Source organism: Ranitomeya imitator, chromosome 5, assembly GCF_032444005.1.
Source record: "Ranitomeya imitator isolate aRanImi1 chromosome 5, aRanImi1.pri, whole genome shotgun sequence".
Classification (NCBI taxonomy): Eukaryota; Metazoa; Chordata; class Amphibia; order Anura; family Dendrobatidae; genus Ranitomeya; species Ranitomeya imitator.
The window spans coordinates 138,854,887-139,431,602 of record NC_091286.1 but is presented as its reverse complement, the minus strand read 5'-3'; the positions used below and the strand labels follow the sequence as shown (position 1 = coordinate 139,431,602).

The following is a 576,716-nucleotide window of genomic DNA, read 5'->3' as shown; positions in this document are numbered from 1 at the left end:
AGATCTGCAAGAACCAAGGGAAAAAGGGGCTAACAGATTAAAAAATGTAAGAAACTATCAAGTTCAGTGGAGGAAGCCTGATGATGGGGGGTTGTTTTACAGGCAAAAGGCTTTGGATACTTGACTTTGATCGATGGTGGTCGCTATGTCGAGCTATATATGAGTATCCTACAAGACTAATTATTTCATACACTCGAGTATGATGGGTAAGAAAAGGATGGCATAGTGTTCCAGCAGGACAATGACCGAAAACATACATTGAGATTGGAGACTAAATGGTTCAATGGCAATGAAGTAGTGGTGCTTGATTGGCCTCCACAGTCCTCAGACCTCAACCCAATCAAACACTTGTGGGTAGAGTTGAAGACTCAAGTGAGTCGACCAGTATGCACCAACTTTAGCAACATGTAGAAGAGACTTGGGATCAGATTTCAGGCAAGACATGCTTGAATCTGATTGAGCGCATGCCCAGAAGAATTCTGGTAATGTTGAAAGTCAATGGTGGATTTATAAAATACTAAAAATTCAAACTTAGATTTTTAAGAGCAAATCAGTAAAAACTCAGTGGCATGACAGGAATCTACATAACTAATCATAAGCAAAACAGTTGCAAGTGAAATTTATGTATGAGATAGCTAAGATGAATATGTATTAGAATGATGGCAGTCTCACGTTTGAAACTGTAGTGAATGGTGAGATATGGAACCTGAAAGTTAAAAGTTTAAAACATTGTTACCCTTTTGCTCGTCAGTGTATATCATTACCCTTTTTCAGTCCCATTTTAAGTAATTGACTTTTCATCTGTAAAATATATAGTCATTATGGATAAAATTAAATTGGAAATAAATTTAAAGCAAATCTCTCAGCAGGATTTTGCTAATTAAACTACAGGCATTGTCAGGTTGGCAGTGTTTAACTGATTAAAATGATACATAGGGTGAAGAAAACTATCTTGTAGTTCTTGTGTAATCACTGTTAGAAGTTTTCAGCTAATGATATGCTCGTGCTCCATGGCGGGACTGTAGGCAGTCTTATCTTCCTGCTCAAAGGAACAAACCAAGGAAAGGTCTGCCCAGAGGTCCGCCCCAAAGCACAAACATGTTCCTCATCATAGAGACAGAGACAGACTGTTTGCCATTGTTGTTGCTTTTGGGACGGGCCTGTGGGAAGGTCTTTCTTTGGTTTCTCTGGCACAGAGCAGGAGGATAAGACTCTGCCTAGAGTTCTGCCCTGAAGCCCCGGCATATCATCAACTGAAAACTTCTAACACTGATTAATTACACGAAAACTACAAGACACATTTCTTCACCCCAGTTATCATTTTAATCAACCTGAGAATGCATGTAGTTTACTTAGCAAAATCCTGCTGACATGTTCGCTTTAAAGATAACATTAATGTCCTTATGGTTCTGCTGTACGAGATTCAAACCACCATAGAACTCTAAAAAACTTGTTCTTATCACAGTTATCTGCAAGCAGCCAAACAGTAGGGTAAGCAAGATCAAAACAATTTGAAACCACAAACGTATGAATACACTGTGCATATGTTAAAACAATATGTTACAAAAGCTTTTTTTTTAATGAGACTTTATTCAGATTTCAACTTCAATTAGTTGTAAGTTGTGATGAAAGTAATTGCATTTCATCAAAAGAAATTACCGTATATACTCGAGTATAAGCCGACCCGAGTATAAGCCGACCCCCCTAATTTTGCCACAAAAAACTGGGAAAACTTATTGACTCGAGTATAAGCCTAGGGTGGAAATGCAGCATTTACCGGTGAATTTCAAAAATAAAAATAGATCATTATTTCCCCATAGCTGTGCCATATAGTGCTCTGCACCGTTCATATTTCCCCATAGGTGTGAACCATATAGTGCTCTGCACCGTTCATTGTGCCCCCTAGCTGTGCCATATACGGTGCTCTGCACCGTTCATTGTGCCCCATAGATGTGCCATATACGGTGCTCTGCACCGTTCACTGTGCCCCATAGCTGTGCCATATACGGTGCTCTGCACCGTTCACTGTGCCCCATAGCTGTGCTGTGCCATATACGGTGCTCTGCACCGTTCACTGTGCCCCATAGCTGGGCCATATACGGTGCTCTGCACCGTTCACTGTGCCCCATAGCTGTGCTGTGCCATATACGGTGCTCTGCACCGTTCACTGTACCCCATAGCTGTGCTGTGCCATATACGGTGCTCTGCACCGTTCACTGTACCCCATAGCTGTGCTGTGCCATATACGGTGCTCTGCACCGTTCACTGTGCCCCATAGCTGGGCCATATACGGTGCTCTGCACCGTTCACTGTGCCCCATAGCTGTGCTGTGCCATATACGGTGCTCTGCACCGTTCACTGTGCCCCATAGCTGTGCTGTGCCATATACGGTGCTCTGCACCGTTCACTGTGCCCCATAGCTGGGCCATATACGGTGCTCTGCACCGTTCACTGTGCCCCATAGCTGTGCTGTGCCATATACGGTGCTCTGCACCGTTCACTGTACCCCATAGCTGTGCTGTGCCATATACGGTGCTCTGCACCGTTCACTGTACCCCATAGCTGTGCTGTGCCATATACGGTGCTCTGCACCGTTCACTGTGCCCCATAGCTGTGCTGTGCCATATACGGTGCTCTGCACCGTTCACTGTGCCCCATAGCTGTGCTGTGCCATATACGGTGCTCTGCACCGTTCACTGTGCCCCATAGCTGTGCTGTGCCATATACGGTGCTCTGCACCGTTCATTGTGCCCCATAGCTGTGCTGTGCCATATACGGTGCTCTGCACCGTTCACTGTGCCCCATAGATGTTCCACATAAATTTGTGCCGCCGCTGCCGCAATAAAGAAAAAAAAACACATACTCACCTCCCTTGATTGCAGCTCCCGGCGTCTCGTTCCGGCGCCTCCATCTTCCCGGCGTCTCTGCTCTGACTGATCAGGCAGAGGGCGCCGCGCACACTGTATGCGTCATCGCGCCCTCTGCCTGAACAGTCAGAGAGCAGAGACGCCGGGAAGATGGAGGCGCCGGCCGGGAAGATGGATCGGCGCCCGGCGGCTGGAACGAGGACAGGTGAATATGCTATACTCACCTAGTCCTGGCGATCCTCGCGCTGTCCCCTCCTGTCTTCGGTGCCGCAGCTCTTCCTGTCAGCGGTCACCGGCACCGCTGATTAGAGAAATGAATAGGCGGCTCCGCCCCTATGGGAGGTGGAGCCGCTTATTCATTTCTGTAATGAGCGGTCCCACGTGACCGCTGAAGAGAGGAAGAAACTGCAGCGCCGAAGACCGTGGGACGGCAGGGACAGCGCGAGGATCGCTGGGACTAGGTAAGTATACCTCAGCGCCCTCACCCCCTCACCCGCCGACCCCACCGCTACCGTGACTCGAGTATAAGCCGAGGGGGGCACTTTCAGCCCAAAAATTTGGGCTGAAAATCTCGGCTTATACTCGAGTATATACGGTAGATCAAAAAGACACAAATAAAGTACAAGGCACAAGTCAAGTTTAGAAGTTTGTTAAAGGTTCAAGAAACACAACCTCATGGCACAGCTACCCACTGATGCATAGTTTGAAAAGGGATCATTTGAAATTTGAAAAGTATGAGAAAGTCAAGCTTCACATAGCTCACAGTTATCAAGGATATTATCACAAGACAATAAACTACAACGAAAACTTACCATCTATCAACCTAAATGTTATTATTAATCCAAAATATATCAGTCTTTCTGTTCTATACATCAAATGCACAGGAAGATTCACTCGAAAGAGACCCTGAATATTCTGTAATAACTCTAGCCCAGATGAAACAATTTGCGCGGAAAAACATGCAATCTGCTCCTCAGGATATGAAGCTACAAACAAGCCAAGATGCTCCCATGTCCTTGCAATGAGGTAGGCACCTGACAGCATTTTCTAAACACCTGTATATGGGCTGCTGAAAATCCCTTTGCCATTCACCAAAAACCTCTCCATGAGCAAAGAGTAGTGCACAATCTCTTGGTTGTGCATCATAGACCCCATTTTATTTTATACCACAGTTGTGTACCTGGATTTTTTTTTAACAGTTCATGAATCAACTGGATGATCTTGACTTAATGAAAGGTTACTTTTACTTCCAGCAAGATGAAGGAATGTCTCACATATGGACAAGTAGTATAGCAGGTCCTTTATTGACAACAGGGTAATTTCAAAGGACCTTTGGCCACCAAAGTCGGCAGGAATGACACCACTAGACTTCTTCTTTTGGGATATGCTCAAAGGAAAAGTCTATCATTCATAACCAGCCTCAAAATATGGGAGATTTGAAAGAAAACATCCAACGTAAAACTGTTGCTATTCTACGTGATATACTTCCTAATACATTCAGATATATGGAGTGCTGCATCGAAATGTATCTGGTAGAAAATGGAGATCGCTTCCGGGATTACAAGTTATGCAGTCGATCACACATACAGCAAGTTATGCAGCATATTTTTTTATCCAGATTTTTTCATCCTAACTAGAGTTACAACAAAATATTTCAGTTCTCTTTTTGAATGAATTTCCCTGTTTTATCTACTAGACATATTTATTTTTATATTTATTTTTCAAAACATATTGCTTTTCCATCTAAAGTTGTGAAGTGAGGGTCGCTAATAGCTAGTCCCACTTCATAATGGGCAATATATATTTTAATGAGTGAATTAACAGAAAGGCGAGATTACATATGCTGAGAGCAATTTGAAAACACATGCTTTGAAAATCTAATGCTTAGCTCTAATGGAGAGAACAAAATCCTTGAGAAGAGATTGGCAACAGATGTGGAATATTAAAAAAAAAAAAACAGTCAGCAGTGAATAATAATTGAATACAACAGTTATTTTTTTTTTAGAATGCACAAACAATAAAGGGTGAAGTAGAAACTCCAGTACCGAAATGCACATGTAGTGAGAGCCTGGGAAAAGATAACTGTGACCTTCATAAAAAAGGGAATGACACTGATGATGATAATAATAATAATTTTATTTATATAGCGCCAACATATTCCGCAGCGCTTTACATTATAGAGGGGACTTGGACAGACAATAGACATTGCAGCATAACAATAAACATAGATCAAAACAGATACAAAGAGGAATGAGGGCCCTGCTCGCAAGCTTACAAACTATGAGGGAAAAGGGTAGACACGAGAGGTGGATGATAATCTGTGCTGTGATGTGGCACTGCTGAGGTTGAGTATTAAATCACTGTAATTGACAGAAGGAGAATGGTCACAGTGAGGTGGATAGAGAGCTCACCGACACAAAAAGAGGACTTAAAAATCCTCCAAAAATTTGAAAAATCATAGAAAAAAAAGCAGAGATGATTACCTGCTCAGGCCTCCAAACAAATGCACTGACAGGGCGTAGCGGACCCGATTAATGATGGCTGAAACACAGGTGCGGCAATACCGATGAAATACCACTTTCAATCTAGTGCTGGCTGTTTGGTATATTAGTGTACAAAAGATAAAAGATAATAATCTGTATGTGGCGTTATTCACACAGGCAATGCAGAGCATCTGGCTAACAGCCCATTAATAGCGCACACACAGGCGGGCCGCTAAGTGCTACAAAATGCAGACTTTGTGAACAGAGGCCACAGTTTAAAGTTACAGGTTGTTATCTTTTAGCTTTTGTGCACTAATGTACCAAACAACCACACACTGGATTGAAAGTGGTTGTTTCATCGGTATTGTTGCACCTGTGTTTCTGCCATCATTAATCGGGTCCGCTACACCCTGTCAGTGCATTTGTTTGGAGGCCTGAGCAGGTAATCATCTCTGAGGTGGATAGAGAATGGCAGATGCCACTTCAAAGTGTCAGGCTGCTAAGGAGAGGAGCATCAGATATAAGCACTAGGCTAGGCATACAGGTAGACAGATAGGCATGTGCCGGCAAGTAACCACATCCCACTTCTAGAGGTTTGAACCAATTTATGTATATTCTTTGCAGATCCTCATGTGAAAATGCAGAATTACACACGAGTGTAAAACCGCATTACAGTAAACAATTATGTCACGATTAATCATTTAAAGGGGGGTCCCATCATACAAATTAATTTTCATCCTAAATCGCTATCTACTTAACGCCATAATCTTAAAAAAAATTCATGTGCTTTAATTAAAAATTCGTTATCCTTCCCTAACTACACTTTCTAACTGATTTTATTTTTTTTCCTTACTTCCTTTTTGATGACGCTTTGTCTGAGAATCCCAGTGAATGCTGGGAAACTGAAACTGAAACAAAGCATCATCAGCGGGACAGAGGCTGTGGTCACTGCTGCAGCCTCTGCGTCCTCCTTGAAACAAGGTGTCATCAGGAAGGTCTTCATGAAAATGACCCCGGCGCAAGCGCAGCTTGACCTCCGGTGATTTTCAAGAAAATGGCGTGAGCTGGCGGTGCATGTGCACAAAGAGATCTCGGCTCAATTGAGCCGAGATCTCATTCTGCGCATGCGCCGCCTCCGGCCACATTTTAATAAAGACTGCCAAAGGTCGATCTGCGCATGTGACGGGGCCATTTTCACGAAGACCACCAATAAGTGAATCAGTCAGAGTGCTGTCCGCACCTAGGACAGTGTCAACCCAAAATTTAAATTACAAAGATAATGAATACAACAATGTCAGTGGTGAGGCTGTGGATGAGCCCTCTGAGCCGAAGACCCTACCCACAGTCTCATCCACAAGTCCCGCCCAGAAGCACAAGGAGATGGGGAAACTGAAATTGTCATGTTGATTTAATGCCCCTGTGTTTGCTACATGTCTTGGAGTCTGGATCTTATATTCAAGGTATTTGTGTTAAAAGCAAATATTTATAATTGTCAAACAAGGATCAAGCACATTTCATCTGTATATTCATGTGCACCTGTATATGAAATATGAAATTGTTATTGAAATTGTACTAAAGAAATTACATACAGGAAAAATATAACATATTATTGCTGTTTGGAGTGCATTTTGTTCAATTTGCTATTTTCAGAATGGCTACATTGTAGTTCTGCACAAAAATCAATGTTCTTTTAACGACTATATGGCCAAAAGTTATGACTCAAAGAAAGGGTCCTTGAAGTCTGAGCTTTTGTACATATATTAATGCACTTTGAGTGAGATTCTTAAGTGTTTTACAAATAGAATTTGAAACAAATCTGGACATGATCTGAATGCATTTTCTAGTCTGGGTGTTGCGCCACAGTAAATCTCTGGATTAGGGTCTCTAGTTGTAATTAGTGCTAAGATCATTGGTTGTTTTAATGGGCTTCTGTTTGTTTTATCAGCAAGTTAGGACTAGGCTTTTGCTTTGTTCTCAACTCTTATTCCTTTAAAGTTTTATGAAGTGTCAACAATACAAACAATTCATGTGCTGAAAAACTATTGACATTGAAATTACCAAAAGGTTAGCATCCAAGTGGTGTCCAGTTTTCACAGACTCAGAAAAGAGAAGATGGAGAAACATTTTTTGTCCACATATGAGAAAACTGATGATGCGTGGATCACACTCTGATGTAACACTGAGCAAAGTCTAATAAAAATTATCTGTTCATTTTTCTCATATGTGGAAAATACTAATGTGCAAATGAGCCCTTATTAGCTCATAATTGGCAGCAATCCTTGAGAACCAGATACATCCATCTACTGTTTGGAGAATTTGGGCCAGAAGAATTTTGAGCAAAAAACAAAACTTTGTCATGTAAACAAGCCAAACACTCACCTATGGATGAAAAAAATGAACTTGGGTATAAAAAAAATGGCCACAGATGTTCTGGACTAATGAGCCAAATGGGAAATATTTGGTTATAACTGAAGTCAGTTGGCTTACCAAAGGGCTGGAGAGCAGTACAATATTAAAAACAGTTTCTGCAGGCCACAGTGTAGCATGGTGGAGGTTCCTTCCAAGTTTAGGGCTGTATTTTATCAAAAAGTTTTAGGCTTTGGACTTTATTAATGTGCTCCTCAATGCTGAGTAATGAGTAATACAGGCAGATACTTATCCATCATGCGCTACCATCATGGAGGCGTTTGATTGTCTCCAAATTTATTCTGCAGCAGGACAATGACATCAAACATACAGTTAATATCAATAAGAACTATCTTAAGAGTAAAGAAGAACAAGGTGTCCACAAAGTGATTATATCGCCCCCACAGGTCATTGATCTGAACACATCATCAAGTCTCTCATTGCAAAATGCAAATAAATGTATATAATTTATTCAATGTGATTTTCTGGATTTTATTTTTGATATTCTATCTCTCAGTGTTAAAATTAACCTACCCTTAAAATTATAGACTGTTCATGTCTTTGTCAGTGGGCAAACTTAGAAAATCAGAACGGGATCAAATACTTATTTCCCCCCACTGTATACATGCTCCTGGCCAGAGCCTCTCTAATGGGCGCAGCATTGCTCCATACACGTGTATGGGGCAAGGCCTCTTCCATTGGATGGACTTTGGCCGGGAATATGTATATCGCATACATACCCTCCAGTCCCGGTTCAGAAGTCTGCAAATCTCTGCATTGCACAGTGCCCAAAGAGTGACTGCAGACTTTTTCATTTGGATTGGACAACCCCTTTAAGATGCAATTACAAATGTAGATAAAAACATGTCATTGCTAATATTGCTGCAAAACAATGAGGTAACCTCATCATGCTGTCGCCATTGCAGCAGTGCCACAGAGACATCAAAGATGCTGGAGTAGAGTGAAGAAAGCACTCCTTTGTGGAGCTGAAACTACAAGGAACTTTTAGGCAAGAGGTGTTCATTAAACAGAAGTAGGGATAGAATGAGGACACAGTATGGAAAAAAGGGCAGTTTGGTCATAGTTCAAAAAGCAGGACAGTTTAGTGGATATCATTCATCAGTACATTAGTACATCAACAAAACCATCATCAGTATATGAATACAACATCGTAATCATCATCACTACCCGAATGCAGCATCATAACGAACATTAGTACATGGAGATAGCACCAGAACAGTCATCAGTGCATGGATAAAGCACGAACCTTAGTACAGCAATCACATGCAGGCCCTTCCTTATACAATGGTATTGCATGAACCCGCAGTTACCAAAATGTCCCTACTAATGATAAGGAGATTCTGCGAATTGTTGCTATCAGGGGCAGCACGGTGGCTCAGTGGTTAGCACTACAGCCTTTCAGTGCTGGAGTTCTAGAATCAAATCCCACTAAGGACAACATCTGCACAGAGTTTGTATGTTTTCCCATGTTTGCGTGGGTTTCCTTCAGGTCCTCCGGTTTACTCCACGTTCCAAAGACGGACTGAAAGGGAATTTACTGGTAGATTGTGAGCCCCATTAGGGACAGCGATGATAATGTGTGCAAACTGTTAGCGCTATATAAAAATAAAGATTATTATTATCCTCAGACAGTAGACCATAGAAGAATCTCAATATCGATTTGATACAGTCAGCAGCACTATCAAACAGATTAAGAATAACTTAACTATTGAGAAATATTTTATATGTTTTAGGCCCTTTACGCCCTGCAACCCTCAGCTGTCAGCTTCAGCAAGTCTGGTTATCAAGGATAGAGGTGTCCCAACGCCATATTTTTTAATTATTTAAATAAATACTGTATAAACTCGAGTATAAGCTGAGATTTTCAGCCCATTTTTTGGGGCTGAAAGTCCCCCTCTCGGCTTATACTCGAGTCATACCCAGGGGTCGGCAGGGGAGGGTGAGCAAGGACTGTCTAATTATACTCACCTGCTCCTGGCGCGGTCCCTGGCTCCCCGGCGCCCCAGCTGCTTCCTGTAGTGAGCAGTCAGATGGTACCGCTCATTACAGTAATGAATATGCGGCTCCACCTCCCATAGGGAGGGGTGATCGAATGGCAGCTGGATGGTATACCTTCCCACAGGTGAAGTATGTCCCCAGGGCTTCCCAGTAAGGTGGATGGTAATGGTGTAGGGTGCAGTCAATAACGAGGACACAAGGTTGCAGTCTCTTTACCTCTTTACTGAAGACTTCAGGATCCTCAATCCAGAGCACGCTTAACAGGGTTATCTGAGACCAGCCGGTCCGATGGGCACATCCAGGGTTTCCTTCGCAGATGGAAATCGTTGCCTACCACTAGCGCCTGTGTGTCGTAGTCCTACTCTGCTGAGCATTCGGAATAGTCCTCACAACTGCTGTTCTCGTTCGTTCGTTCTCTACAGCTCTCTCTCTCTTTGGTTCCAGATGTTTCTAGTTTCAACTTCCCCCAGGTATGTTATGGCTAGGATGCACCCGTATGACGGGAAGGCCTGGAGGTCTTCCTGGACCCTAGAGACGCCCCTCTCCCACTGTTGCCCCCTATGTCTTTGTAGGTGTAGTAAGGTAGACAGCCAACCTATAATTAACTGTCCTGCGGAGTTCGAAGTAAGGCCTAGAGTCAGTTACTCCCGCGGTGTTCCGGCCACCGGCTACGCGCCTCAGTAGGCTGTTGCCTCAGTCTCACAGCACGACTCCTACTGGTACTCCTTTGTGCTTGATCTCGTTTACACTGTTCCACAATATCCTTCCCTTCGTGTCTCTATCTTGGATACCACCGCGGGGTGTGCAGGCGCGGTTCCGTTACATTCTGCTCTGTTCGCTAGGCACCCGCCAGGTTCCCACGCCTGACAGGGACCCCCCTGTGTCTTCTCCCTGCAACACCCCCTGCCACGGGATGTTGCCTGAATCCAACCCAGTCAGCTTCTGACTAGCTTCCTCCCCAACCCCTAGTTTTACCAGTGTGAGGAGTGGCCCAATAAATAAAGCCTTTTTCTCCCCCTAGTGGCCGGAGTGTGAAGTGTAATGTGTTCTTGTGATACCTGGTCAGGAGAACTCTTTAGTGCCATCAGACATACCATCACTCCCCTTAGTGGCAGAGCGTCATACTGCAACGACCAGGTCTCTGGGGCACTGCAAGTGCAGAAGACGCTGAAGATGGAGCAGCGCCGGAATGAAATCAGGTGAATATTGAAAGTGCCGGGGGCCTGAGCGACGGAGAGGTGAGTATGTGATTTTTTTTTTTTTATTGCAGCAACAGCAAATGGGGCAAGTGTCTGAATGGAGCGTCTTATGGGGCCATAATGTTTGTGCAGCACTATATGGGGCAATTGTCTGTATGGGGCCATAATCAACGTTTGTGCAGCACGATATGGGGCAAGTGTCTGTATGGAGCATCTTATGGTGCCATAATCAACGTTTGTGCAGTACTATATTGGGCAAGTGTCTGTATGGAGCATCTTATGGGGCCATAATTAACGTTTGTTCAGCATTATATGGGGCAAATGTCTGTATGGAGTATCTTATGGGGCCATAATCAAGGTTTGTGCAGCACTCTATGGGGCAAATATCTTTATGGAGCATCTTATGGGGCCATAATCAGCATTTGTGCAGCATTATATTGGGCAAATGTGTCTATGGAGCATCTTATGGGGCCATTATTAATCTTTATGCAGGATTATATGGGGCATATTTTAATATGGAGCATCTTATGGGGCCATCATAAACTTTATGGAGCATTATATGGGGCTCCTGATTCAATATGGATATTCAAAAACACTTAACCTACTGATGTCTCAATTAATTTTACTTTTATTGGTATCTATTTTTACTTTTGACATTTAGGGTATGTTCACACGTTCAGGATTTCCATCCTTTTTTTTTCAGGACAGTTTTTTTTAAAAAACTGCAGCTCTTGGCAGAAAACGCAGTTCCTTTTTTTGGTCCTTTTTTTGTCCTTTTTTTATGCGTTTTTTGATGCGTTTTTTTATCCTTTTTTTATGCAGTTTTCTATGCAGAGACTGTGTGTTTCCTAGGAAGCTTTTTAGGGCTAAAATGGCTGAAAATACCCTAACCCTACCCCTAACCCTAACCCTACCCCTAACCCTACCCCTAACCCTACCCCTAACCCTAACCCTAACCCTACCCCTAACCCTACCCCTAACCCTAACCCTACCCCTAACCCTACCCCTACCCCTATTCTAACCTTAGTAAAAAAAAAAAAAAAATTCTTAATTTTTTTTATTGTCCCTACCAATGGGGGTGACAAAGTGGGGGGGGTGTCATTTACTATTTTTTTATTTTGATCACTGAGATAGGTTATATCTCAGTGATCAAAATGCACTTTGGAGCGAATCTGCCGGCCGGCAGATTCGGCGGGCGCACTGCGCATGCGCCCGCCATTTTGCAAGATGGCGGCGCCCAGGGAGAAGACGGCCGGACGGACACCGGGACGCCGGGTAAGTATAAGGGGGGGAGATTAGGGCACGGGGGGGGCATCGGAGCACTGGGGGGGGGCATCGGAGCACGGGGGGGGCGGGATCGGAGCACGGGGGGGCAGCCACACTCCGCCCACGCACTTCCGCCCGCTCCCCCACACTTCCTGCTGCAGCGGTTCTGCACATCAAATCGCAGTAAAACCCGCAGATATATTTTTGATCTGCGGGTTTTACTGCGATTTTGACCTCACAATGGAGGTCTATGGGTGCAGAACCGCTGCGGTTCAGGAAAAAGAAGTGACATGCTCCTTCTTTTTTGCCGCAGCTATTCTGCGCGGCTTTTTAAACGAAATTACGGACCATGTGCACAGCAGTGACTGTTTTCCATAGGGTTACATTGTTATGTACCCTGCATGGAAAACTGCTGCGGAACCGCAGCGGCAATACCGCTGCGGTTCCGCAGTAAAAAACGCACTGTGTGAACATGGCCTTACGGGTAGTTGCTGCATTTCCCACCCTAGGCTTATACTCGAGTCATTAACCCCTTCCCGACCTTTGACGCATACGCTGCGTCATGAAAGTCGGTGCCATTCCGACCCATGACGCAGCATATGCGTCATGGAAAGATCGCGTCCCTGCAGGCCGGGTGAAAGGGTTAACTCCCATTTCACCCGATCTGCAGGGACAGGGGGAGTGGTAGTTTAGCCCAGGGGGGGTGGCTTCACCCCCTCGTGGCTACGATCGCTCTGATTGGCTGTTGAAAGTGAAACTGCCAATCAGAGCGATTTGTAATATTTCACCTAAAAAACTGGTGAAATATTACAATCCAGCCATGGCCGATGCTGCAATATCATCGGCCATGGCTGGAAACACTTATGTGCACCCACCCCACCCCTCCGATCGCCCCCCCCAGCCCCCCGATCTGTGGTCCGCTCCCCTCCGTCCTGTGCTCCGCTCCCCCGTCCTCCTGTCCGCTTCCCCCGTGCACCAATCACACCCCCCGCGCTCCAATCAAACCCCCCCGCACTCCGATCCCCCCCCCCCGCACACAGCGACCCCCCGGTGCTCCGATCCACCCCCCCCGCACAGCGATCCCTCACCCCGTGCTCCAATCCTTCCCCGTGCTCCAATCCTTCCTCCCGTGTTCCGATCCACCCCCCCCATGATCCGATCCACCCCCCCGTGCTCCGACGCCCCCCCCGTGCCCTGATCTCCCCCCCTTATACTTACCTGGCCGCCCGAGGTCCGTCCGTCTTCTTTCCTGGGCGCCGCCATCTTCCAAAATGGCGGGCGCATGTGCAGTGCGCCCGCCGAATCTGCCGGCCGGCAGATTCGTTCCAGAGTGAATTTTGATCACTGAGATATAACCTATCTCAGTAATCAAAATAAAAAAAATAGTAAATGACCCCCCCCTTTGTCACCCCCATAGATAGGGACAATAAAAAAAATAAAGAATTTTTTTTTTTTTCACTAAGGTTGGGGTAAGAACTAGGGTTAGGGTTAGGGTTAGGGGTAGGGTTAGGGTTAGGGGTAGGGTTAGGGTTAGGGTTAGGGGTAGGGTTAGGGTTAGGGGTAGGGTTAGGGTTAGGGGTAGGGTTAGGGGTAGGGTTAGGGTTAGGGGTAGGGTTAGGGGTAGGGTTAGGGGTAGGGCTAGAGTTAGGGTTAGGGGTAGGGTTAGGGGTAGGGGTAGGGGTAGGGTTTCGGTATGTGCACACGTATTCTGGTCCTATGCGGATTTTTCCACAGCGGATTTGAAAAATCCACAGTGCTAAACCGCTGCCGATTTATCGTGGATTTACCGCGGTTTTTCTGCGCATTTCACTGCGGTTTTACAACTGCGATTTTCTATTGGAGCAGTTGTAAAACCGCTGCGGAATCCGCAGAAAGAAGTGACATGCTGCGGAATGTAAACCGCTGCGTTTCCGTGCAGTTTTTCCGCAGCATGTGTACAGCGATTTTTGGTTCCCATAGGTTCACATTGAACTGTAAACTCATGGGAAACTGCTGCGGATCCGCAGCGTTTTCCGCAGCGTGTGCACATACCTTTAGAATTAGGCTATGTGCACACGGTGCGGATTGGCCGCTGCGGATCCGCAGCAGTGTTCCATCAGGTTTACAGTACCATGTAAACATATGGAAAACCAAATCCGCTGTGCCCATGGTGCAGAAAATACCGCGCGGGAACGCTGCGTTGTATTTTCCGCAGCATGCCAATTCTTTGTGCGGATTCCGCAGCGTTTTACACCTGTTCCTCAATAGGAATCCACAGGTGAAATCCGCACAAAAAACACTGGAAATCCACGGTAAATCCACAGGTAAAACGCAGTGCCTTTTACCCGCGGATTTTTCAAAAATGATGCTGAAAAATCTCATACGAATCCGCAACGTTGGCACATAGCCTTAGAGTTGGGTTGGAATTAGGGTTGTGGTTAGGGTTAGGGGTGTTTTGGGGTTAGGGTTGTGGTTAGGGGTGTGTTGGGGTTAGGGTTGTGATTAGGGTTACGGCTACAGTTGGGATAAGGGTTAGGGGTGTGTTGGAGGTAGAATTGAGGGGTTTCCACTGTTTAGGCACTTCAGGGGGTCTCCAAACGCAACATGGCGCCACCATTGATTCCAGCCAATCTTGTATTCAAAAATTCAAATGGTGCTCCCTCACTTCCGAACCCCGACGTGTGCCCAAACAGTGGTTTACCCCCACATATGGGGTACCAGCATACTCAGGACAAACTGTGCAACAATTACTGGGGTCCAATTTCTCCTGTTACCCTTGAGAAAATAAAAAATTGCTTGCTAAAACATCATTTTTGAGGAAAGAAAAATGATTTTTTATTTTCACGGCTCTGCGTTGTAAACGTCTGTGAAGCACTTGGGGGTTCAAAGTGCTCACCACATATCTAGATAAGTTCCTTGGGGGGTCTAGTTTCCAAAATGGGGTCACTTGTGGGGGGTTTCTACTGTTTAGGCACACCAGGGGCTCTGCAAACGCAACGTGACGCCCGCAGACCATTCCATCAAAGTCTGCATTTCAAAAGTCACTACTTCCCTTCTGAGCCCCCACGTGTGCCCAAACAGTGGTTTACCCCCACACATGGGGTATCAGCGTACTCAGGAGAAACTGGACAACAACTTTTGTGGTCCAATTTCTCCTGTAACCCTTGGGAAAATAAAAAATTCTGGGCTAAAAAATTATTTTTGAGGAAAGAAAACATATTTATTATTTTCACGGCTCTGCGTTATAAACTTCTGTAAAGCACTTGGGGGTTGAAAGTGCTCACCACACATCTAGATAAGTTCCTTTGGGGGTCTAGTTTCCAAAATGGGGTCACTTGTGGGGGGTTTCTACTGTTTAGGCACACCAGGGGCTCTGCAAACGCAATGTGACGCCCGCAGACCATTCCATCAAAGTCTGCATTTCAAAAGTCACTACTTCCCTTCTGAGCCCCCACGTGTGCCCAAACAGTGGTTTACCCCCACACATGGGGTATCAGCGTACTCAGGAGAAACTGGACAACAACTTTTGTGGTCCAATTTCTCCTGTAACCCTTGGGAAAATAAAAAATTCTGGGCTAAAAAATTATTTTTGAGGAAAGAAAACGTATTTATTATTTTCACTGCTCTGTGTTATGAACTTCTGTGAAGCACTTGGGGGTTCAAAGTGCTCACCTCACATCTAGATAAGTTCCTTTCGGGGTCTAGTTTCCAAAATGGGGTCACTTGTGGGGGTTTCTACTGTTTAGCCACATCAGGGGCTCTGCAAACGCAACGTGACGCCCACAGAGCATTCCATCAAAGTCTGCATTTCAAAACGTCACTACTTCACTTCCGAGCCCCAGCATGTGCCTAAACAGTGGTTTACCCCCACATATGGGGTATCAGCGTACTCAGGAGAAACTGGACAACAACTTTTGGGGTCAAATTTCTCCTGTTACCCTTGGGAAAATAAAAAATTGCGGGCTAAAATTCATTTTTGAGAAAATATTTTTTTTTTTTATTTTCATGGCTCTGCGTTATAAACTTCTGTGAAGCACTTGAGGGTTCAAAGTGCTCACTACACATCTAGATTAGTTCCTTTGGGGGTCTAGTTTCCAAAATGGGGTAATTTGTGGGGGATCTCCAATGTTTAGGCACACAGGGGCTCTCCAAACGCGACATGGTGTCCGCTAATGATTGGAGATAATTTTCCATTTAAAAAGCCAAATGGCGTGCCTTCCCTTCTGAGCCCTGCCGTGCGCCCAAACAGTGGTTTACCCCCACATATGGGGTATCTGCATACTCAGGACAAACTGGACAACAACATTTGTGGTCCAATTTCTCCTATTACCATTGGAAAAATAGGAAATTCCAGGCTAAAAAATCATTTTTGAGAAAAGAAAAATTATTTTTTATTTTCATGGCTCTGCATTATAAACTTCTGTGAAGCACCTGGGGGTTTAAAGTGCTCAGTATGCATCTAGATAAGTTCCTTGGGGGGTCTAGTTTCCAAAATGGGGTCACTTGTGGGGGAGCTCCATTGCATAGGCACACAGGGGCTCTCCAAATGCGACATGGTGTCCGCTAACAATTGGAGCTAATTTTCCATTCAAAAAGTTAAAAGGTGCGCCTTCCCTTCCGAGCCCTGCCGTGTGCCCAAACAGTGGTTTACCCCCACATATGAGGTATCGGCGTACTCGGGAGAAATTGCTCAACAAATTTTAGGATCCATTTTATCCTATTGCCCATGTGAAAATGAAAAAATTGAGGCGAAAATAAATTTTTTGTGAAAAAAAAGTACTTTTTCATTTTTACGGATCAATTTGTGAAGCACCTGAGGGTTTAAAGTGCTCACTAGGCATCTAGATAAGTTCCTTGGGGGGTCCAGTTTCCAAAATGGGGTCACTTGTGGGGGAGCTCCAATGTTTAAGCACACAGGGTCTCTCCAAACGCGACATGGTGTCCGCTAACGATGGAGATAATTTTTCATTCAAAAAGTCAAATGGCGCTCCTTCCCTTCCGAGCCTTACCATGTGCCCAAACAGTGGTTTACCCCCACATGTGAAGTATCAGTGTACTCAGGAGAAATTGCCAAACAAATTTTAGGATCCATTTTATCCTGTTGTCCATGTGAAAATGAAAAAATTGAGGCTAAAAGAATTTTTTTGTGAAAAAAAAGTACTTTTTTCATTTTTACGGATCAATTTGTGAAGCACCTGGGGGTTTAAAGGGCTCACTATGCATCTAGATAAGTTCCTTGGGGCATCTAGTTTCCAAAATGGGGTCACTTGTAAGGGAGCTCCAATTTTTAGGCACACGGGGGCTCTCCAAATGTGACATGGTGTCCGCTAAAGAGTGCAGCCAATTTTTCATTCAAAAAGTCAAATGGCGCTCCTTCCCTTCCAAGCCCTGCCGTGCGCCCAAACAGTGGTTTACCCCCACATATGAGGTATCAGCGTACTCAGGACAAATTGGACAACAACGTACGTGGTTCAGTTTCTCCTTTTACCATTGGGAAAATAAAAAAATTGTTGCTGAAAAATCATTTTTGTGACTAAAAAGTTAAATGTTCATTTTTTCCTTCCATGTTGCTTCTGCTGCTGTGAAGCACCTGAAGGGTTAATAAACTTCTTGAATGTGGTTTTGTGCACCTTGAGGCGTGCAGTTTTTAGAATGGTGTCACTTTTGGGTATTTTCAGCCATATAGACCCCTCAAACTGACTTCAAATGTGAGGTGGTCCCTAAAAAAAATGGTTTTGTAAATTTCGTTGTAAAAATGAGAAATCGCTGGTCAAATTTTAACCCTTATAACTTCCTAGCAAAAAAAAATTTTGTTTCCAAAATTGTGCTGATGTAAAGTAGACGTGTGGGAAATGTTATTTATTAACTATTTTGTGTCACATAACTCTCTGGTTTAACAGGATAAAAATTCAAAATGTGAAAATTGCGAAATTTTCAAAATTTTCGCCAAATCTCCGTTTTTATCACAAATAAACACAGAATTTATTGACCTAAATTTACCACTAACATGAAGCCCAATATGTCACGAAAAAACAATCTCAGAACCGCTAGGATCCATTGAAGCGTTCCTGAGTTATTACCTCATGAAGGGACACTGGTCAGAATTGCAAAAAACGGCAAGGTCTTTAAGGTCAAAATAGGCTGGGTCATGAAGGGGTTAAGTGTTCCCAGTTTTTTGTGGCAAAATTAGGGGTTTCGACTTATACTTGGGTTGGCTTATACTCGAGTATATACGGTAATTAAAAAAAAGATGTGGGTTCCACCCCATTTTTTACAATCAGCCAAGCTAAAGCAGACAGCTGGGGGCTGATATTCTTAGACTGGTAAGGAGCCATAGATTTTGCCCCCCCCCCAACCTGAAAATAGCAGCCCGCAGCCACCTCAAAAAAGGTGCATATGTTAGATGTGCCAATTCTGAAGCTTTGACCAGCTCTTCCCACTTGCCTGTGGCAGTGGCATGTGGGAATCATATTTGTGGGGTTAATGTCACCTTTGGTGACCATAACTTCAGTGGAATAAGTGATGACATGACTATGGTTTAATTTACATTAATTAAAGGAGTCTGTGTCATTCTTTCAATTAAATGACTTTATTCTGGGTGTGTGTTTATTTACAATATAACTATAGGATTATTTATGTATAGGCGTCTTATAGATGCCTCTCCATTATTAAGCTTTGGGCTTGATGTCACCGGGCAATAAAATGGTCCACTCAGTCCTCCTCAGATTTGGCACCTGCGGCTCATGGGTATCTTTCATTCCCACACCCTCTTGCAAATCAGGCAAGCAGTCTGAGCCTCAAGTTATGCAGCAGTCACTTCTGCTTTTTGATGACTCTTCTGGCAGTGGTTTCATGGGTCATCCACCTGGCCTTGCCCCACAATTTGAAGAGACTGAATGTACTGATGCCCAACCACTTGTTCTGCTTTAGTATGAGTATGTGGGAAGGGTAGTACAAATAGTCAGCAGACCACCGCAGAACATCTCTTATGATGCTGATGATGAAACCCGGGTGTCAAGTGCTGCAGCTTTCTGCTGAGTGTACATCAGCAAGGATGGCATGGGTGAAGAATGGGTGGAGCATCATGCTGAGGATTATTATTATTATTTATTTTTAAAGCACCATTGATTCCATGGTGCTGTACATGAGGAGGGGTTTCATACAAAACACAAGGCTATAAGCTGCTCTGAAGACATGGGTTTTCAAGTTCAGCTTGAAAGTTCCGAATGTAGGGGATAATGTTTCATGAGTGCCATTCCGTTACTGCTATTCCTATTACACATAAATTGGAGGAATTGAAATGGGTACTGTACAATTTCTGCAAGACTTTTGCTGCAAGTTAGTCTTACAGAGGATAAATTAGATAAATCATCAAACTATTTGATACGGGAAGTAATATCATCCTAACTGACCAGTGGGCAAATGTAGTGGTGGCTGGACCTGAGGCGGAAAGTTTTTTGTCGCATGTCCTACCCATCACTGAGGATTGCTGGATGTTTCTCTGTTCATGTTGTCTCCTCTTCCTCCACTGCCTCATCTGCCTCCTCACATGGTCAATGTAACACCTGCACAACCAACTTTAGCCCTGCAAGAGGTAAACTACAGCAGGCTGAAAATCATATGTTTTGGAGAAAAATCGCACACTGAGCAAGAACTGTGAATGAGGATAAAAAAACAGACAGATGTGTGATTGGTGCCAATTAACCTCAAGCCCAGACTGATGGTGTGCGATAACAGGTGAACATTCGTAGCAGCTCTGGGCCTAGCTGGATTCAAGCACATCTCTTACCTGCCGCATGTGCTGAATTCGGTGGTGAAGAGCTTCCTTAAAATTTACATAGATATGTCTGGGCTTCTTCTGAAAGTGTGGGCCATCTATTTGCGCTTTCTGTGTTCTCACCCTGCTGCGGCTGAGTACACAGTGGCTTTTGGCTCAGTACTCCCACACATATGGTTTGCAGAGTACACAGAGCGGCTTTTTTGCAAAGTACACAGTTACAATCTGTCCTTTACTCCAGCAGAGTGGCACTCGTGATGCGGTCATTATATCAGCTAGGTCACATGGTGCACCCGCCAAACACAGCCATGCCAATACTGGCATGGCTGTGATGGCTCTGGCAGTACCCATGAACAGGAAACTGGACATACGGTAAAATGTCTGTGTTTACCGTTCCTTACCAGAAACTTGGTGTCTGGTATGGACCCCGAACTTTACCATCTGGGTTCGCTAATCCCTACATGAGGCCAGAGGCTCAAAAGGCTGCCTCGGACAGACTTGGCACAAGCAATACCTTCTAACCCCTGTACAGGGATCTGATTTTAAAATAGAACCAAGTGGAATGCTACCACGGAAAGGTTTCCTTCCAGAGGTAGGAATGGTCGCCAAGCAGCATAAGAGCTGAGGGGTCACGTCAAGGATAAAATCAGGATCCATAAGAATAGTCAGTAACAAGCCGTGGTCAAAACAAAAATACACTAAAGAAACAAGGAAGATAAGAAGCACACACTTATCCAGGAAATACTAAGCTATATCTGGAAGCTTCCACCAGCAAGCTAGAGGCTTTAATAGAGTGTGGTGCTCTCAAATTGGGTGAGGTAGGAGGATGATAACTTCATCTGGAAGCACACACCCTTACACCAATACTGGCTGCACTACAGGTTCCAGCCACTATAACCTTAGTGGCTGGACAGACCCTACCTTACACAGGTTCTGGTTCTGACATTTCTATCCCCAGCGCCACCTTCATAGCAAAAATGGCGGTGCCTGATAACAGAAGCAGATGCCACAGGAGCAGGTTCTGGTGGAGATGTGACACAAATAAGGGTACTACCACCACCACGTTTCACTGTATGCACCATGTATTTTTCTAAATTAATTTTTCTAAATGCAAGGAGCCTACAGTAGAACATGGTGGTTGCAGTGTCCTTATGTGGGGCTGCATAAGTGTTTTTGGTGTAGGGGAGCTACATTTCATTGATGGTATCATGAATTCACAGATGTGCTGCTCTATATTGAAAGGGAAGATGCTACCATCACTCTGTGCCCTTAGTAAATGTGCACTTTTCCAACATGACAATATCTTAAAACTCACATCTGTTGAATTTCTGAAGAACAGGATGAGAGTGATTCAGTAGCCAAGTATGTTTCCTGATTTGAACCTACCTAAGAGTAATTCCGAAGAGACGATTTGCGCAACACTCTTCATTCAGCATCCAGGCTCTAAAAGAGGTCGTTTTTGAAGAATGGAAAAAGATGTTGCAATATGTCGCCAACTTGTTCACTCCATGCCTAGAAGAATTGGTGCTGTTCTTAAAAATCATCGAGATCATGCCAAATGCTAGATGTAATATTTTTTTTTTTTATGTGAGGTGTACAGTATTCATTTTCGGATCAACTAACTTGTGTAAAACTGAAGATCTTTTATTGAACGTTATGATATTAATTTTACTTTCATGTTAATAAACTATGGTTATTTTTTAATTTGATTACACAAATGAAATAAATAGGATTAAACATTGTTGGATATTTTAAGATCCAAATGATTTATTAACAATACCCAAAAAACAGAAACTTATCTATTACCCCTATTATCTATATTTGCATAACCCCGTCTGCATATATGTAGTCATCCTTCAAAAAATTGCCCACCAGCACAAAATAATGCCTTATAAAAAATGCAGCATGTGTGGTTCATTGAAATCATGATGAAACTATGAATTTCCTTGTGTCACACTTTATTGCTACGTACTGTAGTTGGAATTACATATCAAATATTTTAATTGCTTCTTTGCTTTTTTAACACTCAATATTTGCACTTAAGCCTCCTTTGCCCAAGACAACCGATTGTTAAATGGTTCAGGACCACCCATAGCCTTTAAACGTCCGGGTTGTCCCACTCCAAAGTAGGAGATACGTTTCTAAATTGTCAATGCATTGTAGCACAGCTACACACAATATAGAAAGCATAGACGGTTTATTACTTATTATTGTTCTTTGGCTTCTCGAACGCTGTATACACAGCATCATACAAGCTCTATGCATGTATTAATAGGAAACGCTTCCTCTTCCATACACATAGTGATGATGTGATCACTGTGTATAGGGAAAGAGAAGGAGCTGTTGGGTTATAGGAGACAAAGTAACTGGGGTTAGCATATTAGATATGCAGTGGGGAAAAAGCATTTAGTCCGCCACCAATTGTGCAAGTTCTCCCACTTTAAAAAGATGAGAGAGGCCTGTAATTGACACCATATGTAGACCACAACTATGAAAGTCAAAATGAGAAAACATCCAGAAAATCACCTTGTCTGATTTTGCAAGACTTATTTTGCAAATTATGGTGGAAAATAAGTATTTGCTCATTAACAAAAGTTAATTTCAATATTTTGTTATATATCCTTCGTTGGCAATGACAGAGGTCAAATGTTTTCTGTAAGTCTTCACAAGGTTGGCACACACTGTTGGTGGTATGTTAGCCCATTCCTCCATGCAGATCTCCTCTACAGCAGTGATGCTTTGGGCCTGTCGCTGGGCAACACGGACTTTCAATTCCCTCCAAAGGTTTTCTATGGGGTTGAGATCTGGAGACTGGCTAGGCCACTCCAGGACCTTCATGTGCTTTTAACGAAGCCACTCCTTCATTGCCCTGGTGGTGTGCTTGGGATCATTATCATGCTTAAAGACCCATCTACGTTTCATCTTCAATGCCATTGCTGATGGAAGGAGGTTTGCACTCAAAATCTCTCAATACATGGCTTCATTTATTCTTTCATGTACACAGATCAGTCGTCCTGGTCCCTTTGCAGAGAAAGAGCCTCAAAATCTGATGTTGCCACCCCCATGCTTCACAGTAGGTATGGTGTTATTTGCATGCAACTCAACATTCTGTCTCCTTCAAGCACAACAAGATTTGTTTCTACCAAACAGTTCTACTTTGGTTTCATCAGACCATATGACATTCTCCCAATACTCTTCGGGATAATCAAAATGCTCTCTAGTATGCTTCAGACGGGCCTGGACATATACTGTCTTAAGCAGGGGGACACATCTGGCACTGCAGTATTTGAGTCCCTGGCGGTGTAGTGTGTTACCGATCGTAGCCTTTGTTATGGTAGTCCCAGCTCTATGCAGGTCATTCATTAGATCCCCCCGTGTGGTTCTAGGGTTTTTGCTCACCGTTCTTTTGATCATTTTGACCCCACGTGGTGAGATCTTGCATGGAGCCCAGATTGAGCGAGATTATCAGTGGTCTTATATGTCTTCCATTTTCTTATTATTGCTCCCACAGTTGATTTCATCACACTAAGCAGCTTGCCTATTGCAGATTGAGTTTTCCCAGCCTGGTGCAGGGCTACAATTTTGTTTCTGGTGTCCATCGACAGCTCTTTGGTCTTCACTAGTGTTGAGCGATACCTTCCGATATCCAGAAGTATCGGTAAAAATATCATATATCGCCGATACCGATACCCATGCAAGTCAATGGGACAAAAATATCAGAATTAAAATAAACCCTTTCTTTCCTTGTGGGTTAATTCTACATGAAGGAAAACAACTAAGAATAATGTAGGATGTATTGGGGGATGTGAAGGAGACATTAAAGGCATAGAGGTTTAGGCAAATCAAATGGAATAGCAGGAATTTTATTTTAAGACGTTCAGAGTTACAAAGATATTGACTATGTTAAGATATTTTATATTTTGTCAGATATTTATGTTTCACTACCTCAATGCTCTTCACCTTCTTTTTTACTTCTCCCACACTTTCTTCTTCATCATCCTCAGCAGCAGCATCTTTTTCATCAACTTCTCCTTCACTTTATTCATCTTCTTCTTCACCTTCTTCCTATTATTCTTTTTTTTTACATTCTTCATATACTTTTTATTCAACTATTATTCTTTTTCATATTCTCCTTCATCTTCTTCATATTCTTCTTCTTCATCATATTCTTATTTGTGACAGGCCTTCCTGTAGTTGCTATCTATAAAAGTTTGAAGATTACACCTTCCGTTCTGCCTGTCACAAAAGATCTACAACAGGATTTGTCCGCGTTCAGGTTGGCCTGCAGCAGCAGGTCTTTTCCAGGGGCATCACGAGGAGGAACGGACTCGCACCCATACACTGCTTAGTCTTCTTCTGCTTATAATTTAGATAATATCTTTTGCTCTGATTTTTAGTCTTATGCTTAATGTTCTTCTGCTTTTTGTTCTACAGCTTCTTGTTCTTCTGCTTCTCGGTCTTCAGGGTCGTCGTCTCAGGGGTCGTCGTCTCAGGGGTCGTCGTCTCTGGGCTCATCATCGTCTTTGCGGTGGTCTTCAGGGTCGTCGTCTTTAGGGTCTTGAACTTGGAAATGTACCAGTAGGTACAAGAAGGCTGAGGTACTGCCGAGAACCAGCTGACGGTACTGGAACCCGGATGGCTACCCAAAGGTACAAAAGCCAATGGAACTACCAAGGACCAGCTGACGTTACTGGAACCCAGCTACTAAGCAGGAGGCATCCGTGCCAGAAAGCACTACCAAGGACCACCAGACATTGGTGGAACTCGGATACCCAGAAGGAGGTACCTAAGCCAAAGGCTCTGCCTGGAACCAGCTGACGGTACTGGAACCAGGAAGGAGAGCAGAAGATACAAGAGGAAAAGACACTGCCAAGAACCAGCTGATGGTACTGGAACCCGGATGGGTAACTGAAGGTACAAGAGCCAATGGAACTACCGAGAACTAGCTGACGTTACTGGAACCCAGTTACTAAGCAGGAGGTACCCATGCCTGCCAGAAAGCACTACCAAGGACCACCAGACATTGGTGGAACTTGGATACCCAGAAGGAGGCACATAAGCCAAAGGCTCTGCCTAGAACCAGCTGACAGTACTAGAACCAGGGGGACCTATTCAAGCTTGTCTTCCTAAGAACCCGCTAATGGTGCTGTAACTCAGATAGGCAGCAGAAGGTCCATATGAAAAAAAAATTGCTAGGCCGCGAGCCGGCCGGAGTTACCGAAAACCCACAGTCCTACAGGGTGAGCTTGTCCTATTGGCACTACGGAACCAGCCTTAATTGCCAGTTCCCGCAGCCCAAATAGGAAGCACCTAAACTGCAGGCACCATAGAGTCGGCTAACCCGACCGCAACACGACAGGACAACGTATTGTAGGCAAAGTGACCTTGACACTACCCGGAAACAGCTGGCGTGCTGGAACCAGGCTGGGCAGAAGGGAGTACCCATGCCAAAGACACTGCCGAGAACCAGCTGACGGTACTGGAAACCGGATACGTAGCCGAAGGTACAAGAGCCAATGGAACTACCAAGGACCAGCTGACGGTACTGGAACCCGGCTACTAAGCAGGAGGTATCCATGCCAGAAAGCACTACCAAGGACCACAAGACATTGGTGGAACTCGGATACCCAGAAGGAGGCACCTAAGCCAAAGGCTCTGCCTGGAACCAGCTGACGGTACTGGAACCAGGAAGGAGAGCAGAAGGTACAAGAGGAAAAGACACTGCCAAGAACCAGCTGATGGTACTGGAACCCGGATGGGTAACCGAAGGTATAAGAGCCAATGGAACTACCGAGGACCAGCTGATGTTACTGGAACCCAGTTACTAAGCAGGCGGTACCCATGCCTGCCAGAAAGCACTACCAAGGACCACCAGACGTTGGTGGAACTCGGATACCCGGAAGGAGGCACATAAGCCAAAGGCTCTGCCTGGAACCAGCTGACGGTACTGGAACCATGGGGACCTATTCAAGATTGTCTTCCAAAGAACCAGCAAATGGTGCTGGAACTCAGATACTCAGCAGAAGGTCCACATAAAAAAAAATTGCTAGGCCGCGAGCCGGCCAGAGTTACCGAAAACCCACAGTCCTACAGGGTGAGCTTGTCCTATTGGCACTACGGAACCAGCCTTAATTGCCAGTTCCCGCAGCCCAAATAGGAAGCACCTAAACTGCAGGCACCATAGAGTCGGCTAACCCGACCGCAACACGACAGGACAACGTATTGTAGGCAAAGTGACCTTGACACTACCCGGAAACAGCTGGCGTGCTGGAACCAGGCTGGGCAGAAGGGAGTACCCATGCCAAAGACACTGCCGAGAACCAGCTGACGGTACTGGAAACTGGATACGTAGCCGAAGGTACAAGAGCCAATGGAACTACCAAGGACCAGCTGACGGTACTGGAACCCGGCTACTAAGCAGGAGGTATCCATGCCAGAAAGCACTACCAAGGACCACAAGACATTGGTGGAACTCGGATACCCAGAAGGAGGCACCTAAGCCAAAGGCTCTGCCTGGAACCAGCTGACGGTACTGGAACCAGGAAGGAGAGCAGAAGGTACAAGAGGAAAAGACACTGCCAAGAACCAGCTGATGGTACTGGAACCCGGATGGGTAACCGAAGGTACAAGAGCCAATGGAACTACCGAGGACCAGCTGATGTTACTGGAACCCAGTTACTAAGCAGGAGGTACCCATGCCTGCCAGAAAGCACTACCAAGGACCACCAGACGTTGGTGGAACTCGGATACCCGGAAGGAGGCACATAAGCCAAAGGCTCTGCCTGGAACCAGCTGACGGTACTGGAACCATGGGGACCTATTCAAGATTGTCTTCCAAAGAACCAGCTAATGGTGCTGGAACTCAGATACTCAGCAGAAGGTCCACATAAAAAAAAATTGCTAGGCCGCGAGCCGGCCAGAGTTACCGAAAACCCACAGTCCTATAGGGGGAGCTTGTCCTATTGGCACTACGGAACCAGCCTTGATTGCCAGTTCCTGCAGCCCATGTAGGAAGCACCTAAACTGCAGGCACCATAGAGTCGGCTAACCCGATCGCAACATGACAGGACAATGTATTGTAGGCAAAGTGACCTTGACACTACCCAGAAACAGCTGGCGTGCTGGAACCGGGCTGGGCAGGAGGGAGTACCCATGCCAAAGACACTTCTGAGCATCAACTGGCGGTGTTGGAGCCCAGGAATTACAGGAGAAGCAGAGTATAGGCTGAGGCCTAATTGAAGCAAGTTGAAAGGGAACCTTTAACCCCCACCAGGCGTTTGCAACTAAAAGAGCACTAATGCTGCACAAGGAAAAGGTGGCTCTTTTAGTTATGCTCCTTGCACACGCTGAACTTAACACTTATACAATGTGTCCCCTCATACCGTGAAACCGTCCCGGAGGTGGGACTTTACTTCTTAATGAGACACAGCACAGCCGTCATTCATACCCCCTTGGCGCCGGGAGCCGCCTCCTCAGCATTGTTTGAATCTGTCCCGAAGCCAGCGCTGTTATGTTATCCCTTGGCCATGTGCAGTTAGCGCTGCCCGTCTTCTGACATCATTTGGTGTCAGGCTGGCTGTACCTGTGCAGCCGCCCTGCCCCAGATCCCGCCCCGCAGTGTCTTCTGATTTATTCACACTGCAGGGCTGGGATTCATGGGCATGCGCAGTGCATATCTTTGCCTCTCACTCATCTGCTTCCGCCTTCTTCAGACTTTGCCGCGTCACGGCTGTGGCATGGGATTATGGATTGCTGCTTGGAAGTGCAATCTGCACAGTCAACACTTGCTGCCATGTTATTGGGATTCAGTAACGTCAGCTGATCCCCAGCTGTGTATCCGGCAATTTGGCCTACTACCTCAACGCTGACACAACAACAGATATTAAACTGCCTCGAGTGCAGGCCTCAGCCTACACTCTGCTTCTCCTGGATTCCCTGGGCTCCAACACTGCCAGTTGGTGCTCAGAAGTGCTGTCTACACAGTCAACAGTTGCTCCTCTGTTATTTGGGTTCAGTAATGCCAGCTGCTCCCCTGCTGTGTGTGCGGCAAGTTCTCCACTCTGTTTCTCCTGTAATCTCTGGGCTTCAACACCACCAGTTGGTGCTCGGAAGTGCTGTCTGCACAGTCAACAGTTTCTCCTCTGTTATTGGGGTTCAGTAACGCCACTTGCTACCCTGCTGTGTGTGCAGCAATGTCTCCTGCTCCCTCCACATTCACATTTCATCAGATATTAAACTTGCTTCAATTAGGCCTCGACCTACACTATGCTTCTAGCATTGACCCCTGGCTTCAACACCGCCAATTGGTGCTCGGAAGTGCTGTCTGCACAGTCAACAGTTGCTCCTCTGTTATTGGGGTTCAGTAACGCCAGCTGCTCCCCTGCTGTGTGTGCGGCAAGTTCTCCACTCTGTTTCTCCTGTAACAGTTCAGTTACAAATGCCTGGGGGGGACAGGTTCCCTTTCATTTCTGTAGTAGTGTGAGTGTGGCGGTAGCAGGAGAAATTGCCGGATACACAGCTGGGGATCAGCTAATGTTACTGAACCTCAATAACATGGCAGCAAGTGTTTACTGTGCCGACAGCACTTCCAGGCAGGAACTGGCGGTGTTAAAGCCCAGCGATTACAGGAGAAACAGAGTGGAGCAATTGCCGGATACACAGCAGGGGAGCAGCTGGCGTTACTGAACCCCACTAACACAGAAGCAAGTGTTTTTCTCTGTGCAGACAGCACTTCCAAGCACCAACTGGCGGTGTTGAAGCCCAGGGATTACAGGAGAAACAGAGTGGAGAACTTGCTGCACACACAGCAGGGGAGCAGCTGGCATTACTGAGCCCCAATAATAGAGGAGCAACTGTTGACAGTGCAGACAGCACTTCTGAGCACCAACTGGTGGTGTTGGAGCCCAGGGTCAATCAGGGTGCAGGCCGAGGCCTAATTGGAGCAAGTTTGAAATCTGGAGTAGTGTGAGTGTGGAGGTAGCAGGAGCAATTGCCGGATACACAGCAGGGGAGCAGCTGGCGTTACTGAACCCCACTAACACAGGAGCGAGTGTTTTTCTCTGTGCAGACAGCACTTCTGAGCACCAACTGGCGTTGTTGAAGCCCAGGGATTACAGGAGAAACAGAGTGGAGAACTTGCTGCACACACAGCAGGGGAGCAGCTGGCGTTACTGAGCCCCAATAATAGAGGAGCAACTGTTGACTGTGCAGACAGCACTTCCGAGCACCAACTGGCGGTGTTGGAGCCCAGGGAATCCAGGCTGAGGCCTAATTGGAGCAAGTTGAAAGGGAACCTTTAACCCCCCAGTTGTTTGTAACTGAAAGAGCCACCTTATGCAGCACTAATGCTGCACAAGGAAAAGGTGGCTCTTTTAGTTATGCTCCTTGCACACGATGAACTAAACACTTATAAAATGTGTCCCCTGATACCGTGAAACCATCCCGGAGGTGGGACTTTCCTTCGTAATAAGACGCAGCACAGGTATCATTCATACCCCCTTGGCCCGGCCGCCGCCTCCTCAGCGTTGTTTGAATCTTTCCCGGAGCCTGCGCTGTTATGTTAAACCTTGGGCATGCGCAGTTAGCGCTGCCTGTCTTCTGACATAATTTGGTGTCAGTCTGACTCCACCTGTGTGGCGGAGCTGCCCGAGATCCCGCCTCGCAGTGTCTTCTGATTTATTCACACTGCAGGGCTGGGATTCATGGGCATGCGCAGTGCATATATGGACAGGTATCAGCTTCACTATTAGCCACAACCCCTGGAGAATGAATTTTTTAGACACACTTGTCCTTAAAAGCCCGGACGGCCGTCTGAGCACCGACCTCTACTCTAAAAGTACAGATCGGAACAGTCTTTTACACTTTCAAAGCCTCCATCCTCCCTCTACCAAGAGATCTATACCAAAGGCTCAATACCACAGAGTTCACCGGATTGTATCCGATACTCAGACCAGAGATTTATGCACCCGTGAAATGACAGACAAATTTCAAGCGAGAGGATACTCCCTTCCCCTTTTGGAGGAGGCTAAGTCAACATCTAACAGACCCAAAACAGACACCAGGGAACTTATTCCTTTTGTACATACGTTTCACCCCTTTATGTACAAGTTACACAAATCGATACGGAAAAATTGGCCAATACTTTCTACTGCCTACCCAGATATTCCTGAATTCAAACAACCTTTTTTACCGTGTTTCAAAAGGGCTCCCAGTTTGAGGGACACGTTTGTGAGAGCAGACATAGGCCTCAATACTGTGACTAAACAGCGTTTCCTTCACAAACCCCGAGAAGGGACTTTCCCGTGTTTGCACTGTGCGCACTGCAGCAATGTCTTGAAAGGTGACAGGGTAATACACCCATACTCGGGCAAGGAGTTTAAAGTACGGGGCTATTTCACATGTAGCTCAGCATACGTAGTATATGTGATAAAATGCCCCTGTGGCCTTTTTTATGTGGGGGAAACATCTCAACCTATCCGGGATAGAATATCCAAACACAAATCGACAATACGTTGCGAGAATCTCCTCCTACCCATACCGCATCACTTTCATACAAAGGGACACAACATCTCCCAATTGCGGTTCCAAGTCCTTGAGCAAATACCTCTACCACAGCGAGGGGGTAATAGGATCCTATCCCTAAAAAAGCGAGAGGCATTCTGGATACATACGCTCGACACATTGTCACCCAGAGGTTTAAATAGAGAGTATGAGTTATCTGCCTTTATCTAGTGTTTATTCAATTATTGGTAAGTACATGATGAATGTTTTATTGCATTATGTGACTGTGATATAGGTTCTAATACAACTTTTTGTTTCTTCAGAGTCGCCTTTATTAAGAATTCTGATGGGCACGTCACGAATTTTCACTGGATGTATCACTTTCACTATGCCCATGCATCACGACCTGGAAACATCACGTCACGCCACACTATGGGCACAACTATGCGTTTGGAATGGATGCTACCTTTTCACCATAGCTATCCAAAGGGAGGCTGTGATGTCACTCACAGCACTAACAGCCCGACATACCGTGCTATCCACAAAGGGAGGCTGAGATGTCACTCACAGCACTAACAGCCTGACAGACCCCTGCTATCCATAGGGAGGCTGAGATGTCACTCACAGCACTAACAGCCCAACACGCCCTGCTATCCATAGGGAGGCTGAGATGTCACTCACAGCACTAACAGCCCAACACGCCCTGCTATCCATAGGGAGGCTGAGATGTCACTCACAGCACTAACAGCCCAACACGCCCTGCTATCCATAGGGAGGCTGAGATGTCACTCACAGCACTAACAGCCCAACACGCCCTGCTATCCATAGGGAGGCTGAGATGTCACTCACAGCATTAACAGCCATACAATAATAGGCTGGTAGTTTCACTGTTACCACTTATTGGTGTATATTCCAATGTTAAAAAATGTTGTGAAGCAGGTAAAAACACAAGAATAAATGTATGTTAAATATCACACTAATACAACAAATAATGTAAACAAATTTTTAAAAATGTAGCAATATGTCACAAATATTTTCCTTCAAATTACAGATAAAACTATATATATCCGAACTAAAAAAATGAACAAATTTTAGTCTGAAACAAACAAAAAAAAGCATGTTTGCGTACATAGCATTTCCTGGTGCAAATAAATAAAACAACAAAAAGCCACACATACATAGATAAAGTAGTTGGAGCAATAAGTTATTTTTGATTTGTTGCTGTGACTATAATGAGTTCCCTGAGAGAAATAACAAGTGATGTTATGTCTCGATTGCAAAGCGGCTCTGCAGCTTGTTACCTGCACCACAACAAATCATAACGCTGCTGTGAAGAGGAGGCGCTGCACTGATAGTTCAACTATCTAATATTGAAACATAAATGTATTAGCAAGGGAGACATATGGACATGAAATATATTTCCTTGCCTTGTCATATAAAATTGATATAGAACAGAAATGGAACTGAAAGAATGCGGATCTTGTGAAATCCAACCCATACATCATATATGGAAAATAGAAAGACAAAATAAAATCAACATTTTAACTTAAAATTGATGTGTTAAAAAGAGATATATTAATTCCCTTGATCACAAGCCCATACATGTTTTTTACTTTATTTTATTTTTTATTTATTTCAGGAACCATTGGCTTATCAACAAATTATACTGATTAAAGGGTTTATACCATAATGAAACATTATATGTCTCTCTTTTTCAATTTCAGTTATGTAAAAATATTGCATCCTGTCTAGATATTGCAGTAACTTACTTGTTATTATTCCACTTGTATTTTTTTGTCTCTTTCTCAAAATGTCTACCTAATTTGTTAAGTCAGAGGCTGATGGTCTTTTTGGCTGTCCTACATTATAGCAGGAAAGATATATATCTTGGTACCGTGTTAGCCAGTATAATAGAAAAATATTTAGAATTGAGAGTCCTCAGTGATTGATACCTTTTAATGGCTAACTGAAAAGATGGTAACAAATTGCAAGCTTTCGAGACTACACGGGTCTCTTCATCAGGCAAGATTAACCCCTTAATCCCATATGATGTACTATCCCTTCAAAGTGACCTGGGACTTAATTCCCAGTGACGGGATAGTACGTTATACGCGATCAGCCGCGCTCACGGGGGGTCATGAACCGCTCCCGGCACATTAACCCCTGGCACACCGCGATCAAACATGATTGCAGTGTTTTGGGGGCATAGGGAAGCATCGTGCAGGGAGGGGGCTCCCTGCTGGCTTCCCTGAGACGATCGGTACAAGGCGATGTGCTCACCTTGTACCAAGCGTCCTCCCTGCAGGCCCCGGATCCAAAGTGGCCACGGGGCTACTTCCGGGTCCTGCAGGGAGTACTTCCGGGTCCAGAGCAGGCTCTGGTAACCAAGCAGCAGGACACGCCAGATCGCTGATCTGACACTGTACTATACAGTGATGTCCCCCCTGGGACAAAGTAAAAAAGTTTAAAAAAATTTTTTTAGATGTGTAAAAAAAAAATTAAAAAAATTTTCTTAAATAAAGAAAAAATATATATATATATTGTTCCCATAAATACATTTATTTATCTAAATAAAAAAAAACAATAAAAGTACACATATTTAGTATCGCCGCGTCCATAACGACCCGACCTATAAAACTGTCCCACTAGTTAACACCTTCAGTGAACGTGGTTAAAAAAAAAAAAAACAGGCAAAAAACAACGCTTTATTATCATACCGCCGAACAAAAAGTGGAATAACACGCGATCAAAAAGATATATACAAATAACTATGGTACCGCTGAAAACGTCATCTTGTCCTGCAAAAAACGAGCCGCCATATAGCATCATCAGCGAAAAAATAAAAATGTTAGTCCTCAGAATAAAGCGATGCAAAAATAAGTATTTTTTCTATAAAATAGTTTTTATCGTATAAAAAGCGCCAAAACATAAAAAAATGATATACATGAGGTATCGCTGTAAACGTACTGACCCAAAGAATAAAACTGCTTTATCCATTTTACCAATCGCGCAACGGTATAAACGTCCCCCCCCAAAAAAAAAAAAGAAATACATTAATAGCTGGTTTTTGGTCATTCTGCCTCACAAATATCGGAATAAACAGCGATCAAAAAATGTAACGTGCCTGAAAATTTTACCAATAAAAACGTCAACTCGTCCCGCAAAAAACAAGACCTCACATGACTCTGTGGACCAAAATATGGAAAAATTATAGGTCTCAAAATGTGGTAGCGCAAAAAATAGTTTTTGCAATAAAAAGCATCTTTTAGTGTGTGACGGCTGCCAATCATAAAAATCCGCTAGAAAACCCGCTACAAAAGTAAATCAAACCCCCTTCATCACCCCCTTAGTTCAAGAAACAAAAACATTTAAAAAATGCATTTATTTCCATTTTCCCATTAGGGTTAGGGCTAGGGTTAGGGTTAGAGCTAGGGTTAGGGTTAGAGCTAGGGTTAGGGTTAGGGCTAGGGTTAGGGCTAGGGTTAGGGCTAGGGTTAGGGTTAGGGTTAGGAATAGGGCTAGGGTTAGGGCTAGGGTTAGGGCTAGGGTTAGAGTTAGGGTTGGGGTTAGGGTTGGGGCTAGGGTTGGCGCTAGGGTTAGGGTTAGGGTTGGGGCTAGGGTTAGGGTTGGGGCTAGGGTTGGGGCTAAAGTTAGGGTTGGGGCTAAATTTAGGGTTGGGGCTAAAGTTAGGGTTAGGGTTGGGGCTAAAGTTAGGGTTGGGGCTAAAGTTAGGGTTGGGGCTAAAGTTAGGGTTAGGGTTACATTTACGGTTGGGATTAGGGTTAGGGGTGTGTAAGGGTTAGGGGTGTGGTTAGGGTTATGGTTGGGATTATGGTTAGGGGTTTGTTGGGGTTAGGGTTTCAGTTAGAATTGGGGGTTTCCACTGTTTAGGCACATCAGGGCTCTCCAAACGCAACATGGCGTCCGATCTCAATTCCAGCCAATTCTGCGTTGAAAAAGTAAAACAGAGGTCCTTCCCTTCCGAGCTCTCCCATGCGCCCAAACAGGGGTTTACCCCAACATATGGGGTATCAGCATACTCAGGACAAATTGGATAACAACTATTGGGGTCCAATATCTTTTGTTACCCTTGGGAAAATAAAAAATTGTGGGTCTAAAAAAAACATTTTGTGGAAAAAAAATTAATTTTTATTTTCACAACTCTGCGTTATAAACTGTAGTGAAACACTTGGGGGTTCAAAGCTGTCAAAACACATCTAGATAAGTTACTTAGGGGGTCTACTTTCAAAAATGGTGTCACTTCTGGGGGGTTTCGACTATTTAGGTGCATCAGGGGCTCTGCAAATGCAACGTGACGCCTGTAGACCAATCCATCTAAGTCTGCATCCCAAATGGCGCTCCTTCCCTTCCGAGTTCTGCCATGCGCCAAAACGGTGGTTCTTCCCCACATATGGGGTATTAGCGTACTCAGGACAAATTGGACAACAACTTTTGAGGTCCAATTTCTCTTGTTACCCTTGGGAAAATAAAAAATTTGGGGGGCTGAAAAAACATTTTTGTGGGAAAAAAATTAATTTTTATTTTCACGACTCTGCGTTATAAACTGTAGTAAAACACTTGGGGGATCAAAGCTGTCAAAACACATCTAGATAAGTACCTTGAGGGGTCTACTTTCCAAAATGGTGTCACTTGGGGGTTTCTACTGTTTAGGTGCATCAGGGGCTCTGCAAATGCAACATGATGCCTGCAGACCAATCCATCTAAGTCTGCATTCCAAATGGCGCTCCTTCCCTTCCGAGCTCTGCTATGCGCCCAAACAGTGGTTCTTCCCACATATGGGGTATCAGCGTACTCAGAACAAATTGGATAACAACTTTTGGGGTCGAATTTATCCTGTTACCCTTGGGAAAATACAAAACTGGGGGCTAAAAAATAATTTTTGTGAAAAAAATATAATTTTTATATTCACGGCTCAGCATTATAAACTGTAGTGAAACACTTGGGGGTTCAAAGCTGTCAAAACACAGCTAGATAAGTTCCTTAGGGGGTCTACTTTTCAAAATGGTGTCACTTGTGGGGGGTTTCAATGTTTAGGCCCATCAGGGGCTCTCAAACATGACATGGTGTCCCATCTCAATTCCAGTCAATTTTGCATTGAAAAGTCAAATGGCGCTCCTTCCCTTCCGAGCTCTGCCGTGCGCCCAAACAGTGGTTTACCCCACATGTGGGGTATCGGCATACTCAGAAGAAATGGCACAACAGCTTTTGGGGTCCAATTTCTTCTCTTACCATTGGGAAAATAAAACAAATTGGAGCTGAAACAAATTTTTTGTGAAAAAAAGTTAAAATGTTAATTTTTTTTAAAACATTTCAAAAATTCCTGTAAAACACCCGAAGAGTTAATAAACTTCTTGAATGTGGTTTTGAGCACCTTGAGGGGTGCAGTTTTTAGAATGGTGTCACACTTGGTTATTTTCTATCATATAGACCCATCAAAATTACTTCAAATGTGATGTGTCCCTAAAAAATATTGGTGTTGTAAAAATGAGAAATTGCTGGTCAACCTTTAACCCTTATAACTCCCTAAGAAAAAAAAATTTTGGTTCCAAAATTGTGCTGATGTAAAGTAGACATGTGGGAAATGTTACTTATTAAGTATTTTGCGTGACATGCAGTATCTCTGTGATTTAATTGCATAAAAATTTAAATTTGGAAAATTGCTAAATTTTCAAAATTTTGGCCAGATTTCCATTTTTTTCACAAATAAACGCAAGTTATATCGAAGAAATTTTACCACTATCATGAGTTACAATATGTCACGAGAAAACCATGTCAGAATCGCCAAGATCCGTTGAAGCGTTCCAGAGTTATAACCTCATAAATGGACAGTGGTCAGAATTGTAAAAATTGGCCCGGTCATTAACGTGCAAACCACCCTTGGGGCTTAAGGGGTTAAAAGAAATTCTGAAGAATCACATATTTATGCACAACAGCACAGAAAAAAAAAACATGGATAAGACAGGTGACATGAAGCAGAATTACCGTGATAAACAGTTATGTCCATAAATATTGGACCAGTTCTTAGATAAGGAATGTTTTATTGTCCTCTGATTGGGGTCTGGTTCTGTTGTGATGACCCCTCATTGTCTGAGGGGCAAGTTCCTTAGTTGATGTAAAAAGACATAAATCCATGTGACACATTCATTCCTCCACTAAGACTGTCAAAGGTCGTCATCAGTTTATATTCCCATACTCTTCTGTCTCTCTTAGATTTGAAGCTACCTTTTAACACAAGTAATTTCATGTCCATAATGTTATGATTTCGGAGACAAAAATGTATTGTCACAGGTAGATCCATTCTTTTTTCTCTTACTGTGTGGCGGTGAGAATTCATTCCTGTTCTAAGCTTTTGCCCTGTCTCCCCCACATACAGACCCCCAGTTGGACATTTAGTACAAATAATTAGGTACACCACATTAGAAGTGTCGCAGCTGAATGTACCTGGTATCTTGTAGTCCTGATGTGAATTGGGGATCTTTATCTTGTCCGTGGTCATTATAAATGGACAGGTTTTACATTTTTTCTGATTGCAAGGAAAGGTACCTGCAGCTGTTGGAGAGGACAGGGATCTCTTTACAATGATGCTTCTTAGATTTGGGGGCTGCCTAAAACACAGTAGTGGGGGGGTCTGGAAAAATGGATTGTAATCGGGCATCTTTTTGTAGTAAAGGTTGTAATTTCTGTACAGCTCCCCTTAGCACCTCCAGATTTGGATTGTAGGTAACTACTAGAGGTACCCGGTTATTTTCTTCTTTAGCTTTGTAATGTAGCAAGTGATTCCTTGATATTCTGGTGGCTCTTGTAATCAGGGTTTCAATTATTCTTGGATGGTAGCCCTGATTCTAAAAGGTCTTTCTGAGGCGACCAAGGTGTTCATCCCTATCCATTGGGTTGGAACATATACGATTGTATCTGATGGCTTGGCTGTAGACAATAGAGTTTTTTATGTGTTTTGGATGGAAACTGTCCCATTTAAGGTAATATGTCACGATTCACACCGTGACTGCCACCCCTACGTCACTGATCGGGGTGACTTTAGGCCAACAGACGACTATCACATGTGCAGGGGGGGCTTACCTTAGTTATCCCTCCACTGCTACAATGTGATGAAAACACACACAAGGCTATTGACTATGGTTGAGCGAAACAGATCGGCATTTTTCAAAAGTTTCGTGAAACCCGACCCGATCCCACTCTGGGATCGGGTCGGCGGTCGGCGTTCTCTACTTAAAAGTCGGGTTTCGTTTTATATATATATATATATATATATATATATATATATATATATAATTCAGACACATATATATATATTTATATTAACTTCAGCGCGATATAGCAGAAAAGCCGGTAATTCAATTACCGGCTTTTCATTTCTCCCTGCCAAAACCCGACATGATTTGAGACATGGTTTACATACAGTAAACCATGTCATATCCCCCTTTTTTTTGCATATTCCACACTACTAATGTTAGTAGTGTGTATGTGCAAAATTTCAGCGCTCTAGCTCTTAAATTTAACGGTTAAATCGCGGAAAAAATTGGCACGGGCTCCCGCGCAATTTTCTCTGCCAGAGTAGTAAAGCCAGTGACTGAGGGCAGATATTAATAGCCTGGAGAGGGTCCACGGTTATTGGACCCCCCTGGCTAAAAACACCTGCCCCCAGCCACATCTGTAAGATGTGCCTATTCTGGCACTTGGCCACTCTCTTCCCATTCCCGTGTAGCGGTGGGATATGGGGTAATGAAGAGTTAATGCCACCTTGCTATTGTAAGGTGACATTAAGCCAGATTAATAATGGAGAGGCGTCAATTATGACACCTATCCATTATTAATCCAAGAAAGAGTTAAAAAAAACACACACAATATTAAAAAGTATTTTAATGAAATAAACACACCGTTTGTTGTAATATTTTATTGTACGCTCAATCCACTCGCTGAAGACCCTCGCTCTGTAACAAATAAAAAATAATAAACCAACAATATACATACCTTCCGTAGATCTGTAATGTCCCACGTTGTAAATCCATCTGAAGGGGTTAAAATATTTTACAGCCAGGAGCTCTGCTAATGCAACGCTGCTCGTGGCTGTAAACTCCAGCGAATGAAGGTAATGTAGGTCAATAACCTGTAGTTACCTTCATTCGCGGTGATGCGCCCCCTGCCAATTTTTTCCGCGATTTAGCCCTTAAATTTAAGAGCTAGAGCGCCGAAATTTTGCATATACACACTACTAACATTAGTAGTGTGGAATGTGAAAAAAAAGGGGGATATGACATGGTTTACTGTATGTAAACCATGTCTCATATCATAATAAATATGTATATATACACAAGTTATATATACAGGTATGCGCTAGGAAAATAGCGTTAATACCTGTATATACCTGTATATATAACTTGTGTATATATACATATTTATTTTGTATTCATTTTTGACAAACTTAAAGGTGGAAGTTTGTTGGTATTGCTGCTGGAATTATTTATAGCGGTGACACTTTGCGCCACCATTTTTTACATTTTCTATGTCTCATATCATGTCGGGTTTTGGCAGGAGAAATGAAAAGCCGGTAATTGAATTACCGGCTTTTCTGCTCTATTGCCCTAAAGGAAATGTAAAAAAAAAACAACAACCCATAGACTTACATTGGGTTTCGAGTTTCGGCCGATCCCCGACCCCGACTTTTCAATAGGATCGGCCGATTTCACTAGACCCGACTTTTGAGAAAGTCGGGTTTCGTGAAACCCGACTCGACCCTGAAAAACTAAAAGTCGCTCAACCCTACTATTGACCTCTTAGTGTACAGCAGGGGCTTATTTTAGTTATCCCACTGCTCTACAATATACCACGAACTGCCGGGATTTATGTATATCCCGCTGTACAGTTCCGCTTGAGAACTTGCAGCTCTCTTGCGCCCCCTTACCCTCAGGTCAGATTAGGTACTGCATCTAGGGTAATTAGTCGCCAGAAACCCAGAGAAGGGTCAAATGACCTAAAGGATTTTATCTATAGCTTATCTTATCTCTATTCACTGTCTTTTGTTCTGTAATTAAGGCCATTACTGTTGCACCACAGGAGGTTGTTTGCTGTTTTCCATCAAGTTTACCCATGTAGTTTCAAGTATCAAGTTAAGGTACCGTCACACTAAGGGACGCTGCAGCGATACCGACAACGATGTTGATCGCTGCAGCATCGCTGATTGGTCGCTGGAGAGCTGTCACACAGACAGCTCTCCAGCGACCAACGATCCCGAGGTCCCCGGTAACCAGGGTAAACATCGGGTTACTAAGCGCAGTGCCACGCTTAGTAACCCGATGTTTACCCTGGTTACCAGCGTAAACGTTAAAAAGACAAACAGTACATACTTACCTTCAGCTGTCTGTCCTCCGGCGCTGTGCTTTCCTCTGCACTGTCAGCGCCGGTCAGCCGGAAAGCAGAGCGGTGACGTCACGGCTCTGCTTTCCGGCTGGCTGGTGCACAGGATGCAGGAGGAGTGCAGAGAAGCAGAGCGCCGGGGACAGACAGCTGAAGGTAAGTATGTAGTGTTTGTTTTTTTAACTTTTACGCTGGTAACCAGGGTAAACATCGGGTTACTAAGCGCGGCCCTGCACTTAGTAACCCGATGTTTACCCTGGTTACCAGTGAAGACATCGCTGGATACAGCGATGTCAGCGGGAAGTCCAGCGACGAAATAAAGTTCTGGACTTTCCTCAGCGACCAACGATCTCCCAGCAGGGGCCTGATCGTTGGTCGCTGTCACACATAACGATTTCCTTAACGATATCGTTGCTACGTCACAAAAAGCAACGATATCGTTAACGATATCGTTATGTGTGACGGTACCTTTAGTTCTGTTCAGTTTATTGTATTTGATAATATAAAGACTATACATATTGTATTTAGTTTAGTATTATTTGTGCAAAAAAGCGCTGAAACAATGAATCATTTTTATATATTTTAAATAGAGAATTAGAAATTTTAGAGCAAGGTACAGCTGTGAGTAATGACCAGAAGCATTTGTGTCTAAGGCTATGTGCACACTTTGCGGTTTCCACTGCGGATTTTTTCGCAGCGGAATTCCAAAATCCACAGTGAAAACCCGTTGCGGTTTTTACTGCGGATTTATCGCGTTTTTTACTGCGGATTTTCATCTGCAGTTTCCTATTAGAGCAGGTGAAAATCCACAGAAAAGAAGTGACATGCTGCAGAATGTAATCCGCAGCGTTTCCGCGCGTATTTTTCCGCAGCATGTGCACAGCGTTTTTTGTTTCCCATAAGTTTACATTGTACTGTAAACTCAGGGGAAACTGCTGCGGATCCGCAGCGGTCAAAGGTATTGTTACATGTTACGATCTCGTAGACGATATAGTTAGAAATGTCACGTGATCACATCGTTCGTGCAATCAGTTTCACATGCAACTATCTTGTTAACGATGTAAATTTCGGCTCCGCGTTAGCATCATTGCAAACATTTGCAGAACGATTTTTTACAATGGCAGGAATAGGAGAATTTAGACCAAAATCGTTCATCTCAGCATTACACTGAACGATGCTGCACATCTTCTGACACATAATTGGACGAGGATCGTCAGATTTGAGATCCTGACCTCAAATCTGCGATCAGCGATCCAACAATGTGTTCGTCCGATATCTTCACGTTACACGCAACGATTTGAAAACGACATTGCATGAACGACGTGATCATGTGACGTTTTCAAACGATATCGTCAACGAGATCGTAACGTGTAACTGAACCTTTAGGCCTCAATCACACTAGCAAAAAAAAAATCGCAGCATGTTCATTCTTGTGCAAATTTGGTGCGAAAAAAATTCGCACAAGAGGACTGAAATTTTAGTATGAAAAATATACAAAAGAACAACTGTTATTTGTTTTGATGCTTTTTATTTTTTTTAAAAAACCAATAAGATTTTTTTTTCACTAAAGGGTTATTTCACACCAACGTCAAACAAATAGTCACATTTTCAAGATGAGCAGTGTATAAGTGGCATGGCCAAACAAATGTGATAAAACCGTGAACAAGAAAACAATATAACTTATGGTCCATTTCCTATACACTATAGTATGAGATTTCTCTAGATCTTTAGTTATTTCAGGTGATTGCACTAAATTTGTTACCAGGCCATGAACAGTCTGTAGACAGAGTCAAAGCCAGGTATTCTACAGTAAGCTATGAAGTATTTCAGATTGCCTCGCTGTAATTTTAAATTTATGTTTGGGTGAGGTAACCTGCATTTTGTGTTTAGTTGGAGTCTAGTAGGACGGATGTTTATTTTTTCTTGCAAGTTTTGTTGAAAGGTCGAAAACAACTATTTTGTTCACATTTTATAAATATACGTAAGTTTGGATTTCTATAACTGGATTGTCTGAAAATTACCCTTGACAACCATGTCCCAATACAAGATCCAGACAGTATGCAATAGTAGTCTTGGGATTAAATCTTCTTTTTCTGTGAATAGTTTTCTGTTTCGTGTGACAGTAGTATAGTTGTTCATTGAGAACCGTCTAGGAATGGCTTCTGACATACAGGGCTTTATTTACATTGAAGAAATAAACTTTTTATGGCAGAAGAGAAAATGTTAAGAGCATCCACCAGCAAACCGATCAGTGAGATATCCAACCAAGTTGATGTTAAGCTTTCTTCATAGGTCAGCTTGATCTTCTGCTATGAAAGCTAATCCTCTTGGCCAATCACATGCATCACTTGGCTATTAGTGTTGAGCGATACCGTCCGATACTTGAAAGTATCGGTATCGGATAGTATCGGCCGATACCCGAAAAATATCGGATATCGCCGATACCGATATCCGATACCAATACAAGTCAATGGGACATCAAGTATCGGAATGTATCCTCATGGATCCCAGGGTCTGAAGGAGAGGAAACTCTCCTTCAGGCCCTGGGATCCATATTAAAGTGTAAAATAAAGAATTAAAATAAAAAATATTGTTATATTCACCTCTCCGGCGGCCCCTGGACATCAGCGGGAGGATCCGGCGTCCGGCACGGCTTCTTTCTTCAAAATGCGCGCCTTCAGGACCTGTGGAATGACGTCCCGGCTTCTGATTGGTCGCGTGCCGCCCATGTGACCGCCACGCGACCAATCAGAAGCCGCGACGTCATTCCTCAGGTCCTAAAAGGCGCTCATTCTAGGACTTTAGCTGAGGATTGACGTCGCGGCTTCTGATTGGTCGCGTGGCGGTCACATGGGCGGCACGCGACCAATCAGAAGCCGGGACGTCATACCACAGGTCCTGAAGGCGCGCATTTTGAAGAAAGAAGCCGTGCCGGACGCCGGATCCTCCCGCTGATGTCCAGGGGCCGCCGGAGAGGTGAATATAACAATATTTTTTATTTTAATTCTTTATTTTACACTTCCGATACCGATACCCGATATCACAAAAATATCGGATCTCGGTATCGGAATTCCGATACCGCAAGTATTGGCCGATACCCGATACTTGCGGTATCGGAATGCTCAACACTATTGGCTATACATTAACTTCTGTACTTCAGATAAAATTTGTTTTGTTTCTTCTTAAATGTTTATCTAATGTGTCCAGTGATGGTGGTTGGGTCACAGATGTCCAGTAGCTCAGTTCTAACTTTGTGAATTGATTCCTACTATAATGTAGAAAAATATTTAGAATTGAGAGTCCTCAGTGGTTGATACCATCTTTTCAGTTGCCATTAAAAGGTAACAAATTGCAAGCTTATAATTGAGTGCAGGGAGGCGATGACCAAGGCGCAAGCAGAGAGGGGTGAGCTGTGTCAGTGACTGACACTACTCCTCTGTGTACATGCGCCCTGGCCACCACTGTGTTAAATGCCTGCGGCAGGAGGAAGGCGTCGAGCAGCCAAAGGCAGTCCGTTTTTTTTGTTTGTTTTTTTTTTCTTCACAAAGTGCTCCCCCTCGGGGAAGCAGGAGGTGGCGCCCTAAGCTGGTGCCTACCTTGTCTACTCCTTGTCCTGGCCCTGACCTGACCTCTCTGGTTTTGGCCCAGCATGTTGACTTTCCTCTCATAGCTCACTCCACCAACCATCAGCAGCCTCCTGGTCATAACCCAGGAGACTCTTTTGTAAGTCCATTGCCCTTTGCACAGTAAACATAAAAAAGTCTACAAACATCTTTCACAACCTTTAGCACCTCTAATTTATACAATGCATTTGAAAAATACATTTATATATTTACGGGTGGGAAAACTAAATTACTAAAATAATGTGATTGCAGATTGAGCGCCCGCTAGGGCCGTGGGGTACTCGGTACCGGGCCGGTTCTTAAAGGGGATGTGTCATGGCAGCAGTGACTCGGTCCGTGGCCCTGGGTGTCCAATAAAAGATGATGATGAAAAGGGAATAAAGTTCATGGGGAAAAGGGGAATTGTTTGTGATGCCACCTGTGGTATTCGGCAATAAAGGTGATGTTAGCCGACGCTGCTTGAAGAGACCGCTGGGGCTGATGGTGATGCAGCAGAGTTGGTACAGCTCTCCACAAGCAGAGCTTTAGTCTCAGGGCACTTAGGTTGTAAAAGATGAAGATGCTGATAGTGGATATGGTGCGGGGTGGATGGCCAGTAAATACAGTGCCTTGCAAAAGTATTAGGCTCCCTGGAACTTTTCAACCTTTTCCCACATATCATGCTTCAAACATAAAGATACCAAATGTAAATTTTTGGTGAAGAATCAACAACAAGTGGACCACAATTGTGAAGTTGAACGAAATTTATTGATTATTTTAAATTTTTGTGGAAATTCAAACACTGAAAAGTGGGGAGTGCAATATTATTCGGTCCCTTTACTTTCAGTGCAGCAAACTCACTCCAGAAGTTCATTGTGGATCTCTCAATGATCCAATCAGGGCCGCCATCAGGGCATTGCTGCCCTGACTGGCGTATAGGGCCCAGTGGGCAGAGGGGGCCCGCATCGGGCCCCGCCTCATCTGCTCACCGGGCCCCCCCTACAGGCTCTGCAACACGCTATTGACAAGCGGGCCCGCACGTCAATAGTTAACAGCTGCCAGCCAATCGGAGGCTGGGAGCTGACTTCAGCCACAGTGCGCACTTCGCCGGCATCTGGCGTCATTGTCAGCCACCGACGAGTGCGCGCTTCACCTGCGTGGAGGGAGTGAGCTTCGCCCGCCGCAGAAGCGCGGCCAGGTAAGAACTCATGTTTTTTTTTGTTTTTTTGAGAGCGGCGATTCAGGGGGCCCTGGGGCAGAATGCTGGACACGCTGGGGCAGAAATGCTGGACACACTGGGGCAGAAATGCTGGACACACTGGGCCAGAAATGCTGGACATGCTAGGGCAGAAATGCTGGACACGCTGAGGCAGAGATGCTGTACGCACTGGGGCAGAGATGCTGGACACACTGGGGCAGAGATGCTGGACACACTGGGGCAGAGATACTGGACACAATGGGGCGGAGATGCTGGACACACTGGGGCAGAGATGCTGGACACACTGGGGGCAGAGATGCTGGACATTGGGGGCAGAGATGCTGGACACACTGGGGCAGAGATGCTGGACACACTGGGGCAGAGATGCTGGACACACTGGGGCGGAGATGCTGGACACACTGGGGCAGAGATGCTGGACACACTGGGGGCAGAGATGCTGGACATTGGGGGCAGAGATGCTGGACAAACGGGGCAGAAATGCTGGAGACACTGGGGCAGAAATGCTGGAGACACTGGGGGCAGAATGGAGATACAGGCATGATTGGAGACATGGGGCAGAATAAAAGACATGGGGGCATGATTGGAGACACTGGGGGCAGGGTTGTAGACAGATATTGCAGGATCATGGGGCAGGATGGATACGATGGAGACAGATGGGGCAGGATGGGGAGATCATATGGATACTCATGAGGGCAGGATGCGAGAACATATGGCTGGAGCCAGGAATGAGATACACGGGGGCCAGGATGGGGGATATTATTACCATAGGGGCTAATTAAGGGATATTATTACTGCAGTGACGTCTTTATTTTATTTTTTGAGGATACTGTTTTAAATAGGGGGGTGGTCCTGTTACTGTGTAGAGTGATACTATGTCGCCTTTTTTTCTTCATGTGGTGTAATGTAGAAGTTGGGAAAAATTAAGTAATGTGTTCTGCAAGCGGAGCTCGAGATAACTGTGTTTCCTGCAGAGACAAGTCCTGGCTGGAAGAAGTGACGGCGGTCTGTGCTGAATGAAATTTGAAAGATGAAGGACTTCACCTAGAGATGTCACTGGTGAGTCAGTGTGTTACTTATACACTGACACTATACACTGTATACTATATACAGAGGTCATGTGTATAATGTCACCAGTGATCACTGTATTACCTGTACACAGACACTGCATACTAAGTACAGATCTCCTGTGTATAATGGCACTTATGGTGATGGTATTGTGTTTATTTATCAGTGATCGGTATTGTAGTATTCGGTCACTTTGTGGTGGTAATATGTGGTCTGGTCATGGTGCGGTGGTATTTGTTCCTTGTATGTGATATTATTCGGTCAGTGGTGGTAATATGTGGTCTGGTCATGGTGCGGTGGTATTTGTCCCTTGTATGTGCTATTTGGTCACTATGTGGTAATAATATGGTGTCTGGTCATGGTGTAGCGGTATTTGTTCCTTGTATGTGATATTATTGGTCATTTTAAAAATTGAAAAATAAAAATATACCTAAATTGTATTGCACATTTAAACAAATATTTAATAGGTTACAGCAGAGTAGGGCCCGACCAAAAATGTCTACCGTGTTATGGTGGCGGCTTAAAAAATCGTTTGGCCAAAACAAAAGTTGCCGGCTATATGTGTGATCTGGTGATGGGAACTGTTAATGTGTGATAGGTGAGAAGTGGAGTTTTTCCAAGAGAGAGCAGCGGGACTGTGGACAGTTCGGGGGTGGAGCGTGGAGGCAGGGCTGGGGTGGAGCCTGGGCGGAATCTCAAGGGGGCCCGAAAAATTAGCCAGTATGGGGCCCCGAAATTTCTAGTGGCAGCCCTGGATCCAATGTTGTCCTAAATGCCTAATGATGTTAAATATAATCCACCTGTGTGTAATCAAGTCTCCGTATAACTGCACCTGCTCTGTGATAGTCTGAGGGTTCTGTTTGAAGCACAGAGAGCATCATGAAGACCAAGGAACACAACAAGCAGGTCCATGATACTGTTGTGGAGAAGTTTAAAGCTGGATTTGGATACAAAATGATTTCCAAAACTTTAAACATCCCAAGGAGCACTGTGCAAGCGATTATATTGAAATGGAAGGAGTATCATACCACTGCAAATCTACCAAGACCCACTGTCCCTCTAAACTTTCATCTCAAACAAGGAGAAGACTGATCAGAGATGCAGCTGAGAGGCCCTTGATCACCCTGGATGAACTGCAGAGATCTACAGCTGAGGTGGGACAGTCTCTCCATAGGACAACAATCAGTCGTACACTGCACAAATCTGGCCTTTATGGAAGAGTGTCAAGAAGAAAGCCATTTCTCAAAGATATCCATGAAAAGTGTCATTTAAAGTTTGCAACAAGCCACCTGGGAGACACACCAAACATGTGAAAGAAGGTGCTCTGGTCAGATAAAACCAAAATCGAACTTTTTGGCCACAATGCCAAACGATATGTTTGGCATAAAGGCAATACAGCTCATCACCCTGAACACACCATGCCCACTGTCAAACATGGTGGTGGCAACATCATGGTTTGGGCCTACTTTTCTTCAGCAGGGACAGGGAAGATGGATGGAGCCAAATACAGGACCATTCTTGAAGAAAACTTGTTGGAGTCTGCAAAAGACCTGAGACTGGGACGGAGATTTTTGTCTTCCAACAAGACAATGATCCCAAACATAAAGCAAAATCTACAATGGAATTGTTCAGAAATAAATGTATCCAGGTGTTAGAATGGCCAAGTCAAAGTCCAGACCTCAATCCAATCGAGAATCTGTGGAAATAGCTGAAAACTGCTGTTCACAAACGATCTTCATCAAACCTCACTGAGCTCAAGCTGTTTGCCAAGGAAGGATGGGCAAGAATTTCAGTCTCTCAATGTACAAAACTGATAGAGACATATCCCAAGCAACTTGCAGCTGTAATCACAGCAAAAGGTGGTGTAACAAAGTATTAAGTTAAAGAGGCCGAATAATATTGCACCCCCCACTTTTCAGTTTTTGAATTTCCACAAAAATTTAAAATAGCCAATAAATTTCGTTCAACTTCACAATTGTGTTCCACTTGTTGCTGATTCTTCACCAAAACGTTACATTTGGCATCTTTGTGTTTGCAGCATGATATGTGGAAAAAGGTTCAAAAAAAGTTCCAGGGAGCCAAATACTTTCGCAAGGCACTGTAAGTGTGAAGACACAGCAGGGTGCAGTTTCCAATGCTTTACTCACAGTTCTTAGCTGCCCCAGTCGGGGTGCTGTGTCATCCGGGTTTGTGGTACAGCCAGCTCTCAAGCAATTTGGGTGCACTTTCCAGAACCCTCTTTCTTATGTCCTTGCCTGGCCATCTCTCTGTGCTGGCTTCGCCTTTCCTGCCCTATGCCTGCCACACAGTGGCCCAAGCCAGCAGCCATGGATCTTGTCGGGCGAGAGCTTTAAGTCCCCCTGGATCCTATACGGATGCCTTTTCAGCGAATGTGCGCAGATGTGGCTGTGCTTCTTCCAAAGCCACAGCCTCTAGTTATCTAGCGGAGTCCTTAGAATCTCCACTAGAATGGGGCCGGTCCCCTTACTGCGACCTGGTCCCTCCACCAGACTATGTTCAGCGTGAATACTAGCACCTTGGGTGGACCTCTCACTACCCATGTCTCTAGGACCCCTTCCTTCTCTTTCTTCTATAGTTTCACTTTCCCTCATCTTTTTCTCTCTCTAGCTCCCTCTGACAGGGAGCTCCTTCTCAGCACGTCTGCTCCTTTTCACTTCCTCTCACTTACTGACTAACTTTCTAGCTCTTTCCTGACTCCCCCTACTGTTTCCATGACATCTCTGCTTTCTCCACCCACACCCTCTTCCTATTAACCCTCTCCAGACTGGGATGAGGCCATCGTCCCTAAGGGTACAGCCAGATGCCCTGACTGAAGTGTCTAGTGTTGGATGCTGGTATTAGGGTTCTGTGCAGTGCCCCCTCCTTACCTGAAAGCAGAATACCACACCTCTGGGTGAAGTGCAGTATATCTGTGGCGACTGGACCCCAGGGTTGCCACACATAAACATGCACACTCACAAACTAATACTTTGTTGAAGCGCTCTTTGAATTTAAGACAGCATTTACTCTATTTGGATAGGAGTCTATCAGCATGGCACATCTAGAATTGACAAATCATTTTCCACTCTTCATTGCAGTACCGCTCCAAAAGATTGTGAGTTCATCCCGTATACATACAGCCCTCCCTGGGCAACTCCAAAACGTTGGTCTTCAGATGAAGACATACTTTTGTTGATTTGAATGCATGCTGAAAGGTAAAATCCTCTTCATCTTCAACTCTTTAGCAGAGGTATGAAAGTTTTGTTTCACTGATATTTGAAATTGTCTATAACTCCTCCACCTTGACTAAAGCCCCAGTTGCAGCTGTCGAAAAAACAGCCCCAAAGCATAATATTGCTTTCAACATGAATTACAATGTATGGCATTCTTTTGCACACCCTCAACCCCTTCACCCCGAAGCCTGTTTTCACCTAAGTGACAGGGCCAATTTTTACAATTCTGACCACTGTCACTTTATGAGGTCATAACTCTGAAACGCTTCAACGGATCCTGGTGATTCTGACATTGTTTTCTCATGACATATTGTACTTCATGATAGTGGTAGAACTTCTTCGATATGACTTGCATTTATTTGTGAAAAAAAAAAAAAATTTGTTGGAAATTATGAAAATTTTGCAATTTTCAAACTTTTAATTTTTATGCCCTTAAATTAGAGAGTTATATCACATAATATCTATATATATATATAATTGTCTAAGGGTTTTTCTGTCTGTCTGTCTGTCCCGGAAATCCGGCGGCCTCGACCAATCAGCGACGGGCACAGCATGGCGACGATGATGTCATAAAGGTTGCCTCAACCAATCAGCGACGGGCACAGTCTGCCGCGAATTCGCCTCGACCAATCAGCGACGGGCACAGTATCGACGTACATGTCATAATGGTTGCCATGGTGACGATGATGTCATAAAGGTTGCCTCGACCAATTAGCGACGGGCACAGTCTGCCGCGAATTCTGGAATCATCATTGTCCATATACTACAGGGACATGTATATTCTAGAATACCCGATGTGTTAGAATCGGGCCACAATCTAGTAGTTAATAAACAACATTTCCCACATGTCTGCTTTACATCAGCACAATTTTGGAAACATAATTTTTTTTTGTTAGGGAGTTATAAGGGTTAAAAGTTGACCAGCGATTTCTCATTTTTGCAACAAAATTTGCAAAACCATTTTTTTTACAGACCACCTCACACTTGAAGTGACTTTGAGGGGTCTATATGACAGAAAATGGCCAAAAGTGACACCATTCTAAAAACTGCACCCCTCAAGGTGCTCAAAACCACATTCAAAAAGTTTATTAACTCTTCAGGTGCTTCACAGGAATTTTTTGAATGTTTAAATAAAAATGAACATTTAACTTTTTTTTCACAAAATTTATAATTCAGGTCCAATTTGTTTCATTTTACCAAGGGTAACAGGAGAAATTGGACCACAAAAGTCGTTGTACAATTTGTCCTGAGTACATTGATACCCCATATGTGGGGGTAAACCACGGTTTGGGCACATGGAAGAGCTCGGAAGGGAAGGAGCGCCATTTGACTTTTCAATGCAAGATTTGCTGGATTTGAGATCGGAGCCCATGTCACGATTGGAGAGCCCCTGATGTGCCTAAACAGTGGAAACCCCCACAAGTGACACCATTTTGGAAAGTAGACCCTCTAAGGAACTAATCTAGATGTGTGGTGAGCACTTTGAACCTCCAAGTGCTTCACAGAAGTTTATAATGTAGAGCCGTAAAAAAATTTCATATTAATTTTCACAAAAAATGATTTTTTGCCCCAAATTTTTTATTTTCCAAAGGGTAACAGGATAAATTGGACCCCAAAAGTTGTTGTCCAACTTGTCCTGAGAACGCTGATACCCCATATGTTGGGGGGAACCACTGTTTGGGTGCACAGGAGAACTCGGAAGGGAAGGAGCACTGTTTTAGTTTCTCAATGCAGAATTGGCTGGAATTGAGATCAGACGCCATGTCACGTTTGGAGAGCCCCTGGTGTGCCGAAACAGTGGAAACTCCCCAATTCTAACTGAAACACTAACCCCAACCCTAACCCTAGCCCTAACCCCAACCCCAACCCTAACCCTAGCCCTAGTCCTAACCCTAGCCCTAACCCTAATGGGAAAATGGAAATAAATACATTTTTTTACATTTTATTATTTTTTTCTAACTAAGGGGGTGAAGAAGGGGGGTTTGATCTACTTTTATAGCGTTTTTTTGGCAGATTTTTGGGGTTGGCAGCTGTCACACACTAAAAGACGCTTTTTATTGCAAAAAATAGTTTTTGCATCACCTTATTTTGAGAGCTATAATTTATCCATATTTTGGCTCACAGAGTCATGTGAGATCTTGTTTTTTGCGGGACGAGTTGACGTTTTTATTGGTACCATTTTCGGGCAGATAACATTTTTTGATCGCTTTTTATTCCGATTTTTGGGAGGCGGAATGAACAAAAACCAGCAATTCCTGAAATTCTTTTAGGGGGGGCGCTTATACCGTTCCACGTGTGGTAAAATTGATAAAGCAGCTTTATTCTTCAGGTCAGTACGATTACAGCGATACCTCATTTATGTAATTTTTTTATGTTTTGGTGCTTTTACACAATAAAAACTATTTTATATAAAAAAATAATTGTTTTTGCATCGCTTTATTCTGAGAGCTATAACTTTTTTATTTTTCTGCTGATGATGCTGTATGGCAGCTTTTTTTTTTCCGGGACAAGATGACGTTTTCAGCGTTCTATGGTTATTTATATCCGTCTTTTTGTTCACGTGTTAGTCCACTTTTTGCTCGCCTGTATGATAGTAAAGCAATGTTTTTTGCCTTGTTTTTTATTTTTATTTTTTGCGGTGTTCACTGAAGGGGTTAACTAGTGGGATAGGTTTATAGAGCGGGTCGTTACGGACGCGGCGATACCAAATATGTGTACTTTTATTGTTTTTTTTAATTTACATAAATAAATGGATTTACTGGGAAATGTTTTTTTTTTCTTTATTTGGGGATTTTTATTTTTTTTTTATACATTCTATTTTTTTGTTTTTTCCTTTCTACCATTGTCCCAGGGTGGGACATCACTGTATTAGATCAGATCGTTGATCTGACAGTGTGCATAGCACACTGTCAGATCAACGATCTGACAGGCAAGTTTAGGTGGATTTCCGGCGCCTGCTCTCAGCAACTCTCAGCAGGCGCCGGCTAGCCAGGTCATTTCATGACCCGGAAGGAGTCCCGCGGCCATCTTGGATCCGGGGACTCCTTCCGGATCACCGGAGCAACGCGATCTCAGCGCGTTGTTCCAGTAGGAGAGCGCAGGGAGCCCCCGTCCCTGCGCGATCCCCCTCTATGCCACTGTCACTACTGATAGCGGCATCAGAGGGGTTAAAAGCCCGCGATCGGCGCTAGCTCCGATCATGGGCATTGCTGCGGGGTGTCAGCTGTCATATACAGCTGACACCCGCACCCGATCACCGCGGCGCTCAGCGCGAGACCGCGGTGATCGGTGCGCCGTACTAGTACTGCTGCTGGCACAAATGCAGTGCCGGCAGCGCAGTACTAGTACGGCACATGTCGCGAAGGGGTTAAACTAATACTTTGTTGAAGCACTCTTTAAATTTATGACATTCAGTCTTTTTGGATAGGAGTCTATCAGCATGGCACATCTAGAATTGACAATCTTTGTCCACTCTTCCTTGCAGTTTCGCTCCAAATTTGTCAAATAGCGAGTTCATCCCATGTACATACAGGCCACCTACAGCTCAACCTACAGATTTTCAAATGGATTCCAATCTGGGCTATCCCTGGGGCACTCCAAAACTTTGATCTTCTTCAGATGAAGCCATTCTTTTGATGATTTGGAATCATGCTGAACGGTAAAATCCTCTTCATCTTCAGCTCTTTAGCTAAGGCATGAAGGTTTTGTTGCAAATTAGTAACTAAAATAGTTTCTAATGCCCTCCACCTTGACAATAGCCCCAGTTCCTGCTGTCAAAAAAACTGCCCCAAAGCATAATGTTGCCTCCATCATGTATCACAATGTGTGGTATCCTTTTGGTGATGTCCAGTAATAGCTTTGGGCCAAACATACCTCTTGGAATTATGGCCAAAAAGTTCAACCTTGACCTCATCAGGCCATGACAAGTTTTCCCACATGGTTTTGGCAAAACCTACATTAAGATTGACATTTTTTCTTTGTAAGAAAAAGCTTCCATATATTAATAATACAGAAGATTGTTGTTACATGAAGTACACAACCAGTACTTGCAAGAAATTCCTGCAGCTCCTTTACTTTCATTTACCATTTTTTATAGCCATCACATTTGAAGTGACTTTGGATGGCCTATATGACAGTATATATCTAAAAGTGACACCATTCTAAAAACTGCACCCCTCAAAGTCCTTTAACCCACACTCAAAAAGTTTATATAACCTTCAGGTGCTTCACAGGAATTAATGCAATGTGGAAGGAAAAAAATTAACATTTCACTTTTTTTCACAAAAATTTTACTTTAGCCTCTAATTTTTTATTTTCACGAGCAGGGCCGGCTCCAGAGTTTCATGGGCCTATTTAACAAATACCACTATTCATGATACACAGATAAGAAATATAGGTATAGCACAATGCCAAATATTTCACTAACTTCCCGCTGTAAACTTTACAATAGCTCAGAAACCTGCAAATCTTTGATCCTCGCAGCTCACAATTCAAGCCTTGGGAGATTCAGAAGTCTGCAGTCACACAGAGTGACACACAGAGGGACTGCAGACTTATCAATACGATCAGACAATATAGTCCTCCATACAGTATAATGGGTACCATATAGTCCTCCATGCAGTATTATGGGCACCACAAAGTCCTCCATACAGTATTATGGGCACCACTTAGTCCTCCATACAGTATTATGGACACTACATAGTACTCCATACACTATTATAGGCACCACATAGTCCTCTATACAGTATTATGGGCATCACATAGTCCTCCATACAGAATTAGGGGCACCACATAGTCCTCCATACAGCATTAGGGGCACCACATAGTCCTCCATACAGTTCAATTAGCCCCATAAATTGCTTTCATACAGAATAATGGGCCCCATATATTGCTTCATACAGAATAATGGGCCTCATATAATGCTCCATACAGAAAAAGGACCCAATATAATGCTACATACAAAATACTGGACTCCATATAATGCTCCATACAGAATAATCAACCCCATCTAACTCTCCATATAGAATAATAGCCCAATATAATGCTTCATACAGTATAATGGGACTCATATAATGCTCCATACAGAAAAATGGACACCATATAATGCTCCATACAGAATAATGGACCCCATACAATGTTGTAAACAGAATAATTGCCTCATATAATGTTAATTGCAGAATAATAGAACCCATGCAATACAGAATAATAGACCCCATGCAATACAGAATAATGGGCCTGATATAATGCTCCATACAGAATGGGCCCCATATAATATTCCATACAGAATATGCCCCACATAATGCCCACACAGAATAATGGCCCCCATATAATGTTACATACAGAATAATGGCCCCATATAATGCTCCATAAAGAATAATGGACCCCATATAACATCCCATACAGAATAATGGCCCCATATAATGAGCCATACAGTATAATGGACCTTATATAATTCTCCAAACAGAAAAATGGACACCATATAATGCTGCATACAGAATAATGGCCCAAAATAATGCTCCATACAGAATAATAGACCCCATATTATGCTACATACAGAATGATCCCCATATTATGCTACATACAGAATGAGCCCCATATAATGCTCCATACAGAATAATTGCCCCATATAATACTGCATACAGAATAATGGCTGCATGTAATGCTCAATACAGAATAATTGACCCCATATAATGCTCCATTCAAAATAATAGGCAAGCAGCCTGGAAATGTGCCCATTTAGTGTTTGGGCCTGAGAATGGCTGGGAACTTTATTTTTCATTCCAAGCCCTGGGATAAAGAAAAGCTGAACGCTGTACTCAGACAAGTTTTTGGAAGTGCCTGATGATGGTACCTTAGAATGTGGAATGACTGGTGCAGGGTGGGAGGCATCTGTGCCAGTGTCAAGGACAGAAGAATAGGAAGCAGTAACATAGGGGAAGAGGCAGCGGTGTCACCTACTGGCACCAATCATGGATTCAGGCATTTGGCCCACTGAGTCAGGTGCTTAGATGACATGTATATGATCATGCTGGTGGTGGTTAGGCTTGTAGTGGTCTGACCCCTGCTGATCTTGGCACAGCACAGGTTGCAAATGACTGAACACCAACTCTTTGATGGAGAAATTCACGAGTGTCGGTGCTCTGCGGAGCAGTTGCCCGTCTTCTTCCTCTGGTTACCTGACTGCCTCTTCCTGCCTGTTTTGGTGGTGCTGATCCCTCCCCCTCAGCACTGCTGGCCTTGCTCTGCATGCCAGCTTCCAGGTTGGGTAGGTAACTTCAACATCCACCACCTCGTCTTCCACTGCAGCACCCTGGTCCTTCTGACTTGGTGACTTAACAACAACTTGACTTGGAAATACTCGGAGACCACCAGAGCGTGCTTGGGAAAACCCAAGCAACGAGTATACTCGCTCATCACTAATCGCTTGTACAGCAGTATCCCCATGCTGTATAAACTGTCAGTTCTGCACTGACAGAGAATGTTGCTGGTCATGCTCTGAGCATGTGTAAAGAGGTGGTGGGGATCCGCAATTGCCTTCTCTCTCCTACAGACCGAACACATGTGTTACATGCGGCACCCTGATGGTTTATTAATGTTTTATACTGTTATGTCATTGTCATTTGTTGTATCCTAAATGTTCAGATTTCTGATGTTCTTGCAATGTGTAATGTACGGTATATGTTGTCTTCATGCTCTACACTGTAATGTGAATGTATTTGTACATGTTTAGCTCAGGCTTAGAGAGTTAAGGGTTAACTAGTTGGGAGGAGTTAAAAGAGGGATGGTGCAAAGCCTCTGGACTTAGGGAAGGGACTTCCTGCTCTTACAGCAAAGCCCGGGCAGGCTTGTCCAGGGCAAGACGTGCTACAGTGTGGACTGAAGATCCCCCGTATGAGGGGAGAAAAGAGCTGCCCCAAGCTGATGGGCAGTGTAAATAGACACTGGCTCTGCAGGATCGTCCCCAGGAGAAATACGGGGTTTAGGACCAAGGCAGGAGCTGGTGTCGTGCAGCTTACTGAAGTCGCAAGAAAAGTGCAGGGACCATTATCTTGTATGCATCGTGTTCAGTAAAGTTTGTTCAGTTGAAACAGAACTCTATCCTGTCGTGTTTCCTGAGACTGTTCCCTGGCAACTGAAGTGAGTGTGTGATGAAGGTACCTGACTGTAATGCAAGACTGGAACTTTATGTGTTATTCCATGTACAAGGGGCTGGGGTGCTCATTGACTGTTGTTTGATGGATTCGGATATGACTACCACCCCATACCACTTTATGCACACCTAATCGACAACTTTCTTAGCTCTAATGAATCGGATGTTGTCATGTCTACATTGAGTCACCATGGTAACAATTGGGACACCGCGTCACGCCGTGCGATCTCCGATCCAAAGGCAGAAGGGCTGTCAGTCCTCTGATGGCTCCTAGAATGCTGTGATCTCGTTCGATCACAGTATTTAGTGGGTTAAAGTGCCAGGAGGGGTGTTTGACCACTCCTGGCACTTAGTGCTGGATGTCAGCTGACAGAATCAGATAACACCCGGGGGTGATCACCGACACTCAACCTGTGTGCACTGGCGATGGTGAAAATGTAATAATCTGTCCCTGGTCAGCTAGACCCAGAGCACAGGGATGGATTATGTCAGAAATTGTGCACACAGAGGCTTGAATAACAGCTCTCTCCCTTCAATAACAACTGTCCCTATGCTGTGCAATTACGTTAGAGAGCTGAGCGTGCATTTATTACCTCTGTTGAAGTAATGCAGCCAGCCAATCACAGTAAGCCACTATCAAGATGTCTACGACATTACACTGACTGTAATGTATAATTAGAGATTCACACTCTCAGGTAGGCATTAGGTAGCGTACACATAGGCAATGCGGTTTGGTCCACACAGGTACAGTTCTGTTGCTTTAACAAAACTCCAAGGAATTCCAAAACCAAAAACAACCTCTTCTGGGAACAAAGGTATAAACAGTTAATTTAGCAATGCATGTATACATACACATGCATTATGTTTTGCTCCTGGTGGTGGAAAAATATTTTTCTTCCTCTATGCTACAAATTGTCACCTGTTATCAGATTCCGTAATAGCTCAGTGTGTTATTAAGTTGATTCTCAACAAAAGATCACTGGTTCGAATCGAGGAGCAGCCATGAAGAAGATTTCCCAAGGAAAGAGAAGTAGTTCCAGCTCATCAATAACAGCCGCTCGGCTAAGAAAATTAGTACAATGCATCATGTAAATGCCATGACAGTTGGAAGTATATGAAATTAATTTTGTCCATCCACTCAAAAGCCCAAAGGTGGATGTCCAGGCAAAATATCACAGACAACAAGTCAGTTAATCTCAAGGTCTATCAGTTCTGGAGTGACAAATATGGTAGTAGAGGTGGCTCAAAAACTTTACATTAGTGAGATCACAGAACTGCATGCAAGCACCAGGTCGGCTTCAATTTGCAAAAATGTACGAAAAGTGTACAGTGGAAGATTGGAAACGGGTGTTTTGGAGTGATGAGAAGAAAGTCAATAGGCTTGGCTTTGATGGTTACAATTATGTCAGGAAGAAACAAGGGTGAAAGGGGCTAATGGATCGAGAAATTGAAGGAATTGTCAAGTTTGGTGAGTTACTTCATACACACGAGTACTATGGGTATGAAAAGGACAAAATAATGTTCCATCAGGGTTACAACCTGAAGTATATGTAGAGATTAGCGAAGAAATGGTTCAATGACAATGAAGGAGAGGTGCTGAATTAGCTCCCATAGTCCCCCCAGACCTCAACCCAATTGAACACTTGTGGGTAGAGTTGAGGAAAAAGCTGTATACATACCCAAATGCATCGACAAGTATGATCCAACTTTGGTAATGTGTAGAAGAGACCTGGGTCAGATTTTGGTCGAGATATGCTTGAATCTGATTGAGTGCATACCCAGAAGGATTGAAAGCCGAAGGTGGATTAACAAAAATTAAAATTTTGATTTTTAGGAGCAAAACAGTAAGAATGTAGTGACATGGCAAGAATATGCATAACTAATAGTATGCAAAATAGTTGCAAGTCCAATTTATGTATGATATAGCCAAGATGATTGTCTATAAAATCATGGTAGTCTCACGTTTGAAGCAGAAGTGGATGGTGAGATATTGAGCCTATCGGTGCATGCTTACCCAAACAGATTACAGTCCTTTCTACCAGAGCAATCTTCATACACAGAAGAGGCACAATACCAGCAGTCTGAGTAGCCCCTTCAGTCTGAGCTCCGGCAGCTTCCAGGGCCAAAAATATGTATTCAACTCTGTGCAGTTTACACCAAACAGGCTGCAATTTCCACATATTATTCTGCAGTTCCAACACACAGAGTGCTTAGCTTTTCTAGCTGGCCAGTGCAGTCTCTATTCAGTGAGAGACCTTGGGTTGTGTATATATACAGTGTGTTATGTCTGCTAATGAAAGGTGTAATGAAGGCAATCCAGAGACACAGTGTGCCTAGCGATCAGAGCGCACACAGTGATCTGACAAATACCCAAAAACAAAAGAACGAGCTCTGAGACGTGGAAACTCTGTAGACTGCACACCTGATCCTATCCTAAACACAACTAAAAGTGGCTGTGGATTGCGCCTAACCACTACCTATGCAACTCGGCACAGCCTAAGAAACTAGCTAGCCTGAAGATAGAAAAATAGGCCTGACTTGCCCCAGAGAAATTCCCCAAAGGAAAAGGCAGCCCCCCCACATATAATGACTGTGAGTAAGATGAAAAGACAAAACGTAGGGATGAAATAGATTCAGCAAAGTGGGGCCCGATATTCTTAGACAGAGCGAGGACAGTAAAGCGAACTTTGCAGTCTACAAAAAACCCTAAAGCAAAACCCACGCAAAGGGGCAAAAAAGACCCACCGTGCCGGACTAACGGCACGGCGGTACACCCTTTGCGTCTCAGAGCTTCCAGCAAAACAAAAGACAAGCTGGACAGAAAAAAGGCAACAAAATAGCAAAAAAGCACTTAGCTATACAGAGCAGCAGGTCACAGGAACAATCAGGAGAAGCTCAGATCCAACACTGGAACATTGACTAGGAGCAAGGATAGCAGCATCAGGTGGAGTTAAGTAACGAAGCAGCTAATGAGCTCACCAGAACACCTGAGGAAGGAAGCTCAGAAGCTGCAGTACCACTTGTGACCACAGGAGTGAATTCAGCCACAGAATTCATAACAGTACCCCCCCCTTGAGGAGGGGTCACCGAACCCTCACCAGAGCCCCCAGGCCTACCAGGATGAGCCGCATGAAAGGCACGAACAAGATCGGGAGCATGAACATCAGAGGCAAAAACCCAGGAATTATCTTCCTGAGCATAACCCTTCCATTTAACCAGATACTGGAGTTTCCGTCTAGAAACACGAGAATCCAAAATCTTCTCCACAATATACTCCAATTCCCCCTCCACCAAAACCGGGGCAGGAGGCTCAACAGATGGAACCATAGGTGCCACGTATCTCCGCAACAATGACCTATGGAATACATTATGTATGGAAAAGGAGTCTGGGAGGGTCAGACGAAAAGACACAGGATTGAGAACCTCAGAAATCCTATACGGACCAATAAAACGAGGTTTAAATTTAGGAGAGGAAACCTTCATAGGAATATGACGAGAAGATAACCAAACCAGATCCCCAACACGAAGTCGGGGACCCACACGGCGTCTGCGATTAGCGAAAAGTTGAGCCTTCTCCTGGGACAAGGTCAAATTGTCCACTACCTGAGTCCAGATCTGCTGCAACCTGTCCACCACAGAATCCACACCAGGACAGTCCGAAGACTCAACCTGTCCTGAAGAGAAACGAGGATGGAACCCAGAATTGCAGAAAAATGGAGAAACCAAGGTAGCCGAGCTGGCCCGATTATTAAGGGCGAACTCAGCCAACGGCAAAAAGGACACCCAATCATCCTGGTCTGCAGAAACAAAACATCTCAGATATGTTTCCAAGGTGTGATTGGTTCGTTCGGTCTGGCCATTAGTCTGAGGATGGAAAGCCGAGGAAAAGGATAGGTCAATGCCCATCCTACCACAAAAGGCTCGCCAGAACCTTGAAACAAACTGGGAACCTCTGTCAGAAACAATATTCTCAGGAATGCCATGCAACCGAACCACATGCTGAAAGAACAAAGGTACCAAATCAGAGGAGGAAGGCAATTTAGCCAAGGGCACCAGATGGACCATTTTAGAAAAGCGATCACAGACCACCCAAATGACTGACATCTTTTGAGAAACGGGAAGGTCAGAAATGAAATCCATCGAAATATGTGTCCAAGGCCTCTTTGGGACCGGCAAGGGCAAAAGCAACCCACTGGCACGAGAACAGGAGGGCTTAGCCCTAGCACAAATCCCACAGGACTGCACAAAAGTACGTACATCCCGTGACAGAGATGGCCACCAGAAGGATCTAGCCACTAACTCTCTGGTACCAAAGATTCCAGGATGACCAGCCAACACCGAACAATGAAGTTCAGAGATAAGTTTATTAGTCCACCTATCAGGGACGAACAGTTTCTCCGCTGGACAACGATCAGGTTTATTCGCCTGAAATTTTTGCAGCACCCGCCGCAAATCAGGGGAGATGGCAGACACAATGACTCCTTCCTTGAGGATACCCGCCGGCTCAGATAAACCCGGAGAGTCGGGCACAAAACTCCTAGACAGAGCATCCGCCTTCACATTTTTAGAGCCCGGAAGGTACGAAATCACAAAGTCGAAGCGGGCAAAAAATAACGACCAACGGGCCTGTCTAGGATTCAAGCGCTTGGCAGACTCGAGATAAGTCAAGTTCTTATGATCAGTCAATACCACCACGCGATGCTTAGCTCCTTCAAGCCAATGACGCCCACTCCTCGAATTCCCACTTCATGGCCAGCAACTCTCGGTTGCCCACATCATAATTACGCTCAGCGGGCGAAAACTTCCTGGAAAAGAAAGCACATGGTTTCATCACTGAGCAATCAGAACCTCTCTGTGACAAAACCGCCCCTGCTCCAATCTCAGAAGCATCAACCTCGACCTGGAACGGAAGAGAAACATCTGGCTGACACAACACAGGGGCAGAACAAAAACGACGCTTCAACTCCTGAAAAGCTTCCACAGCAGCAGAAGACCAATTGACCAAATCAGCACCCTTCTTGGTCAAATCGGTCAATGGTTTGGCAATGCTAGAAAAATTACAGATGAAGCGACGATAAAAATTAGCAAAGCCCAGGAACTTTTGCAGACTTTTCAGAGAAGTCGGCTGAATCCAATCCTGGATGGCTTGGACCTTAACTGGATCCATCTCGATAGTAGAAGGGGAAAAGATGAATCCCAAAAATGAAACTTTCTGCACACCGAAGAGACACTTTGATCCCTTCACAAACAAAGAGTTAGCACGCAGGACCTGAAACACCGTTCTGACCTGCTTCACATGAGACTCCCAATCATCTGAGAAGATCAAAATGTCATCCAAGTAAACAATCAGGAATTTATCCAGATACTCACGGAAGATGTCATGCATAAAAGACTGAAACACAGATGGAGCATTGGCAAGTCCGAACGGCATCACTAGATACTCAAAATGACCCTCGGGCGTATTGAATGCAGTTTTCCATTCATCTCCTTGCCTGATTCTCACCAGATTATACCCACCACGAAGATCTATCTTAGTGAACCAACTAGCCCCCTTAATCCGAGCAAACAAGTCAGATAACAATGGCAAGGGATACTGAAATTTAACAGTGATCTTATTAAGAAGGCGGTAATCAATACACGGTCTCAGCGAACCATCCTTCTTAGCCACAAAGAAGAACCCTGCTCCCAGTGGTGATGACGATGGGCGAATATGTCCCTTCTCTAGGGATTCCTTCACATAACTGCGCATAGCGGCGTGTTCGGGCACGGATAAATTAAATAATCGACCCTTAGGGAATTTACTACCAGGAATCAAATTGATAGCACAATCACAATCCCTATGCGGAGGTAGGGCATCGGACTTGGGCTCTTCAAATACATCCTGATAATCAGACAAGAACTCTGGGACCTCAGAAGGGGTGGATGACGAAATCGACAAAAATGGAACATCACCATGTACCCCCTGACAACCCCAGCTGGATACCGACATGGAATTCCAATCCAATACTGGATTATGGGTTTGTAGCCATGGCAACCCCAACACGACCACATCATGCAGATTATGCAACACCAGAAAGCGAATAACTTCCTGATGTGCAGGAGCCATGCACATGGTCAGCTGGGCCCAGTACTGAGGTTTATTCTTGGCCAAAGGTGTAGCATCAATTCCTCTCAATGGAATAGGACACCGCAAAGGCTCCAAGAAAAACCCACAACGTTTAGCATAATCCAAATCCATCAGATTTAGGGCAGCGCCTGAATCCACAAACGCCATGACAGAAAACGACGACAAAGAGCATATCAAGGTAATGGACAGAAGGAATTTGGACTGTACAGTACCAATGACGGCAGACCTAGCGGACCGCTTAGTGCGCTTAGGACAATCAGAAATAGCATGAGTGGAATCACCACAGTAGAAACATAGCCCATTCAGACGTCTGTATTCCTGCCGTTCCACTCTGGTCATAGTCCTATCGCACTGCATAGGCTCAGGTTTAACCTCAGGCAATACCGCCAAATGGTGCACAGATTTACGCTCGCGCAAGCGTCTACCGATCTGAATGGCTAAAGACAAAGACTCATTCAAACCAGCAGGCATAGGAAATCCCACCATGACATCCTTAAGAGCCTCAGAGAGACCCTTTCTGAACAAAGCTGCCAGCGCAGATTCATTCCACTGAGTGAGTACTGACATTTCCTAAATTTCTGACAATATACTTGTATATCATCCTGACCCTGGCACAAAGCCAGCAAATTTTTCTCAGCCTGATCCACTGAATTAGGCTCATCGTACAGTAATCCGAGTGCCAGGAAAAACGCATCGACACTACTCAATGCAGGGTCTCCTGGCGCAAGAGAAAATGCCCAGTCTTGAGGGTCGCCGCGCAAAAAAGAAATAATAATCAAAACCTGTTGAATAGGATTACCAGAAGAATGAGGTTTCAAGGCCAGAAATAGCTTACAATTATTTTTGAAACTTGGAAACTTAGTTCTATCTCCAAAAAACAAATCAGGAATAGGAATTCTTGGTTCTAACATAGATTTCTGATCAATAGTATCTTGAATCTTTTGTACATTTATAACGAGATTATCCATTGAAGAGCACAGACCCTGAAAATCCATGTCCACACCTGTGTCATGAAACACCCAAATGTCTAGGGGAAAAAAAAAAAAAAAGTGAACACAGAGCAGAGAAAAAAAAAAAAAAATGATGTCAGAACTTTTTCTTTCCCTCTATTGAGAATCATTAGATGGCTCCTAGTACTGTTATGTCTGCTAATGAAAGGTGTAATGAAGGCAATCCAGAGACACAGTGTGCCTAGCGATCAGAGCGCACACAGTGATCTGACAAATACCCAAAAACAAAAGAACGAGCTCTGAGACGTGGAAACTCTGTAGACTGCACACCTGATCCTATCCTAAACACAACTAAAAGTGGCTGTGGATTGCGCCTAACCACTACCTATGCAACTCGGCACAGCCTAAGAAACTAGCTAGCCTGAAGATAGAAAAATAGGCCTGACTTGCCCCAGAGAAATTCCCCAAAGGAAAAGGCAGCCCCCCACATATAATGACTGTGAGTAAGATGAAAAGACAAAACGTAGGGATGAAATAGATTCAGCAAAGTGGGGCCCGATATTCTTAGACAGAGCGAGGACAGTAAAGCGAACTTTGCAGTCTACAAAAAACCCTAAAGCAAAACCCACGCAAAGGGGCAAAAAAGACCCACCGTGCCGGACTAACGGCACGGCGGTACACCCTTTGCGTCTCAGAGCTTCCAGCAAAACAAAAGACAAGCTGGACAGAAAAAAGGCAACAAAATAGCAAAAAAGCACTTAGCTATACAGAGCAGCAGGTCACAGGAACAATCAGTAGAAGCTCAGATCCAACACTGGAACATTGACTAGGAGCAAGGATAGCAGCATCAGGTGGAGTTAAGTAACGAAGCAGCTAATGAGCTCACCAGAACACCTGAGGAAGGAAGCTCAGAAGCTGCAGTACCACTTGTGACCACAGGAGTGAATTCAGCCACAGAATTCACAACAACAGTGTGTACGGAAAGTATTCATACCCCTTTAAATTTTTCATTCTTTGTTTCATTGCAGCCATTTGGTAAATTCAAAAAAGTTATTTTTTTCACATTCATATACACTCTGCACCCCATCTTGAATGAATAACAGAAATGTAGAAATTTTTGCAAATTAAATAAAAAAGAAAAACTGAAATATCACATGGTCATAAGTATTCAGACCCTTTGCTCGGGCACTCATATAGTCACATGCTGTCCATTTCCTTGTGATCCTCCTTGAGATGATTCTACTCCTTCATTGGATTCCAGCTGTGTTTAATTAAACTGATATGACTTGATTTGGAAAGGCACAATCCTGTCTATATAAGACCTTATAATTCACAGTGGATGTCAGACCAAATGAGAATCATGAAGTCAAAGGAACTGGCCAATGAGCTCAGAGACAAAATTGTGGCAAGGCACAGATCTGGTCAAGGTTACAACAGAATTTCTGCAAAACTCAAGGTTCCTAAGAGCACAGTGGCCGCCATAAACCTTAAATGTAAGAAGTTTGGGACGACCAGAAGTCTTCCTTGACCTGGCGATCCAGCCAAACTGAACAATTATGGGAGGAGAGCCTTTGTGAGAGAGGTAAAGAAGAACCCCAAAATCACTGTGGCTGAGCTCCAGAAATGCAGTAGGGAGATAGGAGAAAGTTAAAACAAAGTAAACTATCACAGCAGCCCTCCACCAGTCGGGCATTTATGGCAGAGTGGCCCGACGGAAGCTTCTCCTTAATGCAAGACATATGAAAACCCTCAGAGTTTGCTAAAAAAAAAAACACATGAAGGACTCCCAGACTATGAGAAATAAGATTCTCTGGTCTGATGATATGAATATAGACCTTTTTGGTGATAATTCTAAGCAGTATGTGTGGAGAAAACCATGCACTGCTCTTCACAAGCTCAATACAATCCCAACACTGAAACATGGTGGTGGCAGCATCATGCTATTGGGGTGTTTTTTCAGCTGCAGAGACAGGATGACTGGTTGTCATTGAAGGAAACATGAATGCGGCCAAGTACAGAGATATCCTGGATGAAAACCTCTTCCAGAGTGCTCTGGACCTCAGACTTGGCCGAAGGTTCACCTTCCAACAAGACAATTACCCTAAGCCCACAGCTAAAACAGCAAAGGAGTGGTTTTAGAACAACTCTATGACCATTCTTGACTGGCCTAGCCAGAGCCCTGACCTAAAACCAATTGATCATCTCTGGAGAGACCTGAAAATGGTTGTCCACCAACGTTCACATCCAACCTGACTGAACTAGAGATCGATCTGCAATGAAGAATGGCAGAGGATACCCAAATCCAGGTATTAAAAACTTGTTGTATCATTCCCAAGAAACCTCATCGCTGTACTAGCTCAAAAGGGTTCTTCTACTCAATACTGAGCAAAGGGTCTGAATACTTATGACCATGTGATATTTCAGTTCTTTTTTATTAAATTTACAAAAATTGCTACATTTCTGTGTTTTCTCAGTCACGATGGGGTGCAGAGTGTACATTAATGAGAACAAATTTACTTTTTTTGAATTTAACAAATGGCTGCAATGAAACAAAAAGTGAAAAATTTAAAGGGGTATGAATACTTTCTGTCCCCACTGTATATATATACACACACACACACACACAAACACACAAGTTATCAACTGCGCAGGGTCTTCTAAAATGGCATTTTTCAAAGTAAATACACATTTTACTGGTGTATATATGTGTGTATATGTAGTACATATATGTATATATTTTTACACATACTGTGACAAAGTCACTAGCAAGGTACTAGAGGGGAGATATGTCTTGTTGAGGCTATTACCTTCAGTGATATGAAACCAAGACATTTTGCTCCAGCACACTAAGGGTATGTGTCCACGTGCAGTAAACGCTGCGTGTTTGACGCTGCATAGGGACGCAGCGTCAAACACGCAGCGTCCAGATGTTACAGCATAGTGGAGGGGATTTAATGAAATCCCGTCTCCACTATGCGTGGTAACACGCACGCGGCGGCCCTGCGACTCCGGACATGCTGCGCGTCTTTTCAGATCGCAGCATGTCCGTATATCTTGCGGCGACGCTGCGTCGCCGCAAGATATAGCACAGGGCCCTATGGTGGGGAGCGATGATGCCGGATGTGTGCTGTGAACACATCCGGCATCATCGCGTCCCAGAAAGGGGGCGGAGCATACCGCAGAGCGGCTAAGCCGCTCCGGCGATACCGCCGGCCATCCTGAAAGTGGACACATACCCTAAGTGTTGAGAGGCATTATGCAGCCATTTTAAAAGGGTTTTTTTAGAACAACCATAGAGTAGCTGGGAGGTTGTTCTCCATATCTCCACCCCAGGGTGTGGTTTCAGATTCAAATAGTTGGCCTTCTGAGGCATTCAGTGTTCAGTGTGTCTGAAGAGGATTACTTTAGAGAGGTGCTCATGTTGGTGCTAAAGTGAACCGTGTGATTTTGCTAACCGAGCTAGTGGATCCCCACACATGTATGGACTGTGATATACCAGTTTGATTCGTTTTCCTATTTTGTCTAAAGGGCCATGTTTAATTTTCCTTCATCATGGTTTATGCTGCATGCACATAATAAACCAGTGAATGCAGAGGCGTATCTAGGGTTTTGGTTCAGGTGAGGCGAAACTTCTGAATGGTCCCCAACCAGGTAACCTTCATTACAACTCGGTGACGCGCTCTAATACTGGAGGAGAACCTCAGCAGATGACCGCGCTGTTACTGAAGATAATCTCTATATAAAGACCAATATGGATATTACCGCCATATGGTCAGTGGTAGATACCAGCCCTACAGAACATATAACAGATCACTGCACAGTTACAGATAATGACTTACCGCTGACGTTCTTTCTGATGGAATCGTTCACTTTTCCCGTCTTTTCCATCTGGCCCAGACCGACATGACAACCTCTTCCAGCTACAACTCATCTGCAGAGAATACAACAAAGACATTTCACTTCTCATATTCCAGCCATCACCATCTATGCCCAACCTGCACAAACAACTCATCCTGCTGATACCCCAATACTGAGCAGCTGCTGCCGTATGTGTCCCTATTACTGCACCTGATACCCCAATACTGAGCGGCTGCTGCCGTATGTGTCCCTATTACTGCACCTGATACCCCAATACTGAGCGGCTGCTGCCATATGTGTCCCTATTACTGCACCTACTGTGTGGTTCTCTGTGCCTTCTAAATTCTAAAGCAACTCTCTACAATATAGTAATGCCAGGTGCAAGTGCCCTAGAAAACAGTGCCCATATTTTGCCCCTAGAAAGTAATTATGCCCTGTGTGCCCCTTTGCTAGCCACAGTAACCTGAGTTCCCCTATAACAATAAGTGCCCACTTTACATTTAATAAAGTCCCGAGTCTCCCCCTGTACAGCTCCCCTATACACAGCATGATGCTCTCTTATACACAGTATAATGCCCCTCACTGTATCGTACCACCCACAAAGTATACTGACTCCTTAGTAACCCCCAAACTGTTTGATGGCTCCAACAATGTATAATGACCCCCACACTGTAATCTCCACACTGTATGATGGCCCCCTAGATAGCCTCTATATACCGTAGCATAATGCACCAAATAGTCCACAATAGGCAGAATTTATAGCATATGGCAGCCCCAATAGGCAGACCCTGCAATAAGGCAGTACCCCAATATAGGCAGACCCTGTAATATGGCAGTACCCTCATAGGCAGACTCTGTAGTATAAGGCAGCACCACCATAGGCAGACCCTATAAGAAGGCAGCCCCCATATTCAGACTCTGTAATAAGCCAGCCACCATAGCCAGACCCTATAATAAGGCAGCAACACTATAGGCAGACCCTGTAATAAGGTGGTAGACCCTGTAACAAGGCAGCACCCCTATAGTCAGACCCTGTAATAATGCAGCCCCCATAGTCAGACACTGTAATAAGGCAGCACCCCTATAGTCAGACCCTGTAATAAGGCAGCACCCCCATAGTAAGACCCTGTAAAAAGGCAGCCCCTGTAATAAGGCAGCACCCCCATAGTCAGACCCTGCAATAAGGCAGCACCCCCATAGTCAGACCCTGTAAAAAGGCAGCACCCCCATATTCAGACCTTGTAATGAGGTAGCCCCATAGTCAGACCCTGTAATGAGGCAGCACCCCCATAGTCAGACCCTGTAATAAGGCAGCACCCCCATATTCAGACCTTGTAATGAGGTAGCCCCATAGTCAGACCCTGTAATAAGGCAGCACCCTATAGGCAGACCCTGTAATAAGGCAACACCCCCATAGTCAGACCCTGTAATAAGACAGCAGCACCAATTAAAAAATAAATAAATAAATACTCGCCTCTCTTCTTCCTGGTTCCTGCACTGCTCCCACTGATCTCCTGACAGCGGGCGCTGGGCAGTGACGTCATCGGGCCCGCTGTCAGTGTCTGCGACGTCAGACGCCGACACTGACAGGGGGATAATGGGAGAAGGAGCACAGCGCTCCTTTTCCCATCATTGCGATCAGCTGTATCGGCTAAATGCTGGTACAGCTGATCTTCCGATGATGGCGGGGGCCCACTGCTGACACCAGACCGCCCCTGCCTGCTCAGGGGCCCATAGCGGCAGAGCAGGGAGATCGATTCTCCCTGCTCTGCCGCAGAAGTTACAGTAGTGTGGCTCCGGGTGGGCCCCCTCAGAGCACTGGGCCCAGGGCGTCCACACCCTCTGCCCCCCCCCCCCCGGTAACTACGCTACTGAGTGAAGGACTTAAAGAGACAGTGTTCACGTGTCTACCTCTGTGTACAGCTGAGTAAGCCAATCTACCACAATACATACACACATACATACATCAGTAAAATGTGTATTTATTTTACGGGTTTTAAAATAATTGACATTTGTAAAATGTCATTTTAGAAGACCATAACTTTTTTATTTTTGCATCAACTAAACTATAGGAGGCCATGTTTTTTTGTGGAATTAGTTGTAGTTATGAATGAGTGAATGAGATCCTTTATGTTACCGTAAAATATACTGCAAATCTGGGAAAAATTCCAGATCGGGTGAAACAGTGACCACTAGCAGTGGTCAAACAGAATCCCACCGCTGCCACCAATTTGTCAAAGATCGTAACCAGGGGGTCTTTCTATCTTTAGAGAAAACAGCTTTCTGATGACCCCTATCATCAGTACATTTATGCGAATGACTGACAATAAACAGAGTAAGGGCTGATAATAATAATAATAATAATTTTATTTATATAGCGCCAACATATTTCGCAGCACTTTACAAATTATAGAGGGGATTTGTACAGACAATAGACATTATAGCATAACAGAAATCACAGTTCAAAATAGATACCAAGAGGAATGAGGGCCCTGCTGCTCGCAAGCTTACAAACTATGAGGAAAAGGGGAGACACGAGAGGGGGATGGTAACAATTGCTTTAGTTATTCCGACCAGCCATAGTGTAAGGCTCAGGTGTTCATGTAAAGCTGCATGAACCAGTTAACTGCCTAAGTACAGTCATGGCCAAAAGTATTAACACCCCTGCAATTCTGTCAGATAATACTCAGTTTCTTCCTGAAAATGATTGCAATCAAAAATTCTTTAGTATTATTATCTTCATTTAATTTGTCTTAAATTAAAAAAAACACAAAAAGAATTGTCCTAAAGCCAAATTGGATATAATTCCACACCAAATATAAAAAAGGGGGTGGACAAAAGTATTGGCACCATTCGAAAAATCATGTGATGCTTCTCTAATTTGTGTAATTAACAGCACCTGTAACTTACCTGTGGCACCTAACAGGTGTTGGCAATAACTAAATCACACTTGCAGCCAGTTGACATGGATTAAAGTTGACTCAACCTCTGTCCTGTGTCCTTGTGTGTACCACATTGAGTATGGAGAAAAGAAAGAAGACCAAAGAACTGTCTGAGGACTTGAGAAACCAAATTGTGAGGAAGCATGAGCAATCTCAAGGCTACAAGTCCATCTCCAAAGACCTGAATGTTCCTGTGTCTACCGTGCGCAGTGTCATCTGTTATGATTAGGCAACTCAGTACCACAGTGAACATAGAGGTCAGAGCACAGACAGTGATCTGACAATAATCCAAAAACATAGAACGAGCTCTGAGACGTGGGAACTCTGTTGACCGCAATCCCTAATCCTATCCAACAACGCTAGAGGCAGCCGTGGATTGCGCCTAACGCTACCTATGCAACTCGGCACAGCCTGAGAAACTAGCTAGCCTGAAGATAGAAAATAAGCCTACCTTGCCTCAGAGAAATACCCCAAAGGAAAAGGCAGCCCCCCACATATAATGACTGTGAGTAAGATGAAAAGACAAACGTAGAGATGAAATAGATTTAGCAAAGTGAGGCCCGACTTTCTGAACAGAGCGAGGATAGGAAAGGTAACTTTGCGGTCAACCCAAAACCCTAAAAACCACGCAAAGGGGGCAAAAAGACCCTCCGTACCGAACTAACGGCACGGAGGTACACCCTCTGCGTCCCAGAGCTTCCAGCAAACAAATAGATAAGCTGGACAGAAGAAAAGCAAACAAAATAGCAAAGGAAAACTTAGCTATGCAGAGCAGCAGGCCACAGGAACGATCCAGGAGGAAAAACAAGTCCAATACTGGAACATTAACAGGAAGCCAGGATCAAAGCACTAGGTGGAGTTAAGTAGAGCAGCACCTAACGACCTCACCACATCACCTGAGGGAGGAAACTCAGAAGCCGCAGTACCACTTCCCTCCACCAACGGAAGCTTACAGAGAGAATCAGCCGAAGTACCACTTGTGACCACAGGAGGGAGCTCTGCCACAGAATTCACAACAGTACCCCCCCTTGAGGAGGGGTCACCGAACCCTCACCAGAGCCCCCAGTCCGACCAGGATGAGCCACATGAAAGGCACGAACAAGATCGGGAGCATGGACATCAGAGGCAAAGACCCTGGAATTATCTTCCTGAGCATAACCCTTCCACTTAACCAGATACTGGAGTTTCCGTCTTGAAACACGAGAATCCAAAATCTTCTCCACAATATACTCCAACTCCCCCTCCACCAAAACCGGGGCAGGAGGGTCAACAGAAGGAACCATAGGTGCCACGTATCTCCGCAACAATGACCTATGGAATACGTTATGTATGGAAAAAGAATCTGGAAGGGTCAGACGAAAAGACACAGGATTAAGAACCTCAGAAATCCTATACGGACCAATGAAACGAGGTTTAAACTTAGGAGAGGAAACCTTCATAGGAATATGGCGAGAAGATAACCAAACCAGATCCCCAACACGAAGTCGGGGACCCACACAGCGTCTGCGATTAGCAAAACGTTGAGCCTTCTCCTGGGACAAGGTCAAATTGTCCACTACCTGAGTCCAAATCTGCTGCAACCTGTCCACCACAGTATCCACACCAGGACAGTCCGAAGACTCAACCTGTCCTGACGAGAAACGAGGATGGAACCCAGAGTTGCAGAAAAATGGCGAAACCAAGGTAGCCGAGCTAGCCCGATTATTAAGGGCGAACTCAGCCAAAGGCAAAAAGGACACCCAGTCATCCTGATCAGCAGAAACAAAACATCTCAGATATGTTTCCAAGGTCTGATTGGTTCGTTCGGTCTGGCCATTAGTCTGAGGATGGAAAGCCGAGGAAAAAGACAAGTCAATGCCCATCCTACCACAAAAGGCTCGCCAAAACCTCGAAACAAACTGGGAACCTCTGTCAGAAACGATACTCTCTGGAATGCCATGTAAACGAACCACATGCTGGAAGAACAATGGCACCAAATCAGAGGAGGAAGGCAATTTAGACAAGGGTACCAAATGGACCATCTTAGAAAAGCGATCACAGACCACCCAAATGACTGACATCTTTTGAGAAACGGGAAGATCTGAAATAAAATCCATAGAGATATGTGTCCAAGGCCTCTTCGGGACTGGCAAGGGCAAAAGCAACCCACTGGCACGAGAACAGCAGGGCTTAGCCCGAGCACAAATCCCACAGGACTGCACAAAAGTACGCACATCCCGCGACAGAGATGGCCACCAAAAGGATCTAGCCACTAACTCTCTGGTACCAAAGATTCCAGGATGACCAGCCAAGACCGAACAATGAACCTCAGAGATAACTTTATTCGTCCACCTATCAGGGACAAACAGTTTCTCCGCTGGACAACGATCAGGTTTATTAGCCTGAAATTTTTGCAGCACTCGCCGCAAATCAGGGGAGATGGCAGACACAATTACTCCCTCTTTGAGGATACCCGCCGGCTCAGATACACCCGGAGAGTCGGGCACAAAACTCCTAGACAGAGCATCCGCCTTCACATTTTTAGAGCCCGGAAGGTATGAAATCACAAAGTCAAAACGGGCAAAAAACAACGACCAACGAGCTTGTCTAGGATTGAACCGCTTGGCGGACTCGAGATAAGTCAAGTTCTTATGATCAGTCAAGACCACCACGCGATGCTTAGCTCCTTCAAGCCAATGACGCCACTCCTTCAATGCCCACTTCATGGCCAGCAACTCTCGGTTGCCCACATCATAATTTCGCTCAGCAGGCGAAAACTTCCTGGAAAAGAAGGCGCACGGTTTCATCACTGAGCAATCAGAACCTCTCTGGGACAAAACAGCCCCTGCTCCAATCTCAGAAGCATCAACCTCGACCTGGAACGGAAGCGAAACATCTGGTTGACACAACACAGGGGCAGAAGAAAAACGACGCTTCAACTCTTGAAAAGCTTCCACAGCAGCAGAAGACCAATTGACCACATCAGCACCCTTCTTGGTCAAATCGGTCAATGGTTTAGCAATACTAGAAAAATTGCAGATGAAGCGACGATAAAAATTAGCAAAGCCCATGAACTTTTGCAGACTTTTCAGAGATGTCGGCTGAGTCCAATCATGGATGGCTTGGACCTTAACAGGATCCATCTCGATAGTAGAAGGGGAAAAGATGAACCCCAAAAATGAAACCTTCTGCACACCAAAGAGACACTTTGATCCCTTCACAAACAAAGAATTAGCACGCAGGACCTGAAAAACCGTTCTGACCTGCTTCACATGAGACTCCCAATCATCCGAGAAGATCAAAATGTCATCCAAGTACACAATCAGGAATTTATCCAGGTACTCTCGGAAGATGTCATGCATAAAGGACTGAAACACTGATGGAGCATTGGCAAGTCCGAATGGCATTACTAGATACTCAAAATGACCCTCGGGCGTATTAAATGCAGTTTTCCATTCATCGCCTCGCTTAATTCGCACAAGATTATACGCACCACGAAGATCTATCTTGGTGAACCAACTAGCCCCCTTAATCCGAGCAAACAAATCAGATAACAACGGCAAGGGGTACTGAAATTTAACCGTGATCTTATTTAGAAGGTGGTAATCTATACAAGGTCTCAGCGAACCATCCTTCTTGGCTACAAAAAAGAACCCTGCTCCTAATGGCGACGATGACGGGCGAATATGCCCCTTCTCCAGGGACTCCTTCACATAACTGCGCATAGCAGCGTGCTCAGGCACAGATAAATTAAACAATCGGCCTTTTGGGAACTTACTACCAGGAATCAAATTGATAGCACAATCACAATCCCTATGCGGAGGTAGGGCATCGGACTTGGGCTCATCAAATACATCCCGGTAATCAGACAAGAACTCTGGAACCTCAGAAGGGGTGAATAACGAAATTGACAGAAATGGAACATCACCATGTACCCCCTGACAACCCCAGCTGGACACCGACATGGATTTCCAATCTAATACTGGATTATGGACTTGTAGCCATGGCAACCCCAACACGACCACATCATGCAGATTATGCAACACCAGAAAGCGAATAACCTCCTGATGTGCAGGAGCCATGCACATGGTCAGCTGGGTCCAGTACTGAGGCTTATTCTTGGCAAAAAGGCGTAGCATCAATTCCTCTCAATGGAATAGGACACTGCAAGGGCTCCAAGAAAAACCCACAATGCTTAGCATACTCCAAGTCCATCAAATTCAGGGCAGCGCCTGAATCCACAAATGCCATGACAGAATACGATGACAAAGAGCATATCAAGGTAACGGACAGAAGAAATTTTGACTGTACTGTACCAATGGTGGCAGACCTAGCGAACCGCTTAGTGCGCTTAGGACAATCAGAGATAGCATGAGTGGAATCACCACAGTAGAAACACAGCCCATTCAGACGTCTGTGTTCTTGCCGTTCAACTCTGGTCAAAGTCCTATCGCACTGCATAGGCTCAGGTTTAAGCTCAGGTAATACCGCCAAATGGTGCACAGATTTACGCTCACGCAAGCGTCGACCAATCTGAATGGCCAAAGACATAGACTCATTCAAACCAGCAGGCATAGGAAATCCCACCATGACATCCTTAAGGGCTTCAGAGAGACCCTTTCTGAACATAGCTGCCAGTGCAGATTCATTCCATAGAGTGAGCACGGACCACTTTCTAAATTTCTGACAATATAACTATCTCATCCTGACCCTGACAAAGAGCCAGCAAATTTTTTTCTGCCTGATCCACAGAATTAGGCTCATCGTACAGCAATCCGAGCGCCAGGAAAAACGCATCGATATTACTTAATGCAGGATCTCCTGGCGCAAGAGAAAATGCCCAGTCCTGAGGATCGCCACGCAAAAAAGAAATAATGATCAAAACCTGTTGAACTGGATCACCAGAGGAGCGAGGTTTCAAGGCCAGAAATAGTTTACAATTATTTTTGAAACTCAGAAACTTAGTTCTATCACCAAAAAACAAATCAGGAATAGGAATTCTTGGTTCTAACATAGATTTCTGATCAATAGTGTCTTGAATCTTTTGTACTCTTGCCGAGAGCTGATCCACACATGAAGACAGACTTCTAATGTCCATTGCTACACCTGTGTCCTGAACCACCCAAATGTCTAGGGGAAAAAAAAGGCAAAACACAGTGCAGAGAAAAAAAAATGGTCTCAGAACTTCTTTTTTCCCTCTATTGAGAATCATTAGTACTTTGGCTTCCTGTACTGTTATGATTAGGCAACTCAGTACCACAGTGAACATAGAGGTCAAAGCACATACAGTGATCTGACAATAATCCAAAAACATAGAACGAGCTCTGAGACGTGGGAACTCTGTTGACCGCAATCCCTAATCCTATCCAACAACACTAGAGGCAGCCGTGGATTGCGCCTAACGCTACCTATGCAACTCGGCACAGCCTGAGAAACTAGCTAGCCTGAAGATAGAAAATAAGCCTACCTTGCCTCAGAGAAATAACCCAAAGGAAAAGGCAGCCCCCCACATATAATGACTGTGAGTAAGATGAAAAGACAAACGTAGAGATGAAATAGATTTAGCAAAGTGAGGCCCGACTTTCTGAACAGAGCGAGGATAGGAAAGGTAACTTTGCGGTCAACCCAAAACCCTAAAAACCACACAAAGGGGGCAAAAAGACCCTCCGTACCGAACTAACGGCACGGAGGTACACCCTCTGCGTCCCAGAGCTTCCAGCAAACAAATAGATAAGCTGGACAGAAGAAAAGCAAACAAAATAGCAAAGGAAAACTTAGCTATGCAGAGCAGCAGGCCACAGGAACGATCCAGGAGGAAAAACAAGTCCAATACTGGAACATTAACAGGAAGCCAGGATCAAAGCACTAGGTGGAGTTAAGTAGAGCAGCACCTAACGACCTCACCACATCACCTGAGGGAGGAAACTCAGAAGCCGCAGTACCACTTCCCTCCACTAACGGAAGCTTACAGAGAGAATCAGCCGAAGTACCACTTGTGACCACAGGAGGGAGCTCTGCCACAGAATTCACAACAGTCATCAAGAAATTTAAAGCCCATGGCACTGTGGCTAACCTCCCTAGATGTGGACGGAAAAGAAAAATTGACAAGCGATTTCAACGCAAGATTGTGCAGATGTTGGATAAAAAACCTAGACTAACATCCAAACAAGTTCAAGCTGCCCTGCAGTCCGAGGGTACAACAGTGTCAACCCGTACTATCCGTCGGCATCTGAATGAAAAGGGACTGTATGGTAGGAGACCCAGGAAGACCCCCTTCTTACCCCGAGACATAAGAAAGCCAGGCTGGAGTTTGCCAAAACTTACCTGAAAAATCCTAAAACGTTTTGGAAGAATGTTCTCTGGTCAGATGAGACAAAAGTAGAGCTTTTTGGGCAAAGGCATCAACATAGAGTTTACAGGAGAAAAAAATAGGCATTCAAAGAAAAGAACACGGTCCCTACAGTCAAACATGGCGGAGGTTCCCTGATGTTTTGTGGTTGCTTTGCTGCCTCTGGCACTGGACTGCTTGACCGTGTGCATGGCATTATGAAGTCTGAAGACTACCAACAAATTTTGCAGCATAATGTAGGGCCCAGTGTGAGAAAGCTGGGTCTCCCTCAGAGGTCATGGGTCTTCCATCAGGACAATGACCCAAAACACACTTCAAAAAGCACTAGAAAATGGTTTGAGAGAAAGCACTGGAGACTTCTAAGGTGGCCAGCAATGAGTCCAGACCTGAATCCCATAGAACACCTGTGGAGAGATCTAAAAATGGCAGTTTGGAGAAGGCACCCTTCAAATATCAGGGACCTGGAGCAGTTTGCCAAAGAAGAATGGTCTAAAATTCCAGCAGAGCATTGTAAGAAACTCATTGATGGTTACCGGAAGCGGATGGTCGCAGTTATTTTGGCTAAAGGTTGTGCAACCAAGTATTAGGCTGAGGGTGCCAATACTTTTGTCTGGCCCATTTTTGGAGTTTTGTGTGAAATGATCAATGTTTTGCTTTTTGCTTCATTCTCTTTTGTATTTTTTTCATTTAAGACAAGTTAAATGAAGATAATAATACCAAAGAATTTGTGATTGCAATCATTTTCTGGAAGAAACTGAGTATTATCTGACAGAATTGCAGGGGTGTCAATACTTTTGGCCATGACTGTATGTAGCAGTACAGACACAGAGGGCTATTAACTGCATAAAGTGTATGAGAACATGATGCGAGGAACCTGATTATGGTTTTTTTTTGTTTGTTTGTTTTTTTAATGGGCCACACAGGGGTAGTTAGGTTAATGCGTTGAGGCGGTAGGCCAATCTGAACAAATGAGTTCATACTCATTTGCAAGAAAAATGGGCGAGTGCAATCCAAAAAAAAAAATCGGATTGCACTCTGACCAATGTTATTCAATGGGTTACATCCCACCTGCTATTTTTTTCTCAGCTGAAGTCGGACTAAGAAAAAAAATCACAGCATGCTGCAATTTGCTGCGTATCTAAGATGAGACTCGCCAATGCAAGCCAATGGATGCCAGTTCATTTTCCCACGCTCCAGAATTCAGCGCAGGTCAGGCTGTGAGGCAGCGCAGCTTCAGTGACGGCACCGCTAGTCACTGAAGCTGTGCTGGCAGCATCTCCTCATTCACCAGTGGTTTTCAGCCGGGGTGGTCGCATCTTGGCACCGTGCTGGTTGAAAACTGCATATACCCCAGATATGGATTACGGCATGGGACAGAACGACAGACAGGTATGGTATATTGTTGGTTTATTATTTTATGTTTATTACAGGAGAACGAGGGCATCAGAGGAATTAAGAGTACAATAAAGATGGGAAACTGTTGTGTTTAATTTAGTTAAAAGACTTTATTCTGGTTGCGTCTTTATTCACCATGTACCAACTATAGGATTAGTAATGGAGAGGTGTCTTATTGACACCTCTCCATTACTAAGCCGTGGGCTTGATGTCACCTTTCAATACAAAGGTGACATCAACCCCACAACTATTACCCCACTTGCTACCGCTACAGGGCAACTGGGAAAGGCGAGGCTATGTGACGGAATTTGCGCATCTTAGAGATGCACCTTTTCTGGGGTGGCTGAATGCTGATGTTTTTAGCCAGGGGGTGGGGCAATATCCATGGCCCCTTCCTAGGCTATTAATATCAGCCCGCAGCTGTCTGCATGACCTTAGCTGTTATTAATTATGTGGGAATCCCACATCATTTTTGGGGGGTCCCCCATTTTAATAGCCAGTAAAGGCTAAGTATACAGCTATGAGCCAATATTAATAGTATGTGAAGCTCCATGGGTATTACCGCCTTCCCAGGCTATAAACATCTGCCCCAGCCATCAGCTTTCACTCTGCTGGCTCCGAAAATTGCACTGGAGCCCAAGCCATTTTTTTCCAATAAATAAACATTTTTTAAATACATGTCCAGTAATTTGCACACACACTGTACTAATTGTATTTGTCACTGACATCTGTATATCTACCTATTCTATATGTATTTACTGTGTATAATCCATATCTTCTATCCTGTCGCTCCTGCAGTGATTTTACAGAAGCTGACAAATGAATTACTGGCTATTCTTCTATCTATCTATGTATCTATGTATCTATCTATCTATCTATCTATCTATCCCCTTTCAACCTGGTTTCCGCTCTTTACACTCCACTGAAACTGCCCTCACTAAAGTCTCTAATGATCTAATAACAGCTAAATCCAAAGGTCATTGTTCCCTGCTGATTCTCCTAGATCTCTCCGCAGCATTCAACACTGTGGATTATCAGCTCCTCCTCTCTATGTTCCGCTCTATAGGCCTCAAGGACACAGCCCTCTCCTGGTTCTCCTCCTACCTCTCTGACCGCTCCTTCACTGTATCTTTTGCCGGCTCCTCTTCCTCTCCTCGTCCCCTTACTATCGGGGTTCCGCAGGGCTCAGTCCTAGGCCCCTATTGGACAAACAATCAGCAGATTTGGGTTCCAGTACCATCTCCAGGGCCGGACTAGCCATCTGGCAATTCTGGCAAATGCCAGAGGGGCCTGTCTGGTCGTGGGCCACCTTGTCTGCTACATTGTTAACATAATTGGTGTTCTCAAGACTCCCATACTGTTAAGAGTTGTGAAGGAGCACAAAGTCTCTGACTCCGTCATTTACCCCAGTAGGCCATGGGTATCATTAGTAATATCGGTCTTGTAGTAAATCTTCCTTTCCTCCCTTCAGGGTAATATTAGTAATATATCCCATCTGGTTCATGGGGACGGGGACAACATGGGCCTGTGTGATTTCAAATGCCAGGGCTGAATTTCAACCCCGGTCCATACCTGACCATCTCTATGCTGACGACACCCAATTATACACTTCTTCCCCTGACATCACCCCTACCCTAATTCAAAATACCAAGGATTGTCTGTCTGCTGTCTCCAAAATCATGTCCTCCCTCTATCTGAAACTAAATCTCTCCAAAACGGAACTTCTTGTGTTTCTCCCTTCTACTAACCTCACTCTACCCAACATCGAAGTTACCCTGGAGGGATCAACCATAACTCCCAAGCAGCATGCCCGCTGTCTTGGGGTCACATTTGACATCAAACTTTCTTTTACTCCCTATATCCGATCACTCACTCGATCTTGTCACCTGCATCTTAAAAACATCTACAGAATCCGACCTTTTCTCACCTTTGAAACTGCTACTGTAGCTCTTATTCATTCCCATCTGGACTATTGCAACTCTCTTCTGATCGGTCTCCCTCTTACCAAACTTTCTCCTCTCCAATCCATCTTGAATGCGGCAGCCAGGGTCATATTTCTGTCCAGCCGCTTCACCAATGCCTCCATCTTGTGCCAGTCATTACACTGGCTACCCATTCGCTACAGGGTCCAGTATAAACTCATCTTTCTCACCCACAATGCTCTCCACAGTTCTGCACTGCCTTATATCTTCTCTCTCATCTCTGTCAATCGCCCTACACGTGCCCTCCGTTCTACAAATGACCTAAGACTAGCATCCCCCGTAATCCGAACCTCGCACCTCCGTCCCCAAGACTTCTCTTGTACTGCGCCAGCTCTCTGGAATGCACTTCCCCAGACGATCAGGCTGATCCCTAGCCCCAACCTATTCAAGTGCGCTTTGAAAACCCATCTCTTCAAACAAGCCTACCACATCAACTACTCAGTAAACTAACCTTGCCCTGTTCCCTCCTTCCAAATATTATTCTGAATCTGCACCCTACTATTCATCTGTCTCCACACACTCCATGCACAGAACTGCAACTGATACTTGACTCTTGCACTTAAACACACGGGCTGATGACCGGATCATGCATCTTTATATGAAAATCCCTATTTATTATAATTGCCAGACCTGAACTAACAAGCACTTTTCACCTATTGTGTCCCCCCCATTCCTTGTAGATTGTAAGCTTGCAAGCAGGGACCCCACTCCTAATGTCACTGTTTAAATTGTCTTAACATGTATTGAATTTATTGTCTGTACATGTCCCCGCCTAATTGTAAAATGCTGCGGAATATGTTGGCGCTATATAAATAAAAATAATTATTATTATCTATCTCGATATGAAATATAAAGATATATATATATATATATATATATATATATATATGTGTGTGTCACTGATGTATATATATATATATATATATATATATATATACAGTTAGGGCCAGAAATATTTGGACAGTGACACATTTTTCGCGAGTTGGGCTCTGCATGCCACCACATTGGATTTGAAATGAAACCTCTACAACAGAATTCAAGTGCAGATTGTAACGTTTAATTTGAAGGGTTGAACAAAAATATCTGATAGAAAATGTAGGAATTGTACACATTTCTTTACAAACACTCCACATTTTAGGAGGTCAAAAGTAATTGGACAAATAAACATAACCCAAACAAAATATTTTTATTTTCAATATTTTGTTGCAAATCCTTTGGAGGCAATCACTGCCTTAAGTCTGGAACCCATGGACATCACCAAACGCTGGGTTTCCTCCTTCTTAATGCTTTGCCAGGCCTTTACAGCCGCAGCCTTCAGGTCTTGCTTGTTTGTGGGTCTTTCTGTCTTATGTCTGGATTTGAGCAAGTGAAATGCATGCTCAATTGGGTTTAGATCTGGAGATTGACTTGGCCATTGCAGAATGTTCCACTTTTTGGCACTCATGAACTCCTGGGTAGCTTTGGCTGTATGCTTCGGGTCATTGTCCATCTGTACTATGAAGCGCCGTCCAATCAACTGTGGCACCCCTAGGGGTATTTGCCACAAAAATAGTTACTGACAGTAAATACAAATATTAAAATAGCAAAACTGCACTACCACCTCCGGCCAGAAGGGGGAGCTCCAGAGACTCCCCTTGATCCATTCTGGTCTGAGAGAAGAAATGGCAGTTGGGCTAAGGAGCTGATAGTGAGAGGTCATACAGCTGAATTTCTAACAGCCCTATGACGGTTTCCAGGCTCAAATCACCGGCCTGAGGAGAAGAGGGACAGAGAAAAGGGACATTGTGAGAACCGGGTAGCATTAATCACTACCCAGAACAGGCGCAAAGACGGATACCGGATCCGTGGCTGTATTCATTATATATAATACAGCAACCGGAAAAACGTGAGGTGATATCAGCTTCACTATGGCCGGACGCAGCAACAGATACAGAGTTCAGCGGTACTCCCGGAGGGGGTAAGCCGATAAAAGGACTTGGGTTGCCCGTCGAACCAGGACCCGGAGGGGACAGATTGGGCCGGCAGCCAGTTCACATACAGCAGCAGGGCCACACAGAAATTGCGCACAATAAGAGGCGAAGACCCCGGCAGGGTCAAAGTAACTCAGAGTTCCCATACAGACTCCGGTGACAGGACTGGTTGTAAATCCTTTTATGTTACAGTAAACTGGTTAAACGTTTCAGTGCCTCAGTCTTTCATTTGGACAATAGCCATCTATCCAGGATCGAGATCGTCACCGCTGGGAGAACCTGCTGCTGATCAAGTAAGTGCCTGTCCCCTCATGATACCCCTTACACTGTGCATTGCCTGAGGCCACAGCACCGGGTCAAGCCACCCATGACATCCCCCTCAAGAGACAGACTCCATTGGTCCGGTGCTGGGTATCCCGGTCTCATGGGCGTCACAATTGGCGTCACGAACAGGATCTAGCCAGCCCGTATACCGGGTATTGTGTGCCGTGATTGGAGCCCAAAACTGTGAAAACTGGGATGAAAAATCTTGAAAATTGACTTTATTAAAGAAAAATCCATTCCCCATTGAAAACTATTGAAAGTGACTTTTCCCCATTGGTTATAATGGAGTAAAGATGGCCGCCATCCCCTGAGGTAATCACTTCATAACCGTTAGGCACGAGACTGTTAATTGAGCTACGCCATCACCTGAGCCCCAGTCTAACTGAAAAACTTCAGAATCCGCCATTACAGAGCGCGGTGGGTGGGAGCAGCAGGGGGCGTGTCATTGTGGGCGGCACCAAGCTGAGCGCTCTGACATCAGAGCAAGGGGAAAATCGATCCTGCTGCACAGCGGAAAGAATCTACACTATCCCGACGGAAGCGGAGGACCGGAAGGGTCCGGATTAACTAAGGGGGCACAGTATGTCGCAGCACGGAGACGCCACAGCACTCGGCAACGCTAATGCAGCTGAAAGACAGAGTGTCAATAGAGAGTCCGGCAGCGGAGCGGTGCAAGGAGTGGCGCCCATCATGCCGGTGCTGATGCCATATACCCCGGGTGGCCCATGGCTTCCAATGTATGAAGGTGAGCCTAATACCCTTGACGATTTCAGAGAAAAGATGCTGGCCCATTTTGACATGTTCCCTGTGGGTGAAGTTCAGCGTGTTAGTCTCCTGATGATGCAGTTAAGTGGCCATGCTAAGCGAGAAGTCACAGCATGGGCAGCTGATCTAAAAGGCACTGTTGAACGCATATTTGCTGGATTAAAAGCTACATTTGAAACCACGGCCAGCAGCAAAGCTAAAATACGATTCTTTAGTTGCAAACAAAAAGCTAATGAGGGCGTGAGAGACTTTGCCTTAAACCTGCAGGAAGCCCTTAAATCACTTACACTGGCTGAACCCATTTTTAACACCGGAGCGGATAAACTGCTAAGAGATCAATTTATTGAGGGACTCTACACCCCTTCTCACCGGGGGCATGTGAGCATGCTTGTTTTTAAGAACCCTGAATTGACATTTGCCCAATTAAAGGAGAGCGCTATACGTCTCCAGCTGGCAGAGGCACCTCGGGATCAGGATCCTGCGCAACCCATGGCAGAGGCACCTCAACAACAGGGAGTGCCAGTGACATCAGCTATGTCTGGGGCCATTGCTAAGCCCCTGGGGCCCAGTACTAATGAGGCTCTTCAACAAAAGCTTGACTCTTTAGCTGATGTTGTTGCTTCAATGGCTAAAACCATGCAGGAGATGAGAGGACACAAGATGGAGTTGGCAAACTGTAGAGAGGATGTTCCATGGATGAGACCCCGGAGATACCCGACATGGAGAGGACGACCCCGCGACCGCTACCAACCGGATGGACAGCCCATTTGCCGCCGTTGCCAGCAGCCGGGCCACTTTGCACGAGATTGTGATTTAAACGGGAATCCCCTGGGAATGCGGGCCGCTTCGCAGGAATGAACTTTCAAGGCCCAACACCCTGGCACGACAGGTACATCGGAGGACGACCCATTATCCCTATCGTGCTGGACGGAATTCCCCTCAACGCTTTGCTGGACACAGGTTCCCAGATTTCATCTATACCGTATATCCTTTATAAGAGGTACTGGGCTGATGCAGATATTGATAAAGGGCCCTCTGATGTTGAACTAGATATATGGGCCAGTAATGGTAAGTTGGTACCGAAACTAGGATTCAGGGAGATGACCATAAAGATTGGTAAAGTAGAACTGAAGAAACAGGGTATAATTGTTGTTGATGTTGACCGGCGGAACTGTGAACCAACTGTATTGATAGGAATGAATGTGTTAGAGAACTGCTTTTCCGAAGTCATTTCTGTCTTACAGCAAATTGCTGAAACTGCCCAATCCTGCCAGCAGAGAGTTCTCCGGAGGGAAATAAAAGTATTGATGTTAAGGCAACAGGTAGAAGTTGCAGGTGGAGAAATCGGCAGTGTGAGGGTAAGTGATCCAACGTCTATTGTAATCCCACCAAAAACAGAAATGCTGGTATGGTGTAGAGCAGCCATTGGTACTAAGGGACGAGATTATCAAGCCTTAATAGAACCAGTGTACACCGACAGCAGGCCCACTATACTCACAGCACGAGGGATAGTCGAGGTACACCGGGGACGAGTGCCGGTACGACTTTTGAACTGTGGAGAGGAAGAGGTCACTTTGCCAAGGTATGCTACAATGGCAAAGCTATATACTGTTGACAACAATGCCATCACAACCATTGAGCCCTTAGAACCAACCTGTCAGGTGGAAGGCAATGGCTCAGATGGAGAAATGGAGGATTGGTGCCAACAGCTACACGTGGGCATAAATTCAACACCTACCCATCAAAAACAAGGGGTGTATAGGCTAGTGACGGAATATGAACAAGTCTTCAGTAAACACCCATTGGACTTCGGACGGATAGAAGGGGTAGAACACACAATCCCCACAGGTGACCATCCCCCAATAAAAGAAAGATATAGACCCATACCGCCCGCTCACTATCAATGTGCAAAAGATATGCTGAGGGAAATGAAACAGGCCGGGGTAATAAGAGACAGCTGTAGCCCCTGGGCGGCCCCTCTAGTGATTGTCAAAAAAAAGGACGGAACCATGAGAATGTGCGTAGACTACCGGAAGATTAATAACATCACCCATAAAGACGCCTACCCCTTGCCTAGGATAGAAGAGTCCTTAACTGCTTTGAAATCTGCTAATTATTTTTCCACCTTAGACTTAACAAGCGGGTATTGGCAAGTCCCTGTGGCTGAGAGAGATAAGGAAAAGACGGCATTCACCACACCAATGGGTCTATGTGAATTTAATCGCATGCCGTTCGGACTCTGCAACGCATCCGGTACCTTCCAGCGGCTGATGGAATGCTGCCTCGGACACAAGAACTTCGAGACCGTCCTCCTGTACCTAGATGATGTGATCGTCTACTCAAAGACTTACGAACAACACTTAATAGACCTGGCAGAAGTGTTCGAAGCCTTATCCAGGTATGGCATGAAAGTCAAGCCATCCAAATGTCACCTTCTCAAGCCAAAGGTACAGTACCTGGGACACATCGTGAGTTCGGAGGGAGTAGCACCAGATCCCGAGAAAATAAGCGCCATAAGGGATTGGCCAAGACCTACCAGCGCAAAAGTAGTGAGACAATTCCTGGGATTGGTGGGTTACTATCGCAGATTTATAAAAGGATTTACCAAGTTGGCAGCACCCTTGCAAGACACCTTGGTAGGGCAGACGAAGAAACCTTCAAACCGAAACCCTCCTTTTCAGTGGAACGACGAAAGGGAAGACTCCTTTGAACAACTAAAGAAGGCACTAACCGGAGAAGAGGTTCTGGCATACCCAGATTACCATAAACCTTTCATCCTCTACACCGATGCCAGTAATGTGGGACTAGGAGCGGTGCTGTCACAAAAGCAAGAAGGTCGGGAGAAAGTCATCGCCTTTGCAAGTAGAAAGCTCCGGCCTACTGAAAGAAATTCAGAAAATTACAGCTCCTTCAAATTGGAACTACTGGCAGTAGTTTGGGCTGTGCAGGAGCGTTTCAAACACTATCTGGCCGCTGCAGAATTTATTGTCTATACTGACAACAATCCGTTGACCCACCTGGACACAGCCAAATTAGGTGCGTTAGAACAGCGATGGATAGCCCGGTTATCTAATTACAACTTCATAATCAAGTATCGAGCAGGTCGCAAGAATGGAAATGCCGATGCCCTATCCCGGACGCCACACTTGAGAGATGTAGAAGAGGAAACGGGGGAGCTTGAAGAAATTGAACTACCAGCCTTCCATCGTCCCAAGGCAAAACATCATCAGTCAAGTACCTATCAGAAACAACAAGAGGTGAATTTTAATCCGTTAGCACACCATAGATGGGCTGACACCCAAGACAGCAATCCGGCTGTGAAGTTGGTGAAGGAACTGTTGACTGAGCAAAGTGCATATCCCTATGAGGATGCCCCAGAAGAGACGCATCAACTCTGGAAAGAGAGAGGCAAAATGTTCCTGTATCAAGGGAAGCTCTGTAGAAGATACACCAATCCGAAAACGCATGAATTGGTTTGGCAGATTATTGTGCCTAAACAAGATGTGAAGATGGTCCTCGAAGCTTACCATAATGGTGCTGGTCACTTCGGTTGGAAAAAGTTAGAAGTACTTCTAAGAGAAAGATTTTATTGGGTCGGGATGAGAAAATCAATCGAACAGTGGTGCAGAAATTGTGGCCCGTGTAACCTCAGAAGAAACGATCAAAAGAACCAAAGAGCACCACTGCAGCCCATAATCACCAAACAACCACTTGAACTTGTAGCCATGGACCACGTGAAGTTGACACCAAGCCGGTCCGGCTATGTCTATACCTTGACCATCGTGGACCATTATTCACATTTCTTGGTAGTAGTACCCGTAAAAGATCTGACAGCAAAAACAGCAGCCAAAGCGTTCCAAACGTATTTTTGTAGACCCCATGGATATCCAGAACAGGTTCTCACCGACCAAGGTACAGCCTTTGAATCAGAGATCTTCAGAGAATTCTGTAATATGTATGGTTGCAAAAAGATCCGGACGACGGCCTATCATCCACAAACAAACGGCTTATGCGAGAAGATGAACCATATTGTAATAGACCTACTAAAGACTTTACCTGAGACAGAAAGGAATCAATGGCCAGAGAAATTGCCTGACTTGGTGGATCTGTATAATCATGTCCCGGTGAGCTCCACCAACTGCACCCCAGCTTACCTTATGCGTGCAAGACCCGGCCAATTACCAATCGATCTAGAAATGGGAATTCTGAAACCAGACGCAGAAGTTCAAGACTCCAATTGGGATATCATACGGCAAAAGCAGTATCGCCAAGTGCAAGAGAGTGTGGAAAGAAGCCTTCAACAAACTAGAGAAAGACAAGAGCGAACTTTCAACCAGAATGCTCTAGCGACCCCATTAAGACCGGGTGACCAAGTGCTCAAGAGAAATCGTCGAACCAATAAACTGGACAATCAGTGGGAAGCCGTACCCTACACAGTTTTACCAACAAGAGTGGATAATCCTAAAATGTGTCTCATTAGCAAAAACGGAGGCTTAACATCTGTACTAGTGTCAAGAGACAATCTTAAATTATGTCCGGAAGCATTGAAAGAGCCAGACGTTGTCCAGCCAGAACCAGAAGTTATTCAACCCATACAGGTTCAACCAGTAAAGGAAAAAGAAGAGGAAGTGTATCACACCTGTATAGGAGACTTTCCCAAAACCCTACTAACATACCATGGTGCAGTAGTGGTTCCCATGGTGGCCTTTTACCCAACACCGAACCCAATACCAGAAGTCCCAAGACAGGAAGAGGCTGACCCCGTACTACAGGAGGTTCCAGGCCAGGAAGAACAGATTCCTGGTCAGAGTAATCCCATTCACGGTGGACTTGCCAACTCCATAGTCGTGGAATTATCTTTAGCAGAGCGGGCAGATACTACATCCGCAGTAGACAGTAGTACACCACATGAAGAGACACCGCTATTACGTAGATCACAGCGTAGTACCCAGGGTCAATTACCGGCCAGGTATGCAGATTACCAACTATAAAGCTCATAATGTGAATTGTATATATGTTATGCCGTATATAGTTAAACAGAAAATGTAGTATAGTCATTGCTATCAGTCTGCAACGTTTAAGCCCAGTGCCTACAGAGACTTGTCTGTATGAACTTATTGCATATTCTTGAACTTGTTATCAGCCCGGAGGCACTAAATCAAAGCTCCGGAAAGACTGCTTTTTGAACTTTGCTTTTTGCTCTTTTTGAACTTTCTTTAGACTTTATATTGAGTACCTTCAAGGGTAGAACTGTATTAATGGACGCTATTTGAAGTGACTTTTTACAGAACTCTATTTTTGTTTCCTTGAGTGGTTTTTGTAACTTTTCATTTTTAAGACTCTGTACATATTAATTGTTATTTCAAAATGTTATCGTCCCACAGTCCCGGAGTACTGTTCTTAACTAAGGGGGAATGTGGCACCCCTAGGGGTATTTGCCACAAAAATAGTTACTGACAGTAAATACAAATATTAAAATAGCAAAACTGCACTACCACCTCCGGCCAGAAGGGGGAGCTCCAGAGACTCCCCTTGATCCATTCTGGTCTGAGAGAAGAAATGGCAGTTGGGCTAAGGAGCTGATAGTGAGAGGTCATACAGCTGAATTTCTAACAGCCCTATGACGGTTTCCAGGCCCAAATCACCGGCCTGAGGAGAAGAGGGACAGAGAAAAGGGACATTGTGAGAACCGGGTAGCATTAATCACTACCCAGAACAGGCGCAAAGACGGATACCGGATCCGTGGCTGTATTCATTATATATAATACAGCAACCGGAAAAACGTGAGGTGATATCAGCTTCACTATGGCCGGACGCAGCAACAGATACAGAGTTCAGCGGTACTCCCGGAGGGGGTAAGCCGATAAAAGGACTTGGGTTGCCCGTCGAACCAGGACCCGGAGGGGACAGATTGGGCCGGCAGCCAGTTCACATACAGCAGCAGGGCCACACAGAAATTGCGCACAATAAGAGGCGAAGACCCCGGCAGGGTCAAAGTAACTCAGAGTTCCCATACAGACTCCGGTGACAGGACTGGTTGTAAATCCTTTTATGTTAAAGTAAACTGGTTAAACGTTTCAGTGCCTCAGTCTTTCATTTGGACAATAGCCATCTATCCAGGATCGAGATCGTCACCGCTGGGAGAACCTGCTGCTGATCAAGTAAGTGCCTGTCCCCTCATGATACCCCTTACACTGTGCATTGCCTGAGGCCACAGCACCGGGTCAAGCCACCCGTGACATCCCCCTCAAGAGACAGACTCCATTGGTCCGGTGCTGGGTATCCCGGTCTCCTGGGCGTCACACAACTTTGCAGCGTTTGGCTGAATCTGGGCTGAAAGTATATCCCGGTACACTTCAGAATTCATCCGGCTACTCTTGTCTGCTCTTATGTCATCAATAAACACAAGTGACCCAGTGCCATTGAAAGCCATGCATGCCCATGCCATCACGTTGCCTCCACCATGTTTTACAGAGGATGTGGTGTGCCTTGGATCATGTGCCGTTCCCTTTCTTCTCCAAACTTTTTTCTTCCCATCATTCTGGTACAGGTTGATCTTTGTCTCATCTGTCCATAGAATACTTTTCCAGAACTGAGCTGGCTTCTTGAGGTGTTTTTCTGCAAATTTAACTCTGGCCTGTCTATTTTTGTTATTGATGAATGGTTTGCATCTAGATGTGAACCCTTTGTATTTACTGTCATGGAGTCTTCTCTTTACTGTTGACTTAGAGACAGATACACCTACTTCACTGAGAGTGTTCTGGACTTCAGTTGATGTTGTGAACGGGTTCTTCTTCACCAAATTAAGTATGCGGCGATCATCCACCACTGTTGTCATCCGTGGACGCCCAGGCCTTTTTGAGTTCCCAAGCTCACCAGTCAATTCCTTTTTTCTCAGAATGTACCCAACTGTTGATTTTGCTACTCCAAGCATGTCTGCTATCTCTCTGATGGATTTTTTCTTTTTTTTCAGCCTCAGGATGTTCTGCTTCACCTCAATTGAGAGTTCCTTTGACCGCATGTTGTCTGCTCACAGCAACAGCTTCCAAATGCAAAACCACACACCTGGAATCCACCCCTTACCTTTTAACTACTTCATTGATTACAGGTTAACGAGGGAGACGCCTTCAGAGTTAATTGCAGCCCTTAGAGTCCATTGTCCAATTACTTTTGGTCCCTTGAAAAAGAGGACGCTATGCATTACAGAGCTATGATTCCTAAACCCTTTCTCCGATTTGGATGTGGAAACTATCATATTGCAGCTGGGAGTGTGCACTTTCAGCCCATATTATATATATAATTGTATTTCTGAACATGTTTTTGTAAACAGCTAAAATAACAAAACTTGTGTCACTGTCCAAATATTTCTGGCCCTAACTGTATATATATATATATATATATACATCTACTCTATGTGTATATATCTATTCTAACTTGTCAGTGGGATTATACTGTATACCACAGATCATTTGCTGGCTTCTCTTCTATCAATTATATATATATATATATATATATATATATATATATATATATATATATACACTACTACTGCTCTCTTCCCTCGGTTTTGGAGGGTTATAGACTGAGGGCAGATTCAGGAGCTAAGGCAAGGTACGTGGCCCCGACATCTTCACCATCAGAAGTAATTCAGGGAACAGGGCGAGCTAGGGTGCCTCTAGCGTTAGGGACAGTGAAGGAGCACCTGGTCCTGGGACACCCGACAACAGAGTGGTGACACATAGCAACAATATTCCATAGGTCAGTATGACTATGAAATCAAAATGATGTTTTTTCCCAGATTAAAAAAAATCAGAACTTTGTAAAAAAAAAAGTGTACTTCGTGTCACTATTTCCTGAGACCTATAACTTCAATGATCCCATTGATGTAGCTTGTTTGTTGCATAGCGAACTGTAGCTTTGATTGCTAGTATTACCGTATATATTTTTTTAATTAGAAAAGAGGAGCAATCAAAACTTTTAGGTATTTTTTCATTTCTTAAATAGTTTTAAACATCTTGACTATTTTTTTACATAAATTTTAGAACCTCTAGGGTATTTCACAATTATTTAAATCAGGATGGGGGTGACAGGGGTCTTCTGTAGTTGGTGTTAGAGGCAGGTGCCAGCTGTATAACACAGTCAGCAGCTGTCCTATATGGAGCAGTCTCACCTCCAGAGTGCAACTGATAGACGTGCACCTGACATGTGATGCTCACGTATGTCACACTGGGAAAAAGTTAAACCTAATAGAAATTCAAATGACAGAGAAAGTGAATATATTTTTTATGTTGTAAAACAAAAAGACTATGGTGATAATTTAAAGAAAATATTGTTGTTGAAAAGGTAAAAGTTTTGACAAATGCACCATTCCAAGAAAAAATAATAATGAATTTCCATGAAAAAGAGTGACAAGTTTGTAGCCAAGGAAAACATAGGAACAGTACACGGTATCATAAGTGTTCCCTCAAGATAAGCAACAATCTACTCTACATAAATTCCATGGGAATCAGAGAAGTCAAGATAACATTTTAGAAATTTAAGGGTTAAGTAATATTTTTTACCACTGTACTGATTCACTAAGGAAAATATAATCTCCCTGTGGACAGCCTAAATTAGGTTAAAATTAATATATTCAGCAAGTAAATTAGATCCAAACAAAAACAGATAATGAAGAAATACTTGAATTTAAAATCAACAGTAATCAGAGCCATATGCAGCTAAATCACCACTGGCTACAACAGCCAATTGCCACACAATTTTGTTTTACAACTATGCTGCCATAGGCAAGAGTTGGCATACGTGAGTTGTGTAGTGTGCATCAGGTTGGTATACGTCAGTTCTGTAAAGTGCTTGAAGTTGGCATACATAAGCTGTGTAACGTGCATCAGGTTGGCATACATCAGTTCTGTAGAGTGCATGAGGTTGGCATACATGAGTTGTGTAGAGTGCATCAGGTTGGCATGAAGCATAGTGGCTCAGTGGTAAGCACTGCAGCTTTGCAGTGCTGGAGTCCTGGGTTCAAATACCACCAAGGACAACATCTGCAAGGAGTTTGTATGTTCTCTCTGTGTTTGGGTGGGTTTTCTCTGGTTCCCTCCCACATTCTAAAGACATACTGATAGGGAATTTAGATTGTGAGCCCCATCGGGGACAGTGATGATAATGTGTGCAAACTGTAAAGCGCTGCAGAATATGTTGGCGCTATATAAATAAAGAGATTATTATTATTTATCATTAGTTCTGTGGAGTGCATGAGGTTGGCATACATGTGTTGTATAGAGTGCATCAGGTTGGCATACATCAGTTCTGTAGAGTGCATCAAGTTGACATACTTCAGTTCTGTAGAATGCATGAGGTTGGCATACGTGAGTTGTGTAGAGTACATCCGGTTGGCATATGTGAGTTGCGTAGTGTACATCACGATGGCATACAAGAGTTGTGTAGTGTGCATCATGTTGGCATTGATGAGTTGTGTAGCATGCATCACATTGTCATTAGTGAGCTGTGTATGTCAGAAATGAAAATAGTAGTCCATAGATCTGTGATACAGTTTGAAGCATTGTTTTATACACAGGTGAGGTTTGTTGGGACAGGTGTCACATTGATAAGTGGTGTCCTTGGGTAGCCCCCTCTGTAACACACTCAACACATCTTTTGCGACCTTCCTCTCTTTGTGGCTTGAGGGATCTCACCGGGAAAATGTTGGCCTGGTACAATATGAGCACCTTCAGTTTTGGAAGTACTGGACTCCGCTCCGTCATGACTTCCAAAGATAAGGGCTTTGGTCACTACCTCCTGGAACTGAAGGTACGTACCAGTCTGGCCTGAACATTGTGATCGCACGTAAGGGTTGTACATTGCCATCTGTACAATGTGCACGGCCAGCTTCTTGTACCACACCTTGGCTTTTCTGATAGCACTGTACGGCTGGAGGACTTGATCAGATGGATCAACTCCCTCCATGTTCTTTTTGTAACCCAGGACACAGTCTGGTTTGGTGACCTGTGTAGAGGTATCTCGAACAGTGGTAGGGGTGCTGCCATCACCATGTATGGTGATCAAGAAAAGGGCATCCCTCTTATCCTTATACTTGACCACCAACATGCTGTTGCTACATTGGGCTATGCTCTTACCCTTTCTGAGCAGCTGCTCAATTAGCGCCTCTAATTGGGCAGCTGCTCAGAAAGGGTGAGAGCAGAGCCCAAAGTGGCCTATCTGATTTTTGCAGACAGTATCACATGCTGCAGGAGTTTAAGGCCCCGTCACACATAGCGACGCTTAAGCGATCCCGACAACGATACGACCTGTCAGGGATCGTTGCTGCGTCGCTATGTGGTCGCTGGTGAGATGTCACACAGTGCGATCTCCCCAATGACGCAGCAGCGATGCGGCGACCTGTAGCGACCTGTACAACGATGCTATTTCATGACGATTCAATGGGACGTCCTGTCAACGAGGTCGTTGGTAAGGTGTCAAACACAGCGATGTGTGCTACCCAGCGGGACCTCAGCGATCAAAAAACGGTCCAGGCCATTCCGACACGACCAGCGATCTCACAGCAGGGGCCTGGTCGTTGCTACGTGTCACACATAGCGAGATCGCTACTGAGGTCGCTGTTGCATCACAAAACTTGTGACTCAGCAGCGATCTCGCTAGCGATCTCGCTATGTGTGACGGGGGCTTTACACAGAGAGTGACTTGAAGAGTGGGATTGCTGGTATAAAAGTTATCTAATTAGAGATAACTTTGATCCAGAAGTGGGTGCACCAAATCCCACACAATTCTCCCACTTACTCACAGGACAGGGGGACATTCAATGGATTAAATCCAGGTGTCCTTTCCTTCATAAACCATAAACCTATAAACCTATGGGTGTACCCTGAGGTATTGTTGCACAGCTTGCAGAGTTTAATTCCATAACTGACCCTCTTATTGGTCAGGTATTGATGTAATTTAAGCCTCCCTTTGAAATATATTAGGGACTTATCCACACACATGTCCCTTTGGGGAATGTACACCTCAACAAACGTGTTGCTAAAGTAATCAATGACCGGCTGGACTTTAAAAAGGTCAAAGTTGGATTCATTGTGCATTATCACTGTAATGCAGAAATATGTTACTGCTTCAAATTGTTTACACGTCATAGCCATGCAGAACAGTGGAGTGTTGTATAAAATATCACCACTAAAATATTGCCGAAATTCCGGCTTCTTCAGTAACCCCGTGTGAAGAAGGCCCCAAAACGTAATAATTTCTACTGCCTCTAGAGGGGTCCAGTTAGAAAATGATGAAGTGAGATTTTGTGCAAAAAATTGCTGGGCGTACAAATTTGTCTGGACCATCATGAAGTTTTCAAAATCCTCTATGAGACTGGTGGTGTCAAATTTGATTCCTGATTAGGCAACAAAATCAGGAATCTGTGGCTCATAATCTTTCAAGGGTGAGGTCCTTACAGGGTCAGTAACAGTGTGCGCTGATTTATTTTCCATGCTGGTGCATCTGCATGGTGGTACAGCTTCACTTGAGGAGGAAAAATCTTACTATCCAAATCGGAGGCAAGGAAGGAATATGCCTCCTTCGCTGCATATCGTGATGGGGAAATTTGGAACATTGTTTCATGTATGTGGTGTGTGCGCCAAATTTTACTCCAGTATGTGTGTGTGTTTGGTATAATTTTTTTTTATTTAGAAGCGAAAAAAAGAAAAGAATATAGAAAGATAAAAATAAAATTTCTGAGTGCCCACAACTATCTGACACTAACCCTGACTAAATTTCAGTAAAAAAAATACTGTAATAGACAGTACTTTACTGTCCCTAATCTAGTCAACTAAGCTAAAAAAATTTATATATTTTTTCACACCAAAAAAAAACAACCAGATGCCAATCAGTGATGTGTCGCTGATCAGTGCTCAACAGCTGTAGGATGCACGCGCATATGTGTTTTTTTCCTCTTTGTTATCTGACACCAACCCTAACTACTGTATTTTTAGGACTATAAGATGCACTTTTTGCCAAAAAAATTTTTGATGAAAATGGGTGGTGCGTCTTATAGTCTGAACACAGGATTACTGGGGGGTTGTGGCAGTGGTGCAGCAGTGTCCCATCCTCAGGGAACTGGAAGCCGAAAAAGTGTGGCGATGCTGAAGCTTGGTGTCAGCAGTGAGCAGTGCGGAGTGCATCATCAGTTTCCCTGTGGCCATCTTCCTGAAGCCGTGGGTCACCGGAGGCGGCACGAGTGCAGATTGAGATCTCGGGTGGGCCTCTCACACTCCATTTTCCTGAGGCTGTGGGCTTCAGGAAAATGGACGCCAGAGGCCGCGCTTGCACAGATTGAGATCTCGGCGGCCATTTTCCTGAAGCTGGAGGCCGCGTGTGCGCAGATTGAGATCTCTGCGGCCCTCGGCTTCAGGAAAATGGCCATCAGAGACCGTGTGTGTGAAGATTGAGATCTCGGCCTCAGCTTCAGGAAAATGGCCACTGAGAAACCAATGATGCACTCAGCTCTGCTCACCGTGGACACTGGGCTGCAGCAATGCCATATTTCTGCCACTGGCATCCTGAGGAAGGGACCCTGGTTGCATTCAACGCACTCTGGTCTGCCTCACACAGGACCCAGAGCATCGCACCGCTGGGATACCCTGGGACTGCAGCATTGCCCCACTTTTGCTGCCACTGGCTTCTTGAGGAAGGGGCCATGCCTCTTGTGACCCCGCTCTACCACCGCCGGCCATCAGGTAAGATACCTTAAATTCAGATGATAAGATGGACCCCATCTTATAAAAAAATTTTATATATATTTTCCACCTCAAAATTTGGGGTGCGTCTTATGGTCCGATGTATCTTATAGTCCAAAAAATACAGTAAATTCAGTAAGAAAATATTATAGTAGATACAGATTACTGCAGTATATTTTTTCTGTATCTAATCTCGTAAAATTAACTATTCTAAATATGGTACTTTTTATGCTTTACTAATTGACATTAACCCTGGCTAAATTCAGTAAAAAAATACTGGTCTAGATGCTGATTACTATGGTATATTTTTACTGTCCTTAATCTATTCTTTTCAACCAATCTAAATAATTTAAAAAAATTATTTTTATACTCAAAAAAGAAACAATAACCGAGTGCCAATCAGTGATGTGCATCACTGGCCAGTGCTGTAGGACACATACACGGATGTAGTGCAAAAAGGGGATAAATAAGAAAACAGACAGGAAAAAAGTCCTTGTCAAAAGAGAGTACGGGTGCCGATCAGTGATGTGCGTCTGATCAGTGACTCGGCAGCTGTAGGACGCACGAGGGGAGGTGGTGCAAAGGGAGGCCATAGTCCGGGACAAGAAAAGTCCTGGAAAACAGCAACAACCGAGTGATGATCTGTGATTTGCATCATGGATTAACGCTCGAAGACTACAAGAGAAAAAATGAGCAAAAACCCTGCTGTAATTAAATAAAAAGCAAAATGTGCATCTAAATAACACAGAGTTTTCAGTAATTCTGTTTTTGATCAAAAATAGCATAAAAGCCATCCCACGATGTCACGGTAACTCTGATCGGGACAGTCCTACACTGTGTAATATTAAAAACCTTACCATGAGTCCACCACATCACGGTAACTCTGATCGGGACAGTCCTACACTGTCTAATTTTAAAAACCTTACCATAAGTCAATGTTGAGCTCAGTGTGAATAAGGGCAGACAACAGGACTGGGCTCAACCAGTAGAACAGCAGCCTGGTGGAGCTTTACATACAATGTCCAGCTCAGAAAAGGGTGGACACACCCCAGCTTGCACAGAAAATGAAATACAAAGAAAAAAACACAAAAATTAAGCTTAACTTAAGTTGGTACACATGCAGCACATAAATGCATGTTCACATTGGCTACAAAACATATGAAGCCTACAAGAGAAAAAATGAGCAAAAATCCTGCTGTAAATAAGCAAAAAGTGCATCTAAATAACACAGAGTTCTTAGTAATACTGTTTTTGATTAAAAAAAAATAGCATAAAAGCCATCCCGCCAGGTCACAGTAACTCTGATCGGGCCAGTCCTACACTATTTAATATTGAAAACCTTACCATGGGTCAAAGTTGACCTCAGTGTGAATAAGGGCGGACAACAGGACTGGGCCCAACCAGTAGAGCTCGGCAGCTGTAGAATGCACGGACGGAGGGGGGTGGAGGCTCTTTAATGCCATCACCGTAACTGCAGTCGCGGTCCCGCATTAAAGATATTAGTTATCCTTATGTCCAAGGTCTGTCAGTACCTACCAATCTGGATGTATGATTATTTCCAAGGTCATGAAGGGGTTACTTGATTCAGCATCATTCACAAACAAGGTTATCAGAATCAGACAAATCCCTGCATTTAGGCTAAGTTGACACATTGCATTTTTAATGCAAATTTTAAGCTGCATTTTATAGTACCTACAAAAATTGTGAGATTTCAGAAACCTTAGGTACACACATTAGTTTTTTTCCTGATTTGGAAAACTGCAGCGCTTTTTTCAAACCGCAGCATGCCACTTCTTTCAGTGTTTTTTCACCCATAGAAATCAATAAGTGCAAAAACGCAGGTATCAGGTTTTGCTGTGATTTTCGTACGAAAACCTTACGGAAGTTGCATCATGATTTTTTGGGGGTACTAAGCTTTACCTGAATGTACAAGAGACAACAAAAAGGGAGCAAAAACAGCAAAATCTGCTTTTTGTAAGCAGCTTCTTTACTGCCAAGAGAACAGATTTTGCCTGCAGAAAAAAACAGCAAAAATGCAACGTGTGAACATAGCCTTATTTTGTTTTTCTGGTGCTAAGCCTTCTCAAGGTCGACTACAATCTTATTAAATTTTCAGACTTGACAGCAGCTGACTGGCACTAGTTTTTAAAATTCATATTATTTTATAGAGCTATTCCTAAATATTGTGCCATTTTGCATAACTTAATCCTGCAATTTATGCAGCCTGATATTTTTCAGTTGTAGATATTATTTGCCATCTCAAAACCCAAATTGCATTAAAAAAATACCTATTCAATTTTTTTATTCTTCACAATAAGTGAAGTAAATGGTGAATTTAGAGCCTGTGAATAAGTCTGCCTGAATCCAGTATTCATGTTATGATTCAGGATATTAACATACTAGCATCATGCAAGGTGTGTCTTGCTTTCTGTTAAATAAGCACTGTAATCCTTCAGAGCATATTAATCCTTTCTGTGAATTAAAACTAGACTTGTGTAGCTTCACAGTGACTGATAGACTGCATAGAGGAATGTTGGTGCAGAAATTCTGCAGGACTTGTAAAACAAGAACTATCTTGTCTCAAAATAAAATGCATATATGACAACCTTACAAAAGAAAAACAAAACAAAACTGGTCAAATATTATTTTTGAAAGAATCTCTTTAAATACTAAACACCTGTATTTCTCATACTCACAAATATCTACATCCAAGGTACAAAAAGGAAAATGGGCTGATGCAAAAGCGTGGGCACCCTTGGAGATTTGTGTGCTCAAATAACTTTGACCAAGGTTTAGGACCTTAATTAGCCTGTTAGGTTTATGGCTTGATCCCTACCATTGTTAGGAAAAGTCAGGCGATACAAATTTCCCAGCTTTATAAAAACCCAGCCTCCACTAACCTTGTGCTAAACAATAGCAGCCATGGGTTCTTCTAAAGGATTTCCCTAGCACTCTGCAAAAGGAAAATGGTGGAGGCCTACAATGTAGGAGAAGGCTATAAGAAGATAGCAAAGCGTTTTCAAGTTGCCCTTTCCTCAGTTCTAAATTTAATTAAGAAACGGCAGTTAACAAAAAGAGTGGAGGTCAAGATAAGGTGTGGAAGACCAAGCAAAATTTCAGTGAGAGCTGTACGTAGGATTGCTAAGGAGTCAAATCAGAACCCTCACTTGACTTGACTGCAAAAGACCTTCAGAAAGATTTTGCAGACTCTGGAGTTGTGGTACATTGTTCTACTGTTCAGAGACACCTGCGTCCTCACTATAAAATTCAGCATCAGAAGTATACAAAAGAACCTGATGCATTTTGGAAATAAGCCCTGTGGACCAATGAAGTAAAAATAAAACGCTTTGGCCACAATGATCAAAGGTATGTGTGGAGAAAAAAAGACACAGAATTTATGGAAAAAAAACATCTCGACAACCATTAAGCATGGGGGTGGCTCAATCATGCTTTGGGGTTGTGTTGCAGCCAATTGCACATGGAACATTTCAAGGGTACAGAATAATGGATTCAATGAAATTTTAACAAATTCTTGATGCAAACATAACACCATCTGTAAAAAACTGAAGCTGAAAAGAGTATGGCTTCTACAAATGGATAATGATCCTAACCACATGTCATAATCCATAATCGACTACCTCAAAAGGCGCAAGCTGATGGTTTTACAATGGCCCTCACAGTTCCCTGATCTGAACATTATTCAAAATCTGTGGCTAGACCTCTAAATAGCACTCCATGCAAGAAAACTCAGGAATTTCACAGAACTGGAAGAATTTTCCAAGGAAGAATGGATGGAAATCACTCAAACAAGAATTGAAAGACTCTTGGCTGGTTAAAAAAAGTGTTTACAATCTGTAATATTTTCAAAAGGGGGGGGGGGGGTCACCCAGACAATTTTGTGTTTTCCATGAAAACTCATACTTTTATTAACCCCTTCATGAACCAGCCTCTTTTGACCTTAATGACCTGGCCGTTTTTTGCAATTCTGACCAGTGTCCCTTTATGAGGTAATAACTCAGGAACGCTTCAACTGATCCTAGCAATTCTGAGACTGTTTTTTCGTGACCCATTGGGCTTCATGTTAGTGGTAAATTTAGGTTGATAATTTCTGCGTTTATTTGTGAAAAAAATGGAAATTTGGCAAAAATTTTGAAAATTTCGCAATTTTCACATTTTGAATTTTTATTCTGTTAAACCAGAAAGTTATGTGACACAAAATAGTTAATAAATAACATTTCAAACATGTCTACTTTACATCAGCACAATTTTGGAAACAAAATTTCTTTTTGCTAGGAAGTTATAAGGGTTAAAAGTTGACCAGTGATATCTCATTTTCACAACAAAATTTACAAAACCATTTTTTTTAGGGACCACCTCACATTTGAAGTCAGTTTGAGGGTTCTATATGGCTGAAAATACCCAAAAGTGACACCATTCTAAAAACTGCACCCCTCAAGGTACTCAAAACCATATTCAAGAAGTTTATTAACCCTTCAGGTGTTTCACAGCAGCAGAAGCAACATGGAAGGAAAAAATGAACATTTAACTTTTTAGTCACAAAAATCATCTTTTAGCAACAATTTTTTTTATTTTCCCAAGGGTAAAAGGAGAAACTGGACCACGAAAGTTGTAGTCCAATTTGTCCTGAGTATGCTGATACCTCATATGTGGGGGTAAACCACTGTTTGGGCGCACGGCAGGGCTCTGAAGGGAAGAAGCGCCATTTGACTTTTTTAATGAAAAATTGGCTCCAATCTTTAGCGGACACCATGTCGCGTTTGGAGAGTCCCCGTGTGCCTAAACATTGGAGCGCCCCAACAAGTGACCCCATTTTGAAAACTAGACCCCCCAAGGAACTTATCTAGATGCATAGTGAGCACTTTAAACCCCCAGGTGCTTCACAAATTGATCCGTAAAAATGAAAAAGTACCTTTTTTTTCACAAAAATTTCTTTTAGCCTCAATTTTTTCATTTTCACATGGGCAACAGAATATAATGGATCCTAAAATTTGTTGGGTAATTTCTCCTGAGTACGCCGATACCTCACATGTGGGGGTAAACCACTGTTTGGGCGCACGGCAAGGCTCGGAAGGGAAGGCGCGCCATTTGACTTTTTGAATGGAAAATTAGCTCCAATCGTTAGCGGACACCATGTCGTGTTTGGAGAGCCACTGTGTGCCTAAACATTGGAGCTCCCCCACAAGTGACCCCATTTTGGAAACTAGACCCCCTAAGGAACTTATCTAGATGCATAGTGAGCACTTTAAACCCCCAGGTGCTTCACAGAAGTTTATAACACAGGGCCGTGAAAATAAAAAATAATTTTTCTTTCCTCAAAAATGATTTTTTAGCCCGGAATTTTTTATTTTCCCAAGGGCAACAGGAGAAATTGGACCCAAAATATTGTTGTCCAGTTTGTCCTTAGTACGCTGATACCCCATATGTGGGGGTAAACCACTGTTTGGGTGCACGGCAGGGCTCGGAAGGGAAGGCATGCCATTTGACTTTTTGAATGGAAAATTAGCTCCAATCATTAGCGGACACCATGTCACGTTTGGAGGTCTCCTGTGTGCCTAAACATTGAAGATCCCCCACAAGTGACCCCATTTTGGAAAATAGACCTCCCAAGGAACTAATCTAGATGTGTGGTGAGCACTGTGAACCCCCGAGTGCTTCACAGAAGTTTATAACGCAGAGGCATGAAAATAAAAAATTTAGCTTTTCTCAAAAATGATGAGTTGTGAAAATAATAAATACGTTTTCTTTCCTCAAAAATATTTTTTTAGCCCAGAATTGTTTATTTTCCCAAGGGTAACAGGAGAAATTTGACCCCAAAAGTTGTTGTCCTGTTTCTCCTGAGTACACTGATACCCCATATCTGGGGGTAAACCACTGTTTGGGCACATGCCGGGACTCGGAAGTGAAGTAGTGACGTTTTGAAAGGCAGACTTTGATGGAATGCTCTGCGGGCATCAGGGCATCATTTTGCGTTTGCAGAGCCCCTGATGTGCCTAAACAGTAGAAACCCCCCAAAAGTGACCCCGTTTTGGAAACTAGACCCCCCAAGGAACTTATCTAGATGTGTGGTGAGCACTTTGAACCCCCAAGTACTTCACAGAAGTTTATAACGCAGAGCCATGAAAATAAAAAATCATTTTTCATTCCTCAAAAATAATTTTTAGCCCGCAATTTTTTATTTTCCCAAGGGTAACAGGAGAAATTGGACCCCAAAAGTTGTTGTCCAGTTTCTCCTGAGTACGCTGATACCCCATATGTGGGGGTAAACCACTGTTTGGGAGCACGTCGGGGCTTGGAAGGGAGAGAGCACCATTTGACTTTTTGAACGCAAGATTGGCTAGAATCAATGGTGGCGCCATGTCGAATTTGGAGCCCCCCTGATGTGCCTAAACAGTGGAAACCCCTCAATTCTAACTCCAACACTAACCCCAACACACCCCTAACCCTAATCCCAACCCTATCCACAACCCTAACCCCAATACACCCCTAACTCTAGTCTTAACCCTAATTCCAACCCTGACTCTAATTCCAGCCCTAACCCTAAGGCTATGTGCCCACGTTGCAGATTTGTGTGCGGATTTTTCCGCACCGTCTTTGAAAAATCTGCAGGTAAAACGCACTGCGCTTTACCATGGATTTCCAGTGTTTTTTGTGTGGATTTCACCTGTGGATTCCTATTATGGAGCAGGTGTAAAACGCTGTGGAATCTGCACAAAGAATTGAGATGCTTTGGAAAATACAATGCAGCGTTTCCGTGCTGTATTTTCCGCACCATGGGCACAGCGGATCTGGTTTTCTATAGTTTTACGTGGTACTGTAAACGTGATAGAAACCGTGTGCACATAGCCTAATTCTAACCCTAGTTGCAACCCTAACCCTAATTCTAACCCTAATTCTAAATCTAACCCTAAGTGCAACCCTAGCCCTAAGTGCAACACTAACCCTAAGTGCAACCCCAACCCTAAGTCCAACCCTAAGTGTAACGATACCCCTAAGTGCAACCCTAACCCTAAGTGCAACCCTAAGTGCAACCCTAGCCCTAAGTGCAACCCCAACCCTAAGTGCAACCCTAAGTGCAACGATATCCCTAAGTGCAACCCTAACCCTAAGTGCAACCCTAACCCTAAGTGCAACCCTAAGTGCAACCCTAGCCCTAAGTGCAACCCTAGCCCTAAGTGCAACCCCAGCCCTAAGTGCAACCCTAACCCTAAGTGCAACATTAAGTGCAACCCTAAGTGCAACCCTAACCCTATGTGCAATCCTAAGTGCAACCCTAAGTGCAACCCTAATCCTAAGTGCAACCCTAACCCTAAGTGCAACTCTAAGTGCAACCCTAACCCTAAGTGCAACCCTACCCCTAACGGAAAAACAAAAATAAATATATTTTCTATATTTTATTATTTTCCCTACCTATGGGGGATAAAAGGGGGGGTTTATTTACTACTTTTTTTATTTTGATTGCTGTGATAGAAGCAAAATGTGCAAGGAACGAATCTGCTGCCGGCAGATTCGGCGGGCGCACTGCGCATGTGCCCGCCATTTTCCAAGATGGCGGCGCCCATGGGAGAAAACCGGGGACATCGGGACTAGGTAAGTACGGGGGTGCGATCGGACAGCGGGGGGGCGGAGGGGAGGATGGGGAGGATGGGAGAGGAAGGCGATTACGACAGGACGGAGGGGTACGGAACACTGACGGCGGCTGCAGATCGGTGGGGGGGCCAGATCGGGGTCTCCAGCCATGGCCGATGCTATTGCAGCATCGGCCATGGCTGGATTGTAATATTTCACCAATTTTCATAGGTGAAATATTACAGATTGCTCTGATCGGCTGTTTCACTTTCAACAGCCAATCAGAGCGATCGTAGCCACGGGGGGGTGAAGCCACCCCCCCTGGGCTGTACTACCACTCCCCCTGTCCCTGCAGATCGGGTAAAATTGGAGTTAACCCTTTCACCCGATGTGCAGGGACGCGATCCCTCCATGACGCCACATAGGCGTCACAGGTCGGATTGGCACCGACTTTCATGACGCCTACGTGGCGTCATGGGTCGGGAAGGGGTTAATCAAATGAGTTGCCAAATGAACTGAAAATCTAGTCCAGACATTGACAAGGTTCGACAAAAAGATTTTTATTTGATACAATAATTTTCTCTCTTCAAACTTTGCTTTTGTCAAAGAATGCTCCCTTTTCAGCTATTACAGCATAGCAGACATTTGGCATTCTAGCAGTTAATTTGATAGAATACCAGCTGCCTACTTCTTCCCTAAATACTTCTTGCATAATTTGGGGGTGTGCTTTGGGTCATTGTCCTGTTGTAGGATGAAATTGGCTCCAATCAAGCGCTGTCCACAGGGTATTGCATGGAGTTGTAAAATGGAATGATAGCCTTCTTTATTCAGAATCCCTTTTACCTTGTACAAATCTCCCACTTTACCAGCACCAAAGCAACCCCAGCATCACATTACCTCCACCATGCTTGACAGATGGTGTCAGGCACTCTTCCAGCATCTTTTCAGTTGTTCTGCGTCTCACAAATGTTCTTTTTTGTGATCCAAACACCTCAAACTTGGATTTGTCTGTCCATAACACTTTTTTCCAATCTTCCGCTGTCCAATGTGTGTTCTTTTGCCCATATTAATCTTTTCCTTTTAATAGCCAGTCTCAGATATGGCTTTTTCTTTGCCACTCTGCCCTGAAAGCCAGCATCCCGGAATTACCTCTTCACTGTAGACATTGATACTGGTGTTTTGCATGTATTTAATGAAGCTGCCAGTTGAGGACTTGTGAGGTGTCGATTTCTCAAACTACAGACTCTAATGTATTTGTCTTGATGCTCATTTGTGGAGAGGGGCCTCCCACTTCTATTTCTACTCTGGTTAGAGCCTGTTTGTGCTCTCCTCTGAAGGGAGTAGTACACACCGTTGTAGGAAATCTTCAGTTTCTTGGCAATTTCTCGCATGGAATAGCCTTCGTTTCTAAGAGCAAGAATAGACTGTCGAGTTTCACATGAAAGTTCTTTTTTACTGGCCACTTTGAGAGTTTAATGGAACCAACAAATGAATAGCTCCAGATTCTCAACTGTGCTTTTCTTTCAAAAATAAGGAAATTTCTAAGTGACCCTAAACTTTTGAACGGTAGTATATGTGCATATGTATCAAGGCACGCCCACTCCGCATAGCCATGCCCACTCTGCATAACCAGTGTGAAGTGCTGCCGGAGGAGGCGACTATAAAGGAGAAAAGCTGTGCTGCAGGAAAATGCTGTGTATAAAGGAGGAGCGTGAGATGCAGGAGGAGGCTGTGTAAAAAGGAGCATGAAGTACAGGAGGAATAAGGCCCCTTAACTGCCGCCATTAAAAGTCGTATCGGCAGTCATTAAGGGGTTAATATTGTGTTATAAAACTTTTTGCTTCAACAAAATGGCGCCAGTTGTGTTCCGTGTACCAGTGCGGGGCGTTGCTATGTTCAACAGCGACAATTTATCTTTCTTGTGCATGTTCCCACATTGGTCCTCGGAACACAGTGGGCTGCGCATGTGCAGATTGAGAGCATTGCTTGCAGATAGATGCTATTGTGCATGCGGCAGCACCATTGAGTTGAAGCAAAATTTTTCTTTTTTTAAGACAATATTAAATGCGTAGGCACAGTATTTAAAATAGAAAGCACGTCACTGAAGGTTTAGTGACCTGTCATTTAAGCCCAGAATGATCATGATGAGGCCAGAGCACCAAGAAAGATCCCCATACCGGCACACCCCGGAGCAAAAGCATGTCATTAAAGGGAATCTGTCACCTCAAATTGGCAGGCTATGTAAATGCCCTGTGTCCGGTCCGATGGGCGGTGTTTCATTCAATCGTGCCTCGCGCAGTATGCTTTGCCCAACTGCGGGCTAAGCCGGAAAGCATTACTGCGCATGTGCCGGTGCACTATGTCCCGGAACACAGCAAAATACTTCCGGGACATGGAGCGCCGGCGCATGCGCAGTAATGCTTTTCGGCTTTTGGCAAAGCATCCTGCGCATGCGTGAGGCAAGATTGCATTGAGCACATGCAAACTATGGAGGACACCCACTCAAATTCACGAAAATATTGGGGACAGCGGGGAGGGATGGGGTGGAGAAAAGAAGATGAAACACCACCCATCGGACCGGACACAGGGCATTTACATAGCCCGCCAATTTGAGGTGATAGATTCCCTTTAACTTCAAACACAGATTAAAAAAAGAAACATAAGATGGATTTCTCCAACCTAGGTATCATTTTAATCAGTGTAACAGCACCAACCTAACAATGCCTGTATTTTACTTGACAAAATCCTGATGACAGGTTCGCTTTAAAATTATTCAGACAGCTACCACTAATGCCACTCTAAATTAGTCCTTCTTTAAAATTACTAATTAAATGGTATTACACTCCCACAAGGTTGAAATCGAATTGCAATCTCTATGTTCAAGAGTTGGAACTGCCAAAAATCTGTTCATCTTTGCACCGGAAGGAAAAAACAAAAATGTTGTTTATCAAAAGGCTCTTGAATAAGTTAAAAATAAAATACTATCAATGCTAGGGTAATCATTTAGTTAATTTGTGTTGCAAATCTGTAGTGTTGACTATATGATGTGAAAAATATTTAGAATTGAGAGTCCTCAGTGGTTGATACCTTTTAATGGCTAACTCAATAGATGGTAACAAATTGCAAGCTTTTGAGACTACACAGGTCTCTTCATCAGGCAAAGACTAAAAGAAATTCTGAAGAATCATATATTTATGCACAACATAGCACAGAAAAAAAAAGCATGGATCTCATGTACAGCACCATGGAATCAATGGTGCTATATAAATAAATAATAATAATAATAATAAGACAGGTGACATGAAGCAGAATTACCATGAGTGATAAACAGTTATGTCCATAAATATTGGACCAGTTCTTAAACAAGGAATGTTTTATTGTCCTCATTCCTTATCTAAGAACTGGTCCAATATTTATGGACATAACTGTTTATCACTTGTGGTAATTCTGCTTCATGTCACCTGTCTTATCCATGCTTTTTTTTTCAGTGCTATGTTGTGCACAAATATGTGATTCTTCAGAATTTCTTTTAGTCTTTGCCTGATGAAGAGACCTGTGTAGTCTCGAAAGCTTGCAATTTGTTACCATCTTTTCAGTTAGCCATTAAAAGGTATCAACCACTGAGGAAACTCAAATCTAAATATTTTTCTATCTACTGGCTAACACGGTACCAAGATATATATCTTTCCTGTATATGATGTGAAACGTTTTTACGTGCAATATAATCATTATAATTTGTTATAACTAAGCACAGTTAGTTACTATGCCCGGGCAACGCCAGGCTCTTAAGCAGTGGCGTATCCAGGGGGGGGCAGCCGGGGCATGTGCCCCGGGCGCAGCCGACAGGGGGGCGCCAGCGGGCCGCCTGATGATGCGGCGGTCCAAGGAGGCTCGGGTGGGACTGCACTTGTCCCGCAGCTGAGCAGAGCCCCTCCACCGCAGAGAGCCGCACACCACAGCTATTGCTTGTGCAGCTCTGTGCTCACAGGACCTGTGATGAGGTCACGGGGGGGGGAGGAGTCAGGAGTCACATGATGAAGGGCTTCTGTGTAGTGCAGGACTCTGCTGATTGTCATGGTGCTCGGTGCTGGACGAGGGTAAGGGTCAGGAGTGGTTTGTGTGGATGTAGCAGAGCCATGTGTGTACTAGGTGTACAGAGCGGAAGCCGTGTCTGCAAGGTGTACGGAGCGGAGCCGTGTCTGTGTACAGAGCGGAGCCGTGTGTGTACGGAGCGGAGCCGTGTGTGTGTACGGAGCGGAGTTGTGTGTGTGTGTACGGAGCGGAGCCGTGTGTGTACGGAGCGGAGCCATGTGTGTACGGAGCGGAGCCGTGTGTGTTTACAGAGCGGAGCCGTGTGTGTGTACGGAGCGGAGCCGTGTGTGTGTATGGAGCGGAGCCATGTGTGTACGGAGCAGAGCTGTGTGTGTGTACGGAGCAGAGCCGTGTGTGTGTGTACGGAGCGGAGCCATGTGTGTACGGAGCGGAGCCATATGTGTACGGAGCAGAGCTGTGTGTGTGTACGGAGCGGAGCCGTGTGTGTGTGTACGGAGCGGAGCCGTGTGTGTACAGAGCGGAGCCGTGTGTGTGTGTACGGAGCGGAGCCGTGTGTGTGTGTACGGAGCGGAGCCGTGTGTGTGTGTACGGAGCAGAGCCGTGTGTGTGTGTGTACGGAGCGGAGCCGTGTGTGTGTGTACGGAGCGGAGCCGTGTGTGTGTGTACGAGGTGTACAGAGCTGAACTGCGTGTGTGCAAGGTGTACATAGCGGAGCCGTGTGTGTGCAAGGTGTACATAGCGGAGCCGTGTGTGTACGAGGTGTACGGAGCGGAGCCGTGTGTGCAAGGTGTACGGAGCTGAGCCGTGTGTATACGAGGTGTATGGAGTGGAGCCACGTGTGTACGGAGCGGAGCCGTGTGTGCAAGGTGTACGGAGCTCAGCCACGTGTGTAGGAGTAACTAGGTGTGGCCATTACATTACTGTACTCAGTGTGTGTGTGTGTGTTTGTGCGTGCATGCGTAGCGCTGCGGGTGAATGTGCAGAGACGTAAATGGTTTTGTGTGTGTACGGAGAGGAGAGGCGAGGGCAATGATGGGACTGACGGGGAGAGGGCAATAATTGGGATGGAGGGGGAGGAGGAAATGATGGATGTGGTGGAATGGGCAATAATGAGGGGGGGAAGAAATGATGGAGGTAGTAGAATGGACAAGGATGGTGGTGGTGGAAAGCACACTGATGATATTGGAGGGGGAGAAAATGATGGAGGTGGTGGAATGGGCAAGTATGGTGATGGTGGAAAGGACAATGATGATGGTGGTGGAAAGGGCAAAGATGGAGATGGTGGGGGAAAAGAAAATGATGGATATGGTAGAAAAGGCAAAGGAGGAAATGATGGAGGTGGTGGAATGGGAAATTATGGGGTGGTGGGGGAGAAAGCAATTATAGTGGTGGTGGAGAAAGTAAAGATGGAGGTGGTGAAGAGAGCAATGATGGGGTGGGGTAGAGGAAAATAATGGGCATATATGAGGAAACAGTTCAGGAGAATGGGGGGCATATCTGAGGAAACAGTATGGGGGATGGGTGCAGACAGTATGAGGAGCGAACGGGGGAATGTATGTGGACACAGTATGAGTAGCAATGTGAAAAATGTATGTGGACAGAGTACGGGGAGTGAGGGTGATGGGATGTGTGCAGACACAATATAGGGAGTCAGGTGAGCAGGCAGTATAGAAAGCGAGGGGGTAAATATATGAGGAGACAGTTTGGTGAACAGGAGGGATGTGAGAGGAGACAGTATGAGGAGGGAAGGGAATAGTGTGAGGAGACAGTATGCGGGAGAAAAGTGAGTGGGCACAGAATAGAAACTGAGCAGTAGGGGTGTAGAATGAGGGGACAGTGTAAGGGCACAGCCAGCAGAGGACGGTATACCAAGGAGGGGGGAGTGTAATCAGAGTACAGTACAAATACTGGGCCCTATAGAGGGGGACACAGTGTGAGAGGACAGTGTGAAGAGGGGACCGGTATGGAAAGGAGAGGTTAGAGTGAAGAGTATGTACCATAAGAGGGACAGTGTGGGGGTCATATTTTGGGCAGACAATATAGTGAGGGGCAATTTTTTATTCAGGAGCATTATAATGACACTTGTATCTTTAAGGGCGTCATGTGGAGATTTTCTGCAAAAGAGCGGACAAGATGGAAGTCTGCAGAGACGGCTGTGGATGAGAAAACTCATCATGGGGTCTGGACAAGATGAAGAAAAGAAGTAGAACGACTCCAGAGATGACGACATCTATAAGGTACCTGGATGTAAATGTTATTTGTGTGTTGTGAATTCTGTGGCAGAGCTCCCTCCTGTGGTCACAAGTGGTACTGCGGCTTCTGAGTTTCCTTCCTCAGGTGATGTGGTGAAGTCGTAAGGTGTTGCTCTATTTAACTCCACCTAGTGCTTTGCTCCTGGCCTCCAGTCAATGTTCTAGTGTTGGTCTTGCTTCCTCCTGGATCTTTCCTGTGGCCTGTCTGCTCAGCATAAGCTAAGTCTGCTTGTGTTTATTTTGTTGCTATATTTTCTGTCCAGCTTGCTTTTTGGGTTTTGCTTGCTTGCTGGAAGCTCTGAGACGCAGAGGGAGCACCTCCGTACCGTTAGTCGGTGCGGAGGGTCTTTTTGCCCCTCTGCGTGGTTGTTTGCAGGTTTTTGTGTTGACCGCAAAGCTATCTTTCCTGTCCTCGATCTATTCAGTAAGTCGGGCCTCACTTTGCTAAACCTATTTCATCTCTGTGTTTGTATTTTCATCTTACTCACAGTCATTATATGTGGGGGGCTGCCTTTTCCTTTGGGGAATTTCTCTGAGGCAAGGTAGGCTTATTTTTCTACCTTCAGGGCTAGCTAGTTTCTCAGGCTGTGCCCGAGGCGCCTAGGTCTGTCAGGAGCGCTCCACGGCTACCTTTAGTGTGGTATTATAGGATTAGGGATTGCGGTCAGCAGAGTTCCCACGTCTCAGAGCTCGTCCTATGTTTTGTGGGTTTTGTCAGGTCACTTGTGTGCTCTGAACTTCAAGGTCCATTGTGGTTCTGAATTACCTAATCATAACATTGTGATACTGACTAACTCATGTTTTTATTTATGTTAGGAGCATTAAAGGGGTTGTCCAGGTTTGTAATGAGTCTGCAGTCATTCTTTGTGACTGCAGACTTCTGAATTCTCACAGTGCGCCCTGCACGCTGTCAGGATTCTCTCGTGCTGGTGATTTACATACATGCGGTCACGTGCTGACTAGACATGTGTGGCCTCACTCAATGAAAATGAACTGAGCGAGGCCGGCACGTCTAGTCGGAATGTGGTCAGAAGTATACTAATCACATGCTTTTGCTGACATGACCGTCCACCGGCAAGGGAGAATCCTAAAAGAATTCAGAAGCTGCGATGTCAGGATTCAGCTCTGCAGGTTCCAGTAGTCGTCACATGGACACTTCACTCATATGCGACTTTCAGACTTGTGGTCCTGTGACAACGAGCTTCTCTTCTGCTTCTCTCAGTTTTTCACTGAATATTGAGAGCATTAGGGAGAGGAGCTCGTGGGTACATGACTAAGTGTGAAAATCACATATGTCCTGGGGGGGGCGCCGAAATGAATTCTTGCCCCGGGTGCCAGAAACCCTAGATACGCCTCTGCTCTTAAGCTAGTATATTATATATAGCCTAAAATACAAAGGTAATGTGTCATCTTTAACCATGGGCATTTTAGAGATCAGTTCATCTTCAACCAGGGTTGCCCAAACTTTTACATGCTACTGTGTTTCACTTAATCAAATGAACCAGCATGGTGAACATATAACTAAAACCCATAAAGACACCAGAGTGTCTTTGTTGTTGTTGAGTGTTTATGTTGCACTTTTACATTTAAACCCAGTTTGGCAGAACAACATTGCAAACCATGGTGCCACCCACACATACAATTTTAGATTAGCAGGTCAGACTGTGAGTTTCTATTTTTTACTTAGTTTTAGCGATATTAAAAAAATCCTACAATTGGCTCATATGGCCTATTTTATAGCAATGGTAAAGATTCAATAGAAGCAGGAGTTACTTTCAAATATAGTAGAGACAGACGAACCACACTGACTAATATATTAAAGATATGAATATGAGATATGGCTTTTAGCCTACAATTCATTTTATTAGTCTTTCAGAACTTTTTAACTTTAGTATTATGGTCTAGTAATTTCAAGAATATTTTGCTGCAACTTAAAGTGGACCTTTAACCAGATTTAGCATGTTAAACTGACCACATGGTGAAATGATGGTAGCTGAGCTGTGGATGTAGGGTCCCGCAAATACTTTTGTCTCATTATCTCAAGTCTGTATAATCCCACATAAAATCAACAATTTTGAGATCAAGGCTTATGGGGGCCAAATTATCATCTCAAGCACTCCTTGTTTTTGTGTGTTTAAATCCATTGGCCTTGTTTCCATGTTTAAGGTATGGTTCAAACAGTAGATGGGTGCAGCTGGGTCCCACTGGTTGCTTCCAGTTCTGAGCTGATGGCACTGCTGGACATTTTCTAATTTTGAAGCGAATTAAGCATTGTGTGTTCTTCATCTTCTGTGCTAAGCTATTGTCCTCAATGTTGCCCATTGCTTGGGGTCTTCATCAGGGAGGCATCTGACTAGTTCTGAATTTATGCTGTAATAGCAGGACAGCGATCAAAAAATACAGTCAATGTCACTGAGAATTATTTTCAACATAAAGAGCAAGGAGTCCTAGATGATATGGCCCCCACGGAGCCCCTGATCTCAACATGGAGAGTGTGTGGGATTAAATGAAAATACATTAGGATTTGTGCAATCCTACATCCACAGAAGATCTGTGGACATTTTACCAAGATGTTTGGAACAACCTCCCTGCCAAGTCAAAATCTGTGTGCAAGTGTTTCTGGAAAAATTGATGCTTGATGAGGTTTTGAAAGCTAAGGGTAGTCACATAAAATATTCATTTTATTTACCGTTCTATTTTGCTTTTGCACTTTGACAATTGGTAAAAATAAATTATTTTGCTTTGATGACTGCTTTGCACACTCTTGGCATTCTCTTGATGAGCTTCAAGAGGTAGTCACTGGGAATGGTTTTCACTTCACAGGTGTGCCCTGTCAGGTTTAATAAGTAAGATTTCTTGCCTTATAAATGGGGTTGGGACCATCAGTTGTGTTGTGCAGAAGTCTGGTGGATAACAGCTGATAGTCCTACTGAATAGACTGTTAGAATTTGCATTATGACAAGAAAAAAGCAGCTAAGTAAAGAAAAACGAGTGGCCATCATTACTTTAAGAAATGAAGGTCAGTCAGTCCGAAAAATTGGGAAAACTTTGAAAGTGTCCCCAAGTGCAGTTGCAAAAACCATCAAGCGCTACAAAGAAACTGGCTCACATGAGGACCGCCCCAGGAAAAGAAGACCAAGAGTCACCTCTGCTTCTAAGGATAAACTTATCCGAGTCACCAGCCTCAGAAATCGCAGGTTAACAGCAGCTCAAATTAGAGACCAGGTCAATGCCAACCAGAGTTCTAGCAGCAGACACATCTCTACAACAACTGTTAAGAGGAGACTTTGTGCAGCAGGCCTTCATGGTAAAATAGCTGCTAGGAAACCACTCCTAAGGACAGGCAACAAGCACAAGAGACTTGTTTGGGCTAAAGAACACAAGGAATGGACATTAGACCAGTGGAAATCTGTGCTTTGGTCTGATGAGTCCAAATTTGAGATCTTCGGTTTCAACCACTGTGTCTTTGTGCGATGCAGAAAAGGTGAACGGATGGACTCTACATGCCTGGTTCCCACCGTGAAGCATGGAGGAGGTGTGATGGTGCTCTGCTGGTGACTGTTGGGGATTTTTTCAAAATTGAAGGCATACTGATCAGCATGGCTACCACAGCATCTTGCAGCGGCATGCTATTCCATCCGGATTGCGTTTAGTTGGACCATCATTTATTTTTCAACAGTACAATGACCCCAAACACACCTCCAGGCTGTGTGGGCGTGGCTCCGATCAGGTCATGTGACGAGGCACGGCCCTGAGGTGATGCGCCTGCATCCGCACTCCATGACCCGACCTGCCGTTCATGTGAGTTTCCATGGAGACGCTGCATTGCGTACCGATGTTCCCCATGTAACCAGCCTGTTAGGCGGACGCACGGGGTGGATGTTATGTGACGCGTCACTTCCGGACGTGGCTCCGATCAGATCATGTAATGAGGCGCGATCCCGGCGTGATGCGCCTGCGTCCGCACTCCACTGCCCGGGTGTCTGTCGCACGGTAATGATGCCGGTGGAGTTCGGTGATGATGCATGAGCGTGCAGCCTATAAGGATGAAGCCGATTGGGGTGAGCCAAGTAGCTGTAATATAAGAATTAAGCTGATTGGCTGTGTGAGATTTTTGGCGCCGTTTATTTGCATGGTAATACACTATACAGGAAGCCCGACAAGGAGAATATTCCATTGGCTAATGATCACTATGGAAACGAAGACGCATGTAGTGAACCTACGGAGGAGAATTAAAAACAAAGCCCAGCTATATGTTTTTATATAGAATATTATAATAAATATGGTGATGGTGATTTATTTATGGGATTTATATTTGCACACAAGTGTCTGATGTCTATTTATAACTTTTAGTAAAGTATTATATTATGATGTGGGTGGTACTTGATGGTGATTGGCTCCCTGCGTGGTGTCCACACTATTTAAGACCGCCCTAGTTGCCATGTCTGTATGCTTGAAAAAGACCAGCATATGGTCAAAACGTTGCTAATGCTATATGGCTAAATAAAGATTCCTCTTTGGACCATTACACCCGGTGGAGCGCTGTTCTTATGTGCTGATATTGAGGGCGGATTCAGGAGACAAGGAAAGGTATACGGCCCTGGCATCTTCACCATCAGAAGTAATCCGGGGAACAGGGCGAGCTAGGGCGCCCCTAGAGTTAGGGATGGAGCCCCTGGTCCCGGGACACCCGGCAACAGAGTCATGACATATAGTGTGTAATCAAATGGGGATTTCGTATTTCATTCTCCTTACACAAATCTCCTTCATGATGTATTTATACCTAGGACTGTAACTACTGTGTTGCAAGTGGGCATCTGCCTCATGTAAAGAGAAGTTATCTACAGACATATACAATGGGACTCTTTGCTGAAAGAGGAGAGATTATTGAGCTTGCCATTTGAGGAAATTGTCACACTGAATAAATTGAGAGTACGAAGTAGCTAGAATGACTATCTAAGGTGTAATAGCAATACTAGACTTTGGAGATGATTGGTTGATAAAATAATTTATTTCCCCTAAGATTAATCTTAAAAATAAAAACATCAGAGATGTACAGATTAAATATCTCATTGTTTCTTATTGACCATAAAGCACTAGATAATATAGTTGGTTATATAGTTTGTATTTTCCTTATTTTACTCTGTTCAGGTTTCCAGAAAAACACATTTATCAGACTAATAACCTCTATCAACAAGATGCAATTGTGACAGAAAAAATAAAATAAAATCACAAAGATTGATATGTACATACAAAAATGGAAGCTAATTTAATGAGTGGTTATATAAAAGTTGAATATTAACATTTTCTTGAGGTGTACACAATGTAGCCATTTGGATCACAGAGAGATTTGCCACAGCTTGTGTATATGAGGTATCGGAATCACTAACGTATTATTGTGATCTTACCACTGGTGCAAAGAAAGCAAATAATTGTGGTGTGATTGATGCCATTTTATTAATTTAGATTATAACATGAATATTCCGTACAGTTACAAAAATGCAGCAAAAAAGGACTATAATAACAGTTTAAGATGTTATCCAGGACTATTTTATTTTTGTTATGGGCCCAAAAACTAACAGGCAAGTAGTTTCTAACTACCTTCCCGTTCTACCGAGCACGGTCACCAACAGCTCCTGCCAGCCATTCTGTTGCTCCACTTCAGCAGAGCAGCTTTTCCTCTTCCGCTGTTCACAGGGTTGACATATGGCAACATGCTGATTGACAGCTGGATTTCTGCAATCAGATAGCAGGAAGCTGGCTGTCAATCAGCAGGACAACAGCAGTCACAACATATTGATAGAGCAGAGAAGCAGCTGCTCTGTCAATGGCCTGTGACCACTCTGTGCTGGCAGATATCGGCACAGGGCACAACAGGGAGGTAGTTGACAGCTACTTGTCTGTTAATTCTTAGACCCATAGCTTAAGTGTCCTAGAAAACCCCTCTAAAGATCTCAGATACCTATATATATTTATATAATTTTAATCTTTTATTAGCAGACTATTGTTGGGAGGATTTCCTTCTGCTGCTAATTGGACTAAGGGAAAACAAATTTACATCCTAAATCACTCCCCTTAAAACAGCACAACATAGCAAGTAAATCCTTAGTGATCAGGAACTACTGCACAGATCTCAAGATTGACTGGCATAGGCTTTCTTTTCAGTAACTCTGTACACATTTTCACCATCAGGAGCACGCTAAACACCTGTAGCCACTATACAAGCAGCAAGTATTGCTTATTCTCCTGCTCCGAGTTTAGCTGCCAATGAAATATAGGAGTCTTCAGTGGTAGATCGGCACAGCTATAACTGCCCTCAACGCTTTACATTGTCAGACAGTAAGTACAGTAGAATGGACATAGCTTGAAATCACGACGTGAGCATCTATATTGCACCATCTTCTTGGATCTGCATGAGGTTGAAATGAGTCTTCCCCTAAACTGGGGATAACCATTGATTGTACCATCATCAGACCAGGGATACCAAATTTTCTCTATGCATCCTGAGACTTCCTCTCTCATCTATTGTTAGTCCTCATGATTTGGACATTACACTTAGGTCTTCTTGAAACCTGGTTAATCCTTTCAAATCTCAACTGAAAACTATATTACAATTGATGAACCTATTCCCCTTTATAAAAAGCCAGTTGAAACCTTTAGCAAATCTGTTACTGCCAACATCATGTGATCTTCCCTTTACCAATTTAAAGGAATGCTGTCAACACAGGATGACTGCTCCAACCAAGTAGAAGCACTTGGTGGACCGTTGGCGTGGTCAAACATTTAAGTGCACCTTCTCACATGCTTGTTTTCCATCCATCTCCGCCCTTCTAGGGTTCTATAAAGCCAGGGCTGTCAAAAGAGGAGGGACAGGTAGAGATAGAGGGAAAACAATCAGGTAGGAAGGTGCACGTAAATGATTTGCAACATCAAAAGTGCACACATCATCTTTCTGTGCTGACAGACTACCTTTAATGCTTGAAGGAGAATGTGTACACTACCATGACATTGTTTCCCTACAACACTGGAGCTGTGTTTTCACTACGACTGCTTGTAGATGAGACAACAAATCAACACTACTAAATCTGATATGTTTAGAGGCCTTCATACTGCCATTCTCTACTACTTAGAGCACATACCCGCTAAATTTGTCAAGCAGAAGATGCTTGAGAGAAATACCTTTGGTGTTTTTTCTGAAGCCTCTATTTTGGCATTTTTTTCAGCGGCTTCACCAATGGCTATATTTTGTATTACAGATTAGTGAGTGGCTTCCAAGCGGAAGAATAGGTTAAGTCACTCATTTAAACGGATTCACATCTTTGACAACCTAAAGCACTTAAAACTTGATCAACAGCATGAAGATATGTACAGTATGACAGTTTTACATTTTTCTGCATATGTTCATTCTTTGCAACGATTCTTTACCCTTTTTTTCAGGTGTTGTCTATGCGGGTTAAACCTGTTATTATGAGTTTAAGTCATATAATTGTCAGAAGGCTTTCGAGTATTACTGCAGAGGGAGTGTGTGGATCCTTTTTAAGACGCTTTGCAAGAAGTTTAAAGGTATGTGCACACGTTGCGGAAAGGTGTGTGGATTTTTCTGCAGTGATTTTGGTAATTTCGCAGGAAATCCGCACTGCGGATTTACTGCGGAATTACCACGGTTCTTTCGCGGATTCCACCTGCAGATTCCTATTGAGGAGCAGGAGTAAACCGCTGCAGAATCCGCACAAAGAATTGACATACTGCGGAATAAACAATGCAGCGATTCTGCGCGTTTTTTTCCGCAGCATGTGCACTGCAGATTTTGTTTTCCATATGTTTACATGGTACTGTAAACTCATGGAAAACTGCTGCGAATCCCAAGTGGCCAATCCGCTGCAGATCCGCAGCAAAATCCGCAACGTGTGCAAATAGCCTTAAGTGGTTTTGTTCATGAGTTGGCTATGGGGATTGTATTCAGTGTTCCACACCACATCTTGCTTTGGATTTTTAAGGGAATAATGTGAAATGGGAACATGTGGCAATCTCACCTGCTTAACAGTATGGTGTGTAAACATTCTCCAGCTCTTTTAAATCAGGGATGGTGGAAGGAGGTCGGTGACTTGCTCTCTATAGGAACATTAGCACCCATGGTGACAAGGATTTGAACAAAGGGTTGGCAGCACATCCTCTACCTGATGAAGATCATGTACATAGTAAAGGGTATATAAGGTTTATGGCTTTTTACTAGCATACTAGTAAATAGGAATACTGGCATCATGTACACGTGGGTTATAGATATAACCTCTAATCAATCATATGAAAATTCATGTACATGTAAAAGGATATGCAAGTTATGTGGCACCTGTATGGAATATGACCTGGGCACTTTTTTTTTTATTAAAAAAAAAAAAGTTTTAGAGACAATAATACATTCTGGAATTCAGTCTGTTGCACTAGCATTATATGTGAGATAATGTGGCGGGGCCGCCTTTCAGCATCTTCCAAACAGATTTTCTTTCTTTTTTTTACCAATGTCATGGTTTATCCCCATTTGGTTTATGTTGGTTTTAAATTCTGAGTGTCTATTTTTTTCTGTATGAGCCTGAGAAAAACAAATAAAAGATGAAAGGAGGTTGCCCAAGCTTTCTCATGCAGTAGAAAACAAAGAATAAGATACTCCCTTAATATCACAGGTTTTAACAAGATGGTGGAGATTCAGTGTTACCATAATAATGCCCCCTACACATAAACAATGGACCACAAAACAAATAAAGAGAAAACATTTTTATTAATTTATTAAAATATACAAGGATTCAAAGACCATTTCAGAAAAATTCAAGTGCTAGGGGGGAATACAAAAAAGAGAAAATAATTAATATTGAGACAATAGAATGAGGTTGTGTGTGATGAAAAACACTGTTTGCTACTGACATTTTCATTAGTGTTCCATTTGCTTTTTGCGAATATCTAGAGAATGGTAGGTCGAAAAGAGCATAAAGAGTAACCGTCGTTTTAATTTGAATTCATAAATCAAAAGTACACATGAAAGTAAGACACTTTATGATATATCTCATCAGCAAAACTGCACTGATCATTCTTTCTCAAAATTCTCAATTCCTGGGTAAAATCTGTATTCTGTGAAGACAGGTTTCAGCTGCTACTGATAAGATTCTATGTAGCTGGCAAGGGGTGAGAGAGCACTAGCTTTTCCATTCTCCCCCTTCCCTATACATAGATCGCAGCTGGTACTAAGATTCTATCTAGTGTTGAGCCACCCCCTTATTGTTCGAGTTCGGTTCGTTGAATTGGGGCGTGTTCGACGAATGTGTTTGTCGAACGTTCGACGAACACCGTCAAACCCCATTGAAACCAATGGCAGGCAAACACAAACACATACAAACACATAGAAAACCCCTTAAAAGGTGTCCAAATGCTGACAAACTGCTCAGAAGACACAACAAACACATGGAAAAGTCGCAAGTACATATAGTCATGCGAAAAGAAAAGAGGTGGAGGAGTAAAAGGAGAAGGAGACACAGATATAGGCATGTCGTGCCCTTCTAAAATCAAGAAAGGCTGGAGTAAAAGTATAAAATCAGCCTACCAACACCCAGACGTTGTGACAAAAACATTTAAAAAATAAATATCTTTAGGTAGAATGGCGGCAGGTCCATTCAGAACACTTTCCTTAGAAGACGTAGTGGTATCCCCGTTGGGAGTCATGCAAAAAAAGGAACCCAAAACATGCGAACTAATCCACCATTTGTCATATCCAAGGGGCAGGTCAGTAAACGACAACATCGACGCGGAACCAATTACAGTACTATATAATGTACCTACTTTGACGAGGCAATCAGGCGGGTCAAGAAGTTGGGAAAGGGGCACCCTAATGGCCAAAACAGACATTGAGGGGGCGTTCCGGTTACTACCTGTGCCTCCGAACAGTGTCCGCCTATTGGGCTGCTTCTGCGAAGGAGCATATTACATAGATCGCTGTTTGCCCATGGGGTGCTCCATATCCTGCTCACTATTTAAGGCGTTTAGTTGCTTCCTTGAATGGGTCGTCATGGACGTTTCTAAGGGGGCACATATTATCCATTACCTCAACGACTTGTTATGCCTTGGCCCAAAAGATTCGCCACAGTGTGAATACATGCGGTAGTCCACCTGTGAGAAGGAGAGAGCTGGAGGGAGAGCGGACACCCCAGAGCCGAGGGGTTAGATTGAGAAAGGAAGAAGACGGTGTAGCTTGCTTCATGGTTGGGGTACTCTGCTGAGTAGCAGAAACTGCTACTAGGCCCAAAAGGACTTCCTGGGCTAGATGCAGTTAAAAATTAGTAGTTAGATAAATAGGCAGTGTAGCTTGCTTCACGGGTGGGGTACTCTGCTGAGTAGCAGACACTGTTACTAGGCCCAAAAGGATTTCCTGGGCTAGATGCAGTTAAAAATTAGTAGTTAGATAAATAGGCGGTGTAGCTTGCTTCATGGGTGGGGTACTCTGCTGAGTAGCAGACACTGCTACTAGGCCCAAAGTATTGCCTGGGCTAGATGCAGTTAAAAATGAGTAATTACATAAACAGGGGGTGTAGCTCGCTTCATGGGTGGGCTACTCTGCTGACTAGCAGACACTGAAGCTTTGGAGCAGACCTCTGAATCCCAGGCCATAGTATGAGTAAATAGCTCTGCAGACTCAACCATCTGTGTTACCCCAAGCCATAGTGTATGTAGTTTCTAAAGGTTAAAAGGGGGGGAGCGACCCCACCCACCAGGAATTTACGATGCCAACGTCATGTAAAACACAGCATGGGGACTCCAAAAAGAGTCTCCATTTTTTACAAAAATTGGGCCACAGACACCACTTAAGAGGCATCAATTTCGCCAGAGTTTCTTAAAATGGTTTGTGAGGTGATTTTCAAAAATCATCAAGCTTTTAGTCTCCCCAGGATGACACAGGGGTAGAAAAGTCCTTGCGGATCCAGGATTTGTTCATCTTGATGAACGTTAGTCTGTCTACATTGTCACTGGACAGCCGTGGGCGCTTATCTGTCAGCACACCACCAGCAGCACTGAACACACGTTCAGAGAGAATGCTAGCTGTGGGGCACGACAAGATCTCCAAGGCTTGAGTGGCGAGCTCAGGCCATTTTTCCAGATTGGAAGCCCAAAATGAGCAAAGGTCCAGTTCCACAGTCATGGCATCGATGTTAACTTGGAGATACTCTTGTACCATCCTCTCTAAGCATTGGCTATGCGTCAGACTTCTTGTCTCTTGTGGCCTTGCAAAGGATGGTCTAAAAAAATTCTTGAAAGGATTGGAAAAAATCGCTGTTACCACCAGATACGATGTTACTGTTACGGTTTGAGTGATGACTCGACAGTCCCACGGTTGGCAAGTTAGAACTCAGAGATTCACTACGTACACCACTGGTGTTTTGTGGAAAAGCAGATTTAAGATTCTGTAACAGTCTCTGCTGATACTCCTGCATGCCTGAAACCCTTTCTATGGCAGGAATTATTTCGCCAAATTTACTTTTGCACTGGGGATCTAAGAGTTTGGCAACCCAGTAGTCGGCATTACTTCAGATTCTGACAATCCGAGGGTCATGTTGCAGGTAGTGCAGCAAGAAGGCAATCATGTGTCTTGCACATCCAGGACGACCAAGTCCTTGTTGTCTTGGTGGCGGCGAGGTGAGAATCATGCTTCCTTCCTCTGCCCTCTCCCCCCAAACTCGCACAACAGAAATTTGATCAAGGTCTCCCTCATCTGATGAGTCTTCCATGCCAAGCGCCAGTTCATCCTCCACTTCTTCCTTGGCTCCTGCACCTTCCTCAACAGTTTGGCTGCTACCATGCGCCCTCGGTAATCCCTCTCCGCCACCCTCCAATGCCAGCCGCCTTGGTGCTGCCGACCGTCTGGACCTTGGAGATATTATCCCTTCCGCATATGACTCCTCCTGATCCTCCTCCTCTTGTCCCACCATCTGACTCCGAATACTGTTTAAGGTGCACTCCAACATGTAAATGACCGGATAATCCTGATAATGGCATCGTCACCACTAAACATCTTCGTTCCTGTTTCAAAACTGTGCAGAAGGGTGGATAGGTCCCTGATCTGAGACCACTCCTGCAGCGTGATTTGCCCCACCCCTGGATCTCATTGGCCCAGGCTATACGTCATAATGTATTGCACCAGGGCTCGTCGGTGCTGCCACAGTCGCAGCAACATGTGCAGAGTTGAGTTCCACTGTGTGGGCACATCACATTTCAGCTGGTGAACTGGCAGGCCCAATGACTTCTGTAGAGATGTAAGTCGTTGAGCTGCGGGATGCGAACGGCAAAAGTGAGCACACAGCGACCGTGCCCTCTGCAGAAGCCCATCTAGTCCGGGAGTGGGATAAAAATTGCTGGACAACCAGGTTCAAAACGTGAGCCATACAAGGCACGTGTGTGACATTGCCCCGGCGAAGGGCCACACCCAGTTTTGCAGTATTGTCGTACATGGCCTTCCCTGGCTGCAGGTTCCGTGGAGAAAACCATTGATGGAACTCTGTCTCCAGAGCTGACCACAACTCCTCAGCTGTGTGACTCACATTTCCCAGACATTTCAAGGTAAACACCGCCTGATGCCATTTAGCCCTGGTGACAGCATAGTAAGGAGGTGTGCAGGATTCCTTCTGCGCAGTTAGAATGTGGGTGGCATTAGCAGACAGGCTTTGGGTGCAGGTGGAGGACCGAGAGGTTGAGGAGGCAGAAGCAGTGGAGGAACTTAGAGATGGAGAATCGACGCGCAACTCGTGGGGACGGCAAGACTTGGACAGCAGCCCCTTCTCCTGATGTATCCATAGATATCCAGTGCCCAGTCACTGAAATATAAGGCCCCTGTCCATGTCTACTCGTCCAAGTGTCTGTGGTGAAATGCACCCTGTCATACACAGAGTTTCTCAAGGAAGCGGTGATGTTGTGTGCGACATGCTGGTGTAGCGCAGGCACAGCTTTCTTTGAGAATAGTGGCGACTGGGCATCTGGTACTGGGGCACTGTGACAGACATAAAGTCTCAAAAATCCTGTGTCCACCAGGCAAAAAGGCAGCATTTCTGTAGCCAACAGCTTGCAGATGGCGAAATTCAACCTCTTAGCTTTGTCATGGCTAGGAGGAAATGGTCTTTTACTTGTCCACATCTGAGGGACCGTGGGCTGACTGCCGTGTAAGTGGGGTCTCCAACCTCGTCATCATCACCCTGTGTGTTCTCACACCCGTCATCCTGAGAGCCAACCTCTTCCTGCCCTGACCGAAAAGTCAAGTTTTCATTCCAATCAGGTATCTCAGTCTCATCATCATCTTCCTCATTGTCTCCACCAACAGGAGTTACAGTTTGGGAACGAGGGTCTACATTATGCTCAGAACCTTCATCTGGGCCTGGATCCGACTCACAAAGATTCTGGGCATCAGTGCAGATCATTTCGTCTGGATTCACAGAAGCTCTGGAGCATACCTCTGATTCCCAGGCTATATTATGAGTAAACAGCTCTGCAGACTCAACCATCTGTGTTACCCCATACTCAGCAGAAGGGTGGCTGGAGACTTGGGAGCTGTGAGGAAGCAAGTGCGATTGGGGTGACACCTCTGAGGACTGGAGTATTTGTGATGTTTAAGTTGAGGTGGAGGAGAGCCACTTGAATGAGCACTTGATATCCGTTCAAGCACCTGCTGTTTTTGTGCATCATCTGGAATTTGTAGCGATGCTCGTAGCGATGGTCGTAAGAAAGGGATCATATCAGATTGTCCACGAAGAAGTAGACATCTTACTTTGGCTGGAAGATGGTCTTTCTTCTACAGATGTTACTGTTGCTTTACCACCTACCCCACGGACACAACCTTTTTTTCCCTTTCCAACACGCCTATTCCCCTTTCCACCAGCAGCAGGCCTTTTGCTTCTCATTTTGGTGCTTTACTAATTGGCAACACTGTAGTTGTTGGCACAAAAAATGATGGATGGAAACCGAGCAGAGCTGAGTGGCCAAACTGTGGTAATAGGCCCAAAATGATTTACTGGGTTAAATGCAGTAAAAATTTAGATTAGATACACAGGCGGTGTAGCTAGCTTCACAGGCGGGCTACTCCGCTGATGTCCAGACACTGCTACTAAACCCAAAATGATTTACTGGGTTAGATGCAGTAAAAATGTAGATACACAGGCGGTGTAGCTTCACAGGTGGGCTACTCCACTGACGTGCAGATACTGCTCCTAGGCCCAAAACGATTTACTGGGTTAGATGCAGTAAAAATTTAGATACACAGGCGGTATAGCTAGCTTCACAGGCGGGCTACTCTGCTGACGTGCAGACACTGCTACTAAGCCCAAAACGATTTACTGGGTTAGATGCAGTAAAAATTTAGATACACAGGTGGTGTAGCTAGCTTCACAGGCGGGCTACTCCGCTGACGTGCAGACACTGCTCCTAGGCCTAAAACGATTTACAAAAGGGGTCTGGAGACAGGAAGTCCATTACTTTCAAGACTCTGGATGCAAGCACAAGACTATGGACAAGACTCTGGATGTAACTATAGAAGCTTTGAAAATATCCATCTTTGCAGTCTGTACTCTGTACTAATTTTTTGTTCTGTTCCTTGCAGACTGTTTGCGGATCTGGTCCTGGTGCTGCCGTCCTCTGGATGTAAGTATAGAAGATTGAAAAGGTCTGCCTTTGCAGTCTGTACTCTGTACTAATCTTTTTTTCTCTTCCTTGTAAACTGCTTGCTGATCCGTTTCAGGACTGCCATCTTCGTGCTGCCGTCCTTGTGCTGTGCTGCTGTCCCTGTTCTGTGCTGCCTGACTGCTGTGCTGTTGGACTACTGGCAGTAATGTAAGTATTGGTGTCCATTGTTTTTCTTTTTGGCTACATTGTGTTTTAAAAATATACATTTTTCTAATCTGTTCTTTTGTTTCACTTGACTGCTGCCTGCTCTTCCAACATGTCCTCCACTGAAGCCTCAGAAAGTGGATATGACACTGATTATGTAATCACATTTGATTTACTGATTGGTATGTATTGACTGACAATACATGTGGTAAATCATGTATTTTCTTTACAGGTTCCTTCCAGTGCGGAAGAGCAGGAGCAGTCGAGTGGAAATGATTCTTCCCAGGGTCGTTGGCCTCAAGCTGTTGAGGAGGAAAGATGGGGTGTAAGTAGCTTTTATTAGAGTTGTTACTTAATTTGTTTTCAGTTTTACTTACAAATTCTTTTTTTGTATTTCATCTATAGGTTCTACAACGTGAAATAGATAACTACATTCTTATTCAAGCTGTGCAAGAGAGAGCAGCGTTGTGGGACCCCCATGATTGGAATCATTCCGATTCAACCTTGATCCGACAACTCTGGGAAGAAGTGGTAAGATCACTGCTGGCTGATTGGTATCATGCAACACCATGTGCCAGAAAGGATTTTCGTAAGTATTGCAATGTTGTCTGATGCGACAGTGAACCTGTTAATGTAGGTGCATGGTTTTACAATTTTTTCCTTTTTTCCCCCCTTCACAGTGAAGAGAATAAAAGTTTGTTGGCGTTCGATGAAGGATCGCTTCAATAAGGACATGAGAAAGGAAATTTGGGTTCGAAGTGGTGCTGCTCGAAAAGTCAGAAAATATAAGTTCCATCATCAGCTTTCTTTTCTGAAGCCTGCGGTTGCTCAGTGAACGTGAGTATCGTTTGTGTTGTCTTACTATTAAACTTTATTTTTTATACTAATATTTTTCACTTATTTTCCACACAGAACTTGGAACAGCACCACACAACCTGGATCGTCCTCAGTTGCAGCAGTCCCTCATTGACCAGCCAACGAACAGGCCCAGTCCCAATCACCCACCAGCGATGGAGCAACCAGGCAGGCTTCCCATGCTGGGGAACAGGAAGCCAGTCCATCTGGTTTTCCCCTCTCCCAGCCCTCTGCCACTACATTACTTGGGTCTGCTCGCCAGCAGCAGAGGGCCTGGGAGAGGACAGTCATGCCCGAGTTTGTTCACTTAGGCTTGATCTTCCAGGATGGGATGTAGGAGGTTGTAGAAAGACTGGATAGTGGGTTCACTCATTTAAACACACTTTTCCAGGAAGTCCACAAACGCCTTGATCGCCCGGAAGCATCTTGCCATGCCACACGTCCAATATCAGGAACAAAGTAGGCAGCACATTTATCCATCATTTGCGCAACTTCCACTATATTCCTCAGAGGGTGAGCTTGGTAATCCTGCAATGTGGTATCAACAGGTTCTTCAAGTTCGATGTGGGGTCGCTGTTGTGCAAGGATGTAATTATGAAGAACAATACAAGCTTTCACAACCTCACCAATTGTCTCAATTTTAAGATTGATAGCTGTACCCAAAATGCACCGATTTATCCAGTTGTTTTGCTGTAGATCAATATTTGCGTACTTGTTCCATTTTTTTGGCAAATATCTTGAAAATGTAGGTCCCTAGAGAGCTGTATCCTGGTCCAAAACATTGCGAACTGTCCAATTTTCTAAATTTGAGGTATATACTGTAAATATTCGATTTACATATGTAGTCTAGTTCAATAAGGGGTCTAGGTTATTTTGCACAGCCACTCTGCGGCAAGATTTTTTATCAATTTTGTGTGTGTGTGTACATATACTATATATATATATATATATATATCCAATGGTGAATTAGGCTACATATGTAAATAATTCAACTATATATAAATGTTCATGTGAGTTGAATAAATTAGTATTCTACTGAAGGTGCTTCCCCATATTAATCCACCACCTATTTACTCCTCAATCCTTTAGCTTGCATTTTTTGCATTCTTCAAGGGCTTTGGTCTGGCTATTGCGCACTGTCAGGTCTAAATAAATGGCTATAGCTATTTACTGGTACATTGAAATCTCATCTGCTTGACTATGCAGCAAATGCACAATGTGAACATAGCTTCATAATAGAGCTGAAGCTGTTCTTTAAAAGGTATATCTTGGAATTTGGAGTAGAGAAGGATTTTCCACCAACATAGAAGAGGATTCTTTACTGTTAGGGCAGTGAGAATCTGGAATTCCTTGCCTAAGGTGATGGTGATGGCAAACTCAGTTGAGGAGTTCAAGAGAGGCCTGGATGTCTTCCTGGAGCATAACAATATTGTATCTTACAGTTATTAGGTTCTTTAGAAGGATGTACAGGACAGACCAAAAGTTTGAACACCTCATTTAAAGATTTTTCTGTATTTTCATGACTATGAAAATTGTACATTCACACTGAAGGCATCAAAACTATGAATTAACACATGTGGAATTATATACTTAACAGAAAAGTAAAGTGTGAAACATTTGAAATTATGTCTTATATTCTAGGTTCTTCAAAGTACTTTTGCTTTGATGGCTGCTTTGCCCACTCTTGGCATTCTCTTGATGAGCTTCAAGAGGTAGTCACCGGAAATGGTCTTCTAACAATCTTGAAGGAGTTCCCATAGATGCTTAGCACTTGTTGGCCCTTTTGCCTTCACTCTGCGGTCCAGCTCACCCCAAACCATCTCGATTGGGTTCAGGTCTGGTGACCGTGGAGGCAGGTCATCTTGTGTAGCACCCCATCACTCTCCTTGGTCAAATAGTCCTTACACAGCCTGGAGGTCTGTTTGGGGTCATTGTCCTGTTGAAAAGTAAATGATGGTCCAACTAAACACAAACCGGATGGAATTGCATGCCGCTGCAAGATGCTGTGGTAGCCATGCTGGTTCAGTATGTCTTCAGTTTTGAATAAATGCCCAACAGTGTCACCAGCAAAGCACCCCCATACCATCACACCTCCTCCTCCATGCTTCATGGTGAGAACCAGGCATGTAGAGTCCATCCGTTCACCTTTTCTGCGTCGCACAAAGACACTGTGGTTGGAACCAAAGATCTCAAATTTGGACTCATCAGACCAAAGCACAGATTTTCACTGGTCTAATGTCCATTCCTTGTGTTCTTTAGCCCAAACAAGTCTCTTCTGCTTGTTGCCTGTCCTTAGCAGTGGTTTCCTACCAGCTATTTTACCATGAAGGCCTGCTGCACAAAGTTTACTCTTAACAGTTGTTGTAGAGATGTGTCTGCTGCTAGAACTCTGTGTGGCACTGTCCTGGTCTCTAATCTGAGCTGCTGTTAACCTGCGATTTCTGAGGCTGGTGACACGGATAAGTTTATCCTCAGAAGCAGAGGTGACTCTTGGTCTTCCTTTCCTGGGGTGGTCCTCATGTGAGCCAGTTTCTTTGTAGCACTTGATGGTTATTGCAACGGCACTTGGGGACACTTTCAAAGTTTTGCCAATTTTTCGGACTGACTGACCTTCATTTCTTAAAGTAATGATGGCCACTCTTTTTCTTTACTTAGAATTTGTATTATGGCAAGAAAAAAGCAGCTAACAGTCTATCCAGTAGGACCATCAGCTGTGTATCCACCAGACTTCTGCTCAACACAACAGATGGTCCCAACCCCATTTATTAAACCTGACAGGGCACACCTGTGAAGTGAAAATCATTTCCAGTGACTACCTCTTGAAGCTCATCAAGAGAATGCCAAGAGTGCGCAAAGCAGTCAAAGAAAAAAGTGACTACTTTGAAGAACCTAGAATATAAGACATTTTCAGTTGTTTCACACTTTTTTTCTTAAAGTATATAATTCCACATGTGTTAATTCATAGTTTTGATGCCTTCACTGTGAATTTACAAATTTTCATAGTTATGAAAATACAGAAAAATCTTAAAATGAGAAGGTGTGTCCAAACTTTTGGTCTGTATTGTAGATCTGGGGATTTATTCTGATGGAATATAGGCTGAACTGGATGGACAAACATCTTTTTTCGGCCTTGCCAACTATGTTACTATGAATTTACAGAAAAAAATGTATCCAAGCGCTAACAGGCAGGTAATTGCAAACCGTTCTTCCCAGGCACATATCGAGGATTCAGCTGCATCTGCTGACGCGATGGGGCGTGACTTCAGAGTTCATTCTGACTGACAGCTGGATCACACAATTAGGCAGCAGGGATCTGGCTGTCTATCAGAATGACCCCGGAAGTCCCACCCCATCTACAAAGCTGACCAAAAAACGTGATGTCAGATGAGGCTTCTGAATCCCCAGCAGGTGTGGTCTGTGAACGCACTGTGCCAAAGAGAACAGCTTAGGGTACAACAGGCAGGTAAGTTACAATTACCTGCCTGTTAGTGCTTAGATTCCTTTTTTAAAAAAAATAAAGTCCCATATACTCTCTAAAAGTTTTTCCGTTCATTTAATAAAAAAAAAAAAAAAAAAAAACACATTATGATGTAATGATATGGGCAGTATGGTGGACTTGAATCACGGGGTACTGGGCTCAAATCCTATTTAGCACAAAATCTGCAAGGAGTTTGTATGTTCTCCACGTGTTTGCGTGGGCTTCCTCCGAGTTGTCTGGTTTTCTCCCACATGCAAAAGACATATTAATGGCACTATTTTACGGAGTAAATAAATATCTCCATTGAGTATTCATTATTTAATCACATCCTTGTACTGACCAGATCAATGTAATTTCTCTAAAATGGACTTTTAATTTTGTATATGTTAATAAAAGTGCCATATTCATATTATTTCTTGGTGGTGTATCCATTGTTTCTCTGTGTAGGCGTTATACACAAATATCAGGCAGTGTTATGAAAAAACAATACACTCCTCAATATAAATACTTTACAAGTATGGCTCTCGTCTATGCACTTAGTGTAATAATGGAGAGGTGTCCAACGTGGCCTACCCCGATCATGTTCTAGATGATACATTACAACACGAGTCTGTGATTAGTCAGTGTACAAAGAGAGAAGAAGTAGGAGGAGGATGGAACCTGCTAAGTTTTAGAGTCATCTGTAGTGTTATGCCTACTAAATAGGCTAATTTGTGTCTTGAAAAAAAAAGTTCAGTGAACAAAAACTTTTGAGACGATAAAATATCTACTTAATCAATTTATTCTAAATGATATCTAACAGATACATGCATTAAAGCCATGCGCTTGTAATTACAATGCAGACCTCATTTGCTCTGTAAACATTAAAGTGGTATAAACACCTCTGTCACTGAGCCTGAAATACAAAAAGGTTGAGTAGAGTAAAAGAAACCACTCACACATCCATTATTGATAGGGTCATGTAAGAAAGGCAACCATACAACCTAGCAATAAAGGTCAGCTCAACTGTTCCAAATCTTTTCACCATTCCTCATATGTAAAATAATGCAAAAACACCAATATCTGGAGTGATAGGAGAAGTCCTTTCTATAAATACAATATTCACTAACTACTTTCAATTTGTTTACTGGAGAAGAAAAAAAATCGGGGTTATTTTACTTGGAATTGACCCTGCACCATATTCTAAGTATATTTAGATATTTAGTGCTTTAGATCATCCTGCATGTCTTACAGAATTGATAAAGGCAAACAACGAGGTTCAAGAATTGCAAATTCAAGAGTTGAGTGGAGACCCTTCCAATGCATTTTCAGACTTCTAGGATGTGGGGCTATCTCAACACATTTTATTTAAAGTACTAGAGACAAAATGAATTAATTTGTAGATATCTCGTTCATCATTAGAAACATGTTGAACATTCTGATTGTGCAGATGTAGTAGAAAGGAGTGCTTTTGGGAAGGACTTTCTTACTCTCAGAACTTTATTCGTATCCCATGCTGCACTTCACTGAGCCTATAAAGAAATATTAACCAGTTTTGTAAACAATTTAATGTAGGAGCATTATCATGTCATCTCTGACTTTAGAAAAATACCAGGTTTTAAATAATGCTCTTAGATGGTTAAAACTGAAGTCATCATTGGCATGTTGTTCACAAGACCAGGGGTATCACAGCACATATGGAATCACTGGATAGAGCCCAAGAAGAGCGTGGTATCATCATTCTCTGCCCGCTGTAAGCAGCTTCAAGGCTTTCTGAAGGTTCTCTACTGCAGTGTTCACATCTTCATACTGTAAGGCGCTACCAGCATATTTGCAGTATTTCTGGGCCCTGGCAAAGTCTTCAGGAGTCAATCGGGTCCCACCTGGAAGTAGATTGAACATACATTATTAGTAATTTTCTTGATTTGCATAATTTGTTAATCTTCAAAGGTTCAAATATCCGTTTTAATTCATTTCATGATCTATCTTTACTATGGTAAAACGGTTTTTTTTCTTTAACACAGCTCGAAATCTTCTGTCCCACAATTACAACTAATCACCAATCCACAGGAGAGGTCATAAGTGTCTGAATTGTAAGGGACCTCCACCGATCATGGAGATAATGACTTTCCTGTGTCCTCAGTCTGAATGGAGCACTAGTCACACACACATCCATCCATCATCTATGCGGCTTACAGATAGACCAGATTTCTCCAGGAATCTCCTATAAAGGTGGAGCATGTGCCTCTATTCAAATGGCAGACCCTGGTTCTTGAGAATGGTGGGACCCATCACCCCCCAAGTACTCAGGCACTTATCACCGGTCCTGCTCTCCAGTGGGGAATAGTCAGTTGTGACTGTGGGACATCTTTTTAAATTATTAAAATGCAAAAAACACATTTTGTATACATATTTATTAAATTAGGTCATTATTCATGGATACTTAGTAGCTTGCTGCATATTGCTCATCCGCTGAACTTATTACCTTTCTTTTTTCTAACCCCTCCAGTACTGAGTTCCTGTTTTTTTGCGTTTTTCTTCCTCCCTTTAATAACAGAACCATAACAGTTTTATTTTAGTTTTCTGTCCACATAAATGAATGAGGGCTTGTTTTTGTGAGACAGGAAAACGAGAATATACAAAGTGCAGTGAAATTGCAAAAACTATGCAATTCCATAATTTTTGTTTATCATGTTCACTATATGATAAAACTGACCTTGTAATATGATTCCCTAGGTCAGTACGAGTACGCAGATACAGACATGTATAGTGTTTTTTTTTTAAATTTCGATGGTGAAAAAAATAAAATAATTGGATTTTTGTCTTTATTTTCCAAGACCTGTATCTTTTTCATTTTTTGTGATCTGGGGCTGTGATGGCTTAGTTTTTGCATTCTGGGCTGACATTTTTATTGGCATATTTTGGGGAAGATATGGTGTTTTGATCACCTCTCAATGTTGTGGTGGCCAAAAGTTATGATCTTTTTTTGCTCGTTAAGCTGTTTACTGATTGGATTAATTTACTTTACATTTTGATATATCGGACATTTCTGAATTCGGCATGAAAGGGGCATTTTGAACTTGTGTTTTTATTTTTTTCAGATTTTTCTTTTCTTTTAACTTTTTACAGACTTCAATAGTCCTCTTAGGACCAGCAATGGGCTGGCGTTTACAGGAGGATGGTAATGACAGGCACAGGCGTTATCAGCAGACCCTAGGCTGTAATAACCCATCGGCAGCCTACAATTGCAGGGGCGCCGATGGGGGAATTCAGGGTGCGCTATCGGTCAGCACGTGTTAAATCCCGCTGTCAGTGATTGTCAGCACATGTAACTGGTTAACAGCGCTGCTGCTCTTAAAGGCACTTGATAGCCGATTTTCCAAAGGCTGAGGTTTTTGGCACAAGGTTAGAGAAGGCTGGATTAATTTGCATCACTTGGCCTTTCCCAACGATGATGGTGAACAAGCCATAACCCTAAGAAGCTAATTATGACGTGGAACCTTGGTCAATGTTATCTGAGCATACAAATCTCCAAGCGTGCCCAAACTTTTGCACCCACCCATTTTCCTTTATTTTTGTAATTTTTCAAAATTTGAAAATAATAATTATTTTTTTCTGCCTAAAATACAAAGGAAAGGTGTCATCTTTAACTTTAGGCCTCGTAGAGATCATTTCATCTTCAACTGGCTGAACTGTTCACAATAACAGTAATTTTGACCAGGGGTGCCCAAACTTTTACATGTCACTGTATTTAATCTCTAGTATACCTTCATTCCAGCTCTAAATTACTGCTAAGCTATATTTTAAGTATAATCAAGCAACCTGCATGTTTCCATCATAAAGACACTAGCAATTCAGAAAACTTTGTGAACTGATGCAGATGTGTTTGTATGTAAACATTTGCTCTTCACTCTCCATTAACCTTTCAGGAGATTACTGCTGGTTTGCGCTTTGTTTAACAAGGCATAACCATATGGTCTTTGTTACAATGATGATTGCAATTAGCTTGCTAATTCAGTTCAAAGTTTGTGCTGACTTTTATTAAATCCACATTATGTGAATCATGGAGTTATCTGACATCTGCATTTACTATGGCGGTAGAGGCCACTAAGAAGGTCAATGTACAGTAAATCAGGCGCTAGCTGGTAATGAAAGGCTAGAATGGTTGAGTACTGATTAAGTGCAATAAATATCACTTGCTTAGATCAGTCAATGTAGGTATGTGATCTTTGCTATCATCACCTAGGCACCATGGCTTTGTCTCCGTGCCTCTCTCCAGTTACAGAATGACTTTTAAAACATAGATGCTCATATTGTCTACTTTTCTTTTAAAATGAGAAAGCCAATACCTTTGAGAAAGGCTTGTCCTTCAGGTGTGACAGATGAAGGCAGCTTTTATTCTCTAGTAAATGTAACAACCCACACAGCTCTGCCATGTGCGCAAGCCTAAAGGGTTGTGAACAGATCCAATCCAAAGTGTAAAGGAAACTACATAAAATGCTCTATGCCCATAGCCACAATGTCCATAACATGCAGGGAAATGATTGACTGCTTGGGATATTTGCATTGAAGGAGCCTTTGTGCATCTATGGAAAGCGCTCTAGGCTGATTATCATTCCGGTCTTTATGAAAAATTACTGCTAAAATACATATATCCTTGTTTTCACTCCAAACCTTAGTTTAGTTGCAATGTTTTTGATAGATAATCTATTATAACAGAACTAGATGGTGGGCCGATTCTAACGCATCGGGTATTCTAGAATATGTATTTATGTATGTATATAGCAGGCCACGTAGTATATAGGAGCCATGCAGTATATAGCAGACAAATACTACGTGGCATGTGCTATATACTATGTGGCTGCTATATACATACATACATATTGTAGAATACACTATGCGTTAATACAAGCCACGCAATATATAACAGTGGCCACGCAGTATATAACACAGCCACGTACTATATAACAGCCCACGCAGTATATAGCAGCCACGCAGTATATAATACAGGCGACGTAGTATATAACACAGGCCACGCAGTATATAACACTGGCCACGTAATATATAGCACAGCCCACGTAGTATATAGCAGCCACGTAGTATATAACACAGCCCACATAATATATAGCACAGCCCACAAAGTCTATAGCACAGCCCACAGGAGTATATTACACAGCCCACATAGTATATAACACTGCCTGTGTAGTATATAGCAGCCATGCGGTATCTAACACAGCCCATGTAGTATACAGCAGGGTGGGAACCATATCCCTGTTAAAAAAAAATAATTAAAATAAAAAATAGTTATATACTCACCCCCTGGGATCCACCGAAGCTCCGGCGATATGCGCGCGGCAGCCGCCATCTGCCGTTCCCAGGATGCATTGCGAAATTACCCAGATGACCGCCAAGTCTTCTGGGTAATTTCGCAATGCATCGCTGGGAACGGAAGATTGAGGCAGGCGCGAGCGGCTCGGCGGACTACGGAGGGTGAGTATAGCAGGTTTTTTGTTTTTTTATTATTTTTAACATTACACTTTTTTATTATTGATGCCGCATAGGCAGCATCAATAGTAAAAAGTTGGGGACACACAGGGTTAATAGCAGCGGTTACGGAGTGCGCTACCCGTGGCATAACGCAGTCTGTTACTGCCGGCATTAACCCTGTGTGAGCGGTGACTGGAGGGGAGTATGCGGGCGCCGGGCACTGACTTCGGGGAGTAAGGAGCAGCCATTTTCTTCCGGACTGTGCCCGTCGCTGATTGGTCGTGGCTGTTTTGCCACGACCAATCAGCGACTTGGATTTCCATGACAGACAGAGGCCGCGACCAATGAATATCTGTGACAGACAGACAGAAGGACAGAAAGACGGAAGTGACCCTTAGACAATTATATAGTAGATGATGTAAAAGTTTTCCAGCCACCAACTGATACATGGATTACTGTCCTAAACCATAACACTTGCAAGTATCTTCTGAGTACACAAAGCAACAACACAGCTAATTTTCTGTTTCAGTAGACACATTTAAGGCCACAAAACGAGAAAGATCATATGTAACTCTTTGTATTAATTCTGGAAACGTGGCTCATTAGTAGTCAGCTTTCACAGCACCGTACTGAATAATTTACCATAAAGAAGTCTCAAAAAGAACAAAATATTTATATGTCCACATTTTAGCTTACTCTTCTAAATCATAGTAGTAGGACTAAATGTGATATCACACAGGCTTCTACATAGCTCAGATACACATGCTATTTGCTGTGGTCCTCAATAACCATTTTCTTTACCTTTACTTAACAATACAGGGCAGTTGGGTCAAAATTTTCCTTTAACCCTAAAAACTTCCTATTTTAAGCAAGAAAAGAAAAAGCAATAAGCATTATATGGTACTGATCTGCAATACCAGACAAAGCCTAAGACTAGAACAGCTTTATGTTTTTTTTATTAATTTTATACAACCAGTTTACTGCCTCTGAGCCATAAAGTAAGGTTGCCCTACTCCTTGAGGTATAAGGTGGTTTCACCTATGAAATGTATATATGTTAAAAATGCACAGAAGTGCACAGTAGAACAGGATGCAGTTTTGCCGTGTAATACTCATATAGGTGTAGTTGCACCATAATGGTCACTGAGGGCCTGAGAGTTGTCCACCATATCTTTACAAGTGAGTTGGCAGCAGGATTTTGAGAGACTTGCTAATATAGATTATAAATGATCCTCCTGGACTTGTTGCTGCAGCCTCAGCCTTCTTCACCTGTCCAACAGACTCCTCTGAATAAACAGTGGCTTTAACGCCTTCATTCAACATCATGTACATGTGATTGCAAGATGAGGGGTTCAAAAGCTCTGCCAGATGCAGCAGGTAAATATCCCTCATCTAACAGTGGCAGTTCAGATCAATCTGATAGCAGCGCATAAAGGGAATCTGTCACCTACTTTTTCGTATGTAAGCTTCGGCCACAGCCATCAGGGGCTTATCTACAGCATTCTGTAATGTAATGTAACCTGAAAGATAAGAAAAACAAGCTAGATTATACTCATCTGGGGGGGCGGTCTGGTCCAATGGGCATCGCGGTCCGGCGCCTCCCATCTTCATGCGATGACGTCCTCTTCCTTGCTTCTGTCGTGGCTCCGGCGCAGGCGTAATTCTCTGCCCTGTTGAGGGCAGAGCAAAGTACTGCAGTGCGCAGGTGCTGGGCTTCTCTGACTTTCTCGGCGCCTGCGCACTGCAGTACTTTGCTCTGTCCTCACCAGGGCAAAGTATGCCAGTGCAGGAGCCGTGGCAAGAAGGGAGAGGACGTCATCGTATGAAGATGGGAGGGGTCGAACCAGGACCGCGACGCCCATCGTACCGGACCACACGCCCAGGTGAGTATTATATAACTTGTTTTTCTTATCTTTCAGGTTACATCGGGAGCTTATCTACAGCATTACAGAATGCTGTAGATAAGCCCCTAATGGCGGTGGCCGAAGCTTTTATATGAAAAAGTAGGTGACAGATTCCCTTTAAAGGAGACGCACGTTGGTGCTCTTGTGCACTTGCTCCCTTAGGCGACAATTACTGCCATCCTGTGAAGCTCATCTATTTGCTGAACTTCAAAAGGATTTACACTGTATACTGGAAGGAATACTGTGGTATTGCAATATATGTTATTAACAATAGAACGTTTGCAGGTTCAAGGTCTATAAAGGTGTTGAAAAAGTAAAGTAAAAAAAAATAAAATTTTTATTTTTTATGTATATTTTTTGAAATCACCTCGCTTTCCTCAAATTAAAGATAAAGAAATAAAAATAGAAATGATCATAAAAGTACAATAAAAAAAAAAAATTAGCCCAGTCTGTAAGAGACAGAAAAATCAAAACAGAATTGCAGCTTTTTGGTCACCACACCGCCCTAAAAAATGCCATACAATCAGATAATAATATTATATTCACAACTCACACAGCTTCATTTATAGGAAAATGAAGATGTTACAGGTCCTGCAAAATAAACTGAATTTATTTATTTTTCCTCAGCCTAAATTTAGAAAAAAAAAATCTACACATATTTGGCATCGCTGTATTCATACTAATCTGGAGAATCATGATTCAGATTAAGTTTTACCAGGTAATGCAGACCATTAAAAACAAAAAACATGGCGGGATTGCATTTTTTTTCTCCATTTCTCAGAACTGGGAATTTTTCCCCTCCCGTCTTCCAGTACAGTGAATGCCCCCGTTATCCAGTACACTGAATGTTAAAATAAATGGTACCATTCAAAATTACAACTTGTCCTGCAAAATACAAGCTTCATATGATTCTTGGAAGAACAGGAGGAAAAAACAAAAGTGCAAACACAAAAACTAGCTACGAAAGGAAGGGGTTATACTGGATGGAGAGGTCTCATCACATGTTCCTCCATTAGAAGCCATCTATCTGCAGGGTGTAAGAAGCTGCAGAATTAGGCTTCAGTCACACTATTAGTATGTGGTCAGTATTTTACATCAGTATTTGTAGCCAAAACCAGGTGAGGAACAATTAGAGGAAAAGTATGATAGAAACATATGCACCACTTCTGGATTTATCACCCACTCCTGGTTTTGGCTTACAAATACTGATGTAAAATACTGACCAAATACTGATAGTGTGACGGCAGCCTTAGTATGTGGTCAGTATTTTACATCAGTATTTGTAGCCAAAACCAGGTGAGGAACAATTAGAGGAAAAGTATAATAGAAACACGTCACCACTTCTGGATTTATCACCCACTCCTGGTTTTGGCTTACAAATACTGATGTAAAATACTGACCAAATACTGATAGTGTGACGGCAGCCTTAGTATGTGGTCAGTATTTTACATCAGTATTTGTAGCCAAAACCAGGTGAGGAACAATTAGAGGAAAAGTATGATAGAAACATGTCACTACTTCTGGATTTATCACCCACTCCTGGTTTTGGCTTACAAATACTGATGTAAAATACTGACCAAATACTGATAGTGTGATGGCAGCCTTAGAGCCTAAGGCAAGCATGCTTTCTTTGTTTCTTCGGTCAGCATCCCTTTCCCACTAGGAAAACTTTTCTTTAAGTTCTCTTGGGGTACGTGCCCAATGTCTGTAAACACTGTGGGTTGGACGTTGCGTACATCTGCAGCGTCCAGATGTTACAGCATAGTGGATGGGATTTCTAGAAATCCCATGCAGACTATACGTGCTGAGACGCCTGCAGATCACCCCTGGAGACGGACATGTGTAGCATCTTTCCAGACCGCAGCATGTCAATTTACCTTGCGGAGAGGAGAGTCTCCTCAAGATAAATGTCACCCACTCAATGTATTGGATGCGGTGATTCTACACGGTTCAATGAACTCATGCAGAATCACCTGCGTTCAATAGCCGACAGCGCTTTGTACCCAGCGGACATATGCTGAGTCCAAAGCGCTGCCAATTCCTGAACATGTGGACATACCCTAATAACTATGTATGGTTTTTAGAGGTGAACGACACAAAAATAAACTTAAAAATATCAGTAGCTTAAGTAGCCTTAACACACTGCGTCAGCCCAAACACCAGAACTCGAAAAAGTGACTGAACACAATTAGACCAACAAGCACATAACCATACTTACAATACAGAGTATGAAGAACTGCACCTACAATGCTCCACGATAAAAGACAAGAACACTATTCATCAAGTGACAACCATTTTTTTTTTAGACCAGTAGTGATCACACTCATTCATACATGCAGCGTCAGTCACGGGAAGTAAAAAACTACAGTAACAGACTTAGGCCATGTTCACACCTTCCTGGCCAGCATTTCACACCAGTATTTGTAAGTCAATATCAAAAATGGACAAAGAAAGCAGAAATGGTGAGGTGTTTCTATTACACTCTTTTCCGTTTATTCCACTCCTGGTTTTGGGTTACAAATATTGATGTAAAATACTGGCCAATACTAAATGTGCAGGTTTTTTTTTTTAGCAGAGTCTTTCCAAAATCTACTCAAAAACTTGGCATTTCTGTTCCGTTAATTCCCTAAAAACTCATTCAACGCTGAATCTCTACAACTGATTCTGGTGTCTGATATTGTTTGATGCGCTGACATCACGTGGACAGCATGGCAGCCAATCATATGGTCCAGTGTTTCACAAACTCCAGTCCTCACAGCCCTCAACAGATCATGTTTTCAGGATTTTCTTACTATTGCATACAGAACTTGTTGCAATTTCTGATGCTTTAATAATAGTTCCATAACCTGTGCAGTACTAACAAAAATCCTCGAAGCATGATCTTTTGGGGGCTGTGAGGACTGGAATTTGTGAAACACGGATTTAACACAAACTGCGGCCTTGGGACAGAAGTATTTTGAAAACGGAAAACCTACCGTAATTAAGACGTCATTTGTATGGTCTATAAGAATATCAACAAAAAGCAGAGTTTATCTGTGCCTATCCACTTTGCATCAAAAGGGGGCTCATGATGAGTGGCTCTCCAGATGTATGGATCAGCTTCTATCTTTATTACAGAGGCAGATTGCAATTTCCGATACCCAAACTTCAGTTGCTACATTCTTGTGAGGGTGCCCTCCAAACTGGGGTCTGGCCTTAATGTCCCTACCATGCTTCTATTGCATAGTATGCCATCCTAACATGGATTGTTTCAGTCGGCATGACGGACCATCAGGGGACTTATAACAAAATAAAAGGGATCATAGGGTCAGAAGGACAAATAGGTTATTGGTATACTCTTATGGTCAAAAAGTTTTCTACTGCCTGTAAATCTTGGGTGACTATTTCCACAAAACATATTGATGTGGCAAAGGTCCAAGTTCGGTGTTTGAATTATTTGGAGTTTGTGCAAAGTTTGTGAGCAAATAGGTTGATGTATTTCATCCAGTTAAATGAAATCTTGTGGTTGGTACAAATTAAAGTCCTTTCATGGGATTCCCATTTATGCTTTATCAGTGTGTAAGAAAAGAGATTTAGGACTTTTGACTGTTGGATTGCTGCATGTTTGAGTGGGTTGGTGATTGTTCCTCAGAGGATAAGCTGGTGTTTCTTCAAATGAATGGACCTTCCAGCCTCACTGCTGGTTTGTTCTTATAGGTGAACTCACAATCTCTGAAAAACAAGTTGTTTTATATGCTCAGTTTGCACTTTGTTACTCTAGTAAAACATATCACCCAACAAACATTTCCTTTTGGGAACATAATGAAGAATTGTTTAGATTAACTTTCTTTTATGATGCTCACTCACATTTTAGTACACAGTTATTCATCTTTAGAAAATATTTGTGTACCTAACTTACCAACTTACCATATATACTCGAGTATAAGCCGACCCGAGTATAAGCCGAGACCCCTAACTTTGCCACAAAAAGCTGGGAAAACTTATTGACTCGAGTATAAGCCTAGGGTGGAAAATGCAGCAGCTACCGGTAAATATCAAAAATAAAAATAGATACCAATAAAAGTAAAATTAATTGAGACATCAGTAGGTTAAGTGTTTTTGAATACCCATATTGAATCAGGAGCCCCATATAATGCTCCATACAGTTCATGATGGGCCAATAGATGCTCCATACAAAATGCGCCCCATATAATGCTCCATATTAAAATATGCCCCATATAATGCTGCACAAATGCTGATTATGGCCCCATAACATGCTCCATAGACACATTTGCCCCGTATTATGCTCCACATATGCGGACTATGGCCCCATAAGATGCTCCATAGACTATTATGCCCCATATGCTGTTGCTGCGATAAAAAACCCAAAACAATCACATACTCACCTCTCGTCGCTCAGGTTCCCGACACTTGCTATAGTCACCTATCCCCCGATCCACCGCTGTTCAGGCAGAGGGCGGCGCGCACACTAATCGTGTCATCGCGCCCTCTGACCCGAGTGTCACTGCAGAGGACGCAGAAGACACATCAGCGCCGACGGTGGAACGGGGGACAGGTGAATATCATGCACTGCCCCGTCATACTCACCTGCTCCTGGCGCGGTCCCTGCCGTCCCAGGTTATCTGGGCGCTGACAGTTTCTTCCTGTATTGAGCGGTCACATGGTACCGCTCATTACAGTAATGAATATGTGACTCCACCCGAGTGGAGTCGGGTCCATAATTCATTACTGTAATGAGTGGTACCATGTGACCGCTCAATACAGGAAGAAGCTGTCAGCGCCCAGAGAACCAGGGACCACGCCAAGAGCAGGTGAGTATTATTAGACAGCTGCCACTCCCCCTCCCCTGCCGACCCCTGGGAATGACTCGAGTATAAGCCGAGAGGGGCAATTTCAGCCTAAAAAAATGGGCTGAAATTCTCAGCTTATACTCGAGTATATACGGTATAAGAAGCACTGTGTACATGGCACATTTAGCAGTGGGTATGGAAAGTATTCAGACCCCTTTAGATTTTTCACTCTGTTTCAGTGCAGCCATTTGGTAAATTCAAAAAAGTTAATTTTTTTTCTCATTAATGTACACTCTGAAACCTCATCTTGTAGTAATTTCTGCAAATTTATTATTAATTATAAAAGAAAAATTGAAATATCACAAATATCACATGGTCATAAGTATTCAGACTCTTTGCTCAGTATTGAGTAGAAGCAACCTTTTGAGCTAGTACAGCCATAAGTCTTCTTAGAAATGATGCAACAAGTTTTTCACACCTGGATGTAGGGATCCTCTGCCATTCTTCCTTGCAGATCCTCTCCAGTTCCATCAGGTTGGATGGTGAACGTTAGCGGATAGCCATTTTCAGGTCTCTCCAGAAATGTTAAATTGGGTTTGGGTCAGGGCTTTGGCTGGGCCAGTCAAGAATGGTCACAGAATTGTTCTGAAGCCACTCCTTTGTTATTTTAGTTGTGTGCTTAGGGTCACTGTCTTGTTGGATGGTGAACCTTCGGCCAAGTCGGAGGTCCAAAGCACTCTGGAAGAGGTTTTCATCCAGGATATTTCTGTACTTGGCGACATTCATGTTTACTTCAAGAACAACCAGTCACCCTCTCCCTGTAGCTGAAAAACACCCCCGCAGCATGATTCTGCCACCACCAAGTTTCACTGTTGGGATTGTATTGGGCAGATGATGAGGAGAGCCTGGTTTTCTCCACACATACCTCTTAGAATTATCACCAAAAAAGTCTATCTTCGTCTCATCAGATGAGAGAATCTTATTTCTCATAGTCTGGGAGTCCTTCATGTGTTTTTTTTAGCAAACTCTATGCGAGCTTTCATATGTCTTGCACTGAGGAGCGGATTCCGTTGGGCCACTCTGCCATAAATGCCCGACTGGTGGAGAGCTGCAGTGATAGTTAACTTTGTGTAACTTTCTCCCTACTGCATCTCTGGAGCTCAGCCACAGCGATATTGGGGTTCTTCGTTAACCTCCCTCACCAAGGCTCTTCTCCCATGATTGCTCAGCTTCACTGGACGGCCAGGTCTAGGAAGACTTTTGGTGGTCCCAAACGTCTTCCATTTTGGGATAATGGAGGCCACTGTGCTCTTAGGAACCTTGAATACTGCAGAAATTCTGTTGTAACGTTGGCCAGATCTGTGCCTTGCCACAATTCTGTCTCTGAGCTCCTTGGCCAGTTCCTTTGATCTCATGATTCTCATTTGGTCTGACATGCACTGTGAGCTGTGTCTTATATAGACAGGTGTGTGCCTTTCCAAATCAAGTCCTATCAGTTTAATTAAACACAGCTGGACTTCAATGAAGGAATAGAACCATCTCAAGGAGGATCACAAGGAAATGGACAGCATGCGACTTAAATATGAGTGCCTGAGCAAAGGGCCTGAAAACTTATGATTATGTGATATTTCATTTTTCCTTTTTTATTAAATTTGCAAAAATTTGTACATTTCTGTTTTTTTCAGACAAGATGGAGAGCTGAGTGTACATTAATGTGTAAAAAAAAAAAGAACTTTTTTGAATTTACCAAATGGCTGCAATGAAACAAAGAGTGAACAATTTAAAGGGGTCTGAATACTTTCCGTACCCACTGACCGATTAACACCTCTGTCTGTCCTCATATACATTATCAGTCTTCAAAACAAACTTTCTTGAGAGTCTAGTTCACTGGCACCTAACTGGAAATAAGAGGCGTAGGTGCAAACAAAACAGCACTTCAGCACTGGTACTGTAAAAATAAGATTAGTTGCTTCCAGTAAGAGTTGGAACGGAGCCCTGCGTATTTTTCATAGAATCAGTTTTTCAGCTGTCTTGGCTGCTCAACTCCCAGCAGGTAGAGAAGCACACAGGCGGTTCTATATTACATGCTTAGATGTGCAGGTGCACGCAGGTCAGTAAACAAACTTTCAGGAATGTAAAAGACACATCTCGTATTTTACAAAGATGCAGAAAGTATATGTATTAAATAAAGGGTTTTTTTGGAGACTAATTATATGTATACGAGAACAATATATATATATATGTATAAACTGAGGCGTCTGTTTTGATGCTTGACCTTCCACTGTTGCAGCATGCGCCAGAACATTTATATCACTTAGACTTGGGCGTGACTTCATACTATATATGATACGCTAAATGGACAAAAGTATTGAGACGCCTAGATAATTCACCTACAGAAACTTATAAAGGGACATGAAGCTCCGAGTTGCCAAGCAACAGCCCCAAACTCTTAATGATTTAGAGATAATCTGTATAGAGGAGTTGAACCAAATTCCTCCTGAAATGTGCGCAAACCTCATAATCAGCTACAAAAAACATCTGGCTGGTGTGCTTGCCAACAAAGGTTCTACCACCAAGTATTAAGTCTTGTTTGCCAGAGGGATCAAATACTTTTTTCTCACTGCAAAAACAAATAAATGTATATAATTTATACAATGTGATTTTTCTGGATTTTATTTTTCATATTCTATCTCTCAATGTTAAAATTAACCTACCCTTAAAATTATAGCTTGTTCATGTCTTTGTCAGTGAGCAATCTTACAAAATCAGCAAGGGATCAAATAATTATTTCCTTCACTGTGAGCAGTGAGCAGTGTCACGATCCCACCAGGGGTCAGTCACGACACACACAACGGGATGGTATAGGGGAGATGAAGGACCTACTGATAGGGAATGAGGGATGGTCACCTCCTGCTCAAACCTGAGCCTGTCCCTGCACTCCCCTAATGCCCTAAGTGGGACCTTCCCCACCGCAGTCAGGAACCTTGTCCCTCACTGCCACTTAGCACTTCCCTGGCTAGTGCACTGGCCAGCAAGGGCACTAGCCTCACCACTGCAAATGGTACAGCACAGGGGACAGTCACAAACATGAGAAGGACAAGGAATAAACACTACACTTAGCTTCCAGACTCCGCTGCCAAGCTCCTCACAAAAGATAACACAGAAGCAGGACTCCAAACTCCAGAAGTAGCTGACACCAGAGAGCTGCAACTGAAAGGCTGCTTTCCATAGAGAAATTCTATCACCAATAGTCAGCTAATGCATCAGGTGACTATTTAAAGGATGGTGGGAGTGGTCACCACCCACATCTGCTGACCTAGCAATTCTGCAACTGCAGTACACAGCCAGTAAGGGAAACGGACATTAACCCCCTGCTGGCCTGAAAAGAAAAAAGCTACATTTAAAAATCCAAAAATGGATCGTGACAAGCAGTGCCTGAATTCAATTAAGAAAAGCCTATTACGAGGTACCCTTTATGTTTTTTAACTACTCATTATGTATAGCGAAAAATTCCAACACAAACATTACTGTAGTGAACTGTAGCGTATTCCGTTTACTAATATCAATAATGCAACAAACTTACAGATGCAGCAAAGTTTTACTTAACATAAATAAGGCAGAACTGGGATATCATTGGTAAAAAAGTGTAATTTGTTACCTAACCTGACATTTGTCAATGGCTTTGGTAATATTAAATTATCTTACTCCTCTTAAGATAATAGATGATGCATAATTGGTCAAGTTCAGTTGGCTACATCTTCATCTTTAAAGGGAGTGTCAGCACAGAATGACTGCTCAAACCAAGCACAGGTGCTCGGTAGAGTTGAGCGACCTTGACCTTTTTAGAGTCGAGCCGGGTTTCGCGAAACCCAACTATCTCAAAAGTCGGGTCGAGTGTAATCGGCCGATTATGACGTAAAGTCGGGATCGACCGAAACACGAAACCCAATGCAAGTCAATTGGGCAGCATAGTCGGCAGTGAGTGGGGGCCAGGAAAACACCTAGAGTGCCCATTTTAATGTCAAAACCATCCATTCTTCTTAATGAAGCTTGTCAAGCGTAATTTACCTTATAATAATTGGAAGGCATTTGAAATTGGGGGTCATTTGGCTAAAGTTGTGTGGGGTAGGGCTGGTTCAAGTAATTAGTGGGCCCAGGAAATCTGGACCACGTCACGGCAGTGGAGCAGGGAGAGGTAAGTATTTCAACTTTGCAAGTGCTGTGATCCTGAGCAAGCAGGGGGGGCCCACTTGTTGGCATTGGCACTGGCACAGGGCCCCTCAAAGTACAGCGGTGTGTTTGCACGGCGGGGGCGCCTCCCACCGGCAGCAACACTTTTGCGTACTATGAGAGGCCCTGTGCCAGTGACGTCGCCAACTAGTATTCCTCCCCCCACCTGATGAAGGAACCTGCACTTTCATCTGCACCTTCCTCTTTGTCCCCGTGTAAGGTGGTATGGTATGCGGGAAGAGCAACCTGACTTTCAGCAGGGTCACAATGTTGTTGTGTAGCATGCACGGGGAATGTTGCGTTATGGGTCAATGTACCAGCAGACTCATCTATCACTGGCTGGGCAATGGGCACGATGAAGTGGAAACACAGATATAGGCCCAAAGAATAAAGTGGGCTAAATGCAGTTCAAAATTGGTAACACAGGAATAACCAGGGGGCATTGCAGTGGAGGACAACTGGAATGAGAGGCTGACACAGAGAGTAGGGCCAAATCAGTAAGTAGTCGAAATGCAGTTCAAAATTGGCAACCGTAGTAAACAGGCGGCACAGCTTTGTTCAGTGGAGGAGAACAGCAAGGAGTGGCAGACACCGATAGTAGGCCCCAAACCAACTAGTACGCCAAATGCAGTTGTTCCATTTAACCACAATTTAATGAGAGCCTGAAGATAGAAGCTCAGGAAAGGCAACCTGGGGAACACCTTGGAGTGTAACACACCATCTCTCTCCACCCCATACCCATTTTGTAGGCCTAATGCAGTGTACTTTTCTACAACTACTAAACGAGAGTCGGAAGACCGAAGCAATGGCAAGGAAACCTGGGGAACACCTTGGAGTGTAACACACCATCTCTCTCCACCCCATACCCAATTTGTAGGCCTAATGCAGTGTAGTTTCCAAGAACTACTAAACGAGAGCCGGAAGATCGAAGCTCAGGAAAGGCAACCTGGGGAACACCTTGGAGTGTAACACACCCTCTCTCTACACCCCATACCCAATTTGAAGGCCTAATGCAGTGTAGTTTCCAAGAACTACTAAACGAGAGCCGGAAGATCGAAGCTCAGGAAAGGCAACCTGGGGAACACCTTGGAGTGTAACACACCCTCTCGCTACACCCCATACCCAATTTGAAGGCCTAATGCAGCGTAGTTTCCAACAACTACTAAACGAGAGCCGGAAGATCGAAGCTCAGGAAAGGCAACCTGGGGAACACCTTGGAGTGTAACAAACCCTCTCTCTACACCCCATACCCAATTTGTAGGCCTAATGCAGCGTAGTTTCCGACAACTACTAAACGAGAGCCGGAAGATCGAAGCTCAGGAAAGGCAACCTGGGGAACACCTTGGAGTGTAACACACCCTCTCTCTACACCCCATACCCAATTTGAAGGCCTAATGCAGTGTAGTTTCCAAGAACTACTAAACGAGAGCCGGAAGATCGAAGCTCAGGAAAGGCAACCTGGGGAACACCTTGGAGTGGAACACACCATCTCTCTACACCCCATACACAATTTGAAGGCCTAATGCAGCGTAGTTTCCAACAACTACTAAACGAGAGCCGGAAGATCGAAGCTCAGGAAAGGCAACCTGGGGAACACCTTGGAGTGTAACACAACGTCTCTCTACACCACGGAAGGGCTGATTCTTAGGAAGGAAGGCTGTTGGAAATAAGCATTGCGCGTCCGAGGGTGATTATATTCTTATTAGGTATATACTCACCCTCGGACGCGCCCTGCTTCTTTATTTGGAATGAATGTTTATTTGCAATGCGGTGTTGACTTTCTCTATTATTTTGGTAATTAATGATTTTATTATTTTCATTGTTTTGCATCTTCTCGGCAATAATATAAAGAAGACGCGACAGGACAACACTCGGTGGATGCCATATCTGTGTTTTCAATTTAAAAAACCTTTCAGTTAACTACTTGCAGGAGAAAGTAATTGTAGCTGGTGGCCATTTTTAGTACTGTACCAGATTTTAGTTGTGTGTTTGTTTTTAATGTTAAAATGTCTGCATTTGATATCTCTCCAGTATTTTCTTTTTTGTAAGCAAAATACTTATTTTTATATTTTCTGATGTTGGTTCCAGGGGTACACGGGCAGCAGTGCCCTGGTCAGTGTAGTAGTAGTTGAAAGAATGGACCGCAGACAGGCATCGAAGGCCTAAAATAAAAAAATTGGGCTGGCTGTAGGCAATTTTAAATTGGTTCCAGGGGTACACGGGCAGCAGTGGTGTGGTCAGTGGAGGCCTAGTGGAAGGAGTGACCGCAGACAGGCATCGAAGGCCTAAAATAATAACACATGGCTGTAGGCAATTTTAAATTGGTTCCAGGGGTACACGGGCAGCAGTGCCCTGGTCAGTGTAGTAGTAGTTGAAAGAATGGACCGCAGACAGGCATCGAAGGCCTAAAATAATAACACATGGCTGTAGGCAATTTTAAATTGGTTCCAGGGGTACACGGACAGCAGTGGTGTGGTCAGTGGAGGCCTAGTGGAAGGAGTGACCGCAGACAGGCATCGAAGGCCTAAAATAATAACACATGGCTGTAGGCAATTTTAAATTGGTTCCAGGGGTACACGGGCAGCAGTGCCCTGGTCAGTGTAGTAGTAGTTGAAAGAATGGACCGCAGACAGGCATCGAAGGCCTAAAATAATAACACATGGCTGTAGGCAATTTTAAATTGGTTCCAGGGGTACACGGACAGCAGTGGTGTGGTCAGTGGAGGCCTAGTGGAAGGAGTGACCGCAGACAGGCATCGAAGGCCTAAAATAATAACACATGGCTGTAGGCAATTTTAAATTGGTTCCAGGGGTACACGGGCAGCAGTGGTGTGGTCAGTGGAGGCCTAGTGGAAGGAGTGACCGCAGACAGGCATCGAAGGCCTAAAATAATAACACATGGCTGTAGGCAATTTTAAATTGGTTCCAGGGGTACACGGGCAGCAGTGGTGTGGTCAGTGGAGGCCTAGTGGAAGGAGTGACCGCAGACAGGCATCGAAGGCCTAAAATAATAACACATGGCTGTAGGCAATTTTAAATTGGTTCCAGGGGTACACGGGCAGCAGTGACCTGGTCAGTGTAGTAGTAGTTGAAAGAATGGACCGCAGACAGGCATCGAAGGCCTAAAATAAAAAAATTGGGCTGGCTGTAGGCAATTTTAAATTGGTTCCAGGGGTACACGGGCAGCAGTGGTGTGGTCAGTAGAGGCCTAGTGGAAGGAGTGACCGCAGACAGGCATCGAAGGCCTAAAATAATAACACATGGCTGTAGGCAATTTTAAATTGGTTCCAGGGGTACACGGGCAGTAGTGGTGTGGTCAGTGGAGGCCTAGTGGAAGGAGTGACCACAGACAGGCATCGAAGGCCTAACATAACAAAAATGTCAATACAATGGTATTGTCAGTGGCAGGCATTGAAGGATGTCATCGCATAGACTAAACATTGGTGGAGCTGTGAGATAATTTTGCAAGTGGTAGAGCACTGTTTGAGCTGGGGTGGGGGGAAACTGTCTTGTGGCCGGCGGTACAGGCCCAGGGCCCCTCATATTACAACGGTGTGTCTGACGTTGGGTGCGCACCACCACCGCCAGAGACACTTTATTGTACTAGGAGGGGCCCAGTGGCAGTGCCGTCGACCAAAAGCGGGCTCACCCACCTCTTCAGACAAACTGCACTCTCACGGGTGCTGTCGCCAAGTGTCGATACCACGGCCCCGTGTGGGGAGTTTGGCCATTTAGTGAGGTGTAAACATGTCGTATGCTGGACAATCAGGTGCTGAAAATTACGAGATTGGAAAAGGCATTCAGAATAGTCCACAGGCAAGACCTTTTCATAGGAAAGCTAGGTGTCAGCCGGGCAAGGTGGGGCAAAAGATTTCGAAATCCAGTTGTGGTTCATTTTAATGAAGGTTAGATCATCTACATTTTGGGTAGCCAGACGAGTCCTTTTTTCTGTTAGTATTGAACCTGCAGCACTGAATACTCTTTCTGATAGGACACTAGCTGCCGGGCAAGCAAGCTCCTGCAATGCATATTCTGCCAATTCTGGCCAGGTGTCTAATTTTGATGCCCAGTAATCAAATGGGAATGACGGTTGAGGGAGAACATCGATAAGGGATGAAAAATAGTTTGTAACCATACTGGACAAATGTTGTCTCCTGTCACTTTGAATTGATGCTGCAGTACCTGTCCTGTCTGCGGTCATAGCAAAATCACTCCACAACCTGGTCAGAAAACCCCTCTGGCCAACGCCACTTCTGATTTCTGCCCCTCTAACTCCTCTGGTCTGCTGGCCCCTGCAGCTCGTGTGAGAACGATCACGGGCGCTGTGTGCAGGGAATGCCAGAAGCAAACGGTCAACAAGAGTTGATTGTTTGGTTGCTAATATTAGTTCCAAGTTCTCATGTGGCATTATATTTTGCAATTTGCCTTTATAGCGAGGATCAAGGAGGCAGGCCAACCAGTAATCGTCATCATTCATCATTTTAGTTATGCGTGTGTCCCTTTTGAGGATACGTAAGGCATAATCCGCCATGTGGGCCAAAGTTCCAGTTCTCAAATCTGCGGTTGTGCTTGGTTGAGGGGCAGTTTCAGGCAAATCCACGTCACTTGTGTCCCTCAAAAAACCAGAACCCGGCCTTGCCGCGCCACCAATTTCCAGTGGCCCCGGAAAAGCTTCCTCATTAAAAATATAATCATCCCCATCATCCTCCTCGTCCTCCTCCTCCTCTTCGCCCGCTACCTCGTCCTGTACACTGCCCTGGCCAGACAATGGCTGACTGTCATCAAGGCTTTCCTCTTCCTCAGCTGCAGACGCCTGATCCTTTATGTGCGTCAAACTTTGCATCAACAGACGCATTAGGGGGATGTTCATGCTTATTATGGCGTTGTCTGCACTAACCAGCCGTGTGCATTCCTCAAAACACTGAAGGACTTGACACATGTCTTGAATCTTCGACCACTGCACACCTGACAACTCCATGTCTGCCATCCTACTGCCTGCCCGTGTATGTGTATCCTCCCACAAAAACATAACAGCCCGCCTCTGTTCACACAGTCTCTGAAGCATGTGCAGTGTTGAGTTCCACCTTGTTGCAACGTCTATGATTAGGCGATGCTGGGGAAGGTTCAAAGAACGCTGATAGGTCTGCATACGGCTGGAGTGTACGGGCGAACGGCGGATATGTGAGCAAAGTCCACGCACTTTGAGGAGCAGGTCGGATAACCCCGGATAACTTTTCAGGAAGCACTGCACCACCAGGTTTAAGGTGTGAGCCAGGCAAGGAATGTGTTTCAGTTGGGAAAGGGAGATGGCAGCCATGAAATTCCTTCCGTTATCACTCACTACCTTGCCTGCCTCAAGATCTACAGTGCCCAGCCACGACTGCGTTTCTTTCTGCAAGAACTCGGACAGAACTTCCGCGGTGTGTCTGTTGTCGCCCAAACACTTCATAGCCAATACAGCCTGCTGACGTTTGCCAGTAGCTGCCCCATAATGGGAGACCTGGTGTGCAACAGTGGCAGCTGCGGATGGAGTGGTTGTGCGACTGCGGTCTGTGGACGAGCTCTCGCTTCTGCAAGAGGACGAAGAGGAGGAGGAGGGGGTGCGAACGGCTACAGCCAATTGTTTCCTAGACCGTGGGCTAGGCAGAACTGTCCCAAACTTGCTGTCCCCTGTGGACCCTGCATCCACCACATTTACCCAGTGTGCCGTGATGGACACGTAACGTCCCTGGCCATGCCTACTGGTCCATGCATCTGTTGTCAGGTGCACCTTTGTGCTCACAGATTGCCTGAGTGCATGGACGATGCGCTCTTTAACATGCTGGTGGAGGGCTGGGATGGCTTTTCTGGAAAAAAAGTGTCGACTGGGTAGCTCGTAGCGTGGTACAGCGTAGTCCATCAGGGCTTTGAAAGCTTCGCTTTCAACTAACCGGTAGGGCATCATCTCTAACGAGATTAGTCTAGCTATGTGTGCGTTCAAACCCTGTGTACGCGGATGCGAGGCTAAGTACTTCCTTTTTCTAACCATAGTCTCATGTAGGGTGAGCTGGACTGGAGAGCTGGAGATCGTGGAACTAGCGGGGGTGCCGGTGGACATGGCAGACTGAGAGACGGTGGGAGATGGTATTGTTGCCACCGGTGCCCTAGATGCAGTGTTTCCTACTACGAAACTGGTGATTCCCTGACCCTGACGGCTTTGGCCTGGCAAAGAAACCTGCACAGATACTGCAGGTGGTGCGGAAAATGGTGGCCCTACACTGCCGGAAGGGATGTTGCGTTGCTGACTAGCTTCATTGGCCGAGGGTGCTACAACCTTAAGGGACGTTTGGTAGTTAGTCCAGGCTTGCAAATGCATGGTGGTTAAATGTCTATGCATGCAACTTGTATTGAGACTTTTCAGATTCTGTCCTCTGCTTAAGGTAGTTGAACATTTTTGACAGATGACTTTGCGCTGATCAATTGGATGTTGTTTAAAAAAATGCCAGACTGCACTCTTTCTAGCATCGGATACCTTTTCAGGCATTGCAGACTGAGCTTTAACCGGATGGCCACGCTGTCCTCCAACAGGTTTTAGCTTTGCCACGCGTTTTGGGCAAGATACGGGCCCGGCAGATGGAACCTGTTGCGATGTTGATGCCTGCTGCGGCCCCTCCTCCTCCGCTTCAGAACTGCTGCCGCCTGCACCCTGTTCCCCCAATGGCTGCCAATCGGGGTCAAGAACTGGGTCATCTATTACCTCTTCTTGTAGCTCGTGTGCAACTTCGTCTGTGTCACCGTGTCGGTCGGTGGTATAGCGTTCGTGATGGGGCAACATAGTCTCATCAGGGTCTGATTCTTGACCAGCACCCTGCGATGGCAATGTTGTGGTCTGAGTCAAAGGACCAGGATAGTAGTCTGGCTGTGGCTGTGCATCAGTGCACTCCATGTCAGATTCAACTTGTAATGGGCATGGACTGTTAACTGCTTCACTTTCTAAGCCAGGGACGGTATGTGTAAAGAGCTCCATGGAGTAACCCGTTGTGTCGCCTGCTGCATTCTTCTCTGTTGTTGTTTTTGCTGAAGAGGACAAGGAAGCGACTTGTCCCTGACCGTGAACATCCACTAACAACGCGCTGCTTTGACATTTACCAGTTTCACGAGAGGAGGCAAAAGAGCTAGAGGCTGAGTCAGCAAGATAAGCCAAAACTTGCTCTTGCTGCTCCGGCTTTAAAAGCGGTTTTCCTACTCCCAGAAAAGGGAGCGTTCGAGGCCTTGTGTAGCCAGACGACGAACCTGGCTCCACAGCTCCAGACTTAGGTGCAATATTTTTTTTCCCACGACCAGCTGATGCTCCACCACTACCACTACCCTCATTACCAGCTGACAATGAACGCCCCCGGCCACGACCTCTTCCACCAGACTTCCTCATTGTTTTAAAAACGTTACCAAACGAACGGTATTTGTTGCTGTCACACAACTTACACGGTGAGCTATAACTTCAGTATGATTTAGCTACCCCTTTACAGGTGGGTGAGACCACAACGAAAATCAGCCACAATGTTACACACTCTGTTGTTGTTGGCAACAAATGAGATGGCACACACGCAGGACTGTCACTGAAGCGCAAATGTAAATATTTATCTCCCACTGATTTGTGTTTGTTTTTTTTAAAAGGGAGACTTCAGAAAAAAAAAAAATTAAAAAAAAATTATTTTTTACAGAAGAATTTATAAAACAAATAAAATGAAATGATTGTTTCAGGGAGAATTTAGAAAAAAAAAAAAAAAGGCTTTGTAGGGCCCACTGAGTGAGAGAGGACGCACACAGGAGTCAGGAGTGGCACACAAGCCCAATATTAATCTCCCACCGATTGATTTAGTTATTTTTTTTGGTAGATTTTGGAACCCAAATCAAGCAAAAAAATTAATAGGCTTTCTATGGCCCACAATTGGGGAGAGAGAGAGAGATGGCACACCCAGGAGTCAAGACTGGCACACAAGCAGAAGGGGCAATATGAATCTCCCACAGATTTTTTTTTTTTTTTTTCAGGGAGACTTCAGAGAAAAAAAAATACAAAAAAAATGATTTTTTTCAGGAATAATTTAGAAACCAAAGAAAATAAAATGATTGTTTCAGGGAGAATTTAGAAAACAAATAAAACAAAAAATAGGCTTTCTAGGGCCCACTGAGTGACAGATGACGCACACAGGAGTCAGGAGTGGCACACAAGCCCAGAGGCCAATATTAATCTCCCACTGATTGATTTAGTGATTTTTTTTGGTAGATTTTGGAACCCAAATCAAGCAAAAAAATTAATAGGCTTTCTATGGCCCACTATTTGTGAGAGAGATGGCACGCTCAGGACTGGCACACAAGCCCAGAGGCCAATATTAATCTCCCATTTTTTTTTTTTTCCAGGGAAAATTTATAAACCCAATAAAAAAAAAAATAATAAATAGGCTTTCTATGGCCCACTATCTGAGAGAGAGAGATGGCACGCTTAGGACTGGCACACAAGCCCAAAGCCCAATATTAATCTCCCACTGATTGATTTAATGATTTTTTCAGGTAGAATTTAGAACCCAAATCAAGCAAAAAAATTAATAGGCTTTCTATGGCCCACTGAGTGAGAGATGGCACACACAGGAGTAAGGAGTGGCACACAAGCCCTGAGGCCAATATTTTTCTCCCACTGATTGATTGATTGATTTTTTCAGGTAGAATTAGGAACCCAAATCAACCCAAAAAATAAATAGGCTTTCTATGGCCCACTATTTGTGAGAGAGATGGCACGCTCAGGACTGGCACACAAGCCCAGAGGCCAATATTAATCTCCCACTTTTTTTTTTTTCCAGGGAAAATTTATAAACCCAATAAAAAAATAATAATAAATAGGCTTTCTATGGCCCACTATCTGAGAGAGAGAGATGGCACGCTTAGGACTGGCACACAAGCCCAAAGGCCAATACTAATCTCCCACTGATTGATTGATTGATTTTTTCAGGTAGAATTATGAACCCAAATCAACCAAAAAAATAAATAGGCTTTCTATGGCCCACTATTTGTGAGAGAGATGGCACGCTCAGGACTGGCACACAAGCCCAGAGGCCAATATTAATCTCCCACTTTTTTTTTTTTCCAGTGAAAATTTATAAACCCAATAAAAAAATAATAATAAATAGGCTTTCTATGGCCCACTATCTGAGAGAGAGAGATGGCACGCTTAGGACTGGCACACAAGCCCAAAGGCCAATATTAATCTCCCACTGATTGATTGATTGATTTATTGATTTTTTCAGGTAGAATTTAGAACCCAAATCAAGCAAAAAAATTAATAGGCTTTCTATGGCCCACTGAGTGAGAGATGGCACACACAGGAGTAAGGAGTGGCACACAAGCCCTGAGGCCAATATTTTTCTCCCACTGATTGATGTTGTGATTTTTTCTGGTAGATTTTGAAACCCAAATCAAGCAAAAAAATAAATAGGCTTTCTATGGCCCACTGAGTGAGAGATGACACAGACAGAGATGGCACTCTAGCAGAAATGTCAATCTTAATCTCCCACAAAAAAAAAAAAAAAAAAAAAAAAAAGGAACTGTCCTTCAATTACTATCTCCCTGCAGTAATCTCAGCCAGGTATGGCAGGCAGCAATAAGGAGTGGACTGATGCACAAATTAAATAAAAAGTGTGGACAAACAAACAAGATAGCTGTGCAGAAAGGAAGGAACAAGAGGATTTGTGCTTTGAAAAAAGCAGTTGGTTTGCACAGCGGCGTACACACAGCAATGCAGCTATCAGGGAGCCTTCTAGGGCAGCCCAATGAGCTACAGCGCTGAGGAAAAAAAAAAAAAAAGGAGCTTCCACTGTCCTTGCACACCGAAGGTGGTGTTGGGCAGTGGAAATCGCTACAGCACAAGCGGTTTTGTGGTTAATGGACCCTGCCTAACGCTATCCCTGCTTCTGACGAAGCGGCAGCAACCTCTCCCTAAGCTCAGATCAGCAGCAGTAACATGGCGGTCGGCGGGAACTCCCCTTTATAGCCCCTGTGACGCCGCAGACAGCAAGCCAATCACTGCAATGCCCTTCTCTAAGATGGTGGGGACCAGGACCTATGTCATCACGCTGCCCACACTCTGCGTTTACCTTCATTGGCTGAGAAATGGCGCTTTTCGCGTCATTGAAACGCGACTTTGGCGCAAAAGTCGCGTACCGCATGGCCGACCACGCACAGGGGTCGGATCGGGTTTCATGAAACTCGACTTCGCCAAAAGTCGGCGACTTTTGAAAATGTTCGACCCGTTTCGCTCAACCCTAGTGCTCGGTGCATTATGGTACAGCCATTTCTATACATCTTGCCACCTGCTTGGTTTACATCTATCTCATCCCTTCTCTGGCTGTATGAAACCAGAGCTATCAATCAAATAAGTGGGGTTAAAGATTTAGGAAAAACTGGCAGGTGGGAAGGTATATTTAAATGAATGGCCTCGCAATGGAGCACTGGAACTTGGTTTAAATGGTCATTTTGTGCATTCCCTTTAAAATCACAGAGGGAAAAATTAGATCACTAGTATCACCCAGCAACTTCTGAGCTGGGAATGATTTATGATGTATATTAAAACAAAAAAACACTAAAAAAAGAACCAGAGACAGAGCTTTAAAGGGAAGGGCCAGGTATATAGGGTCCAGGCCTGAATGCCCCTAATTATACCCCGGAATGACCCTGCCTGTCTGCTGAGGTTGGCACCCTATTGTAGATTATGTGGGGCCCTCCAACAAAAAACAACTATAAATGACTCTTGTAATCCTCATCACTAAAACTTGACACAAAGACGTCATGAAGTTTAAATCCTATAAACATAGTTAAAACTGTAGAAATACAGTGGGTACGGAAAGTATTCTGACCCCTTCAAGTTTTTCACTCTGTTTCATTGAAGCCATTTGGGAATTTCAAAAAAAGTTCATTTTTTTCACATTAATGTTCACTCTGCACCCCATATTGGCTGAAAAAAAACAAAATGTAGTAATTTTTACAAATTTATTAAAAAAGAAAAACTGAAATACCACATGGTCATAAGTATTCAGAACCTTTGCACAGACACTCATATTTAAGTCACATCCTTTCCATTTCCTTGTGATTGTCCTTCCTTGAGATGGTTCTACTCCAGCTGTGTTTTATTAAACTGATAGGACTTGATTTGGAAAGGCACACACCTTTCTATATAAGATCTCACAGCTCTCAGTGCATGTCAGACCAAATGAGAATCATGAGGTCAAAGGAACTGGCCAAGGAGCTCAGACAGAATTGTGGCAAGGCACAGATCTGGCCAAGGTTACAACAGAATTTCTGCAGTACTCAAGGTCTCAAGGAACACAATGGCCTCCATAATCCTTAAATGGAAGAAGTTTGGGACCACCAGAAGTCTTCCTAGACTTGGCCATCCAGCCAAACTGAGCACTCGTGGGAGAAGAGCCTTAGTAAGAGAAGTAAAGAAGAACCCCAAGATCACTGTGGCTGAGCTCCAGAAATGCAGTAGGGAGATAGGAGAAAGTTCCACAAAGTCAACTATCACTGCAGCCCTCCACCAGTCGGGCCTTTATGGGAGAGTGGCCTGACAGAAGCCTCTCCTCAGTGCAAGACATATGAAAGCCCGCATAGAGTTTGCAAAAAAACAACCAAAAAAAACTACACATGAAGGACTTCCAGACAATAAGAAATAAGATTCTCTGGTCTGATGAGATGAAGAAAGACCATTTTGGTGTTAATTCTAATAGTGGTATGTGTGGAGAAAACCAGGCACTGCTCTTCATCTGCCTAATACAATCCTAACAGTGAAACATGGTGGTGGCAGCATCATGCTATGTGGGTGTTTTTCAGCTGCAGGGACAGAAAGACTGGTTGTCATTGAAGGAAACATGAAAGCGGCCAAGTACAGAGATCTCCTGGATGAAAACCTCTTCCAGAGTGCTCTGGACCTCAGACTTGGCCGAAGGTGCACCTTCCAACATGACCCTAAGCAGACAGCTATAATAACCATCCAACCTGACGGAACTGGAGAGGATCTGCAAGTTAGAATGGCAGAGGATCCCCAAATCCAGGTGTGAAAAACTTATTGCATCATTCCCATCATTCTCATGGCTGTTCTAACTCAAAAGAGTGCTTCTACTCAATCCTGAGCAAGGGGTCTGAATACTTATGACCATGTGATATTTCAGTTTTTCTTTTTTAATAAATTTGCAAAAATTACTACATTTCTGTTTTTTTCAGTCAAGATGGGGTGCAGAGTGTACTTTAATGAGAAAAAATTAACTTTTTTGTATTTACCAAATGGCTGGAATGAAACAGTGAAAATTTTAAAGGGGTCTGAATACTTCCCGTAAGACATGGACCCCACAACCCAATAATCTAATAAAAATCTAAAATTGCTAGGCAAAAATGTACAAAGCTGAATACGTGGCTCTTGGCCAACATTACGATCAGACTATACGAAGCCCACTGTGACATCACGTCAAACCGTTTTTAGTTTTCTGTCCACTTAGCCGTTTGAGGGCTTTTTTTTGCAGGACAAGTTGTACTTTTGCATGGTACTATTCATTTTAGGCCGGCGTCGCACTAGCGAGTTTTACGGACGTATGAGCGCATAAAATACGTCCGTAAAACACGCATTACAGACGGCCCAATTATTCTCTATGCCCCAGCTCCTATCTGCCGTATTTTACTGATCCGTATTATACGGCTTTCTACGGCCGTAGAAAATCGCAGCATGCACCGTATTGCGCAAAAAAAAAAAAATCGCCAATGAAAGTCTATGGAAGGCAGAAAAATACGGATTACACACGGACCAGCAGTGTGATTTGCGAGAAATACGCAGCGGTGTTAAAAGAGAAAAGCCGGCAATTCAGTGCGGTGTACAGTAAAATCACACTGACAGCTTACAATAGAATAGGTAGAATAAATGTGGACACATGGACACATAGAATAGGTATATATATATATATATATATATATATATATATATATATATATATATATATATATATGTCAGTGAGACACATATATGTATATATATTAATATTACATACAGCGCTAGATAGCAAAAGCCGGCAATTGAATTACCGGCTTTTAAGCTATCTCCTTCCAAAACCCGACATGATATGAGACATGGTTTACATACAGTAAACCATGTCATATTCCCTTTTTTTGCATATTCCACACTACTGTTAGTAGTGTGTATGTGCAAAATTTGGGCGTTCTAGCTACTAAATTAAAGGGTTAAATGGCGGAAAAAATTGGCGTGGGCTCCCGCGCAATTTTCTCCGCCAGAGTAGTAAAGCCAGTGACTGAGGGCAGATATGAATAGCCTGGAGAGGGTCCACGGTTATTTCCCCCCCCTGGCTAAAAACATCTGCCCCCAGCCACCCCAGAAAAGGCACATCTGGAAGATGCGCCTATTCTGGCACTTGGCCAGTCTCTTCCCATTCCCGTGTAGCGGTGGGATATGGGGTAATGAAGGGTTAATGTCACCTTGCTATTGTAAGGTGACATTAAGCCAGATTAATAATGGAGAGGCGTCAATTATGACACCTATCCATTATTAATCCAACATTATTAAAAAGTCTTTTAATGAAATAAAAACACAGGTTGTTTTAATATTTTATTATTCTGGTAATCCACCTGAAGACCCTCGCTCTGTGACAAAGAAAAAATAATAAACCAACAATATCCATACCTTCTGAGGATCTGTAACGTCCCACGATGTAAATCCATCTGAAGGGGTTAATTTTTTTACAGCCAGGAGCTCTGCTATAATGCAGCTATGCTCCTGACTGTAAAACCCCAGCGAATGAATGGAAACTAGGTCAATGACCTGTAGTTACCTTCATTCGCGGTGAAGCGCCCTCTGCTGGATGTCCTTCGAGCGTGGGAAAAAAAAATCAGAAAAGTTCCCAGGCTCGAGTTCATATGAGGACAACCAGCAGATACGGACCGTATTTTTATATGCTGAGTGTGACGCCGGCCTTAGAATGTGATCTACTGGAAAGAAGGAAAAAAAAATCCAAGTTGAAATTGCAAAAAAAAAAAAAAAAAAGTGCAATTTCACAATTGTTTTGTGTGTTTTAATTTACCATGTTTACTATATGGTAAAACTGACCTGGTAACGGTATTCTCCAAGTCAGTATATTAAGCAGATTCCGAACATCCAAACATATATACAGTACAGACCAAAAGTTTGGACATACCTACTCATTTAACCCCTTTCTGACCTCGGACGGGATAGTACGTCCGAGGTCAGATCCCCTGCTTTGATGCAGGGCTCCGCGGTGAGCCCGCATCAAAGCCGGGACATGTCAGCTGTTTTGAACAGCTGACATGTGCCCGCAATAGGTGCGGGCAGAATCACGATCTGCCCGCACCTATTAACTAGTTAAATGCCGCTGTCAATCGCAGACAGCGGCATTTAACTACCGCATCCGGCCGGGCGGCCGGAAATGACGGCATCGCCGACCCCCGTCACATGATCGGGGGTCGGCGATGCTTGTATATTGTAACCATAGAGGTCCTTGAGACCTCTATGGTTACTGATGACCGGTGGCTGTGAGCGCCACCCTGTGGTCGGCGCTCACAGCACACCTCCATTTCTGCTACATAGCAGCGATCAGCAGATCGCTGCTATGTAGCAGAGCCGATCGCGTTGTGCCTGCTTCTAGCCTCCCATGGAGGCTATTAAAGCATGGCAAAAGTAAAAAAAAAAAGTGAAAAAAATAAAAAAAATATAAAAGTTTAAATCACCCCCCTTTCGCTTAAAATAAATCAATAAAAAAAAAAATTCAAATCTACACATATTTGGTATCGCCGCGCTCAGAATCGCCCGATCTATCAATTAAAAAAAAGCATTAAACTGATCGCTAAACGGCGTAGCGAGAAAAAAATTCGAAACGCCAGAATTACGTTTTTTAGGTCGCCGCGACATTGCATTAAAATGCAATAACGGGCGATCAAAAGAACGTATCTGCACCAAAATGCTATCATTAAAAACGTCATCTCGGCACGCAAAAAATAAGCCCTCAACCGACCCCAGATCACGAAAAATGGAGACGCTACAAGTATCGGAAAATGGCGCAATTTTTTTTTTTTTTTAGCAAAGTTTGGAATTTTTTTTCACCACTTAGATAAAAAATAACCTAGTCATGTTAGGTGTCTATGAACTCATAATGACATGGAGAATCATAATGGCAAGTCAGTTTTAGCATTTAGTGAACCTAGCAAAAAAGCCAAACAAAAAACAAGTGTGGGATTGCACTTTTTTTGCAATTTCACTGCACTTGGAATTTTTTTCCCGTTTTCTAGTACACGACATGCTAAAACCAATGATGTCGGTCAAAAGTACAACTCGTCCCACAAAAAATAAGCCCTCACATGGCCAAATTGACGGAAAAATAAAAAAGTTATGGCTCTGGGAAGGAGGGGAGTGAAAAACGAACACGGAAAAATGAAAAATCCCATGGTCATGAAGGGGTTAAAGATTTTTCTGTATTTTTTTTATCAAATAGATTTTTATTGATTTATAAAATGCAATAAACATTTAACAATAACACGTGTTTTTCAATTACCCCCCCAGCATTAACCCCCCTTTACCCATCGCACCCCCCTTTCCCACTTAGCTCACGTCCTTCTTTTAACATGTCTTGTAGCATTATATACTTTAGTACAATATAATGTCCTTCACTATGAATTTATATACCATTATTTTATAGGCGAAACCTCCAATTTTTCTGTATTTTCATGACTATGAAAATTGTACATTCACACTGAAGGCATCAAAACTATTAATTAACACATGTAGAATTAAATACTTTACAAAAAAGTATGAAACAACTGAAATTATGTCTTATATTCTAGGCTCTTCAAAGTAGCCACCTTTTGCTTTGATAACTGCTTTGCACACTCTTGGCATTCTCTTGATGAGCTTCAAGAGGTAGTCACCGGGAATGGTTTTCAATTCACAGGTGTGCCCTGTCAGGTTTAATAAGTGGGATTTCTTGCCTTATAAATGGGGTTGGGACCATCAGTTGTGTTGTGCAGAAGTCTGGTGGATACACAGCTGATAGTCCTATTAAATAGACTGTTAGAATTTGTATTATGGCAAGAAAAAAGCAGCTAAGTAAAGAAAAACGAGTGGCCATCATTTTAAGAAATGAAGGTCAGCCAGTCCGAATAAATTGGGCAAACTTTGAAAGTGTCCCAAAGTGCAGTTGCAAAAACCATCAAGCGCTACAAAGTAACTGGCTCACATGAGGATCGCCTCAGGAAAGAAAGACCAAGAGTCACCTCTGCTTCTGAGGATAAGTTTATCCGAGTCACCAACCTCAGAAATCGCAGGTTAAAAGCAGCTCAGATTAGAGACTAGGCCAATGCCACACAGAGTTCTAGCAGCAGACACATCTCTACAACAACTGTTAAGAGGAGACTTTGTGCAGCAGGCCTTCATGGTAAAATAGATGCTAGGAAACCACTGCTAAGGAAAGGCAACAAGCAGAAGAGACTTGTTTGGGCTAAAGAACACAAGGAATGGACATTAGACCAGTGGAAATCTGTGCTTTGGTCTGATGAGTCTAAATTTGAGATCTTTGGTTCCAACCACCGTGTCTTTGTGCGACACAGAAAAGGTGAACGGATGGACTCTACCTGCCTGGTTCCCACCGTGAAGCATGGAGGAGGAGGTGTGATGGTGCTTTGCTGGTGACACTGTTGGGGATTTATTCAAAATTGAAGGCATACTGAACCAGCATGGCTACCACAGCATCTTGCAGCGGCAGGCTATTCCACCTGGTTTGCGTTTAGTTGGACCATCATTTATTTTTCAACAGGACAATGACCCCAAACACACCTCCAGGCTGTGTTAGGGCTATTTGACCAAGAAGGAGAGTGATGGGGTGCTACGCCAGATGACCTGGCCTCCACAGTCACCAGACCTGAACCCTGACCGCAGAGTGAAGGCAAAAGGGCCAACAAGTGCTAAGCATCTCTGGGAATTCCTTCAAGATTGTTGGAAGACCATTCCCGGTGACTACCTCTTGAAGCTCATTAAGAGAATGCCAAGAGTGTGCAAAGCAGTCATGAAAGCAAAAGGTGGCTACTTTGAAGAGCCTAGAATATAAGGCATAATTTCAGTTATTTCATACTTTTTTATTAAGTATATAGTTCCACATGTGTTAATTCATAGTTTTGATGCCTTCAGTGTGAATATACAATTTTCATAGTAATGAAAATACAGAAAAATCTTTAAATGAAATGGTGTGTCCAAACTTTTGGTCTGTACTGTATATATATTTTTTATTTAAGTGGAGAAAAAAAATTCAGAAATTTGTAAAAGAAAAAACCCAGAAACAATACAATTTTCTTGTGTCACCATTTTCCAAAACCTGCAACGTTTTCCTTTATTTGGGATATTGGGCTGCATGGTTATTTTCTGCGCTTTGTGCAAGTGTTTTTACTTATACCATTTTGGAGAAAATATGATGTTTTGATTGCAATAAGAGACAATGTTGCCAAGACCAAAGAAACTCTTTCGATTTTGTTTCTTGTTACAATGTATAAAGATCAGTTTAATTTATTTTAGTGTCACAGATCAAATCAAAACCAAATATAAGCATTTTTTATATAAGTTTTATTTTTAATAGGTCAAAAGGGGATGATTTGAACGTGTTTTTCTTTCATATTTTTAACCTTTTTTAAACTTTTTACTGTATTTAATAGCTTGAAGCTGCGATCATCTGATCGCTTGTGCTACACATAGCAAGTCATAACTCATTGGCGCCTTGTTATCACATCATGGTTGCGCCGGTGGGCAGTTGGAATAATGTGTACCTCTGCCTGTGCATGTTAAATGTTGCTGTCAGAGATTGAAAGCGGGATTTAATAAGTTTACAGCTGCGGGAAAACCTCCGCTTCAACTACGCCTGTTAGAGGCAAATGATGGCTGAATAAATCAGCCACTATGTGCAGGGAAGGATGAGGGCTCAGCGTGCGAGACCACATCAAAGAGAGGGAGCCGACATACGACATCTTGGTAAGTTAGATGTTGGTAAGGGGTTAAAGGTGTGGTAACCACCGCCGCAGAAAGAGTGCATTAGCAGGGCAGGTGCTCTGGTGCCTCACAGCATCCCCATGATTCCCCAAATGAGTCCAGAATACACCACCCCCCACAGGCCCAAACCCACAGCAACAATAACCAGCACATCACCAACACGAGGTGAAGAAAAGTTAAAAAAAAAAAAAAAAAAATCACATCCCTCATTACCAAAGGAGGTTTGAGTGCTCATTGTTAGCACCGCTCCAGTCTGGGAAGAATCCTCTGATGAACCCCTAAAATGAAGTGTGGGGGAAACGTGTCAGAACTTTGGACTCCTAATGGATGCCATTTACATAAGTACTACTGCTACATTGTAATACTGGTTTATCAGATTTTCCATTATTTGCATTTTTTTTTACCTACTATGTCATATTGGTAATGGGCAGGATTGGGTTCATGGGCGTTGCAATTTTGAATTATCCAGAACCTGTCAGTTGCTCTGTAATTTTAGGGTATAACTTGTGTATTTGTTTATTTCTTTTCACATATCCTCTATAGTCCACCCGTGTGTCTATGCCGAATGTTACACTCTTGATTGAGAGGAGATTTTTACTTGTATTGCATTCATAGGCAATTTTTATAGGATTTTCACTTCATGGTGTGTTGGTGTCAAGTTTTATTGATAGGGCTTACTGGGGTCATTTAGGATTAGTCTTCTTTGAGCAGGAGCGCCACACTGTCTACAATAAGGTGCAAACATCGTTGGACAGACAGGGTCATTCCAGGCTATAATTAGCCATGGTCAGACCAGGACCCTGTATACCTGGATCTTTCCTTTAGAGCTCTATCTCCGGTTGTTCTTTTTGAGTGTTATTTTTGTTTTAATATATACCGTATTTTTCGGACTATAAGACGCACCGGACTATAAGACGCACCCAGGTTTTAGAGGTAGAAAATAGGGAAAATATATTTGAAGCAAAAAAAGGTGGTAAAATATTTATTAACATAAACATACTATTATATGTGGTTATATATAATAGCATGTTATTATGTTGGAAGCTGCGAGTAGAAGATGGTGCTGCGGGACCAGTGTGGTGTCTGTTAAGTACTGTATGAAGATGCTGGAGGGTGAGTATAAGAATGGGGGCACCACTCCAGCACTGAAAAATAACACTGGAGTGCTGCTTTGAGATCCCATTGGGAGAACTATAACTCCCAGCATGTCCTGCAGAACCTATGGTATGCTGGGAGTTATAGTTCACCACAGAAGTGGCAGAGTGCTTTATTGTGTGTTGTAGTGACTAACCTTTTAATTGTGGCAGCCAGCCACACTGTGGTGAGGTAAAATGCTGGAGAATCCCATCCCATGACTGCACAGAGTCCTCCCTCTTGTTGCCTCTCCACAGCACAGGAGTAAGCTTGCAGATTGTAGTGTGGTGTCTGCAGGACCTGTGATGACATCAGAAGAGGGAGGGCTCTGTGCTGCCAAGTGATGCTCCAGCCCGCCCTCTTCAGGACATCACACAGGTCCTTGTGCTGGAGCACTCAGCATCCAGCACAGCTCCGGCAGGCAGGTATGCAGCGATCTTGTCCCCTCTGGCCCCTGTTGCCCCCTCCTCCACCGGACACACAGATCTCCCCAGCTGCTGCAGGAATCCAGGGCTGGGGAAACCATGTGTGTCCCTGATTCTGGCTCACCTCTCAGCTGACAGGTGGGCGGGGAAGCAGCTAATGAATATTCACTGCACTTTAATGATCGGGACCATGTGGTTTCCCCAGCTCTGATTCCTGAAGCCAGGCAGGGACATTTTTCTGCCTCCTGCCTCCCAGTGCAATCCCACTCGCTGCTGCCCCCTCCCCACGTTACATCCCTACCATAAGACACACCCACACTTTCCTCTCAAATTTGGAGGAAAAAAAAAGCGTGTCTTATGGTCAGAAAAATACAGTATTTAAAAAAGGTATCTTTTTAGAGTTTCTTTTACTAGTTGGTTGGTAATTTAATTAGGGCCCTTTATTGTACCTTTTTTGATGATTTATGATGATATTGCACACCTATGTTAAAGGATAGTTTTTCATGCTTCGGTATAAAGCTCCTGAAAAGTAACATAACTTCATAAATTCTGGGAATTCTGCTTCTAGCCTGCAGTAAGTTCACTAGTGTTGGTAACACTTCATTTAACAGTAAGTAAGGGAAATACTTAGCATAGTGACTTGACTAATATCATAAAGAAGTGGGTTCTGTATGAGGAAACACTTTTCTTAAGCAGCAAGAGTATTAAAGATAACCTGTCACATACAGAAACCCCATTTACCTGCAGATATATTGGTAAACTGAGGGTAAAGAACATGTACATCGTGCATGGCTGGTTTACTGGAACAGAAGGTAAAGGGGGAAAGTTCGGTTTAATTCTCCGTGTAGCCGCTTGCTTCCAGGCATTAGGCTGGTTCAGGAGGCCGTGCAGTACCCTCTTACTATACTCTGAGGGCAGCTGGCACGTTGAATGACAATTAGGGTTTGTGCATACGCTGCGGATTTTGCTGCGGATCCTCAGCTGCAGATTACCACTATATCTGCAAGTAATTAGCTTTCAAATATGGTTGATTGTGTGTAAATGATAGGTTTAGAAATATAAACGTTTCTCAAGCTACACAGTCTAATTATATTTTGTGGAGGTGATAAAGTACAATTCAAAGATCAATAGAAAAAGAAAATCCCTTCTATAACATACGGCTTTAGATAGTGACCAAAGTGGTTGCCCAAGTAACTTAAATTCTTCAAATGCCAAAAGGACTTTCAGTCTTGACATTTTTCCACTAGTCTAACTTTAATTTGAGGAGACGAAGCCCAAGAAGGCGGACATCTATGATGGGGACCATTAGATGCCTGTGCCACATCTGGGAGAACTCCTGAATCTACTACAAAACACACATTTTGGAAATTAAGAACGATGTATGAAACTAAACATTTCAAGGCATGCTTTTTGTGAACTGAGGCATTAATGATGTAATTTAACTATTGGGAGCTTGAAGTAGATATACTATGGAAGTCCTCTGGATGCATTTATACTACAAGGACAGGGTATGCATGTGTATACTATACTAGGCTATGGCACAGTGTATATTAAGCTGAGTGGTTGCCGTTCTGCACACGACCCCTGAGGATGCAGGGTGAAACGCATGTTAGGGCTCTGGATATCATTAGGTGAGCTTTCAATTTGCGGTTATGCCACATGGACTCTATGTTGTTGTATAACACTATGTGTTACTAACTAGAAGCAACCCAAACACTTTCTTATACTTAATTGCATAGTGCAATATGTAGAACTACCACTAGTATGATAACGACTTTTTATTTGGGTTTATTTTACTTCAACTGTATTTACTGCAGCACAACAGTCTTGATACTACAGCACTGTTGCTTTGTCTATCAGTGATAGCATTATTTGATGTACTTATTCATTTGGTGGATTAATCTATATCATACCTACGTGCTCTGAACTTTTTCCTTTGACTGACATCAGTATGTAACACAATTATCTTTATACTAGATGGTGGCCCAATTCTAACGCATCGGGTATTCTAGAATATGCATGTCCACGTAGTATATTGCACAGCCTACGTAGTATATTGCCCAGCCACAGTGTATTGCCCAGCCACGTAGTATATTGCCCAGCCACATAGTATATTGCCCAGCCACGTAATATATTGCCCAGCCACGTAGTATATTGCCCAGTCACGTAGTATATTGCCCAGTCACGTAGTATATTGCCCAGCCACATAGTATATTGCCCAGCCACATAGTATATTGCCCAGCCACATAGTATATTGCCCAGCCACATAGTATATTGCCCAGCCACAGTGTATTGCCCAGCCACAGTGTATTGCCCAGCCACAGTGTATTGCCCAGCCACAGTGTATTGCCCAGCCACAGTGTATTGCCCAGCCACAGTATATTGCCCAGCCACGTAGTATATTGCCCAGCCACGTAGTATATTGCCCAGCCACGTAGTATATTGCCCAGCTACGTAGTATATTGCCCAGCGGTGTAGTATAAAACACAGAGCCACGTAGTATACAGCACAGACACGTAGTATATTGCCCAGATACGTAGAATATTGCCCAATCACGTAGTATATTGCCCAGTCACATAGTATATTGCCCAGCCACATAGTATATTGCCCAGCTACGTAGTATATTGCACAGCGGTGTAGTATACAACACAGAGCCACGTAGTATACAGCACAGACACGTAGTATATTGCCCAGCTACATAGTATATTGTCCAGCCACATAGTATATTGCACAGCCACATAGTATATTGCACAGCGGTGTAGTATACAGCACAGACACGTAGTATATTGCCCAGCTACATAGTATATTGCCCAGCCACGTAGTATATTGCCCAGCCACGTAGTATATTGCCCAGCTACATAGTATATTGCACAGTTACGTAGTATATTGCCCAGCTACGTAGTATATTGCCCAGTCACGTAGTATATTGCCCAGTCACATAGTATATTGCCCAGTCACATAGTATATTGCCCAGTCACATAGTATATTGCCCAGCCACAGTGTATTGCCCAGCCACAGTGTATTGCCCAGCCACAGTGTATTGCCCAGCCACAGTGTATTGCCCAGCCACAGTGTATTGCCCAGCCACAGTATATTGCCCAGCCACGTAGTATATTGCCCAGCCACGTAGTATATTGCCCAGCCACGTAGTATATTGCCCAGCTACGTAGTATATTGCCCAGCGGTGTAGTATAAAACACAGAGCCACGTAGTATACAGCACAGACACGTAGTATATTGCCCAGATACGTAGAATATTGCCCAATCACGTAGTATATTGCCCAGTCACATAGTATATTGCCCAGCCACATAGTATATTGCCCAGCTACGTAGTATATTGCACAGCGGTGTAGTATACAACACAGAGCCACGTAGTATACAGCACAGACACGTAGTATATTGCCCAGCTACATAGTATATTGTCCAGCCACATAGTATATTGCACAGCCACATAGTATATTGCACAGCGGTGTAGTATACAGCACAGACACGTAGTATATTGCCCAGCTACATAGTATATTGCCCAGCCACGTAGTATATTGCCCAGCCACGTAGTATATTGCCCAGCTACATAGTATATTGCACAGTTACGTAGTATATTGCCCAGCTACGTAGTATATTGCCCAGTCACGTAGTATATTGCCCAGTCACATAGTATATTGCCCAGTCACATAGTATATTGCCCAGTCACATAGTATATTGCCCAGCTACGTAGTATATTGCACAGCGGTGTAGTATACAACACAGAGCCACGTAGTATACAGCACAGACACGTAGTATATTGCCCAGCTACATAGTATATTGCCCAGCCACGTAGTATATTGCCCAGCTACATAGTATATTGCACAGTTACGTAGTATATTGCCCAGCTACGTAGTATATTGCCCAGTCACGTAGTATATTGCCCAGCTACATAGTATATTGCACAGTTACGTAGTATATTGCCCAGCTACGTAGTATATTGCCCAGTCACGTAGTATATTGCCCAGTCACATAGTATATTGCCCAGATACGTAGTATATTGCCCATCACGTAGTATATTGCCCAGTCACATAGTATATTGCCCAGCCACGCAGTATATTGCCCAGCCACATTGTATATTGCCCAGTCACGTAGTATATTGCCCAGCTACGTAGTATATTGCACAGCGATGTAGTATACAGCACAGACACGTAGTATATTGCCCAGCCACGTAGTATATTGCCCAGCCACGTAGTATATTGCCCAGCTACATAGTATATTGCCCAGCCACGTAGTATATTGCCCAGTCACGTAGTATATTGCCCAGTCACGTAGTATATTGCCCAGCTACATAGTATACTGTCCAGCCACGTAGTATATTGCCCAGTCACGTAGTATATTGCCCTGCTACATAGTATATTGTCCAGCCACGTAGTATATTGCCCAGTCACGTAGTATATTGCCCAGCTACATAGTATATTGCCCAGCCACGTAGTATATTGCCCAGTCACGTAGTATATTGCCCAGCTACATAGTATATTGCCCAGCCACGTAGTATATTGCCCAGCCACGTAGTATATTGCCCAGCCACGTAGTATATTGCCCAGCCACGTAGTATATTGCCCAGCCACGTAGTATATTGCCCAGCGACGTAGTATACAGCACAGAGCCACATAGTATACAGCACAGAGTCACGTAGTATACAGCAGAGCCACGTAGTATACAGCACAGAGCCACGTAGTATACAGCACAGAGCCACGTAGTATACAGCACAGAGCCACGTAGTATACAGCACAGAGCCACGTAGTATACAGCACAGAGCCACGTAGTATACAGCACAGAGCCACGTAGTATACAGCACAGAGCCACGTAGTATACAGCACAGAGCCACGTAGTATACAGCACAGAGCCACGTAGTATACAGCACAGAGCCTCGCGAGACCGCTAAGTCTTCTGGGTAATTTCACAATGCATCGCTGGGAACGGAAGATGGCGGCAGGCGCGAGCGGGTCGGCGGACTACGGAGGGTGAGTATAGCAGGTTTTTTTTTTTTTAATTATTTTTAGCATTATTTTTACTATTGATGCCACATAGGCAGCATCAATAGTAAAAAGTTGGGGACACACAGGGTTAATAGCGGCGGTAATGGAGTGTGTTACCCGCGGCATAACGCGGTCCGTTACCGCCGGCACTAACCCTGTGTGAGCGGTGACCGGAGGAGAGTATGCAGGCGCCGGGCAGTGACTGTGGGGAGTAAGGAGCGGCCATTTTCTTCTGGACTGTGCCCGTCGCTGATTGGTCGTGGCTGTTTTGCTGCGACCAATCAGCGACTTGGATTTCCATGACAGACAGAGGCCGCGACCAATGAATATCCGTGACAGACAGACGGAAGTGACCCTTAGACAATTATATAGTAGATACCCACTGGTGATTCATTTTATTACCTGTACTTCACCGTTTAGAAAGCTACAGGGTTGGTTTTGTTAACCTTTACACTATTTGATTAAAATGTAGTTAACATTATGTTTAGCTGACATACATACCTAGTGTTTCCCCATGTAGGCAACATTGCTTTTTTATTGTTTCATGTTTTTACTTTTCATGAATAAAAGTTGTTTTTATGATTAAGTGGAGTGTCAATTACACCATTTGTTTATCCCCATGACCTTGTGCGTGGAGATACCCTGCCCTTCATATCCATAGAGTGTACCCCTACACACTGTAAAAACAAAAAAAATTATATAGCACTTACCAAACATTGGTAGCATAGTCTTTGTGTTGTAAGGGGCCAAAAAGGGCCAAAAAAGGGTCAAAAAGCAGGTTAGAGCTACAAGGCACTGAAAACAGTGAGCTCTTTTCTTCATTGTAGAATTGATTCTAATGTATTTAGATCTGGCGCCTATAGGCGGCATTGGCTCCAATACAGGAACATTTAGTAGCCAAATAAGAAAAAAAGTCACAAAAAAGAGTCACAAAAAAAGAGTGACAAAAAAGAGTGACAAAAAAAGAGTGACAAAAAAAGAGTGACAAAAAAGAGTGACAAAAAAAGAGAGACAAAAAAAGAGTGACAAAAAAAGAGTGACAAAAAAGTGTGACAAAAAAAGTGTGACAAAAAAAGTGTGAAAAAAAGTGTGACAAAAAAAGAGTGACAAAAAAAGAGTGACAAAAAAAGAGTGACAAAAAAAGTGTGACAAAAAAAGAGTGACAAAAAAAGAGTGACAAAAAAAGAGTGACAAAAAAAGAGTGACAAAAAAAGAGTGACAAAAAAGGAGTGACAAAAAAGCAGTGACAAAAAAGGAGTGACAAAAAAGGAGTGACAAAAAAGGAGTGACAAAAAAGGAGTGACAAAAAAAGAGTCACAAAAGTAGTGCTATAAATCGATAGATGAACCGAATAAAAACAGCAATTTTATGGACTAGGAAAATGTAGAGAATTGAAAAGCCAATAACGAACTGCAAGACTTATTATCCTTGTAAAGTGCAGAAATTCGGGAAGCAAACAATAATTCTGGAAAGAACAATCAATAATCCCATTATATAGTACTAGCTATTGAACCCGTTCTACGCCCGGGTGGCGAGCATTTATATTGGTATATGGTCTCCATCCTGGTATGTGCTGCTCCATCCTGCGTCCCCATCCTGTCATGTGCTGCTCCCATCCTGTGTCCCCATCCTGTCATGTGCTGCTCCCATCCTGCGTCCCCATCCTGTCATGTGCTGCTCCCATCCTGCATCCCCATACTGTCATGTGCTGCTCCATCCTGCGTCCCCATCCTGTCATGTGCTGCTCCATCCTGCGTCCCCATCCTGTCATGTGCTGCTCCATCCTGCGTCCCCATCCTGTCATGTGCTGCTCCATCCTGCGTCCCCATCCTGTCATGCGCTGCTCCCATCCTGCGTCCCCATCCTGTCATGCGCTGCACCCATCCTGCGTCCCCATCCTGTCATGCGCTGCTCCATCCTGCGTCCCCATCCTGTCATGTGCTGCTCCATCCTGCGTCCCCATCCTGTCATGTGCTGCTCCATCCTGCGTCCCCATCCTGTCATGCGCTGCTCCCATCCTGCGTCCCCATCCTGTCATGCGCTGCTCCATCCTGCGTCCCCATCCTGTCATGCGCTGCTCCATCCTGCGTCCCCATCCTGTCATGCGCTGCTCCATCCTGCGTCCCCATCCTGTCATGCACTGCACCCATCCTGCGTCCCCATCCTGTCATGCGCTGCTCCCATCCTGCGTCCCCATCCTGTCATGCGCTGCTCCCATCCTGCGTCCCCATCCTGTCATGCGCTGCTCCCATCCTGTCATGCGCTGCTCCCATCCTGCGTCCCCATCCTGTCATGTGCTGCTCCATCCTGCGTCCCCATCCTGTGTCCCCATACTGCCTCTGACCCGCTCGGCCCCGCTGCCTCTGACCCGCTCGGCGCCGAGTGCTGGGGGGCCTGAGCAGGCGGGGACACCGGCACGCTGTGGGGGTCAGGTGCCGGTATCGCCGCCAGCTCAGGCCCCCCAGCACTTACTATATTCACCTGTCCTCCGTTCCACCGCTGAGCGCCGCCATCTTCCCGGTCTCCTGGCTGTGACTGTTCAGTCAGAGGGCGGCGCCGGCGCGCATTAAGCGCGTCATCGCGCCCTCTGAACTGAAGGTCACAGGCGAGGACCGGGAAGATGGCGGCGCTCAGCGGTGGAACGGAGGACAGGTGAATATAGCCGATACTCACCCTCCTGTCGGTCCCTGCTTCTCTGTTGGAGATCGCGGTGTGCGTTCAGTGTGAACGCACACCGCGATCTCCCAGGAGCGTCACTCTGTGAGGCCCAGACTGCGCCGGCGCTTGCGCAGTCTATAAAGGCTTCGGACAGAGTGACGCTCCCAGCGTTATATTATAGATTGTCCAGTTAAAGCATTGCACTCACAATATCTCTTCTATATTGTATGTCAATTGTAATGACAGAATTTTACAAATGCTACATGTAGCTGCCAGTCGTATTTGAGAAGACAGATCAGAATGAACAAAAGTACATAATATAAAGTAACACTTCAAAAAGTCTAACAAGACAACACTGAAAAAGGTCTAAGTAGCAAAAAACAGTAGTAATAAAGGTAGTGTACATTATTGTGGCTACCCCCCCCCCCCCTTAGCTACAATACTTATATAATTAAAAAGTGTATAATCAGGAAAATCTTATATCTAAGAATGAACAGATTAAAAATGTTATGATGACATGAAAACACAACAAACCAAAAGGCAGCATATGTGGACAAAAAATACTGCAAAACCCTTGCTAAACGTGTGAAACTGGTCTCAATGTGCACACCACACAGTTCAACAATGAAAAAACAAACATTCGCGGGGCTTCACCTAAACAAGAATAGAAGCGTTGATCTCACTATTATATATAAAGATGGCATGTTTTTCCAAAGAACATCTGAAAAATGTGACAGAAGGAGTCTTCAGGTCTACAAAAGTTTTTACATGTGGTTTAGATTTCTACACTAGAATACACACGTCACATAAAGACTGCTAAGATAGAGGGCTTTGATGAAAGCTAAAAAGGATAGAATGAGGCAGAGGTGCGCACCATCTGATGATACATTTGTATTAATTTGTGTTGTGCGTCATGTAACATCTTCATGCATGCTTTACAACACAACGAGACATACATATTGTCAATCAGGTCCTTCTTGCCTTTCCATTACGGTCTAACATACAGGAAAACAGTTGTCATCAACTAAATGGGATTGACTTGGTTGTGGAGGGTCTTGCTGTTGAGTGCACTTGTGATCAGAACATCGCAGCAGGGAAAACCTGATCAGAGGACATGGATCTATTCACATAACATAAAAAGTCCTCATTGAAATATAAGAGTTACCATACCTCGCAAAACTGTATGAATTTAAGATATTAGTGTTACTGAGGTAATAACACATCCAGCGTACGTCGGGGCTCTCATTGCAACCTTACCGCCAATAACCAAATAGCTTCTGTGACTGCGTTGCTCCGAGGGTCTCCTACCTCCTCCTGCCTGCAGGCCCAGATCCAAAATGGCCGTGGGGGGCCTTCCGGGTCCTGCAGGGAAGTGGCTTTCAAGCGCCTCCCCGCAGAGCCTGTCAGATCGCTGATCTGACACAGTGCACTGCAAAGTGTTAGATCAGTGAACTGTCCAATAAATACATTTCTTTATCTAAATAAAAAAAAAAACAATAAAAACACATTTAGTATCGCCGCGTCCGTAGCGACCCGACCTATAAAACTGTCCCACTAGTTAACCCCTTCAGTGAACACAGTAAAAAAAAAAAAAAAAAAAAAAAAAAAAAACACGAGGCAAAAAAACGGCGCTTTATTATCATACCGCCAAACAAAAAGGGGAATCACATGCGATTAAAAAGACGAATATAAATAACCTTGGTACCGCTGAAAACTTCATCTTGTCCCACAAAAAACGAGCCACCACACAGCATCATCAACGAAAAAATAAGAAAGATATAGTCCTCAGAATAAAGCGATGCAAAAATAATTATTTTTTATATAAAATAGTTTTTATCGTATAAAAGCGCCAAAACATAAAAAAAATGATATAACTGAGTTATCGCTGCAATCGTTCTGACCCGAAGAATAAAACTGTTTTATCAATTTTACCAGACGTGGAACAGTATAAGCGCCCCCCCAAAAGAATTTCATGAATAGCTGGTTTTTGTTCATTCTACCTCACGAAAATCGGAATAAAAAGTGATCAAAAAATGTTAGATGCCCGAAAATGGTACCAATAAAAATGTCAACTCGTCCCGCAAAAAACAAGACCTCACCTGACTCTGTGGACCAAAATATGGAAAAATTATAGCTCTCAAAATGTGGAGACGCAAAAACAATTTTTTTGCAATAAAAAGCGTCTTTTAGTGTGTGATGGCTGCCAGTCATAAAAATCCGCTAAAAAACTGCTATAAAAGTAAATCAAACCCCCCTTCATCACCCCCTTAGTTAGGGAAAAATAATAAAATTTAAAAAAATGTATTTATTTCCAGTTTCCCATTAGGGTTTTAGGGTTGGGGCTAAAGTTAAGGTTTGGATTGGGGCTAAAGTTAGGGTTAGGGTTGGGGCTAAAGTGTTAGGTTAGGGCTAAAGTTAGGGTTTGGGCTAAAGTTAGGGTTTGGATTACATTTACGGTAGGGATTAGGGTTGGGATTAGGGGTGTGTTTGGGTTAGGGTTTCAGTTTCAGTTAGAATGGGGGGTTTCCACTGTTTAGGCATATCAGGGGCTCTCCAAACGCGACATGGCGTCCGATCTCAATTCCCAATTCTGCGTTGAAAAAGTAAAACAGTGCTCCTCCCCTTCCGAGCTCTCCCGTGCGCCCAAACAGGGGCTTGCCCCAACATATGGGGTATCAGTGTACTCAGGACAAATTGGACAACAACTTTTGGGGTCCAATTTCTCCTGTTACCCTTGGAAAATACAAAATCGGGGGCTAAAAAATAATTTTTGTGGAAAAAAAAAGGATTTTTTATTTTCACGGTTCTGTGTTATAAACTGTAGTGAAACACTTGGGGATTCAAAGTTCTCACAACACATCTAGATAAGGTCCTTGGGGGGGGGTCTAGTTTCCAATATGGGGTCACTTGTGGGGGGTTTCTACTGTTTAGGTACATCAGGGGCTCTGCAAATGCAACGTGACGACTGCAGACCAATCCATCTAAGTCTGCATTCCAAATGGCGCTCCTTCCCTTCTGAGCTCTGCCATGCGCCCAAACGGTGGTTCCCCCCACATATGGGGTATCAGAGTACTCGGAACAAATTGGACAACAACCTTTGGGTTCCAATTTCTCCTGTTACCCTTGGGAAAATACAAAACTGGGGGCTAAAAAATAATTTTTGTGGAAAAATAAATAATTTTTATTTTCACGGCTCTGCGTTATAAACTGTAGTGAAACACTTGGAGGTTCAAAGTTTTCACAACACATCTAGGTAAGTTCCTTAGGGGGTCTTCTTTCCAAAATGGTGTCACTTGTGGGGGGTTTCAATGTTTAGGCATATCAGGGGCTCTCCAAATGCGACATGGTGTCCTATCTCAATTCCAAACTGCGCTCTTTCCCTTCCGAGCTCTGCCATGCGCCCAAACAGTGGTTTACCCCCACATATGGGGTATCAGCGTACTCAGGACAAATTGCACAACAACTTTTGGGGTCCGGTTTCTTCTGTTACCCTTGGGAAAATAAAAAAATTGGGGGCGAAAAGATCATTTTTGTGAAAATGATTTTTCATTTTACGGCTCTACATTATAAACTTCTGTGAAGCACTTGGTAAGTCAAAGTGTTCACCACACATCTAGATAAATTACTTAGGGGGTCTACTTTCCAAAATGGTGTCACTTGTGGGGGGTTTCAATGTTTAGGCACAACAGGAGCTCGTCAAACGTGACATGGCGTCCCATCTGAATTCCAGTCAATGTTGCATTGAAAAGTCAAACGGCGCTCCTTCCCTTCCGAGCTCTGCCATGCGCCCAAACAGTGGTTCCCCCCCACATATGACAAATTGTACAACAACTTTTGGGGTCTAATTTCTCCTGTTACCCGTGGTAAAATAAAACAAATTGGAGCTAAAGTAATTTTTTTGTGAAAAAAAGTTAAATGTTCATTTTTTTTTTTTAAACATTCAAAAAATTCCTATGAAACACCTGAAGGGTTAATAAACTTCTTGAATGTGGGTTTGAGTACCTTGAAATGTGCAGTTTTTAGATAGTCAAACATCTTAGGGTACCGTCACACAGTGGCATTTTGATCGCTACGACGGCACGATCCGTGACGCTCCAGCATCGTAACAATATCGCTCCAGCGTCGTAGACTGCTGTCACACTTTGCAATGTACGACGCTGGAGCGATAATTTCATGACGTATGTGCGATGTAGAAGCCGTTGGTTACTATGCGCACATCGTATACAATATTGTGCACACCTTTGTTACACCATGCGATCATGCCGCCACAGCGGGACACTAGACGACGAAAGAAAGTTTCAAACGATCTGCTACGACGTACGATTCTCAGCAGGGTCCCTGATAGCAGGAGTGTGTCAGACACAGCAAGATCGCTGGAACGTCACGGATATATCGCTGGAACGTCACGGATCGTGCCGTCATAGCGATCAAAATGCCACTGTGTGACGGTACCCTTAGGTAGTTGTGGACTGAACACTCGCCTCTTCAAGTCCAACAAAAAAGAATCAAAATGTACATAATGTAAATCCCAAATTAACTGCCTCAGCTCTACTGAATTAAATAGGAGCCGGAAAACGTCCTGACCCAGACGTGAAGGATACAATAGAGAATTGCTGATTTCCATCTCCAATAAAAACATGAATTTATAAAAAAAAAACCTCATAAAATGACATAGCCACAAATGGAATGGAGACATGATGCTTAATAAACCATAAAGGTGATGCGTCACCTTTGTTTATCAAACCATCATCTCTCCTTTCCATTTGTGGTGATGTCATTTTAAGATTTTTTTTAATAAATTCATGCTTTTATTGGAGCTGGAACTCTTTGTTTTTCTATTAAAAAAGAAGCAAAGCTTTCATCTTCTCCTCATCAGTGCCTCACCTTACAGTTATTGACAGGTTTGCAAAAATATTACATAGTTACATCTATGGAGGAGAATGAGAAACACTGGATGCATATAAAGAATAGCACAAGCTCTAAAAAGATTTCAATATACTGTAAGATAGCGCTTACTGCGTGTCTTGGGGGGACAATCTCTTGGCAACGGGATAAATGCTCACAGGCACAATTTTCTTACAAAAACAGTCTATTTGGTTTATTTACACACCAGCATAAACCGCAACCTCAGGAACTTGGTAGTATGCAACAGCCTGAACACCGTCTGCACACACTTGGCTTTACAGTGGAACCACAGTCCCTCACTGACCCCGGTCAGCATAACACGGATTACAGTCCGTCACCTGTTGGCGACCATCACATAGGTTCCCGGATGCCTCATCCTCAGAGGTATCCCATAGAGTAAACACAGTCTCTCTCTCTCTCTCTGACCCTGGTCAGTATAACACAGATCCCTGTCCATTACCTGTTGGCGTCGGCCACACAGGTTCCCGGATGCCTCTTATCCTCAGAGGTATCCCACAGACGTCTCTCACTGACACCAGTCAGTATCACTCACGGTTATCAGACCGTCCACTCCAGAAGTAACTCACAGGCCTCCTTGCTCTGGCTCAGACTAGCGAGCACTCGTTCCCAAAAGCCAAACACACCTCCATTACATAGTTGTAACCACACCCAGGTACCCATCACATGGCTAGTCAGGTGATCGAGACATCACCACAGGTCCTCAAACACACAACCATCTTAGGTGTTCAGACACACCCCTTTGGGAAGATATGTAGGTGACTGAACCCACCCTTCTCTCCAAGTCACATGGAAGGCTCCCAATGTATAGCAAAGCCCTTCAGCAGGAGATCTGCTGAGCAAAACATGCCCAGACTTCCATCACAGGACCACCCACCTCTGTGATACATACCGCCCATTAATCACATAACCAGTTGCTATGCCACAAATTCCCCCCCTCTGCCTAAAGCCAAGGGGCTTGGCACTTTCTATTACCAACCAGAGATACAGGGTCTCCCACCTAGGTCACACAGCCCTGAGCTAACTGAGGCGTCACTACTTCTACCTCTTCCGTCAGGCCACCTTCTGTTAGGTCTCTGCTGACCACTTCTCCTATGGTCTATACTGCCTGGAGAGCAGTCCATCTATTTATCTCCATGTCCTCTGTTAGCTTCAGTTTGAGGATTTCCAGTCTTTAGAGAACCTTTCGCGAGTTTAAGGTGGCAGCCATCTTCCCATTTCCAGCAACTCTCTATTGATCTGTCCCCTCTCAAGTCTTAGCTGCTCTATCTGTTTAAGGTATGCCACACGATATTCCAGGATATTCCCAAAGCTCTACATGGATTCGACAATGAGGAATGGAACCATCCCATCTTCACCCACGACCTGGGCTTCGTCATCAGCCGGAATCCTCACTCTCATCACACCGAATCTATTCACCATCTCCTGCATTACTTTCCCAAATCTTCCGATGACTTTCCTCACCAGGCCTCTGGGCACTTGAATGATGTCCTCCACAAAGCCCAGCCGACTTTGTGCTTTCCTTGCCTGCGCCAGACGTCGATCGGCTTCCTTATTCCTCAACAGGATCATCTGCTGTGTGCGGAGGCATTGTAGATGCATATCCCTCAGGACAGCCACCCGCTTCACTGTGAGTTCCCTAGTTGACAGTATGACCAACTGTTTAGTCTCTGGTGCCCATTTCACACTACATGCTTGTACCGCCTTTCTAAAGGCCTCATGCACATCCTCACTGGCACACGCTTCTGGCATGTCTTCAGGTACCTCTATCACGCACTTGAAAACCGAAGTCTCACCTTCTTGGTCATACTGTTGTACCTCCTCGTCCTTAGCGCGGTTTTCCAAGACCTCGACATCCTTTATATGGCCATCTGCGTGATACATACCGCGCATCAATCACATGACCAGTCGCCATGCTACAATAATCAAACATTCAGATTTATTTGATTTAGTAAAAAATGGTGTTCCCATTGATGCTGAAATAAAGAGAATGTCACTCAATGCAGAATATGCTGCATGTTTTCTGCAGCTACACCGTATTTAAATACAATAGCATGTGTAAATCTGTTAGCAAAAACTTCAAGACATCATTACATAATCTAAGCTTAGTACAGAGAAAACAGATTACTTCCCATTAGAAGTGGCGTAAGTCCAAGATTTGAGATCCAAGCGTGTGAGGTCATGCATCTAGAGGGCTTATAAGACCCTGCAGGCGTAGCTGGAAAAACACCATCCGTGGTTCGACAGTTGAGGGAAAAATCACCATTATGCCGCTGTGAGTGATTACTGTTTAGAAAGCGTACACATTCTCACTGATACCATCAGGGGTGGACATATCATTGGTGCAACCTGTGTGCCGTATAGGGGCCCAAGAGGTAAGGGGCCAACGACTACCTCCAAATCTGTCAACTATTAGACAAAAAGTGCCCAAATACTGTTCTTGCATAGGGGCCCTTTCTGTTTGTGTCCACCACTGAATACAATATTTCTTCTATTTGGAACATATTAGGCTTAAAAGTGACCATGGCAGCATGAATAAGAGTCTAGCTGCGCTATTGCTTGGGTGTATCTTTTACTCTAAAGCACTGCAGAGTTTCACAGAAATCATTACTTCTACTATTACTACTGTGAGATGTATTGTCCCAGAAGGGAGGGGGAGCAGTGAGGAGCAGCTGCTGTCACATGGAATTACAAGTGTTCTAAAGATAATAGAAGCAGACTGGGCATCTCATCTTTATAGTTTATGAGGCAGGGAAAGTACAAAAATGTTTTTTTCTCCCCGAAGTACCCCATCTAACAAACTTATATCCTTATTGCCTGTCAGAACATGAGAAAGAAAAATGTTTGCCATCTATATATGATAATTACAGTAATTTTTTTTAGAAAGTGATGAGAGAAGCACAAAACAGCACATGGTCTGGTAATGTCTAATCAACATGAGCACTTTGGCTGCATTGTGATACCAAAATCACTAGTAAGAGAGAGATGACAGTTGGTGCTCAAAGTTCTATGAACAACTTTAAATGTAGTTTCGGTCGAACTTGTAGCAGAATGTCTATTTGACTGTAGCAATTTCTCCATTAAATGGAACCTGTCAGCAGGATTGTGCACAGTAACCCACAGACAGTGTCCGGTTGCCGCCGTTATACTTATTAAAATGATACCCTAGTTGATTAAGTCTGTCTTGTGGTTGTTGTTTAATCTTAATTTTCAGTTTTGAGTTAATGATATGCTTGTGCTGTGGGGAGGGAATCTTCATGTGGTGCTCTTATTACATATGCATCTGTATGGCTTCTCACAGGTCATTGATCCCTCAGCGACCTGCCCCCTAGATTACATAATGAATATATGTATCTTGGGAAAAAAACCTTCTGCAGTGGTACCTACGCTGCAGCCTTATCGCATATGTACTGTGTTTATAATTAATTTCTTTGCTGTTCTCCTGATATTCCTAAAACAAACCAAAACAAAAAGTTTGAAAATGGCGCTTTAGCAGCTATGTTCCAATACCTGCTATTGCACAGGCACAGCCATCTTGCTAGAGAAATAGGGATTTTTGTGTACTCACCGTAAAATCCTTTTCTCCGAGCCATTCATTGGGGGACAGACCGTGGGTGTATGCTGCTGCCAATAGGAGGCTGACACTAAGTGATACAAAAAAAGTTAGCTCCTCCCCTGCAGTATATACCCTCCTGCTGGCTCTCAGCTAACCAGTTCGGTGCAAAAGCAGTAGGAGATCAATAACAATATATGAGCGTATAGCATGTCATATTCTAAAAAAACAAGCATAAGCTAATAACAGGGTGGGAGCTGTGTCCCCCAATGAATGGCTCGGAGAAAAGGATTTTACGGTGAGTACACAAAAATCCCTATTTCTCCTTCGCCTCATTGGGGGACACAGACCGTGGGACGTCCCAAAGCAGTCCCTGGGTGGGGACAACAATAGATCAGGCCCTGTGTAACCGCTACTTACAAGTGCGCCACCGCGGCCTGCAGAGTCCGCCTGCCCAGACTCACATCTGTGGAAGTGTGGGAATTATAGTGCTTCAAGAATGCATGCGGACTGGACGAATCCGCAAGCTTGCAGGTGTGCCTTGCTGACGCCTGGTGCCTAGAACCCTTGATAGACAGGGAGATAGGCTGACATCTAGCACGGAAGGACTCCTGGATGGTGAAAAGAATTCACCATGTTATCATGGTCGATGAAACGGCTAAACCCTTCCTGAAAATGTCAGGAAGCCTTCCTCTACCGTCAGGAAGCCCAAATAAAATGTCCAACCTTCAGAAGGACGCTGTCCTCAAGACGTACCTACTCAGAGCACTCACTTCGTCCAGAATATGGGGGATCTTATTCCATTTTGTGGACTGGAGCCAAAAGAGATGAGGGAAGAACTATGCCCTCATAACGGTGGTAATACAGTACCACCTTGGTAACAAGGGATGGAGATGGCCTGAGGACAACCGTGCCTCGAAGGTAATAAGGGAAAAAAGTCTGAAAGAGCAGAGAAGCTAGCTCCGAAGACTCGTCAGAGTGAGAATATCGCAGAGGAGAACGGGACGACTTTCCCTGATAGTAAAGTCTGCCCGGATGAAAAAGGAGCCTACTGTAAGGCTCCTAGGAATAATAAGGTCCCAATGATCTAACGGTATGCGATAGGGAAGAACTACGTGTGAAAACTCCCTGTGAGAAAGTCCCTACTTGCAGTTGTGCTGCGATAAGGCGTGAAGATACTAGCTCCGCAAACAAAAAACGGACGTGGTCAGTGCGGATCTCTGAGGATCACTGGGGCCCCTTTCTGCTTCTGAAAGGCTTTCGAAAGCAGTGGAAGGGGAGTTATGGAAACTGGTACCACGGCAGAACCAGAGCATGGAGAGCGATGGCTCTTGGATCTCGAGGCCGAACCACGAACTCGAGTACATTGGCCTTCAGTCTGGATGTCATCCCACCTACAACTGGAGAGCTCCAGTAAGGACAGATCTGATGGAAGACTTCGGGGAGAAGTTCCCACTGACTTGAGGCGGAACCCTGACGGCTGAATTTGTTTGCCGTTCAGAGTTCTACTTCTGGGATATATACTGCCGAGATCACCGAATAATAGACTTCGGCCTATCAGAGAAAGTGAGGTACCTCGGTCATGGCGCATGATCGTGGGTACCTGCTAGATGACTGACGTAAGGCACCGCCGTGGCATTATCCAATTGAATTCGGATAGGGTGACCCGCCAGAAGGCAGTGGACCTGATGTAAGACTACCGTTCGGATCTCCAGAACAATGATGGGGAGAAGAAGACTGGCATTGGTAGTTACTAATAACCATTGAACCGGGAGAAAGGCCCTGGATAAAGAAGGAGCTCAGAGACTATTGTCTGAAAGTCTATTTGACTTGCTGAAAACGAGCGGAGCGAAGGAAACCGCTTCCATTGTCGTCACCATTTTTCCTCAGAACTCTCTTAGCAAATCGAATGAAATGAGGGGGTGAGTAATCAAGTCCTCAGAACTCTCCTTGCGCGAGCTCCCTGTTGAAGGGCCATGACCTTGTCTCGAGGAAGAATTACCATCCTTCTAGAAGTGTGCAGGATCATCCTCAAAAAGGATATCTGCTGGGCTAGGAGAACTTGTCTAAGTGTAGCTGCCAGCCCAGGAGAGAAGGTATCGCAAGAGATATAGACGACTCAGCGTAGTCCTGGAAGGGCGGCTAGACAGACCAAACAGGGCAGGACGAGCACGCCTCTAGAGTGCAAGAGAAACATGACATCCGCCATGACCCGAGCGAACACTCTGGGTGCGGACGCAAGGCCAAAGGACAAGGTTGTGACATGAAAATGCTGTTGACGAATGGAAAGGCGAAGGAATTTTTGCAGAGGGCAAGCAACCCGAATGTCGATGGATGCCGGAAACTGCACCTTTTTCTGTTGAAGTAATGGCTGAGCGGAGGAACTCCATCCAAAGAAGGAGGACCATGTCAACGGTTGTTAGAAGTTTGAGGTCCAGGGTCGATCATACTTTTCGTTCCCCTGTTTGGAACCAAGATCCCTTAGATCTAGACTGTGCTGGACAATCCTTATACAATCCTTTGTCAGTCTCCCGCTCAAAGGATTTGATTGGCCAGTTGTTGCTGGTGTGAATCAAGGTAGTTAAGGTCTCCAGCCAGGAGACCATTGCTCTAGCAATCCATGTGGCCGCTAGGGAGGATAGAGCGCTGGACTCGAAGCCGCAACGAACCAGATTTGCTATCTGACAGTCCGTGGTATTTTTAATTGATGACCCATCAGGTAGGGATACTGGTAGGAATACCACAGGAGATTCTACCCGGTTAATCTGCCCCATGGCAGAATGTGCGGCTGCATCCAGCAGGTCATAGTCTCTTGCCATCTCCTCTTTTCACGGTGCAGAGATGAAAATTAGGAACCCTCGATCCATCAACCTCTTAACAGGGAAGTGGAGAGGAATTGTCCGCCTTCTTGCATCATCCACTAAATAGTGGTGATGCAGAGGGGGGAGCTCGTACGCCAAAAAGGGTGCCTCTATATGTCCACAGAGTACAGGTCTCCAGGTGGACAGGACAGGTTGTCTGGCGTTAGGCCTGGATGCAGAAGAGGAAACATGGAGACGACACTCCGTGTGCTCGTCTGTTGATGGTGTGGGGAGATCGGTGCCCTTTAAAGGACCCGTCGCCCTTAAAAAACAGGCCAGGCATGGCATCCCACGTAGAGGCTTCTGTCCAGTGAATCGCTTATCCGAATTGAATGGCAAATGCTCTCGAGGGAGTTTAGTCTCTGAAGCTCTGGCAAGCTCAGGCAATATCCAATCCATATTCAGAGCCTTGTTGTCATGAAATCATTGGTGAGGGAGCAGAAAACGAAAAACTTCCGTTTTCTAGATGCCTGTATGTTTCTAGACGCCTGCACGTTTCTAGAATACTTGCGGCCCCTGCTAGCCGACGGCTCCCATGTAGGATAGGGACCATGTATATTGGTCCTGCGAGCACTCCAAACACAGAGGGTACACAGAGGAATTCAATCTCTTGGTCAGAGAACCATGGATTGGTCAGTGAAGAAGTCCACTGAGGGGAACTAGAGGATAAAGCTGGGGTCGGCGGCGGAGGGCTCCTCGGACTGATCAAGCGCCTTTAAGACCAGGGAATACTGATCATGCGCCTTTAAGAACAGAGAATACTGGTCATGCGCCTTTAAGACCAGAGAATACTGGTCATGCACCTTTAAGACCAGAGAATGCTGGTCATGCACCTTTAAGACCAGGGAATACTGGTCATGCACCTTTAAGACCAGGGAATACTGGTCATGCACCTTTAAGACCAGGGAATACTGGTCATGCACCTTTAAGACCAGGGAATACTGGTCATGCACCTTTAAGACCAGGGAATACTGGTCATGCACCTTTAAGACCAGAGAATACTGGTCATGCACCTTTAAGACCAGAGAATACTGGTCATGCACCTTTAAGACCAGAGAATACTGGTCATGCACCTTTAAGACCAGAGAATACTGGCCATGCACCTTTAAGACCAGAGAATACTGGTCATGCTCCTTTAAGACCAGGGAATACTGGTCATGCGCCTTTAAGACCAGGGAATACTGGTCATGCACCTTTAAGACCAGAGAATACTGGTCATGCGCCTTTAAGACTGGGAATACTGGCCATATGCCTTTAAGACCAGGGAATACTGGTCATGCGCCTTTAAGACCAGAGAATACTGGTCATGCGCCTTTAAGACTGGGAATACTGGCCATATGCCTTTAAGACCAGGGAATACTGGTCATGTGCTTTTAAGACCAGGAAATACTGGTCATGTGCCTTTAAGACCAGGTACTTCCATACCCGGGTACTGATGTAGAGTCGATGTGCCCCTTTAATGCAAAAATACTGTCACCCCAGTGTGAGCTGGCCGGGTGGACCAAGATGGCCACCGGGAGTTGCAGAGCTGATAAAATCTCGCAGAGAGCGAGAAGCGCCAATTCGGGGGGCGGAGCCACAGACACGATGTTGAATAGGCCCAAGCCGGGGCCTAAATTTCTGTAGCCGGCGGGCGACACCAGCGTGCGTTCCAGGCAAGACTTCCAGGATGCGGCCTACAAATCGGCCGAAGCCGGGGACTAAATTTTTGCAGCCATCCAGAGCGTTACCTCAGAGAGGTGGGCCACAGGGAAGTGGCTGAGGCTGCCTGTCAGCATGTGGATATCCCTCTGAAGATGGATCCACTCACCATTGGTGCGCGTCCCGGCATGGAGCCGCCGCGGATGTGGGTTTCAGCGCTGTTCTGTGCAGCGTGGACGGTGCAGGGATAAGCCTCAATCCATCATCCGTTTGTTAGGGAGGTGGAGAGGAACCGTCCGCCTCCTTGTGCCATCCGCTTTCACAGTGGTGGGACAGTGGGGGCTGCTCGGACACCATAGAGAGGGGCCTCTGTACAGCCACGGAGTTCAGTCCGGGTGGACAGGGCCAGTTGTCCGGCATTAGGCCTGGCTCCAGGAGAGGATACATGGAGGCGACACACCATGTGGTTGCCTGCTGCTGGTGTGGGGAGATCGGGACCATGAAAGGAACCGTCGCCCCTGAAGTGAGCTCAGGCATTGCTTCCCAGGTCGCAGGAAAGGGTACGGGGAGGTATACTCGCCGTGCTCGCCTGTTGATGGTTCGGGGGAGATCGGAACCTTGAAAGGAACCGTCGCCCCCTTCACTCCGTTAATTAAAAAATAAAAATTTACAGAAAAGTAAACAATAAAATAAAAACGTTGGGGTCTGAAACAGACCCATGTGCCTCCTACAGACACTAAGCAAGAACTGGTTAGCTGAGAGCCAGCAGGAGGGTATATACTGCAGGGGAGGAGCTAACTTTTTTTGTATCACTTAGTGTCAGCCTCCTATTGGCAGCAGCATACACCCACGGTCTGTGTCCCCCAATGAGGCGAAGGAGAAAAAGAAAATTCATCCCCAAAGGTGGCGCTGCTTGCATCTGCAAAGTACCAGGTATTGCCGATAGCTGCTACTGCGCATGTGCCAAAGGCGAATTCTTGGAGGAGGAATTTTTTTTTCTCAATCCATAGTGTGCCAATAACCAGCATAAGTATGAGGACCAAAGTACAAGTGCACACCTTAGAACAGACAGAAATCAGAAGGGCTGTGTTCCACATCTGAAATAGCAAGAGGAGTACAAACCCCATCAGAGGATCATAGTGTTTACCTGCTAATGTCTGGAGCCCTGTGCGACCCACCGTCCCCAACGCGCGTTTCGGCGCTCAAGCCTTCTTCCGGTTTCTGTGTGTTCTAAGGTGTGCACTTATACTTTGGTCCTTATACTTATGCTGGTTATTGGCACACTATGGAGCAACTCTAATTAACCGTTAATATCTATATACACCTGCTGGTGCCTGGTCCCCTTGTGTGGTCCCACCCATGCTTTGGCTAAACCCCTGTCATATCCCATGTACTTTTATGTATTTATTTCAATAAAGCTGTATATTTTTACATATTGATTCGTGGTGGTGCGTGCTCACTACTGATTACCCAGCAGTGCACAGCGCCGCTTGCGTCATAGGGGTATCGCGTGCGCCGGTGTCCCAGCTCTCTTCGGCCCTGGGGATGTCTTCGGGGTGGCGATGTACCGAGGGCCTGCATCGTGCGTAGCTGAAGTGGCCGCCACCAGCCTCACGCTGCCCAGGAAGCGCTCTAGCGAGGGATCCCCTCCAGGTGACCACCGTCACTCACCACCATGGGGAAAAGATTTTTTTTTCCCTTTTTTCCTTCTCGGGAGAGGCAGACTTGTCCTTTCTTCACTGCCTCTCCCGACTCACCCTCAAGGTCTGCCGACTCCGGCGCTGATGCTTCGGGGGAAATGATACCACCGACCCAGAGGAGGCAGGGAGCCCCACTGCCTAGAATCTCACTGGTTCGGCCCCCGGCATCCCACGAAGATCATGAGGTACGTGCTGTAGGTTCCCCATCTGGGACAGGAAACCAACTGATGTGGGAGGGAGGTACCACCTTTTTTCACCTGTAGGTTTCCTGTCCCTGAGGGCGGATCCCTCTCTCTCCGTGGTGCCGTCATGGGGGAAAGAGAAAAAATATTTTCGAACTTACAATTCTTATATATATACACCCTAAAAGATAGTTATAGCACAGAAACTAATTTACGGTAACTTAAATTTTACATTGGCATCATTTTTCAGATGTTCTTGTGTTTTATTATTAGGATGTTAGAAGGCTTAAATATTTGTCATCAACTTTTCATTTTTTTTTCCCAAGGACATTTTTTTCACTTTTGGAGTAACAGTGGGAAAACCATGAAAATGGATACCATTTGATAAAGTGCACCCCTAAAACATTCAAAACCTCTCACATGAAGTTAACAATTTTTTTAAGTTAAAATAAGACTTTAGACCCAAGTTTTTCATTACCACAAAAGGGTAATAGAAGAAATGAAACTAACAATTTGTTGCACAATTTGTCAAAAATGCAACACCTCATTAGTGGTTGGATACTATTTTTGGGCACATGACAGGGCTCGGAAGAAAAAAAGCCGTTTGTCTTTGGGAGCATGGATTTTGCTCTACTGTTTGTTTTTTTAGAACCTCTCTAGAACTTCAGTGCTACCAGCAATCGTGAAACCGCTATTTTTGCGTTGATAGAAAAGGACCACACTGGGGTCTTATTTTTGCTTTTTGTTGGATGAGTTGCAAGTATTTTAATATCATTTTGGGGTACATAACATTTTTGAATTGATTACAAACACTTGACATACCTCTCATGTTGCGGGATCTCCCACCCAAACATGATGTATATGTATGCCCAGTGTTGAGAAGCAATGAAAAGAAGACCTCAGTGTTAAGGAATCCTTAACTGAACCCCTCAACTGATGTCTATCACCTTTCTCTATAGTGCTCTCACTTCCTAACAGTTGAGCCTCTGTAACGGATTGGACACCATCTACATTTTTACATTTCTTCATTTCATTTCCTCAGCACAAAATCACATGAATAGCATGAGACCTTGCAATTTCTGTCTGCTGGGAGTGCAGTGTCATTATCCTCCATCCTACGGCCTTCTAATTAAGCTAAAAAGACCATAAGCAATCAGCCAGGGATGTTCCACTGTAATTCTGTGCTGACAGGATTTATCTTATCATCATTAGTGACCGGTTAGTGTTTTGATTTTCTCTACATCTGACCTCTTTGCACATAACATTCATTGTGCAACCATCGGTTTTCAGGTTTTATCCAAGTTCTTACTGTAGCAAAGTACAGTATATATTTGGTCACTGATAGACATAACTTTTCTTGCACTGACCCTTACCTTGTGGCTGTGCGTTGTACAGTGATGGGTCTACAGAAGGTATATTTTGCGGTGATGGATGAACAATGGTACTGCTTGCTACACCTGCAAAACACAGACATGAAGCTATTACATGAACAGAATCATTTCATAACGCAGAATATCATTTTATGTGCAATCTATTTTTATTGAAAGAAATAATTTTACAAATAAAAAACAAGTAATGCAAAACAAAATGCATAAAAGAACAGGCGGGGTCATGCAGGACCCAGAACAGGGAAGCAAATGCCTAAAAAGAGAGAAAAATATGAAATAGCGGCCTTTAAAAACTGCAGCTTGTAAATAAAACCGCTACTATACTCAGTTCACTTCTGTAAAAGATATTGCGATAATCCTTAAAATAATTCCAGCAAAAGAGGGGGGAGGGGAGGAACGGTGGAGACTATCATTTTATGAACTGAATTCATATGAAATGTAAATCTGTGTATTTAGAAAGCATTCCAGTAAGACCTCTGCTTGTGAAAAAGTTATGGGAAGTGGGAGGAAGCTGCGGTATAGCCTACTGCCATGTACAAGTCATGTGTATGCACAGAATGGCATGCAGGTTACATAGGAAGCTAGGTTTTACATGGTAGGACCCCCTCGCTCTTCCAAGAAATGATACCATGGTGGCAACATAATATGAAGTGCTTAACACTATTTTAAGCGGCATCATAAATAGTTGATTGGCACTTAAACCAGTTGAAGAATAACATTTTTACCGTATGTTTAATCATATTGGTACAATGGAAAACTGATTGATCCATGATAGCATTTTCAGTTGTACATGGGACATTAATGGCCACTGGCATGCACTATAGCTCTTTCACACATTACCATTTTTTCTATGAAGTCTAAACCTCCTATATAGACAGAAAGACAGAATGGGTGAAATCTACTACAGAATTTGATGTAAAGCCCATACTCATACAGTGGGTGAAAAAAAGAATTGAACACATCACCAATAAATAAATATATTTGTACAGATGCTATCGCCATGAACTTGTCACCAGATGTCAGTAACAACTCATCCAATCCACACAGGCATAGAAATCAAACCATAGTTGTCCATCAATTATGTGTAATAATGAGAAATCATGAAAACGTATTGAACACATGAAGAAAGACATCAGAAAGTAAGGAGGAATTCAGCAAGGAAACTTGTAAATATTTTTAAAACTCCGCTTTTAATTAAGCAATATAAAAAGCTCAATTTAAGAACCAGTAAACTATTTGAGAGTACAAAAAAGAAGGTCACAGACCTATGCGTTTCAGCGGAGTGTCTTAATCATGGTCTGTTTGCTGTCTGACATACAGGCATTTTATGTTCGTAAAGATCAAACAGTGACAATTTCTTGTGAAATACAATACCAAGAGACAGATATTTTCTGTGTGAAAAAAAAAACAACCCTCCCTCCCCCCCAAAAAAGCCCATGCTACCTCATCTCTTTTGTAAAAAGAACCGCCCATCAAAACTGAAATAGTTGTGCTCTAAAAGGCATTGTACCGCCATAACCAAAAATTATTTAACCCCTTAGTGACAGAGCCAATTTGGTACTTAATAACCAAGCCAGTTTTTACAATTCTGACCAGTGTCACTTTATGAAATTATAGCTCTGGAACGCTTCAACGAATCCCACTGATTCGGAGATTGCTTTTTTCTGACATATTGTACTTCATATTAGTGGTACAATTTATTCAATATAACTTGTGTTTGTTTATGGGAAAAAAAAGGAAAATTTGGCAAAACTTTTGAAAATGTAGCAATTTTCAAACTTTTAATTTTTGTACCCTTAAAGCAGAGAGTGATGTCACACAAAATAGTTAATTAACATTTCTCTTTTTACCAACAAAATTTACACAACCATTTTTTTAAGAACCATCTCACACTTGAAGTGAGTCTGGGGGTCAATAAAACAGAAAATACCCAAAAGTGACACCATTCTAAAAACTGCACCCCTCAAGGTGCACAAAACCACATTCATGAAGTTTATTAGCCCTTCACGAGAACTAAACCAATGTGGAAGAAAAAAAATGAACATTTTACTTTTTTCAAAATTTTTTTTACATTGGAACCAATTTTTTATTTTCACAAGGGTATCAGGAGAAAATGAATCACAAAATTTGTTGTGCAATATCTCCCGAGTACGCCAATACCCCGTATGTGGGCAAAAGCCACTGTTTGGGCCCATGCCAAGGATCAGAAGGTAGGGAGCACCGTTTGACTTTTTGAACACAAAATTGGCTGGAATCAATGGAGGGCGCCATGTCGCGTTTGGAGACCCGCTGATGTACCTAAACAGTGGAACTGTCCCAATTCTAACTCCAACCCTAACCCCAACACACCCCTAAACTTAACCCCAACCCTAACCCTAACCACAACCCCAACTTTAGCCCAACCCCAACTTTAGCCCAATCCTAAGCCTAATGGAAAAATGGAAATAAATGTTTTATTTTATTATTTTTACCTAACTAAGGGGGTGATAAAGGGGGGTTTGATTTAATATTTTTTAAAATTTGGTCATAGTGTCTATTCATAGTGATCAAAATGAACCAAAAGGAAAAATGTCCTATTGTTGCTGGCGGGCGCATTCGCCCACCTTTTTCTTCCCGGAAGAAGATGCTGTTGGCTGGGGGACTTCACGAGGGGATGCAGGGACACCAGAGATACCGGGGGAGATTAAATAAATGGGAAATCAACTTTTTTGCGGTCGCTGTTATTCTGTTAATAATGGCAATCGCAACACGTCGGGTTCGTTAAAAACCAACCTGAATCATGTTCTCTGGGGTCTCAGCTACCTCCCGGTAGCCGAGACCACAGAGAAATTTCGACACTGGGGGCGCTATACACTTATTTCTCAGTGGCGTTGAGGGATAAGTACCCTTAACTGCGCCATTAAAAGGCATATCGGCGGTCGTTAATGGGTTAATTTTAATAGTATACGCACGATATGTATCAAGATAGTAGTTTAAGCAGTTTAGAGCAACATCATGGGCTATGGATGGGTACAGGGCTATTTCATCGAAGGATAACCATTTATAGTGTTTCGGCCATTTGAAATGCTCAAATATAGTGGCTATAAATTTGTTTTGTTTTTTTTGTGCTTTTTGTTATTCTTTTTTTTTCCACACAGAAAATATCTGTCTTTTGGCATTGTATCTCACAGGAAATTGTGTCATGGTGTGGTCACGCCCACTATTTTATCTTTACTAACATAAAATGCCTGCATGTCAGACAGCAAACAGACCATGATTAAGCAACTCCGTCGAAACGCGTAGGTCAGTGAATTTCTTTTTCGTACTGTCTAACAGTCTACTGGTTCTTAAATGGAGCTTTTTATATGGCTTAATTACAAGCTAAGTTTTAAATGGAACCTGTCACCCGCAAAATCGAAGATGAGCTAAGCCCACCAGCATCAGGGGCTTATCTACAGCATTTTGTAATGCTGTAGATAAGCCCCTGATGTATCCTGAAAGATGAGAAAAAGAGGTTAGATTATACTCGCCCGGGGCGGTCCCGCTGCGGTCCGGTCCGATGGGTTTCGCGGTCCAGTCTGGGGGCCTCCCATCTTCTTACGATGACGTCCTCTTCTTGTCTTCACGCCGCAGCTCTGGTGCAGGCGTACTTTGTCTGCCCTGTTGAGGACAGAGCAAAGTACTGCAGTGCGCAGGTGCAGGAAAAGGTCAGAGACGCCCGGGGCCTGCACACTGCAGTACTTTGCTCTGCCCTCAACAGGGCAGACAAAGTACACCTGCGCCGGAGCTGCGGCGTGAAGACAAGAAGAGGACGTCATCGTTAGAAGATGGGAGGCCCTGGACTGGACCACGATGCCCACCGCAGAGGAACCGCCCCTGGGTGAGTATAATCTAACCTCTTTTTCTCATCTTTCAGGATACACCAGGGGCTTATCTACAGCATTACAGAATGCTGTAGATAAGCCCCTGATGCCGGTGGACTTAGCTCATCTACGATTTGGGGTTGACAGGTTCCCTTTAAAAATATTTACAAGTTTCCTTGCTGAATTCCTCCTTCCTTTTTTATGTTCATGCTGCAGCTGCTCTGGCTTTATTCATGCGAGGAACTCCATGCTCCACATCCTTTCAGATGAGCTGACTAACCTTGGTGTTTTTTCGTAATGAAGAAAGACAGGTGCAAAAAGTCATGGAAAATCATGGCACCAGATAAAATCTATCAGTAATTAGAAAGAAATCCTGCTACTTAGTGAAACATGGATTTTTGTGTTACTCACCGTAAAATCCTTTTCTCCGAGTCGTTCATTGGGGGACACAGGACTGTGGGTGTATACTACTGCCGCCAGGAGGCTGACACTAAGTAGATAAAAAAAAATTAGCTCCTCCTCCGACATATACACACTGACCGAGACAGCTCCAGTTTTGTGCAAAAGCAGTAGGAGAGAAAGTATAAAACAGCATTAATATAGAGACAACATGTCTAGAATGACTCCACCGGCTGAAAAGAGATAATCAATAAAAATAAGGGTCGGGAGCTGTGTCCCCCAATGAACGACTCGGAGAAAAGGATTTTACGGTGAGTAACACAAAAATCCATGTTTCTCCTTCGTCTCATTGGGGACACAGGACTGTGGGATGTCCCAAAGCAGTCCCTGGGTGGGAAGAAAACCCAGTTGATTAAGCCCCTAGGCACTTACCGCCTATAGGTGCGCTACCGCTGCCTGAAGAATCCTTCTACCCAGACTTGCATCTGCAGAGGCCTGAGTATGGATGTTATAGTGCTTGGCAAAGGTGTGCAGACTGGACCAGGTTGCGGCCTTGCAAACCTGTTCTTCTGATGCCTGGTGCCGAAGCGCCCAGGAAGCCCCCACTGCTCGAGTGGAGTGCTCCTTGATCCCAGCCAGGATGACCGTACTCTTGATATGGTAGGCTTCCTGAATAGTTGATCGTATCCATCTGGCTAAGGTAGATTTTGAGGCTGCGAGTCCCTTCCTACGACCCTGAGGAAGAACGAACAGAACATCTGTCTGACGAAAAGATGCAGTCCTTGAAACGTATCTCCTCAGAGCTCTCACTAGATCCAACGTATGGAGAGCTTTTTCTACACAATGCGCTGGTGCTGGACAAAAGGAAGGTAAGACCATATCCTCATTTATGTGGAACGAGGAAACCACCTTTGGCAAGAAGGAAGGTACTGGCCTGAGCACAACCTTATCTTGATGAAACCTTAAATACGGAACCTGGAAGGACAGGGCCGCCAGCTCTGAAACTATGACCGCCAAAACTCAACTTTCCAAGAGAGGTACAATAAAGAGACTTCTTGAAGAGGCTCAAAAGGAGCCTCCTGTAGTGCACTTAAGACCAGATTAAGGTCCCAAGTTTCCAGGGGGGCCCTATAAGGTGGTACCTTGTGAGAAACTCCCTGTAAAAAAGTTTTAACCTGCAGATTGATAGCTATCTTATGCTGAAAGCGTACCGACAAAGCTGATATTTGTCTTCTGTGGGTACTAGGTGCGAGGCCCGAATCCAGGCTGGCCTGAAGAAATGCTAGGATGTTAGGAATGGAGAAACGAAGAGGGGGAAGACTTTGTTTCCTGCACCATGAAAGGTAAACCTTCCAGGAGTGGTGATAAATTCGCGCTGAGGTGGATTTCCGGGCGCTAATCATAGTGTCAGCAACTTTCACAGAAAATCCGGCCTGCGTCAGAAACCAAGATTCAACGGCCAAACCATCAAACACAGAGCCTCTAAGTTCTGGTGGAATATTGGACCTTGTGACAGAAGATCCGGACGGGTTGGCAGCCGCCAAGGAGCTTCGGTGAGCAAGTGCACCAGGTCTGCGTACCATGACCGACGAGGCCAATCTGGGGCCACTAGAATTGCAGGAACTCCCTCTAACCTGACCTTCCTGACCACCTTCGGGAGTAGTGCCAGAGGGGGAAACAGATATGGGAACCGAAACTGGTTCCAGGGTAGAACTAATGCATCCACCGCGATTGCCTGTGGATCTCGATACCGGGCGACGAACCTGGGTACCTTGGCATTCAATCCTGAGGCCAATAGATCCACGTCCGGGGTTCCCCAACGCTGGCATATCTGCAAAAAAAATGTCGGGATGGAGAGACCATTCCCCGGACGCAAGGCCCTGCCTGCTGAGAAAGTCTGCTGCCCAATTTTCCTTGCCTGGAATATGAACCGCAGAGATAACAGAGTGGTTTCCCTCGGCCCAGTAGAGGACTTGTTTCACTTCGTGCATGGCAGCCCTGCTGCGGGTTCCTCCCTGGTGATTTATGTATACCACCGCCGTGGCATTGTCTGATTGGATCCTGACCGGGTGGTCTGCCAGAAAGAGATGAAAGTGCTGCAGAGCCAGCCGAATTGCCCGAATCTCCAACAGGTTGATCGGAAGGATTGAGTCCCTTGAGGACGAGCGTCCCTGGGTGGTGTGGTGACAAAATACTGCTCCCCAACCGAGCAGGCTGGCATCCGTTGTGACCACGAGCCAATGGGCTGGGGGAAAAGGCTTCTCTTTCTGCAGAGAGGGACTCATTGTCCACTATGTCAGAGCTTGCCTGACCTGGGAAGACAGATGACACCTGAGATTGAGAGAGGATGGACTTTTGTCCCAGGATGTTAAGAGCGCATGTTGGAGAGGGCGAAGATGGAGCTGCGCAAAAGGAACTGCCTCTATTGCTGCCGCCATCTTTCCTAGGACCTTCATGCAAAACCTGATTGTGTGGATGCCTGGTTTGCGAAGGACCTTCACCTCCTGCCAGAGGGTCAGTACCTTGTTCTGGGGAAGGACCGTCAGACCTCGGGAGGTGTCGAAGACTATCCCTAGAAAAGAAATTTTCCGGGATGGCACCAGAGACGACTTCTTTAAATTCACTAGCCACCCTAGGCGAGACAGAGTGTCCATAGTAATGTTGACATTCTCCTCGCATGCCCGAAAAGTTGAACCCTTTACCAAAAGGTCATCTAAATATGGCATGAGGACTATGCCCCGAGAATGCAGAATAAGCACAACTGTTGCCATTACCTTTGTGAATATTCTGGGAGCAGTGGCAATCCCGAAGGGCAAGGCTGTGAAGTGGAACTGCCGATTGCCTATGGAAAAGCGTAGGAACTTTTGATGTGAAGGAAATATGGGGATATGAAGATAGGCATCTTGAATATCTATGGAGGCTAGGAATTCTCCATAGCCAAAATGACTGACTGGAGGGATTCCATGTGGAACCGCCGAATGCAGACAAATTTATTTAAACACTTTAGGTCCAGAATGGGCCTTACTGTTCCGTCCTTTTTGGGAACGATGAACTGGTTGGAGTAAAACCCCTGAAACCTTTGTTCCCTTGAGATGGGAGAAATGACGCCGTTGATCTGAAGGGATTCGACGGCTTTGACCAACGCTTGCATACGGGTTTTTGAACTGGGGAGACGGGATGGAAAAAAAACGGCTTGGGGGAAGAGAGAGAAACTATCTTGTACCCTGAAGACACCAGGTCTCATACCCATCTGTTGGAAACGACGGTGAGCCAATACTGATGAAACAAGAGCAGACGACCACCTACTCTGTTGGAAACGAGCCGCAGATGCCTCCAGTCATTTGTCCGAGGACCGAAGGGATCTAGATCCCCTTGACCTTGGCCATTGGGACCGCATTCTTCCCAATGGGTTGGCTCTGTATGAGACCTGATGGTTTCTGTCTTGACTAGATCGACCTGGACCGACCGGGTTTGCCGCTGTGGTCCACCTGGAGTTACGAAAGGGCTTAAACCTCGCCTGAAATTGGCGACGAAACGGCTGTTTAACTTTTTGTTGTGGGAGAAAATTACTCTTTCCTCCTGTGGTATTGGAAATGAATTGATCCAACTTTTTGCCCAAAAGTCGGCCGCTCTGATAGGGGAGACTTATAAGAGATTTCTTTGAGGTAGAGTCTGCTCGCCAAGTTCTCAACAATAGAGCCCTTCTAATGGATATTGCATTAGCAACTGCCAGTGCAGCACAATTTGCTGCATCCAGGGATGCATTGATCAGGTAACTTCCGGCTAAAGCGGTCTGATTTGACATTTCCATTATATATATCGGTAATCCTCTATCCTGAAGAACCTTGGTCAAAGACTCGGATATCATGGCTTTGGCTACCCAGGCCGCTGCAAACGAGGGCGCGAGAGGTGAGCCAGAGGCCTCAAAAACAGAACGAGCTAGACTCTCTATGAGCTGATCCATTGGATCCCTAATAGAGGAACCATTGGGCAGGGATAAGAGAGTATTAGAAGCCAACCGAGAAATAGGTGGATCTACCGCAGGAGATTCCACCCACTTTTTACGTAACTCAGGGGAAAAATTATATCTTGCACTTAGAGCCTTTTGACCCGAGAAGCGCCTGTCCGGCCTTTCCATGTGGCGCTGGACTAGGTCCTCAAATTCAGGATGAGCGGAAAAAATTCTATGAGACTGTTTGAACCTTTTAAAAGTCACCTTATGACCGGAAGTCAAGGTGGCTTCATCCTCCACTCCCAAGGTTTGATTAACGGCCTTGATGAGGCCGTCTACTGACTCCTGGTAATCAAGAGCCTCTAAATCGAGAGAACCCTCGGAGTCATAGTCCGAACCATGTTCACTCACCTCTGCAGGAGAGGGAGAACGGGACACGGAACTCCAGGATGCAGATGCACCTGACGGACCGGGAGACGCTATATGGGTTAGTTTCCCCCACGTCTGCCTAGAGGGAGCGCAGCCCCTGCAGGCCGGAGGATTTTTCTAAGACAGATGAACCGTCGTCCCTGGCCCCAGCCGGGGTCTGGAGGGACTCTATGGCCTTAGTTAAGGACGACAGACTGTGTCAAGGATGCGACCCATTCAGGGGGGGACACCGCCATCTCAGATACAGGCGCACTGGACAAAGACACAGGGGAGGGCTCCTGAGCGCGCTCGGAATCGCAGGCCTCACAGAGACGGTTGCTCTGGGAAAAGCAGACTGACAGGCAACACACGTGGTATATGACATGGTGACTCTGCGGTTGGTGCCGACAATCGCACTCTCAAATAAAAACGCTGCTGAATCAAGGATTTCAGCTGTCAGGCTGGGGGGAGTAGCACTTACCCCAGTCCTGTGTCCCCGTGCCTGTAGTGAAGGCTGTCACCGGGAGAAGTGTTAGTGCCATCCTTATAACCCCAGTACGCTTGATTTGGAGGGCGGATCCACCGCGAGGGGGAAGGGTTTTTCCGGCTGCGGCCTACTACAGGCAGAAGCCGGGGCCTAGATTTTCACTCCTGGATCCTTCCCGGGGAAGGGGCGTGACCGCCGGAAGATGCGGTAAAAAGGGGGCGGGACTTCAGTCCGCGGCCTAACATGCCCTCGGACGGCCCCTGGCTCTCAGCGCTGCTATCGTCTGCCTCTGTTCCTAAGAATGCAGAGAGTGAAGGACCTTTGATAACGTCGCGGTCAGGTGACTGGTCACCTGACCGCTCATGTGACCGAGACGTCATCGAAGGTCCTTCACTCTCTGCATTCTCAGGAACGGAGGCAGACGCTTGCAGCGGTGACAGCCAGGGGCCGTCCGAGGGTGAGTATATCCATGTTTTTTATTTTTATTCTTTATTTTTTACATGAATATGGATCCCAGGGCCTGAAGGAGAGTCTCCTCTCCTCCAGACCCTGGGAACCACACGCTGTATAAGATGACTGGGTGTATAAGATGACCCCCGTCTTATACGGCGGGCATATCCCAAATTCCATATTTTATATGGAAAAGTTGGGGGTCGTCTTAGACGCCCAGTCGTCTTATACACCAGAAAATACGGTACATTTCAGTTAACATGTTCAATACTTTTCCCGGTGTTGTTTCTGATTATTATATATAATTCATGGATATCTATGGTTCGATTTCTTTGCCTGTGTGGATTGGATGGGTTGTTACTGACATTTGGTGAGAATTTCATGTCAAGAGCACCTTTAGAAAGTTACTTAGAAAATTGGTGATGCGTTCAATACTTAACTCACCTGCTGTATTTATATATTTTGACGTGTGATTTCCAACTAAAAAAATTGGGGGTTAACTTTGCACACAAGATTAAAAAGGTTGGGGACGTCTGTATTAGACAGGTATAATTATCAATAGTTGTCACGTTACCAATCTAATAGTGAAGAATAATGTGAAACTACCTAGACTTTTTTTATCTTTACTACCAAAGAATTGTTCTTCAGTTAAATTGAAAAACTTCTTCTACATGTTTGTTTAGCTGCAGTGGTTCACATCGAGGCCCAGAAACAATTTCAGGGTTATGTATCCAATAACTGTACGTGCATGACACAAGACTGCCTCGGGCGGCACCGCTAATTAACAATAGAAGTGAAATAAATATGACCTGAACCAGCACATAAAACATTCTTTGTAGATATCAGAAGGATTTCCCGCTGATAAAGACATGTAGTATTGTAGTAGGAATCATAATATGCGCAAATGATTTACAGCATAAACACTGGGTAAGAAAAGGAAACGCCTTGTTCATTAAGCATAATAAAAATGATCATTAAAATCAGCTCATGGTGTTCCATACGTTCTGCCATTAGCGAACACATTTCAGAGTATTAACGGTAACCTGACAGCGTATACATGTCTGATCCACGTGCAGCATGTATCAGGATAGGACAGTATCATTTCAAGCCAGGTATGATTGACGCTGCAACATTTCGGAGAAAATATATTTATATATATTTTTTCCCAGTCTGATGCCAATGACTGACAAGATTCTCCCTATATACATATGGAGGGAAAGACCCCTCACAAAAGAGGAGAAGCCAGTCCCACTAGTCACCCATGCAACTCAGCATTTCAGAGCCAAAAAATATGGCTCAGATCACACACCCAGGGTCTGACACATGCTGCCCAGTTCCCTATAATAGCATCTAAAACTAGCCTTTTTATTTCAGATCAGTAGCTAGGAGCTGGCTACTTCACAAAAAACTAATGGCAGATAAAGAACAGAAATGTTACGGAAAAGACAACTTTTTTGTCCTTAATCAGATCCCACACCATATAGAGAAAAGTATTGGGACAACTCTTAATGACTAAATTCAGGTTTCGTATATTAATTTAGCCTCACAGACATATAAAATCAGGGAATCATTTAAGAACCACAGAAGCTCCTTCACAAATCAATTTACCACAAAGTTACAGAGCCGGGTCACCAAGTGCTGACATACATGGTGCATAAAGGTTGCCTTTTTGTTAGGAAATCTCTAAATGTGCTGCAGCTGTTGACCAGCCGAAGAGACATGCAGACGTGGTGACTCAAGCCGAAGATACTCTATTAGAACTCGAGCATGCTCAGATAACACCTTATTCGAGCACACTCGCTCATCACTAGTTGCTAGTACTCTGCTGACTTTAACTATATTTATATTCTCATTTTTAAACTTTTGTATTAACACATCACAGCTTTTTTTTAAGTTGTGGTCTGAACATTTGCACCAACTCCACTGCCAACTTCCTGGTTAACTAAGGTGCTGTCAAGTCATATTAGCCTCCTGATAACCATATGAAAAGTATCTCCTTAGAAAGGTCTGTCTTCCAGGGGCGCAGCGTCTTTGTGATCTTCAAAACTGACTCAAATCCCTCATGCAGGTGCTTTCCCATTCCCTCACATTATTAATTTTCCTACTTGTAAAGGCTGCTTTTCGTTCCAAATAATGCCTGCGCAAGTGACATTCACGTCACCGCTATTCCCGCACAACTGCGCGCTCTACCCGCGCATGCGCGGTAACGACACGGCTGTTACTGCGCCTGCGTGGGGAATATAAGCATACACAGATGGTAATTTCCCCTATTTCTAGTATATCATAAATATCAGATCAGTAGGGATCTTACACTCCCACCGATTAGCTTTTTTGGGCTGTGGCTGTTGCCAGGTATAAGCATTATACATGGAGGAACGCAGGAGCCTCATACTTTGTTTCATTCCCAAAGCTATTTAAATTAACAGGAAATAATGTGCAGTACACAGCAGCTACTAAACACGTGACAGCAATGAACGCAGCTGAATACAGCAAACATACACTTGCTGCTGGGGCAGATATCGGCTAATGAGTGGAATATGGATCTGCTCTTTGGACTTCCTCTTCAGTTTTGACTAAAGCTTTTCAACTCCGCAGCCACTGATGAGCGCACGAGCAGGGTACACAAAATCTTACCAGTACTGTGTGGAACCTCTGCCGGTGTGTTGGCTGGAGCATGAGCCCCAGGAGGAATCTGGATATTAGTGAAGTTTGAAGTTGGCATGTTTCCTGGTTGGTATGTGGATGATGACCTGTCAGGGGCTTCATTGCTTGCATATGACGTGCCTTCATCATCTTCATCTATGAAAAGATATACAGGTCTCGTTAGTTATCAATGCAAAACAAAATTGTGCCCATTAGAGAATTTTACTTGCATTACTTTTGGGAAATCTAAATATCAGCATCTACTAGATACATTTATACTGAGGTAGTCCTGAGAACAGTAAACCGCTAAACACCAAAGTAAATATTTCAGTTCATTGCATAATCTACAGTACCGTGGCAATGTATAACGGATGTGGATAACATAAAAAACAATCACATATCTTGTGGATACAGTGGAACAATGAGATTTTTCAATCACTTATAAAGGACCCATAAGTGAATTAAAAAGTAATATAAGATTTATCTGAATACACAAGGATGTCTGAACAGAGCTTCGATGAATTGCTGCTTCCTGTGCAAGGATCCATCACCAGGCAGGACACGCAACTACGTAGAGCAATTCCTGCTGAGGAACGTCTGTTGGTGACCCTAAGGTACGTAATTTTGAAAAAGAAACATCTGTCATTAATATTCTTGTTATAAAAGCCATGTACTGATTTTTATTCCCCATTTTCTTTTCCACAGATTCCTGGCTACCGGAGAGACCTTAAGATCTTTACATTTTCAATTTTGGATTGGACAGTCCACCCTTTCTGGGATTGTTGGAGACACCTGCCATGCATTGTGTGACGTTCTGTGTGCAGAATTCCTCCCCCAACCCACAACTAAACTCTGGCTGAAAAATTCAAGGAAATTTGTAATTTTCCAAACTGTGTGGGGGCTGTGGACGGCAAACACATTCGGATTCTAAACCTGCTGGAAGTGGATCTGAGTACTTCAATTATAATAAATACTTTTCCATAGTTCTCATGGCGATTGCGGATGCTGAATGTCGACTTGTTGCCGAAGATGTTGGCTCATTTGGACGAGGAAATGACTCACAGACTTTCAAAAACTGACATGGGACAACGTTTGTACGCTAATAATTTTAATTTTCCACCGCCACAACCTCTTCCGAACACTGAAGGACCACCAATGCCTTGTTGTTATGGATGAGGCATTTCAAATGTGTACCAACCTCATAAAACCATACTCAAGTCGGGATTTTAATCACACCAAAAGGATTTTCAACTACAGACTGACAAGGGCACGATGAACGGTGTAGTGTGCCTTTGGCTTGCTGGCAGATAAATGGCGCATTTTGGGAACACCAATCAAAGCGTGTGTTGTTCTGCATAATTACATCCTGGCAAAAGAGCAACCACCCTTCGAACTTGAGGAACCCGTCAATGCCACATTGCCGGATTATCATGCTCACCCTCTGAGGACTACAGTGGAAGTTGCCCAAATGAAGGATAAATTGGCTGCCTACTTTGTCTCTGATATTGGACGTGTGTCATTGCAAGATGAAATGGTTTAAGCTGTAAATAAGTCAAGTGTACCTGGAATGTTATGTACCTGTACTTTTTTCTGACCAGTATTGACACCTTGAATGTAACTTTAATAATAAACACCTTAACTGTAACACCCGTTAATACTTCACTCAACAATACACTCAACAATACACACGTTTAAATAAAGAGCTAAAGAAAACACAGTGAGACAGTTTTTGTGAATCAAAAGAATTTGTATTAACAAAAATAAAAACAAATTAAATAAAAAAAAAACTGAAAATGTGATTACTTTCAGGTTCTGCGGGAGTTACATGGTGGACCTGGGGGGTGTCGGGCTATGATGGTAGGCTTGGAGTGGTTGGAGAAATAGGGGAAGTGGAAGTGGCAGACAATTGGAAGATTGGGTCAGAAACATTGACAGAGGACACACTGGGGGAAGAGGACACATTAGGAGTGGAAAACAAGTTGGAAGGGTTTGACACATTGGATGGGAAAGAACCAAGGGAAGGTGTGGACAGGCTGGAAAAAAAAAAGACACATCCGGAGGTGAGGGGGTGGTTACTGTTTTTTAGCATTTTTATGCTTCCTGGACTTTGTTTTGCTGCTTCCTCAGCCTTTTGCTTCTTGTTGCTGCATGGTGGGAGTGGAAGACTGGGCTGCTGCACTTGGCTGCATGGTTGAAGGGGAAGGCTGGGCTGCTGCACTTGGCTGCATGGTGTAGCTGGGTACTGTTGGAACAGTCCTAATGTCCAGCGGTGGTTGTTGTGGATAGTGCCAATGATGCGGTCTTGGAGCTTGTTGCCCTGTAGGGAAAGAACTTTGTGCCTGCTGCTATCGGGACCGCTGCATGGCTTCGGTGTAAGCATCCTGACAGGTCTTCATCACATAGAGCTGGAGATCAGGACTAAGGTTTTCAGTCACGTCCCGTTCTATAGAGGAAAAATAATGGTCTATTAAGGTCGGCTTCCAGGCGGTCAAAGCGTCTGTGGACGTCCTGGAAAAGTGTGTTCACGTGAGTGATCACTATCCAGTCTTTCTACAACCACCTTCATCCCAGCCAGGAAGACCGAGCTTAAGTGATTAAACTCAAGCATAACTGACCTCTCCCAGGCCCTCTGCCGCTGAAGAGAAGACCCAAGTAAAGTAGTGGCAGAGGTCTGGGAGAGGGGAAAACCAGATGGACCGGCTTTCTGTTCCCCAGCCTGTGAAGGCTGCTGGTTGCTCCATCACTGGTGGATGACTGGGATTGGGCTTGTTCATTGGCTGGTCAACGAGGGGTCGCTCCAACAGAGGACGATCCAGATTCTGTGGTGCTGCACCAGGTTCTGTGTGGAAAATAAATGAAAATCATTAGTAAAAATGTTTTAAACTTAACGCCTTCCCGACCTGTGACACCACGAAGGCGTCATGAAAGTCGGTGCCAGTCCAACCTGTGACGCCTATGTGGCGTCATGGCAGGATCGCGTTCCTGCAGATCGGATGAAAGGGCTAACTGTAATTTCACCCGACCTGCAGGGACAGGGGAAGTGGTACTTGAGCTCAGGGGGTGGCTCCCCAACCCCCCCCGTGGCTACAATCGCTTTGAATGGCAGTTGAAAGTGACATTTCACTTTCAATCAGAGCAATCGATATATTTCACCAATGAAAATTGGTGAAATATTACAATTCAGCCATTGCCGATGCTGCAATATCATCAGCCATGGCTGGAAACCCTGATCTGCCCCCGCCACCGATCCACTGCCCCCGTCCTGTCCTCTGCTCCCTTCTGTCCTCCTGTCCGCTCCTCCCATGCTCCGATCCCACCCCCCATACTTTCCAACCTCCGGTGTCCCTCACGGTGTCCGTCCATCTTCTGCATGGGCGCCGCCATCTTCCAAAATGGCAGGCGCATGCACAGTGCGCCCGCCGAATCTGCCGGCCGGCAGATTCTTTCATTCATTTTGATCACTGTGATATCACAGTGATCAAAATAAAAAAAAAAGTAAATAAACACCCCCCTTTATCACCCTCATAGGTAAGGAACATAATAAAATAAAGAAAATATATTTATTTATATTTTTCCACTAGGGTTGGGGTTAGAACTAGGGTTAGGGTTAGAACTAGGGTTAGGGTTGCAATTAGGATTAGTTTTAGGGTTAGAATTAGGCTATGTGCACATGGTGCGGATTTGGCTGCTGCGGATTTGTAGCAGTTTTCCATCACGTTTACAGTACCATGTAAACCTATGGAAAGTCTTGAACAGTGAAAAAGTTAAGTTTCAGCTCACCCCCATCAGCAAACCCATGAGAGTCCACAGGAACATCCGAGCAAGGAAAACGCCACCGCCCAACGTCCTCTGCTGAGTAAGTAAGAAAAAAAAAAAAATCCAGCTCCGGAGTAAAAGTCATCAATTTTATTTGCACAAATTTATTTCCGAATTTTAAATTTGTGGAAATAAAATTGATGACTTTTACTCCGGAGCTGGATTTTTTTTTCAAACCTATGGAAAACCAAATCCACTGTGCCCATGGGGCGGAAAATACCGCGCGGAAACGCTACGTTGTATTTTCCGCAGCATGTCAATTCTTTACACCTGTTCCTGTATAGGAATCCGCAGGTGAAATCCGCACAAAAAACACTGGAAATTCGCAGATTTTTCAAAAACGGTGCGGAAAAATCTGCACACAAATCTGCAACGTGGGCACATAGCCTTAGGGTCAGAATTAGAGTTAGGGTTGGAATTAGGGTTAAGATTAGGGGTGTGTTGGGGTTAGGCTTGTGGTTAGGGTTATGGTTGGGATTAGGGTTAGGGGTGTATGGGGTTAGGGTTGTGGTTAGGGGTGTGTTGGGGTTAGGGTTGTGATTAGGGTCATGGTTAGAGTTGGGATTAGGGTTAGGGATGTGTTGGGGTTAGTGTTGGAGTTAGAATTGAGGGGTTTCCACTGTTTAGGCACATTAGGGGGTCTCCAAATGCAACATGGCGCCACTATTGATTACAGCCAATCGTGCATTCAAAAAGTCAACTGGTGCTCCCCCCCCCCCTTCCAAACCCCGACGTGTGCCCAAACAGTGGTTTAGGCCCACATATGGGGTACCAGCATACTCAGGACAAACTAGACAACTTTTGTGGTCCAATTTCTTTTATCACCCTTGTGAAAATAAAAAATTGTGGGCTAAAAAAAAAAAAAGTTTTGAGGAAAGAAAAATGATTTTTTTATTTTCACGGCTCTGCGTTATAAACTTCTGTGAAGCACTTGAGGGTTCAAAGTGTTCACCACACATCTAGATAAGTTCCTTGTGGGGGGGGGGGTCTAGTTTTCAAAATGAGGTCACTTGTGGGGGGTTTCTACTGTTTAGGCACATCAGGGGCTCTGCAAACGCAACGTGGTGCCCGCAGACCATTCCATCAAAGTCTGCATTTCAAAACGTTACTACTTCCCTTCCGAGCCCCAACGTGTGCCCAAATTCAAAGTGCTCACCACACATAATTGATAAGTTCCTTGTGGGGGGGGGGGGTCTAGTTTCCAGAATGGGGTCACTTGTGGGGGAGCTCCAATATTTCGGCACACAGGGGCTCTCCAAACGCGACATGGTGTCTGCTAAAAATTGGAAAATTAAAAAGTCAAATGGCGCTCCTTCCATTCAGAGTCCTGTCGTGTGCCCAAACAGTGATTCCCCCCCACTCATGACAAATTGGACCACAACTTTCGGGGTCAAGTTTCTCCTTTTACCCTTGGTAAAAGGAAAAAATTGTTCTAAAAGATCATTTTTGTGACTAAAAAGTTAAATGTTGATTTTTTTCTTCCATGTTGCTTCCGCTGCTGTGAAACACCTGAAGGGTTAATAAACTTTTTGAATGTGGTTTTGTGCACCTTGAGGGGTGCAGTTTTTAGAATGGTGTCTCTTTTGGGTATTTTCAGCCATATAAACCCCTTAAACTGACTTCAAATGTGAGGTGCTCCCTAAAAAAAATGGTTTTGTAAATTTTGCTGAAAATGAGAAATTGCTGGTCAAATTTGAACCCTTAGGTTGTGTGCGCACGTTGCTGATTTTTCGCGGTTTTATCGCTATAAAACTGCAAAAAACAGCATACAACATCCCATCATTTAGAATGAATTCCGCATGTTTTGTGCACATGATGTGTTTTTTTCCCGCGAAAAAAAAAACAAATCGCGGTAAAAAACGCAGCATGTTCATTAATTTTGCGTTGGGAAATGTCCGGAAAAAAACGCGGCAAAAACGCGCAAAAAAACGCATGCAGATTTCTTGCAGAAAATCTCAGGTTTTTCTCAGGAATTTTCTGCAAGAAATCCTGAACGTGTGCACATAGCCTTATAACTTCCTAGCAAAAAAAAAATGTCTCCAAAATTGTGCTGATCTAAAGTAGACATGTGGGTAATGTTATTAATTAACTATTTTGTGTCACATAACTCTCTGCTTTAACAGAATAAAAATTCAAAATTTGAAAATCGTGAAATTTTCAAAATTTTCGTCAAATTTCCGTATTTTTCACAAATAAACGCAAAAATTATCGACCTAAATTTACCACCAGCATGAAGCCCAATATGTCACGAATCGCTACGATACGTTGAAGCGTTCCTGAGTTATTACCTCATAAAGGGACACTGGTCAGAATTGCAAAAAATGGCAAGGTCATTAAGGTCAAAATAGACTGGGTCATGAAGGGGTTAAATAATAGTAAGACAACACAAAAGATAAGGTACCTTAACACAGAGCAACTTTCCAACGATCACGACCAGCGATACGACCTGGCCGTGATCGTTGGTAAGTCGCCGTGTGGTCGCTGGAGAGCTGTCACACAGACAGCTCTCCAGCGACCAACGATGCCGAAGTCCCCGGGTAACCAGGGTAAACATTGGGTTACTAAGCGCAGGGCCGCGCTTAGTAACCCGATGTTTACCCTGGTTACCATTGTAATTGTAAAAAATAAAAAAAACACTACATACTCACATTCCGGTGTCTGTCACGTCCCCGCCGTCAGCTTCCCTGCCGGCCGTAAAGCACAGCGCAGCGGTGACGTCACCGCTGTGCTTTACGGCCGGCGCTCACAGTCAGTGCGGGAAGCTGACGGAGGGGGACGTGACAGACACCAGAATGTGAGTATGTACTGTTTTTTTTTTACTTTTACAATGGTAACCAGGGTAAATATCGGGTTACTAAGCGCGGCACTGCGCTTAGTAACCCGATGTTTACCCTGGTTACAAGTGAACACATCGCTGGATTGACGTCACACACGCCGATCCAGTGATGACAGCAGGTGATCCAGCGACAAAATAAAGTTCTGGCCTTCTAGCTCCGACCAACAATGTCACAGCAGGATCCTGATCGCTGCTGCGTGTCAAGCACAACGAGATCGCTATCCAGGACGCTGCAACGGCACGGATCGCTATCGTTCTCGTTCAAAAGTTGCTAAGTGTGAAGGTACCTATACTCACGTTCGCTGAGCAAGCGCAGGCCTTAGAAAAAAGCCGCTGATGGTACTTATATTTTCTGACTTTTTGAACAGCACCACTTCATGTCCTTACTGAAGTGATCCTTCATCGAATGCCAACAAACTTTTACTCTTTTCACTGTGAAGGGGGAAGAAAAAAAATTTATTGTAAAAAGACATCAACATTTACAGCAAAACCGGCGCGTAAAAGACCACATTGCAATACTTACGAAAATCCTTTCTGACTTTTGGTGTTGTATAGTCCCAATTATTTAACAGCGATCTGGCCACTTCTTCCCAGAGTCGTTGGATCAAGGCTGAGTCAGAATGATTCAGATTGCGGGGGTCCCACAATGGTTCTCGCTCAGCTTGAATAAGGATGTCGTTATCGATATTCGGTTGTACTTCCTCACATTGTGGAACCTACAGATGGAATACAAAAAAAAATTGTACGTAAAACTGAAAACAAATTGAATTACAACTTTGATAAAGGCTACTTACACCCCGTCTTTCCTCCTCAGCAACTTGAGGCCGACAACCCTGGGAAGAATAATTTCCACTAGACTGCTCCTTGTCTTCTGCACTGTCAGGTACCTGTAAAGAAAATAGATGATTTACCACATGTCTAGTATTGACAGTCAATACATACCAATTAGTAAATCAAATGTGATTACATAATTTGTGCCATGTCCACTTTTGGAAGCTTCAATAGAGGACATGTTGGAAGAGCAGGCAGCAGTCAAGTGAAACACTGGAGAAAAGAACAGATAAGAAAAATTTAACTTATTAAGATCCAAACACAATGTAGCACAAAGAAAAATAACAATGGACACCAATACTTACATTACAGGCAGTAGTCCAACAGCACAGCAGTCAGGCAGCACCAGGACGGCAGCAGCAAACAGTCTACAAGAAACTGAAAAAAAATTAGTACAGAGTACATACTGCAAAGAGAAACAGACATTTCCACAGCTTCTATACTTACATCCAGAGTCTTGTCCTGAGTCTTGTGCTTCCATCCAGAGTCTTGAGAGTAATGACTATTGACTACCTGTCTCCAGACCCCCTTTTATACATCAGTGATTTTGTAGGTGTTAACATAATTTCCTGGACATGGTTAGTGTGAAGTACGTATTGCGTATTGAATGCATGTGTACGCATGTCCTTGCGTAACAATGCGTTCCTATAGACAGTAATGTGTTTTTTTACGCAATCATCTGCAATTGTACGCATGCGGACGATTGCGCAATGTTTCACGCCTCAAAAAAATGCAACATGTTGCGTTCGCCGTACACCGCGAAACGACACATGCGTATGTGTATGCATCCGCATGCGTTTCCATACGCAAGCGAACGCATGTGCCTGCATACACCATGTTAAAGATATGTACGCATGATGTATGCGGATGTATACGGATCATACGCAGAGCACAGAAACGCTAATGTGAACCCGACCTAATACAGCAAAACAGATTTTTCATTCATTGCACCAGAATTAGAGCTAAATCTGGTGAGAGTCTCCTCTCTGGGAGGTATGGCCTGTGAGAGGGGTGGGGGTTGGGTTGATATAGTATCTAAATGACATGGAGTTCACCCATTTGTTTGCATATCAGGAAAACACAAATCAGATGGAAAAAAAGAATCTTCAGTTCCAGCCAGAAGCCAATATTTCACACTGAATATTCTTATTAACTGCACAAATTAGAAAGGAGGATGCAAGATATAGCTACATCCAAACGGTTAAAGTGCAAATAGAATATTCAGCTAACAATAAATGATTAATATGAAACACATGACATACTGCACACTGACAGCCACAGGAGTTTGACAGAATGTACTGTAGCTCATTATCTCCAGCTTCTCCTGCAGATCCATGATACACAGGAACCCATCACATTGCTGCACAATCCTAGTCTTCCCCCCACACAGTGGTATCTCCCAGCTGAAAAGCAGTAGAGTCTGACACAATTGAACGAATAGTGAGACAACAGAAAGCATTACTTTGCTGATATATGTCTCCATTTCTTTAGGGGCCAGAGCTAATGTGACAAAATAAGAGCCGAATAATTAAGATTTCCTAAATAAACAATTTATTTTACTTCAATACATGTTCCAGCAGGTTGTACGTCCTCTTTAACCCCTTCCCACGCTATGACATATTTAGGTCATTCTAAGGAAGACACTTGCACAATTTAACATACATTTAAGGCGTGCATTTAACATGTCACTGCAACAATATCATAATGACACAATAGTGGTGGCTGCTGTCATTGACTGCAACCAATCATTAGGAAGGAAAGGAGGAGTAACTCCAGCGATGAGGAAAGTTCAATACACCATTAATCCATTAAATAGTTGTTTGCAACCAGCATGGGACTCAGTTCAGATGATACACGTAAGGAAACCAACGTGTTTCAGCGATATGCCTTAATCATGTTACCATCAGTTACCATGATGTATATTGCTGAAACCTGTCGGCTTATCGTGACATTTTGAGCTGGTGTCTCCTCAGAGTTCAGATCAATAACTATGCTGCCTAATTATAAGTCCCCTTGATGTGCTGTCCAGGCTAAACCATCTCAACAAACAAAGCAAATATATCAGCCACTTACATTCTATTAAAACAGGAACAGATATGGACAGATTGCCCGTTACAGTGGTCCCTGTAGCTCCAGCAGCCTCTAGGGTTCCTGTTGAACCTTGCAGGAGTAGGCAGATGTAGGGGAAGCCAAGTTACCAGATATGAAGATACCACTGACTATTATGTGTCTAGCAAAATAGTGAGATCTTGCACCAGATAAACTAAATCATATTGACTCAAATAACAGAAATACTTATTCAGCCAGTTGCTGAAATCTGTTGAACATAAAGCATCAGTCCCATTGCACAACTGGTATCCATGATTTGAGTATTCAGTTGCGTCTTTCCTGGTGAGGTGGAGCCTTCAAGCCTTGGGTCTGCATGGGCAGATGGCATGCAGCAGACTAACCACATTGATGCAGCGAGGTAAACTGGCTGAAACAACAGAAGCTGTAAAAGTGAAATTGCTGTGAGCTGGCTGTGAGGAGGCTGTAGTCTGTGGAGACTCAATAGAAAGCACAATCTAGCAGAGTCAGAAAAAAAGCAAAATAGTTTTGTAGAAGTAGCAGAGCTTGGAAGGTACAGTACATTGACACATGGCAAAGAAAGCGCCCAACGGGACAGAAGAGCTTAGTATTTCAGGAGACTAACTTGTGGCTGGGACATCTACTTCAAGAAAGGCAGAGATGGAAATAACCCTTTAAGTAAAAATAGTAATAGGCTAAGCAAAAGTGGCAATCCAGATATGATCTGAAGTGAGAATACCGTTCAAAAGTTTAGGGTCACTTAGAAATGTCCTTATTTTTTAAAGAAAAGCACAGTTTTATCCAAAGAAGCTTACATTAAATGATTCAGAAATACACTCTATACATTGTTAATGTGGTAAATGACGATTCTAGCTGCAAATGTCACATCTTCATAGGTGAATAGAGACCCATTTCCAACAACCATCAATCCAGTGTTCTTATGGTACTTTGTGTTTGTTAACTGTGTAAGAAGGCTATTGGATGGTTATAATACCTTTGAAAACCCTTCTGCAAGTATGTTAGCACTGCTGAAAACAGTTTGGCTGATTAGAGAGGCTATAAACCTGACCTTCCTTTTCAGCTAGTTGAGAATCTGGAGCATTACATTTGTTGGTTCCATTAAACTCTCAAAATGGCCAGAAAAAAAGAACTTTCATGTGAAACTCGACAGTGTATTCTTTTTCTTAGAAATTAAGGCTATTCCATGAGAGAAATTGCCAAGAAACTGAAGATTTCCTACAACGGTGTACTACTCCCTTCAGAGGAGAGCACAAACAGGCTCTAAACAGAGTAGAAAGAAGTGGGAGGACCCACTGCACAGCTGAGCAACAAGACAAGTACATTTGTCTCAAGTTTGAAAAATTGACACCTCACAGGTCCTCAGCTGGCAGCTTCATTAAATAGTACACGCAAAATGCCAGTGTCAACGTCTACAGTGAAGAGGCGACTCCGGGATGCTGGCCTTCCAGGCAGAGTGGCAAAGAAAAAGCCAAATCTGAGACTGGCTAATAAAAGGAAAAGATTAATATGGGCAAAAGACCACAGACACTGGACAGAGGAAGATTGGAAAAAAGTGTTATGGACAGAAGAATCCAAGTTTGAGGTGTTTGGACATTTGTGAGACGCAGAACAACTGAAAAGTTGCTGGAAGAATGTCTGATGCCATCTGTCAAGCATGGTGGAGGTAGGTAATGTGATGGTCTGGGGTTGCTTTGGTGTTGGTAAAGTGGGAGTTTTGTACAAGGTAAAAGGAATATTGAATAAGGAAGGCGATCACTACAATTTGCAAGCCATCCTAGCCATCAACTGTGCATCCCTGTTTTATAAACAATAAAATAAAAGAATCATGAATTTAAAGAGAAACAAATTAAATTATTTCTATATCCAATAGAAAATGCTCATTCAAATATCTTAAATATTTATATTAGGTTTTATATAATATATTAGGTTTATTCAGAATTAGAAGAACATGATTGTCTTCCTTCAAAACAATGCCAAACATGTTTACAGGTTATTTGTCGGATTACAATTCAGCACCATTGAAAAGAATGAGTGGCACTATGGCGTGGCACAGTTTCTGAAAGAAAATAGGCAATTCTGGATAAACCATATAAGTAACAATATATCAAAGAATCATTTCTGAAGAAAAATTTAAAAGGAAACAGTCATTAGGATCATTTTGTCTGCAACATGGGTAGCATTAATCAGGGACTGACTGCGTGATTTTTGCCAAGTATGTTCTACTCTGAAAATGGGCTGAGGACTATAGGGAGAGATCTGAATAGTCAATATAACGTCCCTGGCCTGTTCCTCCCACCTCGCTCTAGTTGATTGACAGGTCTCTAAAGTATGTACATAGGGAGACAATTGTCATTTAAATTTAGTAATGTTAGGAAAAGCCAATCAGGGGCCACACTGGACTAGAAGGATCTTTCCCTGTAATCCCTACTAGACTGTGCAAACTGCAACAGTCCAGAGAAAAAGATAACCTGCAGCAACAGTGCAACCAGGCTATGGTTCATGCTTCCCTATAATACTGCACTATCATACCATAAAAATAATTACGTGTGAGGCATTTCTTTAATATTCATAAGAGATAAAATGACCATAAGCAGAATCTTACAGCACAGTAAGTTACAAATACTGCATTCAGAAGTAGATAGCCAAACATTAATTGGATCCATGGATAAAATTATAATGTTAAATGTTAAGAGGGAGATTTCAAATGGTTTTGTTTGTATGTGTATAAGGGAATAAAAGCAACCAATACTCCTTCCCACCCAGCTGAGGGGTGGCTCAATGACTGAGTCGAGTGCTTTCCACAGTGTGTGCAAGCTTTGACTTACAGGTGACTCTGAAGGATGGAGGGGAGTTAATGGCAGCTTACAATTCTCCTGAAAACATGTGATAACACGACCAGGCAACATAATAAATCCAGGAGGGGGGTAAGCGCACTAAGTAGTGCAAAATAACCCCCCACCAAACAAAGAAACCAACTCCATACGACTATGTGAATAAGGAGTACACAAGGAGCATAGGGGTAATCAGAAAAAATAACAATACTTTATTAAATTACATGTAAAATTACAACATACCAGTATTAATAATGTGCGCAAAAAATACAGTGCTCAAGGATGGTTAAAACAATACATAAGTGGGCAACCCCCGGTGTGCACCGTCTATAGGGCCAGTGTACAAGCAAACGGTTACAGTGTGCCGCTATAGGTGCATATATATATAATTGCACCAATACATTTAACCATGCCCAGTGGCGTAAGAGAGGAAGATGTCACATCGCTACACTTACCGATGCAGGGCTCCAAGACGGGGCACACCGGACGGGATCCACCTATGCGACATGTGTAGCTGTAACAGGATACCTAGCTCTTAAGGTGGCCCAGCCTTCTCAGCTTCAAATAAGAAATTCAAACCCCAGCTTAGCTACTAACGACTTAGTTCAGACAGCTAGGATTTCATAAGGAGAATATGGACTTATGATATACCATAGCCACACGGTTACATGTTCGAGATCTCTGGAACGGGCTGAATGCCTTTCAGGGTCTCGATCCATTATAGCACCCCAGAATGGGGCTATATGTGAAATGGCTAGTAGGAGCCAGGTAGCAAAGCAGTGTTTGGTCTCAACGCATATAGCAGGGGCCAGGCTGGATCCGATGGCGCCAAAACAGTCTTCATAGGACCGTCCATTAGGAAGTTGTGACCTTTCTTGGGTTTTGCAGTTTTTAGCTGCTAGATGCAAGGGGAGGGGATTTAGGGCCAACCCAGGGGGTAGGAAGGGAGTAATGAATGGCATATTGCTTTTCTCTGGGGAGGTCGTGATGACATATCGTGTGGGGAAACTCAAGAAACAGAGGGGACCAACAGACTCCCATTAAGTCTGAAGATGCCACAATTAATACTCACCTCAGCAGTGGTTTAACAGTGGAAAAGGGGACTTCAATGTGTCATCAGAAAATTATATCATGTTTAAATTAGTTTTGCTTGTATCTTTCAAAAATTGTTGAAAATGTTTTCTTTTCTAGATTAATACAAAAGTAAAAATCTTGCAATTTTCATTCAGGCCAACAAGCCTAATATGAGAGTTACTGTTCTTTTCAGCAATCACATGGATATCCCTTGTAGATTGTGAGCCCTTGCGGGAAGGGTCCTCTCTCCCCCTGTACTAGTTGTGACTTGTATTGCTCAAGATTATTGCACTTGTTTTTATTATGTATACCCCTCCTCACATGTAAAGCACCATGGAATAAATGGCGCTATAATAATAAATAATAATAATAATAATAAATATAAGAAGAAATAGACTGGTTCTGACACTACAGACTTAAAGTTGTCCACTAATTTAGCACTGATGACCTATCCTTAAGATAGATTATCAATGTCTGATCTGTCGGCGTCAGATACCCGGCAACCCACCAATCAGATGTTATTGGTGTCGGCGTCCACCAGTTGGACATTCTCCCTTGTGGAGCTGGCAGTCTTCTGATAGTGGCCGCTGCAGGGTACTGCACATCCATCTCCTATTGATTTGAACTGGAGGTGGATATGTAGTACCAAGCTCCCACTACTATTGGAAGACTGCCAGCTCCACAAGCGTGTACTTCCGGCCGGCATTGCCGACACAGATAACAGCTGATTAGTGGTGGTGCCAGGTGGTCAGAACCTGGCCAATCGGACATTGATGAGCTATCCTAAGAATTATCATTATGATTCGTCAAACTCTTGCAGGGTAAAAAGTACACACCATCAGAGACAAATCTCTGGTAACACCCAGTCGAACTCAAATTATAACTACAGATGGGCAGACGCCTGGATGTTCGGTTTCGGAGAACAGCTAAAAAAAAAGTTTGGGTTCGGGTACCAGATCAGTATCTGACCACCATTCACTTGAATGGGGGGCCCGAATATCCAGTGGTTGCCATGCTGTCATGTGAATGACAGCACGGCAAACACTGCACCAAAAACATGCAGCGGCAAACTCCAGTCCAGAGTGCCGGCGGCAGTGCCGGGTATTGATGCGCGAGTTTCTCGCATCACACTTAAGTGTCACACCGGCCTCAGTCAGCAACACCAGGAATGGGCAAAAAAACACAGAAGTGGTGCAGGTGTTTCTATTATACTTTTATTATTTCACTCCTGATTTTGGCTTACAAGTACTGATGTAAAATACTGACCAAATACTGAATGTTTAAACATGGCCTAAATTATATTGCAATTAATCAGGTTCATCCTTTCCTAATCAAAGGCTTAAAATTTCTTAAAGGAAAAACTAATTTGATATTTGCAAAAAACGTACTTTATATTTTTCTTTCTTGCAGTCATCTGTTACTTAACTTGGTCATGCAAATATGTCAATCAAATCATCACCTCACTATCCAAACTTCCCTAACAGTGGCATGTCAAAGTTTGCGCACCCCTGATCAAAACTATTGTAATTGTAAATAGTTCAGTTGAAAATTAAATTTACTCTAAAAGGGCTATAGTTAAAGATGATACATTTCATTTGTATTTTAGACAAAAAATATATATATATATTTACATCTTAAAAATTATAAAAAGGAAAATGGTCGGATGCAAAAGTTTTGGCACCCTGCATGGTTAGCACCTAGTAGCACCTCCTTTTTTTTCAAGTATGACAGCTTGTAAACGCTTTTTGTAGCCAGCAAAGAGTCTCAATTTTTGTTTGAGGGATTTTCATCCATTCTTTGGAAAAATGTTTCCATTTCTGTGAGATTCCTGGGCCATTTTGCATGGAGTGCTATTTTGAGGTCTAGTCACAGATTTTCAATGATGTTCAGATCTAGGGACTGCGAGGGTCATTATAAAACCTTCAGCTTGCGCCTTATGAGGTAATCTATTTTGGATTTTGACGTGTGCTTAGGGATCATTATCCATCTGTAGAAGCTATGCTCTATTCATCCTCATCCAAATTTTGTACCTTTTATGGTGAGGACTCGAGAGGTTTTTTTTCTGATGACTTCTATGAAGCCCATATTTGTGTAGGTGTCTCTGAACAGGAGAACAATGTAACACGAATTCCAGAGTCTAGTAAATCATTATGATGGTCTTTTGCAGTTAAGAAGGGGTTGATTTGCCGTTCTAGCAATCCAATGTTTAGCTCCCCCAGAAATTTTGCTTGCTCTTCTAGACCTTATCTTGATCTCACTGTTCCTGTTAACTGCCTTTTCTTAATTACCGTATATACTAGAGTATAAGCCGACCCGAGTATAAACCGACCTCCCTAATTTTGCCACAAAAAACTGGGAAAACGTAATGACTCGAGTATAAGCCTAGGGTGGAAAATGCAGCAGCTACCGGTATATGTCAAAAGTAAAAATAGATACCAATAAAAGTAAAATTAATTGAGACATCAGTAGGTTAAGTGTTTTTGAATATCTATATTGAATCAGGAGCCCCAAATAATGCTCCATAAAGATTATGATGGCCCCATAAGATGCTCCAAATTAAAATATGCCCCATATAATCCTGCATAAAGGTTAATAATGGCCCCATAAGATGCTCCATACACACATTTGCCCAATATAATGCTGCACAAATGCTGATTATGGCCCCATAAGATGCTCCATAAAGATATTTGCCCCATATAGTGCTGCGCAAACCTTGAATATGGCTCCATAAGATGCTCCATACAGACACTTGCCCCATATAACGTAATGCTCCACAAAAGTTAATTATGGCCCCACACAGACACTTGCCCCATATAGTGCTGCACAAACGTTAATTATGGCCCCATACAGACACTTGCTCCATATAGTGCTGCACAAACGTTATGGCCCCATAGATGCTCCATACAGACACTTGCCCCATTTGCTGTTGCTGCGATAAAAAAAAAATCACATACTCACTTCTCCGTCGCTCAGGCCCGCGCACTTTCAATATTCACCTACTCCTCGTTCCAGCGCCACTCCATCTTCAGCGTCTTCTGCACTGACGTTCAGGAAGAGGGCGCGCACTAACCACGTCACCGCACCCTCTGACCTGAGCGTCACTGCAGAAGACGCTGAAGACGGAGCGGCGCCGGAACGGGGAGCAGGTGAATATCGTGCAGCGCTGCGCTCCCCTCCTGGTTATACTCACCCGCTCCTGGCGCTGTGCAGTCCCTGCTTCCCCGATGCCGCAGCTTCATCCTGTACTGAGCGGTCACCGTTACCGCTCATTACAGTAATGAATATGCGGCTCCACCTCCCATAGAGATGGAGCCGCATATTCATTACTGTAATGAGCGGTACCATGTGACCGCTCAGTACAGGAAGAAGCTGGGGCGCCAGGGACCTGCAGGGACCACGCCAGGAGTAGGTGAGTATAATTAGACAGCCCCCGCTCCCCTGCCGACCCCTGGGTATGACTCGAGTATAAGCCGAGAGGGGAACTTTCAGCCCAAAAAAATGGGCTGAAAATCTCGGCTTATACTTGTTTATATACAGTACATTTTGAACTGAGGAAAGCGCAACTTGAAAATGCTTTGCTATCCTATAGCCTTCTCCTGCTTTGTTTATGGGCCTCCACCATTTTAATTTTCAGACTGCAAGTGCCTAGTCCAAGGTTAGAGGAGGCAGGGTTTTTATAAAGCTGAATAAAACGGTTGTGAAAAGTCAAAATATTGTAACATTATTTATCACATTCAAGTGGGGAAAAAAAATATGAATTTTCAAATTCATTTACGATAGGTAATCGCTTTGATGAATCAAGGTCTCTGTTCCAAAATTTGCCACCCTCTGCTAAATTTACTTTAAAGGGAGCCTGTCAGCAGGATTGTGCACCGTAACCATCAGACAGTGTCAGGTCGGCGCCGTTATACTGATTAAAATGATACCTTGGTTGATTAAATCCATCTTGTTGTTGTTTAATCTTTATTTTCAGTTTTGAGATAATGATATGCTCGTGCTCAGGGGCGGGCCTGTGGGGGGGTCTTCATGTGGTACTCTGATTAGGCATTCATAATGAAGACTGCTGAAAGGTCTCCTTTAACCACTAATCAGAATCAAATCATAAGATACTCAAGAGGTGGGTCATCTCGCAAAATAAAAAATGCCATTTTTGTCCAGTAGGTTTTGCAAGTTTTCTGCAACAAAAATTGAAAATCTATTCCAAAAGTTAAAAAAAATGCAACAAATTGAAAATTCCATAAATCTTACTCCAGGAAGAGTGGTGTGAGACACAAAAAAGGACATTGGATAAAGGTCACATTTTCAAGAATATGTGTAAAACATCTAGATTAGCAAAGTAATTGAAGAAAAAAAAATAACGTAAAAATAACTTCTAAAGTGGCAAAAAACGTGTAGAGAATAAGGCACAAATAATAAAAACTCTGTGTGTGTATTGCATTTCCACCTATGAAGTTTCAAATTCTCTACACTCAGTAAACATAATGTATAATTCCTCCAAAATCCCCAGTATACAGAGCTGCGGGCAAACCTAGAAATCACTTTTCAAAAGTTTCTGCTCTGCGAGAGCTGGAATGTGGTGGACACCTGTAATTTGAGCAGTCACAGCTGGGATTTAACATTTTTCTGTAATGTTTAATGTGCTTGTGTATTTTTTAATGCCACTAAATGGAAAAATAGGCCAGTGTTTTAATGTGAAACAACGACTCCCTAGATCGTAATATTTATAGAGAAAACTGTCCATGATCCGGAACAGAGAGGCCAAGTGCCTACAGGACTCCGTTGTGCAGGAAAGCCATCTGTAAGTCAGTGATATAATACATAATCACAAAAAATAATATTTTTAGAGAATTTTCTGTGTGTATTTTAAACATGGCTTTGCCCTTTCATCATTCAACCCTTCGTTTCTTTTTGTTCTAATTCAAGATTTTAATGGGAATCGGAGACAAATTGATTTACTTTAAATTTACTTTAACAATTATACTGAGAGCTGAAAATAATATTCCATGAAAACACACTGAATGCATCTTTTAGTTCTCCACTATTCCAGCCCCATGTGGCTGTGACTTGCTTGCTCGGGCAGCACGTCCTAACCTGTAGTTATGGACTACAAATTTCAAAAAACTGACCGTCACATCCAAACAGACTAAGTGTGAACAGGTGCTGAACCTAGAGGCACCAATTCGAATACAGTCAAACAAATAAGGCAGCAGACTGCGGCGCCAAAACCTGCAAACATGAAAATTGAATTGCATTACTGCACTAGAAACATGAAAAATTTAGAAGGTTTAGGGCATAAATTGGCCAATTTATGTGTACCTTGTAACCACGATACGGCATTTTTCGCATACAAGGGCCTAGCAATACCTTTCCTCTCTGAGAATAAAGTCTTCATCTGAATGGGAACCTAATGTGATTCCTCTCTGACTAAAATCTCTCTGAGAGGATAGGCATTGCTAGGCCCTTGTATACGAGAAATGCCTTATCGTGGCTACAAAGTACACATAAATTGGCAAATGTATGTGCTAAACTTTCTCAATTATTCATATTTCTTGTGCAGTAATGCAATTCAATTTTGTTTGCAGGTTTTGGCGCTACAGTGTGCTGCCTTATTTGACTGTAGTTTCGGGGTATTACCCCGAAACAGCTGCCTGTGGATGGATACCATGTTTTGGCATAGGTGGTTTTCCTTTTTGGATACTGCCCTTCCCGTGGTTGTTCCTTCCCGGTGAAAGACCTGCGTTGAGAAACACGTGATGGTGTCTCCGCGGCTTTTCTTCATGCATTTGCATATTTCCCATAAGGGATGGGGGCAGTGTTCTGGATCACTGCGTTGAGAAACACGTGATGGTGTCTCCACGGTGTTGGATGTTTTGATCTCCTCGAGGTCATTCATCCTTATGTTTATAGTCATTTTACCAGGCACTGCTCCTAATAGCCAGTTTCCTACTCCACACTGATGAGGGGGAAATACCCCGAAACAGCTGTCTGTGGATGGATACCATGTTTTGGCATAGGTGGTTTTCCTTTTTGGATGCTGCCCTTCCCGTGGTTGTTCCTTCCCAGTGAAAGACCTGGCTATTTATTGCTTGCGTTGAGAAACACGCGATGGTGTCTCCGCGGCTTTTCTACAAAAGAGTATACAGGCAGGACATCATGGGATCACAGCGGATATTTTTTTTTGTGAGGCAAAATATTTCACTGCCAGTTATTAAACAATGTTTCACCTGGAAAAATTTTTTAATTTGGGGGACATTTATAATATTATCTCAGCACAGGAACATTTTACTTTAACCCCTTCCCGACCCGTGACGCCACGTAGGCGTCATGAAAGTCGGTGCCAATCCGACCCATGACGCCTATGTGGCGTCATGGAAAGATCGCGTCCCTGCAGATCGGGTGAAAGGGTTAACTCCCATTTCACCCGATCTGCAGGGACAGGGGGAGTGGTAGTTTAGCCCAGGGGGGGTGGCTTCACCCCTCCGTGGCTACGATCGCTCTGATTGGCTGTTGAAAGTGAAACTGCCAATCAGAGCGATTTGTAATATTTCACCTATTATAACGGGTGAAATATTACAATCCAGCCATGGCCGATGCTGCAATATCATCGGCCATGGCTGGAAACACTAATGTGCCCCCACCCCACCCCACCGATTGCCCCCCCAGCCCTCCGATCTGTGCGGTACACTGCCCCGCTCCCCTCCGTCCTCCTGTCCGCGCCCCCCCGTGCTCTTGTCCGCTCACCCCCGTGCTCCAATCACCCCCCCTGCACTCCGATCCACCCCCCGTGCTCCGTTCCACCCCCCTGTGCTCCGTTCCACCCCGCCGTGCTCCGTTCCACCCCTCCCGCTTTCCGATCCACCCCCCCATGCTCCGATCCCCCCCCTCCCGTGCTCCCCCCCCGCCCCATCATACTTATCGATCCTGCCGGAGACCGTCAGTCTTCTCCCTGGGCGCCGCCATCTTCCAAAATGGCGGGCGCATCCGCAGTGCGCCCGCCGAATCTGCCGGCCGGCAGATTCGTTCAAAGTGCATTTTGATCACTGAGATATAATCTATCACAGTGATCAAAATAAAAAAATAATAAATGACACCCCCCCCTTTGTCACCCTCATAGGTAGGGACAATAAAAAAAAATTAAGATTTTTTTTTTCCACTAATGTTAGAATAGGGCTAGGGGTAGGGTTAGGGGTAGGGTTAGGGCTAGGATTAGGGGTAGGGTTAGGGGTAGGGTTAGGGGTAGGGTTAGGGGTAGGGTTAGGGGTAGGGTTTCGGTATGTGCACACGTATTCTGGTCCTCTGCGGATTTTTCCGCTGCGGATTTGATAAATCCGCAGTGCTAAACCGCTGCGGATTTATGGCGGATTTACCGTGTTTTTTCTGCGCATTTCACTGCGGTTTTACAACTGCGATTTTCTATTGGAGCAGTTGTAAAACCACTGCGGAATCCGCACAAAGAAGTGACATGCTGCAGAATGTAAACCGCTGCGTTTCCGTGCAGTTTTTCCGCAGCGTGTGTACAGCGATTTTTGTTTCCCATAGGTTTACATTGAACTGTAAACTCATGGGAAGCTGCTGCGGATCCGCAGCGTTTTCCGCAGCGTGTGCACATACCTTTAGAATTAGGCTATGTGCACACGGTGCGGATTTGGCTGCGGATCCGCAGCGGATTGGCCGCTGCGGATTTGCAGCAGTGTTCCATCAGGTTTACAGTACCATGTAAACCTATGGAAAACCAAATCCGCTGTGCCCATGGTGCGGAAAATACCACGCGGAAACGCTGCGTTGTGTTTTCCGCAGCATGTCAATTCTTTGTGCGGATTCTGCAGCGTTTTACACCTGTTCCTCAATAGGAATCCGCAGGTGAAATCCGCACAAAAAACACTGGAAATCCGCAGAAAATCCGCAGGTAAAACGCAGTGCCTTTTACCCGCGGATTTTTCAAAAATGATGCTGAAAAATCTCACACGAATCCGCAACGTGGGCACATAGCCTTAGGGTAGGAATTAGGGTTGTGATTAGGGTTATGGCTACAGTTGGGATTAGGGTTAGGGGTGTGTTGGGGTTAGGGTTGTGATTAGGGTTATGGCTACAGTTGGGATTAGGGTTAGGGGTGTGTTGGGGTTAGTGTTGGAGGTAGAATTGAGGGGTTTCCACTGTTTAGGCACATCAGGGGTCTCCAAACGCAAAATGGCGCCACCATTGATTCCAGCCAATCTTGTATTCAAAAAGTCAAATGGTGCTCCCTCAATTCCGAGCCCCGACGTGTGCCCAAACAGTGGTTTACCCCCACACATGGGGTATCAGCGTACTCAGGATAAACTGCGCAACAATTACTGAGGTCCAATTTCTCCTGTTACCCTTGTGAAAATAAAAAAATGCTTGCTAAAACATCATTTTTGAGGAAAGAAAAATGATTTTTTATTTTCACGGCTCTGCGTTGTAAACGTCTGTGAAGCACTTGGGGGTTCAAAGTGCTCACCACATATCTAGATAAGTTCCTTGGGGGGTCTAGTTTCTAAAATGGGGTCACTTGTGGGGGGTTTCTACTGTTTAGGCACACCAGGAGCTTTGCAAACGCAACGTGACGCCCGCAGACCATTCCATCAAAGTCTGCATTTCAAAAGTCACTACTTCCCTTCTGAGCCCCGACGTGTGCCCAAACAGTGGTTTACCCCCACACATGGGGTATCAGCGTACTCAGGAGAAACTGGACAACAACTTTTGGGGTGCAATTTCTCCTGTAACCCTTGGGAAAATAAAAAATTCTGGGCTAAATAATTATTTTTGAGGAAAGAAAACGTATTTATTATTTTCACGGCTCTGCATTATAAACTTCTGTGAAGCACTTGGGGGTTCAAAGTGCTCACCACACATCTAGATAAGTTCCTTTCGGGGTCTAGTTTCCAAAATGGGGTCACTTGTGGGGGGTTTCTACTGTTTAGCCACATCAGGGGCTCTGCAAACGCAACGTGACGCCCGCAGAGCATTCCATCAAAGTCTGCATTTCAAAACGTCACTACTTCACTTCCGAGCCCCGGCATGTGCCCAAACAGTGGTTTACCCCCACATATGGGGTATCAGCGTACTCAGGAGAAACTGGACAACAACTTTTGGGGTGAAATTTCTCCTGTTACCCTTGGGAAAATAAAAAATTGCAGGCTAAAAGATCATTTTTGAGAAAATAATTTTTTAATTTTATTTTCATGGCTCTGCATTATAAACTTCTGTGAAGCACTTGGGGGTTCAAAGTCCTCACCACACATATAGATTAGTTCCTTTGGGGGTCTAGTTTCCAAAATGGGGTCATTTGTGGGGGATCTCCAATGTTTAGGCATACAGGGGCTCTCCAAACGTGACATGGTGTCCGCTAATGATTGGAGCTAATTTTCCATTTAAAAAGCCAAATGGCGTGCCTTCCCTTCTGAGCCCTGCCGTGCGACCAAACAGTGGTTTACCCCCACATATGGGGTATCAGCGTACTCAGGACAAACTGGACAAGAACATTTGGGGTCCAATTTCTCCTATTACCCTTGGCAAAATAGGAAATTCCAGGCTAAAAAATCATTTTTGAGGAAAGAAAAATTATTTTTTATTTTCATGGCTCTGCGTTATAAACTTCTGTGAAGCACCTGGGGGTTTAAAGTGCTCAATATTAATCTAGATAAGTTCCTTGGGGGGTCTAGCTTCCAAAATGGGGTCAATTGTGGGGAAGCTCCAATGTTTAGGCACACAGGGGCTCTCCAAACGCGACATGGTGTCCGCTAACAATTGGAGCTAATTTTCCATTCAAAAAGTCAAATGGCGCGCCTTCCCTTCCGAGCCTTACCATGTGCCCAAACAGTGGTTTACCCCCACATGTGAGGTATTGGTGTACTCAGGAGAAATTGCCCAACAAATTTTAGGATCCATTTTATCCTGTTGCCCATGTGAAAATGAAAAAATTGAGGCTAAAAGAATTTTTTTTGTGAAAAAAAAGTACTTTTTCATTTTTACGGATCAATTTGTGAAGCACCTGGGGGTTCAAAGTGCTCACTATGCATCTAGATAAGTTCCTTGGGGCGTCTAGTTTCCAAAATGGGGTCACTTGTGGGGGAGCACCAATTTCTAGGCACACGGGGGCTCTCCAAACGTGACATGGTGTCCGCTAAAGAGTGGAGCCAATTTTTCATTCAAAAAGTCAAATGGCGCTCCTTCCCTTCCAAGCCCTGCCGTGCGCCCAAACAGTAGTTTACCCCCACATATGAGGTATCAGTGTACTCAGGACAAATTGGACAACAACTTTCGTTGTTCAGTTTCTCCTTTTACCATTGGGAAAATAAAAAAATTGTTGCTAAAAGATAAATTTTGTGACTAAAAAGTTAAATGTTCATTTTTTCCTTCCATGTTGCTTCTGCTGCTGTGAAGCACCTGAAGGGTTAATAAACTTCTTGAATGTGGTTTTGAGTACCTTGAGGGGTGCAGTTTTTAGAATGGTGTCAATTTGGGGTATTTTCAGCCATATAGACCCCTCAAACTGACTTCAAATGTAAGGTGGTTCCTAAAAAAAATGGTTTTGTAAATTTCGTTGTAAAAATGAGAAATCGCTGGTCAAATTTTAACCCTTATAACTTCCTAGCAAAAAAAAATTTTGTTTCCAAAATTGTGCTGATGTAAAGTATACATGTGGGAAATGTTATTTATTAACTATTTTGTGTCACATAACTCTCTGGTTTAACAGAATAAAAATTCAAAATGTGAAAATTGCGAAATTTTCAAAATTTTTGACAAATTTCCGTTTTTATCACAAATAAACGCAGAATTTATTGACCTAAATTTACCACTAACATGAAGCCCAATATGTCATGAAAAAACAATCTCAGAACCGCTAGGATCCGTTGAAGCATTCCTGAGTTATTACCTCATAAAGGGACACTGGTCAGAATTGCAAAAAACGGCAAGGTCTTTCAGGTCAAAATAGGCTGGGTCATGAAGGGGTTAAACACATCTAATTATGGAACTTATTTTTATTTAAAGATCTATTGGATTAAAATATTGGTTAAAATTAACTTTGTGGGGAAAACCACATTAAATTTTAGATTTCTGTGATTTGTTTCTTTGGCTGACAGGGGAAATTGTGAAGCAAAATTGGAAATATATACAGTACAAACCAAAAGTTTGGACACACCTCATTTAAAGATATTTCTGTATTTTCATGACTATGAAAATTGTACATTCACACTGAAGGCATCAAAACTATGAATTAACACATGTGGAATTATATACTTAAAAGTGTGAAACAACTGAAATTATGTCATATTTTAGGTTCTTCAAAGTAGCCACCTTTTGCTTTGATGACCACTTTGCACACTCTTGGCATTCTCTTGATGAGCTTCAAGAGGTATTCACCTGGAATGGTTTTCACTTCACAGGTGTGCCCTGTCAGGTTTAATAAGTGGGATTTCTTGCCTTATAAATGGGGTTGGGACCATCAGTTGTGTTGTGCAGAAGTCTGGTGGATACACAGCTGATAGTCCTACTGGGTAGACTGTTAGAATTTGTATTATGGCAAGAAAAAAGCAGCTAAGTAAAGAAAAACGAGTGGCCATCATTACTTTAGTCAGTCTGAAAAATTGGGAAAACTTTTAAAGTGTCCCCAAGTGCAGAGGCAAAAACCATCAAACGCTACAAAGAAACTGGCTCACATGAGAACCGCTCCAGGAAAGGAAGACCAAGAGTCACCTCTGCTTCTGAGCATAAGTTTATCCGAGTCACCAGCCTCAGAAATCGCAGGTTAACAGCAGCTCAGATTAGAGACCAGGTCAATGCCACACAGAGTTCTAGCAGCAGACACATCTCTACAACAGTTAAGAGGAGACTTTGTGAAGCAGGCCTTCATGGTAAAATAGCTGCTAGGAAACCACTGCTAAGGACAGGCAACAAGCAGAAGAGACTTGTTTGGGCTAAAGAACACGAGGAATGGACATTAGACAAATGCAAATCTGTGCTTTGGTTTGATGAGTCCAAATTTGAGATATTTGGTTCCAACCATCGTGTCTTTGTGCGACGCAGAAAAGGTGAACGGATGGACTCTACATGCCTGGTTCCCATCATGAAGTATGGAGGAGGTGTGATGGTGTGGGGGTGCTTTGCTGGTGACACTGTTGGGGATTTATTCAAAATTGAAGGCATACTGAATCAGCAGGGCTACCACAACATCTTGCAGCGGCATGCTATTCCATCCAGTTTGCGTTTAGTTGGACCATCATTTATTTTTCAACAGAACAGTGACCCCAAACACATCTCCAGGCTGTGTAAGGGCTATTTGACCAAGGAGGACGGTGATGGGGTGCTACACCAGACGACCTGGCCTCCACAGTCACCAGACCTGAACCCAATCAAGATGGTTTGGGGCGAGCTGGACCGCAGAGTGAAGGCAAAAGGGCCAACAAGTGCTAAGCATCTCTGGGAACTCCTTTAAGATTGTTGGAAGACCATTCCCGGTGACTACCTCTTGAAGCTCATTAAGAGAATGCCAAGAGTGTGCAAAGCAGTCATCAAATGTAAAGGTTTCTACTTTGAAGAACCTAGAATATAAGACATAATTCCACATGTGTTAATTCATAGTTTTGATGCCTTCAGTGTGAATGTACAGTTTTCATAGTCAGAAAAATCTTTAAATGTGAAGGTGTGTCCAAACTTTTGATTTGTACTGTAGTTCAACCCACAGCCTAACCCAACATGCCCTAACATGTTGATCCAGAAGAAGGAAAAAAAAAAACCCATGTGGCAAACCGTAAACTCCACATTGGGGAAAAAAAATTCCTTCCCGACTCCACATACGGCAATCAGACTAGTTCCCCGGATCAACGCCCTATCAAGGAATCTAGTATATATATAACCTGTAACATTATGCTTTTCAAGAAAGGCATCCAGTCCCCTCTTAAATTTTAGCGATGAATTACTCATTACAACATCATACGGTAGAGAGTTCCATAGTCTCGCTGCTCTAACAGTAAGCAATCCGCATTTGTAATTGTGTTTAAACCTTCCTTCCTCCAGATGTAGAGGATGCCCCCTTGTCCCCGTCTCAGGTCTACGAGTAAAAAGGTCATTAGAAAAGTGTCTGTACTGTCCCCTCATATATTTATACATTAAAATAAGATCACCCCTTAGCCTTCCTTTTTCCAAACCAAATAGCCCCAAGTGTAATAACCTGTCTTGGTATTGCAGACCCCCCAGTCCTCTAATAACCTTGGTCGCTCTTCTCTGCACCCGCTCTAGTTCAGCTATGTCTTTCTTATACACCAGAGACCAGAACTGTACACAGTATTCTAAGTGTGGTCAAACTAGTGACTTGTATAAAGGTAAAATTACGTTCTCCTTATGAGCATCTATGCATCTTTTAATGCATTCCATTATTTTATTTGTATTTGTAGCAGCTGCCTGACACTGGCCACTAAATGTGAGTTTGTCCTCCATCCATACACCCAGGTCTTTTTCATTGATGGTTTTGCCAAGTGTTTTACAATTGAGCACATGATCTTATTTGCTCCACCCAAGTGCCTGACCTTACATTTATCCCCATTAAATTTGCCATTTATCAGCCCAAGCTTCTAGTTTACAATCCTCCTGTAATAAAAAATTGTCCTCCTCTGTACAGATTACCCTGCAAAGTTTACCATCATCTGCAAATATTGAAATTCTACTCTGCATGTCCCCTACAAGGTCATTAATAAATATGTTAAAAAGAAGAGGGCCCAATACTGACTCCTGGGGTACCCCACTGCTAACTGTGACCCAGTCCGAGAGTGCTCCATTAAATATCACCCCTTGTTTCCTATCCCTGAGCCAGCTCTTAACCCACTTACACATATGTTCTCCTATCCCCATTGTTCTCATTTTATGTATCAACCTTTAGTGTGGCAACGTATCAAAAGCTTTTGAAAAGTCCATATACACTACATCCACTGGGTTCCCTTGGTCCAGTCTGGAACTTACCTCTTCATAGAAACTGATCAGATTAGTCTGACAGGAATGATCTCTAGTAAACCCGTGCTGATATTGGATCATGAGGTTATTCCTCTTCAGCTACTCCTGTATAGTATCTCTTAGAATACTCTTCAGGATTTTACCCACAGTAGAGGTTAAGATTACTGGCCTATAATTACCGCGTTCAGTTTTTGTCCCCTTTTTGAATATTGGCACCACATTTGCTATACGCCAGTCCTGCAGTACAGACCATGTTATTATGAAATCTTTAAAGATTAAAAATAATGGTCTATCAATGACTGTACTTAATGCCTGCAATATTTGGTGGTGTATCCCATCTGGGCCCAGAGATTTGTCAATTTTAGTGATTTTTAGACTTCGCTGTACTTTCCTGCTGGGTTAAGCAGGTGACATTTAATGGGTAATTTTTGATATCACTAATTATTTTGTCTGCCATGGGATTTTCTTGTGTAAATACTGTTGAAAAAAAGTCAATTCGCATACTGGCTTTTTCCTCATCCACCATTTCACCCAGACTATTTTTAAGGGGGCCAACACTATCATTTTTTAGTTTCTTACTATTTATGCAGTTAAAGAATATTTTGGGATTATTTTTACTCTCTTTGGCAATGAGTCTCTCTGTCTCAATCTTTGCTGCCTTGATTTGCTTTTTACAGAATTTATTGAATTTTCTGTATTTATTTAATGCCTCATCACTACCTCCTTGCTTTAATTCTCTAAATGCTTTCTTTTTGTCACTTATTTCGCCCCTTACAGTTTTATTTAGCCATATTGGTTTTCTCCTATTTCTAACATTTCTGCGGCATGGGTCTCCCAGTACTTACAGTTGTGGCCAAAAGTATTGACACCCCTGCAATTCTGTCAGATAATACTCAGTTTCTTCCTGAAAATGATTGCAATCACAAATCCTTTGGTATTATTATCTTCATTTAATTTGTCTTAAATGAAAAAACACAAAAGAGAATGAAGCAAAAAGCAAAATATTGATCATTTCACACAAAACTCCAAAAATGGGCCAGACAAAAAGTATTGGCACCCTCAGCCTAATACTTGGTTGCACAACCTTTAGCCAAAATAACTGCGAATAAAACCGCTTCCGGTAACCATGAATGAGTTTCTTACAATGCTCTGCTGGAATTTTAGACCATTCTTTTTTGGCAAACTGCTCCAGGTCCCTGATATTTGAAGGGTGCCTTCTCTAAACTGCCATATTTAGATCTCTCCACAGGTGTTCTATGGGATTCAGGTCTGGACTCATTGCTGGCCACCTTAGAAGTCTCCAGTGCTTTCTCTCAAACCATTTTCTAGTGTTTTTTGAAGTGTGTTTTGGGTCATTGTCCTGCTGGAAGACCCAAGACCTCTGAGGGAGACCCAGCTTTCTCACACTGGGCCCTACATTATGCTGCAAAATTTGTTGGTAAGTCTTCAGACTTCATAATGCCATGCACAAGGTCAAGCAGTCCAGTGCCAGCAAAGCAACCCCAAAACATCAGGGAACCTCCGCCATGTTTGACTGTAGAGACCGTGTTCTTTTCTTTGAATGCCTCTTTTTTTTTTCTCCTGTAAACTCTATGTTGATGACTTTGCCCCTCTACTTTTGTCTCATCTGACCAGAGAACATTCTTCCAAAATGTTTTAGGCTTTTTCAGGTAAGTGTTGGCAAACTCCAGCCTGGCTTTTTTGTGTCTCTGGGTAAGAAGTGGGGTCTTCCTGGGTCTCCTACTATACAGTCCCTTTTCATTCAGACGCCGACGGATAGTACGGGTTGACACTGTTGTACCCTCGGACTGCAGGGCAGCTTGAACTTGTCTGGATGTTAGTCGAGGTTCTTTATCCAACATCCGCACAATCTTGCGTTGAAATCTCTTGTCAATTTTTCTTTTCCGTCCACATCTAGGGAGGTTAGCCACAGTACCATGGGCTTTAAACTTCTTGATGACACTGCGCACGGTAGACACAGGAACATTCAGGTCTTTGGAGATGGACTTGTAGCCTTGAGATTGCTGATGCTTCCTCACAATTTGGTTTCTCAAGTCCTCAGACAGTTCTTTGGTCTTCTTTCTTTTCTCCATGCTCAATGTGGTACACACAAGGACACAGGACAGAGGTTGAGTCAACTTTAATCCTTGTCAACTGGCTACAAGTGTGATTTAGTTGTTGCCAACACCTGTTAGGTGCCACAGGTAAGTTGCAGGTGCTGTTAAAATTAGAGAAGCATCACATGATTTTTCTAACAGTGCCAATACTTTTGTCAACCCCGTTTTTTATGTTTGGTGTGGAATTATATCCAATTTGGCTTTAGGACAATTCTTCTTGTGTTTTTTCATTGAAGACAAAGTAAATGAAGATAATAAAGAATTTGTGTTTGCAATCATTTTCAGGAAGAAACTGAGTATTATCTGATAGAATTGCAGGGGGGGGGGTGTCAATACTTTTGGCCACAACTGTACCCACAAGAAACATCCGATCCTCTCAAGATCTCCTTCTCTACGTCCCTCTCATCTCTTCTTCCCACAACCGCATCCAAGACTTCTCCCGTGCTTCCCCCATACTCAAACTCTCTACCACAACACATCAGACTCTCGCCTAAAATAGAAACCTTCAAAAAGAACCTGAAGACTCACCTCTTCCAACAAGCCTACAGCCTGCAGTGATCCTCAACCTACTTAAAGGGAACCTGTCACCCCCAAAATTGATGGTGAGGTAAGCTCACCGTCATCAGGGGCTTATCTACAGCAGTCTGTAATGCTGTAGATAAGCCCCCGATGTAACCTGAAAGAAGAGAAAAAGAGGTTAGATTATACTCACCCAGGGGTGTTGTCGCTGCGGTCCGGTCAAATGGGTGTCTCAGGTCCGCTCTGGTGCCTATCTTCATTCCAGGGTCCTCCCTGCTTCTGTACCTGTTAGTGCCATGTTTTTTACTCATGTTTAATGTATTTGTCTATATTTGCCCCCTTTTCACATGTAAAGCGCCATGGAATAAATGGCGCTATAAAAATGTATAATAATAATAACAATAATAATAATATGCATCCTGTGATTTCCATAACTCCATGACTTAATTCTTGGGGTTGTAATTTTAAGATTGAGGAGGGCATGTATGCAATATAATGTAAATACATTAAAATACTTAAAGAATGCAGTCTTCCCATTTCCACCCTGCTCCAATCCTCTTCTGAGCAATGTCACTTCAAATCCGACTAACCAAATCACACATGGGTATAGACCAGAAGACGCTTTTACAATGTCTATGGAGCCTTGTTTTACACTTGGACAGTTTCACACGCAGGACTCCAGAGCTGTAGAGCAACAGTGCTAACCAAACGGCCCCACATGCACAATTATTATGCATATGTACAAATATTTCCTTATTTTTAGTGTTTTCCATCTTAGAAATACAAGTTTGTAAATTTAAACGCGGATGTCACATTGTAGTGAAGTTTGACATACTTATGTCTGAATAGTAATTCACTCCAGAAGTTAATTATCTCTAAATCATCATCTCTAGCCATCTGGGACATTTTAATGATTCCCAAATGTAATTTTATCCCAAAAGAATAATGTAAATTGTGCTGTCCAAAAACATGTATGTGTATGTTATTACTCAGGATCCATGTTTTTATGAAATATCCCAATTCTACACTGCTGAAAATGACTTCATCATCTACATTTAACCTAAACCCTTCAGAAGAGGAAACAGGGCTTCAAAGGAAAACGACAAATGTAATCATTTTGTATGGCTCCAATTAGGTTTACTCTTATTGGAAACACATTTACCTACAGAGATAAATGACTGCGTGAATGAAAGTGGATACTTGTGAAGACACACGAAGATTAGATTTAAAGGATTAGTCTATATTTAAAAAAGTGAAATAAAGTTGGTGTAGGCTTCTACTTATATACAGTATGTGTAACTACATAAAACAATAGCTTCTGAGTGTCCCTAATAAAATATATATTTTATTAATTGAAATGTTTTATCACATAAAAAATATAAACAATTTTTTGCAGACATTTAAATTAATTTAAAAGAAAATGGACAATAATGGGAGAGATTTCCATTTTCTCCTAAGTGTAGGACTTTTAAGGAGATCTCAATGTTGAAAGTCACAACAGGGAATCCAAATGTTTGCCTACCCCTTCATGGCCTTCCATAACCTACAGACCAATTTAAGGCCAAATTAACACATTCAATATTTAGTCAGTATTTTACACCTGTATTTGGAAGTCAAAAGCAGGAGTGGAACAATATGAAAAATATAACAAACACGTCATCACTTCTGCATTGTGATCCACTTTTGATCTTAGTTTACAAATACTGAGGTAAAAAAAATGAGAAAGTACTGAACGTGTCCTAACAATGCAGATCCTCAGGAGACGTTTAATAAATGTGCACATGAATATAAAAAAAAATTACTGGTATTATATACTGCATATATATATTACACTAGATGGTGGCCCAATTCTAACGCATCGGGTATTCTAGAATATGCATGTCCACGTAGTATATTGCCCAGCCACGTAGTATATTGCCCAGCCACGTAGTATACAGCACAGAGCCACGTAGTATATTGCCCAGTCACATAGTATATTGCCCAGTGATGTAGTATATTGCCCAGCCACGTAGTATATTGCCCAGTCACGTAGTATATTGCCCAGTGACGTAGTATATTGCCCAGTGATGTAGTATATTGCCCAGCCACGTAGTATATTGCCCAGCCACGTAGTATATTGCCCAGCCACGTAGTATATTGCCCAGCCACGTAGTATATTGCCCAGTGACGTAGTATATTGCCCAGTGACGTAGTATATTGCCCAGTGATGTAGTATATTGCCCAGCCACGTAGTATATTGCACAGCCACGTAGTATATTGCCCAGCCACGTAGTATATTGCCCAGCCACGTAGTATATTGCCCAGCCACGTAGTATACAGCACAGCCACGTAGTATACAGCACAGAGCCACGTAGTATACAGCACAGACACGTAGTATATTGGCCAGTCACGTAGTATATTGCCCAGCCAAGTAGTGTACAGCACAGAACCACGTAGTATATTGCACAGAGCCACGTAGTATACAGCACAGAGCCAGGTAGTATACAGCACAGACACGTAGTATATTGGCCAGTCAGGTAGTATATTGCCCAGCTACGTCGTATATTGCACAGCCACGTATGTAACAGGTTAAAAAATAAAAAATAAACACACTCACCTTCTGAAGGGCCCTTGTAGTTTTGTCGCCTGTGTGCGGTGCATGCGGCAGCTTCTGGTCACAGGTTTGGTATGAGCGCAGGACCTGTGATGACGTCGCGGTCACATGACCGTGACGTCATGGCAGGTCCTTGTCGCATAGCATCCTTAGCAGCGGAACCTGCCACTTGCACTGCCGAGGACAGGACGACACGTAGGAGGGTGAGAATAACTTTTTTTTATTATTATTATTATTTGAAACAGTAGATCTTTTTACTATTGATGCCACATACGCATCATCAATAGTAAAAAGTTGGTCACACAGGGTTAATAGCTGCGTAACCGGAGTGCGTTACACCGCGCTCCGGTAACGCTGGCATTATCCCTGTGTGAGGGCTGTCTGGAGGGGAGTACGGAGCGGGCATTGACTGCGGGGAGAAAGGAGTGGCCATGTTGCCGCCGGACTGCGCCCGTCGCTGATTGGTCGTGGGCGTTTTGCCACGACCAATCAGCGACTTGAATTTCCATGACAGAGGCCGCGACCAATGAATATCCGTGACAGAAAGACAGACAGAAAGACGGAAGTGACCCTTAGAGACAATTATATATATATATATATATATATACTTACACACACATTATATATATATATATATATATACACACATACTTACACACACATTATATATATATATATATATATATATACATATATATATATATATATATATATATATATATATATATATATATATATATATACATACACACACATACATACACATTGAATCATGTTTTGACCACCCGTTAGCCCTTACCCATATCTGTATCCATGGGGATGACCATGCACCCCTACGCGCATTTCACAAGAGCTCCCTCGCGGGGCAGAGTCAAGGTCACACGTGGTCATCCCCATGGATACAGATATAGGTAAGGTCTAATGGGTGGTCCTATTTTTTCACTATTTAGGCTGTAGTAGGCATATGATCACTGACCAATGACAAAAACTGTTATAATGGCATTTTAATTCTTTAAAAATAATGTGGTCCATCCTATTTAGGAATTTATCACATGAATGGAATCCAATGCACTGTCATTTTATAATGTATATTCAAGCTGGGCCTCTGTTGGCCATATGAGTTGGATCTATCTCCATGTCCCTATTCCTGGGGTAATACCTTGTATTTTAGTGCACCCTTAACCGTAATCAATTGCTTTGTTCTAAATATTTACTTCGTGATATTTTGTGCCATAATTGATTGTTTAATAAAATGTATATTTTTATGATACTTCTCTTCTTTTGTGGTTATATGCTCCAATTTGTGGTATTTAGATATTGATAGGGAGCTTCATTGGATACTATACATTTTAGTCCTGGTTTTGACCCCAGGATTATTGGTTGTTATTATACTATGGTATCTGCATTTGAGATTTTGTGTCTGATTGTAAATTCTTTTTGTAGCCCGCCAAGAGTCTTTCCATTCTTGTTTGAGGGATTTCCATCCATTCTTCCATGGAAAATTCTTCCAGTTCTGTGATATTTCTTGGTCGTTTTGCATGCACTGCTATTTTGAGGTCTAGCCACAGATTTTCAATAAAGTTCTCATCAGGGGACTGTAAGGGCTATTCAACCTTCAGCTTGCGCCTCTTGAGGTAATCTATTGTGGATTATGACATGGTTAGGATCATTATCCTTTTGTAGAAGCCATACTCTTTTCAACTTCAGCTTTCTTTTTACAGATGGTGTTAGGTTTGCAACAAGAATGTTGAAATTTAATTGAATCCATTCTTCCCTCTAGCAGTGAAATGTCCCCCATGCCATTAGTTGCAACACAACCCCAAAGCATGATAGATCAACCTCCATGCTTAAAGGAAGGTAAGATGTTCTTTTCCTGAAATTCTTGTGCCCTTTTTTCTCCACACATTCCTTTGATCGTTGTAGTCAAAGAGTTCTAGTTTTCTTCTGATGACTATAGGCCATATTTACGCAGGTGTCTTAACAGTAGAACAACGTACCACAACTCCAGAGTCTGATAATTCTTTTTGCAGGTTTTTTGCAGTCAAGCGAGGGTTCTGATGTACCCCTCTTGCAATCTAGCAATCCTACGAGCAGCTCTCGCTGAAATTTTGCTTGGTCTTCCAATCCTTATCTTGACCTCCACTGTTCCTGCTAACTGCCATTTCTAAATTACATTTCAAACTGAGGAAAGGGAAACTTGAAAACGCTTTGCTATCTTCCTATATCCTTCTCCCGCTTTGTGGGCCTCCACCATTTTCAGAGTGCAAGGCAGCTACTTAGAAGAACACATTGCTGCTGTTTTTTGGCACTAGGTTAGAGGAGGCTGTTTTTTTTACAAAGCTGGGAAATTTGCATCACCTGGCCTTTCCTAACAATGATCGTGAACAAGATATAATCCTAACAGGCTAATTAAGGTATGAAACCTTGGTTAAAGTTATCTGAGCAAAAAAATCCCCAAGGATGCCCTAATTTTTGCACTCTCCCATTTTCCTTTTTGTAATTTTTAAAATGGAAAAAATGACTTTTTTTATGCACATACAATACAGTAATTTTGCCCAAACTTTTACATGCCACTGTATCAAAGAAAAATAATGTCCCATTGTTTAGAACAGTTAAAAAAAATCCCTAAAAAAATCATTAATACAGCATTTATTCAAGCAAACCGTCTGCCTCATATTACTAGTTATACCAAGTGTAGATGGAAAAAGTAATTAATCTTCAATTTCTTTTTTTGCAAACCAACTACTTCATAGCCACCTGGCAGATGTTTCTGAATGTTAACAATGGTTTATATTAAGACCGTACAAAAAAAAAAAAAAAAAGTTTATTTGACTATGACTGGAGCAGACTTTTGATGTCAGAGTCATTGAGTCCACTGAAGAGGGTGTTTTTGTGCTCTTTCATTAAACAGCTTCAATTCTTCATGGCATGTTTATAAAAACTATTAATAATAAAAAAAAACTGCTTCGACAGCACAATGTTCTTGTGCCATAGAAAATATATGTTGTTTGTGTCATTTTACAGCAAGTACTCCGGCTTCTGGAGAGCTGACCGAGGTACACCTGAAGCTGACCTCTGTGAAAGATTAAGCTGTGCCATTCTGTTTGGTTTTCCATGGATTAGTGGTACACGGACAACATGAGCCTCCTCTCTGAGCCCAGGGCAGGACCACGATCACACAGAGAACACCTTTGTAGCTATGAAAACATTGGCTGCAGCAGAAGTGCGGTTTCAAGAAGCACACGAGAAATAGTATTTTTGATGGTAAGAAGGGGAGCAGTAAGTTTAGTATATTTAAACATGGGCTCTTCATTGCTTCTCCCTGGTTTGCTTATTTTCAACCTTTTGCTTACCTACGGAAACGGCTTGCAGATTAAGATGAAAGGAGAACAATGAAAACACTGTCTAAAAGAATAATTTTAACCTACATATTCTACTGCACACTGATCATAAGGCTTGAGCTACACAGGGACATGAAGATCCCAACCCATCTGGTGCTCGCCAATACCGGCAGGTTACAGCACCCAACAGAACACAAACCTGTTAGATTTTTGCTCATTGTTACCAGTGGCATGTTGCTTGACTTGCTGATAAGAGTAATTCAAGTCACTTCACGGCAGATCAGACGGATGACACAAAGTTTTTTGGTTGCATGCTTTATCTGAAACTTGATGTCGTACAACCAAAGTTGCCATGTAGCCTTAATAATAATCATTTTTATTTCTGCAGCACTTTACAATTCAGAGGGTACTTGTACAAGGAAGATAAGACATTACAGAGTAAGACTAAGTTCAACGCATACCAAGAGGAATGAGGGCCATGCTCGCAAAGCTAGATAAAAAATAAACTGCTTGTCGTTTAAGATCCAGCCATCAGTATAATAAACGTAACCCTGCATCAACCGGTCACCAGCCAGTAACTATATAAGTACAGATACAAAGTATGCTAGCGCTTTTGTACGCAGCATAGGGCTGCGTACTTCTAACCTTCAGATCCACATCCGTCCTGCATAACCATCTACCATTGTGTACGCAGGGAAATGCGTGGTCATGCGTCGTATGCGGATGCGTCCCCCGTGTGGCGTTTTGACGTGCCCGCCGAACGCAACACGATGCATTCGGCGGGCACATAAAAACGCCGCACTGGGACGCATCTGCATACAACGCATGTCAATGCGTACACAATGTTAAAGATAGGTACGCAGGACGGATGCGGATATATGCGGATCTGAAGGTAAGAAGTACGCAGCCCTATGATGCGTACACAAATGCTAGTGTGAAACCGGCCTTAGTGCGTGGAGAGAGAACAAGGGACACTTAGATCAGTGAGGTGAAGTGATGGAATAGGCTAATCCAAAAAAATATGTTTTTAGGGCACACTTGAAATTGCGGATGCTGGGAGTTAATCAGATTGTCTAGGGTAGTGCAGTCCAAAAAACTGTTGCAGCATAAGAGAAGTGCTGGAGATGGGAGCATTGTACAGGAGAGCATGTTAGTTTTACATTAGCTGAATGGAGTATGGGTAGGGAGGGAGAAATGAGGGAGAACATACAGGGTAGTGCAGAACTGCTAATAGCTTTGTATGCAAGAGTAATAATTTATATTGTACTCTGTAGCGGAGGGCAACCACTGCAAAACTTGACATATGGTTAAACTGGCAAATGGTTAGGTAGGTTAGTAGCGGGGAAAACAAAAGGCATTCAGTGTTTGATAATAGAAAAAAATGATGTTACAGATACAGGAGAACCAAGTGAGAGCAGTGTCCTTGAGACCGAGAGCAGAGCATAGTGAGGAGGAGATGGTCTTCCAGAGTAAAATGCTGAAGAATCATCAGCATCCATTAGAATCAGCAGAAAATAGTGGACATTAGATTTAGCTGTTAGTAGATAATTAATAACTGAAATAAGAAATAACTGAATCATAAAAGGGTCAAGAATAAAGTTATGTGAGAGATAGCGGATTAGACAAAGAAACGTGAAATAAGTATTCTAGGTTAGAGATAGAGGAAAGACTAACGAAAGGTCCATAGATGGCAGCACAGTTGTAGTGGACTGATTTTTTTAGTAATGGGTTTAGAAGGGCGTGACTGAAGGAGGAGGAAAAGATACCGGAAGAGATTACATTTTTCTCTAGTCACCTTCCATGACAGCATATGGAGGTTGTCTCTTTGCCCTAATGGGGAACAGGAAACACAAGAGAGGTTAAAAGCACCTCCCACTCGCCAGTGTCTTTCCTGTTCCCCATGGGACAGGGAGAGGTTCCCATATGCTGTAGTGGCCGGTGACTACAGTCATTCTTTCAGGTCTTACTTGTTTTCAGCCGGGCAGCTGGTGTCGCCTCGTGCCTCTCCGTGAGCTGCTCCCGTCGTCCTGCTTGTCAGGTACCTCGGGACCCTTCCCGGCCTTCCTGCGCCCCCACGAGGGTAAAGCAGGCCGGGATCCCCAGCCGGGATCCTCAGCCGGGATCCTCTCTGAAGCTTCCCGGCTTCCTCCCTCCATGCTGCTCGGTTCGGCGTTCCGGAAGTGACGTCAGCGGTCGCGCGCGCGCGTCACTTCTGGTTTTTGTATCACCCTGAAGCCGGCACTTCCGGGTTTCGGCGGTGTCGGTGCTATGGCGTCCCACACGTGGATCCTGGAGGAGGAGGAGGGGAAATCCTATCGCTGGAGGCATGTGCTAGGAGTGCTGCTCCATAAAAGCCTGCTGAACCACCACTGAAGGTAAGACTATAATCTTTTCAGTATGGATGGTTCTTTGTGCCCTGCGTCTGCAGAGCCCAGCGCTGCCCCTGCTTCTGTGAGTATGCAGGGACTGGATCCGGGAGGTAGTTTAATTAGGGGTAGCTCCTCATTCTTCTCTCCCTCTCTGTTTCAGGGAGAAAAGTCTGCCCCTAGAGCTACTATTAGGAAGAAGTGTCCGGTCTGTTCTACAAAGCTCCCTCCTACCTGGGATAAAAAACTCTGCCAGCCATGCACTGACAGGATAGTTAAAGCCGAGCAACCATCCCTTCTAGATGAGATACACTCTCTTGTTAAACAGGAGGTACAATCTTCCTTAGCAGCCTTCATACCTCCACCCCCGCCACCACATTCCCCAGCTAAGAAGAGGAAGATTCAGGTCGTAGAATCTGATTCGGATTCAGACCACTCTTTTTCTTCATCTGCTGGCTGGGAAGATCCAGCATCCCCTAAGGCTGAGGTCAGGAAACTCCTCGGATTATATTGAGGACCTGGTGTCTGCTGTTCGTAACACTATGGGGCTTGAAGAGGAACCTGTACCACAGTCCATACAGGATCATATGTTTGGTGGGCTCAGATCGGAGAAAAAGGCAGGATTCCCCGTTCATGCTAATGTTGTTAATATGATTGAGCAAGAATGGGAACTCCCGTGAAAAGCGCCTTAGTATGTCTTCTGAGATCAAACATAGATTTCCTCTAGAAGGTGACCTTGTCAAACTTGACATTCCCAAGGTGGATGTGCAGGTGGCCAGAGTCGCCAAAAGAACTGCACTCCCCTTTGAGGATGCGTTGCAGTTAAAAGACCCTATGGACAGGAAGATTGAGAGTCTCCTGAAGAAGTCCTGGGAGTCTTCTTCTTCTGTCCTCAAGGCTAATATCGCCTCTACCTGTGTAGCGAGGACCCTTTCCTGCTGGCTGGAGAAATTAGATTCGCACATTTCTCAGGGTACCTCTAGAAGTGAGATGTTGGATTCTCTCCCTATCTTACATAAGGCTACTGGGTTTCTGGCGGACGCTTCTCTGGAATCCGTTAGAATTGCCGCCAGATCTTTAGTGCTCTCTAACTCTGCCAGGAGAGCTCTCTGGCTTAAACTATGGAGTGGTGACATCACGTCTAAGGCCAAGTTATGTGCCATCCCCTTTAAGGGAGACTATGTGTTTGGTCCAGCTTTAGACGACATTTTGGATAAGGCGACCGACAAGAAAAAGGCGCTCCCGGAACAAAAACAACCGAGGAAACGGTTTTTTCGTGCCCCACTGTCTCAGCCCTCTCAGCCGAGGGGTAAAGGCAAAACCGGCAGGTGGAGCTATGCTAAAGGCAGAGGGAAAAATATCTTCGTCCCTCAACAACAACAGCAGCAGCAGCAGTCATTCCAGCAAGATAAACAATGACTCCGACCCGGTGGGGGGAAGACTCTCAAAATATGTGGATCAGTGGGAAAACATCACCAGCTCCCACTGGGTCCTCAATGTTATCAAAGAGGGCCTATTGATCGAGTTAACTTCTCCCCCCCTCAGGGTCTAAAAATTACCACCCCCTCAATGAGGGATCACAAATTGTTAACATTGGGTCTCAGAGACCTTTTAAGATCAAATGTGATCTCCCCAGTTCCACAATCAGAATGGGGTCAAGGACATTATTCCAGTTTATTCCTGGTACCCAAACCATCAGGGGAAGTACGTATCATCATAAATCTAAAAGGTCTGAATCAATATGTAAAATATCGAAGATTCAAGATGGAGTCTGTAAAATCAGCCATTCCTTTAATAGATCAACACGCCTTTATGGCGACAATCGACCTGAAGGATGCGTATTTTCATATCCCTATTCACCCGAGACACAAAAAATATCTCAGGTTTGCGATTCAGGGGAATCATCAGGTGGAGCACTATCAGTTTGGAGTCCTTCCCTTCGGCATCTCATCAGCTCCAAGAGTATTCTCCAAAGTAATGGCGGAAGCAGTGTCATTCATTCGGAGTCAAGGGGTTTGTATAGTGCCCTATCTGGACGATCTGCTGATAGTGGCTCCCACCAAAATGACCCTGGTATCTCATGTGTCAACCACATTAGAGATATTGAAGTCTCTGGGTTGGATACCGAACATAAAGAAATCCCAGCTTCAACCCTCAAAAACCAGAAAGTTTTTGGGAGTAATTCTGGACTCGGAAAAACAGATGTCCTTCCTTCCAGAAGATCACAGACTACCATTAGTAGTAAAGATCAAGAAATACAAAGAGATGAGATCTCCCACACTCCGGGAAGGAATGTCGCTATTAGGCTCCATGACAACCTGCATTCAGTCGGTGGCTTGGGCTCAAGCCCACTCAAGAATTCTCCAGACCCATGTGCTAGACAATTGGGATGGTCGTCCTGGCTCTTTAAACAAAAGGATTCACACTCCAGGTCGAGTGAAAGCATCCTTAACGTGGTGGATGAAGTCCGAAAACCTTCGCAGGGGTGTGAGTTGGATTCAATTCCAGTTAACCACGATCAAATCAGATGCCAGCAAGAGGGGCTGGGGAGCCATGATAAATCATGTTCCTTATCAGGGTCTTTGGGACCCGTCAATCAGAGAGAGATCGTCAAACTTCCGAGAACTCAAAGCTGTGGAAGAAGCTCTCCTTGCAGCAAATCGTCAGCTCTCTAGACAACATGTCCAGATATACTCGGACAACATGACCACGGTGGTTCATATCAGACATCAGGGCAGTACAAAATTCACCAGTCTAAAAAAGATCTCTGCCCGAATTTTTGCCTGGGCCGAGAAACACTTACTGTCCCTGACGGCAACTCACCTAAAAGGTACTGCCAATTTTCAGGCAGATTATCTGAGCCGACAGGATATTCACCCAGGCGAATGGAGTCTGGATCGGCAAACATTCAACTTACTGGTAAACAGATGGGGTCTCCCGGAGGTCGACCTCTTTGCTTCTCACCAAAATGCGAAAGTAGAAACATTTTTTTCTCTGGATCCAAGAGGAAATCCCAGAGCAGTAGACGCCTTAGTTCAAGATTGGCACTTTCATCTGGCTTATGAATTTCCGCCCATCCCGATTCTTGCAAAGGTGCTACGGAAAATTTGGATAGAAAAGACTCCAACTATTTTGGTTGCTCCATTTTGGCCCAAGAGAAGTTGGTTCAACCTGATTATCCAACTACAGGTGGACGGACCAGTAATGTTACCGATAAAAGTCAATCTCCTTTCTCAGGGCCCAGTTCTTCACTCAGACCCTCAGAAGTGGAATTTAGCGGCGTGGTTTCTGAAGCCAATGTGCTGAGAGCAAAAGGGTTATCAAACCCTGTTATAGCTACTCTACAAAAATCCAGAAAACCGGTAACAAATGCTATTTATAATAAAATCTGGAAAAAATTTTCATCTTTTTGTCTGCCTAACCCTCCAGACCCTCTCAGGCCAGATATACCTAAGATATTAGACTTTTTACAAAGAGGCCTAGAAATTGGTCTGAAACCCAGTACTCTGAAGGTCCAGGTCTCTGCGCTCAGTTCCATCTTTGATTAAGATCTAGCAGGACATCGCTGGATTAAAAGGTTCATGACCTCAGCAAACAGAATAAACCCTAGGAAGCAAGTTATAGTTTCTCCATGGGATCTCAATATTGTGCTTCAAGGCCTTACAGGTCCACCATTTGAACCTTTGTCTACCTGTTCCCCACAAAACCTCGCTTACAAAACGGTTTTCTTGGTAGCTATAACTTCAGCTAGAAGAGTGGGTGAATTACAGGCCTTGTCTATAAGAGAACCTTATCTACTGGTTAGAGAAGACTCAATAATACTCCATCTTGATCCCTCTTTCCTCCCAAAAGTGGTCTCTGAATTTCATCGTTCTCAAGAAATAGTGCTACCAACCTTTTGCAATAATCCTGCAAACTCGGAGGAAAGAAAATTTAATACTCTCGATGTTAGGCGTATCCTGCTACATTACTTGGATCAAACCCGTGCTCTTAGAGTTGATCACAACCTTTTTGTCCACTCCTCAGGACAAAATAAGGGGAAGAAGGTAGCCAAGAGTACCATTGCTACATGGATTAAAAAAGCCATAACAGAAGTTTACCTTGCTCAAAATAAACTACCTCCGGTAGGAATCAAGGCCCACTCAACTAGATCTACGTCAGTCTCCTGGGCAGAAAGAGCAGGCGCATCTCCAGAGCAGATCTGCAGGGCAGCTACGTGGTCGTCACTCCATACCTTCTCCAAACATTATAGCTTGGATGTATTATCCAATAGAGATTTAGTCTTCGGCCGCAAGGTTCTTCAGGCCGTTGACCCTCCCTAGTGCCAATTAGTTGGTATTCCTCCATATGCCGTCGTGGAAGGTGACTAGAGAAAATAGAATTATTCACCGTTAATTCGGTTTCTAAAAACCTTCCATGACGGCGCTAATTTCCCACCTTCTATATTCCTGGATTAATTCTGGGACTCAGAAGGTAAACCGGTGCTATGATTTCAGTTATAAGTCACTGGCGAGTGGGAGGTGGGAGGTGCTTTTAACCTCTCTTGTGTTTCCTGTTCCCCATTAGGGCAAAGAGACAACCTCCATATGCCGTCGTGGAAGGTTCCTAGAAACCGAATTAACGGTAAGAATAATTCTATTTTCGTTAAGTAGTTACAGTTGTGGAGAGGGACTAAGAGAGCCTTGGCCTAAATTTGCCACACAGAACACTACTAACAAAAAGTTAGGGCTATCTGGCTTTTGGAGTGAAATTTATGGAAAACGTAAAATATTCACACTACAGTGATATTTAATCATGAAAGCAGGGCATTTAAGTAGCAGCAAGTAATGGCGATTTCCTCATTTCATACAATTTATTGAAACAAATGCCAACAGTGGTGGGTATACTCCCCCCCCCCGCTTCCCCCCCCCCCCAAAAAAAAAAAGTCAATGTCTCAATAGCTTGAGCATCAATTACAGCTTGACGACAACGTCTCGCGCTTCTCACAAGTCACGTTATTGTCTGCTGAGGCATGGCATCCCACTATTCTTGAAGGGCGGCCCTCAGGTCATTAAGGTTCTGGGGTACAGAGTTACGAGCCTCTACATAACAAATCAGCAGATCCCATAGGTTTTCTATGGAATTCATACCTGGAGAAAGTGCAGGCCACTCCATTTGAGGCACCCTAGTCTCGAGCATCTGTTCCCTAATGATGCGATCCCAATGAGCAGGAGCACTGTCGTCCATGAAGATGAAATTAGTCCTGTGCTGTTCATGTAGAGGCACAACGACAGGAATAATGACGTTATTCGAGTGGTTGGGATTTGTCACTGTGACATTCACAAAGTGTAGGGCAGTTCTAAATTGACTAGACACCTGCCCACACACCACAGCACCAAAGGCTTGTCTGGTGACAACAGTGGCGATGCATAGCGCTCTCCTTGATGTTTTCACTGACTAATCCAATTGGAGTGAAAAAAAAAATCAATAAGACATAACTTTTAATAGTCCCCCGATGCCACCGCTGTGCTTTGCTTTACGGCCAGCGGCGCTGACAGTCAGTGCAGGGAAGCTGACGGCGGGGGACGTGACAGACATCGGAATGTGAGTATGCACTGTTTTTTTTTTGTTTTGTTTTTTTAACTTTTACAATGGTAACCAGGGTAAATATCGGGTTACTAAGCACGGCCCTGCACTTAGTAACCCGATGTTTACCCTGGTTACAAGTGAACACATCGCTGGATCGGCGTCACACACGCCGATCCATCGATGACAGCGGGTGATCAGCGACCAAAAAAAGGTCCTGATCATTCCCCAACGACCAACGATCTCCCAGCAGGGGCCTGATCGTTGGTTGCTGTCACACATAACGAGATAGTTAGCGGGATCGTTGCTAAGTCACAAAATGCGTGACGTTGCAACGATATCGTTATGTGTGAAGGTACCTTTATTCGTTCGCGGATTGGTCTCTCCAGCTGCCTGTCATGGCTGCCGCGACCAATCAGCGACGCGCACAGTCCGGAAGAAAATGGCCGCTCCTTACTCCCCGCACTCACTGCCCGGCGCCCGCATACACCCCTCCAGTCTGCCCTCACACAGGGTTAATGGCAGTGGTAACGGACCGCGTTATGCCGCGGTGTAATGCAGTCCGTTACCGCTGCTATTAACCCTGTGTGACCAAGTTTTTTTTTTACTATTGACGCAGCCTATGCAGCGCCAGTAGTAAAAACATCGAATGTTAAAAATAATTTAAAAAAAATAAAAAAATGATTATATACTCACCTACGCCGCCTTTCCCGCTCCTCGCTATGCAACCGGCACGTTCCGGTCGCACGGATGGTGTGGCAGAAGGACCTGCCATGACGTCACGGTCATGTGACTGCGACGTCATCACAAGTCCTGTGCGCCTGTGCGAAAAGGACCTGCCGTGACGTCACGATCATGTGACCGCGACGTCACGGCAGGTCCTGCACGACAAGAACCTTGCCGCTTGCAATGAAGCGGTCCCAGAAGCGTGGCGAGGAGTGGCAAAGGCGGCGGATGGTGAGTATAGCAGGACTTCCAACGGAAGATGAGTATGTGTTTATTTATTTTTTTACGTCTCTATACTACGTGGCTCTGTGCTGGGCAATATACTACGTGGCAGGGCAATATACTATATGGCTGGACAATATACTCCGTAACTGGGCAATATACTACGTAACTGGTCAATATACTACATGGCTCTGCTATATACTATGTGGCTGGGCAATATACTATGTGACTGAGCAATATACCGTACTACGTGTTATGCTATATACTACGTGACTGGGCAATATACTACATGGCTGGGCAATATACTACGTGACTGGGCAATATACTACATGGCTGGGCAAAATACTACGTGACTGGGCAATATACTACATGGCTGGGCAATATACTATGTGGCTGTACAATATACTACGTGGCTGTACAATATACTACGTGGCTGTACAATATACTACATAACTGGGCAATATACTATGTGGCTGGGCAATATACTACGTGGCTGGGCAATATACTACGTGGACATGCATATTCTAGAATACCCTATGCGTTAGAATCGGGCCACTATCTAGTGATCTATAAATACAGTTTTCATTCCTCTTGCGCCATATGTAAATATACTCGGTCCGGTCACATGGGAGTGGCTTATTTTCAGTCTCTCCCCCCTCCTGCCTTGCTCTACGCATTCCTTTTGGGGAATTTCTGCGATCGCGTAGAGTTTTGGCGCTTGCGCATTCAAAGGGCCTCTTGCCCGTGCACAGTATGCACTCTAAGAGATCTGTGATATTTCACAGAAATTAATACGTACAGCAAGCAGAGGAGCATGGGGGGGGGGACAATAAGCCACGCCCATCGTACTGGACAGAGTATATTTACATACAGTGCGAAAGGAATAAAAACAGTATTTATGGATCACACGTGGGGAGTTGAGTCAAGGGGTATCAAAAGTACTTCTGTAATACATAGGGAACACTAAATTGGATGATATTTTTACCTGGCAACCCAAAAAACTGGTGACAGAATCCCTTTAACCCCTTAACCACCAAGAGTGATTTGCACGTTAATTACCGGGCCAATTTTTACAATTCTGACCACTGTCCCTTTATGAGGCAATAACTCTGGAACGCCTCAACGAATCCTGATGATTCTGACAATGTATTTTCGTGACATTGTACTTCATGATGGTAGTAAAATTTCCTTGATATTACCTGCGTTTATTTGTGAAAAAAACAGAAATTTGGCAAAAATTTTGAAAATTTCGCAATTTTCCAACTTTGAATTTTTATGCCCTTAAATCACAGAGATATGTCACACAAAATACTTAAGTAACATTTCTTTACTTACTTTACATCAGCACAATTTTGGAACCAAAATTGTTTTTTTTTTTGTTAGGGAGTTATAAGGGTTAAAAGCTGACCAGCAATTTCTCATTTTTACACCACCATTTTTTTTTAGGGACTACATCACATTTGAAGTCACTTTGAGGGGTCTATATGATAGAAAATGACAAAAAGTTACACCATTCTAAAAACTGCACCCCTCAAAGGTGCTAAAAACCGCACCCCTCAAGGTGCTCAAAACCACATTGAAGAAGTTTATTAACCCTTCAGATGCTTCACAGGAATTTTTGGAATGTTTAAAAAAAAAAATGAACATTTAACTTTTTCGCAAAAAATGTACTTCAGCTCCAAGTTGTGTTATTTTACCAAGGGTAACAGGAGAAATTGTACCACAAAAGCTGTTGTACAATTTGACCCGAGTACGCCGATACCCCATATGTGGGGGTAAACCACTGTTTGGATGCATGGCAGAGCTCGGAAGGGAAGGAGTGCCGTTTGACTTTTCAATGCAAAATTGACTGGAATTGAAATAGGACGCCATGTCACGTTTGAGAGCCCCTGATGTGCCTAAACATTGAACTCCCCCCCCCCCCCCACAATTAACACCATTGAAGTGTGGGGAGAACTTTGACCAACCAAGTGCTTCACAGAAGTTTATAATGTAGAGCCGTAAAAATAAAAAATCATTTTTTCACAAAAATGATTTTTTGCCCCCAATTTTTTATTTTCCCAAGGGTAAAAGAAGAAATTGGACCCCAAAACTTGTGCAATTTGTCCTGAGTACGCTGATACCCCATATGTGGGGGTAAACCACTGTTTGGGTGCATGGCAGAGCTTGGAAGGGAAAGAGCGCAGTTTGACTTTTCAATGCAAAATTGACTGGAATTGAAATAGGACGCCATGTCGCGTTTGGAGAGGCTCTGATGTGCCTAAACAGTGGAAACACCCACAAGTTACACAATTTTGTAAAGTAGACCCACTAAGGAACTAATCTAGATGTGTTGTGAGAACTTTGAATTCCCAAGTGTTTCACTACAGTTTATAACGTAAAGCCGTGAAAATAAAAAAATCCTTTTTTTTCCACAAAAATTATTATTTAGCCCCCAGTTTTGTATTTTCCCAAGGGTAACAGGATAAATTGGACCCCAAAGGTTGTTGTCCAATTTGTCCTGAGTACGTTGATACCCCATATGTGGGGGGGAACCACCGTTTGGGCGCATGGCAGAGCTCGGAAGGGAAGGAGTGCCGTTTGAAATGCAGACAGATGGAATGGGCTGCAGGCGTCACATTGCGTTTGCAGAACCTCTGATTTACCTAAACAGTAAAAATCCCCCACAAGCGACCCCATATTGGAAACTAGACCCCCCAAGGATCTGAGCTAGATGTGTTGTGAGAACTTGTATGGACTTTTATGGACTGTCCTGCCTTGGACTACTAAGGGGACCCATTGGCATCTCCTTTATTGCATAACTCCCCTGATGATGCTCCCCCATTGGAGTTGAAACACGTAGGGAGAAGAGAGACATTTAGGGCTATATTTTGGTTGGTGGGTTCCCATAGCAGGGCACACTTGGGGCCTGTCCTTGTCAGGACAGGAGCTCTTTAATGGGGTTCACAGGGAAGACAGTGGCAGTGTATTTTTCCCTACCCTTGGCCCATAGCATCTGGAACCACCACCCTCATGGAACTTGAGGGATTTCTATGTGTCCATTTAAATTGGTAAGACTGATCCAATTTTTTTTAATCTCGAGCACTGGTTCACCTGAGCACGTGTGTTTTGTTTATATAAGTGATAATAGATGCAGAAAAGGGTCTTTTTTTCTACCCTATTGACAGCATTTACAAAACCAAGCCTGCTCTTGGGGTTAACCTGAATGTCTGCGTATAAGCAAAGAGGGAAAATTTATCGCCGCTAATATTAAATCAAGCTTGCTCTCTAACTGATTTAATTAGGGTTTAAGACATTTTTTATTGTGCTTTATTAGATTAGCTAATATCTAGAATCAAACTATAGATCCTGTAAGGGATACCACTGAAACTGTGGTTAATCTGGCACTTTAAGTGTTTTAAACTTCACAATTGCACAGTGAATTTTTTAACATTATTATTAAAAGGTATGTCTTAATTTTTTCTCAAACCAATTGGATTAGTCAGTGAAAATGTACTGTAATGATTATTTTTGGAAAACTATAAATATTAGTCTTCAGTGAACTTTTTTCCGCTCCCCTTGATGTCTCCAAAATCGTTGGCGGCCATAATTTTTGGTCAGCGGGAATCGACTTTCATCACTTAGTAGAACTGAGACCTACTGGTCCTTTGTCCAACGTAGATGCTCCCTGGCCCATGCATGACGATGACTGATGGTGTGGTCGGGTACCTTTGTAGGTAATCTAGCACGTAGATGTAAACTTTTTGAATGGTCTGACATGACACTTGGGTCCCTCTCACCTCTCTTAAATGTGCCTGGAGTTGTGTGGCATACTTCATCCAGTTCCAAAAGGCATTGTCAACTAGAAACGGTTATCAGTGTGGGATATGGCCAAAAGATGTCAACTTCTATGCATTGCTGGGACTCCTCCAGATTCTGATGCAACCTGCAGATGACACTAAGCTCAGTGGCTACTTCTGCCTCAGATCATCTTGTTTGAAGCCTTGCCATGGCGAGGTACTATTGCTCAATTGTCAGGTGTCATCTTGGTCTCAAGATGACAAAATATGAATAGCATGATGAGGATAAACAACAATTCTAACTGAACCCCAAAATGTATTGGGCGATTCATGGACAAGCACCTGTTGTGAATTTTGCCATTAAAGGGGTTGTCCACAGTTCAGGGCTGTGGAGTCGGAGTTAGTTTTGGTTGGAGTCGGAGTCGGTAAAAATGTACCGACTCCAGCTTTTTAAAAAAATGTATTAATATTTCATAATTGAACTTTCATATGAATTTCATAAATGTTACTCAAATATATATATTCTATCAAACTATGAACAACAGTGATAAGCAGTTCTGCTGGAGATAGAGACATTTCTTACTTCTTGTGTGTCACTGTTCTCCACTGCCCTTATCTAATCTTATACTTGGTTAATCTCATGCTGCCCCAACCCCCCTACTTACAATGTATGAAACTGAAAGTGAAAATGTAATATATTAAAACTCACAAAAAAGAGCATGGGTCCCATATAATGAAAAATGACTGTCAAATTGACTTGATGTACATACCCATATATTAAAGGACTAGTAAATGTATACTCCCAGAATACATTTTAACACAAAGAAAATTGGAGTTCCATACACATAAAAGGTTTAATAAAATACTTTATTGAAAATGCAAAAACATACAAAGAGATAACAACAATTTAGATAAAAAGGACAAAAACACCTAGTAGGAAGCAAGTAAATCCTCAGCATAACCAAAAGGTAAACATGGGCTCACACCAAGGTGTTCGTATATACTGCTCAATAATGATTATATTTTGCACCCAGTTCGTATATCAACAGTGTGTATAAACATCAATGAATGCCTACACATAGATGTGTGCCCTGATGCTTGTCATAGTGACCAGCACACAAATAAGAACTAGAGCGATAGTAGTATATCTAATAAGAAATTGTCTTACCCATGGTGGAGAAAAATCAGATGCCGAGGTACCAGATAAAAAAGAGCAAGTTCTTTCTGTTGTAACTGACAATGCTTCAAATATGATAAGTACTATTAAGCTAATGAATGAGAGTAATGATGGTGACCAGCAGCTAGAAGAACATTCTGGGACCACAGACACAGAAATGTTTGAAATAGAGGAACACAGTATTGTAACTGAGGAGCAAACTGAAGTTGCTTCAGATGAACAGCAACATGATAGTTTAGATGATCTTGTTGAAACTGTGTCAAAACGTTCTTTCAATCATCACATGCGCTATGTTGTGCATACGCTACAGCTGGCTATAAGAGACAGTCTGCAAGAAGGACATGCTGCTGCATTGATTGGCAAGGTGAGAAAATTGGCTACTGTTGCCAGAACCCCTAAACTTGGCTCAATTTTGAAGAGACGTGCTGGAAAAGGGGCAATTATTGATCAAGCCACACAATGGGGCAGTACTTACTTAATGTTTCAGCACTTGGTTGAACTGAAAACCTTTCTTGTAGACATGGCTAACCCTCAACTGACGCTAAATGAAAGTCAGTGGAATCAGGTGACTGAGCTGGAAAAATTACTAGAGCACCCATTTACAGTGACTAAAAAATTACAAGCAGGGGACTTAACTCCAGGTGTTTTCTTAAAGGAGTGGAAGAACCTGATGTTTCGCCTGTCCCAAAGAGGAGGGTTAATTGTAAGTGGCATTGCTACATCAATGAAACGGAGAGAGGAGCTACTATTACAAAATAACATTCTTTTGGCAGCTGTTTATGTAGACCCAATGCATCGGATTCTTCTAGATGATCAACAGCTAACTAAAGGAAAAGAAGCTGTTTGAAATAGCAGTAAGGATGAAAGGGTTGCAGAACAGTCAGGAGGAACATGAAGAATTTGGTCGTCCTGCCACATCTTCACCCTCATCAACTGATGAAGAATTTAATTTTGAAAAATATTTGGATCACAAGGACCGTGCAAAGCATTCCCGCATAGAAGAGTTATCCACATCAAAGAACACAGCCAGAACATTTCAGCAGAATTTTTCATGTGCACTAAAATAAATTGGGAAATTTGACCGTTCATCAAAAATAACAGTGCAACAAGCGATTCCTCTGTATCCTGACATTGTCAGAGATGTTGCCAGAGTGGTTACTGCTTTGCCACCAACCCAAGTTAGTGTAGAGAGGTTGTTCTCTGCTCTCAAAATAATTAGATCAGATTTGAGGGCATCCATGAAGGAGGATCTGACAGAGGCAATACTTTTTGAGGACAAATTTATAGATTTCTTATTAACTGCATAACAGTGTTTATTGAATATTTACTTACAAGAGTTTAGAAAAGTTTAGAGAAGTTATTTGCTATATTCTTATTGTATTCTAATAAATATAGTTTTTGCTCTAAGTGGTCTGATTACTTATATGATGGTGAGAAACTGAATAAGCACGATGTTAATATTTGACAACAGTACATTTATTGTCACGAATTGGCCATTTATGAAGGAGTCGGAGTCTGATAAAATCCAGGAGTCGGAGTCGCAACTGTGGCTTACCGACTCCACAGCCCTGTGTCCACTACTAGGACAACCTCTTCTTAAACTAAATTTTCAGCCCTGATAAAATAATAAAGGCTAAACTCGCCTTCCGTGCTGGCTCCGTTCCTCCTGTGTCAGTATTCACGGCCCCGGGGCTGTTATGCTGTGGAATGACACATTATGCCCATGACCCAATTAGTGCTGGTGTCCCTGTCCCCGCCTTCAGACAAACTGAACATGAAAAGGAAGTTTGGCATTAGGTGCAGCCCTGGTGTCCTCTTCATGGTCAGTTTGTACGAGGGCATAGACCGTGACGCCAGAGCCAATTGGGTGCCATTGTCATGTGTCACAACACCACAAGCGCGCTCTGGAGAGAGCGAGTGCTGACATCGTGGGTAACGGTGCCAGCACGGGGGATGAGTATAGACTATTATTTTACCAGGGCCGAACATTTAGTTTAAGTTAAGAAGGGGTTGTCCTACTAGTGGACAACCCCTTTAAGCTCCTTGTTAGAGAACAGCAAGGTGTGCAAAAAGTACTAAAACATTGAACAGCTGGACATGTGTATTTAAGTTAAGAGACAGTCACATGAAGTTCACCTTAAAAGGTTAGAGTGCATTTTAGGATCATCCTGAAATTTCACACGCAAGTCAAACATACCTAACGTTTTGTGAGTAGTGTATATTGAAGACATAAGCTAAAATCATACCACTTAAGAAAAGTGTATTTGACACACAAAGAAATAAAATGCAAGAACAGAGGGGGAATGCTCTGCAGAACATCTTACTGTAGGACTTCAGATTAAACGTAAAAGACATATTTTGTTCAGTGTAGTGTTTCTATGTCAACACATTATTTTAGCCTTATTACATCCAGCAGGCTGTTAAATTGTCTCCAGACTGGAATCTCTGTTCACACAACCTATAGCAGCACTGAAGTCAGTATTAATTCAGAGATTTTATAGCCTTCATTTGCAGTATCCAGATGGGTCCATAAGTATTTGGATGGTGGGAGAATTTTTATAATTTTGGTTAATACACGCATGCAGTATTTGAAATTAAATAAAGACTTCAACATTTAGAGACATTGTAATCATTTAGAATTACATATTTTCAAGGTCCCTCCATCCTCACAGACTATAAAATAGTTACAAAATTGATGGATTAGGTGTGGCCTGGTATTTCATGCAGAGTTGCAGAGACAAAGGCCCAGATTCAGCATTGCCTCTGCACCTGATATTTCCCTTGTGTGTTTTGTGCTTTTTTATGTTTGCACCCAATTCATTGTTCTATTTGCGTCTATTTTAATGTCTATTTTACATGTGTTTGTCTGCTTTTTAATTTCCACTTTGTGGGAGGAGTTTCGCCATTCCAGTTCCTTTTGCCTGGCTCATCAATTGCGACTTTATAAAAAGTAGCAAAATTTGAAGCAATTTTACTCCAGTTCCCCTGGTGGATTTTTAAGTATGCTGCAATGTGACGTATTTTTTGTGACTTTTTAGTGCTGAATTGTGACTTCTTTTTTTTTTGGTGCCAAATATCATAAAAACGCAGTCCAAGGAAGAAAAAAGCTACTTTTTTTCCCACTTAGTGCAAAATTCACGAGTCATCATTTTGATGAATTTGGCGTCCCAAACGGCAACTAATACCACAAGACAAAAAAGGAAAGAGACAAAAAAATCCCCGCAAATAATGAATCAGAGCCAAAAAAATTTGAGTTGATTCCAAATGATAAATTCACTTTTATCTGTTCACTCTCCAGCCACATTAGGCTTTGCAAAAAAAAAATAAAAAATTCCAACTAAAAGTCATCCAGCTCTGAAACAAGATTCATTAAATGGTTGAAATAGAGAATAAAGTTTACTAAAAAGATGGGAAGAAAATATGATGAAGGGAAGACATGTCTATCCTCTACCCATGTGATACATATTACGCAATAATATGGGAGATCAGTGTTGCGTAACAGATATGCATTTAAATCACATTTTAGAGTATTCATGTTTATGCATATTCTTATGATCTATTTGGATTCTTTTTCACTAATAGACTTTTCTTGATGATTATGTCCGCAGTATTATCATATCCACAGTTCTGCGAGATTCCAGTGTTGTCTCGCATGCACAGATATTTTGAGGTGTAGCCACACATTTTCAATGGTGTTCAGATCAGGGGACTGTGAGGGCCATTGTAAGACCTTCAGCTTGCGCCATTTGGACGTAGTCTATTGTGGATTTTTATGTGTGTTTAGAATCCTTATCCATTTGTAGAAGCCATCCTCTTTTTCAACTTCAGCTTTTTTTATGCTTGTTTTGTTTGCATCGAGAATTTGCTTAAATTTCATTGAATTCGTGAAATGTTCACCATGCCACTGGCTGCAAAATAATTCCAAAGCATGATTGATCCATCCCCATGCTTAATGGCTGGCAAGATGTTCTTTTCCTGAAACCCTGTGCTTTTTTTCCCCTCCACACATACAGTATAGACCAAAAGATTGAACACACCTTCTCATTTAAAGATTTTTCCGTATTTTCATGACTATGAAAATTGTACATTCACACTGAAGGTTTGCGTTTAGTTGGACCAGCATTTATATTACAGCAGGACAATGACCCCAAACACATCTCAAGGCTGTGTAAGGGTTATTTGACCAAGAAAAAGAGTGATGGGGCCAGATGACCTGGCCTCCACAGTCACCAGACCTGAACCCAATCGAGATGGTTTGGGGTGAGCTGGACCGCAGAGTGAAAGCAAAAGGGCCAACAAGTGCTAAGCATCTCTGGGAACTCCTTCAAGATTGTTGGAAGACCGTTCCCGTTGACTACCTCTTGAAGCTCATCAAGAGAATGCCGAGTGTGCAAAGCAGTCATCAAAGCAAAAAGTGGCTACTTTGAAGAGCCTAGAATATAAGACATAATTTCAGTTGTTTCACACTTTTTTGTTAAGTATATAATTCCACATGTGTTAATTCATAGTTTTGATGCCTTCAGTGTGAATGTACAATTTTCATAGTCCTGAAAATACAGAAAAATCTTTAACTGAGAAGGTGTGTCCAAACTTTTGGTCTGTACTGTACCTTTCATCATTGTGTCCAAAAAGTTCTATTTTAACCTCATCGGTCCACAGGACTTGTTTCAAAAATACATCAGGCTTGTTTAGATGTTCTTTTGCATACTTCAGATGCTGAATTTTGTGGTAAAAACGCAGGAGAGGTTTTCTTCTGATGACTCTTAAATGAAGGCCCTATTTGTGCAGGTGCCTCTGAACAGTAGAACAATGTACCAAAACTTCATTCAGCTGAATTTTTCTGAAGCTGTTTAGCAGTCAAGCGGGGGTTCTGATGTGCCTCTCTAGCAATCCTATGAACTAAATGTTCAGCCCCGATAAAATAATAAAGCCTATACTAGCCCTTCTGTGCCGGCATCATTCCAGCGGTGTTGACACTTGCGTTCCGGGTATGTGAAATGGTGAAAAGATATGTGATGCCCGGCGTCCAATCAGCGCTGGCATTAGTGTCTCGGGCTTCAGACAAACTGAACATGAAGACGAAGTCCGGGTTGAGCTGATTTGGCACCGGCATCACGTGTTACAGCACAGGACGAGAGCCCCGGGGAGAACGAGCGCTGACATCGATAGCATCTAGCCTCATTTTAGTGAGAAAGCAGGAGAACCATGAAAGAAAAAAACAAATTACATCCCGAAAGAAAAACAACAAAAATGCATGTTGAATGGGCAACCAAGGCTATGAGAAAGACTTTACGGAGAGTTAAAAAAAAACAACAAACTGTGCCACCTCATCCAGGGACATAAAAACCATGGGACGTCCTGAAGCAGTTCCTGGCGTGAGAATGAAACTTAATTTTACTGTTATAACAGAAATTTTCCACTGTAGCTCAAGCTGCAAACTGAGCAACTGCTGCCTGTAGTACCTTCCTGCCAATACTCGCAACTGCCGAAGCAAAGGTGTAAACCCTTTGAAAAGTGTAGAAAAGGTATGCAACTATGATCACGTAGCTGTCTTACATAGTTGCAGAACTGATGCCTGGTGAACAAGCTCTTACAGAAAATAGAGCACCATGACCCTGCATTAAAAGCCTCAATAATAGCTGATCTACTCCAGTGAGCAATGGTCACCCTAGAGCAAGGGGTCTCAAACTGCATTCCTCGAGGGCCGCAAACTGTGCGTTTTCAAGATTTCCTTACCATTGCACAAGGTGCTGTAATCATTGTGTGTGTAGGTGATTAAATTGTCACCTGTGCAGTACAAGGAAATCCTGAAAACATGACCCTTGAGGAATGCAGTTTGAGACTCTGCCCAAGAATACTGGGATGAACTATAAGATATCCAAAGGGAGCTATGAGATCAGTAGAGCTGCACAGCTCTGAATATGTCAGATTAAGCAAGAACCTCTCAGGAAGATGAAAGGCAAAGTACCTAAAGGAATGATAGACATCTCAGGAGCAGTTGAAAGGCGGAGAATCCCGCTAAGGTGAAAGGAGGGAGTCAAAACGCCAGTGTATTGTGCCCCAGGGCAAGAGAAAGAGTGAGCCTCCCTTGGAGCTTTGTCTGAATAAAGGGATCACTAAAGAGGAGAAAAATCACTAGAAAGCCGAAAGAGAGAGATCTCTGTGACTCACATTAAGGGAAAGGACCGCAGGTTGACAGGGCCCAATAGAGGCTTTCCAGATTCCAGAGGATAATACGGTGGTCATGAGTTTGCCCCACCCGAACCAGGATAGCCAAGGCAGGAACCTGGCTCTTGGGAGTCTACCATAGCTCAATATAAGCTTGCAAAAACCAAAAAGAAGGATACTGCCATACAAACGCTGCTCATGGGGCTCTTAGCCCTGCTGGTAAAGTAAATGACCACATAATTGGGTAAAAGAGGACAACCCTGGGAAAGGTCTGTCTAGATGCTATGGATGGTGCCTTGGGGAATCTGCAATGTGAGTCCTGGACTCAAACTGAAGAATCCCAAGCCAAATCGCTATTCAACATCTTCAGATTAAGCTAGGAGGGATAATAATTCCCTACTTGAGATTCCTCTTGAATGTGAAAGAGCCCAGGTGTCTGCCCGGACCACCCAAACACCCTGCTGGTCCAGGCAATGTATCAGACATCAATCGTCTGAACGACCTGCATTAACAACCAAGTGAGAGGGACCTGAACAGCGCTCCCACAGGAGGTGAGAAGTTGGAAGCACTGCCAGTACTTTTCAACCCAGACATCAAGAAATGTTGGTGAAAAGGAGTAGGATAGCATAAGTGATGAAACCACATACTGAACTAACCACATCAAAGGGTAGTCTCAATAGCCAATGAATGAGTCTAAAAAGTGCTACCCTACTTAGGAAGTAACAATCCTGATGTATCTGATCAATAGTCTTCAATAAGCTGCAGAAGCCTAAAAATGATTTGATCGTAAAAAGCAATACAGAGTATCGGTAGTTCAAGGCTACACCTAAGTTTGGTATTGCCTATGCTGCAGGTAGTGTCAGATTCACAAGCTAAGAGATTAAACGCCTATTGTGACAAACACCACCATCATACAGGACCTCAACCTCCACCCAAACTGCTGCATGATCCTTGAAAGCACGGAAATGTGCCATCCCTGACACAGGGACTGACATCCAATGATGCAATGGAGAGGAGAGCAGAGGAGGGGAAAAAGGAGGAGTGAGGACACCAAATACACCAAAAACCTGCTATGACCGAGACACTGCCAAAGGTGATACCACAGTGCTGAAAAATGACCACTGGGAACCCGAGGCAACATAGGCTGCAGCAAAGGACCTACTTGAAGAACCTTAATCCTATGACTAGGAGTTGAAAAGTCTGGACTCCATGCAAACCCGCCACGCTATGGTGGATGGGCATTAGTCAACACAGAGTAAAAAGGACCAAATACTCCAAATGCCTGATCGCTGACTGTGTCAAGGAAAACGGTCCCGCTATTCCGATAAGATAGTGTAAAGGTTGAACAGTACAGTCTGTACTCTCAGTCAATATGTAGGGTGAAACGGAGTGCACATTTACACTCTGTTACTCTGTCAAACAATGCTTTAAGATTTGAAATACATAAAGAGAGATGGTTAGCGCCTAACCAAGTGTTCCCCAACTCCGGTCCTCAAGAGCCACCAACAGGTCATGTTTTCAGTATTTCCTTGGTATTGCCCAGGTGATAAATGCATCACCTTCACAGGCAATAATTCCATCAACTGTGAAATACTAAGGGTAATCATTGAGGACTGTAGTTTGGGAACACTGGCTAACCAAACCTACAAAGGCCAAGACTGGTCTGAGATGCAGACCCATGTTGCCTCCAACTGAAACTACAAAAAACTGGGGAGGCCTGATGCTAAGGCTTGGTACAGTATGCGGGGGGGGGGGGGGGGGGGGGGAACCAATATTTATTAAGGATATATTAATAGTATCAGCCTCCAGGGGGCTGCAGACTCTAAAACAGTTTTTGTGTCCTCCAATGAGGCGACCAAGAAAAACATTGTAATTATTGAGCGTGCCCCAATTAATGATGGGTTGTAGATGACATACAATATTTTTTTCACTTGATATTTTATATTACTTATATGCCAAGTAATATGTATTGTTTGGCTTTCCCATACTAGTTTGTTGCAGCCTTTTGGCTGTACTTTAGTCTGCATGTGTAAAACATCTGAAATAGAGTAAGACAGCCAAATTGTGCACCCACACACCCAGCAGATGTTTTAATTTGTATAAAATTAAATTCATCGTAAAAAGAAAAAAAAGAAAAGTTTAACGTGTATTTCCAATGCCATATTCAGAGTACTTTCCTTGCAAAGACTAACTGTATATTTTCTATACACTATGCAAATAGTCTGTGCAAAGAGGAACAGGACTAGAGCTCTAGTGCCACCTATAGGAAGTAGCAATCCTAAAATCAATATTGACTTTCCAACGAACCTTGTTACATGACTTAGGATAAAAACCAGAACGGCAAGGAGAAACATTACTCCTTGGATTCCTGTGCTATACACTGTTACATTGTGTGGTGTTACATACAGTATACACACGCTCTGAATAATTGCACTCGCCAAGTACAAGATTCTTGACACGGCCTATGGCAACAAAACAATGATTTATTGCACGCTTACATTCCAAGTTCCAATACTGGACTACAAACACAAGCAAATGTAATTAATTTTGTTTCTGATTTGTTTGCAATGTTGGTGAAAGACTTGCAAAACAATGCGGTCCCTTGATGTTGGTTGCAATACTGTTCATAGAATCCGCTTGGCAACCCCCACATGATCTAACAGCAAGGATGTAATTAGTTGGCTGCAAGCCAAACTCACCATCACCAATACCTGCCAATGCTCTTTTAGCACAGCCTGGGTCCTCAATTTGTCTATGTGCCATCTCTTTCAAACAGGGGGTAGGCATATGTGACCACTGTAGCTAGTCAGTGGCCACAGCAGTGACATTTTGGGGTGGGTTGGAAAAACTCACATGATTAAAATACAGAATGTGTTATTTTTCGTCAATTATCGTACTCAGCCATAGCTCATTATTAACGGAAGCATTGACAAGTGCGAACAGAGGCTTGTTCATTCACACACAAATTGGAAAATAGTCTTAAATAGTGGGAAATGGCTTGAGCTTTCACTTTGCAGTAAATGTAGCCGCTGAATAAATTATGTTTTTATTAACAGAATTGATAACTTACTGTAGTCTTCTTCGCCTTCAAATCCAACAGGTCCAGATTCCGGAGTCATGCCATTCTTTAAGCAATTGTGAATGTAAGTGGCCTTCCATCTGGCATATTTTCTGTGCTGAATGTTCTGTTTAAAAATCAATTTGAAACTATTAGATTTTCAATACAAAATTTGAAACAATGGTTTAGTCACTGTGCAGGGTAAGTTTTTTTTCTAATCCACTGGTCAGATCAGCAGCCAAAGAGTGTTTCATTGAGGTTATCAATAATAAGTTAAAAGAGGAACGTTTACCAGATGTCTCATGTAAAACTGGACACAATATATAATAATGGATGCAAACCGGAATAAAACTTTTTTAGTTACAGAAAGATTACTAATGTAAGTATTTACTTTAGTAGACTAGTGCATTAGTAGACTTATTAAGTCTAAGTGTGTGTTATCAGATAGTTCACTGGGGGACTGTCCTTTTTTCCTCCTGAATGATATTGACCAATAAAAAGCAGGCAAAAACACACTATAGCTTAGATCATGTTTCTCAGTATGTGAAAACTATCTGAAAACACCCACTTGGACGTACCGAAAATTAACTCTACAGACATGTGGACAAGATGCCATTCCCTCTGCTGCAGATTTTTGTCATGGGTGCTCTCCTCCTTCTTCGCACAGATACCAGCCAATGTGATTCACCTCTCCCGTGTTCTTCTCTAAAAACTACACCCTATCTGATCTGCCCACCTTGAAGACTAAGGGTACCGTCACACTGAAACGACGCTGCAGCGATACGACAACGATGTCAATCGCTGCAGCGTCGCTGTTTGGTCGCTGGAGAGCTGTCACATAGACAGCTCTCCAGCGACCAACGATCCCGAAGTCCCCTGGTAACCAGGGTAAACATCGGGTTACTAAGCGCAGGGCCGCGCTTAGTAACCCGATGTTTACCCTGGTTACCATCGTAAAAAAAACAAACAGTACATACTTACCTTCCGCTGTCTGTCCCCGGCGCTCTGCTTTCCTGCACTGACTGTGAGCACAGCGGCCGGAAAGCAGAGCGGTGAGGTCACCGCTGTGCTTTCCGGCTGGCTGGCGCTGACACAGGATGCAGGAGGAGTGCAGAGAAGCACAGCGCCGGGGACAGACAGCTGAAGCTAAGTATGTACTGTTTGTTTTTTTTACGTTTACGCTGGTAACCAGGGTAAACATCGGGTTACTAAGCGCGGCCCTGCACTTAGTAACCCAATGTTTACCCTGGTTACCAGTGAAGACATCGCTGAATCGGTGTCACACACGCCGATCCAGCGATGTCAGTGGGAGATCCAGCGACGAAAGAAAGTTTCAAACGATCTGCTACGACGTACGATTCTCAACGGGGTCCCTGATCGCAGGAGCGTGTCAGACACAGCGAGATCGTAAGGATATCGCTGGAACATCACGAATCGTACCGTCGTAGCGATCAAAATGCCCCTGTGTGACGGTACCCTAACATGCTCCCCTCTTTCAACTGTAATTTCCAGCTTACAACTTCCTTCTCCCTGCTGCTATCACCAACACTGATAAGTAGGATGGGGTTGAAAAGATACACCTAAGAACATTATGCTGTTGCATCTTTGTAATAATTTAGGGGAAAAATTAAAACTTAGAAAGTTTCTTAACCCCTTTACCCCCAAGGGTGGTTTGCACGTTATGGACCGGGCCAATTTTTACAATTCTGACCACTGTCCCTTTATGAGGTTATAACTCTTAAACGCTTCAATGGATCCCGGTGATTCTGACATTGTTTTCTCGTGACATATTGTACTTCATGATAGTTGTAAAATTTCTTTGATATTACCTGCGTTTATTTGTGAAAAAAACAGGAATATGGCAAAAATTTTGAAAATTTTGCAATTTTCCAACTTTGAATTTTTATGCAATTAAATCACAGAGATATGTCACACAAAATACTTAATAAGTAACATTTCCCACATGTCTACTTTACATCAGCACAATTTTGGAAGTTATAAGGGGAGTTATAAGGGTTAAAAGTTGACCAGCAATTTCTCATTTTTACAACACCATTTTATTTTAGGGACCACATCTCATTTGAAGTCATTTTGAGGGGTCTATATGATAGAAAATACCCAAGTGTGACACCATTCTAAAAACTGCACCCCTCAAGGTTCTCAAAACCACATTCAAGAAGTTTATTAACCCTTCAGGTGTTTCACAGGAATTTTTGGAATGTTTACATAAAAATTAACATTAACTTTTTTTCACCAAAAATTTTCTTCAGCTCCAATTTGTTTCATGTTACCAAGGGTTACAGGAGAAAATGGACCCCAAACCTTATTGTACAATTTGTCCTGAGTACGCCGATACCCCATAAGTGGAGGTAAACCACTGTTTGGGCGCGTGACAGAGTTTGGAAGCGAAGGAGCGCCATTTGACTTCTCAATGCAAAATTGACTGGAAATGAGATGGGACGCCATGTTGCGTTTGGAGAGCCACTGATGTGCCTAAACATTGAATCCCCCCACAAGTGACACCATTTTGGAAAAAAGACCCCCTAAGGAACTTATCTAGAGGTGTGGTGAGCACTTTGACCCACCAAGTGCTTCACAGAAGTTTATAATGCAGAACCGTAAAAATAAAAAATCATTTTTTTTTTCACAAAAATTATCTTTTCGCCCCCAATTTTTTATTTTTCCAATGGTAAGAGAAGAAATTGGAACCAAAAAGTTGTTGCACAATTTGTCCTGAGTACTCTGATACCCCATATGTGGGGGTAAACCACAGTTTGGGCGCATGGGAGAACTCGGAAGGGAAGGAGCGCAGTTTGACCTTTCAATGCAAAATTGACAGGAATTGAGATGGGACGCCATGTTGCGTTTGGAGAGCCACTGATGTGCCTAAACATTGAAACCCCCCACAAGTGACACCATTTTGGAAAGTAGACCCCCTAAGGAACTTATCTAGATGTGTGGTGGGCACTTTGACCCACCAAGAGCTTCACAGAAGTTAATAATGCAGAGCCGTAAAAATAAAACAAAAATTTTTTCCCACAAAAATTATTTTTAGTCCCCAGTTTTGTATTTTCCCGAGGGTACCAGGAGAAATTGGACCCCAAAAGTTGTTGTGCAATTTGTCCTGAGTGCGCTGATGCCCCATATGTGGGGGGAACCACCGTTTGGGTGCATGGGAGGGCTCGGAAGGGAAGGAGCGCCATTTGGAATGCAGACTTAGATGGAATGGTCTGCAGGCGTCACATTGCGTTTGCAGAGCCCCTAATGTACCTAAACAGTAGAAACCCCCCACAAGTGACCCCATATTGGAAACTAGACCCCCCCACAAACTTATCTGGATGTGTTCTGAGAACTTTGAGCCCCCAAGTGTTTCACTACAGTTTATAACGCAGAGCCGTGAAAATAAAAAATCTTTTTTTTCCCCCCAAAATTATTTTTTAGCCCCCAGTTTTGTATTTTCCCAAGGGTAACAGGAGAAATTGGACACCAAAAGTTGTTGTCCAATTTGTCCTGAGTGCGGTGATACCCCATATGTTGGGGTAAACCCCTGTTTGGGCACACGGGAGAGCTCGGAAGGGAAGGAGCACTGTTTTACTTTTTCAACGCAGAATTGGCTGGAATTGAGATCGGACGCCATGTCGCGTTTGGAGAGCCCCTGATGTGTCTAAACAGTGGAAACCCCTGTCATGATCCCAATGGCAGGGGATCACTAAAGGACAAGCACAGATACAAACAAGCTCTAGGGCGATGGAACCTGAGCTGACCGCGACCCTGAACCTAACACACAAATAAAAGTAGCCGGTGAACGTGCCTACGATGATCATAGACGTCTCGCTCCAGCCGAAGATCTAACTTCCCCTATTAGAAGAAACACAGACCTCTCTTGCCTCCAGAGAAATCCCCCACAGAAATAGCAGCCCCCCACATATAATGACGGTGAAATGAGAGGAAAGCACATACGCAGTATGAAAACAGTTTCAGCAAAATGAGGCCCGCTAAAGCTAGATAGCAGAGGATACAAAAGTGAACTGCGCGGTCAGCGAAAAACCCTTCAAAAAACCATCCTGAAATTACTTGAACTCATGTGCCAACTCATGGTACATGAGGAGCAATTTCAGCCCACTAGAGCAACCAGCAGCAAGAATCACATATCTGCAGGCTGGGCTAAAAACCAAATTAAGCAAAACACCAAAACAGGAAAATCCAAACTTAGCTTGACCAGAAGGTTCTAGGAGCAGGGAGCAGAGGTAACAAGACACACTGGATACATTGATAACCGGCGAGGAAATGCCAGCAAAGCCAGGTTAAATAGGAAACTCCCATATCCTGATGGAACAGGTGGAACCCAGAGACCCAGGAAAGACAAGTCACCCAGTACCATCAGTAACCACCAGAGGGAGCCCAAAAACAGAACTCACAACAGTACCCCCCCCTTGAGGAGGGGTCACCGAACCCTCACGAGAACCACCAGGGCGACCAGGATGAGCCCTATGAAAAGCGCGAACCAAATCATCAGCATGAACATCCGAGGCAACCACCCAAGAATTATCCTCCTGACCATAACCCTTCCACTTGACCAAATACTGGAGTTTCCGTCTGGAAACACGAGAATCCAAGATCTTCTCCACAACATACTCCAATTCTCCCTCCACCAGCACTGGAGCAGGAGGCTCAAGCGAAGGAACAACAGGTACCTCATACTTCCGCAACAACGACCGATGGAACACATTATGAATAGCAAACGATGCCGGGAGATCCAAACGAAACGACACAGGGTTAAGAATTTCCAAGATCCTATAGGGACCGATGAACCGAGGCTTGAACTTAGGAGAAGAGACCTTCATAGGAACAAAACGAGAAGACAACCACACCAAGTCACCAACAAGAAGTCGAGGACCCACGCGGCGACGGCGATTAGCAAACTGCTGAGCCTTCTCCTGGGACAACTTCAAATTGTCCACCACATGACTCCAAATCCGATGCAACCTATCCACCACCATGTCCACTCCAGGACAATCAGAAGGTTCCACCTGACCAGAGGAAAAACGAGGATGAAACCCCGAATTACAAAAGAAAGGAGAAACCAAGGTAGCAGAACTAGCCCGATTATTAAGGGCAAACTCGGCCAGCGGCAAAAAGGTAACCCAGTCATCCTGATCAGCAGAAACAAAACACCTTAAATAAGTTTCCAAGGTCTGATTAGTTCGTTCAGTCTGGCCATTCGTCTGAGGATGGAATGCAGACGAAAAGGACAAATCAATGCCCATCTTAGCACAGAACGTCCGCCAAAATCTAGACACAAACTGGGATCCCCTGTCAGAAACGATGTTCTCAGGAATCCCATGCAAACGAACCACATTCTGAAAAAACAGAGGGACCAACTCAGAGGAGGAAGGCAACTTAGGCAAGGGTACCAGATGAACCATTTTAGAAAAGCGATCACACACAACGCAGATGACGGACATTTTTTGAGAGACAGGGAGATCCGAAATAAAGTCCATGGAAATGTGCGTCCAAGGCCTCTTCGGGATAGGCAAAGGTGACAACAATCCACTGGCCCGAGAACAGCAAGGCTTAGCCCGAGCACAAACCTCACAAGACTGCACAAAAGAACGCACATCCCTCGACAAGGAAGGCCACCAAAAAGACCTGGCCACCAAGTCTCTAGTACCAAATATTCCAGGATGACCTGCCAACGCAGAAGAATGGACCCCGGAGATGACTCTACTGGTCCAATTATCCGGAACAAACAGTCTCTCAAGCGGACAACGATCAGGTTTACCCGCCTGAAACTCCTGCAAAGCACGTCGCAAGTCTGGGGAGACAGCAGACAAAATCACCCCATCCCTAAGGACACCAGAGGGCTCAGAATTTCCAAGGGAGTCAGGCACAAAACTCCTAGAAAGAGCATCCGCCTTCACACTCTTTGAACCTGGCAGGTATGAAACCACAAAATTGAAACGAGAGAAAAACAGTGACCAACGAGCCTGTCTAGGATTAAGACGCCTGGCAGACTCAAGGTAAATCAAATTTTTGTGATCAGTCAAGACCACCACACGATGTCTAGCACCCTCTAGCCAATGACGCCACTCCTCAAATGCCCACTTCATGGCCAAAAGTTCCCGATTACCAACATCATAATTCCGCTCAGCCGGCGAAAACTTTCTAGAAAAAAACGCGCATGGCTTCATCACTGAGCCATCGGAGCTTCTCTGTGACAAAACCGCCCCCGCTCCAATCTCGGAAGCATCAACCTCAACCTGAAAAGGGAGCGAAACATCTGGCTGACGCAACACAGGAGCAGAAGAAAACCGGCGCTTAAGTTCCTGAAAGGCCTCCACAGCCGCAGGAGACCAATTAGCAACATCAGCACCCTTCTTAGTCAAATCCGTCAAAGGCTTAACAACACTAGAAAAATTAGTTATAAAACGATGATAGAAATTAGCAAAGCCCAAGAACTTCTGTAGACTCTTAAGAGATGTAGGCTGCGTCCAGTCACAAATAGCCTGAACCTTGACGGGATCCATCTCAATAGTAGAAGGGGAAAAAATATACCCCAAGAAAGAAATCTTCTGGACTCCAAAGAGACACTTTGAGCCTTTTACAAACAAGGAATTGGCCCGCAGGACCTGAAACACCTTCCTGACCTGCTGAACATGAGACTCCCAGTCATCAGAAAAAACCAAAATATCATCCAAATACACAATCATAAATTTATCCAGATATTCACGGAAAATATTGTGCATAAAGGACTGGAAGACTGAAGGAGCATTAGAAAGTCAAAAAGCCTTACCAAATACTCAAAATGGCCCTCAGGCGTATTAAATGCGGTTTTCCACTCATCACCTTGCTTTATTCTTATAAGATTATACGCACCCCGAAGATCAATCTTAGTGAACCATTTAGCCCCCTTAATGCGAGCAAACAAATCAGTCAACAATGGCAAAGGATACTGATATTTTACGGTAATCTTATTCAAAAGACGATAATCTATACAAGGCCTCAAGGAACCATCTTTTTTGGCCACGAAAAAAAAACCTGCTCCCAAAGGGGACAAAGATGGACGGATATGTCCCTGTTCCAAGGACTCCTTAACATAATCCCGCATAGCAGTATGCTCTGGCACTGACAGATTGAACAAACGACCTTTAGGAAATTTACTGCCTGGAATTAAATTTATAGCACAATCGCAATCCCTGTGAGGAGGAAGCGAACTGAGCTTAGGCTCCTCAAAAACATCCCGATAGTCAGACAAAAACACAGGAATCTCAGAAGGAGTAGATGAAGCGATAGAAATCGGAGGTGCATCATCATGAACCCCCTGACAACCCCAGCTTAACACAGACATTGATTTCCAGTCAAGGACTGGATTATGAGTTTGTAACCATGGCAGACCAAGTACTAGAATATCATGCAAATTATACAGTACCAGGAAGCGAATCACCTCCTGATGAACGGGAGTCATACGCATGGTCACTTGTGTCCAGTACTGAGGTTTATTCATAGCCAAAGGTGTAGAGTCAATTCCCTTCAAAGGAATAGGGACTTCCAGAGGCTCCAGACTAAACCCACAGCGATTGGCAAATGACCAATCCATAAGACTCAGGGCAGCGCCTGAATCCACATAGGCATCGACGGAAATGGATGATAATGAACAAATCAGAGTCACAGACAGAATGAACTTAGACTGTAACGTACTAATGGCAACAGGCTTATCAACCTTTTTTGTGCGTTTAGAGCATGCTGATATAACATGAGCTGAATCACCACAATAAAAGCACAACCCTTTTTTCCGCCTATACTTTTGCCGTTCACTTCTGGACTGAATTCTATCACATTGCATTATCTCAGGTGACGGTTCAGACGACACCGCCAAATGATGCACAGGTTTGCGCTCCCGTAAACGCCGATCAATCTGAACAGCCATAATCATAGACTCATTCAGACCAGCAGGCGCAGGGAACCCCACCATAACATCTTTAATGGCCTCAGAAAGGCCATCTCTGAACTTTGCAGCCAGAGCGCACTCATTCCACTGAGTAAGCACCGACCACTTCCGAAATTTTTGACAATAAATTTCTGCTTCATCTTGCCCCTGAGAGAGGGCCAACAAAGCTTTTTCAGCCTGAATCTCTTGGTTAGGTTCCTCATAGAGCAAACCCAATGCCAGAAAAAACGCATCCGCATTAATCAACGCAGGGTCCCCTGGTGCCAATGCAAATGCCCAATCCTGAGGGTCACCCCGCAGGAAAGATATAATTATCTTGACTTGCTGAGCAGGGTCTCCAGAGGAGCGAGATTTCAAAGAAAGAAACAACTTGCAATTGTTCCTAAAATTCAGAAAACGAGATCTATCTCCAGAAAAAAACTCTGGGACAGGAATTCTAGGTTCAGACATAGGAGCATGTACAACAAAATCCTGTATATTTTGAACCTTAGTGGCAAGATTATTCAGGCTGGAAGCCAAACTCTGGACGTCCATGATAAACAGCTGGGATCAGAGCCATTCAAAGATTAAGAGGAGGAGGAAGTAGCCAGGCTGCAATAAGGCTAGGCAGCGAACTCTGAGGGAAAGAGAAAGAAAAAAAAAAAAAAAACTTCCTCAGACTACTTATCCTCCTACTTCAGCCAATACAATTAACACTTTGTGGGCCGGTTATACTGTCATGATCCCAATGGCAGGGGATCACTAAAGGACAAGCACAGATACAAACAAGCTCTAGGGCGATGGAACCTGAGCTGACCGCGACCCTGAACCTAACACACAAATAAAAGTAGCCGGGGAACGTGCCTACGATGATCCTAGACGTCTCGCTCCAGCCGAAGATCTAACTTCCCCTATTAGAAGAAACACAGACCTCTCTTGCCTCCAGAGAAATCCCCCACAGAAATAGCAGCCCCCCACATATAATGACGGTGAAATGAGAGGAAAGCACATACGCAGTATGAAAACAGTTTCAGCAAAATGAGGCCCGCTAAAGCTAGATAGCAGAGGATACAAAAGTGAACTGCGCGGTCAGCGAAAAACCCTTCAAAAAACCATCCTGAAATTACTTGAACTCATGTGCCAACTCATGGTACATGAGGAGCAATTTCAGCCCACTAGAGCAACCAGCAGCAAGAATCACATATCTGCAGGCTGGGCTAAAAACCAAATTAAGCAAAACACCAAAACAGGAAAATCCAAACTTAGCTTGACCAGAAGGTTCTAGGAGCAGGGAGCAGAGGTAACAAGACACACTGGATACATTGATAACCGGCGAGGAAATGCCAGCAAAGCCAGGTTAAATAGGAAACTCCCATATCCTGATGGAACAGGTGGAACCCAGAGACCCAGGAAAGACAAGTCACCCAGTACCATCAGTAACCACCAGAGGGAGCCCAAAAACAGAACTCACAACAAACCCCCCAATTATAACTGAAACCCTAATCCAAACACACCCCTAACCCTAATCCCAACGGTAACCCTAACCACACCTCTAACCCAGACACACCCCTAACCCTAATCCCGACCCTATTCCCAACCGCAAATGTAATCCAAACCCTACCCCTAACTTTAGCCCCAACCCTAACTGTAGCCTTAACCCTAACTGTAGCCTTAACCCTAACTGTAGCCCTAACCCTAACTGTAGCCCTAACCCTAACTGTAGCCCTAACCCTAGCCTTAACCATAACCCTAGCCCTAACCCTACTAGCCCTAATCCTACTAGCCCTAACCCTACTAGCCCTAACCCTACTAGCCCTAACCCTACTAGCCCTAACCCTACTAGCCCTAACCCTACTAGCCCTAACCCTAGCCCTAACCCTAGCCCTAACCCTAATGGGAAAATGGAAATAAATACATTTTTTTAATTTTCTCTAACTAAAGGGGTGATGAAGGGGGGTTTGATTTACTTTTATAGCGGGTTTTTTAGCGGATTTTTATGATTGGCAGCCATCACGCACTGAAAGACGCTTTTTATTGCAAAAAATATTTTTTGCGTTACCACATTTTGAGAGCTATAATTTTTCCATATTTGAGTCCACAGAGTCATGCAAGGTCTTGTTTTTTGCGGGACGAGTTGATGTTTTTATTGGTAACATTTTCGGGCATGTGACATTTTTTGATCGCTTTTTATTCCGATTTTTGTGAGGCAGAATTACCAAAAACCAGGTATTCATGAATTTCTTTTGGGGAAGGCGTTTATACCGTTCCGCGTCTGGTAAAATTGATAAAGCAGTTTTATTCTTCGGGTCAGTACGATTACAGCGATACCTCATTTATATCATTTTTTTTATGTTTTGGTGCTTTTATACGATAAAAACTATTTTATAGAAAAAATAATTATTTTTGCATCGCTTTATTCTCAGGACTATAACTTTTTTATTTTTTCGCTCATGATGCTGTATGGTGGCTCGTTTTTTGCGGGACAAGATGACGCTTTCAGCGGTACCATTGTTATTTATATCCGTCTTTTTGATCGCGTGTTATTCCACTTTTCGCTCGGCGGTATGATAATAAAGCGTTGTTTTTTGTCTCTTTTTTCTTACGGTGTTTACTGAAGGGGTTAACTAGTGGGACAGTTTTATAGGTCGGGTCGTTACGGACGCGGCGATACTAAATATGTGTACTTTTATTGTTTTTTTTTATTTAGATAAAGAAATGTATTTATGGGAATAATATATACATATATATTATTTTTTTTTTACACATTTGTAAATTTTTTTTTTTAACTTTTTTACTTTGTCCCAGGGGGGGACAATACAGATCGGTGATCTGCCAGTTTGCACAGCACTCTGATAGATCACCGATCTGTCTGAGAGCAGTGCAGCGTTACCAAGTGCCTGCTCTGAGCAGGCACTTGGTAAGCCACCTCCCTCCCTGCAGGACCCGGATCCGCGGCCATTTTGGATCCGGGACTTGCTGCAGGAAGGAGGTAGGAGACCCCCGGAGCAACGCGAGCACATCGCGTTGCTGCGGGGGTCTCAGGGAAGCCCGCAGGGAGCCCCCTCCCTGCGGGAAGCTTCCCTGCACCGCCGAACATCGGGATCATGTTTGATCGCGGTGTGCCGGGGGTTAATGTGCCGGGGGAGAGGTCCGTGACCGCTCCTGGCACATAGTGCCGGATGTCAGCTGCGATAAGCAGCTGACACCCGGCCGCGATCGGCCGCGCTCCCCCCGTGAGCGCGGCCGATCGCCTATGACGTACTATTCCGTCCTTGGGAAGTAAAGCCCACCCCACATGGACGGAATAGTACGTCTAATGGCAGAAAGGGGTTAAAGGTCTTTTGTATTCCTATGGGGATGAAATGCTTAAAATTAAAAAGAATTTCAAATCAGATTGTCAGCATGCTATATAATATTGGCTACTGAAGCATGGCTTTACTACAAATTTAATAATATGCAAAAATCTGAAACATCACATGGTGGTAACGTGCACATAGATCAGCTTTTCAGCCTTCTCAATGTCCTGACGGAGCTCTAAAAAGGGTAACTCAATTCCAACAGATGTCCAAAGGTTCTTTGTTATGTCTTTTTTTAGTGTGAGTAAATCTCTTGTAATTGGACTCATGTGTAGCTTTGGCCATACACCCAACTCACAGTTACCATAAATGCACTTCTGGGGAAACTGAAAGGACCATTGTGCCATGGTGACACAGGTCACTGAAGGCTTAACAGCAAAGTATTTGATGCATTGGAGATTCTTAAAACCTTAAGTAATGCATAATACAGCTTAGTAATGTCTTTCAGTTACCCCCTCTCTTCTTACCAGGCTAAAATACTTTATTATCATCAAAATTACATATACAGTGGTTTATAAAAGTCTTCCCCTCCACCCCCCTTGGCCTTTTTTCAGATTTTGCTACCCTCACAACCTGGAATATCACTTTTTATAGGGTTTCCATCAGTTCATATAAAGAACATGCTTACAACTGTGAACACTTGGTTTTCTATTTATTGTGACGCAAACAACAAATAGGACAAAATAACTGAAAACTTCAGTGAGCATAACTATTCATCCCCCTAAAGTCAGTACTTTGTACAGCCTCCTTTTGCAACAATTACTCTATGATCTTTCCACATCCTGCCAGAGATTTTTGTCCATTCTTCAAGGCAAAACTGTTCTAACTCCTTCAAATTAGATGGATTCCTCTGGTGGACAGTAATCTTCACGTTTGACCACAGATTCTCAATTGGATTAAGGTCTGGACTTTGACTAGACCACTCCAAAACATTTAGGCTATGTGCCCACGTTGCAGAAATGCTGCGGAAATGTCTGCAGCATTTCTGCAACTCCCTGCTGTGGGTAAAACGCATGCGGAATTCGCATGCGTTTTCCCGCAAAACCCAAGCGTTTTTAGCTTGCAGACTTCTTGTGCTTTTCCAAGCGATTTGAAGCATCGCTTGAAAAAGTGATTGACAGGTTGGTCACACTTGTCAAGCATAGAAGTGTGACCAACTTTTTACTATTGATGCTGCCTATGCAGCATCAATAGTAAAATATAGAATGTTAGAAATAATAAAAAAAAAGATATGGTTATTCTCACCTTCCGAATGGCCCCCAATCTCCTCAGCTGCGCTCCCGGTACATTCCGTTCCCAGGGATGCTTTGAGCGAAGGCGCTTTGTGACGTCACGGTCGCGTGACCGCAACGTTATCTCAGGTGATTCGCGCAGTGCATCCCAGGGAACGGAAGCAGCCGCGTGCACCGTTGAGGCGCGGGAGGACTCCGAGGGCCATCGGAAGGTAAGTATATCCCTATTTTTTGTTTTAATTATTTTTTTTACATGAATATGGATCCCAGGGCCTGAAGGAGAGTCTCCTCTCCTGCAGACCCTGGGTACCATCCGCACATGAAGCACTCATTTTATGCATGGTGGGCATAGCAACATGCATAAAGTGAGCATTTCAAGGCAATCCTATGAGGGCGGAATTGCAGCGATTCCGCAGAAATAATGAACATGCTGCGGATTTTACCGCTATGCGAATCCGCAGTGGGAAAATCCGCAGCATGGGCACAGCAACTGCGGAATCCCATAGGATTGCACGGGAATGCGTTTTTTAAGCATTTCCGCTAAGGCAAAAACGCGGCAGAAACGCATAAAAAAAAACGCAACGTAGGGACACAGCCTTACACGTTTCCTCTTAAACCACTGGAGTATTGCTTTAGGAGTGTGCTTTGGGTCATTATCTTGCTGTAAGGTAAACCTCCTTCCAAGTTACAAAACACAGACAAACAGGTTTTGCTCAAAAATATCCCTGTATTTTGCACAATCCATGTTCAGCTCGACTCGAACCATTTTCCCTGTCCCTACATCACCACAGCATGATGCGCAAGACATAACATTTACCTTGGTGGACAAAAAGTTACATTTTAGTCTCATCTGACCACAGAACCCTCCTCCATACATTTAGGGAGCCTCTCACTTGTCTTTTGGCAAATTCAAAAACAAGCCTTACAATTTGTGTGTGTAAATAAAGGCTTTTTTTCTGACCACTCTTCCATAAAGGCCACCTATATGGAGTACAAAAAGAAAGGAAAGTGCTCCTAAGTACAATACCCCAGCAGTGAAGGAAGGTAGATGAATACTGTGACAAAGTACTGAAGGAGAAGTATGATTGACTGAGGGTGCTCGGTTCAGTGATATCAACCTAGGAAAAGCTACAGCTTTGAACTTTCTTGTTGTTTGTTCCTGAAGCGGGAGGCTTATACCGTAGCAACAAGGACTGTGCCATACGTTATTGTTTTTGTTTTTCTGTTAGTGCAGGAAGGCCAGTTTTATTTTGCTAATGTTGCCCTGATTTATGCAGTTTAAAAAAAAAAGTAGGAGATCTACACAATGTTCCAAATCATTATGCAAATTGGATTTAAGTGTCAAAGATTTAATTGTTTTGTTTTTCAAATAAACTCGTGCATGGTATTGTGTCTCAGGGCTCAATGGTTCACTGAAATCAATCTTAAACACTTGTGATAATTTTCCAGGTGATTCTAATTAAAGGAAAACTACTTAAAAATGATGTTCCACATTATTAAGCAGGCCACAGGTTTCAAGCAATATGGGAAATAAAAAGTATCTCTCTGCTGCTAAAAAGTGTTAAATAGTGCAATGCCTTGGAAAAGGTTTGGAAACATTAGATATTTCGCAAAAACTTAAGAGTGATCATCATACTGTGAAGAGATTTGTGACTGAAACAGAGCACAGACAGAGTTCATGGAAATAAAGGAATCATGAGGAAGGTTTCTGGCAGACAAATTCATTGGATTAAGAGAGCAGCTGCCAAAATACCATTACAAAGCAGCAAACAGTTATTTGAAGCTGCAGGTGCCTCTGGAGTCCCTCAAACCTCAAGGTGTAGGATCCTTCAAAGGCTAGCTGTGGTGCATAAACCTACTATTCGGCCACCCCTAAACAGTATTCACAAGCAGAAACGGTTCCAGACATACATGAAGACTAATTTTCAAACAGTCTTGTTTACTGATGAGTGTCGAGCAACCCTGGATAGTCCAGATGGTTGGAGTAGTCCATGGTTGGTGGAGGCCACCATGTCCCAACAAGGCTGCAGCGTCAGCAAGGAGGTGGAGAGTCATGTTTTTGGCCAGAATCATGGGGAAACAGTTGGTAGATCCCTTTAAGGTCCCTGAAGGTGTGAAAATGACCTCTACAAAGTATATAGAGTTTCTGACTGACAACTTTCTTCCATGGTATAAAAAGCAGAAACGTGCCTTCAGGAGCAAAATCATCTTCATGCATGATAGTGCACCATCTAATGCTGCAAATAATACCTCTGAGTCATTGGCTGCTATGGGCATAAAAGGAGATAAACTCATGGGGTAGCCACCATCTTCCCCTGACCTCAACCCTATAGAGAACCTTAGGAGTATCATCAAGCAAAAGATCTAAGAGTGGGAGGCAGCTCACATCAAAACAGCAGCTCTGGGAGGCTATTCTGACTTCATGCAAAAAAATACAAGCAGAAACTCTCCAAAAACTCACAAGTTCAATGGATGCAAGAATTGTGAAGGTGATATTAAAGAATGGTTCCTATGTTAACATGTAACTTGGCCTGTTAGGATGTTTTGGAGTTAAATAGCTTTTTTGTTCAGTGAATGTGACCACCTAATGCTGCAAATTCCACAAATGAGCATTTTCAGTTCATCAAAACATATCAAAATGTTTAGAAATTCTACTGCGCCTAATAATTTGGAACAGTGCATTTTGCGTTTTTATTCATTTTGGAGATTATACTGTTATCAATGGGAGGTTTCTTCACTAAAATCCGATGTATACTCTAACGGGTGATGACTTATTAGACTGACTGTCATTTGCACCGACCATTTAGGAAAATCCGAGAAAAATGTAATTTGCATAATTTGGAACATGGTGTAAACAGACAGTGTTCTTGTGTCTACCTCTATGTGCAGCCAAGTGAGGCAATCTACCACAGCTGGTGCTTGAAATATAGGCAAGATTCCCCGGGAACAAGTGTGATGGCAGGAGCCAAACTGCATGTTCTGGGGGAAAGTGGCCATAAGCGTGGAACAGGGTCAGACAAAATGGAGGAGCTGATCAGGCACCTAGTCCTAATCCAGCAGCAGCACCTGCAACAGCTGGCACAACAGGAGATGAGTAAGCTGCTGATTCAACAGCTCCTGCAACAGCAGTCGCAGCAAAGCAGCAAACAGCAGCAGATTGAATTACTCACAGAGGCGTTTCATGGCAATGGCGGCAGATCCGACCGCAGTGTCGGCTGATGATTTATCCGAAAGGTGGTGAGGAGAGCCTTGTAGAAAATGACCCCGAGTGAGACATATAGGCCTTTTCAACTGTTTTTGAAAGAGTTGGCGGAACGATAAACTCCTGCCAGAGCAAGGGGAGGAAGGAAGTCTTGGCGTTAAACTTAACGGGGAAGCCATGAAAGGCTTACTATGATTTTGCCTTTCAGGACGCCAAAAATATGTAAAATTGAAAACAGAAATTTTGGCAACCTTAGGGGTGACAATGACTGTCAGGGGAGAGTGGGTCCACTGCTATGCATATGACCGTGACAAACCCCATTGCTCCAAAATGTTTTAACTGCTGCACCTCGTCCAAAAGTTGTTACAGCGAGTCCTCTACCCCAGCGCAGATGGTAAAGCGCACTGTAATTGACCGGATCGTGCACTTCCTTCCGATCCCGACGCTGACTTGCGTTAATCAGGAAGATCCCCCGAACGCTGATAACTTGGTCAGACTGGTCGAAAGGTATCAGGTGGTCGACTGTTCTTTGCAAAGGCAACACACTCCATACTGGGGGGCAGGGGTTAAAAAAAGTGTGAGGCGCCCAAAGTCCAAGGGGTCGGAGGCGGTCATGCAAAGGGCATCATGGGGGTGTGTGGAATTCGCTTGAGTTGTCACAGCCCAGGTCATATAGCTGCTCATTGTAACCTGACCACTGAGCAAATAGACTGTAGCATGGGACACCGATGTTCATTCTACGCATATCCAGCTTGCAGTGTGGACCGTTCACACGGCGAGGGGATCCAAGCTTGACCTGTAAAGGTGAATGGTCTGCAAATGACTAGATTAGTAGACTCGGGGAGTTTGGTGACCCTTGTGAAGGCCACACTCCCTCTCCAATTGATCCCTGGGAATAAGGTGGGCATCCACTGCATTCACAGGGATGCTAGACTACCCGGGACCAGAGTGGTCATTGAGGAGGCCCAAGGTACAGAGTCCTGTGAGGTTGGTGTGGTCCAGGATCTATTGCCCCCAATTATCTTAGACCGGGACTTTGTGTAGTTTTTGAACTTGTGGGGTAGGGGCGGAGACCTAGATTGCTCGGGTAAGAAACAGGTTGGCTCTAAAAAAGTCTCACCAACCCCAGAGTCTAACGGGCTTCCCTTCTGTGTAATAGGAGAAGGCAGTATCCCCTGAGGCAGACATCACTTAGATCGGGGTGGAACGCATTGGCGTTCTTCACCTCCCCGGACAGATGCAGGTAAGACAGAGAAGGGTAACCAGAAGTAAATCCAAGGCTGGCCTCACATAAGGAAGCAAACCATGCCTTGGTGAAATGAAGTGAAGTGAAGTGAATTGGAAAGGGACATAGACACAACTAGTGGAATGCAGGCTACTATGGGGACACCTCCTCTCTGAAATTAAATGGGCCTTATCAGATGACACCTGTATATATTGATAGAAAGCATGACTATTAAAGCTAAGTATTCGGCTTTGCATACATTACATAACAGTATCACTCCTGATGAACCTAATGTTAAAGGGGAAACGTGTTGAGTTGTGTTTGGTAATGAGCTTTTGGGCCTATGGACTGCACTGAGCCCGAACTCAGTGAGTGAAATATTATTGGTGTATATTTATACACTTAAATTCCTTATAGCGGTGAGCCCACTTACATCAGGTCTACATGGGATTATATTAGATCCTTGTCCTCTCTCAATTGATGTTATTCAGATACCATTATGGTGCAATTATAAAATAAGAAGAAGAATCTTTAAAGCGGACTAAAGAAATTGGTGTGGCACCTTATTGTATATAATGGAAGAATAAGATTTTTTTTTTACTTGGCCTAATTGAATTGGGGTGGCACCTCAGTTGTATACAATTTTTGGACGACCATAAGGGATTCCCTTGTGTAGTACACTCGTAAAAGGCCGCTGATCTGTCAGAATTTACAGTCCTGGCCAAAATTTTTGAGAATGACACCAAAATTATATTTTCACATGATCTGCTGCCCTCTGGTTTTTATTAGTGTTTGTCTGATGTTTATATCACAAACAGAAATATAATTGCAATCATATTATGAGTACCAATAGGTTATATTGACAGTTAGAATGAGTTAATGCAGCAAGTCAATATTTGCAGTGTTGACCCTTCTTCAAGACCTCTGCAATTCTCCCTGGCATGCTCTCAATCAACTTCTGGACCAAATCCTAACTGATAGCAGTCCATTCTTGCATAATCAATGCTTGCATTTTGCCAGAACTTGTTGGTTTTTGTTTGTCCACCCGTCTCTTGATGATTGACCACAAGTTCTCAATGGGATTAAGATCTGGGGAGTTTCCAGGCCATGGACCCAAAATCTCTATGTTTTGTTCCATGAGCCATTTAGTTATCACCTTTGCTTTATGGCAAGGTGCTCCATCATGCTGGAAAAGGCATTGTTGGGCGCCAAACTGCTCTTGGACGGTTGGGAGAAGTTGCTCTTGGAGGACATTCTGGTACCATTCTTTATTCATGGCTGTGTTTTTAGGCAAGACTGTGAGTGAGCCGATTCCCTTGGCTGAGAAGCAACCCCACACATGAATTGTTTCAGGATGCTTTACAGTTGGCATGAGACAAGACTGGTGGTAGCGCTCACCTCTTCTTCTCCGAATAAGTTGTTTTCCAGATGTCTCAAACAATCGAAAAGGGGATTCATAAGAGAAAATGACTTTGCCCCAGTCCTCAGCAGTCCAGTCTCTGTACCTTTTGCAGAATATCAGTCGGTCCCTGATGTTTTTTTCTGGAGAGAAGTGGCTTCTTTGCTGCCCTCCTTGAAACCAGGCCTTGCTCAAAGAGTCTCCGCCTCACAGTGCGTGCAGAAGCCCTCACACCAGCCTGCTGCCATTCCTGAGCAAGCTCGGCACTGCTGGTAGTCCGATCCCGCAGCTGAAACAGTTTTAAGGTACGGTCCTGGCGCTTGCTGGTCTTTCTTGGGCGCCCTGGAGCCTTTTTGACAACAATGGAAGCTCTCTCCTTGAAGTTCTTGATGATGCGATAGATTGTTGACTGAGGTGCAATCTTTGTAGCTGCGATACTCTTCCCTGTTAGGCCATTTTTGTGCAGTGCATTGATGGCTGCACGTGTTTATTTAGAGTTAACCATGGTTAACTGAAGAGAAACAATGATACCAAGCACCAGCTTCCTTTTAAAGTGTCCAGTGATGTCATTCTTACTTAATCATGACTGATTGATCCATTAACACAGGTGTGGGTGTTGATAAGGACAGGGCTGGCGATCAATCACTAAACGATGTTAGCTGCTCCTTTTAAGGCAGGACTGCAATGATGTTGAAATGTGTTTTGATGGTTAAAGTTAATTTTCTGGGCAAATATTGACTTTGCAAGTACAGTAATTGCTGTTAAGCTGATCATTCTGACATTCAGGAGAATATGCAAATTGCCAATAGAAAAAATTAAGCAGTAGACTTTGGAAAAATTAATATTTGTCTCATTCTCAAAATTTTTGTCCATGACTGTAGTATTTAAGGGTATCAACAGTACCTGGTAAATGAATTTTTGGTATCATATACTTCGATTCCAACCTCTCCTCTTTTCTGTTTTTTGATAATAATGCACTTGTGCTAGTGGGAGTTTATAACACGTTTCTCCCTACATCAACAGGGAATAACAGGGTGAGAAGGGTCAGCTGCTATCGAGTGGGGGCACCATTTGCACAGGTCTAGGGTGCCAACCTCCGCTGTAAGGTGGGTGAAAGATTAATGAATGAAAACAGGGATAGTTGTATATATTCATGCCTAAAAAATATTTTTTACTTTTGTCTAATCCCACTGCATAATCAAACATCATTTGCACCTTATTTGAACAGTGTTTAATTAACTATAAGGGATTTTCCTTAGGTATGACACTCGTAATGTTTGCTGACTAAGCACTAAGAGAGCAACATCGCCTTATAGATTAATTTTTGATATGATATACTTTGATGCTAAACTCTTCCTTTTCTGTTCTTGAATTTGTAGGGAGTTACACCTTAAATCTTGCTGATACAACTGGGTCATACACCGACGAGTGGGGATGCCATTGGCGCAGGTCTACGGTGTCCACCTCTGCTGTAAGGTAGGGGAGAGACTAAGGAATGCAATAGGGATAGATTATGTCCCCCTCTGGTTGTATGTCCTAATTGTTACATTGGTATTAATTATGGTGTTATGTACGTAGTGCTCTTTAATCCATGAATTAAAAAGTATATTTTAATAATTTTTCATGGTACAAAAATTGGCATTGATTTGGCGTACGCAGGTAGTTGAACATAAAGTCCTGACAGAACCACGTGTGTTACCACATATTGGTGAACCAATTGGTTCAGCCAGATACATCACCAGTCTAGACCTAACAAAAAGTTACTGGCAAATACTTTTCTCTCAAAGTGCTTAAAAAGAAGACAGACTTTTCTAAACTGATGCTTTCTTCCAGTACACTAGAAGTCCCATAGGGCTGCAAGGAGCCCTAGCTACCTTCCGGAAGGCCATGGAGCAGATCTTAGCCCCTCACAAAAAGTATGCCACAGCTTACCTCAACGATATTGTGATATTCAGCCCGGATTGCGGAAGTCATCAGCAGAAGGACCAGGCCATGCTGTATGTGCTGAGGAGGGGGGTATACCATAAACCCAACGAAGGGTGCCATGGGTAGAAAGAAGGAAAAATACTTGTGCTATATCATTGGAATAGTCAAAATAAAGCTGCAAGTGAATAAGGGAGAGGCAATCCAAAATGGGCCACCACCAGTCTCAAGAAACAGGTTTGGGCATTTATGGGAATGTTGGGACACTATAGGCAGTTTATCCCTAATTTCGCCATGATAGCCGCACCCCTGACCAACCTTCTTAAGGATACGAAGACGTTCATTGCCACATGGTCTCTTGAAGGAGGGATGGAGTTCAAAGAGCTGAAACTCAGGGCAATAAGACTTCAACTTTCATGTGGATTACAGGCCTGGGAAGCTGCACAGTAACGCAGATGCCCTGTCTAGACTTTCATGTTTTGTGACTGAAGGTGCCAAAACCCCCTTGGGTTTTATCTTGTGTGGTAGATTCCGGCTTCTATGGATCTTGTACTTAGTGCTTGCTCCTGTGCCGCTATGATTAGTGCCTCTGTGCTGTCTCAGAGTCCAGCTTTCTCCAGCCATTGGTAGGATTTCTCCACGTCAGCCACCTCCATTTTCAGTCGACGATACATCGCATGCAGTGGCTTCTCTTGCCATGGCTTCATGTTCTTGTTCTTCCTTCCAGTTCTGTTGTTGTTGCTGCCTTAGGCTTTCTCTCAGCATCTCATCTGTTGGTGCCATTTTTCTGATGTATTCCAGGATACTTATTGCTTCATCCTTGATGGCGGCTTGGATGCTTATCAAGCCTCGACTGTTATGACCTGGTGGTTAGGACAATAATGGACCTGGTGGCTAAGAGCACACGGAATGACCTGATAGTTACTAATAATACAGAACAAGCTCTGAGACGTGGGAACTCTGCTGACCGCAATCCTTAATCCTATCACACACACTAGAAATAGCCGTGGATTGCCCCTAACGCTCTCTATGCAACTTGTCAAAGCCTAAGGAACTAGCTAGCCCTAAAGATAGAAAAATAAAGCCTACCTTGCCTCAGAGAAATTCCCCAAAAAACAAGGCAGCCCCCCACATATAATGACTGTGAGTTAAGATGAAAATTACAAACACAGAGATGAAATAGATTTAGCAAAGTTAGGCCCGACTTACTGAACAGACAGAGGATCGGAAAGGTAACTTTGCGGTCAGCACAAAAACTACAAAAAGACCACGCAGAGGGCGCAAAAAGACCCTCCGCACCGACTCACGGTGCGGAGGCGCTCCCTCTGCGTCCCAGAGCTTCCAGCAAGCAAGACAAAAATCAAAATAGCAAGCTGGACAGAAAAATAGCAAACAAGAGAAAAACAAGCAGGAACTTAGCTTCTGCTGGGAAGACAGGTCACAAGAACGATCCAGGAGCGAACTAGACCAATACTGGAACATTGACAGGTGGCATGGAGCAATGATCTAAGTGGAGTAAAATAGAGCAGCCAGCTAACGAATTAACCTCGTCACCTGTGGAAGGAAACTCAGAAGCTGCAGCCCCACTCACAACCACCAGAGGAAGCCCATGGACAGAACCAGCCGAAGTACCATTCATGACCACAGGAGGGAGCTTGACAACAGAATTCACAACACTCGACCACCCTCCTTTCTGTTGGTAAACAATCTTTGGGTGTTAGATTTAGGGTGAGACCTCCATGCATTGTGAGGAGCTTTCGTGTCTTCACATCTGCAGCTTCCATCTCTTCTTTTGGCCAGCACACTATGCCAGCAGGGTATCCGATAACTGGCAGGGCATATGTATTGATGGCACGGATTTTATTCTTCCCATTGAGATGGCTCTTCAGGACCTGTCTTACTCTTTGATGGTATTTGGATGTTGTTGCTTTCCTTGCCTCTTCATCATGGTTACCGTAACCCTGTGGGATGCTGAGGTACTTGTAGCATGTCTGTACATCTGCTATGTGCCCTGCTGGTAATTTCACTCCATCAGACTTGACTACCTTGCCTCTTTTTATTACCAACTGGTTGCACTTCTCCATTCTGAAGGACATCCCAATGTCTTTGCTGCAGATCCTTCTCAGGTGAATCAGTGAATTGATGTCTCGTTCGTTTCTTTGCATACAGCTTGATGTCATCCATGTAGAGAAGGTTGCCGATGTTGCTTCTATTCTTGAACTTGTATCCATAGCCAGACGAATTATCAGACTGAGGGGATGAAGAACAGCAATGGTGCATCACCTTGGTAGATGCCGCATTTTTTTACAATCTTTTTTCAATTTTTTTTTACTTTGTCCGACTGTTCATTTTTTGCAGGCTGATCGCTTGTATAGCAAGGTCGGTAAGTACCAGGCGACCTGGACGTATGGATACGTCTAAGGTCAGAAAGGGGTTAAGGAATGACTTCTAGGAAAGGTCATGATAGTTAGTCTGATTGTTATATGGCAACTAAAATCGCATGTACATACTTCGAGACCAGGGTGGCAGAGAATATCTGTCTGCAGACCCAAATCAAAAATCAGCTCCAAACAGTATCAGATAACAACAGGAGGACAAAAAGAGCAAACTGATTATATCTAAAAGATATCATATCATTTTATTATATCATAGAAAAGGTAAAATGTCACAACAATATATAGAACACCAAAAACAATGCAGACGGTTATGAACCCCACCCACACCTATCCCCACCCCACATATACACTTCAATCCCTGGAAAAATAAATAAATAAATAAACGTCCAAAGATCGTAACTCAGGGAAAAGACAGTGCGTCCAAACATGGACGTCAGGGAAGCAGCATGCATGAACCAGATGATCGGGAATAAAGTTACACCCATCTATCTATCATCTAAAGTGCAATAGTGCATAGCAAGAAATGCAGCGCTTACCAACAGATGAGTGGAAACAAAGAGGGGGGCGGATGGTGGGTCCCGACGCACGTTTCGCGGCAGCTAGAGGCCGCTTTCTCAAGGGAGTGTCTCAGGTCCCTGCAGGACCTTCTAATAACCCAATGAGATTAGTCACATGGCCTGAAACGGCCAATCAGAACGGCTAGAGTCGGCACATGTGCACTGCGGCCGTCAGGTCCTGAACTGCAGATAGAGTGTAACGGAAAGTGCACACACCAGGGGAGAGCCCACCAAGCGGTGCACACACCGTAAAGACGCCCACCCGCAGACAGGAAACAATAGGTCGCAGTGCAATGTGCACAGCCATGAGAGCATGTATGAGGACACTTGACTGGATGACAAAAAAAACACTGTGTAACAGAAAAAAAAAACATAGCTGCATATAACTATAACATCACAAAATGCGTATACAAATTACAAAAGTTGAAATCATCCAAAGTTGCTGAGATGGCTGTAATTTTCCCATGTAATGAGATGAAGTCCGGGGTCATTTTCAGTCCGAAAGGGGGGCCCAGTAGGAGAAAATACGGAGGTGCAATAAATCAGCAGAGTCACAAACACTAAATAAAAAAAAAATATAAAATTGGTCTCTCTGCTATCTCAGTGTCCGGGCTGAATGTCTTGGTGGGCTGCCCTGTCTTGGCACGTTTGTTGTGGCATCATGCTCTTTCCATTTGACGATAATGGATTTGATGGCACTCCGGGGGAACATCAAAGATTGGGATTTTTTTGGTTCATTTTTATATCCCATCCCTGATTTGTACTTCTCAAAAGACGTGTTTGGAGATCCCCTTGGTCTTCATGGTGGTGTTTGGTTAGTGGTGCCTCTTGCTTATTGGTGTTGCCGCCTCTGTGGCCTTTCAGAAAAGGTGTGTATATACTGACAGACATGTGACACTTAAGATTGCGCACAGGTGGACTTCCTTTCACTAAGCATGTGACTTATGAAAGTATTTGCTTACAACAAATTTTTTTAGGGGCTTCATTGAAAAAGGGGTGAATACATATGCACATGCCAATTTTTAGTTATTTGATCCAATAAATTTAATTTATACCTATATTTTTCTCACTTCATCAACTTAGGCTATTTAATGCTGATGCATCAAACAACTCAGATTACAAAATCATTTAAAAAACAGGTTGTAATATAACAAAATAGGTAAAAAGGCAAGGAGGGTGAGAGGAATAATTTTACAAGCCACAGTACTTCTGACCACTCATTTATTTCTTAAATATTTTAGTAGTCCAATTAAATATAAAATTTTCTTTCAGTATTAGAACACTTTTCCTTCACAAAAATAGTTTTTTCTTCATTTCTTCAAGTTTTATTTATGCGGTCACTGTTTACGTCTCGAAAATATAACATTGTGTAAGCCACAAATATCACCTAGCATTAAAACTGTGGCCAGGGTTCATAATAAGGTAATATGGAAGGAGGGAGTCATCTGGGGTCACAGTTTTCAGACATGCCGTATTTGCTAATTCAAACAGAACATCATTCGTGTTTACCTTTCATTGCATTCGCTTGCAACAGAAATATGTTAAAATCCCAAGGTCTTGGTAACATTATTTGGATTTAGCTTTTTAAATAAGTCAAGATAATAAAGATGTCCATGTACTTAAAATGTAGTGTCTAATCAAAAAATATATTAAAAAAATATATAAAAACGTTTAATATGATATAACTAAAAATATAAAAAAATGTTAATGGCAGACTACAGTTCGATTACGGATAGTAGGGTAAAAAATAAATAAATAAGCCACCAGGGCTGTGAAGTCGGAGTCGTGGAGTCGGAGTCCTAGAAATTGAGGAGCCGGAATTGGAGGTTTGTTCACAGCCTGGCAGGGCTGCGGAATCGGAGCCCATTTTGGTGGAGTTGGTGCCATGGAAATTGAGGAGTCGGAGGTTTGGCAAAGACCTGTATGCCACTATGCATATATTTATTCCAGAAAAATTCCTAGTGGCTGCTCTATTGCCACTGTCACAGAACTAAAGTTCTTTATAGATTATTGTCATCTTCCTTAGGAGCACATCGCTCAACAGCTTTCTGCATGGGGTGATGCGCTCCTGAAGATTGATAGTTTGAGGATGACTGTGTAGCCATCAAAAACATGCTCTGTGCTGCTGCTCATCAGCTATACATATGCAGCATCAGACAAGTGCAAGGACATTGAAGCTGGCAGGATCCTCAGATTTTGCCACCACCAGAGCACTACTGGCGAGTGCCTGCTCCTTGCCTATGAAAACTGCTCCCGCTACGACACTGCAAAGAACAAAAAACCTGACCAGCACCTCTATAAAATGAGAACAGATGCCTACTGCAATGAATACATAAGTTGCAAAAAGAAGGAATGCAGCAGCACTTTGTAGAAACCAATATATAGGCAAACACAAAACCTATCATAATTGCTGAGTAAACTGTAATAAAAAGTCCAAACAATTTTTTTTAAAAAATTACTTACAAAAGTGAAGTTTCTTAGCACATATTTGACCAATTCATGTGAGCCCATCAACCGCGACAAGGTGACACTTCTGCACTCAGACACTGCAGAGGAGGCTGGTAACCTAGGCAAATTGCTGTACACTAAGATTAAAAAAAAGCCCTGTTTTCTTGAGAATAGAGGATTTTTAATAAGAGATAAATTGCAAAGCGGCTTGTTTTGACAAGAAAGTTCCAGTTTAACCATTTATGATTTTGAGAAACCCCCTGTAAGCTTTTGGAATATAGCTTTTCTTTGCCCAAGTTTCCTGTATTTTGCCACTATATGTCATTCAGTTGTCCCTCAACTTGCATGAGAAATGAATCACAGCATAGTTTTTGGGACAGCAGCCGCCTGTCAGAAATAAAAATTGTCACATTTCACTATATAGATGCTATTAGCAATAGTAGATTAGAGCTTTAAGAGGGTTCCAGATCGGCATATATTGATTGTATCAACAGCTCTTTGCTGTGAAAGCGGCTTTTGGTTTTCAGCATCTCAGAACATTCCATCCTGTAAACAGTGAAAGTTAAAAAATATTAACATAAAAAGACCATGAAGTTCTGGCTTACCTCTTCAGTGAGTTCACCAAATACACTTAATGTATCAAGCAGAAGGCTGGAAGTGTAAAAAGACTTTATCATGTTCCTAAAAGAAGAGAAAGCAATGAACAGATGAGCATGGTGCTAGAAATTGATACTGGAACAAAAACAGCAAGGTTTAAATCTCCATACAAAAATCATCAGTACATAATGAACTAATATTGCATCTCACAAAGCACAGCGCTAGCATTTAGCGTCACTTTCACACTTATGGGGATCGAACCTCTGGGGTTCCAAGGGAATAAAGGGGCAGCAGTGATGGTGTAGCGGGGAGGCAGTGATGGTGTAGCATCCCATCCCATCCCTGGCCACAAACTGTGTGCTGCCAAGTACCAATAATACAAGTCAATGTAAATAAAATAGTCATTATTTTCCCTGTTATACACTGCATCTCCTAAGCAAACAAAAGCATGCGCTGCTTGTAGTAAATCTGTACTTGTGCCACCTGCTTAAAGGGAACCTGTCACCCCGAAAATCGCGGGTGAGGTAAGCCCACCGGCATCAGGGGCTTATCTACAGCATTCTGTAATGCTGTAGATAAGCCCCCGATGTTACCTGAAAGAGGAGAAAAAGACGTTAGATTATACTCACCCAGGAGCGGTCCTGCTGCTGGTCCGGTCGGATGGGTGTCTCTGTTCCGCTGCAGCACCTCCCATCTTCATTCCAAGACGTCCTCTTCTGATCTTCAGCCACGGCTCCGGCGCAGGCGTACTTTGTCTGCCCTGTTGAGGGCAGAGCAAAGTACTGCAGTGCACAGGCGCCGGGCCTCTCTGACCTTTCCGGCGCCTGCGCACTGCAGTACTTTGTTCTGCCCTCAACAGGGCAGACAAAGTACGCCTGCGCCGGAGCTGAAGATCAGAAGAGGACGTCTTGGAATTAAGCTGCAAATACAGATGATCCAATTGTCCAGCGCTTAAAATGGTGCTCAGATTTTTAAAGCTGTTTTCATTAAAAGGGGTTAAGCAATGGCACCTGACAAAGGAGAATGAATAGTACCATCTCAGCCATCCATGTGCTGCAGGCGCTATCCACAGACGGAGAACTTGCCGACACTGCTAAACTTCTGAGTAGGAGGGACAAGATTCCAAACTGGGAATGTGCGAAAGACTTAAACCACTTTTGTGTGAGGGTCAATGAGCACTCCAGGTAATACTAATAAGCCCCCCCACACACACACAGACTAATGACTGCTAAACCCATCCACACTGACAAGTTCAGCCAGCAGTCAACGTGTACAGATGTCAGGGGAGATAAGAATCCATCATGTCCGATTTCAACAGCTGATCCTTTTGTTCTGTAGGAGATAAACCTCTGCCATAGACGTTTATCAGCAGCTCTCTCAAAGATAATAGGAGTGCTCAGCAAAATAAATTCTCCTGTTCCCGGGAGAGTCGGATGGGATAACAACTTGACAAACGATTGGTTGAACCATTTCTTTGTATTGAACAATATACATATTGTGACTTTGGCCACACTAAGATATTCTGCCTTGAAAAACAGGCAAATGTAGAAAAAAATAAATCTAAAAATAAGGCACAAAAATAAGTCAAAACTATTATATGAAGTACTGGCATGGGCAACTTTCCATGCCCTGTTACACGAAAACCTTTAATTATGCTGCAAAGATTTAGGAGACTTTGAAAAAGCAAACAGCAGAGACAAGGCAAGAGGCAGAGACAAGGCAAACTCAGCAGCTATAAATGCTCTACAATTAAAGGTAAAAAATAAACAAAAAAACTAATCAGTGCAGACTTTCAACTAAGTTAAATAACCACCTATTAGTTATTCTACATATGTTAAAAACCAGGTAGGAAAATTGGCTGGATGGACAAGGAACTCAAGGCCTCAGAAAGTTACATTTTTTGAAGGTCACTGCAAATTTCAGTGTTATCTGCCTAGAGACCACATTGGTGTTAATAGGTGGCTATTTATACAGAATTGGCTTTATCCACCATTTCCTTCCCTGCTTCAATCAGCAGTTCCAGATGTGTGACCTGTAAACATGATCTCATGAAAGAGCGGCGCTTACAAGCGGAGACATTATAATGCCAGGCAAGACCACAAACCATGACACAAAATAGCCAACCCTCTGGGGAGTAATAAAGAGTAACAGACAGAAGCTCTGTGAGGAGGCCATGTTCTACAGCCGTGTTACCAGACACGTATATTAAAAAGCAGACTTTCACAAAGAAGTCTAACAGATGAATATATTTCTTCTCAAAGAAAAGATGTTTAATAAATTTCAGCTTGAAATATAGCAATCCAATGAAATCTCTTAAAACAAGCACCTCTTTGAGGGGACCAACATATCAATGCAAATATCTGCAGGTCCACATATCAATGCAATTTTAGGCATTTCTGAATTATTTGGTCTATAACAGGGCTTCTCAAACTTTTCTACTGAGGCCTCATCAGACAAAACTAGATAATAACCAAGCCTCACCAGACAGAGCACCATCTGTAGGGGAGGTCCATACTAAAACTAGAAAGGTTCTCAATTTTTAATATTATGACTCAAGAAAGCTGCATAACATTACAATAGGTACAAAATGAGTCACTTAAGTTGCTTAACTAAATGTTGCTGCAGCCATGGAAAGGCCTGTGCAGAATATGATCCCTTCTATGAAAACTGCCTCCCCAACAACTACCTGGCACTTCACCAGTGAGGCCAGCCTTACCAGTTTTGGAACCACTGGCGTAATACATCTCCAAAGAGGACAAACGCTACGGTACTCTAGAGAGAAAAACTGCTTTTGAACTATGCAAAGACACTACTGTACACACCAATTACATTGGTCTGGCTATATACACGGCACTCAGGCAGTTGTCCGTGTCTGTCATTATATCCATGAATATCAGAATGAATAGTGATACAGGTTCTACCCAAAAAAATACAGTAACAAAAACAAAGACCAAGTGTGTATCTGCACCTACACATTACACGTACGCTACCAGGTATGCTGGCCCATGTTTTTGGTTTTGCTTCAGTTTCTTGTACTCCATACATTTGGGGGGTAGTCCCCTCTTTGGGCTGTACACCTTTTATACATTTAGCTTTCCACATGCAGGGGTTACAGTCAGGCACAGGTCAAGCTCTTCCCCCATCTATTTTGAGGCCTGCTGGCACATGGAAAGGTAAGATATCCGATATGGGGACCCTCCTGATTGGGCATAAATTTTTGCGGTAAGATGACTTTCACACTTTGCTTAAAAACAACTAAATACCATGTTTTAGACTTTTTTTTCTACTTACTGCATGGTGTTCATCCTAGGTTAGATTTGTAGAAAGATATAACGTGCAGCATTGTAATACTGTAGAAAGCAAACATTTTCTGCACTACAGCAATTCATCATCATTACTAATATGGCTTCCATGACTGCAATCTAAGGCTACGTCCCCACAGTCAGTAACCGGCAGCGCTTTGGACGCAGCACATGTCCGTTCTATCCAAAGAGCTGACGGCTTTTGACCGCAGGTGATTCCGCATGTGTCCGTTGAACTGTGCGGAATCACCGCGCCCAATACATTGCACTGGTGATATTTATCTTGTGGACACTGATCGTCTGGAAAGACGCACCGCATATCCGTCTCCGCAGGGAAGCTGGAGGCGTCCACGCAAGCATAGTGGACATGGGATTTCTTGACATCCTATCTAATATGCTGTAACATCTGGCCGCTGCGGGTTGGATACTGCGGATTTACGCAGCGTCCAATCCGCAGCATTTACTGACTGTGGGAACATACTCAACATGCGCACATAGCCTTGGGGTATTTGCTTGCAGAAATTTCTGCAAGGTTTCTGCATCTCTTGGCAGGAAAAACGCTGCAGAAAAAAAGCACGTTTTTGGTGTGTTTGGTTTTCACCATGTTTTTGTACAGAAATTAATGCTTTTTTGAGCTAAATAAAGATATTTAAAAAAAAGTTTTGTGATGTCATTTCTTGGTTCAACACCACCTTTTTCATGCTGATGCAATAGTAGGGCTTTATGTCAGCAGCTATCATTGACACCTAGCTCTAGGCTTTGTAATGAAAAGATGTCAGCCTGACACCCTCATTACTAAGCCGATAACACACACAGTCACCAGCCTATTTAGGAGTGCTAAAGAATGAACGTACATAGGCTGACAGCACCTGTTAATTTTAAAGAAAAAAAAATTGGGGGGCTCCCCCGTAATTTAATAACCAGCAGAGAGAAAGCCGACGGCTGATGTTAATATTCGGGGAAGGAGCTAATAGCAATATAGGTTCCCATGCAATTAATATCAGCTCACAGCTGTTCAATTAGACTTTATTGGCTAATTTACAGGGGGACCCTAGAAACAATTGACATAGGTTCCCCCTACAAAATCTAACCAGCAAAGACTAGGCAGACAGCTGTGGGCAGATAATAGCCTAGGAAGGGGCCATGAATATTGGCCTCTCCCAGACTAAAAACATCAGCTCTCAGTCACCCAGAAAAGGCACATCTATAAGTTGCGCCAAATCTGGCACTTAGTCACGCTCTTCCTACTTGTCCTGTAGTGGTGGCAACTGGAGTTCATATTTGTGGGGTTGATGTCACCTTTGTATTGTTAGGTGACATCAAGCCCACAGGTTAGCAATGGAGAGGTGTCTGTAAGACACCTCTCCATTAGTGACCCCATAATGATATTGTATGAAAACACAGACACCCAGAATAAAGTCCTTTAATTGAAATAATGACAAAGACTCCTTAAAATATCTTAATAATCCACCGACGCCATCTCTTGCAACAAAAATAAAATAAACCACCACAATATTCCTCACCTGTCCGCCAAGAAGATAATCCATAATGTCCAATGAGGATCCTAATTACTTTGAGCGCAGTCACGTCAGTGATGTGACTGCTCTCAAAGATAGCCGGCAATAGACTGACAGGAGATAATTGCTCCTGCAGTGTATAGCACTGAATTACCATGAGAGGTCACCGGAGTTCATCAGCTTATCAGCTCCGGTGATCTCCCTTACGGCACCACTGCTGCGTGGGAAAGTTGCAGTGCCGCAAGTGAGAGCATCGGAGCCGATGAACTCCTATGAACTTTCATGGCAGCTCAGTGATACACTGAGCGAACAATCACCTCCTGTCAGTGAATCACCGGCAGCCAGGTAGAGTGGTCACATCTCCCGATCGCTGTGGGACAACCGGGATTACATGCACTACGGCGGACAGTGGGTATATGTTGGTTTATTATTTCTAAGAGATGAGGGCATTAGGGATTGGGCGAGTAATTTTTTAATTATTTTTATTTGAACATGTTTTTTTTTTTAAACTGTGAGCGCAGGCGCCGGCAGATGAGACTATGTCTCCCATCGGCGGCACCTGTTGTCACTTACCAGTGACAGCAGATGTAGCCCCCTGCGGGTCACAGTCATAGCTGCACTGACATCTGCTAGCATGATCCCACAGCGCTCTGACCACCGCATCGGTGTTTCCCACGCTGTCACACAGATGACAGCATGGGAAATACCATAGGAAGACGGTAAAACGCAAAACAAAAACTCAGCAAATCCACAAACATTTTTATAGCTGCATTTTTGCTGCGGATTTGACTGACTCAATTCAAGTCAAAGGGTGTAGAAACTCTGCAGAAACGCAAAAAGAATGGACATGCCACGGAAAAAAAAAACGCAGTGCAACTACATACAGAAATTTTCTAAGCAGGTGCACAACACTTCAGGATTGTCACTAAGCTTGCATAAAGATTCCATCGCATTTTTGACCCATTTCCATGTGGAAAAAAAGGCATAAAAAATGCACTGTATGAACATGGTCTAAGGGTGCTTAAACATCTGATGCAGATCGTTCGGGAACACCAGTTTCAGCAGGGCAGGCATATTATAGAATGTGTGTGCGGGTTGGGCTAGCCATCCCCAATAGCATACAAGGAAAAGCGAGCATGCACGTGCACAGGAGGGCAGGTATGACTGCTATTTGTGGGAATAGATCTCCAAATATGCAACATATACATTGTCAGGGGAAAAAACAACTGGCACAGTTTATTGGCCAGAATACACAGAAAATTATCCTGAGCTATGAAAAAGCCTTCAAGCTAAAAATGTTTAAGAATCAGCTATTAGTAAATCAATCCAATAAAAAATCCCAAGATTTATTTTTATTAATCCAACAAATCTTTATATGTGGTATAAAATTGGATGAGACATAGGGATTGAAAGAAATGTTCTTCCCCTCTATTTATAGATATTTTCTTTGACTTTATTCTGCTGATAACCTTCAGTACTGGCTTTTTCCAGTAATATTCTTCACTGTAATTTGGTTTCATAGCAGTGTGTATGTGACAATTTTTGGCACTTGAACACATAGCCACATAGCAGTCTATCCTTGTTATTAGAAAATACAATTAGTGTGGCGCTGCAGAAATTCCAACCACATCTCTTGTTATTTCTAAAAATCAGCGTGGCCATATGTCTTGGTGTGCATAGGATGCCTTTTGAGATCAAAGCCATCAGGGGCTGAAAGAGCATGCTGCACTACACTTTTGAAATAGAGTTTGGAGACTCCTAAATGGGAGGACAAATGTATTTGCACATCTCATTCCATCAGCCATAATGGTCTGTTACCGTGGAATGGGAGTGGGAGTACCAACTCTTTCCTGCCATCGGCTGCTGCTCTTCTTTGAATTGGTCACCCCGGCTCAATGCCACATGTCAACATTGGCGTCATGCCAGGCAGACTAATCAGAAGATGACATAGGCAAGTATGAGGCGGTATTCTCGCTTTCCGTGCAGTGGTCACAGAGGGACATGCAAATTGATTTGCATCAACTCCACTCTTAGTCATTGAAGGCACAATGCAGAATTTCGAAATACCTTTTTAAAGTGTAACTAGCATCATGATCAAATGCCACATAACACTTATGTTATGTCAAGTGATGAGGTATGAAGGTAACCAAATTCAATACATTTTTAATACACGTATATAAAAATATGCAGCACATGTAAACAAATGTGACAAACCAGAAAGCAACTATACCAATAAAAGCACTGCAGGCTATGTGGTTTATGCAGCTTTTGTCAGATTAGCTATTCCCCCATGTCCACCTGCATATTGACCTTGGCCAAGCATGAGTTCTGAATTGAGAGAGAAGTAAGCTACTGCTAGACAATTCTCAGGTTGTAACTTGAGTAGAAATTAATCTTCTCTTCAAAGACTGTACACAGAAGACGGAGGCTTGAAAAACACCAAGGCTACTTACCAGTAGCTGTTTTTTCCAGAACCCATGACAGCACACCCGAGAGAGGGATTCGCCCAGCCAGGACAGGAAACCTACTGAAAAAAAAGTGCTGTACCTCTCCCTCGCTTCAGTTGGTTTACAGAGCATGAGAGTTCCCCCCGGTTAGTTCACACACCCAACTATAGTGCACACCAAAGGAGTGAGAAGGGGGAAAGAATATACGGGTGCTGTCATGGGTTCCGGAAAAACTGCTACAGGTAAGTAACCTTGGTGTTTTCCCTTCACTCATGACAGCACACCCGATTTGGAAAAATGAAAACACCTTAGGGAGGGATCACCGCTTGCAGCACCCTTCTAGCAAAGGTTAGATCAGTCAAGGACGACAAATTCAGTCAGTAGTGTTTAACCCCTTTCTGCCATTAGACGTACTATTGCGTCCATGTGGGGTGGGCTTTACTTCCCAAGGACGCAATAGTACGTCATATGCGATCGGCAGCGCTCACGGGGGGAGCGCCGCCGATCGCGGCCGGGTGTCAGCTGTTTATCGCAGCTGACATCCGGCACTATGTGCCAGGAGCGGTCACGGACCGCCCCCGGCACATTAACCCCCGGCACACCGCGATCAAAGATGATCACGATGTGCCGGCGGTACAGGGAAGCACCGCGCAGGGAGGGGGCTCCCTGCGGGCTTCCCTGAGCCCCCCGCAGCAACGCGATGTGATCGCGTTGCTGCGAGGGTCTCACCTCCCTCCCTGCTCCCTCCAGCCCCGGATCCAAGATGGCCGCGGATCCGGGTCCTGCAGGGAGGGAGGTGGCTTCACAGAGCCTGCTCAGAGCAGGCACTGTGAAGCAGCCTGCACTCCTATCAGATCAGTGATCTGACAGAGTGCTGTGCAAACTGTCAGATCACTGATCTGTGATGTCCCCCCCTGGGACAAAGTAAAAAAGTAAAAAAAAAAAATTTCAAATGTGTAAAAAAAAATAAAAAAAAATATTCCAAAATAATGAAAAAAAAATAAAAATATTATTCCCATAAATTTCTTTATCTAAATAAAAAAAACAAAACAATAAAAGTACACATATTTAGTATCGCCGCGTCCGTAACGGCCCGACCTATAAAACTGGCCCACTAGTTAACCCCTTCAGTAAACACCGTAAGAAAAAAAAAAAAAAAACGAGGCAAAAAACAACGCTTTATTATCATACCGCCGAACAAAAAGTGGAATAACACGCGATCAAAAAGACAGATATAACTAACCATGGTACCACTGAAAACGTCATCTTGTCCTGCAAAAAACGAGCCGCCATACAGCATCATCAGCAAAAAAATAAAAAAGTTATAGTACCTGAGAATAAAGCGATGCAAAAATAATTATTTTTTCTATAAAATAGTTTTTATCGTATAAAAGCGCCAAAACATAAAAAAATGATATAAATGAGGTGTCGCTGTAATCGTACTGACCCGAAGAATAAAACTGCTTCATCAATTTTACCAAACGCGGAACGGTATAAACGCCTCCCCCAATAGAAATTCATGAATAGCTGGTTTTTGGTCATTCTGCCTCACAAAAATCGGAATAAAAAGCGATCAAAAAATGTCACGTGCCCGAAAATGTTACCAATAAAAACATCAACTCGTCCCGCAAAAAACAAGACCTCACATGACTCTGTGGACCAGAATATAGAAAAATTATAGCTCTCAAAATGTGGTAACGCAAAAAATATTTTTTGCAATAAAAAGCGTCTTTCAGTGTGTGACGGCTGCCAATCATAAAAATCCGCTAAAAAACCCGCTATAAAAGTAAATCAAACCCCCCTTCATCACCCCCTTAGTTAGGGAAAAATTAAAAAAATGTATTTATTTCCATTTTCCCATTAGGGCTAGGGTTAGAGTTAGGGCTAGGGCTAGGGTTAGGGCTAGGGTTAGGGCTAGGGTTAGGGCTAGGGTTAGGGCTAGGGTTAGGATTAGGGCTAGGGTTAGGGCTAGGGCTACAGTTTGGGTTGGGGCTAAAGTTACAATTAGGGTTTAGATTACATTTATGGTTGGGAATAGGGTTGGGATTAGGGTTAGGGGTGTGTCAGGGTTAGAGGTGTGGTTAGGGTTACTGTTGGGATTAGGGTTAGGGATGTGTTTGGATTAGGGTTTCAGTTATAATTGGGGGGTTTCCACTGTTTAGGCACATCAGGGGCTCTCCAAACGCGACATGGCGTCCGATCTCAATTCCAGCCAATTCTGCGTTGAAAAAGTAAAACCGTGCTTCTTCCCTTCCGAGCTCTCCCGTGTGCCCAAACAGGGGTTTACCCCAACATATGGGGTGTCAGCGTACTCAGGACAAATAGGACAACAACTTTTGGGGTCCAATTTCTCCTGCTACCCTTGGGAAAATACAAAACTCGGGGCTAAAACATATTTTTTGTGGGAAAAAAAAGATTATTTATTTTCACGGCTCTGCGTTATAAACTGTAGTGAAACACTTGGGGGTTCAAAGTTCTCACAACACATCTAGATTAGTTCCCTGGGGGGTCTAGTTTCCAATATGGGGTCACTTGTGGGGGGTTTCTACTGTTTAGGTACATTAGGGGTTCTGCAAACGCAATGTGACGTCTGCAGACCATTCCATCTAAGTCTGCATTCCAAATGGCGCTCCTTCCCTTCCGAGCTCTGCCATGCGCTCAAACGTTGGTTTCCCCCAACATACGGGGTATCAGCGTACTCAGGACAAATTGGACAACAACTTTTGGGGTCGAATTTCTCCTCTTACCCTCGGGAAAATACAAAACTGGGGGCTAAAAAAATAATTTTTGTGGGAAAAAAATTTTGTTTTATTTTTACGGCTCTGCATTATAAACTTCTGTGAAGCACTTGGTGGGTCAAAGTGCTCACCACACCTCTAGATAAGTTCCTTAGGGGGTCTACTTTCCAAAATGGTGTCATTTGTGGGGGGTTTCAATGTTTAGGCACATCAGTGGCTCTTCAAACGCAACATGGCGTCCCATCTCAATTCCTGTCAATTTTGCTTTGAAAAGTCAAACGGCGCTCCTTCCCTTCCGAGCTCTCCCATCCGCCCAAACAGTGGTTTACCCCCACATATGGGCTATCAGCGTACTCAGGACAAATTGTACAACAACTTTTGGGGTCCAATTTCTTCTCTTACCCTTGGGAAAATAAAAAATTGGGGGCGAAAAGATAATTTTTGTGAAAAAATATGATTTTTTATTTTTACGGTTCTACATTATAAACTTCTGTGAAGCACTTGTTGGGTCAAAGTGCTCACCACACCTCTAGATAAGTTCCTTAGGGGGTCTACTTTCCAAAATGGTGTCACTTGTGGGGGGTTTCAATGTTTAGCCACATCAGGGGCTCTCCAAACGAAACATGGCGTCCCATCTCAATTCCAGTCAATTTTGCATTGAAAAGTCAAATGGCACTCCTTCGCTTCCGAGCTCTGCCATGCGCCCAAACAGTGGTTCACCCCCACATGTGGGGTATTGGCATACTCAGGACAAATTGTACAACAATGTTTGGGGTCCATTTTCTCCTGTTACCCTTGGTAAAATAAAACAAATTGGAGCTGAATTAAATTTTTTGTGAAAAAAAGTTAAATGTTCATTTTTATTTAAACATTCAAAAAATTCCTGTGAAGCACCAGAAGGGTTAATAAACTTCTTGAATATGGTTTTGAGCACCTTGAGGGGTGTAGTTTTTAGAATGGTGTCACACTTGGGTATTTTCTATCATATAGACCCCTCAAAATGACTTCAAATGAGATGTGGTCCCTAAAATAAAATGGTGTTGTAGAAATGAGAAATTGCTGGTCAACTTTTAACCCTAATAACTCCCTAACAAAAAAAAATTTTGGTTCCAAAATTGTGCTGATGTAAAGTAGACATGTGGGAAATGTTACTTATTAAGTATTTTGTGTGACATATCTCTGTGATTTAATTGCATAAAAATTCAAAGTTGGAAAATTGAGAAATTTTCATAATTTTCGCCAAATTTCCGTTTTTTTCACAAATAAACGCAGGTACTATCAAATAATTTTTACCATTGTCATGAAGTACAATATGTCACGATAAAACAATGTCAGAATCACCAGGATCCATTGAAGCGTTCCAGAGTTATAACCTCATAAAGGGACAGTGGTCAGAATTGTAAAAATTGGCCCGGTCATTAACGTGCAAACCACCCTTGGGGGTAAAGGGGTTAAAGAAGGTAGATGGTGAGGACCAGGTAGCGGTCTTACATATCTGATCAATCGATACCTTTGCCTTTTCTGCCCATGAAGTAGCCACGGCTCTGGTGGAGTGAGCCTTGATGCCTTCAGGAACCGGAGCGCCGCACGCAGTATAGGACAAGCTAATGGCCTCCCTGATCCATCTGGCAATAGTACTTTTAGATACCGTGTACCCCTTTCTGCTACCCTAGAAGGCTACAAATAGGGACTGATGTTTCCTCCACTGACTAGTCATGGACATGTATTGTAACATGGAACTCCTCACATCTAAAGTATGGAATTTTTCCCTCCCCTGGATTTCTAGGGTTATCACAGAATGAGGGCAATGTGATCTCCTGGCTCCTGTGGAACTTAAGAACAACCTTGAGGAGATAGGCTGGATCTGGTCTTAGAGAAACCCTGTCCTCAAACACCTGTGTGTATGGGGGGCATTTAGACAAAGCGTGTATGTCACTCACCCTACGGGCTGATGTTAATGCCACTGGTAACACCATTTTAAGCGTGAGAAATTTTGCTGACAACTCCTGTAAAGGCTCGAATGGATTCCAAGTTCATGTTTTTTCGGAATTATCACTAGTCTAGATCTACTAAAGGATTTAATAAAACAGGACACCCACCTATTTGATGCTAGGTTGCAATTATACAAGGCACCCAAGGCCAACATCTCTACCTTGATAGTATTGGTGGTTAACCCTATTTGCAATCCCGCCTGCAGAAATTCTAGAATAGCTTCTACTGGCGCATCATCCGCCAAAGGTTGCCCTAGAAATTCCAGGAATTTCTTCCATGATCTACCATAAATTTTTTATATAATCGGTTTTCTACTCCAACAGGGTGGAGACCAGCCCTGGTGAAAATCCCTGACAACTCAGTAACGCCCTCTCAAATGCTATGCTGCCAGATGGAAGCCCTTCACTTGAAAGTAGCATACTTGTCTTTGGGTAAGCAGGTCCGGAATCTCTGGTAGAATCCATGGATCGGTAACGGACATCCACATTAGAAGGGAGAACCATGGTCTCTTCGGCCAAAATGGAGCAATGAGAATTACTCTTCCCTGATCCTCTCTGATCTTTCTCACTACTGCTGGATTCATTGCTATCGGGGAAAAACAGCAGGCCAGGCTGAACTTCCAAGGTATCTGAAGGGCATCTACCGCAAACGATTTTTCCCTTGGATCTAACAAGCAGACATTCTTCACTCCTGTTGTGGAGAGTGGAAAGCAAGTTATCTATGGCCTGCCCCAAGCCTGCACTATTTGTTGGAGTACTCGAGGGTTTAGAGTCCATTCTCCCTGCCTCAGTTTCTTGCGACTCAGGTAGTCAGCTTTCATGTTTTCTATACCCCTTATGTGCAGTGCCATGAGAGATAGCAGGTGTTGCTCTGCTAGCTGAAACAGGATGGTGGCAGCCCCCATTTAGGGAATGGGACCAAGTTCCCCTTGGTGGTTGATATACGCTACCACTGCACGATTGTCCGACATGATCTTGGTATGGCGACCCCGAAGGAAAGGGAGAAAATGTCTTAAGGCCTTTTCCATGGCCCACTGCTCCTTTACATTCAAAACCTGATCTCTTTCTAGAGAAGACCGGGTTCCCTGCACCGAGAGGGCCCATAGATGTGCTCCCCATCCCATACGACTTGCGTCTGTAGTGATCACATCCTCCACCGGCCTCAACCATTGGACCCCTGATGCCAAATACTCCCTTACAGTACACCAGATTACGCATAAGAAAAGGTGTATTTTTCTTTCTAAATGTCGTTTCAATGATTTTTTAAGCCAACAGAAGCTCCCACTGTGGTTGCCTTAGGTGAAATTGTGCCCAACCTACAGCCGATATAAAGGATGTTAGAGATCCTAGCAGGGACATAGTCTTCCTCAGTGCCATTATGGGCTGCTGTATTGCTGCCAGTACCAAACCCATTATTTTGACTATTTTGTTCTCTGGTAGGAGAAAGAGCTGGCACTTGGAGTCCAGATCCAATCCGAGGAATGACTGTACTTTCTCCCGTGCTAGCCTTGACTTGAGGGTATTTACCACCCAGCCTAGTTCCCTTAAGGTCACAATCACTTATTTCACGATTTACACAATGACCTTCCGACCTCTCAACTATAAGGAAGTCATCCAGGTATGGGCTAACTACATCCCGAGAACAAAGGAAGGACATCACCTCCGACATTACCTTAGGAAACACCCTTGGAGCTATAGACAGACCGAATGGCAGGGCTGCGCACTGGTAGTGCCTGACCTGTCCCTGGACTTACAGAGCTAATCTTAGGAACTTTGATGATCCCAATGGATTGGGATGTGGTAATAGGCATCTTTCAAGTCTATGACTGCCATGAAGCCGTCCTGGGATGACATCTTTATAGCCGTGTTTACAGACTATCTTGAAGGAGTAATTCACGACTCACCGATTGAGCTTGTTCAGGTTGACAATAGTTCTCAGAGAACCTTTCCAGCTTTTGTATCAAAAAGAGGTGGGAATAAAATCCCCTTCCTTCCTCTTACCTCACGACTTCTCGTCGAACCTGCTTTTGCACCAATCCCAAAACCTCCACCTCCAGGGCTAGTTGTTCTCCTGGAGACTTCCTGCGGGGTGTTAATACAAAAGTCTTTTGGGGTGGACGGATGAAGTCTATCCTTAGGCCGTCCCTGATGAAATTCTATACCCAACGACTGAGGGAGATATTCACCCAGGCAGGGAGAAAGAGAGAGAGCGCCGTCCCTGATGAAATTCAATACCCAATGACTGGGGGAGATGTTCACCAGGCAGGGAGAAAGAGAGCCTCCCCCCTACCTCTGACCTAATGTCATTGGGAGGGCTTTTTTGATGATGTAGCGGGACCTCTAAACATGTAACCAGACCCCTTTCTGTCTTTGAAGTCCCAGTCCTCCTCCGAAAAGAAGGTTACCTGGTCTCCCCTGGAAAACGAGGAAACCCCTTCTTTTTATCCCCTGCCTTCTCGAAGATGTCTTCCCACTTCTGACCAAAGAGAAATTGACCGTCACATGGGATGGAACAGAGTCTATTTTTTGAAGGCAGGTCACCCGGACATCCCTTTAGCGATGAGGCACGTCTAGCCGCATTAAACATGCCTGCCACCCTAGCTGCCAATCTCACAGAATCTGCTGAGGAGTCTGCTAGAAAGACTCCTGCCCCTTGCACCAGAGTCATATTAACCAGGATCTCGTCCATTGGAAACTTACTCCTCAGCTGTTCTTCTATCTGTTGCAGCTAGACAATAAGGGAGCGGGCAGTACACGACCCGGCACTCTCTGGTTTCAGACCCCTTGCGGCTGCCTCCCAGGTGTGCCTCAGGAACCCATCTGCTTTCTTGTCTAATGGGTCTCTAAGCATGCTCAAGTCCTCTAAAGGCAGGGACAATTTTTTTCAGAGGACCTAACCACTGCCCCATCAATCGTAGGGATTTTATCATACCCCTCAGTCCTTTTCCTCCAAGGGGTATTTTCTTTTGGAAGACGAGGGCAGGCTACCGGACTTCTCTGATTTATTCCACTCCTTCTCTATGAGCGCTTTCATCCTAGTATTAACAGGGAAAGTGTGCTTCCTCTTTTCCTCCAGACCTTCCGAACATAACATCCTCTAAGGATTTAGGCATCTTCTCCTCCTTTACACCCATTGTAGACCTGACTGCCTTAACCACTCTACCCGTGTCCTCGACCGGGAAGCACGGTTGGCCACCTACATCACTGTCGGAGGATTGGGGGGGAGGGGGGAGGGAGACGGGGCTGATTATATAGAAACTTTTACTTCCACCCTGATTATGGCCCTAAGGCTTGTGGCGAAGTCAGGGGTCTCTTCCTGAATAATCTTTTGTATACAGTCAGCGCAGAGATTCTTCTGCCACTGAACTGCCAGCAGGACTTTGCAAAGGGCACATTCTTTGATTTGGCACTTCCTTGGTCCCTGGTGATTAAGCAGAAAATGGAACCCATCACCACAAAGGTGACATTCTTAGAGATCACGCAACACCCGCGGTCAATCAAAGGTACCAGAAATGTAGGCTGATAAGGGGTACGAACCACTTCCCTCCTGGATACTGAGGAGTCATGCGACCTCTGGTCGGGACAGCTACCACTCCTCTTAGTGCCCTGATGACCAGGCATAGAGCCTGGTGAGAGCTCCTGCTGCAAGGGCTGCTGCTGCTATTGTCCAGTGTGATCCTCCATAGTGAGAGCTTCGGACACGAGCGTTTCCTCCGTGGTCATCCATCCATATAAGGAGGGATCCAGTGCGCTTTCCGCCTCCTCCGGTGCCCATTTTATGCCCTCCCCCCTTCCGCCACCCCGGCGGAACACGTCCAGATTCAACGCACTCCGGCCAGGGTTTTCGCCCTGGGCGCTGCCATCTTGGGTCCAGCGCACAGCCACTGACGTCACCCGGGCACACTTGTTCCCTGGGTGCCTCGCGCGCGACGCTAGCAGCACGCTCACCGGAAGCCCGGCTCTCTATAGAGCAGTAGACAGCCGGCAGTGGAGTGAGAGCAGTGCGACAGCCGCAGAAGAGCCATTGGACCCCTGACTGCAGTGCCCCATGCCCGCCCGCACGAGTCGAGGCCCACAGGAACCACGAACGGCATTTCCACTACCTAAAGGACGGCATACAGGCACTCTCTGCCTGCTCTTCGCCGGGACAGGCGTGGGTGAGTGGAAAAAGGAAATCTTCTAATCGCCGTTTTCAGCATCACCCTTTTATTTTCATTAGGTTTCCTGTCCTGGCTGGGCAGATCCCTCTCTCAGGTGTGCTGTCATGGGTGAAGGGAAAAAAAGGCCTTTGTGCACCATTACCCTCGTGCCTGGCTATTAATTTGTTGCTATGATGCAGCAGAGTGGATGTACAAATAAGCATGGATAAGTACGAATCTGGACATAAAATCCCTATTGTGCTCTGTCAGCAAGGAGATTTACGGTATTTATTTTCCTGTCCCAGCCCTGCTCCTTGGCTGAATGAGGTATGCATGTTCATGTCAGTGCACACCGTCTTGGGCTGTGTTTCTTCAGACTGCAACCTGTCTCGACAGGATGAGCTGCAGCTTGAAATATGTGATGGGTTATTTTAATCAATTTTTTTTAGACCCCCTCCAGCATTGCAATAGACAGGAGAAGCTTTACAATTTATTTTGGTAACTCAGTGAAAATCACAAATGAAACCATCAAACATGGATGAAAAGTGGATAAAGAATACTGATAAAATTCAAATCATTATTTGAGTATGTGAAAAATCACATATGTCTGAATGAGGCATGTGTATTTAAGTATTTACAATACTGCTCCTCTGTCAGTTGAGACATGTGTCAAGTTGTGTTTCTTCATACTGCAAACAATACTGAAACATGAGTAGGAAAGGCTGCAGTTTGAAATATTTGACAGGGGGCAGGCTGGATTGAAAAGGGTGGTATACAATTCTATAGTCAAGTTAACATCTTATTTACAAAACATGGAGTATTTAAAAAAACAAAAACTTTTTTTCCATTCACTCCACAAAACGTTAATCAAGGATTTTCAATTAATTATATCTCAAAATGCTAATTATAAAAAGTACAAATCTTCCTGCAAAAATCAAGCCTCTAAATAGCTATATTACTGGGAAAATTAAAAAGTTATAGTTTTTGAATATGGCTGATGGTAAAAAAAATTGCTTGGTCATGAGGGCCCAAAATATTGTCATCTGATCTTTAGAAGGTTAATGTGTAGGGAGAATATCACAAATAGGTAACATTCACATGATTGTGTGACATAGTCTGCTGTCCGTTTTTGTCAAGTTTCATGGATCTATTCACAAACCAGTGAGAAACAAGGATTCATATGTGAGAACTTCAAAGTCGTTCCCATTTTGTTCCGTGTTTCCAGATTGAAATTGGCCATTCAAGTCTATGGGGATCTCATCTTATCACTGCCATACTGTGCGTTTTTTTTTTCTGGAGCAATTAAGAAAATGAATAAATTACGGTATATGCAGTTACTTACTTGTGAAATCTTCCAGCTCGATCCTCATTGTCTGCATACAGGAACATTTTTAAGGCATAATTCTCCACATGGGCACTGCCAACAATTTCCTGAGTTATGGAATCACAGTCGCCAAGCTGCTTCTTTTGCTGAAGGAAGATAAGGAAAAATTCTTTTAATAGTAGCATTTCAGAGCTTCTATGCAAAAAAGAGCGAAAAATAACTTTTACTATTTAACATTACATTATTTAAAGATAAAGCTCTAAAAATCTAACATTTGTATCAGTACATTGCTGCAGTTTCACAACTACAGCAAAATTGATTATCCAATAAAGAAATGGCAGCACTCCAAATTAAATAGGTGAAAAATTATGATGACCCTTTAGTCAAACCTCTACAACTGAAAAAAAAAAAAAATCATAGACTGTTGTTGTACATGAAGATACTTGTTTAGTGCCGCTGCATGCATCAACAAATCTGCAGCATTACTTGGCAATAACGTAACACAGTCACACCGAGTCTTCCAGAACGATAGATGATTTTTAGCTGCTCTCTGGCTTATAAAAAGGAGTTTTGACTTGAATATAAATTCTATAAGATTCACAAATTACAATGTTATGTCCTGTAAATTCACTTAATGTGGAGCAAGTAGGAGACATAAAAAAAAACAAAAAAAAAAACAACAAAAACTCAAAATTCACTTCTAAGCTCATTTTTTACGTCCTGCCTCATATTGAGATAAGAAAACAAAAAAACAAAACAATGACCCAGATACTATTCTTAAGGCTCCTGTAACATATTAATGAGGACTTATCACTTGCTCAGGAACACTGAGTTAAAATACATTGCAACCATCCATGAGCTCCCCTGACTCAGCTGCTCTTTTCCTTTTTCTTCTCTGCTACACCATTGCAGAGATAATCACATTTGTTGCTTTTGAAGCACAGCATGTGAAATCTCTGCTTGCTCAATAGGTTGTTTTCTTCACATTCGTCTCTGGGGGAAGGCACCTTCACCTCTCCCTCTCAGAAGCTGATAGAGCTGGCAGGAAAGGATAGAAGCGATCCCCCCTAGAAAAGTTTGAAGAAACATACTGTTGAACTGCAAGCAGAGATTTCACACACTGCACTCCAAAAGTAATAAATGTGCATATCTAATTTATTTAATAAAGGTAAAAACTGACTGGGCAGACACCATAGAACAGGAATGAGCACCAAAAATCAACACGACACCAATCCATCCTCTCTGTAGCTTCATGTGTTGGGGAAATTTTGGGGGACCACACATGGCAAAATTGGTGTGTTCAGTCAACTTTGCTTATGGGCACATCTAAAACAAAAATGCAAATCCTTCAGAAGCAATTTGGTGATCGTACCAAGCTTAATCAGATGATGTTCCAATACTTGCAAGTCTCACACATCATGCCTACCAAATGTGACACCATATGTGCCTATGGGGTTGTTGAGTTAGGTCATGAGACCGATACCTGCAGTCAGTCTGTGCATCATGGACCATAATAAATAGAATGATACGCTCAACATTAAAATTGCAAAACCAAGAAGGAAAAGTCATGGACTTATGGAAATCACAGGATGGACAGACATGTTAATGATATGCAAATGATGAAAAAAAATCGAAACAAAATTTTGTTGAAATCATTTTGATTTACTCAGTATAGAGTATAATGAGTGCTACGTGCAGATGTACACGTCCAGGCCTTGGCTGCTATCAGTGAGGTTATTTATTTTTGTCTGAAGAATGTTCTGCCACCGAATGCACTTTGGTGTACAAATCTTTCAGATCCGCTGCTGGCAGATCCCTTCAAGTGCCGACCCATGATGTTACCGATGTCTGACTTGTCTCAATGGGAGACAAGTACAGAGACTCTGCAAGTCATGGCAGCACGTTCAGCCTATGCACAGTAGCATGACCAGCATGCAGTCTGGTTGAAAAACAGCTCCTAGGATACTTAGACATTTTCTCATGATGGCCTCTTCATGGCATTGCCCAAGTGGTCTCCAGATCAATATGTAGATATCATTGAATCTAAAGGTACCGTCACACATAACAATATCGTTGCTTTTTGTGACGTAGCAACGATATCGTTAACGAAATCGTTATGCGTGACAGCGACCAACGATCAGGCCCCTGCTGGGAGATCGTTGGTCGCTGGGGAAAGTCCAGAACTTTATTTCGTCGCTGGATCTCCAGCAGACATCGCTGAATCGGCGTGTGACGCCGATTCAGGGATGTCTTCACTGGTAACCAGGGTAAACATCGGGTTACTAAGCGCAGGGCCGTGCTTAGTAACCCGATGTTTACCCTGGTTACCTTTGTAGATGTAAAAAAAAAAAAAAAAAAACAGTACATACTTACATTCCGGTGTCTGTCGCGTCCCCCGGCCTCAGCTTCCCGCACTGACTGTGAGCGCCGGCCAGCCATAAAGCACAGCGGTGACATCACCGCTCTGCTTTATGGCCGTCCGGCGCTGACACAGTGCAGGGAAGCTGACGGCGCGGTACAGACACCGGAATGCAAGTATGTACTGTTTGTTTGTTTTTTACATTTACAATGGTAACCAGGGTAAACATCGGGTTACTAAGCGCGGCCCTGCGCTTAGTAAACCGATGTTTACCCTGGTTACCAGGGGACTTTGGCATCGTTGGTCGCTGGAGAGCTGTCACACAGACAGCTCTCCAGCGACCAACGATGCCAAAGTCCCCTGGTAACCAGGGTAAACATCGGTTTACTAAGCGCAGGGCCGCGCTTAGTAACCCGATGTTTACCCTGTTTACCATTGTAAATGTAAAAAAAAAAAAAAACAGTACATACTTGCAGCGACCACACAGTGACGAAACAGCGACGCTGCAGCGATCGGCATCGTTGCCTATATCGCTGCAGCGTCGCTTAATGTGACGGTACCTTAAAGGTACCTTCACACTGAGCAACTTTACAACGAGAACGACAACGATCCTGTTACTGTTATGATAAGGTAATTCAGTACCACAATGGACATAGAGGTCAGAGCACACACAGTGACCTGACAATAACCCAAAAACATAGAACGAGCTCTGAGACGTGGGAACTCTGCTGACCGCAATCCCTAATCCTCTCCAACCACACTAGAGGCAGCCGTGGATTGCGCCTAACGCTCCCTATGCAACTCGGCACAGCCTGAGAAACTAGCTAGCCTGAAGATAGAAAATAAGCCTACCTTGCCTCAGAGAAATCCCCCAAAGGAAAAGGCAGCCCCCACATATAATGACTGAGTTAAGATGAAAAGACAAACGTAGAGATGAAATAGATTTAGCAAAGTGAGGCCCGACTTTCTGAACAGAGCGAGGATAGGAAAGGTAACTTTGCGGTCAACACAAAACCCTACAAAAACCACGCAAAGGGGGCAAAAAGACCCTCCGTACCGAACTAACGGCACGGAGGTACACCCTCTGCGTCCCAGAGATTCCAGCAAGCAAGAAAAAACAAATAGACAAGCTGGACAGAAAAAAACAGCAAACAAAATAGCAAAGCAGAACTTAGCTATGCAGAGCAGCAGGCCACAGGAACGATCCAGGAGGAAACAGGTCCAATACTAGAACATAGACTGGAGGCCAGGATCAAAGCACTAGGTGGAGTTAAATAGTGCAGCACCCAACGACTTCACCACATCACCTGAGGAAGGAAACTCAGAAGCCGCAGTACCACTTTCCTCCACCAACGGAAGCTCACAGAGAGAATCAGCCGAAGTACCACTTGTGACCACAGGAGGGAGCTCTGCCACAGAATTCACAACACGATCCGTGACGTTGCAGCGTCCTGGATAGCGATCTCGTTGTGTTTGACACGCAGCAGCGATCAGGATCCTGCTGTGACATCGCTGGTCGTAGCTGAAAGTCCAGAACTTTATTTGGTCGTCAGATCGGTGTGAGTCGTCATGTTTGACAGCAAAAGCAACGATGCCTGCAATGTTTTTTCACAGAGCTAACAACCAGCGAGAACAATAATTACGTCACTGGATCGCTCCTGCATTGTTCTGGAGTTGCTGTGTTTGACATCTCTACAGCGACCTAACAGCGACGCTCCAGCGATCTAGTTTAGGTCGGATCGTTGTCTATATCGCTGGAGCGTCACTAAATGTGACGGTACCTTAAGACAAAAGCGTGACTCATCACTGGAGAGGATAGACCTCCACTGCTTTTGAGAGCTGTGGAATGAGGTCACTACATCACTTGTAGCTGGACATCAAGCTCAAAGCCCAATGTCATGCAAATACCTTCTAATGGTTTGTGAAGACACTTGAGGCTTGGTATGTAAGGTCTAATTTCTCTTGCAGTGCAGAGTGGATCACTAGGAACTATTCTTTGTATCTGATAACATCAAGTGAAAAATGCCACAAAGAGGCCTTCACGAGGGAAAGTCACACTGGTCCTACTCCCGTTATAAATGTGTGGGGTAGAATATATAAAGGCACGGATGATTGACCTCGTGGAGACCAAAACATCCAACACCGCGGAGACACCATCACGTGTTTCTCAACGCAGTGATCCAGAACACTGCCCCCAAATATGCAAATGCAAGTAGAGGAGCTGCGGAGACACCATCACGTGTTTCTCAACGCAGGCAGTGAATAGCCAGGCCTTTCACCGGGAAGGAACAACCAAGGGAAGGGCAGCATCCAATAAAGGAAAACCACCTATGCCAAGCATGGTATCCATCCACAGACAGCTGTTTCGGGGTTTTTGCCCCTCATCAGTGTGGAGTAGGAAACTGGCTATCAGGAGCAGTGCCTAGTAGAAAGTCTATAAAGGCACGGATGATTGACCCCGAAACAGCTGTCTGTGGATGGATACCATGCTTGGCATAGGTGGTTTTCCTTTATTGGATGCTGCCCTTCCCTTGGTTGTTCCTTCCCGGTGAAAGGCCTGGCTATTCACTGCCTGCGTTGAGAAACACGTGATGGTGTCTCCGCAGCTCCTCTACTTGGGGTAGAATATAGGCAGCCACACCCCTCTAGTTTTCATTCTAGGTACACTAACATAAATCCGTTACATTAATTTGATTGTGAAACCAGTGGTACGGCCATTTCTTCAGGGTCCCATGGGCTTTCAACACAACGCCAAGCTGCATTTTGCTTGTTATTTGCTACTGTGAGCAGCCTACATGGCCTATACATGCTACCATGGCCTGCAGCATCTCCAGTCGAGCACATCTGAGACGTTGGTCAACAATTTCAAAAGGGAGCTGCCAGCAGCCAATTGTGAGGATTTGTGTGGCCAAAATGCATTCATTGTGTCGGAATATTTCCCAGACAACCATTAAAGAGAACTAGTCAGAAGGATTTAGCACTATAAACTAAAGATATGGCCATAATGGCATTATTACACTGATTAAATTAATCCCTTTGGTGAAGGAATCTGATCAGTGGTTCGTGGGGTGGGCGGATAGTCTTCTACTCCGGCCCTCCCTTCTGACTCCTGTGTACCTACAGGTCACTGATTCTTCAGCAGTCTGCCTCTGTTTCGAAAACTTGCATTGCCGCCATCAGCGTTGGTGGCAAGTGAGCAGTATGACTCCACAGTCTTCAATAAAAAGGCGCAGGGGGCAGAGCATGTAAAGATCGAGATCTCTGCTCAATTACTTCTTCAATTGACAGATCTGCGCATGTGCTGCCTCCATCGTCATTTTATTAAAGACCATAAGACTGGTTGTGGAATCGCACTGTGCACATGCCGCCCATGTCAATGATGGTGGCGCAAAATTTCAAAATGGAGGCAGGTTGCTGAAGAATCAGTGACCTGTAGAAACAAAGGAGGCAGGCGAAGGGGCCGGAGCAGTAGAAGACCCCATCGCCCAGGCCTGTCCCGATGCACATAAAATGTCATTAGAAGAAAAATGATTACTTCACCAAAAGGTATTAACTTAATCAGTGCAATAACGCTACTGTGGCTGTACCTTTAGTTTATAGTGCCAAATCCTGCTGATAGGTTCTCTTTAATAATGTGATTGACAGCAGCCAAAATGTGCATGTACATATATTTCTGTGCAGTGCGCTCTTACTCTGTACTGAATAAATTAAGAGGTTTTGAAAACGTTGTTTCTATTTTTTCATCATTTGCATTTCAATAACATTTATTGTTCTTGTGATTTTCACAATTAAACAAGGTTTTCCTTCTTGATGTTGCAAGTTCAATGTTGAGCAGTGTAAAAAGCAAGCTTTTGTGAACTACCGTATATACTGAATTCTAACCAAAAGTGGAACATCAATTTAGCTACAAATTAATGAGAACACACGAAGTCTACAGAAGTGATAACAGAATAGCTTGCAGGAATCATGTAACCAACAGTTAACGTTGTGCATAAGTTTCATGCATTTGTCTTCATCAATTTAGTTGAGTAACAAGTACAGTATCAAATGGACACTTCAGTAACATGTAATAATGGCACTGCATTAAACACAGGCTTATCCCCACGTCCTTTCTTCTTTGGGATGAAAATGGGTGAACTGCTCTGACCGGTTTAGTAACCCAAAGATTAAATAGACTGCTGTTTCAGTAATTGAAAGACTTCTTTTTAAAAGATGCGGTCTCAGACTACAAGAGGCCTCGGATTTCCTAATAAAACAAGATAAAAAAAGCAAATAACAGCAGCCCAGTTACAACAGGTGGACTTAGAGCGCATAAATGGGCTTACTGTTCGCCACAGAGGAAATCTCCAGTTATTCCGCAGAAAACAAAAAACAGGATTATCGCACATCACACTGGCCTTCAGTCTTTACACTGCCAAGAGACTTTAAAAGGGGGCTTTCAGTAATGGATGGCTCATGTTTTTCTAGTGCGTTTACATGAGCAAAAATTCATCTTGGAGACTAGACATATACTATATTAAAAGCTTTGGCACCTCTTTCCATAAAACACACAGATGGATGGCCAAATTGGCCTGCTGGAGAGTTTCACCTAAAGGTAAACACTGGGTGACTACTCCGTACTGCAGAGCGAGCGGCGGACACAATATGGCCTCTTCATATGTTCCTCTGTTTACGAGACATCCCTGGGTCATGGGGTGGCTCAGCGATATATAGTGCCCTGCTCACATACAAGCGCTATAAGGCCATGAACAGAATTAGCCCTGTTGGATTACTACTATACAAGAAAACCCTGCAGCACATCCCATGTGGACATCCAGGATGTGATACTACAGCTGCTATACTGGGGGCTTTAATGAATATAACACTTATTATTTGTTTTTTTCAATGGCGAGAAAATGCCACAAAAGTATTAGGGTATGTTCACACGGTCCTGATTTCCCTCCTTTTTTTTCAGGACTAAAAACCGCAGCTCTTGGCAGAAAACGCAGGTCCTTTTTTTGATGCTTTTTTGATGCGTTTTTTGATGCGTTTCTTTATGCGTTTTTTATGCAGTTTTCTATGCAGAGTCTGTGTGTTTTCTAGGAAGTTTTTTAGGGTTAAAATGGCTGAAAATACCCTAACCCTACCCCTAACCCTATTCTAACCTTAGTGGGGAAAAAAAAAAAAATTCTTAATTTTTTTATTGTCCCTACCTATGGGGGTGACAAAGGGGGGGGGGGGGTCATTTACTATTTTTTTTATTTTGATCACTGAGATATAACCTATCTCAGTGATCAAAATGCACTTTGGAACGAATCTGCCGGCCGATTCGGCGGGCGCACTGCGCATGCGCCCGCCATTTTGCAAGATGGCGGCGCCCAGGGAGAAGACGGCCGGACGGACACCGGGAGGCCGGGTAAGTATAAGGGGGGGAGATTAGGGCACAGGGGGGGGCGTCGGAGCACGGGGGGTGGCATCGGAGCATGGGGGGGTGGGATTGGGGCACGGGGGGCAGCCACACTGCAGCGGTTCTGCAACACAAACCGCAGTAAAACCCGCAGATATATTTTTCATCTGCGGGTTTTACTGCGGGTTTGACCTCACAATGGAGGTCTATGGGTGCGGAACCGCTGCAGTTCTGCAAAAAGAAGTGACATGGTACTTCTTTTTTACCGCGGCAATTCAGTGCGGCTTTTTTCACGATTTTCCGCAATGTGGGCACAGCAGTTCCTGTTTTCCATAGGGTACATTGTAAAGTACCCTGCATGGAAAACAGCTGCGGACCCGCAGCGGGAAAATCGCGGCGATTCCGCATGAAAAAAAGGATGGTGTGAACATGGCCTTAGGGGTCATTCGGATGTCAGTCTCTCTCATATGAGGTGTGGTCTGGATTTTTCGTACTTGTGCTGGTCTATGGGAAGTTGACATGTCAATCTTTTTTCCTCAGACCATGTGGTCTGCATAAAATCGCAGACTTGTCCAATATTGATCTGAGCGCTGGATTAAATTCACCAATGCAATTGGGTCTGCAAAAAAACAAAAATCAAACATCACATGGAGGTACTTTATGTGCTATTATTTTTTTTTTGTTTTTTTTTTACAGATGGTTTGATAGGAGAAGATTTAGAAACCATCATTCTTTTTCTTATGTCAGCTGAGAAAAACTGTTGAAACTCTGACCAAATGCTGATGGTAAAAATGAACACCCTGACCAAACTGATGACACTCTGGTGAAACTCAGACTGTTTTTTAATATCTGAGAAAAAACACTGACATCTGAATGAGCCCTTAGGAGTAAAGCAGATGCTAGGTCCTAGAAAATGAGTGACTCTGGCTGGCCTACCAGAGTCATAGTACAGTATGTATATATACGTGTATAGTATAAGATATATAGTATATGTTTATACCATATAATTCAATACCATAATGGCAGACTCATAGCTAGCCATCGGCACCCCACAACCATGCTGCCGGGGGTTGATGGACAGTGATACTGCACGTCCCTCCAGGATGCGAGCTGTAAGTGCCGTTCTCAGAGATTGACAGAGCTTAGTATATAGAGAGTATTAAAGCTGTAACCATGCCCCGGCACTGACTGACAGCCGGCTCAGCACTGATGTGCAGGGGCATGCTTACAGTCGCCTATCAATATGTACTGAGCAGAGACAGAGGCACTGACTTCACGTCTTCAAAGACTGAAAGACAGTGGCTCCTGGGAGAAATTAAGTTAATCTCCTCCCAATATCTGTGCTTTTAGTGCTGTAGCTGCATGGCTTCAGAATTATATTAACCTGTAGAATAACCCCATATCTTGAGATTAATAATGTTATTGAACATGATTTGTTTTCTTTAAAGGCGTTAGGAGCTGTGCAAAGAGCTCGGCGCCACTTGCTGCCTTTCGAGACAGATGATGGCTGAATAACACAGCCATCAGCAAGTTCAACTCTTGAGCCTGAAATAAAGACAGGAACCCAGCATTGAATAAACCAGTTCGTCCCATGTCTGGAAAGGATTAAAAAAAAAAATCTTGTCCCAAATTGACATTTAACATCAAGAAAACTATTAATAAGACAACTGATAAATCAGAAGTGTATAGCGGTTCACTAATATTAATCTGAAGCATTGCATTCCTTTCAATGAAAGACTAGGACTACATATAAATCATTGCAACATTGCATCTGACACCAGTCAGGGGTCACACTGCAACTGGAGATTCTCATAAACTGGTTTACATTTTTGCGGTAAGTCACATGCGACTTTACCCCTCAGTGATTTACATCTGACTTGAATTTGACATGTCTGTCATTTGGCTGCTTTTTATAGCCTAATCTCAGCTCTAAAATAGCTGCACAAATATACTTTTGGGTTGGGATACTGACGGTCTAGTGACGGTGATCTGTGTGAATGTATTTTAAGCATGCCGTAGGCACACTACAATAAGAGTGCGTCAATAGAAATTCTTGTTAAAAAGAGGACATATGGATTATAAGAGACATGAAAAGTGGCAGTAGGTGAAACTATGAGACTTGCCTAAAATATAAGATAATAGCAAATCAGATGATGTCTCCAGATTACAGGGACACGAGGTCAGCTTTCACTTTAACAAAAAGGGCAAAATTTGGTGAGATATTCTTCTGTGGGATGTAACACCTGACGGGAGAGCAGATTCTATAAACCATCGCAATGGCAAAGGAAAGTCTTATGGCTCAGATGAGGCCGAATTCAGCCTATTCCACCTTTTTTGTGCAGTTGCTGGTCCAGAATTCATTCACCAATTTTTCTTATACATTCTCCAAAAAAGAATCACAAACATGGTGAACTAACTCTACAGCGCATCCCAATGGGCTGTGAAATGTAAACGCAAACATTTTTCCTCTCAACCACCAGCAGACTAAGGCTATGTGCACACGTTCTGGATTTCTTGCAGAAATTTCCTGAGCAAAACAGGACATTTCCTGCAAGAAATCTGCATGCGTTTTTGGTGCGTTTTTTTTTTTGCAGATTTTCCCAGAGGTTCCCAATGCAATAATATAGTGGGAAATCCGCAAAAAATCCACAAAATTAATGAATATGTTGCGTTTTTTACCGCGATGCGTTTTTTTTTTCGCGGAAAAAAACGCATCATGTGCACAAAAATTGTGGAAGGCATTCTAAATGATGGGATACGTAATGTAAGCATTTTTTTGCATTTTTATAGCGAAAAAACTGGAAAAAACATGAAAAAAAACACGAAAAATCTGCAACGGGTGCACACAGCCTAAATGTTACTTCATACAGATGATCTATTCATGAGACATGTAAATAAGATCTCCCTTTATACTGTATGAAGTCCAGCTAATACAGGATGAAAGAGCCGAGTCTAAAAGATTCACCAGAAAAAGAAGCTGCTTATAAAGAATGAATCTAGACAAGGAAACCGCTGCTTACAAAGGGTCTATCACTATATTGAAACAGCAATTACAGTATTAGAGTGCCAATAACTACAGTTGTGTGAAAGTGTTCGCCCCTTGCCGATTTCCTATTCTTTTGCAGGTTTGTCACACTTGCATGTTTCAGATCAAAAAATTAAAATATTAAACAAAGATAACGCAAGAAAACACAAAATGCAGTTTTTAAATGAAGGTCTTGGTTATTAAAGGGAAAAAAATCCAAACCTACAGGGCCATGTGTGAAAGAGTGATTGCTGCCCCCCTTAACGACATTGGGCGTAATAGTATGCCGATGTAGGTGTGACGCCCGAGAGACCGGGATACCCAGCACCGGACCAATGGGGTCTGTCTCTTGAGGGGGATGTCACGGGTGACTTGACCCGGTGCTGTGGCCTCAGGCAATGCACAGTGTAAAGGGTATCGTGAGGGAACAGGCACTTACTTGATCAGCAGCAGGTTCTCCCAGCGGCGATGATCCCGATCCTGGATAGATGGCTATTGTCCAAATGAAAGACTGAGGCACTGAAACGTTTAACCAGTTTACTTTAACAAAAAAGGATTTACAACCAGTCCTGTCACCGGAGTCTGTATGGGAACTCTGAGTTACTTTGACCCTGCCGGGGTCTTCGCCTCTTATTGTACGCAATATCTGTGTGGCCCTGCTGCTGTATGTGAACTGGCTGCCGGCCCAATCTGTCCCCTCCGGGTCCTGGTTCGACGGGCAACCCGAGTCCTTTTATCGGCTTACCCCCTCCGGGATTACCGCTGAACTCTGTGTCTGTTGCTGCGTCCGACCCTAGTGAAGCTGATATCACCTCACGTTTTTCCGGTTGCTGTATTATATATAATGAATACAGCCACGGATCCGGTATCCGTCTTTGTGCCTGTTCTGGGTAGTCATTAATGCTACCCGGTTCTCACAATGTCCTTTTTCTCTATCCCTCTTCTCCTCAGGCCGGTGATTTGGGCCTGGAAACCGTCATAGGGCTGTTAAAAATTCAGCTGTATGACCTCTCACTTTCAGCTCCTTAGCCCAACTGCCCAACTGCCAGTTCTTCTCTCAGACCAGAATGGATCAAGGGGAGTCTCTGGAGCTCCCCCTTCTGGCCGGAGGAGGTAGTGCAGTCTTGCTATTTTAGTATTTGTATTCAGTGTCAGTAACTATATTTGTGGCAAATACCTCTAGGGGTGCCACATTCCCCCTTAGTTAAGAACAGTACTCCGGGACTGTGGGACGATAACATTTTGAAATAACAATTAATATGTACAGAGTCTTAAAAATGAAAAGTTACAAAAACCACTCAAGGAAACAAAAATAGAGTTCTGTAAAAAGTCACTTCAAATAGCGTCCATTAATACAGTTCTATCCTTGAAGGTACTAGGAAAGGCACTGCACTTTGTGTCCAAGAATTTAGTTCCATTTTTCCAACGGAGTTGCAAGAATATGCAAGAAGTTCATACAGACAAGTCTCTGTAGGTAATGGGCTTAAACGCTGCAGAATGATAACAATGACTATAGTTTTATAGTTGGTAATCTGCATACCTGGCCGGTAATTGACCCTGGGTACTACGCTGTGATCTACGTAACAGCGGTATCTCTCCATGTGGTGTACTACTGTCTACTGCGGATGTAGTATCTGCCCGCTCTGCTAAAGATAATTCCACGACTATGGAGTTGGCAAGTCCACCGTGAATGGGATCACTCTGATCAGGAATCTGTTCTTCCTGGCCTGGAATCTCCTGTAGTACGGGGTCAGCCTCTTCCTGTCTTGGGACTTTTGGTATTGGGTTCGGTGTTGGGTAAAAGGCCACCATGGGAAACACTACTGCACCATGGTATGTTGGTAGGGTTTTGGGAAAGTCTCCTATACAGGTGTGATACATTTCCTCTTCTTTTTCCTTTACTGGTTGGACCTGCATGGGTTGAATAACTTCTGGTTCTGGCTGGACAACTTCTGTCTCTTTCAATGCTTCCGGACATAATTTAAGATTGTCTCCTGACACTAGTACAGATGATAAGCCCCCGTTTTTGCTAATGAGACACATTTTAGGATTATCCATTCTTGTTGGTAAAACTGTGTAGGGTACGGCTTCCCACTGATTGTCTAGTTTATTGGTTCGACGATTTCTCTTGAGCACTTGGTCACCCGGTCTTAATGGGGTCGCTAGAGCATTCTGGTTGAATGTTCGCTCTTGTCTTTCTCTAGTTTGCTGAAGGCTTCTTTCCACACTCTCTTGCACTTGTCGATACTGCTTTTGCCGTATGATATCCCAATTGGAGTCTTGGACTTCTGCGTCTGGTTTCAGAATTCCCATTTCTAGGTCGATTGGTAATTGGCCGGGTCTTGCACGCATAAGGTAAGCTGGGGTGCAATTGGTGGAACTCACCGGGACATGATTATACAGATCCACCAAGTCAGGCAATTTCTCTGGCCATTGATTCCTTTCTGCCTCAGGTAAAGTCTTTAGTAGTTCTATTACAATATGGTTCATCTTCTCGCATAAGCCGTTTGTTTGTGGATGATAGGCCGCCGTCCGGATCTTTTTGCAACCATACATATTACAGAATTCTCTGAAGATCTCTGATTCAAAGGCTGTACCTTGGTCGGTGAGAACCTGTTCCGGATATCCATGGGGTCTACAAAAGTACGTTTGGAACGCTTTGGCTGCTGTTTTTGCGGTCAGATCTTTTACGGGTACTACTACCAAGAAGCGTGAATAATGGTCCACGATGGTCAAGGCATAGACATAGCCAGACCGGCTTGGTGTCAACTTCACGTGGTCCATGGCTACAAGTTCAAGTGGTTGTTTGGTGATTATGGGCTGCAGTGGTGCTCTTTGGTTCTTTTGATCGTTTCTTCTGAGGTTGCACGGGCCACAATTTCTGCACCACTGTTCGATTGATTTTCTCATCCCGACCCAATAAAATCTCTCTCTGAAGTACTTCTAACTTTTTCCAACCGAAGTGACCAGCACCATTATGGTAAGCTTCGAGGACCATCTTGACATCTTGTTTAGGCACGATAATCTGCCAAACCAATTCATGTGTTTTCGGATTGGTGTACCTTCTACAGAGCTTCCCTTGATACAGGAACATTTTGCCTCTCTCTTTCCAGAGTTGATGCGTCTCTTCTGGGGCATCCTCATCGGGATATGCACTTTGCTCAGTTAACAGTTCCTTCACCAACTTCACAGCCGGATTGCTGTCTTGGGTGTCAGCCCATCTATGGTGTGCTAACGGATTAAAATTCACCTCTTGTTGTTTCTGATAGGTACTTGACTGATGATGTTTTGCCTTGGGATGATGGAAGGCTGGTAGTTCAATTTCTTCAAGCTCCCCCGTTTCTTCTTCTACATCTCTCAAGTGTGGCATCCGGGATAGGGCATCGGCATTTCCATTCTTGCGACCTGCTCGATACTTGATCTTGAAGTTGTAATTAGATAACCGGGCTATCCATCGCTGTTCTAACGCACCTAATTTGGCTGTGTCCAGGTGGGTCAACGGATTGTTGTCAGTATAGACAATAAATTCTGCAGCAGCCAGGTAGTGTTTGAAACGTTCAGTCACAGCCCAAACTACTGCCAGTAGTTCCAATTTTAAGGAGCTATAATTTTCTGGATTTCTTTCAGTAGGCCGGAGCTTTCTACTTGCAAAGGCGATGACTTTCTCCCGACCTTCTTGCTTTTGTGACAGCACCGCTCCTAGTCCCACATTACTGGCATCGGTGTAGAGGATGAAAGGTTGATGGTAATCTGGGTATGCCAGAACCTCTTCTCCGGTTAGTGCCTTCTTTAGTTGTTCAAAGGAGTCTTCCCTTTCATCGTTCCACTGAAAAGGAGGGTTTCGGTTTGAAGGTTTCTTCGTCTGCCCTACCAAGGGTGCTGCCAATTTGGTAAATCCTTTTATAAATCTGCAATAGTAACCCACCAATCCCAGGAATTGCCTCACTTCTTTTGCGTTGGTAGGTCTTGGCCAATCCCTTATGGTGCTTATTTTCTCGGGATCCGGTGCTACTCCCTCCGAACTCACGATGTGTCCCAGGTACTGTACCTTTGGTTTGAGGTGACATTTGGATGGCTTGATTTTCATGCCATACCTGGATAAGGCTTCGAACACTTCTGCCAGGTCTATTAAGTGTTGTTCGTAAGTCTTTGAGTAGACGACCACATCATCTAGGTACAGGAGGACGGTCTCGAAGTTCTTGTGTCCGAGGCAGCATTCCATCAGCCGCTGGAAGGTACCGGATGCGTTGCAGAGTCCGAATGGCATGCGATTAAATTCACATAGACCCATTGGTGTGGTGAATGCCGTCTTTTCCTTATCTCTCTCAGCCACAGGGACTTGCCAATACCCGCTTGTTAAGTCTAAGGTGGAAAAATAATTAGCAGATTTCAAAGCAGTCAAGGACTCTTCTATCCTAGGCAAGGGGTAGGCGTCTTTATGGGTGATGTTATTAATCCGCCGGTAGTCTACGCACATTCTCATGGTTCCGTCCTTTTTTTTGACAAGCACTAGAGGGGCCGCCCAGGGGCTACAGCTGTCTCTTATTACCCCGGCCTGTTTCATCTCCCTCAGCATATCTTTTGCACATTGATAGTGAGCGGGCGGTATGGGTCTATATCTTTCTTTTATTGGGGGATGGTAACTGTGTTCTACCCCTTCTATCCGTCCGAAGTCCAATGGGTGTTTACTGAAGACTTGTTCATATTCCGTCACTAGCCTATACACCCCTTGTTTTTGATGGGTAGGTGTTGAATTTATGCCCACGTGTAGCTGTTGACACCAATCCTCCAATTCTCCGTCTGAGCCGTTGCCTTCCACCTGACAGGTTGGTTCTAAGGGCTCAATGGTTGTGATGGCATTGTTGTCAACAGTATATAGCTTTGCCACTGTAGCATACCTTGGCAAAGTGACCTCTTCCTCTCCACAGTTCAAAAGTCGTACCGGCACTCATCCCCGGTGTACCTCGACTACCCCTCGTGCTGTGAGTATAGTGGGTCTGCTGTCGGTGTACACTGGTTCTATTAAGGCTTGATAATCTCGTCCCTTAGTACCAATGGCTGCTCTACACCATACCAGCATTTCTGTTTTTGGTGGGATTACAATAGATGTTGGATCACTTACCCTCACACTGCCGATTTCTCCACCTGCAACTTCTACCTGTTGCCTTAACATCAATACTTTTATTTCCCTTTGAAGAACTCTCTGCTGGCAGGATTGGGCAGTTTCAGCAATTTGCTGTAAGACAGAAATAACTTCGGAAAAGCAGTTCTCTAACACATTCATTCCTATCAATACAGTTGGTTCACAGTTCCGCCGGTCAACATCAACAACAATTATACCCTCCCTGTTTCTTCAATTCTACTTTACCAATCTTTATGGTCATCTCCCTGAATCCTAGTTTCGGTACCAACTTACCATTACTGGCCCATATATCTAGTTCAACATCAGAGGGCCCTTTATCAATATCTGCATCAGCCCAGTACCTCTTATAAAGGATATACGGTATAGATGAAATCTGGGAACCTGTGTCCAGCAAAGCGTTGAGGGGAATTCCGTCCAGCACGATAGGGATAATGGGTCGTCCTCCGATGTACCTGTCGTGCCAGGGTGTTGGGCCTTGAAAGTTCATTCCTGCGAAGCGGCCCGCATTCACAGGGGATTCCCGTTTAAATCACAATCTCGTGCAAAGTGGCCTGGCTGCTGGCAACGGCGGCAAATGGGCTGTCCATCCGGTTGGTAGCGGTCGCGGGGTTGTCCTCTCCATGTCGGGTATCTCCGGGGTCTCATCCATGGAACATCCTCTCTACGGTTTGCGAACTCTATCTTGGGTCCTCTCATCTCCTGCATGGTTTTAGCCATTGAAGCAAAAACATCAGTTAAAGAGTCAAGCTTTTGTTGAAGAGCCTCATTAGTACTGGGCCCCAGGGGCTTAGCAATGGCCCCGGACATAGCTGATGTCACTGGCACTCCCTGTTGTTGAGGTGCCTCTGCCATAGGTTGCGCAGGATCCTGATCCCGAGGTGCCTCTGCCAGCTGGAGACGTATAGCGCTCTCCTTTAATTGAGCAAATGTCAATTCAGGGTTCTTAAAAACAAGCATGCTCACATGCCCCCGGTGAGAAGGGGTGTAGAGTCCCTCCATAAATTGATCTCTTAGCAGTTTATCCGCTCCGGTGTTAAAAATGGGTTCAGCCAGTGTAAGTGATTTAAGGGCTTCCTGCAGGTTAAAGGCAAAGTCTCTCACGCCCTCATTAACTTTTTGTTTGCAATTAAAGAATCGTATTTTAGCTTTGCTGCTGGCAGTGGTTTCAAATGTAGCTTTTAATCCAGCAAATATGCGTTCAACAGTGCCTTTTAGATCAGCTGCCCATGCTGTGACTTCTCGCTTAGCATGGCCACTTAACTGCATCATCAGGAGACTAACACGCTGAACTTCACCCACGGGGAACATGTTAAAATGGGCCAGCATCTTTTCTCTGAAATCGTCAAGGGTATTAGGCTCACCTTCATACATTGGAAGCCACGGGCAACCTGGGGTATATGGCATCAGCACCGGCATGATGGGCGCCACTCCTTGCACCGCTGCGCTACCAGACGCTCTATCGACACTCTGTCTTTCAGCTGCATTAGCGCCGCCGGGTGCTGCGGCGTCTCCGTGCTGCGACATACTGTGCCCCCTTAGTTAATCCGGACCCTTCCGGTCCTCCGTTTCCGTCGGGATAGTGTAGATTCATTCTGCTGTGCAGCAGGATTGGTTTTTCCCTTGCTCTGACGTCAGAGCGCTCAGCTTGGTGCCGCCCACAATGACACGCCCCCTGCTGCTCCCGCCCGCCGCGCGCTCTGTAATGGTGGATTCTGAAGTTTTTCAGTTAGACTGGGGCTCAGGTAATGGCGTAGCTCAATTAACAGTCTCGCGCCTAACGGTTATGAGGTGATTACCTCTGGGGATGGCGGCCATCTTTACTCCATTATAACCAATGGGGAAAAGTCACTTTCAATAGTTTTTAATGGGAAATGGAATTTTCTTTAATAAAGTCAATTTTCACGATTTTTCATCCAAGTTTTCAAAGTTTTGGGCTCCAATCACGGCACACAATACCCGGTATATGGGCTGGCTCTATCCTGTTCGTGACGCCAATTGTGACGCCCGAGAGACCGGGGTACCCAGCACCGGACCAATGGGGTCTGTCTCTTGAGGGGGATGTCACGGGTGGCTTGACCCGGTGCTGTGGCCTCAGGCAATGCACAGTGTAAAGGGTATCGTGAGGGAACAGGCACTTACTTGATCAGCAGGAGGTTCTCCCAGCGGTGATGATCCCAATCCTGGATAGATGGCTATTGTCCAAATGAAAGACTGAGGCACTGAAACGTTTAACCAGTTTACTTTAACAAAAAAGGATTTACAACCAGTCCTGTCACCGGAGTCTGTATGGGAACTCTGAGTTACTTTGACCCTGCCGGGGTCTTCGCCTCTTATTGTACGCAATATCTGTGTGGCCCTGCTGCTGTATGTGAACTGGCTGCCGGCCCAATCTGTCCCCTCCGGGTCCTGGTTCGACGGGCAACCAGAGTCCTTTTATCGGCTTACCCCCTCCGGGAGTACCGCTGAACTCTGTGTCTGTTGCTGCGTCCGACCCTAGTGAAGCTGATATCACCTCACGTTTTTCCGGTTGCTGTATTATATGTAATGAACACAGCCACGGATCCGGTATCCGTCTTTGCGCCTGTTCTGGGTAGTGATTAATGCTACCCGGTTCTCACAATGTCCTTTTTCTCTATCCCTCTTCTCCTCAGGCCGGTGATTTGGGCCTGGAAACCGTCATAGGGCTGTTAAAAATTCAGCTGTATGACCTCTCACTTTCAGCTCCTTAGCCCAACTGCCCAACTGCCAGTTCTTCTCTCAGACCAGAATGGATCAAGGGGAGTCTCTGGAGCTCCCCCTTCTGGCCGGAGGAGGTAGTGCAGTCTTGCTATTTTAGTATTTGTATTCAGTGTCAGTAACTATATTTGTGGCAAATACCTCTAGGGGTGCCACATTGGTATCCTTTCCTTTGATGTGGGCTCCAGCGGCGAGCCCACAACTTTCCTGGGACATGTCAGCAGTGTTGAACAGCTGACATGTGCCCACAATAGTCACGGCTGGAATCACGATCCACCTGCGGCTATTAACTAGTTAATGAGAAAGAAAATAAGATCTGCCAGTCTGGAAAAGGTTATAAAGCCATTTCTAAAGCTTTGGGACTCCAGCGAACCACTGTGAGAGCAATTATCCACAAATGGCGAAAACATGGAACAATAGTGAACCTTCACAGGAGTGGCTGGCCAATCAAAATTACCCCTAGAGCGCAGCGAAGACTCATATAGGTCACAAAAGACCCCTCAACAACATCCAAAAAACTGCAAGCCTCACTTGACTCAGCTAAGGTCAGTGTACATGACTCCACCATAAGAAAGAGACGGGGCAAAAATGGCCTGCATGGCAGAGTTTCAACACGAAAACCACTGCTGAGCAGTAACAACATAAAGACTAGCCTCAGCTTTGCCAGAAAACGTCTTGATGATCTCCAAAACCTTTGGGAGAATACTCTGTGGACTGACGAGACAAAAGTTGAACACAGTATTTCAGAAAAGGAAAATCATACCAACAGTAGAATCTTGTCGATTGTAAGCTTGCAAGCAGGGTCCCCCAGTCCTAATGTAACAATATAAACTGTTCTACCTTGTATTGAATTTAGTGTCTGTATATGTCCCTGTTTAATTGTAAGGTGGTGCGGAATATGTTGGCACTATATAAAATAAAACTATTATTTAACAGTAAAATTTGGTGGTGGTAGTGTGGTGGTCTGAAGCGGTTTTGCTTCTTCAGGACCTGAAAGACTTGCTGTGGTAAATGGAACCATGAATTTTGCTGTCTACCATAAAATCCTGAGGGAGAATGTCTGACCATCTGTTCATGAACTGAAGCTGAAGCACACGGGTTATGCAGTGGGACAATGACCCAAAGCACACCAACTCTGAATGGCCTAACCACTTGAGGACCTTGGAAGTACTCTGCATGTCATGGTTGCCTGGTAGTTACCGACCTTGGACGTATGGATACGTCCAAGCCTCCTTACCTTGACAAGCCAGCTGGTATGTCCCTCTCCATAAGGAGAAACGTTACCCCTTAGACCCCAGTCCAGAGCCTCTCTCCTAGCCAAATTAGTTCTCATGCTTCGCACTGATGAGGGCCAACAGCCTGAAACCCGTGTCTGCGAACTGAGATACTGATTTGGCTTTTATCCGTCATATTGCACGACTCGTTAAAGAGTTGATAGTGACTTGTAGGATCGTTACTTCCAACAGGTGGCGCTATAGAGTTTAAGTCCTCTTTTCCTCAGAAGAGGCAATTTGCATGGAAACGTCCAGGCGATTTTGCATGCGTGATCACCGACGGGGGTCAGCTGATTCTGACAGCTGACTTCCTGCACTCGGTGACCTCGCACCGTTCCTGCACTGAGTGATGGGAGTCAGTTGTCAGAATCAGCTGACACCCAGCAACCCTCTCCCTCTTCACTCTAAACAGTGCCCCTGCAATGTTGTTATAACAAGGTAAAAAAAAAAAAATTGTGAAAATATTAATCATAAAAATTAAAAAAAAATATTGCACTAATAAATTTCTATTTTTATGTTTAAACGACAGGTCAAGATAAAGCGCCATACGTGAAATTGCAATAGACGTCATTATTTATTATGTACTTTGGCCCATATAATGAGGAGTGGAAGCTTTTTACAAATTTCACCTTGTAACCATGAATTGCGTATTTCATTAATTTCATTGCCCCACAGCTCCAATTTTAAAAATTAGAGCTAATGATTTAGCAATATCTTAATTTTCTGTTCCCTCATGGTGATAGAAATGTAAAGAACCTAAATTCAACAAATTTACAAAGAATTCATGAAAATTTGTTGAACTGTGTAATTAGCACGTCTTCGGTGTTTGCCTGCCGCACACTGTGTGAACTCCGAGCTAAAAACAGGAAAGATGCTCTCCGTGCTTTACAATGCAGCTCAACAGGAAAGCTCAAAACGTGCCCGGAACACGTCTGACATCTTTTGGAGCGTTTTGCCATTGTTTTTGGTTAAAAAAACACAACTATCTTTTTCTTCATTATTCAATGGAGTATGGACAGGAAAAAATACTTCAGAAAAACCATAAAATCCACGTGCACACATTGAATATTTGGAGAGTTTTTTACCTCAGTATTTGTAAGCCTTAAAACCAGGTGAGGAACAATCAGGGGAACAGTATAAGAAACGTCACATCTTCTGTATTTATCACCCACTTCCGGTTTTGGCTTACAAATACGGAGGTAAAAAACTCAACAAGTGCATGTGGCCTTAGGAAAACATAAAAAAAAAAAAAAAACACACCTGCGGCCAAAGCCATTGGAAAAACGCTCAGGAAATGCCTGAACAAAAAAGATGCTTCAGGAAGAAAAATTAAAAATAAATTTGGAGTTCACTGAAGCGACTTCTGCATGAAAAACATGCCAAGTACGCCTGAGATTAGAAAACATCATATGCACATAGCCTATGTATTGTTGTCTTAAGATCGATAGATTTAGGAAAAAGATTACCACCACTGTGAACACTTAACAAAATTGCCCACCCACCCACAATGCATATTTGGAGGTCTCCCATGTGAAGTGAAATAGTACAAAAAAGGAAAAAAGGCATTTTACATTTCTGCACATAAATCAGTGCTTGAGAGCGACTTCCCACACACACAGCAGGCCAGTTCCTTGAGAAGCTCTCATTCTTTATTTGCATGGATGTGATTGATCCCTCTCATAACAAAGATAAAGGTGACAGTTTCGTGGGATCTTCTGTAAATTTTGGAAACTAATACCAACCCATATTACAACATGACCACAACAGTGGTCACACAACCTGGCATAATGAATAAATGGTTCTAACTTCTGTCAATTTTGAGGGCACAACACTTACCTGAGTGTCCACATTTCCCCTTTTTCACACCTTGATTCTTCCTTCATAACACTCATTCAGACGTTCATGCAAATTACGGTAGTCAGTGATCGAACCGCGATGCATGGACGGCCGTGGGTATCCTGATAGAGCATGACAGCTTCATAAAAATATATGAAGCTGTCACACTCGGGTCAGAAGAGCCGCAAGGCAGTCCGTGCTCGGACCGATTGGCACAGACGTCTGAATGAGCCCTTGCAATGAATTAATCTAGAGACTGTGAAGGACGACCTGCTGAAACGTATACACGCCTATAGATTGCGCCTTCAAAGATGACAAATAACTGGAGATGAATGGAATAGAGTAAGATTATTTCAGTACAATAAGCCATAAGAATAGGTACTTTTGCTAAATTTTACAACAACAAAAAAGTACACAAGTAATGTAATAAACATTGAAAACAAAAGATATATAAACTCTAAACAGCACAGTACGGCAATCTCCTTAGAAATACTTTGACTCCAATTCAAATATTTTAAATAAAAAGCTTAGAACAGTTGCATTTTTGAGTAACACAAGGCCACACAAACATTCTGCGACATTTGCTCGCTATTTACACCAAGCTTGGACAAAAGTAGATGGAGCCAGGACTGGACAGGACATGGTGAGCCCTGCCCATCAAATTCACGACAAGTCTCAAACTGGAGGAAGATTTGTGGCCACTTCACGCCTCGCCTGATTCATTAAGAGGTGTGGGACACACACTTCACCATAAGAAAACAAATATGATTTAGTGAGCACCACAAATGTAATAGCACAAAAATAAATGAACAGGGAAGCCAAAGAATACAAACTAGGGGGGGGGAGGGAGAGAGGTAAAAGGTGCTCAGTATATTAAAGCGCACACTCTAACTTAACATAAATAAAATTTATCAAAAAAGTGATGACAAACAGCTAGAAGCAATTAATAAAAAAAAAAAAAAAAAAGAGGGTGAGGGGGGCCAGTAACTTTATAAACAACTAGCTGAAGAGCCCGGAATTGCCTGGGCATAGTAAATATCTGTGGTTAGTTATAGCACCTCACTTCTCTTGGTTTCCCATCACGCCTCTCATTTTCCCCCTCACTCCTCTCATTCCCCCTTACACTTGTCATTTCCCCTCACACCTCTCATTTTCCCAATCACTCCTCATATTTTCCCCCTCACTCCTCTCATTCCCCCCTAACACTCCACTATTTTCCCTCACTCCTCTCATTTTCACCTCAGTATCTATATACATAATTGTCTAAGGGGTACTTCCATCTGTCTGTCTGTCCTTCTGTCACGGTTATTCATTCGCTGATTGGTCTCGGCAGCTGCCTGTCATGGCTGCCGCGACCAATCAGCAACGGCCACATTCCGATTAGTCCCTCCCCTACTCCCCTGAACTCACTGCCCGGCGCCCGCTCCGTAATCCCCTCCGCTCACCGCTCACACAGGGTTAATGGCAGCGGTAACGGCCCGCGGTGTAAAGCACTCCGTTACCGCTGCTATTAATCCTGTGTGTCCCCAACTATTTACTATTGATGCTGCCTATGCAGCATTAATAGTAAAAATATGTCATGTTAAAAATAATAAAAAAAAACCAAAAACCTGCTATACTCACCATCCGCCGCCTTTCTCGCTCCTCGCCACGCTCCTGGGACCGCTCCATTGCAAGCGGCAGCTTCCGGTCCCGTCCCAGGGCTGGTGTGCGACAAGGACCTGCCGTGACGTCACGGTCATATGACCGCAACGTCATCATAGGTCCTGCTCACACCAGCCCTGGGAGCGGAGGCTGGCGCTTGCAATGGAGCGGTCCCAGGAGAGTGGCGAGGAGCGGCAAAGGCGGCGGATGGAAAGTATAGCAGGACTTCAACGGACTACAGGTGAGTATATGTTTATTTTTTTTTGAGTCTCTATACTACGTGGCTCTGTGCTGGGCAATATACTACGTGGCTCTGCTATATACTACGTGACTGGGCAATATACTACGTGGCTGGGCAATATACTACGTGGCTGGGCAATATACCGTACTACGTGGGCTGTGCTATATACTATGTGGCTGGGCATTACGTGACTGGGCAATATACTACCTGGCTGGGCAATATACTACGTGGACATGCATATTCTAGAATACCCGATGCGATAGAATCGGGCCACCATCTAGTATATTTATATTTGTTTCCCCCTCACTCCTCTCATTCCTCCCTAATACTGGTCATTCCCCCTCACTCACACTATTTCATTTTCACCTCACACCTCATTTTCACCTCACACCTCTCATTTTCCCCTCAGTATATACATGTTTGTCATCTCCCTTATATATATTATACACCTGTATGTCATCTCCTGTATATAGTATATACCTGTATGTCATCTCCCCTGTAAATAGTATATACCTGCTGTAAGTCATCTCCTCCTGTATATTGTATATACATATGTGTCATCTCCTCCTGTATATAGTATATACCTGTATGTCATCTCCTATATATAGTATATACCTGTATGTCATCTCCTGTATATAGTATATACCTGTATGTCATCTCCTCTGTATATGGTATATTCCTGCTGTATGTCATCTCCTCCTCTATATACCTATGTGTCATCTCCTCTTTTATATAGCATATACCTGTATGTCATCTCCTCCTGTATATAGTATATAGCTGTGCGTCATCTGCTCCTGTATATAGTATGTACCTGTATGTCATCATCTCCTGTATATAATATACCTGTAAGTCATCTCCTCCTGTATATAGTATATATCTGTATGTCATCATCTCCTGTATTAGACCTCGTTCACACGTTATTTGGCCAGTATTTTTACCTCAGTATTTGTAAGCTAAATTGGCAGCCTGATAAATCTCCAGCCAACAGGAAGCCCTCCCCCCCTGGCAGCATATATTAGCTCACACATACACATAATAGAGAGGTCATGTGACTGACAGCTGCCGTATTTCCTATATGGTACATTTGTTGCTCTTGTAGTTTGTCTGCTTATTAATCAGATTTTTATTTTTGAAGGATAATACCAGACTTGTGTGTGTTTTAGGGTGAGTTTCATGTGTCAAGTTGTGTGTGTTGAGTTGCATGTGGCGACATGCATGTAGCGACTTTTGTGAGATGAGTTTTGTGTGGCGACATGCGGGCAGCAACTTTTTGTGTGTCGAGTTGCATGTGACAGGTTAGTGTAGCAAGTTGTGTGCAGCAAGTTTTGCACATGGTGAGTTTTGCGCGTGGCGAGTTTTATGTGTAGTACGTTTTGAGTATGTGCAAGTTTTGTGTGAGGCAACATGTGTTGCAACTTTTGTGCATGTGGCAATTTTTCCGCGTGTGCACGTTTTGTGTGTGGCGAGTTTTCCATGAGGTGAGTTTTGCATGTGGCGAATTTTGCACGTGGCGAGTTTTGAGTGGCGACTTTTGTGTTTCGACTTTTATGTGGCGAGGTTGGTGTATGTGTGGTGAAATGTGTGCTGAGGGTGGTATATGTGTTCAAGCACGTGGTAGTGTGTGGCGCATTTTGTGGGTGTTCATATCCCCGTGCGTGGTGAGTATCCCATGTTGGGGCCCCACCTTAGCAACTGTACGGTATATTCTCTTTGGCGCCATCGCTCTCATTCTTTAAGTCCCCCTTGTTCACATCTGGCAGCTGTCAATTTGCCTCCAACACTTTTCCTTTCACTTTTTCCCCATTATGTAGATAGGGGCAAAATTGTTTGGTGAAGATGCTCTCGGGGTAGCTGCGACGGTGCAGATGCCAATCCCGGACATACACACACACATACACACATTTAGCTTTATATATTAGATAGAAGGATATAATAACCCAAAATAATTAATCTCCGATACACCAGGCATACATAAAGAAATATGAAGATTGTGGATGTCTGTTGTGGATTCTGTTTTTGGACTCCCTCTGGTGGTTACAGATGGTACTGGGTGACTTGTGTTCTCTGCGGTCTCTGGTGTCCACCTGTTCTATCAGGATATGGGAGTTTCCTATTTAACCTGGCTTTCTTGTCATTTCCTCGCCGGCGATCAATGTATTCAGTGTGTCTTGTTACCTCTGCTTTCCGCTTCTGTAATCATCAGGACAAGCTAAGTTTTTGATTTTCCTGTTCCACGTTTTGCTTTATTTTTGTTTTAGTCCAGCTTGCAGTTATGTGATTCCTTGTTGCTGGTTGCTCTAGTGGGCTGATATTACTCCTCATGTTCCATGAGTTGGCACATGAGTTCAAGTAATTTCAGAATGGTTTTTTGTAGGGTTTTTCGCTGACCGCGCAGTTCACTTTTGTATCCTCTGCTATCTAGTTTTAGCGGGCCTCATTTTGCTGAATCTGTTTTCATTACTACGTATGTGCTTTCCTCTCATTTCACCGTCATTACATGTGGGGGGCTGCTATTTCTGTGGGGTGTTTCTCTGGAGGCAAGAGAGGTCTTTGTTTCTTCTAATAGGGGAAGCTAGTCCTTCGGCTGGCGCGAGACGTCTAGAATCATCGTAGGCACGTTCCCCGGCTACTGCTAGTGTTGTGAATTAGGTTCAGGATCGCGGTCAGCTCAGTTTCCATCACCCTAGAGCTTGTTCTGTTTTTTTTGTGCTTGTCCTTTTGTGATCCCCTGCCATTGGGATCATGACAGATGTCCCAGTTAATGAGACACTAACAAAGTCATGCAAAGATACATGAATAAATAACAAATAAAAATGCTTTGATAATCAAAATAAATAGTAAAGTAATAACTAACAATTATATACAATAATATGTATTTTTCATCTGCACTCCTACGTGATCCCTCATGAAAAACGTCAGTCTTGATGAATCGATGTATATGTCCCTGAAACAAAACCCCCACCTACATAAATGTGTAGATGGAGGTGGAATTTCCCAAATAGGTGGAATGTAAGCGTGCTGTGCAGCAGAGACTTATTGAGAAACTTGATATATTATTGTTGACATTCACTGCTCTGTATATATATTGACTTTCTCCCCTTTCCCTTTTTGTACCCCTAACATTATGTTAAAAATGTTAATAAAAACATTAGAAAAAAAATAAAAATGAGCTCTTGATGCAGGAATCCATTACTGGCTTTAGGTGCCTGCTCACACCTGTAACATAGGCTTTGTTTTGTTTACCATGGCCCCTTATGACCCAAGAGTCCGCCTGTCATGCTGCCCATTGTGTTGACACAAATTGTTATCCTTCCCGTCTGATCTAGGGGAACGGAGCCTGGAACACAACTTTAGATTTGCTTATTTTCCAATCTAGAATAATATATACATGTTAGAACTACATAAACACATTAAAAAGACTCCGCTTCCTCTGCATAACACTGCTGGAATACAAAATCAGCAATACAGAAAAGTCTGTTCAGGAGGCTGGATGTGAAAATAGTTTATGGCCATGTGGATTTCATTTTAACCGTTCGCTGATTTATTCATTCTGCCTCTCCAGATTTTGGTTGGACGGCTTCTATTTGAGGGCGCAATGTTACCTTACTGACTATCTTGGCACTGGCGTGTGTTAGCATGGTACAAGACAGTGTGTTCTGCTCAGGATACACCGATACTTCATGGCTGCTGACACAACGCCAAGACGGACAGTTGATTCTAACACCTTGGACATTTCTATATTTCACAAGCTGCACACACAGCAATGTCTGTGCCACACAGGCAAGCAAAGAAAACCAAGACACAACACAAACAGAATATTATTTGCACTTAATTAGCTGGGTTAGGACGTGCTGCTAATAAAGATGTAATATCTTGAAATAAGCAATTATGTTCATAAGAACCTCATGCAAGTATGTGGAACAAAATCGCAATTAATAACGAGCAACTAGGAGAGGATTTATTCTAGCGGAAATGACTTCAACTGAATGTTACAAAAATCTGCATTTGCCAAAATGTGTCTTTTTTACCCTCATTCACTTCTGCACCAATTCAGCTGCCATTTTGCTGAACTGTAAAGAGCCATCGAAAGGTTAAAAATGAAAAAAAAAATGCTTATACTCATCGCTACAGCCCCTGTGCATCCAATATCTGGTCATCGTACCTTCTTATTGGTGCCGTGAGTGTTGTAACCCCGGCTCGGACAATGGCCACGACTGGGGTGACCTTATGTGCTCATGCACAGAGTCGTCCCACCCTGGCATGAAGAGGCCAGGGATTTCAGTGATGACCTGTGAGGAGGACCAGAGGGGTGAGCCCTATTTTCTTATCTTATATTTAAGACCCCAGAGTTTAAGGGACATTCACTGTGCGGAGAACAGGAACCTCTGCATGAACAGGGGAACCTGAATGCTAGCAGATCCACTTATCTTTATGTAGGAGTTCTCACCCCATTTGAAACTGGTTGGACTTTTACTGAGCGTAAAGCCCAAAAAACAAACTCCCATGGAGGACAATATCTAATCTCTCCACAAAGTTTGGAAGATTTCAGAAATAGTATATTTTAGCTTGGGTTTTTTTTTACTATTAAAAAATGGTAAATTATTGAAATTAAATTTTAAAATATGAAATAAAATGCCACCCGGCTTCACTATCATCTCTAACATAACGGGGTTGTACTTGTTTGGATTGCTGGGAGTCTGTCCAATGGGATTTTAAAAAGTCAACAGAGCCCCATCTGCACGGAGCAGAAGTCTGGCATGCCCCCTGCTTCATTCTCTTTAGGACAGTACTCCCATCACCAGCAGTCCTGTGGAGAATGAATTAGGCGTGAAGCACCGGCTCGACCTCCAACTCATTTAGACTGGATCTGTAGATTGGCGAGTGTTCCAGTTGGAAATGACTAAACTCTGTACTACTTAAACTGACTGTTCACTGAGAAACCTAAAAGGGGCTATGTCGAGTCTTCTGCTAAAAGTCTGAAGAAACACACTGACTGCAGACTTATAAATCCTTACCACATGCGCACCGCACACTGTCAGGATTCTCCTTTTTGCTGCCAAGAGCGGGCGGTCATGTGACCACAAGCTTGCGATTTGCATACATGCAGTCAAGCCCTAATAGATATCCTCGGCCTCGCTAAATACAAGTGAATTGAGGGAGGCCGTGTGCGTCTAGTCGGAATGAGGCTGGAAGTATGCAACTCACACTGGAAGGATTAAAAAGTCACTGTGACTGCAGACAAAACCTTTAAAGGGGTTATCCAGTATAAAATGATGACCTGTCTACAGGATAACTTGGTGATCGGTGGGGATTCCCCTCCTGGGAACCGCACCAATCATCAGAGTGGGAGACAATGTGTCCCACACTAGAATACAGCTGTGGTGGGCATACACTTGCAGCTCCATTCATTTCCTATGGTGTCGGCCCAGTCCTGCATTTGCCTTTGGATTGAGAATGAATGGAGCGGTGGTCAGGCGTTTCACCTGCTGCACTATTTTATGGGCAGCACAGTGGCTCAGTGGTTAGCACTGCACCTTGAAGATCAGGGGTCCTGGGTTCTAATCCCACCTTGGACGCCATCTGCAAGGAGTTTGTATGTTCTCCCCGTGTTTGCGTGGGTTTCTTCCAGGTACACCGGTTTCCTCCCACACTCCAAAGACATACTGATAGGGAATTTAGATTGTGAGCCCCAACGGGGACAGTGATGATAATGTGTGCAAAACAGCGCTGTGGAATACGTTAGCGCTATATAAAGATTACTATTATTATTATTATTATTTTGTAACGAGGGATAAAAGTTCTCCAATTTGCTGGTCAGTATGGGTCGCATCGGTGGCACCGGAGAAACCGGATAGCATGCAGCGCACAATGTGAAGATTCACAAGTCTGCAGTCACACAGAATGACTGCAGACTTGTACCCCAAGGATGGAAAACCTCTCCTTTTCTCATTATTTAGTACCTACTCCAAAATGTAAAAATAAACTGTCCAAAACACAATCTATTTGAAAAACGCAATTATGACAAGGAATCTGCACAATATTCTATGTGCAAATGAAATGATAAATGTACTCCCATTGTATTGTGAAGGTTCTCAAAGGGGTTTCCGCTTTTAGAAAAATATTAGCTACTCAAAATAGTTTAAAAAAAAAAAAAATACAGCTAGTACCTTCCCCAGGCCAGTGCAGATTCTCCACCACTACCCCAGTTGTTGTGGTTTTTGCATGCAGCTATATCATATGACCGCTTCTGCCAATCAATGAGCTCACGAGCAGTCTACAATGGCAGGGCTTCTGAGCTCAGTGACTGGCTGCAGCGGAGATGTTATGTGACATCACAGCTGCAGGAAGCCAATGCTGGACCGGCAGGGAAGATTACCATCTAATGTTTTTACTAGTATTCATTCACTCGGGAACCACTTTTCTAAAAGATGAAAAGGCCCATTAACCCCTTAGTGACAGCCAATTCGCAGCTTAATGACCAGGTCAATTTTAACAATTCTGACCAGTCACTTTATGAGGTGATAACTCTGGAACGCTTTAACGGATCCCACGGATTCTGAGTCTGTTTTTTTCATGACATATTGTACTTCATGATCGTGGTAAAATTTATTTGATATTACTTGCGTTTATTTATGAAAAAAACTGAAATATGGCAAAAAAATTTTAAATTTTGCCATTTTCAAACTTTGAATTTTTATGCCCTTAAATTAAAAAGATATGTCACACAAAATACTAAATAAATAACATTTCCCACATGTCTACTTTACATCAGCACAATCTTGGAGGCAAAATTATTTGCTTCCATGGGTCTGTCACAGTGAACAAAATGAACAAATAGGAAAAATCTTCCTATTGCTGCCAACCGATCTCGGTGGGCGCACTGTTCATGCACCTGCCATTTTCTTACCGGAAGACGACGCCAGCGGCCGTGGGGGAAGCAGGAGGACCCAGGGACACCGGGAGACACTGGTAAGTATTGGGGGGTGATGAGGGACCCTATTTTTCTGTCATCTGATGTGCGATCACATCAGAGGACAGAGAAATTAAATGGCAAATCGCGTTTTTTTTGCGGTCGCCGTTATACGGTTAATAACGGCGATCACAACCTGGGGTAGGTAAAAAAAATAACCCGAATCATGTTCTCTGGGGTCTCGTCTACCCCCTGCAGCTGAGACCCCAGATCCGACTATGGGGGGCACTATACACTTTTTCCACAGCGCCATTAATTAACAGCGCTATGGTTTAAGTACCCTTACCTATCGCCGTTAGAAGGCGTATCAGAGGTCATTAATGGGTTAAAACAATAAGGATCATTTACTTTCTATATTTTCCTTAGGAGCAGTTGGCGCCCAAATATCCCTTCTGCCACCCATGAGAATCAGTCATAAGTCCCATACACATAGGCGCGCTCGTTCAATGTGAGATGTACTCTACAGCATTATAGTCAAGCTAGAACATGAACCTTTTAGAAACTAACAGGGTTTATCAGCATTTGTCTCCATAAGACTGGCAGACCTAAAGGGATCTTCAAATGATTAGACTTTCTGCAAGAAGATAAAAACCGTTTTAGACCAGATATTAAAAGACTACATAAAAACGTTCTGTCAGTTTTAATGTCCTCTCTTTCTTGGTGGGACAGACAGAACATTCATGCCACTTTTCCACTTGTGGGGTCTGAATGGAATATTCTTCTAATTACTAAGATCTGATCAAACAGCTGGGACGAGAAGCACAGCTTGTTTGGACAGTAAATAGCATCAATTTTGCAGCAATGACTAAAAAGGTGACTAAAGGACTAAAGAACAGTAGATCGGTTTATTTTTCCATTGACAACACCGAGAGAGAAAGCTTGGATTGTCATTAATAATGTCCGTGTGGAAAATAAAGGCAGTCTTCTCTAGAGGCGTTCATAATTCATTTACAGTTATTTATGGGCCGATGAATAGTTTATCGTCCCAACGGTTACCAGCTTTATTGTGTAATACACGGAGTGTCATTAGGTCCCATAGATGTCATGCAGTAACTCAACCAAGAAAGTGATTTATTGCAGTAATAACAGTATACGAAACACCGGCAGTCTGTGTGCATGGAATGGAAAATGCCTGATCCTGCAAACACAGCTTCCATCCGCTTCACTATTTCAGGTTTCTGTTCCATTTTCATATATTTGGCTTCAATGCAGGTCATTCTAATAACATTTACTTTAGGATTTTCATTATGAATTCATTCTGTTCAGTTCACTCATCCAAAACGTAGAGACATGCAAATTAAAAGCACTGGCGGAGTGGTGAGGCTAGACAATAAATCTCCAACAGAAAACATCCCCAAAAAAGTGCAATTTCTATGAGGATTCTCATCGTGCCAGAAAAACATACACTGTGCAACATACTCAAAAATTGCAGAGATTGCCAAAGACTTTTATATTTAGGGTTCTTTTGCTTTTGTTTTTTTTATATCAGTTAAATTTGTATTTAACCTAATTCAAAGGTACAAAGCTATGGCAGCACGGTGGCACAGTGGTTAGCACTGCAGCCTTGCAGCGCTGGAGTCCTGGGTTCAAACCCCACCAAGGACAACATCTGCAAAGAGTTTGTATGTTCTCTCCGTGTTTGCGTGGGTTTCCTCCGGGTACTCCGGTTTCCTCCCACATTCCAAAGACATACTGAAAGGGAGTTTAGATTGTGAGCCCCAACGGGGACAGTGATGATAACGTGTGCAATCTGTAAAGCGCTGCGGAATATGTTAGCGCTATATAAAAATAAAGATTATTATTATTTATTAAAGCAAAAAAAAAAAAAAAATCGCAACAACATTAACAAGGTCATTAGTTTCAGAAATTCCCTCCCTTCCTCTCCCCCTCCCCACATTACACACAAAAGCAGCAAATGATGCATGGTATAACCTACGTTCAGGGTCATCTTTTCTCCATCCAAGGTGTCCACAGTATCTCAAATGTTCTTATCCCTTTTCTCTTAACACAAATGTTTTTTTCCATATTCACAATAGAGTCAGATTGTCTGAAAAATTCCCTCAACGTCGGCGGATCTACATTTATCCAGTATCTGGCGATTTTGTTTTTGCGCAAATATAGTAATCTAGCTACTGCCACCTTATACTTATTATGTACCCGGACCTCCTCCACATATCCCAGAATACACACCACAGGGTCCCTCTCAATCCTACAACCATACACTTCCCCAATGGCATTAAGCACCGCTGTCCAATATGGGTTCAAATTTGGACACTGCCATAACATATAGAGAATTCCAGCCCCCTCCACCCGGCACCGAGGACACTCAGAAGTCTGTCTCACACCTGCTCTATACAGTCGTCCAGGAGTCCTATATACTTATATATATTTGCGAGAGTCCGCCCAGTTCCATATTCCATATTCACTTCCCATTTATCTTCCTCTATCCTACCCAACTCCTCCTCCCATTTCCCCTGTGCTCTAATAGGATAATTATTTTAAAAAGTATGCATCAGATCCTTATAATTATAAATACCCAACTCTACCCCTTTTATTCACACCTCTGCGCAGACATAATCAATCAATATATCCTTGTGAATCTCCATATTCATCGTCTTGCTCTGTATAACATGCCTAAACTGGCCATATTGAAATCTGCAGATAGCTCATAATCATCCTGCAACTTTCCAAAGGGCACCAGTCCATGCGCGTCCTGCACCTGAACCATGTACTGTATTCCCAGTCTCATCCAATTTTTTAATTCTCCCATTTTAACAAATTCACAAATTCCGGCAGAGCCTCGTTTTGCCATATCGGGGAAACATTTGTCGAATGTTCCAAACCCCTAATCTTTTAAATTGCCTCCCAGACTTTATGTATCAGCGCTAAAGTAGGATACATCAAACCCATCTTCCTAAAACTACCTGCCTACAACCCCTGAACCAAGCGATCCCTCCCCATCACCTGGACTAAGACCCTTTGTATTGACCCTGCCCCAGACATCCCACCACTGCCTCATCTGTTGGCCCAGAGCAGCTAAGTAATAAATCCAAGGGTTCGGAGGCGCCAATCCACCTCCATCCTTGGGCCTCAGCAATATCTCAAGTCTGATCCTCGGCTGCTTTTTTCCCCACACAAGATGCCTAAATATAGAGTCGATAGTACAAAACCACTGTCTAGGGAATCATATAGAGTCATTGTGCAAGACGTACAGCAGTTGGGGCATCAAAATCATTTTAACAAAATTAATTCTCCCCACTACTGAAAGTTTACACCACACCCCTACTTTACTTCTAAAGTCAAAGTAATCACTGCACTCGTATATTATCAAATTGCAAAAAGTTTATTAAATTTGAATTCGTGAAAAAGAGTTACTTGGCGAATTGACGTTTCGGCCAAACCTTGGCCTTGTTCACAAAATCGCTGTAACAAGCGAAGGACAGGACAATATTATAAACAGACAAATATCTACAAATATACATATTTACATTACATAAAAGAATACATGTCAAAAGAGTTTAGCTGCCATGGTCAGACATACTCAAGACGAAAAGACTATCTACTGCATCATGAAGATAACATAGCGGAGAGAAGTTCAAAGGACAAGGTCATGTTGAATGCTAGAAATGGACATGGAAAGAAGACATACCCCGTTTTAACTCTGTTGTTTGTACAGAAAGGACCCTATTTGATCGGTGAGTCAGGTAAAGGAATAAAGTTGCATAACCTGGAAAAAGTAATACAGCGTGAGGTTGTAATTTTAAGACTGAATATCTACACGCACCCGTACATATACACACCCCCCCAATATATATATACCACATATAAGTGATCTAGACCGTACTCCTAGGATTCTATAATCACGCCCTTCGGGGTGGATTGTAGGGTAGAGGGTAATCCAGATCTACTGGAATGGAAGCACCACATCCCTGACGTCAAATAAATCGACTGGTGATCCCCCTATATGTGTGTCCCATTATGTGAGCATATGTCTCTATTCTCCCAAAAGTGAAAGCATGCCATCAACGTACTAACCATACTGAAATCATAAGGAGCGCTTTGCAGTGCACTGTAGCCGCAATTCCGGCTGGAAAGACACCTATAGCTGAAATACATGTTGACATATATGTGAGGATCAGGGGGGGAATATATAGACTAGCCAGACTGTAAAAGTATATACATAGTCAATGGAATACCTGCCCTGTGTGTAATGTCAGAGATACAGCTTGGGCTGTGTTCTTCCTGCGTTAATTGGAAAGCCCCAGAGGGAATGAGACCATATAATGCTGTGGGCAAAAAAGTAATATGGCTAAGACTCATAGGGAAAATGGACAATGCATACATATTCACTGGATCATAAGGGTACCTGTATCGCTTATGCATTCAGAGGCATAGATGTATTCAGGGGTATAATAGCGGAAGTGGACTCCCTGTATGGTGTGGTATATTAAAGGCAGAGCTGGGGATGATATCCCTGTAAACGGAGGAAGGTACAGGCTAAGCAATAGCTATCGTGGGTGGTGATACACTTATCTTTATGTTGTGCCGGAGTCTCACGTCTCTGTATCCCTTGGCAGCAGGGGGCAAGCGTTGGTGGCGTAGTGGAGGAAGCCGATACAATCCTGTGTCACGGCGGTGGATCAGCTTAATGTGGGCCATGGCGTCTGGTGTATAAGAAGATCCCCGGCCGATCATGTGACCGGAAGTGCAGGGGAACGCTGGCGCCTGCGCACAAGTGTATCCCTGGTACTCGTGTGCCAAAGTCCCCGCGCCTGCGCACTAGGAGCCGCCCTGAGCGCCAATGCGATGACACCTAAATCTGGCACTTGCGTCCTAACTAGCATATAGATACGTTGCTAGCGCCTGCGCTCTGTGTTCGGGCTCCAGAAGAGCCTTCTACTATGTAATCATGCCCGGGTCATACCAGAAGGGGGAGGGGGGAAAAAGGGGGAAAGGCCTGGCTGTCTGCAGGCAAGCTGTATGTGTACAATGATGCAGGCACTGAACCTAGATGTAGACTGTCTATGGGGTGACATACAAGACAGATCACAGTAAATAAAACAAATCACACCATATCACAAGAACATATTAAATGGTAGGAGTCCAAACTAAATAAAGAAAGAAAATGAAAAGAAAAGGAATACTGAAATGAAACTAAGGCAAATGGATAAATAATAAAAAGAATGAAATGAATGAAAAAAACAGAATGCAAAAAATGAATAAAAATGGGAATAAAGGAATGAAAAAATGTATGAATGAACAAAAATGAATGAAACAAAAGAATGACAAAATAAGGAAAAAATGAAAGTAATGAAAAAAATGAAAAAAAGAAATATAATAATATAAATGAAAAAATGAAAAAATAAAGTGTAAAAAATAAAAAATAAAAATAAAAAATAAACCGGAACAAAAGGGGGGAAAAGGCTAAAAAATGAAACTTATAAAAAAGACTAGTGGGGTATGCGTCTTACCAAGTCGAGCGCGTATCTCACAGAAGTTGTTAGTGCAAGTGGTCACTGGTTCTATATAGGAGATAAAATTATGTTAGCCAGTCTATCTCGCGGTTCAAGCCACGCGGATGCAGTGTATCAAGCGTATATATCCAGAAGGTCTCTCGCTGTTTCAAAAGTTTCACATGATCACCTCCTCTCCTGGGGCGGGAGACCTTTTCTATAATCTGGAACCTTAATTGTGCTACATTGTGGTTGGCTTCTTTAAAGTGTAGGGGGAGAGGAAGCCATAGCTTCCCACAACGAATTGTGGACTTATGGTTAGATATCCGATCTCTAACCGCTTGAGTTGTCTCCCCTACATATAATAGCCCACACGGGCATTTTATAATGTAGACAACGAAATTTGTTTCACAAGTGTAGTAGTCCTTGATTTTGTATGACTTGCCTGTTCGTGGGTGCACTATTTCGCTTCCCTTAATCACGTTCGAGCAGCTCATACAGCCCAAACATGGAAAGGTCCCTGTTCGTTTGTGCCCTGAGAGTGTTCTCATAGCTAATGTTTTCTGCGTGCCTAAATCCGCTTTGACGACCCTATCTCTTATGTTCCTGGGCCTTCTGGTACACATCAGTGGGGGTTCCTTGAATATGGGAATAGTTGGGTATGCCCTGTTCAAAAGTGGCCAATGTGCCCGAATTAAGTTATGTATTCTCCGCATTGTCGGATGATGACTATGAACAAATGGGAGTCTAGGGTTCTTTTGGGGTTTTATTGCTCCGATCTCTGTTTCATCTAGAACCTTGATGGACTCAGTATTAAGGAGGTCAGCGGGATAGTTACGGGCCCTAAATTTTTCCGACATTTCTTGTACCCTGGTCGCTTTCACTTCTGGGTCAGAAACAATCCTAGAGACTCTCTTGAACTGGGATCTTGGAAGGCTGTCTTTGGTAGACTTAGGGTGACAGCTGTTGTAGAGCAGAAGGCTGTTACAATCCGTTGGTTTAGAATATACAGGTCCTTCTCAAAAAATTAGCATATAGTGTTAAATTTCATTATTTACCATAATGTAATGATTACAATTAAACTTTCATATATTATAGATTCATTATCCACCAACTGAAATTTGTCAGGTCTTTTATTGTTTTAATACTGATGATTTTGGCATACAACTCCTGATAACCCAAAAAACCTGTCTCAATAAATTAGCATATCAAGAAAAGGTTCTCTAAACGACCTATTACCCTAATCTTCTGAATCAACTAATTAACTCTAAACACATGCAAAAGATACCTGAGGCTTATATAAACTCCCTGCCGGGTTCATTACTCAAAACCCCCATCATGGGTAAGACTAGGGACCTGACAGATGTCAAGAAGGCCATCATTGCCACCCTCAAGCAAGAGGGTAAGACCCAGAAAGAAATTTCTCAACAAATAGGCTGTTCCCAGAGTGCTGTATCAAGGCACCTCAATGGTAAGTCTGTTGGAAGGAAACAATGTGGCAGAAAACGCTGTACAACGAGAAGAGGAGACCGGACCCTGAGGAAGATTGTGGAGAAGGACCGATTCCAGACCTTGGGGAACCTGAGGAAGCAGTGGACTGAGTCTGGTGTGGAAACATCCAGAGCCACCGTGCACAGGCGTGTGCAGGAAATGGGCTACAGGTGCCGCATTCCCCAGGTAAAGCCACTTTTGAACCATAAACAGCGGCAGAAGCGCCTGACCTGGGCTACAGAGAAGCAGCACTGGACTGTTGCTAAGTGGTCCCAAGTACTTTTTTCTGATGAAAGCAAATTTTGCATGTCATTCGGAAATCAAGGTGCCAGAGTCTGGAGGAAGACTGGGGAGAAGGAAATGCCAAAATGCCTGAAGTCCAGTGTCAAGTACCCACAGTCAGTGATGGTGTGGGGTGCCATGTCAGCTGCTGGTGTTGGTCCACTGTGTTTCATCAAGGGCAGGGTCAATGCTTTATGGTGATGAAGATTTCATTTTTCAGCACGACCTGGCACCTGCTCACAGTGCCAAAACCACTGGTAAATGGTTTACTGACCATGGTATTACTGTGCTCAATTGGCCTGCCAACTCTCCTGACCTGAACCCCATAGAGAATCTGTGGGATATTGTGAAGAGAAAGTTGAGAGACGCAAGACCCAACACTCTGGTTGAGCTTAAGGCCGCTATTGAAGCATCCTGGGCCTCCATAACATCTCAGCAGTGTCACAGGCTGATTGCCTCCATGCCACGCTGCATTGAAGCAGTCATTTCTGCCAAAGGATTCCCGACCAAGTATTGAGTGCATAACTGAACATTATTATTTGATGGTTTTTTTGTTTGTTATTAAAAAACACTTTTATTTGATTGGATGGGTGAAATATGCTAATTTATTGAGACAGGTTTTTTGGGTTATCAGGAGTTGTATGCCAAAATCATCAGTATTAAAACAATAAAAGACCTGACAAATTTCAGTTGGTGGATAATTAATCTATAATATATGAAAGTTTAATTGTAATCATTACATTATGGTAAATAATGAAATTTAACACTATATGCTAATTTTTTGAGAAGGACCTGTATGTCTGTGCTCAAAATACCCACGGAGTCTTTGAGGACTTTAGTGTCCAGGAAGGTGACTTCACTGTGGTGGTGTACAAGTGTGAAGGTGCGTTCTGGTCTGGTGGTATTGATGTCATTATAGAATTCCTGAAGACTGGTGTGGTTCCCCTGCCATATGCAAAATATATCATCGATATATCTATACCAAATTCGTGCATGCTGTTGAAAAATGGGGTTGGCATATACATGCTCCCTCTCGAAATGATCCATGTACAGATTAGCGTATGCCGGGGCCACATTGGATCCCATGGCAGTGCCACATGTCTGCACAAAGAAGTCATCCTCGAAGAGGAAGAAGTTTTCTCTAAGCACCAGATTCAAGAGATCTATACATAGGTCATGTGTATTGTTGTCAATTCCTGCTTCTTGTAACGTAAGTGAAACAGCTGCAATCCCCCTGTCGTGAACGATGGAGGTATACAGACTGTTGACGTCTAATGTGCATAGTAGACTGTCAGGAGGAACGCTTGAAATGTTACGGATTTTAGTTAAAAAGTCACTGGTATCCAATATGAATGACTTGGTCACCCGTGTGTAGGGTGTGAGTATTTTCTCCAAAAATTTTGAGAGGGGGTTAAGTACCGAGTCAGTCGAGGCTACAATGGGACGACCGGGGGGATTCTGGACATTTTTGTGTATTTTAGGGAGAATATACAATACTGGAGTAACTGGATGATGGTTAATGAGGAAGGTTTTCGTTTTGCTGTCTATGGTTCCTAGGCTCATGTATTTGTCTATCACAGTATTGATTTTCCGCTGTATGGAATATGTGGGGTCCCCTTGAAGTTTTCTGTAGGTACCGGTATCAGCTAATTGTCTCCTCACCTCGGTAACGTAATGATGTTTGTTCATGATAACGATGGCTCCCCCCTTATCCGCTGGTTTGATTACGATGTTCCTATTCTCACTCAACGTGTCTAATGCTTGTTTCTCTAGAGGGTTGAGGTTATGGCGGACTGGGAGGAGACCAAGGCGCTGTTCGTGTATAGTCCCCTTAATGTCTCTATCAAGGAGATTGATGAAAGTTTCTACCGCGTGGTTGGACTTGGGCGGGACAAAAGTACTCGGGTTTCTCAGACCTAGTGATCCTAGGGTGATTTTAGCCTCTTCTCTCTGACTAGATGTTGTGCCTAATCTATTGACTGCTGAAATGGGAGGTTCTTCAAAGTGTACCTTTAGCCTAATGTTCCTATAAAAGCGTTGGAGATCTCTTTCTAGTTGGAACGAGTCCCATTTGGGAGTAGGGCAAAAAGATAGGTCCATGTTCAAGACTTTAAGCTCTAGAGGAGAAAGGGTGTAGTCAGAGATGTTTACTACAGAGTTTGGACTCCTACCTGTGATCGCAATGTCATGTGGCGGTCCACGTTTCTTCTTCCTTCCCCTCCTTGTGGGCGCGCGGCTTGTCCTAAAAAACGCGGTCCTATTGCTCCACCAGTCTCGCTGCCGGATCCTGCAGACGAGCCCCCGGCCGGCGAGGAGCCCCCTGAGGGGTAATTCCCTCCTGGTGTGCGTCGATATCTTGGTCTTGTTCGGCGGGGGGCTGAATCCTCCCATCGGTCCACTTTGTTAGATAAATAGTCCTCAGTGTCCCTTTGGAATTTAGTCCGTTTCCTTTCTTCAAGGGACCGTTGGTAAGTAGCAAGGCTTGAGTCTATTTTACTTTTGAGCGTAGAAAGTTCAGTAGTATTCAGAGTAGCTGTCAATTGAGTCTCGATACTCTCTATTTTTTCTTCGGTATTTTTTATAGCTTCTTGCAGGTGTTCAATAGTCAATAGTATTATGTCAAAAGAGCAGAAAGAGATCTCCAACGCTTTTATAGGAACATTAGGCTAAAGGTACACTTTGAAGAACCTCCCATTTCAGCAGTCAATAGATTAGGCACAACATCTAGTCAGAGAGAAGAGGCTAAAATCACCCTAGGATCACTAGGTCTGAGAAACCCGAGTACTTTTGTCCCACCCAAGTCCAACCACGCGGTAGAAACTTTGATCAATCTCCTTGATAGAGACATTAAGGGGACTATACACGAACAGCGCCTTGGTCTCCTCCCAGTCCGCCATAACCTCAACCCTCTAGAGAAACAAGCATTAGACACGTTGAGTGAGAATAGGAACATCGTAATCAAACCAGCGGATAAGGGGGGAGCCATCGTTATCATGAACAATCATCATTACGTTACCGAGGTGAGGAGACAATTAGCTGATACCGGTACCTACAGAAAACTTCAAGGGGACCCCACATATTCCATACAGCGGAAAATCAATACTGTGATAGACAAATACATGAGCCTAGGAACCATAGACAGCAAAACTAAAACCTTCCTCATTAACCATCATCCAGTTACTCCAGTATGTTACTCCAGTATTGTATATTCTCCCTAAAATACACAAAAATGTCCAGAATCCCCCCGGTCGTCCCATTGTAGCCTCGACTGACTCGGTACTTAACCCCCTCTCAAAATTTTTGGAGAAAATACTCACACCCTACACACGGGTGACCAAGTCATTCATATTGGATACCAGTGACTTTTTAACTAAAATCCGTAACATTTCAAGCGTTCCTCCTGACAGTCTACTATGCACATTAGACGTCAACAGTCTGTATACCTCCATCGTTCACGACAGGGGGATTGCAGCTGTTTCACTTACGTTACAAGCAGGAATTGACAACAATACACATGACCTATGTATAGATCTCTTGAATCTGGTGCTTAGAGAAAACTTCTTCCTCTTCGAGGATGACTTCTTTGTGCAGACATGTGGCACTGCCATGGGGTCCAAGGTGGCCCCGGCATACGCTAATCTGTACATGGATCATTTCGAGAGGGAGCATGTATGTGCCAACCCCATTTTTCAACAGCATGCACGAATTTGGTATAGATATATCGATGATATATTTTGCATATGGCAGGGGAACCACACCAGTCTTCAGGAATTCTATAATGACATCAATACCACCAGACCAGAACTCACCTTCACACTTGTACACCACCACAGTGAAGTCACCTTCCTGGACACTAAAGTCCTCAAAGACTCCGTGGGTATTTTGAGCACAGACATACATTCTAAACCAACGGATTGTAACAGCCTTCTGCTCTACAACAGCTGTCACCCTAAGTCTACCAAAGACAGCCTTCCAAGATCCCAGTTCAAGAGAGTCTCTAGGATTGTTTCTGACCCAGAAGTGAAAGCGACCAGGGTACAAGAAATGTCGGAAAAATTTAGGGCCCGTAACTATCCCGCTGACCTCCTTAATACTGAGTCCATCAAGGTTCTAGATGAAACAGAGATCGGAGCAATAAAACCCCAAAAGAACCCTAGACTCCCATTTGTTCATAGTCATCATCCGACAATGCGGAGAATACATAACTTAATTCGGGCACATTGGCCACTTTTGAACAGGGCATACCCAACTATTCCCATATTCAAGGAACCCCCACTGATGTGTACCAGAAGGCCCAGGAACATAAGAGATAGGGTCGTCAAAGCGGATTTAGGCACGCAGAAAACATTAGCTATGAGAACACTCTCAGGGCACAAACGAACAGGGACCTTTCCATGTTTGGGCTGTATGAGCTGCTCGAACGTGATTAAGGGAAGCGAAATAGTGCACCCACGAACAGGCAAGTCATACAAAATCAAGGACTACTACACTTGTGAAACAAATTTCGTTGTCTACATTATAAAATGCCCGTGTGGGCTATTATATGTAGGGGAGACAACTCAAGCGGTTAGAGATCGGATATCTAACCATAAGTCCACAATTCGTTGTGGGAAGCTATGGCTTCCTCTCCCGCTACACTTTAAAGAAGCCAACCACAATGTAGCACAATTAAGGTTCCAGATAATAGAAAAGGTCTCCCGCCCCAGGAGAGGAGGTGATCATGTGAAACTTTTGAAACAGCGAGAGACCTTCTGGATATATACGCTTGATACACTGCATCCGCGTGGCTTGAACCGCGAGATAGACTGGCTAACTTAATTTTATCTCCTATATAGAACCAGTGACCACTTGCACTAACAACTTCTGTGAGATACGCGCTCGACTTGGTAAGACGCATACCCCACTAGTCTTTTTTATAAGTTTCATTTTTTAGCCTTTTCCCCCCTTTTGTTCCGGTTTATTTTTTATTTTTATTTTTTATTTTTTACACTTTATTTTTTCATTTTTTCATTTATATTATTATATTTCTTTTTTTCATTTTTTTCATTTCTTTTATTACTTTCATTTTTTCCTTATTTTGTCATTCTTTTGTTTCATTCATTTTTGTTCATTCATACATTTTTTCATTCCTTTATTCCCATTTTTATTCATTTTTTGCATTCTGTTTTTTTCATTCATTTCATTCTTTTTATTATTTATCCATTTGCCTTAGTTTCATTTCAGTATTCCTTTTCTTTTCATTTTCTTTCTTTATTTAGTTTGGACTCCTACCATTTAATATGTTCTTGTGATATGGTGTGATTTGTTTTATTTACTGTGATCTGTCTTGTATGTCACCCCATAGACAGTCTACATCTAGGTTCAGTGCCTGCATCATTGTACACATACAGCTTGCCTGCAGACAGCCAGGCCTTTCCCCCTTTTCCCCCCTCCCCCTTCTGGTATGACCCGGGCATGATTACATAGTAGAAGGCTCTTCTGGAGCCCGAACACAGAGCGCAGGCGCTAGCAACGTATCTATATGCTAGTTAGGACGCAAGCGCCAGATCTAGGTGTCATCGCATTGGCGCTCAGGGCGGCTCCTAGTGTGCAGGCGCGGGGACTTTGGCACACGAGTACCAGGGATACACTTGTGCGCAGGCGCCAGCGTTCCCCTGCACTTCCGGTCACATGATCGGCCGGGGATCTTCTTATACACCAGACGCCATGGCCCACATTAAGCTGATCCACCGCCGTGACACAGGATTGTGTCGGCTTCCTCCACTACGCCACCAACGCTTGCCCCCTGCTGCCAAGGGATACAGAGACGTGAGACTCCGGCACAACATAAAGATAAGTGTATCACCACCCACGATAGCTATTGCTTAGCCTGTACCTTCCTCCGTTTACAGGGATATCATCCCCAGCTCTGCCTTTAATATACCACACCATACAGGGAGTCCACTTCCGCTATTATACCCCTGAATACATCTATGCCTCTGAATGCATAAGCGATACAGGTACCCTTATGATCCAGTGAATATGTATGCATTGTCCATTTTCCCTATGAGTCTTAGCCATATTACTTTTTTGCCCACAGCATTATATGGTCTCATTCCCTCTGGGGCTTTCCAATTAACGCAGGAAGAACACAGCCCAAGCTGTATCTCTGACATTACACACAGGGCAGGTATTCCATTGACTATGTATATACTTTTACAGTCTGGCTAGTCTATATATTCCCCCCCTGATCCTCACATATATGTCAACATGTATTTCAGCTATAGGTGTCTTTCCAGCCGGAATTGCGGCTACAGTGCACTGGCAAGCGCTCCTTATGATTTCAGTATGGTTAGTACGTTGATGGCATGCTTTCACTTTTGGGAGAATAGAGACATATGCTCACATAATGGGACACACATATAGGGGGATCACCAGTCGATTTATTTGACGTCAGGGATGTGGTGCTTCCATTCCAGTAGATCTGGATTACCCTCTACCCTACAATCCACCCCGAAGGGCGTGATTATAGAATCCTAGGAGTACGGTCTAGATCACTTATATGTGGTATATATATATTGGGGGGGTGTATATGTACGGGTGCGTGTAGATATTCAGTCTTAAAATTACAACCTCACGCTGTATTACTTTTTCCAGGTTATGCAACTTTATTCCTTTACCTGACTCACCGATCAAATAGGGTCCTTTCTGTACAAACAACAGAGTTAAAACGGGGTATGTCTTCTTTCCATGTCCATTTCTAGCATTCAACATGACCTTGTCCTTTGAACTTCTCTCCGCTATGTTATCTTCATGATGCAGTAGATAGTCTTTTCGTCTTGAGTATGTCTGACCATGGCAGCTAAACTCTTTTGACATGTATTCTTTTATGTAATGTAAATATGTATATTTGTAGATATTTGTCTGTTTATAATATTGTCCTGTCCTTTGCTTGTTACAGCGATTTTGTGAACAAGGCCAAGGTTTGGCCGAAACGTCAATTCGCCAAGTACCTCTTTTTCACGAATTCAAATTTAATAAACTTTTTGCAATTTGATAATATACGAGTGCAGTGATTACTTTGACTTTATGACTTGTGGGATCGAGTATCCCGTTCACTGGCACCGTGAACTTTAGTTGATTGAGTGCTAGCTTTCAATTCTTTCTACTTTACTTCTAAACTTACTCATCAGTGGAATCAGATTCAAATCTACATAGCTTGAAAGCTACTGGGCGAAACGTACCTTGGGGTCACAGGAGCCACGGGTAATTCACTATTGGTAGATATTAACATATTATATACCTTTTCTTTAAGTTCATTATGCACTTTACTTCTAGACATGCTTGTCTAATAGATATTTTGCACTATATAGATTACATATCATAAGAATCCCATATAAATAATCATGTTGCTTGGACAGTAGTCCCACTAATGATTTATCCTGTACTACGGTTCTTGATGCAGTTCTTTGGTTTCCCCTATCTTAAATGCTTTTAATATCATGATTCAATAACACTTATTTTTTATTTCTGTCTCTTTCTGGTTTATTCACTTATTTCTGAGTAGGCTTACAATTAAGTGGAGCAGAGAGAAAATTCCATTCTAGACCTCGTTATTAAAAAAAAACATAAAATTCACTGAAACACATTGAGATACACATTTATGTAGTGCATATAACATATACAAAAAAAGAAAAGGGATCACACTTAAAAATTGCACAACAAACTGTCTAAAAAAACATGCATTTCAATCAACGTGAGGGTTTTATTTTATTTTTTTATCTTGAACGAATACTTGGAGTAGTTTATCATTTTTGACAGGATGTTGAATTCAACAAACTTTTTTCCCCCCACGTTCAGCAGGCTAACAGAGGGCTAAAGTGTGAGCATGTACCTGTTCTTTTTATATCACAGAGTCATAACATCCCATGCCCTCTGCGTACTCAAAGAAAAATTGCCCACATCGGTTTCTTTAGCAGTTTTTTTGGCTCCCTAAACCATTAATTTGATCTAAAGTAAATCCAGAAGCAAGAAATCACCTTTGCAGCTAAAATAAATAATAAATATACAACATTTTAGAACGCCCAGCTATTAACGGAGCCACTTTTCTTCACAGAAGTGCTGCTGAACAAAGAGCTACTTAGAAGGATAAGAATCCTCCATAAACTCCAACCTTTCAAAAACATTTAAGCCTTAAATAGAGCTAAGTATTTTTGGATCAACATAGAGGGTTCATCCGAGTCAACAGCCGCCCTCCAATATACACCCACACATTAATAAATACTACATGTTTATACATAAATATATTACGTATATCGCCCCCTATGTACTTCTATAGCTGGTGAAACATATGAATAAATTAATATATGTGAAAATGTAATATATACACATTATATATATATATATATATATATATATATATATATATATATATATATATACATATATACACACATACACATATATATATATATATATATATATACATATACATACATATACACCGTATACACATATACATACACAGTACAGACCAAAAGTTTGGACACACCTTCTCATTTAAAGATTCTTCTGTATTTTCATGACTATGAAAATTGTACATTCACACTGAAGGCATCAAAACTATGAATTAACACATGTGGAATTATATACTTAACAAAAAAGTGTGAAACAACTGAAATTATGTCTTATATTCTAGGTTCTTCAAAGTAGCCACCTTTTGCTTTGATGACTGTTTTGCACTCTTGGCATTCTCTTGATGAGCTTCAAGACGTAGTCACCGGGAATGGTTTTCACTTCACAGGTGTGCCCTGTCAGGTTTAATAAGTGGGATTTCTTGCCTTCTAAATGGGGTTGGGACCATCAGTGGTGTTGAGCAGAAGCTTGGTGGATACACAGCTGATAGTCCTACTGAATAGACTGTTAGAATTTGTATTATGGCAAGAAAAAAGCAGCTAAGTAAAGAAAAACGAGTGGCCATCATTACTTTAAGAAATGAAGGTCAGTCAGTCCGAAAAATTAGGCAGACTTTGAAAGTGTCCCCAAGTGCTGTGGAAAAACCATCAAGCGCATCAATAACACCCACAATAAATTACTTAATATAAAGGTGACATAGTTGTGCTGACATATAGTAACGCTCTCACTCCGCATATGTGTAGATATGAGTGACCCAACCCTAGAAACCAGTCTGTCTGGATGCCTACCTAGATGCGGAGGTTGGCACCCTAAGACAATCGAGAATGGCGCCCCCGCTCGTGCGATGGCTGTCCCTTGTCTCCTATTTGCACCCTATAAGAATACACTCAGAAACAGAAGGCCAGATGGCTTGTATCCACTATATGAACATGTATTTCAGATATTAAATATGAACCCAACAAAGGGTCGAGATATTTAAATGTGGAGAGAAAAGGAGACCGTGCACTCAATCTTTGCCACTCATAACCAATACATATATTGATCACTAATATGCAGTCACAAAAAAAAAAGGTTTCTTGGTATCTAGGTACTATAGCAGCATTATATTTTTCACGATATCAACACCCCCTGACCATTAGATTAACACAGGGGTTACACGGTGCTAATATACAATGATAAATTCATGCGATAGTTTATAATAAAATCCCATAGATATAATTGCACACCAAGAGCACTACATAAAGAACATTCCTGGATATTATCAGAAAGTCTATAAGGACACGAGGCCCGAGTAATGCATATATACTTATCTGCTGGAATGTGGTGCTACATATGGGTGACCGAGGATCATGATCCTATGACTCCTCAAACGTATAAGACTCTCGACGCATTTCCCCCATACACACAGGTTCATCAGGAGAGATTCATATAGGCGAGGCAGTGGAGAGTTATCCAATATATACAGTACAGTAAGCACTGAACGCATACCGCGATCTCCGACGGAGAAGCAGGGACGTGCCAGGAGGGCGAGTATGCTATATTCACTTGTCCCCAGTTCCACCCTTGCGCGCCGCCGTCTTCCGCATTCTTTGCCTGTGACGTTCAGGTCAGAGGGCACGATGACGCGATTAGTGCGCGCCGGTGTCACCCTCTGACTGAACAGTCACAGCCAGAGTACCCGGAAGAAAAAGCGGTGCGCTGCGGTGAAACGGGGGACAGGTGAATATAGCAAGTGCCGGGGGCCTGAGCCAGCAGAGATACCGGCACCTGGCCCCCATAGCACGCCGGTGTCCTCGCCTGCTCAGGCCTCCGACACTCGGCACCCAGCGACGGTAGGGGAGTATGTCTTTTCTTTCGTTTTCTTTTATATCGCAGCAGCATACGGAGAATATAATACTATGGAGCATCTTATGGGGGCCATCAACCTTCATGGAGCAGCGTAAGGGGCATATGGATGGGAGCAGCACATTACAGAATGGGGGCGCAGGACGGGAGCACATGACAGAACAGGGGCGCAGGATGGGAGCAGCACATGGCAGAACGGGGGCGCAGGATGGGAGCAGCACATGGCAGAACGGGGGCGCAGGATGGGAGCAGCACATGACAGAATGGAGGCGCAGGATGGGGGCACATGACAGAATGGGGGCGCAGGATAGGAGGAGCATATAATATAGCAGGGGCGCAGAATGGGAGGAGCACATTACAGAATGGGGGCGCAGGATGGGAGCAGCATATGACAGAACGGGCCACAGGATGGGCGCAGCACATGACAATGGGGGCGCAGGATGGGAGCAGCACATGACAGAATGAAGGCACAGGGTGGGAGCAGCACATGACAGAATGAAGGCGCAGTATGAGAAAAGCACATGGCTGAATGGGGGCGCAGGATGGGAGCAGCACATGACAGCATGGGGGTGCAGAATGGGTGCACCACATGACAGAATGGGGGCGCAGGATGGGAGCAGCACATGACAGCATGGGGGTGCAGCATGGGAGCAGCACATGACAGCATGGGGGTGCAGGATGGGAGCAGCACATGACAGCATGGGGGCGCAGGATGGGAGCAGCACATGACAGAATTATGGTGCAGGATGGGAGGAGCACATGACAGCAAGTGGGTGCAGGATGAGGCACACCACATGACAGGATGGGGGTGCAGGATGGGAGCAGCACATGACAGGATTGGGGTGCAGGATTGGAGCAGCACATGACAGCATGGGGGTGTAGGATGAGGAACATGACAGGATGGGGGCGCACGATGGAAGCACCACATGACAGGATTAGGGTGCAGGATGGAAGCACATCACAGGATGAGGGCTCAGGAAGAGAGTAGCACATGACAAGATGGAGGCGCACAAAACAACATGGGGGCTGCACGACATGAAGGGGGCGCAAGATGGTAGCAAGATGGTAGCAGCACATGGCAAGATTAGGGCGCAGGATGGAAGCACCACATACCAGGATGGAGACCATATACTAATATAAATTGCTCGCCACCCGGGTGTAGAACGGGTTCAATAGCATAAATTATATATATATGGGTGATTACACTGTGTATTTATGTTTTTCCTGATGTACATACTTCTGATTTGTTGTTTTCTTCTGACCAATGTAACCATACGGTTAATTTTGTATATTTTTCAGTTGTCTTAGATACATATTGATTATGAATTTTCTGATTATGTCTATAGCTTTCTACCTTGATAAAGGCCTATCTGGGCCAAAACGTTGGTTACTGTATAAAGGAAAAACGAGGAAAAAGATTGGAGCGCACTTACCCAGGTAAAATAGTCACCACTTTATTAGGACTTTGTACAAAAAGCAGGGAAGGGAGTGGATAAAGATCGGACGACGGCCGTTTCGTGCAGAGTGGCACTTCAACGGGTCGGACCGTCGTCCGATCTTTATCCACTCCCTTCCCTGCTTTTTGTACAAAGTCCTAATAAAGTGGTGACTATTTTACCTGGGTAAGTGCGCTCCAATCTTTTTCCTCGTTTTTCCTTTATGAACTCTGTATGCTTTTGTTGGATGCAGCACCCCGTTGGTAATGAAAAGGAAATTATCAGCTATATACGCCCTTTGCATGTGGTTTTTGCTGCTGTGCACATTGGGGTCTGATTATCGGGGCAGTGCGGAAGTAGAACTTTCTTTTACCCGGTTGGTTACTATATGTTCGGTCAAATAAAACAATTTTTGGCAAACAATTTTGGAGCCTCGGATTGATCAATACTACTATATTTTTTTTTCCGAGGACTGAACTATATTATCTATCCAACTGGCTGAACCTCAGACCTCAGACCCCCCTGATCTATATCTATATACACACACATATATATATACACATTATATATATATATACATACATATATATACATACATACGCTTATATCTATATATATCAATATCATTGCGCTTCTCTGGACAGAGAGCTCAGATGTTGCTCCTGGGATCTGTTGTAGCCACGCTTCCAACTTAGGAGCACTTGGAGCAGTGACCCCTATCACCACTGGAATCACGTCTGCCTTCACCTTCCACATCTACTCCAGTTCTCCTTTGAGGCCCTGGTATTTCTCCAGCTTCTCATATTACTTCTTTCTGATGTTGCTGTCACTTGGCACTGCCACATCTATTATGATTGCCGTCCTCTGATCCTTGTCTACTATCACAAAGTCTGGTTGGTTAGCCAACACCTGCTTATCTGACTGGATCTTGAAGTCCCACAGGACTTTAGCCCTTTAATTCTCATTCTCCACCACTTTTTATGGGGTCTCCCACTTGGACTTTGGGGGACTTCGCCCATATGCTATGCAGATGTTCCTGTATACAATCCCCGCTACTTGGTTGTGGCGTTCGATATACGCTGTTCCTGCTTGCATTTTGCATCCTGCCACTATGTGTTGGATGGTTTCTTTGCATAGTCTGCATCTTGGGCCTTGTCTTGTGTGGTAGATTCCTGCTTCTATGGATCTGGTACTTAGTGCTTGCTCTTGTGCCGCTGTGATTAGTGCCTCTGTGCTGTCTCGGAGTCCTACTTTCTCCAGCTATTGGGAGGATTTCTCCATTTCAGCCACCTCCATTATCTGTCGATAGTACATCCCATGCAGCGGCTTGTCTTGCCATGGCACTTCATGTTCCTGTTCTTCCTTCCAGATCTATTGTTGCTTTCTCACAGCATCTCACCTTTTGGTACCATTTCCCTGATGTATTACTGGATACTCCTTGTTTCATTCATGATAGTGGCTTGCATGCTTATCAAGCCTCAATGACCCTTTCTGTTGATAAAAAATCTTTGTGTGTTAAGGTACCTTCACACAACGATATCGTTAATGATATCGTTGCAACGTCATGCTTTTTTGTGACGTAGCAACGATCTCGCTAACAATCTCCTTATGTGTGACAGCGACCAACGATCAGGCCCTGCTGGGAGATCGTTGGTCGTGGGGAATGATCAGGACCTTTTTTTGGTCGCTGATCACCCGCTGTCATCGCTGGATCGGCGTGTGTGACGCCGATCCAGCGATGTGTTCACTTGTAGCCAGGGTAAACATCGGGTTACTAAGTGCAGGGCCGCGCTTAGTAACCCGATATGTACCCTGGTTACCATTATAAAAGTAGAAAAAAAAAACAAAAAACAGTACATACTTATATTCCGATGTCTGTCACGTCCCCCACCGTCAGCTTTCCTGCACTGACTGTCAGCGCCGCCGGCCGTAAAGCAGAGCACAGCGCTGACAGAGTCAGTGCAGGGAAGCTGACGGCGGGGGACGTGACAGACATCGGAATGTAAGTACAGTGGGGCAAAAAAGTATTTAGTCAGTCAGCAATAGTGCAAGTTCCACCACTTAAAAAGATGAGAGGCGCCTGTAATTTACATCATAGGTAGACCTCAACTATGGGAGACAAACTGAGAAAAAAAAAATCCAGAAAATCACATTGTCTGTTTTTTTAACATTTTATTTGCATATTATGGTGGAAAATAAGTATTTGGTCAGAAACAAAATTTCATCTCAATACTTTGTAATATATCCTTTGTTGGCAATGAGAGGTCAAACGTTTTCTGTAAGTCTTCACAAGGTTGCCACACACTGTTGTTGGTATGTTGGCCCATTCCTCCATGCAGATCTCCTCTAGAGCAGTGATGTTTTTGGCTTTTCGCTTGTCAACACGGACTTTAAACTCCCTCCAAAGGTTTTCTATAGGGTTGAGATCTGGAGACTGGCTAGGCCACTCCAGGACCTTGAAATGCTTCTTACGAAGCCACTCCTTCGTTGCCCTGGCGGTGTGCTTTGGATCATAGTCATGTTGAAAGACCCAGCCACGTTTCATCTTCAATGCCCTTGCTGATGGAAGGAGGTTTGCACTCAAAATCTCACGATACATGGCCCCATTCATTCTTTCATGTACCCGGATCAGTCGTCCTGGCCCCTTTGCAGAGAAACAGCCCCAAAGCATGATGTTGCCACCACCATGCTTTACAGTAGGTATGGTGTTTGATGGATGCAACTCAGTATTCTTTTTCCTCCAAACACGACAAGTTGTGTTTCTACCAAACAGTTCCAGTTTGGTTTCATCAGACCATAGGACATTCTCCCAAAACTCCTCTGGATCATCCAAATGCTCTCTAGCAAACTTCAGACGGGTCCGGACATGTACTGGCTTAAGCAGTGGGACACGTCTGGCACTGCAGGATCTGAGTCCATGGTGGCGTAGTGTGTTACTTATGGTAGGCCTTGTTACATTGGTCCCAGCTCTCGGCAGTTCATTCATTAGGTCCCCCCGCGTGGTTCTGGGATTTTTGCTCACCGTTCTTGTGATCATTCTGACCCCACGGGATGGGATTTTGCGTGGAGCCCCAAATCGAGGGAGATTATCAGTGGTCTTGTATGTCTTCCATTTTCTAATTATTGCTCCCACTGTTGATTTCTTCATTCCAAGCAGGTTGGCTATTGCAGATTCAGTCTTCCCAGCCTTGTGCAGGGCTACAATTTTGTTTCTGGTGTCCTTTGACAGCTCTTTGGTCTTCACCATAGTGGAGTTTGGAGTCAGACTGTTTGAGGGTGTGCACAGGTGTCTTTTTATACTGATAAGTTTAAACAGGTGCCATTACTACAGGTAATGAGTGGAGGAAAGAGGAGACTCTTAAAGAAGAAGTTACAGGTCTGTGAGAGCCAGGAATCTTGATTGTTTGTTTCTGACCAAATACTTATTTTCCACCATAATATGCAAATAAAATGTTAAAAAAACAGTCAATGTGATTTTCTTTTCTCAGTTTGTCTCCCATAGTTGAGGTCTACCTATGATGTAAATTACAGACGCCTCTCATCTTTTTAAGTGGTGGAACTTGCACTATTGCTGACTGACTAAATACTTTTTTGCGCCACTGTATGTACTGTCTTTTTTTTTTTTTTTAACTTTTACAATGGTAACCAGGGTAAATATCGGGTTATTAAGCGCGGCCCTGCACTTAGTAACCCGATGTTTACCCTGGTTACCTGGGGACTTCGGCATCGTTGAAGACAGTTTCAACGATGCCGAAGTCTTTCCCCGGATCGTTGGTCGCTGGAGAGAGCTGTGTGTGTGACAGCTCCCCAGCGACCACACAACGACTTACCAACGATCACGGCCAGGTCGTATCGCTGGTCGTGATCATTGGCAAGTCGTTTAGTGTAACGGTACCTTTAGACTTAAGGCACCGTCACACTCAGCAACTTTACAACGAGAACAACAACGATCCGTGACGTTGCACAGTCCTGGATAGCGATCTCGTTGTGTTTGACACGCAGCAGCGATCTGGATCCCGCTGTGTCATCGCTAGTCGGAGCTGGAAGTCCAGAACTTTATTTGGTCGTCAGGTCGGCGTGTATCATCATGTTTGACATCAAAAGCAACGATGCCAGCAATGTTTTATATGGAGCTAACCACCAGCGAGAACGATAAGCGAGTCGCCGTTACGTCACTGGATCGCTCCTGCATCATTCTGGAGTTCCTGTGTTTGACGTCTCTACAGCGACCTAAACAGCGACGCTGCAGCGATTGGCTCGTTGTCTATATCGCTGCAGCGTCACTGAGTGTGACGGTACCTTTAGGGTGGAGACCTCCATGCATTTTGAGGAGCTTTCGTGTCTTCACATCTGCAGCGTCCATCTCTTCTTTTGGCCAGCACACTATGCCAGCAGGGTATCTGATAACTGGCAGGACATATGTATTACACAGATTTTATTATTCCTATTGAGCTGGCTTTTCAGGACCCATCTTACCCTTTGATGGTATTTGGATGTTAATGCTTTCCTTGCCTTCTCATCATGGTTACCATATCCCTGAGGGATGCCGAGGTACTTGTAGCATGTCTGTACATCTGCTATATGCCCTGCTGGTAATTCCACTCCATCAGTCTTGACTACCTTGCGTCTCTTTATTACCAACAGGCACACTCGCACACTACTGCCCCAGCAAATGATAGCAAAAAAGATGGAGCTTGCCACAACGGACTGGTAAAACATTTCGAACATTTTACTGCACGCATTGAACAACCTGAGCTTCCGTAGAAAGTACAGTCTGCTCATTCCCTTCATGTAAACCTTCTCCGTATGATACCTCCAATCAAGTTTGCCGTCAAGGTGAACCCCCAAATATTTGTAGCTCTCAACCATCTCCACCTCCTGGACAGCAATAGTGATCATTAAGTAATCATTCTTTTTCCTTCTATAACATCACCATCTCCTTGGTTTTCTTCACATTTAGTTCTAGATCTAGACAGTTAGTCTGGCACCAATCCACAAAGGGTGGTTTCTGAATTTGTGGATACAATTCAGATGAAGTGTAGGGCTAAAATGAACAATAATACAACACCCACTATACGAGCTGTTCTTGAAGCAGAAGAGCACATACAGCAGTCGTCTAATCATACAAAGGTGCAAGAAGGAGAAATTCAGGAAATCGTTCGTGCCTACTGCTATGGGGATATATAACAATTTCCTAAGGGTGAAAGATGACAATGACCTATGGCTGGTGCACTAATGGCAATGATTAGAGATTTAAGTACCTGCAATCACCCAAATTTGTTTGTTAGGTAATGTGGTTAGTCATGTGCAAGATCTGTATCTAGTAATTACTTTATGTAATGCTGTTTGTAATGTTTGAAATGCTGTTTTGTAACGCTGCTGTAATACCATAATTTCCCTCAGGATCATATGGTAAACGCTTCATATATCCCCTCTCATATGGTCTGTTGTTATAGTAGCATTTCATCAGATCCAGTTTCTCTTGCCTTGTCCATGTATGGTTTGTTCCAGTAGCCATTTAGCTTCAGATTGTCCTGGTCCCTCAACATCTGACACGGACCTTGTTAATCCGGGCAACGTCCGAGCCGGCATGACTCTATGTTCGTGACACTATAGTGTTTGTAGTCTTGCCCAAGGACTACTACTGGTTTATTATTTCCAACAGGGCAGAGTTAGAGTAGTGGCTGCGCACCTTAAAGGGAACCTGTCACCCCCAAAATTTAAGTTGAGCTAAGCCCACCAGCATCACGGGCATATCTACAGGATGTATCCTGAAAGATGAGACTATACTTGCCCAGGGGCGGTCCCGCTGCGGTCCGGTCCGATGGGCATCGCGGTCAGGTCTGGGGCCTCCCATCTTCATAGGATGACATCCTCTTCTTGTCTTCACGCTGCGGCTCCGGCGCGGGCGTAGTTTGTCTGCCCTGCCTACGCTGTAACAGCCACCTAGGGTAGGTATTATAGTGTATTACGGTGTTAGGAGCCTTGGTATATAATTTGTTTTTCCACAGGTAAGAACCGGGATTTGAACCCAAGTCTCCCATGTCATAGGAAGTGCACTTAACCATTACACTATACCAGCCTATATATGTATGTATGGTAAAGCATATATTTTGCCCTCTACAGAAGTATATAGGAGGAAAAAAAATGTATAAATTATAATATATATATATATATATATATTTTTTTTTTTTTTTTTTTAACACACATATACATACACACACTATATACTCCATTACAAGCCAACCCGAATATCAGTAGGGGCACCTAATTTTACCACAAAAATATGAAAACTTATTGACTCGAGTATAAGCCTGGTATGCATGGCCCCTTCATCCCTATCCTGCATGCATGGCCCCTTCATCCCTATCCTGCATGCATGGCCCCATCATCCCTATACTAATCAAATAGGTTAGCCAAAAATTGATCCTCACCCATAATGATCGCAGTGTGGAAGCGGACTGCCAGCCCCTACGCTCGTTTCACATAGGCTTCTTCGTTGACGGCCCCTGAAGAAGCCTACGCGAAATGCGAGTAGGGGCTGGCAGTCCGCTTCCACACTGAGATCATTACAGGTGAGGATCAATTTTGGCTAACCTATTTGATTAGTTGTTCTTAAAGACATATACTGTATACACCTTATTACATGGTTTATTAGCCTAAAGAACTTGATTCCTCGGGTCGTATTTTACTTTATCAGTGTGGTTTCTGGACTTTTGAACTGTGTCCTTCCTGCTTTTGATACCCATATGATGGGTATATGTGTCTAATTGTACTTTTGTAATTTTTATTCTATTATGTGAACCGACATTTAATAAATGTAATTTTGTATTCATTTTTTAAGACAGTTTTGGCTCCAAATTTTTCGAATTTTGCAAGAATGGACATGTTGCAGATTTTCAAAAACACTTAGGCTGTGTGCACACGATGCAGATTTGGTGCAGAATTTTCTGCATAAAATCTGCACTAAATCTGCATCTCCTGGCAGAATCCGCAGGTGCGTTTTTTATGCGTTTTTTACCAATGGATTTCTATTAAGGAGGGGTGCAGAAACGCTGCAGAACTGCACAAAAGAAGTGACATGCACTTCTTTGAAATCTGCAGCGTTTCTGCACAGATTTTTCTGCACAGCTTTTTTTTTTTCACATTGATTTACATTGTACTGTAAATCACAGTGCAGTTCTGCAGCGTTTCTGCTGCAGAAAAATCTGCTGCAGTTCTGCACTAAATCTGCATCGTGTGCACATACCCTTACAGTATGTGCTTAAATGCAAAGAGCAAAAAAAAAAGCAGTGTGTGCATGAGAATTCTGAAATATAGCTTTTGAGGGTACTGTAAAGGACGGCTATGTGCACACGTCAGGATTTCTGGCAGAAATGTCGGTTTTTGTCATGCGTTTTTTTTTCCGCAATTTTGATGCATTTTTTGCGCGTTTTTGATGCATTTTTTCCAAATGCATAGAATAGAGGGATAAACGCGAAAAAAATGCAAAATTAATGAACATGCTGCTTTTTATTACCGTGATGCGTTTTTTTTCGTGGAAAAAAACGCATCATGTGCACAAAAATTGCAGAATGCATTCTAGATGATAGGATGCATAATGTATGCATTTTTAATGAGTTTTTATAGCGTTTTTATCCTGAAAAAACGCGACACAAACGCGAAAAAACCTGAACGCTATTGTTTGTCAGAGTATTAAAAACAGACATGAGACTTGTTCTTTGTAGTCTAGGAGAACCATGAGAAACCTGCTTGTACATACACAAAAAAAAACCTAATAGAACTCCTAAGGGTATGTTCACACGTTCCTGATTTCCATCCTTTTTTTTTTCAGGACTGTTTTTTAAAAAACTGCAGCTCTTGGCAGAAAACGCAGGTCCTTTTTTTGGTCCTTTTTTTGTCCTTTTTTTGTCCTTTTTTGATGCCTTTTTTGATGCGTTTTTTGATCCTTTTTTATGCAGTTTTCTATGCAGAGACTGTTTCCTAGGAAGCTTTTTAGGGCTAAAATGGCTGAAAATACCCTACCCCTAACCCTATTCTAACCTTAGTGAAAAAAAAAAAAAAATTCTTAATTTTTTTATTGTCCCTACCAATGGGGGTGACAAAGGGGGGGGGGGTCATTTACTATTTTTTTATTTTGATCACTGAGATATAACCTATCTCAGTGATCAAAATGCACTTTGGAGCGAATCTGCCGGCCGGCAGATTCGGCGGGCGCACTGCGCATGCGCCCGCCATTTTGCAAGATGGCGGCGCCCAGGGAGAAGACGGCCGGACGGACACCGGGAGGCCGGGTAAGTATAAGGGGGGGAGATTAGGGCACGGGGGGGCATCGGAGCACGGGGGGGGGGGCATCGGAGCACGGGGGAGGGGCATCGGAGCAGCCACACTCCACCCACGCACTTCCTGCTGCAGCGGTTCTGCACCACGAACCGCAATAAAACCCGCAGATCTATTTTTGATCTGCGGGTTTTACTGCGGGTTTGACCTCACAATGGAGGTCTATGGGTGCAGAACCGCTGCGGCTCCGAAAAAAGAAGTGACATGGTACTTCTTTTTTCCCGCAGCTATTCAGCGCGGCTTTTTTTTTGAAATTCAGGATCATGTGCACAGTGGTTCCTGTTTTCCATAGGGTACATTGTACTGTACCCTGCATGGAAAACAGCTGCGGAACCGCAGCGGCAAAAACGCTGCGGTTCCGCAGTAAAAAACGCACTGTGTGAACATGGCCTAAAGCCCCCGTCACACATAGCGAGATCGCTAGCGACATCGCTGCTGAGTCACAAGTTTTGTGACGCAACTGCGACCTCAGTAGCGATCTCGCTATGTGTGACACGTAGAAGTGACCAGGCCCCTGCTGTGAGATCGCTGGTCGTGTCGGAATGGCCTGGACCTTTTTTTGATCGTTGAGGTTCCGCTGGGTAGCACACATCGCTGTGTTTGACACCTTACCAACGACGTCATGACAGGACGTCCCTCATTGAGGTCTGTTAATCGTCATGAAATAGCTGCCATGTGACATCGTTGTACAGGTCGCTACAGGTCGCCGCATCGCTGCTGCGTCCTTGGGGAGATCTCACAGTTTGACATCTCACCAGCGACCACATAGCAACGCAGCAACGATCCCTGACAGGTCGTATCGTTGTCGGGATCGCTTTAGCGTCGCTAAGTGTGACGGGGCCTTTATGCTTCAAAAGAATGTGCAATGCCAGCGTGCGGGCACTGCGTCTAGTCCTGACCACTGTCAATCATTCCTACACTGCACTGGTATCACGCTTGATTGATAACCCTGTGTGTGCAGAGAGCAGGGCGGAGGAGAGGATGGGTTTCCTTGCCAAGCACACAGTGTAATGTCAATCATGCAGTTGTGGCAGGGTATGGGCGCTCGGACTGACAGCACTCCAGGACTCCTTTGGGTACACGCATACCGGCGTTAAACTAAAGTGATCATTATAGGGTTGTAAAACCACTCAATGCTTTCTAGGAGTAATTCCTATATTTATATGCAATTTCCATTCATTTTTTTCTTCCATCAGCACAGACAATATCTGGGGATTTTTTCAGGTGTCAGGTATTTTGGTTTTCTTTTTGCAGACTGAAGATCCATCCAACAATGATCTGATTTATGGAGCAAATTAGCCCATTCTAAGGAATAGTTCAGAAAAAAAATAAAAAACAACAGCCAACACACGGATGCCAGCAGTGTTGGATTGCAATCATTGTCTGTTTAAACCATGGGTAGGTGATTAAGGCCTTGATGTTTTTTATCCATTTGCTAAGTATAAGATACAGAAAACATCACTGTAAAACATTTGGAGCCAATGAAAGAAAAAGCTGGAAGGAAGTACAATTCTCAGAGATAAAATCCAGCCCCTTTTAAAACTGAATGGTCATTCTATGTTTCCAACAATGATGCCACACTTCTCAGGATGGCACTAAACCCTGGAGCAGGCTACATGCTAACAATTCACCATTTATCAGTAGCCACTACAAGACACAGCTTCCATGTGTTTTCTTCATAGCAGAATAATTGCAGAAAACAAATGCTGGAGCCATATTCTTCTCACTTCCTCCATTACTAAAGGCCAACCTTTCCTAGAGTTTTAGAGAGTGTTCTCATGTTTAATAAACCAAACATATCTAAAGTCTTTCTTGGAATTAAATCGAACCTGATAGCAGTCGCTCCCCTCAAATTTGTATTCTGCAGGACATTATATAAAGGGACAGACCAACACATGCTTTATTTAGAAGCCTTGCCTCCAGCCGATAATATGGTGCCTGTCAAGGTGCCCATCAAGAGCCCTTACATAGACTATACTAAGGAGCAAGCGCTTCTAAGGCTGGTTTCACACTTGCGTCTTTGTGAGCAGCGTTTGATCCGCATAGATCTGTATGCGTCATGCGTACATATATTTAACATGGTGTACGCATGGACATGTGTTCTCATGCTTTTGCATACGCATGCGTCTTTTCGCAGTGTGGAGCGAAACACGACGAACGCAATATGTTGCATTTTTGGAGGCGTCAAAAATCCGTCAAATATGCACAGGCATGAGCATGCGGATGAGTGCGTCAAGACAACGCATTACTGTCTATGGGAACGCATGTGTACACAATGACATGCATACGCATGCGTTCAATGCGCTTGAGTACTTTGGACTGCGCATGTCCAGGAACTGTTTTGAGACACGCCCTCCTGGAAATATCAAATGCATAATCATCACAAATTCATGCAAACAAGCATGCAAACGCTGCATTTTTTTGCCGTCATGCGTAAGCTGATGCGAATGAAAAAAATGCTGCGTTAGCATGCATTTTTGCATGCGTTTGCGGATGATACGCTGCACACATAGATGCAAATGTGAAACTAGCCTAAGCAGGATGTAACAATCTAACACATAGCACAGACCTGGGCAAAGTGCGGCGCTCGAGCCTAGACAGCCAAAGGGCTAAACACACTGGCCCATGATCAACAAATCCCTCCTCCGCCTGGCATCCTGATTTCACCGCTATCTGCATCCTCAGGATCCAGACAGCAGGGAAAATAACGGTGGAGACAGGAACTGGCTCCTTCTCCACCATTCATCGTGCGACACAGACAGCAATAACCTCATTACATCACGTCTGCTCTGTGTAGTGTTAGTGCACATAGCAAAGACAGAAGCAGACCACTGGAGAAATGGGACCGAGGTTTTATATTTTTATATATGTGTGAATGTTCTCACACAATGGCCTGTCATGCGGCCCCTTGGGAAAATTTGTTGCCCACCACTGACATACAGGTGCTTCTCACAAAAATAGAATATCGTTAAAAAGTTAATTTCAGTTGTTCAAAACAAAAAGTGAAACTCATTTATTACATAGAGTCATTACAAACAGAGTGATCTATTTCAAGTGTTTATTTCTGTTAATGTTGATGATTATGGCTTACAGCCAATGAAAACCCAAAATCATTATCTCAGTAAATTAGAATAATTAACAAAAAAAAACACCTGCAAAGGCTTCCTAAGCATTTAAAAAGGTCCCTTAGTCTGTTTCAGTAGGCTCCACAATCACGGAGAAGACTGCTGACTTGACAGATGTCCAGAAGGCAGTCATTGACACACTCAACAAGGAGGGTAAGCCACAAAAGGTCATTGCTAAAGAAGCTGGCTGTTCACAGAGTGCTGTATCCAAGCATATTAACGGAAAGTTGAGCGGAAGGAAAAAGCGTGGTAGAAAAAGGTGCACAAGCAACCAGGACAACCACAGCCTTGAAAGGATTGTTAAGAAAAGGCCATTCAAAAATTTGGGGGATATTCACAAGGAGTGGACTACTGCTGGAGTCATTACTTCAGGAGCCACCACACACAGACATATCCAGGACATGAGCTACAAGTGTCGCATTCCTTGTGTCAAGCCACTCATGACCAATAGACAACGCCAGAAGTGTCTTACCTGGGCCAAGGAGAAAAAGAACTGGACTGTTGTGTAGTGGTCCAAGGTGGTTTTTATTTTTTTTCAGATGAAAGTAAATTTTGCATTTTTTTGGAAATCGAGGTCCCACAGTCTGGAGGAAGAGTGGAGAGGCACACAATCCAAGCTGCTTGAGGTCTAGTGTGAAGTTTACACAATCAGTGACGGTTTGGGGAGTCATGTCATCTGCTGGTGTAGGTCCACTGTGTTTTATTAAGACCAAAGTCAGTGCAGCCATCTACCGGGAAATTTTAGAGCACTTCATGCTTCCCTCTGCCGACAAGCTTTTTGGAGATGGAAATTTCATTCTCCAGCAGGACTTGGCACCTGTCCACACTGCCAAAAGCACCAATACCTGGTTTACAAACAACAGTATCACTGTGCTTGATTGGCCAGCAAACTCGCCTGACCTTAACCCCATAGAGAATCTATGGGGTATTGTCAAGAGGAAGATGAGAGACATCAGACCCAACAATGCAGAGGAGCTGAAGGCTACTATCATAGCAACCTGGGCTTCCATAACACCTCAGCACTGCCACAGACTGATTGCCTCCATGCCACGCCACATTGATGCAGTAATTGATGCATTAATTGAGTGCAGTTACTGAACATACATTTCAGTAGGCCAACATTTCGGATTTTAAAGGGCCACTGTCACCCCCCCTCCAGCCGTTATAAACTAAAAGAGCCACCTTGTGCAGCAGTAATGCTGCATTCTAACAAGGTGGCTCTTTTAGTTTTTGTTTCTGTTATTCCCACAATAAATGTATTTATAATTCTGCTGAATTACCTATCTTTGTACCTGGAGGCGGGACTGAAGCCTCCTCTTAAAAGCGCCCAACTGCCGTCAGTCATCTGTTGGGTTGATTTTCGCCGCCCCCTCAGCGCTATTATTGTGTGAATTCCGGCGCCTGCGCTCTGCTCTTCTGCCTTGCGCAGGCGCATAGAGCATTTGCCGTCCTAGCGCCTGGGCGGGCAGTGCGGCCACCCTGTTACTAAATCCCCGCCCCGCACTGTGTTATGCATTATGCACAGTGCGGGGCTGGGATTCCTGGGCATGCGCACTGCACTTCTCAGACGCTCCCCATGTCCCCCGCCTTTCAGCGTTGCCGGAATATACAGGTATCCTTGCCAGCGTTTGGAACAGCCGCACAGAACAACGCTGGAAGGCGGGGGGACCTGTGGAGCGTCTGACAAGCGCAGTGCGCATGCCCAGGAATCCCAGCCCCGCACTGTGTATACTGCATAACAGTGCGGGGCGGGGATTCAGTAACAGGCTGGCCGCACTGACCGCACAGGCGCAGAAAGGAACCCGGCACCAGCGCTCGGACGGATAATGCTCTATGCGCCTGCGCAAGGCAGAAGAGCAGAGCGCAGGCGCCGGAATTCACACAATAATAGCGCTGAGGGGGCGGCGAAAATCAACCCAACAGCTGACTGACGGCAGTTGGGCGCTTTTAAGAGGAGGCTTCAGTCCCGCCTCCAGGTACAAAGATAGGTAATTCAGCAGAATTATAAATACATTTATTGTGGCAATAACAGAAACAAACTAAAAGAGCCACCTTGTTAGAATGCAGCATTACTGCTGCACAAGGTGGCTCTTTTAGTTTATAACGGCTGAAGGGGGTGACAGTGGCCCTTTAAGAAAAAAAGCCAGGAAACCCCTTTTAAAACTTATGTATACATTTTGCAAACCTCTTAAACCTTAAAAGAAGATCTCTTTAGTAGCCATTTGTCATCCAAGCTGTTATCCAGACTTTAAAACCTTCATGACTTCAGGAAACTGGCTGCAATGCAACACCTACTAGCTAAATGATCTATCACATGGCAGGAGGCCACCACAGCACAACAGACACCTGCCTTTGCCAATGTTTACAAATGCAAAATAATTAAAACCAAGAAGGTCTTCCCCAGTTGCCCTTGATCCTTTCTCATTATGACATTGTTCATGGATGGAAAGACATATGGGAGATAAATATAAATAACACGCAGCTGTTGAATGTCTCGCCAATGGGCATGTCACAAAAAAGAATGACAAAGCAACGCACCACTATTGTTAGACGTATAATTAGAGCACTGCTTTTATTATAGGGTCTCAAAAGAATGAACGACATGGTAAAAACTGTTAATGATTTAAGTTGTACTAGGAACAACAACAAAACAAAAAAATAATATGTAAAGAGATGACAGAAAAATACAATGACTGAAGCAATTGTCACTGAGATGGGCTCCATTCGGCACAATAGTAATACAGATGAACAAGTGGTGTCAACTGTGGGTAAAAGAAATGAGCCTCGTCTCTCTCCTAGACCCCCAATAACCATGGCTGCAGGAAAATGTGCTCTGAATGGCAATGCACATAAAAAGGTAGGGTGGGACGACACAGCATTTCCTCTTAATTATGTCAGTCGTAAATTCAGTAGACCCAGAATCAAACATTGAACATAAATGTTATCTGAAGTATTTGCTCTTTTTGTAGGACAAATATTTACCTCTATTATCAACTCCTACAGTTTCTTGTCTTATGATCTTTGCAAAACAGTATTTCTGGGTCACTGAACAATTTTGTTTGCTGATATGTTGATTACACATTGTACCAGGCCATGTAGTTTGTTGACTTGCAAACATTATAGTTTGTCCTTCAAACAATGTGAGTTAACCTTATTCACATTTTTCTCTTGACATCTGGTTGCTGGCTTGAAGGCCAATTGTGAACCATATAAAGGATACTTAATAATAATCTTTATTTTTATATAGCGCTAACATATTCTGGAGCGCTTTACAGTTTTGCAGACATTATCATCGCTGTCCCCAATGGGGCTCACAATCTAGAATCCCTATCAGTATGTCTTTGGAATGTGGGAGGAAACCGGAGTGCCGGGAGGAAACCCACGCAAACACGGAGAGAACATACAAATTCTTTGCAGATGTTGTCCTGGGTGGGATTTGAACCCAGGACCCCAGCGCTGCAAGGCTGCAGTGCTAACCACTCTCTTGTCCAAGAGACTCTAAAGGATATCAGTTTAGAGGACCAAAGCCCCACCTGGAAGAATATGGGACTGCTTCATTGAGAGTCACTGAAACCCGAGAGACATCTTAAAGAATCCAGGCTGGGACAATCGAGTCACCTGGCCACATACGCCACTGCTATTGGGCAACTTCCTAAGCTTGTCGTTACCTCATCTCTGTGGGGACCCGCCAAAAGTGAAGTACCACTGCTGGGGTAGTCAGCCCTGGAAGCAGCTCTAATCCTAGCGAGTCAATGGAAGGGTGAGACTCTGTAATTTGCACCATCTTGGGTATATGGTAGGACTGTACTCTATGCTATTGTGTGTTGGTGGCTCAATACATTATTTCCACACTCTTAAACTCACCCTGTGTTGTCCGGGTAGGGGAGACAGCAGGCATTCAGAGGTATTAGCCCTGGTCCATGCAGTCTTTCTAAAGTCATTCGGACCAGCAGGCGAGAGCACCCACTAAGGCCGGTTTCACACGTCAGTGTCTCCGGTACGTGAGGTGACAGTTTCCTCACGTACCGGAGACACTGACTCACGTAGACACATTAAAATCAACGTGTCTCTGCACATGTCAGCGTGTTTTCACGGACCGTGTGTCCGTTTGGAAAACACGGAGACATGTCAGTGTTCGTGGGAGCGCATGTATTACACGGACCCATTAAAGTCAATGGGTCCGTGTAAAACACGTACCGCACACGGATGTTGTCCATGTGCAGTCTGTGTGCCGTGCAGGAGACAGCGCTACTGTAAGCGCTGTCCCCCCCGCGTGTGGTGCTGAAGCCCCATTCATTTCTTCTCTTCAGCAGCGTTCGCTAGAAAGAAGGAATGAATAATTTTTTTTTTTTTTTTTTTTTTATTTATTTTTGTTTTTAAAATAAAGTTGCCGGTAATCTGCCCCCTCCCACCCCCTGTGCGCCCGCCCGCTGGCATTAAAATACTTACCCAGCTCCCTTGGCGCTTACATCCTCTCAACGTCGCTGCTTGTCCTGTATGAGCGGTCACGTGGTGCCACACATTACAGTGATGAATATGCGGCTCCACCTCCCATAGGGTTGGAGCCGCATATTCATTACTGTAATAAGCGGCACCACGTGACCGCTCATACAGGAAGAGTTGTGACGCTGAGAGGATGCAAGCGCCGAGGGAGCTGGGTAAGTATTTTAATGCCAGCGGGGGGGGGGGGGGGGGCGCACAGGGGGTGGGAGGGGGCAGATTAAAGGCAACTTTATTTTAAAAACAAAAATAAATTTAAAAAAAAAAAAAAAAAAAAAAAAAGGATTATTCATTCCTTCTTTCTAGCGAACGCTGCTGAAGAGAAGAAATGAATGGGGCTTCAACACCGCACGCAGGAGACAGCGCTTAACTCTAGCGCTGTCTCCTGCACGGTCCGTGTGGTCCTCAGTCGGCACACTGGCGGCACACGGCTGCCGCACGTGTGCCACACTAATGTTAAACGTAAGCACATGGACACACAGACACGGATAATTCCGGTACCGGAATTATCTGGACGTGTGAGACTGGCCTAATGCTGTGTCTCTAGACAGGGCATTTGAGTCAAGTTCTTTCATCTGCACCATAAATGCTTATAAATTCTCACCCTTGAGTTAACCATTTATAATTTGGTAAATGAACAGACCTGCCCAAGGACCAGGCTGTCAGTGAAGCAGTTGTCTGGTCTAAATCCCATCTTCATTGGGGCAAGGGTTCTATGAAAATTACAGTATGTTCAGTAATCTCTTGCTGGATACAGCGCAGGCTGTTCCATGGTAGCAGAAGTAATGATATGACCGTTCCTCTGTCACCGGACCTAAAGTACATAATTGATTACAGTGGTCAGGTGACTAGATGAAAGAATCCAAATCCCTGGGGAAGTTTGCATCTAGTGTTCACAATCCCTTTAAATCTCAGCTTAGAAATACTGATTTCAGCACAGGATTTGTAAAAATAAACCACTTTAGGCAGTGTCGGACTAGGGTGCCAAGGGCTCTTCAGTAACCAACTTCATGGCCCCACTTTTCAACTACGCGTAAGTGTGACATTATCCTCAATCACAAATTTATATAACAATGAACTGGGTTCAGTGGTAAATTAATAAGATGCTGCCTCTGTCTGTACATAGTGATTCAAGTATATAGTGCCAAGTACTGCTCATAAAGAGGGCGGTGCACAAGGGCCCACCGGAGGATTCTCTTGTTCTCCTGTGGGACAGGCCAATTCTGACTTTAGGCATAAGTTGTCAGTCTCGACAGGACAGAGGGATCCCTGACATCAATTAAAGGGAAGGTACCGCGTTTGTAGATCATCAATAAATCAATGTAATGTAGCATGACATGCTGTTATAACCAAGATTTGATTGCATTTGAAACATATATATATATATTTGTAAGACAATATATTTTTTTTTTATATAGAAATGTTTGTAAACAGTGCAAACATTGCATTGATACATTTTAATTACCGTATATACTCGAGTATAAGCCGAGATTTTCAGCACATTTTTTGGGGCTGAAAGTCCCCCTCTCGGGTTATACTCGAGTCATACCCGGGGGTCGGCAGGGGAGGGGGAGCGGGGGCTGTCTAGTTATACTTACCTGCTCCGGCACGGTCCCTGCTACTTCCAGCGCTGCATCTTCTTCCTGCACTGAGCGGTCACATTGTACCGCTCATTACAGTCATGAATATGTGGCTCCACCTCCCATAGGGAGGAAAATGAGCCCCTAGATATAGAAAAATATATAAATATTGTGCAATGTGTCGGCACGACCCCCAGGAAGAAGCTATGTTGCGAAACGCGCATCGGGGCCATCCCTCTCCTGGCAATCCATTCGTCAGCAGGTAATAACATAACGCTACTACCATCTCAGCAAATACTATGAGGTTCCCTATATGTGTATCTATACCTAATGTAATCCAATATGCACTGGCACTTTATACCCCCTGGTATAGATCTTAATCAGCACATTGCGCAATATTTATATATTTTTCTATATCTAGGGGTCACCTACTTATCTATTTATTTACTTATACATTATATTTGCTCAAGTAAACATACCTTATAGACAGCTTTATGCTCACGTTATGAAAAACTTTTTTCCTATATAATCCAGAGCTTGCTAATGCATCTGTGCTTTATATTTGTTGCATTTAACTTATTCTTTTTTAATTACCGTATATACTCGAGTATAAGCCGAGATTTTCAGCCCATTTTTTGGGGCTGAAAGTCCCCCTCTCGGCTTATACTCGAGTCATATACCCGGGTGTCAGCAGGGGAGGGGGAGCGGGGGCTGTGTAGTTATACTTACCTGCTCCCAGCGCGGTCCCTGCAGTCCCTGGCTTCTCCGGCGCTGCAGATTCTTCCTGTACTGAGCGGTCACATGGCACCGCTCATTACAGAAATGAATAGGCAGCTCCACCCCCATAGGGGAGGAGCCGCATATTCATTGCTGTAAATGATCGGTGCCATGTGACCGCTCAATTACAGGAAGAAGCTGCAGCGCCGGAGAAGCCAGGGACTGCAGGGACCGCGCCGCAGCAGGTAAGGGGAGCGCAGCGCTATAATTACCTGCTCCTAGCAGTGACGCTCAGGTTAGAGGGCGCTGTGACGTAGTCAGTGCGCGCCCTCTGCTGAGCGTCAGTGCTGGAGACGGAGCCGCACGAGGAGCAGGTAATTATTGAAAGCGCCGGCGTCCTGAGAGGAGAGGTGAGTATGTGATTTTTTTTTTTTTTATGGCAGCACCAGCAGCATTCTAAGGAGCACCTATGGGGCCATAAAGGTGCAGAGCATATAAGGGGCACAGCATTATAAGGAGCACCTATGGGGCCATAAAGGTGCAGAGCATATAAGGGGCACAGCATTATAAGGAGCACCTATGGGGCCATAAAGGTGCAGAGCATATATGGGGCACAGCATTATAAGGAGCACCTATGGGGCCATAAAGGTGCAGAGCATATATGGGGCACAGCATTATAAGGAGCACCTATGGGGCCATAAAGGTGCAGAGCATATATGGGACACAGCATTCTAAGGAGCACCTATGGGGCCATAAAGGTGCAGAGCATATAAGGGGCACAGCATTCTAAGGAGCACCTATGGGGCCATAAAGGTGCAGAGCATATAAGGGGCACAGCATTATAAGGAGCACCTATGGGGCCATAAAGGTGCAGAGCATATATGGGGCACAGCATTATAAGGAGCATCTATGGGGCCATAAAGGTGCAGAGCATATAAGGGGCACAGCATTCTAAGGAGCACCTATGGGGCCATAAAGGTGCAGAGCATATAAGGGGCACAGCATTCTAAGGAGCACCTATGGGGCCATAAAGGTGCAGAGCATATAAGGGACACAGCATTATAAGGAGCACCTATGGGGCCATAAAGGTGCAGAGCATATAAGGGGCACAGCATTCTAAGGAGCACCTATGGGGCCATAAAGGTGCAGAGCATATAAGGGGCACAGCATTATAAGGAGCACCTATGGGGCCATAAAGGTGCAGAGCATATATGGCACAGCATTATAAGGAGCATCTATGGGGCCATAAAGGTGCAGAGCGTATATGGCACAGCATTATAAGGAGCATCTATGGGGCCATAAAGGTGCAGAGCATATAAGGGGCACAGCATTCTAAGGAGCACCTATGGGGCCATAAAGGTGCAGAGCATATAAGGGGCACAGCATTATAAGGAGCACCTATGGGGCCATAAAGGTGCAGAGCATATATGGCACAGCATTATAAGGAGCACCTATGGGGCCATAAAGGTGCAGAGCGTATATGGCACAGCATTATAAGGAGCATCTATGGGGCCATAAAGGTGCAGAGCGTATATGGGGCACAGCATTATAAGGAGCACCTATGGGGCCATAAAGGTGCAGAGCATATATGGGGCACAGCATTATAAGGAGCACCTATGGGGCCATAAAGGTGCAGAGCATATAAGGGGCACAGCATTATAAGGAGCACCTATGGGGCCATAAAGGTGCAGAGCATATATGGCACAGCATTATAAGGAGCACCTATGGGGCCATAAAGGTGCAGAGCGTATATGGCACAGCATTATAAGGAGCATCTATGGGGCCATAAAGGTGCAGAGCGTATATGGGGCACAGCATTATAAGGAGCACCTATGGGGCCATAAAGGTGCAGAGCATATATGGGGCACAGCATTATAAGGAGCACCTATGGGGCCATAAAGGTGCAGAGCATATATGGGGCACAGCATTATAAGGAGCATCTATGGGGCCATAATCAACGGTGCAGAGCATTCTATATAGCACAGTTGTATATGGAGCATCTATGGGGCAATAATGAACGGTATGGAGCATCTATTTTTATTTTTGAAATTCACCGGTAAATGCTGCATTTTCTACCCTAGGCTTATACTCGAGTCAATAAGTTTTCCCAGTTTTTTGTGGCAAAATTAGGGGGTCGGCTTATACTCGGGTCGGCTTATACTCGAGTATATACGGTAAATCATGCAACTTTACTCATTATATGGATTGCCGTGAGTTCACTCTGCCTTGTCTCATTCCCCTTTTTTTATGTAATAAATATTTTGTCTTTTTTAACTGTTATCAATAAATTTTTCTAAATTTTACTCTTTGGTTTGTAACTCCCTTTCCTTTTGGTTTATTATTGCTCATGTTATATAGGCACTGAAGTATACTTACTTACCCCCTACAAAAAAAAAAAAATAATTACAAAAAAAGATTGCAAGATATTAATTTTTTTTTTTTTTTATTGGCAAGCTTCCAACTAGTTATAAATGTAGGGTAATTAAAAAAATATATATTCAACCACAAATCTGTGTAAAACAGGCATTTTGCTTTTTGGAATATACTTCTCTAAATCACGAAGCAACAATATCTATCACCATCACCGCCTACAGCACTACCACCTCAGACAAGAAAAACAGACATCGCCAGCTTTATTATCATTACTACTGTTGTTGTGTGCCCCTATTTCCGTGGGTTTTATTGCCCACCTTCATAGATCTGTTATCCCCTCTGTCAGGCTTGTTTAACTTTCCACTTATAATGATAGTAACGTTTCTTGTGCGCTAATAATTCAGAAATAACCTACTGAGGCGTAGCGGTCTGGCTTAGCCACTTTTTACTTATCAGTGGAAAATATAAGGTGCCTTTTGAAGTTTTATCTTTAGTGCGATCAAATAACAAGCCATCATGTCTGCTACGGGAGGGTCGGGATGCTGCACTTTTCCATCTATGCTAGTTTTGGGGGCACTGACAAAAAAATGTTTTTAATTTTTTATGTTGCAGAAATTATTTCATATCGAACATCTGTCTGTAGTTAAGTGAAAATGAAGATAAAATACAGAGCCAAGGTCAAGGAGATCCTCAAGTCTGAAGATGTGGCTCCCTAAGGGCTAGCCAACATGCTGCAGTTTTGACAGTTTTTTTTTTTTTGTTTTTCTCTGCAGTACCTGTGATTGAGATTCCCCAAATCTCTTGTACATGCTTATTTTTTCTTTGCAGGTTTGAAGCAAAGTGATTCTTGCTTTTTTTTTTAATCTAAGCCTGTCAACTTTTTCAATGTTTTTGCAGTAGTTGTGAACCACCTTTATTTTCATACGTTTGTGTAAACCTACCCTGTTTCTGTATACACACATCTGAAGCTGCGCAGGCACACTGACATATTAATGCTGGGAGTCTATAAGCTAATGCAAGATTTTTTTTATTTTATTAGTTCTGTCTTCAGACTAATTTTTTCAAACATCTCTAATACCCACTCACAGATCAGACACTTGCTTGTTGTGGTGGGCTGATCCCTTCAAAAGAACCTGCTTAAAATTATAAACATCTCAAAGTGGCATCAAAGGGCTCCGACATGTCACCCTCTGAAGAGGTCCTCCTGTGTTACCTAGCACTAAGGTAGTGCAAAGCACTCATTCTCCATCAGAATGAAATCTGGGGAATATGGAGGTCAAGTCAACTCCTCACACTTTGTATAGGGTTTCTTAAAGGGAACCTGTCACCCCGTTTTTTGAGATTGAGCTATAAATACTGTTAAATAGGGCCTGCGCTGTGTGTTCCTATAGTGTATGTAGTGTACCCCGATTCCCCACCCATGCTGAGAAATAACTTACCAAAGTCGCCGTTTTCGCCTGTCAATCAGGCTGGTCAGGTCGGGAGGGCGTGGTGACATCGCTGGTTCTTCCTCAGCTTTACGTTGGTGGCGTAGTGGCGTAGTGGTGAACAAGCAGCGCGCGATCTGCGCTGTAATCCCTTGCATCGGTTGGGGCGGCCATCTTCCTGGGGCCGCGCGTGCGCAGATCGAGTGCTCTGCTGCACGGGGCTTCAGGAAAATGGCCGCGGGATGCCACGCGTGCGCATTAGAGATCGCGGCGGCCATTTTCCCAAAGCCGAGATGCAAACTCGGTGGGGAATCGGGGTACACTACATACACTATAGGAACACACAGCGCAGGCCCTATTTAACAGTATTTATAGCTCAATCTCAAAAAACGGGGTGACAGGTTCTCTTTAACCCCTTCATGACCAAGCCAATTTGGACCTTAATGACCAGGTTAAATTTTACAATTCTTACCACTATCACTTTAGGAGGTAATAACTCTGGAACGCTCCAACGGATCCCGGTGATTCTGAGACTGATTTTTCGTTACACATTGGACTTCATGGTAGTGGTAATATTTCTTCAATGTGACTTGTGTTTATGAAAAAATGGAAATTTGGCAAAATTTTGAAAATCTTTTGTACCCTTAAATGAGATAGTTACCATATAAGTCGAGTTTTTCAGCACATCTAGATAGATAGATATATTCATTATGTAACCTAGGGGGCAGGTCACTGAGGGATCAGTGACCCGTCAGCAGTCTTCATTGTGAATAGCTAATAAGAGCACCACATGAAGACCCCCCACAAAGGCCGTCAAAGAGCATGAGCATATCAGTAACTCATAACAAAAAATAATGATTACACAACAACCACAAGACGGATTTCATCAACCAACGTATCATTTTAATCAGTATAACGGCGCCAAACTGACACTGTGTGTAGGTTGCACAATCCTGCTGACAGGTTCCCTTCAATAAATAACATTTCCCACATGTCTACCTTACAGCAGCACAATTTGGAAACATTTTTTTTGTTTGTTAGGAAGGGTTAAAAGTTGACCAGTGATTACTCATTTTACAACAAAATGTACAAAAATTTTTTTTTTAGGGATGCAGTTGTTAGGGTATGCTCCCACAGTCAGTAAATGCTGCAGGTTGGACGCTGCATACATCCGCAGCGTCCAACCAGCAGTGGCCATATGTTACAGCATAGTGGATGGGATTTCAAAAAATCCCATCTCCACTATGCGTGCACCGGCACCCGCGGCTCACCTGCTGAGAGACATGTGACGCGTCTTTCCAGACCGCAGCAGGTCAATTTATCTTGCGCAGACACTCAGTCTCAGCAAGATAAATATCACCCGTACAATGTATAAGATGGCGGTGATTCTGCATGGTTCAATGAACACATGCGGGATCACCTGCGTTCAAAACACAGCAGACCGTTGGATGGAGCGGACATGAGCTGCGTCCAAAGCGCTGCCGATTACTGACCGTGGGGACGTAGCCTAAGACACCACAAAAAAAATGGTCATTTGTGATACTCTGTGCATACCCAAGCACCCAATGCACACTCAAGTAGCGAGCACTTGCACTCAAAAACTAGCCGTCATGTCGTTTTTTTTTTACTTTGGAAAACCCCCCTATTCTAACTCCAACCCTACCTGCAAAGAATGGAAAAAATAATTTTATTCTATAATTCTATTCTAAATAAGGATGTGACAAAAGGGGATTTGATTTACTATTTTTTTTTTCTTTTGATCACTGTGATAGAGTCTATCACAGTGGTCAAAACGAACCAATAGGTCAAATGTCCTATTGTTGCCCGGTACCAGCTGGCAGATCTCGGCAGGCGCATTTCCAGGAAGATAACATGGAGAGCCGGTCCGGGGATGGCTGCGGTATGGGGTAGGCTCGGGGGACCCCATTTCTCTCATGTCCGATATATTACATCATAGAGGAGAGAGAAATTAATTTTAAACCTGACCTTTTTTTTATGATCACGTGACCAGATAACAGAGGACAATAAAAACTGGCCCTGATCATGTTCTCCAAGGTCTCAGCTACCGCCAGTAGCCAAGATCCTGCAGATTTTCTGAGACTGGGGGGGCACTATACCCTTATTTCTCGGCGCCGTTAAAAAGCGGAACTGAGGAATAAGTACCCTTTACGGAGTCCCTTAAGGGGTTAAACCATTAGCAAACAAATATTGCTATGTGGCAAGGCACATTATCCTCCTGAAAGGGAACACCTTAAAACTAATACTTCATCTGCCACAATATTAAGGGTAGATTGTACATGAGTGACAGGATTAAAGGGGTATTCCCATCTCCAAGATTCCACTATGTTGTAGATGTAATAATAATAATATTAGCAAATTCCTCCAATTATAAATGTAGTATAGTTTATGATTTGCTGGGTCTCTCATCATGTGCAGGCCTTACGGTACCTTAGGTATCCATGGTTACGACCATGAGCAACTAGCTAACTAATTCACTGTCACTATCAGAAGACATAACCATGGATACCTAAGGTCCCGCAATGCCTGCACATGAGGAGAGACATAGAAAATCAATTTCTAATTGAAGAATTCACTACGTTGGCGACCAAAAGTAGAGAATGATCCCAAAACGTTTTACTTAAAGATAAAATATTATTTTTATTGATATAACAATTTAAAAACATGCAAATTGAAAATGTACTAGATCCAATAAGAGGGGGACCTAAATGACATGGGGTGTTGCAAAACAATGACTACACATGACGTAAAGATAAGACCATGTCTAAATTGGTATAAAGTGCAAAATGTACTATGAAAATTCTCGGATGCATGAGAACCATTAAATATACTGTAAATACTCGAGTATAAGCCGAGAATTTCAGCCCATTTTTTTCAGGCTGAAATTGCCCCTCTAGGCTTCTCCTCAAGTCATTCCCAGGGGTCGGCAGGGGAGGGGAAGTGGCAGCTGTGTAATCATACTCACCTGCTCCTGGCGTGGTCCCTGCACATCCCTGGTTCTCCAGGCGCTGACAGTTTCTTCCAGCATTGAGCGGTCACATGGTAACGCTCATTACAGTACTGGTACTGTAATGGTACTGAAAATCCTCCAAAAATATATATTAATACAAGAAAGGTCAGGGGTCACCAATGCACACCTGCCCAGGGGTCAGCACTAGTGCACTCAGGATGCATCCTGAGTGCACTAGTTCTGACACACGGGCAGGTTAGTAAAGATATGAGGTGGATTAGCTCCATCATCTCTTCAGTCTGCATGAATATATAGAACTATAGAAATGTAGACTGAAGAGACGATGGAGCTAATCCAACCATACAATAGCACTGACCTCAGAGAAGAGGTGTAGTGTAAAGCATGGGTTACATAACCCAATTTGGTTATAATTAGTGATGAGCGAATATATTCGTTACTCGAGATTTCGTGAGCATGCTCGGGGGTCCTCCGAGTATTTTTTAGTGCTCGGAGATTTTGTTTTTCTTGCCACAGCTGAATGATTTACATCTGTTAGCCAGCATAAGTACATGTGGGGATTCCCTAGCAACCAGGCAACCCCCCCACATGTACTTATGCTGGCTAACAGATGCAAATCATTCAGCTGCGGCAAGAAAAACTAAATCTCCGAGCAATAAAAAATACTCAGAGGACCCCTGAGCATGCTTGAGAAATCTCAAGTAACGAGTATATTCGCTCATCACTAATTATAATCCTATCCCTGTCTCATACACTCTGCATGATACAGCGAGTGGATTTTATGAAAACTGTGGTTGTGAACCAGTGATCACCTTATTAAGCTTTAAAAAAATGATTCTAATATAGAGGGTACTTGGAACAGGTGTTTAACTACAGGTGTTTTATTGTCAGCAAACATTAAAGTACATTTTAATAATTACAGATACATAACATTACACATTACAAGAACAGAACCATTTAATCTTGCCAGGACAGACGTCCACTCTCAGAAACAAAGTAGGACGCAAATGTATCCCTCATTTGGGCAACTTCAACTGTTGTCCTGAGAGGGTGATGATGGTAATCTGGCAATGGGTTACAAACAGATTCATCAAGTTCAACGTTCGGTCGTTCTTTAGCCATTATGTAGTTGTGCAGAACCACACACGCATTGACAACCTCATCGACTGCCTGAATTTTGAGATTAATGGCTGTCCCTAAAATATCCCTAAAAGAATACCAAAGGCACACTCAACTGTTCTTCGTGCCCTGGTCAGTCTGTAATTAAAAATCCTTTTTGTGTTTGAAGTGCTGACTGGAGTATGGTTTCAGGAGGTTTCCATACATCTGAAAGGCCTCATCCCAACCACAACAAATAGCATTGGCCGGCCTTGAGTGTTGGGAAGAGGTTGTGGCAGGGGGAAACTGAAATGATTGCCATACAATAGTTGGCCCATGTCCGAGTTTTTAAATGTCTGGGAGTCATTACCACGGCCAAAAGATCCAATTTCCACGGCGACAAGCCTACAGTCCGCTGCTGCTACCGCCATGAGCACTATGGAAAAGTATTTTTTATAATTAAAGTACTCGGATCCAGTTCCAGCCGGTTTGGTAATTCTAACAGGTTTTCCATCCACTGCTCCCAAACAGTTGGGGAAATTACAAATTTGCCAGTATTTATCTGCATTTTCCTGCCAGATTTCCGTGGTGGGTAGGATAAATTCCTCACGGAGAACATCCCACAAAGCCCGGCAGGTGTCTGCGACAATCCCAGATAGTGTTGAAATTCCTATCCGGAACTAGAAATGGAGCGATGATCGGCAGCTTCCTGGCTACAGGAGAGAGCCTAACAGGTAAAGAAAAAAAAAATCAGAACAATAATATTTATGAATGGGGTTTTGCAAAACAGAGAAAGAAAAAAAAGAAAAAGAAAAAAGACATGGCTTTTATAACAATAATATTTAGGACAGTTTTTTGGCAAAACAAAAAAAGGGAAAAATATTAAGTTCATTGCAGAACAATAAGAATTATGACAGGCGTTCATGTTGAAATATTACGTACCTTAGTGTCATCAACAGATGTTCCTCAGCAGGAATCGCTCTACGGAGCTGGGTGTCCTGCCTGCTGATGGCTCCTTGTACATTGACCAGTAATTCCATGAAGCTGTCTTGAGACATCATCATGTACTCAAAATATTTCTCCAGGTTTTCACAGAGCTCACAGTATAAGGAGTGGTAGGCTCCACGGCTCTGTCGGAGTTCAACAATAGGGTGCTGCCAAAAGCGCCAACGCCATCTTCTCTGTTTTTCTCTTTTCCATTCTTGCTCACAAGCAAATGCAAAGGCACTGCAGACTTGTGAATTCTCATATCATGTGCACTGTAAGCTGTATGCGATGCGATATGCATACTCCTGGCCACATTACTACTACACTGTTTCTGGCCTCACTCAATACACTTGTATTAAGCATGGCCGTCTAGTCGGAATATGGCCCGGAGTATTGATATCGCATACTTTGAGTCACAAGACCACCTTTCCCGGCGCGGACACCAGAGAAACCTCAAAGCATGCAGTACACGTGATATCGTCTGCATGTGGGGATAAAAATCCTTTACAGATGTTGTTCTTGGTGGATTTGAGCCCATATTCCTGATGGCTTCGAGTCTGACCGCTGGGAATCGCAACTATTGCAGAGTACAAAGGCTCTGAAGATCCCCAAGTTGATAGAGCGGTGGTCAATCATGCACATCTCTGATCAGTTCATTCTCTATGGCACCTGCTGGAGAGAGCGGCACACAGCGTTCTGCTGGGCTTAAGAATGAATGGAGGGGAGGTGTGCCCAACTTGGTACAACTCCTTTAAAGCAAGAATCGTTATAGCAGAATCTATACTTATCAGGACAAGGAAATCTGCTCATTGTGACATATCAAAGCAAGATTCTTTTTGTTGTAAAGAAAATATATGTCAATATTTCTTTTTTTTCCCTCTTTTTAAGAAAAGCATGAAGCTGGTAAATAGACTATACATATACAAAAAAAATTCAGCAGCCTAGGATTTCATCTCTGCAGCTTTGACTTGTCATTCTGACATGACCGTGGCTGCCAATCACTGACTACAGAGGTGGCCTGCTGAACTTCCAGACTTTGCTTTTCTCTAGCCAAATTAATTTAAAACAGGGATGTGAAGTAAAAAGGTGAAAACTTCAAATACAACAGTACTTAAAGGGAACCTGTCACCCCGAAAATCGCGGGTGAGGTAAGCCCACCGGCATTAGGGGCTTATCTACAGCATTCTGTAATGCTGTAGATAAGCCCCCGATGTTACCTGAAAGAGGAGAAAAAGACGTTATATTATACTCACCCAGGGGCGGTCCCGCTGCTGGTCAGGTCGGATGGGCGTCTCCGGTCCGCTGCGGCGCCTCCCATCTTCTTTCCATGACGTCCTCTTCTGATCTTCAGCCACGGCTCCGGCGCAGGCGTACTTTGCTCTGCCCTCTTGAGGGCACAGGATAGTACTGCAGTGCGCAGGCGCCGGAAAGGTCAGAGGCCCGGCGCCTGCGCACTGCAGTACTTTGTCTGCCCTCAACAGGGCAGAGCAAAGTACGCCTGCGCCGGAGCCGTGGCTGAAGATCAGAAGAGGACGTCATGGAAAGAAGATGGGAGGCGCCGCAGCGGACCGGAGACGCCCATCCGACCTGACCAGCAGCGGGACCGCCCCTGGGTGAGTATAATATAACGTCTTTTTCTCCTCTTTCAGGTAACATCGGGGGCTTATCTACAGCATTACAGAATGCTGTAGATAAGCCCCTAAGGCGGTGGGCTTACCTCACCCGCGATTTTCGGGGTGACAGGTGCCCTTTAACAACAGTACAAAGCACTCCATGGCTCAGCACCACCCTACATCTCCTCTCTGGTCTCAGTCTACCACCTTACCCGTGCCCTCCGCTCCGCTAATGACCTCAGGTTAGCATCCTCAATAATCAGAACCTCCCAATCCCGTCTCCAAGACTTTACACGTGCTGCACCGATTCTTTGGAATGCACTACCCAGGTTAATACGATTAATCCCCACAGTTTTAAGCGTGCCCTAAAAACTCATTTGTTCAGATTAGCCTACCACCTCAACGCATTAACCTAACTATCCCTGTGTTGCCAATTAAAAAAAAACAAACATAATCAGGTTCCTCGCATCATGTTCTCATACACTTTATGCAGTTAATAGCCCTCTGTGTCTGTACTGCTACATACTTAGGCAGTTAACTGGTTCATGCAGCTTTACATGAACACCTGAGCTTTACACTATGGCTGGTCCGAATAACTAAAGCAATTGTTACCATCCACCTCTCGTGTCTCCCCTTTTCCTCATAGATTGTAAGCTTGCGAGCACGGCCCTCATTCCTCTTGGTATCTGTTTTGAACTGTGATTTCTGTTATGCTGTAATGTCTATTGTCTGTATAAGTCCTCTCTATAATTTGTAAAGCGCTGCGGAATATGTTGGCGCTATATAAATAAAATTATTATTATTTATTATTACTTGGGGACAAGTTCATCGCGTTCTTTTCGTTGGACGGACTTTTCTGTTGTTGCTTCATGTGAACAATGCTGACATGGGAAAAATGACTGTTACATGTGTTATTTGTTACCTTTAGTTAATAAAATTGCTTTAAGTATTAGTCTGCAACCTTCATTCCTTCATTTAATGGCAGCCCCCCCCCCCCCCCCCCCCGATTCACAGTTTGCAGTCTGAACAAAGTTTCAGATCTTTCTCTTGTGGGAGTCTCTCCAAGTAATATAAAAAATATATATACACCCATCCACTACGGACAAAATCCATTTTCTACTGGAAGAAGCACAGCATGCCGGACCCTCCTTTTCATAATTACTGTATGTCCAAGTAAGATATGCTGGATGTGATGTCTGTCTGTATCCAGTGGTTGTCTCATCATTACTTCTCACATTTCAGCAAAGTTTCTCTCCTGCACTGATTTCCTTGTCATGGGCTTTCTCTTCCTTCATTCAGCCATTTTCTCTGCCCTTCCTGTTGTATGGGGGCCACATGCAGCCCCCAATGCCATACTGTGCAGAACCCAGCCATCTGTTACTCATTTGTGTTCAGTAACTCTCGAACTATTGGGGTAGCAGCAATCATTAAATGGTCATCTTGACTCCTTTCTGGTTAGATAAATAGGGGAGTAGAGGACCCACTTTGCATACAATAGTGGAAGTTCCTGAAATGGAAGCCCCCTTTTATTAGGTCATGCAATATAGAGTACTAATGATGTATCCTTGAGATCAGAAAAGCACTTCAAATGTTATGCTGCCCCTGAGAGCGATACATTCAAACCAAAAAAAAAAGGTCTCTGCTGCAGATACCTGGTCTCCTCTCTAATCTTCTCCCCTCCCTGCCGCAATCTCCAAGTTCAGTTTCCCACTCAGACATTGACCATTTAAGTATGGCCTGTGATGTCTAAACAGGCATACTGGTTCATGACCAGTCTGGACATCGCAGGCCAAACTCAGATAGTGCCGGCCAAATTTGGGAAGCTGGCCTAATGCAGAGATAAAGGAGGGGGAACAACAAGAACAATCAGAACCAAAAGCATCATCTTCAACAGATTGTATGTCATTTACCTAGTTGAGTGCTTTCCGGAAATGTTACCAGACACTCTGCAGCACCAAAACATTACAACATTTGTAATGAAGACTATTTAAGTGCACTAAAAGCCAAGAATGTGATAATATGTCCCAGTCACATATTTCAAACTGTAGCCCATCCTAATCGTGTGAAAGGAACACTGCTCGAGACGTGTGTCTCAACTGACGGAAGAGCAGTATCGCAAACATATATATACCTCAGTCAGCAGAAGCAGGGCTATGATAGGAGTAAAAATAAATCTCCTCGCTGACTGAGCCCGGTATTTTTTTTTCTCCAGCTTCGTACTACTCTTTTTATCGGTATGCCTGCTCCGCTGCGTGATACTGACAGCTTTATAGTAGGGAACAAGACTGGCTGTGCAAAAAGGACTGAGGCTGGAGAAAAATATTTTGTGCTTGGTCATCGAGGAGATGATTTCCTCTCATGCCCCAGACCTGCTCCATGTCTGATTCTGGATTTACAGTGCTACTTTTGTCAGTTTTGTCAGAATTCTCCAGGTTGGATTCTTCAGACTGTAATCAGTCGTGACACATGACTAGGATAGGCTGCAGTTTCAAATATGTGACGGGGCCATTTTAGAACATTCTTGGAAAACTCCTTTAATAAACAAAAAAAACAAAAAAAAGTTTTAAAATTAAAAACAGTTCCTAAATTCTCGTCTATGGCACATTCTCACAGAAATGTTATAACTAAGCTTAATGCATAGTAACATTTAAGTTAAATACATTGAACTGAGAACATGCTGTGTTTCGTGTACATACATGTCACAATAACCTTTTAGGAAATCTATTTGTTTCTAAAACTGGAGCTCAATAGAAAGAAGAATAATCTAGTGGCAGCATGATATGAGTACAGATGGGACAATTCGAAAATGTCTTGCCAGTACGTGACAAAACAAGCACTTCTATGCTTTTGATGTCCTGTTGAGAAGAGCTCTTGTCAACATGTCTATACAAAGACTTTCAACATTAACCATGATGAATCAAGCAGAGGTGTAACGACTAAATAATGAAGCAAGGAGGCCGCTGCATCTGATGCACGTATATGTCAGTACACGTTTTTAGCTGGAGATAAGAGAGCAGTATGTAGTAAGGCAGACAGAAGGACGACTATAGGAAGTGGGGCTCTTCTTACTGGTACCATGACATGTTATCTGCAGCATTTCTTTTTTAACTAGGTAGCATTTTTTAAGCGTGCCAATGTCTTGGAAGTACTGATACTCCTCAAAGAGACATAAGGAGTATAGCGAGTATGGAGTCCCGCATGCAAAGCAGCATCAGAGAATTGCATGCAATTAAGTCTTTTGTTCTGTAAAGCACCACCCAGGTGAGGTGGCTACCCTCTAAGTCAGTGTCTGACACTGACCACCATTACCTGTCACACTTCATATCCAGCTCATCTCAGTTGAGAGAATCTGGCCATTATGCAAATGACATTCTGATCAAAATGTGCTCCAAATGTCTGGGAAGAGGAGCTGATGGAGAAAAAACCTACCGTATGTGTCTCCATATTCTCCAGTCTGTGAGGCAGAGGAAATCAGACTGCAGTCAAATGTCACCCGAGTGCAGTCCCATATTTCCCAGGCACTTATTCACTTGCATGGCCGAGGGCGATCGGAACGACAAATCAAACTTGGGGATATGGCGATTTTCTTCTTGGACAGACACTGATCAAGGAAAACATATCTGACATGTGCACTGCCCCATAACATAACATTAGTCTGGGTGAGATCCGAAAATCAGCTCTTCTGCACCTGCCCTAAGGGGAACCAATACTTCCGCAAGTTGCGTCAGCCTGCCAGACACTGCTCTACACTAATGGGGGCATCCAGTCTGGCGAGGAGGCTCTGGCTTTGCATTTATTCATGGTCATGTTGCAATGCTCATTAAAGGATCAGACACGGACCTATATAAAGTAGCTACCTTTCTTAGGTGGGATTTTGGGTGACGCGATCGTTCTGAAACCGAGCTAAATTGCATACGTAAAGCCATGGGGCGGTTGTGTCTTCCATTCCAATGTTACCAGACTAGCACATTAGTCTCCAACTGGAAAACACTTCACAGGGGACAGCCATGTTTAATTGGAGCCGGCTGATGGACAGGTTACATCCTCCTCCACCAGCAGCCATTGTGTGGGCAGAAGGGTTGTCAGGCCTGTCAGGAAGGCTGTATGTATTATTATCAAGTGCATACTAATATAAAGTAAATGTCACAAAATCATTGCTTTAGCTATTGAATTAATCAGTCAGATGACCACTTCAAACACTGTCCTATATAAAACACAGGACCAGAGGAAAAGTGGAAACAGGGTCGGACTGACGGGGTTGTCCTGTTTCCAAAAACGCCAGTCCTCGGGCATAGCTTTCTATAAATTAAAAACAAAAAACTGCACAACTGTTGGAGATAGGCTGCAGACGTGGCGCCAGCACTGGACCCAATCAGTGAGCTTGGTAGCTCTGCCGGTGTACAAGGAATGCCCTGTTCGGAGCCACTGAGCTCACAGATTGGCGGATACAGTGTTGGCGTGACTTCAGTGCTGCGGCCAATACTAGACACCAGATGATCCAGCGGACACGGAGTGGGGAACATGGTTTACATATGACTAAGTCACTGTTCGTACCTTTCTTGAGGAAAAATGGGAAAAAAATAAACACAGAAACAAAAGATGGAAGCCTTCTCCTGAATCCAAATGTAATATCAATTTGAGTAAAAGGGAATCTGTCAGTAGGATCACCCCTCCTAAGCCGCTTATATGGGCATGCAGGTCATAGGAGGCTGAATAAAATGATACCTTGATATCTGCAATCTGATGTCTTATTCCAGAGAAATTCGTGTTTTTCTTAAATGTAAATGAAGTGCTCCAGACCATGGGCCGGGACAAAAAAATGCTTGAGAATCTGCCTCCAGAGCTTATTTTAATAAAAGGAGGAATTACCAGTGTGTGACATGTAACAGAACAGTAGGAGTGAACTTTGTTTGATAATAAACACGTTCGCAGCTGCAGCTCTCACAGCTCTGCTGTAATATAACAATGCAGCTTGTGAGATGGAAGCGAAGAGGAAGCTACAAAGGAGTCCGCTATAGTCACACACAGCTCTGCAGGGAGATCGGTAGAGCAGAGAGCGGCCATTACACATCACACTGGTAACGACCACGCTTATTAAATATAACCTCTGGAGGCAGATTCTCATGCAGATTAGAATCGGGCCAATAGTGCTGAACAGCTCATTTCCATATAAGAAAAACGTGGAAGAAGACATCGGATCACAGATAAAGGTATGATTGCTTGACCAACACAAAGCCTTTGCATCAAAAAAATCTCAGTTAATCTTCAGTTAGGTGGCCAAAGTAGTAATTAATGTAAAAAGGTTTTCTGTTAGGAAATACTTTATTATTAGTATACAATTCTCTAATCATTACTATAAACAGATATGTCAACAAGTAATGAACAAAGAGCAACACACAATTCTATTGGATTTAGTGCATAAATACAGTATATAATAATATCACTTACAGTTTCTAATTGATCCATAAGTTTAGTCAGGAATTTACGACATTCTGGACTCTTGCTATCGATTTTCATTCCAGTTTGCATAGAATATAGTCGGCCTACAAACATGAAGACAACGATCAGTTAGTACATGGCATTTACCATCTTATCCACTTAGAATCATTTGTCTCAGCTCTTCCTCCTCTGCAGAATAGCGCCTGATAATGAATACTGCACACTGATAAATTGTCTGGATGGGAAATCGATCATGTGCTATTGGTGCGATGTAGACTTGAATAGCACGCGGATCTAAAGCATAATTCAGCTGGCAAAAAACGACACATTGTTATCCAGTTTAACCGAGGGATGGATGAGGATATCCAGAAGGGTATAGGATTACTATTGTTGTAAGGTTCACTCGGTGGTCATTGTATGGAGGCATCATTTGAGTACTATATAGTGCACTGGAATGTAGTGTTTGTATATAGAGTTATTTGCCTCTACATGGTACTGTTACGCACACGGTCCTTCATAATAATGGAAGGGGTTGGGTGCTGTAGAATTTGGGCACAGTATGCTGTATAACTTAGATACTGCATACGTTACACTGTGAGACACAGTGTATTGTTAAGTGATTGTATGACAAACTATTGGGAATACGAGGGTGATGTAACCCAACTTTGGACCTGCACCCAAAATGGGCACCTCTGGTCAAAATTACTGTTATTGTATACAGTTAGGCAAGATTAAGATGAAATGATCCCTAAAAGGCCTAACGTTAAAGATGACACATTTCCTTTGTATTTTATACAAACAGTCATCTATCACATTTTAAAAATTACAAAAAGGAAAATGGGCAGATGCAAAAATGTGGGCACCCATGGAGATTTGTGTGTTCAGTAACTTTGACCAAGGATTAAGAGCTTAATTAGCCTGTTAGGGTTATGGCTTGTTCACCATCATCGTTAGGTGATGCAAATCTCCCAGCTTTATAAAAACCCAGCCTCCTCTCACCTTGAGTCAAAAACAGCAGCTATGAGTTCTTCTAAGCAGCTGCCTAGCACTCTGAAAATGATGGAGACCCACAAAGCAGGAGTAGGATATATGAAGATGGCTAAGTGTGTTCAAGTTGCCCTTTCCTCAGTTCGAAATGTAATTTAGAAATGGCAGTTAACTGGAACAGTGGAGGTCAATATAAGGTCTGCAAGACCAAGCAAAATTTCAGTGAGAGCTGCATGTAGGATTGCTTGAGAGGCAAATCAGAACCCCCATTTGGCTACAAAAGACCTTAAGAAAGATTTTGTAGACTCTGTAGTGTTGGTACATTGTTTTATTGTTCAGATGCACCAGCACAAATATGACCTTCATGGAACAGTCATCAATTGAAAACCTCTCCTGCATTCTCATAAGAAAATGTTGTGTCAAAAATAAGCAAAAGAACATCTAAACAAGTCCTGTGGACCAACAAGGTTAGAATAGAACTCTTTGGCCACAATGATAAAAGGTATGTGTGGAGAAAAAAAAGGCACAGAATTTAAGGAAAAAAAACATCTTGTCATCCATTAAGCATGGGGGTGGATCAATCATGCTTTGGGGTTTTGATACTTTCAAAATAGGGTGCTACTAAATACTAATCATACAGAACCAAGGGAGAACACCAAACATATGATCCAAAGGAAAGAAATATGGGACAAGTAGTAGAGAAATAAAAATACCCTTATTAGGCAAGCATGATTTACGGTAGCAGTAGGTGCAAAAAAGTGCCTTACTACACAACCCACATTTCTTTCCTTTGACCATATGTTCGGTGTTCTACCTTGGTTCTTAGTGTCTTTCCTAGTTGAGGTATATTAACAGCTATAATCAGCATGTGTTCACTCTAAATACTAACCACATGGGGTGCTGCCCAAACCTTTGCAGTGGCCCATTTTCCTTTTAGTACTTTTTTAAATGAAAAAGCTGAAAATATATACCGCATACCGGTATATTTTTTGCGTAAAATACAAAGGAAATGTATCGTCTTTTAGAGATCGTTTCATCTTCAACTTACTTACTGAAACTTCACAACAACAGTAATTCTGACCAGGGGTGCCTAAACTTTTACATGCCACTGTATGTTAGGTAAAAACCAACTGTCGACATAGTAGAGATGAAAGAGGCCCAACTGTCAGGAAGCAGTGAGGAAACAAAGCTTCATAAATAAGTCAAACTGAGGTAACGTTAGTCATAACCTGGAAGGTTATGTGCAAACACAACAGTAACTGCAGGAAAACCGTCACTTTCCCTCCTAGACACATTACCCAAACTATCATGATGAAAGACCACCCCATCTCCTTAACAGTCAGTAGGTAGGAGAAAATAAATTCATTAATAGTCATTGGACACTTAATAGACTCCAAGCTTACAACACTTTCTCATGTTATGGAGCAATAAACAGAAAGTCAGCACCATACAACTCACAATGGCATGGGAATTTCTCAATATAGTAGGACTAGCTATTGAACCCGTTCTACGCCCGGGTGGCGAGCATTTATATTGGTATATGGTCTCCATCCTGGTATGTGCTGCTCCATCCTGCGCCCATGTGCTGCTACCATCTTTCACCCCCATCCTGCGCCCTCATCCTGTTTTGTGCGCCTCCATCTTGTCATTTGCTACTCTTATCCTGAGCTCTCATCCTGTCATGTGCTCCCATCCTGCACCCTAATCCTGTCATGTGGTGCTTCCATCCTGCGCCTCAATCTTGTCATGTGGTTCTCCCATCCTGCACCCCCATGCTGTCATGTGCTGCTCCCATCCTGCGCCTCAATCCTGTCATGTGGTTCTCCCATCCTTCACCCCCATGCTGTCATGTGATGCTCCCTTCCTGCACCCTCATCCTGTCATGTGCTATTCCCATCCTGCGCCCCAATCCTGTCATGTGCTGCCCCAATCCTGTCATGTGGTGCTCCCATCCTGCACCCCATTCCTGTCATGTGCTGCTCCCATCCTGTGCCACCATCCTGCCATGTGCTGCTCCCATCCATATGCCCCGTACGCTGCTCCATAAAGGTTGATGGCCCACATAAGATGTTCCATACCATAATATGTCCCGTATGCTGCTCCATAAAGGTTTATGGCCCCCATAAGATGCTCTACAGTATAATATGCCCCATATGCTGCTGCGATTAAAAAAAAATAAAAAATGACATACTCACCTATCATCGCTGAGCGCCGAGTGCATGAGCAGGCGGGGACACCAGCGCGCTATGGGGGTCAGGTGCTGGAGTCGCCGCTGGCTCAGGCCCCCGACACTTGCTATGTTCACCTGTCCCCGTTCCACCGCTGCGCGCCGCTCCATCTTCCAGGTCCTCTGGCTGTGACTGTTCAGTCAGAGGGCACGCACTAACCACGTAATTGCGCCCTCTGACCTGAACGTCACAGGCAGAGGACAAAAGACAGAGCGGCACGCAGCGGTGGAACGGGGACAGGTGAATATAGCATACTCACCCTCCTGGCACGTCCCTGCTTCTCCATCGGAGATTGCGGTACTCGTTCAGTGCTTATGCATACCGCGATCTCCTGGGAGCGTCACTCTGTGGGGTCCAGACTGCGCCTGCGCTTGCGCAGTCTATAAAGGCTTCGGACAGAGTGATGCTCCCAGCGTTATACTATAGATAAGAGGGACAGAAGGCTGGGGAACAAACTATTCTTCTATTTAAGATAATTCAGCACCAGATCAAGTCAAAATCAAATCCCACTAGGTACATAATAGGCTTGTACACCCTCACATTCTACAATGATTATTATTATTTTTTCTTTTTAAGTAAGAACACCAGCCACATAAGTTCTAAGTTCTGTTCATGAATGCAGTGGTCTCCAATGAAAGTTAGTGGCACAAGAGAAAACAGCTATTATGTGACAATAATTAATGTCTTCAAGTGTACAGAAGTGTAATTCATATAGAGTGGCATTCTGCCCGAGGGCCTCCTAGGTGTGACAGTCTGCAGATGCCATCTGTGATCTTTTCATAGGTCAGGTTACTGTAATAAGACGGAAAATATGCATCCTTATTCCTTAAATTAATCTTTATCTTTAATAAAAATAATAATAATTGTGTAACAGCCTCTCCATAACTAGAAGAACCAAGACAATATATTTATTCAAAACTTCCTATCAATAATTGCCTGTATCCCACAATGCTGATATTGGCAGCAGCAAGAGGCAGAGCTTCATCCAACAACCTTTCAGTGTTGGTCCTACAGTCCTTGGGACACATTTGGACGACGTTCTACAATCACGGCCAACAAGGGGTGGTCTACTCAGAGTGGGAGACTTCTGGCACGGTTTCACTGTATTCTAATGTCACCATCTATGGATCATTTATACTGTATTATACATTTATTCTCAACAGGAAGAAACCCGCCAATAACACAAGCTGGTACATCTGCTATGGATTACAATACACCTAGTTTTATTGCAGCGCTCACGTAGGCATATCACACTTAAAAACAAATGACAAGAGCATTTAAGTTTCTACATCCACGCTCCGGCCATTGTATGGTCTGGGGCCTCCACATAGATGAATAAAGCGTATATAAGAGTACATCCGTGCAGTTAGACACATCTGTAAATCAATTTAGGCTATGAATATTCTCTGCATAATGTATGAGACTTCTAAAAACGCTCACACACAACACAAGTACTGTAAAATACAGCACATTTCCCATTAAAAAAATCTGCTGAGTTTGCACCCCTTTGGAACATACATATATGTATAGATTCATACAATACAATATTGCTGGAAGCAGACAGCACGGTTTCGGGCTAGTCCGAACCGTACAATTATCAGAAGGACGAAGGAATTACCGAAACGCGTGTCGGGGTGCTCTGTACTTGGGCCCACAGGTGTGTATATATATATATATACATATACATATATATATATATATATATATATATATATATATATATATATATATATATATATAGGATATCTCAAAATATCTTTCTTCTCTACCTTTTGGTGTGCATATACCATCTGTTGGTACATATGTGGTTTTACATATTGGCATGACTTCCTTTTTCATTTATACACTACTTAGCACAGTTTATTTTGCATCTCAGCACATGTATTTATAATTCTGACACACTTATTTGGTATTTAAGCATACCCACTCTTATTAATTTTTATTAATTATTTTATATATATTTACATATGTGAACCTTCATATATTGATTGGTTCTTTCTCCCCCTTTTTTTTTTTTACACATTGCCAATTTATTACGTTATATATTTTAGCACATGCACTTTAGTTCTTATCAAGAGTAGAGACACATTATTTGCAGTTACAGTTATAAGTATTTTCATTTTTAGTGTTGCACATGCACTTTTGGTCCATTTTTTTTAAAAATTATATTGATTTGTATACCACACATTCTTTTAATACACATTTATAATTTTTTTTTGCCATAAAAAAACACATGTTTACACATATAACCCTATGAAATGCACACCCTTATGAATTTTCTGTGAGATAGTATATATTTATTATTTGTTATTGTATTTTATTCTGTCTTTTCTCCTATGTATTGTTATAATTATTATATATATATATATATATATATATATATATATATATATATATATATATATATTTTTATCCATTAACTCCCAAGTACATGGACTGTTGTGCCATTTTGCCATATAAATATAAATAAACAATAAAGGCTTATATATTTCTGCTATCGTGGCTTTATTACATGTCTTTTAGTCTTGAGTATCCATATGACGGTTTTTGGGTTATAAATTATCAGAAGGGCATTGCTCCCTGCAGGCAGTGAGGCAGCGGAGCAGCGCTGTGCTGAGGATCAACATCCACAGCAAGCTGGCAGGCAGGCAAAAGTGGAGCAGAGTGCTACTGAAGATCACTGGTGAGACAACCCTGGCTTAACCCCTTAGTGACAGAGCCAATTTGGTACTTAATGACCGAGCCAATTTTTACAATTCTGACCACTGTCACTTTATGAGGTTATACCTTTGGAACGCTTTAACGGATCCCGCTGATTCTAAGATTGTTTTTTCGTGACATATTGTACTTCATGTTAGTGGTAACATTTCTTCGATATTACTTGCGATTATTTATGAAAAAAAAAGAAATATGGCGAAAATTTTTAAAATTTTTCAATTTTCAAACTTTGTATTTTTATGCCCTTAAATCAGAGAGATATGTCACGAAAAATAGTTAATAAATAACATTTCCCACATGTCTACTTTACATCAGCACAATTTTGGAAACAAAATTTTTTTTTGTTAGGGAGTTATAAGGGTTAAAAGTTGACCAGCAATTTCTCATTTTTACAACACCATTTTTTTTTTAGGGACCACATCACATTTGAAGTCATTTTGAGGGGTCTATATGATAGAAAATAATGAAGTGTGACACCATTCTAAAAACTACACCCCTCAAGGTTCTCAAAACCACATTCAAGAAGTTTATTAACCCTTTACGTGCTTCACAGGAACTGAAACAATGTGGAAGGAAAAAATGAACATTTAACTTTTTTTTGCAAACATCTTAATTCAGAACCATTTTTTTTATTTTCACAAGTGTAAAAACAGAAATGTAACCATAAATTTTGTTATGCAATTTCTCCTGAATACGCCAATACCCCATATGTGGGGGTAAACCACTGTTAGGGCGCACCGCAGAACTTAGAAGTGAAGGAGCGCCGTTTGACTTTTTCAATGCATAATTGGCTGGAATTGAGATCGGACACCATGTCACATTTAGAGAGCCCCTGATGTACCTAATCAGTGGAAACTCCCCACAAGTGACACCATTTTGGAAACTAGACCCCTTAAGGAACTTATCTAGATGTGTGGTGAGCACTTTGAACCCCCAAGTGCTTCACAGAAGTTTATAACGTAGAGCCATGAAAATAAAAAATCGCTTTTGTTTACACAAAAATGATCTTTTCGCCCACAAATTCTTATTTTCACAAGGGTAACAGGAGAAATTAGACCACAAAAGTTGTTGTGCAATTTCTCCTGAGTACGCTGATACCCAATATGTGGGGGTAAACAACTGTTAGGGCGCACCGCAGAGCTTGGAAGAGAAGGAGTGCCGTTTTACTTTTTCAATGTAGAATTGGCTGGAATTGAGATTGGACGCCATGTCGCGTTTGGAAGGCCCTGATGTGCCTAAACAGTGGAAACCCCCCACAAGTGACACCATTTTGGAAACTAGACCCCTTAAGGAACTTATCTAGATGTGTGGCGAGCACTTTGAACCCCCATGTGCTTCACAGAAGTTTATAACGTAGAGCAGTGAAAAAAAAAAATTGCATTTTTTCTACAAAAATGATCTTTTTGCCCACAAATTTTTATTTTCACAAGGGTAACAGGAGAAATTAGACCACTAAAGTTGTTGTGCAATTTCTCCTGAGTACGTCGATACCCAATATGTTGGGGTAAACCACTGTTTGGGCGCACCGCAGAGCTTGGAAGAGAAAGAGTGCCGTTTTACTTTTTCAATGTAGAATTGGCTGGAATTGAGATCGGACGCCATGTCGCGTTTGGAGAGCCCCTGATGTGCCTAAACAGTAGAAATCCCCCACAAGTGACCCCATTTTGGAAACTAGACCCCCCATGGAACTTCGCAAGATGTGTGGTGAGAACCTTGAATGCCCAAGTGCTTCACAGAAGTTTATAATGCAGAGCCGTGAAAATAAAAAATATTTTTTTTTTCCACAAAAAAGATTTTTTAGCCACCAAATTTTTATTTTTACAAGGGTAACAAGAGAAATTGGACCCCAAAAGTTGTTGTCCAATTTGTCCTGAGTATGCTGGTACCCCATATGTGGGGGTAAACCACTGTTTGGGTGCACGGCAGAGCTCGGAAGGAAGGAGCGCCGTTTTGGAATGCAGACTTTGATAGAATGGTCTGCGTGTATTATGTTGCGTTTGCAGAGCCCCTGATGTACCTAACCAGTAGAAACCCTCCACAAGTGACCCCATTTTGGAAACTAGACCCCCCAAGAAACTTATCTAGATGTGTGGTGAGAACTTTGAATGCCCAAGTGCTTCACAGAAGTTTAGAATGCAGAGTCGTGAAAATAAAAAATATTTTTTTTTCCACAAAAAAGATATTGTAGCCCCCAAGTTTTTATTTTCACAAGGGTAACAGGAGAAATTGGACTGCAATAGTTGTTGTCCAATTTATCCCGAGTACGCTGATGCGCCATATGTGGGGGTAAACCACTGTTTGGGCGCACGGCAGAGCTCAGAAGGGAGGGAGCACCATTTGACTTTTTGAGTACAAAATTGGCTGTCGTGTTTGGAGACCCCCTGATGTACCTAAACAGTGGAAACCCCCCAATTCTAGCTCCAACCCTAACCCCAACACACCCCTAACCCTAATCCCAACCTCATCCATAATCCTAATCACTAACCCTAACCATAATCACAACCCTTACCCCAAAACAACCCTAATGTCAACCCTAACCATAACCCTAATCAAAACCCTAAATCCAACACACCCCTAATCCTAATCTCAACCCTAACCTCAAACCTAACCCTAATCCCAATACACCCCTAATCACAACCCTAACCTTAACCCTAATCCCAAACCTAACCCTAATCCCAAGCGTAACCCTAATGCCAACCCTAACCCTAATACGAACCCTAATCCAAACCCTAACCCTAATCCCAGCTCTAACCCTAACTTTAGCCCCAACCCTAGCCCTAACTTTAGCCCCAACCCTAGCCCTAACTTTAGCCCCAACCCTAACCCTAGCCCTAGGGCTACTTTCACACTTGCGTCGTTTGGCATTCCGTCGCAATCCGTCGTTTTGGACAAGAAACGGATCCTGCAAATGTGCCCGCAGGATGCGTTTTTTGCCCATAGACTTGTATTGCCGACGGATCGTGACGGATGGCCACACGTCGCGTCCGTCGTGCACTGGATCAGTTGTGTTTTGGCGGAGCGTCGGCACAAAAAAACGTTCAATGAAACATTTTTTTGTACGTCGCATCCGCCATTTCTGACCGCGCATGCGTGGCCGTAACTCCGCCCCCTCCTCCCCAGGACATAGATTGGGCAGCGGATGTGTTGAAAAACTACAGCTGCTGCCCACGTTGTGCACAATTTTCACAACGTGCGTCGGTATGTCGGGCCGACGCATTGCGACGGCCCCGTATCGACGTAAGTGTGAAAGAAGCCTAACCCTAAGTTTAGCCCCAACCCTAACCCTAAATTTAGCCCCAACCCTAACCCTAAATTTAGCCCCAACCCTAACCCTAACCCTAGCCCTACCCCTAACCTAACCCTACCCCTAACCTAACCCTACCCCTAACCTAACCCTACCCCTAACCCTACCCCTAACCTAACCCTAACCCTAACCCTAATTTTAGCCCCAACTGCTGTTCTCCTGCCGGCCGGCAGATGGAGACAGATGGCGGGCGCACTGGGCATGCGTCCGCCATGTTCTGCTGCCGGCGGCCAGGAGGAGCAGCAAGAGGATCCAGGGACCTAGGTGAGTATGCTAGGGTCCCCGAATCCCCCTATTTCTCTGTCCTCTGATGTGCGATCACATCAGAGAACAGAGAATTACACTTTACTTTTTTTTTTTTTTGCGGTCGCCGGAAAACAGTTAATTACCGGCGATCGCAAAACAGGGGTCGGTAATACCGACCCCGATCGTGCTCTTTGGGGTCTCGGCTACCCCCGGCAGCCGAGACCCCAAAGATTCTCCCGATGCCGGCCGGCGGGCGCACTGCGCATGCGCCCGCCATTTTGAAGATGGCGGCGCCCACCGGGAGACACGAGGAGCATCGGGGGAGCTAGGTGAGTATTGGGGGGCCACCTGGGACCCCTTTTCTCTGTCCTCCGATGTGCGATCACATCGGAGGACAGAGAAATTAAAAAGAGATCGTTTTTTGTTTTTTTGTTTTTTGCGATCGCCGGTAAACGGTTAATTACCGGCGATCGCAAATGCGGGGTGGGTTAAAAAACCCCCGAATCATGTTCTCTGGGGTCTCGGCTACCCTCGGCAGCCGAGACCCCGGAGAAAATCGGCCTCTGGGGGGCGCTATGGACTTTTTCCACAGCGCCGTTAATTAACGGCGCTGTGGTTTAAGTACCCTTAGCGGCCGCCGTTAAAAGGCGTATCGGCGGTCGCTAAGGGGTTAAAGTTGACCAGCAATTTCTCATTTTTACAACACCATTTTTTTTTAGGGACCACATCACATTTGAAGTCATTTTGAGGGGTCTATATGATAGAAAATAACCAAGTGTGACACCATTCTATAAACTGCACCTCTCAAGGTGCTCAAAACCACATTCAAGAAGTTTATTAACCCTTTATGTGCTTCACAGGAACTGAAACATGTGGAAGGAAAAAAATGAACATTTAACTTTTTTTTGCAAACATTTTAATTCAGAACCATTTTTTTTATTTTCACAAGGGTAACAAGAGAAGTTAGACCACAAAAGTTGTTGTCCAATTTCTCCTGAGCACGTCGATACCCCATATGTGGGGGTAAACCACTGTTTGGGCGCACCGCAGAGCTTGGAAGAGAAGGAGTGCCGTTTTACTTTTTCAATGTGGAATTGGCTAGAATTGAGGTCGAACGCCATGTCGCGTTTGGAGAGCCCCTGATGTGCCTAAACAGTGGAAACCCCCCACAAGTGACACCATTTTGGAAACTAGACCCCTTAAGGAACTTATCTAGATGTGTGGTGAGAACTTTGAATGCCCAAGTGATTCAAAGAAGTTTATAATGCAGAGTCGTGAAAATAAAAAATTATTATTTTTTTCCACAAAAAGATTTTTTATCCCCAAGTTTTTATTTTCACATGGGTAACAAGAGAAATTGGACCCCAAAAGTTGTTGTCCAATTTGTCCTGAGTATGCTGGTACCCCATATGTGGGGGGTAAATCACTGGGTGCACGGCAGAGCTCAGAAGGGAAGGAGCGCCGTTTTGGAATGCAGACTTTGATAGAATGGTCTGTGGGCGTTTGTTATGATTAGGCAATTCAGTACCACAGTGAACATAGAGGTCAGAGCACATACAGTGATCTGACAATAATCCAAAAACATAGAACGAGCTCTGAGACGTGGGAACTCTGTTGACCGCAATCCCTAATCCTATCCAACAACACTAGAGGCAGCCGTGGATTGCGCCTAACGCTACCTATGCAACTCGGCACAGCCTGAGAAACTAGCTAGCCTGAAGATAGAAAATAAGCCTACCTTGCCTCAGAGAAATACCCCAAAGGAAAAGGCAGCCCCCCACATATAATGACTGAGTAAGATGAAAAGACAAACGTAGAGATGAAATAGATTTAGCAAAGTGAGGCCCGACTTTCTGAACAGAGCGAGGATAGGAAAGGTAACTTTGCGGTCAACACAAAACCCTAAAAACCACGCAAAGGGGACAAAAAGACCCTCCGTACCGAACTAACGGCACAGAGGTACACCCTCTGCGTCCCAGAGCTTCCAGCAAACAAGTAGATAAGCTGGACAGAAGAAAAGCAAACAAAATAGCAAAGGAAAACTTAGCTATGCAGAGCAGCAGGCCACAGGAACGATCCAGGAGGAAAACAAGTCCAATACTGGAACATTGACAGGAAGCCAGGATCAAAGCACTAGGTGGAGTTAAGTAGAGCAGCACCTAACGACCTCACCACATCACCTGAGGGAGGAAACTCAGAAGCCGCAGTACCACTTCCCTCCACCAACGGAAGCTTACAGAGAGAATCAGCCGAAGTACCACTTGTGACCACAGGAGGGAGCTCTGCCACAGAATTCACAACAGTACCCCCCCCTTGAGGAGGGGTCACCGAACCCTCACCAGAGCCCCCAGGCCGACCAGGATGAGCCACATGAAAGGCACGAACAAGATCGGGAGCATGGACATCAGAGGCAAAGACCCAGGAATTATCTTCCTGAGCATAACCCTTCCACTTAACCAGATACTGGAGTTTCCGTCTTGAAACACGAGAATCCAAAATCTTCTCCACAATATACTTCAACTCCCCCTCCACCAAAACCGGGGCAGGAGGGTCAACAGAAGGAACCATAGGTGCCACGTATCTCCGCAACAATGACCTATGGAATACGTTATGTATGGAAAAAGAATCTGTAAGGGTCAGACGAAAAGACACAGGATTAAGAACCTCAGAAATCCTATACGGACCAATGAAACGAGGTTTAAACTTAGGAGAGGAAACCTTCATAGGAATTTGACGAGAAGATAACCAAACCAGATCCCCAACACGAAGTCGGGGACCCACACAGCGTCTGCGATTAGCAAAACGTTGAGCCTTCTCCTGGGACAAGGTCAAATTTGCTGCAACCTGTCCACCACAGTATCCACACCAGGACAGTCCGAAGACTCAACCTGTCCTGACGAGAAACGAGGATGGAACCCAGAGTTGCAGAAAAATGGCGAAACCAAGGTAGCCGAGCTAGCCCGATTATTAAGGGCGAACTCAGCCAAAGGCAAAAAGGACACCCAGTCATCCTGATCAGCAGAAACAAAACATCTCAGATATGTTTCCAAGGTCTGATTGGTTCGTTCGGTCTGGCCATTAGTCTGAGGATGGAAAGCCGAGGAAAAAGACAAGTCAATGCCCATCCTACCACAAAAAGCTCGCCAAAACCTCGAAACAAACTGGGAACCTCTGTCAGAAACAATGTTCTCTGGAGTGCCATGTAAACGAACCACATGCTGGAAGAACAATGGCACCAAATCAGAGGAGGAAGGCAATTTAGACAAGGGTACCAAATGGACCATCTTTGAGAAGCGATCACACACCACCCAAATGACTGACATCTTTTGAGAAACGGGAAGATCTGAAATAAAATCCATAGAGATATGTGTCCAAGGCCTCTTCGGGACCGGCAAGGGCAAAAGCAACCCACTGGCACGAGAACAGCAGGGCTTAGCCCGAGCACAAATCCCACAGGACTGCACAAAAGTACGCACATCCCGCGACAGAGATGGCCACCAAAAGGATCTAGCCACTAACTCTCTGATACCAAAGATTCCAGGATGACCAGCCAAGACCGAACAACGAACCTCAGAGATAACATTATTCGTCCACCTATCAGGGACAAACAGTTTCTCCGCTGGACAACGATCAGGTTTATTAGCCTGAAATTTTTGCAGCACTCGCCGCAAATCAGGGGAGATGGCAGACACAATTACTCCCTCTTTGAGGATACCCGCCGGCTCAGATACACCCGGAGAGTCGGGCACAAAACTCCTAGACAGAGCATCCGGGCAAAAAACAACGACCAACGAGCTTGTCTAGGATTCAACCGCTTGGCGGACTCGAGATAAGTCAAGTTCTTATGATCAGTCAAGACCACCACGCGATGCTTAGCTCCTTCAAGCCAATGACGCCACTCCTCGAATGCCCACTTCATGGCCAGCAACTCTCGGTTGCCCACATCATAATTTCGCTCAGTAGGCGAAAACTTCCTGGAAAAGAAGGCGCACGGTTTCATCACTGAGCAATCAGAACCTCTCTGCGACAAAACAGCCCCTGCTCCAATCTCAGAAGCATCAACCTCGACCTGGAACGGGAGCGAAAAATCTGGTTGACACAACACAGGGGCAGAAGAAAAACGACGCTTCAACTCTTGAAAAGCTTCCACAGCAGCAGAAGACCAATTGACCACATCAGCACCCTTCGTGGTCAAATCGGTCAATGGTTTAGAAATACTAGAAAAATTGCAGATGAAGCGACGATAAAAATTAGCAAAGCCCAGGAACTTTTGCAGACTTTTCAGAGATGTCGGCTGAGTCCAATCATGGATGGCTTGGACCTTAACAGGATCCATCTCGATAGTAGAAGGGGAAAAGATGAACCCCAAAAATGAAACCTTCTGCACACCAAAGAGACACTTTGATCCCTTCACAAACAAAGAATTAGCACGCAGGACCTGAAAAACCGTTCTGACCTGCTTCACATGAGACTCCCAATCATCCGAGAAGATCAAAATGTCATCCAAGTACACAATCAGGAATTTATCCAGGTACTCTCGGAAGATGTCATGCATAAAGGACTGAAACACTGATGGAGCATTGGCAAGTCCGAATGGCATTACTAGATACTCAAAATGACCCTCGGGCGTATTAAATGCAGTTTTCCATTCATCGCCTCGCTTAATTCGCACAAGATTATACGCACCACGAAGATCTATCTTGGTGAACCAACTAGCCCCCTTAATCCGAGCAAACAAATCAGATAACAACGGCAAGGGGTACTGAAATTTAACAGTGATCTTATTTAGAAGGCTGTAATCTATACAAGGTCTCAGCGAACCATCCTTCTTGGCTACAAAAAAGAACCCTGCTCCTAATGGCGACGATGACGGGCGAATATGCCCCTTCTCCAGGGACTCCTTTACATAACTGCGCATAGCGGCGTGCTCAGGCACAGATAAATTAAACAATCGGCCTTTTGGGAACTTACTACCAGGAATCAAATTGATAGCACAATCACAATCCCTATGCGGAGGTAGGGCATCGGACTTGGGCTCATCAAATACATCCCAGTAATCAGACAAGAACTCTGGAACCTCAGAAGGGGTGGATGACGAAATTGACAGAAATGGAACATCACCATGTACCCCCTGACAACCCCAGCTGGACACCGACATAGATTTCCAATCTAATACTGGATTATGGACTTGTAGCCATGGCAACCCCAACACGACCACATCATGCAGATTATGCAACACCAGAAAGCGAATAACCTCCTGATGTGCAGGAGCCATGCACATGGTCAGCTGGGTCCAGTACTGAGGCTTATTCTTGGCCAAAGGCGTAGCATCAAATCCTCTCAATGGAATAGGATACTGCAAGGGCTCCAAGAAAAACCCACAACGCCTAGCATACTCCAAGTCCATCAAATTCAGAGCAGCGCCTGAATCCACAAATGCCATGACAGAATACGATGACAAAGAGCAGATCAAGGTAACGGACAGAAGAAATTTTGACTGTACTGTACCAATGGTGGCAAACCTAGCGAACCGCTTAGTGCGCTTAGGACAATCAGAGAAAGCATGAGTGGAATCACCACAGTAGAAACACAGCCCATTCAGACGTCTGTGTTCTTGCCGTTCAACTCTGGTCAAAGTCCTATCGCACTGCATAGGCTCAGGTTTAAGCTCAGGTAATACCGCCAAATGGTGCACAGATTTACGCTCACGCAAGCGTCGACCGATCTGAATGGCCAAAGACATAGACTCATTCAAACCAGCAGGCATAGAAAATCCCACCATGACATCCTTAAGGGCTTCAGAGAGACCCTTTCTGAACATAGCTGCCAGCGCAGATTCATTCCATTGAGTGAGCACGGACCACTTTCTAAATTTCTGACAATATACCTCTATCTCATCCTGACCCTGACAAAGAGCCAGCAAATTTTTTTCTGCCTGATCCACAGAATTAGGCTCATCGTACAGCAATCCGAGCGCCAGGAAAAAACGCATCGATATTACTTAATGCAGGATCTCCTGGCGCAAGAGAAAATGCCCAGTCCTGAGGGTCGCCACGCAAAAAAGAAATAATGATCAAAACCTGTTGAACTGGATCACCAGAGGAGCGAGGTTTCAAGGCCAGAAATAGTTTACAATTATTTTTGAAACTCAGAAACTTAGTTCTATCACCAAAAAACAAATCAGGAATAGGAATTCTTGGTTCTAACATAGATTTCTGATCAATAGTGTCTTGAATCTTTTGTACTCTTGCCGAGAGCTGATCCACACATGAAGACAGACTTCTAATGTCCATTGCTACACCTGTGTCCTGAACCACCCAAATGTCTAGGGGAAAAAAAAGGCAAAACACAGTGCAGAGAAAAAAAATGGTCTCAGAACTTCTTTTTTCCCTCTATTGAGAATCATTAGTACTTGGGCTTCCTGTACTGTTATGATTAGGCAATTCAGTACCACAGTGAACATAGAGGTCAGAGCACATACAGTGATCTGACAATAATCCAAAAACATAGAACGAGCTCTGAGACGTGGGAACTCTGTTGACCGCAATCCCTAATCCTATCCAACAACACTAGAGGCAGCCGTGGATTGCGCCTAACGCTACCTATGCAACTCGGCACAGCCTGAGAAACTAGCTAGCCTGAAGATAGAAAATAAGCCTACCTTGCCTCAGAGAAATACCCCAAAGGAAAAGGCAGCCCCCCACATATAATGACTGTGAGTAAGATGAAAAGACAAACGTAGAGATGAAATAGATTTAGCAAAGTGAGGCCCGACTTTCTGAACAGAGCGAGGATAGGAAAGGTAACTTTGCGGTCAACACAAAACCCTAAAAACCACGCAAAGGGGGCAAAAAGACCTAAGTAGAGCAGCACCTAACGACCTCACCACATCACCTGAGGGAGGAAACTCAGAAGCCGCAGTACCACTTCCCTCCACCAACGGAAGCTTACAGAGAGAATCAGCCGAAGTACCACTTGTGACCACAGGAGGGAGCTCTGCCACAGAATTCACAACAGGCGTTATGTTGCGTTTGCAGAGCCTCTGAAGTACCTAAACAGTAGAAACCCCCCACAAGTGACCCCATTTTGGAAACTAGACCCCCCAGGGAACTTATCTAGATATGTGGTGAGAACTTTGAATGCCCAAGTGCTTCACAGAAGTTTAGAATGCAGAGTCGTGAAAATAAAAAATATTTTTTTTTTCCACCAAAAAGATTTTTTAGCCGCCAAGTTTTTATTTTCACAAGGGTAAAAGGAGAAATTGGACCCCAAAAGTTGTTGTCCAATTTATCCCAAGTACGCTGATGCCCATATGTGGGGGTAAACCACTGTTTGAGCGCACGGCAGAGCTCAGAAGGGAGGGAGCACCATTTGACTTTTTGAGCGCAAAATTGGCTGCCGTGTTTGGAGACCCCATGATGTACCTAAACAGTGGAAACCCCCCAATTCTAACTCCAACCCTAACCCCAACACACCCCTAACCCTAATCCCAACCCGATCCATAATCCTAATCACAACCCTAACCCCAAAACAACCCTAATCTCAACCCTAACCATAACCCTAATCAAAACCCTAAATCCAACACACCCCTAATCCTAGTCTCAACCCTAACCTCAAACCTAACCCTAATTCCAATACACCCCTAACCCTAATTCCAACCTTAACCCTAATCCCAAACATAACCCTAATCCCAAACATAACCCTAATGCCAACCCTAACCCTAATACCAACCCTAATCCAAACCCTAACCCTAATACCAACTCTAACTTTAACTTTAGCCCCAACCCCAATGCTAGCCTTAACCCTAACTTTAGCCCCAACCCTAACCCTAACTTTAGCCCCAACCCTAACCCTAATTTTAGCCCCAACCCTAGTCCTAACCCTAAATTTAGCCACAACCCTAACCCTAAATTTAACCCTAACCCTAGCCCTAAGTTTAGCCCCAACCCTAAGGCTACTTTCACACTTGCGTCGTGTGGCATCCGTCGCAATCCGTCGTTTTGGACCAAAAACGGATCCTGCAAATGTGCCAGCAGGATGCCTTTTTTGCCCATAGACTTGTATTGCCGACGGATGGCCACACGTCGTGTCCGTCGTGCACTGGATCCGTTGTGTTTTGGCGGACCGTCGTCACAAAAAACATTCAATGTAGCCTTTTTGAACGTCGCATCCGCCATTTCCGCGCATGCGTGGCCGTAACTCTGCCCACTCCTCCCCAGGACATAGACTGGGCAGCGGATGCTTGAAAAACTGCATCCTCTGCCCACGTTGTGCACAATTTTCACAGCGTGCGTCGGTAAGTCGGGCCAATGCATTGCGACGGCCCCGTTCCGACGCAAGTGTGAAAGAAGCCTAACCCTAGCTCTAACCCCAACCCTAAATTTAGCCCCAACACTAACCCTAAATGTAGCCCCAACCCTAACCCTAATTTTAGCCCCAACTCCTCTCTCCTGCCGGCCGGCAGATGGCTGCAGACAGCGGGCGCACTGCGCATGCGCCCGCCGTTTTCTTTCCCGATGAAGAAGCCGGCGGGCAGGAGGGGACGCAGGAGGACCCAGGGACACCGGTAAGTATAATAGGGTCCCCGAATCCCCTATTTCTTTGTTCTCTGATGTGCAATCACATCAGAGGACCGGAAAATTACATTGCGCTTTTTTTTTTTTTTTGCGCCCGCCATTTTTTTGCGAGAAAAAGATGGCGGCGCCCATCGGGAGCTACGAGGAGCACCGGGGGAGACAGGTGAGTATCGGGGGGCTATCAGTGACCCCATTTCTCTGTCCTCTGTTGTGCGATCACATCGGAGGACAGAGAAATTAAAAGGGAAATCGCGTTTTTTGTTTTGCGATCGACGGTAAACGGTTAATTACAGGCGATCGCAACTCGGGGGTCGATAAAAAAAACCCCGAATCATGTTCTCTGGGGTCTCGGCTACCCCCGGCAACTGAAACCCCAGAGAAAATCCGACTCTGGGGGGCGCTATTCACTTTTTCCACAGCGCCGTTAATTAAAGGCGCTGTGGTTTAAGTACCCTTAACTGCCGCCGTTAAAAGGCGTATCGGCGGTCATTAAGGGGTTAAAAGGGAATCTGTCATCATGATGCCTAATCTGAGAGGAGCAAGAAATAAAACTCTGATAACAGCAATGTAACACTTAGTTTACTGAGGGGCAGCAGTTGTGACACAGAGGTTTTATATATGGCAGAGCTCAGAAAGTGAGCTGCTTATCAGAGGAGGAGGCGGCGTGGTCGGACCAGAGCTCACAGGAGCACCAATCCTGATCTCATGGTGATAAAACCTTCATTCTATGGAAACACCAAACAGACTATTATATGACACATCGCTGGAATCTGTATCTCAGCCCCTACCTCATCCTGCCCTCAGATTACATAGCAAAACCTGCTGACAAATTTCTTTTAATTTGTAATTTTCGGCCCCATCTAACATTCGCTCACAATGAGGACTCCAACAACAATTTTAAGGCTATGTTCCCATGTGCAAAAAAGCAGATGGTTTTATTCCGTTAATTTTTGTGGGAGTTTCCACTTAAATAAAAGTCTGATTATTGTATTTTTGGTACAGATTTGAAGCAGAACTTTTTTGTGCCAAAAAAGTTGAGATTCTGCACTTAAAAACAATTTTTTTTAATACATTCTTAGGCTATGTGCACAGGATGCGGATTTAGTGCGGATCCGCAGTGGATTTTTCCGCACAGAAACGCTGCAGATCTGCACTGTGATTTACAGTACAGTGTAAATCAATGGGAAAAAAAAGCTGTGCAGATGGGGCGGGAAAAATCCGCGCGGAAACGCTGCGGATTTAAAAGAAGTGCATGTCATTTATTTTGTGTGGAGCTGCAGCGTTTCTGCACCCCTCCATTATAGAAATCGGCAGTGGTAAAAAAACACAGAAAATCCGCACAAAATCCGCTTCAATTCCCCGTAAAAACCGCACAAAATCCACGGCAAATCTGCACCTGTGGATTCTGCCAGGAAATGTGGATTTTTTGCACCCCATTCCGCAACGTGTGCACATAGCCTTAAGGCTCCCCACAGAGAAAACGCAAAGTTCAACAGTCTTTAAAGGCAGCAGGCGAGTTTTCATAAAGTCACATCCACTTTGCTTAAACGGTTAAACGCAGATTTCCTGCACACACACAAAAAAAGAAAACAACGCACGATTCATCAAACCTTTGACAACAGAATTGTAGAATAAAAGGCCTTGAAAAGTCGCTAAATTTTGGCGCATCGCTACAATTCTTTTTTAACTTTTGGCATTACCAAGCCATTTTCGTATAACTCTGACAAAGTGGCTGTGGCTGGTGCGGGATGGGGTTGTGGCCACCACAGTTCATCAAATTCATGCAAGAAGCAGCTTTCTTCACGTCACAAATCTTTCACCAGCAGGGGCTCTTGACCAATCAGGACCACTCTGCACTCTCATCAAGACTACCACGTAGATCACCAGCCTTGATGAATTGGGGGTCATCGCTATGTGGGTACATGGCCTCAAAGCCTCATGCTGTGTTGTGGCAAAATGCAATAAAACTGCGATTTAATGGTAACAAGATACCCTTAGACCTTGTTCTAGTAGGTTTTTGCACACTAAGCATCAGCTTTCTTCTGTCTCCACATTTAAAGGGAACCTGTCAGCAGGATTGTGCTCAGTAACCTACAGACACTGTCAGATTGGCGTCGTTATGCTGATTAAAATGATACCTTGGTTGATGAAAGGTTTTGTGGTTGCTGTGTAATCTTTATTTTCGGTTTTGAGTTACTGATATGCCCGTACTCCGGGGCGGGCTGTGTGGGGGTCTTCATGGTGCTCTGATTGGGTATTCATGTGTATGGCTTCTAACCGGTCATTGATCCCTCAGTGACCTGCCCCTAGTTTACATAATGAATATTATACAATGGGTACAGAAAGTATTCAGACTCACTTTGTTTCATTGCAGCCAATAACTCAAAACTGAAAATAAAGATTAAACAACGGATTTCATCAACCAAGGTGTATTTTATCCAGTATATCTCTGCCAACCTGACAGCGTTTGTAGGTTACTGAGCACAATCCTGCAAACCGCTTCCCTTTAAAACACATGAACAGTCAAGAGATTTCCTGGGTGTGGATGAGTTAGGAAATATAACTGTAGGGCTAATATTGCATTTGTGTAGCTTTGGGGCATGTTTACTAGGTGCAGACAGAAGTTTTTCAAGGCATGCAGAATTCCTTGTGCATGTGGCAACCCCATTAAAGGGAACCTGTCACCCCCAAAATCGAAGGTGAGCTAAGCCCACTGGAATCAGGGCTTATCTACAGCATTCTGGAATGTATCCTAAAAGATGAGAAAAAGAGGTTAGATTATACTCACCCAGGGGCGGTCCTGATACGATGGGCGTCACGGTCCGGGGCCTCCCATCTTCTTACAATGACGTCCTCTTCTTGTCTTCACGCTGTGGCTCCGGCACAGGTGTACTGATTTGCCCAGTAGAGGGCAGAGCAAAGTACTGCAGTGCGTAGGCGTCGGGAAAGGTCAGAGAGGCCCAGCGCCTGCGCACTGCAGTACTTTGCTCTGCCCTCTACAGGGCAAATCAGTACACCTGCGCCGGAGCCGCAGCGTGAAGACAAGAAGAGGACGTCAACATAAGAAGATGGGAGGCCCCGGACCGTGACGCCCATCGTACCGGGACCGCTCCTGGGTGAGTATAATCTAACTGCTTTTTCTCATCTTTTAGGATACATTATAGAATGCTGCAGATAAGCCCTGATGCCGGTGGCCCTATCTCACCTTCAATTTTGGGGGTGACAGGTTCCCTTTAAGAAGTATGAACCTGACAATTTGGGCAGCACGGTGGCTCAGTGGTTAGCACTGCAGCCTTGCACTGGAGTCATGGGTTCAAATCCCACCAAGGACAACATCTGCAAAGAGGATGTAGGTTCTTCCCGTTTTTGTGTGGGTTTCCTCCCACATTCCAAAGACAAATAATTGGTGTTTTTGTCGTTTTGATTTACAACTGCTTTTCCTGCTGCAGATCTACCAGTTGTCTGAATGCGGAACTCTGTATAATCCTGCGCACACCACTGATTGGCAGCTTTCAGTGTACACTCTGTAGAAGCAGAAAGCTTGATGAGAGCATTATACTGCCTCTGTACAAATCCCTAGTTAGACCGCACATGGAGTACTGTGTCCAGTTTTGGGCACCGATGCTCAGGAAGGATATAATGGAACTAAAGAGAGTACAAAGGAGGGCAACAAAATTAATAAAGGGGATGGGAGAACTACAATACCCAGATAGATTAGCGAAATTAGGATTATTTAGTCAAGAAAAAAGACGACTGAGGGGCGATCTAATAACCATGTATAAGTATATAAGGGGACAATACAAATATCTCGCTGAGGACTTGTTTATACCAAGGAAGGTGACGGACACAAGGGGGCATTCTTTGCGTCTGGAGGAGAGAAGGTTTTTCCACCAACATAGAAGAGGATTCTTTACTGTTAGGGCAGTGAGAATCTGGAATTGCTTGCCTGAGGAGGTGGTGATGGCGAACTCAGTCGAGGGGTTCAAGAGAGGCCTGGATGTCTTCCTGGAGCAGAACAATATTGTATCATACAATTATTAGGTTCTGTAGAAGGACGTAAATCTGGGGATTTATTATGATGGAATATAGGCTGAACTGGATGGACAAATGTCATTTTTCGGCCTAACTATGTTACTATGTTAAATCAATGGTGCAGGTGTGCTTGGACTATCTGGAAGCAGCTAAGTAGTCCTCTAGTGATCATCTACTGATGATAAATCAGTGATATCAAACACTAGACTAAGAAGCCTAGAAAGGGACATTATTGGAATCAGCTATAGGAATTACTGGAATCTCTACATCAGTGGTCCCCAACTCCAGGCCTCGAGGGCCGCCAACAGTGCAGGTTTTCAGGATTTCCTTAGTATTGCACAGGGGTTGGAATCATCACCTGTGCAGATGATCACATTACCACCGATGCAATACTAAAGAAATCCTGAAAACCTGCACTGTTGGCGGCCCTCGAGGCCTGGAGTTGGGGACCCCTGCTCTACATTATGCTTCTCTCAGATTACATAGAAAAAATAAACCTGATAGTGGATTCCCTTTAAAGAGGTGTTTGCATGCTATGAAATTGTTAGAATGTACAGCTTGTCGCCAATAAGATCAACCACCAGTATGCACAGTAGTTACAGTCAAGGCTAAGGGTACCGTCACACAATAACATTTCGATCGCTACGACGGTACGATTCGTGACGTTCCAGCGATATCGTTACGATATCGCTGTGTCTGACACGCAGCAGCGATCAGGGATCCTGCTGAGAATCGTACGTCGTAGCAGATCGTATGGAACTTTCTTTCATCGCTGGATCTCCCGCTGTCATCGCTAGATCGGTGTGTGTGACACCGATCTAGCGATGCGATGCAGCGATGCGTTCGCTTGTAACCAGGGTAAACATCGGGTAACTAAGCGCAGGACCGCGCTTAGTTACCCGATGTTTACCCTGGTTACAAGCGTTAAACTAAAAAAAAAACAAACAGCACATACTTACATTCTGGTGTCCGTCAGGTCCCTTGCCGTCTGCTTCCCGCACTGTGACTGCCGGCCGTAAAGTGAAAGCAGAGCACAGCGGCTGTGCTTTCACTTTCACTTTACGGCCGGCAGTCACTGAGTGCGGGAAGCAGACTGCAAGGGACCTGACGGACACCAGAATGTAAGTATGTGCTGTTTTTTTTTTTTTTAGTTTAACGCTTGTAACCAGGGTAAACATCGGGTAACTAAGCGCGGTCCTGCGCTTAGTTACCCGATGTTTACCCTGGTTACCCAGGGACCTCGGCATCGTTGGTCGCTGGAGAGCTGTCTGTGTGACAGCTCCCCAGCGACCACACTACGATTTACCTACGATCACGGCCAGGTCATATCGCTGGTCGTGATCGTAGGTAAATCGTATAGTGTGACGGTACCCTAAGGCATTTACTCATGACATTCCAGCTACCTGTATCCCACCCATACATTTCCATAGAGCAGATAACTGCTCATCTCCCCCGTCAACTCATGACCTGTTATCAGTCCTGCAAAATCACAAGCTCAGCACAAGTTTTGCCAATGGCACAGTTCTACTACTTAACCAGAACTGTCAGGAATGCCCACCCTGCAAATATCAACAAGAAAGCTACATGCTGATACAGACTCAAGTAGAGAATAACCCTTTAATTCAGATCCATCACTAGATTTCACAATAGAAAATACATATTTTAATTAATACCTTGGGGTTGATGAGGCTGCCAGATTTACTTTAAAAAAAATCTACGTTATGTTTGAATGGCTGTATAATCCACAAATTAAAGTGAGCATATTATGTGGAACACTTACTCAAAGCATTATGCAAAGTTTTCCAAATAAAATGCTCATTTTAATCTAATGATTATACATGCTTTCTGGCATGTCTTTTCAAAGTAAGCATCCAAGTCTTATCAGATCTAAGAGACCTAAATCGGATGACTCATCTGCTGTGAAAGTCCTGAATGTTTATTCTTATGATGCTTTGTGCAGTTTACATTTTGTGTATGCTGGAGAAAAAATTATTGGAGGATAGATACATTTACCCTGCCCATATAAGACAAGGTGTCAACTATTAAAGATGTCAAAAAAAGACAAAATGACTTCACTTGGTAACTAGGGTAAACTTCCCAAGGGGGCAGTGAGCAATACACATGGAGAACATCAGGAGTCGTTACAGCTGACAATAAAATCACATCCCACTGTGGGGGTCTCAGTGATGGATTGCATTACTCCAGCACCTTTTAAAGACTATATCTGCTGAAAGGTGAAAAGTGGAACAGTAATAAAAAATGTAATATAACACGGCTTTTCACAGCTAGAAGTCAGTGCTTGGTTTAGTGTCGCTAGATTTTATAGCTAACGGGTCTCCTTAAAAAGGCAGCTAATTAGGCAGCGTGGTGAACCCTTGGCATGGCCATTCCCCACATGGTTTACATACCTCTATAGGGGCAGAGCGATATCCGTCTGCAGAAGAAAACTCAGCAGGGTAGAGAGGGAGACGGGCAATCAGGGAGTGGAGCGGTACACTGAGCCTCTTGGCCACAACCAGGGAGCCCCGCAGCAGCCTAATTAACATCTGATTAAAGTAAAATACTAAAAGGTGCCACTTTTATCGGGGTTACACCCCCTACTAGGTGATGTGCATAGTCAGTGCCAGACTCCCCTCCCCCAAACCACATATATGAATTTGCAGATCTTTCTAACATAACACTCATTACCACCTTTATATCTTACACCTGTTGCTGCTGAATGAAATGTAAAGTGCTCTGGATGTGGTCGAGCACCTAATGAGTCTCTGCCTCTCCTTGTTTCTCTTGAATAGTTTACTGTCTGATTTGCTTGCTTGGAGCCTGATGTCACACAGAAGGATAACTCTCAGTCAAATGAAAGAGGCTGGTGCTGGGTGGGGAAGCAAAGGCAAGTTAAGTGCTATGTCACGCCCAGAGCATTTAATGTCGCATCTGCATATGAACAAAATGCTAATTACATAAGAGTGCAGAAAGAAGATATAAAAATGTCCATGGGTTTATATTTCAAAGACCTGCATGTCTATATATGAGGATTGGAGGTGGGATTAATCTTACTGACAGATCTCCTGGCAAGAAATGCTTGGTTTTGGGCAGATCTTCCAGACACTGAAGCCTACATGACAGACACTGAACGACACAGCTGTCTGCATAGAAGCAGAAATCAGTAATGCAAGTGCTCCGACATATCGGGGTAAACGCAGGATGTTCAATGGGGGCTTCGAACGCCTGTATACTCACATTGCCGGCAGCCACATGTTTCTGACCATAGGGACTCTACCAAGTTTTTTCATAATGACATCATACATTTTTACATGGGCTGGTTTTGGGGATAGAGATAGGATTATCATCATACTCCTGGTGGTCTACAACGGTTTAATGGATGATACCTAATACGAGTGATAGTTATGTGTTATAACTATTAGCCCTGGAGGCGTATGGCGCTTTAGTAGTTAACACTTAACTATGTACTGTAATTAAATCATTTTTAGATATGGTCTAGGATGGTTCAAGGGCTAAAAGTGTACCCACTTTAAAAAAAAAAAAAACAACATTCAGCTTTATGAGCAGAAAAAAAAAGTTATAGCTCATAGAATTCCGCAATGTAAAAACAATACTTCCTCTGTAAAATTGATCTTCCTGTGTAAAAGTAGTAAAACAAAAAACCCTATGTAATTCTGATATCCCTGACAGAAATGTACATACTAATAGTCTATTATAACTGCGGGTGCTCTGTTAACTTTAACATAAAAAGGCCCTGTTTCCGTTCCCACATCTATACAGTAACAAGACGATATTCTGTATTCCGGCAACGTCCACTAGAGGGAGCTCAGTGCATAGATACTTTTACATCTATCGCGTAGATAGATGAGGTAGGTAGAGAGCTCCACCTAGGTGTGGCAGAAAGAATTAAAACCAGTAGATTTTTTTTTTTTGTCCTGATCAGATGTCACTAAGAAAATATCTTTCATATTACTAAGCTATCAAGAATTAACAGGATACTATTACTACAAAATGGTCATTTGAATTTTGTAAAAGAAGCAAAATACTTTTCTCATCTACACATGATCCAGAATGCCTGGGGGTTTGGGCCTTTAAATAGGAGAATTATGTGACTGCATTGCTTAAAAACATACACAAAACAAAAAATGCAGCAGTCTGAAAGATACATTTTATTTATTACTCTGATGCTAATCGTGTGTATGTTGCATTAAATTATGCTTGGAATGTTCTTATTGGTTTCGAGGAACAAAGAATAAGAAGATACACAATGAAATGCACTTCTTGCTAACATGCCCGTCATCGTGGAAATCTAGCATAGAAATATGCCATGGCAGATTAGCGCAGTAACGTGTTCCAGCATTTTATGTAAGCAGCATAATCCAATACAGACAGATAAGGATAAACGTTGTGGTCTTATTGCTGCGGAGCACATCGCCTGGAGTCTAGGAACATCTCTTCTATTATGCCACACTACAATGGAGGAATGACGTCTAACAGTAATGATGGTTTACCCTGAAGACAGAGTACACACAACACGCCATGATGGAGAGGCACAAATCAGACCTTTCTCAAAGGAAACCATCTCATAAAACCACAAGATTGAAAGCCATCACGCTGCCACCCTCGTGCCAAGTACACTAGTTACAAATACCTGGCTTCCCCCAACTGAGCAGTATATAAAAAGTAACTTATTACATCGATTAAAACATCTCAGGCTACACAAATTACAATTAGGAGTCAAAAATATAGAAGGTAAATTGCTAAAGAAAAACACTATATGGAAAATGCAGTTCTACTAAAGTGGTTAGAATCTATGATTAATGAATATTATCCTCCCGGCTGATGTAGGGATGTAATGTGAGCTCTAAAGCAATCAGTATTAGGCTAGGGTCACACAACCGTATGCGCTCTCATCCGAGAAAATCAGTCTGATCAGAGCGAGGTCATAGTGTGATGCCATTTTCTTGGATATGGAGATCACACTGTGATTTTTTTTTTCCTTGGGCAGATTCTGTCCAGGGACAAAAATTAGACATAGGCCCATAGAATAACACTGGTCCAAATGCGTCCTGATGTTTTGTCAGAAAATACGCTTATAAAACAGCTACGGAATAAGGATACATATGCACAGCTCTCCTGTAACCCTTTAACTTCCTTTAAAGACAAATTGAAATTGCATTTGAGAAAGGAATCATTTCCCAGAAAGTTCTTGATGGACTGGTAGTGAAGTTTCCTGTGGTTCCTCCCCTTTATCTCCTGCCCAAGGTCCATACGGATCCTCAGGACGCCTGATTGCCTCTGGCATTGGAGGGCTGTGTGACCCCATATGTAAATTTATTAACCCTATTTGTGACCTGAGGTGGAAACGCTGCCCTCCTAGGTCACGTCCTGCAGCCATTGGGCAGCGTTGTCCTAGTTGTAGCAGATATCCAATTACTATACAAGCACATTCATCATGAGGATGGTCTTGATGCCTCAGTTTTACCTGGAGTCCAGCAGTTTGGATGCTGATTTACGTCAGCTGGTGTTGGACTTGTTACGAATTATACCGATTCATAATTTCTGTAAATTCAAGGATAGTTTCTATTTACAGAAGCGTGGTACAGCAATGGGATCAGTGTATGCACCGTTCTATGCTTATTTCTTGGATTTTGGGAGAGGAGTTTGCTCCTGAACGAAGCACACGCCATCTCCCAGATCCTTGGTTGATTTCATTATATATTTTGTTTATATGGCAGGGATCTGCTGGCGATTTGCATAATTTTATGTCAGTATTGAACTGCAGCGACTCCAACATTTGACAAATATACCTACCATCATCAATCTCTTTTCTTGATATTGAGCTCAAGGTGCAGACAAATGGCTCGATACCTACTGTTATGCACTGTAAAGAAACGCCTTGCCTGCACACTTGGGCTCAACGATCAATGCTTCTGTATTCCTGTTGTACATATTCTCCTTGTTTGAAGAAATTGGCCATCTGATGTTCGAGAGAAAGGCTGTGGACCTTGGGCAGAGATTTACGGCATAAAGGTTTATGTGAGAGCAAAAAAAGCAAGGAGAAATTATCTATTGGCATATGTTTTATTTCAACATACAATCAACAATGGAACAGGATCCTTGATACGAACAACTGGCTAAGACGATGGTGCAGACAACAAGGATTCGGATTCCTGGACCACGGTGTGAATTACTTGTACGATGGACTCCTTGCCAGAGACGGACTACACCTCAACAAACCTGGGAAACACACATTCGCCAGAAGACTCGCTACACTCATCAGGAGGGCGTTAAACTAGAAGAAGAGGGGACGGGAAAAAAAACATTAGACTTGAACAAAGAAGACCCAGAAAAGCATACTCAGAAGGGAGGTAAGAACATTTCTAAAACAATCCACAGCGAGGAGATTGGAACAAAACAAAATCCTCTAAACTGCATGCTCGCAAACGCCAGAAGCCTGACAAACAAGATGGAAGAACTAGAAGCAGAAATATCTACAGGTAACTTTGACATAGTGGGAATAACCGAGACATGGTTAGATGAAAGCTATGACTGGGCAGTTAACTTACAGGGTTACAGTCTGTTTAGAAAGGATCGTAAAAATCGGAGAGGAGGAGGGGTTTGTCTCTATGTAAAGTCTTGTCTAAAGTCCACTTTAAGGGAGGATATTAGCGAAGGGAATGAGGATGTCGAGTCCATACGGGTCGAAATTCATGGAGGGAAAAATGGTAACAAAATTCTCATTGGGGTCTGTTACAAACCCCCAAATGTAACGGAAACCATGGAAAGTCTACTTCTAAAGCAGATAGATGAAGCTGCAACCCATAATGAGGTCCTGGTTATGGGGGACTTTAACTACCCGGATATTAACTGGGAAACAGAAACCTGTGAAACCCATAAAGGCAACAGGTTTCTGCTAATAACCAAGAAAAATTATCTTTCACAATTGGTGCAGAATCCAACCAGAGGAGCAGCACTTTTAGACCTAATACTATCCAATAGACCTGACAGAATAACAAATCTGCAGGTGGTTGGGCAGCAAGGAAATAGCGACCACAATATTGTAGAGTTTCACCTGTCTTTCACTAGGAGAACTTGTCAGGGAGTCACAAAAACACTGAACTTTAGGAAGGCAAAGTTTGACCAGCTTAGAGATGCCCTTAATCTGGTAGACTGGGACAATATCCTCAGAATTAAGAATACAGATAATAAATGGAAAATGTTTAAGAACATCCTAAATAGGCACTGTTAGCGGTTTATACCTTGTGGGAATAAAAGGACTAGAAATAGGAAAAACCCAATGTGGCTAAACAAAGAAGTAAGACAGGCAATTAACAGTAAAAAGAAAGCATTTGCACTACTAAAGCAGGATGGCACCATTGAAGCTCTAAAAAACTATAGGGAGAAAAATACTTTATCTAAAAAACTAATTAAAGCTGCCAAAAAGGAAACAGAGAAGCACATTGCTAAGGAGAGTAAAACTAATCCCAAACTGTTCTTCAACTATATCAATAGTAAAAGAATAAAAACTGAAAATGTAGGCCCCTTAAAAAATAGTGAGGAAAGAATGGTTGTAGATGACGAGGAAAAAGCTAACATATTAAACACCTTCTTCTCCACGGTATTCACGGTGGAAAATGAAATGCTAGGTGAAATCCCAAGAAACAATGAAAACCCCATATTAAGGGTCACCAATCTAACCCAAGAAGAGGTGTGAAACCGGCTAAATAAGATTAAAATAGATAAATCTCCGGGTCCGGATGGCATACACCCACGAGTACTAAGAGAACTAAGTAATGTAATAGATAAACCATTATTTCTTATTTTTAGGGACTCTATAGCGACGGGGTCTGTTCCGCAGGACTGGCGCATAGCAAATGTGGTGCCAATATTCAAAAAGGGCTCTAAAAGTGAACCTGGAAATTATAGGCCAGTAAGTCTAACCTCTATTGTTGGTAAAATATTTGAAGGGTTTCTGAGGGATGTTATTCTGGATTATCTCAATGAGAATAACTGTTTAACTCCATATCAGCATGGGTTTATGAGGAATCGCTCCTGTCAAACCAATCTAATCAGTTTTTATGAAGAGGTAAGCCATAGGCTGGACCACGGTGAGTCATTGGACGTGGTATATCTCGATTTTTCCAAAGCGTTTGATACTGTGCCGCACAAGAGGTTGGTACACAAAATGAGAATGCTTGGTCTGGGGGAAAATGTGTGTAAATGGGTTAGTAACTGGCTTAGTGATAGAAAGCAGAGGGTGATTATAAATGGTATAGTCTCTAACTGGGTCGCTGTGACCAGTGGGGTACCGCAGGGGTCGGTATTGGGACCTGTTCTCTTCAACATATTCATTAATGATCTGGTAGAAGGTTTACACAGTAAAATATCGATATTTGCAGATGATACAAAACTATGTAAAGCAGCTAATACAAGAGAAGATAGTATTCTGCTACAGATGGATCTGGATAAGTTGGAAACTTGGGCTGAAAGGTGGCAGATGAGGTTTAACAATGATAAATGTAAGGTTATACACATGGGAAGAAGGAATCAATATCACCATTACACACTGAACGGGAAACCACTGGGTAAATCTGACAGGGAGAAGGACTTGGGGATCCTAGTTAATGATAAACTTACCTGGAGCAGCCAGTGCCAGGCAGCAGCTGCCAAGGCAAACAGGATCATGGGGTGCATTAAAAGAGGTCTGGATACACATGATGAGAGCATTATACTGCCTCTGTACAAATCCCTAGTTAGACCGCACATGGAGTACTGTGTCCAGTTTTGGGCACCGGTGCTCAAGAAGGATATAATGGAACTAGAGAGAGTACAAAGGAGGGCAACAAAATTAATAAAGGGGATGGGAGAACTACAATACCCAGATAGATTAGCGAAATTAGGATTATTTAGTCTAGAAAAAAGACGACTGAGGGGCGATCTAATAACCATGTATAAGTATATAAGGGGACAATACAAATATCTCGCTGAGGATTTGTTTATACCAAGGAAGGTGACGGGCACAAGGGGGCATTCCTTGCGTCTGGACGAGAGAAGGTTTTTCCACCAACATAGAAGAGGATTCTTTACTGTTAGGGCAGTGAGAATCTGGAATTGCTTGCCTGAGGAGGTGGTGATGGCGAACTCAGTCGAGGGGTTCAAGAGAGGCCTGGATGTCTTCCTGGAGCAGAACAATATTGTATCATACAATTATTAGGTTCTGTAGAAGGACGTAGATCTGGGGATTTATTATGATGGAATATAGGCTGAACTGGATGGACAAATGTCTTTTTTCGGCCTTACTAACTATGTTACTATGGAATACCACGCGTGCCGTTTTTGGTCAACATTAGTCGATACTTATGACCGACCCTCTCTTATGTTAACACCTATCTGCATCTCCACTAATGATGGCACATAGGGGCAGAAACCTAACATATGCTCGTCAACCGTCATTATGTGACCAAATCCCCATATCTCTAACACTGGGGGAAAAGGGAAGGGATTTATCCCATGTGGTGAATGTCTCGCACCCAGGAATCAGGCGTGTACTACGGAGGACATAGAATGAACTTCAATCCAATATTGCAGCCAGCGGGTAAGGAAAGGGTGAATCAAACACTCGAAAACTCCACCCATATGACCAAAAACCGGTCCCGCCAAATTCAGGTGACAGGTTCCCTTTAAGGGAGTAGGGGACAGATAGAGACAGTGAATAGGCTACAGACACCCACTTACACATAAAATTACTTTGATTAGGGAACGTAATAAATAGGCTGCTCTGAACAAAAGTGTTTTGAGGATGCACCTAAAACTGTGCAAGTTGTGGCTGGTCATAATTTCTTGGGGGTAGAGCATTCCAGAGGATTGACGCAACGCGGAAGAAGTCTTGGAGTCGGGAGCGGGAGGTACAGATTAGAGCAGAGGTTAGTTGAAAGTCGTTTGCAGAGGGCAGCGATCGGCTAGGCCGATAGACCGAAATGAGAGGAGATATAAGTGGGTGCTGCACTGTGGAGAGCTTTGTGGATGAGAACAAGTGCTTTCAATTGGATCTTATAATGAATGCAACGACTGGCAAAGAGTGGACACGTCTGAATACCGATTAGCCAGATGGACAACCCTGGCTGTTGCATGAAGGATGGACTGGAGAGGGGAAGGTCTAGTGAGGGGGGAAATTCCTAGACATTTTAAACTACGACATAATTGTAATCCCAGTGAACTAAAGATATGGAAAATTGATTGGGTACGTACGCTTGGCCATCAGAGGTGGGGATATAATACGTATGCTCACACAGAGTGCCGATGGATCTCGATCTTGGACATAATGGTACCGGTGGGCCTAAATGAACAACTAAGTTTTGCTTCTTTCTTATAGTGAAATACGGTCTCTGGACTTATTTTTTTTAATGTTTGTGTCTCCTTTTTGTTTCTAGTCATTTGACGTGATGTATCAATGAGTTCATTTATAAAGCATCCCATAATACAACTGATCTCTAGCAAGTCTGGACTTTATCAGTTGCCTTACGTAGTCACTGGGGTTCACGAATGGCTGATGACTTGTACAATGTGTTCTACAGTGCATTTGTCTCACTTCCTTTCCTTGTATTGGTTATTTTTATTTTCTATTGTTCGTACACTTATTATTCTATGTATTTGTTTTTAGTTCATGGATCAGTATAGGATAGATGCATTGTCATATTGATCTTTGTTGCTGCTCATAATATATGTACTAGCACTTCAAATGATGAAATATCTATATATAGCCCTGTATTTGTTATGTAGGTGTTGTATGATTTTATACTCACAAGTATGCATTTGTTCTTGATTTTGTATTGATATACTCATGCACTATGGAACTTTACTGTTCCTCATAATATATGCACTGTCACTTTAAATTATGTAATTTGTATATTAGTTGTAAATTAATTAGGTTTGTGTTATACGTTTACGTACTTTCACACCAATAATGCATGCTGTATATTACATTTATTTATCTGACTCTCTGGCCTTTCGGAAGTGATAACCTAAATACTAGACCTTTAAATGTCTGTCTTAATAAGTATCGCCATTGTTGGCATTATCTGCCCTCACTTATGACCATATGCAAGATCACACTATGAGGGGGCGTTTCTCATCCATTACATTCAGACAGGCATCAACTGGTGCACATGTCTCGGACGCAGTTGCCTATTCACACTGTAGGCTTAAAGCCCAAAAGAAGGCATGTTTTAGATGATAGGACCTATCAGAGAAGTGTCACCTTGTCGCAGTCAATTGGCTCACATGAATTGGCCAATTTATTTGCTAAGAACCTTGATTTTTGTAAGTACTTTAAAAAAAAAATATATATATATATATTTTTAAGTACAGTTTATTCAGCAATTATGTTTGATTTTGTGCTTGCATATATATTGGTCTCTACAGAGTGCTGCTGCGCCCCTCTTTTTTCCAGAGCATCACTTCCAGCACCTGGTAGCAACATGCGGGTCACGGGGAGTTCTCCGTGACCCGCAATGACATGATGGTGCTTGGGGGTGATGTGGTTTCCGGAGCTCGCAATCAAGTACATGCGTCATGCTCAACTGTAAGCCTAGACACCTAATATAGGGATTCTTAAAGGGTACTGGGGACACCTTATTTCACTACAGCCCCATGAGGAAGCCAACGCGAAACGCGAGTTGGGGCTGTGCGAGTGGCACAACAGATAGGAATATGGGTAAGAGCCATTAAGTGTTAGATTCGTGTAACCATTATCAATGTTACTAATTAGACTTGTGACTTCACTATATGTATTTCAATTATTTTTCCACTGATGTGGTTTCATGCATGAGCAGCAATATAATCAAGAAATGTCAGCACTGTCACTTTATATAGAGATTAATTCTATTACTAGGCTCTCCCTGATCACACTATCTGTGGTGCTACGCCACTTTTTCTTTTGGACCTCTTCTCTGCTTTGAGGAACTCTGTCACTGATACTTTTTTTTATTAGTATTGCCTCGTATTTATATAATTATGAATTAAAGTCTTCTTTGTACTCTACTTTTGATTATATACTCCATTTATTTTGTATGCATGAGCCCTTAGTGAATAGGAAATAGTCAGCTCCCGAAGTGCGGATGACAATGTCCTTTTGACTGCAAATAAAACAATAGCCCTACAATCCCCTGATAATGCCATTGGTGTGGTGAAACATGTCAGGGGCTTATGAGCTTTTCTTTCACTTGCAGTCAAATGGACATTATTAGTCACCGGAGCTGCAGACACAGACTATCCATTATTCACTAATGCGAATTGATTTAGAGACTGCATTACATCTATACATCAGCCGGGAAACTAATAAGGTTATAACTAGTGATGAGTGAACGTTCTCTGATGAGGTGTTATCAGAGCATGCGCGGTGCTAACCGAGTATCTTCGACAGCCACAACACATGCATTGAATGCCTGTTAGGCAATCCCAGCCATGAGACATGCAGCCGTGGGGACTTGAACATATTATTGGAGCAAGACAAAGACACTCGGTTAGCACTCCATTATGCTCATAACACCTTATCCAAGCACGTTCGCTCGTCACTAGTTATTACCACTTTAGTGTGGCCGTATTACATGGACCGGCTTTCTCTAGCAATATACTTTCTATTACTTTGACTGCTAATTATAAACAACATAGTGAGACAGATGTTTTAAAGGGAAACGGTCAGCAGGATTTTGCTTAAAACTAGAGGACGATAACGATACCAGAGGCTGTGGAGGGGCTGTGGCAGACTGAAGACCCCTACCCACAGTCCCGCCCTGATGCACAAAGCTATGATTATAAAAAAAAGTCATACCCTTATTACACATAATGCACAAATTGATTTGTTCACCCCATCATTACCACAGCACCAATATGGCCATGTGTACTTTACTTAGCAAAATCGTACTGACATGTTCCATTTAATAGATCTAATAAAAGTTACATATTACATATTTCTCAGCTGGTGGAAGCCAAGTATTTGTCTAACAGGACACTTTCGAAATAGTGTGTTAAGGTACCGTCACACTAAGCGACGCTGCAGCGATGCCGACAACGATCCGGATCGCTGCAGCGTCGCTGTTTGGTCGCTGGAGAGCTGTCACACAGACAGCTCTCCAGCGACCAACGATCCCGAGGTCCCCGGTAACCAGGGTAACCAGGGTAAACATCTGGTTACTAAGCGCAGGGCCACGCTTAGTAACCCGATGTTTACCCTGGTTACCATCGTTAAAGTAAAAAAAAACAACCACTACATACTTACCTACCGCTGTCTGTCCCCGTGTGCTTCTCTGCTCTGGCTGTGAGCGCCGGGCAGCCGGAAAGCAGAGCGGTGACGTCACCGCTCTGCTTTCCGGCCGCTGTGCTCACAGCCAGAGCAGAGAAGCTGAGCGCCGGGGACAGACAGCGGTAGGTAAGTATGTAGTGGTTGTTTTTTTTACTTTAACGATGGTAACCAGGGTAAACATCGGGTTACTAAGCGCGGCCCTGCGCTTAGTAACCCGATGTTTACCCTGGTTACCAGCGAAGACATCGCTGAATCGGCGTCACACGCCGATTCAGCGATGTCAGCGGGAGATCCAGCGACGAAACAAAGTTCTGGACTTTCTTCCCCGACCAGCGACATCACAGCAGGGACCTGATCGCTGCTGCCTGTCACACTGGACGATATCGCTAGCCAGGACGCTGCAACGTCACGGATCGCTAGCGATATCGTCTAGTGTGACGGTACCTTATTATGTATTCGTGGCTGAAAGCATAAAACCATTGTCCAGTATAAAGGCCAGAATACAGTTTTTTCCCCTATAGACATTTCCTGAAAACAACAAACTATTTTACATTTCCTGAAAATGTCAAACTATATAGAGAACCTACTAGTAAGAGACACGCTACACTGTTATCTTTCATGTGTATTTATCAGTACCCATACATTGCCATTTACCAACCACCCTATTAAGTGAATAATCAATAAACATTATTCACTTCTGTGGTCCCATATTACACAGCTCACATCATAAACACAGATCTTACAAGAACCCACAAGACGTATCTAAAAATGGCCTGTTTAGTAAAGAGCTATTTACGGCAGATACACGCAGATTTCCGAGAAGCAGAGAAGGACGGGAAGATAAATGCTCATACCCACGGCAGGTTTCCCATCATAGGACCTGATTTATCATATTACATTGCCATCAGTAAGTCAAAGGTGAAACAAATGTGTCTACAGGAGACAAAGGGCTGGAAATGAGCCCCCATGCTTACATATCCAATACCGCAGAGGATGAGGATGAAGATGGTAACTCATCAGATCAGACAATCAGGGCAATGCCACCATACATTACCAAGAAACAAACAGTAGAGGTTACCAGGTTAGGCACAAAAACATTTTGGAAAGCTCCACAACACTGGAGGATGGGTCACAAATGCCCGTGGAAGGAATCAAAATCTGCTGCAAGCAGCCAAAAACAGTCCCTGAAAATGATCACCACTAATTATCCTGGGGAAGCATTTTCTCGAGTGCCATCATTTCAACCTCCTCAGCGATTCCAGCACATTGTTTGGGGAAAATAAGAGATTAATGGCAGAAGCAACCAATCTGCAAATTAGCAGCCATTTATTGTTCTTCAAGCTCTAAGTAGCACAGATAATTACAGAGTAGGCCGTCTGGATTGCAAGTCAGTGCAATTATGACACAAATGCAAAACTCACTGTCTATAGGCTGTTATTAAGGGATTAGAGCAGGGAAATGGGAGGCAGCACAAGCTATAACAGGAACTAGAAAATCTGTCTCATTGTCAGCCTGGTGAAGGCTAGCGGATTGCGCTAATGCAATGTTTGTTTAGGGTCCGCATTCGGCGTCCCCGCTAGCGCAGATCCCCGCAGCGCAGCGTCCGAGGTCCGTCACAAAAGAACGGCACATCGCTAGCGTGTGCCGAAAATGGCATGCGCTACAGCAAAAAAAAAAAATCACATTGCTGTCAATGGGTGCGCTAACGGACCCGTTGCATGGCGTTAATTGCAACATTTTCGCTGTGCAACGCAGTCCGTTAGCGTTAGCCCATTAACGCAATGTCAACCTTATACTCCAAAGAGAAATCTTCCCTCCATAGACTTCTGTACGATTCACTTTATCCACTGTAATGCCACCTATGTCCACACCACACTTCTTAATGAGTCCAGCATGTATGAAACGTTGAGTGCGCCTCTGCGTACCATCGGGTGCCAAAGTAAGATTCATGGCACTCAATGTGAATATGACGAGCGGGAATTTCGGAATTTCGGCACGCCCCTGTCCTGTATCTTGATGTCCCTGGCTAAAACTGGTGTGAGACCACAAAGTTGCAAAATTTTAGTGCAGCCTTATGTTATACCAAAATTTAGCACATTTTCAAAGATTTTTATGTTAGAATTCAGACGTAAAAGATTTGGTGAATCAAGCACTTAAACGTTTCAGCTAAAAAAATTAAAAAAACAAATGCAGTTTACGATGCAGCTTTTGAGCAATGATAAAACGCATACGCTACAAAGAAACTGGTTGAGGAAATTCATGAGAAACGAAAAATGGTTTACAGCATCATGTTGTTGGCAGCACATCTCCAGATTACATGGTCGAAGTGCTGGGCATAACATTGTTTGATATGCCGGGATTACATGATCTGATCAGCAACAGATCTGTAAACACGGATTTGATATTTGCTTGGTCATTAGCCGATTTATTGAATAGTATACATGGGCCTCAACTCCTAAGAAGCCACGTGCAACAGGAATCGCCCTCCCTCTCCTCAGGAAAAAGCAAAAAATGTGCCTACTTTTTTGGGTCATTTACTATTGCTTATTTTCTTTATTAAGTCATTAAGTTTTTCTTTGGATTTAGCATGTTTTATAACAAGATGTTTATAAAACACTGAATATCAAAGACAGTGGTTAACACGAGAAAAGTCACAGGATAAACATATCCAGCATATTAATGAAATTTGCTGTGTCCTTTTCAGGAACAACGGTGCATATGGTACAATGAACTATAAAGTAAAATAAACTAAGCAATATAACTCAGAAGTTTTTCATCATATATGCGGTTTCGAAGATTATAATTTGAATTGTGGATGTTAACCGCTTCATGACCAAGCCTATTTTGACCTTAACCCCTTCATGACCAGGGGATTTTTCGTTTTTCCGTGTTCGTTTTTCGCTCCCCTCCTTCCCAGAGCCATAACTTTTTTATTTTTCCGTCAATTTGGCCATGTGAGGGCTTATTTTTTGCGGGACGAGTTGTACTTTTGAACGACATCATTGGTTTTAGCATGTCGTGTACTAGAAAACGGGAAAAAAATTCCAAGTGCGGTGAAATTGCAAAAAAAGTGCAATCCCACATTGGTTTTTTGTTTGGCTTTTTTGCTAGGTTCACTAAATGCTAAAAATGACCTGCCATTATGATTCTCCAGGTCATTACGAGTTCATAGACACCAAACATGACTAGGTTATTTTTTATCTAAGTGGTGAAAAAAAATTCCAAACTTTGCTAAAAAAAAAAAAAAAAAAAAAAAAAAAAAAAAAATTGCGCCATTTTCCGATACTCGTAGCGTCTCCATTTTTCGTGATCTGGGGTCGGTTGAGGGCTTATTTTTTGCGTGCCGAGATGACGTTTTTAATGATAGCATTTCGGTGCAGATACGTTCTTTTGATCGCCCGTTATTGCATTTTAATGCAATGTCGCGGCGACCAAAAAAACTTAATTCTGGCGTTTCGAGTTTTTTTCCGGCTACGCTGTTTAGCGATCAGGTTAATACTTTTTTTTATTTGATAGATCGGGCAATTCTGAGCGCGGCGATACCAAATATGCGTAGATTTGATATTTTTTTTATTGATTTATTTTGATTGGGGCGAAAGGGGGGTGATTTAAACTTTTATGTTTTTTTTATTTTTTTCACATTTTTTTAAACTTTTTTTTTTTAACTTTTGCCATGCTTCAATAGCCTCCATGGGAGGCTAGAAGCAGGGACAGCACGATCGGCTCTGCTACATAGCAGCGATCTGCTGATCGCTGCTATGTAGCAGAATTGCACGTGTGCTGTGAGCGCCGACCACTGGGTGGCGCTCACAGCGACGGGAAATCAGTAACCATAGAGGTCTCAAGGACCTCTATGGCTACAATGGAGACGCATCGCCGACCCCCGGACATGTGACGGGGTCGGCGATGACGTCATTTCCGGCCGCCCGGCCGGAAGCGGTAGTTAAATGCCGCTGTCTGCGTTTGACAGCAGCATTTAACTAGTTAATAGGTGCGGGCAGATCGCGATTCTGCCCGCGCCTATTACGGGCACATGTCAGCTGTTCAAAACAGCTGACATGTCCCGGCTTTGGTGCGGGCTCACCGCGGAGCCCTGCATCAAAGCAGGGGAGCCGGCATCGGACGGTATAGTACGTCCGATGCCGGTAAGGGGTTAATGACCTGGCCATTTATGAGGTAATAACTCGAGAACGCTTCAACGGATCCTAGCGGTTCTGAGACTTTTTTCGTGACATATTGGGCTACACGTTCGTGGTAAAATTTAGGTCGATAATTTTTGCATTTGTGAAAAAAATGAAATTTTGGCTAAAATTTTGAAAATTTCGCAATTTTCAAATTTGGAATTTTTATTCTGTTAAACGAGAGAGTTATGTGACACAACATATTTCATAAATAACATTTCCCACATGTCTACTTTACATCAGCACAATTTTGGAAACAATTTTTTTTTGCTAGGAAGTTATAAGGGTTAAAATTTGACCAGCGATTTCTCATTTTTACAGCAAAATTTACAAAACCATTTTTTTGGGGGACCACCTCACATTTGAAGTCCATTTGAGGGGTCTATATGGCTGAAAATACCCAAAAGTGACACCATTCTAAAAACTGCACCCCTCAAGGTGCTCAAAACCACATTCAAGAAGTTTATTAACCCTTCAGGTGCTTCACAGCAGCAGAAGCAACATGGAAGGAAAAAACGAACATTTAACTTTTTAGTAGGGTGGATAAAATCAATGTTTTTTTTAAAAAAATAAAAAATCGGATTTTTTTTATTTAAATCAGATTTTTTTTATTTAAATCGGATTTTTTTTCAATAAACTGCTTTTTGAGGAAAATATTTTACCTGGTTCTTCCATCATGAGATAAAGCCGAGTTGTTTAACTCAGTAGAATAAAGGCTGTATATGTGTAACATTCACAATGCAATGCTCTTCCAGAGGTTTCTGTAGGATTAGTGGGCAGTTTCTCTCCTATATTATCAGACGCTCGCTTTACTTACGCAGTTCTCAAAACTGAATTTAACTCCGCAGAGGTCCCAGCCTCTTCTTCACGGCAAAAATGTTACAACATGAACAGAGTTGAGAAAAAGACCTTAATCCTATTGTTCTACAAACCTATAAATACAGAATCAACCCCTTCAGTGCCAAGTCCAAGAAGTTAGACAATATGTTTCTGATTGTTTGGAGTGGAATAGATCTGCACAACACAAGAAGAATGTGAATCTAAGTGTGAGGAGGAGGAAGGGCAAGCAGACAAGAAAATGAAAGTGAAACTTTGAGCACAATACTGCAGCATAGCCACAGACAGACAAGTCTGGATCTGTTTGTGTGTACGATCTGAGGTTTATTGCATTCTTTCCTTATAATGGCAGCAGGCCGTAAAAGAGACCCAGTTTGGGAATATTTTAATGAAGCTCCTTCGCCTATCGGGAAGGCAGGCATGCGTGCAAAATGCAAACGATGCAACAAAGATGCAAGGCCTGGTGGCGCGAATGAGGCAACATCATGAGAAGTGCGGTGATGAAGATGACCAAAGAAACACTTCTGAACAGGCAGGATCTTCAGGTTGGTAAACATTTTTATTGAATCCTATTTCTAAAGACTGAACTGTCATGTGTGAGAAAAATTATATTTCTTATTATTACTGCATGTTACTGTCATTTGGTACAGTTATGAAGAAAAACAAATATTCCTTTTGAGGCAGGGGCAGTGATGTGTTGTGTACCATAAGCAGAAATTGTATAAACAATAAAATAACAGCATTGACTTTTTTTTGTTTAGGGGAATTCATGGATTCTGGAAACTATCCACCTCCAAGATCACCATCATCCTGTTCTACAGTTTCTGAGTTATCCATCCAGGATAGTGCTTCATTAGCAGCAGCATCATCATCAGACACCCACAGCCACATATCACCATCACCCAAAAGGAAGAAAAAACCTTTACCTCCTGGAACCACCATAGATAGGTTTGTGATAAGAACTAGCAGATTGGAAAAAGAGTTGATTGATGAAAAAATTGCCCAGTTTATTTATGCAACAAACTCTTCTTTCCGTCTGACTGAGAACCCACATTTCATTAATATGGTTCAGTCACTGAGACCAGGATACAGTCCACCCAGCAGAGCTGATGTTGCAGGGAAACTGCTGGATCAAGTGTATGACAGAGAAATGGAGCAATGTGCAACAGCTCTGGAGTGTAAAATTGTTAACCTAAGTATTGATGGGTGGAGTAATGTCCACAATGATCCTATTGTATGTGCTTGTATAACAACAGAAGAAGGTAAAGTCTTCCTTGCACAAACAACTGATATGTCAGGAAATGCACACACAGCAGAATACTTACAAGAAGTGGCAGTAAAAGCTATAACGACATGTGAACAAAAATTCAAATGTCTAGTACGCAGTTTGGTCACTGACAATGCTGCAAACGTATCCAAGATGAGAAGAGATTTAGAAGAGCAGGAGGGAATACAAAGCTGCTAATAACATATGGTTGCAGTGCTCATTTGCTGCACCTCTTAGCCAAAGACTTAAGTGTTCCAGAAATAAAGGCTAATGTTGTTGAAATTGCTAAATACTTCCGTAATAATCATTTTGCTGCATCAGCTCTGAAAAGGATGGGTGGAACCAAGCTAACGCTCCCACAAGATGTTAGATGGAACTCTGTGGTGGACTGTTTTGAGCAGTATATCAACAACTGGCCTATTCTGATGACACTTTGTGAAGAAAATCGAGATAAAATAGATGGCACTGTCACGGCCAAAATCCTCAACATTGGGCTTAAGAGAAATGTTGAACATATGCTGAGCTTCCTGAAACCCATCTCTCAAGCTTTAAACAAAATACAGAAAAATAGCTGTTTTATTGCGGATGCTGTTGAAATTTGGAAGGAACTGAGTGAACACTTAAAAACAGAACTACACATGGACAGAATTAAATTACAAGCAGTAAACAAACGAATGGGACAAGCACTGACTCCAGCTCATTTTTTGGCAAATATTGTCAATATCCAATATCAGGGTCAAAACCTAAGTGCTGAGGAAGAGGAGTTAGCTATGACATGGGTATCCAGCAATCATCCATCTTTGATGCCAACTATAATAAACTTCAGAGCTAAGGGGGAACCATTCAAGAAATATATGTTTGCTGAAGATATTTTAAGGAAGGTCACACCAGTAAACTGGTGGAAGTCACTTAAGCGCTTGGATTTAGAGACTGTTCAAGTAATGATTTCACTTTTAACAGCAGTAGCTTCTTCTGCAGGCGTTGAAAGAATATTCTCTTCCTTTGGACTCATTCATTCTAAATTGAGAAATCAGTTGGGACCCAATAAAGCAGGAAAGCTTGTTTTTCTTTTCCAGATTATGAATAGGAACAAAGAAGATGATGATGAAGATGACGACAAGTGAGCTACAGAGGACAGCAGGGACAGTAGTATTTAAGTTTTTCATGTGTCGGCTGGGCTGACAGTCTAAGTTTCTTATAATATATATATATTTTGTTTAGCCAAATTAGTTAACAAACATGGATGTTTGTTTAAGCAAATAACTTATGCTGTAATGTTGTTATTGTTTCAGTTGAATAAATCTATTTAAATTGTTATTAAGGTCAGGATTGTTTTTCTCCTTCCTAAGTACAACAGAACAGTGGTGTCCAAATATGAATGAGTAACCCATTAAACTGGGGAGAAAAAAGTAATATAAAAAGTGATTCTAAAAATCTTCATCTACTTGCATGTTAAAGTAGCAAGAACTAGTTTAGGTAGAAACTTTGATTTAAATCACGGATTTAAATCAAGCCTTACTGACTAGTGATTTAAATCGTGATTTAAATCAGTTAGATTTAAATCAAATCCACCCTGCTTTTTAGTCACAAAAATGATCTTTTAGCAACAATTTTTTTATTTTTCCAAGGGTAAAAAGAAATTGCACCCCAAATGTTATTGTACAATTTGTCCTGAGTACGCCGATACCCGATATGTGGAGGGGAATCACTGTTTGTGCACACGGCAAGGCTCAGAAGGGAAGGAGCGCCATTTGACTTTCAATGAAAAACTGGCTCCAATCTTTAGCGGACACCATGTCACGTTTGGAGAGCCCCTGTATGCCTAAACATTGGAGCTCCCCCACAAGTGACCCCATTTTGGAAACTAGACCCCACCAAGGAACTTATCTAGATGCATAGTGAGCACTTTGAACCCCCAGGTGCTTCACAAATTGATCCGTAAAAATGAAAAAGTACTTTTTTTCTCAAAAAATTTCTTTTAGCCTCAATTTGGTCATTTCCACATGGGCAACAGGATAAAATGGATCCTAAAATGTATTGGGCAATTTCTCCTGAGTACATCGATACCTCACATGTGGGGGTAAACCACTGTTTGGGCACACGGCAGGGCTCGGAGGGGAAGGAGCGCCATTTGACTTTTTGAATGAAAAATTAGCTCCAATCGTTAGCGGACACCATGTCGCATTTGGAGAGCCCCTGTGTGCCTAAACATTGGAGCTCCCCCACAAGTGACCCCATTTTGGAAACTAGACCTCCCATGGAACTAATCTAGATGTGCGGTGACCACTTTAAAACCCCAAGTGCTTCACAGAAGTTTATAACGCAGAGCCGTGAAAATAAAAAAATCATTCTTTACTCCAGAATTATTTTTTAGCCCGCAATTTTTTATTTTCACAAGAGTAACAGGAGAAATTAGACCCAAAAAGTTGTTGTCCAGTTTGTCATGAGTATGCTGATGCCCCATATGTGGGGGGGAACCACTGTTTGGGCACACGTCGGGGCTCGGAAGGGAAGTAGTGACGTTTTGGAATGCAGACTATGATGGAATGGTCTGCGGGCATCATGTTACGTTTGCAGAGCCCCTGATGTGCCTAAACAGTAGTAACCTCCCCCCCCCCACAAGTGACCCCATTTTGGAAACTGGACCTCCCAAGGAACTTATCTAGATATGTCTTGAGCACTTTGAACCCCCAAGTGCTTCACAGAAGTTTACAACGCAGAGCCGTGAAAATAAAAAATCATTTTTCTTTCCTCAAAAATGATGTTTTAGCAAGCAATTTTTTTATTTTTGCAAGGGTAACAGGAGAAAATGGACCCCAATAGTTGTTGCCCAGTTTGTCCCGAGTATGCTGGTACCCCATATGTGGGGGTAAACCACTGTTTGGGCGCACGTCAGGGCTTGGAAGGGAGGGAGCACCATTTGACTTTTTGAACGCAAGATAGGCTGGAATCATGGTGGCGCCATGTTGCGTTTGGAGACCCCTGAAGTGCCTAAACAGTGGAAACCCCTCAATTCTAACTCCAACACTAAGCCCAACACACCCCTAACCCTAATCCCAACTCTAGCCATAACCCTAACCTCAACCCTAACCCCAACACACCCCTAACCCTAACCACAAGCCTAATCTTAACCCTATTTCCAACCCTAGCCCTAATTCAAACCCTAAGGCTATGTGCCCACGTTGCGGATTAGTGTGAGATTTTTCCGCACCAATTTTGAAAAATCCGCAGGTAAAAGGCACTGCAATTTACCTGCGGATTTACCGCGGATTTCCAGTGTTTGTGCGGATTTCACCTGCGGATTCCTATTGAGGAACAGGTGTAAAACGCTGTGGAATCCGCACAAAGAATTGACATGCTGCGGGAAATACATCGCAGCGTTTCCACGCGGTATTTTCCGCACCATGGGCACAGCGGATTTGGTTTTCCATAGGTTTACATGGAACTGTAAACCTGATGGAAAACTTATGAATCCGCAGCGGCCAATCCGCTGCGGATCCGCAGCCAAATCCGAAACCGTGTGCACATAGCCTAATTCTAAGGGTATGTGCACACGATGCGGAAAATGCTGCGGATCTGCAGCGTTTCCGCAGCTGCAGGTCCGCAGCAGTTTCCCATGAGTTTACAGTTCAATGTAAACCTATGGGAAACAAAAACCGCTGTGCACATGCTGCGGAAAAAACTGCGCGGAAACGCAGCGGTTTACATTCCGCAGCATGTCACTTCTTTTACAACTGCTACAATAGAAAACCGCAGTTATAAAACCGCAGTGAAATCCACAGAAAAACCGCGATAAATCCGCAGCGGTTTTGCACTGCGGATTTATCAAATCCACTGTAGAAAAATCCGCAGAGGACCAGAATACGTGTGCACATAGCCTTACCCTAACCCTAGTGGGAAAAAATATATATACAGTATATATTTTCTTTGTTTTATTATTGTCCCTACCTATGGGGGTGATAAAGGGGGGGTTCATTTACCGTATATACTCGAGTATAAGCCGACCCCCCTAATTTTGCCACAAAAAACTGGGAAAACTTATTGACTCGAGTATAAGCCTAGGGTGGAAATGCAGCATTTACCGGTGAATTTCAAAAATAAAAATAGATCATTATTTCCCCATAGCTGTGCCATACAGTGCTCTGCACCGTTCATATTTCCCCATAGATGTGCCATATACGGTGCTCTGCACCGTTCACTGTGCCCCATAGATGTGCCATATACGGTGCTCTGCACCGTTCACTGTGCCCCATAGATGTGCCATATACGGTACTCCGCACCGTTCACTGTGCCCCATAGATGTGCCATATACGGTGCTCCGCACCGTTCACTGTGCCCCATAGATGTGCCATATACGGTGCTCCGCACCGTTCACTGTGCCCCATAGATGTGCCATATACGGTGCTCCGCACCGTTCACTGTGCCCCATAGATGTGCCATATACGGTGCTCCGCACCGTTCACTGTGCCCCATAGATGTGCCATATACGGTGCTCCGCACCGTTCACTGTGCCCCATAGATGTGCCATATACGGTGCTCCGCACCGTTCACTGTGCCCCATAGATGTGCCACATACGGTGCTCCGCACCGTTCACTTTGCCCCATAGATGTGCCATATACGGTGCTCCGCACCGTTCACTGTGCCCCATAGATGTGCCATATACGGTGCTCCGCACCGTTCACTGTGCCCCATAGATGTGCCATATACGGTGCTCCGCACCGTTCACTGTGCCCCATAGATGTGCCATATACGGTGCTCCGCACCGTTCACTGTGCCCCATAGATGTGCCATATACGGTGCTCCGCACCGTTCACTGTGCCCCATAGATGTGCCATATACGGTGCTCCGCACCGTTCACTGTGCCCCATAGATGTGCCATATACGGTGCTCCGCACCGTTCACTGTGCCCCATAGATGTGCCATATACGGTGCTCTGCACCGTTCACTGTGCCCCATAGATGCTCCACATAAATCTCTGCCGCCGCCGCCGCTGCTGCTGCTGCAATAAAAAAAAAAAAAAAAACACATACTCACCTCCCTTGATTGCAGCTCCCAGCGTCTCGTTCCGGCGCCTCCATCTTCCCGGCGTCTCTGCTCTGACTGATCAGGCAGAGGGCGCCGCGCACACTATATGCGTCATCGCGCCCTCTGCCTGAACAGTCAGAGCGCAGACGCCGGGAAGATGGAGGCGCCGGCCGGGAAGATGGAGCGACGCTCGGCGGCTGGAACGAGGACAGGTGAATATGCTATACTTACCTAGTCCTGGCGATCCTCGCGCTGTCCCTCTGCCTGGTCTTCGGTGCCGCAGCTTCTTTCTCTATCAGCGGTCACCGGCACCGCTGATTAGAGGAATGAATAGGCGGCTCCACCCCTATGGGAGGTGGAGCCGCTTATTCATTTCTGTAATGAGCGGTCCCACGTGACCGCTGAAGAGGGGAAGAAGCTGCAGCACAGAAGACCGTGGGACGGCAGGGACAGCGCGAGGATCGCTGGGACTAGGTAAGTATGCCTCAGCGCCCTCACCCCCTCACCCGCCGACCCTGCCACCCACCTTGACTCGAGTATAAGCCGAGAGGGGCACTTTCAGCCCAAAATTTTGGGCTGAAAATCTTGGCTTATACTCGAGTATATACGGTACTATTTTTTTTATTTTGATCACTGTGATAAAACCTATCAGTGATCAAAATGTACATGGAACGAATCTGCAGGCCAGCAGATTCAGCGGGCGCACTGCGCATGCGCCCGCCATTTTGGAAGATGGCGGCGCCCATGGAGGACGGACGGACACCGGGAGGCTCGGTAAGTATGAGGGGGTGGGTGGGGGAGCACGGGGGATGGATCGGAGCACGGGGGAACGGACAGGAGGATGGGGGAGCGGACAGGAGGACGGAGGGGAGCAGACCACAGAACGGAGGACTGGGGAGATCGGTGGCGGGGGGGGGGGGGGGTTTTGGCAGATCAGGGTTTCCAGTCATGGCTGATGATATTGCAGCATCGGCCATGGCTGGATTGTAATATTTCACTACTTTCCATAGGTGAAATATTACAAATTGCTCTGATTGGCTGTTGCACTTTCAGAGCGATCGTAGCCACGTGGGGGCAAAGCCACTCCCCCTGGGCTAAAGTGCCACTCCCCCCGTCCCTGCAGATCGGGTGAAATTGGAGTTAACCCCTTCACCCGCTCTGCAGGGACACGATCATTCTGTTACAGCATATGCGTCACAGGTCGGATTGGCACCGACTTTCATGACGCATACGCTGTGTCACAGGTCGGAAAGGGGTTAATTAGTGATGAGCGAACGTGCTCGGATAAGGTGTTATATTGCATGCTCGGGTGCTGACTGTCTTCAGCGATCACGGATAATATGTTCTAGTCCCAGCGGCTGCAGGTCTCGAGGCCGTTTGACAGCCCCAACACATGTATGGAATGTCTGTTTGCTAGGCAATCCCTGAAAGTGTCAAGCAGCAGCAGGAACTCGAACAAAGACCCTTGTTTTGCACCCGAGCGTGATCAGATAACACCTTATCTTCGCACGTTCGCTCATCACCAATGTTTAAGCCATAATTTCCAGGCATAGAGAAAGGTCTTGACCGATTTATTGGCAATCATTTTTTCATAACAACTCTTGTCAATGACTAACATGACATATGTGTTGGGTGGGCATGGCTTTCTCCATAATCTGGTAATGGCCATTTTGGAGGCTAGTAAGATATGAACGATGATCACTGCCCTCTGGTAAGCACAGAGTGGAGATCTAGTAAAAGTAAGGCTAATTTCTTACATGAATGGAGGATGAAATCAGATGGAAAATGGAACCATTTCAAATAATGCTTGCAATCAGGGAATTTCATTCTCAGCAATTATTTAATATATTTGCATGAGATCGGCAGCAGATGTGGAGAAAATGTCTTCACCTCAATTGCCCCTGGTGTCAACTTACATGCACATCTGTCTATATAGGTAATTATGTCTTTCTGTGTCTGTACATTGAATAGAAATGTATTCTTTATGAACAAAACTGCTCAAAATGTTTATTATAATTAGGGGTGACAAAAGTGCAATATTGTAAGGATTTCAGGAAGCAGAGTGACACATTTACTTGTATTGTTCTGTAAATTGCTGCAGATTTGCGATGCATACAATTTTGTAAGAACACAGGCCCAGATTTCTCATTTGCATTTTGTTTTATTAAGTTACTATTTTCGTCTCGTGTTATTCAATGCATTTTACTGCGCCAAATTCTTTAAAATTGTGCACATGGTTTGTGAATTTTGCTCAAAAACAAAACTTATTTTTGTCTACAGTTTTCTTTTGCACCTTTTTAGCACAAAGTCGCACATTTCACAACATGTAGCAGAAAATTAGCCAAAATTTCCTGGCATTCATCCAATTACTTTGCAGGGGAGGGGGGACGCTGAAGAACATTTATGATAAATTTTGCAACGTTTCAAAAACGTCACAAATAAGGAGTCAGGCGAAAACATTTGAAAACATAAAACTTTGCCCACAATGATGATCATTAAACAAAACAGGCAAACACATAAAACCCCCTAAAAAGGGGGACAAATGAAAAATAAACAAAAAAGCATCAAACACTAAAGCAAGTACAATATTGATTTGGGTGTACAGCCTCTCGCCATTTTGATATGGTTATTCGTACATTTTTCAGAGGTGTTTTGAAACATTTTAATTATAATATGGGATGTATGTTTTGCCAGAATGGGGGGAAAAAAAAAACTTTAAAAAATGTTTCAAACTAAAAAATAAAGCAAAAACATGCACTTTGCTTTGCACATGGAAAACTTGACAAACTGCATTTTTCAGTGGAAAACCTTTTTAGTAAGGGTTAATCCCTCTCTAACAGCCAATACAATCTAAAATGAAGTGTATTAAGCAGAAAGAAATGCCTTTGCAAAGAATTCCAGCCGGCATATTCTGCCTACTGAAATACAAGGGCATCATTATGTGCAAACAGTCTAATGGGAAGATTGGATTCTATCCAGAGCTGCAGAAAACTTCAAGGTTTGTTAGCGATTTTTCCACGACTGAATGTATTTTGATGGTAAGCTTGTATTTTTTACATACAAGTCTAAATATATTTTGAAGACCTACGTGCTGAGATAGTCAATAATGCACATTTCTTTAAGAAGCAACATGAAAAACAGCAACAACAAAAAAATCATAAGAAACTATATAAGAACTTTCAGATAAAGAAGTCATTGTTCTGGTTAATGCACGGAACCTAGACAGATGTCCCATTGTTGGCATGTAAATGTCCTCTCCTCCACTGATACCTGCACAGAGACAGAAAATAAAGCAGCTAGCACTGTACAAAAGATTTTCTTTTAGGGTTTGTTCATCCATTGTTTTTTCAGCAAATGACGAATATAATTTGACATTTTGTACATCAGCCATCTAGAAGGAACAATGTGAATCCAACTAGCTTTATATAAAAAGGACAGGAATGTTTACCACCTAAGTCAGTAGACAAAAAAAAAAACAAAGGCAAATTTGCTGCAGATCTTTCTCTAACTGAAAAATCCATGTTATACATCTGACTGATTCTTTCCGCAGCAGGTGCATGAATATTACAGTCCTTGTTCAGATAAATGTGACGGCTGCAGAAGTTTCTGCCACAAATCTGCCCTAGGTGAACGTACCATAAAATACATGGACAGCTGCAGGGTGTTAATGTACTGACAGTTTGTCACCAGATGATCAGTGGTCACTTATCTTGTTCCTGCTGCTGCCCTCAGCGCTTCTTTTATTGTTTCTTTTATATCGGCATACTGTTGTAGAGATAGAAGCCTTTTTATTTAGTGCAAATCTTTATGGTCTTTACCTTGTTAGCTACATCCCTTTGGTAATTATGTAAAGCAGCCTAAGGACACGGCCCCAGATGAACCCTGTGACCATCGTGAGGAGCGGAAAGACTGCGGGGGACGCCGGAAGGTGAGAATATCATAAATTTACTTTTTTTTACAATTATATGGTTCCCATGGCCTGGAGGAGAGTCTCCTCTCCTCCACCCTGGGTACCAACCGCACATGATCCGCTTACTTCCCGCATGGTGGGCACAGCCACATGCGGAAAGTAAGCAAATCAATGCATTCCTATGTGTGCGGAATCCCCGCGATTCCGCACAAAGAATGAACATGCTGAGTTTTTTTCCGGAATGCGATTCTGCAGTGGAAAAAAATGCAGAATGTGCACAAAAAATGAGGATAGCATTCTAATAAACAGGATGCTTAACGTATGCGTTTTTTCACGTTTTTATAGCAAAAAAAAAAAAAATGTGAAAACTTGTGCACTTAGCCTAAGATGCACTTTTATCGTTCAAAATTTTGGAGGAAAGTGGGGGATGTGCTGTGGCTGTGGGAGGGGAGCAGCAGCAGCAGAGGAACATGCCGCAGGAGATGGCGGCTGCAGTTAATACATTTGCCCGCTGTTCAGAAAATTAATATTCACTGCTCCCATGCCCATAGTCCCTCCCATCTCTATGCACTGAAGCCAGCATCGATAGGTGGATGGGACTATGGGTGTGGAGAGCAGTTAATATTCATTATCTTTAATCTCCGGCAGATGGGCACTCACATGTACCCACTACCAGAATGAATATTCGCTACTCCTGGGTGTGAGTAGTAGTTAATATTCTGGCAGCGAACCTAGGTGTGTATAATTAAATATGCATATACATATATATTGGGGTTTTTTTGTTTGTTTTTTCAATTCAAAGAAGCTTTATTGGCAGGGCCAAACAACCATTGGACCACTAGTTTTGCCAAAGCTCATGTACAGTAGGGAACAGGGAGTAGGGACTGTGGGAACGATGGATGGGGTACAGGGTGGGGGTCAAGGAAGTCCATGGCATATCATGGTTGTCTTTCTATGCCTATGGCACGCGCTCACATACTGCGCTGCAATCTCCACCACGCTCTCTCCTACCCCCAGCAGGATATATGTTTTATCTTCCTCCTTCATGGAGCTGAAATCAGGAAAGAGATTTAGTCACCTGAAGTGAGTGTCCCTCACTGCTGACTATTTGGTGCAGTGTAGCAGGAAGTGGGTCTCATTCTCCAGGGTCTCCAAGTCACAGTGTAGGCACAGTCTGTCTGCCCTGGGCTTGTAGCTGTCTGTGCCGGCCAATCTCGATGGCCAGATTGTGGGCACTGAGTCTATACTGGCTCAGGATCTGGCAGTCTCTGGGGTCCGAGTTTCTCCAGATATGGAGCCTGTAGTCTGTCTGTAAACTCTGGTACATCGTCAGTTTCTGTGAGCTGCTGATCTCGTTCCTCCAGTCACTGGCATACCTCACCTGCCTTTCGCCTACCATCTTCCTGATTCTGGCTTTTGTTAGGTTGTTTTGGCTGACGGTTCGGTCAGGTTGGGTTTGGGTGAGCTGTTCTGGTGGTCCTGGTTTGTTGTGAGGACCACTTATATGTAGCATGGCTTCATGGTGATGGGAGCTTGGGTGGCTACTCTGTAGGTGAGCCAGGAAGGACAGCGCCCTCTTCAGGACTGCTAGGTGCAGTGAGAATCTGCCCAGTTCAGCACGGCAGTCATTTTTGGTGGCGCTCAGATGGACCTGGAGGTGTTTACAGAATTTCAGGTGGAATATTTCTGTTCGACTGGAATCCCACTTTGACCAATCTGGGTATGTGTGATGGCATAGAAGGTTTTGCAGGCCTTGTCCTTGAGGGTCTCTATGGCTTGTTTGAAGCTCCCTGACTGGTGAATTTCCAGGTCCAGGTAGGTATATTTGTCCATTTCAGTAAGAACGCAGTTGTTTAGCACAAATGGAAGGTGCTGGTTTGATCTTGGCATTCTCCTCTGGAACATCAAGATGTTGGTTTTCTTTGCATTGATCGGTAGTGCCCATGTGGAGCTGAATTTCTCCAAGATTTTCAGGTTTTCGTGGAGACCTTTCTCAGTTGGTGACAGCAGCAGTAGGACATCTGCAGGAATTTCACCAGGGCATCATAGAGTGGGAGACCTGGTGCCGTGGAAGATTCCAGAGCGGTGGCCAGCTCATTGATGTAAATATTGAAGAGCGTTGGGCTTAGGGTGCAGCCCTGTCTCACTAGGCGGCTCTGCTGGAAATCAGCCGTTCTTCTACTGTTCATACTTACGCTGCAGCGGTTCAGTGTGTAGGAGCTTTTGATGACATAGGTCTTTCCTCCTATTCCGCTTTCCAGCAGTTTCAGTAACAGGCTCGGGTGCCGCACTGAGTCAAAAGCCTTTCTAAAATCCACAAAACAAGTGTACATCTTCCCACGCTTTGTGTAGTAGACGTGGCTCTGAATGAGGCTGTGCAGGATGTAGATGTGGTCGGTAGTGCGGTGGTTGGGCATGAACCCTGCTTGGCTTTTGCTGAGGACGTTATGCTCGGTGAGGAAATTAAAGGGAAGGTGCCACCAGTATTTTTGTAGTTTGCTTTTTTTTGTGAAATTAAGCTTAAAATAGTAATTAATATGTATTAATGCAATGTTTGCACTGTTTGCAAACATTTCTGTATGAAATTATATATTTTCTTAAAAAAATAAATATTTACCACCTTTTTCAAAAGGATACCATATCCAAAACGTTGCCACGCCGTTCAGGCATTAAAAGCCCACTTTTTTTTCTATTTTTTTTGTGTGTTGTTATATATATATCTCAGCACACAAAAACAGATGTAATGATAGATAGATAGATAGATAGATAGATAGATAGATAGATAGATAGATAGATAGATAGATAGATAGATCGAGGAACAGCACCATAAAAAAAATACCTTGAAGCGTGCACGCTTCCCTGACCAGCATTTCAATGGCCTTTCAGACAGTAAACGAAAAGGGAAACAGCACAAAGATGTAAAAAAAAAAAAAAAAAAAAAAAAGGACTTTAATGCCCTGTGGTGTCGCAACATTTCAAATAAAACACATCTTTTCTTTCTACATACACACACACATATATGCATATATATATATATATTATACTGTATGTTGTATGTATGTACAGTTAGGGCCAGAAATATTTGGACAGTGACACAAGTTTTGTTATTTTAGCTGTTTACAAAAACATGTTCAGAAATACAATTTATATATATATATATATATATATATATATATATATATATATATATATATATATATATATATATATATATATATATATATATATATATAATATGGGCTGAAAGTGCACACTCCCAGCTGCAATATGATAGTTTCCACATCCAAATCGGAGAAAGGGTTTAGGAATCATAGCTCTGTAATGCATAGCGTCCTCTTTTTCAAGGGACCAAAAGTAATTGGACAATGGACTCTAAGGGCTGCAATTAACTCTGAAGGCGTCTCACTCGTTAACCTGTAATCAATGAAGTAGTTAAAAGGTCAGGGGTGGATTCCAGGTGTGTGGTTTTGCATTTGGAAGCTGTTGCTGTGAGCAGACAACATGCGGTCAAAGGAACTCTCAATTGAGGTGAAGCAGAACATCCTGAGGCTGAAAAAAAAGAAAAAATCCATCAGAGAGATAGCAGACATGCTTGGAGTAGCAAAATCAACAGTTGGGTACATTCTGAGAAAAAAGGAATTGACTGGTGAGCTTGGGAACTCAAAAAGGCCTGGGCGTCCATGGATGACAACAGTGGTGGATGATCGCCGCATACTTAATTTGGTGAAGAAGAACCCGTTCACAACATCAACTGAAGTCCAGAACACTCTCAGTGAAGTAGGTGTATCTGTCTCTAAGTCAACAGTAAAGAGAAGACTCCATGACAGTAAATACAAAGGGTTCACATCTAGATGCAAACCATTCATCAATACCAAAAATAGACAGGCCAGAGTTAAATTTACAGAAAAACACCTCAAGAAGCCAGCTCAGTTCTGGAAAAGTATTCTATGGACAGATGAGACAAAGATCAACCTGTACCAGAATGATGGGAAGAAAAAAGTTTGGAGAAGAAAGGGAACGGCACATGATCCAAGGCACACCACATCCTCTGTAAAACATGGTGGAGGCAACATGATGGCATGGGCATGCATGGCTTTCAATGGCACTGGGTCACTTGTGTTTATTGATGACATAAGAGCAGACAAGAGTAGCCGGATGAATTCTGAAGTGTACCGGGATATACTTTCAGCCCAGATTCAGCCAAATGCTACAAAGTTGATTGGACGGCGCTTCATAGTACAGATGGACAATGACCCCAAGCATACAGCCAAAGCTACCCAGGAGTTCATGAGTGCCAAAAAGTGGAACATTCTGCAATGGCCAAGTCAATCTCCAGATCTAAACCCAATTGTGCATGCATTTCACTTGCTCAAATCCAGACTTAAGACGGAAAGACCCACAAACAAGCAAGACCTGAAGGCTGCGGCTGTAAAGGCCTGGCAAAGCATTAAGAAGGAGGAAACCCAGCGTTTGGTGATGTCCATGGGTTCCAGACTCAAGGCAGTGATTGCCTCCAAAGGATTTGCAACAAAATATTGAAAATAAAAATATTTTGTTTGGGTTATGTTTATTTGTCCAATTACTTTTGACCTCCTAAAATGTGGAGTGTTTCTAAAGAAATGTGTACAATTCCTACATTTTCTATCAGATATTTTTGTTCAACCCTTCAAATTAAATGTTACAATCTGCACTTGAATTCTGTTGTAGAGGTTTCATTTCAAATCCAATGTGGTGGCATGCAGAGCCCAACTCGCGAAAATTGTGTCACTGTCCAAATATTTCTGGCCCTAACTGTATGTATGTATGTGTGTGTGTGTGTGTGTGTGTGTGTGTGTGTGTGTGTGTGTGTGTGTGTGTGTGTGTGTGTGTATGTATGTATGTAATACTAGCTGAAGATCCCAGCGTTGCCCGGGCATAGTAACTAACTGTGGTTAGTTATAGCACCTCACTCCTCTCATTTTCCCTCTCATTCCTCTGATTTCCCCCGTTAATTTGACATCACACCGGTCATTTTCCCCTCAGTAAATAACTGTATGTCATCCCCTCCTGTATATAGTATATACCTGTGTCATCTTCTCCTGTATATAGTATATACCAGCTGTATGTCATCTCCTCCTGTATATAGTATATACCTGCTGTATGTCATCTCCTCCTGTATATAGTATATACATGCTGTATGTCATCTCCTCCTGTATATAGTATGTAACTGTGTGCCATCTCCTCCTGTATATAGCATATACCCGTGTGTCAGCGCCTCCTATATATACCTGTATGTCATCTCCTTCTGTATATAGTACTAGCTGAAGAGCCCGGCGTTGCCTGGGCATAGTAAATATCTGTGGTTAGTTATAGCACCTCACTTCTCTCATTTTCCCCATCACGCCCTCTCATTCCCCCCTAACACTTGTCATTTCGACCTCACATCTGTCATTTTCCGATCACTCCACTATTTTCCCTCACTCCTCTCATTTTGCACTCACACCTCTCATATTCCCCTCAGTATATACAGGTTTGTCATCTCCCTTATATATAGTATACACCTGTATGTCATCTCCTGTATATAGTATATACCTGTATGTCATCTCCTCCAGTATATAGTATATACCTGCTGTATGTTATCTCCTCCTGTATATACCTGTGTCATCTCTTCTTTTATATAGTATATACCTGTAGGTCATCTCCTCCTGTACATATATATACCTGCTGTATGTTATCTCCTCCTGTATATACCTGTGTCATCTCTTCTTTTATATAGTATATACCTGTATGTCACTTCCTCCTGTATATAGTATATACCTGTGTGTCATCTCCCCTGTATATAGTATGTACCTGTATGTGTTCTCCTTCTGTATATAGTATATATCTGTGTGTCATCTCCTCCTGAATTAGACCTCGTTCACACGTTATTGGTCAGTATTTTTAACTCAGTATTTGTAAGCCAAATTGGTAGCCTGATAAATCCCCAGCCAACAGGAAGCCCTCCTCCCTGGCAGTATATATTAGCTCACACATACACATAATAGACAGGTCATGTGACTGAAAGCTGCTGTATTTCCTATATGGTATATTTGTTGCTCTTGTAGTTTGTCTGCTTAATCTGATTTTTATTTTTGAAGGATAATACTAGACTTGTGTGTTTTAGGGCGTGTTTCATGTGTCAAGTTGTGTGTGTTGAGTTTTGTGTGGCGACATGCAAGCAGCAACTTTTTGTGTGTCGAGCTGCATGTGACAGGTTAGTGTAGCAAGTTATGTGCAGTAAGTTTTGCGCATGGTGAGTTTTGCGCGTGGCGAGTTTTATGTGTGGTGCGTTTTGAGTATGTGCAAGTTTTGAGTGAGGCGAAAAAATTGCCACATGCAGAAAAGTTGCAACACATGCAAAGTGTTGCAACTTTTCTGCATGTGGCAATTTTTTCGCATGTGCAAGTTTTGCGTGTGGCGAGTTTTCCATGAGGTGAGTTTTGCACGTGTGGCGATTTTTGCGTGAGCCTAGTTTTGCATGTGGTGAATTTTGCGCATGGCGAGTTTTCCATGAGGTGAGTTTTGCACGTGTGGCTAGTTTTGCATGTGGTGAGTTTTGTATGTGGCGAATTTTGCGCGTGGTGAGCTTTGAGTGGAGACTTGTGTTTCGACTTTTATGTGGCAAGGTTGGTGTATGTGTGGTGAAATGTGTGCTGAGGGTGGTATACGTGTTCAAGCACATGGTAGTGTGTGGTGCATTTTGTGTGTGTGTGTTCATATCCCCGTGTGTGGTGAGTATCCCATGTCGGGGCCCCACCTTAGCAACTATACGGTATATACTCTTTGGTGCCATCGCTCTCACTCTTTAAGTCCCCCTTGTTCACATCTGGCAGCTGTCAATTTGCCTCCAACACTTTTCCTTTCACTTTTTCCCCATTACGTAGATAGGGGCAAAATTGTTTGGTGAAGTGGAACGTGCGGGGTTAAAATTTCACCTCACAACATAGCCTATGACGCTCTCTGGGTCCAGACGTGTGACTGTGCAAAATCTTGTGGCTGTAGCTGCGATGGTGCAGCTGCCAATCCCGGACATACATACATACACACACAGCTTTATATATTAGATATACCTGTGTCATCTCCTCCTGTATATAGTATATACCTGTGTTTCATCTCCTCCTATACATACCTCTATGTCATCTCCTCCTGTATATATTATATACCTGTATGTCATCTTATCCTGTATATATTACATACGGTACCTGTATGTCATCTCCTCCTGTATATAGTATATACCTGCTGTGTGCCATCTCCTCCTGTATATAGTATATACCTGTGTGTCAGCTTCTCATATATATATATACCTGTATGTCATCTCCTCCTGTATATACCTGTGTCATCTCCTCCTGTATATAGTATATACCTGTGTCTCATCTCCTCCTATATATACCTGTATGTCATCTCCTCCTGTATATAGTATATACCTGTGTCTCATCTCCTCCTATATATAGCTGTATGTCATCTCCTCATGTATATAGTATATACCTGTGTCATCTCCTCCTGTATATAGTATATACCTGTATGTCATCTCCTCCTGTATATATTACATACCTGTATGTCATCTCCTCCTGTATATAGTATACCTGTATGTCATCTCCTGTATATAGTATATACCTGCTGTATGTCATCTCCTCCTGTATATAGTATACCTGTATGTCATCTCCTGTATATAGTATATACCGGTGTGTCATCTCCCATATATAGTATATACCTGTATGTCATCTCCTCCTATATATAGTATATACCTGCTGTATGTCATCTCCTTCTGTATATAGTATATACCTGTGTGTGTCATCTCATCCTGTATATAGTATATACCTGTGTCATCTCCTCCTGTATATAATATTTATTTATATAGCACCATTAATTCCATGTTGCTGTAGAAGAGAAAGGGGTTACATACAGAGTTATAGATATCGCTTACAGTAAACAAATTTACAATGACAGACTGGTACAGAGGGGGAGAGGACCCTGTCCTTCCGGACTTACATTCTATGGGATAATGGGGAAGAGACAGAAGGTCGGGTGGTGGTGAGGTGGCAGAATGGTTATTGCAGGCTGTAGGCTTTCCTGAAGAGATGGGTTTTCAGGTTCCGTCTGAAGGATCTGAGGGTGGCGGATAATCGGACGTATTGAGGCGTGGAATTCCAGAGGATGAGGGATATTTGGGAGTAATCTTGGAGGCGGTTGTGTGAGGAACGAATAAGTGTGGAGGAGAGTAGGAGGTCTTGGGAGGATCGAAGATTACGTGAGGGAAGATATTGGGAGCTTAGTTCAGAGATAAAGGGAGGGAACAGGTTGTGGATGGCTTTGTAGATCAGTGTTAGTAGTTTGAGCTGGATTCGTTGGGGAATTGGGAGTCAATGGAGGGATTTGCAAAGGGGAGAAACAGGGGAGTAGCGAGGAGAAAAATGGGTGAGCCGGGCAGCAGAGTTGAGGACAGACTGCAGTGGTGCATGAGAGTTAGTGGGTAGGCCACAGAGGAGGGTGTTGCAGTAGTTGAGACAGGAGATGATGAAGGCATGCACAAGAGTTTTAGTAGATTGTGGGCTGAGGAAGGGACGGATTCTGGCAATATTTCTGAGTTGGAGGCGACAGGAGGTAGCAAGAGTTTGGACATGCGGTTTGAAGGACAGGGCAGAGTAGAGAGTTACCCCGAGGCAGCGGATTTCAGGTGCGGGAGAGAGCTTGATGCCGTTTACTATAAACAGATAGATCAGGTAGTGGGGATACGCGAGATGGGGAAAGATGATGAGTTCGGTTTTGCCTACACTGAGTTTTAAGAAGCGAGAGGTGAAGAAGGAGGATATGGCCGATAGACACTCCGGGATTCTGGACAGCAGAGAGGTGACATTTGGGCTACAGAGGTAGATCTGAGTGTCGTCCACATACAGGTGGTACTGGAAGCCATGGGACTTTATGAGTTGCCCTAGGCCAAGGGTATAGATGGAAAAAAGTAGGAGCCCCAGGACAGAGCCTTGAGGGACACCAAGAGAGGGCGGGATGAGGAGGTAGTGTGGGAGTCGAAAACGCTAAATGTGCAAACAGAAAGGTATGAGGCAATCCAGGACAGGGCAAGGTCTTTGATGCCAAGGGAAGAATCTGTAGCAGTGGACAGTGGTCGCCTGTGTCGAAGGCAGAGGACAGGTCGAGAAGGAGGAGGAGGATGGAGAACTGTCTGTTAGCTTTGGCTGTGAGTAAGTCATTAGTAATTTTGGTCAGGGCAGTTTCAGTGGAGTGGTGGAGGCGGAAGCCAGATTGGAGGTTGTGAAAGAGAGAGTTAGAGGAGAGGTGGGAGGAAAGTTGAGCATGGACATGCTGCTCAAGGAGTTTTGAAGCAAACGGAAGCAGTGATATGGGGCGATAGCTGGACATAGCAGTTGGGTCAAGGTTAGTTACCTGTGTCATCTCCTCCTGTATACAGTATACACCTGTGTGTCATCTCCTCCTGTATATAGTATGTACCTGTATGTCATCTGCTCCTGTATACAGTATACACCCGTGTGTCATCTCCTCCTGTAAATAGTATATACCTGTATATCATCTCCTCCTGTGCATAGTGTATACTTGTGTGTCATCTCCTCCTGTATATAGCTGTATGTCATCTCCTCCTGTATATAGTATATACCTGTATGTCATCTCCTCCTGTATATAGTATATACCTGTGTGTCATCTCCTTCTGTATTAGACCTCGTTCACACGCTATTTGGTCAGCATTTTTACCTCAGTATTTGTAAGCTAAAACTTGGGAGTAAAACAATCAGAGGAAAAGTATATTAGAAACACGTCACCACTTCTGTATTTTTCTTCCACTTGTGGTTTTGGCTTATTAATACTGAGGTAAAATAGTGACCAAATACTGAACGTGTGAATGTGGCCTTATACACAGCCTCCACCTGCAGCGCCTCACTCTTCTCTATACACAGCCTCATACTGCAGCAGCTCCTCACGTCTCTCATTTTCCCCCTCACATCTCTATCCATGAGGCTCCTCCCGTTCCATTGATGTCATACCTCACAAGAAAAACTCTATTCTAGACACGACGGAGGTAGATGTGGCCTGTGCCTGCTATGCGTAGTGGGCATGGCTATGTGGAGGTGGCATGACCGATACATACACACACAACTTTATATATTAGATATTGTTTACTGCCCCTTATTGTTGCCCACTGTTGGCACTGAGATTTTGCAGGAAGAGTTATACGGTTGTATATAAAATATATATTTAATTTTTATTGTTTATTTTGGTCCCTATGTCCTTCCACCAAAAACTCTCCTTATATATACACACTATGAATTAATTAATGCCCCCCCTTTTTTTGCCCAGCGCTCCCTACTGCTTTATATATCATGTGTTTTTTACCTTGTGTGCTTTTTTATCTTTAATAAAATTTAAATATTTTAATATTACCCAAGGATCTCTTCCTTTTTCCCATGTTTATATTTACATGGGGATTTGTTGTTTACTTTAAGTGATGGCAACTGTGTACTGACCACTGTAACATGACTTTAAATGTGATTGGTTAATCCTGAATAACCACATTCCCAGTTAAAAGAGTGTTCACACCTATACAACCTATTTTAATTACCGTATATACTCGAGTATAAGCCGAGAATTTCAGCCCATTTTTTTTAGGCTGAAATTGCCCCTCTCGGCTTATACTCGAGTCATACCCAGGGGTCGGCAGGGGAGGGGGGAGCAGCAGCTGTGTAATCATACTCACGTGCTCCTGGCGCAGTCAGCTTCTTCCTGTAGTGAGCGGTCACATGGTACCGCTCATTACAGTAATGAATATGGACCCCACTCCACTCCCATAGGGATGGAGCCGCATATTCATTACTGTAATGAGCTGTACCATGTGATTGCTCACTACAGGAAGAAGCTGCATGGGGCCATAACCGCATTTGTGCAGCATTATATGGGGCATATTTTAATATGGAGCATCTTATGGGGCCCATCAAACTTTATGGAGCATTATAGGAGGCTCCAGATTCAATATGGATATTCAAAAACACTTAACCTACTGATATCTCAATTAATTTTACTTTTATTGGCATCTATTTGTATTTTTGCCATTTACCGGTAGCTGCTGCATTATCCACCCTAAAGGTACCTTCACACATAACGATATTGTTAACGATATCGTTGCTTTTTGTGACGTAGCAACGATATCGTTAATAAAATCGTTATGTGTGACAGCGACCAACGATCAGGCCCCTGCTGGGAGATCGTTGGTCGCTGAAGAAAGTCCAGAACTTTATTTCGTCGCTGGACTCCCTGCTGACATCGCTGGATCGGCGTGTGTGACACCGATCCAGCGATGTCTTCACTGGTAACCAGGGTAAACATCGGGTAACTAAGCGCAGGGCCACGCTTAGTAACCCGATGTTTACCCTGGTTACCATCCTAAAAGTAAAAAAAACAAACGCTACATACTTACCTAACGCTGTCTGTCCTCCAGCGCTGTGCTCTGCACTCCTCCTGTAATGGCTGTGAGCGTCGGTCAGCCGGAAAGCAGAGCGGTGACGTCACCGCTCTGCTTTCCGGCCGCTGTGCTCACACAGCCAGTACAGGAGGAGTGCCAGAGAAGCACAGCGCCGGGGACAGACAGCGTTAGGTAAGTATGTAGCGTTTGTTTTTTTTACTTTTAGGATGGTAACCAGGGTAAACATCGGGTTACTAAGCGCGGCTCTGCGCTTAGTTACCCGATGTTTACCCTGGTTACCGGCATCGTTGGTCGCTGGAGAGCTGTCTGTGTGACAGCTCTCCAGCGACCAAACAGCGACGCTGCAGCAATCCGGATCGTTGTCGGTATCGCTGCAGCGTCGCTTAATGGGAAGGGGCCTTAAGCTTATACTTGAGTCATTAAGTTTTTTTGTGGCAAAATTAGGGGGGGTCGGTTTATACTCAGGTCGGCTTATACTCGAGTATATACGGTAAGTTATATTTATTTCCCCCCTTAAAATGATTTTACTTAGTTTCTCAATGGATTTGTACAGGATTATGAGTGACATTAAAAGGTGGAAAAGTTTCTGAAATTATTTGGCTAAATTAGGAATTTTGTTTACATAGAAAAAACATGGAATTTTAATCAGGGTGTGTAGACTTTTTATATCCACTGTACATTACTCTGGATTCTTTGAGTACATTTAAGATCTAAAAGAAGCTTAAGTCATCAAGTCTAATGGTGTCCATAATTATTTTCTCAGCAGAGAAAAAATCATAGGCTTTGCAGTATAATGCATAGGAGCCCCAGAGGTTTCATGTAATCTCTTAATCCTATGCGCAAACAGCGTCTATACAGTCCTCCCTATGGATGACACAATGATGGCCTTTATAGCAGCACAGATAGACTTTACAAGGCAGACAAAGCTGCTATTGCCACTTTACACATAGGAAGGAGATTTCCCTCAGATCTACACAAAGTCAGCATACTAAACTGCATAATGACTTCTACATACATGCTAGCCACCTTAGGGAGAGACCCAAGTTGGGCTAAATGTAGCGGGACGAAAGAGACCGAAAAGCCCTCTACTTAAAGGAAATACATAGTGGATGCTTTCCTGAAACGGAAAGTACTTGCAAGCAGCATAATACAAAGAATAGCAGGTTTACCCAGAATCCTTTGCAGTAGGCGGAGCTATGCAAATCATCTCTTTCCACCCCTGTCTAATCCACAGCGCTTGGAACCGCCAAGCGTGCAATGCTGCGGATTAGTTTCTAAATTTACACAGCCAACCAATTCCTACCTGTGGACACGTGTTTCGGGCTTTAGGCCCTCATCAGCACAGGGCTGGAATTGGTTGGCTGTATGGAGTGGGGCTCGGTGAGCAAGCGATACATACATGCTAGCCACCTTAGGGAGAGACCCAAGTTGGGCTAAATGTAGCGGGACGAAAGAGACCGAAAAGCCCTCTACTTAAAGGAAATACATAGTGGATGCTTTCCTGAAACGGAAAGTACTTGCAAGCAGCATAATACAAAGAATAGCAGGTTTACCCAGAATCCTTTGCAGTAGGCGGAGCTATGCAAATCATCTCTTTCCACCCCTGTCTAATCCACAGCACAGCCTAAGGTGGCTAGCATGTATGTATCGCTTGCTCACCGAGCCCCACTCCATACAGCCAACCAATTCCAGCCCTGTGCTGATGAGGGCCTAAAGCCCGAAACACGTGTCCACAGGTAGGAATTGGTTGGCTGTGTAAATTTAGAAACTAATCCGCAGCATTGCACGCTTGGCGGTTCCAAGCGCTGTGGATTAGACAGGGGTGGAAAGAGATGATTTGCATAGCTCCGCCTACTGCAAAGGATTCTGGGTAAACCTGCTATTCTTTGTATTATGCTGCTTGCAAGTACTTTCCGTTTCAGGAAAGCATCCACTATGTAATGACTTCTAGTCATCTGATACTTAGGGAATCTGGCTTATGTTGGAGTCCAAAGAACAGTAGTTACAAAGAAACAACCATGTAGACCACATATCAGTGTGCAATAAACATACACATCTTCAATGTACACACAAACAAATGCATGATATACAGTGGGTACATAAAGTATTCAGACCCCTTTAAATTTTTCACTCTCTCATTGCAGCCATTTGGTAAATTCAAAAAAGTTCATTTTTTCTCATTAATGTATACTCTGCACCCCATATTCACTGAAAAAAAACAGAAATGTAGAAATTTTTGCATATATTTGAAAAAAAAGAAAAACTGAAATATCACATGGTCATAAGTATTCAAACCCTTTGCTCAGACACTCATATTTAAGTCACATGCTGTCCATTTCCTTGTGATCCTCCTTGAGATGGTTCTACTCCTTCATTGGAGTCCAATGTTTAATTAAACTGATAGGACTTGATTTGGAAAGGCACACACCTGTCTATATAAAGGTACCTTCACACATAACGATTTTGTTAACGATATCGTTGCTTTTTGTGATGTAGCAACGATATCGTTAACGAAATCGTTATTCGTGACAGCGACCAACGATCAGGCCCCTGCTGGGAGATCGTTGGTCGCTGGCAATGATCAGGACCTTTTTTTAGGTCGCTGATCACCCGCTGTCATCGCTAGATCGGCGTGTGTGACGCCAATCCAGCGATGTGTTCACTGGTAACCAGGGTAAATATCGGGTTACTAAACGCAGGGCCACACTTAGTAACCAGATATTTACCCTGGTTACCATTGTAAAAGTTAAAAAAAAAAAAAAAAAAAAAGTACATACTCACAATCCTGTCACGTCCCCCGGCGTCAGCTTCCCGCACTGACTGTCAGCGCCGGCCGTAAAGCAGAGCACAGCGGTGACGTCAACGCACTGCTTTACGGCCGGCGCTTACACAGTGCAGGGAAGCTGACGCTGGGGGACGTGACAGGAATGTGAGTATGTACTGTTTTTTTCTTTTACTTTTACAATCGTAACCAGGGTAAACATCGAGTTACTAAGCGCGGCACTGCGCTTAGTAACCCGATGTTTACCCTGGTTACCCGGGGACTTCGGCATCGTTGGTCGCTGGAGTGCTGTCTGTGTGACAGCTCTCCAGCGACCACACAACGACTTACCAACGATCACGGCCAGGTTGTATCGCTGGTCGTGATCGTTGGTAAATCGTTTAGTGTAACGGTACCTTAAGACCTCACAGCTCACAGTGCATGTCAGACCAAATGAGAATCATGAGGTCAAAGGAACTGGCCAAGGAGCTCAGAGACAGAATCGTTGCAAGGCACAGATCTGGCCAAGGTTACAACAGAATTTCTGCAGTACTCTAGGTTCTCCATAATCCTTAAATGGAAGAAGTTTTGGACCACCAGAAACCTTCCTAAACCTGACCGTCCAGCCAAACTGAGCACTTGTGATAGAAGAGCCCTGGTAAGACAGGTAAAGGAGAACCCCAAGATCACTGTGGCTGAGCTCCAGAGATGCAGTAGGGAGATGGGAGAAAGTTCCAGAAAGTCAACTATCACTGCAGCCCTCCTCCAGTCAGGCCTTTATGGCAGAGTGGCCCGACAGAAGCCTCTCCTCAGTGCAAGATATATGAAAGCCCACATATAGTTTGCTAAAAAACACATGAAGGACTCCCAGACTGTGAGAAATAAGATTCTCTGGTCTGATGAGACGAAGATAGACCATTTTAGTGATAACTAAGTGGTATGGCTGCAATGAAACAAAGAATGAAAAATTTTAAGTGGTCTGAACCCTTTCCGTACCCACTGTACATTGTGGCAATTTATTTTTTGTTTAAGGTACCATATATTATCAGAAATTACAGTCAATATATTGACATTTAAATAATTTAATTTACTTTTTATTGTACATGCCCTTTGCAGATATTTGGCATTTCAGCAATAGCCCAAATGTTATTTAGCTTTATAATTTATCATTAATAGATGGGATTTGTGAGATATCTTGAATTAGTGGGGGCAGAGTCCTATGGTTTCTACTAATCACAGGAATGAAGTTATTTCTTCATTGTCAGACCAGGAAACTTCATAAAAGTCTATAGGAGATACTAAACCTCACTTTGCTTGTTATTTACCCCTCAAAATGACAGCACCGCGAGAAAACGAGTCCCGAAGCCCCTCTTTCCCCACCATAGTGGATCTGTTCCTGCTGGATGAGCTGGGTGGAACTATTATTCTGCAGCGGCTCCCAGTGCCTGGGCAGAAGGAGTGGGTACCTTTCTTTGGGATCTATATTCCCGAATACGAGATTGTAAATCGAGGGCCACACTTCTCCTACTGGCTTACCTGAGCTGTGACTGATAGAGCTCCCTGCATCACCGCTATCACTCGAAGTCAGCAACTACAGGGAAAATATCTACTATATAATTGTCTAAGGGTCACTTCCGTCTGTCTGTCTGTCTGTCTGTCTGTCACGGATATTCATTTGTCGCGGCCTCTGTCTGTCATGGAAATCCAAGTCGCTGATTGGTCGTGGGCGTTTTGCCACGACCAATCAGTGACGGGCACAGTCCGGCGGCAAAATGGCTGCTCTTTCCTCCCCGCAGTCAGTACCCGCTCCATACTCCCCTCCAGTCAGCTCTCACACAGGGTTAATGCCAGCGTTACCGGAGGTCGGTGTAACACACTCCGGTACGCAGCTATTAACCCTGCGTGACCAACTTTTTACAAATAATAATAAAAAAAAAGGTTATTCTCACCCTCCGACGTCGCCCGCTGTCCTCGGCAGCGCAAGCGGCAGGTTCCGGTGCCAAGGATGCTATGCGAGAAGGACCTGCCATGACGTCTCAATGCACTCGAGACCGTAACGCGCGAGCAGCATCGGTGCGAAGCGGGGGCCAACGGAAGGCGAGTATATAACTTTTATTTTAATTTTTTTTTTTTTTTTTTACAGGGATATGATGCCCACATTGCTATATACTGCGTGGGCTGTGCTATATACTGCGTGGGCTGTGCTATATACTGCGTGGGCTGTGCTACAGTCATGGCCAAAAGTATTAACACCCCTGCAATTCTGTCAGATAATACTCAGTTTCTTCCTGAAAATGTTTGCAATCACAAATTCTTTTGTATTATCTTCATTTAATTTGTCTTAAAGGGAACCTGTCACCCCGTTTTTTGAGATTGAGCTATAAATACTGTTAAATAGGGCCTGCGCTGTGTGTTCCTATAGTGTATGTAGTGTACCCCGATTCCCTATGTATGCTGAGAAATAGCTTACCAAAGTCGCCGTTTTCGCCTGTCAATCAGGCTGGTCAGGTCGGGAGGGCGTGGTGACATCGCTGGTTCTTCCTCAGCTTTACGTTGGTGGCGTAGTGGTGTAGTGGTGAAGACACAGCGCGCGATCTGCGCTGTAATCCCTTGCATCGGTGGGGGCGGCCATCTTCCTGGGGCCGCGCGTGCGCAGATCGAGTGCTCTGCTGCACGGGGCTTCAGGAAAATGGCCGCGGGATGCCGCGCGTGCGCATTAGAGATCGCGGCGGCCATTTTCCCAAAGCCGAGTTTGCATCTCGGATTTGGGAAAATGGCCGCCGCGATCTCTAATGCGCACGCGCGGCATCCCGCGGCCATTTTCCTGAAGCCCCGTGCAGCAGAGCACTCGATCTGCGCACGCGCGGCCCCAGGAAGATGGCCGCCCCCACCGATGCAAGGGATTACAGCGCAGATTGCGCGCTGTGTCTTCACCACTACACCACTACGCCACCAACGTAAAGCTGAGGAAGAACCACCGATGTCACCACGCCCTCCCGACCTGACCAGCCTGATTGACAGGCGAAAACGGCGACTTTGGTAAGTTATTTCTCAGCATACATGGGGAATCGGGGTACACTACATACACTATAGGAACACACAGCGCAGGCCCTATTTAACAGTATTTATAGCTCAATCTCAAAAAACGGGGTGACAGGTTCCCTTTAAATGAAAAAACACAAAAGAATGAAGCAAAAAGCAAAATATTGATCATTTCACACAAAACTCCAAAAATGGGCCAGACAAAAAGTATTGGCACCCTCAGCCTAATACTTGGTTGCACAACCTTTAGCCAAAATAACTGCGACCAACCGCTTCCGATAACCATCAATGAGTTTCTTACAATGCTCTGCTGGAATTTTAGACCATTCTTCTTTGGCAAACTGCTCCAGGTCCCTGATATTTGAAGGGTGCCTTCTCCAAACTGTCATTTTTAGATCTCTCCACAGGTGTTTTATGGGATTCAGGTCTGAACTCATTGCTGGCCACCTTAGAAGTCTCTAGTGCTTTCTCTCAAACCATTTTCTAGTGCTTTTTGAAGTGTGTTTTGGGTCATTGTCCTGCTGGAAGACCCATGACCTCTGAGGGATACCCAGCTTTTCACACTGGGCCCTACATTATGCTGCAAAATTTGTTGGTAGTCTTCAGACTTCATAATGCCATGCACACGGTCAAGCAGTCCAATGTTAGAGGCAGCAAAGCAACCCCAAAACATCAGGGAACCTCCGCCATGTTTGACTGTAGGGACCGTGTTCTTTTCTTTGAATGCCTCTTTTTTTCCTCCTGTAAACTCTATGTTGATGCCTTTGCCCAAAATGCTCTACTTTTGTCTCATCTGACCAGAGAACATTCTTCCAAAATGTTTTAGGCTTATTCAGGTAAGTTTTGGCAAACTCCAGCCTGGCTTTTTTGTGTCTCGGGGTAAGAAGTGGGGTCTTCCTGGGTCTCCTACCATACAGTCCCTTTTCATTCAGATGCCGACGGATAGTACGGGTGGACACTGTTGTACCCTCGGACTGCAGGGCAGCTTGAACTTGTTTGCATGTTAGTCGAGGTTCTTTATCCAACATCTGCACAATCTTGCGTTGAAATCTCTTGTCAATTTTTCTTTTCCGTCCACATCTAGGGAGGTTAGCCATAGTGCCATGGGCTTTAAACTTATTGATGACACTGCGCACGGTAGACACAGGAACATTCAGGTCTTTGGAGATTGACTTGTAGCCTTGAGATTGCTCATGCTTCCTCAAGTCCTCAGACAGTTCTTTGGTCTTCTTTCTTTTCTCCATGCTCAATGTGGTACACACAAGGACACAGGACAGAGGTTGAGTCAACTTTAATCCATGTCAACTGGCTGCAAGTGTGATTTAGTTATTGCCAACACATGTTAGGTGACACAGGTAAGTTACAGGTGCTGTTAATTACACAAATTAGAGAAGCATCACATGATTTTTCGAACAGTGCCAATACTTTTGTCCACCCCGTTTTTTATGTTTGGTGTGGAATTATATCCAATTTGGCTTTAGGACAATTCTTTTTGTGTTTTTTTCATTTAAGACAAATTAAATGAAGATAATACCAAATAATTTGTGTTTGCAATCATTTTCAGGAAGAAAATGAGTATTATCTGACAGAATTGCAGGGGTGTGAATACTTTTGGCCATAACTGTATGTACGGCGTGGGCTGTGCAATGTACGGCGTGGGCTGTGCAATGTACGGCGTGGGCTGTGCAATGTACGGCGTGGGCTGTGCAATGTACGGCGTGGGCTGTGCAATGTACGGCGTGGGCTGTGCAATGTACGGCGTGGGCTGTGCAATGTACGGCGTGGGCTGTGCAATGTACGGCGTGGGCTGTGCAATGTACGGCGTGGGCTGTGCAATGTACGGCGTGGGCTGTGCAATGTACGGCGTGGGCTGTGCAATGTACGGCGTGGGCTGTGCAATGTACGGCGTGGGCTGTGCAATGTACGGCGTGGGCTGTGCAATGTACGGCGTGGGCTGTGCAATGTACGGCGTGGGCTGTGCAATGTACGGCGTGGGCTGTGCAATGTACGGCGTGGGCTGTGCAATGTACGGCGTGGGCTGTGCAATGTACGGCGTGGGCTGTGCAATGTACGGCGTGGGCTGTGCAATGTAAGGCGTGGGCTGTGCAATGTAAGGCGTGGGCTGTGCAATGTGCGGCGTGGGCTGTGCAATGTGCGGCGTGGGCTGTGCAATGTGCGGCGTGGGCTGTGCAATGTGCGGCGTGGGCTGTGCAATGTGCGGCGTGGGCTGTGCAATGTGCGGCGTGGGCTGTGCAATGTACTGCGTGGGCTGTGCAATGTACTGCGTGGGCTGTGCAATATACTACATCACGGCCGGCCGAATCCTGTGTATTCAATGTATTATTCTAAAGTCTTCATAAATAAAACTACATACATATTCTAGAATACCAGATGCGTTAGAATCGGGCTACCATCTAGTAACTTCATATTCTTTTATAGCCGCTCTTCCAGTCAAACCCAACATGATTTAAACAGTATTTACCTGCAGACTTCCACTATATAAGAGCATTTTTTCGAGGCTTTAGAGCAGAATGTCAAAAACTCTCCCTGTATAGAAATCCAGTAAAACTAGCCTAAAACCAGCTTGAATTTTGGATGCGCCAGTCAGTCTTTTGATATTAGAATACTTAGGCTCTCTGACTGAGCACTCAACCCCTCAGGAGTTTTTAATTACAGCATTATCCAACTACCTTCCCATATAAATGTAGACTTCAACCTAAAAGTATTCACATTAGGCAGGTTTCCAGGAACAAGAATCGTCTTATTATGGCTGCTGGGCATACATGGATTGGCCAATTAATGTGCTAAGTATTCTCAATTTTTCTAATTTTCTAGGGCAGTCATGCAATTCAAATTTCATATATTTAATGTTTGCATGCTATGGCTACTCTTAGTAAGCACCTGTACACACCAGTTTTCTGTTTGGAAGTGACGGTCAGTCTTTTGATATTGGTTTACAGAAGTAGTGGTCAAAATGGAAGTCCATATAAGAAAAGAAGGAAAACAGCCTTCTATTTATAGGAGAATCATAGGAGATGGTTACATAAAACTCTCCAAAGCACTAAAAATTAACAATTTAGGTCCCTCAGTCTCAGATTTGTCTAGGTATTCAACTTGACTGAGGTTCAAACGTTGCTTGCTTCAAATGCAAAGAAATGTCTCTTTTAGTGAAACTTGAGGCCTATATTCCATTCCATGCTGACACTTCCACTCTTGACCTATTCTATTAGAAGTTTTAAGATGGAACGCAGGACCGAAATTCTCATTTCCTCAGATATCCTACTTACCCTTCACTTGTGGATAAAAGTCAAAATGTAGATTTAGGTCTTCCCTCTTAACCCAAGAGGATACATTTAGAAGAATATTCACTACATGGACAAAAGTATCGGGACACCTATATGAACTTTTTTTTTTTTATATATCCCATTCTAAATCCAGTCACTAATAAGGAGTTGGTCCCCCACTTTCCAGAGAAGGCTTTCTACAATACTTTAGACCGTGTTTGTGGGATTCTTTGCCCATTCATATGGAAGAACATTTGTGAGGTCAAACGCTAACGTTAGGGTGAGAGGACCTTGCTCACAATATCTTTTCAAGTTCATCTCAAAGGTGTTCAATGGGGTTGAGACCAGAGCCTCATGTGGGCAAGTCATGTAATTATGGACCATAAAACCTTGAATAACAATCCCATCGTGGTGTGTGCAACTGCTCTGCCATGGAAATCCAAGCCATGAAGTTCCTAGTGCACAGAGTTTGTACTCAATTTAAGGCCAGATCAGGTTTGGGATTCTGCAGTTATCGAGTCGGCAGAGCATTTGGTGACTTTCATGCATTAAGTGCCTCAGCGATCCCGTGATTTTCCATGATCTGTCACCTCATGGCCAGGTTGCTCTGCTTCCCAAGCACTTGAACTTTTCAATAATACCACCCGTAGCTGTTCATGGAATATTTAGGAGGGATGCAATTTCAGAATATGTTTCAGAATCCATTAAAAGGTAGCAAACTAAAATTCAGTGAGTAAATCATTCTTTCACAAGTGTGAGTGAAGGCAGCCTGCATGACATCGTACTTCATTTTATACACCTGTCGCAATGGAACTAAATGACAAATGTGAGTAAAAAGGGTTTCCCAATACTTTTATCCACACAGTACATTTTCCAAGGTGCTTGTGAGAAATCAGCAAAAAAAAGATCATCCTTCCTAAAGCTACTAACAATTCACTGGGTCATACAAGAAGCTCGTCCGTTATGCAAACGATATACGGTACCACAGTTCTTGAATTTGAAGCCCTAATGATTGTTTTTGTGTCACAGGCTCTACCATCCTTTACTGCACTTTATATCAAAAGGTAGAATGTCCGAGTTACTCACTGTGCTCTTCTTGACAAAGACGACAAGTGTTCAAAAAAATCAGACCTCAGGGGTGTACAGAAAGAAGGTCTGTTTACAACAAGAAGAAACATCAGCCTAGAGGATCATCTTATTGTAATAGAGGTCTCATGCAGGGACTGGACTCTCCCAGCTTATTTTCTTCCTTTGGCTCTTATTCCAGGAGTTCTACAAGTCCAATACTTAGAAATAAATAAATAAACAAACTGATGGCTTGGCAATTCAAGTGGAAAGTCTTTCTGTCTCCGTGATGGATATGCTCCAAGAGAGTAGGAAGCTGATGACATCTCATATCTATACTGTATATGGCAGGCTTTCCAAAGTGTGATGGTTCAGCATCCGTAGAGATTAGTCACGCTAACATTACTCAGATTCTAGATTTTCTTCAGAGAGACCTTGAGAAAGGCTTGGGGCCTGCAACCTTAAAAGTCCAATTAGCAGTCTATTCTTTGATACAAGAGTAGCCTTTCACCCATGGTTAGTCAGGCCAGTAGCACAGGTAGACTTTAGGAAGCTTTTCTGTTTATCATGAGAGTCGTTACATACCCAGATGCAGGATGACTGCACAGTACCAGATCCAACTTTTCTCCCAAAGGTAGTTTCATCGCTAACAGGAAACTATCGGTAATCTTCATTCATTCAATTATCCATCATTTACTTACATGGAATCTGTCACCAGAAAAAAAACACTATTAACCTGCAGATCTGGGGTTAATAGCATTATTATAATTCTGGCTGGCACCTTAGCTGAACGCTGCGGAGAGAAAATTAACTTTATTCTCCCCAGAAGTTTTGCGCTTCAGTTACGGGGCAGCGCCGGTGCAGGTGCAGTCACCGCTCTGAGAATACAGAGCGCCCGCTGTAACCGTCCCCCCGGCCCTCACTGACACGGCCTCTGCAATCAGTCAGGACTGGGGGTGACCCTCTGGGTCTCCAGTTACACATCACTTAGGCTCTACATAGAATCAAGAAAAGCCATGCTATCAGTAATGGATTGGCCCCCTCCGAGTAGCTTATTCCAACACTAGCAATTGGATATGGCCAAATCTTCTGTCGGGCACAAAGTTCTTACATCTGCTGACCCACCGTGAGTGGTCTCTGGCACTCTCCGGGTGTTGCCATCATGATGAGGGAAGAACACACCGGTACTTTGTTTTTTGAAACATGACAGCATCCATATGTGTTTATTTCCTCTCTGAAACAAGAGTAACCTGTCAGAGATAGGAGGCATTCAGCGGGCAGGGAATAGGGGAAAAAGGGCAGGAGAGTCGCAATGCACTGCCCACCCCATTGCACTTGCAACTCATTAGCATACAATTACAACAATGGATTTCCCTTAAACAGAAAAAAAAAAAAAAAAAAGATTTCTACACAAAGGGTGAGGATTTAATCAGCAATAAAGCTTACCCTTCACCAGACAGAGCACGTTAGACTGGCCACATCATGGAATAATGGAAGCAGCACTGAGGAAGAGGTCGTTTTTATCTTTTGGTTATTTTTATCTTTTGGAATTGACATAGAGCAGACTTATATCTGCAAGTCACAAATAAGCAACGTGTGCACGAGACTTCAGGATTCTCATTGAATTTCCTGCATCAGGAAACCCTTCAGGTTTTGTGACAAACGTTCAACATGTGCACAGGCCCTTAATGCAATTATTGCTTTCCTTATCTCATAGAAGCAGGCCTTAGGGTACCGTCACACTATACGATTTACCTACGATCACGACCAGCGATATGACCTGGCCGTGATCGTAGGTAAATCGTAGTGTGGTCGCTGGGGAGCTGTCACACAGACAGCTCTCCAGCGACCAACGATGCCGAGGTCCCTGGGTAACCAGGGTAAACATCGGGTAACTAAGCGCAGGACCGCGCTTAGTAACCCGATGTTTACCCTGGTTACAAGCGTAAAACTAAAAAAAAAACAAACAGCACATACTTACATTCTGGTGTCCGTCAGGTCCCTTGCCGTCTGCTTCCCGCACTCACTGACTGCCGGCCGTAAAGTGAAAGTGAAAGCACAGCCACTGTGCTCTGCTTTCACTTTACGGCCGGCAGTCACAGTGCGGGAAGCAGACGGCAAGGGACCTGACGGACACCAGAATGTAAGTATGTGCTGTTTGTTTTTTTTAGTTTTACGCTTGTAACCAGGGTAAACATCGGGTTACTAAGCGCGGCCCTGCGCTTAGTTACCCGATGTTTACCCTGGTTACAAGCGAACGCATCGCTGGATCGCATCGCTAGATCGCTAGATCGGTGTCACACACACCGATCTAGCGATGACAGCGGGAGATCCAGCGATGAAAGAAAGTTCCAAACGATCTGCTACGACGTACGATTCTCAGCAGGATCCCTGATCGCTGCTGCGTGTCAGACACAGCGATATCGTAACGATATCGCTGGAACGTCACGAATCGTACCGTCGTAGCGATCGAAATGGTATAGTGTGACGGTACCCTTAGGGTCAGTACAGAGAAATGGGGCACAGAACTCGGCCCCCACTCCCATCCTACTGTTTTAGCTTCTAATCACCTAGGTTTGAGTAATGGATGAAGAAATATGACAACTAGTAAAGTCATAACCAACAACCTCTGGAGTGTTTTCCACATGAATGACTGCACTTTTAAAGCCATCACCCCAGTGTTATGCTCTAAACTGTGGCAAATAATACTGGAAAGTACTATATATTGTGTAGAGAAACTAGTGGCATTGTAATATCATGCTGCCAATTAGCCAGGCGTTTTTCTGTTCTGGAATCAGTGCTGCCCTCGTCGTGGCATTGGGGAATAGCCCCACGTACTGCACTTTGGCATCTTATGCAATAGAACCAGCTAAAGAAAAAAAACACCACTGAGGGTCTAACTACTAGTGATCTGACATCATGCTGTGATATAAGTAGCTCCTTTAAGAAAATAAACTAACTCAGAACTAGTAGGTGTGTGTCCATACGGCATGTAGTCCCCATACAGTTGTGTAGTTTTACGCAACATCCATTCTTTCTCTCTCTCCCCGTTAGGGTAATTTTTACCTTCCATCTTGCCTTCTTGAACAACTGAATAAGACACTGTTACTACTTCTGTATCTTGATAGTAATATTTTAGTATGTGGAATATATTAATGTACTAATATATAGAAGCGTAGTCCAAGTGAATCCGGTGACTAGGTATGTCTGCGTGCATTGGTGAGAGGAAATGCTGTAGGGTCCCTTACTGTAACACTTGCAGTCATTGAGACTGACATTTTCTGCTGGTTGATGCAAATCAAAAGGGTTCTCCCAAAAAGGGTTGATCATGTGATCATGGACTCAGCGGCTCCGGAGCCGATATGTAGCTGGGACGTACACCCAGATTCAGTGCGCATGCCTGGAAATCCGAGCGGCACTGCGCCAGCGCGGGATCAGCTGGGAGATTGTGGTGACCTAGGGAGCAGTGACAGGAAGGAATTATAATGCGATGGCCATGAAGAATTTGAAAAAAAGATCTTGGAAAAAAAAGATTTTGACTGACAGTGACTGTCTTGCATAATATAAACATGTTCGTGATGCTAAGTGCTTCACTAACAAGACATTGGGGGCAGTTTAAAGGACGTGACAGGTTCCCTTTAAATGGTCTCACAACAAAAAAAATCAACTGTATTAAAATTCAATGGATTAATTTACTGAAGCAATAAAGATACAGTATCACAGCAATATTTGTCAAGCCACAAAATAATTTACATCAGCTTTAGAATACTTAGTTTTCCATAGAATAACCATCACTCAAAGTGTTCTTGCATGTCAAGATAAATACTAGAGCTTTATACACAAGGCAGCAATGTTCAACCATGTTTAACGGTACTCTGCTGCCATCTACAGTACATACACCTGCAGTACATTCAGCATATACATGAACCCATAATGGTACTGTGCTGCCATCTACAGTTCATACACCTGCAGTACATTCAGCATATACTAGAACCCATAATGGTACTGTGCTGCCATCTACAGTACATACACCTGCAGTACATTCAGCATATACTAGAACCCATAATGGTACTGTGCTGCCATCTACAGTTCATACACCTGCAGTACATTCAGCATATACTAGAACCCATAATGGTACTGTGCTGCCATCTACAGTTCATACACCTGCAGTACATTCAGCATATACTAGAACCCATAATGGTACTGTGCTGCCATCTACAGTTCATACACCTGCAGTACATTCAGCATATACTAGAACCCATAATGGTACTGTGCTGCCATCTACAGTTCATACACCTGCAGTACATTCAGCATATACTAGAACCCATAATGGTACTGTGCTGCCATCTACAGTTCATACACCTGCAGTACATTCAGCATATACTAGAACCCATAATGGTACTGTGCTGCCATCTACAGTACATACACCTGCAGTACATTCAGCATATACTAGAACCCATAATGGTACTGTGCTGCCATCTACAGTTCATACACCTGCAGTACATTCAGCATATACTAGAACCCATAATGGTACTGTGCTGCCATCTACAGTTCATACACCTGCAGTACATTCAGCATATACTAGAACCCATAATGGTACTGTGCTGCCATCTACAGTTCATACACATGCAGTACATTCAGCATATACTAGAACCCATAATGGTACTGTGCTGCCATCTACAGTTCATACACATGCAGTACATTCAGTATATACTAGAACCCATAATGGTACTCTGCTGCCACCTACAGTCCATACACATGCAGTACATTCAGCACACACCAGTACCCATAATGGTACACTGCTGCCATCTACAGTCCACACACACGCAGTACATTCAGTACATTCCAGTACCCATAATGGTGCTCTGCTGACATCTACAGTACATAAACACACTACGCACTATGGTACTTTGCTGCCACTGACAGTACACACAATGGAATTCTGCTGTGATCTACAATAGATGTGCATATAGTACCCAAAATAGTACTCTGCTACTGCTTACAGTACATACAGAGTACAAGCAATGCAATTCTGCTGCCATCAATAGTACCCACAATGGTACTCTGCTGCCATCTATAGTATATACACAGCACCCACAATGGTATCTGCTGCCATCTATAGTATATACACAGTACACGCAATGGTATCTGCTGCCATCTACAGTACACACCATGGTACGCTCCTGCCACCTACAGCACATATATACAGTACACAATTGTACGCTGCTGCCACGGTGTTTCTTACAAAATTAGAATATCAAAAAGTTCATTTACTTCAGTTCTTCAATACAAAATTATATAGATAGATAATCATTACAGAAAAAAGTGATCTATTTCAAGTGTTTATTTCTGTTAATGATTATCACTGGGCTCCAGAACACCTCAGCAGTGCCACAGGCTGATCGCCTCCATGCCATAGTGATGCAGTAATTGATGTAAAAGGAGCCCCGACCAAGTACTGAGTGCAGTTACTGAACACACATTTCACTAGGACAACATTTCGAATTTTAAAATCATTTTTCAGGCTGGAGTTATAAAGTATTCTAGTTTACTGATATAATGACTTTTGGGTTTTCACTGTCTGTAAGCCATAATCATCAACATTAACAAAAAAACATGAAATATATCACTGTTTGTAATGACTATATTAAATGAGCTTCACTCATTAGTAAAAGAATAAAAACTGAAAATGTAGGCCCCTTAAAAAATAGTGAGGAAAGAATGGTTGTAGATGACGAGGAAAAAGCTAACATATTAAACACCTTCTTCTCCACGGTATTCACGGTGGAAAATGAAATGCTAGGTGAAATCCCAAGAAACAATGAAAACCCTATATTAAGGGTCACCAATCTAACCCAAGAAGAGGTGCGAAACCGGCTAAATAAGATTAAAATAGATAAATCTCCGGGTCCGGATGGCATACACCCACGAGTACTAAGAGAACTAAGTAATGTAATAGATAAACCATTATTTCTTATTTTTAGGGACTCTATAGCGACAGGGTCTGTTCCGCAGGATTGGCGCATAGCAAATGTGGTGCCAATATTCAAAAAGGGCTCTAAAAGTGAACCTGGAAATTATAGGCCAGTAAGTCTAACCTCTATTGTTGGTAAAATATTTGAAGGGTTTCTGAGGGATGTTATTCTGGATTATCTCAATGAGAATAACTGTTTAACTCCATATCAGCATGGGTTTATGAGAGATCGCTCCTGTCAAACCAATCTAATCAGTTTTTATGAAGAGGTAAGCTATAGGCTGGACCACGGTGAGTCATTGGACGTGGTATATCTCGATTTTTCCAAAGCGTTTGATACCGTGCCGCACAAGAGGTTAGTACACAAAATGAGAATGCTTGGTCTGGGGGAAAATGTGTGTAAATGGGTTAGTAACTGGCTTAGTGATAGAAAGCAGAGGGTGGCTATAAATGGTATAGTCTCTAACTGGGTCGCTGTGACCAGTGGGGTACCGCAGGGGTCAGTATTGGGACCTGTTCTCTTCAACATATTCATTAATGATCTGGTAGAAGGTTTACACAGTAAAATATCGATATTTGCAGATGATACAAAACTATGTAAAGCAGTTAATACAAGAGAAGATAGTATTCTGCTACAGATGGATCTGGATAAGTTGGAAACTTGGGCTGAAAGGTGGCAGATGAGGTTTAACAATGATAAATGTAAGGTTATACACATGGGAAGAGGGAATCAATATCACCATTACACACTGAACGGGAAACCACTGGGTAAATCTGACAGGGAGAAGGACTTGGGGATCCTAGTTAATGATAAACTTACCTGGAGCAGCCAGTGCCAGGCAGCAGCTGCCAAGGCAAACAGGATCATGGGGTGCATTAAAAGAGGTCTGGATACACATGATGAGAGCATTATACTGCCTCTGTACAAATCCCTAGTTAGACCGCACATGGAGTACTGTGTCCAGTTTTGGGCACCGGTGCTCAGGAAGGATATAATGGAACTAGAGAGAGTACAAAGGAGGGCAACAAAATTAATAAAGGGGATGGGAGAACTACAATACCCAGATAGATTAGCGAAATTAGGATTATTTAGTCTAGAAAAAAGACGACTGAGGGGCGATCTAATAACCATGTATAAGTATATAAGGGGACAATACAAATATCTCGCTGAGGATCTGTTTGTACCAAGGAAGGTGACGGGCACAAGGGGGCATTCTTTGCGTCTGGAGGAGAGAAGGTTTTTCCACCAACATAGAAGAGGATTCTTTACTGTTAGGGCAGTGAGAATCTGGAATTGCTTGCCTGAGGAGGTGGTGATGGCGAACTCAGTCGAGGGGTTCAAGAGAGGCCTGGATGTCTTCCTGGAGCAGAACAATATTGTATCATACAATTATTAGGTTCTGTAGAAGGACGTAGATCTGGGTATTTATTATGATGGAATATAGGCTGAACTGGATGGACAAATGTCTTTTTTCGGCCTTACTAACTATGTTACTATGTTACTATGTTACTTTTTGTATCGAAGAACTGAAGTAAATTAACTTTTTAACCCCCAAAGTTTTTTTCGTTCCGCTTCTTTCCAGAGCCATAACATTTTTATTTTTCCGTCAATACGGCCATTTGAGGGCTATTTTTTGCGGGACGAGTTGTACTTTTGAACGATAGCATTGGTTTTAGCATGTCGTGTAACAGAAAACGGTAAAAAAAAATTACAAGTGCGATGAAATTGCAAAAAAAGTGCAATCTCACACTTGTTTTTTTGTTTGGCTTTTTTTGCTAGTTTCACCAAATGCTAGAACTGACCTGACATTATGATTCCACAGGTCATTACGAGTTCATTGACACCAACCATGTCTAGGTTCTCTTTTATCTAAGTGGTAAAAAAAAAATTGCTAAAAAATAAATAAAATAAAAAGACTGCATACTTTTCTGATACCTGTAGCGTCTCCATTTTTCGTGATCTTGGGGTCGGTTGAGGGCTTATTTTTTGCGTGCTGAGCTGACGTTTTACATTATATCATTTTTGTGCAGATACGATCTTTTGATCGCCCGTTATTGCATTTTAATGCAATGTTGCGGCGACCAAAAAAGTAATTTTGGCGTTTTGATTTGTTTCTCACTATGCCGTTTAGCGATCAGGTTAATCCTTTTTTTAATGATAGATCGGGCGATTCTAAAAGCGGCGATACCAAAATGTGTAGATTTGATTTTTTTATTGCTTTAATTTTGATTGAGGCAAAAGGGGGGTGATTTGATCTTTTATATTTTTTTATATTTTTAAACACTTGGGAGGCTAGAAGCATGCACTACTCGATCGCCTCTGCTACATAGAGTTGATGCACACATCACCTCTAAGTAGCTGAATTACAGCCTTGTGATGAGCGCCGACCACAGGGTGGCGCTCATAGCAATCTGTCATCAACTATAGAGGTCTGCAGGAGACCTCTGGTTGTGATGGCAACGCACCGATGAACCCCTATCACGTGACGGGGCTCAGCGGTGCACATACTTCCAGCTGCGCGGCTGGCAGCACTTGTTAAATGCAGTATCTTCATAGCTGTATAAAGGGATTTTGAATAAAGAAGGCTATCACTCCATTTTGCCATGCCATACCCTGTGGACAGAGCTTGATTGGAGCCAATTTCATCCTACAACAGGACGATGACCCAAAGCACACCTACAAATTATGCAAGAACTATTTAGGGAAGAAGCAAGCAGCTGGTATTCTATCTGTAATAGAGAGGCCAGCACAGTCACCGGATCTCCGCCCCATTGAGCTGCTGTTGGCGCAGCTTGACCGTATGGTACGCAAAAAGTGCCCATCAAGCCAAACCAACTTGTGGGAGGGGCTTCTGGAAGCATGGGGTGAATTTCTCCAGATTTCCTCAGCAAATTAACTGCTAGAATGCCAAAGCTCTGCAATGCTGTAACTGGTGCAAAGGGAGCATTCTTTGACGAAAGCAAAGTTTGAAAGAGAAAATTATTTCAAATAAAAATATTTTTTTTGAACTTTGTCAATGTCTGGACTTGGTTTTCAATTCATTTGGCAACTCATTTGATTAATCAAAGTATGAGTTTTCATTGAAAACACAATTGTCTGGGTGACCCTAAACTTTTGAACAGCAGTGTACATACATTACACATAATGGTACTCTGCTGCCATCTACAGTATAGACATACTGTACATAGATACACTATACACAATGGTACTCTGCTGCCATCTACAGTACATACACAGGGTCCAAGTGGTAACATTTCTCTTTAACCCCTTAACGACCAGAGGAATGTTTAGTTTTGCACTTTCATTTTTTGCTCCCCTCCTTCCCAGAGCCATAACTTTTTTATTTTTTGGTCGATATGGCCATGTGAGGGCTTATTTTTTGCTGGACGAGTCGTACTTTTGAATGACACCATCGGTTTTACCATGTCATGTACTGGAAAACGGGGAACAACATTCCAAGAGCGGTGAAATTGCAAAAAAAAAAAAAAAAGTGCTCTCCCACCCTTGTTTCTTTTTGTCTGGCTTTTTCACTGGTCTATCAAATGCTAAAACTGACCTGCTGTTATGATTCTCCAGGTCATTACGAGTTCATAGACACCAAACATGTTTAAGTTTTTATTTTATCTAAGTGGTGAAAAAAAATTCCAAACTTTGATTTAAAAAAAAAAAATTACAGCATTTTCCGATACCTGTAGCGTCTCAATTTTTTGTTATCTTGGGTTGGGTGAGGGCTCATTTTTTGAGTGCCGCACTGACTTTTCAATGATACCATTTTGGTGCAGATACGTTCTTTTGATCGCCTGTTATCGCATTTTCATGCAATGTTGCGGCGACCAAAAAAATATAATTCTGGCGTTTTTACTTTTTTCTCGCTACGCCATTTATTGATCAGGTTATTCCTCTTTTTATTGATAGATCAGTCATTTCTGAACATGGCGATACCAAATGTGTATTTTTTTTGTTTTATTTTGAATGGGGTGAAAGGGAGGTGATTTGAAGTTTTATATTTTTACATTTTTTTGCTATATTTTTTAATTTTATTTTTATTTTTGGCATGCTTCAACAGTCTCCATGGGAGACTAGAAGCTGCCACAACCCGATTGGCTCTGCTACATAGAGGCGATTTGATCATCGCATCTATGTAGTAGAATTACTCACTTGCTATGAGTATCGACCACCAGGAGGCGCTCATAGCCATCCGGCAGTGACAACAATAGAGTTTGCCAACAAACCAGTGACGGGGTCACCGGTGGGCGGATTTCCAATCCCGATGGCCAGAAGCACGAGTTAAACGCCTCTGTCAGCATTTGACAGCTGCATTTAAGGCATTAATAGCCGTGGGTGGATCGCAATTCCACCCGCAGCTATTCCGGGCACATATCAGCTGTTCAAAACAGCTGCCATGTGCCGGGAAAGATGTGGGCTGACCGCCGAGCCCACATCAAAGGGAGTCTGACGTGGGCGTACTATTATGCCCAATGTCAGAAAGAGATTAAAAACTGCATTTTGTGTTGACTTGTGTTATCTTTGTGTAATATTTAAATTTGGTTGATGATCTGAAACATTTAAGTGTGACAATCATGCCAAAGAATAGGAAATTAGGAAGGGGGCAAACACTTTTACACACCACTGTGTATGAAAAATGACAAGCTGTCTTCTTTACCAGTTCTATAATTGTGGTAGCCACACCATAATAACTCTACACAAATCGCCTATCATAAATGAATTACATCTCCATCGCTGAGTAATACCATCACATGAGGTTTTCTCAGGTCTCGTCATTCAACAGAAACTACTCTCCAATAACACTAAACAAAGCACCTTCTACCAGAGATCGGCTGAGCTCATCCCTTGTGACACACTGTCACCATGATGGAATGTACGACACTCCCTGCTGAGAAACCACCGCCCTACTGACTGCCTTAACAGCATTGTCACATAAAGTAGAACCTCACCGTGCTCTGCTCATCTATACTGATCAGGCATGGCCAAGGGGCTCAGAGCACCACTCACTGGTAACAGAGTACTGGCTGCTCTACAGGCTGGGCTCACTACAGGGAAGTCAGTGCTGTCACCAGATAAGGAGGGGAGAGCATGCAAGACTAGTTGGCCAAGTATGCTTTGATCAGCCTAGTTAGCATATTGATAGGTTTATATGAGAGGACTGCCAATTGGCTACATGCACCATAAGCATGTGTCATTTACCGTAATTGTCTATTTACACCAGCCGACCAGAATTATAGTAAGATTATTCTGTGCACACAGAAGATAACACTGAGCGACGTGTTGCTGCTAACGATGATTTTTAAGCAGGCAGCAATTAGAAGAACGTAATTGTAACGTCACACGAACGTAATTGTATCTAATATATAATTGCCTAGAATACTACTTCCTGCAATTTGTGCCAACTTCCGTGGCTTTGTCCGGAGCTAATGTCCGGAGCTAATGTCCGGAGATCAATTGCCTAGAATACTACTTCCTGCAATTTCTGCCAACTTACGTGGCAATGTCCGGAGCTAATGTCCGGAGCTAATGTCCGGAGCTAATGTCCGGAGCTAATGTCCGGAGATAAGTGACGTCAACAGTGTCCAGTGTCTGATTGGTTGCCGCCTGCTGCGAGCGACCAATCAGAAACGTGCCGTACTGTGACACACTCCGCCCGCCATTTTGGTGTGATTTTTGAATTTTTACCTCACAGCAAGTTTCTACTGCGTGGAGGCGGGCCCAGTGACGTTGCTCTTCAAGCTCCTGCCGAATTTCGTCAAAAAAATGATAATACCATTTACCAAAACTATATATATTTAGTTGTGAAGTGGTTCAGTGACATTTTCACACCAATTTTGAACTTTTGTTTGGTGTTTTCTCCATATACTGCCTATTATTTTTGTTCTTTCTTACTATTATTTATTAATTGTATTATTCTTACATTTGAATAAATAAAGTATATATGGATTCTAGACTCCCGATTCTTTAGAATCGGGCTGCCATCTAGTAATATATATTTACATTGTCTATCTATATCTATCTATATTACACACACACTGCTCGAAAAAAAAATAAAAGGAACACTTAAGCATCACAATGTAACTACAAGTCAATAACACTTCTGTGAGATCAACCTGTCCAGTTATGATGCAACACCAATTGTTAATAAATTTCTCTTGCTTTTGTGCAAATGGATCACAAGACAGGTAGAAATTATAGTCAATTAGCAAGACAGCCCCTATAAAAGAGTGGTTCTGAAGGTGGTAACCACAGACCATTTCTCTGTTCTCATCCATTTTGGTTTGGATGTGGTTTTGGTCACTTTTGCATATTGTCATTGCTCTTACCACTAGAAGTACAGCAGCAAGAAGTGGTGTCTACAGTACAACCCACATAAGTTGCTTAGGCAGTGCAGCTCATCAAAGATGGCACATCAATGCGAGCTGTGGCAAGAAGGGCAGCTGTGTCCCGAGCATGGAGCAAGTACCAGGAGACAGGCCAGTACACCAGGAAACATGGAGGGGGCCGTAGGAGAGCAACAACCCAGCATCAGGAACGTTACCTCCTCCTTTGGGCAAGAAGGACCAGGAGAAGTGCCAGAGCCCTGCAAAATTACCCTAAGCAGGCTAATAACATCCACGTGTAAGAAAAACTGTCAGAAAAAACACACAGAGAGCGGTATGAGAGCCCGTTGTCCACAAGTGGATGTTGTGCTTGCAGCCCAAAAACCCTTTGCAGGGCGATTGGCATTTGCCAGAGAACACGAAGATTGACAGATTCAACATTGGTACCCTGTGATCTTCACTGATGAGAGCATGTGCACTGAGCACATGTGACAGACATGACAATCTGGAAACATTGTGGAGAACGTTTTGCTGTCTGCAACATTCCTCAGCACAACTTGTTTGGCATTGGGTCAGTAATGGTGTGGGGAGACATTTCTTTGGAGGGCCGCCCAGCCCTCTACGCACTAGTCAAATGTACCCTGACTGCCATTAAGTAATGGGATGAGATCCTCAGACCCATTGGGAGACCGTATGCAGGAGCAGTGGGCCATGAGTTCCTTTTGATTCATGACAATGCTAGGACTCATGTGGCTGAAGTGTGTCAGCAGTTCCTGCATCACGAAGTCATTGATGCTATGGACCGGCCGGCCCCTTACCCAGATCTGAATCCTATCGAGCACATCTGGGACATCATGTCTCATTCCATCTACCAACTCCACATTGCACCATAGATTCTCCAGGAGTTGACTAATACTTTAATTCAGGTCTGGGTTGACATCCCTCAAGAACATCTGTCGCGTCATCAGGATCACGCCCAAGCATTGTAGGGAGGTCATACAGGCACGTGGAGGCCAAACACAATACTAATCATCATTTCCTTGTCTTGAAGCATTTCTGCTGAAGTTGGGTCAGCCTGTAATTTGATTTTCCACTTTGTTTTTCAGTATCATTCCAAATCCAGATCTCAATGGGATATTTTGATTCACATTGATTATTTTTAGGTTTTATTGTTCTCAAGGCATTCCACCATGTAATCAATAAAGATTTGCAACTGAAATATTTAATTCCATGATATAGGATGTGGTATTTTTAGTGTTCCTTTATTTTTTGAATAATATATAAATCTGTGCATTGTTATCCAGGAGAGTGGGACGATTTTTTCTTCTTACTCTTTATCTGTGTGCAGTCCGTTTTCCTCACCAGCTATTAATCATTTACAGGACCATTTACAGTTTCCCATGCTATAGCATTGTAATGTATCCCTAAAAATAGGATGCCATACTGATGGTATGTAAAAAATTTTGTCAAATTTTTTTCTTGCACACATCCGATTTTGGAGTCAAAGTGCAACATACTGCGACTTTTACTCATGCCGAATACAGCTAAGAAAAAATGCGCAGATCTGCGCTGCCTCATTGATCCAAAATGCAATCCGTTTTATAGGATTGCACATGTTCAATTCATACAGGTGTGTGAGTGAGCCCTATGAAATAAACCAACAGTCTGCTGTGTTAGCAGGCCAAGAGCTGTGATTACATGATGCAGAAAAAGGACTGGAGCAGCACTGAAAACAGCAGAAGACTATGGGTAAGTATTTTAATGTATAGATACAGAAACACATGGGCTACTTGCACATTGAACAAGTCTGTAGGAACATGTTGACACACCACCAAGAAACTTGAAGACACAAAAGAGCACAATGAGGCCAAAAATACTGTTGTAAAAAAAAAAAAAAAAAAAAAAAAAAAAAAAGGACTGCTCTATATGGCTATACCTTGACGATTGGTGGAGCAGCTTAGTATACATTTTTTTGCAAAAAAAGTATTGACTAAATACCCTGTTTTTTGCCCATCTTTTGACTAGCACTTGCTTATTACTGTGATTTTTTTTTTACAACAGAGTATTTTTGGCCTCATTGTGCTCTTTTGTGTCTTCAAGTTTCTTGGTGGTGTGTGAACATGTTCCTACAGACTTATTCAATGTGCAAGTAGCCCATTTGTTTCTGGTTCTATAATTGTTCTCTTGTTTCTACAAGACTGGGGAGTCCACCACTCCTTTTGGGTCATTTGCACTAAAGCTGCTCCATCCAGCATGTCCACATGGATATTCCCTCTCTGAACCCTGCTTACACAGGTACTATACAGATGATCAGGTTTTTAAATACATCAGATAGGGATTATATACATTAGTTAGGACTGCTCTATATGGGTATACCTTGACGACTGGTGGAGCAGCTTAGTATACATTTTTTTTGCAAAAACCGTATCAACTAAATGCCCTGGTTTTTTTTCCATCTTTTGACTAGCACTTGCTTATTACTGTGATTTTTTTTTTACAACAGAGTATTTTTGGCCTCATTGTGCTCTTTTGTGTCTTCAATGTATAGATACAGTAAAGGCCAAAAGTTGAGACTGTCACAGTTTGCCGATTTAGTGTTTTTTTTAGATCTTTTAGTCAGATGTTTCTATAGTTACTAAAGTACAATAATAAGCATTTTGATTAGTGATGAGCGAATATACTCGTTACTCGAGATTTCACGAGCATGCTCAGGGGTTCTCCGAGTATTTTTTAGTGCTCGGAGATTTAGTTTTTATTGCCGCAGCTGAATGATTTACATCTGTTAGTCAGCATAAAGTACCTGTGGGGGTTGCCTGGTTGCTAGGGAATTCCCACATGCACTTATGCTGGCTAACAGATGTAAATCATTCAGCTGCGGCAATAAAAAGGTCCTCTGAGCATGCTCGAGAAATCTCAAGTAACGAGTATATTAGCTCATCACTAATTTTGATACAATTTTAAGCTTTTAGTGACAAATACATCAAGTTTATGTAAAGACAATTTTCAGTGTGGCCCCTTATTTTTCAAGACTTCTGCAATTCCCCTTGGAATGATGGATAGCAGCTTCTGGGGAAAATCGTGACTGATGACAACTCAGTCTTGTCTAATGAGTGATTGCAGATTATCACAATTTCTATTTTTGTTTGTCTGCGTTTGAGGATTGAAATCTGGAGAGATTCATAACAAGAGACTCAAATGTTAATGGTTTTTTTTCACCAAGCCACTTGGTTATCACTTTTGCCTTATGACACTGTGTTACTGATCTCAGGATGCTTAACAGTTGGCATGTCACGGAACTCATGGTGGCACTTTTACTTCTCTAGACAGACAATAATTGCAGATGTCCCAAACATTTTATCCGGGGCTTTATCTGAGGAAATAAATTAACAGGAACACAGTGATTGGATTTCAGTTGTTAATTTTCTAATGAAGCCGCTTGCAGACTGTTTGGGACATCTGGGAAAATGATTGTCCGGAGAAGAAAATGTGACCACCCCCATGAGCCCTGTCTTATGCCAATAGTAAAGTATCCTGAGACCACTTATGTGTGCGGTTCCTTTTCATCCAAGGGAGTGGGCACACTCTCAATTTTGCCTAATAACGCTGCAATGAATAAAGAATGAGATCTAAACATCCTCCAAGAGCAACTTGTCCCAAGAATCCAGGAGCAATTTGGTGGTGATGAACATTACTTTTTACAACATGATGGAGAACCAACTTACAAGGCAAAAAAGATAACTAAGAAGCTTTGAGAAATAAACATTAAATTTTGGGTCCATCACCAGGAAACTCCCAGATTTCTATCACATCGCACATCAATAACCTGTGGGCAAAGAAAAATACAGATAAGGATTTGGCACAGAAGCGGATATCCAGCATGGCAGAGCGAGTTGCATAAGTCTAGAAATATAAGGGACAACTCTGAGTCTGTGCACAAACGTTTTGTATTTGTCAATAAAAGTGTTAAAACTTATGAAATAGACCATAGAACCATTTGACTAAAATATATAGAAACACAAGCAGCAAACTTTATGAAAACCCAAATTTTTGTCAGTCTCCAAACTTTGGCCCTAACTTTAATCATGAACATTACGGATAACAAAAAAGGAATAATTAAAAAGGGGGTTAAGTGGTTACCTATGTATCCTTATACTACATAGGTGATAATCATTCTGTTACCGATCAGCAAGTTGAGTCCCGTACAGGATCAATGTGCAAGAATGCCACATTAATATTCTATGGGACTACAGCACTCTACACCCAGCACCCCCAATCAGTTGATCAATAGTGGTCCAGGTGTCGGATAGCTACCAATCACATAGGGATGGGATATCAATAACCCAAGGCCAAACAACTCCTTTAACTACATGTTTGTGTTGTTGTGTTATCAATGTGTGATAAAGCCTGGACATTGGTTTGGTCTCTTTGGAATAATTTACATTACAATCACAGCTTGCATAAAGGGGCTGTCCGGAAGAGATGATAGAACCCAAACTGTAAAGCTCAGGGTTTGTACTGGACAGAGTGCCAAACTGTGAACACTGACTACTCCAGGAAGAGCACCTTACAATTTGGGAGTTTGAGTAGAGAGAGTCAGAGATAAAGAGAGGTTTGGGTTCAAGTTCAGGTACCTGAACTGAACTTTGGCCTAAAGATTGGTCGAACCCAAACTTCCACAGGTTCACTCACCCCTATTGTCTAGTCTACAGTAAAACGTGTACTGAGGGAGTCTGTGCCCACGAGATGGGTTTGCGGTTATCTGACTGACCTACGCGGGGCAGAGAACGGCAAACACTCGCAGGGCACAATGTGTGTGCTGGGAAGATTCAAAGGTCTACAGTCACACAGAGCAACTACAGACTTTTCCAACAAACTGGTGACCAGGTTATACTTTGAATACGGCTACACAAGATATTTCTGCTGTGGAATTTATGCAGCAGCAATATGAACACCAAAATGGCACAGATTATGATGTGGATCACCCTGCAAAAATGCTGTGGATTTATTGCACAATTGCTTTTTGGCATACAAAGCAATCTGTGAAACTCCTCATAATGCACCAACTTTCTCTGCAGTGCCACAATGAGAATTATTAAAATTATATTTACAACACTGGTAGTGTAATACACAAGCGTTGCAGTCTACATTGCTACACATCCAACTCTATTTACATTTTATCATTAATAAGTAGGTTTTTCCCCCTAACTTTAATCAATTTGAAATTGTCAGATGAACTGCTCTCTCCCTCCTAATTTTGCATCCATTTGGGGCCTTTAAAAACCCATCTGTTGTCAGGTTTTGCACATTTTTTTTCACATTAAAATGACGCCGTACGGCATTGAAACACGTTGTGAATAAAAAGCTTTTTTCTCATCATCATTTCTGAAGAAATCATTTACTACAGCGCAGCCCATCAACGTGTTCATCCAACTGGATCCCACATACCCAACTTAGGTGCCCATAGCCTTCTACATGGTGTTATCGAGTATGTCCAAGCAGGAGATTGATGGGAGGCTGCATTCTGCACCCAGCATCCCGCTGAGACTAACTGCTTAGAAAGAAACTAAGATATGTTATGTCTGTCTGCTGTTATCAGGCAGTAGTCGAGAACCTCCAGGTGGCGCTGGTGGGCTGAAAACTGTTGACAAACAGGACATGATGATACTCCGACTTTATAGCTGGAATAGTTACTCTATATGTCTGAGTTCTGAGCATACACTAATTTAATCCTTTATGATCATCACAAACACACCTGTGGAAAAGTACTGAGAACAGGGCGCCCAAGCGGAGCTTACGGGGTATTTTTATTTTACACATCTCCCAAAGGCTTGTTTAGCTGTAATCTAAAATCATTAGTTACCCTCCCCTGCTCCAACAATACCACTTTACCTCACATTTCTTATGACATGTCTTTTTTTTCGTCTGAAATATTATTCAGATAGGCATCTGGGAAGGTGAATATACAGCTTGACTTTAGCAGGGTATAAGCTGGAAATTTGCATTTAAATCAGTAAAGCCACCTCAAGAAGATGACCCCCAGCATTTTCCTGTATGAGCTTCACCTGGGAAGATTTTGCAGCTGCCCTGGCGTTTACATGACACTGTGCGCAGTTACCGTATTTTTCTGAGTTTAAGATGCACTTTTTTCCCCCCAAATTTGGGGGAAAATGGGAGTGCGTCTTATAATGCGGCTATACCTTACTGGTACAGTTGCTGCAGGCCACAGGCTGGGATGAGGGGGTGTCCGGCGCTGCTGGGGGAGGGTTCCAACGGTGCTGCGGGGGGACTCTGCCGACATTTTGTGAAAGGCCAGAGCCCCACACAGTTCCATGGTTTCCTGTTTATCTCCCAAGATCTCGGTGCCAAGATCTCCATCTGCGCATGTGCCGCCCCCGTGCAGCTATTTTCCCGAAGTCAACCGCACAGGAAACCATGGAACTGCGGGGCCCTGGCCTTTCACAAAATGTTGACAGAGCCCCCCGCAGCACCTCCAGACACCCGCCGCAGCACTGGAAACACCCTCAGTGGCGCAATGCACATCAGAACACCTCCTCATCCCACGCAGCAGGATCACCCCATTCCTGCCTCAATGCAGCCACCACCCCCGGTAAGCAATAAGACGCATGGATTATAAGAAGCACCATTTTATAAAAAGAAAAGAAAATGTTCCTATTTTTCTCCTCAAAATTTGTGTTGTGTCTTATAATCCGAAAAATACAGTACCTTGTTTATGTGATGGAGGGCTCCAATCTCCCTACATAGTCATACATTTAAAGAATAGTGTACTGGTTGACTGCAGCGCTTTACTGAATAAGATCATGGCACAAAGGGTAGGGCAGTGATGGCGAACCTTTTACAGACCAAGTGCCCAAACTGCAACCCAAAGCCCACTTATTTATCACAAAGTGCTGATACAGCAATTTCACCTGAATAACTAAGGTTTTAAGGTTTAAGGTTTTAGCAGCAAAGGGCAGGGGTTCCAGACTGCAGCTATAAAGGAATATGCTTCCTATCCTGGTATATGTTCCCCCATCCTGGTATATGCCCCCATTTCCTAGTATATGCTCCGCCCAATCCATGTATATGCCTCCACCCTCGTATATGCCCCATCCTGCCGGCACTCCTGTTCAATACAGAGAGAAAAAAAAAAAAACACACCACCACTGCCACTCACCTGCCAGGTAGTCTTCTGAAGCTGGCAGCGGACGTCAGAATCCAAACGTCAGGAGTGCATGACGTCACTGCCATGCACCCAATCACGTGTACACTGACATCAGCTGTTGGTCTCTGATTGGACAGCAGGGTGCATCGTGCGCTGCAATACACTTCAGCTCATCACCCGCTGACCCCAATCCACTGATGCGGAATGGCGATGGAGTGCGTGCTCACAGGGAGAGCTTAAAAAATCTACTATATAATTGTCCAAGGGTCACTTCCGTCTGTCTGTCTGTCTGTCTGTCATGGATATTCATTGGTCGCGGCCTCTGTCTGTCATGGAAATCCAAGTCGCTGATTGGTCGTGGGTGTTTTGCCATGACCAATCAGTGACGGGCACAGTCCGCCAGTAAAATGGCCGCTCCTTCCTCCCCGCAGTCATTGCCCGCTCCATACTCCCCTCCAGTCAGCCCTCACACAGGGTTCATGCCAGCGTTAAATGACCGCGGTGTAACTCACTCCATTAATGCAGCTATTAACCCTGTGTGACAAACTTTTTACTATTCATGCTGCGTATGCAGCATCAATAGTAAATGATCTAATGTTAAAAATAATAATAAAAAAAAAATGTTATTCTCACCCTCCGACTTCGCACTGTCCTCGGCAGTGCAAGCGGCAGGTTCTGGTTCCAAAGATGCTATGCGAGAAGGACCTTCCATGACGCCACGGTCATGTGACTGCGATGTCATCACAGGTCCTGCGCTCATACCAACCCTGGGATCGGAAGCTGAAGCTGCCGCGTGCACCGCACACAGGCGCCAGGACTTCAATTGGCCTTCGGAGGGTGAGTATATGTTTATTTTTTATTTTAAGTCTTTTTTTAACCTGTTACATACGTGGCTGGGCAATATACTACGTGGGCTGTGCAATATACTACGTGGGCTGTGCAATATACTACGTGGGCTGTGCAATATACTACGTGGGCTGTGCAATATACTACGTGGGCTGTGCAATATACTACGTGGGCTGTGCAATATACTACGTGGGCTGTGCAATATACTACGTGGGCTGTGCAATATACTACGTGGGCTGTGCAATATACTACGTGAGCTGTGCAATATACTATGTGGGCATGCATATTGTAGAATACCCGATGCATTAGAATCGGGCCACCATCTAGTAGCAATATAGAACCCATTCCTTAGCATATACTGGGTCCTATAACCATCTATCTTGTAAGTATAGGTCAGTGTTTCTGTTTTTAGTTACTATAGGAAACACACGTGATAAAAACACTGCCTGAAAAGAAGAAATACAGATCAAAACACACAGTCTTTGCCGGCTGTACATTTACAAAGGACCTATCACTTCTGAGACAAACATCAACATGACAGAAGATGAAATTATAAATCTCATATCAAATGATCTTTTTTCTTTAATATTACAAGAATGCAGGTTTCACTTTCATTTTACTATAGTAATCTCAAAAATAGGGGGTTATCACCGTAGCCTTGCAGCTCTGGGATTAAGGCCTTCTTCATACGTTTGTTTTTAATGTTCATATGTGGTCCATTTGTTAAGGACTGCAAATACGAACACACACACACCCATTGTATTCAATGGTAGTGCGCACATGATAAGTTTGTCACACGGACTCTGTGCGTCATTGTGAAAAACCCACAGACATGTCCTTTTTTGACATTCTCCACAGACAAAATGCACACTAATGACACACGGATAACATCAGTGGGACACATATCTCACATGTAAAGCGCCATGGAATAAATGGCGCTATAAAAATGTATAATAATAATAATAATAATAATAATATCGGAATGAAAAGCTCAGGCGGCATGCTCCAATGTCTGGGAAAAGCAGTACAGTTAACGCTGTTGCAAGAAGCCGCCTGCTGAATCCAGCTCTCATCATTGTCGTCTGGTCTCCCTGCGATCAGAAAGGCCAGGCAACAATTACCCGAGTTTGAGACAGTACCGTGAGTGCGTGTGTGTATATTGTGTATTAAATAAATAATTAAAAAAAAGAAAAACAGTGTGGGGACCCACCTTTGTTTTCCTAACCAGCTAAGGGAAAGCCAATAGCTGGAGGCTAATGTTAAGATTCTGAGAAGGGGTCAATTGCCATCAAGGCTCCTAGCGAATTAATAACCGCTCACATCTGTTTGCTAAGCTTTTCATGGTTATTATAGGTGGGATCCTTCAAAAAAAAAAAAATATGAAGTGGGGTCCCCCCTATATTTACTAACCAGCAAAGGCTAAACAGACACCTGCAGCCTGATATTGATAGGCTGGGACAGGCCCATGGATATTGGCCCGAACTCAGATTAAGAACATTGCCCTCAACCACCCCAGAAATGGCACATAGATTAAATGCGCCAATGCTGGCACTTAGCCTCCACTCTTCCCACTTGCCCTGGTGCGGTGGCAAGTGGGATAATAGTTGTGGGGTTGATGTTCGTTGTTTCATGTCCGCAAATATCAAGCCCAGGGGTTAATATTGGAGAGGCATCTATATGGCACCCCCATTACTAACCTCAGTCAATTTAATTAAAAGACACAGAGTAAAGTCCTTTAATGTAAATAAACACTCCATGACCCTCTTTTACCAATTTATTCACCAAAAAATAAAGAAGCAAAGTTATACTCACCTTTTTGACAATAAACCATTACACTCATATCCCCACAAAGACCTCCAACTGAGCTGCATCCAGATGGTGTGGTGAGCAGTGCCATCAGTGATTCAACCGCTCACCACATCAGCCGTAACACAATGAGCGTGATATCCGCTGCCTGTGAACGGCAGTAACCTTAGCGACATCACAGCGGGTCACATGAAGCCGCATTCTCACGCTCAAGGTGTTCAGGCTGATGCGGTGAGCGGTCGCATCACTGATGTCACGGCTCAAACCATCTGGATCGTCATGGGACATGGGTAATAATGGATTATTGGTGGAACAGTGAGGATTACTTAGATTTTTATGTTAATAAATGAGTAAAAGAAGGTCAGGGAGTATTTATTTCAAATAAATTACTTTACTTTGCATATTTATTAAATTTGACTATGGGTCAGTAATAGATGCCTCTGTTGTGAACCCCTGGGCTTGATGTCAGCGGACATAAAAACAACTGACTTCAACCCTACAACTATTACCCAACTTGCCATCGCACCAGGGCAAGTGGGAAGAGCGGCTGAGGGCTGATGTTCTTAATCTGGGAGGGGGCCAATATCCATGGCCCCATCCCAGCCCATTAAAATCAGGCCGCAGCTGCCAGTTAAAACTATGCTGGATAGTAAACCTAAGGGGGACCCCAAATCATTTTTATTAAACAATAAATAGAAGTACAGAAAAATAAGCACTGATTATAAATCACACTGACATTTTTATCTATCAAGTTCCTCATCATTATCTATCTCTATCTTTGAACATCTTTAATACATAATTTTTTTTAATTTCTATGCTGCATTTCATTCCATACATGGCACATGGATGACACACACCGATGTCACATACGTAGACACAGACCTCACCAGTACTGTTTTTTCCAGCACCGGAATCACAAAGACGTGTGAAGGAGGCCTAAATCCCACCAAGGACAAGATATGCAGGAAGTTTGTATGTTCTCCCCGAGTTCGCGTGACTTTCCTCTTGGTTCTCAGTATTCCTTGTTTTCCTTCCACATTCCAAAGACATACACTTAGGGAATTTAGACTATGAGTCCCAATGGGGGCAGCAATGATGCTTACACTTGTAAAGAGCTCTAAAAATTAATGTTGCTAAATACAAGAGTAAAATAAAATCTGTTGACATTCTCTTCTCTAGGAGATTTTAACAGTGGAAGTTGAGGGGTGATTTGATACAGCATCTAAGTGGTAAATTGCGCTCAAATGTGGTAGATTCATATTGAACAAATCATTTAGGCCATTTCGCTGGAGCAGAGTCACTGAAGCACAAATTTAGTAAATTAATTCCTCAATGAATCCCAATGTGCAGCAAATAACAAAACCGCAATTCGGCTGAAAAAAAAAAAAAAAAACCCTCACCTTCACTACCTGATCTGCGCTTCAACAGAAGTTTGTGATTTAAGAACAATGTCATAAAAGGTCTCTGCCAGCTCAGATAAAGGAGGACACAGCTGCTTCTATAGGGTTTATCTGAAAGAAAAGGATTTGGCTACTTCTAAATGGTTCCAAAACACTGCTCAGGGCTTGAGAAAGGATACTATATCCGAAATTATATATATATATATATATATATATATATATATATATATATATAATTTCGGATATAGTATCCTTTCTCAAGCCCTGAGCAGTGTTTTGGAACCATTTAGAACCATATATACACATACATATACACATACATATACACCGTATATACTCGAGTATAAGCCGACCCGAGTATAAGCTGACCCCCCTAATTTTGCCACAAAAAAACTGGGAAAACTTATTGACTCGAGTATAAGCCTAGGGTGGAAAATGCAGCAGCTACTGGTAAATTTCAAAAATAAAAATAGATGCTCCATACCGTTCATTATTGCCCCATAGATGCTTCATATACAACTGTGCTATATAGAATGCTCTATACCGTTCCTTATGGCCCCATAGATGCTCCATATAAAGCTGTGCCACATATAATGCTCTGCACCGTTCATTATGGCCTCATAGATGCTCCTTATAAAGCTGTGCCATATATATATTGCTCTGCACCGTTGATTATGGCCCCATAGATGCTGCTTATAAAGCTGTGCCCCATATACGGTATATTGCTCTGCACCGTTCATTATTTCCCCATAGACGCTCCTTATAAAGCTGTGCCATATATATTGCTCTGCACCGTTGATTATGGCCCCATAGATGCTCCTTATATAAAGCTGTGCCATATATAATGCTCTGCACCGTTCTTTATGGCCCCATAGATGCTCCTTATATAATGCTGTGCCATATATATTGCTCTGCACCGTTGATTATGGCCCCATAGATGCTGCTTATAAAGCTGTGCCCCATATACGGTATATTGCTCTGCACCGTTCATTATTTCCCCATAGACGCTCCTTATAAAGCTGTGCCATATATATTGCTCTGCACCGTTGATTATGGCCCCATAGATGCTCCTTATATAAAGCTGTGCCACATATAATGCTCTGCACCGTTCTTTATGGCCCCATAGATGCTCCTTATATAATGCTGTGCCATATATATTGCTCTGCACCGTTGATTATGGCCCCATAGATGCTGCTTATAAAGCTGTGCCCCATATACGGTATATTGCTCTGCACCGTTCATTATTTCCCCATAGATGCTCCTTATAAAGCTGTGCCATATATATTGCTCTGCACCGTTGATTATGGCCCCATAGATGCTGCTTATAAAGCTGTGCCCCATATACGGTATATTGCTCTGCACCGTTCATTATTTCCCCATAGATGCTCCTTATAAAGCTGTGCCATATATATTGCTCTGCACTGTTGATTATGGCCCCATAGATGCTCCTTATATAAAGCTGTGCCATATAGAATGCTGCTGGTGCTGCCATAAAAAAAAAAAAAAAAAAAATCACATACTCACCTCTCTTGCTCAGGATGCCAGCGCTTTCTATAATTACCTGCTCCTCGTGCGGCTCCGTCTCCAGCACTGACGCTCAGCAGAGGGCGCGCACTGACTACGTCACCGCGTCCTCTAACCTGAGCGTCACTGCCAGAGGACGCTGGAGACGGAGCCGCACCGGAGCGAGGAGCAGGTAAATATCGCGCAGTGCTCCCCTTACCTGCTGCGGCGCGGTCCCTGCAGTCCCTGGCTTCCCCGGCGCTGCAGCTTCTTCCTGTAATTGAGCGGTCACAGTTACCGATCATTTACAGCAATGAATATGCGGCTCCTCCCCTATGGGAGGTGGAGCCGCCTATTCATTTCTGTAATGAGCGGTGCCATGTGACCGCTCAATACAGGAAGAATCTGCAGCGCCCGGTGAAGCCAGGGACTGCGCCGCAGCAGGTAAGTATAACTACACAGCCCCCGCTCCCCCTCACCTGCCGACCCCCGGGTATATGACTCGAGTATAAGCCGAGAGGGGGACTTTCAGCCCAAAAAAAATGGGCTGAAAATCTCGGCTTATATATAACCTAACCTTTGTAAGGCCTCTTTCACACTTCAGTCTTTCTTTTCCGTCACAGTCCGTCATTTTGAGAAAAAGCGGATCCAGCAAATAGAGCTGCTGGATCCATTTTTTTTCTCATAAACTTGTATTAGCGACAGATTGTGACAGATAGCCACACGTTTCATCCGTCGTGCACTGGATTCGTCGTAAAATTGCTGTCTGTCGAGCGGAGACAACGCACAGAGGAACTTTTTTCTGTGCGTCGCAAGGTCGCTCAGCGACGGATCCTGCGCTGTCCGTCACTTGGCTATAATGGAAGCCTATGGACACAGCATCTGTCGCTGACTGTGAAAAGCAGGAATCCAACGACGGATGCCTTCTTTTCAAACTGAGCATGCGCGGAAGAATTTCCCGTCAGGGAAATTCTCTCTCGCTCTCTTTTTACTATTGATGCTGCTTATGCAGCATCAATAGTAAAAAGATATGTTAAAAAGAAAAAAAAATTAAAAATCGTGATATTCTTACCTTCCGGCGTCCCGAACGGCCCCCGCAGCCTTCCCGATGCTCGCGATGCTGCCAGCAGCTCCCGTTCCCAATGATGCATAGCGAATTGACCTGCTACGTCATCACAGGTTATAGTCTCGCTATGCATCACTGGGAACGGAGCATCGCGAATGCTGCAGGGGCTGCGTGAGACGCCGGAAGGTAAGAATATCATGATTTATTTATTTTTGTTATTATTATTTTTATCATGGGTTGTGTTGTGTATGCGTTTTTGCAGCAAAAAGGTGCGGCGAAGACACATACACAACGTGTGCACATAGCCTTCTAGGATGCACTGGAACCATCAAAAAATGGCTCCAGTACATCCATTTTTTTACAATCAGCACAGGATCTGTCTTTTCAACATTTTGACGGATTGTGACTGATTGTAAAAAACAGAAGTGTGAAAAAGGCCTAACAGTGTATCTTGAGCCCTCAGCAGACATGTTTTATCTCCGCTTTTGTTGTTACTAATTTCTTCCTGTTAGGTTGCTTCATGCACAGTACAGAATGAAGTGAGAGCAGCACAGATCTCCTGTGTTTACCTGCTGCACATGGTCCTTCTCCACAAAATCGGATCCCCCCAGCACAGAGGAAGGAATTCTCACACACATGAGTCCAGACAGTGAGACAAAGGACAGTCCTAAAGTGTTTGAACCAAGTATGCATATTGCATCTCTTGAGGAGGAAGAGAACTTGAATTGTACCTATAAGTGGTAGTAATCCTAAAAGTCAATAGTGACCCTTTCATGTATGTGCAGAAACATTTTAATGGAATTTTAGGGGGCATCATAGTACTGAATACTATACGACATATGAATCTCATCTAGGATAAGAGGTCATCGTTCATAGGAGTTTCCTGAGGAATCGTCAACTAGTGGGACGACGAAATGCGTAAAGACGAGGGACCTTATCTGGAGAGCTGTTGCTTTCATGTATATTACAGCCTAGTTGTTTATGAGTCTTAGGGAATCTGTGTTTTGTTTTATGAACATACTAGTTATCTCCTAAGTGACATACATTTTATCAAGATGTGAAGTATGTTAGTGCACTAACTGCAGTGAATTATTGGAGGTCTTAAGTATAAATATTACTGAAAGTTAAGTGTATCCCATTTTTAACAGGTCCTCTAATATCAGGGTTTTATGAATAGGTCCTGTAGCTACAATAAGCTGCCTTCACATGAAGCTGACAGATCTGCTTTAGGGTATGTGCACACGATGCAGATTTAGTGCAGAACTGCAGCAGAAACGCTGCAGAACTGCACTGTGATTTACAGTACAATGTAAATCAATGTGAAAAAAAAGCTGTGCACATGGTGCAGAAAAATCCGCGCAGAAACGCTGCAGATTTCAAAGAAGTGCATGTCACTTCTTTTGTGGAGTTCTGCAGCGTTTCTGCACCCCTCCATTATAGAAATCCACAGTGATAAAATCTGCACAAAAACTGCGCAAAAAACACACCTGCGGATGCTGCCAAGAGATGCAGATTTAGTGCAGAAAATTCTGCACCACATTTCCTACGTGTGCACATAGCCTAGGGCCAAAGACCAACAGACATTATTTGGGACACCCTAAACACCTGTCCCCAGGGCTCATCTTAATGGGTAGGTGTTCTCTACAATGAGATTGGAATAAGTTGCTGCCAGAAGCCTCCGGAGGTAACTTATCTTAGATGAAGACCAAAGGATGAGGCAACTTGAAATCCGACATGCCCGTTATTTCTATACTGGGACAGCAGATAACAGGACACCTCACCCTACACACATTAAAAGGTCAGATGGTCCCATGATGATCTGCAGGATAGTCCGGCTGACCGATCCGGGGCATCGAATGTCAAATCCCGGTAAGACTGACGGTGAACTGTGCAGCGCCCAGATCAGACGTCCGGGCACGGCTGGTCCTGCCATAGTGGATAGTGTGAGGCAGGTGTCACGGCGTGGGCTACTCACAGTAATGAGCCATCACCACGTCCCTCTCGGCTGTAGACATTTTCTGACAACATTCATGTTCTGTCTGGGAGGCAGAGTTGCACTTTGACAAATACATTCTGCCCCTTGTCCCTACACTGCAGCCTGCTATAGGAGCGATCACCACTGGCCGCCATTTACTGTCTCTACAACAAATATAGAGCTTGGAGCCTTAATAAAAGTCCTTGTTCTTTATTTACTTTTCTAGTTCATGGTTTATATTCTCCATCATGTGTTCAGTGGGGGCTTCTCACACCTATTGATTGGGGGAGTCCTGTATCCCTGTAGCAGACATGCTGCTGTCGGACCAGTCATAGTATAGTGTGAGGCTCCATCAGTGCCCGGTACTCACAGTAATAAGCCACCACCGGGTCCCTCTTGTCGTGCTCCTGCGCCGTCCTCAGGTGATGCTGCAGGGACTTGAATTGCGGAGGTAAAGAGGGGAGAGGAGCCGCCATTGTTCTACACAGATAGGCAGCGGATACTGACAGGAGGAAACAGCACACGACGCACACTCTTCCGCTTCCACCTGTGGGAGGGCGGTCAGTGACGTAGCGTGCATGGCAGGCGTGTCACTGGGACAATACAATAATACATACATGAGGGGACTGGTGAGGAGCCGTGAGGCTGTGCTGCTGCTGTGCTGAGGGCGGTGTGTGCCGCAGCTCCGCACCCTGCGTACAGGCGCGGGTCACCCCGTGCACTGTGCCAGGCGCCTCCGTGACCACCATAGGTTGCGGTAGAGACTCCTACAGTGGGCCAGTGTGTGACGTAGAGTCTCTAATGGGGTGATGGGCATGTCATTATCAGGAGACCGATGAGCTCCCTGTGGGTCCGGCCGGGGCCTCACTCGTCAGTAGTGATTGTACTAAGCAGTAACTGACTGATTTCCTTAGTAAGTTTTCTGAAGCTTCTAGGAGTTTGTGAAAAGCTGTGAGCACCCAAACTGCGACCAGTTCCCAGACGACGTCCCTGCCACCAGTTCCCAAACTGTGCCCTTGCGACCAGTTCCCAGATGGCGTCCCTGCGACCAGTTCCCAACCTGCGACCAGTTCCCAGACGGTGCCCCTAAGACGAGCACCCAGACAGCTCCCCTGCGACCAGTTCCCAGACGGCGCTCCTCCGACCAGTTCCCAAACGGCTCCCCTGCGACCAGTTCCCAGACGGCGTCCCTGCGACCAGTTCCCAGACGGCGTCCCTGCGACCAGTTCCCAGACGGTGCCCCTAAGACGAGCACCCAGACAGCTCCCCTGCGACCAGTTCCCAGACGGCGCTCCTCTGACCAGTTCCCAGATGGCTCCCCTGCGACCAGTTCCCAGACGGCGTCCCTGCGACCAGTTCCCAGACGGCTCCCCTGCGACCAGTTCCCAGACGGCTCCCCTGCGACCTTTTCCCAGATGGCTCCCCTGCGACCAGTTCCCAGATGGCTCCCCTGCGACCAGTTCCCAGACGGCTCCCCTGCGACCAGTTCCCAGATGGCTCCCCTGCGACCAGTTCCCAGACGGCGTCCCTGCGACCAGTTTTCAAACTGCGACCAGTTCCCAGACGGCGTCCCTGCGACCAGTTCCCAGACGGCGTCCCTGCGACTAGTTCCCAAACTGCGCCCATACGACCAGTTCCCAGACGGCATCCCTGCGACCAGTTCCCAGACGGCATCCCTGCGACCAGTTCCCAGACGGCGCCCCTGCGACCAGTTCCCAGACGGCGTCCCTGCGACCAGTTCCCAGACGGTGCCCCTAAGACGAGCGCCCAGACGGCTCCCCTGCGACCAGTTCCCAGACGGCTCTCCTCCGACCAGTTCCCAAACTGCACCCCTGCAACCAGTTCCCAGACGACGTCCCTACGACCAGTTCCCAGACGGCGCCCCTGCGACCAGTTCCCAGATGGTGTCCCTGCGACCAGTTCCCAAACTGCGCCCCTGCGACCAGTTCCCAGATGGCGTCTGCGACCAGTTCCCAGACGGCGTCCCTGCGACCAGTTCCCCGACAGCGCCCCTGCGACCAGTTCCCAGACGGCGTCCATGCGACCAGTTCCCAACCTGCGACCAGTTCCCAGACGGTGCCCCTAAGACGAGCACCCAGATGGTGCTCCTCCGACCAGTTCCCAAACGGCTCCCCTGCGACCAGTTCCCAGACGGCGTCCCTGCGACCAGTTCCCAGAAGGTGCCCCTAAGACGAGCGCCCAGACGGCTCCCCTGCGACCAGTTCCCAGACAGCTCTCCGACCAGTTCCCAAACTGCGTCCCTGCAACCAGTTCCCAGACGGCGTCCCTACGACCAGTTCCCAGACGGCGCCCCTGCGACCAGTTCCCAGATGGCGTCCCTGCGACCAGTTCCCAAACTGCGCCCCTGAACCAGTTCCCAGACGGCAACCCTGCGACCAGTTCCCATACTGCGCTCCTGCGACCAGTTCCCAGATGGCGTCCCTGCGACCAGTTCCCAGACAGCGTCCCTGCGACCAGTTCCCAAACTGCGCCCCTGTAACCAGTTCCCAGATGGCGTCCCTGTGACCAGTTCCCAGACGGCGCCCCTGCGACCAGTTCCCAGACAGTGTCCCTGCGACCAGTTCTTCAACTGGTTCAGACTTCAATTAGTGCCACAACCTCTCAGGCACAGAGCACTGAAGAGCACCCATCTGTCTCTTCACCAACTGCCAAATTGCCCAGGCAGTCAGAGAGCCCAGGACAGGACCATCTCTACTTCTGTTCTCTGAATCTCTTGGCTTGGAAAGAAGGGTCCAGCCAAGCAGCATTAAAGAAACTGAAGAAGAGGCAGTATGCAGTGATGCGCAAGTGCTTTGTCTCTCTCAATCAGAAGAGGCGGGTGGGCCAGTGCCTACGGTCAGCACACCTCAGTACGCATATGATGAGACTCAGGTGCCACTTTCTGGTGCATACTGTGCTGCTGAGACTACCCAGGAGAAGCAGTTCTTGGAAGAGGGTAGTGTAGATGATGAGGTCCTTGACCCATCATGGCCTGAGGTACAGGAAGGTGGTGGGAGCAGCTCTGAGGAAGAGATTCCCCGAACGGCCCAAAAAGGAGGGAGGGGGGTGACTGCGTTGCCTGTAGCCTCCACTTCGGCACCCATTAGGAGCATGCCTCTTCCAAAACCCAAAATGGGCGCTCCCAAGGCTTGCAGTGCCTGGTCCTTTTTTGACACAGTTGCAGATGACATTTGCTTTATCAAATGCAAGCTGTGTAATCAGAAAGTCAAAAGAGGGAAAAGTGTCAGCAACCTCAATCCCACAAATATGTGGAAACGTGCGGACCAAGCATGCGGTGGAGTTACAAAAACACACTGAAGACCTAGGCCAACCTACAGCGGCACCTACCACCTCTTCAGCTCATGTTGTAGCCTCTTCCTCCAGCTCACACACAGCTGGTTCGGCTTCCTCACAGGATCGCCATGGAAGAACCTCTGGCACTGTTGTACATAGACCCAGTGTAATTCCACCCACAGCACCACGTTCCCTATCATCCTCATACTCCCAGCCCAGTCTACAGCCATCGGTAGCACAGGCATGGGAGAAAAGGCGGCCATTCTCGGCAAACCACCCCCGAGCACAGGCTCTGAATGCTGGGATTGCAAAACTACTGTCTCTTGAAATGCTGTCATTCAGGCTGGTGGAGACTGACACCTTCCGTAACTTGATGGCATTGGCAGTACCACAATACAGCATGCCCAGCCACTTTTATTTCAGCAGGCAAGCTGCCCCTGCCCTGCAAAAGCATGTGGAGGGAAAGATTAAACATGCGCTACTAAACGCCATCAGTAGCAAGGTCCACCTCACCACCGATGCGTGGACCAGTCACCATGGACAGGGATGATACCTTTGCCTCACTGCCCATTGGGTAAATGTTGTGGAGCCGGGTACAGATCTCGAGAGTGGTGCTGTACGTGTTCTGCCAACTACAAGGATTACAGGAATCTAGTCTGTACAAATTGACTCCTCCTCATACTCCAGTTCCTCTGAATCAGCGCTGCAGGAGCCATCACAGTCCACCTCCACATGGACCCGTGAACGCTTACCTGTTACGAACGATATGAGCACAGCCGTGGCCAAACGTCAACAGGCTGTATTGAAATTAATTTCTTTGGGGAATCAAAGCCACAAAGTGCAGGAGCTCTGGAATGCCATCAAGCAGGAGAGCGATGTGTGGTTTGTGCCAGCGAATCTCCAGCCAGGCATGGTAGTGTGTGACAATGGCCGAAATCTGGTGGCAGCTCTGGGCCTAGGCAGCCTCACTCACATCCCATGTCTGGCACATGTGCTCAACTTGGTCGTGCAAAGTTTTTTGAGGTACTATCCGAATCTTGATTCACTGCTGCACAAGGTCCGCCTAGACTAGAGTGTGCTCACTTGCGGCATTCCAGCATGGCAAGATTGTGCATTGCAGCTCTGCAGCGCCGATTCCGCCTTCCGGAACATCGCATCATATGTGACCTACCCACCAGGTGGAATTCAACGTTACATATGTTGGAGCGGTTGTGTGAGCAGCAGGCAGCAGTAATGGAGTACCAGCTGCATCAGGCGCAAAAAAGTTGCACTGTGCGCCGTTCAGACTTCACCACCACTGAGTGGGCCACTATGAAGGACATCTGCCAGGTTTTGCATGCCTTCGATGATTCCACGCGGATGGCGAGTGCAGATGATGCACTAGTCAGCATGACTATCCCCCTTATCTGCCTTCTTGAAAAAACACTGCAAGCACTAAGGTATGAGGTTGTGGAAGAGGTGGAGGATGAGAAGTCACAAATGCCATCTGCTTCTGGACAGTCTGCGCAACGTGGTTCCTCACAAAGGCCTAGGCAGGGGACACTTTGTGAGGAGGAGTCCATGGAAGAGGAAGACTTCTGTTCTGAGGAGGGAGTTACACAATGCTCCAGTAGTCAGTATGTAGAGCGAGGGTGGGGTGATGCAGAGCAGGCAGAGATCACGCCTCAAGCAGGGGACAGTGTTTCTTGGCCAGTTGGCAGTCTGCAGCACATGGTTGATTTCATGCTGCAGTGCCTGAGAAATGACCACCGCATTGCCCACATTCTCAACACAGCTGATTATTGGGTGTACACCCTCCTAGATCCTCCCTACCGGGATAACTTACAAAGCCTCATAACACCGTTGAACCGAGAGCGTAAAATCTGGGAGTACCAAGACACACTGGTGCCTTCCAACATCTTCTCCAGTCCAACCGAGAGCAGTGCTGCTAGTGCTTTGCAAAGCAGCTCAGTGCATCGAGGCAGTGGAGGAAGCTCTGCACAAAGAGGGAGCAGAAGCAGTGCCTCAGCACAAGGCAAGACCAGTATGGCCCAACTGTGGCAAAGTTTTGTGTGCCCGCCACAAATGTCTACACCATCACAGACGGCTCCAGTCAGCAGGAGGCAACGTTTCCGTCAGATGGTGACAGACTACATGTCTTGCCCTCTCAGTGTACTCACAGACAGCTCTTCCCCTTCAAGTTTTGGGTCTCTAAGCTGGATACATGGCCAGAGCTTAGCCAGTATGCATTGGAGGTGCTGGCTTGCCCTGCTGCTAGTGTATTATCAGAATGTGTCTTTAGTGCCGCAGGTGGTGTACTAACAGACCGTCGCATGTGACAATCCTCCGATACCGTTGACCTGATTACTTTTCTGAAAATGAACAAGGCCTGGTAAACATATAATTCATTCTCTGAGCTGAAATATCCTGCATGTCTATTGCTCCAGTCCCTGACAGCAAGCAGCTTGGATGGTAAACATATCATTCATTCTCTGAGCTGAAATATCCTGCATGTCTATTGCTCCAGTCCCTGACAGCAAGCAGCTTGGATGGTATCTGAGTCATTCTATTTTCGGCATTGAATCCTGCATATATCTATATATGTTAGTCATCCTATTATGCATTTGTTTGTGTTTTTAGATATTTAACTCACTTTTGCATGTCCTTACTCAGAGAGATCACATAACTGTTTCAAAGCAGATTATGATCCATGTAGACCTGGACATTTGTTTATCTGATCACTACATTTATTGTGTCCTGTTGTCTCAACTGAGTTGAGTGAGTTAGATTGATTGCTAACGAGCTTTAACACCAAAAAAAAAAAAAAGGGGGTGATCTAAGGGCTAGCCTTCTATAAATGTAGACTTAGCTTGGGGATGCATTCGTGCAGGGGTGCATTCGTGCACTAGTATTCGTGTATTTTTTATTCAAAGTACTTTTTTTTCTAAGTACTCGGCAGTTATAACATGGCAGTTAGACAGGGCAGGAGACAGGTAAGACAATCTAAATCTAATCCATATTCACTTGAAATAGCACAAATACTCACCATATTTATTTGTATAATCTATATCCTGGATGCCGCATTCACTCACATTCACCGCCCTTGCATTAACTCTCTATACTCCATCCATATCAGCCCCTCTGTCCTCTCCTCTCCTATGTATAGCACTCATGCTCTGTTTACATTGCTTAACAGTGCAGATCCAGTCAGTCCCACCATCAAACACAAGAGACGCTCTCACAAATCACTTAACCATCTGCTCACTCTTTCGATCCTCCTTCTCCTAGTCGCTGGAGACATCTCTCCAAACCCCGGCCCCCCATGTTATAGCCAGTCAAACCTCCCAATTGCTACACTCAGAAACCCCTCTGTTATGAAAGGTAATTCAGTACCACATTGGACATAGAGGTCAGCGCACATACAGTGACCTGGCAATAACCCAAAAAACAAGAACGCGCTCTGAGACGTGGGAACTCTGTTGACCGCAATCCCTAATCCTCTCCAACCACACTAAAGGCAGCCGTGGATTGCGCCTAACGCTCCCTATGCAACTCAGCACGGCCTGAGAAACTAGCTAGCCTGAAGATAGAAAATAAGCCTACCTTGCCTCAGAGAAATACCCCAAAGGAAAAGGCAGCCCCCACATATAATGACTGTGACTTAAGATGAAAAGACAAACGTAGAGATAAAATAGATTTAGCAAAGTGAGGCCCAACTTTCTGAACAGAGCGAGGATAGGAAAGATAACTTTGCGGTCAACACAAAACCCTACAAAAACCACGCAAAGGGGGCAAAAAGACCCTCCGTACCGAACTAACGGCACGGAGGTACACCCTCTGCGTCCCAGAGCTTCCAGCAAGCAGAGAAAAACAAATTGACAAGCTGGACAGAAAAAAACAGAAAACAAATAGCAAAGAGGAACTTAGCTATGCAGAGCAGCAGGCCACAGGAACGATCCAGGAGGAAACAGGTCCAATACTAGAACATTGACTGGAGGCCAGGATCAAAGCACTAGGTGGAGTTAAATAGAGCAGCACCTAACGACTTCACCACATCACCTGAGGAAGGAAACTCAGAAGCCGCAGTACCACTTTCCTCCACCAACGGAAGCTCACAGAGAGAACCAGCCGAAGTACCACTTGTGACCACAGGAGGGAGCTCTGCCACAGAATTCACAACAGTACCCCCCTTGAGGAGGGGTCACCGAACCCTCACCAGAGCTCCCAGGACAACCAGGATGAGCCATATGAAAGGCACGAACAAGATCGGGAGCATGGACATCAGAGGCAAAGACCCAGGAATTATCTTCCTGAGCATAACCCTTCCACTTAACCAGATACTGGAGTTTCCGCCTTGAAACACGAGAATCCAAAATCTTCTCCACAATATACTCCAACTCCCCCTCCACCAAAACCGGGGCAGGAGGATCAACAGATGGAACCATAGGTGCCACGTATCTCCGCAACAATGACCTATGGAATACGTTATGTATGGAAAAAGAATCTGGAAGGGTCAGACAAAAAGACACAGGATTAAGAACCTCAGAAATCCTATACGGACCAATAAAACGAGGTTTAAACTTAGGAGAGGAAACCTTCATAGGAATATGACGAGAAGATAACCAAACCAAGTCCCCAACCCGAAGTCGGGGACCCACACAGCGTCTGCGATTAGCGAAACGTTGAGCCTTCTCCTGGGACAAAGTCAAATTGTCCACTACATGAGTCCAAATCTGCTGCAACCTGTCCACCACAGTATCCACACCAGGACAGTCCGAAGACTCAACCTGCCCTGAAGAGAAACGAGGATGGAACCCAGAGTTGCAGAAAAACGGTGAAACCAAGGTAGCCGAGCTGGCCCGATTATTAAGGGCGAACTCAGCCAAAGGCAAAAAGGACACCCAGTCATCCTGATCAGCAGAAACAAAGCATCTCAGATATGTTTCCAAGGTCTGATTGGTTCGTTCGGTCTGGCCATTAGTCTGAGGATGGAAAGCCGAGGAAAAAGACAAGTCAATGCCCATCCTACCACAAAAGGCTCGCCAAAACCTCGAAACAAACTGGGAACCTCTGTCAAAAACGATATTCTCTGGAATGCCATGTAAACGAACCACATGCTGGAAAAACAATGGCACCAAATCAGAGGAGGAAGGCAATTTAGACAAGGGTACCAAATGGACCATCTTAGAGAAGCGATCACAGACCACCCAAATGACTGACATCTTTTGAGAGACGGGAAGATCTGAAATAAAATCCATAGAGATGTGTGTCCAAGGCCTCTTCGGGACCGGCAAGGGCAAAAGCAACCCACTGGCACTAGAACAGCAGGGCTTAGCCCGAGCACAAATCCCACAGGACTGCACAAAAGTACGCACATCCCGCGACAGAGATGGCCACCAAAAGGATCTAGCCACTAACTCTCTGGTACCAAAGATTCCAGGATGACCAGCCAACACCGAACAATGAACCTCAGAGATAACTTTATTTGTCCACCTATCAGGGACAAACAGTTTCTCCGCTGGGCAACGATCAGGTTTATTAGCCTGAAATTTTTGCAGCACCCGCCGCAAATCAGGGGAGATGGCAGACACAATTACTCCCTCTTTGAGGATACCCGCCGGCTCAGATACACCCGGAGAGTCGGGCACAAAACTCCTAGACAGAGCATCCGCCTTCACATTTTTAGAGCCCGGAAGGTATGAAATCACAAAGTCAAAACGGGCAAAAAACAATGACCAACGAGCTTGTCTAGGATTCAACCGCTTCGCGGACTCGAGATAAGTCAAGTTCTTATGATCAGTCAAGACCACCACGCGATGCTTAGCTCCTTCAAGCCAATGACGCCACTCCTCGAATGCCCACCTCATGGCCAGCAACTCTCGATTGCCCACATCCTAATTTCGCTCAGCAGGCGAAAACTTCCTGGAAAAGAAGGCGCATGGTCTCATCACCGAGCAATCAGAACTTCTCTGCGACAAAACAGCCCCTGCTCCAATCTCAGAAGCATCAACCTCGACCTGGAACGGAAGCGAAACATCTGGTTGACACAACACAGGGGCAGAAGAAAAACGATGCTTCAACTCTTGAAAAGCTTCCACCGCAGCAGAAGACCAATTGACCAAATCAGCACCTTTCTTGGTCAAATCGGTCAATGGTTTAGCAATACTAGAAAAATTGCAGATGAAGCGACGATAAAAATTAGCAAAGCCCGGGAACTTTTGCAGACTTTTCAGAGATGTCGGCTGAGTCCAATTATGGATGGCTTGGACCTTAACAGGGTCCATCTCAATAGTAGAAGGGGAAAAGATGAACCCCAAAAATGAAACCTTCTGAACACCAAAGAGACACTTTGATCCCTTCACAAACAAAGAATTAGCACGCAGGACCTGAAACACCTTTCTGACCTGCTTCACATGAGACTCCCAATCATCCGAGAAGATCAAAATGTCATCTAAGTACACAATCAGGAATTTATCCAGGTACTCTCGGAAGATGTCATGCATAAAGGACTGAAACACTGATGGAGGATTGGCAAGTCCGAATGGCATTACTAGATACTCAAAATGGCCCTCGGGCGTATTAAATGCAGTTTTCCACTCATCGCCTCGCTTAATACGCACAAGATTATACGCACCACGAAGATCTATCTTGGTGAACCAACTAGCCCCCTTAATCCGAGCAAACAAATCAGATAACAATGGCAAGGGGTACTGAAATTTAACCGTGATCTTATTTAGAAGGCGGTAATCTATACAAGCAACAAAGAAAGTCAAATAAGAAGATACTGTAACTAATATTCTCACCATACTCAACCCCAAATGGGAGAGTCACTAAGGGAGATATTTACACTTTATCAAGATGGACACTCCTCAATACAGCAATAAACAGAGAACAAATGGAGTTCAAGTCCATAAATATGTATTTATTGTTTATAAAAATGGCATCCATAGCCAAAAAGACATACAAAAAGTCATAATTCAAATAGACATAACATATGAATCAAAAGGAGGGTAGGTGGTAGCAAAAGATGGAAAACGACACAGTGTGGGCACTCCTGATACCAGATTTAGTATTTGTAAAGTGCATAGTGCAACAAAAGATAAAACATACCCGGGAAAGGGGACCATAAATGTAAGGCTCCTCTATAAGTCTGTACAGCTGGCTCTTATCTAGGTATACCTAGCCCTGCGCACAGGCTGAATATCCACAAGTACTAATCAATCATCTAAAGCCAGAACACAAATAGGGAGAGACTGCTATGAATAAGCCCTATTGATCCTTACCCAGGTACTGGTGATCAGGAAAACCCACACGGTGGCCCCAACGCGCGTTTCGCGTCAGCTTCGTCAAGGGGCAGTGTTGCTACAAGTCAAAGATGTGCCTTATAAATGTGCTCAATTCCCATGCGATATGATCCACCTGGTACGGCGCATGTCACCGAACGTCCAACCGGGAATTGCATCCCGGGCGGCCTCCAAGATGGCGCCGCGGCCAGTTCCGTCGCACTGACGTCACTGAGCCGCACGCGTCATCAATAAGCGCCGCCCACAATGCCCCGAATAACAAACGCCAGCCGACATGCGCACAGTGGAGCGGTGTTTAACTACGTGGAAGATATTGTAGCTGGATGTGGGCGGAACCCAACACCCATACGGAGCATGGAAGCAAAGGGTACCTAATTCTACGTGCAAGGACCAGGAAAAAAAGGGGGGGGGGAATAGACCCCAAAGCGATTCTATCCTCTCCTATGTGCCCATAAATAACAGTGATATATATAATACAATTGACATATACATATACATTTCATTCAAACAAAGCCCTGATAGGGTATCATGAGTCTATAAGAGGCATTATACAAACAAGCCAATGAATAATAAATTCTCAGTGACATATATAGAATTGCAATATGTGAATACAAATCACTCCATATATAATTGGCACAATTTCATAAACAAACACCCTAAAATAATTATAAAAAATAATAAATAACAATAGACGTGCAGACTCTATAACAAAGGTGAACAAAACACAAAAAATATATAAATGGTCCATTTCTTTCATAGGTGCCATGAATTCAGGGGCATCAGAGGAGAAAGAATCGAAGTATCCAGTATGAACCTCGTGGAGGCAACAAGAGCTCCATTCAATGGCACATCAAACTCTATGGTAAGTATATATAACTGAAATATTGAAAAAAGTCAGAAAAAGAAGTTGTTTAATAAAGATCAAAAAATACACAGAAAAAAACAACACACAACACCAAATAAATACATATATGTTAAAAAACGGAGACAATTCCTATAAGAATGAACTAAAACTAAGTTGTTCGTTAAGGCCCGCTGGAGCAAGTGTGTGCAAAACTGCAATCCAGCGACATTCTCTTTGTGCCAGTTTTTGTTTGGCATCACCTCCTCTTATGCCTGTGTGAATCTTCTCAATTCCCCATACTCTGAGATCCCTTGGATTACAATCAGAAAAAGAAGTTGTTTAATAAAGATCAAAAAATACACAGAAAAAAACAACACACAACACCAAAGAAATACATATATGTTAAAAAACGGAGACAATTCCTATAAGAATGAACTAAAACTAAGTTGTTCGTTAAGGCCCGCTGGAGCAAGTGTGTGCAAAACTGCAATCCAGCGACATTCTCTTTGTGCCAGTTTTTGTTTGGCATCACCTCCTCTTATGCCTGTGTGAATCTTCTCAATTCCCCATACTCTGAGATCCCTTGGATTACAATTATGGTGTTTCCGAAAATGTTTCGGAATTGGTTTCAAATCCTCCAAAACCTCCACCTCTTTTGCTGCCTTGATATCACGCACGTGTTCACGTACACGAACACGCAACTCTCTTGATGTCAAACCAATATAAATGAGTTCACATGTGCAGGTCGCATAGTACACTACAAATGTTGTACTGCAAGTAATGTGTTCTTTAATTTTAAACTCACGTGTACCATCAGAAGAGGTGAAGGTGGAGGATCTGACCATGTTCCTGCAGGCAAGGCAATCCCCACAAGGGAAAAAGCCACTCTTTTGTTTTCCTGCTTTAAATGGATCTTGTGTTTTTGCCACGTAGTGACTGTGTACTAATAAGTCCTTGATATTTTTGCTTCTACGTGCTGTCATAAGAGGTCGTGTCGATAAACAGTCCCTTAACATAGGATCGGTGGTAAGAACCGACCAGTGTTTGTCAAAAATCCGCCTCATCTCTTCCCATCTGTGGTTCAAAGTGGATATAAACCTGGGTTGATTTTTCCCATGCCATTGCCTTAGTTTTATCTCTTTCAACCAGAAGATCATTTCTACGTGTATGTTTCGCTCTTAAGTACCCTCTCTTTACAGTTCGTCTGCTATACCCACGTTGACGGAAACGCTCCCCAAGGTCCACAGTCTGCCTCTCAAAAGATGAATCAGAGGCACAGATCCTTCGAGCCCGAAGGAACTGTCCAATAGGGATGGCTCTTATCGTGGAAGGAGGATGAGATGATGAGGAGTGCAGAAGAGCATTGACAAAAGTCTCTTTCCGATACATGTCGGTGTAAATCTCTCCATTCTCCTGCACCTTGAGTGTAATATCCAGAAAAGAAATCTCTCTTTGATGGTATGTGTAGGTGAGCTTGATGTTGGAGCCATTGTTGTTCAATCCCAACATAAATTCCTGCAGCTCCAGGACAGGGCCGTGCCATATGAACAACACATCATCAATGTATCTGTACCAACCAAGAATTTGGTGGACCGAGGGGGCGGAATGTGCGCCGCCCTGAAAAATCTCACGTTTCCAGAATCCCAAAAATAAATTAGCGTAAGACGGCGCACAGGCCGCCCCCATGGCAGTGCCCTGTCGCTGGAGAAAAAAACGGTCTTTAAAAACAAAAAAATTGTGAGTTAGGATGAACTCCAACAGCTCCAACACCAGCTCACGCAAGTCAGGGTCAAGATTACTAGATTCCAGAAAGAATCTTGAAGCTCTCAGCCCGTCCTCATGACGAATACTCGTGTATAGCTGTTCAACGTCAGCAGTGACTAAGAGCATATCCTCCTCCACGATAAGGCCATCCACCCGACGTAGGACGTCCGTAGTGTCCCTGACATGCGAGGGCAGCGTCTCCAACTGTGGTTTGAGATAGAATTCAATAAATTTGCATGTTGCATCGCATAGCCCTCCCATGCCAGAGACAATCGGACGTCCCGGTGGGGAGAGGAGGTCTTTGTGGACCTTGGGGAGAAGGTAGAAGGTGGGTACCACTGGGTGCGGAGTTAAAAGACCACCTAAAGTTTTTTTATTGATGATACCTCGTTCAAAAGCTAATTGCAAAATAGTTTGAAGTTGTTTTTGAAAAACAGAGAGTGGATTTTTCTCAAGAGGGGAATATGTATCTCTGTTTCTCAATTGCCTGAAAGCCTCCTTTTCGTACCTCTCCACTGGCCATATGACCACATTTCCCCCCTTGTCTGCTGATTTAATGACCACATCATCCCACTTCCTAATTTCATGCAAGGCCTCTCTTTGCTTAACCGTAAGGTTATCTCTTTTTTTGTAGTTATTAATTTTTCGGAGGTCCTCAGCCACCAGTTTGGTGAAAATTTCGACCTGTGGACAAATAGACAAGGGGGGAAACGTGGTACATCTGGCAGCAATGTGGGATGGAGAGGCACTTACCCCCATAAGAGATTCCCGTTCCAGATCTTCAAGATCCCTTAAAGTCTCCAATTCAATAGGGTCAGTAATACCCAAACATCCTGAAGAGCGTAAATGCAGTTTTTTCAGAACAATCTTCCGGGCAAAGAGATGCAAGTCCTTCAATGCTACAAAAAAGTCAAAGTTATTGCAAGGGGAAAACGACAAACCCAGTCCCAAAACCTCCTTTTGTGACTCAGAGAGAATATGAGTGGATAAATTGATTACCTGTAACGTATTAGTTTTTAATTTCTTATCCTTTACAGGAGAGGCATTCATTTTACGTTTATTTCTCAATCTTCCATTTCTCCACTCATTTCTCTTTTGATCTCTTTTCATCCAAAATGGTCTCATCCCATCAGCACGCTGTGTTCTATCCTCAGCTGAGGATATCGAGGAGATAGAGGTGGAACGGCTTCTGGGTGCTGATTTGTTAAATGCACGCCTACTATGCCATTTGTATACCTGGCCTTGTTGACGGTCAGTTACGTCCCGCTGATATTTTTTGGTCTTATTTTGAACCACTTCTGTTTCCCATTTTTTTAGCACCAACTCCATCTCATCTTTGAATTTATTGGCTGTGTCACCGATCAAACATTTGTTGATCTCCTCTTGTATTAGATTTAACTCTACATCTAGCTCTTTAAGATGTTTCTCATTTTGTGACGCAAGTAGTTCCATAAATTTCTTAGAGCATGCAGATGCTGCGTCTTCCCATAATTGAATAAACTCATTATCATTCACCACAAAAGATGGGAATACTTGGACACGTAGTCCTCTTGGGATCAAACCACATCCTATATATCGCTCGACAAAGGCCTTATTCCACCATAGGCGAGTACGCCTATGTAGTAAATCCTTATATTTGTTCGTAATACTGCTAATGTCTCCAGATTTAAAATCAGCTGTGCTACCAGCACCCTCCTTAAAAACATGATCGAGCTGATTCAGCCACGCTTTTTCGCGTTCATGAAAATCCATCTCTTCAAATCTGAAAACTGTGAAAACACAGATAACAATATAGACAAAGAAAGTCAAATAAGAAGATACTGTAACTAATATTCTCACCATACTCAACCCCAAATGGGAGAGTCACTAAGGGAGATATTTACACTTTATCAAGATGGACACTCCTCAATACAGCAATAAACAGAGAACAAATGGAGTTCAAGTCCATAAATATGTTTTTATTGTTTATAAAAATGGCATCCATAGCCAAAAAGACATACAAAAAGTCATAATTCAAATAGACATAACATATGAATCAAAAGGAGGGTAGGTGGTAGCAAAAGATGGAAAACGACACAGTGTGGGCACTCCTGATACCAGATTTAGTATTTGTAAAGTGCATAGTGCAACAAAAGATAAAACATACCCGGGAAAGAGAACCATAAATGTAAGGCTCCTCTATAAGTCTGTACAGCTGGCTCTTATCTAGGTATACCTAGCCCTGCGCACAGGCTGAATATCCACAAGTACTAATCAATCATCTAAAGCCAGAACACAAATAGGGAGAGACTGCTATGAATAAGCCCTATTGATCCTTACCCAGGTACTGGTGATCAGGAAAACCCACACGGTGGCCCCAACGCGCGTTTCGCGTCAGCTTCGTCAGGGGGCAGTGTTGCTACAAGTCAAAGATGTGCCTTATAAATGTGCTCAAATCTCATGCGATATGATCCACCTGGTACGGCGCATGTCACCGCACGTCCGACCGGGAATTGCATCGCGGGCGGCCTCCAAGATGGCGCCGCGACCAGTTCCGTCGCACTGACGTCACTGAGCCGCACGCGTCATCAATAGGCGCCGCCCACAATGCCCCGGATAACAAACGCCAGCCAACATGCACACAGTGGAGCGGTGTTTAACTACGTGGAAGATATTTGAGCTGGATGTGGGCGGAACCCAACACCCAGACGGAGCATGGAAGCAAAGGGTACCTAATTCTACGTGCAAGGACCAGGAAAAAAAAAGGGGGGAAATAGACCCCAAAGCGATTCTATCCTCTCCTATGTGCCCATAAATAACAGTGATATATATAATACAATTGACATATACATATACATTTCATTCAAACAAAGCCCTGATAGGGTATCATGAGTCTATAAGAGGCATTATACAAACAAGCCAATGAATAATAAATTCTCAGTGACATATATAGAAGTGCAATATGTGAATACAAATCACTCCATATATAATTGGCACAATTTCATAAACACCCTAAAATAATTATAAAAAATAATAAAAAATAATAAATAACAGTAGACGTGCAGAATCTATAATAAAGGTGAACAAAACACAAAAAATATATAAATGGTCCATTTCTTTCATAGGTGTCATGAATTCAGGGGCATCAGAGGAGAAAGAATCCAAGTATCCAGTATGAACCTCGTTGAGGCAACAAGAGCTCCATTCAATGGCACATCAAACTCTATGGTAAGTATAAATAACTGAAATATTGAAAAAAGTCAGAAAAAGAAGTTGTTTAATAAAGATCAAAAAATACACAGAAAAAAACAACACACAACACCAAATAAATACATATATGTTAAAAAACGGAGACAATTCCTATAAGAATGAACTAAAACTAAGTTGTTCGTTAAGGCCCGCTGGAGCAAGTGTGTGCAAAACTGCAATCCAGCGACATTCTCTTTGTGCCAGTTTTTGTTTGGCATCACCTCCTCTTATGCCTGTGTGAATCTTCTCAATTCCCCATACTCTGAGATCCCTTGGATTACAATCAGAAAAAGAAGTTGTTTAATAAAGATCAAAAAATACACAGAAAAAAACAACACACAACACCAAAGAAATACATATATGTTAAAAAACGGAGACAATTCCTATAAGAATGAACTAAAACTAAGTTGTTCGTTAAGGTCCGCTGGAGCAAGTGTGTGCAAAACTGCAATCCAGCGACATTCTCTTTGTGCCAGTTTTTGTTTGGCATCACCTCCTCTTATGCCTGTGTGAATCTTCTCAATTCCCCATACTCTGAGATCCCTTGGATTACAATTATGGTGTTTCCGAAAATGTTTCGGAATTGGTTTCAAATCCTCCAAAACCTCCACCTCTTTTGCTGCCTTGATATCACGCACGTGTTCACGTACACGAACACGCAACTCTCTTGATGTCAAACCAATATAAATGAGTTTACATGTGCAGGTCGCATAGTACACTACAAATGTTGTACTGCAAGTAATGTGTTCTTTAATTTTAAACTCACGTGTACCATCAGAAGAGGTGAAGGTGGAGGATCTGACCATGTTCCTGCAGGCAAGGCAATCCCCACAAGGGAAAAAGCCACTCTTTTGTTTTCCTGCTTTAAATGGATCTTGTGTTTTTGCCACGTAGTGACTGTGTACTAATAAGTCCTTGATATTTTTGCTTCTACGTGCTGTCATAAGAGGTCGTGTCGATAAACAGTCCCTTAACATAGGATCGGTGGTAAGAACCGACCAGTGTTTGTCAAAAATCCGCCTCATCTCTTCCCATCTGTGGTTGAAAGTGGATATAAACCTGGGTTGATTTTTCCCATGCCATTGCCTTAGTTTTATCTCTTTCAACCAGAAGATCATTTCTACGTGTATGTTTCGCTCTTAAGTACCCTCTCTTTACAGTTCGTCTGCTATACCCACGTTGACGGAAACGCTCCCCAAGGTCCACAGTCTGCCTCTCAAAAGATGAATCAGAGGCACAGATCCTTCGAGCCCGAAGGAACTGTCCAATAGGGATGGCTCTTATCGTGGAAGGAGGATGAGATGATGAGGAGTGCAGAAGAGCATTGACAGAAGTCTCTTTCCGATACATGTCGGTGTAAATCTCTCCATTCTCCTGCACCTTGAGTGTAATATCCAGAAAAGAAATCTCTCTTTGATGGTATGTGTAGGTGAGCTTGATGTTGGAGCCATTGTTGTTCAATCCCAACATAAATTCCTGCAGCTCCAGGACAGGGCCGTGCCATATGAACAACACATCATCAATGTATCTGTACCAACCAAGAATTTGGTGGACCGAGGGGGCGGAATGTGCGCCGCCCTGGAAAATCTCACGTTTTCAGAATCCCAAAAATAAATTAGCGTAAGACGGCGCACAGGCCGCCCCCATGGCAGTGCCCTGTCGCTGGAGAAAAAAACGGTCTTTAAAAACAAAAAAATTGTGAGTTAGGATGAACTCCAACAGCTCCAACACCAGCTCACGCAAGTCAGGGTCAAGATTACTAGATTCCAGAAAGAATCTTGAAGCTCTCAGCCCGTCCTCATGACGAATACTCGTGTATAGCTGTTCAACGTCAGCAGTGACTAAGAGCATATCCTCCTCCACGATAAGGCCATCCACCCGACGTAGGACGTCCGTAGTGTCCCTGACATGCGAGGGCAGCGTCTCCAACTGTGGTTTGAGATAGAATTCAATAAATTTGCATGTTGCATCGCATAGCCGTCCCATGCCAGAGACAATCGGACGTCCCGGTGGGGAGAGGAGGTCTTTGTGGACCTTGGGGAGAAGGTTGAAGGTGGGTACCACTGGGTGCGGAGTTAAAAGACCACCTAAAGTTTTTTTATTGATGATACCTCGTTCAAAAGCTAATTGCAAAATAGTTTGAAGTTGTTTTTGAAAAACAGAGAGTGGATTTTTCTCAAGAGGGGAATATGTATCTCTGTTTCTCAATTGCCTGAAAGCCTCCTTTTCGTACCTCTCCACTGGCCATATGACCACATTTCCCCCTTGCCTGCTGATTTAATGACCACATCATCCCACTTCCTAATTTCATGCAAGGCCTCTCTTTGCTTAACCGTAAGGTTATCTCTTTTTTTGTAGTTATTAATTTTTCGGAGGTCCTCAGCCACCAGTTTGGTGAAAATTTCGACCTGTGGACAAATAGACAAGGGGGGAAACGTGGTACATCTGGCAGCAATGTGGGATGGAGAGGCACTTACCCCCATAAGAGATTCCCGTTCCAGATCTTCAAGATCCCTTAAAGTCTCCAATTCAATAGGGTCAGTAATATCCGAACATCCTGAAGAGCGTAAATGCAGTTTTTTCAGAACAATCTTCCGGGCAAAGAGATGCAAGTCCTTCAATGCTACAAAAAAGTCAAAGTTATTGCAAGGGGAAAACGACAAACCCAGTCCCAAAACCTCCTTTTGTGACTCAGAGAGAATATGAGTGGATAAATTGATTACCTGTAACGTATTAGTTTTTAATTTCTTATCCTTTACAGGAGAGGCATTCATTTTACGTTTATTTCTCAATCTTCCATTTCTCCACTCATTTCTCTTTTGATCTCTTTTCATCCAAAATGGTCTCATCCCATCAGCACGCTGTGTTCTATCCTCAGCCGAGGATATCGAGGAGATAGAGGTGGAACGGCTTCTGGGTGCTGATTTGTTAAATGCACGCCTACTATGCCATTTGTTTACCTGGCCTTGTTGACGGTCAGTTACGTCCCGCTGATATTTTTTGGTCTTATTTTGAACCACTTCTGTTTCCCATTTTTTTAGCACCAACTCCATCTCATCTTTGAATTTATTGGCTGCGTCACCGATCAAACATTTGTTGATCTCCTCTTGTATTAGATTTAACTCTACATCTAGCTCTTTAAGATGTTTCTCATTTTGTGACGCAAGTAGTTCCATAAATTTCTTAGAGCATGCAGATGCTGTGTCTTCCCATAATTGAATAAACTCATTATCATTCACCACAAAAGATGGGAATACTTGGACACGTAGTCCTCTTGGGATCAAACCACATCCTATATATCGCTCGAGAAAGGCCTTATTCCACCATAGGCGAGTACGCCTATGTAGTAAATCCTTATATTTGTTCGTAATACTGCTAATGTCTCCAGATTTAAAATCAGCTGTGCTACCAGCACCCTCCTTAAAAACATGATCGAGCTGATTCGGCCACGCTTTTTCGCGTTCATGAAAATCCATCTCTTCAAATCTGAAAACTGTGAAAACACAGATAACAATATAGACAAAGAAAGTCAAATAAGAAGATACTGTAACTAATATTCTCACCATACTCAACCCCAAATGGGAGAGTCACTAAGGGAGATATTTACACTTTATCAAGATGGACACTCCTCAATACAGCAATAAACAGAGAACAAATGGAGTTCAAGTCCATAAATATGTTTTTATTGTTTATAAAAATGGCATCCATAGCCAAAAAGACATACAAAAAGTCATAATTCAAATAGACATAACATATGAATCAAAAGGAGGGTAGGTGGTAGCAAAAGATGGAAAACGACACAGTGTGGGCACTCCTGATACCAGATTTAGTATTTGTAAAGTGCATAGTGCAACAAAAGATAAAACATACCCGGGAAAGGGGACCATAAATGTAAGGCTCCTCTATAAGTCTGTACAGCTGGCTCTTATCTAGGTATACCTAGCCCTGCGCACAGGCTGAATATCCACAAGTACTAATCAATCATCTAAAGCCAGAACACAAATAGGGAGAGACTGCTATGAATAAGCCCTATTGATCCTTACCCAGGTACTGGTGATCAGGAAAACCCACACGGTGGCCCCAACGCGCGTTTCGCGTCAGCTTCGTCAGGGGGCAGTGTTGCTACAAGTCAAAGATGTGCCTTATAAATGTGCTCAAATCTCATGCGATATGATCCACCTGGTACGGCGCATGTCACCGCACGTCCGACCGGGAATTGCATCGCGGGCGGCCTCCAAGATGGCGCCGCGACCAGTTCCGTCGCACTGACGTCACTGAGCCGCACGCGTCATCAATAGGCGCCGCCCACAATGCCCCGGATAACAAACGCCAGCCAACATGCACACAGTGGAGCGGTGTTTAACTACGTGGAAGATATTTGAGCTGGATGTGGGCGGAACCCAACACCCAGACGGAGCATGGAAGCAAAGGGTACCTAATTCTACGTGCAATGACCAGGAAAAAAAAAGGGGGGAAATAGACCCCAAAGCGATTCTATCCTCTCCTATGTGCCCATAAATAACAGTGATATATATAATACAATTGACATATACATATACATTTCATTCAAACAAAGCCCTGATAGGGTATCATGAGTCTATAAGAGGCATTATACAAACAAGCCAATGAATAATAAATTCTCAGTGACATATATAGAAGTGCAATATGTGAATACAAATCACTCCATATATAATTGGCACAATTTCATAAACAAACACCCTAAAATAATTATAAAAAATAATAAAAAATAATAAATAACAGTAGACGTGCAGAATCTATAACAAAGGTGAACAAAACACAAAAAATATATAAATGGTCCATTTCTTTCATAGGTGTCATGAATTCAGGGGCATCAGAGGAGAAAGAATCCAAGTATCCAGTATGAACCTCGTTGAGGCAACAAGAGCTCCATTCAATGGCACATCAAACTCTATGGTAAGTATAAATAACTGAAATATTGAAAAAAGTCAGAAAAAGAAGTTGTTTAATAAAGATCAAAAAATACACAGAAAAAAACAACACACAACACCAAAGAAATACATATATGTTAAAAAACGGAGACAATTCCTATAAGAATGAACTAAAACTAAGTTGTTTGTTAAGGCCCGCTGGAGCAAGTGTGTGCAAAACTGCAATCCAGCGACATCCTCTTTGTGCCAGTTTTTGTTTGGCATCACCTCCTCTTATGCCTGTGTGAATCTTCTCAATTCCCCATACTCTGAGATCCCTTGGATTACAATTATGGTGTTTCCGAAAATGTTTCGGAATTGGTTTCAAATCCTCCAAAACCTCCACCTCTTTTGCTGCCTTGATATCACGCACGTGTTCACGTACACGAACACGCAACTCTCTTGATGTCAAACCAATATAAATGAGTTTACATGTGCAGGTCGCATAGTACACTACAAATGTTGTACTGCAAGTAATGTGTTCTTTAATTTTAAACTCGCGTGTACCATCAGAAGAGGTGAAGGTGGAGGATCTGACCATGTTCCTGCAGGCAAGGCAATCTGTTGTGAATTCTGTGGCTGAGTTCACTTCTGTGGTCACAAGTGGTATTGCAGTCTCTGGGCTTCCTCCCTCAGGTGTTTTGGTGAGCTCGTTGGCTGCCTTGCTATTTAGCTCCACCTGAGTCTGTCTTCCTTGCTCCTTGTCAATGTTCCAGTGTTGGATCTGAGCTACTGCATCTTTCCCTGGGCCTGCTGCTCTGCTAGATAAGTGCTTCTAGTTTGTTTTCTGTTTTTTCTGTCCAGCTTGTTATTATCTTTTGCTGGAAGCTCTGAGAAGCAAAGGGGTGCACCGCCGTGCTGTTAGTTCGGCACGGTGGGTCTTTTTGCCCCTTTGCGTGGTTTTCGTTTTAGGGTTTTTTGTAGACTGCATAGTTCTCTTTGCTATCCTCGCTCTGTCTAGAATATCGGGCCTCACTTTGCTGAATCTATTTCATTCCTACGTTTGTCTTTTCATCTTGCTAACAGTCATTATATGTGGGGGCTGCCTATTCCTTTGGGGTATTTCTCTGAGGTAAGTCAGGCTTGTATTTCTATCTTCAGGCTAGTCAGCTCCTCAGGCAGTGCCGAGTTGCATAGGTAGTTGATAGGCGCAATCCACTGCTGCTTCCAGTTGTGTGAGGATAGATCAGGTACTGCAGTCTACAGAGATTCCACGTCTCAGAGCTCGTCCTATTGTTTTGGGTTATTGCCAGATCTCTGTATGTGCGCTGATTACTGCACGCTGTGTTGCCTGATTGCCAGCCATAACAGTACAAGGAGCCACCAATGATTTCCAATAGAGGGAAAAAAGAAATCCTGACATCATTTTTTTTTCTTAGCTCTGTCTTCAGTCTTTTTTTTCCCCTAGACATTAGAGTGCTTCAGGACACAGCTGTGGACATGGATATTCAGGCTCTGTGCTCCTCAATGGATAATCTCGTTGTAAATGTACAAAAGATTCAAGATACTATTGATCAGAAATCGATGCTAGAACCAAGAATTCCGATTCCTGATTTGTTTTTTGGTGACAGAACTAAGTTCCTGAGCTTCAGAAATAATTGTAAGCTATTTTTGGCCTTGAAACCTCATTCTTCTGGTAATCCTATTCAACAGGTTTTGATTATTATTTCTTTTTTGCGCGGCGACCCACAGGACTGGGCGTTTTCTCTTGCACCAGGAGATTCTGCATTGAGTAATGTTGATGCATTTTTTCAGGCGCTGGGATTGCTTTACGATGAGCCTAATTCAGTGGATCAAGCTGAGAAAAATCTGCTGGCTTTATGCCAGGGTCAGGATGATGTAGAAGTATATTGTCAGAAATTTAGAAAATGGTCAGTACTCACTCTGTGGAATGAATCTGCACTAGCGGCTTTGTTCAGAAAGGGTCTCTCTGAAGCTCTTAAGGATGTAATGGTGGGATTTCCTATGCCTGCTGGTTTGAATGAGTCTATGTCCTTGGCCATTCAGATCGGTCGTCGCTTGCGCGAGCGTAAATCTGTGCACCATCTGGCGGTATTGTCTGAGAGTAAGCCTGAGCCTATGCAGTGCGACAGGACTATGACTAAAGTAGAACGACACGAACACAGACGTCTGAACAGACTGTGTTTCTATTGTGGTGATTCTACTCATGCTATTTCTAATTGTCCTAAACGCACTAGGCGGTTCGATAGCTCTGCCGTTATTGGTACTGTACAGTCCAAATTCCTTTTGTCCATTACCTTAATGTGCTCTTTGTCATCATATTCTGTCATGGCGTTTGTGGATTCAGGCGCTGCCCTGAATCTGATGGATTTGGATTATGCTAAACGTTGTGGATTTTTCTTGGAGCCTTTGCGGTGTCCTATTCCGTTGAGAGGAATTGATGCTACACCTCTGGCCAAGAATAAGCCTCAGTACTGGGCCCAGCTGACCATGTGCATGGCTCCTGCACATCAGGAAGTTATTCGCTTTTTGGTACTGCATAATTTGCATGATGTGGTCGTGTTGGGGTTGCCATGGCTACAAACCCATAATCCAGTATTGGATTGGAACTCTATGTCGGTAACCAGCTGGGGTTGTCAGGGAGTACATGGTGATGTTCCATTTTTGTCTATTTCGTCATCCATTCCTTCTGACATCCCAGAGTTCTTGTCGGACTTTCAGGATGTATTTGAAGAGTCCAAGTCTGATGCCCTTCCTCCGCATAGGAATTGTGATTGTGCTATCGATTTGATTCCTGGTAGTAAATTCCCTAAGGGTCGTTTATTTAATTTGTCCGTACCTGAACACACCGCTATGCGCAGTTATGTGAAGGAGTCCCTGGAGAAGGGACATATTCGCCCATCGTCGTCACCATTGGGAGCAGGGTTCTTTTTTGTAGCCAAGAAGGATGGTTCACTAAGACCGTGTATTGATTACCGCCTTCTTAATAAGATCTCTGTTAAGTTTCAGTATCCCTTGCCATTGATTTCTGACTTGTTTGCTCGGATTAAGGGGGCTAGTTGGTTTACTAAGATTGATCTTCGTGGTGCGTATAATCTGGTGAGAATCAGGCAGGGAGATGAATGGAAAACGGCATTTAATACGCCCGAGGGTCATTTTGAGTATCTGGTGATGCCGTTCGGACTTGCCAATGCTCCATCTGTTTTTCAGTCTTTTATGCATGACATTTTCCGTGAGTATCTGGATAAATTCTTGATTGTTTACTTGGATGACATTTTGATCTTCTCAGATGATTGGGAGTCTCATGTGAAGCAAGTCAGAATGGTTTTCCAGGTACTGCGTGCTAATTCCTTGTTCGTGAAGGGATCAAAGTGTCTCTTCGGTGTGCAGAAAGTTTCATTTTTGGGGTTCATCTTTTCCCCTTCTACTATCGAGATGGATCCGGTTAAGGTTCAGGCCATCCAGGATTGGACTCAGCCGACATCTCTAAAAAGTTTGCAGAAATTCCTGGGCTTTGCTAATTTTTATCGTCGCTTCATCTGTAATTTTTCTAGCATTGCCAGACCATTGACCGATTTGACCAAGAAGGGTGCTGATTTGGTTAATTGGTCTTCTGCTGCCGTGGAAGCTTTTCAGAAGTTGAAGCGTCGTTTTTGCTGTGCCCCTGTGTTGTGTCAACCTGATGTTTCTCTTCCGTTCCAGGTCGAGGTTGATGCTTCTGAGATTGGTGCAGGGGCGGTTTTGTCACAGAGAGGTTCTGGTTGCTCAGTGTTCAAACCATGTGCTTTCTTTTCCAGGAAATTTTCTGCTGCTGAGCGTAATTATGATGTGGGCAACCGAGAGTTGCTGGCCATGAAGTGGGCATTCGAGGAGTGGCGTCATTGGCTTGAGGGTGCTAAGCATCGCGTGGTGGTTTTGACTGATCATAAGAACCTTACTTATCTTGAGTCTGCCAAGCGCTTGAATCCTAGACAGGCCCGTTGGTCATTATTTTTTGCTCGTTTTGATTTTGTGATTTCATACCTTCCGGGCTCTAAAAATGTGAAGGCGGATGCTCTGTCTAGGAGTTTTGTGCCCGACTCTCCGGGGTTATCTGAGCCGGCGAGTATCCTCAAGGAAGGAGTCATTGTGTCTGCCATCTCCCCTGATTTGCGGAGAGTGTTGCAGAAATTTCAGGCTGATAAACCTGATCGTTGTCCGGCCGAGAAACTGTTCGTCCCTGATAGGTGGACTAGTAAAGTTATCTCTGAACTTCATTGTTCGGTGCTGGCCGGTCATCCAGGAATCTTTGGTACCAGGGAGTTGGTTGCTAGATCCTTCTGGTGGCCATCTCTGTCACGGGATGTGCGTGCTTTTGTGCAGTCCTGTGGAATTTGTGCTAGGGCTAAGCCCTGCTGTTCACGTGCCAGTGGGTTGCTTTTGCCCTTGCCGGTCCCGAAGAGGCCTTGGACACATATTTCGATGGATTTCATTTCTGACCTTCCCGTTTCTCAAAAGATGTCTGTTATTTGGGTGGTCTGTGATCGCTTTTCTAAAATGGTCCATCTGGTGCCCTTGGTTAAATTGCCTTCCTCCTCTGATTTGGTGCCTTTGTTCTTCCAGCATGTGGTTCGTTTACATGGCATTCCTGAGAATATTGTTTCTGACAGAGGTTCCCAGTTTGTCTCGAGGTTCTGGCGAGCCTTTTGTGGTAGGATGGGCATTGACCTATCTTTTTCCTCGGCCTTCCATCCTCAGACTAATGGCCAGACCGAACGAACCAATCAGACCTTGGAAACATATCTGAGATGTTTTGTTTCCGCTGACCAGGATGATTGGGTGTCATTTTTGCCGTTGGCTGAGTTCGCCCTTAATAATCGGGCCAGCTCGGCTACCTTGGTCTCTCCATTTTTCTGCAATTCTGGGTTCCATCCTCGTTTCTCTTCAGGACAGGTTGAGTCTTCGGACTGTCCTGGTGTGGATTATGTGGTGGACAGGTTGCAGCAGATCTGGACTCAAGTAGTGGACAATTTGACCTTGTCCCAGGAGAAGGCTCAGCTTTTCGCTAATCGCAGACGCCGTGTGGGACCCCGACTTCGTGTTGGGGATCTGGTTTGGTTATCTTCTCGTCATATACCTATGAAGGTTTCCTCTCCTAAATTTAAACCTCGTTTTATTGGTCCGTATAGGATTTCTGAGATTCTCAATCCGGTGTCTTTTCGTCTGACCCTCCCAGACTCCTTTTCCATACATAATGTATTCCATAGGTCGTTGTTGAGGAGATACGTGGCACCTATGGTTCCATCTGTGGAGCCTCCTGCCCCTGTTTTGGTGGAGGGGGAATTGGAGTATATTGTGGAGAAGATTTTGGATTCTCGTGTCTCTAGACGGAAACTCCAGTATCTGGTCAAATGGAAGGGTTATGCTCAGGAAGATAATTCCTGGGTTTTTGCCTCTGATGTCCATGCCCCAGATCTTGTTCGTGCCTTTCATGTGGCTCATCCTGGTCGGCCTGGGGGTTCTGGTGAGGGTTCGGTGACCCCTCCTCAAGGGGGGGGTACTGTTGTGAATTCTGTGGCTGAGTTCACTTCTGTGGTCACAAGTGGTATTGCAGTCTCTGGGCTTCCTCCCTCAGGTGTTTTGGTGAGCTCGTTGGCTGCCTTGCTATTTAGCTCCACCTGAGTCTGTCTTCCTTGCTCCTTGTCAATGTTCCAGTGTTGGATCTGAGCTACTGCATCTTTCCCTGGGCCTGCTGCTCTGCTAGATAAGTGCTTCTAGTTTGTTTTCTGTTTTTTCTGTCCAGCTTGTTATTATCTTTTGCTGGAAGCTCTGAGAAGCAAAGGGGTGCACCGCCGTGCTGTTAGTTCGGCACGGTGGGTCTTTTTGCCCCTTTGCGTGGTTTTCGTTTTAGGGTTTTTTGTAGACTGCATAGTTCTCTTTGCTATCCTCGCTCTGTCTAGAATATCGGGCCTCACTTTGCTGAATCTATTTCATTCCTACGTTTGTCTTTTCATCTTGCTAACAGTCATTATATGTGGGGGCTGCCTATTCCTTTGGGGTATTTCTCTGAGGTAAGTCAGGCTTGTATTTCTATCTTCAGGCTAGTCAGCTCCTCAGGCAGTGCCGAGTTGCATAGGTAGTTGATAGGCGCAATCCACTGCTGCTTCCAGTTGTGTGAGGATAGATCAGGTACTGCAGTCTACAGAGATTCCACGTCTCAGAGCTCGTCCTATTGTTTTGGGTTATTGCCAGATCTCTGTATGTGCGCTGATTACTGCACGCTGTGTTGCCTGATTGCCAGCCATAACAGCAATCCCCACAAGGGAAAAAGCCACTCTTTTGTTTTCCTGCTTTAAATGGATCTTGTGTTTTTGCCACGTAGTGACTGTGTACTAATAAGTCCTTGATATTGTTGCTTCTACGTGCTGTCATAAGAGGTCGTGTCGATAAACAGTCCCTTAACATAGGATCGGTGGTAAGAACCGACCAGTGTTTGTCAAAAATCCGCCTCATCTCTTCCCATCTGTGGTTGAAAGTGGATATAAACCTGGGTTGATTTTCCCATGCCATTGCCTTAGTTTTATCTCTTTCAACTAGAAGATCATTTCTACGTGTATGTTTCGCTCTTAAGTACCCTCTCTTTACAGTTCGTCTGCTATACCCACGTTGACGGAAACGCTCCCCAAGGTCCACAGCCTGCCTCTCAAAAGATGAATCAGAGGCACAGATCCTTCGAGCCCGAAGGAACTGTCCAATAGGGATGGCTCTTATCGTGGAAGGAGGATGAGAGGATGAGGAGTGCAGAAGAGCATTGACAGAGGTCTCTTTCCGATACATGTCGGTGTAAATCTCTCCATTCTCCTGCACCTTGAGTGTAATATCCAGAAAAGAAATCTCTCTTTGATGGTATGTGTAGGTGAGCTTGATGTTGGAGCCATTGTTGTTCAATCCCAACATAAATTCCTGCAGCTCCAGGACAGGGCCGTGCCATATGAACAACACATCATCAATGTATCTGTACCAACCAAGAATTTGGTGGACCGAGGGGGCGGAATGTGCGCCGCCCTGGAAAATCTCACGTTCCCAGAATCCCAAAAATTAATTAGCGTAAGACGGCGCACAGGCTGCCCCCATGGCAGTGCCCTGTCGCTGGAGAAAAAAACGGTCTTTAAAAACAAAAAAATTGTGAGTTAGGATGAACTCCAACAGCTCCAACACCAGCTCACGCAAGTCAGGGTCAAGATTACTAGATTCCAGAAAGAATCTTGAAGCTCTCAGCCCGTCCTCATGACGAATACTCGTGTATAGCTGTTCAACGTCAGCAGTGACTAAGAGCATATCCTCCTCCACGATAAGGCCATCCACCCGACGTAGGACGTCCGTAGTGTCCCTGACATGCGAGGGCAGCGTCTCCACCTGTGGTTTGAGATAGAATTCAATAAATTTGCATGTTGCATCGCATAGCCCTCCCATGCCAGAGACAATCGGACGTCCCGGTGGGGAGAGGAGGTCTTTGTGGACCTTGGGGAGAAGGTAGAAGGTGGGTACCACTGGGTGCGGAGTTAACCCCTTTCTGACATCGGACGTACTATCCCGTCCATGTGGGGTGGGCCCCTATGACCATGGACGGGATAGTACGTCCAGCGCGATCGGCGGCGCTCACGGGGGGAGCGCCGCCGATCGCGGCCGGGTGTCAGCTGCCTATCGCAGCTGACATCCGGCACTATGTGCCAGGAGCGGTCACGGACCGCCCCCGGCACATTAACCCCTGGCACACCGCGATCAAAGATGATCGCGATGTGCCGGCGCTGCAGGGAAGCACCGCGCAGGGAGGGGGCTTCCCTGAGCCCCCCGCAGCAACGCGATGTGATCACGTTGCTGCGAGGGTCTTACCTCCCTCCCTCCCTGCTCGAGCCCCGGATCCAAGATGGCCGCGGATCCGGGTCCTGCAGGGATGGAGGTGGCTTCACAGAAGCCTGCTCAGAGCAGGCACTGTGAAGCAGCCTGCACTGCTCTCAGATCGGTGATCTGACAGAGTGCTGTGCAAACTGTCAGATCACCGATCTGTGATGTCCCCCCCTGGGACAAAGTAAAAAAGTTTAAAAAAAAATTTTCAAATGTGTAAAAAAAAATTAAAAAAAATATTCCAAAATAATGAAAAAAAATATATATATATTATTCCCATAAATACATTTCTTTATCTAAATAAAAAAAACAAAACAATAAAAGTACACATATTTAGTATCGCCGTGTCCGTAACGGCCCGACCTATAAAACTGGCCCACTAGTTAACCCCTTCAGTAAACACCGTAAGAAAAAAAAAAAAAAAACAGGCAAAAAACAACGCTTTATTATCATACCGCCGAACAAAAAGTGGAATAACACGCGATCAAAAAGACAGATATAAATAACCATGGTACCGCTGAAAACGTCATCTTGTCCCGCAAAAAACGAGCCGCCACACAGCATCATCAGCAAAAAAATAAAAAAGTTATAGTCCTGAGAATAAAGCGATGCCAAAATAATTATTTTTTCTATAAAATAGTTTTTATCGTATAAAAGCGCCAAAACATAAAAAAATGATATAAATGAGGTGTCGCTGTAATCGTACTGACCCGAAGAATAAAACTGCTTTATCAATTTTACCAAACGCGGAACGGTATAAACGCCTCCCCCAAAAGAAATTCATGAATAGCTGGTTTTTGGTCATTCTGCCTCACAAAAATCGGAATAAAAAGCGATCAAAAAATGTCATGTGCCCGAAAATGATACCAATAAAAACGACAACTCGTCCCGCAAAAAACAAGACCTCACATGACTCTGTGGACCAAAATATAGAAAAATTATAGGTCTCAAAATGTGGTAACGCAAAAAATATTTTTTGCAATAAAAAGCGTCTTTCAGTGTGTGACGGCTGCCAATCATAAAAATCCGCTAAAAAACCCGCTATAAAAGTAAATCAAACCCCCCTTCATCACCCCCTTAGTTAGGGAAAAATTAAAAAAATGTATTTATTTCCATTTTCCCATTAGGGCTAGGGTTAGAGTTAGGGCTAGGGTTAGGGCTAGGGCTAGGGCTAGGGTTAGGGCTAGGGTTAGGGTTAGGGCTAGGGCTAGGGTTAGGGCTAGGGTTAGGGTTAGGGCTAGGATTAGGGCTAGGGTTAGGGTTAGGGTTAGGGCTAGGGCTAGGGCTAGGGTTAGGGTTAGGGCTAGGGTTAGGATTAGGGTTAGGGCTAGGGTTAGGGCTAGGGCTACAGTTTGGGTTGGGGCTAAAGTTACAGTTAGGGTTTAGATTACATTTACGGTTGGGAATAGGGTTGGGATTAGGGTTAGTGGTGTGTCTGGGTTAGAGGTGTGGTTAGGGTTACTGTTGGGATTAGGGTTAGGGATGTGTTTGGATTAGGTTTTCAGTTATAATTGTGGGGTTTCCACTGTTTAGGCACATCAGGGGCTCTCCAAACGCGACATGGCGTCCGATCTCAATTCCAGCCAATTCTGCGTTGAAAAAGTAAAACAGTGCTTCTTCCCTTCCGAGCTCTCCCGTGTGCCCAAACAGGGGTTTACCCCAACATATGGGGTATCAGCGTACTCAGGACAAATAGGACAACAACTTTTGGGGTCCAATTTCTCCTGTTACCCTTGGGAAAATACAAAACTCGGGGCTAAAACATATTTTTTGTGGGAAAAAAAAAGATTTTTTATTTTCACGGCTCAGCGTTATAAACTGCAGTGAAACACTTGGGGGTTCAAAGTTCTCACAACACATCTAGATTAGTTCCCTGGGGGGTCTAGTTTCCAATATGGGGTCACTTGTGGGGGGTTTCTACTGTTTAGGTACATTAGGGGTTCTGCAAACGCAATGTGACGTCTGCAGACCATTCCATCTAAGTATGCATTCCAAATGGCGCTCCTTCCCTTCCGAGCTCTGCCATGCGCTCAAACGGTGGTTTCCCCCAACATACGGGGTATCAGCGTACTCAGGACAAATTGGACAACAACTTTTGGGGTCGAATTTCTCCTCTTACCCTCGGGAAAATACAAAACTGGGGGCTAAAAAATAATTTTTGTGGGAAAAAATTTTCGTTTTATTTTTACGGCTCTCCATTATAAACTTCTGTGAAGCCCTTGGTGGGTCAAAGCGCTCAGCACACATCTAGATAAGTTCCTAAGGGGGTCTACTTTCCAAAATGGTGTCACTTGTGGGTGGTTTCTACTGTTTAGGTACATTAGGGGCTCTGCAAACGCAATGTGACACCTGCAGACCATTCCATCTAAGTCTGCATTCAAATGGCACTCCTTCCCTTCTGAGCCCTCCCATGTGCCCAAACAGTGGTTCCCCCCACATATGGTGTATCATCGCACTCAGGACAAATTGGGCAACAAATTTTGGGGTCCAATTTCTCCTGTTACCCTCAGGAAAATACAAAACTGGGGGCTAAAAAAATAATTTTTGTGGGAAAAAATTTTTGTTTTATTTTTACGGCTCTGCATTATAAACTTCTGTGAAGCACTTGGTGGGTCAAAGTGCTCACCACACCTCTAGATAAGTTCCTTAGGGGGTCTACTTTCCAAAATGGTGTCATTTGTGGGGGGTTTCAATGTTTAGGCACATCAGTGGCTCTTCAAACGCAACATCGCGTTCTATCTCAATTCCTGTCAATTTTGCTTTGAAAAGTCAAACGGCGCTCCTTCCCTTCCGAGCTCTCCCATCCGCCCAAACAGTGGTTTACCCCCACATATGGGGTATCAGCGTACTCAGGACAAATTGTACAACAACTTTTGGGGTCCAATTTCTCCTCTTACCCTTGGGAAAATAAAAAATTGGGGGCGAAAAGATAATTTTTGTGAAAAAATATGATTTTTTATTTTTACGGTTCTACATTATAAACTTCTGTGAAGCACTTGGTGGGTCAAAGTGCTCACCACACCTCTAGATAAGTTCCTTAGGGGGTCTACTTTCCAAAATGGTGTCACTTGTGGGGGGTTTCAATGTTTAGCCACATCAGGGGCTCTCCAAACGAAACATGGCGTCCCATCTCAATTCCAGTCAATTTTGCATTGAAAAGTCAAATGGCACTCCTTCGCTTCCGAGCTCTGCCATGCGCCCAAACAGTGGTTTACCCCCACATGTGGGGTATTGGCATACTCAGGACAAATTGTACAACAATGTTTGGGGTCCATTTTCTCCTGTTACCCTTGGTAAAATAAAACAAATTGGAGCTGAATTAAATTTTTTGTGAAAAAAAGTTAAATGTTCATTTTTATTTAAACATTCAAAAAATTCCTGTGAAGCACCAGAAGGGTTAATAAACTTCTTGAATATGGTTTTAAGCACCTTGAGGGGTGTAGTTTTTAGAATGGTGTCACACTTGGGTATTTTCTATCATATAGACCCCTCAAAATGACTTCAAATGAGATGTGGTCCCTAAAATAAAATGGTGTTGTAGAAATGAGAAATTGCTGGTCAACTTTTAACCCTTATAACTCCCTAACAAAAAAAAATTTTGGTTCCAAAATTGTGCTGATGTAAAGTAGACATGTGGGAAATGTTACTTATTAAGTATTTTGTGTGACATATCTCTGTGATTTAATTGCATAAAAATTCAAAGTTGGAAAATTGCGAAATTTTCATAATTTTCGCCAAATTTCCGTTTTTTTCACAAATAAACGCAGGTACTATCAAAGAATTTTTACCATTGTCATGAAGTACAATATGTCACGAGAAAACAATGTCAGAATCACCAGGATCCATTGAAGCGTTCCAGAGTTATAACCTCATAAAGGGACAGTGGTCAGAATTGTAAAAATTGGCCCGGTCATTAACGTGCAAACCACCCTTGGGGGTAAAGGGGTTAAAAGACCACCTAAAGTTTTTTTATTGATGATACCTCGTTCAAAAGCTAATTGCAAAATAGTTTGAAGTTGTTTTTGAGAGCTTCAAGATTCTTTCTGGAATCTAGTAATCTTGACCCTGACTTGCGTGAGCTGGTGTTGGAGCTGTTGGAGTTCATCCTAACTCACAATTTTTTTGTTTTTAAAGACCGTTTTTTTCTCCAGCGACAGGGCACTGCCATGGGGGCGGCCTGTGCACCGTCTTACGCTAATTTATTTTTGGGATTCTGGGAACGTGAGATTTTCCAGGGCGGCGCACATTCCGCCCCCTCGGTCCACCAAATTCTTGGTTGGTACAGATACATTGATGATGTGTTGTTCATATGGCACGGCCCTGTCCTGGAGCTGCAGGAATTTATGTTGGGATTGAACAACAATGGCTCCAACATCAAGCTCACCTACACATACCATCAAAGAGAGATTTCTTTTCTGGATATTACACTCAAGGTGCAGGAGAATGGAGAGATTTACACCGACATGTATCGGAAAGAGACCTCTGTCAATGCTCTTCTGCACTCCTCATCATCTCATCCTCCTTCCACGATAAGAGCCATCCCTATTGGACAGTTCCTTCGGGCTCGAAGGATCTGTGCCTCTGATTCATCTTTTGAGAGGCAGGCTGTGGACCTTGGGGAGCGTTTCCGTCAACGTGGGTATAGCAGACGAACTGTAAAGAGAGGGTACTTTAGAGCGAAACATACACGTAGAAATGATCTTCTGGTTGAAAGAGATAAAACTAAGGCAATGGCATGGGAAAATCAACCCAGGTTTATATCCACTTTCAACCACAGATGGAAAGAGATGAGGCGGATTTTTGACAAACACTGGTCGGTTCTTACCACCGATCCTATGTTAAGGGACTGTTTATCGACACGACCTCTTATGACAGCACGTAGAAGCAATAATATCAAGGACTTATTAGTACACAGTCACTACGTGGCAAAAACACAAGATCCATTTAAAGCAGGAAAACAAAAGAGTGGCTTTTTCCCTTGTGGGGATTGCCTTGCCTGCAGGAACATGGTCAGATCCTCCACCTTCACCTCTTCTGATGGTACACGCGAGTTTAAAATTAAAGAACACATTACTTGCAGTACAACATTTGTAGTGTACTATGCGACCTGCACATGTAAACTCATTTATATTGGTTTGACATCAAGAGAGTTGCGTGTTCGTGTACGTGAACACGTGCGTGATATCAAGGCAGCAAAAGAGGTGGAGGTTTTGGAGGATTTGAAACCAATTCCGAAACATTTTCGGAAACACCATAATTGTAATCCAAGGGATCTCAGAGTATGGGGAATTGAGAAGATTCACACAGGCATAAGAGGAGGTGATGCCAAACAAAAACTGGCACAAAGAGAATGTCGCTGGATTGCAGTTTTGCACACACTTGCTCCAGCGGGCTTTAACAAACAACTTAGTTTTAGTTCATTCTTATAGGAATTGTCTCCGTTTTTTAACATATATGTATTTATTTGGTGTTGTGTGTTGTTTTTTTCTGTGTATTTTTTGATCTTTATTAAACAACTTCTTTTTCTGACTTTTTTCAATATTTCAGTTATTTATACTTACCATAGAGTTTGATGTGCCATTGAATGGAGCTCTTGTTGCCTCAACGAGGTTCATACTGGATACTTGGATTCTTTCTCCTCTGATGCCCCTGAATTCATGACACCTATGAAAGAAATGGACCATTTATATATTTTTTGTGTTTTGTTCACCTTTGTTATAGATTCTGCACGTCTATTGTTATTTATTATTTTTTATTATTTTTTATAATTATTTTAGGGTGTTTGTTTATGAAATTGTGCCAATTATATATGGAGTGATTTGTATTCACATATTGCACTTCTATATATGTCACTGAGAATTTATTATTCATTGGCTTGTTTGTATAATGCCTCTTATAGACTCATGATACCCTATCAGGGCTTTGTTTGAATGAAATGTATATGTATATGTCAATTGTATTATATATATCACTGTTATTTATGGGCACATAGGAGAGGATAGAATCGCTTTGGGGTCTATTTCCCCCCTTTTTTTTTTCCTGGTCCTTGCACGTAGAATTAGGTACCCTTTGCTTCCATGCTCCGTCTGGGTGTTGGGTTCCGCCCACATCCAGCTACAATATCTTCCACGTAGCTAAACACCGCTCCACTGTGCGCATGTCGGCTGGCGTTTGTTATCCGGGGCATTGTGGGCGGCGCCTATTGATGACGCGTGCGGCTCAGTGACGTCAGTGCGACGGAACTGGCCGCGGCGCCATCTTGGAGGCCGCCCGGGATGCAATTCCCGGTCGGACGTGCGGTGACATGCGCCGTACCAGGTGGATCATATCGCATGAGATTTGAGCACATTTATAAGGCACATCTTTGACTTGTAGCAACACTGCCCCCTGACGAAGCTGACGCGAAACGCGCGTTGGGGCCACCGTGTGGGTTTTCCTGATCACCAGTACCTGGGTAAGGATCAATAGGGCTTATTCATAGCAGTCTCTCCCTATTTGTGTTCTGGCTTTAGATGATTGATTAGTACTTGTGGATATTCAGCCTGTGCGCAGGGCTAGGTATACCTAGATAAGAGCCAGCTGTACAGACTTATAGAGGAGCCTTACATTTATGGTCCCCTTTCCCGGGTATGTTTTATCTTTTGTTGCACTATGCACTTTACAAATACTAAATCTGGTATCAGGAGTGCCCACACTGTGTCGTTTTCCATCTTTTGCTACCACCTACCCTCCTTTTGATTCATATGTTATGTCTATTTGAATTATGACTTTTTGTATGTCTTTTTGGCTATGGATGCCATTTTTATAAACAATAAAAACATATTTATGGACTTGAACTCCATTTGTTCTCTGTTTATTGCGGTAATCTATACAAGGTCTCAGTGAACCATCCTTCTTGGCTACAAAAAAGAACCCTGCTCCTAATGGCGACGATGACGGGCGAATATGCCCCTTCTCCAAAGACTCCTTCACATAACTCCGCATAGCGGCGTGCTCAGGCACAGATAAATTAAACAGTCGACCTTTTGGGAATTTACTACCAGGAATCAAATCGATAGCACAATCACAATCCCTATGCGGAGGTAGGGTATCGGACTTGGGCTCATCAAATAAATCCCGGTAATCAGACAAGAACTCAGGAACCTCAGAAGGGGTGGATGACGAAATAGTCAGAAATGGGATATCACCATGTACCCCCTGACAACCCCAGCTGGACACAGACATGGATTTCCAATCTAATACTGGATTATGGACTTGTAGCCATGGCAACCCCAACACGACCACATCATGCAGATTATGCAACACCAGAAAGCGAATAACCTCCTGATGTGCAGGAGCCATGCACATGGTCAGCTGGGTCCAGTACTGAGGCTTATTCTTGGCCAAAGGCGTAGCATCAATTCCTCTCAATGGAATAGGACACTGCAAGGGCTCCAAGAAAAACCCACAACGCCTAGCATACTCCAAGTCCATCAAATTCAGAGCAGCGCCTGAGTCCACAAATGCCATGACAGAATATGATGACAAAGAGCAGATCAAGGTAACAGACAGAAGAAATTTTGACTGTACCGTACCAATGGTGGCAGACCTAGCGAACCGCTTAGTGCACTTAGGACAATCAGAGATAGCATGAGTGGAATCACCACAGTAGAAACACAGCCCATTCAGACGTCTGTGTTCTTGCCGTTCAACTCTGGTCAAAGTCCTATCGCACTGCATAGGCTCAGGTTTAAGCTCAGGTAATACCGCCAAATGGTGCACAGATTTACGCTCGCGCAAGCGTCGACCGATCTGAATGGCCAAAGACATAGACTCATTCAGACCAGCAGGCATAGGAATCCCACCATGACATCCTTAAGGGCTTCAGAGAGACCTTTTCTGAAAATAGCTGCGAGCGCACCTTCATTCCACTGAGTGAGTACGGACCACTTTCTAAATTTCTGACAATATACCTCTATTTCATCCTGACCCTGACACAGAGCCAGCAAATTCTTCTCTGCCTGATCCACAGAATTAGGCTCATCGTACAGCAATCCGAGCGCCAGGAAAAATGCATTGATATTACTTAATGCAGGATCTCCTGACGCAAGAGAAAATGCCCAGTCCTGAGGGTCGCCACGCAAAAAAGAAATAACGATCCTAACTTGTTGAACTGGGTCACCAGAGGAGCGAGGTTTCAAAGCCAGAAATAGTTTACAATTATTTTTGAAACTCAGAAATTTAGTTCTATCTCCAAAAAACAAATCAGGAATAGGAATTCTCGGTTCTAACATAGAATTCTGAACCACAAGGTCTTGAATACTTTGTACTCTTGCCGTGAGCTGATCCACACATGAAGACAGACCTTTAATGTCCATTGCTACACCTGTGTCCTGAACCACCCAAATGTCTAGGGGGAAAAAAAGGCAAAACACAGTGCAAAGAAAAAAAAATGGTTTCAGAACTTCTTTTTTCCCTCTATTGGGAATCATTAGTACTTTTGGCCTCCAGTACTGTTATGAAAGGTAATTCAGTACCACAATGGACATAGAGGTCAGCGCACATACAGGGACCTGGCAATAACCTAAAAAACAAGAACGAGCTCTGAGACGTGGGAACTCTGTTAACCGCAATCCCTAATCCTCTCCAACCACACTAAAGGCAGCCGTGGATTGCGCCTAACGCTCCCTATGCAACTCGGCACGGCCTGAGAAACTAGCTAGCCTGAAGATAGAAAATAAGCCTACCTTGCCTCAGAGAAATACCCCAAAGGAAAAGGCAGCCCCCACATATAATGACTGTGAGTTAAGATGAAAAGACAAACGTAGAGATGAAATAGATTTAGCAAAGTGAGGCCCAACTTTCTGAACAGAGCGAGGATAGGAAAGGTAACTTTGCGGTCAACACAAAACCCTACAAAAACCACGCAAAGGGGGCAAAAAGACCCTCCATACCGAACTAACGGCACGGAGGTACACCCTCTGCGTCCCAGAGCTTCCAGCAAGCAGAGAAAAACAAATTGACAAGCTGGACAGAAAAAAGCAGAAAACAAATAGCAAAGAGGAACTTAGCTATGCAGAGCAGCAGGCCACAGGAACGATCCAGGAGGAAACAGGTCCAATACTAGAACATTGACTGGAGGCCAGGATCAAAGCACTAGGTGGAGTTAAATAGAGCAGCACCTGACTTCACCACATCACCTGAGGAAGGAAACTCAGAAGCCGCAGTACCACTTTCCTCCACCAACGGAAGCTCACAGAGAGAACCAGCCGAAGTACCACTTGTGACCACAGGAGGGAGCTCTGCCACAGAATTCACAACACCCCTCTAACCTTATTAATATTCCCTGCATGCCTTCTGTCTCTTTGAATTGTGCCCTTTGGAATTCTCGCTCTGTGTGTAATAAACTCTCCTTCAGTCATGACTTCCTTTCTAATTCTCTTAATCTCCTGGCTCTTACTGAAACCTGGATCCAGCAGTCAGACACCACCGCTGCTGCTGCTGCTCTTTCATATGGTGGACTACACTTTTCTCATACCCCAAGATCAGACAACAGAGCAGGTGGAGGCGTTGGTCTGCTCCTTTCACCCAAATGTACTTTCCAAGTTATCCCCCAAGTACCCTCACTTGTCTTCCCTTCCTTTGAGATCCATGTGGTCAGACTCTATGTCCCCTTCTCCATGCGAGTGGCGGTGGTGTATCGTCCTCCCGACCCCTCTCATCAGTTCCTGGATCACTTTGCCACCTGGCTTCCACACTTTCTCTCCTGTGACACCCCCACCCTTATCATGGGTGATTTCAACATCCCCATTGCCTCTCCCCTCTCCCCATCTGCTTCTCACCTTTTATCTCTATCCTCCTCTTTCGGCCTCTAGCAGCATACTAACTCTCCAACACATGAAGATGGAAACTCCCTTGACTTGGTCTTCTCCCGGCTTTGCTCAGTGGAGGATTTCACAAACTCCCCTCTCCCACTCTCTGACCACAACCTTCTTTCATTCTCTATCAAGAACTGCCATCCCGCTCAGATCACCCCCACTTTCCACACTTATAGAAACATACAGGCCATTAACACCCAGAAACTTATGAAGAACTTGCAGTCCTCATTGGCCCCAATCTTCTCCATCTCATGTCCTGATTCTGCTCTGAAGCATTACAATGAAACCCTGCAAAGTGCTCTGGATGAAGCTGCTCCTCCTATACATAAAACAACTCGGCACACACGACAACAACCGTGGCACACGCTGCAAACACGTTTCCTGCAGCGGTGCTCCAGGTGCGCAGAACGTCTGTAGAGAAAATCTAATCTACCCGAAGATTTCATCCATTATAAGTTCATGCTAAAGACATACAATTCTGCCCTTCACCTCTCCAAACAAACCTACTTCAACACCTTCATCACCTCCCTGTCCAATAACCCTAAACGTCTCTTTGACACGTTCCAGTCCCTACTCAACCCAAGAGAGCAGGCCCCAACCACGGATCTCCATGCTGACGATCTGGCCAATTACTTCAAAGAAAAAATTGACCACATTCGACAGGAAATCATCTCCCAATCTCTTCATACCATGCACTGTCCTCCCTCCCCCACTGCATCTAGTTCACTCTCTGACTTTGGACCAGTTACAGAAGAAGAAGTAAGCAGGCTCCTTGCATCTTCTCGCCCGACCACTTGCACCAGTGACCCCATTCCGTCACATCTCCTCCAGTCCCTTTCCCCGGCTGTCACCTCTCACCTAACAAAAATATTCAACCTTTCCCTCACTTCCGGTATTTTTCCCTCCTCATTTAAGCATGCCATCATACATCCATTACTTAAAAAACCATCCCTTGATCAAAACTGTGCCGCTAAATATAGACCTGTCTCTAATCTTCCCTTCATCTCTAAACTCCTCGAACGCCTGGTCCACTCCCGTCTTACCCGCTATCTCTCAGATAACTCTCTTCTCGACCCTCTTCAATCTGGCTTCCTCTCTTTACACTCTACTGAAACTGCCCTCACTAAAGTCTCTAATGACCTACTAACAGCTAAATCTAATGGTCACTACTCCATGCTAATTCTCTTGGATCTCTCTGCAGCATTCGATACTGTGGATCATCAGCTCCTCCTCACTATGCTCCGCTCCATCGGCCTCAAGGACACCGTTCTCTCCTGGTTCTCCTCGTATCTCTCTGACCGATCCTTCACTGTATGTTTTGCTGGTTCCTCCTCCTCTCACCTTCCCCTTACTGTTGGGGTTCCTCAAGGATCAGTCCTAGGCCCCCTCCTCTTCTCGTTGTATACTGCCCCTATTGGACAAACAATCAGTAGATTTGGTTTCCAGTACCATCTATATGCTGACGACACCCAATTATACACCTCTTCTCCTGTTGTCACGCCGACCTTTTTAGAAAACGCCAGTGATTGTCTTACCGCTGTCTCTAACATCATGTCCTCCCTCTATCTGAAACTAAACCTGTCAAAAACTGAACTCCTCGTGTTCTCTCCCTCTACTAACCTACCTTTGCCTGACATTGCCATCTCCGTGTGCGGTTCCACCATTACTCCAAAGCAACATGCCCGCTGCCTTGGGGTCATCCTTGATTCTAACCTTTCATTGACCCCCCACATCCGATCACTGGCTCGCTCTTCTTACCTGCATCTCAAAAACATTTCTAGAATTCGCCCTTTTCTTACTTTCGACTCTGCAAAAACTCTTACTGTTTCACTTATTCATTCTCGTCTGGACTATTGTAACTCTCTACTAATCGGCCTCCTTCTTACCAAACTTTCCCCACTCCAATCTGTCCTGAATGCTGCTGCCAGGATCATATTTCTCACCAACCGTTACACCGATGCCTCTACCTTGTGCCAGTCATTACACTGGCTACCCATCCACTCCAGAATCCAGTACAAAACTACTACCCTCATCCACAAAGCACTCCATGGCTCTGCACCACCCTACATCTCCTCTCTGGTCTCAGTCTACCACCCTTCCCGTGCCGTCCGCTAATGACCTCAGGTTAGCATCCTCAATAATCAGAACCTCCCACTCCCGTCTCCAAGACTTTACACGTGCTGCGCCGATTCTTTGGAATGCACTACCTAGGTTAATACGATTAATCCCCAATCCCCACAGTTTTGAGCGTACCCTAAAAACTCACTTGTTCAGACTGGCCTACCGCCTCAATGCATTAACCTAACGATCCCTGTGTGGCCTATTTATATAAAAAAAAAAGTAAAAAAAAACAGGTTCCTCGCAACATGTTCTCATTCACTTTATGCAGTTAATAGCCCTCTGTGTCTGTACTGCTACATTCTTAGGCAGTTAACTGGTTCATGCAGCTTTACATGAACACCTGAGCCTTACACTATGGCCGGTCCGAATAACTAAAGCAATTGTTACCATCCACCTCTCGTGTCTCCCCTTTTCCTCGTAGTTTGTAAGCTTGCGAGCAGGGCCCTCATTCCTCCTGGTATCTGTTTTGAACTGTATTTCTGTTATGCTGTAATGTCTATTGTCTGTACAAGTCCCCTCTTTAATTTGTAAAGCCCTGCGGAATATGTTGGCGCTATATAAATTAAAATTATTATTATTATTATTAAGGCCTGGATCTCACAGGAATTTTCCACTCCTCTTCCAGATTAAATAATTGGTTGGCAACAGTATCCTGGTCTTCTGATGTGTTCATGTTTCTACCACCTGAACTGTAATCCCTGGGCTCCAACACCGCCAGTTGCTGCTCAGAAGTGCCATCTGTAGTCAACACATGACCCAGTGTTATTGGGTTTCAGTAACGTCAGCTGATCCCCTGCTGTGTATCTGGCAATTGCTCATGCTACCTCCACACTCACACTACAGATATTAAACTTGCTCCAATTAGGCCTCAGCCTACACTCTGCTTCTCCTGGATTCCCTGGGCTCCAACACTGCCAGTTGCTCAGAAGTGCCATCTGCACAGTCAACACTTGCTGCCGTGTTATTGGGTTTCAGTAACGTCAGCTGATCCCCAGCTGTGTATCTGGCAATTTGTCCTGCTACCTCCACACTCACTCCCTGGGCTCCAACACCACCAGTTGCTGCTCAGAAGTGCTATCTGCACAGAGGAAAACACTAGCTCCTGTGTTAGTGGGGTTCAGTAACGTCAGCTGCTCCCCTTCTGTGTGTCCGGCAATGTCTCCTGCTCCCTCCACATTCACATTACATCAGATATTAAACTTGCTCCAATTAGGCCTCGGCCTACACCCTGATTGACCCTGGGCTCCAACACTGCCAGTTGCTGCTCAGAAGTGCCGTCTGCAAAGAGGAAAACACTAGCTCCTGTGTTAGTGGGGTTCAGTAACGTCAGCTGCTCCCCTGCTGTGTGTCCGGCAATGTCTTCTGCTCCCTCCACATTAACATTACATCAGATATTAAACTTGCTCCAATGAGGCCTCGACCTACACCCTGATTGACCCTGGGCTCCAACACCGCCAGTTGCTGCTCAGAAGTGCCATCTGCACAGCAAAAATCACTAGCTCCTGTGTTAGTGGGGTTCAGTAACGTCAGCTGCTCCCCTGCTGTGTGTCCGGCAATGTCTCCTGCTCCCTCCACATTCACATTACATCAGATATTAAACTTGCTCAAATTAGGCCTCGACCTACACCCTGATTGACCCTGGGCTCCAACACCGCCAGTTGCTCAGAAGTGCTGTCTGCACAGAGAAAAACACTAGCTCCTGTGTTAGTGGGTTCAGTAACGTCAGCTGCTCCCCTGCTGTGTATCCGGCAATTGCTCCTGCTACATCCACACTCACACTACTTCAGATATTAAACTTGCTCCAATTAGGCCTCGGCCTACACCATGATTGTCCCTGAGCTGAGCTCCAACACCGCCAGTTGCTGCCCGGAAGTGCTGTCTGCACAGTCAACAGTTGCTCCTCTGTTATTGGGGTTCAGTAATGCCAGATGCTCCCCTGCTGTGTGTGCGGCAATTTCTCCACTCAGTTTCTAGCATTGACCCTGGTCTTCAACACCGCCTGTTGCTGCTCGGAAGTGCCGTCTGCACAGTCAACACTTGCTGCCGTGTTGTTGGGGTTCAGTAACGTCATCTGATCCCCAGCTGTGTATCCGGCAATTTCTCCTGCTCCCTCCACACTCACACTTCTACAGAAATTAAAGGGAACCGGTCGCCCCCGAAGCGTTTGTAACTAAAAGAGCCACCTTGTGCAGCACTAATGCTGCACAAGGAATAGGTGGCTCTTTTAGTTCTGCTCCTTGCACACGCTGAACTAAACACTTATAAAATGTGTCCCCTCATACCGTGAAGCCATCCCAGAGGGGGGACTTTCCTTCCAAATCAGACGGGGCACAGCTGTCATTCATACCCCCTTGGCACCGTGCGCCGCCTCCTGAGCATTGTTTGAATCTGACCCGGAGCCTGCGCTGTTATGTTATCCCTTGGCCATGCGCAGTTAGTGCTGCCCGTCTTCTGACATCATTTGATGTCAGGCTGACTGTAACTTTGTGGCTGCGCTGCCCGAGATCCCGCCCCGCAGTGTTGTCTGATTTATTCACACTGCGGGGCTGGGATTCATGGGCATGCACAGTGCATATCTTCGCCTCTCACTCATCTCCCTCCGCCTTCTTCACACTGTGCGGCGTCAGCTGATTTTTAATCGCCATGGCATGCGCTTAGGTGTGTTATACACATGCTCCAGTGTTTTGGCGTTCAGTAACGTCAGCTGATCCCCAGGTGTGTGTGTGGCAATTTCTCCTGCTCCCTCCACATTGACACCACTACAGATTTTAAACTTGCTCCAATTAGGCCTCAGCCTACACTCTGTTTCTCATGTAACCCCTGGGCTCCAACACCGCCAATTGCTGCTCAGAAGTGTCTTTAGCATGGGTACTCCATCCTGCCCAGCCTGGTTCCAGCACGCCAGCTGTTTCCGGGTAGTGTCAAGGTCACTTTGCCTCCAATACGTTGTCCTGTCGGGTTGCGGTCAGGTTAGCCAACTCTATGGTGCCTGCACTTTAGGTGCTTCCTATGTGGGCTGCGGGAACTGGCAATCAAGGCTGGTTCCATAGTGCCAATAGGAAAAGCTCCCCCTGTAGGACTGTGGGTTTTCGGTAACTCCGGCCGGCTCACGGCCTAGCAATATTTTTTTCATGTGGACTTTCTGCTGCCTATCTGAGTTCCAGCACCATTAGCTGGTTCTTTGGAAAACAATCTTGAATAGGCCCCCCTGGTTCCAGTACCGTCAGCTGGTTTCAGGCAGAGCCTTTGGCTTAGGTGCCTCCTTCTGGGTTTCCGAGTTCCTCCAACATCTGGTGGTCCTTGGTAGTGCTTTCTGGCACGGGTACCTCCCGGTTAGTAACCGGTTTCTATTACCGTCAGCTGGTCCTCTGTAGTTCCATTGGCTCTTGTACCTTCTGCTACCCATCCTGGTTCCTGTACCGTCAGCTGGTTCCAGGCAGAGACTTTGGCTTAGGTGCCTCCTTCTGGGTATCCGAGTTCCACCGACTGGTGGTCCTTGGAAGTGCTTTGTGGCACGCGTACCTCCTGCTTAGTAACCGGGCTCCAGTACAGTCAGCTGGTCTTCAGTAGTTCCATTGGCTCTTGTACCTTCTGCTACCCATCCGGCTTCCAGCACCATCAGCTTGTTCTCGGCAGTGTCTTTGGCCTGGGTACTCCCTCCTGCCCAGCCTGGTTCCAGCATGCCAGCTGTTTCTGGGTGGTGTCAAGGTCACTTTGCCTCCAATACGTCGTCCTGTCGGGTTGCGGTCGGGTTAGCCAACTCTATCGTGCCTGCACTTTAGGTGCTTCCTATGTGGGCTGCGGGAACTGGCAATCAAGGCTGGTTCCGTAATGCCAATAGGACAAGCTCCCCCTGTAGGACTGTGGGTTTTCGGTAACTCCGGCCGGCTCGCGGCCTAGCAATTTTTTTTTCATGTGGACCTTCTGCTGCCTATCTGATTTCCAGCACCATTAGCTGGTTCTTTGGAAGACAATCTTGAATAGGTCTCCATGGTTCCAGTACCGTCAGCTGGTTCCAGGCAGAGCCTTTAGCTTAGGTGCCTCCTTCTGTGTATCTGAGTTCCACCAACATCTGGTGGTCCTTGGTATTGCTTTCTGGCACGGGTACCTCCTGCTTAGTAAGCGGGTTCCATTACTGTCAGCTGGTCCTCGGTAGTTCCATTGGCTCTTGTACCTTCTGCTACCCATCCGGGTTCCAGTACCGTCAGCTGTTTCTCGGCAGTGTCTTTTGCTCTTGTACCTTCTGCTCCTCATCCTGGTTCCAGTACCATCAGCTGGTTCCAGGCAGAGACTTTGGCTTAGGTGCCTCCTTCTGGGTATCCGAGTTCCACCAAAGTCTGGTCGTCCTTGGTAGTGCTTTCTGGCACGGGTACCTCCTGCTTAGTAATCGGGTTCCAGTACCGTCAGCTGGCCTTCAGTAGTTCCATTGGCTCTTGTACCTTCTGCTACCCATCCGGCTTCCAGTACCATCAGCTTCTTCTCGGCAGTGTCTTTGGCATGGGTACTCCCTCCTGCCCAACCTGGTTCCAGCACGCCAGCTGTTTCCGGGTAGTTTCAAGGTCACTTTACCTCCAATACGTTGTCTTGTTGGGTTGCGGTCGGGTTAGCCAACTCTATGGTGCCTGCAGTTTATGTGCTTCCTATGTGGGCTGCGGGAACTGGCAATCAAGGCTAGTTCCGTAATGCCAATAGCACAAGCTCCCCCTGTAGGACTGTGGGTTTTCGGTAACGCCGGCTGGCTCGCAGCCTATCAATTTTTATTTCATGTGGACCTTCTGCTGCCTATCTGAGTTCCAGCACCATTAGCTGATTCTTTGGAAGACAATCTTGAATAGGTCTCCATGGTTCCAGTACCGTCAGCTGGTTCAAGGCAGAGCCTTTAGCTTAGGTGCCTCCTTCTGGGTATCCGAGTTCCACCAACATCTGGTGGTCCTTGGTAGTGCTTTCTGGCACTCGTACCTTCTGCTTAGTAACCAGGTTCCATTACCGTCAGCTGGTCCTCAGTAGTTCCATTGGCTCTTGTACATTCGGGTAGCCATCTGGGTTCCAGTACCGTCAGCTGGTTCTCGGCACTTCCTTAGCCTTCTTGCACCTTCTGCTACATTTCCAAGTTCAAGCTTTTGGAAATGGTTTTTGCTAATCACTCTGGATCTCCCTGACGACGACCCTAAAAACGACAACCCTGAAGACCACCCCTAAGAAGACGATGATTTCGGAGTCGACGACCCTGGAGACGACGACCCTGAAGACCACCCCGAAGAAAACGACGACCCTGGAGATAAGGACCCTGGAGACGACGACCCTGAAGACCAAGAAGCAGAAGAACAAGAAGCTGCAGAACAAAAAGCAGAAGAACATTAAGCATAAGACTAAATATCAAAGCAAAAGATATTATCTAAATTATAAGCAGAAGAAGACTAAGCAGTGTATGGAGGTGAGTCCGTTCCTCCTCGTGGTGCCCCTGTAAAAAACCTGCTGCTGCAGGCCAAACTGAACACGGACAAATCCTGTTGTAAATCTTTTGTGACAGGCAGAACAGAAGGTGTAATCTTCAAACCTTTATAGATAACAACTACAGGAATGCCTGTCACAAATAAGAATATGATGAAGAAGAGGAATATGAAGATGAAGAAGTAGAATATGAAGAAGAATAATAGTTGAATGAAAAGAATATGAAGAATGTAAAAAAAAAGACTAATAGGAAGAAGGTGAAGAAGATGAATAAGGTGAAGGAGAAGTTGATGAAAAAGATACTCCTGAGGATGAGGAAGAAGAAAGTGTGGGAGAAGTAAAAAAGAAGGTGAAGAGCATGGAAGTAGTGAAACTTAAATAACTGACAAAATATAAAAAATCTTAACATAGTCAATATCTTTGTAACTCCGAACATCTTAAAAAATAAAATTAATTCCTGCTATCCCATTTGATTAGGCTAAACCTCTATGCCTTTAATGTCTCCTCCACCTCCCCCAATACATCCTACATTATTGTTAGTTGTTTTCCTTCATGTAGAATTTACCTACAAGGAAAGAAAGGGTTTATTTTAATTCCGATATTTTTGTCCCATTGACTTGCATTGGTATCGAGTATCAGTATCGGCGATATCCGATATTTTTTGGACATCGGCCGATCCAATCCGATACCGATATTTCCGAATACCGGAAGGTATTGCTCAACACTAGTGATCACACCTTGGAGAGCTGTTGCACCAAGTGGACTGACATGAATCATGGCTCCAACACAAGAGATGTCAATTGAAACAAAGGAGACGATTATCAAACTCTTAAAAGAGGGTAAATCATCACACAATGTTGCCAAAGATGTTGGTTGTTCATAGTCAGCTGTGTCTAAAATCTGGACCAAATACAAACAACATGGGAAGGTTGTTAAAGGCAAACATACTGGTAGACCAAGGAAGACATGAAAGCATCAAGACCAGAAACTTAAAGCAATACATAGTAACATAGTAACATAGTTAGTAAGGCCGAAAAAAGACATTTGTCCATCCAGTTCAGCCTATATTCCATCATAATAAATCCCCAGATTTACGTCCTTCTACAGAACCTAATAATTGTATGATACAATATTGTTCTGCTCCAGGAAGACATCCAGGCCTCTCTTGAACCCCTCGACTGAGTTCGCCATCATCACCTCCTCAGGCAAGCAATTCCAGATTCTCACTGCCCTAACAGTAAAGAATCCTCTTCTATGTTGGTGGAAAAACCTTCTCTCCTCCAGACGCAAAGAATGCCCCCTTGTGCCCGTCACCTTCCTTGGTATAAACAAATCCTCAGCGAGATATTTGTATTGTCCCCTTATATACTTATACATGGTTATTAGATCGCCCCTCAGTCGTCTTTTTTCTAGACTAAATAATCCTAATTTGCTAATCTATCTAGGTATTGTAGTTCTCCCCTTTATTAATTTTGTTGCCCTCCTTTGTACTCTCTCTAGTTCCATTATATGTCTCCAAAACAGGAAATGCACAACAAAACAAATGAGGAACGAATTGATGGAAACCGGAGTCAATGTCGGTGACTGAACTGTAAGAAACCGCCTAAAGGAAATTGGATTTACATACAGAAATGCTAAATGAAAGCCATCATTAACACCTACACAGAAAAAAAACAGGTTACAATGGGCTAAGGAAAAGCAATCGTGGACTGCTGTGTTATGATCCGGTGACCTTGGAGCCGCATGAATAACTTTCTCTGGAGTAGGTGGTAACTGTACTGACTGCAAATCCTGATCTAACACCGCAACTAGAAGTAGCCGTGGGTTGTGCCTAACAAACCCTAGACACCTCGTCACAGCCGGAGGACTAAATACCCCTATAGATGGAAATAGGAATACTATCTTGCCTCAGAGCAGAACCCCAAAGGATAGGCAGCCCCTCACGAATATTGACTGTGAGTAGGAGAGGAAAGATACACACAGGCAGAAAACAGGATTTAGCAAAAGAGGCCACTCTAGCTAAAATAGGAAAGGATAGGACAGAATACTGTGCAGTCAGTATAAAACCCTTCCAAAAATATCCACAGCAGATTATACAAAAAAATTCATCTAACTAAAGACGAGGAACGTATATCTGCAACTCCAGAGAATCCTACACACAGAGCAGAAATACAATCAAAAATCCAGCACACAGCATGTGTGCCAAAGAAAAAAAAACAGACACTTATCTTTGCTGAATTGGCAGCTAAGCAGGAGAAACCAGACAGAGGTCCAACACCTCCCAAAAACCATTGACAACTGGCAAGGACTAATGAATCCTGCAAACCTAAATACCCCAGTCAGAATTGCAATCAGCAGATACACCTGACCAAGACTGCAGCCCAGGGACAACTGCATTACCACCTACAACCACCGGAGGGAGCCCAAAAGCAGAATTCACAACAGTACCCCCCCTTGAGGAGAGGTCACCGAACCCTCACCAGAGCCCCCAGGCCGATCAGGACGAGCCAGATGAAAGGCACGAACCAAATCAGCGGCATGGACATCAGAGGCAAAAACCCAAGAATTATCCTCCTGGCCATAACCCTTCCATTTGACAAGGTACTGAAGCCTCTGCCTCGAAAAACGGGAATCCAAAATCTTCTCAACAACATATTCCAACTCCCCATCAACCAACACAGGGGCCGGAGGATCAACAGAGGGAACAACGGGCTCCACATATTTCCCCAATAAAGATCTATGGAAGACATTATGGATCGCAAAAGAGTCCGGCCGGAAGCGCCAGTCGAAAAGACACCGGATTAATAATCTCAGAAATCCCGTAAGGGCCAATAAACCGAGGCTTAAACTTAGGAGAAGAAACCTTCATAGGAACATGACGGGAAGACAACCAGACCAGATCCCCAACCCGAAGCCGGGAACCAACACACCGACGACGGTTAGCAAAACGTTGAGCCTCCTCCTGAGACAGCACCAAATTGTCCACCACATGAGCCCAAATCTGCTGCAACCTGTCGACCACAGAATCCACACCAGGACAGTGAGAAGGCTCAACCTGCCCAGAAGAAAAACGAAAATGAAAACCAAAATTACAAAAGAAAGGTGAAACCAAAGTAGCCGAACTAGCCCGATTATTAAGGGCAAACTCGGCCAATGGCAAGAAAGCCACCCAATCATCCTGATTAGCAGACACAAAGCATCTCAAATAAGTTTCCAAAGTCTGATTAGTTCGCTCGGTCTGACCATTTGTCTGAGGATGAAACGCAGAAGAAAAAGACAAATCAATGCCCAGCCTAGCACAAACTGGGAACCTCTGTCAGACACAATATTCTCCGGAATACCATGCAAACGAACCACATGCTGAAAAAACAACGGAGCCAAATCCGAAGAGGAAGGCAATTTAGGCAAAGGCACCAAATGAACCATCTTAGAGAACCGGTCACAAACAACCCAGATAACCGACATCCTCTGGGAAACCGGAAGATCGGAAATAAAATCCATAGAAATATGCGTCCAGGGCCTCTCAGGTTCCGGCAATGGCAAAAGCAACCCACTAGCACGGGAACAACAAGGCTTGGCCCGCGCACAAGTCCCACAGGACTGCACAAAAGAACGCACATCACGCGACAAAGAAGGCCACCAAAAGGACCTACCAACCAAGTCTCTGGTACCAAAAATGCCAGGATGATCAGCCAACACGGAACAGTGAACCTCAGAAATCACTCTACTAGTCCATCTGTCAGGAACAAACAGTTTCCCCACAGGACAGCGGTCAGGTCTGTCAGCCTGAAATTCCTGAAGAACCCATCGTAAATCAGGGGAAATGGCAGAAAGGACCACCCCTTCTTTCAGAATACCGACCGGTTCCAAGACCTAAGGAGAATCAGGCAAAAAACTCCTAGAGAGGGCATCAGCCTTAATGTTCTTAGAACCCGGAAGGTACGAGACCACGAAATCAAAACGGGAAAAAACAAGGACCATCGAGCCTGTCTAGGATTCAGCCATTTGGCAGACTCGAGGTAAATCAAATTCTTATGATCAGTCAAGACCACAATACGATGCTTAGCTCCCTCAAGCCAATGTCGGCACTCCTCAAACACCCACTTCATAGCCAACAACTCCCGATTGCCGACATCATAATTGCGTTCAGCAGGCGAAAACTTACGGGAAAAGAAGGCACACGGTTTAATTAAGGAACCAACAGGATCCCTCTGAGACAAAACGGCCCCTGCCCCAATCTCAGAAGCGTCAACCTCAACCTGAAACGGAAGAGAAACATCCGGTTGGCGCAACACCGGAGCAGAAGTAAATCGACATTTAAGCTCCTGAAAGTCAGAGACAGCCGCAGAGGACCAATTCGCCACATCAGCGCCTTTCTTCGTCAAATCGGTCAAGGGTTTAACCATGCTGGAAAAATTAGCAATGAAACGGCGATAAAAATTTGCAAAACCCAAAAATTTCTGAAGGCTCTTCACGGATGTGGGCTGAATCCAATCATGAATGGCCTGAACCTTAACCGGATCCATCTCTATAGACGAGGGAGAAAAAATGAAGCCCAAAAAAGAAACCTTCTGCGCCCCAAAGAGACACTTAGACCCTTTAACAAACAGGGCATTGTCACGAAGGATCTGAAATACCATCCTGACCTGTTCCACATGAGACTCCCAATCATCGGAAAAAATCAAAATATCGTCCAAATATACAATCAAGAACTTATCAATATAAGTCCGGAAGATATCATGCATGAAGGACTGAAAAACAGATGGAGCATTAGTAAACCCGAATGGCATCACAAGGTATTCAAAATGGCCTTCGGGCGTGTTAAACGCAGTTTTCCATTCATCACCCTGCTTAATACGAACAAGATTATGTGCCCCCCGAAGGTCAATCTTAGTAAACCAACTAGCTCCCTTAATCCTAGCAAAGAAATCGGTAAGCACAGGTAAAGGGTATTGAAACTTGACCGTGATCTTATTCAAGAGGCGATAATCAATACAGGGTCTCAAGGAGCCATCTTTTTTAGCAACAAAAAAGAATCCCGCTCCCAACGGTGAAGAAGATGGCCGAATATGCCCTTTCTCCAAAGACTCCTTAATATAGCTCCGCATGGTGGTATGTTCAGGCACAGATAGGTTGAAAAGTCGACCCTTAGGAAACTTACAGCCTGAAATCAAGTCAATCGCACAATCGCAGTCCCTGTGCGGTGGAAGGAAGCTGGACTTGGGCTCATTGAATACATCCTGAAAATCAGACAAAAACTCTGGAATTTCAGAAGAGGAAGAAGAGGAGATTGACATCAAAGGAACATCATTATGAACCCCCTGACAACCCCAACTAGTCATAGACATGGACTTCCAATCCAACACAGGATTATGTACCTGCAACCACGGAAAACCCAGCACGATAGCATCATGCAAATTATGCAACACCAGAAATAGACAATCTTCCTGATAGGCTGGCGCCATGCGCATGGTCACCTGTGTCCAAAACTGGGGCTTTAAAGGCACAGATGATTGGCCTCGGGGAGACCAAAATATCCAACACCGCGGAGACACCATCACATGTTTCTCAACGCAGTGATTCCAGAACACTGCCCCCATCCCTTATGGGAAATATGCAAATGCAAGTAAAGAAGCTGCGGAGACACCATCACGTGTTTCTTGACGCAAGCAGTGAATAGCCAGGCCTTTCCCCGGGAAGGAACAACCACGGGAAGGGCAGCATCCTATGAAGGAAAGCCACCTATGCCAAGCATGGTATCTATCCACAGACAGCTGTTTCGGGGTTTTTGCCCCTCATCAGTGTGGAGTAGGAATCTGGCTATTAGGAGCAGTGCCTAGTAAAAAGGCTATAAAGGCACAGATGATTGGCCTCGGGGAGACCAAAACATCCAACACCGCGGAGACACCATCACGTGTTTCTCAACGCAGTGATTCCAGAACACTGCCCCCATCCCTTATGGGAAATATGCAAATGCAAGTAAAGAAGCTGCGGAGACACTATCACGTGTTTCTCGACGCAAGCAGTGAATAGCCAGGCCTTTCCCCAGGAAGGAACAACCACGGGACGGGCAGCATCCTATGAAGGAAAGCCACCTATGCCAAGCATGGCATAATCAAAATATCACCACATCCACAGACAGCTGTTTCGGGGGTTTTGCCCCTCATCAGTGTGGAGTAGGAATCTGGCTATTAGGAGCAGTGCCTAGTAAAAAGGCTATAAAGGCACAGATGATTGGCCTCGGGGAGACCAAAACATCCAACACCGCGGAGACACCATCACGTGTTTCTCAACGCAGTGATTCCAGAACACTGCCCCCATCCCTTATTGGAAATATGCAAATGCAAGTAAAGAAGCTGCGGAGACACCATCACGTGTTTCTCGACGCAAGCAGTGAATAGCCAGGCTTTTCCCCGGGAAGGAACAACCACGGGAAGGGCAGCATCCTATGAAGGAAAGCCACCTATGCCAAGCATGGTATCCATCCACAGACAGCTGTTTCGGGGTTTTTGCCCCTCATCAGTGTGGAGTAGGAATCTGGCTATTAGGAGCAGTGCCTAGTAAAAAGGCTATAAAGGCACAGATGATTGGCCTTTACTTGCATTTGCTTATTTCCCATAAGGGATGGGGGCAGTGTTCTGGAATCACTGCGTTGAGAAACACGTGATGGTGTCTCCGCGGTGTTGGATGTTTTGGTCTCCCCGAGGCCAATCATCTGTGCCTTTATAGAAAGTTGGAGCCAGATTTATGAAGAGTACTGTTTGACCCTCTTTAAGTCCATGCCTCAGAGACTGCCAGCTGTTATAAAAGCCAGAGGTGTTGCAACAAAATACTAGTGATGTTTTGCAGTGTTTTTTTGTTAGTTTGGTTTTCATGATTCCATAATTTTTTTCCTCAGAATTGAGTGATTCCATAGTTTTTCCCCTATGCTTGGTTAAAAAAAATAACCATTACTGACTACCACATTTTTTGTTCTTGATTTTCTTTTAGTGTTTCTTAACCAGAAACTTGCCATTTGAAATTACTTTAGTTTTGTGCCATGTCTGTGATCTGCTTTTTTTTTAACAAAATTAAACAACTGAATTAACATCCTTCAAGGCCGGTGACTCCATAATTTTTGCCAGGGGTTGTATATTCCCCTTTATTCTCCTCTTCCCACAATCGCATACAAGATTTCTCCTGCACATCCCCCATACTCTGGAACTCTCTACCCCATCATATCAGAATCTTGCCTACCTTGGAAAGTTTCAAAAAGAACCTGTAGACCTACCTCTTCTGACAAGCCTACAACCTGCAGTAATCACCGATAGACCAAACCACTGCACGACCAGCTCTACTCTCACCTACTGTATCCTCACCCATCTCTTGTAGATTGTGAGCCCTCGCGGACAGGGTCCTCTCTCCTCATGTACCAGTCGTGACTTGTATTGATTAAGATTATTGTACTTGTTTTTTTTTATGTATACCCCTCTCCACATGTAAAGCCCCATGGAATAAACAGCGCTATAATAATAACAATAATAATGATAATAATAATAATCTTTAACTTTAGGCCTTTTAAAAATATTTTAATCTTCAACTTGCTTAACTTTTCACAATAACAGTAATTTTGACCAGGGGTTCTCAAACCTTTACATGCCACTGTATAAAAAAAAACATGTTGAGTGTGGTGTGCTCCTGGATTTTCATCCTCAAGGTCATACTGATTTATCTTTATATGTATATTTTCATGAATATAAAATATGGGGTATGCATTCTAAATGTTATGTAATACAGTGGAGATAATAAGTATTTGATACATTGTCAATTTTGCAAGTTTTCCCACCTCCAAAGAATGGAGAGGTCTGTAATTTTTATCATAGGTACACTTCAACTGTGACAGAAAATAAAAATCAGAAAATCAGATTGTATAATTTTTAAATAACTAAATTGCATTTTATTGCAAGAAATAAGCATTTGATCACCTCCCAACCAACAAGAATTCTCGCTCTTACAGACCTGTTAGTTTTTTTAAGAAGCCCTCCTACTCAGCACTCATTAACTGTATTAACTGCACCTGTTTTTCAATTTGTTACCTGTATAAAAGACACCTGTCCACACACTCAATCACACACCAACCTCTCCACCATGGCCAGGATGAAAGAGCTGTCTAATGACACCAGGGACAAAAGTGTAGTCCTGCACAAGGCTGGAATGGGCTACAGGACAATAGACAAGCAGCTAGGTGAGAGGGCAAAACTGGTAACACAGAGAGAGGTCAGGAATCAGCTCAATTCTACATGGGAGGACCTTGTCAATGACCTGAAGAGAACTGGGACCACAGTCTCAAACATTACCGTTAGTAACACACTACACCGTCATGGATTAAAATACAGCAGGGTATGCAAGATCCCCCTGCTCACGCTAGCACATGTTCAGACCCATTTGAAGTTTGCCATTGACCATCGGGATGATCCAGAGGAGGCATGGGAGAAGGTCATGTTGTCAGGTGAGTCCAAAATAGAACTTTTTGGTATCAACTCCACTCGCCATGTTTGGACGAAGAATGATGAGTACAAACCCAAGAACACCATCCCAAACATGAAGCTTGCTGGGGTAAACATACTTTGGGGTGTGCTTTTCTGCAAATGGGATAGGACGACTGCATCATATTGAAGGGAGGCTGGATGGGGTAAAGATTTATCCCCTTTTTTCCACCACACATACTAATTTTATGAGATGTGTTGTGAATTCTGTGGCAGAGCTCCCTCCTGTGGTCACAAGTGGTACTTCGGCTGGTTCTCTCTGTGAGCTTCCGTTGGTGGAGGAAAGTGGTACTGCGGCTTCTGAGTTTCCTTCCTCAGGTGATGTGGTGAAGTCGTTAGGTGCTGCTCTATTTAACTCCACCTAGTGCTTTGATCTTGGCCTCCAGTCAATGTTCTAGTATTGGACCTGTTTCCTCCTGTGGCCTGCTGCTCTGCATAGCTAAGTTACTCTTTGCTATTTGTTTGCTGTTTTTTTCTGTCCAGCTTGTCAATTTGTTTTTTTCTGCTTGCTGGAAGCTCTGGGACGCAGAGGGTGTACCTCCGTGCCGTTAGTTCGGTACGGAGGGTCTTTTTGCCCCCTTTGCGTGGTTTTTGTAGGGTTTTGTGTTGACTGCAAAGTTACCTTTCCTATCCTCGCTCTGTTCAGAAAGTTGGGCCTCACTTTGCTAAATCTATTTCATCTCTACGTTTGTCTTTTCATCTTAACTCACAGTCATTATATGTGGGGGCTGCCTTTTCCTTTGGGGTATTTCTCTGAGGCAAGGTAGGCTTATTTTCTATCTTCAGGATAGCTAGTTTCTCAGGCCGTGCCGAGTTGCATAGGGAGCGTTAGGCGCAATCCACGGCTGCCTTTAGTGTGGTTTGAGAGGATTAGGGATTGCGGTCAACAGAGTTCCCACGTCTCGGAGCTCGTTCTTGTTTTTTGGGTTATTGCCAGGTCACTGTATGTGCGCTGACCTCTATGTCCATTGTGGTACTGAATTACCTTTCATAACAGTACTGGAGGCCAAAAGTACTAATGATTCTCAATAGAGGGAAAAAAGAAGTTCTGAGACCATTTTTTTTTCTTTGCACTGTGTTTTGCCTTTTTTTTTCCCCTAGACATTTGGGTGGTTCAGGACACAGGTGTAGCAATGGACATTAAAGGTCTGTCTTCATGTGTGGATCAGCTCACGGCAAGAGTACAAAGTATTCAAGACTTTGTGGTTCAGAATTCTATGTTAGAACCGAGAATTCCTATTCCTGATTTGTTTTTTGGAGATAGAACTAAATTTCTGAGTTTCAAAAATAATTGTAAACTATTTCTGGCTTTGAAACCTCGCTCCTCTGGTGACCCAGTTCAACAAGTTAGGATCGTTATTTCTTTTTTGCGTGGCGACCCTCAGGACTGGGCATTTTCTCTTGCGTCAGGAGATCCTGCATTGGGTAATGTCGATGCATTTTTCCTGGCGCTCGGATTGCTGTACGATGAGCCTAATTCTGTGGATCAGGCAGAGAAGAATTTGCTGGCTCTGTGTCAGGGTCAGTATGAAATAGAGGTATATTGTCAGAAATTTAGAAAGTGGTCCGTACTCACTCAGTGGAATGAAGGTGCGCTCGCAGCTATTTTCAGAAAAGGTCTCTCTGAAGCCCTGAAGGATGTCATGGTGGGATTTCCTATGCCTGCTGGTCTGAATGAGTCTATGTCTTTGGCCATTCAGATCGGTCGACGCTTGCGCAAGCGTAATTCTGTGCACCATTTGGCGGTATTACCTGAGCTTAAACCTGAGCCTATGCAGTGCGATAGGACTTTGACCAGAGTTGAACGGCAAGAACACAGACGTCTGAATGGGCTGTGTTTCTACTGTGGTGATTCCACTCATGCCATCTCTGATTGTCCTAAGCGCACTAAGCGGTTCGCTAGGTCTGCCACCATTGGTACGGTACAGTCAAAATTTCTTCTGTCTGTTACCTTGATCTGCTCTTTGTCATCATATTCTGTCATGGCATTTGTGGACTCAGGCGCTGCTCTGAATTTGATGGACTTGGAATATGCTAGGCGTTGTGGGTTTTTCTTGGAGCCCTTGCAGTGTCCTATTCCATTGAGAGGAATTGATGCTACGCCTTTGGCCAAGAATAAGCCTCAGTACTGGACCCAGCTGACCATGTGCATGGCTCCTGCACATCAGGAGGTTATTCGCTTTCTGGTGTTGCATAATCTGCATGATGTGGTCGTGTTGGGGTTGCCATGGCTACAAGTCCATAATCCAGTATTAGATTGGAAATCCATGTCTGTGTCCAGCTGGGGTTGTCAGGGGGTACATGGTGATGTCCCATTTCTGACTATTTCGTCATCCACCCCTTCTGAGGTTCCTGAGTTCTTGTCTGATTACCGGGATTTATTTGATGAGCCCAAGTCCGATCCCCTACCTCCGCATAGGGATTGTGATTGTGCTATCGATTTGATTCCTGGTAGTAAATTCCCAAAAGGTCGACTGTTTAATTTATCTGTGCCTGAGCACGCCGCTATGCGGAGTTATGTGAAGGAGTCTTTAGAGAAGGGGCATATTCGCCCGTCATCGTCGCCATTAGGAGCAGGGTTCTTTTTTGTAGCCAAGAAGGATGGTTCACTGAGACCTTGTATAGATTACCGCCTTCTTCATAAGATCACGGTTAAATTTCAGTACCCCTTGCCATTGTTATCTGATTTGTTTGCTCGGATTAAGGGGGCTAGTTGGTTCACCAAGATAGATCTTCGTGGTGCGTATAATCTTGTGCGTATTAAGCGAGGCGATGAGTGGAAAACTGCTTTTAATATGCCCGAGGGCCATTTTGAGTATCTAGTAATGCCGTTCTGACTTGCCAATGCTCCATCAGTGTTTCAGTCCTTTATGCATGACATCTTCCGAGAGTACCTGGATAAATTCCTGATTGTGTACTTAGATGACATTTTGATCTTCTCGGATGATTGGGAGTCTCATGTGAAGCAGGTCAGAACGGTGTTTCAGGTCCTGCGTGCTAATTCTTTGTTTGTGAAGGGATCAAAGTGTCTCTTTGGTGTTCAGAAGGTTTCATTTTTGGGGTTCATCTTTTCCCCTTCTACTATCGAGATGGACCCTGTTAAGGTCCAAGCCATCCATAATTGGACTCAGCCGACATCTCTGAAAAGTCTGCAAAAGTTCCCGGACTTTGCTAATTTTTATCGTCGCTTCATCTGCAATTTTTCTAGTATTGCTAAACCATTGACCGATTTGACCAAGAAAGGTGCTGATTTGGTCAATTGGTCTTCTGCTGTGGTGGAAGCTTTTCAAGAGTTGAAGCGTCGTTTTTCTTCTGCCCCTGTGTTGTGTCAACCAGATGTTTCGCTTCCGTTCCAGGTCGAGGTTGATGCTTCTGAGATTGGAGTAGGGGCTGTTTTGTCGCAGAGAAGTTCTGATTGCTCGGTGATGAAACCATGCGCCTTCTTTTCCAGGAAGTTTTCGCCTGCTGAACGAAATTATGATGTGGGCAATCGAGAATTGCTGGCCATGAAGTGGGCATTCGAGGAGTGGCGTCATTGGCTTGAAGGAGCTAAGCATCGCGTGGTGGTCTTGACTGATCATAAGAACTTGACTTATCTCGAGTCCGCCAAGCGGTTGAATCCTAGACAAGCTCGTTGTTCGTTGTTTTTTGCCCGTTTTGACTTTGTGATTTCATACCTTCCGGGCTCTAAAAATGTGAAGGCGGATGCTCTGTCTAGGAGTTTTGTGCCCGACTCTCCGGGTGTATCTGAGCCGGCGGGTATCCTCAAAGAGGGAGTAATTGTCTCTGCCATCTCCCCTGATTTGCGGCGGGTGCTGCAAAAATTTCAGGCTAATAAACCTGATCGTTGCCCAGCGGAGAAACTGTTTGTCCCTGATAGGTGGATGAATAAAGTTATCTCTGAGGTTCATTGTTCGGTGTTGGCTGGTCATCCTGGAATCTTTTGTACCAGAGAGTTAGTGGCTAGATCCTTTTGGTGGCCATCTCTGTCGCGGGATGTGCGTACTTTTGTGCTGTCCTGTGGGATTTGTGCTCGGGCTAAGCCCTGCTGTTCTCGTGCCAGTGGGTTGCTTTTGCCCTTGCCGGTCCCGAAGAGGCCTTGGACACATATCTCTATGGATTTTATTTCAGATCTTCCCGTCTCTCAAAAGATGTCAGTCATTTGGGTGGTCTGTGATCGCTTCTCTAAGATGGTCCATTTGGTACCCTTGTCTAAATTGCCTTCCTCCTCTGATTTGGTGCCATTGTTTTTCCAGCACGTGGTTCGATTACATGGCATTCCAGAGAATATCGTTTCTGACAGAGGTTCTCAGTTTATTTCGAGGTTTTGGCGAGCCTTTTGTGGTAGGATGGGCATTGACTTGTCTTTTTCCTCGGCTTTCCATCCTCAGACTAATGGCCAGACCGAACGAACCAATCAGACCTTGGAAACATATCTGAGATGCTTTGTTTCTGCTGATCAGGATGACTGGGTGTCCTTTTTGCCTTTGGCTGAGTTCGCCCTTAATAATCGGGCCAGCTCGGCTACCTTGGTTTCACCGTTTTTCTGCAACTCTGGGTTCCATCCTCGTTTCACTTCAGGGCAGGTTGAGTCTTCGGACTGTCCTGGTGTGGATACTGTGGTGGACAGGTTGCAGCAGATTTGGACTCATGTAGTGGACAATTTGACTTTGTCCCAGGAGAAGGCTCAACGTTTCGCTAATCGCAGTCACTGTGTGGGTCCCCGACTTCGGGTTGGGGACTTGGTTTGGTTATCTTCTCATCATATTCCTATGAAGGTTTCCTCTCCTAAGTTTAAACCTCGTTTTATTGGTCCGCATAGGATTTCTGAGGTTCTTAATCCTGTGTCTTTTCGTCTGACCCTTCCAGATTCTTTTTCCATACATAACGTATTCCATAGGTCATTGTTGCGGAGAACCTATGGTTCCATCTGTTGATCCTCCTGCCCCGGTTTTGGTGGAGGGGGAGTTGGAGTATATTGTGGAGAAGATTTTGGATTCTCGTGTTTCAAGGCGGAAACTCCAGTATCTGGTTAAGTGGAAGGGTTATGCTCAGGAAGATAATTCCTGGGTCTTTGCCTCTGATGTCCATGCTCCCGATCTTGTTCGTGCCTTTCATATGGCTCATCCTGGTCGTCCTGGGAGCTCTGGTGAGGGTTCGGTGACCCCTCCTGAAGGGGGGGGTACTGTTGTGAATTCTGTGGCAGAGCTCCCTCCTGTGGTCACAAGTGGTACTTCGGCTGGTTCTCTCTGTGAGCTTCCGTTGGTGGAGGAAAGTGGTACTGCGGCTTCTGAGTTTCCTTCCTCAGGTGATGTGGTGAAGTCGTTAGGTGCTGCTCTATTTAACTCCACCTAGTGCTTTGATCCTGGCCTCCAGTCAATGTTCTAGTATTGGACCTGTTTCCTCCTGGATCGTTCCTGTGGCCTGCTGCTCTGCATAGCTAAGTTACTCTTTGCTATTTGTTTGCTGTTTTTTTCTGTCCAGCTTGTCAATTTGTTTTTTTCTGCTTGCTGGAAGCTCTGGGACGCAGAGGGTGTACCTCCGTGCCGTTAGTTCGGTATGGAGGGTCTTTTTGCCCCCTTTGCGTGGTTTTTGTAGGGTTTTGTGTTGACTGCAAAGTTACCTTTCCTATCCTCGCTCTGTTCAGAAAGTTGGGCCTCACTTTGCTAAATCTATTTCATCTCTACGTTTGTCTTTTCATCTTAACTCACAGTCATTATATGTGGGGGCTGCCTTTTCCTTTGGGGTATTTCTCTGAGGCAAGGTAGGCTTATTTTCTATCTTCAGGATAGCTAGTTTCTCAGGCCGTGCCGAGTTGCATAGGGAGCGTTAGGCGCAATCCACGGCTGCCTTTAGTGTGGTTTGAGAGGATTAGGGATTGCGGTCAACAGAGTTCCCACGTCTCGGAGCTCATTCTTGTTTTTTGGGTTATTGCCAGGTCACTGTATGTGCGCTGACCTCTATGTCCATTGTGGTACTGAATTACCTTTCATAACAGAGATGCATGTTAAAAAAAATTTGATCAACCCCTGAGTACTATTATATTATATATACTATTTATCTGTGGTTTACAGTTTTCCAGATATATCCACTTTTAACTCTAGTATAAGCCGAGGCACCTAGTTTTTGCATTGTCCCCCTCATCCCTGTCCTGCTTTGTGTGGCTCCCGGTCCTGTCCTCATATGTGTCTCCCCCTGTCCTGTCCTGCTATGCATGGCTCCTCCTGTCCTGTCCTGGTATGTGGCTCCCCCTGTCCTGGTATGTGGCTCCCCCGTCCTGTCCTGATATGTGGCTCCCCCTGTCTGGTATGTGGCTCTTGTTGTCATGTCCTGGTATGTGGCTTCCCTGTCCTGTCCTGGTATGTGGCTCCCCTTGTCCTGTCCTGTTATGTGTGGCTCCCCCTGTCCTGTCCTGGTATGTGGCTCCCCCTGTCCTGGTATGTGTGGCTCCCCATGTCCCGTCCTGGTATGTGTGGCTTCCCCTGTCCTGTCCTGGTATGTGGCATCCCCTGTCCTGGTATGTGTGGCTCCCCCTGTCCTGGTATGTGTGGCTCCCCCTGTTGTATGCATGGGTCCCCCAGTCCCGCATTGCTCAGCTCCCCCGGTCCCGCATTGCTTAGCTCCCCTGGTAACACATTGCTCAGCTCCCCTCAGTCTGCATGGCTTGGCTCCCGCATCCCCCATGGCTTGGCTCCCCCTCTTCCCCTGATTGTATGCATGGCTCCCCCTCCCTGTCATACTCACCCTCCTCACCCTCCTCACACCTGCATCTCTATCCCTGCATCTCCATTGTCCGGCACCGGCGGCTCTCCTCTCCTCAGCGGTCACATGGTACCGCTCATTAAGGTAATGAATATGCGCACCACACCTATGAGAGTGGAGATGCGTACATATTCATTACCTTAATGAGCGGTACCACGTGACCGCTGAGCACAGGAGAGGAAAGCTGCCAGTGCTGTGACAACGGAGATGCAGGGACAGAGATGCAACAACAGAGGGTGATTATGATGTCCGCTTCCCCTCCCCCCACCAGCCTTTTGGACAATTGACTCGTGTATAAGCCGAGGGAAGCGTTTTCAGCACAAAAAATTGTGCTGAAAATCCCGGCTTATACACAAGTATATACGGTATATGTATGTATATATAAATATATGTAAGTATCTATGTATTGTGGCATAGCAACTGGTCATGTGATTAATGGGCGGTATGAATTCCAGAGGTGGGTGGCTGTTGTGAGTTCTGTTTTTGGGCTCCCTCTGGTGGTTACTGATGGTACTGGGTGACTTGTGTTCTCTGCGGTCTCTGGTGTCCACCTGTTCCATCAGGTTATGGGAGTTTCCTATTTAACCTGGCTTTTTTGTCATTTCCTCGCCGGCTATCAATGTAATCAGCGTGTCTTTTTACCTCTGCTCCCTGCGTCTGTTATCTTCAGGACAAGCTAAGTTTTGATTTTCCTGTTCCACGTTTTGCTTTATTTTTGTCTTAGTCCAGCTTGCAGATATGTGATTCCTTGCTGCTGGTTGCTCTAGTGGGCTGAAATTACTCCTCATGTTCCATGAGTTGGCACATGAGTTCAAGTAATTTCAGGATGGTTTTTTGAAGGGTTTTTCGCTGACCGCGCAGTTCACTTTTGTATCCTCTGCTATCTAGCTTTAGCGGGCCTCATTTTTGCTGATTCTATTTTCATAACTACGTATGTGCTTTCCTCTCATTTCACCGTTATTACATGTGGGGGGCTGCTATTTCTGTGGGGTGTTTCTCTGGAGGCAAGTGAGGTCTGTGTTTCTTCTAATAGGGGAAGTTAATCCTTCGGCTGGCGCGAGATGTCTAGGAATCATCGTAGGCACGTTCCCCGGCTACTGCTAGTTGTGTGTTTAGGTTCAGGATCGCGGTCAGCTCAGGTTCCATCACCCTAGAGCTTGTTTTGTTTTTGTGCTTGTCCTTTTGTGATCCCCTGCCATTGGGATCATGACAGTATAGCTGGCCAGAAAAAAATTGGTCATCGTTTTGGCTGAAGTAGGAGGAAAAGTAGTCTGAGGAAGTTTTTTTTTTTTTTTTTCCCCTCCTCAGTGTTTGCTGCCTAGCCTTAATTGCAGCTTGGCTGCTCCTCTTAATCCTTGAATGGCTCTGACCTCAGCTGTTTATCATGGACGTCCAGAGTTTGGCTTCCAGCCTGAATAATCTTGCTGCTAAGGTTCAAAATATACAAGATTTTGTTGTACATACGCCTATGTCTGAACCTAGAATTCCTATCCCAGAGTTTTTTTCTGGAGATAGATCTAGTTTTCTGAATTTTAGGAACAATTGCAAGTTGTTTCTTTCCTTGAAATCTCGCTCCTCTGGAGACCCTGCTCAGCAGGTCAAGATTGTTATATCTTTCCTGCGGGGTGACCCTCAGAATTGGGCATTTGCATTGGCACCAAGGGATCCTGCGTTGCTCAATGTGGATGCGTTTTTTCTGGCATTGGGTTTGCTCTATGAGGAACCTAACCTAGAGATTCAGGCTGAAAAAGCTTTATTGGCTCTCTCTCAGGGGCAAGATGAAGCAGAAATATATTGTCAGAAATTTCGGAAATGGTCGGTGCTTACTCAGTGGAATGAGTGCGCTCTGGCTGCAAAATTCAGAGATAACCTTTCTGAGGCCATTAAAGATGTTATGGTGGGGTTTCCGGCGCCTACAGGTCTGAATGAGTCCATGACTATGGCTATTCAGATTGATCGGCGTTTACGGGAGCGCAAACCTGTGCACCATTTGGCGGTGTCTTCTGAACAGGCACCTGAGATAATGCAATGTGATAGAATTCAGTCCAGAAGTGAACGGCAAAATTATAGGCGGAAAAATGGATTGTGTTTTTATTGTGGTGATTCAGCTCATGTTATATCAGCATGCTCTAAACGCACAAAAAAGGTTGATAAGTCTGTTGCCATTGGTACTTTACAGTCTAAGTTCATTCTGTCAGTGACTCTGATTTGTTCATTATCATCCATTTCCGTCGATGCCTATGTGGATTCAGGCGCTGCCCTGAGTCTTATGGATTGGTCATTTGCCAATCGCTGTGGGTTTAGTCTGGAACCTCTGGAAGTTCCTATTCCATTGAAAGGAATTGACTCTACACCTTTGGCTATGAATAAACCTCAGTACTGGACACAAGTGACCATGCGTATGACTCCCGTTCATCAGGAGGTGATTCGCTTCCTGGTACTGTATAATTTACATGATGTCTTAGTGCTTGGTCTGCCATGGTTACAAACTCATAACCCAGTCCTGGACTGGAAAACAATGTCTGTGTTAAGCTGGGGATGTCAGGGGGTTCATGATGATGCATCTCCGATTTCTATCGCTTCATCTACTCCTTCTGAGGTTCCGGTATTTTTGTCTGATTATCGGGAGGTTTTTGAGGAGCCTAAGCTCAGTTCGCTTCCTCCTCACAGGGATTGCGATTGTGCTATAGATTTGATTCCTGGCAGTAAATTCCCTAAAGGTCGTTTGTTCAATCTGTCAGTGCCAGAGCATGCTGCTATGCGCAATTATGTTAAGGAGTCTTTGGAAAAGGGACATATCCGTCCATCTTCGTCCCCTTTGGGAGCAGGTTTTTTTTTGTGGCCAAAAAAGATGGTTCCTTGAGGCCTTGCATAGATTATCGTCTTTTGAATAAGATTACAGTCAAATATCAGTATCCTTTGCCATTGTTGACTGATTTGTTCGCTCGCATTAAGGGGGCTAAATGGTTCACTAAGATTGATCTTCGGGGTGCGTATAATCTTGTGCGGATAAGGCAGGGTGATGAGTGGAAAACCGCATTTAATACGCCTGAGGGCCACTTCGAGTATTTGGTGATGCCTTTTGGACTTTCTAATGCTCCTTCTGTCTTCCAGTCTTTTATGCACGATATTTTCCGTGAATATCTGGATAAATTTATTATCGTGTATTTGGATGATGTTTTGTTTTTTTCTGTTGACTGGGAGTCTCATGTTCAGCAGGTCAGGAAGGTGTTTCAGGTCCTGCGGGCCAATTCTTTGTTTGTAAAGGGTTCTAAATGTCTCTTTGGAGTCCAGAAGATTTCTTTTTTGGGGTATATTTTTTCCCCTTCTACTATTGAGATGGATCCCGTCAAGGTTCAGGCTATTTGTGACTGGACGCAGCCTACATCTCTTAAAGGGAACCTGTCACCTGAATTTGGCGGGACCAGTTTTGGGTCATATGGGCGGAGTTTTCAGGTGTTTGATTCACCCTTTCCTTACCCGCTGGCTGCATGCTGGCCGCAATATTGGATTGAAGTTCATTCTCTGTCCTCCGTAGTACACGCCTGTGCAAGGTAATCTTGCTTTGCGCAGGCGTGTACTACGGAGGACAGAGAATGAACTTCAATCCAATATTCCGGCCAGCATGCAGCCAGCGGGTAAGGAAAGGGTGAATCAAACACCTGAAAACTCCGCCCATATGACCCAAAACTGGTCCCGCCAAATTCAGGTGACAGGTTCCCTTTAAGAGTCTACAGAAGTTCTTGGGCTTTGCTAATTTTTATCGTCGCTTCATAACTAATTTTTCTAGTGTTGTTAAGCCTTTGACGGATTTGACTAAGAAGGGTGCTGATGTTACTGATTGGTCTCCTGCGGCTGTGGAGGCCTTTCAGGAACTTAAGCGCCGGTTTTCTTCTGCTCCTGTGTTGCGTCAGCCAGATACGTCGCTTCCTTTTCAGGTTGAGGTTGATGCTTCCGAGATCGGAGCGGGGGCGGTTTTGTCACAGAGAAGCTCCGATGGCTCAGTGATGAAGCCATGTGCGTTCTTTTCTAGAAAATTTTCGCCCGCTGAACGGAATTATGATGTTGGTAATCGGGAGCTTTTGGCCATGAAGTGGGCATTTGAGGAGTGGCGTCATTTGCTTGAGGGTGCTAGACATCGTGTGGTGGTCTTGACTGATCACAAAAATCTGATGTACCTTGAGTCTGCCAAGCGTCTGAATCCTAGACAGGCTCGTTGGTCACTGTTTTTCTCCCATTTCAATTTTGTGGTTTCATACCTGCCAGGTTCAAAGAATGTGAAGACGGATGCTCTTTCTAGGAGTTTTGTGCCTGACTCCCCTGGAAATTCTGAGCCCACTGGTATCCTTAGGGATGGGGTGATTTTGTCGGCTGTCTCCCCAGACTTGCGACGTGCTTTGCAGGAGTTTCAGGCGGATAAACCTGATCGTTGTCCGCCGGAAAGACTGTTTGTTCCGGATAATTGGACCAGTAGAGTCATCTCCGAGGTACATTCTTCTGTGTTGGCAGGTCATCCTGGAATATTTGGTACTAGAGACTTGGTGGCCAGGTCTTTTTGGTGGCCTTCCTTGTCGAGGGATGTGCGTTCTTTCGTGCAGTCTTGTGGAGTTTGCGCTCGGGCTAAGCCTTGCTGTTCTCGGGCCAGTGGATTGTTGTCACCTTTGCCTATCCCGAAGAGGCCTTGGACGCACATTTCCATGGACTTTATTTCGGATCTCCCTGTCTCTCAAAAAATGTCCGTCATATGGGTTGTGTGTGACCGCTTTTCTAAGATGGTTCATCTAGTACCCTTGCCTAAGTTACCTTCCTCCTCTGAGTTGGTCCCTCTGTTTTTTCAAAACGTGGTCCGTTTGCATGGCATTCCGGAGAACATCGTTTCTGACAGGGGATCCCAGTTTGTGTCTAGATTTTGGCGGACGTTCTGTGCTAAGATGGGCATTGATTTGTCCTTTTCGTCTGCATTCCATCCTCAGACGAATGGCCAGACGGAACGAACTAATCAGACTTTAGAAACTTATTTAAGGTGTTTTGTTTCTGCTGATCAAGATGACTGGGTTTCCTTTTTGCCGCTTGCCGAGTTTGCCCTTAATAATTGGGCTAGTTCTGCTACCTTGGTTTCTCCTTTCTTTTGTAATTCGGGGTTTCATCCTCGTTTTTCCTCTGGTCCGGTGGAGCCTTCTGATTGTCCTGGAGTGGACATTTTGGTGGATAGGTTGCATCAGATTTGGAGTCATGTGGTGGACAATTTGAAGTTTTCCCAGGAGAGGGCTCAGCAGTTTGCTAATCGCCGTCGCCGCATGGGTCCTCGACTTCTTGTTGGGGACTTGGTGTGGTTGTCTTCTCGTTTTGTTCCTATGAAGGTCTCTTCTCCTAAGTTCAAGCCTCGGTTCATCGGACCCTATAGGATCTTGGAAATTCTTAACCCTGTGTCGTTTCGTTTGGATCTCCCGGCATCGTTTGCTATTCATAATGTGTTCCATCGGTCGTTGTTGCAGAAGTATGAGGTACCTGTTGTTCCTCCGCTTGAGCCTCCTGCTCCGGTGCTGGTGGAGGGTGAATTGGAGTATGTTGTGGAGAAGATCTTGGATTCTCGTGTTTCCAGACGGAAACTCCAGTATTTGGTCAAGTGGAAGGGTTATGGTCAGGAGGATAATACTTGGGTGATTGCCTCTGATGTTCATGCTGCCGATTTGGTCCGTGCTTTTCATAGGGCTCATCCTGGTCGCCCTGGTGGTTCTCGTGAGGGTTCGGTGACCCCTCCTCAAGGGGGGGGGTACTGTTGTGAGTTCTGTTTTTGGGCTCCCTCTGGTGGTTACTGATGGTACTGGGTGACTTGTGTTCTCTGCGGTCTCTGGTGTCCACCTGTTCCATCAGGTTATGGGAGTTTCCTATTTAACCTGGCTTTTTTGTCATTTCCTCACCGGCTATCAATGTAATCAGCGTGTCTTTTTACCTCTGCTCCCTGCGTCTGTTATCTTCAGGACAAGCTAGGTTTTGATTTTCCTGTTCCACGTTTTGCTTTATTTTTGTCTTAGTCCAGCTTGCAGATATGTGATTCCTTGCTGCTGGTTGCTCTAGTGGGCTGAAATTACTCCTCATGTTCCATGAGTTGGCACATGAGTTCAAGTAATTTCAGGATGGTTTTTTGAAGGGTTTTTCGCTGACCGCGCAGTTCACTTTTGTATCCTCTGCTATCTAGCTTTAGCGGACCTCATTTTTGCTGATTCTATTTTCATAACTACGTATGTGCTTTCCTCTCATTTCACCGTTATTACATGTGGGGGGCTGCTATTTCTGTGGGGTGTTTCTCTGGAGGCAAGTGAGGTCTGTGTTTCTTCTAATAGGGGAAGTTAATCCTTCGGCTGGCGCGAGATGTCTAGGAATCATCGTAGGCACGTTCCCCGGCTACTGCTAGTTGTGTGTTTAGGTTCAGGATCGCGGTCAGCTCAGGTTCCATCACCCTAGAGCTTGTTTTGTTTTTGTGCTTGTCCTTTTGTGATCCCCTGCCATTGGGATCATGACAGGTGGCCCTGAGATGGAGGCCTGGGTATGTTTTGCTTAGCAGATCTACTGCTGAGGGATTTGTTTTACATTGGGAAGGCTTCCAGGTGATTGGAGAGATGGGTGGGTCCATTGACCTACAAACCCACCCAAAGGGATGCGTCTGAATACCTAAGATGGTTGTGTGTTTGAGGACCTGTGGTGATGTCATGATCACCTGACTAGCCATGTGATAGATACTTGGGTGTGGTTACACCTATGTAATGGAGGTGTGTTTGGCACATGGGAGCGAGTGCTGGCTAGTCTGAGCCAGAGCAAGGAGGCCTGTGAGATGCCTCCGAAGTGGATGGTCTGATACAGTGGACCATGTGTGATACTGACTGGGGTCAATGAGAGACGTCTGTGGGATACCTCTGAGGATAAGAGGCATCCAGGAACCTGTGCGGCACCAACAGGTAACAGAAAGGGATCCGTGTTATACTGACCGGGGTGTTAGGTGTCGAGTTCCCGCTGCTGCACAGGGGGAATCTCGAACCATGTCATTCTCCAGCCGCAGTGGAACCTGCTCAGCGGAGACGTCGGTCCCAGCGTCTGGCTCAGCCTGATACTGTGCAAATGGTTACTGTTGCCTTTCCAGGCTCTGCCCTTGTATCCAGCCCTGGTCAGAGGCGAGCAGGCTTTTCTGGGACTAAATCCTCCTTTTCACGCACTGAACATGCCCACGGGAGGACCTCTCATTGGAGGTCGTGGGTCACACGCTCAGGCCCTGTTGCAGCTCCTGTTGGTCCACCAGGAAGGTGCTGTAGAGCTGCAACTATAAAAGGTTCACTGTTGTGAATTCAGCTTTTGGGCTCCCTCCGGTGGTTGTAGAGGGTAATGCAGTTGTGACTGGACTGCAGAATTGGACAGGTGTATCTACTAATTACAAAACTGACTGGGGTATATAGCCTTGCAGGACTCTTTAGTCCCTGCCAGTTGTCCATTGTTTTTGAAGGCGCTGATGTGACGAATTGGTCCTCCGCGGCTGTCTCTGCCTTTCAGGAGCTTAAACGCCGATTTACTTCTGCCCCTGTGTTGCGTCAGCCAGATATTTCTCTTCCATTTCAGGTTGAGGTTGACGCGTCTGAGATTGGGGCAGGAGCCGTTTTGTCTCAGAGGAATTCTGATGGTTCCTTGATGAAACCGTGTGCCTTCTTTTCTCTGAAGTTTTCGCCTGCGGAACGCATTTATGATGTCGGCAATCGGGAGTTGTTGGCTATGAAGTGGGCATTTGAGGAGTGGCGACATTGGCTTGAGGGGGCCAAGCACCGTATTGTGGTCCTGACCGATCATAAGAATCTGATTTACCTCGAGTCTGCCAAACGGCTGAATCCTAGACAGGCTCGATGGTCCCTGTTTTTCTCCCGTTTTGATTTTGTGGTCTCGTACATTCCTGGTACTAAGAATGTTAAGGCCGATGCCCTCTCTAGGAGTTTTTTTCCTGATTCCCCTGGGGTTCTTGAGCCGGTCGGCATTTTGAAGGAAGGGGTGATTCTTTCTGCCATCTCCCCTGATTTGCGACGGGTTCTTTAGGAATTTCAGGCTAATAAACCTGACCGCTGTCATGTGGGAAAAACTGTTTGTTCCTGATAGATGGACTAGTAAAGTGATTTCTGAGGTTCATTGTTCTGTGGATTTTATTTCCGATCTTCCGGTTTCCCAAAGAATGTTGGTTATCTGGGTTGTCTGTGACCGATTTTCTAAGATGGTTCATTTGGTGCCTTTGCCTAAATTGCCTTCTTCTGATTTGGTTCCGTTGTTTTTTCAGCATATGGTACGTTTGCATGGTATTCCGGAGAATATTGTGTCCGACAGAGGTTCCCAGTTTGTTTCTAGGTTTTGGCGGGCCTTTTGTGCCAAGCTGGGCATTGATTTGTCTTTTTCTGCTGCATTTCATCCTCAGACAAATGGCCAGACTGAGCGAACTAATCAGACCTTGGAGACCTATTTGAGATGCTTTGTATCTGCTGATCAGGATGATTGGGTGGCTTTTTTGCAATTGGCCGAGTTTGCCCTTAATAATCGGGCTAGTTCGGCTACTTTGGTTTCGCCTTTTTTTGTAATTTTGGTTTTCATCCTCGTTTTTCTTCTGGGCAGGTTGAGCCTTCTGACCTTCCTGGTGTGGATTCTGTGGTCGACAGGTTGCAGTAGATTTGGGCTCATGTGGTGGACAATTTGGTGTTGTCTCAGGAGGAGGCTCAACGTTTTGCTAACCGTCGTCGGTGTGTTGGTTCCCGGCTTCGGGTTGGGGATCTGGTTTGGTTATCTTCCCGTCATGTTCCTATGAAGGTTTCTTCCCCTAAGTTTAAGCCTCGATTTATTGGTCCTTATAGGATTTCTGAGATTATTAATCCGGTGTCCTTTCGCCTGGCGCTTCCGGCCTCTTTTGCTATTCATAATGTATTCCATAGATCTTTGTTGCGGAAATATGTGGAGCCCGTTGTTCCCTCTGTTGATCCTCTGGCCCCTGTGTTGGTCGATGGGGAGTTGGAATATGTGGTTGAGAAGATTTTGGATTCTCGTTTTTCGAGGCGGAGGCTTCAGTACCTTGTCAAATGGAAGGGTTATGGCCAGGAGGATAATTCTTGGGTTTCTGCCTCTGATGTCCATGCCGCTGATTTGGTTCGTACCTTTAATTGCGCTCATCCTGATCGGCCTGGGGGCTCTGGTGAGGGTTCGGTGACCCCTCCTCAAGGAAGGGGGTACTGTTGTGAATTCAGCTTTTGGGCTCCCTCCGGTGGTTGTAGAGGGTAATGCAGTTGTGACTGGACTGCAGGATTGGACAGGTGTATCTACTAATTGCAAAACTGACTGGGGTATATAGCCTTGCAGGACTCTTTAGTCCCTGCCAGTTGTCCATTGTTTTTGAAAGATTCACTTCCCTGCTGGTATCTCCAGTTTGCTGTGCTTTTCTACAAAGATAAGTCCTGGCTTTGTTTTTGCTGTCCACCTGCAGTGGACATTACAGTTTTGTGCGTATTCATGTTTTTGTCTTGTTCAGCTTTGTCTGTGAAGGATTTTTTACAGCTAAGCTGTGTCTCTGGAGATGCAGATATACCCCCCATGTCTTTAGTCAGATGTAGTGATTCGTATTTTCTGTGGTGGATATTTTCTAGTGTTTTTATACTGACCGCATAGTACTCTGTTCTATTCTTTATTTTTAGCTAGTATGGCCTCCTATGCTAAAATCTGATTTCAGAGTCCGTCTCATGCTGCTCCTAGGCCACCAGATCATAACAGTTCACATGGCCGCACGGCCATGCACTAGTATCAAATGTGTTTGGCTTATGCCAGTGGATACTAAACCAGTCTATTCATATGTGGTGTGAGGCTGTAGCTTAAGGACTGTACACTCAGGCAGGCAGCTAGTGTCAGTGGGGGCAATTAGCCTTGGCTTAGCATCTGGTTCCTTCATGTGTGCGGTTAGCACAGAAGAGTTCCAGAGCAAGCACAACCCTTAGGGTAATAGTTTGTGTACAGGGTGACTCTGTGAGTCAACAGAGATCGCTTCCAGTTCACACGGAGTGAAGCTTCACCCACGTTTGAGCTCAGAGGTTATCCGCCTTTACTTTGCAGCAGATATCTCTGCATGGTGGACCCTGGACTGCGAACGCACCTTGTAGCTACCTATCTATACTCGGTGCGTTCCGCTAGCCCTAACACGGGGTCAGAGAGAGAGAGACTGTGTTTACTCTATGAGGATAAGAAGCATCCAGGAACCTGCGTGATGGTCGCCAACAGGTAACGGACTGTAATCCGTGTTATGCTGACCGGGGCCAGTAAGGGACTATGGTTCCATTGTAAAGCTGAATATGTACAGATGGTGTTCAGGCTGTTACAAACTACCAAGTTCATGATGTTGTGGTTTGTGCTGATGTGGAAATAAACCTGAGAGACTGTTTTTGTAAGAAAATCGTGTCTGAGTGCGTTTATCCCGTTGCCAAGTGAGTGTCCCCCAAGACACGCAGTAAGCGTTATCTTACAGTATGTAAATATATATACAGTATATACATACATACACACACACACACGTATCTTATTTTTAGCATACTTGGCATCAATAAAGATTATTTCTTTTTAGCCATAAAGAAAAGCCTTTTTGGTTCCTTTAGAGTTTGTCTATAAGTATGCTTTTTGGCTCAGCTAGACGGATTGTGGTTATTGGAGTGATTTTATTTTGATTACTTGAACTCTTTTTAATTCACTTGATTTATAAAAATATAAAATAATATGGTGTTTCTACGCACAACATACTGTATGAACAATAAAATTATAAATATTTTTTATTTTTGCATACAATATTTGACATTTAAATTAAAAAAATACCCAAAACGTGTGAATGAATAAAACACAATCAGTTTACATTACACAAACTGTTGACATATAAAGACTGTTCCTGAGATTACAGTTTGAAACAATAGCAGATTTAAAAACTAGGTTGTAGGAAGGGATGCCCTTTCTTGTTAAACAAATTGGATGGATATTTGATAGGAGTCCTGAACTAAACATTAAAATATATTCATAAAAAATGTGAAGTGAAAGAACAATACAATATAAAGGCAAAATGTTTGTTGAGAAGCTGGTTTTCAAGATTAACTTAATGTTATCAGAGACATGACCAACTCAAACAGACTAATTGATTAAGGTTATTCTTGGTAATGGAGAATTACTTTTTTCACCATAATAATGTTACCTCCAACTCAGAACTCAGTGGTCTCTATTATTTGACCAGATAATAAAAAGTGAAGGTGGTTCCAACCACTGCCTATTGTATCTAGTTTTTATTGCACCAAAAATAAATAAAAATTATGGTAAAAAGAGTGAACAAAATTTGCAGATCGAGCTTTGTTGTATCACTTGTATTCTACTGATAAACAGCAGATCAACTTTTCCCACAGATATTTGCTTGTGTCAAACTCGTCCATGATCTAAAAAGGCACACAGAGTCAACAGAATCGTATAAATTGGCTTTTCGTCCATCCATGGTTTCTACTTGATGGCCAACTTTACACTGTTGTCGATTATTTTTAGTACTTTTTACTGGATGACTAATTGAAGTTTATGAGAGCATTTTGCAAGTATTAAATACCTGTGAAAATTAGTATATACCTGTATTTTACTTCCACATGTTTATCTAGTATGAGCAAGCAGCTTTAGTTTAGCATTTCAACACGTTCTGATATAAAACTCGGGAAACACAGCATTTCATTGAAAATACAATTCAAATGTCAGCTATTACGAATAGAAATAAAACATACTATGTTATTCTGGTTTAAGTAAAAAAAATCAGTCACTCATGCTTACAACATCACAATGCTTTGCTATTTGACTCCCATAATGATAATTCACTGCAAAAATTGCATTTTATGAATATTTCAGTAGCAGTATCATGCTTTCAGACATTGCTGAGAATAAAATGTAATGAGGCTGTGATCCTATTTGTTAATATGCTATTACACATCTGGTGGAGATGGAGAATCCGCACACAAATTACCGCTCCTTGGTCTGCTACTTCTGTACTCACAGCTTGAAACCATCCCAAGCACAGGTTGAGCACATCAGTTAGTGGTAATCCACTTGTGATTTGCTGTAGCTTGGCCAAAAACATATAGCAGCATCTTCACTGATTAGCTGACATATCACTTTGTCATATCACTTTGTAAACAGGTTTTCATTCTTTATTTTAAAATAATAAAGTTTATAAAATGTCAAAATTAAATAGGTAATATTAAGTAACTCCACAATTGCAACAAGCTCAAATAAATAAGCTTGACTAAAAAATAATGACGGAGAAACCAGACTAAAAAGACGTAAGTGGCAAACTCAAATTATATAGTAGTCTACATCAAAAAGCCCCCCAAAACAGAGACTAAAACAACCCCCACTAACAATAACGATCATGATAAATGTCAGATCCATATTGAATCAATAACATTAGATACCTTAAAAATATTACATAATGATTAAGTGGTAATTTTGTCCAAATAGACAGGTAAAAACCTGAAATTAATTTTTACAGTACAAAAAAGGTAACAAATAATAATAAAATAATATAAAATAATAATCAGAGAGAAATGCTAGGAAGCATGATAGAAGCATGGCTTATTAAATTAAATGGTAGGATTTGTAAAATGCATGATAGATCTAAACACAAGGACTTATACATGGCACTCACAAAAAAGCCAAAACCGTAAAGAAATCTAACTCTAAGATGCTCACTGGGTGTTTTTTGGATTATTGTTTATTATTCTTCGTTCTTTTTTTCTAGTGTATTTCTTTCTCTCAGGTTATTCTAATATCTATTTGGACACCAGTTGATCATTATGTAATGTTTTTGAGGCATGTGGTTTAATTGATGTAATATGGATGTAACATTTATCATGACCAGTATGGTTAGTTGTGGGGAGTATTTTTGTCTCTGTATTAGGGGTCTTTTTTAATGTAGACTACTATATGATCTGGATCGTCCCCCTTATGTATGTCTTTTTAGTCTGGTTTCTCCTACGACTCTGGCAAAAATTAAGAGACCACTGCAAAATGTTCAGTTTGTCTGATTTTTCTCTTCATAGGTATATTTTGAGTAAAATGTAAATTGGTAATTTATTCTATAAACTTCCAACAACATGTCTCCAAATTTCCAAACAATAAATTTTGTATTTTTTCCTGAATAAGAGAAATGGGCAAAATAAAAAAAAGCGCTTTAAGACCTCATGTAAACAAAACAAGTTCATAATCATTTAGAAACTACAATACTAATGTTTTAACTCAGAAAGAGTTCAGAAATCAATATTTTGTGGAATAACCATGATTTTTAATCACAGCTTTCATGCGTCTTGGCATGCTTTCCACCAGTCTTTTATACTTCTTCTGGCACAAAATTTAAGCAGTTCTTCTTTGTTTGATGGCTTGTGACTTTCCATCATCCTCCTGATTACATTCCAGAGGTTTTCAATGGGGTTCAGGTCTGGAGATTGGGCTACCCATGACAGGGTTTTGATGTGGTGGTCTCTTTAATTTTTGGTAGAGCTGTATATTATCAACTATATAATTGTCCAAGGGTCACTTCCGTCTTTCTGTCTGTCTGTCCTTCTGTCTGTCACGGATATTCATTGGTTGTGGCCTCTGTCTGTTATGACTGGCCAATATACTACGTGGCTCTGTGCTGTATACTACATCGCTGTGCAATATACAGGTCCTTCTCAAAAAATTAGCATATAGTGTTAAATTTCATTATTTACCATAATGTAATGATTACAATTAAACTTTCATATATTATAGATTCATTATCCACCAACTGAAATTTGTCAGGTCTTTTATTGTTTTAATACTGATGATTTTGGCATACAACTCCTGATAACCCAAAAAACCTGTCTCAATAAATTAGCATATTTCACCCATCCAATCAAATAAAAGTGTTTTTTAATAACAAACAAAAAAACCAACAAATAATAATGTTCAGTTATGCACTCAATACTTGCTCGGGAATCCTTTGGCAGAAATGACTGCTTCAATGCGGCGTGGCATGGAGGCAATCAGCCTGTGACACTGCTGAGATGTTATGGAGGCCCAGGATGCTTCAATAGCGGCCTTAAGCTCATCCAGAGTGTTGGGTCTTGCGTCTCTCAACTTTCTCTTCACAATATCCCACAGATTCTCTATGGGGTTCAGGTCAGGAGAGTTGGCAGGCCAATTGAGCACAGTAATACCATGGTCAGTAAACCATTTACCAGTGGTTTTGGCACTGTGAGCAGGTGCCAGGTCGTGCTGAAAAATGAAATCTTCATCTCCATAAAGCATTTCAGCCGATGGAAGCATGAAGTGCTCCAAAATCTCCTGATAGCTAGCTGCATTGACCCTGCCCTTGATGAAACACAGTGGACCAACACCAGCAGCTGACATGGCACCCCACACCATCACTGACTGTGGGTACTTGACACTGGACTTCAGGCATTTTGGCATTTCCTTCTCCCCAGTCTTCCTCCAGACTCTGGCACCTTGATTTCCGAATGACATGCAAAATTTGCTTTCATCAGAAAAAAGTACTTGGGACCACTTAGCAACAGTCCAGTGCTGCTTCTCTGTAGCTCAAAAGTGGCTTTACCTGGGGAATGCGGCACCTGTAGCCCATTTCCTGCACACGCCTGTGCACGGTGGCTCTGGATGTTTCCACACCAGACTCAGTCCACTGCTTCCTCAGGTTCCCCAAGGTCTGGAATCGGTCCTTCTCCACAATCTTCCTCAGGGTCCGGTCTCCTCTTCTCGTTGTACAGCGTTTTCTGCCACATTGTTTCCTTCCAACAGACTTACCATTGAGGTGCCTTGATACAGCACTCTGGGAACAGCCTATTTGTTGAGAAATTTCTTTCTGGGTCTTACCCTCTTGCTTGAGGGTGTCAATGATGGCCTTCTTGACATCTGTCAGGTCGCTAGTCTTACCCATGATGGGGGTTTTGAGTAATGAACCAGGCAGGGAGTTTATAAAAGCCTCAGGTATCTTTTGCATGTGTTTAGAGTTAATTAGTTGATTCAGAAGATTAGGGTAATAGGTCGTTTAGAGAACCTTTTCTTGATATGCTAATTTATTGAGACAGGTTTTTTGGGTTATCAGGAGTTGTATGCCAAAATCATCAGTATTAAAACAATAAAAGACCTGACAAATTTCAGTTGGTGGATAATGAATCTATAATATATGAAAGTTTAATTGTAATCATTACATTATGGTAAATAATGAAATTTAACACTATATGCTAATTTTTTGAGAAGGACCTGTACTATGTGGCTCTGTGCAATATACTACATGACTGGGCAATATACTACGTGGCTGGGCAATATACTGCGTCACTGGGCAATATACTACATCACTGGGCAATATACTATGTCACTGGGCAATATACTACGTCGCTGGGCAATATACTACGTGGCTGGGCAATATACTACGTGGCTGGGCAATATACTACGTGGCTGGGCAATATACTACGTGGCTGGGCATTATACTACGTGGCTGGGCAATATATTACATGACTGGCCAATATACTACGTGGGCTGTGCAATATACTACGTGGCTGGGCAATATACTACGTGACTGGGCAATATACTACGTGACTGGGCAATATACTATGTGGGCTGTGCAATATACTACGTGGCTGGGCAATATACTACGTGACTGGGCAATATACTACGTGGCTGGGCAATATAGTACGTGACTGGGCAATATACTATGTGGGCTGTGCAATATACTACGTGGACATGCATATTCTAGAATACCTGATGCGTTAGAATCGGGCCACCATCTAGTTGATTACATATTCAAGTACTTATAACCTTTTAGTAATTGTGTAATTATTAAATACATTACCTCTTTATATTTCTTATTTTGTTTTTGTGATTTTTTTTTAGGAAGGGTTTGGACTTATAGTATTTGGCCATTGGGCTATTGGTTGAGTTGTATGGTGAGGGGACACTTTATATCATATATTGGAGGTTTTTTGGAGGTTTCAAGTTTATAAAATGTAACCAGAAAATGGAAAAACCTTACTTTTTTTTGGTCAATCATACATTCATATCTGTTATAAAACCATGTATTTGGCTTATTATTTACATTGTGATGTGTTTGTAAGTATGTGAATGAAATAATATTTTAGTATATGTTATAGGAATATTTTCTTAGAGCAACTTTTGGCCCAAAAGAAGAATTAAATGCTTGTCTCCCCTATTAGTAAGTAAAAGAAATGGAACTCTGTTTCATCACCGCAATAAACATTTGTTTACTACATGTCATAATAATACTAGTGCATCATCAACTGAACTTTGGTACTTCTCCTACTTCATAGCCATAATCAGTCTATGTATACAAATTGATATTAGTGCAATATGTACATATTTACAATTAAATACATGCTATCAATGCTGCCAAATATAATATCACACATATAAAAACCTGCAGTAAAATTGCAGATTTGTCTTGTTTTTTTGCATTTACAGCATGTTTCCATATTTCTGCACCAGATGGCATATCTACTGATTGTTTAGGAATCCCAAACGCCGATACAGGATCTCAAATATCTCTGCTACACACAATACCATGGTAATTACAGTAAATGTATACATTGCAATTAGGAAGATTGTTTTTTCAAAGTGTTCTGGGACCATGCACCTGGTCAAATTATATTTCTTATCTAGGCTTCCAGCATCACATTTAAAGATTGGATTCACTTGAAAACCAAAAAGATGACTCTGTAGCCAAAAGGCTACTACTTCCAAAGTAATCCTTAACAGTACAGAGATTATATAAAAAACTGTGTAAACTGGTTTCTGGAGGATATCTTCTTGATCAATACTCTTACAGGCTGCATAGAGATGAAAAACTGCTCCTGGGACTAACACAGTAACAAGCTGTAGGGCCCAAAATACCTGGAGAGAAAAAAAAAGATAAATCTCTATACTATACTGTGAGCAATAACACACTGTAAATATTTAATAATAATAATAATAATAATCTTTATTTATATAGCGCCAACATATTCCGCAGCGCTTTACAGTTTAACAGCTTCAAACACAACAGTCATAAGTAACAATGTTAACAATACAATAATTAAAGCGAAATAAGACGACCCTGCTCGTGAGAGCTTACAATCTACAATGAGGTGGGGAAATACAAAGTACAGGTGTGTATTTACAATGATGTATTTACAATGGTGGTCCAGCTATCTTCAGAGGGTGGGGGATAGATGGAAGTAGTGAATGGGCTACACACACACAAACAAAATAACTGATTAGGGAACATGATAGGCCACTCTGAACAAATGTGTTTTGAGCGAGCGCCTAAAAGTATGCAAATTGTGGATGGTCCTATTATCTTGGGGTAGAGCATTCCAGAGGATTGGCGCAGCACGGGAGAAGTCTTGTAGTCGGGAGTGGGAGGTACGGATTAGTGCAGAGGTTAGTCGAAAGTCATTTGCAGAGCGAAGAGGTCGGTTAGGCCGATAGACAGAAATGAGGGAGGAGATGTAAGGGGGTGCTGCACTGTGAAGAGCTTTGTGGGTGAGAACAAGTACTTTGAATTGTATCCTGTAATGAATGGGCAGCCAGTGTAATGACTGGTGAAGAGCGGATGCATCTGAGTAACGATTAGCTAGATAGATGACCCTGGCTGCTGCATTAAGGATTGACTGGAGAGGGGAAAGTTGAGTGAGGGGGAGGCCAATTAATAGAGCGTTGCAGTAGTCCAGGCGGGAGTGGATCAGGGCGACAGTGAGGGTTTTTGTTGTTTCCATGGTGAGAAAAGGGCAGATTCTAGAGACGTTCTTTAGGTGTAAGCGGCACAAGCGGGCAAGAGATTGTATGTGGGAGGTGAAGGAGAGATCGGAGTCAAACATAACACCCAGACAGTGTGCCTGCTGCCGGGGTGTTATTATGGTGCCACCCACGGAGAGAGAAACGTCAGGTTTAGGAAGGTTAGTAGATGGTGGGAGCAGAAGAAGTTCAGTTTTGGAGAGGTTGAGTTTCAGATAGAGAGCGGACATGATGTCAGAGACTACGGACAGACATTTAGAAAATAAACTGATAATTAGTGATGAGTGAATATATTCGTGACCTCCGAGTATTTTTTAGTGCTCGGAGATTTCGTTTTCCTCTCCTCAGCTGAATGATTTACATCTGTTAGCCAGCATAAGTACATGTGGGGATTCCCTAGCAGCCAGACAACCCCCACATGTACGTATGTTGGCTAACAGATGTAAATCATTCAGCTGCGGCGCTGAAAACTAAATCTCCGAGCACTAAAAAATACTCGGAGGTCACCCGAGCGTGCTTGGGAAATCTCGAGTAACGAGTATATTCGCTCATCACTAATAATAATTAATCATGCATTTATTAGAAGCACCATTTTTCTTTAGACCTAAATAGTAAAGGGTACGAAATTGTATTTAGCTCTAAAACTGCTTTAACCCCTAGTGAACTATGAATGACCATTAACCTTCATGTCGCTCTAGACCATAGACCGCCAGGGATTTGTTCATTAAAATTTGTTTTCAAGACATAACAAAATAATATATTTATTGCTGTAGTTCTTTATAATATTTTTTGCAACATTAAAGAGTATCTGTCACTATGAATTCACAACCCAAATCATTTATATGCGTGTGTAGCTGTTTCAAAGGCAAGTCCATCAATATCTTCCTCCGTTACTTAGAAATTAGAGTTTGCATTGAAATGCAAATGACCTGTAGATCTGAAGTCTCTGTAACTCCAGCTCTATTCCCCATGCAGCACCATCTCTTTCTTCTTGGTTGAGGGCTCCTTTGCTAAAGTTACACAGCACACAGACCCTCTGTCAAGCAGGGGGAGGGAGCGCTAAACAGGAAAAAGAGCTGGAGTGACAGAGGCTTCAGATCTACAAATAGATTGTCAGCCTCATTTGCATATCATTTCAACTGCTAATTTCTCTCTAATGGAGGTATGACCATGTAAAGGCATTGTTGGAGTTGTATTTGAAAGACTTTCAATATGTAACAATATGATGGAGGTGTGGTATTGTGCTTCATACACAAGCTCAATCTCATACTGGTGACCTATCCAAAGGATCAAGGTAGTGGAAAACTCCTTTAACTTTGCATTATATATCTTGCATATTTCTGCATGTAGTAATAACTCTGGACTGCTTCAGCATATCTGTGATTTTTTCATGATACATTTTAGTTTATGTTAGTGGTAAATTTAGGTTTATCTGATTTTTTTTAAATTTATATATGTATAAAAAAATCCTGAAATTTGATGAAAAATTAAAAGGCTACCAAACATGAAAAGTTAATAAATAACATTTACCCTATGTCTTTTTAACATCAGTACCATTGTTCAAATGTCCTTTTTAGTTTGTTAGGATGGTAAAAGAATTGATAGTTAGGCAGCAATTTTCATTTTTTTTTCAAGGAAATTTACAAAACGTATTTTCTTAGGGGGCGTTTCGGTTTTGAAGTGATTTTAAAGAGCATATATATTGGAAATACCCCAAAAGAGATACTATATTAAAAACTGCACTCCTCAAGGTACTAAAAACTTTTGTCAGGAAGTTTGTTAACGCTTCAAGCACTGCATAGGAATTTGAATGAATGGAATGAAAAATTATATTTTCTCCACTGAAATGTTGTTAACATCTGTACTGGCCACCATAACTGACACTGTGGTCATTATTTGCAATGGCAACCCTCAGAACCACGTAATTGTGTTGTGGAGTGCTTATGAAGTTAAAGAGGGAGCGATCTCCCTTTGTTAAACGGCTTTCACAAGGAACAAAGTACATTTGAAAGGGAACCTGTCAGCAGTTTTGGCCGATATAAGATACGGCCATCACCTTTCAGGGCTGTATACAGCATTCTATAATGCTGCATATCTGCCCCCAACCCGACCTGCAAGAGAAGTAAAATGACTTTTTTAATATACTCACCTGCTGGCCGTTCCGGTCTGAGGGGTGTCGCTCTTCCTGGTGCGGCGCCTCCCATCTTCTTGCGATGCCACCCTCCTGCTTGCTTCTTGTGGATGAAGGGTCCCTGCATCATCCACACAGGCAGCTCGGTAACGCGCTCCAACGCAGGCATACTTATCTGCCCTGTTGAAGGCAGAGCAAAGTACTGCAGTGCGCAGGTGCTCGGGCTCTTCGACCTTTTCCTTTTTCTTCTCTTGCAGGTCGAGTTGAGGGCAGATATACAGCATTATACAGGGTGGGCTATTTATATGCATACACCTAAATAAAATGGGAATGGTTGGTGATATCAACTTCCTGTTTGTGACATATTAGTATATGGGAGCGGGAAACTTCAAGATGGGTGGTGACCATGGTGGCCATTTTGAAGTCATCCATTTTGGATCCAACTTTATTTTTTCCAATGGGAAGAGGGTCATGTGACACATCAAACGTATTGAGAATTTCACAAGAAAAACAATGATGTTCTTGGTTTTAATGTAACTTTAAGCTTTCATTAGTTATTTACAAGTTTCTCTTTGTTTACAGCCATTGACATATCGCAGTGGTTAACATGTGAGGAGCGGGTAGGAATTGTGTTGATGTCTGGTGAACGCAGTACCCGGGTTATTGCAGCAGATTTCAGTGGAAGACTCCCTACGCAAGAAAACTGTCACCATTCCCATGTTATTTAGGTGTAGCCAGATAAATGGCCCACCCAAAAAAGTTTTCCTCATCACTGAACATAATGTTCTGTGTAAACTGAGTGTCCTGTTCCAATTTTTGTTTTGCCCATTCTGCAAATTCAGAGTGCCAACTCATATAAACTCATATCAGCCAAAACGGCTGACAGGTTCACTTTAATCAATAGATCTTGAAATAAAAATAAACTCCACAATTGGATGTGTCAAAAAATGTTCCTAAGATAATCTTATAACTGTGCCCCTGCTGTGTACTGTGTAATGACTGTGTCTGACCCTACAGAGACATAGTCTGATCATACCACAGTTCCTAGGCAGGGGAGGAAGCAAAAGATAGTATACAGATATTAGAGTATGGGATCACAGCTGATTCTTTGTGAGAGGTAAAACAGTTGCTGTTTGTTTAACCCCTTTATGACATGCGCCATACTAGTACTGCACATGTCGTGTCTCCCCCTTTGATGTGGGCTCAGGCGGTGAGCCCACATCAAAGTCGCGACATGTCAGCTGTTTTGTACAACTGACATGTGCGCGCAATAGCGGCGGGTGAGATCGCGATTCACCCGCCGCTATTAACCTGTTAAATGCCACTGTCAAATGCTGACAGTGGCATTTAACTACCACTTCTGGCCGCGTGGCCGGAAATGAGCGCATCGCCGACCCCCGTCACATGATTGGGGTCGGCGATGTGTCAGGACAGTAACCATAGAGGTCATTGAGACCTCTATGGTTACTGATGCCGGCCTGCTATGAGCGCCACCCTGTGGTCAGCACTCCTAGCAAGCCTGCATTTCAGCTACATAGCAGCGGTCTGATGATCGCTGCCACGTAGCAGAGCCGATCCAGTGGTGCCAGCTTCTAGCCTCCCATGGAGGCTATTAAAGCATGGCACAAGTTAAAAAAAATATTTTTAAAAATATGAAAAAAATAAAAAAATATAAAACTTTAAATCACCCCCTTTCGCCCCATCCTAAATAAAACAATAACAAAAAATCAAACCTACACATATTTGGTATCACCGTGTTCAGAATCACCTGATCTATCAATAAAAAAAAGCATTAACCTGATCGCTAAACAGCATAGCGAGAAAAAAATTTGAACCGCCAGAATTGCGTTTTTTTGGTCGCCGTGACATTGCAATAAAATGCAATAACGTGCGATCAAAAGAACGTATCTGCACAAAAGTGATATCATTAAAAAAGTCAGCTCAGCGCACAAAAAATAAGCCATCACCCGACCCCAGAACACAAAAAATGGAGACGCTACGGGTATCGGAAAATGGCGCATTTTTTTTTCTTAGCAAAGTTTTGAATTCTTTTTCAACACTTAGATAAAAAGTAACCTAGACATGTTTGGCGTCTATGAACTTGTAATGACCTGGAGAATCATAATATCAGGTCAGTTTTAGCATTTAGTGAAGCTGGAAAAAAGACAAACAAAAAACAAGTGTGGGATTGCACTTTTTTTGCAATTTCACCACACTTGGAATTTTTTTCCCGTTTTCTAGTACAAGACATGGTAAAACCAATGGTATCGTTCAAAAGTACAACTCATCCCGCAAAAAATAAGCCCTCACATGACCATATTGAAAGGAAAAATAAAAAAGTTATGGCTCTGGGAAGGAGGGGAGCGAAAAACGAAAACGCAAAAACGAAAAAGGGTCGCAGCGGGAAGGGGTTTAAACATGCAGGGAATTTTTTTACCTCTCAAAGAGCAGCAGCTGTGATCCCATGCTGTAATGTCTGTATACTCTCTTTTGTTTCCTCCGATAGCCAGGAGATGTGATATGATCAGACCATGTCTCTGTAGGGTCAGACGCAGCCATTACACAGTACACAGCAGGGGCACATTTATATGATTATCTCAGCACAGGAACATTTTAACACATTCAATTGTGAAACTTATTTTTATTCACTAAACTAAAATTCACTTTGTTCATGGGAAAGCAATTTAGATGCTGCTGTCGCTATTGACACTAGCACGTTAGAGGGTTAAATGTCAACAAACGGTACTAACACTGATCATGGCCAACCTCTGCATATTAACTCATTAGGGGACACTATTCTCTTATTCCTCAAGACGTATTGGTGGTGACTGACTAAAGCTGCTCATACACTACAATAGCTGTTGGCTACATGCTTTTTAGCAGTTAGCAATCTCTAAGGGTATGTTTCCACGTGCAGTAAATGCTGCGTGTTTGACGCTGCATAGAGATGCAGCGTCAAACACGCAGCGTTCAGATGTTACAGCATAGTTGAGGGGATTTAATGAAATCCCGTCTCTACTATGCGTGGTAACACGCACGCGGCGGCCCTGCGACTCTGGACATGCGGCACGTCTTTTAAGATCGCAGCATGTCCGTATACCTTGCGGCGACGCTGCATCGCCACAAGGTATAACACAGGGCCCTATGGTGGGGTGCGATGATCCCGGATGTGTGCTATGAACACATCCGGCATCATCGCGTCCCAGAAAGGGGGCGGGGCTTAGCGCAGAGCGGGTTTGTCGCTCCGACGAAACCACCAGCCATCTTGATCGTGGACACATACCCTAAGAATTCTGCCACATGCATGTGTATGTGGCTGAACACGTTGGTCATGAAATGTGCCATTGCCAGACCCCTCTGATAGCAGCTTATCTTTCATGGTAAAAAAAGAAATAGGCTTGTTGTAAACTAACATGCCTGATCCTTCTTCCTCCCACCATCTGGTATAGGGGAAACTCTACACATATTAGATAGTTGAGCAGTTTTGCTGAAATTAGCACATTCAGTCAGCATACATCTAATGATCAAATAACCACTGGCTTAAATCATCAATAATACAGCACTCATAAAGTGGCAGATAACACCTGAGCAACTAAACGCGGACACAAACGAATTTTTTTTTATGTGGATTACTACTAATCCTACAGACTCTTAAAAGGAACCTGTCACCTGAATTTGGCGGGACCGGTTTTGGGTCATATGGGCGGAGTTTTCAGGTGTTTGATTCACCCTTTCCTTACTCGCTGGCTGCATGCTGGCCGCAATATTGGATTGAAGTTCATTCTCTGTCCTCCGTAGTACACGCCTGCGCAAGGCAACTCCGCCCATATGACCCAAAATCTGTCCCGCCAAATTCAGGTGACAGGTTCCCTTTAAGTATGGAACAGATGTTGGTCATTTTGCATTTTTCTGAGAGCCTCAATGTGAGTCTTATAGGAATGCATAAATATACTGTGCAATTTGGAGAGTCAGTATGTAATGATGCGAGTCAGAATGGGTAACATACATGCTACAACAGAGAAACAGAACAGAGGCTGAGAAATTAAGCATTCTGTAATAAAATTAACGGTATTACTGAGTAACTGATGTACATTACTATCAAATAAAAATGTTAAAAATTCTAGAGTGCTTCTTTAATTAATTTTACAAATACAATATAGTGTTGTTCTTTCTTAATTTGATTGAGAAATCCAAATAAAATTCTAACAATATATGTAACAAGGAAATATTCAACTTAGTTACATTTCACTTCAATTTGCGCTCAACCAATTGTTATGGTGTTTCATTTGTACCAACCATGTAGCCTTACCTGTGGTGTTATCGGTCGAAATTGGTTGTAGCAGAAGAGGTTTACTTCTCTTTTGTCAGGATCACAACTGAAGTGCAAGGCCTCATTTCCATACACAGCAAAGCCCAGGACACCAAGAAAAAACATTCGCACAGATCCAAAGAAAAGGGTGTGGAACTGACCAATCACGGTTGGAGGTCTGAGCTTCAAAAATAATAATAATCATTTATAGGAAACTTGTTAAAAAAAATAAAAATGCATACTGTTCTTTTTATTATTGTTATTATTATTAATTATATTACAATTAAAGTTCAATTTATTAGAAAAAGATTTCTGAAACAACTTACAAACATTCTTCAATGATTACAGGTTTTTTCATTGTTGTGTAATAATCACAGATACAAGACGGCTAGACTACATTCAACATAATACTGCAATTGTGCTAGAGAAAAGTCCACAGTATGTTCCCGTAACCAACGTGGCTCTGGAGGCCTCGATTGCTTATTGTATTATGTGAAAGAGGAGTCAGCAATGTAGGAAAATAGAGCATCAGATTGATCCATTGTTGGCACATGGAGTTGATAGAAATCTCCAGATACGCCCTCGCAAATAAATAACTGCAGGCTGTACCACACTATTTAGGAACATCACAGCAAGGTTAACTTCGGGAAAACAAATATCTAGCTAGTTAAAATATTAATATAAAGCCAAAAACCGAAACACTTCCTACAATACCTGGACCAAGCATTATTATTTTTAAGTTAACGCCTAAATCACATGATTACATTTGACTGAAATGTAAAAATTTCATTTTTTTTATAAAATTGAATCAAGAGTTCATGCTCACTTGACTGACATAACCAGTAAAGGAAAAAGAAGCCCGTCTTGTACTTGGCCGGTATGAGGTTGAGGAGAATGCTATGCTGTCACTTAATACTTACACATCCTTCATAGAAGTTCTTGATATAATTTAAAGACATCTCTTGTAAAATGTTATCTCGGTGTAAATCTGAAGTAATTCATGTCTCTCATTGCCAATTTGCTGTCACCGGAACCCAGTTCACAGCTATTGCTCTCTCATGACCCTTGCTGTAGAAAACTCTTGTCACTGCACATTTCTCTTTTATCCCTAGGCCCCAATCAATTTACTCTCTCAGGACAAAAAAACAGCAAAACAAAGCATAGTACATGTGGTCAGCTCCATGATGCCCAACAAACTCTGTCAGCAGAAACCTCAACACAATTCTAAGGTAAGAATACAACAGTTATATGTAGATCTTTGACATTGACAGATCTTCCACCCATTTTATTCCTAGAAAGCAATTTAAAAATTACTATGAGTAGAGAAACAAACAGAAAACTTTTTGGGGGGTTAAGAAGATAGATAGATATTAAATCTTCTCGTCATTTTTATGCTCTTGTAAATTCTACCATAAAATAGGAACATAATTATTTGAGTTTCATCTTACACAAACATCTTGAGACAACATGTATAATTAGAGGAGAATGGTTCCACTTGACGGACCTACGTATTTTTTCAACCTATGTAGCTATGTAACTATGTAACTACAAGTAACTAATTTATGCAAGCTAATATCTCCAGCATTTTATTGTATAAATAATATAACTTCTCGACTAATTTGCACAAAATATTTGCAAGCAAACATATAAAAAGTAAAAAAACAAACACATTTCGCAAACAGGATACAGTAACATACAGTACTGTATTAGAAAGCCTTACAGAGATGTTGTGGCCATAAGGTATAAGTTACTCACCAACCTCAGTCCAGGTGTTGTGTTGTTTGGACGACCCATTTATTGATGGTTTGTGGTCACTTTCATCCTTTTTGCTTAAAATTCCAAAGGTGATCTGCATTAACAGAGCCATATCTCCACTATCACTGATCAGTAAATTGTACAAAAGTCAGCAGTATTGGCTGAATACTTGTCACCAGCATAATGTCAAAAGTCACATTATATCCCAGCAATAGTGATTGACTCTCTGACAGCATGGTTAGTGCCGTACTATTGCCTAAGTAACAGAATAGGAACCATGTACTCTACAGCAGAAACACAATACAAAAATGCCCTGTCATGAAAAGCATCATGTGACTCTAGGACTAGTTTGGTGAATAAATGACAATGAAAACAGCTTTATTTAAAGGGTTATTATCACATTGTTTCTTGAGCATGTCAGAGAAATGCAGCCTACTTAGTTTCTTTACTTCTTCATATCTGGAAGGTCATGCTTAGGAGACTTGCTCTGAAAGCTGATGATTTTGCAGGAACGATAATTGCATTCCTCTTCAGAAGCTGAAAGGGAGGAAGTTAAACAGCTTAGGCTGGTTTCACATTTGCGTTTAAAAACGCAGCGTTAAAAGCGCAAATGTAGGTGGTGAAAAAAACGCATGTAAACGCGTGCAAACGCTGCGTTTTTTAGACGCATGCGTTTTTGTTTGCGGTAAAAAAACGCGGCGTTTTGACGCGTTTAAATGCGTTTTTTCCTGCATTTGCGTTTTTGAAACGCATGATGAGAAGTGTGTGACAGCTTCCAATCATCAAAATCAACTAGAAAACCCACTAGAAATTAGGGTTAGGGTTTGGATCCCTAGGGTTAAGGTTAGGGTTTGGATCCCTAGGGTTAGGGTTAGGATCCCTTTATCACCTTGATGGTGGGGGGTTAGGGTTAGGGTTTGGATCCCTTTATCACCTTGATGGTGGGGGGTTAGGGTTAGGTTTAGGGTTTGGATCCCTAGGGTTAGGGTTAGGGTTAGGATCCCTTTATCACCTTGATGGTAGGGGTTAGGGTTAGGGCTAGGATTAGGGTTAGGATTAGGGTTAGGGTTTGGATCCCTTTATCACCTTGATGGTGGGGGGTGGCTTATCAGTGTGTAGACTTGTTTTTTTCTATGGAAACGCATGCGTTTAAAAACGCAAACAAACGCATGTGCTTAAAAACGCATGCGTTTACATAGACAGCAATAAGTTTTTTTGCCGCAAAAAACGCATGCGTTTTTTTGGGGCAAAAAAACGCCTCTAGAAATTA

At 43.8% G+C, this 576,716-nt stretch overlaps 2 protein-coding genes across 3 annotated transcripts; both read right to left on the bottom strand.

The window, feature by feature from the left end:
• Positions 1-129,370: 129,370 nt before the first annotated feature.
• On the bottom strand, positions 129,371-488,638 carry VTA1 (vesicle trafficking 1). Its single transcript, XM_069769186.1, has 8 exons — positions 487,867-488,638; positions 387,213-387,307; positions 303,522-303,649; positions 286,054-286,129; positions 259,796-259,910; positions 200,700-200,864; positions 188,513-188,596; positions 129,371-130,467 (listed from the first exon to the last, which is right to left on the bottom strand). The coding sequence occupies exons 1-8, from the start codon at positions 487,970-487,972 to the stop codon at positions 130,322-130,324; spliced, it is 915 nt and encodes a 304-aa protein (XP_069625287.1). The 5' UTR covers positions 487,973-488,638; the 3' UTR covers positions 129,371-130,321.
• A 76,736-nt stretch (positions 488,639-565,374) lies between these two features.
• On the bottom strand, positions 565,375-575,628 carry GJE1 (gap junction protein epsilon 1). 2 transcript variants are annotated; one of them, XM_069767925.1, is made up of 3 exons: positions 575,447-575,628; positions 573,692-573,874; positions 565,375-566,369 (listed from the first exon to the last, which is right to left on the bottom strand). In XM_069767925.1, the coding sequence occupies exons 1-3, from the start codon at positions 575,483-575,485 to the stop codon at positions 565,974-565,976; spliced, it is 618 nt and encodes a 205-aa protein (XP_069624026.1). In that variant the 5' UTR covers positions 575,486-575,628; the 3' UTR covers positions 565,375-565,973. The 2 variants fall into 2 exon arrangements, with proteins under 2 accessions (XP_069624026.1, XP_069624027.1); XM_069767926.1 differs by lacking the exon at positions 575,447-575,628 and adding an exon at positions 574,018-574,098.
• Between the last annotated feature and the right edge of the window lie 1,088 nt (positions 575,629-576,716).

Bases quoted from the DNA above. Each gene is read 5' to 3' on its own strand.
- VTA1 (XM_069769186.1), bottom strand. From the start codon at position 487,972: ATGGCGGCTCCTCTCCCCTCTTTACCTCCGCAATTCAAGTCCCTGCAG. The intron at 259,911-286,053 runs GTAAGCCAGAAC...ATTTTTAAACAG, and splicing joins TTGGTGAACTCACTGAAGAG to AACATTCAGCACAGAAAATA. The intron at 130,468-188,512 runs GTAAGGGTCAGT...ATCTACTTCCAG, and splicing joins GTACAACGCACAGCCACAAG to GTGGGACCCGATTGACTCCT.
- GJE1 (XM_069767925.1), bottom strand. From the start codon at position 575,485: ATGGGTCGTCCAAACAACACAACACCTGGACTGAGGTTG. The intron at 573,875-575,446 runs GTGAGTAACTTA...TTATTTTTGAAG, and splicing joins CAACACCTGGACTGAGGTTG to CTCAGACCTCCAACCGTGAT. The intron at 566,370-573,691 runs GTAAGGCTACAT...TTTTCTCTCCAG, and splicing joins TTCGACCGATAACACCACAG to GTATTTTGGGCCCTACAGCT.